This window comes from Haliotis cracherodii, unplaced genomic scaffold (genome assembly GCF_022045235.1).
Source record: "Haliotis cracherodii isolate W230 unplaced genomic scaffold, xgHalCrac1.p SCAF_5, whole genome shotgun sequence".
NCBI lineage: Eukaryota > Metazoa > Mollusca > Gastropoda > Lepetellida > Haliotidae > Haliotis > Haliotis cracherodii.
The window spans coordinates 48993350-49544714 of NW_027266308.1; the positions used below are offsets into that span (position 1 = coordinate 48993350).

General features: G+C 39.6%; 18 protein-coding genes, 1 long non-coding RNA gene and 2 pseudogenes across 26 annotated transcripts; 8 read left to right on the top strand and 13 right to left on the bottom strand.

Annotated features, from left to right (window-relative positions):
- The first annotated feature begins 1195 nt into the window (after positions 1 to 1195).
- Positions 1196 to 23035, top strand: LOC139442206 (nuclear RNA export factor 1-like). Its single transcript, XM_071222990.1, has 24 exons — positions 1196 to 1336; positions 2109 to 2180; positions 2676 to 2799; positions 3462 to 3526; positions 4049 to 4116; positions 4589 to 4672; positions 5849 to 5953; positions 7296 to 7367; positions 7674 to 7743; positions 8777 to 8865; positions 9676 to 9783; positions 10216 to 10325; positions 12832 to 12868; positions 13358 to 13426; positions 13808 to 13924; positions 14902 to 14948; positions 15727 to 15788; positions 17089 to 17204; positions 18031 to 18073; positions 18477 to 18549; positions 18732 to 18789; positions 19298 to 19452; positions 20473 to 20533; positions 21066 to 23035. Exons 1-24 carry the CDS (start codon positions 1264 to 1266, stop codon positions 21102 to 21104), a joined length of 1917 nt encoding a protein of 638 aa, XP_071079091.1. The 5' UTR covers positions 1196 to 1263; the 3' UTR covers positions 21105 to 23035.
- A 1846-nt stretch (positions 23036 to 24881) lies between these two features.
- LOC139442743 (tubulin--tyrosine ligase-like) lies at positions 24882 to 32722 on the bottom strand. The gene is made up of 8 exons (XM_071223627.1): positions 32498 to 32722; positions 30231 to 30309; positions 29557 to 29780; positions 28713 to 28845; positions 27690 to 27890; positions 27299 to 27392; positions 26875 to 26993; positions 24882 to 26434 (listed from the first exon to the last, which is right to left on the bottom strand). The coding sequence occupies exons 1-8, from the start codon at positions 32670 to 32672 to the stop codon at positions 26326 to 26328; spliced, it is 1134 nt and encodes a 377-aa protein (XP_071079728.1). The 5' UTR covers positions 32673 to 32722; the 3' UTR covers positions 24882 to 26325.
- A 1078-nt stretch (positions 32723 to 33800) lies between these two features.
- On the bottom strand, positions 33801 to 53989 carry LOC139442707 (delta(14)-sterol reductase TM7SF2-like). Of its 3 annotated transcripts, none has more exons than XM_071223587.1 (11): positions 53913 to 53989; positions 51814 to 51863; positions 43287 to 43541; positions 42698 to 42886; positions 40825 to 41011; positions 40079 to 40276; positions 38783 to 39006; positions 38091 to 38286; positions 37436 to 37516; positions 36929 to 37051; positions 33801 to 36634 (listed from the first exon to the last, which is right to left on the bottom strand). In XM_071223587.1, the coding sequence occupies exons 2-11, from the start codon at positions 51832 to 51834 to the stop codon at positions 36477 to 36479; spliced, it is 1632 nt and encodes a 543-aa protein (XP_071079688.1). In that variant the 5' UTR covers positions 51835 to 51863; positions 53913 to 53989; the 3' UTR covers positions 33801 to 36476. The 3 variants fall into 3 exon arrangements, with proteins under 3 accessions (XP_071079688.1, XP_071079690.1, XP_071079689.1); XM_071223589.1 differs by having other exon boundaries at positions 38091 to 38259; positions 53913 to 53988; XM_071223588.1 differs by lacking the exons at positions 51814 to 51863; positions 53913 to 53989 and adding an exon at positions 47982 to 48107.
- A 6552-nt stretch (positions 53990 to 60541) lies between these two features.
- LOC139443906 (EF-hand calcium-binding domain-containing protein 11-like) lies at positions 60542 to 74534 on the bottom strand. Its single transcript, XM_071224797.1, has 6 exons — positions 74347 to 74534; positions 66039 to 66134; positions 63027 to 63084; positions 62305 to 62406; positions 61036 to 61126; positions 60542 to 60707 (listed from the first exon to the last, which is right to left on the bottom strand). The coding sequence occupies exons 1-6, from the start codon at positions 74437 to 74439 to the stop codon at positions 60629 to 60631; spliced, it is 519 nt and encodes a 172-aa protein (XP_071080898.1). The 5' UTR covers positions 74440 to 74534; the 3' UTR covers positions 60542 to 60628.
- Positions 74535 to 74643: 109 nt separating this feature from the next.
- Positions 74644 to 89207, top strand: LOC139442272 (F-box only protein 11-like). The gene is made up of 18 exons (XM_071223060.1): positions 74644 to 74814; positions 75478 to 75675; positions 76869 to 77013; positions 77666 to 77795; positions 78384 to 78464; positions 78707 to 78949; positions 79814 to 79925; positions 80062 to 80168; positions 80760 to 80897; positions 81899 to 82116; positions 82750 to 82835; positions 82945 to 83039; positions 83469 to 83591; positions 84032 to 84117; positions 85173 to 85393; positions 86277 to 86495; positions 87710 to 87818; positions 88303 to 89207. Exons 1-18 carry the CDS (start codon positions 74718 to 74720, stop codon positions 88529 to 88531), a joined length of 2637 nt encoding a protein of 878 aa, XP_071079161.1. The 5' UTR covers positions 74644 to 74717; the 3' UTR covers positions 88532 to 89207.
- Positions 89208 to 95519: 6312 nt separating this feature from the next.
- Positions 95520 to 112243, bottom strand: LOC139443999 (probable alpha-ketoglutarate-dependent hypophosphite dioxygenase). The gene is made up of 10 exons (XM_071224901.1): positions 112148 to 112243; positions 107202 to 107305; positions 106412 to 106457; positions 105648 to 105716; positions 104562 to 104638; positions 103774 to 103860; positions 102885 to 102971; positions 101787 to 101915; positions 100106 to 100282; positions 95520 to 98073 (listed from the first exon to the last, which is right to left on the bottom strand). Exons 1-10 carry the CDS (start codon positions 112167 to 112169, stop codon positions 98014 to 98016), a joined length of 858 nt encoding a protein of 285 aa, XP_071081002.1. The 5' UTR covers positions 112170 to 112243; the 3' UTR covers positions 95520 to 98013.
- A 2736-nt stretch (positions 112244 to 114979) lies between these two features.
- On the top strand, positions 114980 to 116690 carry LOC139443179 (uncharacterized). Its single transcript, XM_071224140.1, has one exon. It carries the CDS (start codon positions 114983 to 114985, stop codon positions 115892 to 115894), a length of 912 nt encoding a protein of 303 aa, XP_071080241.1. The 5' UTR covers positions 114980 to 114982; the 3' UTR covers positions 115895 to 116690.
- Positions 116691 to 120793: 4103 nt separating this feature from the next.
- LOC139443123 (uncharacterized) lies at positions 120794 to 232297 on the bottom strand. Its single transcript, XM_071224071.1, has 23 exons — positions 232108 to 232297; positions 229292 to 229415; positions 202896 to 203023; positions 201358 to 201478; positions 180953 to 181019; positions 177918 to 178017; positions 158364 to 158464; positions 156145 to 156298; positions 152877 to 152948; positions 144276 to 144425; positions 140045 to 140192; positions 138832 to 138927; positions 136688 to 136761; positions 136078 to 136161; positions 134720 to 134863; positions 133503 to 133604; positions 130830 to 130878; positions 130563 to 130680; positions 129298 to 129430; positions 128406 to 128552; positions 126715 to 126849; positions 125551 to 125722; positions 120794 to 125299 (listed from the first exon to the last, which is right to left on the bottom strand). Exons 1-23 carry the CDS (start codon positions 232231 to 232233, stop codon positions 125085 to 125087), a joined length of 2760 nt encoding a protein of 919 aa, XP_071080172.1. The 5' UTR covers positions 232234 to 232297; the 3' UTR covers positions 120794 to 125084.
- A 578-nt stretch (positions 232298 to 232875) lies between these two features.
- On the top strand, positions 232876 to 334158 carry LOC139443369 (lutropin-choriogonadotropic hormone receptor-like). Its single transcript, XM_071224355.1, has 9 exons — positions 232876 to 233153; positions 299070 to 299141; positions 317947 to 318021; positions 319114 to 319188; positions 321940 to 322029; positions 326267 to 326335; positions 328607 to 328675; positions 330128 to 330202; positions 331745 to 334158. Exons 1-9 carry the CDS (start codon positions 232999 to 233001, stop codon positions 334086 to 334088), a joined length of 3024 nt encoding a protein of 1007 aa, XP_071080456.1. The 5' UTR covers positions 232876 to 232998; the 3' UTR covers positions 334089 to 334158.
- A 14509-nt stretch (positions 334159 to 348667) lies between these two features.
- On the bottom strand, positions 348668 to 366448 carry LOC139442562 (transcription initiation factor IIA subunit 1-like). Of its 2 annotated transcripts, XM_071223390.1 has the most exons (10): positions 366331 to 366448; positions 363256 to 363357; positions 362123 to 362222; positions 358532 to 358611; positions 356148 to 356174; positions 353759 to 353855; positions 351881 to 352065; positions 351288 to 351422; positions 350369 to 350458; positions 348668 to 349241 (listed from the first exon to the last, which is right to left on the bottom strand). In XM_071223390.1, the coding sequence occupies exons 1-10, from the start codon at positions 366349 to 366351 to the stop codon at positions 349134 to 349136; spliced, it is 945 nt and encodes a 314-aa protein (XP_071079491.1). In that variant the 5' UTR covers positions 366352 to 366448; the 3' UTR covers positions 348668 to 349133. The 2 variants fall into 2 exon arrangements, with proteins under 2 accessions (XP_071079491.1, XP_071079492.1); XM_071223391.1 differs by lacking the exon at positions 356148 to 356174.
- A 481-nt stretch (positions 366449 to 366929) lies between these two features.
- LOC139443725 (soluble scavenger receptor cysteine-rich domain-containing protein SSC5D-like) lies at positions 366930 to 371758 on the bottom strand. The gene is made up of 4 exons (XM_071224656.1): positions 371646 to 371758; positions 370890 to 371029; positions 367990 to 369180; positions 366930 to 367003 (listed from the first exon to the last, which is right to left on the bottom strand). Exons 1-4 carry the CDS (start codon positions 371756 to 371758, stop codon positions 366930 to 366932), a joined length of 1518 nt encoding a protein of 505 aa, XP_071080757.1.
- A 6044-nt stretch (positions 371759 to 377802) lies between these two features.
- On the top strand, positions 377803 to 392123 carry LOC139443040 (uncharacterized). The gene is made up of 5 exons (XM_071223962.1): positions 377803 to 377829; positions 386436 to 386529; positions 389623 to 389741; positions 390133 to 390232; positions 391840 to 392123. Exons 1-5 carry the CDS (start codon positions 377803 to 377805, stop codon positions 392121 to 392123), a joined length of 624 nt encoding a protein of 207 aa, XP_071080063.1.
- Positions 392124 to 395226: 3103 nt separating this feature from the next.
- Positions 395227 to 426277, bottom strand: LOC139443141 (uncharacterized). 5 transcript variants are annotated; one of them, XM_071224088.1, is made up of 10 exons: positions 426145 to 426277; positions 410211 to 410408; positions 409914 to 410044; positions 408613 to 408739; positions 406904 to 407029; positions 406494 to 406694; positions 406043 to 406186; positions 404666 to 404878; positions 397725 to 397800; positions 395227 to 396996 (listed from the first exon to the last, which is right to left on the bottom strand). In XM_071224088.1, exons 1-10 carry the CDS (start codon positions 426275 to 426277, stop codon positions 396447 to 396449), a joined length of 1899 nt encoding a protein of 632 aa, XP_071080189.1. In that variant the 3' UTR covers positions 395227 to 396446. The 5 variants fall into 5 exon arrangements, with proteins under 5 accessions (XP_071080189.1, XP_071080191.1, XP_071080190.1 ...); XM_071224090.1 differs by lacking the exon at positions 406494 to 406694; XM_071224089.1 differs by lacking the exon at positions 406043 to 406186.
- Positions 418478 to 424296, top strand: LOC139442177 (uncharacterized; annotated as a pseudogene).
- LOC139443142 (uncharacterized) lies at positions 422219 to 423150 on the top strand. The gene is made up of 3 exons (XR_011651719.1): positions 422219 to 422255; positions 422542 to 422626; positions 423111 to 423150. It is a non-coding gene; the product is annotated as an uncharacterized lncRNA (long non-coding RNA).
- Positions 426278 to 431497: 5220 nt separating the features above from the next.
- On the bottom strand, positions 431498 to 442466 carry LOC139443195 (uncharacterized). Its single transcript, XM_071224156.1, has 10 exons — positions 442357 to 442466; positions 441198 to 441389; positions 440534 to 440673; positions 435654 to 435783; positions 434931 to 435056; positions 434614 to 434799; positions 433870 to 434022; positions 433555 to 433596; positions 432964 to 433036; positions 431498 to 432486 (listed from the first exon to the last, which is right to left on the bottom strand). The coding sequence occupies exons 1-10, from the start codon at positions 442418 to 442420 to the stop codon at positions 431823 to 431825; spliced, it is 1770 nt and encodes a 589-aa protein (XP_071080257.1). The 5' UTR covers positions 442421 to 442466; the 3' UTR covers positions 431498 to 431822.
- A 7579-nt stretch (positions 442467 to 450045) lies between these two features.
- On the bottom strand, positions 450046 to 462156 carry LOC139442847 (uncharacterized). Its single transcript, XM_071223747.1, has 10 exons — positions 462097 to 462156; positions 460757 to 460945; positions 460377 to 460516; positions 459347 to 459473; positions 457802 to 457936; positions 456101 to 456280; positions 454540 to 454683; positions 452494 to 452613; positions 451745 to 451817; positions 450046 to 451475 (listed from the first exon to the last, which is right to left on the bottom strand). Exons 1-10 carry the CDS (start codon positions 462149 to 462151, stop codon positions 450602 to 450604), a joined length of 2037 nt encoding a protein of 678 aa, XP_071079848.1. The 5' UTR covers positions 462152 to 462156; the 3' UTR covers positions 450046 to 450601.
- An 11151-nt stretch (positions 462157 to 473307) lies between these two features.
- Positions 473308 to 484246, bottom strand: LOC139443012 (uncharacterized; annotated as a pseudogene).
- An 11399-nt stretch (positions 484247 to 495645) lies between these two features.
- LOC139444142 (uncharacterized) lies at positions 495646 to 506770 on the bottom strand. Its single transcript, XM_071225043.1, has 10 exons — positions 506716 to 506770; positions 503475 to 503663; positions 503054 to 503193; positions 502404 to 502530; positions 501341 to 501475; positions 500750 to 500947; positions 499535 to 499684; positions 498565 to 498693; positions 496985 to 497069; positions 495646 to 496519 (listed from the first exon to the last, which is right to left on the bottom strand). Exons 1-10 carry the CDS (start codon positions 506768 to 506770, stop codon positions 495646 to 495648), a joined length of 2082 nt encoding a protein of 693 aa, XP_071081144.1.
- Positions 506771 to 512116: 5346 nt separating this feature from the next.
- On the bottom strand, positions 512117 to 524929 carry LOC139443223 (centromere/kinetochore protein zw10 homolog). Its single transcript, XM_071224195.1, has 7 exons — positions 524798 to 524929; positions 522638 to 522840; positions 520737 to 521851; positions 519560 to 519735; positions 517146 to 517346; positions 515265 to 515399; positions 512117 to 514376 (listed from the first exon to the last, which is right to left on the bottom strand). Exons 1-7 carry the CDS (start codon positions 524832 to 524834, stop codon positions 514003 to 514005), a joined length of 2241 nt encoding a protein of 746 aa, XP_071080296.1. The 5' UTR covers positions 524835 to 524929; the 3' UTR covers positions 512117 to 514002.
- A 2461-nt stretch (positions 524930 to 527390) lies between these two features.
- Positions 527391 to 536083, top strand: LOC139443264 (mitochondrial import receptor subunit TOM20 homolog). Its single transcript, XM_071224236.1, has 5 exons — positions 527391 to 527590; positions 530044 to 530090; positions 530816 to 530897; positions 532677 to 532819; positions 533680 to 536083. Exons 1-5 carry the CDS (start codon positions 527467 to 527469, stop codon positions 533746 to 533748), a joined length of 465 nt encoding a protein of 154 aa, XP_071080337.1. The 5' UTR covers positions 527391 to 527466; the 3' UTR covers positions 533749 to 536083.
- Positions 536084 to 551365: the final 15282 nt, after the last annotated feature.

The window sequence follows — 551365 nt, forward strand, 5'->3', positions numbered from 1 at the left end:
TTATTGTGTCTGTCAGTGTCACTACTGTTTGGGTCGTGAAGTTCCCAAGGTGTCTTTCAATATCCCTACAGTTTTAGTCACGACTAAAACTGGGGGGATTTTGATAGATACACTTCTAAACGTGTGGGTACCGTATTTCCTTGACTAAACGCCAGGACGTAAATAAACGCCGGGGTCTCGAGTAAATGTCCAATAAACGTCTAGTAGTTTTTATGCACGGAATTATCTTAATAACTACCGTAAATCCTTGCATGAACGCCTGACACTAGTAAACGTCTGATACAGCAGAGCAACGGAGACATGGAGATATGATACGCTGGATAATAGAGGGTCCTCTAGGCTGGTCCTTATTCAGACAATCAGGAAGTCTATACAACTAATACAAGCCATATGTTATTTTGAAGCAAGATTTCTACCTAGAAGATTAATTGTCACTGTATGGCTATAAATTATATTTTGACTTGTCCCTGACAGGAATTGCATCAGTAATTCTAGCTGGAGGCATATTGAGGAAATCTTGTTATAATTCCTCCTGTGGCCCGGGGGGTTCTACGTACGTGATGGTGACTGCAATCTCTCTATTTTTTTTTTTCGTGTGGTTTTCTGTATTAAATTTAGTTATTAACATATAGAGTCGTCAAAGTAAGTGCGTTTGTTATAAATAGACTCACAATTAGTTTTTCTGGTTCCAAAAATATTACAACTTTCATTTGAAATGATTTGTAAATAGAAACATTGTTCTGCATACTGCTGCACACTGATATTCTTATATTTTTTTTATACTGAAATAATATAGCGGGAAGAGGGAAATCCATGGTACGTCTGCGAAAAACACGAAAAGGGGCATGGTAAACCACCCATCCCATTATTTTATCTCAAAGAATCTCTTTCATGGAAATGGTCAGGCTCGCTGACGTGTTTGATGCATGTCATCGTATCCCAATTGCGTGGATCTATGCTCATGATGTCAATCACTGGATTGTCTGGTCCAGCCTCGATTATTTACAGACCACCGTCATATATCTGGAATATTGCTGAGAGCGGGGTTAAACAACAAATAACCAAACCAACCTTTCGCGGAAACTGGTGGGATTTACCCTTCGGAAAGGAGCTTTTTTCATTGGTTACGATGGCGTCATTGGTTTATTTTTAGAAACATATATTCCCGTGACGTCATCAGTTCGTGTGTGAATTCTCCTGACACAGGAAGGGACTTAGAACGATTTCGACAAAACAGACGAAGTGAAATATTCTGTCAGGACAATGTGTGCCTACAGACGGGACCCCGATAAATTCACAGTTACCGCCGGCAGAGATGGGTCTCGCTCGTTTGGAGGTATGAATGACTTTATTGTGTGATTCGTAGCTAAACACATGGATCAGTGCCTGTGGGTTACCTGCCGCCATTTGCAATCGTACTTGTCCGTATGTTTTTAGTAAACACTTAACAGCAATACCTTCGTCTCCTCTATTTGTTGTTCCAGTCCTTGACATGCGCAAAATTCACCAAATATAACTTGAAAACAACAACTAGACGTAACAAAAACCACAAATGGCAGCCACGAATCGAATATTTGAAGTCTATAGAACCACGGTGCATCAACCAAAGCAGCATATTGATGATTAGGTTCACAATCTAATGGGTGCACTTTCTGAATACTTAATGAAATATTACACAATTTTCATACCATTATTATGTTCAGAGCCCTAAAATAGAGTGAACACTTTAAACATTGATATTGCTGAAGACGTCCAAACAAATAACAAAAAAAATACCTGAAATTTGCATTTTCGTTATTTTGTCAACTTTTTTTCATACAACTTTATGTATCATCACCGTAATTTGAAACCAACATTTAGGATATATTGGATGACAGTCATTTACTGTCAGCGAAAATAAATGGTTCTGAAACCCTGCATTTCAAACATTTATGACCATGATAACTAGGCCCGGTGCAAAGAAAGCTTTCTGGATCAGGCCCTGCATGAATAAATCCAGTAGATTGTTCTTACTGATAAATAATCACCTCAACAATTTGCCTGGTTGTTCACACGATCAACTACTGGTTTTCGGGACATGATATGTGTTGTTTTTTCTGTCAATTCAGATCACGATGACAGATGGTCAGGTCCCCGATATGGTGGTGGCAACAAGTACAAAAATAAAAAATATGGGAAAGGTAAAAAAAATTCTTTTCAGCAATATTTAAATGATAAATAGCCATGCTTGATGTGATCAGTCATAATTAATAGCTTGCAGTAGTTGTTAATAATGGAAGGAGGAAATCCATACCTGTTGTACATTGTATGACAAAGAAGCCCATTTCAGTGCCTCCACCATAGTATTGCTGGAACAATGCTAAATGTGGAGTACTAACTCACTTTTTGTGAGAAAAGGTTTGAAGAATATGGTGAAATCGAGGATGCCCCAGGGTCCTTATCCCTGTAGGGATTCCGGGGTAGAACTGTCCCCAGTAACCTATGCTTGTCATAACAAGTGACTATAGTAGATAGGTTAGTCAGGCTCTGTGACTTGGCTGTTTGCATCGCAAGCCCAGATGGCATTAATCATGCATTCAGTCAGCCTTATTAATTTGAAGTAGTAATGAAATGATTGCATCATTACTTAATCATATTCAAGATTATGATTTAAAATGCAATATCTACCTCCACAGGTCGAGGCTATGGTGGGTATAGTCGTGGTAGGGGGACGACAGGAGGTCGACCAAACCCACGTTCCAGGTTTGAAGATGATGATGGTGACATCAACATGGATTCTGGTGGAAGTAAACCCCGATTGTAAGTAGAGACAATGGCAGTATCTTAAAAGCTAGAACCTAGAACTGCCACATGTATACAATGTGTGGAGCACATTTCTGGTGTTCCCTATTGTGATATTGATGAAATATTACCCAAATCATACTTACTCACTCCTTAGACTCGGGGACCATCTCTGTGATCTAGTGTTAGAGCGTCCACCGGGAGAGCAAAAGCCACGATCGATCCCCACACCAAAGACGTGAAAATGGTACTTGTTGTTACCCTGTCTGGCACTCGTTATTACGGGGCAAAAACAAGGTCTGGTTGGCTCGGAGTCAGTATTCTGTGTCTGATGTGGGTATTCATGTTAAACTGCAGCATGGTATCGCACACACGCACACATGCATGCACGTTGCTATATAAGTGCAATAATCTTGGACGCACCTTGCCATACTATTAGACTCAGTGTGAGTTTTTGCGGATGACCGAAGTCTTGTCATCAAGACATCAGCTCAGGGTGTACAACTCATGTTTCTCAGCACTCTTTCACAAGTAAATACATGTGACAGATATCACATGTAAAAAATATGTGATGTTATGCAAGTGAAATCTGATGTCTTCATGACATGTATTTGACCAGTTGAGAGCTTGACATGTTACTGTTGATATTTCTTCTGATGATGGTGATGATTACATTGTAGCACTCCCTATAGCAGAGGAGGCAGGGGAAGCTCCAGCAGAGGAAGGTACAGCAGGACAAGAGACAGTGAGTAGACCAAGAGCTTTATAGACTAGTTTAACTTAAATTAGGATCTAGTGGCTACGGTGACCACAGCCTTTATTCTCAATGACCTTTTGGTGAAAAGGGGTCCTTGGCTGATGGTGTATATTATAACCCGACTACCTCCTTGGTCTTGTGTTAGAGTGTCTGCCCGGAGAGCTGAAGGTCAGCAGTTCGATTTTTGTTTACGCTGTCTGGAACTCAGCATCAAGGGACTAAAACAAGGACTGGTTGGCTTCTAGTCTTTATCCTGTGTCTGATTCGTGGATGTTCATGTTAAAACTGCGACATGGTATCTCAGTGGGTTAGCGCTATAAAATCGGTATTAGTCCGGACTAGTGCAAGCAGCCACACACACACGTATGCAGGCCGGTATGTCAGTGCAACAGTCTTAAACGCAACATTAAAGTCCATTTCACCTCACCCAGTTTATCATAACCAGTGGCTTGTTTACATACTATGATGTCTGTCTCGTTGCCTGTTGCTGTCATTGCTGTCATTTTTCAGGGGATAATAATACCCTACAGAGGTTAGGACTGCCTATATCAGATGAGGCGAGATGGACCAAAGTCACAGTAAGTTACTTAAAACGCCTTTAGAACTATGGACAAAAATAGTTTGATACAAAACAATAATTTGGACTTCTTCTTTTTTTTCAAAACTAGCGTAAGAGTTTTAACCATTAGCAATGCTAAGCGGAAATTATTCCAGTGTTGAACATGTATATATTTTATTCACAAGAACTAGTGAGCACACATTTCTCCCTAAAAATAGTTTACAAGCCTGTTAACATCAAAACAGATTTGACTACTTTAAAAGAATGATATTATATGGACTATTATTAGCTGAGCTTTCTGGACTGAACAGAAGTTTTACTTATGTCAGCCTTCAGAGTAGGGACAAGTTACTGACCCCTAGAGAACCAGGATGCTGTCCAACAAACTTCCTAGACCACTGTGTTTACACAAGAGTTAAAAGAACTAAGTTTTCTATCATGCCTTCTTTGGGACAGGGGAAAATGTAATATGTTATCTGTTTGTCTTACAGGTTCCACATGGTAAAAAATGTGAGAAAGATTTTCTATTGAAAACAATCAATGGTCAACTGACTGCACCCTTTGAGCCAGTTTATGTGAGTATACACATGTCCATTATCTTACTCAGTAAAGTTGTCAGCAAATTAATTATGGCATTCCTCTTTGGATTTATGCATTATGACAATCTCCATCCTTATGTAAAATACATGTACTTGTCATTTTCATTAACCTTGTTAGCTGTACATGTGTGTTTAAGTGGTGTCTGTGTGATACTTCTCTAAGACCTACTACACTTTGAGGAACTTCCCATGTCAAACTGACTAAAAATGCTTCACATTTGTTTACAATTTATGACTTGTACGTAGATGAATACATGAAATGCATGAAACATGAAAAGCCATGTGTGGGTTCGAATACCGGATGGGACTCAACCCCAAAAAGTAAGAGAATCTGTAATTTACTAAGAAAGTGTTATCCCAAATATAACATTTGTTTTTGCCTTGAAAAACACGAAAAGCCATCTAAAATTGCTATTTTATCCAATTTTTTGCCATTCTTTACTCTATATTATGTTCATGGCACAAGTTCTGGTTTCGTTACATCAATACATGTGTTAGATCGAAATATGGCCCAGATGACACAACAATGATACCTTGAGTCAAGGTTGTTTATTCAGTTATATATTTGATAACAAGACATACATTCACAAACTGCAACACTCTCAACCAGACTAACGACTAGGTAACTGTCATCCCCCAGCAACCTACCTCCCTTATGTAACATATACTGTCACAAAGAACATCACTTAACAGTTATGTTACCCTCGTGACATCACTTGCTGGGCGCCACCATCTTGAATGAAGTCTTTTTCCTCGCGAGATCTTGTTAATCTATGGAGTAACTTTTAACATTTAACACGTCATCGCATGCACAAGAATGCATGAAAAAGTTCTTAGACAACATAAGTGAAAGGTCTTTATCACTTCACTTGGAATTCAGTGCAAATCTAAAACCGTAACGAAATGTTAATTGTCTGTACTTGTGAACCTTTTCGTCCATGTTTTACAATCAATTTGTAGTTTCAGCAATTTCCTGACAATTATCGGCATTCTGATAGGAAATTGCAGAGTGATCTATTTATAGAAATAATCAAGTGACCTGTAAAGGTCAACTAGAAATTTGAAAGTAGTTCCTACTTCAGGTAATATACCTGTTTAAGGTGTTGTTAAGCCCAACTCACTCACTCTACTAAGGCAGCTCCTTTGTTATAGTTTCACCATGAAGGGAAGAATGCAGTGTTCTATGTGAAAGACCCTGATGTAGGCAGTGCCATCAAGAGACTCTCCAATAGGATGACAATGCCAAATGGCTATAAGGTAGGCAGTACATATAGCAAAACATGGTTCTGAAGATAATAGATTCCCATGTTCTAATGTTTGGTTGAAGAAATAAACTCAGTTGGTTCTCAGACACTGATTGTGGTGAAAAGCCTTTTCTACTTATTTAGGTAGGATTTTGTTGTGGAATATATGTCAGTGTCAATACTTCACAGGTTTGTATACTAGGGCTGGGACGAGTCCAAATTTACTACCCGGGTACCCACCTCCCGATTACCAGACCCTACTCGGGTACTCACTGTAGGTCTCAGGAGATGTCTCAAAATGTCCGATTGGGAAAATTTTAGCATAGCCCTGGCAAAACATATTTAGATACATGTATTAAACAATCTGGTCATTCATACACTGAAGTTGAATTAAGTTCTAAATTTATTCAGCCATATGAAAAATCAGAAGGAATGGGTGCATAGTCCAAAAGAAATGTGAACATTAGTGACTTGTAGTTTAACCATAGAATTCTAGATAATCTTTGTCATTAAACAATATATCACGTGACTTAACATGGGTCCAGTTAGTCCTGTGGGTACCCGGGTCCGACTCAGTACCCACCCGGCCCGGGTACCCGAGTTACCCGTCTTAGCCCAATTGTATATACACTACATTCCTCCATCACCCATGAATTCTTAGGTCTGCTTTGTGATGTTGTTTCTATTTTTCATTGCCAATTCAAATGACGAACCGGTTCGAACAAGAGGGAAAGTACTCAGACCAGACTGCAGAATTTGTCACTTGACATGCTACATGTGAACTATGTACCATGGTCTTGAGGTATCTGCTCCCCACATTGCTTCAGTGTCCAGCAATATAGGGTTCACTTTGAGTTCATGTACAAAGTTATAAGCAGCAGCATTTCATTTGCTTACTACTGAAAATAGACACGTTACCATGACACCACATATTAATCCAGTGAATTCACAGGTGATGAAGATGTGGTCTATACTTACCCATGAAGTATTGACGAGGAAAAGAAGCTAGATTCCATGTAAACAGTGTTTTGTTTGTTTGTTGTTTAATTGCCACGCTCAGTAATATTCCAGCAATATGAAATGGGTCTGTAGATAATAGTCTGGACCAGATAGTCCAGTGATTGACATCATGAGCATTGATCTACACCATGGAATACAATGACATGCATCAGCCAAGTCAGTGAGTCTGACAACCCGGTCCCATTAGTCGCCACTTACGACAAGCATGGGTTGCTGAAGACCAGTTCTAACCTGATATTCACATGCCTCTAGTGTGATATGACTATATTTAGATCATGAGAAGTTGCACTTTGTTGTGAACTTTCAGTGAAAGTGGTGATACATTGTTGTTGTAGATGGTCCTCCACGTCATGTACAGCAAACCGCCCATCATTCCCATGGACGAGTCGGCAATCAAGAAACTTCAGGTGTGTGAAACCTGATTTAGAGTTTGAATGTTACATCAGGAAACCACCTTAGCCTGTTTTTGGTGAAGATAGAAAATCAATCAATTTGCTAGCATGACCTCCAAATCAATTGCTTACATTACCAGATGAAATGAATCATATGTATAAAAATATAAAAGAAACAAACATGTTTTCTATTGCAAATACAGCTGAAGATATGCTTGTTCTGTATCTACTAAATATTTGAACTTGTCGAAATGCATGCCGAGAGCATCACACTGAAGATCATGAGTCCATATTTCTAAATTTGAATGTGCTGTTTTTCAGGAACGAATGAGTGACCGATACGATCCAACAACAAGATCTCTCAATTTGAGCTCAATGTTCAGTGATGAAGGTAATGGAACCAAACAATGTTTTTGTATAAAGGCAAAAGTGCCACAATTTACTGTGTAGAGTTGCATCCCTTATTCATGTCCGGAGCTGATGATTATGTGTCTCCCTGATTATGACCCTTGGTTTCTCAGCACCATATCACACATACTGTTACTAGCAGCTTTCAACTTGAGACTCTCACTCACTAAGTCAGGTTTCCATTCTCATCATTGCAGCACAGTGATTCCTATGTGTCAATATACAGAACCAGCTGCACTTTGGCTTATCTCATTAATGATGGTGCCCGCAGTTATGCAGCATCCATTCACAAGTACCGCAGTAATGCAGAATTTATTCACAAGAACCTCTTGTAAGAGCTGACCAACATCAGACCTGTTCATTCCTACGGTTTCTCCATAGCTCCTTTGGATTTTTGATAAAAACATTGTAATACGAATCTAGTTGGAAAAAATACAGATTTTCAGTCAAGTTCTTAACTGATCCTTTGATATTACTTTAGAGTGAATTGCAGTACATACAGTTCATACCTATGCTCAAATGGATACCAAACTTTTAACTAAATAAATTTTCAAATAGTTATTGATCATTATTGTTTTACCATGGGTGCTGCTATCTTTGAACCAAGTGTGCATGACACAAATGTACCTATTAATATAGGGGTAATAAATATTGAGCAGACACTTGGACTGGCCAAACAAAATGCGGATGGTCTATCAATGTCAACTAAGACTAAGCTATTGGAACTGCATTTTCAATGAACACAGCAATGCAAGGATTCATGTCATGAGATCTGTCTGTCTTACTCCTTCAAATAGGAGACGGTCATTCATTGATTGTAGTTTGTGTTAGATCAACTTGTTTCTTGAAGGACATCCTTGATATGGCTGTAGTCGCTGACTGCATGTTTAGTTCTTTCACTTGTTTACTTTCATTGCTAATATCAGTATGTCTTTTATTCAAGGTACTGTTTACTATAGTAATCTGTTTGTTTAATGTTTTTGCCCTGGTGTTAACTTGAACCTCTGTGTTTGCAGTACTGAGAGCAGCTGGCATGTTCCTGGCTCTGAACAGAAGCAATGTTATGTCCAATGTCATCAAAGTCATAAAGGAAAACATACCGGAGGTAATGTAACACTGACATGAAAATATGAATGTAGATGTTGTCTTATGCCAAAAAATGAATTGTTGTTTGGTCAGTACAACCTCCTCATGTGTGACCTGGTTTAGTTAATGTGACATCATGTGGGACCTGGTTAGTTAGGGTGACCTCATTTGTGACCTGGTTTGGCCAGGGTGACCTCATTTGTGACCTGGTTTGGCCAGGGTTACCTCATGTATGACCTGGTTTAGCCAGGGTTACCTCATGTGTGACCTGGTTTGGCCAGGGTTACCTCATGTGTGACCTGGTTTGGCCAGGGTTACCTCATGTGTGACCTGGTTTAGCCAGGGTTACCTCATGTGTGACCTGGTTTAGCCAGGGTTACCTTATGTATGACCTGGTTTAGCCAGGTTTACCTCATGTGTGACCTGGTTTAGCCAGGTTTACCTCATGTATGACCTGGTTTGGCCAGGGTTACCTCATGTGTGACATGGTTTAGCCAGGTTTACCTCATGTGTGACCTGGTTTAGCCAGGTTTACCTCATGTATGACCTGGTTTAGCCAGTTAACCTCATGTGTGACATGGTTTAGCCAGGTTTACCTCATGTGTGACCTGGTTTAGCCAGGTTTACCTCATGTATGACCTGGTTTGGCCAGGGTTACCTCATGTGTGACATGGTTTGGTCAGTGTGACCTCATCTGCATTCAGGTTCAGTCTGGGTTCTGATTATTGAGCTGCAGCGTTGAAAGAGTAGTCACTTGTTGTCCATGTATGTGATCATTAATTTCTAGCTCAACAGGACTTCTGAACAAAATAAATACTTTGCGTTTCAGCTTACAAGCCTGAACTTGAGCAACAATCGCCTGCTGTCATTAACGCACATGTCAGACATGGTCTCTGCTGCACCTGGCATTACTTCACTAGACCTCGGCAAGAACCAAGTAAGAACCATGACAGAACTTGTACTGGCATAATTATTGCAGTTTCATGATCATGATATTGACAGGTTGAAAGATGAGGGACGTCACAAGCTAGAGGCATCAGCTACCCACCAAACCCACCAATGGATATGTTGTCACTATCAGCCACTGAGCTTGAAAAGTTAACACCCTCCCTCCCTCCTTCCCTGAAAATTATGTCTCTCATCTAACATATGACAACCTCATTCAAAACCTACATTGTATCATTTTTGGGTATCAATCAAGTGATTGATACTATGAGCAACGATTCGCACAGTTGTGCGATCAACCAAGTAACAGACCCGTGAAGATCCAGGTTAGAATGGGTCTTCAGCAGCACATGCTTGTCGTAAAAAGCCGACCATCGGGATCGGTTGCTGGGGACCTTGTCTCATCCAGAAACCTCTGTTTCAGCTGCGGAGCATCGAAGAGCTGGACAAGATCAGTGGATGGAAACTGGATCATATTCAGCTAGATGGCAACGATCTGTGTGACCGCTTCAAGGACCGTAATCAGTACATTAGGTAATGTATGGTAGCACCATTGTCTGACGGGATGCTGCACCATCGATCGGGATGACTCCTTGCCCCACCCATCCAGCCGAGGGACAGGTGACAAGTGAGACAACTCAACTGGTGGCAGCGGCGCCCCCTCAGCCTCCCTCAGTTGGTGGTGTCGGCAGCACGAGTGTGGCATGTGTTATACTACCTTACCCTAAAGCTGCAATACATGTCTCCTTACAATCATAGGACGATCATGTGGACATTAATATTGACAAACAGTACTGGTACAGTGACAAACAAGCATTTACTGTTAATAACCGCTGCTGTTCAAGTCTCCTTACAACGATAAGACCATTATGTTGACGTTAATGTTGGGTCAGTACTGGTAAAACTCTGCTTGTTAACTTGATATGGGGCATCTCTGTTTCAGTGACAAATAATCATTTACTGTTGTTAAGTGTTAACAAGATAATAATTTGATGGAGTTGCTGTGGAACTGTTGTCTTCCCAGATATTACACAGCCTTGATGAATCCTCTCAGAGCCACTGAACAAATAACCTTCAATACATACTTTATAGTGTAACATCAAAGTTGAACACATTCTCTGTGTCATTCCAAGCTTCAAAATTTGTTGTTGAAATAGGACTATGTTTGATTTTTTATGATTCCTATATTTGAAAAAGAGTCCATCCAAATTTCTGTGCCCTTTTTACTTTGCTATTGTTTGATGTTGTGGTGCCACTGGTCGTAATGTGCTACTTGGATGCAATAGTACTTTGTGCATCCTCGTGAAGTTGTGGTCTGCAGACTGGGCAGAACTAACCTGGCAATGTCCCGACCATGAATACGCCTACATCCTTGCGTAGTGAGTAAGGAGGTCCTGTAGTGATGTATTTGTGGTATTATTTCAAGAGGAATATGGTCTGAAAACAAAAATATATATACAAGTCATTTATACATTGCATCAACTTGCAAGTCACAGTTAAAATAATCATGTGGAAGTTGTCCACACCCGAGCCAAAAAAGGAATACGACAAAATGATCACAACAGTGTCTGCGAGGTAGATAATGTTGCTCAATTTCAGTGAGCTCAAACTGAAGAAGTTTGATCACAATCCCTGAAATTGATATGGCATTATCCTGATAGATGAAGTCAGTAAACAGTGGCTGCTGCGTGACCCGAGTGATGCGATCAGCTCTGATGACGGGTAAGATCTCTCAGAAGGGGAGACAACCTAAGACAGGAGTGGTCGGGGCTCGGGATGGAGACGCTGCTTGCTAAAACTGACAGGAAGTAGTCTAGATGCTGCTACACCTGGGATTTAAATATGTGTGAACATTGTAATATCATCACATTATCCTCATATTGTTGGTGCAGTATACAAATTCTTGCCACACTAAACAATCAGATTTGAGCTGTTGTGGAGTGTTTACAGTGTTGAAGCATGTAAATGCATATCACAAATAGATATGTTTGAACTCTGGTTTGCCTGCAGACAACATTGTAACACAAACAACAGACACAATGTCATGGCAAAAACATGGAACATAGTAACCATTTCATATGTTTCAATTGGCGTGTTCTTGCAAGAAGCATTGGACGAGAACTGATATCACCAGTTACAAACACAAATAAAGGAATCTCTTTTTAGTTTGGAACCTAAGATCATGATCATCTGGAAATTGAATCTGTATTGATTGGATGCAATTATTGGAAATTTTTTCTTTTCTCTTTGACAAGAAAAATGGAATTTTCTTTTAACTTAGGACCTTGAGGTCTGTCACGATCATCTGGGAATTGATATTTTGTTGATTGGATGTAATTATTGGAAATTAATTATGTTGTCTTCAAAGGAAGCAGCTTTGTTTTGTATAGAAGTGAATTACAATTAATGACTTGTGATGTTGGTGTAATGCATCAATGACTTTTTAATTTTTTTGGTATAGTTCCAAATTTGCATTAAAGTAAATGAGTTTTCTCATGCCAATTTAAAACAATCGCACCTCTCCCATGAATTTGGCTCCAAATGTGCCCTGTGGTGCAGGAGAATTCAGTTCCCTTATCCATCCTATTTAATTTAATCCACCATCTCTGTATTTCGTTGCCAGCTGCCATTCATCCCAGTCTGCAGACCACAGCTCAGGGAATGTTCAAAGATACTATTAACTGTCCTCCTGTAATTCGTTGTTGAAAAGTTGACATCTGTGTACCGGAAAAATTCAAACAATTTGTTACAAGAAGTATTTTTGCACAAAAGTGAAACATGATTTAATTCTGTACATGAAAGTCCCCACTTTTCTAGTAACAATATGTATGATAACTAAAGTACCGGTAAGAAGCTTTTCTTTTGTTCAGAATATTCAGTGGAGAGATATAACTTACAGAAGTGTAAAGAACATTAGGGCTCTGTTACTGTTAAGACAATTAACGAAAGTTCAGTAGTTCATTAATCTTATTGAGTAAAAATATTTGTCTGTGTAGCATATTTCAGTATATTGAGAAAATTGACATGTGAAATTTTGCAGTGCCGTACGCAAGAGGTTCCCCAAGGTCATTAATCTGGTGAGTAGAGATGCACTGAAAATAGAACTTGGTTAGATTATTTTCATGTGTCCTATCAAATTAATGAATTTACAGGCCTTCCACTCTTCTACTCTCTTTCCCAATCCACTCTCTTGCCCTCAATAGTTGTAGTTGTATTTCAATTTCACAGACCAACCCTAACCTGGAGCCCTTTTCACCATATTTATCCTCATCCATGCTAGTGAAAATTTGCCGTGCTTCACGATAGATAAACCAAGTGTTTCATCATTTGAGATTAGGCTTTTACTCACATACCGTAAATTTTCATTATTCAAAGAATTTTGATAAATGCCAACAAACTACTCTATTCTTGGATGTGCGGAAATTGGAAGCACAAATTATTATCACATTTTTAAGCCTTATGGTTGTTTTGCTCACAATGTCAAAAGTCCTTTACTTAATTCATATGTGTAAGAAATACATTGCATATCTTATCACACAGAATGAGTTATGTTGCTTCTGTCGCAGGATGGTCACGTGCTGCCACCACCGATCACATTCGAGCTGGAAACCAGCACTGTGTTGCCCAGAACTAAGGTATTAAGCGTTACCATGGAGTTTGACTCTGTAATACTGAATAAAACTGTTGTTTTTTTCTCCATAATACTGCATCATGTGGTTGCAGTAGGGGCGGACTAAGGGTGACACTCTCAGGCTTGACATGAGATCTATCACATGCTGTAAACACAAGACAGGATGTAATTATCATGTACAGCGCTAGAAACTAACACTTTTAGACCACTAGTCCTTTGATGAAAAGATATAGCAAAACCTTTAAAAATGGCAAATTTCTACTTGTCCTTTTTATACCGTAACTATTGGGCAGTTTGGCAAGGATTACAGGACTAGTGCCAATTTCTAATGCTGATGTAAGATGTTTTGTGTATGATTATAGAATTGTCTTTACCTTCTTTTCAGGAAAGTTACTTTCTCAATGAAGACATCCAAAACATTGTTGTGAAATTCCTGAGAGAGTACTACTCATTATATGATGCTGATAACAGGCAACCATTGCTGGATGCTTACCACGAACAGGTGAGTTGCAGGCACTTGTCTTTTACTCATAGGAATTCCATATATGTGTTACTGAAGGCAATATGTTTAGTGAAACATCCTGGTTGGTAGTTTTGAAAGAAAATAAACTTAAAAAGATTTACTATTTGTTTGTTCTTCAAAATGCTATCATGGTTATCTGTAATGTCATCTGTTTAGTAGTTCTGTGTATTTGCAAAAGATTTCCTTTGCAATATATTGCAATACAGGTATCTGTATTGTGATACATAATGTGATTGACACTGATTGTACGTGAAGATCCGTTTTTTTTTACATACTGAAGTGAACATTAGAATGTCAAGGTCAACATGGTCAGTCGCCGCCATTTTGTTCTTGTACAGGGGAATAACTTGAGAGAAAATTCATTTCTGCATTTCCTCTCTTTCGTCAATCAGTTTCGAAGAGAAACATCATTTGTGAATGAATACCTATGTAGATTTTAGGTTTAACAATTCAACTAACAATGTTTTTTTTTGTTCCCAATATACAGGAACATGGACAAAATATTGTAATACGTATAGTTTGAAAAGTGTTTTGCAATATACCGATATACTGGTAATACCTTGGTGTTCTACTGTTCAGTGTTGCTAAGGCTTGTTGTTTAACTTGTCATGCTTATTGCAACATTGTCATGCAGTTAATATACAATACAATTATATACAATTGTCCTGTGTTGATCACAGAAGTTTGCATTGATCACAAAAAAGATTAGTTTTTACTGTCCAATTGAAAGTCTTGCCTATACACATCATGCAGTGATGCATTTTAGCAGATTTTAATATGTTGTAATCCTCTTTCCAATCTGAAAGTATGGTGCAATGCACCTAAATGAATGAAAATTTGCAATGCAGTTTTTCCTTTTCCTTTTTTGAAAGGGGTGGGTTTGGTAAAATTGAGATTATTTTGGTTCTGTTTATGTTCATATAGTATGTAGATATTTAGTATGTGTTTACTTTCAGGCTTTATTCTCTGTGACTGCTTCATACAACCCTGCTAATGACTACAAGTAAGTCTAGCATTAGTTCACTCTGAAACCTTCTTTACATAAACACTGTCAGTTGTAGTGTCATGATACGACAGTACAGTATTGTATACGGGGCCCATGGTACAATACATTTACAACCCCCTGTTGTGATATGAAACATTACATTACAAGTTACATTAGTCTAAAAACATGAATAAAAACAGAAACAGTTCGCAACCAGATAACACAGATCATCTAGTATTTCCAGGTTGGCCCTCTAGCCAATATATATCTGCCCTACAATATCAAGTCTTCGATCTGTGAATTTAAAAACAAATGATTCAGGCTGTGATTCTCCTACAAAATTAAAGAATATCATCTTATGAAATAAAAGTACTGCATCGGGATATGAATCAGATCACACTCATAGTATCGCGATATGTATGGTATAGCAACCTGACTGTATCGTTACACCTCTAATTCTCACATGTTGAGACACACTAGTCCCCAGCTGACCATGAGTGCGAGCAGACTAATGAGAATCAAGTGGTTACAGTGTGTGACATATTCCTATTTAAATGCACTAACCAAATGTGATCATCAAATTACAAGTTTTGAAAATGTTCCATGGTAATACATGTTATTATTTGTTTCCTTTGGTTCTTTATAGGATGTGAACCAGTACTTTCAGACTAATGTGTATTGTTCCTTTACCAATATTTCATCAGCATTCAGTATTTTTAGACGTTTATTAAAGTGAGATCACTCTTATATGTGAATGTGAGTTAAGCAAATGAGATTTGTATCTTCTTATTTCCAGGCAAGCATCACTGAACGATTACATCTCTGAAAGCAGGAATCTTTTGAAGTGCAAAGACCCAGGTTTGTTGAAGATTCTAATTTTATTTAGTAATACTGTACACTGTATGTTCATGCCTTTGACATGTGTCTACAACATGAACACAATCTACTGTAGGGGTATTATGGAAACAAAGGGTCCATCTGATCATCAGGATTCCAGGTCACAGTTGGTGTCCAGCAACCTATTAGTGATCTCAGTGACTTGGTTAGTTGCATGTCATCCTACCCTGACTGAGCTCACAATATCAATCACTGGTTTGTCTGGTCTAGGTGCAACTATTTACAGGACGTGTCATGTTGCTGAGTGCGGCGTTGAGCAACAAACAAGACATGTTTCCAATAATTTCTTTCTCATTTGCCCCTTGGGCTGGGACGATACACCAGCTGCGATCAGATATGTATCATGATATCTTACTCACGATCCGATATGTATCACGATACGTGCATGTGCTCTTATCTGTGGTGCGTAAGCCATCATTTTCATAGACAGGATGGCCAAATATACCTGGCACACTGATGATTTACAGTTGGCAGTGTCAAGTATGGCACAATGGATGAAAATATTTGTTTTCACTATTAACTTGCTTTCTGATTAGTGTTTAGTGGAACAGTTATCAAAGCAAACATTTAAGGTCAGAATCGATACTTTTTACTTAGTGTGTGACTGATCGATCCATATACATGTATCGAGAAGTAAAAAATCACGATCCACCGATGCATCAGTGTACCATCTCACTAGTATTTGCTTGCCCCCCCCTCCGTCATTTGGATTCCAGTGGACAAACGATACCGTGTAGTCATGTGACGTTAAGAGTTGTCCTCTGTGGCGCTTCACACTATGCAGAGTTACATCACAACACAAACCAGATAAACTTGGCCTTTTAAAGTGTGAAAGATGTGCATTTGGCCGTCATCATTGTCATCTCAGTACAATAGTTGGGCTGATCAACCCTTGGATAACAGTGGAGAATCTGGGTTAGAATAGGCCTGCAGCATGTTATTCTGGTCGTAAGAGACGACTAAATGGATCAGGTTGTCAAATTCGGTGACTTGTTTGATTGTGTTTTATCGTATCCCAACGGAAGGATTATATGACAATATGAGTCACTGGGTTGTCTAGTCCAAACATGATTACTTACAGGATGCCATCATATAGTTTGAATATTCCCTAGTGTGGCATTTAACAACAAACAAACATCATCCTTTAGTAGGGACCCTATTTTATCTAATGTATCATAATGTATGAAGGGTTTGAAGAATATGATAAATACTCACACTAAGTACTTGCTTGGTACATTACCTGTCAAGTTTATTGTTGCAGCGAGGCGGGAGAAGTTGTTGCGGCAGGGGAAGCTGCCAGTGGTGTCACAGCTGTGCCTGTTGCCCAAGACAACCCATGACCCCAACTCCTTCATTGTGGACATAAGTCACGCCAGTGTAAGTACTCCCAGCCACCACCAGGTGCTGTATCACTGTATAGAGTAGGACGTCTCACTGAAGGCGTCTCATATGTTCAGAGAACTGAGCTTTTTTGTGCAATCTGGATGTGTTTGATGGCTAGTGTTGATCTTTTCATGTTGAAACTGATCAGCTGATTGAAATGTGGAATCAGTCTCATTTAGATCAGATCTTTTACTCCCTCATAATACCTCTCTGCATGATGATTTGTGACAAAAGGAGAGTCAGGTGAACTGAAGGATGCCAATCAACAGTCAGCTTCGTCTTCTTTCTGTACCTCCTCATTTTAAAAATTTGATATTGGCAACAGAAACACAAACATTTCTTCCATGGAACTCCATTTGGGTGTAAATTCATGGCGCTCAGAAGTGACAGTGTATGAAATATCCATAAAGATTTAAAGGGGAACTTTTATTGTTTACATTCAGAACTGGTTTCTTTAAGTTCAAGATACTGAAATCAGATATGTTGGACTGAATGCTTCGCTTAGTATCCTAAGAATTGAGAACCCTTTGAAGTTCACCTGACACAACCTCCTATGGAGGTGTAGTCAGATTGTCTCGCAGAGAGGTCCCATATTGGACTACCAATCTATTTACTCACTTGCTGTCATCCTGCACCAGATAATAGTCATCACTAAAGGGAAATGTTTCAAGCTGTTGAGGTACAAGGTTATGAGTTTGGTTAAAGGAGGAATTACAAGCCACTGGCACTCAGATATTTGAATTAAAATACAAGTTTCTGTTTCTAGATGCCATACAGATGTATAGAAAACCAGTTTATACCATTTCTTCTTGTATTGCAGAACACACATCTCATCTTTGCACTGTCTGGTGTTTTCAAAGAAAGTAAGTCGTCAACTTAAAACATGTACATCACTGGTCATTGACCGACCTTGAACATAGGCCAACCTGCCAACAAAACCCTTCGAAACACCACCTTAAATAGTATACCCCATTATATAATAAAAACAAAAAAACAGATGGACTATAATTGTACATGCTGGCATTGTTTTGCTCATCTAGGCAATGACTCATCTGTACCATACAGTAGTCAGCTCAAAATCTTTCAGTGGCAAAGTCCTTGAGGTTGTATCGGTAAGGCATTGACAATTTGACAATTTCCAAGTGTGTCTCTAATAAATTGGTGTGGATTCATTGTATTTTCAGTGAATATTTTTGTAACCCATATATAAATGTCAGAAATATGTGGTAAGAGTTGAGAAACTGTATTATAAAATTTATTTGACAGGTGAGAGCAAGTCAGACAAGCCACCAATCCGAGCCTTCAACCGAGTCTTCTATACAGTGCCAGCAGGAAGCGGGTAGGTGTTCTCTGTTTTGGCTAATTAATAATCCTGAAGCTTATAATCTCAGAGTGTTGCAGCAGTTTGGGATTTAGATTTAAATGTTAGCTGTTTGGATTCTATGAACAAAAATTCATCTGTCTGTAGGACTTTGCTTAAGTAACATGTTGTTATATGTTTGTGATACTGTCTCTCTTCAGGATGGTGATTACCAATGACATGTTGACGGTCAGCAATGCCACGACAGAACAGATTCAGGTAGGGAATTGTCTGACTTCCCGTTACATTTCAGAGGCATGTGGACTACCTAGTCTTTATGGTGCCTTGATGTGTTGATTTGTTCAGAATTAGAATCCCAGATTCACCCTGATTATTATCCTAGGTTTGTCTGCACCATACCCGTGTTCATGGGGTTCACTAAAGTGGTGACCATGCTTCACTTTGGGCTTTCTTCCCACATTGCCGACATGCTATTTTACCTTTAACTGAAATACTTTGAAATGTAATATCAAAGCCAGCTTACTCACTTACTTTAGTAACTTTTCACTTACAATGCCTCTTTCAATAAAATACAAAGAAGTACCATTTCAGTATTAATAATGTATTCACTTTATATTCCAACCCAAATACACAACTGTCAACAATGATGCCTTCTCATAGATCACTGCATCACCATTTTTGTTTGTACATTTTGTCATTAGAGTAGTATGAACAAAGAGTAAAAATCATGATTCTTCTTTGAAAGAGAATACTGTGTATGTTATAGAATGCCTTCAAGAGTGCTGGCCCTACCCCCTCCTCTAGTCCAGTGACGGGTGTCCCCCCTGACCTGCCGTCCACAAGTTTGGGGGGGTCAGACCACCAGACTATGATCCAGAAGTTTTCATTACAGTCTGGGATGAACCTTGACTGGTCAGGAAAGTAAGTACTATTGTCAGCTGTACTTGCCCCTTAAGGGGTGTTTCATTAAGTTAACAGGTCCCATTAGGTGCTGCAATTCATTGTGCAGAGTTGCATGCCAGAAACCCTGCTCGTGCAGTGTTCGAAGTTACACATGAAAGTCAAGGGGGGTGGTTGGGCAGCCTAGTGGTTAAAGCGTTCGCTCGTCACGCCGAAGACACGGGTTCGATTCCCGACATGGGTACAATGTGTGAAGCCCATTTCTGGTGTCCCCGCCGTGATATTGCTGGAATATTGCTAAAAGCGGCGTAAAACCATACTCACTCACTCACTGAAAGTCAAGGGGTTCCAACATAACTCTTTGTCATGAACTTAACGTTACAAGTTCAACCTTTCTAATATGGCGGAAAACCTCAAGTACCAGGACCCCCTTAATTACAAACACTGATTGTGTGTTTGGATCCAAAATTTGTTCTGAGTATGTTTCGCAGTACAGTAATCATGCTCCTGGTAATACAAATGTGATAACCATCTAAGACCTGCATCACTTCAGGATTCCCTCCCACATCATGCTGCCCCACTGTAATATCACTGAAACACATTGATGTACAACCAAACTCACTCATTCAAGTCAACAGTTTTTGTAATGATGTGTTAGTGACAACATGAACATACAAAGTGATTTCATATTGTTGGTGAGGGCGGTCGGGTAGCCTAGTGGTTAAAGCGTTCGCTCGTCACGCCGAAAACCCGGGTTCGATTCCCGACATGGGTACAATGTGTGAAGCCTATTTCTGGTGTCCCCCGCCATGATATTGCTGGAATATTGCTAAAAGTGGCGAGAAACAATATTCACTCACTCACTCACTCACTCACTCACTCATATTGTTGGTGAATGTGAAACTATAGGTTGTCCTGTTGTAGGTATCTCAAGAAGAAGCAGAAATGATTATATGCACAATCTGACGAACAAAAATGCTTCACAGAAGCATTTTCTTTGTTCTTATAGAAAATATGAGCATGTGATCTTTGTCTTTGTAGATGTCTGGAGGAAAATGGCTGGGACTATGACAAGTCAGCTGCTGTCTTCACTCAACTCAATGTATGTATACAGGGAGCTGAATAGATGCAATATCATATGTTTGTGCGGGAATTGATGTGGACAGGATCCATGTTTTTCCTCAAAAAGTGCAGAGTGCAAAAAAAAAAGCATTACTGTGTTGCTTCCCTTGGACACTCCAGAAACTTATGATCATGGGTTCAAATCCCGGTTCACCCTGATTATGTTTCTAGGTTTATCAGCACCAAACATGTGCTTGTAGGTTTCACCAAAGTTGTACGCATCTAAGACTTGCATCACTTCAGGTTTCCTCCAACTATAAGCTGACATGCCATGCATAATTGGAATACTGTTAAAAGCAGCGTTAACCCCCATCTCAATGGCATGTTTACTCTGATAAGTTTGTTGGCACCATACCCTTGTTCGTAGGTTTCACCAATGTGGTAAAAGTCAGGATTTTCTCATAAAACTTGCTCACTCGCTACCTTTATTTTCTATTCTCGAGAAATCAGTAAAAACTTAAGATACAAATAAAGTTGATATGGTATGATGGAAGGATAATTTCATATTGCAGAGTGAAGGCAGGATTCCAGCTCAGGCTTTTGTGAAATGAGAGCCGCCAAGCCTCCATCTTCTTTGCTGCTGACTGTGACGCGTCTCAGCAACTAGTGACACACTGCCAGTAACACTCCATGCTTCTGTTGCCAGGAATGGAGAGTGTAACATCTCCTCGACTGAAGGAGTATGTAGGAACATGTGTGGTTATCTACACACTACACTGATGGAAATAACTCCAGAGCAGAATCAGAACCTGAAAGATAGATTTTGCTCATATCTACAGATCGCAACTCTCGCCAAATAAGAACTTACCCAATGAAAAATGTCCTTATCTGAAGTATATATGTATATGTGTACATTTTATTTTGTAAATAGCTGGTGGATGAGATGATTTTTTTCAGAAATTACAATCAAAAGTAAGAGCAATCTAATCTTGGGTTATACTGTTCATTTTGGACATCATTTCTGGGGAGACTTCCCCCTCCTTCATTTGAATTGTTGAAAGTGTTTTTAAGATGAAAAAATATTTTTTTATTCAAACATTTGTTGTATTTTGTTAATTATGTAAATGTTTTTATTTAAGTTGTGTGTTCTTGTGAGAGTAGTTTGGAAGGAGATCATGTTCTTTGAAACATAACTTAATTGGTCTGTGTTATGAGACAATAACAAGATTTTCATATAATTGCATTTGCAAGTGCTTGTTATTTGATTTGATTTTTTTTTTTTTTCATAAAATCTTTAAATGATTCACAGGTGTGTTTAGGTTTAGAGAGAGCAAAGCCTTAGTCCTAAATGTGTAAAAACGTAACACAAATATAGTGCTATTTTGTTGACATTTCAGAAATAGATATTTATTTTCTTACAAACTTAACTCCGGGAAACAAATGGCTCATTATTTTTCACAAATTTTGTTCTGTCAATTACTTGGTTTACAGATTTATGGCATTCTATGTAAAGTTAGTTTTTACAATTACTAGATAGGACGAGGAACCATTTTGGCCTATTGGTAATGAAAAATATTTAAATTTTGAAAAACAAGTATTGGTATGAAAATTATCAGACATGTTTAAATGGCTAACCAGAAGCTTTTTTTGTCTTACACTTGGAAGTCTTTTGATCAAGTACACAAATATCTAAAAGAGTGAAAAGGCAGATTTTTCAAATGTCTAAAGAAAATCTTACTTTGGGCAAGTCCATGACACAAAATGATTTTTTTTTTACTTTATTTGTGCTGTCCTTGACCACCTGTAAGAAAATAATCTTGTTAAAATATCAGTAATCTTTCCTGAGAACTTCTACGATCAGCCATTTTGACACATCTGATAACTATTAACATAATTTTTTAAAGTCAATTATACAGTTCCGATGGGCCACCTTTTGTCATCATACCTTGTCCTTTATTAAAACAATTATCTCCTAAATTTATTTTCGGAAGCATAAAATATAGAAAAATTTAAAGCAAAAGAAATTTGGTTACTTCCTGCCCACATAGACATAAACTAACGTTTTCCCATTGTTGAAGTAATTGACTCAGAGGGGGGAACAAAATAAGGTTTGTTATCAAAATTGCATTATTTCTTTTACAAAGTTGGGATTGCTGATCCATTAACCAAGTAAAGAAACATACCTGAACAATGTATCATATCTGAATTTTAGAAGTTAGCTTTGTGTGGAAAACATGGACTTCAGTATTTAGTTAAAGATTTCAGTTTACTTGTTATGTAACAAGATGTGTGAAAGTGCAATGTTGTGTGTGTTGGATTCACAGTGACTTTATTACATGCCTTCTGACCATGCCGAGGCTTAGGTCCGCAGGCTTTCGTCCGGATGTTTTAGCATTATCATTCAACATTATGAAGATTGTGTAATTTTGTACAAATGTAAATAGTTTTATGTGATGCTTATGTGTAAGTATTCTGTGTTCAACACATTACTCACATAGTGAATGTACAGTATTATTGAAATGTGTAAATAAATAAATGCCATGACAACAAATCCAATATTCTCTTGTTAATTCTGCAAGTAAATGAAACCCCTTGTCACCTTCTACCAGTGAATGAATGTTGTTTAGTGTTGCAATAAGCCGTATTCAAGCTATATCACTGTATATAATCCAAGTTGGTGCCAGGCAAACCAGTGATTGATATTAAGAGCAACACAATCAACCAGGCCTGATCACCTGATCATGTGTAGTCTCCACCTGCACTAAGTATAAGTTACTGGGGACCTATTCTAACCCAGTAATGTAGCTGTAGTGTATTGTCTTGTCTCAGACATGTGAATGTAGTTACCATATTCGACGTAATAAGCGCCCAGGGCGCTCTCAAAATTAGAAATAGGGGGTCTTATTAGAATATTATTTTGGTGAAAAAAACAGAGTTGAAAGATAAATTTCGTGGTTCATGCTGACAGCCTGAAATGTTAATATACGACAGATATATTTTTCCAGAATTTAATTGCCCATAATTAAGGGTGCATATAACACACGAGTGCGTAGTATACGCGAATAAATATGTCTTGTGTACATTGATCAATCGGAAGGGGTGCTAATTGGGATTGTTCACTAGCCAATATATTAGCAAAAAGTCGCCGTGGGCGCTTATTAGACCTGGGCGCTTATTACGTCGAATATGGTACTATAGACCAATGATTAAAGTCATGTCAAGTTCAATCCTCACTGTAATATTGGCAAAGGTGGCCTGTCACCAAGTATTTCAATGTTTTTTAGACCAGGTCAGGTAGGTTAATTCCACATATTGAAATCTTTCTAATTTAATTCTGAGGAGGTTTAGTCATTTAACTAGTAGACATTGTTAAATATGTGTAGGGGCCCTGCATCCTCACTTTGCACGTTTACTTTGCATGTTATGGTTGGTCCTACAAATATTGATTCAAAGCATTTTGACTTGTAACAATGTTAATGTGAACATTAAGAAGATACCTTAATGCAAGACATCAACGACGCCCAAAACAAAGGTCTTGTGGCACACTACGATTATGTGGTTTCAGCATATTTTGATGTCTCACACACAGCTTAACTAGATAGTCACATGATAGGCATAGGCCTAGGTTGAGCAAAACACTGCAATCAGTGCTGGATTAACAAATCACGTGAATGAGAGTGATTTTGGTTTTATGCGGCTTTTAGCAATATTCCAGCAATGTCATGGTGGGGAACACCAGAAATAGGTTCCATACATTGTATTCAGGTCTTAGGCTTGACAAGCGAACGCTTTAACCACAAGGTTACCCGACCGCCCCTCTGAATCAAGTCTCTCCATCATTATTATTGGGAAATGTCACAAAATACTGGAATTCAAGGAGTGTGTAAATATCTTTTATTGATAGATTCCATGTATACAACACTTTTTCCCATTAAACCAAAAGATAAAAAACAATAAATTACCAAATGTATTCCCTAAAACAATAGCAAGAATCAACAGTGGGCGGTTAACATGGTTACAGGTATTTCTTGCCACTTAAGTGTCAATCTAACACATTTACAATCACATTTTACATACAACTCCAAGACATACATGTAGAGTGCAGATGATTGTTTTACTTTGGCTAAAACAAATAATCGTCTTGGTTCTCAGGCACGACCCGCATCATCATAAAGCCACATGTTTTTCGTTTGTTATGTTTCGGCAAACAAATAAAAAAATCTTAATACTTAAAAACAATCCCATCCAATATAGCACGCAGTTACTTCCTTTTGCATGCGCACTGCTTTACTGCGCATCTCGTGTTACGGTCATGATGGCAATAGGTGTTTGTATGCTTGTTTATGTAGGGAGGCCCCTTCCCAGGTTGATGGTACACAACTAAAAAAAACACCACCCACCCGCACTGTATTTTCAAAAGTCATTGCCTGAGAACCAATTCTTTATTTTTTAAGCCTTATTGAGACATTGTATTTAAGAACACGTTGAATTTTTTCCTTCAAATTACAACTTTTGGGGAGTGTAAGGATCCTGATAGGGATTCAGGATTAGAAAATGTCCCCAACAATCTATGCTTGTCATAACAGGTGACTAAATACATGAGGTGGTCACTCACTAACATGGTTGATCCCTTGTCATCTTACCTGAATGGAATGAGACAGTGCTCAAAATATTAATCACTGGTTTGTCTGGTCAAGGCTGCTGTGATATTGCAGAGTGTGGCGTTAAAACAACAAACTGTAAAGACTAAACATGTCCGACTGCTTGGTCATGTCATACGAATAGTACTGGATAGCAGCTTGAAATGAAACATGCAAGTTGTTCTCACAGTTGGGTAACAGTATGCAATATTGTCAGATCCCTATTACATGCTGAGTGGTGTGCTAGGTATCTGCATCAACAAGCATATCAACTGTTAACAATATGAGATATAGAGAATCTCACCCTTGGTGGTTGTTTTTTATATCAACACGAGTTTCAGTTTGTTGACAGTTATAAGCAGTGTAAAAAGTACTGCTTACAGTTTCAGTAGCAGAGCCATTAGTGATGTCATTTGATTGTGATGTCATGGTAACCAATGATGTCACAATGGTCTCCAAAGCACTGTGATGCAATTTCATTGCAGCGATATCTACAATGTAGATATTGCTTGATCTCACCCAAGTGATATCTCCTGTGGGAGCCAGTTTTGGATTATAAAATATTATAAATAATTTAGTAAAACAATATTGTTTGATACTTATGATCATGTCTGTTCTTTGTCATCTTGAACCATGATTGCAATACTTTATTCAGGACCACAGCTTAAGGCACTGGAGATGGGCTTAGTCCATTGTGTGAGCGAGTTTGTTTTGAACAGTATTCCTGTTTTATCATGGTGTGTCAGCTTAATGCAGGTCTCAGATGTTGAAAACTTTTGTGAAACCCATGAGCCCGGGTAAGGTTCTGACAAACCTAGAAAAATAATCCGGGTGAACTGGGAATCGAACCCACGATCAATTGCAGCGCCTTTGACAGCTGAGCCACCCGTGGCCCCCTTAGTCGAAGCCTTCAGGGAGTCGGCATCCATTCACTGTTCCTGGCCATCACAATCCCATGCTTGCAATGCCCTTTCAGTAGACAGACCGATGCACCAAATATTATTTGTTTGTATTATCCTTGCTCCTATACACTGTTTTGAATATTGATGAAATAGTATTAAATTTGGTACTATTCCAAAGCAAAACCACATCACAGAGCTGAGAGACAGCTTGATTTGTTCACAAAGTTTCATTCACATCAACACATGTGGGTACAACAGCAAAGCACAGTGAAGAAGGAGGATGGCAGTCCTTAGATTTGATCGAAGAGATTAGGTCCATGCTGCACTCTCCCATACGGAACAAACACAGGATCAATGGCTGTCTCCACAAGGCTCTGTACTAGGCCAGACAACAGCTTCCTGAAATGTATCACCATGTATATATTCTAGACTTGCTCCTAGGCCAGACAACAGCTTCCTGAAATATATCACCATGTATATATTCTAGACTTGGTACTAGGTCATACAACAGCTTCAACCAGTGAACACATCAAAACTAGCCAATAAGTGTACACCACCTACCTCACCTATTACCTAACTAGCCAATCAACATACACCACCTACCAAGCCAATCAACATACACCACCTACCTAGCCAATCAGTGTATGCCACCTACCAAACCTATCACCTAACTATCCAATCAACATACACCACCTACCTATCCAATCAACATACACCACCTACCTAGCCAATCAGTGTATGCCACCTACCAAACCTATCACCTAACTAACCAATCAGTGTACACCACCTACCTAACCTATCACCTAACTAGCCAATCAACATAAGCTCCTATCACTCACTGTGCACATGCCGGAGCCCCATTCACTTCCAGCAGCCACACCTTGAGGTCACTGTCCACCATGAAGTCGAAGCCGAGCAACTGGAAGCTCCAGTAGTCAAGCCCTGTGGTGTTCAGACTCTGTGCAGATATAACACATAAACCATACTGTGGAAAAAAATGTCCATGCAATCGATGTTTATAATGACTAAAATCAGTCAAGAATCAGTGATAAAAGACCTGTTATTACTGACTCATGAAGATATCATAATAACAATATATATGATATATTTTTAAAACACTAAATATTTATTGTTGATGCCTTGAAGACTCTCCATGGTCAGGAGCCTACAGAAAACTTTGCAATGATGACTGGTACTTCAGGCCATATGTCTGAAAGTGTTTTTATACACAGTACAGCAATGTTTAATGTATGTAGTACTCACACTCTGGACAATACCCAGACAGCTCTTGATGATGGAGCGGATCTGTGGCAGGATGGCAGTGTCAAGGCCCACTCCATAATTGTCCCGGAGGAAGCTAAGATACAACACATTTCAATACTTTGTTAGCGATTAATACATTTGACATTTTTATGTTTGTGCAGAGTTACGTCCCTTTGCTATGCCAGGATTTGTATCCAAAATTAGTCCTGATGTTTATCCTTACTGGTAGTCGATCAGCACCATAATTGTGGGCTTTACCAAAGTGGTTGACTTCTCTGACTTATTTCACGGCGAGTGTGACTCCCCCATAAAGCTGAAATGCTGTGACATAACTGAAATTTGTTGACTAACTCACTCACTAAATACAAAAAACCCAAGACTCGCATCATACCTGTTAAACTCGTCATAAAACATTTCGTTCCCATCTTCGTATTTGCCGAAGTTTTCTGACAACTCCTGTTGCAGTGAGTGATTAGTGAGGTGAGCTGTGAGATGGTCCAGTCTGTCTGGGGCGTACTCCTCTGACGCTGTGCGCAGTACACCTTCTCTGTACAGGTAGATGGTGTATGTGGCGTCAAGCAGTACCCAGCACCTGCAGCAACATGTATCGATAGTGTAATCCTTGAAATGTGGCATGGAGTTCTGATGATCATACTGTATAGACCTAACTATTTGAAGGTTCATGCTCCAATCAACTCACACAAAGTTTTCTTGTTCCCCAAACCATTTGGCAGATCTAGCAGGCCAAAAAGCGAGTTGATATGGTTCAATGTTCTTTTGAGAAGAGTTTCAGTAATACCACAATATCTCAGCTTTGAAATTGTTTACAAATACTATAAGCAAGAAATACTCATATCCTCTGCCAATATGACATGTCCAGTTGTGTACGGTTTTCAAGATCTGCTCCGGAAACAAGCACTACCGTCATTTTCAGTCTAAGTCAAAGTCGTTGCTATGGAAACTCGAAAAAAAAAATATTTAAAATTCCAAACTATTAAAAGGCACCAGTTCACCACTAGACGTATCTAGTGCCAAGTTTGGTTAAGATATCTCTCATGGTTTTTCAGTACTGCTCCGGAAACAAAACATGATGGACGGTGGGCCGCACCCATTCCTATATCCCCCTTCCACTTCATGGCGGGGAATAAAAATCTGCAGGCATTGTTACTACAAAACTTTAGTCACCCCCACCCACCATCACACCCATTCCTCTCCTAAGCTTGTTATAAGAGGCACCTTAACTGATCTGGGGGTCAGGCTCAGTGGTGCGTTGCGTGTCATCGTACCCCAAAAGTGGGGGTGGTGCTCATAATATGAATATCAATCACTGGTTTGTCTGGTTCAGACATGATTACTCCCAGGGAGACGTCGTAAAGTGCAATATTGCTGCGTGTGGCATTGAACAACAACCAACCTGATGTCAAACTTGCGTCCGCCAGACAGCAGCAGCGGTGAGTCAATGTACTGCTGTATAACATAGGCTTTCTTCTGACTGTCCACCATCTGGACCAGGCTCTCTACGTCACTGGAGATCCGGATACCATCTCCTGGAACAGATAGAGGTGTGAGAGAGTTGGGTTGGAGCAGTATTTCAATTATCTTACAGCATGTCAGCTTAATAACGAGTACCTACTCACACATGTATTGTGTTCACAGACCATGGATCATACATGGTGAAAGTGGTAACCCACAGGGACATGTACTTGTTTGTTAGGCAACATGGACCAAACAGATGACAGTCAGAGTGATGGAGTGAGTGAGTATGGTTTTACGCCGCTTTCTCAATATTCCAGCAATATCACGGCCGGGGACACCAGAAATGGGCTTCACACATTGTACCCATGTCGGGAATCGAACCTGGGTCTTCAGCGTGACGAGTGAACAGTTTAACCACTAGGCTACCCGACCGCCCCAATAACAATCGAAAGGTAGGGTTGGATTTTTTATTTTAATATTTTATTCATGTTTAATACAGATGGTTTATTTTGGACTGTTGTTAGTTGCAATATTTCACGAATTTGGAGGCCAAAAGAGCAACAGCAACAATGATACATTATGTGGAAACATCTGATTTATTTATAAATGTTAAATATGAATTTCTTGATGTCTGTTTCCAGCTGTGATAAACACTGATAAAAACATTTGGGTAATAGCCGCAACAGTGAGTCAGTTGGGCTACCTGAAACACACATGATTTTTTCACTGTACTCTGTTAAGCTGGAACCCGGACATAGTCGGCCTACAAGAAACACCCTTACCTTTAGCTCCATTTGAGCTCTTTGCAATCCATGTCACACGTGGCTTCCCCTCGGCACATTTCTTCAGTTGGTCTCGCTCGTCACTCCGTGATCGTCTCCGGCGTACAAGGGTCTCATCACCAATGACCTTCACCTCCTCGTCGCATGGAGGGTAGATGACAAATGACGTCGGCATCCACTCAAACATCCGCAGTTTCTTCTTTTCGCAGTAGTCTTTTAGTGTTCTGGTGAAACAATTAGGACTACTGAATCTAAATGGCAGGAGCAAGTTGTTGTTTTATGCCTTAGTCGGCAATAGTCCAACCACATCACAGCCAAGTTTAATGGCATAACAGTGGTTGATAGCATGAGCAACAATCCTCACTGTCCACCACCCCTCCCTCCCCTGACACAAAATGCAGGTGGCCAAAATTAAGAACAGATATGACCATAGGGATGACTGATCAAATTTAAAGAAGCATTAAATAGTTAAATTAATAATATTAGTAATATTTTAGGGCATCAGGTTGAAATTAAAAATATCTCCTATGTATATTATTACCATGTCCATTTTGAATAAAACAACAACAAAATAGACCGAAGGCTGACAAATCGCGCCAGCAACGAAAGCTCTTTTTTCATGATCATGATGCTAATTGTGGTATTATGATGATAATGTAATCTGAATACTTTACCTGACCAAAGATGCTTTTCGACAGATGATATCAGAGCCTCGGTAATAATTCACAACTTGAGTAATACCTCGTATCTGACCTGTTGAGAACCAAGAAACCTGGTGAAGCACATTCATGGTATTCAATTGATCTATCCCTTACTAAGCCCAAGAGTATACATGACAGTCTGACTTCAAATTTAAACTTATTGTGTTTGGCTTTAATACATTCTCCGAACCCCAGGGTATATATGTACTTCTGAACAGAAGTAGCCCGTGGAAATCAAACCCAAACAAACATCACCCATGATTGAGGGAGGTGTATTAAAAAAAGAAGGGGCATTCATAACCAGTAATATTTTCCCAGCAACATGTCCTTTATGTCCTACAATAACAATTGCTTGCAAACTGTCATGGTTTACACCTTCAAGCTGATCTTTATTGGATTTATGGTAAAAGGGAGAAATGTTGTTAAGACGCATTCATCACCTATAGCATAAATCTTATTATCTGAAAAAAACCACCCAACTTATTACCTGTAAGTTAATTCAAAGAAGTATCTATGTACGTACATTGTATTTGATTGATTTTAATGAGTTAACAAACTTCAGTCCACCCTGGTTATAATGCCAATGTTTTTCAGAACAAACATTCCAATTCCTTGGTTCTGATGCTATTTTTTATAATTTTGACAAAAATTGGTAATGAAGAAAATTATTTGGAGATCATTTCCTCTTCAAAATCAACAAACTAAGTGCATTGATCACAGTTGTTTTCACAGCTAATCCTCACACAGAGAATCATTCACTTTCATTAAAATAACAAACAAATTGGTTTGATAATATCCTTGTATTGCCCCCATCTAATCTCTGAGCAATCACTTGTTACATGTTAAGATTCATTTCCTGCCACCTACAATAACAAACCACCAACTGCCCACTGATGCTGGTATCATCCAATCGTTCAAGTCTCTATATCATAACCTCCAGCTTAATCATCTGATAGACGATCAGGAAGGTCCGGTTTTCAGCTCCCTGGTTATAATGCCACTCTTGGTGTAATGCTGGATGAAAGGTGGCATTATAAGCAGGGAGGACTGTAGTTTTATTAACTGCATTTTTCTCATGATATGTTAGCAATGTTTAGGAATAGATTCTTACACTTTGTCATACATGCAGGAGATACAGTAAGTAAATGTTGTACAACCCCAAAGTTATCACGTTCCAGCTATATAATGGCAGATGAAAACAAAATAGTCTGGGCCAGACCACTGTGGGTATATGTTGAAACACAGTCTCCCGGGTCACACATTTTAGCCACATACACTCCCCACAAATCAGGAAGCATGGGTTACTGAAGACTTATCTTATGATTATTAATAAAATAGTTAGTATCTCCTGTATACTCTCCCTGCTTGCCAACAGTGTAAGAATTTGTACAAAAGTCAAAAGTCTCTTTGCTTAACAACGGCATAAGGATCTATACCGAAATGTCGCCTTTACAGTAAACAAAGAAGTTAACTTCTAAGTAATGCCTGTCAAACAATTGTACAAAAGTGTCCTCATTAAAAAGTCCATATAACATGTGTCTAGTAGAAAGTTCAAAAATTCCAACAAACAGCTGACTTAAATTGCTTAAATTACCGTATTCGACGTAATAAGCACCTAGGGCTCTCTCAAAATTTGAAATAGGGGGCTCTTATTAGAATATTATTTTGGTGAGAAAAAAAACAGAGTTGAAAGATTGTAAATTTCGTAGTGTATGCTGACAGCCTGAAATGATACAAAAGAAAAGTATGTGCGTATCATACATGACAGACATATTTTCAAGAATTTATTTGCCCATAATTAAGAGTGCATAGAACACATGAGTGTGTATTATACACGAATAAATAAGTCTTGTGTACTTTGATCAATCGGAAGGGGTGCTAATTGAGATTGTTCACTAGACAATATATTAGCAAATATTGTCGTGGGCGCTTATTATGTCGAATAAGGTAATATTATCGCTGAATCCACATTTTAACCCTTGACATACAAGTCATTTTGAAAAGTCTGTATATTTCTGTTGTGAATGCAAATGTGTATTTCAAAATCATACAAAGTTATGAATTTGGGTTGAAATAGAATAACAGTAAAATTTAAACTACCTACGTACTTTCTTCAAACGTGTTCTCTAACTTGTCCATCGAACGAGAATTGTGAATTACCTACCATACCTAAAACATATTCACAAATACATAACAATGATTGGTATCCATCTGATCCAGTACACTTCCCATATAATTACCAAGTTTGCTGTAGGGTAACTTGTTCCTGTCACCCAACATCAAATTGAACCTGGTCGAATCCTTCGCCACTTTCTTCCATGATTTATCTTCCCTTCTTTGCAGGTATTTTGCTACGGCTGCGTATACGCTGCTTTCAAGATCACGTTGTACAAATAAGTATGTAAGGTCTGCCATTTAGGAGCAACTACATAATGAAAGTGTCACCGATCACTGAACAGCTAAATCATATTGAGATATGCACACTACGTGCATGGAACTAGGACAGGTGCTTGCTTAGATACCAAGGGAGATAACTCTTTAGATATGAATTGCATACCACTAAAAATAACATTTTCCAAAAATAAAACAAACTAGTTCGAATACTACGGGGGACTGCACGTTATTATGGACTGATCTAGATTACGGATTTTCCATATTTTAATTAATTAACACTGAACAGAAACCTAAGCCCAGGGCTTAAAAAACGAAAAAGGACAAAAACGTGAAGAATATGAAGAATGAATCTCCCAAGCTTAATGAAAACAATACACATAAATGAAATGAGAGAGCAACACTTTAAAATAAAGGACTTTAAAGTCTGCCACACGTTTGGTTTTTATTTCCATTTTAAAAAAAATATAAAAATCCTAATACTTAAACATAATGCACAAAAACAAAATGCAAAACGGAAACAAAAACGAAATGTGCAATGAGTGAGTGAGTGAGTATGTTTTTACACCGCTTTTAGCAATATTCCAGCAATATCACGGCGGGGCACACCAGAAACGGGCTTCACACATTGTACACGTCGGGAATCAAACCCGGGTCTTCGGTGTGACGAGCAAACGTTTTAACCACTAGGCTACCTGACTGCCGCAAACGTGCAATGAACTTTATGATGATGTGGGCAGTGCCTGAGAACCAAGACTTATCTTTTTTTAGCCTAACAAACATGTTTTGATTGGTTGTAATTTGTAGTTTAACCAATCACAAGATGTGTTACTAAACAAACCTTGACTACCCATGTCGAACATTGTAGGGACAAAAAATATGATAGCATTTTTAAGCTAGCGTCATTTGAAACTGGCTTGGAACTTTTAAGGCTAGCTCACCCACCTGCCCAGCAATATTTTGTGACTATTTCACACACAGTATAGGAGCATATATACTGAAAGAATAATAATTCCATTTGTATTTCTTCAAATAAATGTTTTTCCTAAATGTTCAGCACCAAATTTGAAATGGTGATCGCTGAATTGCAAAGAAACAAACACAAACATACTTTTAATAAAAATCTATTTTTATTTTCTAAAGATGTTTGTAACTTGATTCATTACACATGTATGATTTATCCAGTATGCATAACATACACATTACAATATGCCATGATACACAAGAAATGGCATACATAATTATATTGGAGTATATGGCCACTGTCAGCTGTGAAGACCAAGTGCACACTGAAATTACATTGGTTAACAATTTGTAGAAACCTTTATACAAATATGATGAAACGTCATCTACCAGAAATCTAATGTTCTTCTGAAAGCATATCTTAGTTCTCACTTGGCCAAACATACTTAACATGCTTAAGAGCAGTGGGTCTGAAATCTTGAAATCTTGAAATATCTTCTTGGAAAATGAGCAAGTTGGGTTTTAAGCCACTACAGCAACATTATCCTGGCAGGGGATAACAGAATTGAGCTTTGCACTTGGAGCCATGTGGGGAATCAAACACAAGACTTCATTGCAACAAGTGAATGTGTTAAACTATGTATTGGTGAATTGGCAGTACCAGCACATTTGATTAACATCCCTTAAATGACAGTTTCTTGGTCTGGTAGGTCTAAATAATAAACCAATTGAGCAATTCATGACCCTACTTACACAATGTCCAAGCTCCACAGCTACTACAGAACATAGTCTCCCTCGGCTACCCCACCGCCCGTCCTGTGACGAACCCCATGCAACTGGTCTACACAGCGTACAGTGGATATTGATGTAATACTGATGTACATGATAGTGGTGGTGGTGGTGGTAATGCTGGGTGTCTGCATGGCCTGGATAACAACATGGCAGTGGAAACAGAGCAAGAAATGCAGGTACAGCTTCATAACCAGCAAGGAATGATTCCTATGAGAAAAAACAGCCGATCTCAAACACTCACCCTACAGACATTCATCAAGTCATCACAAAAAATTAATAATAAATAATTATTTGAATTGAGAAAAAATTAAATAGGCTTTACTTTGAAATCTGTTAACAAAGGAGCTTTTGTATCTGCAGGGCAATGAAGATCTGGCTTGGTTTTCTCGGACTGGAATGCTCAAGGCACTAGTTGGGTTGTGTTGTGTCGTCAACAAACAGAATTCAGATGACAGTGCTAGAAATTAAGGGTGTCCATGGGTCCTCGAGGATTTGGGCCAAAGAATTAAGCTTTCACATGAGGATTATGACAAGGACCCTTTGACTTCTTAATTTCAAACAGAACATGACTGACATCAACGATTCGTTTCAAGACATATGTTACTGGAAAAACAGATGCAGTTTGCAGAGGCACTTGTTTTATAATAGAAAGCTTGTGTTCATGTTTAAATGATCATGAAAATCATGTCAATGATAGAATTACGAGCAGTTATTCCTAGCCATGAAAATGTGACAAGATTGAATGTTCACATACAGCAGTTGGAACCTAGGACTACTTTGGCAAGTGGACAACATTGAGTCTAGGACAAAGCTTGAACTAATGAAACATTCAATATTTTAAATATCAAAAATATACATTAAAAAGTAGCTGTTTTCCATCAAAATGGAGAGTTAACAAAAACAAATCACAAAAGTCTTAAAAGGTCAATTCTGAAATTTAGTTAAAAATTCAATTTAAAAGGGATTTTAAACATTATAACCAAATATGAGAAGATCAATTAAGTACCCACGCCATCCAGAGCAGAACTTATATTTAAAAACTGGAACAAATACATTAGGCACACTATACATGAAATATGTACAAATATGATAAACTATTTACATGGATTGCAATGATGGAGGTACGGAGCATGACTTATTAGACAGGTATTGCCATTATTTCAATGAATGGTAATGAAAATGTGAACTGTTTTAATGGTGTTACTCCCATTTAATACTTGAAATCAACAGTTGAGCAAAAGCAGCTGAAACAATAGTCATTTGCATTACATCCTCAATTATGAATAATTTACGCCATGACAGTATTTAATGTTACATGCTGGCAGTGATGCGAGAAATTATTGCAATATCACCAGGATTGCCAATGGTGTATAATGATGTGATTAACATTCTAATAAAATTTCTGTCAACTACCAATATATTCTAAGAATTTAAAATTTTAATCAAGACAGAAAATTCATCAACAAATAGCACTCAGTGTATCATTTAAAATATCCCTATGGCAAATAAGCTCTAATCATCAATATTCAAGCATTTAAAATGATTTGCGTTAAAAATAAAGTTTACTGTATATTGAATCTTATTTTTAAAAGTCATAAAATATCTGAAAATAGTGCTGCCATTAATGATATTATGATATCCATGTCCTTTGATTTTCCTCCCTGGTAAGCTGCAAATAGTTTAAAAAAAAATATTAATTGTGACAGTGTTGCATCCAGGAATTGCCAACTGAAGTTCTGATTTGATTTAACCATCTCTAAACCATCTGATGTGATGCAAGCTTCAACCCAAACAGTTTGCTTTGTATTTCTATAATGTGTTATTTAATGCACTGAGAAAATGTTAATGTATCATGTCAAAACTCAATCTGAAGCAATGGTTTAATTGTGTATCACTTTACAGTTGAGAATACAGGTGCTGATTTGTACCGAAAAAACACCAACCATGTCCTTCATATTTCTATGATGAAAAAAATAAAATAAAATTCACATGTAATTTGACAGGCCATCCATGCCTGGGTGCAACACCACATTGAAGGTTAGGTATGAGCATTATCAGACGGTGATGACTGGCTCAGTAGACGTATGGAATGATTCGGTAGGGGACCCGTTCACAGTAGCGGTTCCAGCTGGAGCCATATTTCTTCTGGCATTGTGCCCCGTCCCGCCGTTCACGATGCACCAGGAGGATCGCGAAGTACACAGGGTAGAAGTATGGGATGAGGGACATACCTGGCAGGAATGGAAGAAAATAAATAGAAGTTAGATACACACTCAAGAGAAAAACAAAGTTTAAAATTCAAATAAATTCCAGCCAGACAGGCAAGTCCTAAAAATTGTCATTCCAGATTCCCCCCAACAGTGTATTGCAGTGCCTTCACTGGGCCCCCTTGCAATTACTGTAAATCTCTTAATTGTGACCAGTATTAAGGAAACTTGCATCAGAAATGAGGAAATAATTGTATTTGATTATTAACATGTTGCTGGCTGTGTGTTGACATTTAAGTTCTTCAGCATGGAACTCACCACAAGGCAGGGACCAGGCCAGTGCCATCATCAGGTCTCCGAGGTAGTTCGGCTTTCTGCACATCCCCCATAGACCTCCAACCAGCAGGCGTTTCCCTGACGACGTGGGGATGGATTCCAAATCTGAAGTGCCATCATTTGTTATCAAACCGTGTCAAATCCTGAACCTCATATGTGATTGTAGGACATTTTGATAACTCCATGATCGTTCTTAAGGTCTGTGTTGGCCTGATCGCTTAAACCCTGACAAATGACTTAATGTTCTAAAGACAGAATTGTCTGCATCATTTACGTTCATCTCATTTGACAAACCATGTATTGAACCATACATACACTAAATAAGGTTGATGATTTTCTTTTCACTTCAGCAATTAGGAAATCTTGAATATGATTTAGCTGTGATTAATTTATTCATAAAGTAACTATGGTGACAAATGTTCCTACAATGGGTGTTATCCAAGGGAAACACCTCATTTCTTTGACCTTAGAATGAGCAACAAGACAAACCTGCAAGACTTGGATGGAATGGGTTTTTCCTGAATTCATTCTTCTGAGAGTTAGCCCGTCTGAAGGTCATGTAACCGAACACTAAAACAAGAGACAAACAAAAGGGTATTAAACAATATAGATGTACCATCGTATCAATCTTAGTAACACTGTCATTGCTGACGTAAGTTTATTTTACCTATTCATCAATGAGCAACAAGACAATTTGTAGTGTAAAAATAACAATTTATGTCATAAAGCTGATTTCAAAAGCCATGTTCCAAGATGCCACTTAATGACTTCGCAGTAAACCTATTTCCATCTGTCCTTCAAATTACAGGAAATGAATATTTGACACCAACAATCTTATATTCAACCAGACATTTTGCATTTATCCAATGATCTTCCATTGGACGCCTTGCTGTTGGATCATTCTATTGAAGAGCTACAGCTTCCATCTTGGCTAGTTGCCTGTTTGAGTTATATGCAAGCTGTACACAACAGGATTAAGTGCGCAGTGATTTTGATAGATACAAGTAGCAATATGACTTGTTAATTAATTAAAAAGATTTTTTGTCTCTATTAGCACACATTTCCAAAAGCAAAATGTCAAGGACATATAAATGTCCTAGAATTTGAACCAATCGGAAACCGTAGCGCATCTCCTGATTCTCACCATTGAGAAGAGCGATACCGGCTAGCGAGTACCAGGCCAGCTTGGGGTCATTGTCCAGAAGGAAGCGGGGCTGGAGGCAGTAGAGGAAGGGTACCCAGGCCAGATCTCCGAACACCAACATGAAGCCAAACCCATCATGGATGATGTCCATCGTGGTTAGGATGGCATCCTGTATAGCAAGAACGACGGACCATTGCTAGTAGAAGTAGGAATTGGAGATGTTCATTGTGTTCTAATTCATTTGATACATTGGGATCAGATGACTGAATGTTGTTATATGCCGCAGCCAGCGATCTTCTGGCTTTAACAATGAACTCTGCAAATTACAGTAAACTATGGTTATAACTGGCTCGAAGGGACCATTAATTTTTGTTCCTTAAAACCGTTTTTGTTTTAAGCATATACAGCATATACACAGCAAATGGCTGAGAACAAAAAAAAAGAGAGAAGTTCGTCATAAGTGTGTTTGTAATAAACGTAGTTACTATATGTCTAAACCAGATACACCAGTGATTGACAATACAAGCACATGTTCCAGCATTGGCGTATTGACACTCGGCCTTGAATATAATCAGCCAGGTCACACCTTGGGACCACCTGATCTTCACTTTCATTGACTCTTCCATCAATCATCAGGAAATGGGGACCTACTCCAACCAGGAATCCCCACAATGTTTCCTACTGTTTCTCACCTCAAACCAGAGAGCATCAGCGACGTAGAGCGTCTGGAAAGCCACCACTAGAGTTAGTGCGGGGGGGAAAGCCTGGGTGTCCTGGTATGCCTTCAGCACGAAGATGAAGTTGAGAATAACCCAGCCAATCAGGCCTGGTCTCAGCTCACAGAAAAACTTAAGGTCGAAGCTGCCAATTCTGGGGTTTAGTTCATGACCGATGAAGAAGTCATACAGAGCATTTCCTGAAAGATAGAAATTTGGTTTAACCGGAAAAAAAAAATCATTATGGAACTGGGATTTGGAACTTTCTATGTCAGGTACACACCATCATGAACAGAGAATAAATCAAACTTGTTGCCATGGAAACAGAAAAATTATAAATTCTAAAAATCCCTAAATAGCAAAAGGCACCAGGTGGCAACCTGGTCTTTGTGTGTGCAGTTTCAAGAAAGAGTACACATTAGAGATTTTACAGATATGGTCCAGACAAACACAACACTATGAAGTCAAACTTGTTGCCTAGGAAACAGGAAAAATTAATTATTATTCTTTAAGTCCTAATTAGCAAAAGGCACTTATTCAGTCCTTGGTTAATACATGTACCAGGTTTGGATGAAAAGTCTTTCGCAGCTTTCACGTTGTGCCCCGGAAACGACACCTACCCCTACCCTTTTGAGACCAAGTCCAAATTGTTTCCATGAATATCAAGAAAAAGAAAAATGTCAAAAATCCCCTAATAGCAAAAGGCACCACATCAGGATCTGTTTGATTTATCTACCAATTTTTGTTGAAAGATACTGAACAGTTTTGAGGTGTGCTCCAGAAGCAACACCTACCCCTACCCTTTTGAGACTAAGTCCAAATTGTTCCCATGGAAATCAAGAAAAATAAAAATGCTCTGTAAAAGATCTGTAAATAGCAAAAGGCACCACTTCATGACCTGTTTGATTATATGGGCCAATTTTTGTTGAAAAGATATTGACATGTTATTGAGTTACACTCCGGAAGTGAGTGAGTGATTGAGTACGGTTTTACGCCACTTTTAGCAATATGCCAGCACTATAACGGCGGGGGACACCAGAAATGAGCTTCACACATTGAACCCATGTCGGAAATCGAACTCGGGTCTTCGGCGTGACGAGCAAACGCTTTAACCACTAGGCTACCTGACCGTCCCCACTCAGGAAGTGACATTATTACGGACGGACGAGTTGTCGACTACATCGCCCTCCCCCCACCCACCCCCACCATTATACGCTGGGGGGATAATAAGGTTTGGGCCCTCACCACAACTGTGAATGGTGAATGGCATACCTGTATTTCCTCCTGGTGCTAGTTGGGTCACAGGTACAGCTCTTGCCTTGATGTACAGGAAGATGCTGAGGATGGCACTGAACAGGATGGCGGACGTCATAATGCGGAAGAACTTGGCATGAACCATTTTCACAAGTGGCACATTAAAGTACACACAAATACCAAATGCGATCAAACTTGCCACAAAGGCAAAGAAACCTGAAAACAAAACATCATTCGCATCATTGTCTGTGGGTTACTATCAAGGTCATTGTTACTTTGAAGTTTGTTAATTTTGTTTGTTTGTTTTGTTTGTCGATTAACGCCACTCAGCAATATTCAAGCTATATGAAGGTGGTCTGTAAAGGGACCACTAAGATTAGTTCGTAATAACTGTTATAAGCATTTATACAGCATATATAGAACAAATGCCCAGGACTAAAAAAAAAGTTTTTCTATATCGGTCAGTTCGTTGTCAGCCACATGCACGCACACACAGGTTTTAAAAAAAGATTCATGATGTTTATGTTTTGCATTGATATCAAATAGAGATGCTGTCAAGGCCTAACAAAATGTTGAAACGAAAACCAACACAAAGGTACTATTAACATTACTCTTTTTCACATGAAATTACACCTTTTTTACCCCCATGATTACTCAAAAGCTTCAATTAGGGTTGACATATCTGCTTATCGAATACAGCACTTCGTCTTTGAACATCAAGAAATCAAACCCTGATCGTGAAACAACTGGAATGTTGAACCTACCGTTACATCTGTACTTGAGACGCTTCCCAGAAGGTAATGGCAGCCCCTCTACAACTCGACCAACAGGAATCATGGCTAGGACAGCCTGGAATGCTAGCCAGCCGAAAAATAACAGCGTGGCCTCCATGTCAAACAGAAGCCAGATGTTTTTAGGGAACTTTGGAAGTTCTAGGATGGTGCACTTGGTCTACAACACATATTAGAGAAACATGAGCAATATTAAAGCTAGCCAGTGTTTAATTTACTCTTGAAAGTCAAGGGCTCCTTGTCACAACACTAACGTTGAATGTTAGAGACTGAGGGGGTCCTAGAGCAAACCTCAAGGACCATGGGACACCCTTAAAATTTGAACACTTGTATCATTCAATATACAGCGTTAGAAACTGGCACTAGTGCTGTAGTCCTTGCAAAACTGCTCAATAGTAAAGGTATTAAGGACTAATAGACATTTATCATTAAGGGTTTTGCTAAATGTTTTCATTACAAGGACAAGTGGACTAAAACAGCTTCTATCGCTGATATACCGTATATTGCTGTGTATAACTAAAGTGAAGTTTTGCGTACGTACAGTGTGTGTGTGTGTGTGTGTGTGTGTGTGCATGCGTGTGTGCGTGCGTGCGTGCGTGTGTGTGAGACACCCTATACACAGGGTTGAAGAGTTTTGATGTTTTCCCCTCCCAACAGAAAGACATTACCATGAGCAACATGTACTATGTCAACAAATCCTTACTGAAGTTGGCAAATGACTCTTGTAATATCCCTGTCTGGTTATAAAAAATGTTCATTGTATATCTGGATTTACATTTGTAACCTATTTTACTAATGTTATTCAAAATTTCATTTCAATATTGTTTACATTTATTCTGCAACATCGTGTGTAAAGGGATCGGTAGATTGCACAATCCACCATTATTTACAGCAACCGCAGTCAAATTACTGCCATTTATGCCTTGAAATGAACTTTAGTGAACAGAGAATGGACATATCTATGATATATGCAATACATTGACTCGGTAAAAGTCATATTTGTTGTAGTTTGACTATTGTATGCCAACAAAGTTTTTACAATCTTGAGCACAGGAGCATCACCGCTGATTGGTCAATATCATGGTAGGGGATTTGGCTATTTCTCTGGTTTATCACCACCATGACTTACTAACATCTGAACATCTAGTACATAGGCTGCTGCTTCAGCCACTAGTACACAGCCTAAGGCTCCTTTTTGTTTAGCATGCACAGTTCATATGTTAGGAATAAAATCTACCAAAAGATTCTGCCAAGAGACAATTTCAGGACAGTGGACTAAGATGTTTTGGGCACAAACTGGATGACCAAGGAGCTACTAAAATGTACAAATAAATAGACCAAAACATCTGACAGTCTCCACAGCAAAATTACAGTGATTGAGTGAGTGAGTGAGTGAGTGAGTTGGGTTTAACGCCGCTTTTAACACTATTCCAGTTATATAGCGGCGTGTCAGCTTAATGTGGGAGGAAAGCCCGAAGTGATGCAGGTCTCAGACGTTTACCACTTCGGTGAAACCCACGAGCACGGGTATGGTGCTGACAAACCTAGAAACATAATCGGGGCGAACCGGGATTCGAACCCACAATCATAGGTTTCTGGCATGCCCAAGGGACGCAACTCTGCACAGCGAATCGCGGCGCCTTAGACGACTGGGCCACCCGTGCACCCGCAAAATTATAGACATATCTTCCATCTTGTTGGTAAATGAAGGAAAGGTTGTGAACAGGGTTGTTGATTTGACATATTTTCAGGTGCAACAGTAGAAACTTGATAAACTTGATTTGACAAATTTTAGTGGAGGTGAAACTACAACCAACTGGTACTACCTTCAGCTCTTTACTCTTACCTTAGTGCATGCCAAGTTGATATAATACATGACAAGTGGCAGAGACAGGGTGATAAATAGAGCCCCTACTGGACCCCCAAACTCCGTCGCCCGTGTCTTGGCAGCAGGCTTTGCTTTGTCCTTCTTGTCGGCCATGTTGTTGCGGACTTCAGACTTTAACAGCTCAGAGGACCTTGTGGACACTTTTTTCTGGAGTAGAAGAAAGCCACATCAGTGGACTATGTTCATAACCACTAGTCTGAAGATTTCACAGTTGCAGATAATCAACCATGCTAGTAAACCAAGCTAGGGCTGGCCAACAAATGAGAAAGTTAGCTGGTAAATTGCAGGCTTTAAGATTAGTTCATTTTCCAGGACAGTGATTCCCATACAAAATGCCAAAAATAACTCTTGAAAAACACTGAGGTTGACCCTTAGTGAGAATGTGTCACAGTTTAAATGTTATGTATCAGATATCTTAATATGAGAAGTGTTGGTGTTTAAATTGCCATGGGGACAATTGTCATTTAAAAAATCTTTGCAATTAATTTATCTATTTTCCATTTTAACTCTAAACACTTTCTTCGTACTACAAAGTTAATCAGTCTACCTCGTTGTCAACAAGGTCAGCAATTCGTGTTGACTGCCTGGTCGGAGTGACCACTATTTCCTTCTTGACGACAGTTGTTCTCTCTCGGGTCCGTGACGATCTAGACGGAGACTTGGACTGTGTCCTAGATGGGGACTTGGACTTTGTCCTGGCGGGGGACTTGGATGCTGAGCGTGACGACTTCCCCGTCGATCGACCACGACTTCGGCTCCTGCTTCGAGACTTGTTCCGGCTCTTTGAAGGAGGTGACTTAACCTGAATGCAGAGATCAGTTAATAAACAATACAACATGACAATCAAGTGCGATCTGACACATCTTTCACGAATATAGGTAACCATGGTAATGTTAACCTTGAGTCAGATCTAAACATCATATCTAATTCTGTTTTCATCCAAGCCACATATACATTGTCACTTAATAACGATGAACACTGTCACAATTTGATATAACAAAATATAGAATCAACCGATATTTCAGAATCAAAGACAAAAGTAACATACTCACGAATGAAAAATTGCATGATATACGAATTCAGAATTACATTCATACATCAATAAACATGATAAAAAATCCATGTTACCATGGACACCAGAAGTAATAAGTTATGTGTGTAACATACAAGCAAAGGGACAAAATAACAATGTGTCAAAATCTTCCCTTCCCCTGATACGCCATGCTGGACACAAATTGACCTTGACACAGACAGACACACAGACACACAGACGCAGACACACAAACACACACACGGGATATGATGTAAGACTACCCCAAATAAACTACCTACCGACTTGCTAAGAAACTAAACTTATCCCAACTTGAGTGAAAAACAAATATGCAGAAAAAAATTACTTCTGACCTAAAGTAAATCTTGCACACCCTTATGATAGGAATGGAACATTTAGAATGTCAGGTGTTACGAAACATAAATGAAAGAGAAAGCACCTTCTCTCAGCTGATCAGACCACTCGAATGAGAAGCTACAAATAGACATGTGATACCACAATAACCTCCGACCCTTGATATTTGCATCAGTATCAGCTGGGGAAATAGTGAACTATTTATAGATCTGCCCAACCAGACTATAGTCTGTATCAAGTTTCTTATACCAGGCAACACCAGACTGTTTTCTTCAGTTACCTGTTTATTTACTTATTTATTTAACAGCCACCATACAGTGCAATGAAAGGGGGCTTTCTTTCAATACACACATTGTTACCTTTCTGCGTGTTCATCACACAAACAACTTGGCAAAAATCCCATTGCACACGATTGCATGTGGCTTTGTTTGTCATAGGACATTTTCATTATTTCAGCAAATAAGGACATTCAGTATCACCAAATTTGAAAAGTATCTTAGCCAAAATAAAAAAAATTAACCAGTCTGAATTTCTGAATAAGACATTCTTTCTTCCTCATGTCTACACAAAGTCTTCTTGCTCCACCAACAAAATTACTTTAATCTAACTTGCTTCTAATAGAAACTGTGATATTTTACCTTACTAGTGTTTTAAATCAAGCATGCTCTTTTAATAATTTGTTCTTATTGCTATATGGCTGACTCCCTCAGTCAGACTCCACTGACCTGAACAGTTATGAAATTTGTTGTTTAAGGCCACATTAGCAATATTCCAGCTATATGATGGAAGTCTGTATTTAATCGAGTCTGGGCCAGATAATCCACTGATTGACATCATGAGCATCGATCCACGCAATTGGGATATGATGACATTCATCAATCAAGTCAGCAAGCCTGACCATCCAATCTTGTTAATCACCTCTTACAACAACCATAGTCGCCATTTACGGCAAGCATGGGTTGCTGAAGACCCATTCTAACACGTACTAGCCCAGTATGTGCCAAATATGTATGAGTCTAATAGTAGCCTGATCTTGTATATCACACTGTTTCAGTAGATTTTAGTCTTAGTGTATTGACTAGAAGAAAGGATCTAGAAGAAAGGATCTAGAAGAAATGTACTAGACTCAGGCTTCAGACTAGTGGCCAAAATCGCAGACTGCTCACCTGGAAGAAATTTTATTGAATTGTGCTATGTGTTTTACCATATGTGCTCTAATAAGCACCCATTGCGATATTTGCTAATATATTGGCTAGTGAACAATACCAATTACCATCCTTCTGATTGATCAATGCACACAGAACTTATTTATTCGTGTATAATACGCACGTGTGTAATATGCACCCTTAAATAGGGGCAATTAAATTCTGGAAAAATATATCTGTCGTGTGTAATAGGCACAGACTTTTCTTTTGTATCATTTTAGGCTGTCAGCAGAAACCATGAAATTTACTATCTTTCAACTCTTTCACCAAAATTATATTCTATTTCTAATTTTGAGAGCACCCTAGGCACTTATTACGTCAAATATGGTAGTGGTTAACGTGACAGACCGTAATCAAAATAATAAAATCCTAGAATATGATTGTTAAAACAAGTATAATGAAAACCTCATTCAACATGGTCAAAGCTAGGAAATGCAACTGCTCATCTCTGCTTCAACAGTGTTCAAGCACTAATAGTAACAATACATTATAAACCATACAACAGCATATATCATTCCACTGTTTTCAGTGTAGGTAATTTGATATGAGAATGTACACAACAGGAATGCTGGACATTCAAGTTGGAGGCATGGACACAAGCATGTTTGTGACACTTGACATGAGGTGACCAAGTTGTCAACTTATCAGTTTACACGACCTGCCGGCCACTACCTTATTGATATTCAGGTCAGAGGTTGACTAATCTCTGTTCAACTGGGATGGTGGATTAGAATCAGGGCACCAAGCCATCATGTTTAAAGGCATTTCTTAAACCTAGTCCTTTCAAAATATGTTTTTTGTACACATCTGTGAAATGTTTGGTCCACAAAATTATTAAGAAAAACTGTCTTAATGTGAAATTATTTGTGACGAAGCCATTTTCTTCTCACCAAGCCGATTCATGAGAACAATTAGTTCGTGAATCTAGAAATATGCTTTGTTTTCATTATAAAAAAACATTTTCCCCTATGTCTGCTTCATCTGACAGACAGCATGAACAGAAATGTTTTGTGAATGAGAATACTTTCCTAAACATTATCCATAGTTTTATTTCAACCAGTGTGACCACCAACCAGTATGGTTTGAAAATCAAATCTGCAAACCATGAGATTAAACAGAACAGGCCTAGGGGTGATCATATGCTAACCATTCTTACACGAGCCCCTGCCAGTGCGCTTTCAAAGGTATCCTAAGGGCCATTATGATATGTGATACATCTTCAAAATAATAAAACTTTATTTATGAACATTACAGTAAACTTATCATCCAATTTCCCAGCAGCCCCATTTTCCAGACAATTCCATCTCTTATTTCGGAAGATTCAGCAACAAAAGCCCATGTCAATGAAGAATGGGAGGTATTTGGCTTGCAGGTTCTGTCACAAAGAGGCTATCACATTATCCACGCTTCACCATTCAACTGTACACCCCAGTGCACATTTACCTTGAAATTGAGGTCAAATTCACAAAACCCTTGTTGCCAGCTTATGATAAAGAATCTAACAACCTGAATATCTAACAGCAGTCAACAAAAACTGAAAAAGATTTTAAAAAACAACAAAAAACAGCTGTCAACTTTAACAGTTGACCTGAAAAGAAGACCACCTGCCTGAAAATCATCAGCTTAGAAAAATATTACAATAGAAAGAATGAAATGTGATTAAGAAATTCTAAACTAACATGTTATAGAGAAAAACACCATTTAATCAGCAGTGAACAAAGCCAACATTAAACCATTTGGCGCTACCAAAGCAAAAACTTGACAATACTTTCCATGCCTTATTAAAATTGATAATACTTGATTGATAAGCAATGATGAGCATTTTAACAAATTAGAAAAGGCACGTATTGTTTGCTGAATCAACATTATTTAAGGCAAGGTTACCAATAGTCCCAGCTACTTTACCTAGTTACATTATCATGATTACTGATACATACAAAAGTCCAAAATTAGCATGAGTGTGGACTTGTTACATTTTACTGATGGTGTTTACCGCTGCTAGGACCTATCAAGGACATAAGAATCCCAATTTGGAATTACAACTTCCCAGTTCTTGTAATATATTATAAGTAATTTTATGGCTCTATAGACATAACATTATTTCACATATATAACAGGACCAATGAAGCATTATGTGAAAAAAACTAATTCTACTTGCCCAAACACCGTTTTCATTAGATTTTAGGGTTATATGGCAGGGTTAGAAATTGGCACTAGTCCTTTAGTCCTTGCCAAACTGCCCAATAGTTAGGGTATCATAAGGACTAGTAGAGATTTGCCATTTTTAATGGTTTTGCTAAATATTATCATTATAAGGACTAGTGGACCAAAAATGTTAGTATCTACCGCTGTATGGACTATTATTAGCTGAGCTTACTTGACCAAACAGAATTTTACTAGACTCTGGCTTCGGACTAGTGGCTAAAGTTGCAGACTGGTTTAGTGTTACATTCAGTGTTACATTTAATATTGCATTGAATGCAATTTGAAAAAAACCAATGATATAATACCAGTAAATTTAAGAAAGTAGGAATTACAATATGAACAAAATTAAATTTCCTCTCCTAATTTACCTGCCAAGGGCACTTAATTTAGAATTCTAAAATAATCCCAGTCCTGTTAAAGGCATTACCATTCCAGTCGCCATCACTTTCCACTTGCAGTATATGTATATATAGGACAGCACTACACAAGACCTAGTCCCTGTTCCAAGTAGGTTGTGGGGGTGTAGCGCAATGTCTCCTCTACCTGCTTTCACCACAGATTACATCATAAATATTGGGCACTAAGGATAGACCCTGTAACACCCCCCCCCCCCCCCCCCCCCTTTCTACATGTGTAAACATGTTGATGGCCACTCCATTATGTAATGGTCGGGACAATATACAGGATTGGTCTCTTCATACAGCTTGCAAGGTCAGCCACTTATAAGGCAAGTTCACCCTACAGAACTGGCTTAAAATACATGTGCTCAACAAATACGACCAAGTTTCGTCATGTTCATAGGCTTTGCAAGCAAGTAGTCCACCCACACTGCTGAGATCATGATTATGTCAATACGAAAATGCACAATCATTTTCATTTGCTAGTTTATATTCAAGTTAGCAGGGATCTATCTAGGATTCTTAACTAAGTGACCCTGGTAGGCAAATTGGGAAATATTGTCATATTGAAATATTTTGTTCAAAACAGGGATTTTTTAAGAGTTCATATTTTCTTAAATTCAGAGGTATTTTGAGATTGCATGTAAACTAATAATATACAACAAAGCATTATAACCTGTTCCTAATTATAAGTCTTGTCACAAAATCAGTAATTACAATATTAGTTACATATATTGTAACATGATTAGGGAAATGTTTACTTCCAAACTGGGAATTTTTAGTGACCTTCGCTGCAGACTTGGGGCGAAATATCGGCCTCTGAGCAGGTCGAGATAAATCCTTGGTTTGTTACGAGTGTCATGATCAATGTTACCCTTTTGCATTTCTGCTAATTAGTTTTACTTTAAGTGTAAATACATACTTAACAGGTCTAGACCTACATCATGGGCATTCAATATAGACCTAATTTTAAGGCTGATGGTAAATATACAAAACAAAGGAGTTTCCGGATTAACAATTAGCATGCTTATCTGGGGATTAGCTTCTTGTAATTAATAACAACGGAGTGACTCTAACATGTCATAGCAACATGGTAATTATTAATTAACCTCTGGAATGAATAGGTGGCTATGAACAATGATGAAAATGACACTCCACCACCCAGGGCCCTGTTCCACAAAGCAATCGTAAGGCTATGTTAGAGAATGGGCGTCACAATCGTCTTAATGCTACAATCTCCAGCGTTAGAAACTAACAGTTTTCGTCTACTAGTCCTTATAATGATAACATATAGCAAAACCCTTAAAAATGGCAATTTTCTACTAGTCCTTATGATACCTTTACCATTGGGCAGTTTGGCAAGGACTATAGGACTAGTGCCAATTTCTAACCCTGCAATCTCTTTGTGGAACGGGGCCCTGAACTGGATAGACCAAGAAAGGCATCCACATTGAGTCTATTCCACGTCTTCCTGCTAGCCATGACAAGAGTAACATTGATTATTTTTATTAGCACATACGACCAACATCAATGTTTGGAATTCGGTATATGAAAGTCAAGGGGTCTTTGTTGTAACCTCAACATTAAAAGTTTAAGAACAAGGGAGGACCTAAGACACAAATTTAGTAACAATTTACAAAATAAAAATCACCCTCAAATGTCATAATGATCTTTACGTTTAAAACCAATCTTGAGAAATTTATGTGACTACTACCTCTAAATATGTTTGCCAACAACACAAAGTTCAAGCACAAAATAAACAATCTGCATGAGTACATTGTGTTAAACACACATCTGTTACACTCACAAAGAGGGTGAATTCATTCATACACCTGTCAAATCGTTAAGTCATTTTATTCTTGAATGCATGGCTTCCAAAGAAATCGGCCATGCATGAAATAACTCAAGACCAATAGCCATCACATGGGACATTACAACTAGCGGTCAGTCAAGTTACTTCAAGCATGGAACGTGGTATGCTGAAGCTGTCTTATACCTATTACACTGGGCTTTCATTGAAAACAGAAACATTGATGTCTACTTGATACACATCAACACAACAATCAATATTTGCTGAACTGCGGTCAGTCAAGTTACTTCAAGCATGGAACGTGGTATGCTGAAGCTGTCTTATACCTATTACACTGGGCTTTCATTGAAAACAGAAACATTGATGTCTACTTGATACACATCAACACAACAATCAATATTTGCTGAACTTAAGCCAACTTTCATTACGGTATGGTCTACAAACATGCAACCAACAGGATTATCTTTGTGAAGACAAAACATGTTTTTTTGTCTGACAATTCAAAGATATAAAACAGATACTTCATATTCAACTTATTTTCTCACAATAATTAACCTGTTTACTAAGCTTGACAATCAAAACTCACAACTGTGCTGAATTGAAACAATAACATAAGCTTGATAAGAAGTAGAGAGTAATCTTATCAATCGGTCAGAGATGAGAATGAAGAAACTGTTACAGTGATTGAAATCTTGAACAACTCTGGCTAAAGTGATGACGTAAATCCTGTTGGGGTATCACACAGGAGGACCAGGTACTGTAAGCCCATGGTAAGCCCACATGATCCCCAGTAGTGTTTTTTCGTCTTTTTTTTGCACTCAGCAATATTCCAGCTATATGACGGCGGCCTGTAAAATAATCGAGTCTGGACCAGACAATCCAGTGATTGACATCATGAGCATCGATCCAAGCAATTGGGATCGATGACATGTATCAACCAAGTCAGCGAGCCTGACCACCCAATCCCGTTAGTTGCCTTTTACGACAAGCATAGTCGCCTTTTAAGGCAAGAATGGGTTGCTGAAGACCTATTCTACCCCAGAATCTTCACGGGTCTCCCCAGTAGTGAGTGAGTCAGTATGGTTTTATGCTGCTTTAGCAATATTCCAGCAATATCACAGGGGACACCAGAAATGGGCTTCACACATCGTACCAATGTTGGGAATCGAACCCAGGTCTTCGGCATGACAAGCGAATGCTTTAACCACTAGGCTACCCGACCACCCCTGATCCCCAGTAAGGTGGCCTAGCTTTGATTGCACACTTTCAATGCGTTCTAGTCAATTAACACCAGACACCAACCTTACACAATGTCATGTTCAAGAATTCCCATAAATATGAATCCATATGAGGAGTGCAAATGTTTGGAAAGAGCACCAAAAAACATGCTAATCATAAAGGAATGTTCTAAAATGTTCTAATTAGTCATAATATATAAAAAAAAAATAAAAAAAAAAAAATAAAAAATTCAGTGTTTCAGCTTCAGAGAACATATTGAAAGACATACATGACCAATAGAAACTAATCTACATCAGAGCTCCAGATAAGCTTTTGGTGTTGTGGGTATTTTACGCATGCATTTTAAAATCATTGGGTATCAGTAATTCTATCTGGGTATTCATATTTCTGTTACCCACTAGTTTTTACACATGTGGGTATTTAAGTTAAATATTTAACAACACTATTCATCTAGTCCCTGCAAACTGGTGTCTCGTGGGTTCGAGAGCTTTATAGGACTCAATAATACCACGAGACTTCCATAAGAAAGTGTGATGGCAAATGATCATGATGTAACTGTCATCGTGGAGTTTTGCAAGGTTGACGGAATGCCCGTTTATAATTTCAAAATAAGTTGCTGATTCGCTAATCGAATACGCAGGGTTACTTCACCATATTTTGATGATACGCACAAGTTTTATTTTTGTGGCGTATCTGTAATGTTCGTTGCGTATTTGATACGCTTTGATTTTATTTTACTGCGTATTAATGCATTTCTGATGCGTAATTTACGCAGATACGCAGCCTATCTGTAGCTCTGTACATTATCTCACCTTTCTAGCTGGTGTCGGCATCTTGATGGTTATTGAGTTGTCAACGCGATCTGAAATGTTAGGACAACACAATAAGGGCATTTAATTTCATTTAAGACCCAAGGGACATTAAGGATTGCATCAGACCATATTACATAATGCCCCTTAATATTTACCCCTGTGGATGTTCCAAGCCTGAATTGTCCAAAGACATTAGTATAAGAAAATATATGAGGATGAGGTTAATCACAATGTTAGTTGAAGCTAAGAATTCAATTAATTATTGTCAAAATACCATAAGACCCAAAGTACACGCATGTTTAAGGTCACATGACTCGCAGTGTGGATGTGAACAATACGGAACAATCTGGGTGCTGTTGTACAAAGCAATCTTAGCGCTAAGGTGATAGTAGCTCCCATACCTTAACATAGACTTATGACAGTTGTAGCACAAAGGTTGTTTTGTAAAACGGCACCCAGAACATTAGCAGCATACATAGTCAGAGCAGTATAAGCTCACAGTTCATTTCTCATATGAAATAAATGATAACACCATCTGATCACTGTTTATTATCAGCTGTTCTTAATGTCATTCCATGGGTCCATATCAAATACACCAATAGAACAGCAGATAGGAAACCCTTTATTTTAGAAAATGGGAAGCCTCCTGGGTACTTGTTCCTATAATATTTGAATATGCCATTAGTCCTAGTGGACTTACATTAATTTCTAACACAGCTCTTTGCCATATTTGTGCAAAGTGAAATAACAAAATGCACACCTAAACTTCTATGCTCATGCCCTAAATCTACTAATGAAACCAATCTGTGACTTTAGCCACTAGCCCAAAGCGTGACTGTAGTAACTTTGTGTTGGGTTTAGTGAGCATAATAGCCCATACACCAGCACTAAAATCTACTGAAATAATAATGCCAACAGACAAGTTTGGGCGAGCAGACTGAAATTGAAAAGGTTTCTACAGACTCCTGAACAGGTTTAGTATGTCAAAAAAATGGGTACAGTGATATGATCTATTCAATCATTACAACTCAACAAAGACCATGAATAATAATACATATCAGTGGTGCAACTAGGCACATTAAAGGTACCCTGACATTCCTCAGGGCTAATAGAATTTCAAGGCTCTTATATAAGCATGTTAACATGGTTAAGGGTATCCTTATAGATCTAAATAGAATTATGTTCATTATCACTATTCAGAATGGAATTAAACTGTTTCAGGTTAATTTGTATCCTTGATCATAATAACCAAACGAATTTGAACTTAAAATCTATTGAAACTCTATATCATATGATGTTCACTGTACCCCTTTCAAAAAGGCTATATTAAATAACTGCTGGTATTTCTAAAATAAATGCCCGCCCTGATAAACATTCCTTACACATCCTGTGAAATAAATTTATATAAGCCTGCAGACAAGGGGCAATTACTAACCCTTCCCGATAAAGTAGGTCGCGTCACTGGCCTCAATTTAGCCGAAAATCAGCTGACAAGGGAAACACCGTTTTAGAAGAAGGATCTTGCAAATATTTCCTGCTCTTTGAAAGAGTACATTTAAATAAAGCATTCAAACATTACAACCATTTGTTCTGTCAAAAGTGTTTATTAACAAAGAGTGGAACTGAGGGCTAACGTCATTAGCATGGTCCGCATTTGGCCAATCCACTCGTTTGGGCATATCAACATTTTACAACCACTGTGCGCACGGCAAATACACACGCACCATGAAGTTGCACTGACCGACATTGTCAAGAGCGGAAGCCGGTGGTTAGGGATATTTTCATAATTAGGCTTTTCGTTGTTATTGAATAATGTACCTCTCCAAATACATGTAACCTATATTTCGGAAATGGAGCGTATCCTTCTAAAACATGACAGAAGGCACAACCTTGACGCGCAACAAAGAGGTCAGTGACGCTTCACCCGAGACTTGAGAAAATGGAGTTGGCCTTGCGTGACATTTTGTCAGCATACTGATCGGAAAGAGTTGACACAAGAAATGTGTCATCCGCACATGACAACTGGACTGACACATCAAAGTGTAAAAGAAAAAACACAAGATAAATCATGTTAAAAACAATATTAAATGGACACTTACGATAAGATTTCTTGACAGTAGCGGGAACCTGAGGACTGACGCTTGGCGGGCTAGCTTTTGATTGGTTGAACGGTATGAAAGGTCATGACGTAAGCGTTCCCACAAATTCGATTGGATTAGAAGGGGATACCCCGCGTGGACGTATAGCCTGTTTCAAAAGGTCGATGTTTACATCTAAGTGGAGAATAAAAATGCAGAAGAGCATGGCATAACGGTTTATATCATTGTTAAATGTTTATACAAAAATATACTACATATCTGGAACTATAACACCAACAAAATACGTAACAATAAAATCTTAATGAAACGGTTTTAAAGTTTTTAACATTCTTCAAAATTACAATATAGCATCTCAAACCACAGGGCCACGTATAGCCATACTATACTGACTGTACTGGTTACACTAAAAAAAGTTTTTTTAGTGTGTCAGTACAGTATGGCTATACGTGGCCCTGTGTCTCAAACAAACTAAAATATTTGTCTTTTCTTGGCAACATTCCATCTTTACCAGCCCATTAATTTGCTAGTTTTGTTAATTGTACACTACACAACTCACATGCACATAATACATGTGTTAGAAGACCTGTACACATTTCCTGATATAAAACCTGGCTGGTTGTATTAAGGTAGGATATGAGGAACATATTTGGTCCGTGTATTCTACACAAGGACGGGATCTGCATAATTTAAGATTTGAGCAAAACCTTTAGAAACTGAACTCTGAATGTTATCAGATATGTTCATATGAACATGAGAAAAAAGTTGTTCATTTCAACAAAATAATGTATGGGACTTATGACAACAGTAAATGAATAGATTTGGACAATTTTCATAAAACTCTTTTTTTCGCATATGAGAAAGTTCCCAGCTGATTTTTATAGGATATGTACATAAAAGCATTACAAACATATGGTAAGAAATATTATTTTGATAACCGATTTGCTCATACTTGGATTTTTATTTGAGGTTTTCTCTCGATCATTTTAGCCATATTTGTGTAAATGACAGAAGTAGAAAACATGCTTGTGTATGTGTACGAAAGAAAATGGCAAGTTTTCAGCCATTGCAACACGTCTGATAACTGCAATGCCATATTTCAAGTTTTCCGCAACTTTAAAATTTGACATATCCAGTGGGACTCCCCATCTTTTGAATTTTGAAGGGACACCGGTTTCCGAATGCTGATATGAGGCGTTGAATTATGTTGCAACCCGGGCTAGCATGGGTTCGATATCTAGATTCCATAGGCGGACTTAGAGAGAAAATGCTGGATCCGCCCTTGGATTAGCTACGGTTATGATCCTTGGTCTGTCACACTCGTGCTTGAGAGATTCACCAACGTGGTATTTAAATTAAACGTCTTGGAACAACATCACTTTGGGCTTAATTTCCCACGTCAAGCTGACAGGCTGTGACCTAACTGAAATATACACTACATAAATTAGGTTTTACGGACATTTAGGGGTGGACTGATGAATGTCAGTTCAGTTGCTGGTATAAGCGAATCGGTCCACTAAGTTGAGGACGCACTTCTCTAACAGTGAAGGAAACAGGTATAGTTCCTCTAATGCCGTTCAAGCCAACTAGACCCGTCGAAGATCCGGGATATAGAATAGGACTTCAGCAACCCATATACTTGCCGTAAAGGGCGACTAACGGGATAGGGTGGCAAGTCTTGCTGACTTGGTTGACGCATGTCATCGATCCCAATTGCGTGGATCGATGCTCATGATGTCAATCACAGGATTGTCTGGTCCAGACTCCATTATTTACAGACCGCCATCAGTGCGGCGTTAAACAACAAACAAACAAACAAACCAAACAAACTCAAACAAACTAACTTTCAAGTGGTTTTATGTATAACCATGTCAAAATGAACCGGGTGAAACTGTTACCATGACTTGGTTATTTTTGTCGTTTTAAGGGAGACACAGTCTCCCGTGCACGTGTACATGAAAATCACGCCCATCATACACGACATTGCCTGCACGTGGGGAACAAAGCGCAGTTACCTGCATGTGGACTTTTTGTGTGTAGCACAGCCACATGACCTGTCCATGCATACTCCTGACACGTTGGAAGAATCCATAGGTCGTAGCGAATGCGAAATTGAAGCGCCCCACAAATGCCTATCTATGTCAATTACAACCACATTTATGTAAAGTTGGTTTGTTGTTTTACGCCGCACTCAATAATATTCCAGCTATATGACGGCGGTCTGTAAACAATCGAGTCTGGACCAGACATGCCAGTGATTGATATCATGAAATCGATCCACGCAATTCAATCGATTCAACAAAGTCAGCGAGTCTGACCACCCGATCCCGTTAGTCACCTCTTACGACAAGTCACTAAGTCACTTTACATTTATATGAAGCCCGTTTAAGGTATACGGTAATCGATTGGAGATACCTTTCACCCTGAAGATGCCGCTTCTGTTTTCAGTAGATCATGTAACAAATGTTATATTTGGGATAACACTTTCTTTGTAAAGTACAGATTCTCGTACCTTTTTGGGTTGAGTTGAACCCACACTGCCAGAGTGAGGCACCAAATCGCCAGCACAAGGGCCGGTCGGCTAGCCAAGTGGTTAAAGGGTTCATTCGTCAGGCTGAAGACCTGGGTTCGATTCCCGACATTGGTACAATGTGTAAAGCCCATTTCTGGTGTACCCCGCCATGGAATTGCTGGAATATTGCTAAATGCGGCGTAAAACTACACTCACGGGATCCCAATTGCGAGGATCGATGCTCATGATATTAATTACTGGATTGTCTGGTCCAGACTCGATTATTTACAGACCACCATCATATAGTCTCGACAACAATATGGACATTCTTATCAATACAGATTATTTCGTGAACAAACCCATAATCTTCGACAGAGGCATGACTATGAGAGACAGTATGCTTGTAACCCTTTTTTATTATTAATAATCATTTAAAATATTCCATTTCAAGAGGCCATAACAGTTGTTGACTGTGATGGCAAATGACCATTAAGCATATTATACCCTTACTTGGAAACTGATGAGCAAAAGAAACGTTACCAATCAACATTGTTTCTTCCTAAAAACAGAATAGGAAGATACTTGTATGGTCAAAAGACATGAATTAAAAACATCATTCCAAGTTACTCCATGAGAATTAAGTTGGCCTAAAATGTACCCTATTGCAGTTTTAGATGCATCAGTTGTGAGGATGAAGGGTTTGTTTTGGTCCAGATATGCTGTTGGGGGCTGTTGTAAGGCCTTGCTTTAGCTTTTTGAATGCCTGTTGGCAATTGTTGGACTATTCGAAAGATGTGTCTCATTTCAGAAGGTTGTATAGAGGGGAGCCGATGCCAGAAAGGTTTGCTACAACTTTGTGATGATAGGAAAAGAAATGAAACACGCCTTGGACATTTTTAGAGGGTGGGATCTGTGTGACTGAATCTATTTTTGAAGGATGACATGGATGCCATCTAGGCTGAAGATATACCCTAAGTAGGTGACTAGTTTTGTCGTAAATTTACATTTGCTTGGTTTTAGAGTGAGTCCTGCTTCTTTGATCTTTTGGAATACAGCCTTGAGGTGACTCAAATGTTCCAAAAACGTTAACACGAATTCATTTCTTTATTGCCTCTGAAATGATTTGCAGAAATGCCATATATAGGAGCATTTGTGTGGCCGAAAGGGAGGTGATTCAATCCAAAAACACGTTCATGTGTAATTTAGGAAGACTTGTGTTTTGCATCTGGAAAAAAGTGGTATTTGCCAAAAGCCACTAAAAGAGGGAAAAACATAGGTTTGGTAACTGCATTGAGGCGTCAATAATCTACGGCACAGCGGTGAGATCTGTCACGTTTTTTAACCATGACAATGAAAGTGCCATTCAGAACTGGGCTGAATCATATCGGCTTCAAACATTTCTTGCACATTGTAACATTATTTCCTAATGGGTGCGTTTTGCATATAGAAAGTGAGTCGAATTTTGTAATGATGTGAGTGAGTGTGTCCTAATTCTGACCAATCTGAGGTAAAAACAAATCTTTGCGATTGGAAAATGCATTTTACTGTGTACTTGGACTTTCAATATTTAATTATTGCTTTTGGGGACAAAAGCTCCACGACGTTCAGGGGTATTGTTATGGTGCATGGATAGTCGTGGCATTGGGAAGGCCGTCTCCTCACCAACAACATTGACGATGAAGTACAACGTTCCTATTATATCCATATCTCTTGTAGGCTGGCATGGTGCAAGTGCAGCAAAAGTTTCACTTTGAACTCACGTTACACTGATCTGGGTAATGTAGCACATGCATTACTCAGCAAACTGGTTGTGGTTGTGTATGTGGGATTGATTTTCTCAACCATTTTGTAACACTATTGGGACTTGGACCCAAATTGTCCAACTTTCAGCTGAGTAACGTTTCTTTATTTCGTCAGTTTACATCCAAAGGTATGCTACTTATGTCCATCATCCACATTATGTTTGTATTTGAAAAGTGCATTCCTCCAGTAGACGTGAGAAGAAAAAAATATTTCAGCCCCTAAAAATGAAGAAAAAAAGATGACTGTTCCCCCCAAACCCGCCCCTCCCCCCTGCTAAATATCCAATGGCCCTTACTGTAAACCCTCAGTTGTCCCGTTTGCAAGGCATTTTGGTTGACGTTTTGTCTTTCAGAATGACCACGTCCACACTCAACGTGCTCGAATCGTCAATGCTCACTTCCAGCAGCACAACATTCCCCCCTCCCATTAACACGCCTGGGACATGATAGGGAGACGTGCGTCAACGTCATAGGCCACCAACCACCTGGCTGAACTTGACCAGGGTCTGTAAGAGGAGTGGGGCAGACTCCCTCAAATCACCATTGGAAGACTCATAGGCAGAAAGCCTGGTCGAGTGAATGAATGTTTTGACAAATCGTGGCGGTATTACGCACTACTGAACCAAAAAATTCAACTATGACATTTCCCATTTTATCCCTATCTTCCTTCAAGATTGTTGGTGGTCATAACATCTACTGTCATGCTTCACTACCGATTATAATGTTTCCCCCTATTCGTTCATTATTATCATACAACTATTACCAGAAAGTAATTTTAGAAATTTTAGGTTTTTTCCGAATACCTCAAACCTTTTTTTTAAGTGTACAGTTATGGATAGTTGTCAGTGAGGAGGACTTCTGTTGGAAATCTAAAGATTTGTATTGTGTGATGACAGCCAAAATACAGGATTTATCCCAAGGATGTAATAGAGGTTTTGTATTTCCAAGCTCCTCTCAACCCGCCTCCCACCATACTGTCCATATCTACCACTGCCCAACTCTCCTACCATATGGTCCATATTTATCACTCCCATATAATAAATGACCAGTTCCTTAGCGTATATAGTTGTTTTTAAGTTTGATAAAAGAAAACCTCCTGCTGTGTCTTTCCAAACTGTCGAACCTGAACCATGCCACACATTACTCATGCATGTTAGTAATGTACATATAAGTTATACACAACACATGGTGATAATTGCTTCACAGTCTTTCATTTTTGTCACAGTTTAGTTGGTTGGTGTTTAATGTTGACCACAGTAGTGACATAATGAGTTGCCTTTAAGGCTATTTTGAACTGTAGTTCATGCATGACACTGGGTCAGCTCCATGTGGGAGCCCAGTGTGACACACATGATAGTTGGACAGGACAACTGGGCCACCTGTGCTTGTAAAATAACAGTATTCAGACAATAAGTCTCATGCATGCAGATGTTGCATAGTTGGTTGGCTTGGTTTTTGTTTAACACCGCCCTCAGCAATATTCCAGCTATATGACAGCGGTCTGTAAATAATCGAGTCTTGACCAGACAATCCAGTGATTAATATCATGAGCATCGATCAACGCAATTGGGATCAATGACATGCATCAACTAAGTCAGCGCGCCTGACCACCCGATCCCGTTAGTCGCCTTTTAAGACAAGCATAGTCACCTTTTACGGCAAGCATGGGTTGCTGAAGACCTCTTCTACCCCGGAATCTATAGGTGATCTGTGGCCATCACTTGGTGTCCTCCTATTGGACAGGCGTTGCTAGGCTAAAATCTGGTCTCTGAAATGAACATATTTAAAAAAACCAACTGTTGTTAAATTATTTAACAAAACATGAAAGGAGCAGAGGCTCTCTTCATTTTAAGAAACTGCAGTAATGTAGACTTACATGGGCTGTATTGGATATATGTCTTTCAGGGTCTGTATGACAGATTAAGGCATTGTATGTGACTTTTATAAGGGACTGTCTCAAACATCCACAGTCAACCATTTTATTATTATTACAATGATAATATTGTATTCTCTCAAAACTGAACACTGAACACCAAATGCAGTTTAGCAAACCCAACAAGCATATCTGATTGTAATGCAAGGGCTATCACTCTGGACATTCATGAACATTGAAAGATGAAAGTAGCATGTGGCTTAATGCAATTTAGTAAAGATCCCATTCAATACATTAGCATGAGGATGGACAGGTGTATCATAACTGTGATTCAAACCAGGATCATCTCATCCTGGCACTGCTAAGGGATGCAACTCTTGGTAGAACAAAGTCTTGATATTTTGAAAAAGAATCAGACAGAACAAACAAGCACACATCTCTCGAAATTTATTTGTGCAGTAAAAATAAATACAAAATGAATAAAGTATATGTTCAGGCATATCACAAAAGTTGTTTGGAAAATGTTTCTGTATCAACTGTCTTTGCCGTATTTCATCATAAAGTCGAAGTCCCTGTAGCTGATTCTGCCATCACCATCCCTGTCCAGCTCCCTGCAACACAACGCAACACAACACATGCTGATTGACACAGAGTTTGTGACATTCCATGGTTCAATAATAAAGGTTTAGCATAGTAGTGAGTAGGTGTGCTGCGTACAGCATTATGCAAGCCATGTCAGGGCACACCTGCAATGGCCTCCACATTGTACCAGTGTGGGGAATCTTCAAGTCTATAGATGTGACTAGGGAGGGAAGCTTTGCAATTGCAATAACTATGGAAGGAAATTATGGCATCACTGACTGCAAGGCCACCAGTGCTCCCCCTACATGGAGAGAACTGGTTTGCAGTTGATAATAGTCAGCAGGAGTGATGACTTACTTGAAGGCTGCTGCAACTGCGTGTATCGGAAGGTGGGGAGCGACCTGGCCGAAGGTCTTCTTCAGATCCTCAACAGTTAGGAACCCTCGACCTGAAGTTAGCAAGACCATAAGGGTTATACTTTCATCATACTCACATCCCACCAACATAAAACAACGCTGATACATGTTAGAAACACAGCAAGGTGCCCTTATACACTGCCTACTTCCCATCATGTTGGTGTCATTCATGATCATCTTGCCATCACAGAGAGAATGTTTACCTCTTAACCCGCCTCCCACCATATGGTGCATATCTACCCCTGCCCACCCCTCATACAATACAGTCCATATCTACCACTTTCCCTCCCACCATATAGTCCATATCTACTGCTGCCAATGCCTCCAACCATATGGTCCACATCTCCCACTGCCCATCCCTCCCACCATAGAGTCCATATCTACCACTGACCAGCACATAGTCCATATCTACCACTGCCAAATCCTCCAGCAATAAAGTCCATATCTACCACTGCCCATTCCTCTCACCATATAGTCCACATCTACCACTGCCCACTCCTCCAGCAATAAAGTCCATATCTACCACTGCCCACTCCTCCAGCTATAAAGTCCATATCTACCACTGCCCACTCCTCCAGCAATAAAGTCCATATCTACCACTGCCCACTCCTCCAGCAATAAAGTCCATATCTACCACTGCCCACTCCTCCAGCAATAAAGTCCACATCTACCACTGCCCACTCCTCCAGCAATAAAGTCCATATCTACCACTGCCCCTTCCTCCAGCAATAAAGTCCACATCTACCACTGCCCACTCCTCCAGCAATAAAGTCCATATCTACCACTGCCCACTCCTCTCACCATATAGTCCATATCTACCACTGCCCACCATATGGTCCATATCTACCACTGCCCACTCCTCCAGCAATAAAGTCCATATCTATCACTGCCCACTCCTCTCACCATATAGTCCACATCTACCACTGCCCACCATATGGTCCATATCTACCACTGCCCACTCCTCCAGCAATAAAGTCCATATCTACCACTGTCCACTCCTCTCATCATAAGGTCCATATCTACCACTGTCCACTCCTCCAGCAATAAAGTCCATATCTACCACTGCCCACTCCTCTCATCATAAGGTCCATATCTACCACTGCCCACTCCTCTCATCATAAGGTCCAAAGATTTTATTGCCCATCTACAATGCATCACAAATTTCACCATGACAACCACTGTCCTTCCTCTACTACTGACATCAACCTACATTGCGTGTCGAAGGCCAGGAATGTCTGTCTGATTTCTTCATTTTCATCTTGAGTGCTCAGTTTTGGTGCCATGGCATCTATGAACTTGGCCAATGTCAACACTGAATAAGAAAATCAGTTCATGGATAAAATGTGTAACAGTAATGCTGACTCTACACAAGTAAAAGCTACATAACAAATTAGTAAAAAATTAGTTCTATCATCACTTGATAAACAGGTCTAAAACCATAGGGTCAGTTGTTAAAGTTCTTTTGATCGTCATGCAGAGAGCCCTTATATCGAAGTAAAAGATTTGATTTTTGATGATATTGGAATGGGAAAGAACACGTGTATAAGTGTATCTTTCTCTAGGGGCCCTAATATGCAGTACAATGGTACCAAGCAACCCTACCCTGTCAGGCAAGTGGTTTCTTGGGAAATAAGTCAAACAGTATGGCAAGTAAACATCAAAGGGTTACTTCCCTTCTCATATTCACCTCCATCAAATGATGGAAATTAACAAGAGGCTGGCCAAGCAGGACAAAAAAGAAATTCATGAAATGTTGGGTTGATCTATAAATCAAGTTACCATAAGAATAGATCTTCAAAGAGATATTTTCTGTAATTGGTTATCTTAACTTCTGGATAAATTGCACTTGGATAATGAACAAATTCTGATACCAAAAGTTAAAAACATAATTCAACATGATTACAAAAGAATAATGATTTCATCTGCTCATACCTTTAACATCGTCTTGCAGAGATTCTCCATATTTGTCCAAAAGTTGATTTACTTCATACTAAAGAAATAGAAGAGTGGGAATGTATGATTTACTTCAAAATAAATATTTTCTGTTTACACATAAGGATTCATTATGGCTACCAAAAATACAAAATAAGGCTTATTATTATTTAATATTGTCGTGTGCAGGTGAATTGATTCAGTGTTACTATGATTCTTCTATAATGATAAATAACTTGGGCTCATTTGTCATCAACCCTTCATCACAGAAATTTCATCCCTATCTTCATCTCTCTTATCATTAGGGACCGCCTCCGTGGTCCAATGGTAGAGCGGGCGGCGGGTAGCCTTGTGGTTAAAGCGTTCGCTTGTCACGCCGAAGACCCGGGTTCGATTCCCGACATGGGTACAATGTGTGAAGCCCATTTCTGGTGTCCCCTGCCGTGATATTGCTGGAATATTGCTAAAGGCGGGGTAAAACCATACTTACTCACTCACTCCCAAATGGTACAGCATCCGCCGGGAGAGCGGAAGGTCAGGGATTCGATACCCGGCCACATCATACCAAAAGACATTAAAAGATGGTACTTGTTGTTACCCTGTCTAGCACTCAACATTAAGGGGCTAAAACAAGGACTGGTCGGCTTGGCAGTCAGTATACTGTGTCTGAGTGAGGTATTCATTTTAAAATGCGGCATGGTATCTCTGTGAGTTAGCACTATAAATCGGCATCAGTCCGGACTAGTACAAGCAGCCACACACACACACACGTGCTTGCACGTCGCTATATATATACTGGTAAGTGCAATAATCTTGGACGCAACGTTAAACACCATTTCACCTCACAACACCTCATCATTACTTCACTCTGGATTTTTCTTGCTTAGCATAATTGGATGGCTAATTTTAGTGGGTTGACTGTTGAATACGGTTCAAAACAAAGCTATGGTAGCAAATTGGGTTATTTTTAAGCAAGTACAAAGTAAACAGGATATATTTTTAAAAAAGTTTAACGGTTCCCTATATTTGTTTTCACTTTCAGGCATTGTAAGTAATACTTCCAATCTCATTAAAATCAGATCTTAGTTCTCGCTACCGCTAAACAAAAATCTGAGGACATCCCATTACGGGTCACGTCAGACCGACCTTGTGCGAACTTTGACCGACCAATGGAATGACCAGTCAGAAGGCAGCTTTCTCGTGCTTTACGGCACAAATTTCAAATTGGCGACTACGCTTCGAAACATATTTTGACAAATTCTCGATTACAAATTTGAAACCTGAACAAAAAACATTCTTGAATGGTCTAGATTGTAAGGATTCAGTCCTTAAACCCGTAACTATCGTTCGGAATACCCCATAATAAAGTTTTCGAGATTGCATGATTAGAAATCACATTCCGACTGTCACTTTTATAATCTGGTAAGCAACGCACTGATTGGTCGGATAAAAGGTCGTTCTGACGTGACCCCTTATGGGATGTCTTCAGATCTTTGTTTAGCGGTAGCGAGAACTAAGGTCTGAGATTTAATGAGATTGGTAATACTTCCTGTGTCTTAGTCCAAACTTTGTATGTTGACATATCTATTGTTTGAGGTATTAATCTCTTGAAATGGTACATTCAACACTAATGCATTTGTGACATCTTCACATGGCCCCATATCAAGTGCTATAAAGTATATTTATTACCCATAAAAGTTCATAAAAATTGTATGTGCACTAGTGCAAGTATCCCTTCATATGCACCAGTGCGTTGCTACGTCATCCGGACATCATTATTGACGTCTATCTAATTTTATTGTAACTTAAAGTCAGAATGACGTCACACTAGGAATGAAGAAGGTTGACGTCTTCTGCAATTGTGCTTTTCTAAGACGTGGTCATGATCAGTTCAATGTTTGAAAGGATGACTAAATAATGGGTAATAAAGATATGATCACACTCGCATGTGTGTCAAACTGATTTTACAAAAATTATGTAAGAATTAATGTATTACCCTCACTCTTGCTCGGGAAATAGAAGAATTCTGACACTTTTTTCGTAAAATCAGTATGACACACATGCTCATATAATAATCTCTAGTTCTTGTGGTTGGGCGACATGGACAGTATATTAGACCTAAACATGTCTTCAAGATGTTTGCCGACTACATGTAGAAGGTGAAGAATCAAAACTTGGTTTTGTTGCATTCTGCATGGCACTGCTAATGTCAATGTTTGTGTGACAATGGCGAAGATGTGTTTTATATTGTCATAATCGCAATACAGACCCGCATGTACTGTATTGAAGGCCACATAATGCTGTGCAGCAGTTTTGGTTCATTGTTTCTCCCTTAGTATTTATCATGATATGTAAGATAGCTATGCGATAAAATGCAAAGAACAATGAAGAACGAAGCGTGTTTTTTTTCACGATAAAACATTGTTCTATCATGATGTAATTTCTGGAGATTTGAACATGCGCTTTCAACTTGATGACGTCGTATATTGGATGACGTTATTTTTGAGAGAGAAGTGTCTTGTAAGTTGTTCCCAATAAAAGTAGCCACGCTATATAGATAAATGCAGTGACCAAATTATCACATCCAAAAGTGGGAGAGATATGACAATCGGTATTAGGAGAAAAGGTACATTAATCGACATGGGGATTGTGAGATTATGTGGGAAATACCCAACTTAGCCTACCTGTTCATAAAATGAACTTATCCAACATTTCAAAGGTCGGATTCTATTCAGTATCATTATCAAACTTTGGGTAAATATTTTTAAAGCTTGTACCAGGTACATTTTATCAACATGATTAAAGTGCCTGTACATGGTGTTGATATCTCATATAAAAAATAAACGACTTGCGGTCGTTGTTTATTTAACAATAAAACAGTGCATGGAGAATAAACAACACAAGTCTGTGCCCCTCATGGTTTATTCTCCCTACGATGTTTTACGACCATGAGACATAACACCCTGGAAAATGGAGGATGTGTTCAAGTTACTGCAACAAGTATATGTGTACCTTTGATGGCTTGTACCCGTACAGTGAAACAACAGCGATCTTGATGTCTTCCCTCGTCAGGTACCCCTTGTTGTTTGAGTCACAGTCATGAAATACCTGTCAACATGGTAATGAGAGACGTATAGTATTCAGTGTTTCAATAATTCAAGAGAAGGAAAGATGTAGGGTCACAATGTTATAACACAGCAAATCACTCAAGGACCCCCTACCCCCTCCATCACCTTAATTTTCAACATTTGTATACTTATTGAAGTGAAGTTATCTTTAGTCAGACATGATTTGAAAGTCAGAAACTGTTTCTAATGAAATCACTTTTATAATATCTACTGGCTATATTAATGGTGAATGGAAAAGAAACAATATTGCAAATTTAGTCAAATCTAAATATTTTTTCGGTTTGTATACATATTCTGTATTACTGCTTAATGCATTTACTGCTAACTTTTCACAGAAACAAGGATGGTTGAGATCCAGCTGAAGAAAAAGTGGTTCCAACTAGTGTGAATCAGGACCCATGTGACCACGGAAGTGATGACGTCACATATAGTTCACCTTTACTGCTTACATGACCTTTACATGACATCTGACGAGATTGTGGGGAGGTAGGTCTGCTGCGGATGGGCCCTTAGACGTAGTAATGCGGATAGGTTTACAAATGTAAACAATAATTAGATTTTACGACATGTTTTAACTTATCCAGCATTACTCTTTAATGCATCTGAATCGGATGGAACAGTGGAGGGCATACCTTCACATGTGGTCCTCAGTAACCAAAACTCTCAAGTAGTTCGCAGTAGTTGTTGAGTGCTTAACTTGCGCAGATCTGCAACTACTCGACCAATCCTGTCCATGGAAGGTATGGGAGTATGGGGATGTCCCAGTAAAATACAGCAAGAACAAAAAGTGTGGGCTAAATTCTAGAAACTGGTTTACCAAGCCAACTGCTAGGTAGCAGAAAAACGACCCTGTCGGGCATGCGAACACTGGGTAAGGCTGGCTCTGGACAAGATGAGCTCTTAATTGCGACGAGGATTGGTGACTTGCTGAGCTACCAATAAAGGGCCAAAACTATGAAGAGCAGCAACTATCCAGAGCCACCACCCAGATCTCATGAGGACGGGAATAAACAGACGTTTCCGAGCGATGGATGAAACTCACAGTGCATGCACAGGTCACAGTAGGAGTTCCTTATAATTTTCAGCGCCCACAATCAAGGAGAGAGGTGGGATGGCGAAGGATCGGTTAGGCTTTTCTGGTAGTTGATTCTTGGCAATAAAGTCTCAGCACAGCCCGAGGTGAACAGCTCTGTGCGTACCACGCTCAAAGCGTACAGGGGTAATATCGAGCGTGTGAATCTCCCTTAACCCTTGAGTCAAGAGGAGGATTGTCTTTTTGATGAGGTTATAAAAAGATGTTACATGGAGATGCTAAAACGGAGAACCACGTAAACACCAAAGTACCACCTTTAAATCCCATGAGGGAGGGCAAGACTTGGCCCTCAAGATGGAAGGAGCATAGGAGGGACTGCAGTTCCGGGATCTTGGTCATCTTCTGAACTGTCAACACCGAATGGAGAGCCACCAGATCTGTCGTGATGGTACCTCCCTTTAGGTGACGCTTGGTACGCAGATAAAGGAGATAAAATTGAGGTGACGCTGCAGTGGGGTCCTGATCCTTCTAGCAAAGGTTTCATAGGACGGCCACTTATCATCATAAAGGCCTCGGGTCGAGGGTCTGTGTGTCATAGCAATGGCTGTAGCTGCCTCTGCCAAATAGCCTTTTGTGTCTTGAGCTCTCTTAGGATGAACCAGGTGTGCAGATGAAACCTGCTTGGCGTTGGTTGGGTTTGGTAACCTGCTGTATGAATAGATGAGTAGGTTTGGCCACCCTGGTGGAGCTAGTGGAACCTTCCTACAGGACTTCTGAAGTTTATGAACCACCCTCTTGCCGGCCACAAAGGTGCGATCAAAATCAGAGCGAGTCTCTTGGTTGCCCTGATTTTCTGCATCACCATAGGAAGTAGTAGAGGGGTATGCATATGCTCTAAGTACTTACCAAGGGATGCTGAATGCGTTGACCGCCCATGTCTGTGGATCTGGAATCGGGGAGACATAAGTCTGTATCTGTTAGTTCTGGCAAGTGGCAAAAAGGTCAATGTTGGTATGACCGAGGTGCTGACACATGAGGTGAAAAGCCTCAGGATGGAGCTTCCATACTGTGGGAGCCACCCTCTCTGGCCTGGATAGAGCGTCTGCCAGTATGTTTTTACATCTGGAGACATGCTGGACCAGAAAGCGCAGGCCAAGATAATCCACCAGATGAAAGAACCGGAACATTTGCTGAAGGAGGGAGTATGAGTGTGTTGTCCCTTGGTTGCACAGGTACCAAACCACTGTGATGTGGTCAGTGGAGATGGCAAGTTGTGTGTACCGGAGGCGCTCCTGCTAGTGTGATATCGCCAAGAGAAGCGCCTCCAACTCCAGGATGTTGATATGCCATGTGCGCTGTGCATTGGACCACAGCCATGAGATCCTGTGGTCCTCTTGATGAGTACCTCAACCCTGTAGAGAGGCAACTATGAACAGGTGTGACACTATGGACAACTCTGTTAAGAAAACACCTCCAAAGACATTCAACTCTACCATCCACCAGATGAGATGACTCCTGAGGCGGTAGAAAAAGGATACGAAGGGGTCTTCACGTCTGATGTATGGCGCCAGGAACTGTGGGATTGGGATAGGTATATCGACCTCTGAGCCTCAGGTCCTGGGCCCCGTTCCACAAAGCGATCGTAGCGCTAAGGTGATCGTAACTCCCATACTTTAACATTAGCTTACGACAGTCGTAGCGCTACGTTCGCTTTGTGGAACGAGGCCCTGGTCCTGCAACTGGTGAAGTGTGAGAGGTTTCTGAAGGGCAGGCAACAGATGGTGCAGAATCTTGAGCCATCTGTCACATGGTACTGTTAGGAGATCCAGGTCTGTTTGGAATAGGCCTCCTATGAATTGGAGTCGGCAAGATAGAATGAGTTCCAATTTCTCCTCGTTCACCATCACTGTTGATGGAGAAAGTGCCTTGTAATATTCCGGTGAAGGATCAGGGTCGAATGGTTCAGAAGACAGTTGTCTATGAACGACTTGAACCGAAAGTCCCTCAGGTGCAGGTAGGCAGCTACTGACTTGGTGAGGCGGGTAAATAACCACGGAGCCACTGAAATGCCAAATGAGAAGAACGCACATTGATAATGGACACAATTGAGCTGGAACCCGAGGAACTTCCGGTCGCTGGGATGGATCAGGGAATCGTAGGCGATGATTCTGGTTCTGAGCAGTCCCAAGGTAGTTACGTGGAAGTATGGTGGACACTACAAGTAGCGCTTGTTGAACACGGAGTTATTGTTAATCATCCTCATCTTGTTGGGAGTCTTTCTTGGGTACAAGGAAGATGGGAGAGTAGAACCCTGCTGTTATGGTTGAGGTGTGCACAATCTCTATGGCTCTTTTTGCAACAGAATGTCTATGTTGGACACCAGAAACGAATGCAGCTTTCTCGGGTAGAGTGAATATGGTTTTATGCTTTTAGCAATATTCCAGCAATATCACGGCGAAGGACACCAGAAATGGGCTTCACATCCCGGTAGAGCCATGGTGGAGGTGCTGTGGTCAATGGCAGGTCCGCAGCCAGGTTGAGGCAGTACCTGTAGCGTAGCATGTTCAAAATAAATGGGTCTGGAGTTGGGGTGGGAGTTCCCAGTTGTGGTTGTCCAAAAATTCATTATCTACCCCTCCTGGCCTAGGTCATGGTCAATGGCCCGAGCTGAGGAGGCCAAAGCTGACAAGGGTTTCAGTTAATGCCTGACCTCCGTCTTGATGAAGGCGATTGGAGAATCAGGAATCTTAAGGGTGAAGACACCATAATCCTATGAAATTCCTTGTCTAGGACATGAGCGTGGTCCACCACCTCAAAGGCATGAATGGGGAAGTTGTCTTTCTTGAATCTGGGTGCCTTGAACATTGCAGAGAGTGAAGTCCTCATCCAGTGTCTTAATCAGGCGGAAAAGAGGTGGGATGCGACCAAATTAACAATTGTCCGGAAGAAGAGCCTGGTGATGTTGACCCATGTGATGACTGGGCCCGAGACGAGGATGGTGTACCCAAGCCGTGCTATGGCTGTCTGTGGCGCTGGAGGTGCCTAGGCAGGCGCAGACTTTGGATACAGTTGAGGTGCAAACATCTGCTGGAACATGGATTGCATAAAACTATACATCCAATATGGGTCCATGTAGGATGCCATGGTCTGTGGGTAAATGGGTGCCATGGCGGGACGGTCAGCGCAGGCATCATGGTGAAGCACGGATGTGCAGGCATTTCTGAGGTGGCCAGTTGCACAGGAGTCGCCATGGAGCCCAGAGGTGCAGGTATTGTAGAAGTGCCCAAGGCTCAGATCTTGTAGTGGTGCCCATAAGCGCAAATGGAGGTGCCGCTGAAGACGACTGTAGAGGTGCTGTCAGAGGAGCCTGAGATGTCATAACCGGAGTAGAAGGTCTAAAGGTAAGTGGAGGAGGGAGGGGGAAGTCAGACATCCCAAGAGAGACGGGTAGCGCCCAACCCAACAGGTGGCTGGGAGGTTATCACTGCAGACTCCAGCTGAAATGATTCCTGGAGACCGACATCCTCTTGGAGTGCTGCAGGGTCTTCTGAGCAAGGCACCTATGGGAGACCGGATGTTACCTGGTAAAGCTTGATTTGGTAAGAGGGGAACATAATTCACACTTCAAATCCGTAGTACATATCTGCGTACAATCAAGACACTGTCAGTGGGGGGGTATTAGGTAGATTTCTTACCACGGCAATGGATACAACAAGCAAGTATAAATTAAAAAATTTAAGCTGACGTCAGAATGATCCTAGATCACCAAAGTATAAGAATTACAAGTATTTGTCACAAAGTGACGAAATGTCCCCCGCCGCCTTATGCGATATGTGTTTTTTTTCCAAATATTTTATTCCTTTTGAATAATATTATTTTCTGTGTTAGATACCTCCATGGAACTATTTGTCGTACCATTAGAAATAATTACCCAAATTCCTGCAAATCAAATCGGCTCATGGCTGCTCATATAGAGACATAACATGCATAACAACATGACACAGAAAAAAAAGAAAGGCATATATATCGAGGCAACACCCGTTTTCCAACTCCAAAACCCAATATCATCAAACATGAAGGAATCCAGAAATTAGTTCTTGAGATATCGCAGCAAAACTGTTTTCCATCTCGAATAACAGATTTCCCTGCTGTTACCTTGAAAATTAAGTTAAGGTCACCAAAATCGCCTGGTGCCTGCGGAGTCTGTATATACACCATAGTACCAAATATGAAGACAATCTAGCGATTAGTTCTTGAGATATTGCGGCAACACCGTTTTCCAACTCCAAAAGCAGATTTGCCTGCTGTGACCTTGAAAATGGGGTCAAGGTCACCAAAACCGACAGGTGTCTGCGGTGTTTGTATATACACCATAGTTCCAAATATGAAGACAATCCAGCGATTAGTTCTTGAGATGTCGTGGCAACACCGTTTTCAAACTCCAAAAGCAGATTTGCCTGCTGTGACCTTGAAAATGGGGTCAAGGTCACCAAAACCAACTGGTGTCTGCGGAGTCTGTATATACACCATAGTTCCAAATATGAAGACAACCAGTGTTTAGTTCTTGAGATATTGCGGGAACACCGTTTTCCAACTCCAAAAGCAGATTTGCCTGCTGTGACCTTGAAAATGGGGTCAAGGTCACCAAAACCGACTGGTGTCTGTGGTGTCTGTATATACACCATAGTTCCAAATATGAAGACAATCCAGCAATTAGTTCTTGAGATATCGCGGCAACAAACAGGTGGGACGTACGGACAGACGTACGGACGGTCATGAATACTATGTCCCCCGCTCCGCGCTTTCGCACGGCGGGGGAAAAAACCCCACTAACTTTTAATTCAGAATCAAAGGGATAATAATATTAGAATTAAATCAGAAAGTAAAAGCCAATTCGAGGCTTAATGTATTTAGCAGATAATAATACCAAGCCAAGGCTGAAAGACAAAACGTATGCCTCGAAAATACAAGACATGTCAGCAATTCAAAATGGCGGATTGAAACAAAAACAACATGTATAGAACAAAGTTGTCACCTTCACCTACAAATATAGAATCAACTGCACAAATACATGTAATCTAAAGGCTCCACTCATCACAGGAAGGAGATAATTCATGAAGAAATGCAAGAAACAAGATCACAGATTTGACCAAAAGCTGGACAATTTATTGATACCACAAGTCTGTCTGGTGACAAGCAGTAATGTGAAGTACACATGACGTCATCACTTCTGTGTTCACTTGGGTGCTGTTGGAACCACTTTTTCTTCAGCTGGACCTCACACAGCTTCGTTTCATCGAAAGTAAGCTGTAAATGCATTATGGAGTAATTCAGGATAAGTTTAAAAATGATGTACCTGTGTACTTATGTAATTACGCAACAGGATATATTTGGAATAAGGACAACAATAAAATCAGCATTTACATTGTACATAAAAATTAAAAGTGTTCAAGCACTTGAACTTGACAAGAATATCAGTAATATTCTTCCAACATCATGGCTTGTTCATTGTAAGTTTCACATGCCAATTGACCATATCTGAAATTTTGTTTAAATCCGCTGTGAAACGTAACCCCTATTAACCATCCAAAATGAAAACAGGTTATTACATCAATGATCATACAAGAATATCATCTTTAATTATTCAACATATAAACTCAACAGGGTGGAATGTAATGGTGTGACAGTATAGTATTCTAATACAAGGCTAACAATACAACTACATCAATTTACAACCCCCTGATTTATGATACATATCTATATTACAAGTTATATTGGTGTTAAAACATGCAAACAAAAACCCAAACTGCTCAACAGCCACCTTACACTATTCTCTAGTATCTTCCAGTTGGCTATAAATAGCATAACATTCACAGTACCCTCTAACCTACATGTTTCTGCCCAACAAAATCCCATCTTTGGTCTCATAAAGTTTAAAACAAATGATTGAGGGTTGTGAGTCACCTGCAACAAGAAAGAATATTAACTTATGAAATAAAGGTACTGTATGAGGGGCGGCTGGGACAGGTATCTCAGGTACTACTCAGGTACACAGGTACCTGGGTCCTACTCCGTATCCAACCCGACCCGGGTACCCACAGGACTACCTGGACCCGTGGTTCGTCATGTGATATATTGTTTAATGACAAAAATTATGGTTACACTAATGTTCACATTTCTTTCTGACTATTCACCCATTCCTTCTGATTTTCCATATGGTTGAATAAAGATCTAACTTAATTCAACTTCAGTGTATGAATGACCAGATTGTTTAATATGTGTATCTAAACACGTTTTGCCAGGGCTATGCTAAAAATGTTCTCAATCGGACATTTTGAAACATCTCCTGAGACCTACAGTGGGTACCCGGGTAGGATCGCGTAATAGGAGGGTGGGTACCTGGGTAGTAAATCTGGACTTGTCCCAGCCCTAGTATGAGGATACGAATTGCATCGAACCCACAGTATCTGGATGCGTATTATATCGCGGCCCCACCGTATCATGACACCTCTACAGAACTCCTTGACAAAAACATTGAGTTACTACTACTAGTTCAGACCTGCAAAACTAGACCATAGCTGGCAGACTGACAGTCACTATCAACTTGTGATATGTAGGTCACAAAACTGAACTTTGAAACTTTGTGGACATTACTTCAAAAGTATCCATATTGACCCCACATCAAACGGTTGAGATAACTCTGGCACCATGCATGTTTTAACGGAGAAAAAGTACATGTTGTGTATTAGCATGATCAGACGATGGGTGGAGACTTGATCTCTTCTGCAACCATGATAGAGTTCATTGAAGATCAGTAGTAATTACTGCCATAAAGCTGTTATGTCATCACTAATTGTCATGTTTTTTTATCATAAAAGCTAGATCCTGACCGAATTGATTGGTACAAAAAATGTCTGTACCATGTGGATATAGATCTATATTTCTTAATTTACGTTTTAGTCACAAGATATAAATAGCGGGGTTTCTAGCAAATGTCACAATTTTAGGTACGTAATAAGGAATCACAAAAATAAGTAAAATTCTATGGTGAAGTATTGCCATGTAAATTATGTCAAAGACACGACTGCATCTTCGTGATTGACAAGGGTGGGGTTTGACAGATGAGTGATGATCGAAATCTGAACAACCGAATACCAACCGAAGACAGCAATTTTCTGTCCTCCGCTGTCATTGATTTAGGTGTCACACTGTAGCCATAGCTTTTCAAATCAAATCCTGTGTATAATGACATCCTTAATCTGGTGTATATCGTATGCTAAGTGTGCTTGTTTTTCAATGTTTGGTTTGACTCCGACCCAACAAATCAAGGGCGGCCATATTGGAATTCCTGGGCTATCCCAGTAGCGAAATTGTGATTGGACAACGGTATCACGTGGGCCCAACGGGTCGGTTTCATTCGCTTTCGGTCCAGTGTGATAAAATAGAACAATTCAATATGGCTTCTCATGGATGATTCTTTCTTTTCAACTGGAATCTATTTAAACAATATAAACTGTAAATCAGCTTATTATGTCCAACCCTTCGGTCCGTTCCACTAGGCTTAATGCCAGGAAGCGCCGAAAGAAGGCAAAATCGAAGCCAGTGCAACGGAAAAGGCGAAGTGCTGGTACGTAATGTTTGCTGTCTGAAAGTCATTGTCACAGTCTCGCATTTCTGAGTGTCTCCATGGACTTGTAGGCAGACGGCTTTATTGATGTTAGCTGTGTGTTTTTCCGCAACATTTGATGCACCTAGTTTCATTATAGGCCTATATGTATGATATTGGATATCTCGAATGGAAGTTTATCATATTACTTTGTATAACGAATTTAGCAGCATGTACACAAACGGTTTTACTCGGAAGGATCAACCTTTTGACCCCATCCATCCATTTGTGCATTTTGGATTACATGTACCGTTTTAGTTGCACAGCATAGTTTTAGTTTAGAATATTTATAACACACACGATTTGCTTGTAGACACATTTTCCTGCAGTGCAGATAATAATCTATTTTGAAGAAAGAATTGGACTTTGCAAATTAATATGCGACTAGACCCATACCATGTATGTTGGATAAATAATAGTCATTGTGGAATATTATAAAACATCCTCTCTACATGGCATTAGAAGAATAGGAAAGAGGGACAGAGCGCTATTGATAATTCACCAGAAACCTCAATATTGATTATTACAACTAGTATGCATGGAGGGTCCATGATCTCGTCATTGTCTCTGCTGAGTTGGCAAATAGTTATGTGAGGGATTTTCTTATTTATTACCAATTTGCAGACACAGACATTCTGGAAGAAGCTCAGGTGATTCAAGCTGGACCAAGTGGTAGTAACAGCAATGGTGGCAAATACAACTTACGTCGAAGACGAGCTACTGATTTACAAACAAAGGAAGAAAAGAAGGAAACCAAGGCAGTAGTTCCCGTAAAACGACGGCGGAAACTAGCAGCTGTTAATCCTGCACTAGTTCCCACTGGTGAGTATTATTTTAATTAATCATAATGATCATCATGGGCAGTGGTCCACTTTACTTGACGTAGCTGCCAATAATCTTGTTGGATTCACCTGATCTAAGTAAGCTCACCTTTACAGTGTTAACCCTTGTGTCCTTTTCAATATCTTAGGGTTGTTTGTGTTTTACAAGTTTACAATGTATTTCATATTTACTATTTTAGCCCCATGATTCCCTTATTATATTGTTGGGGCACTCATTATAAAGCATACAAATAGTGCACCTGCAGGATTAGAAATTGATTGGAAGTCTTCTAATCTGAGACCAGAACCATGAAGATCTGCAAATCTTTGCAAATTAGTAGAATAATAAATTAATTTCTAATCCCTATCTGGTCATTTGCATGATCCATGTTGTGCTTCAGACACCTTTACTGGCAGTCTCATTAAAATCAGATCTTGGTTCTTGCTACTGCTAAACAAATATCTGAGGACATCCCATTACTTGTCATATCAGAACGATCTTTCACGAACTTTTACTGATCAGCAATCAGAAAGCCATTTTATGGAGCTACATGGCACTAGTTCAGGGTTCACTCCAGGAAATTTCTGACATGGGCCCTTATCTGTAAATTTTAAATATTCCAGAGGTACACCCATACTTTCCCATACAGCATGCTAAAATGACCCATTGTCTTTGAAAATGTGGGCCTTTTTTCAAATTTAGGGGCTAAAAGCAGAAGGCCCCATCCTAAAATTATCCCTGCTAGTTTCAAGCTGGCGACTTCCATTCCAGATGCCGTTTTGAAAAATAGTTTGACAAAAAGCATTCTGGAATGTCTAATAGATGGTCAAAATGAAAGGTTGTTCTAACATGACCCATAATTGCATGTCCTCAGATCATTGTTTAAGAGTAGCAAGAACTAACGTCTAATTTTAATGAGATTGCTGTCAATTGAGACTTGGCACAATTTCCTCATTGCACAAATCCATACTAAAACTACAATAGCTTTCAAATTTACTAAATGGTATGTATTATTATGTCCGTGATCTATACTGAATGATGGGGGAGGTTGTAAGATATACACAGGCTATGGTATATGATAAACATGAACTTGACTATTTTAATGGGTGATTGCAATGATTATGTTGTGATTGTGTGATGATCATGTATTACTAGATGTAGTTGATAGTAAGGCTAGTCAATGTGTGCGCCAGGTGGTGTGGGAGCCAAATACCTCCAGGAGGACCTGCCTGATGAAGTGTTACTGAAGATATTTTCCTACCTGCTAGAGCTGGATCTCTGTGTTGCGGCACAGGTGTGTCGTCGCTTCAGGGACATTGCCAATGATCTGGAACTTTGGTAAGTAGCTTGGGATACAACATTGTTGCTGGTCCACTGTAAGAGACAAATAGACCCAAGGGATTTATTTAGGATTCCTTACTTAATGCCCATGATAGGGAATTTCAAATTGGGAATCTTTATTGTCATTTGCGGGCGGTCGGCTAGCCTAGTGGTTAGAGCGTTTGCACGCCACGCCGGAGACCCAGGTTCGATTCCCGACATGGGTACAATGTCTGAAGCCCATTTCTGGTGTCCCCCACCGTGATATTGCTGGAATATTGCTAAAAGCGGCGTTAAACCATGCTCACTCACTATTGTCATTTGCTTTAGACTTATGACTTAATACTGGCCTATGCCCAGGTCTAGATAAATCACTAAGAGCCTGTCAGTTTACCTGTCGTACACTTTTTTCCTCATTAGGTTTGAATGGTTTAACAAAGTATTAGGTCTTCACTAAATTGACTTGCTGTATGCTTTTTTGTGTGTTTTCGTCAGTGTTATGGGAATACTGTTGAAGATAAACCCATGCATTTGTTTTGTTTGGACAAATTATGAAATATTTGTTTTCCAAATATGTACATTTAAGTCCAATTGATGGGGTCGGGTAAACTTTGCTTACCAACTGTCAACATCATCTTTGCTGGCACTTTATGTTGAATCTTTCTTACAGGAAAAATTTATACCAAGATGTCTTTGAGTATGATAATCCCTTGCTCAACCCTGAACCAAGAGTCTTCAAGTTTATCAACCCAACTGATTCCGAGTATGAGAACTCCTGGAGAGAGAGCTTTAAACAACTGGTCAGTATTCATCAGTTCCAAATGCTATATATATAACCTGTCAGTGTAACACTGTATACTGACGACCTGTGAAGATCCCCTGTAGATAGCTCATAGGCAACCTATGCTGGCAGTAAAATGTGACTATTCTTGTCATAAGAGGCGACTAATGGGATAGGGTGGTCAGCTGACTTGGTTGATGCATGTCATCGTATCCCAATTGCATGGATCGATGCTCGTGATGTCAATCACTGGATTGTCTAGTCCAGACTCAATTATTTACAGACCGCCATCATATATTTGAAATATATCTGAGTGCGGTAAACAACAAACAAACAAAGTGTATGCTGACATTTCTATACGTTTATGATGTCAGTACTATTTATGTTGTTATCATGAAAATGTAAGGTTGATTATTGTACTTTTTGTACATGTGTGTCTTCTTGCTCATACTTGTCCTTCCTCACCTTATCAGTAGATTTCTCTCCTCACAGACTCCTCGTACAATGTTATGCTAGTTTACCACTCATGCTAATAGACTGATAGAAGTACAACTGGAGACACATGGCTAAAGCAGTCAGGATCTGTCATTATATTTTGCTTTCACAGTATCGTGGCTTCCATGTACGACCTGGTTATGCGTCTCTCTACAACCCACGGGGGAAACGGTTAAAAGGAAGAAATCTCATGGTAGGTACACTCTGTCTGACATAATGAAGATGCTGATAACAAGTGAAGCATTGGGTGATTATTGTTTGCTGCTGAGTGTTAATCTGTCCCTGATCATGTTGATAGGGTAGTGGTTTAATGTTAAAAACATGATGACACATATGGAAAATATTTAAGGCCTCACTAAGCATGTTAAAATGATGTACTTGTCTTTGAAATGTCATGGTCACGCTGCTGACATTTGCACTGTTCATCTGTTTCAGTGTTTTGAATGTATAGAGCAGGCGTACAGTTACGTGGACACAGAGGAGGTGGAGAACCCTCTCATCTTTGTTCACTCTGGTCTGTACCAGGGGGAGTTCCTCCTCATCGATATCTCAGTGTCAATCATTGGAGCCGCTCCGGGGAACGTCATGGATCATGTGATAATTGAGCGGGAGAGTGAATCAACAGTCATGTTTGTTGACGGTGCTAAGGGAGCGTATCTTGGATACCTCACGTTGAAGGTTAGTGTGAGTCTGGAGATGCTGTGGAATCCTGTGTTCTAAATTAAGCAAGAAAGTCAAGGTGTTCTTGTCACCGCTCAAATGTTAATACTACCGGATTTAGTGGGGTAACTTGATTAAAGAAACCACAATGACCGCCCTTACTTAACACTGCTGTTTATCTTTGTGCTTTGATATTTCAATCATCTAGAACAGGATTAGAAACTAACAGTTTTTGTCCACTAGTCCTTATAATGATAACATATAGCAAAACCCCTAAAAAGGGCAAATTTCTACTTGTCCTTATTAGATACCTTTACCATTGGTCAGTTTGGCAAGGACTATATGACTAGTGCCAATTTCTAATGCTGTAGAACCTTCTCGACCAAATTATCTTAATGTTAACTTTCAACAGTATTGGTGCTAACATTGTTTGTGGGATAGGGTTGTGATAAAGAAGTAACAGATTTTGAAACAGATTAATGTAACAATGGGTCTGGTTTGGAACACAGAAGAAAACATGAAATACTTTATATGCAAATTTCCAGCTGTAATCAATCATGTGACTTTAAGGTCTGGATTAATAATGCTCCAGTTAAATGATGCAGGTAGTAAAGAAAGTGTCAATGGGTACCGTACATATAGGAAAGAGCTGAACTTACTTTATGACTTTTGATGCACAAAGAAGGCAGGATATTTTTGTTCAAGGGGAGGTAATTTGGATTATCTCCCCTTAGTAGTATCGAAACTGGCTCTATAAATATCCAGAGTTATGACTACTGTGAATGCAAAATTCCCATTTGTAATTAGTATGAGATTATTCATTCCGATTCATGTACATTATCTTTTTAAGGTGATAAAACTGTTCTAATTATTCACTTCCAGTTCACACCAGACATCACCTCATCCGTACCCCACCATCGGCATTACTCACTGGAGATAGCTGAGAACTGTACACCTACTGTCGACCACTGTCGCATCAAGAGCACATCTGTCGGTAAGATCAGTCATTATACAAATTTGTCAGAAGTGTTGACTTAGAGGTGTGGAAAGCCGCTCTTCTGTTTGATAACAAACGTGGTGTTACAACTCGAAACATGTTGGAAGTGTAATGTGCTGGTGTTACTTTTCAGTGGGAGCTGCAGTTTGTGTGTCTGGCTCTGGGTCGGACCCGACAATCAAACACTGTTTAATCAAGGACTGTGAGAATGTTGGCCTCTACATCACGGACTATGCTCAGGTGAGTGAGTGCATGTGAAGAGTAAGCCACCACTACTGATGAGGAGTGAGTGGTTACAATGTGTCATCTTAATTATAGTGCCCGTGTCATGTCCCTTCAGCATTGCCTGGACTCAATGTACAGGATGGGATTATGTAAAACAACTCTTTCACGTTCACTCTCCCTGTGATTATTTGTGACAGTGCATTGATACATAAATGTCAGGTTGCTATACAGCGCTTTGCAGACAGAACTATTTGTGAGATCTAGCAAGTATTATACTCAGTGAGAATCAGTTAAAGTTTTGGTGCTGCACTCAGCAATATTCCATCTGTATGATGGCAGTCTGTAAATGAGCAACTTGAGACCAGACAAACCAGTGATCGATATTATGAGCAATGATAAATGGTCTAGGATGATACACAAATGAATCAGGTCACCAAGCCTGATCACCAGATCCATTAAGTACTCACCTGTTTAAACCTGGAACTCACTAGGGGAGCTTTCATACACTTTCATGTACACAGATATTGAAGAGACCCTGGAAGTTACTGTACGTTTTGACAAAAGGTATGAACAAGCCAATTAACAGTAACACCTCATGTATTGCAGGGTGTTTATGAGGACAATGAGATCAGTGGCAATGCTCTGGCTGGTATCTGGGTCAAGAACCATTCCAACCCCATCATGCGCAGAAACCACATACATCATGGGCGGGATGTTGGAGTCTTCACCTTCGATAACGGCTTGGTAAGTAATTGCAGATGACTTACTTTCAGTCTTGGGTCCATGTGTCAAGATAAATATATTTCTTTTTGGCCTATTATAGTATTGATTATAGTATGAATTTGAAGACCTCAGGTGATCAAAACCAGCCAGTAGAGCTGTGTATTGCCTGACATCTTGCGATACGATATGTAGGGCGATACTGATTGATGATACCATTGGTGGTATGATACACCACAATACATAGTAAGAAATGATGAAACCACTGATATACAACTCGAAAACCTATTGCTTCATAGTGAGATGTGTTGACTGCTCGCCACAATCTGCATATGTTTTTCCAAACCCCAAATTTGCCAGAACTGATGACTAATGCGGAAGATGTGTCCACTCTTACCACCACATCCTCATGTTCTGCCATGCTTATAGGCGGCGCTATGCTGATTCTGCCATTAAGGGAGCTAATCCCATCCATTTCTGTTCTATATATAGCATATCACGAGCTCAAAACTGACGATTCAAGTATCATGTATACCTCAGTATTGATTACATCGTTGGTATTGGTGAATCGTTACAGCCCTACCATTTTCATTTGAATTTTCCTTTGACCTGTTGTGGGACATAATGGGTACATTTGACCTGTTAAGATCCAGGATAGAATAGGTCTTCAGCAACCTATGCTTGCTGTAATAAGCGAATATGCTTGTCCTAAGAAGCGACTAACATGATCGGCTGACTTGGTTGATGCATGTCATCGTATCCCAATTGTGTGGATCGTTGCTCATGATATCAATCACTGGATTATCTGTTCCAGACTCTATAATTTGCAGACCGACGTCATATAGCTGAAATATTGCTGAGTGTTGCGTTCAACAACAAACAGACAAACGATAATGGGTACATTTCAAAATATCCTCAAAATGTTTTCTTTGTACATATTTGTTAGCTCTACATTGGATACACAATATGTTTATCTCCTAACTCACTCACTCAAACTGGTTACCACATGAGGACTTTCTCTTTAGGGTTACTTTGATTCCTGTGATATCCACAACAACCGCATTGCTGGCTTTGAGGTGAAGGCAGGGGCCAACCCCACAGTTGTACGCTGTGAGATCCATCATGGCCAAACCGGGGGCATCTACGTACATGAAAATGGCAGGGGGCAGTTCATCGAGAACAAAATACACTCCAACAACTTCGCTGGAGTGTGGATCACATCCAACAGTGATCCTACAATAAGGTAAGGCTTCAAGGGAGACTAAAAAGTCTAGTTTGAAATATCCACAAGTGTGTAATGGTAAATGGTGGTAATTAAACTTTTCATGGTGTGTCATCCCTCTATGTTTGTGTCTTTATTTTACTTCTGAAGTCTGAAGAAGTAACCGTCCCCAGATAATCTAAAAAATGGTCAGTTTGGTTTTCATGATGGCCATATGTTTAATGTTATTTTGGGGCATTAGTTTCCATTCAATCAGGTAATAAGAATAAAATCTGGTGTGTTTACACTGTGCAGTGTTTACCATGGAGAGTTCTGTGCCAGAATCCTGTGTTGAAATAGTAGGTTTTCCTTGATTGTGATTCTTGATTTGTCAGCACTAAATGGATGTCTGTGCTCATGGGTTTTACCAAAGTGGTAATTGCGTAAAACCTGAGTCACTTTGGTCTTTCTCCCCACTGTGGCACATTAAGCTGTATGTGGAGCCAATCAGGAACGTTTATACCAAGCTGCAGCTTTCTGATTTATAAGTTATTCCATTATTTAACAAAACTAATTCGGGGTGGGTGAGCTTCAGAAATCAGGTCTGTATTCATGTTTTTTTATCTTGTGTTAAATAAAGATCCTTGTGCAATAAAAGCCTCTTTCTTTTTTCAGAAAAAATGAAATCTACAATGGGCATCAGGGTGGTGTGTACATATTTGGGGATGGACGAGGGCTTATAGAACACAACAATATTTATGGTAAGTCGACAGAAAATAACATTTTAGCATGCACATGGAAAAGAAATAACTGGAAAATACTGTATTACTCTTTGTAATGAAGTAAATGATGCTAATAATTTTGTTCCAGGCAATGCTCTGGCTGGTATCCAGATTCGAACTAACAGCAACCCGATTGTAAGACACAACAAGATCCATCATGGCCAACATGGTGGAATATATGTGGTAAGTCTTCTGCTATTGAACCGGGAGTGGAAAACGGATCTCGGTATCCAGGGCCTTGTTTCACAAAGGCCTTTTGGCACTAAGACCATTTTGTCAAACTGGGCCCTGTTCTTCACTGTTTCAACACTTAAGTATATATACTCATTAAAGTTTATATAAACTACAACAATAAGTTGAATTGTTGAAATATAATTGGAGAAAAGAACAGCTTACTGCATTTTAGTTTGTGTTGTAGTTGTGCTTTGTTAAACAAAATATATGTAAATTGTTAAGAAATAAGGGAAATCTTTGAGTTTTTCTGCTGTTGTATCTTAAATAAAGACCCATTACATGTTTAAACATTAGTGCTAAGGGTCCCTTGATACTCATCCTTATGTTCCAACACTGTTTGTCTATCCATTTGTTGACGGTGGCTTGTTGTATTACCAGCATGAGAAAGGTCAAGGTCTGATTGAGGAGAATGAGGTGTATGCCAACACTTTGGCCGGTGTGTGGATCACAACAGGCAGTACCCCCGTGCTGCGCCGCAACAGAATACACAGCGGCAAACAGGTGCACTTTTATTATTTCTGGCTGTTTTATTTCTGAAGGTTAATTTAAGAGGTTAAGGTTATGTTTGATAAGTATTTTCCAAAGGTTCAAACATTATTAACAATCTGCTGGTCCGCGACTAGTAAAATTCATTAAGGACCAGTGACATTTCCTTAAAGACTACCCTTCACCATACGGTAGATGGAATTTTTATGGACCTCTGAAAATAATAAGTATTTCTAACCCTCTGTCCCAAACTTACTTGCCATTTGATAAACATGATAAATGTGGCATAAATGGATGGTAGGTATGTTATGTCACATTGAAGTATATGTGTACTCTTGTATTGCCATACACAAAATACGCTGGGAAAAACATATGAAGAGGGTTGACAAAAAGACTCCGGTATTTAGATGTAGATGTTGACTTTAACCGCCCCATGTTATCACTCTCTGTTCCAGGTGGGAGTGTACTTCTATGACAATGGGCATGGTGTGTTAGAGGACAATGATATCTTCAACCATTTGTACTCAGGAGTACAGATAAGGTTTGTTCTTGCCTGTCACTTTTCATTTGTCATACTGCATGGGGATGTAGGGCTAGAATAGGTCCCCACTGGACTATGTTGTCATACAATGTGACTTGATGGATCAGTTTGTCATGTCCAGTTGACATGTTCTAGATGAAGACCAGTTAATTTTGACCCCAACCTTAAAGGGTGGGGGTATATAGTTGGACCAAGGAATTCCGTCCGTCCTTCCAAGTACATTTTATGTGTGCGACCTATAACTTGAAAACTACTGCATAGATTCTTTTCAAACTTGATGGACATTTTTATACCAATAGGAGATATGCAAAGTGAAGTTTGTTTTCAATATTTGGATTTTTAGAAAAATACAACTATTTTCGTTTTTTAGATTAGAATCTTTTTACTTGAACATTTGTGCGACCTATAACTTAAAAAACTACTCCATGGATTCTTTTCAAATTTAGAGAACAGTTTCCATACTGATAGAAGAGGTGCAAAGTTTGATTTTGATATGTAGATGTTCTGAGAAAATATTAAATTTTTGCATGTTTTGAGCGTAGAAGTTTGTTTTACTTTACTTCAAAATTTGTGAAACCTATAACTTGGCTTCTTTTCAAATAAGGAACACTTTCTTTACTAATGGGAGAGGTGCAGTGCAAAGGCTGATTTTTATATGTGGATTTTCTGAAGAAATAGGATATTTTTCAGGTTTTTTTAACTTCAACATTTGTCTGACATATAACTTGAGAACTATGTCATGGATACTTTTCCAATTGGAGGTACAGTTTCTGTACTAATAGTTGAGGTGCAGTGCAAAGTTTAATTTCGATAAGTGGATCTTCCGAGAAAGAATTGCTTTTTTCATGTTTTGAACATAGAAACATTTGAAGTCAAAGTCAGAAGTAGTAGTGAGCCCTGTTCAAGTTTTGCCTTGTTTCAGTTTACTTTAAAGAGAAACATTGTGAAGTGTGATATGGAACTAGTTGATTATTTTTACTTCATTTCACATGTTTTGGCCGTTTGAATTATGATTTTATTATTATCTAAAAAATGGTTGTGAATTATCTGTTTAGGACTGGGAGTAACCCACTGATTCGCCGCAACAAGATTTGGGGAGGCCAGAATGGTGGCATCTTGGTGTACAACAGCGGGCTGGGGATGATAGAGAACAACGAGATCTTTGACAATGCCATGGCAGGCATCTGGATCAAGACCGACAGCAACCCAGTGCTACGCCACAACAAGATACACGATGGTCGAGATGGAGGGATCTGTATCTTCAATGGCGGGAAAGGTATATTGGATAAGTCTGAGAATTTTGTGATATTGTAACTGCTTTTATATTTCCTGGTAGATGTCAGGTTAGTAAAGGTCAACCTGGTTATGTCCCTAGCAATCTATGCTGGTTGTAAGAGGTGACTTAAGGGATCAGGTGGTCAGACACCGTGACTTGCATGTCATTGTATCCCAATGAAATTTATCGTTGCTCATAACTTCAATCACCTGATTGTGTGGCCCAGCTTTGTTTGAAGGCCACCGTCATAGCTGGTGTACAGCCGAGTGTGGCATTAAAAACAAACATTATCAGGCAAGTATCATAACTTCAAAAAAGTCCAGATAGAATTTTATGAATACTAGTGCGCTACAACATCTATTCAGTGCTTGTTGTGGTCCAGATTTCACTTGAGGGTATGCATCTGTCCTGTCCTGAATACCTTTGTGTATATGTCCAGGGAAGCATAGGTTCTTGTATTCCTCAAGCTGTTTGTGAATTGGTGGCAGATAGTGACCATCTGGTTAGACTAGGCCGTAGTCTTGGTGTTTCCTCATACTGATTGTGTATCCAGCCTGGCTTGTGTTTTCAGTCTCTGGTTTGCCTGGTCCAGACTTGATTATTTATAGGATACTGTGATATGGCTGAAAATTGTTGACTGTGGCATAAAACGACACTCACACATTTCCTATGATTTGGGTAGTAGGGTATGGTAGCCCTCTTGAGCATTCACTTGAAGACCCAGGTTCAATTCCGTATATGGGTTCAATGTGTCCATTCCGTGTGTCCTCTTGATATTGCAGTAATATTTACAATAGAGGCAAAAACCACTTAAAATTATAAAATAATAAATAGTAGGCATGTCGATTTAGAACCATGATGAATACCAACTTTCTGATGGCAGGGATCTTGGAAGAGAATGATATCTTCCGCAACGCCCAGGCTGGCGTCCTCATCAGTACACAGAGCCATCCCATCTTGCGAAGGAACCGTATCTTTGACGGGCAGGCAGCAGGTGTCGAGATAACAAATAATGCCACAGCCACACTAGAAGAGAACAAGATCTTTAACAATAAATTTGGAGGCCTGTGTCTTGCCAGTGGAGTCAACCCCAAACTGAAAGGTAAAGATATCAGTCTTCAAAATTAGGTACAGTGATACAATTGGGTGCTAGGGCACCTAGCTAGCTATGGTTAAGGGTACCCTTTTCACCCTGCTTTGAGCCCTTCTCTAGTAAGCGCTCTGTGATCAACTACTTGATGGATCTGTAAGTAGCCTTGAGTAGAACCCCTTCACTAAGACTGAAAATTTACGTGACAGTTCATATTTTTGTTGGGTATATAACCAGGGCTTGATTAAGCTATATAAAACATGCAGAAGTGCAACCTTTTATACGCATACGCAAACTTTTGAGGAATTGTGTTGAGATTGATTTTGTGTGGACAAGTAAGGGTTAGTCAGACTTGCACTTGGTACATTTAGACATAAATACTAGGTTGCATTTTTCAAATTTGTCATTCTTTGTTAGGCTGTGGGTACTTCAAGAATGTTCCTATTGCATTTTACAGCAATGCATCAATAATTTGTGACCAGCCTGTTTCAACTTTGATAATTTTATGGGAGCAGGGTGCAACCTGGTTTTGTTTGGTGTCCTTGTATATGACTATGTTCACTGTTCTAGCTAGTAAACATGGTCAGTGTTTCAGGTTAAGTTGCAGCCCTGTAAGCATAAAAGTCAAAGTGTTCTTTCCTTACCCAGGGGACAATTTAGAGGTCTCATGTTAATGCAATAACAGCAAAACTGAAGGGCCTCAGGTATCCAGCAATTTCAAATACTGTACTGCTGCCATTGCTTGGCTTGCTTTCAGAAGTATATGTTGGATAGTATCACAGTGTTTAAATCTTTCATCATATAAAGTGGCATGATTTCTTGTGAAATTCAGAGGAATGATCAATATTATTACCATGTGTATTCCTGAATATTGTTAGCAGGATTCATGTATGCATTTACCTGTGTCATTGTATTTCAATTGTTGGAAGTCATAGCTGTCTTCTTCACAGTGTAACATATGACTTGCATATGATTGGTCCCCTTCAACCTTACTTAGGGTCAATGTTGCATATAACATCAGTCATAGGTTTGTCTGGTCCAGACTCAATTACTTTCATGATCATTCCACCATATTTCTGGAAATATTGCTGAGAGTGGCCTTAAGTAAAAAACTAAGAGAGGAATTACATTTGTTTAAACCTCTGGGGATGTGTCAACTAACGAGTAACTTGGGATCAGATAATTACTTGAGAGTGAAGCTTCTTCATCTGTGGTATGTGCTTCAGACAACAACATCAGCGGCAACCACAACATGGTGGAGAAAGCTGTGGGTGCCGGCCAGTGTCTCTACAAGATCTCCAGCTATACAAGCTTTCCCATGCATGACTTCTACAGGTAAAGTGGTGCTGGTTTCAATAAACTCACTCATCTGAGCTGTATTGATCAGTATTAAGGTGTTCTGAGGACACCCTCATGACTTAGACTTGAACTACTATTGTTTCTTGATGTAACAGGCACCCACAGTTAAATGAAATCTTGAAATCTTCAAATGGTTTCTTTTGTGTAAGAACTGTATTTGCCAAGTCACAGTAATTATTTCACCTCTGACCACCATTATGGGTTGTTTGTCTTCAAGTGGACCCAGGGGTTGTGGGGTAGCCTAGTGCTTAAAGCATTCTCTTGTCACGCTGAAGACCCGGGTTTGATTCTCCACATGGGCACAATGTGTGAAGCTCATTTATTAAATTGCTAAAGGTGGCGTGAAACCATACTGAAGTGGACCAAATGTTTAAAATTAAATCACTGTATGTCAGCTTGGATGATGGGAGTAGTCAAATGTCAGGTTGATCGTTTACGGAATATTTCTCTTGTTTTGCAGATGTCGGACATGTAACACAACGGAGAGGAACGCTATCTGTGTGAACTGTATCAAAACCTGCCATGCCGGTCATGAGGTAGAGTTTATACGTCACGACCGTTTTTTCTGTGACTGTGGAGCAGGGACCCTGAATAACCAGTGTCAGCTTCAGGGGGAGCCCACGCAGGACACAGACACTCTCTACGACTCGGCTGCACCCATGGAGTCACACACACTCCGAGTCAATTGATGTGGGTCCCCTGCTGGGCTAGTTGTCAGTTTCCTGCAGCCACTGTGTGGCTGACTGGGTCCCATTCATGGGAGTCGCATCCAGGGTATCTCCTTACAAGCTTGGAAGTCTTCACAAGGATTATTGTCAAGATGATACCATGCCTTGAAGAGGTGTGTTGCTCGCCCTGATTGGCCTTCTGAAGGTTTTGTGGGCATTACAGTTTAGGAGCATGATATGTGTCGACGTTGTTGAGGCAGCCGGTGTCTCACGGAGAACATTGTGAGGTGATCCTTGGTATGGCTAATGGAAGAGAGGGCATCTACTCTGTCCTAGCTAGAAGCTCAACATCTTCTCTGACTATGCAGTCAGATGTATCGTTGTATGAACCTACGCCTATATTCATGGCCTTTTTTATGATGTCCAAAACATATGCATCAAAATCTGCAACCAAAGACTTGTTTTGTATATATATCTACAATATTTATGCTTGAATGTGCTGTTTTATGTTACCGGGTGACTGTACATACTGATCTGTAGAGTTTTGTTGTCCCCTCTGTTGTGATGAAACCAAGTCTGTTAAACATGACCGTTACCTCAGTTCTTCCACACAATTCAGGCCAGTCGAAAAGGATGGGGAGGGGGGGAGGAGAGGACGAAAGGGAAACAGGGGAAGGCCACCAGGAGGTAATACTATAGGATGGGGGTCTTAGATAATTTGGGGGGGGGGGGGGGGGGGGGGGGGGATAAAAAGATGGGGGTGAGAGGGGCTGGTTGGTTATGGGTTTAAAAGTTGGTGCAAGAAATAAGTTGGGGAGAGATGGGGTCTTTTTTTGGAATTAGGGTGAGGGGGTGCGTGAGGGCATTGGGTTATGGGGTATTTACTTCATGCCGAAAAGGCATGCTATATTTATATGTTATACTCTGTTAGTTTTGCAGTTTTATATGCACATTTCTGAGGTCTGTTGGATGGGTTCACCGCCTTAATGTGTAGCAATGTTGATTCAATGTTCATTTCGGAAGCAATTCACCTCATATGAAGAATGAAAGATAGTTTGTTTGAATGAGTGTTGATATGTATGTTGATCAGGTGGACGTGGTCGTCACCATGGCAGTGTATGTGTATATCAGTGTATTCACACACCGCACTGCCATAAGCACAGGCAATGTCCAAAGATGACAAGGAAATCAAATTCTACCAAACTCCCTGACATTAGCCATATGATGGATCAGCTCTTTACAAACACCATGCTCAACATGGTGCCAAGATGATCCTAATACCGCTAGCGCTACAGAGACACTTCACACTGGATGGAGATTGTGATTAGTCGGACACCAATGTGAGGCCTCAAGAGGGTAGGTGGGACAGAATAGTGCTATGACAGAGAGGACATAGTTAACGGGGGGCAGTGCATGCAGTGTTCAGAACCTTTCTGCCATAGAGATGACCTGTTTCAGATTCTTGATGGAAAGTGAGGATGTTTCCTGAGAAAGGTTTTACTGGAAGTTGCAGATCTTGGACTGGTGGGCTTAATTTCAAATGATTGTTGCCAAAGAGTTGGACAATTCTCCCTGGAATATAGAGATGTGTTTGTGTGTGCAGGCTATAAGTGGTCATATCTACATGCAGGGGAGTTGATAATGGACTCCATGTTGTCCCACGGATTCTCTCAAGATGACAGATGGCTTGTCCAAGCGAAGATGGTCATGTCTACATTGATGCAAGTTCAGAAGATGGTGGACACCATGTGGTGTTAGTTCTCCCAAGATAACAGATACAGTGTGGTGTGTGCAGGCTACTAGAGTAGAGGCCCTGCATCCCATCTCCATGCATGAGATACTGGTGTCACTTGTTTCAGCCAGTCACATGTCTGACTGATGATTGATGTCATGAGTCGGATTGATGTCATGTGTCTGATGTCATGTGTCTGATTGATGTCATGAGTCTGATTGATGTCATGAGTCTGATTGATGTCATGTGTCTGATTGATGTCATGTGTCTGATTGATGTCATGTGTCTGATGTCATGTGTCTGATTGATGTCATGAGTCTGATTGATGTCATGTGTCTGAATGATGTCAAGAGTCGGATTGATGTCATTAGTCTTTTGTTTCATGTTGGCTGATGTCACATACATATGTGATCTGACTGATTTTATGTGTGTTGATGTCACATGTAGCATGACAAGTGGCATGTTTAACTGATGACACCTGTCTGATGACTGATGACACAACTGACTGATACATGTCCGATGACATGTTTGACTGACTGATGACATGTGTCTGATGACTGATTACACAACTGACTGATACATGTCCGGTGACACGTCCGACTGACTGATGACACCTGTCTGATGACTGATGACACAACTGACTAATACATGTCCAATGACACGTCTGACTGACTGATGACACGTGTCTGATTACACATGTCTGACTGATTACTGACAAGACATGTCTGGCTGGCACGTGTCTATCTGATAATATGTCTGACTGATGACTGACATATGACTGACAAGACATGTCTTGACTGATGACTGACAAGACATGTCTGACTGACACGTGTCTATCTGATAATACGTCTGATGACTGACGACAAGTCTGTTCCATGTTGTGGGTGATGTCACTCTGTAGCCTGTCTGTAGAACTTGACCTGAGGTTCAGTACAGTGTTCAGCGTGCTTAGATCTCCAACCGTTCATTCATTTCAGAAACAAATTATCATCACACCTACATTTTGTTTTCATAAATTCAGCTCAACAGTATTTCATTTGTGTTCATCCAATTATTTGAAGTGAATGTGTTTGATCAGTCCAGCGTATTTGATGTTACGGAGTACATGGTTTATATGTCCAATATGTTTATTGGTACACTGCAGTCAGATTCCTAGACCAATTTGTGTGGTGTGTTAGGTAACAGCCAAATTAAAATGAATTGCATCTATGGCTTATTCCAAACATCCGCAACCAAAGAATACCTTTAAGTCTTCCATAATTCCTATCAAATGTATGTGTTCGGCAGTGTATCTTTGCCTTGGGCCCATTGGACTTGATTTAGGCCATTCAACCTTGGGCCACTTGAGCTTGATTTGGGAAATGTGAGCTTGGGCCTGAGAACTGATTTGGGCCATGTGTGCTTGGGCCATATAGACCACCACTTTGAGAAGCTCCTCACAGTGTCTGTATGAATGCAGATTATGCACTGCTAAGGGCACCTTATTCTATACTTTTTCTATCGACCAGCGTGGTACCTGTGTATGTATGTGCTCTTTGGTTTTGGTCACAGTTATTGCCCATTTCAACATGTCGTATATATATTTTCTGATCAGCCGGTCTGAAAACTTTGTATCAGGTTACTGTTTGTCCTGCATTGAAGCAATGCTGTTGATGATGACATTGACACTGTATTTCGATATTTGGAAACTTATACCAGCATACAGCCAAATCGCTCTGCTGGCCATACACATTTTTACTCATGTTTCAAAACATATGTATATAGATATATATATTATAAATGTAAATCAATATCATTATTATTTTTGGTGAAATTATATAAAGTTAGTGATATATAAGTAGTTGATTTGTGAATTACTTTTCCCGAAACTATTTGATCATAAACATCTAACTCTTTTTAAGCACTTGCTATATTACGCTATAACCAGTTTGAAGTATATGTTTTTGCTAATGCTCTCTTGTTGGTCCTACTGTTGAAGAAATGTGCGCAGTGTCTGCTGATTGCCAGTGTAGGTCAGTGTACCATACGTACCTTACGTATCATCTATCATCACCTTTTGTATCCTGTACAAACCTCATGTATATATGAATGTACAAAAGACCGCGGGCCAAGTATTTATACGTAGCTTTCTGCTGTTAACCACTAGGCAGGTTACTGACCATGTATGTGCGTCTCGTTCACACAGCAGAAACAAATGTGCATGCTTGTTTCTACTATAACTGTTGACATTTCATGGTCAGAGTGAAACTTAATGTGCAGGTGACCTGGACAGAAAAGTTGAGGACAAAATTCAAGAACATATTGAAAATGAAAATATTTCTGTCTTCAAAGAATAAAAGTATTTATATTTCATGACAACTGAACTAAATGTTTGTTTTATTTTATGTTTTCATCACCTAGAAATGATATTCATATTTCATTTTTAATACTAAAGATTTGTTTTATTGCATCATTTTATCATCACATACTGTTTCTGAGATGAAAGGTTTGTAAACAAGAACTTATCGTTCATCCATGAGGATGTATATATGGACACAAATTTTCATAAAACTACTAACTGACCTTATGTATTGATCATTGTCATATTTGCTTCGACAAGTGTTTGGAACATTTTCAGTGCACCTGCATGTAGTTTTGTTCTGACCATGACATCGTGTTTCTGAAGGTTATTGGCTGCATGAACTATTGTGTTTTCATTTGTGTGTGTGTGTGAGTGTGTGTGTGGGTGTGTGTGTGAGACTGTTACCTCGTGGTTGTGAGCTGTGCAGAGCAATGTTACCCGTTGTTAGGTAGTTGATGTCTGTCGTTACCACTTGTCCATAAGTCACATTTTGTCAAAATACACACATTATCATTTATCATGTTTTATTTCATACCAAGGATGCAAGTGAGATTTTTGCCAAGAATGTCGATGTTTTTTTAAAATTGATTAAACTATTAAGAAGTGACTATTGGATTATTTCCAGTTTTGTACTTGCTTTGAAGACATGGAATTTATTGGCATATAAATCTTAGTCCCCGTTTTCTTTTGATAAGATATCATGGCTGGTACCTTAGTTTTACAATGACACTTGAAGGTCCACATGGCTTTTACTTGACCAAAGCAATACAGAGGCTGGACATCGCTGCCTTGAGGTTGGCAAAAATGTCACCAACATCCCCAGGTTGTATGATGTAAGGGGCTGGGAGATTGTTTTCTGTGATAAACTAGATTGTTGTTGCCTAGGATGGCAGACATTTGTTGTTCAGTCTTTGCCATGGTAACAGGGCATTTTTTTGTGCAAGTCTTATTCACCTTTATTTTGACAAGTTTCCTTTTAGACAATTCTTAAGTCAAAGAATCTGTAAATGTTACATTTCTATGTTATATGTTTGCATGTATTATTTACATAAAGGTACTTACACGAGGCTTGGTTACCTCCCAGAAATTGTCAAAATTTGTGATATTTTTCCCCCGAACCATTTATTTTCTTTCACAAAAATATGGTGTTGCATTCATGTCAAAAAAGGTATTACATATTTTATACACTGTAGACTTTTCTTATATAAATCCACCTAGCATCAGCTGCTTCATCGTCACATAATCTCAGCAGCTCACAGTCTGTTTTGCTTTCTGTCAGGCTTTTTGGGATGGATGGCAGCATGCATGGTAACAGGAACACGAGGTGATGTTATCACGGTTCAGCTCTCTTCACTAGGGAAGAGAAGTAGGTGTTGTATCTTTAGTGGCGTACATAGATCTCTCTGTTCTAGTTATCCTGTTTTTGAGCTCAGGACTCGCTGACTGTTGAAAATATTAAATTCTTATGCAATATAAAGTCATGAATATTTGAGTTATTCCTACGTAGTTATACTACATATTTTCAATAACTGGGGAAGGCTGTTTCAACTTGCTCTATTAATAAGCTAATGCAGTTAAGCTTAATACAGTTAAGGTATATATATTTTTGCTTTGTTAGTTATATTGTTATGAAGCCAGGTCAGAAATTATATTCCCACTGGGTTCCATTGCCTGTCTGAAGAGTATAGGTTTTAGAATCAATGAATTTTACCTTCCCAGTTCTGTTGGCCCTCTCTGTGTCTCACATTAACCCACATGTTCATGAAGTCACTGTTTTAAACATTTTTCAGGTTTGGTTGTTGTACATGTTGAACTTATTTTGTTCTGCACTGCCAGTGTTTGTTTTGTGTCTTGCGTTAGTGATGGACGCTTGTCATGTTGAGAACATATCCCCTATTTTATGAGGAAGACTGTACAACAGCGGTTCTCCCTGTCAGAGTGCTGTCTTGCTGTTTTATACATCCGTCAAGTAGGAGCGAGTGTGCAGCGTACACTGAAGTAGATGCAGTGTTTGTCAGATAATCTGTCCATGTCATTACTTCTCTACAATTGTGCATTTAACCTTTCATTATAGTCATAGCAGCTTGCTTGGGACTGAGTCATCTATAGATTAGAAACTTGTTTCAACAGTTTTGGAGATTTATCTACAATTTCAACAGCACCACTGTCAAGATTTTTATGTCAAAAATTACCCATCTTTAATTTGATGATCAACATTTTTAGATGGGTGTAGATTATTTTATAAAGAGCATAAATCTGAAAAATCTTCCAGTGTTTCATCCTCAGTGCGAGTCCCATATTTCAATCTATCACAAATACCTCAACTATTGCCCAGAGTTTTCTCCTGATAAGTTCTCTGCTTTGATCTGTGTTAATTCTGACTCTGTGTGAGCAGAGTTGTCCCCTCCTGGTAGGGATGGGGGGTGTACACGTGATTACCGTCTGAATGGGTATGTTACTGTCAGTGTTATATGTATGTCAACCGTTGTCTGGGCAAGGTGTGTTGCTGCTGGTCCGTACAGTCCTCATGTGCAGTACTGCAGCATTGTTGAAAATGTCTACAATAAATGCATTTATGAACATACACATGATGCTTGCTTGTTTGTCTTCATGTACTGAATCTGCCACAGTGTTAACATTTAACTTGTGTATGCCAGACTATGGTCATGGTTATGGTCCTTGTCAGCTCTAGACCAGTGTTAGTGAGTTTCATCAAAATTGACCAGCATCACTTCTTCTAACAAGTCGGTGCTCCCAGCTGTTGTAATTGGTTGGTGACTGTGGGTAGGAAAGCAACTGATGAATGACCAACTTGACACCCATGAGACTTCGAGTCTGGGTGCTATCACAGTCGGAGGATGTCAAAAGCTGTTGCGAAATATCAGTTGACATTAAGAAGAGCAATGAATTCAAAATGTCCAGACAACAATGGCAATAGAAAAATACTGTTTATTACATTATGATACACTGTCTAGAACAGTATAAACAAACCTATCAAGTATTTTCTCAGTGTATAAAGCAATTAGTCTCAAGGGCCCACCTGGCATGTGACTGGAAATGTTGGGTTGTACAGAGCCACTATATTTATGCCTTGAGTTGATTCTGGATTCAGACCAGCAGATCTATGTACACTGGGTAGTAAAATATGGCATCACGAAGTAAAAGGACAGCAGTCACCATATAAAAAAAAGAAAAGTGAAATAACATACATAGAAGATGAAACTCTAAAAGAAAATGCATAACAAGACATTCTTAAAACAATACATGAACATTCAATACCTGCACACCCAATCTAGACAGTAGGGAGGTAGATGGCTTTGATCAATGCATTTTGGTTGTTGAGAGGAATGTAGATTATCAGCAAAAAAAAGTAAAGTTTTCAAATGATATCCAAATTACAAACTGGGTATGTACGACTTCGCAAATAACTATTCACAAATATCTTTTATGTGAGGACATGGTTCAAATATAAGAGACACAATATCAAATATCAGGCCTTATGACAATGATTAAAGCTATCTTCCTATACTATTTGGCTGACAAAACATTCTTTACATCAACAGGGCAACCCATCCACCTATTTTCCATGAACACTGCTTATTTGCCTGATTTGTATCGACAATGTTCCACCATGAGAAGGTGTCTGTTCACAAATTGTGCAAATACAGGGCACATTGTATTTACCATGGGAAGGTGTCTGTTCACAAATTGTGCAAATACAGTGTATTTGCCATGGGAAGGTGTCTGTTCACAAATTGTGCAAATACAGGGTATTTACCATGGGAAGGTGTCTGTTCACAAATTGTGCAAATACAGGGTATTTACCATGGGAAGGTGTCTGTTCACAAATTGTGCAAATACAGGGTATTTACCATGGGAAGGTGTCTGTTCACAAATTGTGCAAATACAGGGCATTAACCATCTTAGTCCTTGCATCTGACTACATCAAACACGACCTGTGAAGATCTTGGTTGATGCATGTCATCGTATCCCAATTGCATGGATCGATGCTCATGACATCACTCACTGGATTGTCTGGTCCAGCCTCGATTATTTACAGAGCGCCGTCATTTAGCTGGAATATTGCTGAGTGCGGCGTTTAAACAACAAACCAACAACAACATGAAACAAAACATAAAACACCAATTTTTCTTTGGATGCAATTTTTCCTTGGATGCTGAAAACAAGAAGCAACCCTAGTCAAATAGTTTAGGCAAGAATAACTCTTCCATTAAGATCCCTATAATCTTGACATTCAGAGAATTTATATTAGAACTGTTGAGTCAACAAGTATGACATCTGACAATTATTGTCACAAGCAGATATCAGTGCATGGTCTACATCACTAACAATGAACAAATAAATAGGTTAAACATCTGTAAAAAAAATATATATATTGCAGGAAATTGGCCACACAGCATTAGTGCTGTCTGTGTGCTGTCACTAAGAAAGTAAGAAGCAGAGACCTATACCTACAGAGGTTTTGGCTTGCAAGCCTTCTTTAGGAGATAGACCGCCTCCGTGGTCTAGTGGTAGAGCGTCCGCCCGGAGAGGGGAAGGTCCGGGGTTTGACCCCCGGCCGTGTCATACCAAAAGATGTTAAAAGATGGTACTTGTTGTTACCCTGTCTGTCACTCGGCATTAGTGGGCTAAAACAAGGACTGGTCGGCTCGGAGTCAGTATACTGTGTCTGAGTGGGGTATTCATGTTAAACTGCAGCATGGTATCTCAGTGAGCTAGCACTATAAATCGGCATCAGTCCGGACTAGTACAAGCAGCCACACAAACACACACACGTACATGCACGTCGCTATATAAGTGCAATAATCTTGGACGTGACGTTAAACCCCATTTCACCTCACCTCTTTAGGAGATAAAAATGGAGTGTTTTCAGATCTAATGGTGTTATTGACTTTTCAATCCCCAGACATTTCATTTGGATGGCATATACTGACATTGTTAACACATTGTTATCAGAAATTTTCTGTAGCACTCCCTTTCTACACAATCAATCAACTGTGAGACATCACATATGTCACATGATACAATGGATGATAGCAGAATGAAAACAACAAATCTAAATCAATGTTTTTGTGAAAAATATGTTATACGATGAACACAATAGTCACATTCCCTGAGTCAAATGGTTTTTTTCACATTTGACACATATTTCCATCAAGCGAAATATTTTGTGAAGTTAAAAGAACATGTCCAAGCTTTGAATCCCATTTCATTTTTTCCCAACCAGTGTGACTGCACCACACACTCCCTCCCATTTGTATAACAAGGATGTATTACAATGACATACTGCAATGACTGATGACAATGATTTATTAATCATTGTGGATACCAAGGAGCCTTCTTGAATAATACTTCTTGTACTCCAGTACATGAGCCTGCACGGATGGCGCTGTCTGATAGGGATGCTGACTACTCCTGGTCTCCCTGGTGGGTTTGCCCAGAATTTAGAAGTCCAGAATTAGCAAGGCCCTGCAAACGATAAAATACATGGTCCCTCTTCAACACTGACAGTACTGCATACATCTGGAAAAACGTCAAGCACCACATATTTCCATATAAACGTCATTTTTAAAATCATAGCCAGATTCAATTATCTGACAGAATACATTTGTTTTCAAAATGAAAAGGTGAAAATAGTATTCTTAATTACTTTTCATAAAACGTTCCTTCACTCCTAAAGATCTCTGTATCTTTTGTATCGATACAGGACATCACTATATGACATTTTTATAGCGGCACAGAATATCGTGATGCACCAAAATTTGGTCACTACACCCCTACATTCCTTTAATAAATTTTGTTAAAATCAACTTGATTGGCTGTCAGAGTGACGCATGAAGCAGTAGTGAATAGAATTACAACCAATCAGATGACACGATTCACAGCTTGACAGAAATGTATCGGACATAAAGTTTATAAACAACATAAACTTCTGTAACACACCTGAATCTTTAGAAATATTTGTAACATTATAGACAAGTTATTTGAAGTTACCATTATATATAGTAATGGTAGGTCTTAACTACAACGTTAGACTAGACTACCAGTTGTCGGACTTTCATTTTTGTGGAAGCCTCGGTGGCTGAGTGGGTTAGATCGCTGACTTTGAGTGCTGGTGATTAGGTGCCTTACTCTGGCAAGTGTGGGTTCGAATCCCGGACGGGACTCAACCCCAAAAAGTACGAGAATCTGTACTTTACTAAGAAAGTGTTATCCCAAATATAACATTTATTACCTTACTACAACCTTGCAAAAATCGGCAGCATAGGTTTCATTCCACACAACTGACATACTCTCTGTATCTTTGTCAATGATACACTGATACATCAATAAAAGTTGGTTTTTGTTTCATGTTGAGTGTAGCACAACAATAGTGACACATGAAGCAGTAGTGAATAGAATTACAACCAATCAGATGACACGATTCACAGCTTGACAGAAATGTATCGGACATAAAGTTTATAAACAACATAAACTTCTGTAACACACCTGAATCTTTAGAAATATTTGTAACATTATAGACAAGTTATTTGAAGTTACCATTATATATAGTAATGGTAGGTCTTAACTACAACGTTAGACTAGACTACCAGTTGTCGGACTTTCATTTTTGTGGAAGCCTCGGTGGCTGAGTGGGTTAGATCGCTGACTTTGAGTGCTGGTGATTAGGTGCCTTACTCTGGCAAGTGTGGGTTCGAATCCCGGACGGGACTCAACCCCAAAAAGTACGAGAATCTGTACTTTACTAAGAAAGTGTTATCCCAAATATAACATTTATTACCTTACTACAACCTTGCAAAAATCGGCAGCATAGGTTTCATTCCACACAACTGACATACTCTCTGTATCTTTGTCAATGATACACTGATACATCAATAAAAGTTGGTTTTTGTTTCATGTTGAGTGTAGCACAACAATATCACAGTCTTTCTTTACATCAGTATAAGGATCTATACTGAAACGTTGTCTTTACAGTAATTAAAGAACTTGTTATCCATAAATTGTGTCCACTTTGGTAATATCACAAATTAGATCTTTTACTTTGGTTCTTGGGCCTGTGAGATAGGTGAAGATGCAATGGTGCTCAGAAACAACATGGTGTATAAAATATCCACACCAACATAACGGCACAGCTTTAATTATTTACATTTAGAACTGGTTGTTCTTTTTCGAGATACATAAGTCAGACATGCTGGTGTGCATGCTTTGTTCACTTGTACCAAGAAGTTAGAAGCATCGATATTGAAAGGCTCATTACGTGTTGTCACTTCTTCATGCAGAGATGTATAAATTGTATCAGAATGAAAAATGTAAGTTTGATGAAACGGCACCATCAGGGTAAGATGACATACAAGCCAGTCCTACTTAATTCAGCTCTTATAAAAACCAATACTGAGTATCAATTCCTGCCCCGAAATAGTCACAGAATTGCCTCACTGTTATTTCAGTAATGACAGCAATAAATAGGTTAAAACACAAACATTAATCTTCTCATCCTTACCCTTTTGCCATGATCGAAGCCCCTGTCTCTCATAGATGTGATCATATCTGTTGGCCGGTACGCTGTGACGAAGGCACGACGCTGGTTATCGGTGGTGTTGCCGCGGGTGTAGTGCAGTGTGCGGCCGTGGTGGAGAGTGCATGACCCCGCCTTGATCTCTGCAGGGAAGCCCTCTGCCTGACAACACATGGCAACCTTCTGCATATGTCATCCAGATTGATCAATCCACTCTGTGTCTCAAAATCTTTACAGGTGGCAATTTCGTACATTTAATGTAAATGTCAGATGAATTGGTGTTTTATTGTTGAACTTGTAAGTTTAAACTCCAAGGCTTAGAACTGATAAACATAGTATGATTGAAGACAACATCATTTTGAGAAATGCATAAAGGAAGATGCTAAACTGTGAGAACTCTGTGTGATGCATGTGGAATTTGTTCCTTGTGCAAAGGGGGAGCCAGGTTTTTTTTAAAGGGAGGGGTCCAAAATATCTAAATCCTCTCTCAGTGAGGGAGGCGGTTAGTAGTGGGGGGTGGAGGAGGGAAGATTGTCTACAACATACTACATCATTTGATTTTCAAGAGTGGGGTTCAGGACCCCCTGGACGCCCCATTCGAATATCTGCCTATGCTGTGCCTGTGTACGTATACTTCACGTTTTGGTGATTCAGGTTCCTATTTGTCCTGGGGCATACAATTCTGATGTGGCAAACTCAAGCATTTTAATCACCTAAATATTTCCTTAATATTAAATACTATATGCAAAACTGTTACCACAGTGAAACAGTGAGTATGGTTTTATGCCGCTTTTAGCAATATTCCAGCAGTTTCACGGCGGAGGACACCAGAAATGGGCTTCACACATTGTACCCATGTCGGGAATCAAACCCGGGTCTTCGGCGTGACGAGCGAACGCTGTAACCACCAGGCTACCCGACCGCCCCTTGTTACCACAGTGAATGATTTCCTAATATGCCCCAATAGTAAAATGTGAATTTGGTGTGTGAATTAAAAATAAAATTCACACTAACCCCCTTATCTATTTATTTGAACAGTTAGATTAAATAATTATATTTTTAGAAATACCTTTCATTAAAAAAATTCAATAATCTTAATACAGACCTACAGACATCACAACAAAAGCAAATATTAAGTGAGTGAGTGAGTGAGTATGGTTTTACGCCGCTTTTAGCAATATTCCAGCAATATCACGGTGGGGGACACCAGAAATGGGCTTCACACAAATATTAAAAGTAATAATCGCATCAGTTGGTAATAAAGTATAAGTATGATACAAGATAAAACTTAAAATCAATGACTAAGTATCATCGTGATTCAAAACAACCCTCGTGTCTACAACCCATGTGATCCTTGTGACACACAGCTGGCCAAATTAACACAACCATTACATAAGATGTATGCTGTAGCGTGAGTGAGTGAGTGACATCCCGATGGGGACACCAGAGATAGCCATCATACATTGTCCTCCACATGGAATCGAACCCAGACCTTTGTTGTGATCTGTGAATGCATTAACCACAAGGCTACCAAACTTGAAGGATATATCCTGTACAGTAAAAAGTGAAAAACAAATCCTCCAGAAGTCCGAAAAAGATATATTAAAGTATGGCTTTCCCATTTTGACATGAGCTCCCCTTTGTCATCCCCTGGAATAGTACCCACCTCACTGCCCTCACAGGTCAGAACATGGCATCCCTCTTTCTGGGGTCTGTGAGCTCGAAGACCTTTCTTGTGAGAGCCAGGCGAGAACCACATACATCCAGAATCTCGGAACACGTCATCCATTGCCGTCTGTGAAGGAATCATGGTCAATTGGGATCTTAATTCATCATGCATCTCACATTTCTAGGACTTTCTTACAACAACCTACCAAAGTACTGGTGCACCTAGATAGAATTAGGCTACATGTATTGTAAAAGTTTGGGTAAAAATGTATAAGCAATGTGTGTCATGGGTATGTTTGTTTGTTTGATTGTTTAACGCCGCATTCAGCAATATTCCAGCTATATGACGGTGGTCTGTAAATAATCAAGTCTGGACCAGACAATCCAGTGATTGACATCATGAGCATCAATCCATGCAATTGGGATACGATGACATGCATCAACCAATTTAAGTCAGCCAGCCTGACCACCCGATCCCGTTAGTCGCCTCTTATAGTTGTAATGTCATCTAAACAAATTGAGAAACAGGAATTCTGCTGGAATCAGACTTTAAAGAATTGTGTATGTATCCCTTAATGGCTGCTTGTGTAGGTGGTATTACAGTTAAATCAGAAATACCTTGATTTACGACTGCGAGCTGTGAGCTGATTATTTTCTATTCCCTTACTTGAACCATGTCTCAAGCCTTTGTTTTTCTAATTCAAGCAGTAATACAAAACCTGTTTACATTTTTTATGCACAAAAAATATCCATCAATTTATTAGAAGACTACTGTTACTATGGTTACAGACCTTTATACCGACAAACTATGCCAATCGCATGGGAAATTGTAACGACGACCATAACTGGATGACTAAGCATATTAATATAGAATTGTGGCAGATTGCAATACAGAGTGTAATGTATTGGGAACTGTGTATGTTGATATTTTACTTGTATTCCCTTCTCGTGTTTGTACCCTGTTTGTATTGGATTACTGGGATCTACATTACATGCTCCTGACAATGTTCCCTTCAATAGTAAGACTGTGGCAAGATCACATCGCTATGTATCGATCCCGACATAAGTAATGCAATCATTACACATAGTGACATACCCAGAAGCTGACAGAGCGCTTGTCATCCAGGGCTGGCCAGTAGGACTCGTCCTGGTGCCATGGTGTCTCTGTTCCGGTGTGAGGAGCCTGTTACACAAAATAGGTTAAATCAACACAAGTTTGAAAGGGCTTCTTGTTAAACTCGGTCGGGACAGCAGTACCCTAAGTCAAGGTGACCATTTACTTCAGTATCTCTACAATATACAAACACGCTTTTTGGCCAACTCAGACCTAGTACGCTGATGGAGCTAGTCATCTCCATTGACAATCTGCAGTGTCATCACAGCTACAGTTTTGTATTCATATTAATGCTCCTGGGCCCCGTTCCACAAAGTGATCTTAGTGCTAAGTCGATTGTAACTCCCATTCTTTAACACTGACTACAAGACAATCGTAGCGCTAAGATCGCTTTGTGGAACGGGGCCTTGTCTGCCTAAACGTTTAGACAGGCAGTGGCCAATGTGGAGGCTGTGATTGGACAACGCTAAACAGCATTTATTGGTACTCTTATCTGTATCCATTGAAAACACATAGCTGACTAGAAGAATCTTTTTATTGTGGCGATGCAACATTAAACTTGCTGAAATCAGCAGAGAAGTTTGTTATCAGTTTTATCAACCAAAACAACTTTCCAACATGCCAACATTTGTTACGTCCTCCCATACCTTCACATATAATTACAATCGCTGAGATAGCAATGTCTTGGGGAACAGGGTCCTGGTGCTGACATGTTCCTCATGCTTGGACACCCCATCCCCATCTCCCATCCCCATCCCAATCTCTCCCACATGACACAATCATATCCCTATCTCTCTAAACATAATACCTAATCACTTTACAATCACTTCTTACCAGCCTTCAGCATATCCTGGATTACAAATCTAATCACCTTAGAGAGAACCATGTCAAAGTCAAACCCAGAATCGTCTCCAATGATGATTTTAGCCACGGCCATTGTTCGTGCATGGAGTGGACCCTATGGAGTGAAAAAATGAAAACGCTGCAGCATAAATACCATATAATGAATCCATATTTTAAAGATTTTCAATAAAATGAGGGGACATGGGTCATTTAAGGCACAGCTACTCACTCACTCACTCACTCACTCACTCACTCACTCACTCCAAATGCTTGAAACTAAAAGTCATCAAAAACAACTTGTTTGTTTTGTTTTTTGTTTATTTGTTATTTAATGCAGCACTCAGCAAGATTCTAGCTATATGAAGGCAGTATGTAAATATTCAAGTCTGGACCAGACAATCCAGTGATTGATATTATGAGCAACTATCAGCGCTGTTAGGGAACCTGGACATGTCATCAACTAAGTTACCCACCCTGACTACCCAAACCATCTAGTCAACTCTTATAACCAGCCTAGGTTGCTTGGAACCAATGCAAACCACTGTATTTTACCAGTATTTTGGGAGGAAAGTCCACCATTTTGTCCAAAGTGAACAAGGTCATTACATTTATCATTTTGGTGAAGGTCATGAGCTGGGCTACAGTACTGACAAACCATGGTTCATAATCAGCAAAATCTAGGATCGAACCATGACCAGCAGATCCTGCTCACACATTTGAAACACATACATAAAACATACTTCACAATATGCCATCTGATGATGGGAGTTGTCTGACAACTATAAACTACCCTGACACACTGAAGATGTCCCCTACCTCATTCAAGCGGTCCACAAAGAGACTAGGCCACATAATCTGGCAGATATTCTCCTTGTCACTTCTCTTCCTGTCCGCTGTCAGAAATATAACAGTCTGTTTCACATGCATTCTACAGTGTACTCAGTAACTCAGTGGGATGACATTATTATTATGATAAACAGTCTAGATCTGACTTGGAAGAAATAAAGTCAGGTAATTTTATCCCTTGCATCATAAACTGCAACTTCACGATATAATTTCAAAATATGACAATATTACATATCACATCATGCCTTTAAATACTGGTTCAGTCCAACAAACAACCCAATCTCTCGTCCAGATCTGACAAACAGGGGGACTTTCTAATCCGCCAATCAGGAAAATCAGGGTATGACTGACCAATTAGAAGTCCAAAGCTGCGATTTTGTTCGAAACTTTAAACCTGTCTGACTTTTGTCAAAGTAACAGATGTTTTAAACGTATATTTTGTAACTCAGAAACATCAGTATCTTCAGAAATGTAACATGATTCATAATGAGAAGTTTACAGATTTAAAATATACCCATACATGTTGATGACTAATTTGCCCCTATTGTTGGGGCAAGGTTAACTCCGCTCTGGCTATAGGATAATTCTCAGCACAATTGAGCAAAGCATTCAAGCAGTATATCTGTTTTCTGTATCTCAAATATTAATGTGAACAGGCAGTTCTAAAAGAAGAATGATAATCTACACCGAAAAGAGCATACTAGCGAAAGACAATTTGTGTTTTGCACTGGCTTTTTATTGTACAGACCAAACTTTTCAGAATCATGTACAGTCCTTGTTTTAGCCCCTTAATGCCGAGCGTCTGACAGGGTAACAACAAGTCCCATCTTTTAACATCTTTTGGTGTGACGCGGCCGGGGATCGAACCCCGGACCTTCCGCTCTCCGGGCGGACGCTCTACCACTAGACCAAGGAGGCGGTCTTAACAATCACAAGGATCATGTGACCCATTTCAGTCTTTTTCAAATCAGCTGATCTGTAAACCCACTAAGAGGGGGATAGACATAAGGATAACTGAATCAAACCATGGAGTGGAAATCTTGTGTACGTGGTTACCATGGTTTCCGAGATCATGTCGGTGAGTTGACGTGTTTATCTCCCCTGACAGCATCTTCTCCACCAGGTCTGAAGGATAACTGATCATTGTTAAATGAAAGGTTGATATGTTCTAATCAAACAATTTAATTGATAATTGGCTGCTTTCAATTTTAAATCAATGATTCAATTACTAAATTACAAATAACATGATCAAAATGGTGAGTAACAGAGAGACTATTTCAGCATGAAAGGCTGAGTAGAATGAAGAGATGCTGGTCTTACACGCTTACAATTTTTGTTAAATGTATGAGCGTGGGTATGGTGATGAGAAACCCTGAAACATAATCTGGGCAAGTCAAGGATTCAAACCCACAATCATAGGTTTCTGGCACACCCAAGAGACACAACTCTTCATATCGAATTGTGGTGCCCTCAATAAGTGGGGCTCCTGTGGCCCCCCTAATATGGTTGGCTTCTGTTTATGATTTGTGAGGGATAATATAAAGGAGTTTTAACATGTACAGAGCATCAAAAGGATACCACTTAAACATCTGTTAATATTAAAGAGAAACGTTAACATCTGAAACCTCAGCTGATAATGTCAATTCCAGATTAAATTTCAGAGTATCAAACACTCAATATCACCCAGGTATAGCTGAAGACAGAAAATGTTTATTGCCTAACAAGACAAGCATGTGTCTACACATAAACTGACAGGGGTTGTAGAACAATTACATTCTGTGACAAAGCAGGACTGAAAAGGCGATTAATAATTGTCTTACCTCGATAAACAGCCACTTCCTGTTTATCAAGAATACTCTCAATTATCTGAAACAAATGAAACATTCTAATGAGAGTAGAAGTCATAAATATTTATATTATTATTAATTCAACTCAATGAATTTCTTGGATTAAGCTGATCATTCTCTTAGAGGTGAGGTGAAATAGGGTTAACATCGCGTCCAAGGTTATTGCACTTATATAGCGACGTGCATGCGTGCGTGCATGCGTACTAGTCCAGACTGATGCCGACTTATAGTGCAAGCCGACTGAGATACCATGTCGCAGTTGAACATGAATACCCCACTCAGACACAGTATACTGACTCCGACCTGACCAGTCCTTGTTTTAGCCCCTTAAAGCCAAGTCCCAGAAAAAAAAATGAAATTGGGAATTTTGTAATAGTTCTCATTTTCTTAATTTCAGTGGTGTTACAACACTGAATTCAATACAATAAATGTATAACAAAGCACGAGACAAGGCACGAGACAAAGCACGAGAGCTTCCTTATCACATGTTTATTGCTCCTGTTATCATAGTTATCAGGGAAACACAAGTGGCCTGCTAATCTTTAACATTAAAGTGAACTAATTTCAGTTTGGGAAGGTTAACATGAATTTGTTGAAGGCTTGGGCCCAAACACCAGCCTCTGAGTAGATCTAGATAAATCATGGCATTCTAATAACTTCTGCCTCGGATTCTCCACAGGGGAATAAAACCCTATTAGCTTTATTTTAGCCTGTTGCGTGATATGTTCATGTGAAACACACCAGAAATGTCCATATATCTTACCAAGTATCCATCATTGTTGAATTTTTCCTTAAATGTTTCCCATGGTTGTGCATTCAGCCATTCATCAACACTGATGACATCTGTCCAAGACACACATGGTAATTCTGCAAAACAAGGCCTTCACATTTTGTACATTAAGCATGTTAAGCCTGAAACATGACTGCCGGCTATGTGATGCATCATAAAGACCGTTCAGTGTTCAGTGTCAAAGGATTCATCATAATCAGCTTCACTCCTAGTTTACATGAATCAATATAAGACGTGAAAGGGTCTCTAATTTTCACAAGTGATTATTGTAATCAACAAGATCAACAATGACCAATGTAAAACAGATATCTGTGACTAATGTTTATGGTTTGATTTTTAAAAACAAGGGGTGATTGATAAGTTCTGAGCCACAAATGGAACACTTGTTTTAAAGACATTAAAATGAATTATTTTTCAGCATAATCAACGATGTTTGTAGGGATTTTCCTCAGTTCTGTAGAAGTCAATCTCTTGGCTGCTGAAAAAGTTCTCTATAGTTGCTACGATGATATCGTTCGAGTCGAAAAGAGTTCTGGCTAGAGCTTTCTTCATGTTTTGGAAGAATGGAAGTCTGAAAGAGCCATATCAGGAGAATTAGGTGGGTCTGAAGGAGTTAAAAGCCACACTCATTGATTGTAGCTTTCAAGCAATGACTGATTTGTGCTCTGATGCTTTGTCCTGATGGAAGAGCACACATTTTCTCAGGTTCCCACATCTCTTAAGTCTTAATTTCATCCTGTCATAACCTTTCCAGCTGTCGGGACAGTCTTTGCCTCCTTTGGACTCAAGCTGAAAGTGGTGAACGCAGGTTTCATAGATAGTCACAAATCATTGCATGAACCTTTCTGGATCAGCTTCAAACAGAGCTGAATTTGTAACCCAACGAGCTGATACTTTCTTCATTACCAAGGGTTCTGTAATAATGGAATGTATTCTCTCCTGGGAAATGTCTTCTGAACTATCAATATGAAGCTGTGTCATTTGCCAGAAAGTCATCAGCACACCAGGGATTCTAGGGATCATGTTGAAACTGCTCCCACCTCTGTACGGTGGCAGAGGAAGGGGCATCCTTCCAGGTGTCTGACTTGTATGTTCATGGATGGCTTTTAGTGCTAATCCCTTCTGCAAGTACTTGATCATTGCATGTTCTTCAAGTTTGTCCATTTTCCAAAGGTCAGAGGGCCCTGCTTATTTTATTGACTTGTCACAATGAAACAATTGGCTCAAGAGACTCATGTTTTTCAGGAAACCCTCCATGACATCATGTAATGTCCTCAACAAAACATTTCACTATTACTCTATTCCTTCTATGTGAGGAAACCCTTGTATCGTTAGTAAATTGGCCTTTGACAACAAGAGATTCCTGATTGGAAATATAATGTCGGTAATGATTCCAAGTAATATAATGAAAGAAAAAATCTGATGCTACACCATCCTTTATATATCACTTCACCCAAAAAGAGGGACATCAAATATTATGTGGATTTAAACAGACTAATGCATATAAGTAGTACGGCTGGGACAGGTAACTCGGGTACCCGGGTCGGGTGGGTACTGAGGAGTAGGACCCATGTACCAACTACCCACAGGGCTACCCAGGCCCTTGGTTAGTCACATGATATATTGTTTTGTGACAAAAATTCTCTATCCCTCCATGGTGACACTACAAGTCACTAATGTTTACTTTTCTTTCTGACTAAACATATATTCCTTCTGACTTTATGTTTGAACAAAATCTTCAATGCATGCATGACCAGATTGTTTTATATGTGTATCTGAATACTGTTTGCCGAGGCTTCAGTAAAACAAGCAGACCCAACTCATAAGACCTACAGCAGTAGGGTAGGTTCGGGTAATTGTCAGGTAGGTCAGGTACCTTAGTAGTAAATTTGGACTCAACCAGCCCTAATTAGCACCCCTATATGTTGTTGTAGTGAGATGTAGAGTTCCTCATCTAACATATCTAAACAAAAACCATAAGTCAGTCAGTGTAAATTTGATATGATCTACATTTGTACGACAGAAATCAGTCTATCGGTTTCTTTTAAATTTCATTTCATATCCTGGTAGTTTCGTTACCCTCAGGTGGTCACGATATGGCTGAAATATTGCCGATGTGATGTTAAACTTTAACTCACTCACTCATTCAGATGGTTTTGTTACTCCAGTTGCTTATAGAAAGCTGTTCTTTAGATTTCACTTCCACCTTCTCTTCAAACAGGTCACAATACCCTACAACATAATTGTTGTATTTTTTTAAACAATGCCCAGTGACATCACCCCAGCAACAGGCTTTTGGAACATTGAGTGTGCATAAGCTCCTCTCAGTGACCTATCATCTCTACATGTAATGTCTCTGAATAAGCCCTGTGATGTTGAGAGTTTTCAATATTTGTAAACATTTTATTACAAGCACAATTTTTTAAGTATTTTTTTTAAATATATTATTTTGTGGTATTTTTAAAACTTAATTCTTGAGGATAAAGGGATTATTAATTGGAACTGATATACTATTACATATCTTCATTTTCGTATTTGGTAGTTTTCACTATTATGCATAGGAATGCAGTTTATGGTAAGGATATTTATTTATTGATGCTGCACTCTTCCAAATGTCTCTGGTCCAAAAACTACTTATGTACCCTGGGTCATCTTTAGAAATGAATCATGTAATGACAAGGATGGATAAAAGTTGTGAACGGTGAGCTTGTACCCATTTATTCTCATGTATTTTTCAAGCACTTGTCAGGGTATTCATGTTCATTTTATTGGGTTCACATTGTCAGCTGCATGTATTCTTGATACAAAAACATCTAGAGAGCAGAGCATGTAACGGCTGGAGGAAACTCCTATTGAACTCATTGTGTCACTAGCAATCCTAAAGCCTTCCTCGTTTCATACTATGGTCCACTTTATCCATACACATCTTACCGAACTAGGCTGGCATTTCAGAGTTATATTTTGGCAAAATCGACATTCAGTTCGTAAACAAAACAGCGACTGTCATGCAGATTTAGTTTGATTGCTGGATTTGCAAGAGTAATTGGTTTCTAGTGATTATGCGAGCTAATTAAAAGTTGGAGTGTTGTTTTTCTTTAAGGTGCTCCGTTCACTTTTTTATGTTTACTGGCCAGGCGAACAGTTGGCTGAGGACCAATTGTCACCAACTCCCCATTATAGCACGCACATGATCGCATCTCATTTTACTTTTGCTCGATTTCATTAGAAGAGAGAACTACTTTATCAGAAAATGATGAACAAAACAGACTCTTGTGAGGAAATATTTAAAAAACCCAACAAAATCACCTTGCTCAAATACAACTTTAGAAAAGACATGCGGGTGGTGTCACGTGACTAATTCACGCGAAAATATAAGTCACACAACACAATGATACACTTTCACTGCCCTTGTGTGTACACAACAGGCTCCTCTACTCCAGTATACAATATCTACCCTACTGTATAAACATTGCCAGCTACGCGTATATATACTTGCTTGCTGCACTCTGTAAATCACTTGCTTGATAACAGTGTTAGAACCTACACCGAAACGTCTCTCTTAATTGTAATAAAGAAGTTGTTCATCCATAAATTCTTATCCTTACATACACTTTCAGTTCTGTTTCTTCCACAAAATACAATTCTGATACCTATTTGAGACATACTCCAAAACTGCATAACCTGTATATATCGCAAAATCCATAGTACATAGTGTTAAGGATAAGTATTCAAATTTGGGAATACTGACTTTTTTCAGTTTGCAAACGATACAATTTTATGATAGTATTTCTTATTCATTTTGATAAATAATAAAATTGAGTGCGATACCCGAGATACTAAATGTAAGTTGTCTAACTGAAGTGTTGCACGTGAATCACGTGGCACGAGCTGTTAAGACGATGGCGATAACTGGAACAGTAAATCGAAGGGAAAGTTCTATTTCCACTGTTTGGAGTCCCTATCGTTGCGTTATAACAGAAATCAACTGAATCTTATTCCACGGACAGAAATAAGCTCATATGCTCCGCCAGAGTTTCCCCTAAATTAAAGTTATTGGTACCGTCAACTCTGTACTTGGAATATGTCAGAAATCATATGAAAAGAAGGGTGACAACTGGTCACTGACCAGTACTATGTTACTATTGTGTGAGTCTATATCTACTTCCCAGGTACCCGACCCTACCCGGGTACCCACTTGAGGTCTCAAATTGGGTACAAAATTGTCAATTGGGATGTTTTATACTGGAGCCCGGGCAAAAAGTATTTAGATATAGTATAAAACGATATGATCGTGCATACACAGAAGTTGACTGAAGTTTTGTCTTTACTCAAACATCTAATAAGCAGAAGGAATGTGTGCACAGTCAGAAAGATAGCGAACATTAGCGACTTGCACTTATAAAGTGTAACCATAATATGTTATTGTTAATGTCATAAAACATATATCAAAGACCTGGGTAGTCATGGGGGTACTCAGGTCCTAATCAGTACCCACCCGGGTCCTACTCAGTACCCACCAGACCTGAGTACCCGAGTTAACTGACTTTGAACTCAAACTGTAAGTTACAGCCAGGTCAACATTAATTTTAATGTCAGTCTAACGGAAATTCCTCCTTGAAAATAACCTGATGTAATAACATGGTTACAAAACAAACAAGGCCTAATGGATATAAAAACTGGCAGTTTTCGAAATGACACAGGAGATACGGAAGTACTTGGTCACGAGACTACCGAGAGAATGCGTGGAATTACTGTTACCAATCTACCAATGTACGAACAGGTAGTTCTAGCTACTAGTTGTCACTACAGTCTGTGTTGTAATAAGAACATGTCATGTTAAATGTTTAATAATTTCGGAATCGCAACACGACCTGCTCGATATAAATTGCGGTCAATCAATACATAGTACCTGCACATACCTGAAATTATGTTGTGATCCATCTCTTGCAGTGCTATTGTTGATGGTGGGTGTGGAACAAGCAAGCTCCCCGCAGCGATAACCCGTTCTCGAAGCTCCAAGCTCCTCACAGCGATAGCCAGTTCGCGGAGCTTGCTGGTGAGGGTACTTGTGTCACAACTAATAATTTACAATTACTTGACAAACATGACATACGATCTAAGTTCCAGATACCCTTCATTTACATGAAACATATATTTATTTGCAATAGGTTTTATCAAGGGTTGAATGTAAGATCTATATCTGTGATGGTATACTGACGTTAGATGGTGTAATGTGGACGTACGTTGAATTAATCGTCAAGAAAATAATATCAAATATTTCGTCGGCGCAAGCGCGATTTAGGTAGATATGAGCCCAGTCTACAAACTCCGCACACTCTGTCGCAGTGATGACATAATGTTTTTATGACCTTTCCATGTTTGAAGTCAAACGTGCACCGATATCATAACAGGTCTTTGCATAACGGAGACTGAAGTATTTTGAATTTGTCAGTTAGATCCAAGAGACGACTTGACGGCTTTGTTTCAAGAGGTCAGTTGATAGATCGGCCTAGATCTTGAATGCCTGCAATGAACACACATTAATCTTTTTCTTGTCCTAACAGTAACACCATTTGTGATATCAATTTTGTCTGGTTTCGTTTTGGTTAATTTCGAACACTTGGTAACTTTGCATTCTCTTGTTTCATTGTATCAACCCTGACAACAATTTTAACACTTCCTCTTACACCTCAGCACAAAACGGGAGCAGGAGAAAAGGTTCCAATGCAAAAAGCACCAAATTTTGGACAAAATGGACCCGAAAACGGACCCAAATAAAATCTGTTTTTTAGTGTATACAATTATTTAGTAAGGATAAGATATTTGGATGGACAACTTCTTTATTACAATTAGGAGCGATGTTTCAGTGTAGGTTCTAACATCATTATTAAGCAAGTGTTAGAACCTACACCGAAATGTACATGCAATTAGGAGCTATATTTCGGTGTAGGTGTAGGTTCTAACACCATTATCAATAACGAAACGTCGCTCCTAATTCTAATAAAGAAGTTGTTCATCCATATATCTTATCCTTACATAGTATTACATGAGAGTGTAGCCTCCAATTTGACATTATTAATTGTTATTTTGTTGGTTTTACGATTAGTAGATCTAATTTAATCCAACAATTGTCACCTCAAAAGCCAGATATGCCAGAGACAATGACACATACTGGAGAAGTGAGGATTGGTGATGGCCCAAAATTGGTCACATATGTGTATTAACTGTTTTTGTTTGTTTTTTTCAATAACTATAATTTAGGAGAAGTGAGGATTATTGAGGATAATGGTTTAAACAATATTTATTTGAAAAAGAAATGGGTGTAATACAAGTGTAAATGCCTACATAAATACCTCGATCTCCTGTACAAAACACGGCCTTGATATATATGCTGGAATTTTTAAAGATGTACAACCAGTTTCATCATGATAAATAAATGCATTGTTTACTTAACAGGATTCGGATTAATTAGCATGATTAATTACTTTGTTTATGCAGCATATGTAATCAGCTGGTTTGGATGCATCTTCCCGCGGCAAAGGTGGTTTGGATGGGGATAAATTGCTTCTACTCTGAAATGCATTTAAGAAGTTAATTGAAGTCAGACAGTGTTGACAGACCATGTGACATAATGATCAATCCAAAATAGGCAATCTATAAATGAACTAAGTCATAAAATGAGTTTGTGTTCATTATGTTTCTCCAAAACTTTTTGTGGCTATTTTCTTCAAATGTTTTGGGACCATTTTTGCATGAGGCCATTTTCTCTGTAACTCACACAAAACACATGCTGGTAGATACCAACAAAAGAAATGAAGTAGATTGAGTTAGCTTGTTTGTATGTTTACATTGAGCTTGCACAATGACTAGTAGGTGGAAATATCTTGCTCCCAAAATAGCACAAATACTGCAAGCCTTGTCGTGTTATTGCAATTGGGCGACGTTTCGGTGTAGATTCTAACACCGTTATCTAGCAAATGATGTACAAACTAGGTATGAGCATGATATATATACATAACAATAGATAGATGTTTATATAACAGATAAGTTTGATGTACACTGATTACTTTGTGTTAATCCCATACCCATCAATCACTGTACATCAACCCTATCTCTTGTAAAACTTGTCTTATCATAACTACCTATCAATCAGTGTACATCAACCTTATCTGTTATATAAACATCTATCTATTGTTATGTATATATATCATGCTCATACCTAGTTTGTACATCATTTGCTAGATAACGGTGTTAGAATCTACACCGAAACGTCGCCCAATTGCAATAAAGAAGTTGCTCATCCATAACAATTTTGTCTTAGTTACCATTCCTACTTCTAAATGCCACTCAAAGAAGTAATACAATGGTCGCAAGTTCGTATCTGACGGATTCTAACAAAAACTGGTTGCTGGTCTTAGTGACATGTGACCTATGGCAGAAGTCATCCTCACGAGAAGTTATGTCGCTGTATTCTAAATCAGGGTTCACTCTAGGAATTTTCTGACAAGGGCCCTTTATGTGAAAATTTCAAATATTCCAGAGGTACACCCACAATTGACCATACAGCACAATGCTAAAGTGCCCATTGTATTTGAAAAGGTGGGCCTTTTTTCAAATTTAGGGGCTAAAAGCACAAGGCCCAACCCTAGAATTATCCCTGCTAAATGTGCTCCGAACATTGAAACTGAGACCTTTTTAGTATAGCAAGAAATAACTTTTTGTCTTTTTTTTTCCTTTTTCAGAAGAGAGACCATATGATGTGTGACCTTGAAGAACTTAAAGAAGGTCATGCAGAACTCGCAGCTCAGTCAGGAATCCCCCCACATGCCCCTCCTTGGCTTGACGTTGAAAAGTTTAACAGGGGCAGAAAATTCTTTCAGGAATATTTCTACAGCAATTTCCTCGCCATGTTTACATCTCTTGTTGGTGGTTTGAGTGTCATAAATCTCCTGGAACCTCTTGTTTTCACTAAAGCCTCGGATGATCCCAGGAAATCCTGGAAAAGGTACTTCAGCACATTTCGCCATGTCACATGTTGGCACTATGGAGATGTCTGGGATAATGAAAGTGATGCATATCGGTCTGTTGTTGATGTCAGGAAGATTCATAACAAAGTTGCGATGCAGATGAACAGTTCGCAGCAGCCTGAAAGACTGTATTTCTCCCAGTACGACATGGCATTGGTGCAGTGTGGATTCATGGGATGCATCGTCCTTTACCCAGAATACTTTGGGGTTCCTTTCCATCAAGCACAGATTGATGACTATGTATATTTCTGGAAAGGAATGGGATACTTGCTGGGCATATCTGACAGATATAACATATGTAATGACGGCTATAGTAGTGCCTGGGAAAAGTGCAAAGCTATCGAACAGAAAGTTCTTATCCCTGCTTTGAAAAATCCACCGAAGGATTTCCTTCGAATGGTGGAGGCATTCATTGGAGGAGCTAACCTCATGTGGAAATTCAAACTGTTGTCCTTTGAGTCTGTCCTAGCATTTGGTCTGGAGGCTATGGGAGAACCAAGGCCCAAGCTAGGCCTAACTGACACTTTAAGACTTTATTTCCAGAAGATGATGGTGGTGTTAGTGCGTCATTGTTCTTTCTTTCGAAGGCAGATAAACAGAAATATGGAAATGATGATGGGATGTTCAAAAATGAAATGATGTCCATTTATATGTATTAAAATATTTGACAGAAAACATCTTTTACGTCGATATGAAAATTTTATTCTTCTAAAAGGCTGTGAAAACTGTTCCTATGTTATATATTTGTGTCACCATGACAGAAGGTCACCATGTACGACTGTGAAGCTGATTCTTTTCAAGGATGATTGCAGTTATCATGCATATAATCAATACCAAACCCATAGTTGATGTATGTTTTTATTTTGTAGATGCATCACGTTTATTCCATTCCTGTAGGTGTTCACAGCGGTGCTGTCCCTTGAGCACACCAGAAACATGTTCGTGGGATCAAAACCTGGTTCTCCCTGATTATATTTCTAGGTTTGTCAGCACCATACCAATGCTCGTGTGTTTTGTCATAACGACTGATTTACGACACCCATTGTCTGAAGTATGTTTAATTGCACAGGCTCATTACCCTGGAGCCATGACATCAATATGCCTTGAAACACTTAATTGCTGTTATTTATAAGATGCTAATCCTAATTGTTAATCCCCATCTTTGTGTACATCAACTGTCTGCCATCCTGCTGATGAATTACTGTTTACATTTATATTTATTACTTACTAAATGTCAGGTGACCTCGGCTATATAAGCTTTGGTCCAGGAAGAGAGATTGAGAGAAAAAAAGAAAGAAAGGTCTTACCCTTAGCCTAGCTAGGGTTAGGCTGGGTGCTCCGGGGCACCAAGACAACAAGCACTACCACTATGCGCTGACCTGGCACATAGTGTCTTTTGTATGTGTATATCTACATGTATAAGTAAAATTGTATATACCGCAAGCCATCGTCTCCAAGTTGTCACTTCCTATTGAGAACCATATGCCGACCCCTTGCATATACGAGTATGCAAATTATTCATTAATCAACGTCAGACCGACACACGTTGTTAGTTTCACCAAAGTGGTAAACATCGGAGACCTGCATCACTTTGGGCTCTCCTCCCACGGTAAGCCGACACTTATAAATATAACTGGAATACTGTTAAGATCAGTGTAAAAAGCAACTCACTCACACAGCACAATCAGAAACACATTCTCAAATTATGTAAATATTAATAGTTTCGTAATAAATTCTCTATTAGAGAGACCCTCTTACATGGAAATGTCACCTAATCCGTGTTCTTTTGGGCAATGCATATTTCAATGTTATAAAAGTTTCAACTGACAATAAATGTATACATGGTATAGAAAGGTTTGGGTGTGGAACACCCGGACTGGATTTTATCATTCAGGCCTTGTGGTTTCATTCAATTCAATTCTATGGACCGGCATTTGTCTGTGCTTGACAGCCTCGGGTAGTCATACAGACCCTGAAACATGTATATCCAATAAAGCCCATGCAAGTCTATAATATTTGGCAAGTCTAGATTACTGCAGTATCTGAAAATGAGGATGAACCTTAACTATAAATTTAACAACTGTTTTTTTCTGTAAAATATGTTCATTTCAGAGACTAGATGTTAGCTTAATCCTCGGGGTCTAATTTCAACTGTTTATTGATCTGCTAGAGGAGATCCCTAGTAGCTAGTGACCATTTTGCTTGAAGTGATAAGCAGCTGGCATTTTCTCTGTTGTGTGTGAAACCACCATTGTGTTCCTTGATCCTACAAGAAGTTAAGCTTTGTTTTTGCCCCATATTTTTTTTTTAAGTTCCTAGTAATTTGTTTTGACAATTTTGTTATTGTTGTCTTTTTACATGGTTTACAGGGCTTCTTCTTCCACATATTGCTTGCCACCTTTTCTCAGTTTAGGAAGTAGACAGCGTTTGTGATACAGGGCTCCAGATAACTTTTTGAGCAATTGAGTATTTTACTCTAGGGTTTCTATTTTAATTGGGTTGTTTCATTTTTCATTGGGTAACCAATATTTTTTCACTCACCTATTCATCATTCTATTGGGTTCTCCCCCAAATTAGTGAACACTTTAAGATATAAAAAAAATAAAAAAATGTTTCAGATGTTTATAACTGTTCGAAATATATAGGCTTGACTCGGAAAGTAAATTAGCTGGTAATTTTGTTATGGAAATTAGCTCCGTTCATTGGGTATTTACCTGTTTTCATACATTTGAGTTTTTCATTTAATGCATGTGTTTCTGTACGCAAGTTAATTGAAAGTAATTGGGTTTTGACAATTTTGGGGGTTATTTTACTCAAATACACTGCGTATCTGTAGCTTTGTGATACGAAAGGAAACCTTTACAGCCCCAACCAGTGCCTTCAAGGAAAATGATCGCACCATTAACAATTCTCCGAGTGGGAGCAAGACAACCTAGTTCAGAGGACTTGCACCTCCCTATGACATAAGTGAAACAAATAAATAGTATTATCCTTTTCATGTTTTATTTTACCAATTAAATCACCTTACATATCACATCCAAGTACAACAATACAAGGGAAGAAAAGCTCTTGTAGGTATTGTTCATACCTATAAAAAAAAGTACATCACAATAAAAAGAGAAATATTCATGTTATAACTGCTTCCATGGGAATTTTGTCAGGCTAAACAAACATACAGAAAACATTCAAACAAAACCAATGTAACACAAACATGACATCCTATATGACAATGGAATGTACAACATACCCATTTAAACAAAACATTGACAAAGCTGATCGTGGAGGAAGATAAAGAGAACACAATCGTGGTTGTAAAACAACGATGCAGATGTAAATCACAATGTTTATCACCAGATGCACACTCGTTCAAATGCAGATTTCATGTTGAGTCATGACTTGATTACCCCACAGAGATCTATACACACATTAATATGTACATGTGGTCTTGAAGAGAGGTCTGTAAGAGAATAGAAATTAAATGCCAGTCTGCAATATTTCAATTTACATGTACATGTATAAATATCATGGCATCCTTGGCCAGGCAAACCACTCAAAGCTGTGGTTTATCATGAGTTGACTGGGACTAGACGTGTGTAGATTGATCCATCTGTCAATTGTCCATGACCAGATGGCCGCACACTGATGACAAGTATAAAAAACATCCATAATTCCATAAAAATACTGTATTTGCTGTTTTAAGCGCCCTGCTCCTATAAGCTCCCCAAACTAACTTCTACATAAATCTGTATTCGCTGTTTTAAGCCCTGCTCCTATAAGCTCCCCCTGACTAACCTCACATAAATCTGTATTCGCTGTTTTAAGCGCCCTGCTCCTATAAGCTCCCCCTAACTAACTTCAACATAAATCTGTATTCGCTGTCTTAAGCGCCCTGCTCCTATAACCTCCCCCTGACTAACTTCTACATAAATCAGTAAGTAATCTTTTGTATGTTTATGAAAATTTACACAACAATCCATATTAACTTTAGTATATTACACATTGTTAAAAGAAAATAGCCAAGTGATGTTTTAGTTTCATAGACGTTTGAACGAAGTTTTTTCACTACCGCTCAACTTAACTTGTGTATCATTTTAATAAATGCCCGGGGTGCTTTCGATGGCAAATATGGTACTGCTTATCATTTACCTTTCATTTCATTTTAATTGAAACCCCCCCCCCCCACACCTTTCTTGAAGAGACATGGGTATTTATGCAGAAAACGTCAAGTTTGTAATTATACCACACACCTCACTTGCTGCTTAGCATCCTCCCAAACTGCAGAATGTTGGACTTCAAGAACATATAGGCCTGTCATCATGCTGAATAATGCCAGTAATTCTACACTGAAGGACGGTGCTCAAGCTATCACAATACTAAATGCCCTTGAATCATCATGTGACCTAGGACACATTAAACCTTTTATGTTAGTCAGTACTGATGTGTGATTTTTCTGAACAAAGATATTCATCAAATATTTTGAATATGTTTCTGTTTGTCGTTTAAAGCCACACTCAGCAATATTCCAGCTATATGATGACAGTCTGTAAATAATCGAGTCTGGGCCAGACAATCAAGTGATTTACATCATGAGCATCGAACCGCACAATTGGGATGGATGACATGCATCAACCAAGGCAGCGAGCCAGACCACCCGATCCCATTAATCGCCTCTTACGGAATGTTTCCGACAGTATGTGGGCAAACAACACAATTTTGACTGAACAAAGAGTATCTGTGGGAGTGAGTGAATGTTTTCTCACTCTGCGCTCCTATTCCCGTGTTTTTACAATGACCTGCAAATAATCATGTCTGGACCAGACAAACCAGTAGTTGATATAATAAACAACATCCCATTTCGCCAGGAACATGATAACCTGTGAACTACCATCCTCCCACATGCCCCGTCTTAGGACAAGCAATAGCGCAGGGGGCCTGTGTCTCAACTTTAGAGTATAGTACTGGTACATCAACACAGTGACCGTGCCCACAAGTCCAAAAGAAGCACTGAAGATAATTTCAACACCAACTAAAGTCTTATCTTACTAGTCTGAACAAGGCCAAATCTTTAGTTTCTAGAATTTCTTTACCTAAATTTTCTAGGTCATTATGATTAGAAATAGGAACAAACCTCATAAAGAATATTGTCAGGGTTGATTTGAGATCAACCACAAAGAAAAGTTGATGTTCAGTAATAACCTTTGAATTTCTTAGATAATCTGGGTCAGAATCTTTAATGTTCAAAACAGCAAAACCTACTTTCCAAAACCTAGATAAACAGTCTTCAGAGATGATGTTCACAATAGAGTAAAGGAGAGCATGAGTATGATACAGCTATGTGATACAGATCTAATGTAGGTTATATAATATATATATATCACCATTATAACACATCATCTCTGTGACAACAATGTACACAACTTACCAAAGTATCACAGACAGATCTAGGCACAAATGGCACACTACAAGAGATTACAGACACCAACTAACATGACATTCAATCAACATGGCCAGCCTTTACTGTGCATGTATGTTAGATCAGGATAAACATGAGCTGTTTACAATGAGAGTCATATTTTTATTTTTATTATTTACAGATATTTCCCCCGAAATAGATCAGGAATATAATTACGGGGAAAATTTGAGACCTGAAAGGTTTAAAAATGAACAATTATTTCAAATTATTTTTTTATTCAAAAACTCAAAAGTTGTGAACATTTAGTAAATATGGTTCTGATCTGGAAACCAAGATATAAAATCTGATACCTGTCTTTGATATCCCCTGACCTCTCACTTTTCCCTAACTAAACCTTTCTTTCACGTCTTCCACATTGTTTTCAACATTTCCAAAGTGTATATACATCTCATCAATGTATCTCTATCACTCTCATAAGATAATTTCCACAACTTAGTTGTCTGGATATCTCCTTGTAACTTGTGATCTATGGCAGATCAAGAGCAGGTTTCATGGGCTTTCCCCCACCCCTCTGAAAATGTCCCACCTCTGAAAAATCCTGGATCCGCCTCTCTATACACTTGGCCTCTACACCGGCACATACTAATATTAAACTCAACAATATCATACATGATATACTGATGTATTGGTTTTGTTCTGAATTAACACCCAAAAAATGCCAATAAAAATGTTTTATTTAGAAAAATCATCCTGTTATCCAGTTTATCAAAATCATAATATATTCACGCAATTGTATTCTGAATTAGCGTATTGCAATACATATAAACAAAACATCATGTTATTAACCTCCCGACTTTGTCTTAGGCTGACTATATACACTCATGGAATCTCTTTCTAGTCATATGACAAGTTTTGAGTTGCTCTGTTTTTGTTCATTAGCAGTTGAGCATTTGAGCAATGTATTTAAATAATGATGGAAATTTATTGGACGGATTTATCTAAAATAAACAGACAGCTACTGTAAGAGATTCACTTCGGTTATATATTCATCATGCATCCAGTCTTTTACATTCACCTGTAAATACTATTTGCATAGTAACTACACTGCAGCAGTAAAGCCTGATAACTATATCAAATATGAGGAATATCTCAACGTCAACTTCATTGGCTAAGTTCTGAAACAATGAAGATATGATTCATAACGTCAAGCTATAATCTAACATTCAGACACTCATGGGCAAATCATGGGACAGAAGTGCTTAGAATTATCTACCACATGACTAGACATAAATGTCCCGTTTTAACACGAACACTTTGAGGATGCTTTGATTCAAGGTAAATAGGAAGTCTACAGGATCATGGTCCAGTCTACATTAAACGCTTATCCACACTTTACAGCTTGATAAAATAAACATAAGGAAATGATACTTGGAAGGAATGATGTGTTCTGCTTATTGGAGCTTCTTGAAGAATATCTGTAGGAGTTGAGTCGGGTTGAAAGCCATATAATATCTACGGTATTTAACCATGATAAAACTTACCGGAATTTGTTTTTCATACATTTAACAGCAGCAGTAGAAGATGATAAAATGTTAAATTGTCATTCTGACCATCACCAATGAATTTTAGGCCAAATAACAGAACAATAGTTTACACCCATTAAACTGATGAACAACAATGATCACCATGGTCTTCAACCATGAAATGCGTGGTGATGTCAGCTTCATGCTTGAGGTAACCATGGTAACTACAACATTATCAACAGAATCTGTACATGACTGTGGTGTGTACAATACTTAACTGTGAGGCAAAAATATAAAATAGTAAACTTTTTAACCCTCACCATCTTTTTCTGTCGTATCACTGGGCCCCTTTCTCAAAGTAAAGATGATCAGAACTCCCATGCTTTAACATATGCTTATGATAGTCGTAGCGCTAAGATCGCACAGTGGAACCGGGCCCTGTAATATGCAACAGTGGACTCGTATTACCAGACAAACACCTGGTAACCATACACTGTATTCTTACTGCTCACATAGCACACTGATAGTTGAGGGTTATAGGGGTTTGATTATCATTGGTTTCACAGTACATACAGGGACGCCACCTTGCAGGGGTGTCAACACACCTTAAGAGAGCCCTTGTTTTACCCCCCAAATCTCAAACAACCAAACTTAATCCCAAAGTACCAATTAATAACAACATACAAAATGTTTGATTTTGAACGATGTTCAAACATAATGGACCACAGGCATAACATCATATGTTCAGATGAACACCACGGGTAAATGACCATTTGAGCTAAACCTGTTCTCAACAGCTGATTTTTATGGTATTTTAAAAACACATTTTCAGAGCAGAAAAAGTGACATTTTTCACATATTTGGCAGTCGACAAAATAGATGGGTTGACTTCACCATATTGTATTCTGCCATAGGTATACAATGGCATTAAGTACTAGTTGTGATATGCGAAGACAAGAAATCAAAAGAAGGAAGCAAATCACTGTGGTTTTTTCACAAAGAAAACAAAAATAATTCTGCAAATGTAAAATGTCTAAAAGTGTGGTCCCAATTGTAAAAATGCTCTCTAAAATCAGTGGAATGAAACAAATATATAAATGCAATTGAAGGTAACATCAACAAGTGCTTGATAAGGAAAACACTGTACTTGTTCACAGGACTCATATTACAAGATGAACACCAGGGCACACTTGCACAAAGCGATCTTAGTGCTAAGATGATTGTAACTCCCATCCTTTAACATAGGCTTACAATAGTTGTAGTGCTAAGATCGCTTTGTGCAAGTAGGCCCTGGTCATTCTGCACTGCGTTCCAACTTTTGACATAGTACTATGGCTGTAGAGGGTTATAGGGCTAACCACTGGGTTCACAGTATGTCTAATGGCTGACAACAGTGCTGTGACCCAAAGAAGCACTTGGTATGTGTCTATGTCAACAATACCCTCAGCAGGACGTCCTTGGTGCAAGACCGAGTTGGTTTGGTGGATCAATAGAACCTGACATAAAGCTTCATTGGTCACACAGGCTGTTTAGCCATACTTATCTCTTGTAAACTGTGCAAGAGTTTCCTGTTGACTTCCGCTAAAATACAGCATGATGTGAATAATAAATAAAGTATTTGAAGACCAGTCTGACTTGATACAGAAGGGCTGTCATGATACTTCTACCCAAAGTATCAATACATATTGTGATAAATGAGCCACAAAAGTACATGTATGTGTTGTGATACATACATTTCACATTTCATTTTATGTGAAAATGTTCATATGGCTATGCCTAATAAGAATTTGTTCCAATCAAAGAGTGCATATTTAACTCACATGACTAGTTAATTTAGGCTAATTCTAATTGTATCATCCAATCACATTTAACAAATCAGGTAACGCTAGTCAGAGGAGTTATCCATCTGAAACTTAATTTTCAAAATTGATACAGGATCAAAATATGAATCAATATGTGTATCACATTGTCATTAACATTTGCGATTCATCAATACATTAGTGAATAATAACAGGCCTAAGAGACAGTCTTACATAATCCCACAGTTTAGCAATAGAGTCATGTCACCATGGAAACTAGATCAGGTTCAGATTGGATACGTTCTAGATGTGTTTTCTAGGTGAGTTTCTTTATCTGTTTTTGTGATAGGGTAACAATGGTTCTGCTAGCAAATTCAGATTTGCTTAAGGTGAATGTTTGTATGAACTGAATACTACTGAAGCAGATGGCTGCTTCCACTGGGGATGAGATCCTAAGTACAAGTGCTGGTCTCTTTAAATCGGTGGCGAGATCCAACTGTTTACTTCTGATGTGGTTCTCATGTCCCCATAAAAAAGTTGGAAGCTCAGAAAATATGTGGTGGTGAATAAATTGAAAATGAATATGTTCAGACTCACTGTTTTTGGTGGATGGGAAGAATTTGGAGCTATTTTGGTGTCAGGAAATGTGTAATGTACCTTTCTGGGGTCAAATCCTTTGTTTTTGCTAAGCATATAACACTGTGGATGATTCCGTCTGTAGACCCAGATCAACCCATTTGACAGTCAGTTGACTTGGTCTCATGTAAATGTCTTACATAGTTGAGTGATTAAAATATACTTGCTAAATACATTCCATTAATACTCTTGTTTGTAACATCAAGTTGATTGATAAGGTGAGGTGAACATTTTCAAATCATTTCATAAAATTAAACTGTACAAACCAAAATATTTGGTATGTCGATTCATTTGAACCACAGCATCTTTAGGCTCTATTTGACAATTCCAGTGGTGAGAAATACCAATAGTTGACTAGGTTACTGAGCTGAACCAAATTTGTCTGAGTACAAGAGTACTGCTGTTATTCCTAAGCCGATGTTGAGGTGCACTACGCTGCAGTAGAGCACTGTTCTGCACTAGAATCGTTCAAACAGTGCTAAGTTGCCACTCTTCTTCTGGTTGACTCTCCGATCCCACATCACGAACAGACCCAGCAGTATCAACCCTACAATGATGCCCCCGAAGGCTGAGCCAATGGGGTTAGGTGGTACGAACTTTGACAGCTTTTGTTTCCTCCAAATGTCGTACAGTGAAACTCCACAGTCATCCAGATCTGCCGTCTGTGGGGCCACTGAAACAGGAAGATCTTAACATCTATAGTCTCTTCTTATGACAAGCATGGCTACTGGACACTAGCCCCATTCCCCTCAGGGTCAAATGTATAGGATCAATCGAGTACAAGTTTATTTGCAACGCTTCATGTTTTTGGTTCAAGCATACAATCATTGTAACCTTGGTATCTTTAGCCTAAAATCATGACCTACTTTCAAGATCATAAAATTTGGAACGCTCAGGCCTATTAATCATTTTTTCAACACCTACCTCCTTGTACCACAGTGACCATGACCTTCACCGGGGGCGTGGCATTACAGTCCAGCTGAGATGCAAAGTACAATCGGCCAGCCTTCCTGAGCGGGTGCAGGTGATGCGTGGTGTTCTCAGCCGGCCCCTCCAGCATCGTGGCATCGCTGAAGTTGCAGCTGCTGTAGGCGGCCTGGAACACCAAACAATACTGAGCTACTGGTTTCAAAATTGGAGAGTTCTAAGTGTCAGTGTCTCTAGTATGTTTTGGCTTGTAACTGATCTCTGGTCTTCAATGACTGCATCAAGCATGATGGACAATGTGTCCTTGTCATAACCATAATGTTAGCATGGAAAGATCTAGGGTGTTCCTTGATCAAAAGTAAGAGGAAAAGATCTTGAGAACCCATGACCCCTGTTAACTTGACCTCTATACATGATGTGTATATGTATCATTCATCCTGTACAAACTAAAAGGTGGTACTTGTTGTTACCCTGTCTGACCTTCAGCATTAAGGGGTTAAAACAAGGACTGGTCGGCTCAGAGTCAGTTTACTGTGTCTGACTGGGGTATTCATTTTGAACCATGGCATGGTTTCTCAGTGGGATAGCACTATAAATCGGCATCAGTCTGGACTAGTTCAAGCAGCCACACACACACACGTGCATGCATGTCGCTTTATAAGTGCAATAATCTTGGATGCGTCATTAAACCCAATTTCACCTCACCTGCACCAACTATGAGCACTGAATAACACACTGCTAGTTCTAAATATCTTCTTTTTATAACTGAGGCATTTTTTGGAGTAGATTGCAAGCTAACAGCACAGAGCTATAAGCGTTACATATTCTGGGATCAAACATGCAGATACTTTGTGAAACACTTTAGATATTTCAGCATTTGAAAAGTGTGATTACTTACTTGAGAACAGGTGTTATATATTACATTTAAGAAAAATGTGTGAAATACAGAGATAGCAATGGAAATAAATGGTTCTGAAACAAAGTAAATACTCAACCTTATTTCAACCTGGTGGCATATTAAGATTGGCATCCAATTGATTTCAATTTCCATTCTATAAGCATGAGTTCCACATGGCCTAGATGTTACATGACTTGCAAACATTGTTAGTTACAAATAGAATGGCACATTCTGTGTGGTGCATTGTCAGCACACCAACCTACTTTGGATGCCAAGAGGTAGACGGAGTGGTTGGAGGCGTATTTGAAGATGAGTCTGTCTCCAACAAGAGCATACACGCTGGGCAAATCTTTGTCCCCGACAGACCAGAAGTGGTCACTTTCACCAATGAAGAAGTCCTGAAAGAAGTGTTTTCTAAGTTTAAAGACCATATCTGAGTCACACACAATGGCTGGAAGATGAAAAGTACCAGGGTACCTGAAAACATCACCATGGAATTCTGCATACATCACAATGGAATTCTGCATACAACACAATGGAATTCTGCATACAACACAATGGAATTCTGCATACATCACAATGGAATTCTGCATACAACACAATGGAATTCTGCATACATCACAATGGAATTCTGCATACAACACAATGGAATTCTGCATACATCACAATGGAATTCTGCATACAACACAATGGAATTCTGCATACATCACAATGGAATTCTGCATTCAACAAAATGGAATTCTGCATACATCACCGGTCTAGTAACTAAAGGAATATCTTCAGCAACTCTATCTCTCAAAACATTTCATTTATTCGAATAAACATTGAAGTATCCTGAACTTTGGTTACTCAAATCCCACCAGATTGACTCCAGGGCTTGACTGTAGTGTCAACAAAAAGCAAGTAATTTGTCATGGTATCAGGTTTTGTTGAGAATTCAATGATATCATGAGTTGAGTACCTTGCAATAAGACCCATGGGTAGGAAGAGAACACAAAGCAAACATAGGAATATGATGTTAACCTACTGTATTTGACATAATAAGTGCCCCGCTCTAATAAGCGCTCACGGCGATATTTGCTAATATACTGGCTAGTGAACAATCCCAGTTAGCACCCCTTCCGATTGATAGATGTATACAAGACTTATCTATTCACGTATAATACGCACTCGTGTGTTACATGCACCCTTATTTAAGGGCAATTCAATTTTTGGAAAAATATATCTGTCGTACATAAAGATTTCAGGCTGTCAGCATAAACCATGAAATTTATCTTTCAACTCTGCTTTTTTCACCAAAATAATATTCTAATAAGAGCCCCCTATTTCTAATTTTGAGAGTGCCCTGGGCACTTATTACAGTATTATTGGATTGAGCAGCGCATGAAAGGAGTGCTTGGTAGCTATTCTAATGCCTTGAATGTTACCATTTAGATCATTCTGGGGTTTGTGACTGAGTATTTCAACATATCCTCATCAAATATGCATTTCTGACAACACATTGCCATACTGTGACTTTCAGTGCCCTTTTGATATGAGGGAACTGGGTGTCATTTTGGAATGTATTCAGGACACCACAGTGTGGTACATGGGACGCAAATAAAATTATATTCTGTACGCAGATTCAACACTTAAAAAATAGTAATGGTGACATACAGATTTCCTTTATATATTTTATCTTTCAGTACTATAACTTGGAATCGAACCCTTTTCTAAGTGCTTGTAGGATTTGTGTTATGTAGTATTCGGGGTTCAGGGGACTTGGAGACTTGGAGTTAAACATTTGATGATATTCAGGATTCAGGGACGGTGTGTTGTTCTGCCATCTTCACTACTCGTTACATCTATCATCACTCAGTCCCTTGCTGTCCCTCCTTCATACACAGTTGTAGCTGCAGTGATAGGACAGTTGGTGGAAGGGTTTCTGGACATTAACCTTGTCCTTGATTCCTACCTTGGGGCTTGTGCACAGATCCCTTGTGATGGTGGGCAGACTAACATTGAAGGGCTTCTTCCCGATGACAGGGCTGTGTATGACCAGCTTGAGGAGACCTGATGCCAGGGCCTGGATCATGGCCTGGGTAGACTCCGGGACCTTACCCTGGCACCACAAAATTTAAAAAGATCAATAATATACAAATAATTACTCTTAATATGTAAAAACAAGGACCTGAAGACCCGACCCCCGAGGAGGTCAAGTCAGACTTTAAAGTTTAGGAAGCCTTTCTACCGTCCTCTGTTTCATCACAATAACCTAGCTGTGAACTGTAAAATGTTAGTACCAGACGTCATCTTGTTTTCTAGCAGACGTGTCAATATTAATCACATGACAGATCAAAACTGATCATACGATGAGTCAATATTCAAGAACAATGCCAGTCACATGATTTGGGGGTCTACATTGAAATGTATCGTTTTGTAACATGGTACGGATTAACCAATGGAATTGCAAGATTCTTAAGAGGGGTATAACAATAAATAATGTTTCAATTTAAAGTTTACATAATATACAGCTTTTACATTCGATGAGAGGTCAGTCACAGGACCGCGAAGTTCATAAGTTTATGAACGACACAATTTGACGTTCATACATTTTTCATGCGACCGTATTCTTGAAACGACGTAAACACTGATGGACTACTTCCACATTCCGGGTTGAACCCCTGATTGAAGCTCCCCCGTTCATACAGTTTGGCCCTCACTCTATGAAGGTTCGCACCTCAAATGAACTCCCACAAAGTGAAAGTCAATTCTTAAATAATATGTGCATTTGATAAATAAACCTAGTAACTATGCAGTTATCCTCACATGCAGTAGTACTATTCCCGACACTGAGAGTAACTCACATGAGCCTTGTATGCCTTGTCCCTGTCCAATGAAGGATGCAGCTCCAAGGTGATGGAGATGTTCGTTGTCAGGATGGTGAGGTTCGCAGTCACTGATCCCTCAGCTTTCCTGGGGATGTTCTCCACCAGGATACTGCAGACAAACAAGCAGTATGATTAACAGGGAGACCTTAACACAACACACATGCATTACCAGTGGGTCACTGACGTGGAAAGGGACATAGAATTGGTACCACAGGGAAGTACCCTGGGTATGGTATTGTCGACAGGAGGGCACCAGCTAACACACAAAGAGATCCACATTTCCAGTACAGTGCCTTGATTCAGCGAAACTTACCCACATTTTTTCCATTTGTATACGTATCCTGCATTACTCCTTAATGCATTTACTGTTTACTTTTGACAGATACGAAGCTGTGTGGGGTCCAGCTGAACAGAAAAGTTGTTCCAAACAAGTGTGAAGCACAACCTAAGCCACGTGGCCACGGTAGCAATGACGTCACATAAACTACACATTACTGCTTGTCACCTAACAGACATGTTGCTTCAATAAATTGTCCAATTTTTGGTCTAACCTGTGGTCTTGTTTCATATTCAATATTCGTTTGAGACTATCAAGCAAAGGAAAAGTACTGCCACTGCTATGCATGGTGATTTTTTCTGCAGGACTCTTTCAGCATGTACTGCAAGGCATTCAACATGTCCAGTACAAAAGCCCTGTTATCCATGGAGGGTAGAATTAACCCTTACCCAGTTTGTATACTATATTTTGAATGCCCACTAATCTACTGATTGTAGTTATTATTATAATATAATAATTATGCACGAACACTATGTCATCAGTCACTAACTTGCGCTAACAGACATCAACCCAGACAACTGCCCCGAGCCCCATGGCGGGGACTATCTCTGCCCCCTCATCCACAAACACTGTGTCACAAGCCACTAACCTGTACTGTAGGACGTCCACCCTGTCCAGGACAAACGCCCCGTGCCCCATGGTGGGGACTATCTCTGCCCCCTCATCCACAAACACTGTGTCAGAAGTCACTAACCTGTACTGTAGGACGTCCACCCTGTCCAGGACAAACGCACCGAGTCCCATGGCGGGGACTATCTCTGCCCCCTCATCCACCAACACTGTGTCACAAGCCACTAACCTGTACAGTATGACGTCCACCCTGTCCAGGAGAAACGCCCCGTGCCCCATGGCGGGGACTATCTCTGCCCCCTCATCCACAAACACTGTGTCACAAGCCACTAACCTGTACTGTAGGACATCCACCCTGTCCAGGACAAACGCCCCAAGTCCCATGGCGGGGACTATCTCTGCCCCCTCATCCACAAACACTGTGTCGATAGGCAGCATGTTCACCAAGGGACCTGACAGAGATATAAGTAAGAGAAAGGTGGTGAAAAACATTGGAAATCAACCTTACCCAACTTTAAATATTCATTAGAGCTACGTACAAACTTACATGATGTTTTTAGGCCTAGTCAGCACTACTACAGTGTTTTCATGCTAGACTTACATGGTGCTCCCTCAAGCTGCGTACAGTACCAGATCCCCGGGGAGCTCAGCTGCAGACAAAAGACAGAATCAGGTCTTTAAAAGGCATTTAGAAGTGATACACATACGGAAGAGAATATATGGATATCAACTTCTTTATTATGAGGAACACAACGTTTCGGAGTATATGCTTACTCCTTCATCAGGTGATCTGATCCATATATTCTCTTCCTTAAAAGAATATATACACAACAGTATAGACAGTGCATGGTACAGGGTCTGTAGAAATATTGGGAGTCACATTTTTGCAAGTGAAGCAATCACACTGAACAATACAAGGGACATTCATAGTTATTCCTAATCAAAGGCACACCTTTAGTTGGGGCTGTGAGCACTGTTCCATCCAACAGAACACCATTGGTTGGGTCTGTAAGCAATGATCCACGCATCAGGAAACCATTGGATGGGTCTTTAAGCACTGATCCACCCATCAGGACACCATTGGATGGGTCTGTAAGCACTGACCCACCCATCAGGACACCATTGGATGGGTCTGTAAGCACTGATCCACCCATCAGGACACCAATGGATGGGTCTGTAAGCACTGATCCACGCATCAGGACACCATTGGATGGGTCTGTAAGCACTGATCCACCCATCAGGAAACCATTGGATGGGTCTGTAAGCACTGATCCACGCATCGGGACACCATTGGATGGGTCTGTAAGCACTGATCCACCCATCAGGACACCATTGGATGGGTCTGTAAGCACCGATCAACCCATCAGGACACCAATGGATGGGTCTGTAAGCACTGATCCACCCATCAGGACACCATTGGATGGGTCTGTAAGCACTGATCCACCCATCAGGACACCATTGGATGGGTCTGTAAGCACTGATCCACCCATCAGGACACCATTGGATGGGTCTGTAAGCACTGATCCACCCATCAGGACACCATTGGATGGGTCTGTAAGCAATGATCCACCCATCAGGACACCATTGGATGGGTCTTTAAGCACTGATCCACCCATCAGGACACCATTGGATGGGTCTGTAAGCAATGATCCACCCATCAGGACACCATTGGATGGGTCTGTAAGCAATGATCCACCCATCAGGACACCATTGGATGGGTCTGTAAGCACCGATCAACCCATCAGGACACCAATGGATGGGTCTGTAAGCACTGATCCACCCATCAGGACACCATTGGATGGGTCTGTAAGCACTGATCCACCCATCAGGACACCATTGAATGGGTCTGTAAACACTGATCCACCCATCAGGACACCATTGGATGGGTCTGTAAGCAATGATCCACCCATCAGGACACCATTGGATGGGTCTGTAAGCACTGATCCACCCATCAGGACACCATTGGATGGGTCTGTAAGCAATGATCCACGCATCAGGACATCATTGGGTAGGTCTGTAAGCACTGATCCACCCATCAGGACACCATTGGTTGGGGATGTAAGCACTGATCCACCCATCAGGACACCACTGGTTGGGGATGTAAGCACTGATCCACGCATCAGGACACCATTGGATGGGTCTGTAAGCAATGATCCACCCATCAGGAAACCATTGGATGGGTCTGTAAGCACTGATCCACGCATCAGGATACCATTGGATGGGTCTGTAAGCACTGATCCACGCATCAGGACACCATTGGTTGGGTCTGTAAGCACCGATCCACGCATCAGGACACCATTGGATGGGTCTGTAAGCAATGATCCACCCATCAGGACACCATTGGATGGGTCGGTAAGCACTGATCCCTCCAACAGGACACCATTGTTTTGGGATGTAAGCACTGATCCACCCATCAGGACACCACTGGTTGGGGATGCTAAGCACTGATCCACCCATCAGGACACCATTGGTTGGGGATGTAAGCACTGATCCACCCATCAGGACATCATTGGTTGGGGATGTAAGCACTGATCCACCCATCAGGACACCATTGGTTGGGGATGTAAGCACTGATCCACCCATCAGGACATCATTGGTTGGGGATGTAAGCAATGATCCACCCATCAGGACACCATTGGATGGGTCTGTAAGCACTGATCCCTCCAACAGGACACCACTGGTTTGGGATGTAAGCACTGATCCACCCATCAGGACACCACTGGTTGGGGATGCTAAGCACTGATCCACCCATCAGGACACCATTGGTTGGGGATGTAAGCACTGATCCACCCATCAGGACACCACTGGTTGGGGATGCTAAGCACTGATCCACCCAACAGGACACCATTGGTTGGGGGTGCTAAGCACCGATCCACCCATCAGGACACCATTGGTTGGGGATGTAAGCACTGATCCACCCATCAGGACATCATTGGTTAGTGGATGCTAAGCACTGATCCACCCATCAGGACACCATTTGTAGGGGATGCTAAGCACACTCAGCCATGACTATGACCCATATGTTGCCATATCCTAACACATGCATTATGACAGGGTTTGAAATATATGTTTACTTTCACTTGTCAAAAGAAATGATCTGCTACAGAGCTGGCATCTAGGTAATGGTAAAAGACAAGGTCAAGACAATGTCACAAGTACTTCTTGTATTTTAACAGTCTGTTCCAGTGGACTTATTTCAATTTTGACCCTGTAAGACCTGGATCACAACCTCGGGGAGCAGCCCACTGTGGAAGAGTCAAGCGACTGCACCTACCCTGCCCTCGATGATGTTATCATCAGTTGTCTTGTCCAGGGTTTTCACCTTCACACTGACCCATCCCTTCCAGAGCGCCAGGAGGAACTCACTGCTCAGATCCTGTCAATAATACAATGACATTTGCATACACAAACAATTATCTATATTGTAAAAACATAGTATGTCCTCGTGTTAGGGGTTTTTGAGCCCCTAAGAAGCATTTTTGGGAGGTTTAACATACACAGACAATGGCCGATATTTGGGTTTTAGTGTTTCGACTGTCACTGACATATCACCAGAGAAAAACACTGGTTTAAAAAAAAATAGTTTCCCATGACTTTTCAATGACTTTATAACAATGTTCTATTTTCCAAAAAAATACCAGGCCTTGGAAACTCAAAAAAAAATTCCAAGACTTTTCTCCATACGAACCCTGGTTAATTTGACATATCACAGTGAGTAGGTGAGTGAGATCGGTTTCACGCTGCTTTTAGCACTATTCCAGCAATATCATGGCAGGGGAAACCAGAAATGGGCACAGCACAGAGATGCAAGTATGCCCCAAAGAATTCAAATCTGTAAAGTTACTATGTTGAGTTTACTTGCAACAAAATGTATTTAGCCCACTTTGACAGAGACCAGGTATGGAGCTTCCGCTTTATTTTCATTCAATCTTTGAAATTGATAGACAGGACTAAAGTGCAAATTAACCTATTTATGTGCCAATTTCAGTCTTTTGAAAGTGATATGTTAACAATGTTATGATCTTCCCATTTCTGATAGTTGCATCTAGCCATGGGACTTGCACTTGAAGGGATAAAATACAGACCCTTAGAGGTCACTGTATCAAGAGTTGGTTTGTATCAAAGAGCGTTCATTAAATTTTGTTTCAAATATACTGCAATGACCCTTTTAATGGAACTGTTTCGATGAGAAACATATCGAAATACTGCGGTGAATTGTCCATGTGTGCGTCTTTTAATTAATGGGTGAGGGTATTTCAGCAACTATTATTTCTTTGGTCTTCCTTCTCACTATCCAGTGCATCCACATTCTAACAAGTCATGACCGATGTTATAATCTGAATCAAATAATTGAATCTGTGCATAATATATGCACTGCTGTTAAACATTTTCTTTCTGAGACATATGATGGTAGCTTTAGCTGTATTACAGCAACCAAAGTCTACACATCCCGTGATTGTACTCCTTGTAATGCCTCCTTGCTAGTCCTACCTTTAGCATGCCTTTCACGAGGAAGTCCCCTGTCTTGTAGTTGATGACGTTGTCTGTGAGGCTGTACATGGTGGCACCACTCACCCCCCATGAAGCGGGGCCATCTAACGTCACAGATGAGATGTTGGTGTGAATGTTTTTCAACTGTAGAAACAATCATATGAGAAACTGATTTACTAAATTAAATTCAAAGGCATAAATTTATTTTAAATACACACATAAAGAGAATAATATGGATGTAAGACCACATGAAGCATGTAAGTAACAAGGTGCAGTATCTCCCATACATGACAGTCTATAAAGCACAGTGTCTACCATACATGGTAGTTTATAAAGCACAGTATCTCCCATACATGACAGTAAAAAGTGCAGTATCTCCCATACATGACAGTTTATAAAGCACAGTGTCTCCCATACATGACAGTAATAAAAGTGCAGTATCTCCCATACATGACAGTTTATAAAGCACAATGTCTACCACACATGACAGTTTATAAAGCACAATGTCTACCACACATGACAGTTTATTAAGCACAGTGTCTTCCATACATGACAGTAAAAAAAGTGCAGTATCTCCCATACATGACAGTTTATAAAGCACAGTGTCTCCCATACATGACAGTAATAAAAGTGCAGTATCTCCCATACATGACAGTTTATAAAGCACAGTGTCTGCCATACATGACAGTTTATAAAGCACAGTGTCTCCCATACATGACAGTAATAAAAGTGCAGTATCTCCCATACATGACAGTTTATAAAGCACAGTGTCTGCCATACATGACAGTTTATAAAGCACAGTGTCTGCCATACATGACAGTTTATAAAGCACAGTATCTCCCATACATGGTAGTTTAAAAAGTGCAGTATCTCCCATACATGACAGTTTATAAAGCACAGTGTCTACCATACATGGTAGTTTACAAAGCACAGTATCTCCCATACATGACAGTAAAAAGGGCAGTATCTCCCATACATGACAGTTTATAAAGCACAGTATCTCCCATACATGGTAGTTTATAAAGCACAATGTCTACCACACATGACAGTTTACAAAGCACAGTGTCTTCCATACATGACAGTAAAAAAAGTGCAGTATCTCCCATACATGACAGTTTATGAAGCACAGTTTCTATTATACATGGCAGTTTATAAAGCACAGTATCTCCCATACATGACAGTGTATAAAGTGCAGTATCTACCATACATGACAGTTATTGAAGCACATATCTCCCATACATGACAGTTTATAAAGCACAGATCTCCCATACATGACAGTTAAAAAGGTGGAGCATCTATCATATTTTCTTTATACAACATGTAATCATTTATTTATTCATCAAATAAAATGGTCTTACCAATATTTCATATGTCAACCATCTTCCTTTAGTGAACTGAAATCCTCCAACACCATAGACTTTGTTGTTCATCTTGAGAATACACTAGAGCAGGTATTGAAACAGTGAATCAGTGAATAAATACAACTTGCTACTTAAAAGCAAATTTGCAACCAAGTCATTCAGAAATCACAAGCAGACTACCATGTTGACAGATGAGACCACAGACCATGTATAAATACTGATACATTACATGCATGTGGGGGTTGTAGGATCGATCTGGAGGGCATGGGGGCCCAGTTGTCTGAGGCGACAAAATTTGCTGTGCAGAGTTGCGTCCCTTAGACAAACCAGAAACCTATGATTGTTGGTTTGAATCCCGGTTCACCATACCAGAACCATACCCATGCTTGTGGGTTTCACCAAATTTGTAAACATTGGAGAGATGCCTTACTTTGAGCTTTCCTCCCACATTAAGTGGACACGCCATGATGTAACTGGAATTCTGTTCAAAGCAGCGTAAAACCCAACTCTCTCACTCACTGTTGGTTTTGTGCACTATATTCAAACTATAAGTCTTATATATCTGAAAATCTAGAACAACGCCTTCCTACAATCTTCCTCAACTTACATGCATGGCCTGTTCTAGGTTGCCGTCTATTAGCATGTCCAAGGTACGTAGCACTACTGTCTTCAGGAATCTCACTGCAAGCAACAGTAACATACATTGTAGTACTAAAGTGCTGGCAAATCTGATGTTTTCACAAAATGGGATACTGGATGCCTATTCAACTTGAAACAAAAATATTGCCACTGCACTTTAGCTCACATGGATACGTTGTCAAAAATTTAAAACTTTAACAAAGACATGCGCATAACACATTTTGCTGTCACAAGGCTATTCAAATATATGCTGCATAAACACAGATGACAAAATCATTAAAACATATTAAACTAAGATATTCAAACAAATTATTTATAAATTTGTAACAGAAAACCCTTGCTCCAGCATACAGTACACTAAAGGATGCTGTCATATGAATATCAGCATTAAATACTTACAGAAATTATTAATGGAAAATTATGGTAATTAAGAAGAAGGGATTCTTAACAACTTAAATGGTAACATACATATATTCTGGCTTAATTATTAAACCTGTAAGGGACTATGTTATTCCTACACAAAGTCTTCAGTTAAATACCAACTATACCAAAGCTGTTGTATTTTGTATCCAGCATGTAGTTTGTATTCAGCTAGATCTTTTTACTTGAGTACATAATTGTGACTTCACCAGTCCAGGCCAACCAGTGATTCATGCTGTAAGCAACGATCCACGTCGTCGGGGTACGATGGCACTCAGTCAACCTGTTCACCGAACCTGACCACCCCACCCATAACGGCAAGCAAAGGCTACTTGGGAATCCCAACAGGGTTGAATATTAAACTGGTCTTACTATGTTGTTTGTATGTATTTCAAAAAACTTCTATACATCTCTAGATACAGTGGACATGACATTCCTTCATAAAACAATTGATGAACCTCCCCTGTTGAGTTGGTTTACACCGTTGTAGCCCTCCAGCTTCATTGGCCAAATGGTTTCCAAGGAGATGATGTTTATGACACATACAGGATCACGGACGCTGCATGCCAGACTAACAGGCCATGACATCAGACCTATGGCTTTATTACCTGATGTAGACATTTGTGTGTTCTGACAATGGTGTGACATTGAATGTGGTGCACCTTCTCACCTAATTCGATGTACGGTATCTGAGGTATGATGTTGAACGATTGTGTGTGTTCTTACCTGAACCGATTTACAGTAAATTATCTGATATCGACATTTGTGTGTTCTTACAATGGTGTGACATTGAATGTGGTGTGTGTTCTCACCTGATCCGATGTGCGGCATCTGAGATGTGACATTAACAATGGTGTGTGTTCTCACCTGATCCGATGTGCGGCATCTGAGATGTGACATTAACAATGGTGTGTGTTCTCACCTGACCCGATATACAGCATCTGAGATGTGACATTAACAATGGTGTGTGTTCTCACCTAATCCGATATACTGCATCTGAGATGTGACATTAACAATGATGTGTGTTCTCACCTGATCCGATATACTGCATCTGAGATGTGACATTAACAATGGTGTGTGTTCTCACCTGATCAGATGTGCGGCATCTGAGATGTGACATTAACAATGGTGTGTGTTCTCACCTGATCCGATGTGCGGCATCTGAGATGTGACATTAACAATGGTGTACATTCTCACCTGACCCGATATACAGCATCTGAGATGTGACACTAACAATGGTGTGTGTTCTCACCTGACCCGATATACAACATCTGAGATGTGACACTAACAATGGTGTGTGTTCTCACCTGACCCGATATACTGCATCTGAGATGTGACACTAACAATGGTGAGTGTTCTCACCTGACCCGATATACAACATCTGAGATGTGACACTAACAATGGTGAGTGTTCTCACCTGACCCGATATACAGCATCTGAGATGTGACACTAACAATGGTGTGTGTTCTCACCTGACCCGATATACAACATCTGAGATGTGACACTAACAATGGTGAGTGTTCTCACCTGACCCGATATACAACATCTGAGATGTGACACTAACAATGGTGTGTGTTCTCACCTGATCCGATATGCGGCATCTGAGATGTGACACTAACAATGGTGTGTGTTCTCACCTGACCCGATATACAGCATCTGAGATGTGACATTAACAACGGTGTACATTCTCACCTGATCCAATATACGGCATCTGAGATGTGACATTAACAATGGTGTGGATGAATGGAGAATCACCATCTTGTTTTGCAACGAAGAAGGAAGGAGACCCTGCAACACAGGAAATAATTCAGGTTTAATCATGTTGTGGCATATACATGTTTACAACTTGAAACCAATGTGAATATAGGCAGGGTGTGAACCTAAAAGAATTTATCTAGGATTCCAAACTATGTGACCTTGTCGGGCAATTTGGGCAATTGTCAGGCAAAATTAATATTTTGTTCCAAATTTGGATTCTTCTTTTCTTAAATGTTGAGGCATGTTAACATTGCAGTCAACACGATGCATCAAAGTCTCTTCTTGCTAATGGTTCAGTTATCAGCAATTATCTGTTAAAGCGAAATAACTAACATGAATTTGTAATTCCAATTTCGGATTGTTTTACTGACATTTGCTCCAGGGAAATATTAGCATCTGAGCAGACAAAAGATTAACTCCCTCATCTGGAGGCTCTAGGCACCTAATCTACACAGAGAACTGTGCTGTCTTCTGTCACCTACAGTAACTAGCAGAGACAATGCCACAATTTGAAGATTAAAATATTTAATCGATAATACAGATTTTATTCTCTGATTTTGAACTCTTGTATTTCTTATGACAATTTCAGTCAATAGTCAATAACTGCTCTGTCTCTGTCTATACCCTGTTGGATATGGTGCTCCATGCCATCTATAAATTGTTGATGTCTAGATCATTCCATAGTAGACCTTTTTTATTTTAAGACTAATCTGACCTCCTAGTTCAGGTCCTACAAACTAAATCTTACCCGTAGTTCAGGTCCTACAGACTAAATCTTACCCCTAGTTCAGGTCCTACAGACTAAATCTTACCCCCTAGTTCAGGTCCTACAGACTAAATCTTACCCCCTTATTCAGGTCCTACAAACAAAATCTTACCCCCTATTTCAGGTCCTACAGACTAAATCTTACCCATAGTTCAGGTCCTACAGACTAAATCTTACCCCCTTGTTCAGGTGCTAAAGACTAAATCTTACCCCTAGTTCAGGTCTTACAGACTAAATCTTACCCCTAGTTCAGGTCTTACAGACTAAATCTTATCCCCTAGTTCAGGTCCTACAGACTAAATCTTATCCCCTAGTTCAGGTCCTACAGACTTAATCTTATCCCCTAGTTCAGGTCCTACAAGGTCCACAGACTAATCTTACCCCCGAGTTCAGGTCCTAGAAGATGCATTGACTCGATGGCATTGTCTAGGCCATGAATGGCGGCTGTGATGTAAGCTCGATGGTCAAGAAACGACACAGCGACCACACCATGGAATTCTTGTTGTAGCTCATGAAGATGTAGGAAGGCCTGGAAACAGAAAGAGTTATGAACAGTGACAACAAAGGCTGTAATCTTAAGTCTAGAGAAGAAAAGACTCTACAATTACTGCATTTGGCCTCACAGAGTATCAATATTACAGCAATTGGCTACACTTTGTAAACTGCCATACCACAATTGGAGACAAATTCATCATGATTTGGCTTAATAAATCAGCACGCCCACTGGTCCCTGGAACTGATGGTTTTCAGATTCTTGTCCCCTGTGGCCAAATAGTTAGTAAGGTGAACATTAACAAAATAATGATAACTGTACAAGTTCAAGTCCATTTGCTATTTTGATAAAAGGTGTTGTGGTCTGTTCCACATTGGTCCTGATGTTTAACTATCTAAAATGGCCCCATGAAGATGTTTTTTAAAGTTGAAGAAAGACTTGGAAAGAAAACAGCGTTATCACAATCCCCTGCCAAATGACACATTAGAATTTTGTTTGTTCATATAGTAGTGAATATAAAGTATAAAATAGAGTGCTATATAGCCTTAAGAAGACAGAAGCACTTGGGTTGCTTTATTTCATCAGTAAAAATGATTAAATGTGAAAGTAATACACACAAAAGGCCCCTTCTCTGGCAGTTTCTTAGAAAAATTGCTCCCATTGCAGACACAATGCACAAAGTAAAATAACATGCATCAAGCACCTTAACTCTGTCAAAAGATAACTTCACAACCAATTTTTGTCTAAATCTTGATAAGTATCTCATAGATAACCATGCACACTTTCAGTTGTTTCAGTTGTTTCTGAGAAAACTTGTCCTATTTTCACACAGTATGCAATAAGTTGAAAAGCACAGAGCAAATTTCCTGATTGTTTGTACTGTTTAAGTTAACAGGGTTTGGCAGTTCGCTTGACTGATCTGCATCGGTCGACTGGCTGTCGTCACGCTTTCGCTTCTTGTCTGAGGTTTCGTATCGTAGCATTGTGAGGATAATGAGGTACATCGATGATGCAAGGTATTAATGTACAGTTGTAAAAACCTTTCACTCAAATTAACAAGATGTTCTCAGTAATTAATCCTCGATTAATCAGTGTCAACTCAGTTTATTGCCTATTACAGTGATTGACCGATTGGACTATCATGTAGGTACGATGTATTCACAGCAATCAAAACAAACAAAGCTTGTCTGTGTAGTTAATCTTCATTGTGTTGCAACTGCAGACAGAAACTGCTCAGTCCTAACTGTTGATCATGTCCGGTCAAAATTTAAGAATGTCCGGACAATACTTTTTAAAATGTCCGGTAAGCAATATTTTAAAACGGACATTTGAGATTCCCAATCGGACATGTCCGGCGCATATGACAGTTTCCGGACCCCTGTGTTTAACCTAACATCTACACAGACATTCATTCACAAATGATGATTCCCTTCAAAATTGATTGACAAAACATCAGACACATGGAAGTGATTTTATTCTCATGTTTTTATCTCCCCTGTATCCATGACTACAAACTTACTTTAGTGAGTGAGTGAGTGAGTTTGGTTTAATGCCGCTTTTAACATTATTCAAGTTATATTACGGCCTGACAACTTAATGTCGGAGGAAAGCCCGAAGTGATGCAGGTCTCAGGCGTTTACCACTTTGGTGAAACCCACGAGCACGGGTATGGTGCTGACAAACCTAGAAACATAATCAGGGCGAACCGGGATTCGAACCCACAATCATAGGTTTCTGGCGTGCCCAGGGGACGCAACTCTGCACAGCTAATCACGGCGCCTTAGACGACAGGGCCACCCGTGCCCCCGCTTACTTTAGTACGTAGGAAATCTGCATGTACAATCAGTGTCACTTTATCGCCCAATACATACAGCAATACATACAGCAATACAGATACCTGAATTGCAATATATTGTCAAAGAACTTTCTGGTCAATCCACAGCCCTAGAAGTAAGGGATGTAAATCATCCATTTCCCAAAGGAAACTCTGTACTGATGTAGACACTCGCAAGGCCTGAATTTGGAGACTAGAGACGATACGTACATAGCTACAATTATGCAAATACTATCTCTCAGTTTTGAAATGATTGCTTAATTGTAATGACAGAAAGCCAATTTCACAGCAGCGCCTGCTGTTGTGTCAGAAATGTGGCTGCTGGAATGGGGAGCATAGACTTACATGGCACACATTTTGTTTACAAATGATTTTCAGACTCCATGGGGGATTGGCACTTGACATTGCGGCTGATAACAGTGTGAAGGGAGGTTGTGGTGGGACTGATTAAACACTTCACATGTCCAACAACATCTCTAGCGATGGCTGATGGATGGAACATCAAACATATTTCCGACACAAGTACTTTTGGGACAAAATAAAAGAGATTAATTATTGATAGTGTAATTTTTTTAATGAGCAATTTATCTAAGATGCTATCACTTTGAACTGGCTCGAGTTGCTTTTAGTTTGGATCAACACTTTCAAAAAGAGCATCAGGCAGGATGAATTTGAAGTGATGCACGTTCATGTAGACTTACTTCTTTTCAAGCCAAGTGCAACAAGGAATTCATAATATCAAGCCATAAACACGAGATCTGCATCACAATAACTACTACTACTACTACTACTACTACTACTACTACTACTACTACTACTACTACTACTACTACTCCTTCATATCAATCACTGGATTGTCTGGCCCAGTCTCGATCATATAGCTGGAATAATGCAGAGTGTGGCGTTAAACACAACAAAAAAAACCCAGCAAAAACAAGTCCTTCATATTACTATAGATAATCAATCTGTCATACCACTACAGAGTTGTGAGGTGACTTTGTTGAATGACATACAAGGTACTTGACTTACTTCACAGGTGTGAGGTGATGGACCTGAGAGGCTTACATTTGATAGACAGCTGTGTGGTGCCTGTATGATTTGATAGACAGTTGTAGGGTGTCTGTATGATTTGATAGGCAGTTGTGTGGTGCCTGTATGATTTGATACACAGCTGTGTGGCGCCTGTATGATTTGATAGACAGCAGTGTGGTGCCTGTATGATTTGATAGACAGATGTGGGGTGCCTGTATGATTTGATAGACAGTTGTGTGGCACCTGTATGATTTGATAGACAGCTGTGTGGTGCCTGTATGATTTGATAGACAGATGTGTGGTGCCTGTATGATTTAATAGACAGTTGTAGGGTGCCTGTATGATTTGATAGGCAGTTGTGAGGTGCCTGTATGATTTGATTCACAGCTGTGTGGCGCCTGTATGATTTGATAGACAGCTGTGTGGCGCCTGTATGATTTGATAGACAGTTGTAGGGTGCCTGTATGATTTGATAGACAGTTGTGTGGCACCTGTATGATTTGATAGACAGCTGTGTGGTGCCTGTATGATTTGATAGACAGTTGTAGGGTGCCTGTATGATTTGATAGACAGTTGTAGGGTGCCTGTATGATTTGATAGTCATTTGTGGGGTGCCTGTATGATTTGATAGACATTTGTAGGTTGCCTGTATGATTTGATAGACAGTTGTAGGGTGCCTGTATGATTTGATAGACAGTTGTGTGGCACCTGTATGATTTGATAGACAGCTGTGGGATGCCTGTATGATTTGATAGACAGTTGTAGGGTGCCTGTATGATTTGATAGACAGCTGTGTGGCGCCTGTATGATTTGATAGACAGTTGTAGGTTGCCTGTATGATTTGATAGACAGTTGTAGGGTGCCTGTATGATTTGATAGACAGTTGTGTGGCACCTGTATGATTTGATAGACAGCTGTGTGGTGCCTGTATGATTTGGTAGACAGTTGTGAGATGCATGCATGATTTGATAGACATCTGTGTGGTGCCTGTATGATTTGATAGACAGTTGTAGGGTGCCTGTATGATTTGATAGACAGCTGTGTGGTGCCTGTATGATTTGATAGGCAGCTGTGTGGTGCCTGTATGATTTGATAGACAGCTGTGTGGCGCCTGTATCATTTGATAGACAGCTGTGTGGTGCCTGTATGATTTGATAGACAGATGTGGGGTGCCTGTATGATTTTATAGACAGATGTGGGGTGCCTGTATGATTTGATAGACAGTTGTGGGGTGCATGACCTATGAGACTTACCACATAGTTGTGAGGCAGCTGTACACATGGGCCTGCCGCCTCCACATAATTGGGGTACTTGGTGGAGGGACCCAAAAACCCGCGTCCAGCCAACCAACCCTCAGTGGTGTACGAACTGAACAACAGATTATAGTGCCTCAGCTTGTTGTACTGAAATCAGAGGAGATAGAATATCAGGCTAAACTAATTGCAATGACTCACCTTGACAAGAAAACAATATTCTAATTACAGATATATGGCTACAACATGTCAACAAAATGACTGAATGTTTGCTGGAGGCCAAGGTTATAGAGAACTAAACAGATTTCAGGGTCACGGAGTGTCTAAACATGCAAACCAACAAAGTAGAAATAATTACAACGTACAGAAAACAGTAAACACATTTGTTCTTTAATAATGACAATTCGGACAGCAGTACTAATCTATTTGCAAATCAAAGGAAAACGAGAAACCTGAGGAATCAGTTACATGCAAAGTAGCTTGATTCAATTAAGTATTTTTAGAGGACAATGTATTAGTTCAGTTTTTATGGGTTCATCTGATCATAAAGCCATTATGTTGACAGCATTCCCGATGGATTCGTTTAATGAGAACCATGACTGAAAGGCGGAGAAACCTGTAATGGGGTAACCTTTGAATATTCACAATTTGTCAACAGAGATGGCTTAAATACAGTGTTCCTGGGACATCTTACACCTGTCCGTACCTCTACCCAGCAACCGCCCCTTTTCAGTTCTCCTGGGACATCTTACACCTGTCAATCACTCTACCCAGCAACCGCCCCTATACAGTGTTCCAGGTACATCTTACACCTGTCTGTACCCCTACCCAGCAACCACCCCTATACAGTGTTCCTGGGACATCTTACACCTGTCTGTACCTCTACCCCACAACCACCCCTATACAGTGTTCCTGGGACATCTTACACCTGTCTGTACCTCTACCCCACAACCACCCCTATACAGTGTTCCTGGGACATCTTACACCTGTCAATCACTCTACCCAGCAACCACCCCTATACAGTGTTCCTGGGACATCTTACACCTGTCAGTACCTCTACCCCACAACCACCCCTATACAGTGTTCCTGGGACATCTTACACCTGTCAATACCTCTACCCAGCAACCACCCCTATACAGTGTTCCTGGGACATCTTACACCTGTCAATACCTCTACCCAGCAACCACCCCTATACAGTGTTCCAGGGACATCTTGCACCTGTCAATCACTCTACCCAGCAACCACCCCTATACAGTGTTCCTGGGACATCTTACACCTGTCAATCACTCTACCCAGCAACCGCCCCTATACAGTGTTCCTGGGACATCTTACACCTGTCAGTACCTCTACCCAGCAACCACCCCTATACATTGTTCCTGGGACATCTTACACCTGTCTGTACCTCTACCCAGCAACCACCCCTATACAGTGTTCCAGGGACATCTTACACCTGTCAATCACTCTACCCAGCAACCGCCCCTATATAGTGTTCCTGGGACATCTTACACCTGTCTGTACCTCTACCCAGCAACCACCCCTATACAGTGTTCCTGGGACATCTTACACCTGTCAATACCTCTACCCAGCAACCACCCCTATACATTGTTCCTGGGACATCTTACACCTGTCTGTACCTCTACCCAGCAACCACCCCTATACAGTGTTCCAGGGACATCTTACACCTGTCAATCACTCTACCCAGCAACCGCCCCTATATAGTGTTCCTGGGACATCTTACACCTGTCAGTACCTCTACCCAGCAACCACCCCTATATAGTGTTCCTGGGACATCTTACACCTGTCTGTACCTCTACCCAGCAACCGCCCCTATATAGTGTTCCTGGGACATCTTACACCTGTCAATCACTCTACCCAGCAACCGCCCCTATATAGTGTTCCTGGGACATCTTACACCTGTCAATCACTCTACCCAGCAACCGCCCCTATATAGTGTTCCTGGGACATCTTACACCTGTCAATCACTCTACCCAGCAACCATCCCTATATAGTGTTCCTGGGACATCTTACACCTGTCTGTACCTCTACCCAGCAACCACCCCTATACAGTGTTCCTGGGACATCTTACACCTGTCAATCACTCTACCCAGCAACCATCCCTATATAGTGTTCCTGGGACATCTTACACCTGTCTGTACCTCTACCCAGCAACCACCCCTATACAGTGTTCCTGGGACATCTTACACCTGTCAGTACCCTTACCCCACAACCACCCCTATACAGTGTTCCTGGGACATCTTACACCTGTCAATCACTCTACCCAGCAACCGCCCCTATACAGTGTTCCTGGGACATCTTACACCTGTCAGTACCTCTACCCAGCAACCACCCCTATACAGTGTTCCTGGGACATATTACACCTGTCTGTACCTCTACCCAGCAACCATCCCTATATAGTGTTCCTGGGACATCTTACACCTGTCAGTACCTCTACCCAGCAACCACCCCTATACAGTGTTCCTGGGACATCTTACACCTGTCAGTACCTCTACCCAGCAACCGCCCCTATACAGTGTTCCTGGGACATCTTACACCTGTCAGTACCTCTACCCAGCAACCGCCCCTATACAGTGTTCCTGGGACATCTTGCACCTGTCAGTACCTCTACCCAGCAACCACCCCTATACAGTGTTCCTGGGACATCTTACACCTGTCAGTACCTCTACCCAGCAACCGCCCCTATACAGTGTTCCTGGGACATCTTGCACCTGTCAGTACCTCTACCCAGCAACCACCCCTATACAGTGTTTCTGGGACATCTTACACCTGTCAGTACCTCTACCCAGCAACCGCCCCTATACAGTGTTCCTGGGACATCTTACACCTGTCAGTACCTCTACCCAGCAACCGCCTCTATACAGTGTTCCAGGGACATCTTGCACCTGTCAATCACTCTACCCAGCAACCGCCCCTATACAGTGTTCCTGGGACATCTTACACCTGTCAGTACCTCTACCCAGCAACCGCCTCTATACAGTGTTCCTGGGGCATCTTGCACCTGTCAGTACCTCTACCCAGCAACCACCCCTATACAGTGTTCCTGGGACATCTTACACCTGTCAGTACCTCTACCCAGCAACCGCACCTATACAGTGTTCCTGGGACATCTTACACCTGTCAGTACCTCTACCCAGCAACCACCCCTATACAGTGTTCCTGGGACATCTTACACCTGTCAGTACCTCTACCCAGCAACCACCCCTATACAGTGTTCCTGGGACATCTTACACCTGTCAGTACCTCTACCCAGCAACCGCCCCTATATAGTGTTCCTGGGACATCTTGCACCTGTCAGTACCTCTACCCAGCAACCACCCCTATACAGTGTTTCTGGGACATCTTACACCTGTCAATACCTCTACCCAGCAACCGCCTCTATACAGTGTTCCTGGGACATCTTGCACCTGTCAGTACCTCTACCCAGCAACCGCACCTATACAGTGTTCCTGGGACATCTTACACCTGTCTGTACCTCTACCCAGCAACCGCACCTATACAGTGTTCCTGGGACATCTTACACCTGTCAGTACCTCTACCCAGCAACCACCCCTATACAGTGTTCCTGGGACATCTTACACCTGTCTGTACCTCTACCCAGCAACCGCCTCTATACAGTGTTCCTGGGACATCTTACACCTGTCAATCACTCTACCCAGCAACCACCTTTACACAGTGTTCCTGGGACATCTTACACCTGTCAGTACCTCTACCCAGCAACCGCCTCTATACAGTGTTCCTGGGACATCTTACACCTGTCAATCACTCTACCCAGCAACCACCTTTACACAGTGTTCCTGGGACATCTTACACCTGTCAGTACCTCTACCCAGCAACCGCCTCTATACAGTGTTCCTGGGACATCTTACACCTGTCAGTACCTCTACCCAGCATCCACCCCTATACAGTGTTCCAGGTATGTCTTACACCTGTCTGTACCTCTACCCCACAAACACCCCTATACAGTGTTCCTGGGACATCTTGCACCTGTCAGTACCTCTACCCAGCAACCACCCCTATACAGTGTTTCTGGGACATCTTACACCTGTCAATCACTCTACCCAGCAACCGCCCCTATACAGTGTTCCTGGGACATCTTACACCTGTCAGTACCTCTACCCAGCAACCGCCCCTATACAGTGTTCCTGGGACATCTTACACCTGTCTGTACCTCTACCCAGCAACCATCCCTATACAGTGTTTCTGGGACATCTTGCACCTGTCTGTACCTCTACCCAGCAACCGCCCCTATACAGTGTTTCTGGGACATCTTGCACCTGTCTGTACCTCTACCCAGCAACCATCCCTATACAGTGTTTCTGGGACATCTTGCACCTGTCTGTACCTCTACCCAGCAACCGCCCCTATACAGTGTTTCTGGGACATCTTGCACCTGTCAATCACTCTTCCCGGCAACCACCCCTATACAGTGTTCCTGGGACATCTTACACCTGTCAATCACTCTACCCAGCAACCACCCCTATACAGTGTTTCTGGGACATCTTACACCTGTCTGTACCTCTACCCAGCAACCACCCCTATACAGTGTTCCTGGGACATCTTGCACCTGTCTGTACCTCTACCCAGCAACCACCCCTATACAGTGTTCCTGGGACATCTTACACCTGTCAGTACCTCTACCCAGCAACCGCCCCTACAGTAGTGTTCCCGGTCCATCTTACACCTGTTCAGAAATATAGTTTGAAGGTGAATTATGTGTGTGAAACCCCCCCCCACACACACACAATATTGAAACACTGCTTACAAGGATATGACCAGTGTAGTTCTTGGTACCATGGTGCCACAGGATAGCAGACTGATTCAAAGATGCACTGGTGCATCAACTACATGCATTCGTCTCACCCTCATTAAAATCAGATTTCTTTCTCCGATTTGATACCACTCTCCATCATGATCTGAAAAAACCTCCAACAAGTGTCACATCAAGTGAGTTTTCAATTTAGACAATCAGCATGGAGGCTTCGAAATTCTCATTACAAGAAGCATGTCTGATTTCTGTATCTTAAAAAACAATACCTGAATGGGCAGCGGAATGGCATCTAAAAGGTTTTCTTTGGTTCAGACTAAATCTTGGACGTTAATGGTAAAGAAATGGAAGTGGGATCATTTAAGGAAGCTGACATCTTATTGGCTTAAAAATCTGTCAGCAACCATTCCGATTGGGCAGCCACAGTTTACACAGGCTTTACCAGATCTTATATGGAAGGTTTACCAGATGTAAGGAGAGAGTTATAAAATCAGGGTGAAAGATCTGATCTCAATCAATCATGTTCAATATCTATCATTTAATTAATCTTAATCAACATCTAATATTAAATAATTCTTTAAATTATGTGAATATTTTGGCTTTATCCTGTAATGTCCATAATTCAATTTGATGATGTATTCTATGGGCAGACATTCGGTAAAAAAAATACAAAGTTGAAATAAAGGCCAAAAGTATGCAATAATAGCCAAATGTTACAATTAAAGTGAGCAAGTCAGTGAGTTTGGTTTAGCAATATTCCAGCAATATCACGGCGGGGGACACCAGAAATGGGCTTCACACATTGTACCCATGTCGGGAATCGAACCCGGGTCTTCGGCGTGACGAGCGAACACTTTCACCACTAGGCTACCAGACCCTTCCGTTACAAATATAGAATGAGTGTTACAAATAATGATATTTATTTACATACGAATAATGATTTCAAGATACAAAACAATACCAATGAACAACTCGCAAACTAAAGACGTCATATGTAAAGAAAAAGAACCTCAGTGCACAAAAAGGACACCAAAGGACAATATATATCTGGTATTCTTTATTATTAACGTTGTCTTTTAGCAGTTCACTGCCTATAGTATTCATAGCTTTATATATCATGTACATTTACTGTTAAAACTGTTAATATAAGAAATAAAATCAACATATTTACCATTATGTACCAAAACAACGGTAAAAGGTTCTTCAAATATTGTGAAAAATATCATCACATTTGCACTGGTGGCCCCAGCAGTATGTGTGATGATGGAAGACTGACATTACTCTGACTCAACACCCAGCAGATGCTTCACTAGACCCAGCAGCCTTCATCAGACTTCTTTGGTCAACATTTAATGTAAATCTGGAAAGTTTTCAACGATGAAAAAACAATAGCTAACAATAGCCTTAACTGTGTCTGGAAAGTTCTGCAACACTCTAATAACATTACCAAATATGAAAACACTGAAAAGCTGCATGATGAAACGGTAACTCAGTGTCAGTCGGTGATTTTTAAACTATAGATGCATGTGCTGTTGTAGTTGACAAGGGAGGTATACTTTGCTCTTCGCAAACCTTTCCAGATTTACATAGATCTTTACAACAAACTGTATAGCTGCTTGTCTTTTAAGTAATATTTCAGCTTGGAATGTGAAATGGTTTTCTTCTAAGAAAATCATAAATTATTTGAAAATCCTACAATATTAAGAGTAAAATCGTAAAAGACATTGTTTTTGGAAAATTACGCAGAAAAAAGCATTTATCGTGAAACATGCTACAATTCATCACCACTTACTTTCTAAAATAGCTCTATTAGTTCTGAAAATCCGGATTATTTGCTGATCACTTTTGTGGCGTAATTGACAAGTTGTAATTGGAAAAGTTCTTTGTTTTCAGTTCTGATACATGAGTCATAATTTTAAAATTGAAAATGATACTGAAGTGAATTCTGAATATTCTAGTTGTCATCTCTCCAAATGAAATATTGATTGAGACAACAAAATTTCAAGTCATATTGCAGCCAAGAGATTAGGGAACTCTTCTTGAATTTCAAAAGGACAAGTTGTAGTCAAATCATTTCGACTGGTATTCTTTGAAAAAGGAACAGTATACATGTTCAGAGCTCCAGATAAGCTTTTGATGTTGTGGGTATTTTACCCATGCATTTTAAAATCATTGGGTATCAGTAATTCTATCTGGGTATTCAAATTTCTGTTACCCACTAGTTTTTACACATATGGGTATTTAAGTTAAATATTTAAAAACACTATTCATCCAGTCCCTGCAAACTGATGTCGTGTGGGTTCGAGAGCTTTAAAGGACTCAAAAATACCACGATACTTCCACAAGAAAGTGTGATGGTAAATGATCATGATGTAACTGTCATCGTGGAGTCTGGCAAGGTTGAGGGAATGCCCGTTTATAATTTCAAAATAAGTTGCTGATTAGCTTATTGAATACGCAGGGTTACTTCACAACATTTTGATGATACGCACAAGTTTTATTTTTGTATCTGTAATGTTCGTTGCATATTTGATACGCTTGGATTTTATTTGACTGCGTATTTCTGCATTTCTGATGCGTATTTTACGCAGATACGCAGCTTATTTGGAGCTCTGCATGTTAGTAATTACAAATTTCAATGTATCACATGACACAGGTCAATTTGCAAGAAGGTTTGTTGGTTTCATTAGGAAGGAGTACAATGGTTAGAATTATGATTACCTATACACTACAGGATATTCCGAATTAATTCTCAGGAAATAGCTTAAACTAAAATCAGTAGTCTTATCTAGACTTACCAAGTATCACAGACTTGTATGGGCTGTATTGGATAAATTTATTTCAGGGTCCGTGTGACAGACTAGAAATTGCCATCCCATATAAGACATTCATCTCCAAGCTCTTAGGATCTAAGTTTAAATGGCACCTCAAACCACTGGCCCACCCTATTGCTCCAGGATGCTTATACTATTGATCGTATTATTAGACCTGTTATTCCAGAGATTCAACTTCTCTATCTGGATGGCTGTGGAAACCGGAGAAGCACAGGTACTGAAGCTCACCTTTAGCTAACTTTGAGGGGTGAGGATGTGCAAAATGTTTCATTTTGGATGAAAAAGCAAATACAATGGGGTTTGGCTATTTCTCAAGTTTTTAGAACATTTTGCAAAACCCCTACATTGTAATATTTTGTTTATGCTGACAAAACAATAAAGACTATTTAATCATATTCCACATCGATATTCAAAATTTATTTCATGTTTTAGCACATTCAATAGTTGAGTTAACTTTGCTGTAACCAGGGAAATGTAGAATATGTTATGTGACCATTAGATTGATATGTTCAGGAAATTAGGAGAAGAGTTATTAGGTTTCAGTGCTGATGGATGGAAGATGAACAAAGATGTATAACAAATGCTCACATCGACAATGTCAAGGTTTCAGACAGATTTCTGGCCCGATTTATCACAGGCTTACTGCCTACCGTATTTTCTTGAGTATAGTGCGCACCCATGTATAATGCGCACCCCCCTCTAGCGGGTTCAATATTTTGGAAAAAAAAGAAATTTGAATATTATGCGCAGAAAAAATTTACACCGTACCCTTTCAATGTCTTTCCATGGGGGAAAAAAACACCCAAACTCATAATTCGTGTATAATGCGCACCCCCTTCTACACAGCTGTGTTTTTTCGAAAAAAAGTGTGCACTATACTCAAGAAAATATGGTATTTTAAAGCGAGAACAATTTCTTGGTTAACATACAACAAGCATTTCAATGTAACAAAGGGAATAATATATATCTTTTCTTTAAACAAACCTCTTTAGATAGCTTGAGAGTGCCATTCCTTTGTCCTTGTTTGAATGTTACCACCACTGTTAAACCAGGACCCTGAAAGAGAAATAATATGTACAGGTCAATACTTCAAAAAATGAATTGAACGTTATAAATAGGTGCATGATATTTAAGCAAAAATAGTGCCACAGCATCTTAGCTCACCTGGATATGTAGACAACAGTTTTAAAACACAAAGACAGTCACTCAACAAAATTGCTGTGAGCATTGATATATAGAGGTTATCACGTGAGTGTGTTTGGGGATGGTAAATATCCTGCATTAGGAATAAACATTGTATTTAGCGAGCATTGGGGAGCTAAATACATAGTGTTTATTCCTAATACAGGATATTTACCATCCCCAAACACACAAGCGTGATAACCTCTTTATCATATCATGTCACTCTTTAATTCTGTGCTTCAAAATCGCTTTCCCTCTCTCACAAACATTACCGAAACATTGTGAGTTTTCCTTGAATACGTGCATTAATATTTATTACGTCACAGGGTAAGTGATGTGTCAGTCGGACAGTGACAGTAGCCAATATAGTTCCAACTGAAATCTGTTTTTTATACAGTGGCGAAGCAACATATACGCAAAACAACAATTGTTTTTAATTGCCTTTTGCAGCAATCCATCGGTCTGTCCGCTAGAGTAACTGCCCTTTGTCAAAGGGAAGCTACTCTAACCCTAGTCTATGTGACGTCACAGCCACGGTCAGATGTTGTTGACAGTCGGTCTGTCCTGTCATAACATGAAGAAGTGTAGTCAGATGTACACACAGCGACAAAATGAAAATTGGTAACAATTCCAACATATATCGTTTTTATCCGTTGGCTTTATCCTGCCGAGAAACCTACCCATTATATGATAATTAAATATATTCTGCACAAGTACTAAAAACTAACACTAGAATCTTACACACTGAACAAAGTCATCAAAAGGAGAACCATGCATACCAAGGCTCAGCATCTTCAATCTGGCTATTTCAGAGGAGCAAAAGATTACAGAAGTAGATGTCCATTTTAGGGGAATTAAAGAGCATGTTTTAACAAGGTCAGGGCGGTGGGGTAGCCTAGTGGTTAAAGTGCTCGCTTGTCATGCCGAAGGCCCGGGTTCGATTCTACACATGGGTACAATGTGTGAAGCCCATTTCTAGTGTCCGTTGCTGTGATATTGCTGGAATATTGCTAAAAGTGGTGTAAAACAATACTCACTCACTCTAACAAGGTCAAACTTTATATTCAACCTGGGTCATGTGTTGATCCCCACTTCTAACTACACATGTACAGTTGGAATGAAAATGGCCATAAGTGATTTCATCTCACAGTATGGTCAAAGTCCAAAGGCCAGATAAAGGTCAAAATTTAAAATACCCGTAATGCAAAATACCCCAAGAAAACATACATATTGAGTTCGACTAGTTACTACACATGTACCAAACTTAAACATATTTTAAACGAAAATAGCGGAGTAATGGCCATAAAGAGGTGTTTCAATATGGCTGCAGTTGGGGATGAATGAAATTTAGATTCTTACATCTTGAACAAATTGGGCTGTCATCATAGGTAGCAACAAGTATGTGAAGTTTCAGCAATGGTTTTTGAAGAGCAGATATTATGATTTACAGTGCACGCCAGACACAGGATAAAAAAGGCATGACATAAGCTAACTATGGCCCCACATCAAAAGTAGGTCACAGTGACCCAGTCTCATAAGGAAGCTTCACTCATGATAAAATTTATCACATTTAATGTGGATGACTGACGTCTTACAACACATTAGTTCAGCAATATCTAGTCAGGCTATGATAATGAAGTCTGTATCAGGAGACCCAATGGTTGATAACATTAGCAAAGCTCCATCGGGGGACAATGACACATCATCCAGTCACACTTGACACCCACCCTGTTCTCATAAGTCCTCCTACTCTGAACAATCATGGACACTGGGAACCAGCTTAGGGGACTGATTACAGTGGACCTAATACAGCATGAATCAAGGTACTTCACCATTACTTGCAAGAATCTTCCTAGCTTATCAATCTCAGTTTTAAACAAGGACAAAAGTGAGCGTGGCTCACTTATACCTAAAAGGTCGGGGGTAAAAAACAGTGGGGTTAATAAAAGTCAAATCATTTCATAGAAGTCTGCTACTGTCAGTATGAAATTTACAGAGCAACACTTGCCCTGGTCAATAATTTTGCCATCAATATTGCCATGTCAATATCATGTTTAGATTCTAAGGACTGATCTTGTGAGTACATTTGACATAAGAGTGGGCCAATTCAACAGTTTTTTAGTAATATCAAGTAACAAGGAGAGAAGCCTTACCAGAAATATTCTGGTGCTAAATAATTTGATTTCTGTTAATTGAATTCATTCTTTGTCCCCAAGATGTACAAGAGCGGTCGGGTAGCCTAGTGGTTAAAGCGTTCGCTCCTCACGCCAAAGACCCAGGTTCGATTCCCGACATGGGTACAATGTGTGAAGCCCATTTCTGGTGTCCCCCGCCGTGATATAGCTGGAATATTGCTAAAAGCAGCGTAAAACCATACTCACTCACTCACTCACCCAAGATGTACAAAGATATCATCATCACATGCGAAAATAGAACCAGTCCCATCACAATATTTTCATGTTTGTTTGTTTGTTGTTTAATGCATTCAACTACAATCTGTAAATAATCGAATCTATACCAGACGATCCAGTGATTGCCATTATGAACATCGATCTACGGAATTGGGATACGATGACATGCATCAACCATGTTAGTGAGTCTGACCACCCGATCCCATTAGTCACCTCTTACAACAAGCATGGATTCCGGTCACATGTATAACTAGCAATGAATTATACAACTGCTTATCACAATGGTGCTATGACCTTGACCATTGAGAGACATGCCACTAACATTTCATGAGGAAGGACTTGGCAAAGACTACTACAATATTAAGATAATATAACCATGCCTTAGAAACTGAAAACAAAAGTTTTAAAGAAAAGTAGATTTCTTTAGTTGCATTGAAAGAAGAAGATTCTGTTAAATGTGCATGCCCATGAAAAAGAAAAACGACATACCATGTAATCCATCTACTATCATCTAATCCAGGACTTAAGCAGTTCAATAACTATTGTAGTAAAGATTGACCTTATCGATAAGGAAATAACAACAATATATACAATGAACAAATGGTCGTGCTTACAATGAACTGTACAAATAATAGAAATATGCAATTTGAATACTGTACCTCTAATCTGGCAACATTTTCAGACGACATGTCTGCCCACACCACAGCGACATTATTGTCGACATAATTTGCCTGTGTGATGTTGTAGGAAACCAGCTCCGTGACATTCCCCTGTTCCTCCACAAAGACGATATCAATCCTCTGTACCGAGTCTCTGAAACAAGAGTTCCACTTCAACATGAAAGCAAGTAATTGTGATTTCATTGATGCTACTCCATTGATAGATGTGACAAATGGCTTTTAATGAAGTTCCATAAATTTGATGAAAAGGGGATTTTGCAAATATTTCTTCTTCTTTCTCTAATTAAATTAGCCGCTCAAAATGACTTTCATCAAGGAATTTCAAAGATCCTGTTTTTATTAAGTAAAGACATAAATAACTTGTGAATATTGCCGATACTTTCATCTTTTAATCTATGTTCTTGAGATCAATATTAGGAAGTGCAGCTTAGCAAGCATAAAAGCAACATCTGATCAGCACAATACCTGGACAAAAAACACTGAGTGCAGTCATAATATCGAGAAACTAGCATGTTCCGCCCTACAAGAAAATGAAGTGTTCCTCTTTCATACAGAATACATCAAAGTGTAGCTCTTTCATACAGAATACATCAAAGTGTAGCTCTTTCATACAGAATACATCAAAGTGTAGCTCTTTCACACAGAACACATCAAAGTGTAGCTCTTTCATACAGAATACATCAAAGTGTAGCTCTTTCATACAGAATACATCAAAGTGTAGCTCTTTCACACAGAACACATCAAAGTGTAGCTCTTTCATACAGAATACATCAAAGTGTAGCTCTTTCATACAGAATACATCAAAGTGTAGCTCTTTCACACAGAACACATCAAAGTGTAGCTCTTTCATACAGAATACATCAAAGTGTAGCTCTTTCATACAGAACACATCAAAGTGTAGCTCTTTCATACAGAATACATCAAAGTGTAGCTCTTTCATACAGAATACATCAAAGTGTAGCTCTTTCATACAGAATACATCAAAGAGAAGCTCTTTCACACAGAATACGTCAAAGTGAAGCTCTTTCATACAGAATACATCAAAGTGTAGCTCTTTCATACAGAATACGTCAAAGTGAAGCTCTTTCATACAGAACACATCAAAGTGTAGCTCTTTCATACAGAATACATCAAAGAGAAGCTCTTTTACACAGAATACATCAAAGTGTAGCTCTTTCATACAGAATACATCAAAGTGTAGCTCTTTCATACAGAATACATCAAAGAGAAGCTCTTTTACACAGAATACATCAAAGTGTAGCTCTTTCATACAGAATACATCAAAGTGTAGCTCTTTCATACAGAATACATCAAAGTGTAGCTCTTTCATACAGAATACATCAAAGTGTAGCTCTTTCACACAGAATACATCAAAGTGTAGCTCTTTCATACAGAATACATCAAAGTGTAGCTCTTTCATACAGAATACATCACAGTGTAGCTCTTTCATACAGAATACATCAAAGTGTAGCTCTTTCATACAGAAAACATCAAAGAGAAGCTCTTTTACACAGAATACGTCAAAGTGAAGCTCTTTCACACAGAATACGTCAAAGTGAAGCTCTTTCATACAGAATACATCAAAGTGAAGCTCTTTCATACAGAATACATCAAAGTGTAGCTCTTTCACACAGAATACATCAAAGTGAAGCTCTTTCATACAGAATACATCAAAGAGAAGCTCTTTTACACAGAATACATCAAAGTGTAGCTCTTTCATACAGAATCCATCAAAGTGTAGCTCTTTCATACAGAATACATCAAAGAGAAGCTCTTTTACACAGAATACATCAAAGTGTAGCTCTTTCATACAGAATACATCAAAGTGTAGCTCTTTCATACAGAATACATCAAAGTGTAGCTCTTTCATACAGAATACATCAAAGTGTAGCTCTTTCACACAGAATACATCAAAGTGAAGCTCTTTCACACAGAATATGTCAAAGTGAAGCTCTTTCATACAGAATACATCAAAGAGAAGCTCTTTCATACAGAATACATCAAAGAGAAGCTCTTTCACACAGAATACATCAAAGGGAAACTTTCACAGATATTTCCGGTCACATTACTCTTTCATACAGAATACATCAAAGAGAAGCTCTTTCATACAGAATAAATCAAAGAGAAGCTCTTTCACACAGAATACATCAAAGGGAAACTTTCACAGATATTTCCGGTCACATTACTCACTGACTTACCTGTCATCTGTCTGTAAAGGTACATCAAGATTCAGTTCTTTCTTATAGGGGTCAAACTGCCCGAATACCAAGGGTTCATTTGTGTCATTTTGTTTGCTCGTCTGCAATAAATAAATAAGTAATAAAGTACTCCATTTTGTTGAAATACCCACTTCTAGCATTTCATAATGATATAGCTGGTCACATACAAAGTTATATGGCAAGTTTTGTCTTTAACTTTAGGTCATGGATGGCTATTTAATATTCAGCCTGGGATTGGCTTGAAGACACAATCTTTTTTTCTGAAATATTTCATGATCATAAGTTGTGGATCCCAATGAAATAGTGAGGCTCCTTGAAAATAAACAACAGCACAATGTCAACAATATCCACCACAATTGAAAATACTTGTTGTGAATAAATGCATGAAACTTGTTGTCATGTAAAATCAAAATATATTTATTTAAAAAATCCCAAACCATCAAAAGGCACCAGTATCTTTGTGCCATGTTTGGTAAAGAAATATTGAAATGTTGTAAAGTTTTCAAGATCTGCACAAGTAAAAACACTACCACCATTTTTCAGCCTAATATATAGTCAAAGTCCTTGCCAAAAAACTAAAAAAACATATATATTGTTTTAAAATCCCAAACTATCAAAAGGCACCAGTTCACCACAAGGCCTATGTACCAATTTTGGTGAAGAAATATTGTACGGTTTTCAAGATCTGCTCCGGACATGATATATTGTAATATATTTTCTTGTAGTGACAACTGAGCACACAATTTCATAAAAATATCCCCAAAATATTCACTATCCCTAACTTTTTTGGATCAGTATATATTAAAAAATGCTGACTGAAAAAACATTTTGTCTCAATCAAAAATCCCAGTCCCACAGGAGATTATTGAATGTCGATGCCTTAGCATGTGTGGTTCCCAAGTTCCCTTGCTCTGTAATTAAAGTCGCTATGGCATCCCCTACTGACAGACCCACTCAGTGACACAATATGTATAAGAGCTGTCCATTCATCAAGAGTCGCAGTCCCTGTCGGCAATTCTGTCTGCAATTCTGTCACTTCCCATCACACTAACAACTGAATGTGTCTCAAATTGAGACATGTTGTCTTGTACTTGTGAGACTTTTAAACATGGTCCTCGTGCATTGTTTATGATGTCATAACAATGTGGTGTCAGAATCCATATGCATACTCTGCCAGTTTGAGGGAGCTCTCATCTAATCTCAGAGACATCAGGCACTGGCAGCAGTACTCATCACATGAAAGGTGGGTGAGGCTTGACAGTTTCTATATGTCACAGCTGGTTGGTTGATTGGTTTGTTGTTTAACGCTGCACTCAGCAATATTCCAGCTATATGACAGCGGTCTGTAAATAATCGAGTCTGGACCAGACAATCCAGTGATTAATATCATGAGCATCAATCCACGCAATTGGGATTGATGACATGCATCAACCAAGTCAGCGAGCCTGACCACCCGATCCCGTTAGTCGCCTTTTACGACAAGCATAGTCACCTTAAACGGCAAGCATGGGTTGCTGAAGACCTATTCTACCCCGGAATCTTCACGGGTATGTTACAGCTGGATTGAAACTCGCCAGGAATACATCTGTTGCATACTGTTACTATGTTAGGGGACGACCATATCATATTCTTAGTATGTGTGTGATTTAAGTGAGTGAGTGAATGAGTTTGGTTTAAAGCTGCTATAACAGTATTCCAGTTATATCATGTCAGCTTAATGTGGGAGGAAAGCTCAGATTGATGCAGGTCTTAGACGTTTACCATTTAGGTGAAACCCACGAACTCGGGTATGGTGCTGACAAACCTAGAAAAATAATCGGGGCGAACCGGGATTCGAACCCACAATCATAGGTTTCTGGCGTGCCCAAGGGAGGCAACTCTGCACAGCGAATCTCGGCACTTTAGACGGCTGGGCCGCCCGTGTCCCCTGTGTGATTTAAAAAACAAATCATCTGTTTCTGAAAATAATAATTAGTTCTCAAGTTTTACCAACAAAAATATAATGTTCACTGGACATGATGGTTGTTGAACACTAATGTGATGTGGATCCGATTGAAAAGTTTTGCTTCTCCTTTCATAGAAAAGCAGTGAAGGACTGAAGCACTGATTGCAAAAATATTCCTCTCAAACAATAATCCTTGCCCAATATTAAATGGTCAGAACTTAAGCATTTGTATTCTCTACTTCTTTACTCCTACTCTAAGGCTTTGTCTAAATGTTGATGATCTCCTTTTAGAAACCACATATCAGCATTTAGTGCACAGAACTAACTGTCTTTATATCAGTCTTGACACCATATTGCTGGTTCACATTCATTACTACAGCTTAATACCTTCATCCCAGCCGGTCTATTTCCAGGCTAGGTATTACATTATAAGTAAACGTGTCGTCCTGTGACGTAGCATCGGCTCACTGTTGCATTATCCATCATCCCATGCTGCCACGCAGGTTTTCATCTTTTCTTTTATTACACCTGCCTACCCACTGTATTTATTTATTTATTTATTTATTTATTTATTTTCTTTCTTTCTTTAAGCTTTACTGGACGGTAATTGTTTATGTAATGATATCTTCACAAAGACAAAAAATGAAAAAGTTTTGCTTCTCCTTTCATAGAAAAGCACTTAACCTTTAGCCTGCTGAATTATTTTCACACTTCTTACCCCTGCCTGCTGGATTAATTTTAGCATAAGGCGCTCTAAAGAGGGTGGGTGATTTCAAACAGTCGGTGCCTCATTAAACAAGGGCCAATTGAAGAAATATTTTGCACATTTATTCCTGATAGAAAACTACACAATTCTATATAAAAATATCCTGGTGTTTTCAATCATACCAAGGTTAAGACCAAAGCGAACACAAAATTTGTTAATTTTCTTGAACTTACCTGAATTGCGTTATTGAAGGTGGTTTGCATTTCATGCTAGAAACCCTCTAATATCGTAACATTTTTGCAAATTGATTTCAATAATCATATCTCCGATATCATAATTTCAATTGAGTAAAAATTCGGGATTTATAATCGGCATATATCAGCGCGATGGTAAATTATGAACCATTTCAGTGAATTTATTATCTAAACGTTAAACAGAAAAATAACTTAATTTTCGAGGTCATCATGTCGGTTGCAGAAATACGAATATTCGGGTTAATCTGACGTGTCATGTTATAAAATTTGCAGGAAACAATTAATGACTTATAAATATTCACTAATCCTAATTTCAAGCGTTTTGGTTGAATATTTACGATATACAAAAATAAACAACCCGTGTCATGATGCTAGCAGACGTCCTAAAATCAAACATGGCGCGCTTCGCCCGACCTCCGCATAACTTATTGCTATTTTAATATCAACAAAGTTTACATTGCCGTTATAAATATAACTTGGCGAAAGTTGACGATCTTCTCAATCGAAGAATGTTTTATTCGTCATATTCCAATAAATATGACGAGAGAGAAATGAAAATAAAGATCGTGAATTCTGACAGCACTATTTCAATTAGTGCAAAGGTCACCGGATGTGATGTCACAGACAGGGGTAGTCTGCTGATAAGCTTTCGAAACAAAACAATTACAGTAAAATTTGAAATAGTTCGCCTATCACATAGAGCAAAAAAATAAGTCGATACACAGTATCAGTAATCACCACTAACATGAAATAAAAATGTGACTTTGACGATATAATTCGCGTATTAGTTAATCCGTTTGACCTTGCATGCTCCCGTGACCCGGAAACGGTAGACGATAAATCAACATGCCACATGCAAGTTTCTCGGTATCTTTTATTTGAACTTCTGTTGATATTTAAGAATCACCATTCAATGTTGTGAATATAAATGGGACATGATTCATATTTCTGCGATGTACATGCTGATAAGTTTCACTACAACAAGTGTATCCCACGTAATACGTCTATGGATGTCGTCGATCAGCAAGATCACCCTCAACAACAGGTGCGCGAAAATGGGCTTGACAAAACGTGTTTCAAAATAACATCCCCGCATTGCTGAAAATGATAGGGTATATATAAGCAATAAAATTCTACGTACATATTTTCGGTGTTAGTTCCACATTACATTTAGGATAGTTTTCCTTTCGGGAATACATTCATAGATTCTAGCATGATTTTAGAACAGTTTCACGAAGGATTTCTAAATTTATTCCAAAAATATGAAGACCACCATGATTGCGCATTGATGATAGATTTGTAATTGTTTAATTATTTACAGCTTTTTACAGGTTTTAAAATTTTAAGTTATATTTAATAGTTATTTTTCCCACAATGATGGTGTGTGGGGACAGTAAATATTAGTCTTTGCATCAGCACAGTGTAACTGATCAACTTCAATTATTATCTTTAGTTTAAACATATTTATTCAACAATTATTATCTTGCACTCTGAAAATCAACTATGTGAATAAGTAACTCTCTGATGTCATCATTTTAATTTTAGTATTCCATGAATAATGATTAAATCAGATCCTTAACATATACATACTAAACTCATATGGACATTAATTTTGCACATTATGTGGTTTGTTTCCAAATAAAACAATTCTGAAATATAATTTAATAGGAATTAATTTAATTTAATTACAGTAACAGTACTTGTAACAGTACATGACATTTGTGTTTGTTTAATCACAAGAACCATGGTGGCACATAAGCTGGTTAGTTTGCCATAGGTTTCTTAGAAAATGCTATCTCAGTCTTCTGGTTGGAATGAAAAGAAACATGCCTGTGTACATGTTTACCCTTGCCAAATGTATTTTTTCCAGTCAGCCAATCCATTACTTTTGTTCACCTTATGTGGTCTATTTTATACATACAGGTACTGCTTCCAAACTGTTTTTTCTTTGTATGCAATCACAGTATCACAACTTCCTCAGCTGGTGTGTATAAAAGTTCCCCTGTCATCATGAAAAAAGAATTATAAAGGAAAGTCATATTTTCATTCAAAAACATATCTGTCTTTCCTTGAATACTCTTTGTCTAAGTGCCAGAAATGTAAGTGTCATAAAAAAATTTAAAAAAGATTTTCATAAGGACTTTTCTTAGATAGACCTAGATCTAAGTCAAACCATGTGACTAGTTAGGTAGAATTATAACCTTATAAGCCCTCATTTCTGAGGTGTCCATATTTTTCACATTTTTAGGACTAAACGTGATCCGTGTAGATCTGCCTGTTTTGTTATGTAAAACAAATTCTTGTCTTAAAAAATGAGAAAAGGAATCATTCAGACGAATTTTTTTTATCCCATTGATTCACGAAAATCAGTTGAAATGTACAGTGGTGACTGTGGCACCCAAAATTTCTAGTAATTTGTTACCCAAATGGGTATGTGATTTTGTAGATCTACCTAGAATTATTTCAAAGATATACATTAATTTGGTGTCTTAAACTTAACATAATATCACTTTCCTATAAAAAACAATTCATTCTAAATTATGTTTAACCAACTTAACTGGCCTCTCCTTCAGTGACAAGACGTCAATTTTCTCTCAAAACTAAACAATCAATTTCAAGGATCACAGTCATAATCATATTTGGAACTTGATGAAATATTTTATTATGTGTTCTGTTCATCTACATTAAAACATAAATATAATTATAGATCTATTGTCTTATTTTCTTAGGTACAAATTCACAAAGTATTTTGGGTACAATTTAATTTGTTTTGGGTACAAAATCACACACATATATAAATAGGAGCCTAGAATCTATATATATTTACACTACCTCGTTGTGTACCAAAATGTTATCGGTTCAGAGGACGGGAGGTTCTCAGAAAGTTTTCAACAACATCTTTAATATTTAAATTGTTCTTTTTGTAATGTTAGACCAATAACAATATTATGTTATTATTATGGCATACCAATACGTTGGATCGCTCTCCGTTGCGCTCGTTTATAGAAAATATTTTAAAATTAAAATCATCGAGCGTGAAATCCATTACGGTTTCGGATTTAGACTTACACATTTTATGGCGACAATCACGAAGAAATATGAAACAAATAAGAGTGAAGACTGCTCTCCAGATCAATAAATAGTAAATAGTTGACGAAAAATAGTAAATTATGTATTTTCTTTTGAATTTGAATCTATTTCGGAATTTCTTTATGATAGCTTACCAACTTTTGCATATTTTGCTTCCATGTGTCACATGCTGTACGTGCTTCCGGTTTCAGAAATGATAGCTAAAATTGCAAGTACTTTGATTATTTCTCGTTAAATGCATTATGTTGCTATTGAATGGTTTACCTAGAATGTATATCAGTTCAGATTTTGCGTATCATCCAATATTTGTCGTTTTTCGCAGTGTTTGTTGACTTTGTTCGACTCAACAAATCGCGAGTTAGGCCACGCCCAAACGTATCACTGACGTTTGTCGGCTTGGCAATGTGTCGGAAAGTTTATCAAACGAAATCATTTGCAAACTCTTTAAAAATGAAATTCTTTTTACAAAGATTTATACATGCGTGTCAATAATTCTAGAAAATTAAGTTAGATGTAACAAAATGATTGTAATAGTCTAACGGGATAACTATGCATGTGGAGTTGTTTGTTTACCGCCGTTGCCATGATCGTACAAGTTCCATCCAATCGATGATGTTACGATTCAGATTGTTTTTGTTTACAATTAATTACACCGAAAGTTGCTAATTTTTAGAAATAAAGGAACATGAGTGTTTTCCTTTCGTCAGCAAACACAAAATTATGATCGAATAGGAAAAATGATGAAATTATAAAGAAAATATCGGACTGCATGCCGCTCAACGTGAAGTGCCAAAAGTCAACAATGGCCGTTCCTGGTAGATGTGTGCCGAGAAGTTTGGCCGAAACTTTTTTAACTCGCGATATTTTCTTTTTGAGGTAAATAAATGACTGAACGTTTTGATATTGAGCAAGCTGAGCATTTATGCATGTCATACGTAATTTAAATGTTACGCAAAGCCTTCTTGGTAAATAGATATGGCGAGTTTTATTTTGGGGTGTTGTTATGCTATTCGCCTGTCGAATGGGTTCGACATCAGATGCACGGGGATGGACACCTCTGTCGAATGGGTTCGACGTTAGCGTGCAGAGCTTTAAGCACTTTGCAAAAATATTCCTCTCAAACAAAAATCATGTATTGCAAAAATATTCTTCACCAATAAAATGTTGCAGACCGACAGATTGCTGGTGGACTGCATTACAAGTTACATTTGACGTCTTGGGATCCATCGGAAGTTATAAATTGTATAGGATAGGGCTGCTCGCTTTATAACAGGAACCAATTTTATCCATTTTGTTTTACAGGAGGTGGCTTAGTGTCTGCCTTAACTCAGGCCCTCCTATCTATTTGAATGAAAAGAAGCACTATCGGATTTAATGTAAGCAATATCATGTGTACAGCTACCAAGTGCATGGGAATACTTTCAAATGCAGTATAACTGTTGTAACTATCATTGTAGCAGCGGTTCTTATTGGAATCATCACATAGACGCTATTGGAACCGACAGCATCGGCAACCGAATACATTTGGTCATGTCCATTACATTCTGCCGAACTACAACAACACTTACTGACGCCACAGTGCGCAAAACATGGCTGACAGTAGCAGAGAAGACAAACGGGGAAGTGTGTTAATCAACGCTTGTTTTTTTATAAGAATGTAATTCTAGTTTAGAAGTTTGTGCGCATTGAATGTAAAAAATAATTCATCTTCGATACAGATTATTCATTTTCAGCAAAAATGTATTTTGTTGATATATTTTTGGGGGGAGTAGAATGGAAATCTTATCAGTCATAGAGCGAGATAAATTACTTCACTCATAATTTAATTCACTGTGTTAGAGCTAGGTCTAGTATTTGCCCTATAATTGTTGTGTTAATATATACATAAGGGCATATACAAAGTTCTGTCATTCCAGTAAGGAATTCATCAGTGGCTGATTGGGACTTCAACAATGATAATTATTTATTTGTATTTTATTATCATAATACCATAACCAGATCCTGATTTGAGTGTTTTGGCTACCACATAGTTGCCAAGATTGCTGGGATCTGGTGGGCTGATGTACGAGATGTCAGACATCTTCAGCATTTTTGGCGACCATACCTGGCTACTGACCATTTATTTGTGATAACTGATACAAGAAAACATGTCTCCCACTTTAGATAACAAATTCTGATACATATGAATACTGGCTACTCAATGCCATAGATGTTATATGCTTAATTGTCAAGACTTTGAGTCAGACTAACCAAAAGAAATTACTTCGCTTGTGGCTTATTTGTTTATCGCTGCCATTTCTGTTTCTTTCCGGAAAAGGTGTTGTCAATTAGGTAGGATCGTCTTTAGAAAGATACTGCCGAAGCTATTCCTGTACATTTGATTTTCCGGAAAAGGTGTTGTCAATTAGGTAGGATCGACTTTAGAAAGATACAGCCGAAGCTATTCCTCTACATTTGATTTTCCATTAGCGGGTGTGTCCGATAGTTTTTCTTTTCGTTCACATAGTGAATGCATTCGGTTCCAATACAGAGCAATGCTACCAATACGCCTTCATTTAAAACCCATTCAACGCTTTTATTCAAACAGATAGGAGGGCCTGTAAATGGATAGTTAGCTTGGCAACAATAGTTCACTATCTGGCAATAGTACTTGTCTGGAAGCGCTAGCTGCATAGCAGCATGGGTTGCTTAGCAACGGTAGTGTCAAGGCAGTGGTTGCTGTATTCGTAAGCAACATGGGTTGCTTGACAGATTAGATGTTTGGGTGGCGTAACATGAGCTGAGGTCACATTCTGCAGTTCACGAGTACCTCCACATCGTGACCATTTCATCTGAATAACATCTCTCATGTCTAAATTTCACGTTTCATAATCACGCAGGATAGCAGAGGTCGGCCGAATGGGGTCATTTCATAATATTTATATCATATATATATACCTTTCACTACAACGCAGGAACATTAATCTAGCAAAATTAAGTGCTATTCAGGATTGTTTATCTGCAATGTGAGAAATGTGAAAGAACAGTTGTGTGGCTTTAAGCCTGGACTACATGTCTCTGTATCTGCAGTGCTGTCCAGCGAACTTTCAATAATCTACAGTGAACATATAATGGGCAAAATCTTGATCTACATGCAACAATTGATGGCTCAAAGGTAAAAGTGCACGAGTTGTAATTTCTTACTTTCATCCCTTTTTAACACAGGAAATTGATGAAATTTTACTTCAGGATAAAACTGAACTTATCTACCGGGTATATAAAGCCCACTGTAGAACACAAACCTCCAATGACCTTCAATTGGTTGAATCTCAGAATGACAATTATCATGTAAATAAAGGTTCAAATATTTTTGTGTGGTACATTTTGTGAATGGTGGGGAGATAAGTGTTGACACATTCTGATCAAATCAAATAGACATCAGCCACCAGCTTTCTCAATGCCAGAAATACGTCCCTGCCTTCATCTGTCCACTCTCTGCACATAGAAATTACCTGTCATAAGATTTTCAACTTTGGCTATGCCAGTTATACTTGTAATATAGTTGGCAGATAATCAGTATGAGGATTTGACAAATAATCTTATTTATTATGTATTTAGAGATGAAAAACAGTATTTATCTGAAAACATAAAATGTATATCTCACTTGAGTGAAATATTACTTTATGTCAGAACTACCTTTCGTCTCCATTAAACTATTTCGGAGACAGAACATGAAGACCAGTAAGAAAATACATAATAAATAAAATATTTGTCCTCTCTGGTCAAATTACATGTTTATCTCTTTTTGTGACAAAGTTATCATTTTCACTAGTGCTTGCACCACTCAGATTGATTCCTCATACTAGTACACGTACAATGTTAGAAGATCACTCTTGCTTGTTGCCGCCATAAATGAGTTGCACCATTGCCAACATTAGCTCAAATAGAGACACGGTACTCCAGTCAGGTGCCCACTCTGAGCCAAGATCAAGAACACTCTGATTAAATTCAGATCGTTTCCTCTGATGTGATACCGGTCTGCATCAAGATAGGGGGACAGCTTCAGAGGGGGTTGTGTTCCAAGTAAACACTGAGTGAACTTTGACCCCCCAATTTAAATGAAAGTTGCATGGGTTCTTGAGACAATCAGATGTCGTCTTTCTAAAACAATTCAGTTTCATTTCTTCAACATGTTGAGTTGAAATTTTTTATCTCTACCAAAGAAACCCACTTTAACAAATCTACCCTCCTCACCAAACCTTTTGGGTGTAGATGCCATGGCCCTCACAAATGACAGGATGTCTACAATATCCACAACAATATAAGCACAGCATTGTATTCTTTTCACTTCGGATTGCCTTGATAACATACAATTTTATGATACAGAATTCAGATATGGTTGTCTGAATGCTTGTGCACTTGTACTGACAATTCAGAAGCCTCAATGATGGAGTTGTGTACAGATGTTCACACAGAGAAATATCACATGAGAGTGAAAGATTTGATTTTAATTATATAGGGCCACAGAGTTGACAGTGCACATGATTCAATAAGCTCAATAGATAAGTTGAGTTTCATATGAGTGCACTGAGGAGAGGTCGTTAGAAATATGTTTGGTAATATCCAGAGAAGAGGAAACTAATAACCTTATCATTGTGAACATGCTGAAGCTGTCCCGTTATCAAATACCTTCAGATAAAGAGCTGGCACCGTGGCAACCATGACAAGCTAGTAACGCAAAAGGCAGTAGATATTCATTCTTGACATGTTGTTTTCGAATTCTACATGACCTGTTCATAAATAATTGAACCATAAATATTAGTTGAAATCATCTAATTAATTTCATGGAAATCGAGTAAAAAAAAAATGCAAAAAAATCTGTAAATAGCAAAAGGCATCACTTCAGGAACTGTTTGACATATCTGCCAATTTATGATGAGTGAGTGAGTGAGTATGGTTTTACGCCGCTTTTAGCAATATTCCAGCAATATCACGGCGGGGGACACAAGAAATGGGCTTCACACACTGTACCCATGTCGGGAATCGAACCTGGGTCTTCAGCATGACAAGCGAACGCTTTAACCACTAGGCTACCCGACCGCCCCCAATTTATGATGAAAAAATGATGACAGGCAGACGAGACACATTATAAGCATCATACCATATTTAGTCAAGTGACCAATGTCCTTGAAGTTTGTTTGACTAACTACCCATATTCACCTTTCCTTCATACATGACTACTTATAACAAGATTGGTCAAAATCCATCCATGTTCATATAAACATGACAGTGATTGAAGCACAAACAGTGGCTGTCTAATACTTTGGAAGAAGGATCTACTTGCATCAGAGCCCTTGAACCTATTGTACACTCTTATTCATGATTAAAGCTGTTGAACAATCAAAATACAAGAGGTATTGGTCCTTGACAAACAAGAACATCCAAAATAGACGCCATTTATCTTGAGCATCAAAATGAGGCTTGATCACTGTCAATGCCATGAGGTCTCAAATGCGTCACAGTGATAGTATCCTGACAACTGATTGTCAGCTGCACAGCAGTAAAAGCTTATTCAATGTTATAAGGAGTTGTGAAATGGCAATTGTCAATACTTGGTCTCAGTCGGGCCCACTGAAGACAATCAACGTGTATCTGTCATCAATTCCTCTTTATTCACTCGTAGTTCAGCTCTGTTAGCCTAATCCAAGAAGTCAGATCAGCTTGCAGTTTTTGTCTGTTTCGACAGATGTTGTATACACAGTAGGGCTTTGACTGTTAGCACTGATGCAGATGACAACCATTCTTTAGGATTTCTTGGACAAGCAGCACAAACAAATGGCATAGAGCCACGTCAGCCCTGTGCATATGAACACATTGGATGACCTATGTAACACATACATATGTGATTCCCGACAGGGGTACAATGTGTGAAGCCCATTTCTGGTGTCCCCTGATGTGATATTGCTGGAATATTGCTTAAAGCGGCATAAAACCATACTCACTCACCCACTCACTCACTCACTCACTCACTCACCCACCCATCCACCCACTCACCCATCCACTCACTCACTCACTCACCCACTCACTCACAAACCCACCCACCCACTCACTCACTCACTCACTCACTCACTCACTCACCCACCCACCCACACACTCACTCACTCACTCATACATATGTAAACTTCAGAATGAGTGAATGCGTTATCACACCAACACTGTAATAAGCGACGTAACAGATTACCAAGGTGCCTTTAAGTAACATGAACCAGTCAAATAAGTAGATTAGCAAGGTATTCAAGTACATGTATACCGATTTACTGCAATACAACTACAAAACAATATATAAAGCAGTACGCTTTTGGCATGACAGTTTTTTCTCTGTCTAAGTTTTGCATACGAGACGGCACCTAAAAACTATCAGTTAAAACAACCAGATAGCTATTGTGAGCAACCAACAACACCATCTGGGTACGATTACATTGTAATAACCAAGTCAGTGAGCCTGGCCACTCAATCCATAAGGCGCGTCGTATGACAAGCATAGATTACTGGGAACCTATTCTAACAAGGAGTCACAAAGGAAACCTTATTGCCTTGTTTCCACTTTACTGATAAAGGCATACCTAAAATCAAATTTACAGAGTACCTTACCTCGTTTCAGGCCGGCAAGAGAGCATGGCACAAATAACAATTCCATCATCTTTATTTCAATATACTGTGAAACAAAAGTGGTCAATACTTACCTCCGCTAACCAGTGGTTGATAAAGTCAACAGTGACCTATGCCACTGTGGTGTAGTGACACAATCAACAGGTCACAGCCGAGATGAACCTTCAAATGAGTCACTGGCTCTCTACTTGTATCCTTATCAATTTTGAAAGAGGAAGAGCTCAAATATGCATCAAACTTTGCTATCTTAAACATAACATGTCAATGCATAAGAATGCACCAGTCTTGTTTATCCGCCGAAACAGATTCAATTTGGCATAAGGGGGCGGTTGGGTAGCCTGGTGGTTAAAGCGTTCGCTCGTTACGCCGAAGACTCGGGTTCTATTCCCGACATGGGTACAATGTGTGAAGCCCATTTCTGGTGTACCCCGCCGTGATATTGCTGGAATATTGCTAAAAGCGGCGTAAAACCAAACTCACTCACTACCTCACTCACCATTTGGTGTAAAGGGCAAAATAGCTGTGAAAATTATATGAATGAACCACTGAAAATCAGTGATGACACCAGGTGTTCACGGTGATGGTTGACATCTTAGAAAACGTGATTTCATATCGAACAGTGTATAGTGCTAGGAGGTGGATGCCGACATTGTTGATGGCATCAAAATGTGTTCACCTACCACTATCTTTATCAGACGTTCACCAGTGTCTCTTTCTTAAGAAGAAGAATCTGATATCTTGCTAATTTGGACAGTAGTCTAAATTGGAATTAATTGGTCGTGCCAATCAAGTCCTGTGTCACCTGATTCCGATGTTCTGCTATCACTGTTTGAGGGATAGTGTGGAATACCACAAATAACTTCTAGCATGAGGTGGCAAAGTATTACAACCCATAAATCACACACACAATAAATAAATGACTGCATGAACAGGTGTTCCAAAACTTGCAACGAAGTCAAAGTTCTTATCTAACAATATTTTATTCTCTCTTTGTTTATGGAGTAATAGTGAGATTAAACTCCATCCCTGATTGAGCAATTCTTCATTGCTTCTGGTCAATATAGCCAAATATCACTTCCATCCATCTTTACATCAATTATGGTTACCGATGGCAACCAAGACCAGAAAGATGTTTGACAATGAAATGGAGTGTGCCTGATAATGTTGCTATAGAGACGTATAGTCCAACAGATTAGCTCTAATTAATGGATCATTTGTGTGTCTGCCCAAAGAACATGTCACAATGTGTTTGTTTTCAACCATAGTTGGAAAGAAACACTTCTTCCCGGATGTGTGGACCAGGTAATTGTAAGTGACTGCTTGACATCACTAAACTTTGATTATTACCTTAAAATCTAGATGCATAACCATGGTAACTGTGTTAAATATTAGTTGAAACGTGTTATTTCACCTGTTGGTTGTTGTTTAATGCCACATTCAGTAATATTGCTCCTATATGGGGGGGATCTGTAAAGAATTGTGGCTGGACCAGACAAACCAGTGATTGACATCTTGAGCATCCATCTATACAATTGGGATATGATAGCATGCATCAACCAAGTCAGCGAGTCTGACCACCCGATCCTGTTAGTTGCCTCATTACAAGCATGGGTTGCATGGGTCGTTACATCACTTGAATGTCTTACAACTGCAAATGTGAATGTGAGATCTTGTAAGTTTCCTTTTTTGTTGTTGATTAACGCTGCACTCAGGAACATCCAGGCTGTACTGTGGCACACTGTAAGAATAGAGTCTGGACCAGACAATCCAGGAGTTGATATTGTGAACCACAAGGTAGGGTATGGTGATATGCAATTAACCAAGTCACCAAGCCTCATCACTTGATCCAGGAAGTTGCCTCTTACGACCTGTATACTTTGCTACAGACCTATTCCAACCCAGAATCCCCATGGAGCCAGTGTGCAAAGGACCTTGAAGAAATATGGCACCTCAGCACACAGAGAATCTGTGAGGTCTGAAGAGAGTGAGGACAACTATCACAGCTTGAACATAATTCAGGTTCCTTCCATTTAACTCCAAAAACAACACATACTCTTTTTAAATTCAATAACATTACAGATTCAAAGCAGCTCTAATTCAATCTGAGGTCAGGTTCCCATTGGCATTACCACTAACTATGAGGCAAATTAATTTTTTATAATTTAATCAATCTTTTTGAAAGACAATGAATGGCTGCAGGTATATTTATGGGTTTGACATCAAGGTTTGAAGGACATCTTGGAATACTGTAAAACCTTATTAACTCAGAGTCCTGGGGACTTGAAATAAAATAAAGTTGTCCAACCTTCTAGAGCAGCAGAGGGACAATATTTGGTCAAAATGTTGAGAGCAAATATGTCTGGACTACAAAATCACACCACTTCAAATGATATATTGATTTAATGCCTTACAAGTTTAAAGATTCATTCTGAGGATGCAAAGTATCTTTTTTCACCCAATGAATCAACAGCTGCCTGTTCAGGGTTACCAACATGCACACTTCAGAGGGAGCAACATTGCATAATTATCCTTGTCTCCTAGACGATAATTTCATCACAAATCGTCACAATAATTGTTTCATTCTGAAAATAAAACATGGTCATCAAATAGATCTTTCATCACAAGAATCAATAATGCAGATGTTCAAATTCTATTGAATTACCAAAAACATTTTCTGCTCGCTGCCTACTAAAACTAATATCATTTCATGAATATCTTATTTCATTATGTCCTGGCATTCTTTTTTATTGTATGCTTGTCTTTTTGTGAATAAATGCACATGCAAAGAAGCCTTCCCTGATTATTAAACACTTGTGATTATGTACTGAGCTGTTTGACCTCAATCAATAGTTCCACGCTACACTAATAGATCACAGAACGAGAGTAATTCAGCATCGCACTCTGCGATGCTGAAAGTTTCTCTCTGCGCTCATACATCATCTTTCAAGATTCGAATATGGTTCAAATTATTTGTTGGTTTCATTGTTATTTAACAATATTCCAGCTATATGACAGCGGTCTGTAAATAATCAAGTCTTGACCAGACAACCCAGTGATTGACATCATGACCAACCATCTATGCAATCAACCAAGTCAGCATGTCTGACCACCCGATCCTATTAGTCACCCCTTTTTTGCACCTATTTCAATAGGGAAGCTGTAATTGATATCATCCACTTGGATCCAATAGGATCCATCAGAGATTACCCCCATTGACGAAAATGGGCCAGATTTCTATTGAAATCCATTTAAAAGATTAAATGAAAAAACTGGTCGAAGACATCACCACTAACCTTTACTGAAACATGTTTCATGAACCATTTGGAAATCACCATATGTATCTATTCAACTTTGATATTGTGTTTAGCAACTAAAACCGGTAAATAATATGCTCTACTGAGTTAATGGCATAGTGTCTCCTTTGTGAACACACATTTCCTTTTTTATTCTGTAAAACTCTATAACAGAAGGTCCCATGGCTCCAGTTACCTTAGCAAGACACTTATACTCAATTCCAGTCTTCTAGCCGTGATCTGCCATATTCAAGTTGGCATGGTCACAAGGGTTTTGATGAAAGGTGTGACATTGACTTTTGCCAAGGTTTGCACATCACATGCAAGAAGATTTATAGTTGCAAACTTAAGTGGTGTCACAAATATGAGGTTTCCCTACTTTCTTACTGAATGACCTTAATGTGACCTTGACATTTGAGTAAAATGTTAACTGCATTTAAACAAAGTACATTGTACTTCAGTAAACTATATGAGAAGTACTGAGAATGTTTGGCTACTTAATAAGCTAAGTGGACACCCCTAAAGAACAAACACACAACTTTCATGATATCACAATGATCATTGTGATAAATTAAAACACACTCAACATTTTGAGCTTCATGTTGTCCCTAAAAATTGCAACAAACTCTATTACTTGATTTCTAACTTGTTTTCCACCGTGCCTGACCCTCCAATCCAATAGGTTTCCTCTAAGGACCAGCACATGTTGCATGTGACCAGATCTAACCTGGATTCCCACAGCTTCCCAATTTAGTCGCCTCTTAGAACAAGCAATAGGGGCTGGGACACGGTCTACCCTTGCCTCCACTTTGAAACCTACATTTGACGATATGATCCATTTGGAATTCCCTACTGACTTTGATCAAGAAGGAAGTACGGTACTTTCCTAGAATGATTAGCTTCTCTGAAGATGTTGACATCAGACCGACTGTTTCATTCAGAGGGTGGAATTGTCACCCATATTTCAGTGTGTAGGGAACATAGGTTGTCCAGAATATATGTCACTTCCTTTGAAACAGGAAGTGTCCATTACTGAACATGCATCAGGGGATAATTTTCATCATGGTTTATACACAAATTTATAGATTTTTATTGAAAACAAGCCAGCGTTGTAGAGAACACCCTTGTAGGACTTATGACTATCAGTAAGTAAGTGAGGACTAAGATGTGTACAGAAGTGTTTGTACATATTATTCCTTAAATAATTTTTTTGAAAGCTGTCTGATATGAGAATAACTTATTGAAGAATCAAAATAAACAGAGCGAGATGACACAGGTTCTTTTCTACATGATTTGAAAGAAACCCAATTAATTGTAATGCATTTGGCAAAGTAAAACTAGTGGCAAATAAATTTTTAAACAGTGCACAGACATGGGATGGCCATGAATCAGCTATATTCATGATTTGAAAAATCCTTCTCGTCCATTCGTTTTGATGCGTGGCAGCATGCGCAGGGTGCGAGAGAACTGAAGAAACGCTTGTCCTACCAGGCGCGTAAATATTTCAATTGTCTCAATTCATCTGTAATCATTTTGAATGATAATTCTGATACCTAAAACAGGTTTTCATATTTCATACATTCTTCGTAATAATAATGAAAAACATGTCGATAATATCACAACATGAACAGAAAGTGTGTTTGTGCAACGGGTCTTGAAACTAGTTCTTGAAGGGAGGTAGTATTATTTATGATTTTTGTTCAAATGGTTCAGGCAAACATGACTGATTTTGTGCAGACGTTTGTAATCAGGGATGGTGGTGGTTGACGAGAGAAAACATGATTTGATTATCAAAAAGGCCAATCAAAAAGGATTTTTTTCAAAAACAGTACGACTGTAAAATATGAAAACAAAGTGTGCAACATGCATGGTTGAGTGAGTTTGAATGCGCAGAGATGAACGTAGATGCCAGTGATTGTGAATTATTTTGCTCTCTCAGTCGTAAATATCCTCTTTTCAAATTTCATTTTTAACAACAGAAAATGGTAATAACTGAGAACAGGAAAATTTTGTATTTTGAAAAGTGAAAATATTGCAGGACGGGTACAAAATAATAACCCCTTGCCTTGCAGGACAACTTGGGGTTTAGAACTATTTGAGTCCTTTGTACTGTTCTCCAAACAACACATTTATAATGTTAGTGTTAAAAAAACAAACATTGTCTGTTCACACATGCATATGCCAATTATGTAAAATGAATAGGCTCTGTAGCTCACCTAGCACAAAGATCAAATTATGTGAAATTATGGTCGTAAATGTTACAGCATGTCTTAAATCAAATTACGCCAAAAAAACCTAACATCATTCTTGCACAACAGATCTACTGATATGGTAATTACATCAATATTAGTCTCAATCATGGGTTGGTCGGTTGGTTGTTTTTTTGTTTAACGCCGCACTCAGCAATATTCCAGCTATATGAAGGCGGTCGGTAAATAATCGAGTCTGGACCCGTTAGTCGCCTTTTACAAGAAGCATAGTCACCTTTTATGGCAAGCATGAGTTGCTGAAGACCTATTCTACTCCAGAATCTTCACGGGGCCTCAATCAGGGGACAAAGATACATTTTCAATATGGTTGCCATAGTAGCCATGTTTAAAATAGGTTTGGAAATCTGTGAGACATTTCAGAATTTGTACACTTGTTTCAGTAGAAATGACAAAAAGAAAAAGGATTCTAGCATAGGCAGGCAAAACTGGTGGACAGGAAAGAGTAATTGACGGCAGGGGATACCAGAAATGGGCTTCACACATAGTACCCATGTAGGGAATCGAACCCGGGTCTTTGGTGTGACGAGCGAACGCTTTAATCACTAGGCAACCCCATCGCCTTTGGTGGACAGGAACAGAAAAATTGTCAATTATATAATCTTAGAGATGTAATCAAGTTTATGACACAAGTTTTGCTGCCAAGCCAACCATATTGTTGATGATGGATCAGCACTAAATCATTACTGGATGATAGCCAAAAGCTTATGGGCAAGGCAGCAGCTCAATGACCACAGATGGTGTAGTGAAAATGGTGAAGAAGAATGAAAGGTAGAAAGTTTATATGAGATAGACGATGTCAAAGTCAGCTGAAAGTGATGGTGACAAAAGTAACCGGAAATATTGTTTTATATGCCAGTTGGCAATATTCCAACTCCATTACAACAAATCCTTGAAATGCAAACAAATGGCTGCTTGCATGAGAAATTGCATACAGCATAGGTACACAAGAATACACGATCAGTCATGTCGTTCCATTCCTATTATAACTTACTCTTCCGTCAAACATGAGGTGCCCATCCCATGGGGATCCAGATTGGGAACTGGTTGCGGATGTGGATACTAGATGGATGGGAACATGCTGGGGAGATCTCATCTGATTTTGTATGCAACCACTTTTCCCATCACAGTGAGAATGGCTTTACCATTTTCTAAAAGCAATATTCAAGCATGGGACAAGAGAGATAGGATTCATACATTGTACCCATCTGAGGAATTGAACCCAAGGCTGTGGCATGACAAGTGATCTTTTTAACCACTTACCTCTTGTTACACCAAAGTAAGTACTGACTTCAAAGCAAATCAGTGTAAACTGACTACCACCACTCACCTTGAAGATCTGCTGGGGAGTGTATGGCCATGGGCCTAACAGGTTGTCCAGGTAGTTGCTACAAGAAGACAAATCACGACTCTGGCCCACTGGAGTTGGTCTGAAGTGTAAAGAACACAAATGAATTCATATTCTAAAGCTAAATCAAAATCTTTTCCACATTCATAATAAATTTAAGTTAAAAGAAGAGTCCATTGTACGATTCCAACACTATCAAAGTCATGTGTTTGAATCACTATCAGAAAGTGATGATACCAGGTGTATCAGGTAAAGGTAAAGGTCAGCGTATCCTGCCCCACAAGTGGCACCCATCACAAATACATGCAAAGGCAAGACACTTGTTCACCTGAAGAATCATGGGAACATATGGTACAAGTCAAAATAGGGAACTGCATCAGATATAATTTTGGTCACTGATGCGTCAAAGTCGGAAATGTCCCCCACATGTTTCATTGGAGTTCATTGGAGTATAAACCTCCATAGAGTGAGGGCCAATCTTTATGAACGTCAGAGCTTTTGACTGTGACTGTGACTGTCAGCCTAGACACGGATAGAGTCGATACTACTTTAGTTTGGAAGAGCATTTCTTCGTTTTGTTCAATCGGAGGGGCCATAGCAAGGATATTCCTGAACAATCATGCAGTCAAACTCTCTGACATGTTTCAATGTATACTGGAATGCTGAGTTCAAGATTAAATGGTCTAAATGAACAGAAAGAACGCTTCTGTATGTATTCATGCGTCATTTCAAAAACACGGACTCATGAAAAACGTATGAATGTCAAATTGGGACATTCATGCACTTATTAACGACAATTTCGCGGTCATGTGACCGACCTCTTGTCCAAGCTGTATATCTTGTACACATCAAATTAAAAAATTATAACATCATGAAAGCTTTACTCAGGCTTTTAACTGTAACTGTTATGCTGTAACTCTTATCAAACAACTTTCAAGCAATAGTTCCATGATGTTCTTTGAAACCCTTCCCAGCATGCTCTATTGTATCTCAAACGCTGTGAAATGTAGACACCAAAGGCTGGAGCTGCTGGAATGTTTAATGACATAAAGGAAAACTTGAAAGTTGAAGTCAATTTATGCATAGATCCAGGGGTCTGGAAAATTTAAAATCCCAATTGAACATTTGCATTTAGGCCACGCCCCCTACAAATAGCGTATTTTCGTACGACTTTTCACACGTATTACAAGTTGTTACGTACAGTGTTACCTCGTTATTGAGCTCTCCGGTTATAGCATGGCTCCCAAAATTTACTAACATTTTTAGTAAACTCAAGTTTTCCAATGACAAGATGTTTTCCCCCCATCTCAGAAAACATTTTCAGCTGATCACCGCGATCACGTAACACCGGAAATACAAGTCAACAAATCCGAACTGAAGAAAGCAATTTAATCCTATCATCATAATATCTGGTAATAAAAAAAATTGTTCACTGTTTATCTGGACTAGAGTTTGCTATATATCTGATTAATATTATTCAATATTTCATTCAATAATTATAATAATGTTCAATGATAGATGTAAATATGAAACTGGTCTCTTATTTCTAGTTCAGGTGGTTATTAACAGTGGAAGGGATATGGTTATATGTCCAATATTAAACAGCATCAGATCATCAAAATATATGAAGCTAATACACTTGGCCAAATTCCTGTGTTCAGATTTTGTCAATCTGAGCAGAAATTCTGATACATTTGCAGCATGGAAGGGAGCACAATTTATGTGCACGTGGAGATGCCTTCTTATTGCCTAAATGTCTAATCCCCAAATTTCACATAGATGTTGTCAATGAAGAAGTCCAGCATTTCACACATTTTGGTTTCTCAGTTAACTTCAGATGACATTTGCTTTCTTTTTTGACAAATTGTCCTGAACATCTTGAGATTGCACAAGAAGAAGGCCAACATGACATTTTCAACATGGCTGCCAGGACATGACAGACCCAGGAGTACATGAAAGTCAAGTCTCAAAGTTGTAACAAATATGAAAACATACAACTAAACATAAGGGTTTGGTCATCAATTAAAGGGTCAGGAGGGTCAAAATAATACACAAATTTGGGAGGGTCTTGAAATAAACTGACAATGCATGATAAAATATAAACATGATAAAGTGCTTTTACATTACGTTATTTCAGGGAGGGTGATCCAAAAAAAAAGACAAGCATTATTAGAGCAGGGTCATTAGTGCATCAAAAACCTCTGACCCTTGCAAGAAAGACTTGCATTTGGCCAGTCTGTTCTGATTTCAGAATAAACGTGTTTGTTCACAAACAAGCGAAACGTCTGGTCACATGACATGCAAAAAAGGCTGTGGCAGTGGTGTAATGCTAAGTCATCATTGCACCGAATTCTCTCAGCAATTTTCAAGGAACTATTTCTGAGATAAGGAAGAAAATTTATGGATGTCAACTTCTTTATTATGAGGAACACAACGTCATCTGATGGAGAAGTAAGCATATACTCCAAAACGTTGCGTTTCTCATGATAAAGAAGTTCACATTCATAAATTCTCTTCTTTATGTGTATCACTTCTAAATGCCTTTCAAAGACTTGTTATTTCTGAGATGATCATGCAAAGTTTCTGCTTTGGGGCTTGTAGTTTCAGAGTGAGTGAGTTGGGCTTTATGCGCTTTTAACAATATTCCAGTTATATCGCGGCATGTCAGCTTCAAGTGGGAGGAAAGCCTGAAGTGATGCATGTCTCAGACTTTTACCACTTCGGTGAAACCCACAAGCACGGGTATGGTGCTGACAAACCTAGAAACATAATCGGGGCGAACCAGGATTCGAACCCACAATCAAGGTACGCAAATCTGCACAGCGAATCGTGGCACCTCAGACGACTGGCACCCATGCCCCCTTGTAGTTTCAGAAGAGGATGGAAATGTACAAAACTTTTGAACTTTCCACAAATCATAATCACATCACTGGTTTGTTCATCCAGGCACGGAACATGACAATAAGACACCAATACCACAACACAGTGACATCACTACATACAACCAGTGTCATCACCTTATCTTGATATTCGCACAGCTGTAGTATATCTTGCAGGTGCTGTTCTCCTCACCGCACTGATCATCTGAAAGACAGAGAGAGACCGTCAGTCACCACATTCACTCAACTTTCTTTGTCTAAGATGGCCACCCGTCAAATATCTCTCCAAGCTGAGCAGCCAATATGACTAGTGATTTCCATGTTAGTTGCATTGACAACAATGTTGTCCAGACCCAGCGTAACCTGTAATAGTCCCGAGAAATAGGATAAAAACAAGCATTCTTCATGTCTATTAATTAACGTTTCACAAAATTTTCCATTAGAAATGCAAATTCTGAATTTCCCTAAATTTGTAAATCAGCCAGTGTTACTGCTAAGGGATACAACTCTGCACAGCAAGGTATGTGCCTTTGATCACTGCATCATCTGTGTCCCTATTTTATGATAATTTTATGTATCTCGACTTGATTACAGACAGAACAAGCATGAAATACTCATACTCATGTCCGGTTGTGTGCACTGCAATAGCACCTGTGAACTATCTTCACTGGACCATTTTGTAATTGGCCTAATTGCAGCACTAAAAAAGTTATTACTGGTGTTGTTTTGCCATCTGCAGTTTATGATAGAATACGTAACTATTACTAATGAGTTGTGTTATTACTTTAAGAATAAAAAGAGAAGTAAGGGAGTAAGCACCAATCATCTGATGACCTGAGTAGCAGACTGGAGTCTGGAATGCTACAGCACTGGCATGATCAGTAAACAACAAGTCCAATGTAGCTCCAATACGGTGAGTTGGAGAGTGAATGAGTTGACACAACAACAAACTTATCCTTCTTCACATGTTTGAAATGAGCATTGAGGGATCGAACATTCAAGTGAGCAACCTTGAGTCCATCACCATGAATGTTCTCTACAGGGTGTGTCCAGGTGAACAGTCTTTCATTTCGCAATCTAGTCTTCTCATCCAATGATTTTTTGTTAACTACAATTTATGTGCAAAGTTTGGTTAAGAAATAGTGTACGGTTTTCAAGATCTGCTCTGGAAACAAGAACTACCTCCATTTTCAGTCTACGTCAAAGTCGTTGCCATGGAAACTCGAAAAATGATTTTTTTAAACATACCAAACTATCAAAAGGCACCAGTTCACCACTAGACCTATCTATGTGCCAAGCTGGTTATGGTATCTCCTATGGTTTTTGTGTTCTGCTCTGTAAACGAAATGAGACGGACGGACGGCAGCCATTCCTTACTCCCCCTTCCACATCATGGCGGAGGATAATACTTTAAAGACACACTTGAGGAATAGTACAAAGCAGGACTTGTCAAGATTGAGTTTGAAAATTGGTGTCATAAAATATTTTTTTACACAATTACTGCCCTTGCTCCATGCTTTTCAACTTACGACAGTGCAGACAGAAACTCAAGACTACTGACATTACATGAATGAATCTTTGAATGCTCATCTATGAGATACTTGACAAAACTGTGATTGAAAATTTGTTCCATTAATTATTTTCCTCCAGAGTTACTTCCCTTGCTACATGTATTTAGATTTTGAGCATACACAGTTACAGCCCTTGGTCCATGTTATTTTACAAAGTACAAAGTGCAATGGGAACTAGTTTTCTCAGAAACTACTGAAGTCAGCTTATAACAGAATTACTTATCAAGAGTTTGAGAATTTGTGGTATAAACTATATTTGCCATTGAAGGGGCCTCTTGTCTGCATTATATTCCCATTTAATCATTGATTTGGATGACACAAAGCAACCCTAGTGCCCATCTCTTGTTAAAGCTTTATAGAAGTCTTTTTTATAGTTAATATTCACTACTATATGAACAAACAAAATTCTACTGTGCCCCATGGCGGGGGGATAGTGAGAACACTGTTTTCTGGTTTATACATACAGAAGACCACTATGGTCTCTACTATTATAAAATATTTTAATATATTTCAGTGATGCAGAAACTTGTATTAACCAAATTCAGAAATACTTTGTGTTCCATTCAATTACATTACAAATTCAAACCAACATATTCAAGAGACCAGGACACTACCGGGGTATTTCAGATTATTATTTATTATATTATTATTATTTATACATACAGATGACCACTATGTCTCTACTTGAAAATTTCATCACATGTTCAGCAATGTTTTAGTCAGTGAAATACATATCTCAATGACTTTTTCACCAGCGGCCAGAAATCAAACATGTCTAAGTCCAATTTACACACAGTACATTAAACTGCAAGCCATAAGATCTACTGAGCACTATCCTAAAAATTTAAATGTTAAAGTTGTGTCTTTTCTCATCAGTAAAATCAATACATGCCCAATCCTCAAAATCTCTCATTTATAGTCAGAAGGAAGGCCTGTTACTTGTTATATGTTACCGTATATGACCGCATATAAGCCGAATTTTGAGGACCGGAAAAAAGATTCTGTAGAAAGGGGTCGGCTTATCCACGGGATACACTTTCATGATAGTATTTTTCAGATCGTGATCTGTCAGAAACATCGCCTGAATGACGGTCCGATAGATTACAACTTCCCGAAAGTTTGGAAGTTGCCACGACTAGAGCCATTATTGTTATAAATTGTCAATAAAGTTATTATTATACACCAATGTTGTCATTATTAAAAAAATGTTATGCATGTTACTACTTCCGATAATAAGTTTTCAATTGAATGTTCAAAGTTTATCGTTCTTCTTCGTAAACTCCACAATCTTTACATGTAGCAATATATGTAATTCACAGCTATAATATATAATCCCCAGATAAAATCGCCAATAGCTATTACGTACGTTTTGCAAAGTTCATAAATTGATAGTGGTACAAAACCAACCATGCACAGACACTGACATATGACCCAAATAAATCTTGATACATGGTCCATGAAGAAATTGTGTGTCGTCTGCACCGCGCAGGAGAAACTCTCTCTTTCAATTATCATCTAATGAGACAAAGCAACAGGCCACCTAAGGTATGTTATCTATGTCACCCATAATGCTGTGCCTCAAGGGGTCTGGAAAGCAAGATGCTGATGTAGGGTAATCAGTCAAACAGCATAAAAATATGAACCAGATTAGGCTCATGAGTGTAGGAATCAGTGATGGAATGCTTACAAGTGTTAAAAAAATGGTGTTGTGAATAAATATAAAACCTCAATGCTTGAAAATTATCTGTCGAAAGAGATTCCATTGGGCGTAAAAGGCATAGTGCTGAAAATCATATGATTGGATCTCTGAAAATCAGTGATGACACCAGGTGTTCACAGAAAGGGTAAGCAAAGTCTCAAGTTCCAATTATTCAAAGGCCAATTCTCGTGAGAAGTTCACAATGTATTGACCTCTTCACCCCCAGTATGTTTTTCTGTGCACTTTTTAGCATTGAATATTGTTTTATTTGTCCCTTAACAATCAAACAATGGTTTGCTCCAATTAATCATTATGATACCAACCTAGCTTTGTGTCTCAAGCTGATCGGAAAGTCTTTATGTATCGGTACGTATTTCGGCCAAATTAGCCAAAAGGCATGAAAAGAATATTTCCAAAATTTGTCACTTTTTTAGGACACAGGGATACCAGGAAAGTGTTTGCAATACATGCGAAATGTAAGCAGCCTCTTTGCCACCTTTTTCTGTAATTCCCCACATTGTCTCTCAAGAAACATGAGTGAGTGAGTGAGTTGGGTTTAACGCCGCTTTTAACAGTATTCCAGTTATATCACGGCGTGTCAGCTTAATGTGGGAGGAAAGCCCGAAGTGATGCAGGTCTCAGACGTTTACCACTTCGGTGAAACCCACGAGCATGGGTTCGGTGCTGACAAACCTAGAAACACAATCGTGGTGAACCGGGATTCAAACCCACAACCATAGGTTACTGGCGTGCCCAAGGGACGCAACTCTGCACAGCGAATTGCGGCTCCTTAGACGACTGGGACACCCGTGCCCCCACAAGAAACATGAACTATTTGGGCTTAATCTCAGGCAACATTTAACCTCATCGATATAGATCTATCTATATCATAAGTAAAATGCTTCAAACTACCTTAATAAGAAAGTTATATGCACTGTAAAGTCTCTACAGTATACTGTCAATACTCAATGAAAATATCAACTTTATAAACCCAAAAATTAACATAATCCAGATATAAACTGGTATGTGAAGGTCAAAGGCCATAGCAGGGTAAAAAGTCAAACTATGCTCCATTACTTATTTTATCTTTATCGACAGAAGTTTCATGATACATAACAATATTTAAAAGTTTTCTCAAACCTTTAAATATAACATTCGCTTTTCCTTTGCATGAAAAAGCAACAAAACCCTTTCAACATCTATAAGACATCTCTTCTGAAAGCAGAGTCTCTTGTACGATTCCAACTACCGTATTCGACGTAATAAGCGCCCCGCTCTAATAAGCGCCAACTGCAATATTTTCTAATATATTGGCTAGCGTACAATCCCAATTAGCACCCCTTCCGATTGATCAATGTACACAGGACTTATTTATTCGTGTATAATACGCATGTTATATGCATTCATAATTATGGGAAATTAAATTCTGGAAAAAATATATCTGTCGTATATAAACATTTCAGGCTGTTAGCATAAACCAGGAAATTTCTGATCTTTCAACTCTGTTGTTTTTCACCAAAATAATATTCTAATAAGAGCCCCCTATTTCTAACTTTGAGAGCGCCCTGGGCGCTTATTATGTCGAATATGGTAATGGGTATATCATAACATGTGTTTATGAATCACTGTCAAAATAGTCATGATACCCAGTGTTCTACCATAAAATGTTTAGAAAGCTTTATTGAGGCCTTGAATGTCCAAATCTAGGTTGATTGGGAAGTAAAAAGAATTTCTGATTTCAAACAAGAAATGTATGTTTGGGGCAATGTTCCTAAGTGGAGTAATCATGGTAATACATTTGATTAGCTACCTGTTCAACATTCTTTTTTGAAAAATATTTATATTATTAAAAATATATTTTATTGATGCAGTAAATTGTATTACACAAATTCTGAAAGTTCAAATGTTGTTCAAAATCTGATAATACCATTACAATGATTACTTTTGGAGACTATCCAAACCAACATGTTTAATTAAGTATTCTATAAGGTTTGACAAGTTGAAACAAACATAAAATAACAGAAACTCTTAAAAAGAGATCAGTGTTAAATAATAACTGGACATGAAGTCTTTATTGCTTTATCAACTCCCCTGAAAATATTGTGAAAATAACATTCCTTTCGGCAGCCACTGAGTACAAGTTGAAAAATCAATTTTCAAATCAGTCTTCAACGTCAGAAGCCAAACCTTGAACAAACCATACACTTCCTTCTCTTGGGATCATTTATCAAATAAACAGCTTTCTTGGATATTACTATCTGACAAAAAATAGTCTTCACACTTGTATGTTTGATAACAAAACAAATAGTGCAACAGCACTGTAGCTCACCTGGATATGAGTTCAACAGTCAAATGTCAACAAAGATAGCTACTAAACAAAAGTTTCTGTCAGCATTGATATAATAATATTTTCGCCACAGATACTGAGTAAGAAAAACTAAAATCTAACAATTTGAACAAAATATGATGTCATCAAAAGAAGAAACATGCCAAAGTTCAGAGGAGTGGAAGGTTTTAGAGCTAAATAAATATTTTGAGAAAATACAAGACCACAGTTATAACAAGGTCAAAATGTAAAATAATGCAAAAGTGGAAGATTTGTTTTGAGACCCACTATTAACTAACCAATTTCAAAATGTCATTACATTTTCAACGAAATGGCCAAGAAAAGGCCATACAAAGACATTTTAATATGGCTCTCGTGGTGGCCATATTGAAAATCAGACTTGAACCTCTTGAACAAATTGGAGTGTCATCACTGGTGGGAAGAAATATGTGAAGTTTCAGTATTTGGGAAGTCAACGGAAACTGGACAAACAACATTATAAAGCTCTTGATTTTCAGTCAGGAGAGCTAAAACTGCATAGAAAGTCTTAGCATGTTTGGGAAAACTGACTCCAACAGTGTTTGAAACATCTTCCTGCAACATCATCAAGAATGGCTAAAGTTTAATGCCATGATGCCCTGTACCAAACTTAAATAACCAATTGGTTTCGATGGAATTAGAAAACATATATTGAAAAAATTCTAATTTTAAAAGTCAGCATTTGACTACTTGATTGATAAGTGAGGAAATACAAATGGTTCATCAATTGTTCATTGATTGGAATGTCTTGTCATGAAAGCAAGAAAAAAAATTTTTTAAAAAAAATCCCAACATGGCTTGACTGTTTGATCAGGAAATATTGAACAGTCTTAAAGATAGACCCTAACCTAATTTTAACATAAGACCAATTTGTTGTCATGAAAACCAGAAAAAAATGGAAATTTCCAAAATTCCCAAATGGCAAAAAGGCGCCAGTTCATGGCAAGACATATGTCTATGCAGACATTGAAGATGAAATAGAGAACAATCCTTGAGTTATGCTCTGGAAACAAAACCTGATGGATGAAAGGATGGACGATGAGCACCCATTCTTGTTTCAATATTAGTGTCATCACTGCTAGGAATTTTGTGAGCCTCGTTTCAGCTTTACCAGCCTTCAAGCATACAAAGTACAGTATGTATCAGAACCACTTGAACACAAAATGGATGTCATTACATGTTTGAACATGTGTAAAGGTATTCATATCTGCCAAGTTTCCATTCCATCAGAAAATTGGGGACATAAAAACAGGCCAGGACATAAGTAGTCTTGAATTAATAACCATTGTGAGCTAAAATCCATTAATATTTGTTTATGTAACCATTCAAATACCAAAAATGTCAACTTACCCACAGAACAGAATTGTGTGATGGATCACGAATGACAGACGGTGTCACTGGATTAGCTCTATTGTCTATGACAAATTGAGTTTAAGATGCTTATGAACCCAGAAATCAGAATCTTGCAATATATTTCGTGAGAACAGGTATAACGCTGATTACAACAGTTATATATTCTAGTTATATCATGGCAGGTCAGCTTGATGTCGGAGGAAAGCCTGAAGAGGTGCAGGTCTTAGACAATAACAACTTCGTTCAAACCAATGAGCAAGGGTGTGGTGCTGACAAACCTATGACTGTGAGTGAGTGAGTTGGGTTTAACGCCGCTTTTAACATTATTCCAGTTATATCACGGCGTGTCAGCTTAATGTGGGCATGGTGGGAGGAAAGCCCGAAGTGATGGATGTCTCAGACGTTTACCACTTCGGTGAAACCCACAAGCACAGGTATGGTGCTGACAAACCTGGAAACATAATCGGGGCGAACCGGGATTCGAACCCACAATCATAGGTTTCTGGCGTGCCTGACAAACCAGGAAACTTAATCAAAGCAAACTAGGTTTTGAACCTATGACATAGGTTTCAGGCGTGGCCAAGTGATGCAACTCTGCACATGAAATTCCAATTTCAAGACATTGGTGCTAAAGTCTGCAACTTCAGATAATTGAATCATTCTATATTCCTGTAATACTATAATAACAAAAATGTATCTATGGCTAAACCACTGTTTACTGACTGCGACATGCGCCTGGATTGTACTGAAGTTATACTTGACCCATGATCCCAAACACAATATCCTAATTAATTGTGTTCCACATTCAGACTGTGACTTCCAAAAGTTGTTGACAAGACATTAACCATTTTTCAGTGATGCAATTACATAAATGCTTTATCTTGATCCCTTGGACATTACAAATAAATGACATTTTGGAAATTGAAACTGCAGCACAGCGATGAGCTATTACCAGAATTACAAGAACAAGTAAAAATGCTATCTGACGATGCTTTCTATGATATTTATTAGAGATGATTCATCCTTAAAAAATTAAAAGTAACTACAATCAAGAATAATGGCTTAATTTAATCTTACGAAAATCTGCAGGCGTGTTTTCAAGTGATTGATAATATCAATTCTTTCACGTTCACATCGGTCCAGGGCAAGCCCACAACATAGAGATCATATATTAGAGTGCAAATCACTTCAGTAGCAACTGGCATAAACGCACCCACACCACATTGCTCTGGGTGTAAACACTCCTCTGGTTGTTTACTGATAACGGCAAAGACTAATTACAAGTGCCACTTCCCATTACCCATCTGAACATCAACAACATGGTGCTATTTCTGTAGGAATCAGGTTTGTTCACATCAGAACTGCTTGTTTGCATGTGGTAAGTGTGTGCAAGGTTTTGGTGGGACATATCAAAACAAACTTGGAGTCTCAAACACTGTGAGGTCAGGTGAAATGGCGTTGAACATTACATTTAAGATTATTGCACTTATATAGCAACATGCATGCACGTGTGGCTTTTGTACTAGTTCGGACTAATGCCGATTTTTCAGTGCTAGCCCCCTGAGATACCAGGCCGCAGCTAACATGAATACGTCACTCAGACACAGAATACTGACACTGACCATTCCTTGTTTTAGCCCCTTAAACAGAATGCCAGGCAGGGTAACAACAAGTACCATTTTTAAACGTCTTTTGGTATGATGTGGCCACGGATTGAACCCCGGGCCTTCTGCTCTTTGGGCGGACACTCCAAAGCCAGAATTGAATTCAAAATTCTAACCCTGGACTACAAATGCTACATGGAACCAGCCCCATTATATCTCACCGAACTACTGCCTTTACTACGTTGACTTTCAGGAACAAGGACAGAAAATATGCTAACAGCAGTGCCAAGATGAAGCGGTGATGTGTTGAATACCTGTCTCTATTTGCAGTCAGTGGATACTTGTACACCAACAGCTGCCTTAAGCTTGTCCCTTCACAGTTCACAATTTTAATGCTTGAAAGTTTTATCACCTTCAGTACATCATCACGGACAGATTTTTAACTACATCACAGTGGCATTGCGGGATTGAAGGTTTTCGGACATCATACGTTTTCGGACGGCATGTTTATCGCGATTACTCTCGCTATAAGGGGGGTGTCATAGCAAATGTAAACAAAGTTGACGTCGGACTGTTTTAAAATGGCTGTCGATATTCATTGAGTCAACTGATGATGACATATGATGATAGTGGTTAAAGCGTTCGCTCGTCACGCCGAAGACCCGGGTTCGATTCACAACAATGTGTGAAGCCCATTTCTGGTGTCCCCCGCCATGATATTGCTGGAATATTGCTAAAAGCGGCATAAAACCATACTCACTCACTCACTCTTTGGTAAATGTTTTTAAACCACGTGGTGATATACTTCCATACAGTACCTGGCCTAGCCTTATGAATACCAGTCACCAAAATGTCAAACTTTCACCTTTGAATGTCAAAACATTTCTAACTAGGATACACCTTTGCTACAAGAATGAAAAAAGTAAGGCCTGGCATCACAAAAGAAATATACTTATGTCAAAATACATGTTTAAGACCATACATTGATCCCTGTAAAGATGCGACACATGCACTGACTAACTGATTTTTTCCTCTGAGATTTACTTGGAGACACGGCATAACTGCACTGCCACTTTCAATGTCTGCCGCGTTGAGGGTGCATGCAAGTCAGAGCACCTGCTCGTCCTGGAGTCTCATTACAATCTCACGTTTCCTCTATAGATTTCAAAGCACGAGTTTTGACACAAACAGACATGTAGACAAATGGCTTGTCCATTTTGAATTCAATTTGGTGGACTCAATAATTGTATTGTCTGTTCAGTGTCATAATCGTCTGAAGATTTAAAGATCATGATGTGGCAATCCGTAGGGAATACTTGCAAGGATCGTGGTCTAAATTTTTGTTATTCAACTTGATCAAAAGTGTTATCCTATTCTGACTGGATCACACAGATTGTATTCAATGAGTTACGTGAAATGCCACTTTGAAGTATTTCAGTTATAGCAGAGGACAGGGATTTATCTAGGCATTCCCAGAGGCTGATATTTTGCATGAAATGTTGGTTAAAATTCCCAAACAAGAATTAAAGATATCTCAATTCAGGTTATCATAAATGTCATCTTAACCTGTACCAGCTTTGCAATTAAGGCTGGGACAGGTAACTCAGGTACTTGGGTCAGGTGGGTCCTGTGTAGGACCCTAGGACCCTGATACCCAGTAAACTACCCTGACCCATGACTAGTCATGTGATATATTGTTTAATGACATTAGCAATAAAACTCCATGGTAACACTAAATTTCGCTGACACTAATGTTCACATTTCTTCCTGATTATGCGCATATTCCTTGTGACTTGTACATGTTTCAGTATAAAGTTTCAGTCACTTCTGTCCACGCATGATCAGATTGTTTTATACATGTTTTTGCCAGGTCTCCGGTAAAACAATTCACAATCAGAAATATTAAACTTAACTCTTGAGACCTCCAGTGGGCACACAGGTTGTAAATTTAAACTACTTCCAGCACTCCTTCTCAAATAAGGTGAGGTGAGGTGAAATGGGGTTTAACGTCGCGTCCAAGATTATTGCACTTATATAGCGACATGTGCATGTACTTGTGTGTGTTTGTGTGGCTGCTTGTACTAGTCCGGACTGATGCCGATTATAGTGCTAGCACACTGAGATACCATGCCGCAGTTTAACATGATTACCCAACTCTGACACAGTATACTGACTCCGAGCCGACCAGTCCTTGTTTTAGCCCCTTAATGCTGAGCGCCAGACAGGGTAACAACAAGTACCATCTTTTAACGTCTTTTGGTATGACATGGTCGGGGATTGAACCCCGGACCTTTCGCTCTCCAGGCAGACGCTCTACCATTAGACCACGGAGGCGGTCCCCTTCTCAAATGTGATTTGGTTTGATAATATTGCAATAAAATCGGCATTTGAACACACCTGTTAATTTCTTAATTTTTTCTTAATTTTTAAATATCTGAACCTTACAACAATTCAAAATTGTGGAAAAAAAGAAGACCTATTTCCAAATGTGCATGTCACGTGTCACATGGAGTTTAATCCCAGGTAAGTCCCTGCACAGCACCACGTGAAAGTGAAAGTCCTGCCGGAAACGACACAGTCAGCAGATCTTAAGAAATTTGGAAAACCCATGAGCTCGGGTATGGTACTGACAAGCCAACATTATCTTAAAAACAAGCCATCTTCTGAGTATTTACAATTTCAGTGTGACGCCACACCCTACGTTATAGTGCAAGTATTTGTGATATAAATCGAATGATGTCCGAAAATCTATGATGCTGAAAGCTCTGATTGAAAAAAAGACAATCCGCGATGGTTGTCCAGTTTTCGATAATATTTTTCGGAGTGTATTTTTAAATCTTTGATGATATTTTTACATGGAAGATGATTTTTTTCCTGAGGACTACTGTTTAAAAAAAGCGATTTTCTGCGTTTCCGCCGAGATTTCACATCCCTGAACATTCCAGCAACATCAAAGCAGGGGACACCACAAATTGACTTCACACCTTGTACTTGACAAACAAATGATTTAACCACTACTCTAACCCATTGCTTGCACAGAGATTGCCATTTTTTAAATCTGTGTTCTGGTACCATAGTGTTAAGGTGTGTTTGTGGAACCAGACAAGTAGGTCAAAAACATAAACAGAAGCAGCTTCATCATACAATCCCTTTTGTGCCAAATGTCTGTACCTGGTTGAATAAAATAACAACAAAAATTAAAAAATGTGAAAAAATTCATTTCAAAATTATAATCACCTATCAAAAGTGCCCTCTCTCTTTTTTCTTTACTCTTTACTCTTTTTTCTTTACTAAACAATGACTGAAAATACATAAACACTCAAAGTAAGGGAAATGTGATACGCTAAAAACGCTAGCACTATTCCTTGAACTCAAAAGTACACTGGGAAGCTAACAGATGCCCATGTAAACCATTGCCACATTTGCTGAAGCAATTTCAGATATTTCATTTTTGCGACTTCGTCAACAATGGCTCAAGATGTTGTTTACATCTGAAGAAACTTATCATCATTATCAACTTCAAAAGGTTTCAGCTCGATCACTGTCACGATCTTAAAATATTTATTTTATTTTTAGAAAACAGGCTTAATTCTAACTCTAAACACTAAATGCCACAAGTAAATCTGAAACTCATTACATTGATAGCTACAAAAAAACAGTTCTCTGAGACTTTGAGGTTTATGAGCAAGGATGAAAAGATGGTGTATGTTTTTTCCACAATGGAAGAAGACAATTGCAATTTTAAAATAATAACTTCAGTTCTATGCCATCACCAAATCCAAGTTACTTTAGGGATCTAAACAGCTTCAGCTCTCGGGGCTTTGTGGTTTCAGAGAAGACCGAATCAGATTTGCAAAACCTTTGGACTTTTACAAATCATTTCACCAGTAGAATCAGTTCACAATTTAATTCATCATATCAAAGTTTCAGATTCCTAGACCTTGCTGTCTCTAAGCAGATTCTTCAAGAATTTTCACGATAAGATTTTCTTTTTATATCACAAGAGTCAACAGGAAATGACATATCCTTCTGGTCTGGTGCAATTTGGAAAAGGAGTTTGGCTACTTATTCCCCAACTTTGGTTCATTGCCATTGGATACATTCATAAAATAAAAATAAATAAATAAAAACATAATGCTGTTACCGTATTCGATGTAATAAGCGCCCCGCTCTAATAAGCGCCCACGGCGATATTTGCAAATAAATTGGCTAGTGAACAATCCCAATTAGCACCCCTTACGATTGATTAATGTACACAAGACTTATTTATTCACGTATAATACGCACTCATGCGTTATATGCACACTTAATTATGAGCATATTACGTCGAATACGGTATGTATTTTTCAATCTACCAAATCAACAAAAGGCACCAGTTCACCACTAGACTGATCGGTATAGTAAGTTTCATCATGAAATATTCAACAGTTTTGTTGTTCCGCTCCGGGAACGAGCACATTAACCCTATTTTAAATCAACTCCAACTCAATGTCATCAGGAAAACATAAAAAAAATAATAATAATTTTTAAAAAGTAAAGAAAAAAAAGCCACTTCACCACTGGACTGATCTGAGAGCAAGTTTAAAAAAATCTTTTAGCAGTTTATGAGTTCTGCTCCGGAAGCAAAATAGACGGTTGACAGATGGACGGACAGATATTTTTCTAACTGGGGGGAGGGGGGGAGATAGAAAACAACCACAAACACCAAAAAACTTTTTTAAATGGCATAAACACATCTGAAACCTTGATAAATCGAAAGTTAACATATTTTGGATATTCTGTTTGAAAGTTATACTTTGTTAATAAGAACCTACTTGCAGTCTTTGTGACGACAGACAACACAATTGTCATGCTTGTGTTATTATCGTCTTTTCCAAATTTCAAAATTGAACACACATTAAGTTTATCTGCTAAAAGACAATTTGTCCAATTCACAAAATGCAGAGGCAGTTTGTCATAACCATCAAACTAATAAGTTGATGGTGTTCTTGATACGATAACTTTAGCATATATAATCATATTAGTCTGTTTCAATACTGATATCATTCAATCAAACGTGAAATGGATTCCTAAGCCTTACAGCAGCAAACACATGGTCTCTAACAAAACTGTGCTAATCCAGGAAAATGTCAAGCACAGAACAGAGTGCCCACATCACACATCATAAGGAGAAAAGCAGTAACTTATATCCTGCAGACCATCTTATAAATAATGAGCTCAGACATGTTTTGTTGCTGTTTGTCTTATGCCATGGTCATCAATATTGCAGGTACCAGAAAATTGTTGCACCCAGTGACTGCATCAGTGAGTGAGTGAGTATGGTTTTACGCTGCCTTTTAGCAATATTCCAGCAATATCACGGCCGGGGACACCAGAAATTTCTTCACACATTGTACCTATGTCGGGAATCGAACCCAGGTCTTCGGCGTGACGAGCGAACGCTTTAACCACTAGGCTACCCGTCCACCCCGACTGCATCAGTAACAGTTCCGTTATCAGGGTAAAACAGCACACAATGACCCAGGTCATACCCAATACATCTCCAGTAGTCGGACCATTTACACCAAACATGGGTACAGGGGTATACACGTTCTACCAATACTTGGTGGCGACTGTTTTTAGCTTACAAGGCAGGACCTACATGTTTGTTTGTTTAACACTGCACTCAGCAAATTCCAGCTATAAGTCTGCGGTCTGTAAATAATCAAGTATGGACCAGACAATCCAGTGATTGACATCATGAGCATCTGTCCATGCAATTGGGATGCGATGACATGCATCAACCAAGTCAGTGAGTTTGACAACCCAATCCGTAATTGTTCTAATACAGGGATGGAGAATTAACCCTTAGTGACTCTTCACCATCTCAAAGTTTCAGTTTTCTCTGGTTTTTGGTCTTGTAGAGTGTGAGTGAGTGAGTATGGTTTTTATGATGCTTTTGGCAATATTCCAGCAATATCATCAGAAATGGGCTTGACATATTGTACCCATGTCGGGAAATGAAACTGGGTCTTCAACGTGACGAGACCACTAGGCTACCCGAGTGAGTGAGTGGTTATGGTGCTCACATAGTCAGGGCTGCATTTGAACCAACATTCATAGGTTCCAGGCGTGCCCAAGGATTCTGCACATTGAAAGTGATTGATTAGGCTGGGTTGTATGACACGATGAAATAATGGCGGATTAAGCCGGAGGTGATGAAGGTCTACAAAGCAAAGGTATTGGACATTTTTGTAAAGCCCACGATGATCAAAACAACCAAGGGTCATGATCAGTACCATTTCAGATTCGAATCTAGTGGATCCTGACACAGCAAAAGGAGACAACTCTGCACAGTGAATTGAAGTGAGAGCACCTGCCATAGCTCTGAGACACACGTTTATTTGTAAGATGGTATGATAAAATACTGAAGTTGTAAGGTGATATTGTTTAGTTATTTGATCCAGAGTTTATTGCACACCAAAGAGAACCCAACAGTGTATCATAAATGCTTCCAGTATTATTTAGTTTAAAAACAAATTCCCCCACCTCTATTGACAATAGAAAAAACATGATGTACACAATGCTTCAACTATTTGTGTGGTTATTTCTTCTTAAAAAGAGCTTGGCATTTCAATACAACTTAAAATTACTGTTCTGGAAATAATTGATGCATTCACGATATCCCATATCCCTGATATTAGAGATTTGTAGTAGAGTGTCACCATTAACTTTGAGTTCCCAGACATATGCACTGACATTTGTGGCCTTTCCAAACACTCTTATTCCAGCATTATGTTATATCTTATCTGTATCTCAACAAATGTCACAGAGTTACCAGTGTTACAAAATGTCAAACACATTAAATAGTTCTGTTGTATCTGAAAATGAATTTTGTTTTTTGTGGATATTCTGTGGTTTGAAATGTATTATCTATACCACAGCAACCAGCAGGCAGGCAACCAAGTGACAGGGGTATTATTGTATAATTTGATCTCCAGTGTTGGGTAGCCTTTAATTGATAATTCAATCTAAATATACAGTGCCCGTATGTAAAATGGATGATTATTCCGCAGCTATGTACATATCCTCTTTCATTGCAGGCTTCTGAAAACTCCATCTATTTCGGTAGTTTTTAATATACTATGCCAAAAAAGTAGGGGAAAGTGGGAATCTTAAAAAAATATTTTCTGTTCTTTATCACATTAGCAAATGAAAACAATACGATCATATCTGCTGAGGAGTGAGTGATCAGATCGAATGGGTTCTAATGCTAGTTGTGATGAGATGGTGGCACACTAGGCCATTCAAGAGGTCGGGGTTCAAATTTGAAATATGCATTTTGCAACCAACAACACTAAATCGGGTAAAACCACCTCTGTTGGCCAGACATACACAAATTCTTTGAGGCATGCTTCTGATGAATCAGTCAATGTCAGCTTGACTCATGTTGTTCCACTCATCAGTGAGAGCAACGCTGAGTTCATTGATAGTGGTTGGTGGATTTTGACGTTGACGTACACGTCTGCCAATGACGTCCCAGACATGTTCAATATGGGAAGGGTCATGGCTGAGTGCTGGCCATGACATAACATGGATGATTTGCTGTTGAAGGAACTGGGTCACAATCCTGGCACGATAAGCATGTGTATTATCATCTTGAAAGATGAAACAATGCCCAACACGTGCAAATAGCACCAGGAGTGGTGCAATGATGTTGTCCTGATAGTAGTATCGACCTGTGACTCTGCCATGGGCAGTATGGAGCGCAGTTCTGCCAGTGACTGTAATACCACACCATACCATTATGGCCCCATCCGTTATGCCGATAAAACGCTTGTTAGGATGTCTCTAAACTCCATTCCTTTGGTCACGGAAGACAAGAGTGAACCATGATTTGTCAGAAAACATGACAGTAGCCCAACAGTGATTATCCACGTCCCCTCCACAAAAGACACCTCTGATTCCAATGACATGCAGTAAGTTGTACAACGGCACGTGGGCGTCATGCACGCAAATGCATCTGGGCATGTACTCTTGTGCGAGTTGCCTGTTGAAACCGGTCCTATTATCTGAGTGGCAGTTTGCAACTGATTTTTTAGAGCCATCGTTCCGATTAATCTATCCTCAGCTTGAGTTGTTACCCTTGGGCGTCCAGAACGGCATCGATCATTGACCTAATGTGTTTCTTGGTATTGGGCCCACAATCTGCTAACAGATGGAAAAAACGTGCAGCCTCTGGGGAAAAAGATTCTTACTTGGCCCACCTGCAACATGGCTATGACACATAGCCCGCTGCAAAAGTCACATGATCAATGCTGTTGCTTCCTTAATCTTTGTGCGTTTGGTTCCAAGAAAACAATACTTGTCAGTTCACAACTGAGTCTGAGTGACAATGGTAAATCTGACATACAGCCCATGCATTAGTCCTGCACCATGACCATGGAATATATTTATTTTAAGGAAAAAATATAATCTAGAAATGCATACAAAAGCAAGTCAAGCCAGCTCAAGCTAGCTCGATGCCACACTCTGAGTCAAGAAGGATATTGTGTAACATAAGATTTCAGAGACTAAATGTTAGTCTACCAATGCATGTGCTGTCCAAGGTCAAATACTTCATGACTGTCACTATGTTGTGAGCTTGATTTCTACGGATATGTTCTTGCCACACAAATCACTTCCTTTCACTGCCAGATATCGGTGTCTTTTCCTGTAGTTTCACCTCAAAACAGAATATCCCCTACTATTTTGCATGGTATACTATACTCAACAACAAAAGTTCCTGTGACACCAATATTTTAGTGTATTTTTCAAACAAGTAAAGTTTGGTTTTCAATATTGTAGTACATGTATGGAATCAAGTCACAAAAACGCAACTGCTACAGAAAAGCTTGCATTCCATGCAAAAGTTGACTTTTATGCAAGCCCCATGCATTTCACTACCCAAGACAATTCAATGTCCACAGAAACACTATTTGGTGTTTATGGCAACGTTGGCAACAGATGAATGCAGTCAGAGACCATCCTCGGAGTGCCAGGCCACGCATAACCAATAATCCACAAGACAACCGGATTCGAACAACACACCTACGAAATCGAAAACAGCCAGCAACAGCGACTGCAAGAAGCATCCCTGGCCTTCGACGATTATCTTCACAAACCGTACGTCGTTGCCGGCTCAGATGTGCAGGGATTGTCGCCAGATCCATAGGGATTTGACAGGAAACCACCGTCAAGCACGTCTACAGTGGTGCAGACAGCGTCTGCGCTGGATGGCCATGCAGTGGGGACAAGTTCTATTCACTGACGAGTCTCGTTTTCACCTCAGCCACAGTGACGGACGGATTCGACTGTACCGACATCGAGGTGAACGTTATGCAATCGTTGTGTCATGGAAGAAGATCGGTTCGGGGGCGGAAGCGTTATGGTATGGAGTGGGATTACAGCAAGACAGAGGACCCGTTTGATAGTGGTAGAGGGAAATCTCAATGGACAGCGCTACCGCGACGAGATCATCGACCCTGTTGTTCTACTGTTTTTGTGTCAACATGCCCCAGGCATTACCTTTCAACATGACAACGCCCGGCCTCATATTGCTTGACTTCAGGATTCCATTCAACAAAACAACGTGAATGTCATCCCCTGGCCTGCTCGCTCCCCTGATCTCTCACCAATCGAGCACGTGGGATGAGATGGATTAGCACATTCGACATCAACCACGTGTTCCACAGACACTCCAGGAACTTCGAAACATGCTCCAGCAGATATGGACAGATATCCCACAGGAATTTGTGCGACGCCTGGTCCATTCCATGAGACGAAGATGTGTTGCTTGCATCGCAACCAGAGGTGGACACACATGCTATTGATTTGTAAATTGACATTTTGGCATGTTCATGTTTTTTTTGTCTCTATGGCAAATTAAAACATTTGAACACTTACAGAAGTCTTTTATCTGTTGCAAACCAAAATTGTTTCAGATTTGGTGAACAACTTAACTTTGCATTAAATCTAACTGAATGTCACAGGAACTTTTGTGGTTCAGTATATATTAAGTGCAACACATGAAACACAATGTAAGTAGTGGTGTCCCAATAAGATCAAAAGTCAAATATCAAAACACACAGTCACATGGCTCTGTAGCTCACCTGGCTTATGAAGTGACAATCTGATGACACTTCAACCTTATTTTGGTACAAATATGTACAGTGGTACATGCGAGGCAGTAGTCACATAAAAATAAAATATAATTTATGAACCTACCTGTCATATCATTAATTTATTAAATCTATCACTTTTCACAATGTCTGAAAATATGTATTTCATTTCAATTTATTATTTTCATCAATAGATTTAAAATTTATTAACTATTTCCTGTAATGCTGTTGCAAAAGAATTTCTGGGACACATGCTTTGACAACAGGTCACAATCAAACATGTCAAAGAGCAAAATAAAGATGTTTCAAGCAAATCATTAAATAAATCATAAAGGGCAATAAATAAAATTAACAAAAATATATCTAACAGTTGTTGTCCACGAAGTTCCACATCTTAAATACAGGTTGTGATTTCCTGCTTAAAACATTCAGAAAAAAACATGATTTAACCAAAACCTTTTGTCTATATCATAAATTTATTATACATGAGGACAGTATCCATGGCTCTAATTTGATTGGCTGTCTAAGGTCAACTGCTTGAATCTGACCAATCACCATGCAGATTTCAGCAAAAAAGGTGTCATTAGAAACCTAATTCTATCGCTATCCAATATAATCACATGTTACAGCTATGAAAAGACCTTGGGGAAATGAGGGTTACTGTCATATTTGTGATGCCATGAGCTTTCTAATGATACCAGAGATAGGGAAGCAGGTGTTATTCCTACAAAGCATCGAAAACAGAGATACTACAGAGAGGAAAGCATCTGTTACTGGGAAATTGGTAATGACAGATAAATTCTTTTAAAAATAATTTTCCAATTAAGTAAACAATAAAAAAAAAATAACATCAAAGTACAATAAAGGTAATACTCAAGCACTATTCAAGAACTATTGAAGTACTATCTATGTATGAGTTCTAGCGTACTTTTCAAAATCAATCCAAGTGCTATCTATGTACTGTAAAGCACCATCTAAGTGCTGTACAAGCACTATCTAAGTACTATCCAAATACTATCAAAGTACAATCTACTTCTGTCCAGCACTGTCTATGTACTATACAAGTACTATCTAAGAACTATCCAAATACTATACAAGTATAATCTACTACTTTTCAAGAACTATACAAGTATTATCTATGTACTATCCTGGTGCCATCCACAAACTTTTGATGAGCATTTCTGATTAAATGCAATGTTTTTATACTTACCTGACGCTACACATACCATCATAATACTATCCAGATATTATACAAGTACTTGCCAGATATTGTGCAGGTATTTCCAGGTTAAACCTAGGTACTATTCAAGTACTATCCTAGTACTATCCACATATTACTCACGTCACCTGATCAACTGTTGGACGTACATCTGGGCCAACTTGCACAAAGCAATCTTAGCGCTAAGACTATCGTTAGCCTATGTTAAAGTATGGGAGTTACGATCATCTTAGTGTTAAGATTGCTTTGAGCAAGCGGGCCCTGGTTTCTAACACCACGTGAAGATCCAGGGTGGAATAGGTCTTCAGCAACCCATGCTTGCCGTGAAAGGCAACTATGCTTGTCGTAAGAGGCGACTAACAGGATCGGGTGGTCAGGCTCACAGACTTGCTTGATGCACGTCATCGTATCCCAAATGCGTGGATCGATGCTGGTCCAGACTCGATTATTTACAGATCACTGTTAATTAGCTGGAATATTGCTGAGTGCGGCGTTAATCAACAAAGAAACAAACAAAGAAATCTAACACCAACGATTCTTGACTGAAAAAAAGGGAACAAAGGAAATGTGAGACAGAGGCTCTTAGGACTTACGCTCTTTATCTATAACTGTGAATGCGAGTCGCAGGAAGCATGTCTCGCACTGAATGTCAGGAATCTTGACGGTGATGGAGTACTTGCTTCTGTCACAATGGCCAACTGGGTAGTCATTTGCCTGGCAGAAAAGAGAACACTGTATTGATTGCTATGTAGAAATACTGTACAAACCACAACCAAACACTCATTAAAAACTGTGAAGAGAAATAACTCAACTTAATTCTGTGTGAAACAACACTTACAGAGTGCTTAATCATGTTGATGTTACCACAACGATCTGATGGCATCTCTTTGGGGACATTTAAGATACATTGTATGCAGACTATTTGGATCACCTCACCTGCTTACATTTATATTTGCATTCATCAAGTAAATGGAACATGTCATACATGATGAGCAGTTATCTTTGTTGCGGCCATAGAGACAATATTAACACCAGAAATGATAACGGTGTATTGAATGAAATTATCCAAACAGCTAAAATACAATGTCTGAGTGAGTGGGTGAGTGAGTGAGTGAGTGAGTGAGTGAGTGACCGAGTGAGTGAGTGAGTGAGTGCGTGCGTGCGTGCGTGCGTGCGTGCGTGCGTGCGTGCGTGAGTGAGTGAGTGAGTTATGTTATGTTATGCAGCTTTTAGCAATATTCCAGCAATATTATGGCAGAGAAATGAGCTTCGCACATTGTACCCATGGGGGGAATCAAACCCAGGATTTGGTGTGATGAGCAAACCCTTAACCACCCATCAATAAGTAAGGCTTCATCCAAAGGAGTTAAAATTGGCATTTGTCGATAAAACATCGAGACAAACCCCTTAGAAACCTAGATATATATGACATGATTGCAATTTTTCGTTCAATACATCTAACAGTGTGTCAGCAATGTACAACTGTTCTTCCTGCGATTTGTCCTTCAGGTGGAAATGCAGATTCCAAAGAAAGGTTTATTAATATCTGGAACGGAAATTGCTTGTGAAACAATAGGTCGTCGGCAGAAGTTTCCTAATTACAAAGAATTGGGGTATGATGAGGTTATACGACGTGGACAAGAAATTGAGCCAGCTAATTGCCGTGGATTTTAATCACCCATTTTGTAAATACGGTACTAACAGGAAATCAGATCGCTGGGGAAGCTGTTAAAAAATCAATTCCATCAGACATGGCAGCCATATAAGGTAGCTTGAGAACCGAAGCTTGTCATGCAGTGACGTTCAGTAGAAAACTAATTTGTCCAATTTTGGGATCAGTTATCGCATAGAAATGGAAGATAATGATTTGAATGGCTGGAATTGCGATGTGTGTTGAGACAGACGGTGGTCTGTGTCAGTTTCCTGTCACACACACACCACAGCCATTCACAATGCACAAAGCAAGTCACACACAGTCTAATTGGGGTCAACCAGTACTACTTCAAACTCCTAACTAGGAAAACTCACCTAACACTTCCCCAAAGTTTAAACAGTGCCCCAAAATGTTCGGGAGTTTCAAAAATGTAAATACAATTTAAAATTCTTTTCCAGAAGCTGCAATAAAATGTACCTTGCAGTGGTCTGTGACAGTAGCTTTGTTGTTGTGGGGTATCTGATCCAGAAGTACACAAGACTGTCCAGCTTCCAAACTAGTGTTCTTCTTTACAAACTCATGTAAGCTGATGCGGAAAGGTGAATCTGAAAATACATGAGTTGATCAGTGAGAAGGGTTTGGGACCATTTGCACCACGGTGCATGCAGCCATACCAATGCAATGGGTCTGGTTCATCACAAGCAAACACTTAAGCCACTGGGAGGCTCATTCATCTCAGAAAACTAAACATCCATTCTGTTCTGAGCTAAACTGTTTTAGTGTGTAGTATCCACCATCGTGTGGCCTTTTACTCTGTTATTTCAGACATCAATTAATCATTATTTCATTGAAGAAGAGCAAGTATAGTTCCAGTCCTGAGACTTTGATCAACAAGTTCAGCTTAATACCTGCTTTATCTGATTTTCAGAACAATAAGCTAATGTAAGTATTCCAAAGTGAGTTAGTTAAAGCAGTTTGGAGGACAGCCAAAAGAGATAAAGGTCTTAGAGTGAGTGAGTTGGTTTTAACACCACTCTGAACAGTATTCCTGTCATATCACAGCGGGTCAGCATACTTTGGGAGGAAAGCCTGAAGTGATGCAGGTCTTAGAGTGAGTTGGTTGGTTTTAACACCACTCTGAACAGTATTCCTGTCATATCACAGCGGGTCAGCATACTTTGGGAGGAAAGCCTGAAGTGAAGCAGGTCTTAGGGTGAGTGAGTTGGTTTTAACACCACTCTGAACAGTATTCCTGTCATATCACAGCTTGTAAGCATACTGTGGGGGGAAAGCCTGAAGTGAAGCAGGTCTTAGATGTTAACCACTAATGTCATGATTGTGAAGCCTACAACCATTAGGCTATGGCGCAGACCAACTAAGAAAAAATCAGGGCAAACATGGGATTCGAACCCATGGTCATAGGTTCCTGGAACACTGAGGCAACCTAAGTGATGCAAACTGTACCATCAACCACTTGGCCACCCGTGCCCACCAAAATGATTTACATAATGGTTTTCTTATGTTAATGTGTGAATACTACACAAAACTGGATTACTTATTGTAATTCCTGAAATGGTGCATTTGGTCATATTGGTGCACATGCACTGTTCCCATGGTTATATCACATATCATTGTCTCTTGGACAGATAATGAGCAGGATGGTGCTGCGATGTGAATGATGAGACTTGAAACGAAGGGACCTATGAATATTTAAAGACAGGAACCCAGTGATAAATGTTTCAAATGTTTCCCAACTCATGAAAATAACATGAGTGATCAATCGAAAATGTTCAAGTGCGAAGAAACTCACAATTGTCACAGAACTATTTTTGCTAATAGAAGCTCACACAACATTCTAAAGTGTGACATCATCCTGTGTAGGTTTCAATGAGATATTAGTGAGAGTAATTGACAGGGCTTTCAAAGTTGTTGCAGTTTTCTCTTGTTTATGGTCTTATAGAGAATACTAGAACAAATCAAAGTACATTGTATCACTGACAAACAGTGACATGAGCTGACTTATTCAAATTATTGTAGCTTATCACTTAACTTGTCAGCACAGTGCCAGTCAATGGTATTAGCTCTCAGAAGATCCAGTACCAGACAAGACATCTTGTAAATCTCATTGCCATTTGAAAATAACTATTTTCCCAATGAATTCATTTTTTGAGTCATTATTCATTGCAGATGTTTGCTGGTCTTCGTCAAAGTCTTTCAGTGAAACAATACCCATGATACAGCTGGGTCAACTCCTTCTGTACATGCTTGTGTTTGTGTATTATCTGTACATGCTTGTGTTTGTGTATTATCTGTACATGCTTGTGTTTGTTGTTTATTATCTGTACATGCTTGTGTTTGTTTATTATCTGTACATGCTTGTGTTTGTTTATTATCTGTACATGCTTGTGTTTGTGTATTTTCTGTACATGCTTGTGTTTGTGTATTATCTGTACATGCTTGTGTTTGTTGTTTATTATCTGTACATGCTTGTGTTTGTTTATTATCTGTACATGCTTGTGTTTGTTTATTATCTGTACATGCTTGTGTTTGTTGTTCATTTTTTGTACATGCTTGTGTTTGTTGTATATTTTCTGTACATGCTTGTGTTTGTTGTATATTTTCTGTACATGCTTGTGTTTGTTGTATATTTTCTGTACATGCTTGTGTTTGTTGTATATTTTCTGTACATGCTTGTGTTTTTTGTTTATTTTCTGTACATGCTTGTGTTTGTTGTGTATTATCTGTACATGCTTGTGTTTGTGTATTTTCTGTACATGCTTGTGTTTGTTGTTTATTTTCTGTACATGCTTGTGTTTGTTGTTTATTTTCTGTACATGCTTGTGTTTGTGTATTTTCTGTACATGCTTGTGTTTGTTGTGTATTATCTGTACACGATTGTGTTTGTTGTATATTTTCTGTACATGCTTGTGTTTGTGTATTTTCTGTACATGCTTGTGTTTGTTGTGTATTATCTGTACATGCTTGTGTTTGTTGTGTATTATCTGTACATGCTTGTGTTTGTTGTTTATTTTCTGTACATGCTTGTGTTTGTTGTTTATTATCTGTACATGCTTGTGTTTGTTGTTTATTTTCTGTACATGCTTGTGTTTGTTGTTTATTTTCTGTACATGCTTGTGTTTGTGTTTTATCTGTACATGCTTGTGTTTGTTGTTTATTTTCTGTACACGCTTTTTTGTTTGTTGTTTATTTTCGGTAAATGTTTTTGTTTGCTGTTTATTTTCTGTACATGCTTTTGTTGTTCATTTTCTTTACATGCTTTAGTTGTTCATTTTCTTTACATGCCTATATGTTAATTGCCTTTTTTCTGTACATGCTTTTGTTTCGTGTTTATTTTCTGTACATGCTTCTGTTTGTTGTTTATTTTCTGTAAATGTTTTTGTTTATTGTTTTTATTTCTGTAGATGCTTTAGTTTATTTTCTGTACATGCTTTTGTTTGGTGTTTACAATCGCATCAGCAATATTCAAGCTACATGACAGTGACCTGAAATATTCAGGTCTGGATCAGACAATCCAGTGATGATTGATATTATGAGCAATATATGAGTGAAGCATTACCATGTATCACAATGTGTTTGCAAAATACTGGTAAATTCCTTTTTTCGAAATCAAACATATTTTCATCTTGTTGGCAAAGTTAAAAAAAGTGACAAGTCGAAATGAAATTATGAAATTATGAAATTGAGAAGTTAGTAACTTGATTCCTGTGATCAAAACGGCGAAACCTTTCGCGACCAACTTTCTGTATATATTGTGTCTATTAAACATGCGTTGTGACCATATCAACATCCAACAAAAAGGGGGGCACAGGTGGCCCAGTCGTCTAAGGCGCCGCAGTTCGCTGGTCAGAGTTGCGTCCCTTCGGCATGCCAGAAACCTATGATTGTGGGTTGGAATCCCGGTTCGCCCCGATTATGTTTCTAGGTTTGTCAGCACCATACCTGTGCTCGAGGGTTTCACCAAAGTAGTAAACATCTGAGACCTGCATCACTTTGGGCTTTCCTCCTACATCAAGCTGACACGCCGTGATATAACTGTTAAAAGCGGCCTTAAATACATCTCGCTCACTAATTCACTCCAAGAAAATGGTTGACGAATTGTCTAAAATTTGCGGGGCAAGTTTTGTATGGGACCATTTTTATTCAGATTCATAACAAATTACAGATGAAAGAACTCATAAAATATTGTAATATGAATCACAATACATGAACCATTAAATTGCAAAATGAAAGTCAGGACATACCCATCACTACTGAAGAACGATCCACATGCACAAAGACATGCAATCAAACTGAGTCTCACCATCCGATCCACATAGTACCCTTTTACATTGGCATAGATTGCTTGGGACAAATTCTGGGGCTGAATACCATCACAGGTAGAAACTGTAGAAAGATAGCACTGACTGAAGGTCAAACGCTGGGTCAGTTTAATTTTTCAAAACGTTCAATTATGTCCCCCAGCTTACTTTACTTACTTGACACAGCAAAACAATTTGCTTAGTAATTTCAAGTTTTTGTGGATATACCTCATATAATGTCCATAACAAAAGAATCACTTTTACGCAATTCCTTCTGTGTGAGGCTCAGAACTCAACCCTTGCATGTCTACCCTAAAGTTTGGGAACAAAAATCTGTAAACCAATTGACAGAAATAAGGAGTCAAACATTTGTGAGGAATTAACACCATTCAATATCACTTCAGTGAAGTACCTAACATGAAATCCAGCCACATGATCAATACAGAGTAGATTAATTCCATGTCAAAGCAGGTCTCATTCAGTTTCACACTGGCCGTGAGAAGTGTTGTCATTATTGTAAAGTGCAGCGCCACTTACTCCCCAGCATGTGACTCCTACATCGGAAACAAGTTTGTCTACACCATGTACAATAACAACGGTTCTGCAGGGAATACTTGTGGAGATTGTAGTTCATGTGTCACAATACTTCGGCACTGAAGTAGCCCATGGGATTCTATTCACCTAAATTACCACGAAAACACTCTTATAGTGGATATCAATGTTTTGCAGCAATCGGCAACAGAATGCCCAATCCTCGTTTCCACTCACTGGTATCATTAATTTGGATGATCCCCATGGAGTTGAGTGCAACAAGTATGCAACTCATCCCGGTCAGTCACCGCTTTCCAGCATCCTGCAGTCATGAGAAGGATGGGGAGTGGTCCTGTTATCACCGACTGTCATCATTTCCAGGCAGAATGTCCTGGCATTTGACACTAGTGTGACCCTATGGAAATGTCTTGACCAATCGCAACCCAGAACATAATCATTTACAACACATTAACTGTATCGAAATTAAAGGGGTCTTAGGGTCTTTGAGGTATCCTATAAATTTTTAATCAGAGGGGCCCTTAAAACTATAATTATTGACATAAACTGTGACAATGATTCCTGGAAACGTGCTCCATTTAGAACAGTATTGTGAGCTGTGTCCAGCGAGTTTGCTGACCAATGAGAGTCAGCAAGAGCATACGTGGCAGGCATACATGTTTATACACGGTTTCACATGACGAAGGAATCCTGTGTACATGATTTTGGGAGAATAGATGCCAATGTGTGCTATTTTCCAGTGATACTGCTGACCATTGAGAGACAGCAAGAGTGTAAATGGCAGGCATACATGTTCAGATCACTCTTACAGATTTCACATGATGTTAGAATCCCGGGTAATTGAAGTGAGTTTCAACCAGAATAATCCTAATTTTCAAGGAGTCATATTTGAAGCACCATATTTCACATATGTTTGTGATATGAAATGAGTGAAAACTAAAAAGTGGATGCAGTATTCTATTGCACAGTTAGAATGACGAGAGAATAAAACTGAAAAAAAGGATATATTCATAATCCTAAAATATATGCCATTTAATTTCATGTATAAAGCCATTGGTATTTGAGATGTATGGTGAACGAAAGTTGAAGATGGAGACCATTAAACATTACATATGGTTATATATATCTTCAGCCTGTGATATTGTCAGAATCATCCAATGGACACTGCTCTCAGAAGGGATTTCTTATGATTAAGGAAATAGCATTTAATCTATCTGCTTACGGTTCACTTAGCCAACTTTTAGATTCTTGCTGTTTGTAAGCTGATATTTAATTATCATAAAATATACCACAAAATCAATGCTTGAAATGTTTGTGTTTGGTCTCTGATTATTCTCCTCATAACCCTCTGAATGGCATTTAGAAGTGATACACATAAGAGAGAGAATTTATGAGTGTCAACTACTTTGGAACTACTAAAGAGGAACACAATGTTTCGGAGTAGATGCTTACTCCAGGTGTATGAGCATATACGCTGAATTGTGTTCCTCATAATAAAGAGTGAGTGAGTGAGTATGGTTTTACGCCGCTTTTAGCAATATTCCAGCAATATTACGGCGGGGGACACCAGAAATGGGCTTCACACATTGTACCCATGTCGGGAATCGAACCCAGGTCTTCGGCGTGACGAGCGAACGCTTTAACCACTAGGCTCCCCGACCGCCCCTCATTATAAAGAAGTCGACATCCATAAAGACCCTCTCTTATGTTCTCCTAGTCACTCACAGTTGTAGCAGAAATACACTTGTGGTCTGTACAGTGTACATACAGACTTTCACTTTTCTCAGTAAGACATTCACTCCCGGACGGGACTCAACCAAATAAAGTATGAGAATCTGTACTTTACAAAGAAAGTGTTATCCCAAATATGATATTTGTTAAATTTGACCACTTTCTAAATGGCAATGTGTGTTCATACATCAGAGCTACTGATAAGCTGCGTATTTGCATAAAATACACCAAAAAAATGACCAAACCAAATTACTTTCAATTAACTTGCGTACAGAAACGCATTCATTAAAGGAAAAACTCAAATGTATAAAAACAGCTCATGTAAATACCCAATGAAGCTTTTTCAGCATGCTTACAATTGAGCTAAATTCGGAAACACAATAACGAGCTAATTTACTTTCTGAGTCAACCCTATATTTAGAACCATTATATACATCAATATAAGATTTCTCCTTTTTTTTAATCTCAAAATTTTACTCAATTGGGGAAAAACCCAATTAAAATTGAAACCTTTGAAAAAAAAATCAATTACTCAAAAAGTTATCTGGAGCTCTGATACATTCAAGTAGTATTTTGCTATGTTTTTTGTTTGTTTGTTTTTTTACGCCACACTCAACAATATTCCAGCTATATGACAGCGGTCTGTAAATAATCAAGTCTGGACAAGACAATCCAGTGACTTACATCATGAACATCGATCCACGCAATTGGGATTGATGACATGCATCAACCAAGTCAGCGAGCCTGACCACCTGATCCCGTTAGTCACCTTTTACGACAAGCATAGTCACCTTTTACGACAGGCATGGGTTGCTGAAGACCTATTCTACCCCGCATCTTCACAGGTCTTTTGCTACGTACAAGGGGAAGTGACTGTTCCCTCACAACAATCTCATGATGTTCGGCACTTTTTTATGCAATTTCTTCACACAAGTATAACCATAATAACTTTGAAACTGACTTAATCCTTGTTCAAATGAACCTCTACACATATGTGTGTATATTTGAGTATGTGTGTAAATATACATACGTGAGTATACTTGTCATGAGAACACGTTTACTCATGTGTACATATTTACACCAGGAACATGTCTGGAGTAGCTGCAAATGTAAAAGTAAATTTGCACTATATATATATGTTGTCATGTGAATGTTTATGCCAACGTCAGAGGATGAATATATCTGTTAATTTGCCAACATCAAACAAATTCTTAACAATCCTGGCTTCTGAAGTAGATGCTATTTAGTATACAGCAATACCAACTTTTATGTGGACATCCAGAGTTGAGTGGATAGTGTTTTCTTTGGGTCAAAGAATTGTTTACGGATTACATCAAACACATGTTGCTTGTGCAGAGATTTCTCTAAGGCAACTCTCATACAACTTTGACAAGAAAACAACTTTTTCATGTTGTCAAAAAATGTTGTGATTAGATACACAACAGTCATTTGTATATACATGTCCACTATCCTTGTTTCAATAGTTTTGTTATTCTATGCCGCACTAAGCACTATTACAGTCATGTTCCCCCTATCGCGGATTTAGTATTTTGGAAAATCTTTCTTGAATATTATGCGCAGAAAAAAATTACACCGTACCCCTTTAGTGAATTCCGGTAAACGAACGGTTGATAAGAAACTTTGTCAGTACAAATTTGAAATAAAAAAATCACCAGACACGTTGTTTTACCATTTAAATTGTATTTTCTATTCTGCCAGGCATTGTTTTACATCCAGTGATTAAGATTAGTTTGTGTATTTTCTTCTAAACTAAGCTGGAAACAACAATCAGCTGTACACACGTTTTCTTGGAATCTATGGGTGATTCGGTCAAGAAACACCAAATGATATAACTTCACAGGATTTTAATGCAAGGATCGGAAAAAATTGTATCTGAAAGTATTTTCTTATCAGGAATAATATATTCCAATATCTTGTTATGTTAGTTGCAGCTTTTACGAAATTTATTTGAAATAATAATAACCCTAAGCATAGTAGCTGATCCCTATTGCCGGTTATTTTTTATCACATGGAACAATTTGACCATTCACTGTCGAGGCTTCTGCACACATGATCACGAGAACTACGTGTTGACATAGAATCATCAAACTATAACAAATATCACTTTTAACGAGTCAAAGTATGGCATTTATGATATATGTATTCATTCTCTGTCAACTAAAGTTCGTTTCAAGGCGTCAATATCGGTAATCTGACCATGGATGCCGTTAATAACAGTGAGTTCTGAGATCTTCCGATTGCTTCACACACAATTTTACCAAAATTAATTAAAACAATATTAAAAGCAATTTGAATAATATCTGAAATAAGTTACAAACATAAGTCTAGATATACAATAAACACTTTTTATAACCAGACAGTGTTATGACATGATTAATTTGCGTACTTCAGTATGGATTTGTTGACATGGTATTTATGGTGTTATGTGCTCACGGTAATGTCTTTGCATTGGGGAAAAAACATCAAAACTCATTATGTATGGTGTGTATTATGTGCTACCCCTTTGCACTATGCACACTATTTACATACCAACATATTTTATCTGCTATTTCTGACAAACAAGTTATTGTACCTATAATATTTTTCTGTATTTTTGTACAAGTGACAGAGTCTGACTGATGTTGATCAATACTTCAGCTCCATCATATTTCTATATAATTTTACAATGAAGAGCCCTGGTAACTGTGTTCCATAATCCCTACATTTTCATCTGGAATGGTTATAGGACTATTCTGGACATTGCTTCTAAGCTTTGTGGTATCTTTTGTATCTTTTGCCACATGAAACACATTTTTATACTGTCAGACTGGCTTCCCTGTATTTCACTCAATATACCCGGGATATGTATCTTTTAGGTGTATTGGCTTTCTCATAAAAACAACTTACCATCTTTAGTAATTTTAGCTACCTACCAAATATTGGCTTGCAAAAAATGAGTGGCTACATTCGAATATAATGAAATACAAACAACTTGCAAGAGTAAGTATGTAATAGTCTTTCCGTATCTACAAAAAAATCTAATAATGACAATATATTTTCAGCCAAGCCATACATTTGTGGCATGAACATGATAACCCCTATCCTGTTGCTTCATGATTGTTCACATAATACCAATGTAAGAAATTCCTAGATCATGTTGCCTCTTATAGATTGTTCATATTTCGATTTCTTAACACAAAAACACCCGATCTTCTGTAAAATGTCAAATAAAATCCGAGACCTGTTATGGTATCATGCATCCTCAGGCTCATCACCTCAGCTGGTTTGGATAAGGAGTCAAATTGCAAGTGACAGACAAACAGATGTTTTTTGTGAGCATAAGATACTCAAAGGAGGTCTCCAACAAATAACATCAACTCTACCTGTTACTCCTCTGACATTCAGTTGAATAAGTGCAGTCTTATCAATATGATACAATTCCAAAAAAGAAACATTTAAGAAGTATTTGAAATTTCACATCAGTTAGAGAGTGAGTTGGGTTTTACGCCACTTTTAGCAATACATGTATTCCAGCAATAAAATGGCAAGAGGGACACAATTCTCTGGATAACAACTTCTGTAATACTGTGAAAAGTGACTTTTCGTTATAGATCCTTATACCGTTGTCAAGCAAGACTGAATGAGGGACATAGTACAGAATATATATAGTAGGTGGAGGATTAACAGTACAGGATTAACAGTAACAACAATGCCTATCAAACAACTTAATATAATGGCGGGGAACAACAGAAATGGGCTTCACACAGTGTACCCATACACAAAACCACTATACCATTTTTCACAAAGAAATCTTTGTCTTCTGGCATATCTGGATAAGCCAATGACTATCTTTGTTGCCTCAACAAGATGAAAGCTAAGCTTGTAGGTTCAACTTCAATAGCGCAATATCTGTTTGTTTGCTTGTTTGTTGTTTAACGCCACACTCAGCAATATTCCAGCTATATGACGTCAGTCTTTAAATAATCAAATCAGACAGACAATCCAGTGATTGATGTCATGAGCATCAATCCACGCAATTGGGACATGATGACATGCATCAACCAAGTCAGCGAGCCTGAAAACCTGATCAAAGTAGTCGCCTCTTACGAGGAGCATAGTCTCCTTTTACAGCAAGCATGGGTTGCTGAAGACCTATTCTATCCTGGATCTTCATGGGTCACCTGAGTTAGAGTGTGTTGGGTTTTATGCCACTTTTAGCAATATTCCGGCAATATCATGGCAGGGAACACCTGAGATGAGCTTCACACACTGTACCCATTCACAAAGAAATCTTTGCCTTTTGACATATCTGGATAAGCCAATGACAGTCGTTGTTGCTTCAACAAGATGAAAGCTTAGCTTATTGGTCCAATAGAGCAGTGAGACATGAGACATAATCAATCATATATCAATCAGTTCAGCTTATTGTATTCAAGGCCAAAGGCCCACATACATATTTGTTACATAATATAAAGGTTACAGTGAGTAATCGATATACATATGCAGTGTATATGACATTAACAAGAATCTTTTCTGATCGAAATAGCTCTTTTACAGAATTTGGATGATGTTTTTCACATTTATGGTATTAGTATCCATCATAAAAAAACAGTATTGTTCAAAATTACAATTTTCTCTGTATATGGGGGCTACATATAGCTTTCTTATATTATCATACAGTAGACATTTAAGAATAACATGAAACTCCTCTTCAAACATATTCAAATTACAAAATCTTATAAAAACTGTAGCACGATATGTACTACACAACATGTGTCTCCTGTTAGGACCAAATACCATGTGACATTTTGGGTGGAGATGTGACAGCTTCCATATGGAATGGATTATAAGAAATCAACCATTTTGTACCCCATGACTTGAGGGTTAGTACACAGAGGTTTGTTTTCTAAACGTAAACGTGATCAACTGAGGATATTCTTAGATATATACTGTCTACAAATAATACTGTTACAGAATCCAGTTTTTCCATCAAACGACATATGTGAAACCCATGTGCCTTGAGCTGAGAGTCTCAGGTGATTCTAAATACCCAGGTCATATGCACCTTTATACATATGTGTGTATACTTGCATACATGCGTTAATATAGAGAATCTCACCCGAGTGTCTTTTGATATCAAATATATCAACATGAGTTGATAAAAGTGGGAAAACTCCAAGGCTGGCGGAGGATATTTTCCACTTTTTTAACGAGTGTTGATATATTTGATATCAAAAGACATGAGGGTGAGATTTTATTTATCATCCAACATCATTCTTCCAACTTTTTCAGTTTGTTGATAGTAATAAGCAGTGTCTTAAGTGTAAAAAGTACTGCTTCAGTAGCAGAGTCATTAGTGATGTCATCTGAATGTGACGTCATGGTAACCAATGAAGTCACAATGGTCTGCAAAGCATTGTGATGCAATTTCATTGCAGCGATATCTACAGAGTAGATATCATAGATCTCACCTAAGCCATATCTCCTGTTGCAGCCAGTTTTGGATGATAAATGTACACACAGTATACTTGTCATGTGAATGCATTTACTTATGTGTGTATATTTAGACCAGGAGCAAATTTGCCCATGTCTGGAGCAGGTGCAAATGTAAATTTACACAGTGCAAATTTGCACTGTTGGTATATGTTGTCAAGTGTCAACGTTTACGCCAATGCCAGAGGATGATCTGTGTAATATATCTGTAGATTTGCCAAAAACCAAACAAATTGGCAACAGTTCATGATTCTGAAGCTGATGCTACACAGCATACAGTAATACCAACTCTAATGCTGACATCCAAAGCTGGGCAGACTGTGTTGCGTTTGGGTTTTAAGGAGTCAAAAAGTTGTGTACTTATTAAATCAAACACATGTTGGTTCATGCATTCAACATTGATATGAAACCAAAGTTTCCATGTTGAAAGTCGTGAACAGATTGATGAATATGTGTGTCTTCGCTATTTACATACTTTACTTAGACACCTGTTAACTCTCATGTGAACGCATAGTAAATTTACATATACACACGTATGTAAGGTTACACATGTGCAAAATAACTTTTGTGAGATAATGTTGTGCATGTGAACGGGTATCAGATAAACAACGCAGTCACTTGTTTACATGTATCCAATTTGATTGCTTTCTATTTTTATTGTTATTTAACACAGCACTCAGAAATATTACAGTTCAATGCCATCACAAGGAGAGGTTGTTCGTAAAGGGACACAACCCTGCACTGCACATTCTAGTGCCTTGAACCACTTGGACATTTGTGCCCAAAAGTGTGAGTTGTGTTTAACGCCGCTTTTAACAGTATTACAGTTATATCACGGTGTGTCAGCTTAATGTGGGAGGAAAGCCCAAAGTGATGCAGGTCTCAAACGTTTACCACTTCGGTGAAACCCACGAGCACGGATATGGTGCTGACAAACCTAGAAACAAAATTGGTCCGAATCGGGCCTGTGCCCCCTTGTGCCCAAAAGGATTTGTTTGTTTGTTTGTTTGTTTGTTGTTTAACACCACAATCAGCAATATTCCAGCTATATGCTGGCTGGCTGTAAATAATCGAGGCTGGACCAGACAATCCAGTGATTTACATCATGAGCATCAATCCATGCAACTGGGATATGCTGACATGCATCAACCAAATCAGCGAGCCTGACCACCTAATCCCATTAGTCGCCTCTTACGACAAGCATAGTCGCCTTTTACGGCTAGCCTGGGTAGCTGAAGACCTTTCTACCCCTGATCTTCACGGGTCTACCCAAAAGGAAAGCAAGTTGATGGTGATTATGTAAAATAGAGCAAAATAGAATTAATTAACACAACAGAAGGTCTTGGTATTATATTGATTAAAAACTTGAAACAGGTATACAGAGTAGACAACCACAAGGGAGTGAGATTTAACTTTGCTGGGGACCAGGGTACAGTGCTTGTTGGGTGTCAGTAGAAAACAGCATTGGAAAAAATATAATAAATGGCAGACCCATGAGGTTTTGTCTAAGTGCATGAGTTGACCGCTAATGTCTCACACAATATGCATGCAAATTGACAATAGTTATCACTGTGTATAAATGTAAGAGTACCACCTCTATTACATCTTAGCCATAAAATCTTGTTTGGGGCTGTGGAAATAATATCCTTGGCAAAATTTTCCACTAGATATTTTTACCTAGGATATTACTTTCTCCTGGAAAGAATCTCCAGGGGGAATAATACCTATTACATAATCACACTATAAAATCTTTAGTTCTTTCAACAGACGTCTTCTTCATTGCCAAAATATCTAATAGTTGTGAGGCAAATCCTATCCTTCGCAGCAATGCAACCGCTCTGGCACGATGGGAGAAAACATCATCTCTTTTATCCAATAAACCTCATCAACTTGCTTGGGAGATGGGAGGGACTAATTTCTGATTGATTGATTGATTGATTGATTGATTGATTGAGTTGGGTTTTACGCCGCTTTTAATAGTATTTCAGTTATATCGCGGCGTGTCAGCTTATTGTGGGAGGAAAGCCCGAAGTGATGCAGGTCTCAGACGTTTACCACTTCGGTGAAACCCACGAGCACGGGTATGGTGCTGACAAACCTAGAAACATAATCGGGGCAAACTGGGGCAAACCCACAATCATTGGTTTCTGGCATGCCCAAGGGACGCAACTCTGCACAGCGAATCGCTGCGCCTTAGACGACTGGGCCCCCTGTGTCCCCCCTGATGTAATAGAGATAGTATTCTTAGAGTTATACACAATGACAACTATTGTTTGATAATTCCTTTGTACACCTTACCCCAATAACATCAAAGCCAGTATTCACCCGAGACATCTGGCATCTACTATACTGTATACCCTAAGAGTTTGGGCATTTTAAGATGTCACCTCCCTTTGTATAGCGTCAGTTTTGTTGCTTTTGTGTGGTATTCGAATACTTTTAATGTCACTTTCAGTTCTGAGAGCACTTATGATGTCACTTCCAGTAGATATTACTTGTTGTACTGACATCTCCAGTGACATAATTTCCCAGTGTCTTGCAGAATGTTACATGGGAGACTAACATGTAGAAAGTTTATATCACCAAGGACTATGATTTGAGAATTAGGTTCACTTGTTGGGGGAACCAGGAAGCCTTGATACAACAGTAGTTGAATGAAGGTTGAAGAACTGTGGAGCGGGGCTGGGCTGCAACAGCATGCTTCTCTTCAGTGGCTCCTGGATGTCCAGATGTCTCTGCTGCCTGAGATGGTTGTGCTGTGTGAGTGGACACTCATTCTAAAGCTGACTGGAGATCCTCTTGCATCTTGAGCATATGGTCTAGGGGCCTGTGGATGAAACCCAACTGTTCCAAGGTCATGTTGACTCTGTTGTCCAAGGGTTGACCTGCTTGATGATTGACCGAGGGCATGATATGTCTGACAAAGGCAGCAAACCAGTTGACGTAGGTACTAGAGTTTAACATCTGCTTGTTAACAGAGTCAAGATCCTTGAACCTGGCCATCTTGATTAGCATCAATACATGCTCATGATGATCTTTGTTGAAATTAGGATGCTGCGGCAAAGGACAATTGTGGCTCTTGTAGTTGCTCCGCCTGATCGAAGGAAGGCTGAATTGTTGGCTGTGGATGAGTTTAGTGAGATATCTACAGGACTCAAAATATCCGCTCGTCTGCTCATCCCTCCCAATCAGTCTTGGTTGGCCCTTCTTCCTTATTGGTAGGCTACAATGCACTGATAAGTTGGTACAATTCCTGAATTATATCCCCGAATACTTACAAACTCCTTCCGGAATAGTTACAGTTTTGTAGGAAGAGCTGCATATGTAGCAGAGCCGCACCCCGAATATTCTGGGGTGAGCCATGTAGAAGAGGTGGTGTACTGTCTCTGTAATCCGACCTGTGGCTTGAGCTAACCTAACATCATCTAAGCGTGCCTGTCCTGCGTGACAGTATGTGAAAGGACACATCTTGTAGGCTTTCTGGACAACATCTGGACAAGATTTTTCTACTCGTCTGGAGTTTTGTTGTTGATAACTCGGGAGGAGATTGATATCTGTCCTCATACCCTCTATGACGTGATGCACAGCTTTTCTCGTGTGACATGGTAATATGGAGATTTGCAAGACTTGTGATGCTTGTTAGTGACCTTTCTTTTGTCATGAGTGCCTACTGACTCGGCCTGACAAGAGGCATAAGCCCTGGTTGAGGATGCCCTGTCATATCCTTCAATTTTGATCCACCAGTATCTATTTAAGTTGCAAGATCTCCCAAGATGGATGCAAGACTTTTGGCGATTTGTGCCGACATGAATTAAAGTTATGGTTTTTAACTACTTGTTCAGGTTAAATGGGATGTATCAAATAGGAATTGTCTCTGAGGCCTCCTCTTTCAAACCTGAAGTGCCCATCCCTCCCATCAGGCCCAGCGGAACATGTCAGTGGATCGGCATCCAATGAGGTATGCCTGCTTCTTTTTATCCAGGGAAGGGTGGGAAGGGCACCCCTTTGAGTCACTGTCTTGTCACCTAAGTGTCTCTCAGTGGAGGAATACCTTCCAGGAAGAGACACTTTATCCAACTTCATCCTATTCCTTGTCGTAGTTAGTACGGTAGACATTTTTACAGATAATTTAGCACCCAAAACCTCGAAAAATCTATTAAACAGCTCCTTAGATAGATATCCTCATGGATATGTGGCTTGTCTTGATAACGAAAAAATACCATGTTAATAAAATGAAAAGTAGAGTGGACTATGTGTAGTTCATCAACACATCTGGATATAATCTAGATAAATTCCATTTCTTTTGGCACATACATTATATTAAGAACATGAAAAGTTACAGAAAAGGCAGACAGCTCAACAACCAATTGAAAAAAAACCCACACAAACAAAACCCTGAGGTATTTTTAGGTAACTGACAAAAGAGATAATAAAATTGTGGCCAACACAAATGAAGTTAAGTTAGGAAATTTGAACAACAGCATGTTTTCTTCAACATGTTCAAGGCCTAACAAAGATGTTATTTTAAACCTGTTAAAGGGAGTGATGAAAGTCGTCAACAGTGGAAGTGTGTTACCGAATGAATGGCCACATACAGCCGCCAGCTGGTCACAGGGAAAGGGAGGAGGCTGGTCCAGTCTGCTGCAGAATGTCGGCCTACTCACATGCTTCACACTTACATCAAGGATTGGGACTCAATTGAGGAACTAACTACTCAACATTTGTTTCATCGTCTGTAGGAGTGGCATCGTCACGCGGTGGCTTGGACTTCATTGTGTTTCCATTGGGTGACAGGTTTGATCTATTGCATCTCCTACATACTAGAATAGGTCTTCAGCAACCTGTACTTGCCGTAAAAGGTGACTATACTTGTCGCAACAGGTGACTAACGGGATCAGGTAGTCAGGCTCACTGACTTGGTTGATGCATGTCATCGTATCCCAATTGTGTGGAACGATGCTCATGATGTCAATCACTGTATTCTCTGGTCCAGACTCGATTATTTACAGCCAGCTGTAAATAGCTGGAATATTGCTGGGTGTGGCGTTTAACAACAAACAAACAAACAAATCCTACACGACCATTGAGCAGGTACAAAACTACAAACTTAATGAATAAGTATCATGATTATACACATGCTGATTTACATGGATTAGTTGTTATTCGCATCACATTTTCCCCTTTCCAAAATGTCTTTGTTCTGACCACAATTCTTTCATTTTTTAATGTTATGATTAATCACACACTACTTTTACCATGTGTACCTTCTGTTACAAAACTTTTTAAGGTAAGTAACATTGTTTACTGTCATGTAGCAGGGATTTACCTGGGTCTACATCTATTTGTGAGCACTTGGAATTTCAGCCATACAATTTTGGGGTCCTAGGCATGAAATTGGGGTCTACGGGTCAACCAAAAAAAGTATGTTTTTAAAGTCCTTTTGCTTGTTGTTCAATGTTGCACTCAGTAATATTCCAGCTATATGACGGTGGTGTGTAAAAATTCGAGTCTGGACTAAACAACTCAGTGATTGACACCATGAGCATAGATCTACACAATTGGGACACAAGGACATGCATCAACCACATAAGCGAGGCTGACCACCCAATACCTTACCCAGCCTTCCTACATCTGCTCCCGATTGATAGGAACAACCTGACTAGCCAGACTAATTAGGTTACGGTGTTCCATTTCATAACCGATAATAGAAATGTCAGTTCAATTCAACACGAATGTTACTGCAAATGAAATAGTTAGAAACCAATTGAACCAACCATGTCTGATTGAGGCCCAAAGGATTCACGCTGCATATTATTTGCATCCATGGTCAATATTTATGCATGTGGGAATACACATATTGCACATCCATTAAACAGTGGTAAAATCCTATCGATGCTCAACCGGTTCCTCTGACATGTCTGAAATACTGCTTACTTTATGGAATATTGATTTACCAGCATGCAAATGCATCACATTTTGAATAAACATCTAAAGTTCAGTGCTCAGCACTCATGCTATTCTGCTGGCTTCAGTCCAGTAAACTTTCATTAATGATCAGTGGACTAACTAGAGAAGTTCATACAAATAACTGCACCTTTGATCACCATTTTTGGAAGATTTCAGAAATCATTACATCATCACCATGCATTTCCATGTCCCCAGCCACTAACAGGACAGAATAATTTGTGAGGATGGATGCACTCAACTTGTCATTTTTCTGAACATGCTGAAAAGATAGTTTGATCTAACATGATTTGTGATGAAATCTGATGAAGTAACTGGAGGTTTTTTGCAAGTACTTGCAACACCATGAGGAAATAAATGAATGCTGACCTTGACCTTTGACTTATTTTAACAAAAATCTTTAAAAATAAGGCACCAATCCTAGAGAAGGTATATACCAAGTTTAATGACAAACACATTATAACTTTTGAGAAAGTGCAACTAAAACATATATTCATAAACACGTGGAAGAAGAACATAGAAGAAGAATATCAAAAGCCAATAATCTTTTCTGCAGTTGGCCTTAAACAAATCACCAGTGGCAACAGTCAAATTCTGACAAAGCCTTAAAGTGCTTCAAGGGGCCGCTAATTATTAGTAATTAAACTAGACATCTACCGGTAAACGTCTAGATTTATCTAGATCTTCCAGAAAGGCTGATATTCGGTTCCGAGTTTGCAGCAAATGTCAGTAAAAATTTACAATGGGGCTCATGTTACAATAGCTATAACTAATGTGATGGCTTGGTTGAGCTGACTCCTAAATGACCTTTTAACCTAAACATGCATACAATCTGGGAAATATATCTTGAGACATTTCACTTACAAACAGCAAAAGGGAACGGACCCTCTATCAGTGACCTTGAAGTAAAAGGTCAAGGTCATAACATTCATTGATTGTTGGGAAACTTCGAAAGGTACTCCAGTGTTTATTGAAAGATATGGCAAACAATTAGATCAAATGCTTCCCATGGCCTTGAAAAAATTGTCAAGGTCACCATTGTCAACTGGCATCTGCAAACACACATACGACACCACTGCCTCAAATTTGAACCAATCATGAAGAGGTTCTGAAGATATCTCGCTAAGGAACAAAAAGGCCAAATGCTCTCTAACCTTAAAATAGAGGTCAAGGTCACCTTTATCAATTTTGGTTTGCAAGCAGTTCTATGACACCTTGGCACCAAATATGGACCATATCCATGAGGCGGTTCTGGACATATATCACTAACAAGAACTATCGGAGCGTATGGATGGATATACAGACAGAACCTAAAGGCACTCCTTGTAACAAATAACTGAGACAAAAAGACCAACAACTCATTAGTTAGAATAGTTATTTGAAATTGGTGTCATAAGACTTCACTTAAGGATTGGAAAAAAATAGGCCATGTGAAGTGTGAGTTTAAATCACCATATGTATTAGCTACCTCACCCCTGAACATCAGGGTTACAATAGGTCTTCAGCAACCCATGCTTGTTGTAAAAGGCGACTAAGCATGTCGTAAGAAGTTACTAACAGGGTCATGATGTAAATCACTAGATTGTCTAGTCCAGACGTGATTATTTACAGACTGTCAAGTGCAGCAATAAACAACAAACAAAAAAATCTACAAATTAGCTACCCTCATATGAATGTTATGTGCACTTCACTGAAATTATTTTTGATAAATAAATATCAGTTGACAAAATTCGAAATTCTTGCCTACACATGTTACCATATATCCCTAGAGCAAAAGTGTGAACAAGAAAAGGTCTTTCTTTAATGGATCCACCAGTTCAAGTTCTTACTGTGGGCAAAAAGTTAATTATCATTACATAACCTGGAGTCATCTCAATGCCTTGTTCATCTTGTGTGGTGTTTTCTTGGCCTGGTAGTCTCACATCGTGTTAATGTAATCCAAAAATACCCAGTGTCATCATGAACTAAAACAACACAATCATTGCCATTCAGACAGCCCTTTTTTAGGGTGGCCAATTCACATCACATTTACATAGCCCAAGGTTTGAAACAAAAAACATACACAAGCTTACATACACATTGGCACAACACAATAATAAAAAGTGACTATTGCTGGGGAAATCGATCCCAAGTTTATATATGGCCCTTGAGGTTCATGAATTGGCTTTGAAGGAGATTCCACAATTGAATATAACCAGTTATCCCATGACAGGTTTCAGAATGTTCTGTGAAAGCCCTACTAACTATAATAGCTCAATATGGCTGTAATATTGCCGATGCAATGTAAAATTTTAACCCACTCACTATGAGCCTGAGATGGTGCTGTTCACAGTGAAATGAGTGAGTGAGTGAGTGAGTGAGTGAGTGAGTGAGTGAGTGAGTGAAGTTTTACGCTGCTTTTAGAAATATTCCAGCAATATCACGGCGGGGGACACCAGAAATGGGCTTCACACATTGTACTCATGTCGGGAATCGAACCCGGGTCTTCGGCGTGACGAGCAAGCGCTTTAACCAGTAGGCTATCTGACCGCCCCCCCCCCCGTGAAATCAGAAGGATTAACAAATTCTAGGATGTACAAATCAGCAATGTTTATAATAATGACCTTTTGTACATATGTTTGTTGTTTAACACATAGTCCAGTCAGTACTTTTCCTTTTCTCTGATGGCCCCGGCTGTATCATACCAAAAGACATTAAAAGATGGTACTTGTTGTTACCCTGTCTGGCTCGTAAATTAATGTTCTAAAACAAGGACTGGTAGGCTCAGAGTTAGTATACTGTGTCTGAGTTGGGTATTCATGTTAAACTGCGGCATGGTATCTCAGTGTGCTAGCACTATAAATCGGCATCAATCCGGGCTCGTACAAGCAGCCACACACACGTGCTACTATATAAGTGCAATAATCCCATTTCATCTCAACTCACTTCACCTACCTGATGGCAACCTGTAAATAATCATGACTGGACATGACAAACCAGTGATTTATATTGTCCCATGACATCAGTGTAGGGTAACACACTATCAGCCGGGTCTGACATCCCACCCTACCCCACTATCTTGATTCATTTAGTTGCCTCCTACAACAAACATTGCTTTGGGACCAATTCTAACCGGAATCCCCATGGGGGTGTATTAATGCAGACATACCAAGGAACCATGTTCTTGAAAGGATGGGTCTCCTGGCTACATTGATCCATACCAAACATTACAAAAAGGCTTCACTTAATTCAGTATTGTGGATTCGCATATGAATTTGGTTATCACTTGTATTCTTAGTACTCTACTCAAAGAGATCATATCTATTGAAAAATTAACAATAATTTTGCTAAATATCAAATATGTAGAAACGTTTGCTTTTGTTAACTATATACAATATGTCTGCCCATTTCTGCATCATCTGTATCATGAAGAAAACGGGACTATACCATGTATATGATGTACAAAAACACACCTTTGAAATATGTGATTTAGAGAATGTTGTTTAACGTCCCAGTCAGCAACATTCAACCTCCACAATTGAGATTGAGCTAGTGAAAATGAGTGAAAGCATGTGCGGCAAGCCACGCCATGAGGTCAAGATGACACACAATCGGCTGAGTCAGTGAGGCTGACCATCTGATCTTACAACTTCTACTTATAGTGAACCAATTCCATACTGGAATCCCTGGGAATCTCCTTAATCAAATGCAGGAGGTATACGCTATAATTACACATTCGTATCTATTAACTGCCATAAACACGACAAAAGAACCATCTTGTTATATTCCAAGTGTATATTCTCACGTCATTGCTTAAATTCAAGGGCTCTTGACCATAGATACTAAATTGATGTGGCTTAACAATTTAAGGCTGATGTCAAGAGCATCCATTTTATTGTGAAGAATATAGATCTTTGATATGCATTTAGAAGTTGGAAGAACATGAATACATGAGACATTTTATTGATATAGATGAGGTGAAAAATGTCAAAGTTAAAAGTGAGACTAATTGGGAGCATGTTGAGGAAACACTTTTTCTGCCACTGCTGCAATTTCAAACAAAGAAGTTATATCAAACTGACAGATCTCCCTGACAATCAACCCAAGGTTGCTGTGACACATTCTATCCTAATATAACTTGAAAAATGAATTGAAGATTGACTGCAAAGCAAAACATTGGACATGTCAAAGTACCCCTGTCATGGAAGGCCTTGATCAGGTGGCAGCATCATAGACACATCTGGGCAGTCTCTGAGACGTGACCTATGTAGACACACACAGCACTGTTAAATTGAACATGCCAACTTTTTGGACTTGACATCGCTGACAGCCAATTTAGAGCACAAAAGCCAGACAACCTCGAACCAAACCCAAGTACTGTTTCTTTAGTGTTCTGTGACTGAAAGGTTGAAGAATAACAAGGATCCTTCATCCATACTTTTCACCAACTAGTTCTGGTTAAACTTCAGTGCCCACATGAAATTAGGACTTTTTTGTTTTCATTTAAACATGGGAAAGTTTTGGTCTCTTGACAACCAACCAATGTACCATAGGTTCAAAAGCTTACTTTACTCAGTGATGTTACATTTAAGGGGGGGGGGGGGGGAGAATGAGCCAAAATAGTTATTTTGTACAAAAGGAAAAATGCCCCAAAACTGGATGTCTTATTTATTTGTTTGTTTGTTGTTTTATGCCGCACTCAGCAATATTCCAGCTATATGACGGGGGTCTGTAAATAATCGATTGGACAGACAATCTAGTGATTGATGTCATTAACCTCGATCCACGCAATTGGGATATGATGACGTGCATCAACCAAGTCAGCGAGTCTGACCACCAGATCCCGTTAGTCGCCTGTTATGGTAAGCATGGGTTGCTGAAGACCTATTCTACCCCGGATAATAAATATTTCATTTACTCACGATGCCCAGAACACTTTATGATACCCTTTGAATAACCTCATAACTATTGGTAAGCCAGGATAAGTTGAGTTGTGACCTAACAATTAACCTCGAATGACTATGTATGAGGTCCGTGCATTGGTGGATACCACTGTGAAAACAGGGGTAGCAGGTGATCCGAGACAGGTAGTACAATGAATATGTGCATGTCTTGGCTAAGAATTCTAGAATCGACTTGTCACAAGTCACCAACATTTTTATGAGCAACACGTGTGTTCATGGGAGCCGGGGACCCATGAAGATTTCGGGGTAGAATAGGTCTTCAGCAACCCATGCTTGCCATAAAAAGTGACTATGCTTGTCGTAAAAGGCGACTAACGGGATCGGGTGGTCAGGCTCGCTGACTTAGTTGATGCATGTCATCGATCCCAATTGCGTGGATAGATGCTCATGATATCAATCACTTGATTGTCTGGTCCAGACTTGATTATTTACAGACCGTCGTCATATAGGTGGAATATTGCTGAGTGTGGCGTAAAACATCAAACCAACCAACCTAATCATGGGAGCTGGGTAAAGGGAACGCTTTAACCACTAGGCTACCCCACTGCCCACATGTTCACTTATTGATAGTGATGCTAGATACAAGCAGTTTGTTGACAAACTAGATTCGAGGTTGCATGATTAGAAAACACATTCCGACTGTCACTTTCATGATCTGGTAAGCAACGTTCTGATTGGTTGGAAGAAAGGTCGTTCTGACGTGACCCGTAAGGGGATGTCCTCCGATCTATGTTTTGTGATAGCGAGAACTAAGACCTGATTTTAATGAGATTGGAGTTGTAGATTAATACAGTATTCCGTCTAAAACATATTTATATAATCAGATTTCCCACAAGATGTTTATTATCATACAAGATGTTTATAAAACATAATAAAAGGGTAAATATAGTCAAACAGTCCAGCAATATAAACATCTGCAATATTTACTTCATCTGACAAAATGAATATCAGATTGGGGATTATCCATGTCAGGATCGGCATGCATCTCGGCATGGGTACAATGTGTTAAGCCGATTCTGGTGTCATTTTCAGAATATGTCAAATACAAGTATTGATCGGGTGGTCAGGCTCGCCGACTTGGTTGATACATGTCATCAATCCCAATTGCATGGACCGATGCTCATGATATCAATCACTGGATTGTCTGGTCCAGATTCGATTATTTTACAGACAACCGTCACATAGCTGGAATACAGCTGAGTGCGGTGTTAAACAACAATCAAACAAACATTATCATGATTATACATACAATTGTTCTCTTTATACACTATGTACAAGTTGGAGGGAAACATTAATTTCAAAGACTTTTAACCCGACATCATTTTTGTTTAAAAAGACTCTAATGTACGTATTCTCAACAAAAACATTAATTAGGTAACTTTTATACAAAATATATTTATATATGATGCAAATGTATTTTGTACAATGGTTCAATTGGCCTTTAAACAAATAAAGTCTATCTGACGGTCTGAAACATTTCCCATACACACAATAATCAAATGATGGAATTAACGTTAACAGAATGGACTTGACTTCAGTGTCCAATATTGACTTTTATACACCATGATATACCCCAGGTGCCTTGTGTTTGTTGTAACAAGGTCGGATGGTCAGCCTCGCTGACTTGGTTGATGCATGTCATCGTATCCCAATTGGGTGGATCGATGCTCATGATTTCAATCACTGGATTGTCTGGTCCAGACTCGATTATTTACAGACCGCCGTCATATAGCTGGAATATTGCTGAGTACGGCGTTAAACAACAAACAAACAAACAAGATAATGGTATACCATAATATCATGTTATAACTGTCTTATCTAATGGTTACTGGATCTCATGCTAAGACAATGAAGACACAAACAAATGAGAAAAATATTCAACATACAATATAAATTTTCATCTCAACATGATCAAGATGTTATTGTAAATAGGGTTGTCATTAACAGGAACGTTTAGTATCGATATATCAACTCAGAAGTATAGTATCATTGTCTATCGATGTTCCTGTTGCAGTGAATGATTGATTTAGTATAGATATTCAAAAATTTACATTGATACAGAAAAATATACTGATACATCGACAAAGCAATAAATGACGACATCCCATATTGTAAAACAGTTTTTCCAAGATGACCGTGCATCAACTGACTAGTCCTTCAAGAAGGGCAGGCTTCCACCATGCACATCATGCAGCATGTTGTGCCTATGTTACAAAGCTATAGATAAGCTTTTGGTTATTTGGATATTTTACCCAGGGGTTTGATTTTGATTTGGTATCCACAAATTTCAGAGGGTATTCCAAAATATTTGGGTATTTAACTTAAAAGATGTTTCGTAACAATCCTTGTAATTCATTAATACTATGTGAATAGTAGTATACCCGTCTGCGTCTGATTGCGGCTCCCTCTCCGGGAAGCCATTTTTTTTTGTTAATTTGATTATTTCTTTAATCACAATCAGCGACTAATTAAGATACAAAATGTACATTGACTAGGCATGATGTGCTTTTTCAATTGGCGTCTATCAGTGTAACTGTTGGTAAGTGAATTTGGTGATTGACTGATACACAACCATTTTATCTAACAGCTGTAATATATGCAATCGTTTTATCTAATAGTTATAATGTACGCAATCATTTTATCTAATGGATATAATGAATGCAATCGTTTTAACTAATAGTTATAATGTACACAATCGTGTTATCTAATGGTTATAATATACACAATCGTTTTAACTAATAGTTATAATGTACACAATCGTTTTTGATCTAATGGATATAATGTACACAATCGTTTTAACTAATAGTTATAATGTACACAATCGTTTTATCTAATGGTTATAATATACGCATTAATTTTATTTCAATAGTGTATTTATAGTTCTTGTTGCGTATTTGATACACAAGGATGTGATTTGTCTGTGTATTTCAGTTTATTTTATGCCAATTTTATGCAAATACGCAGCTTATCTCCAGCTTTGACTTTTCATAACATATTGGTTTGGGCAATGTTCACAACCTAGCTAGTGAGAAGGGTCCCATTAGAATAGAAGAGAAGGGGCCTTCTGACAGTGAAAGTAATATATATTATCCCAGTTTATACTTAATCAATTTTATTTCATGCTGTAATATATTCAATAGGTAAGTTTTAAAATGGGGTTTAACGTAGCGTTCTAGATTATTGAACCTATGTAGCGATGCCCATGTATGTGTGTGTGTGTGTGAGTGTGTGTGCTGGCTGCTTGTATTAGTCTGGACTTATGCCGGTTTATGGTGCTAGCCTACTGAAATGACATGTCACAGCTTAGCATGGATACCCCACTGACACACAGTACACTGACCCAGAGCCCACCAGTCCTTTTTGATCCCCTTAATGCCAAGCACCAGGCAGGATAACAACAAGTACCATTTTTCAACGTCTTCTTGTATGACATGGCCAGGGGTCGGACCACTGACCTTCCGCTCTCCAATAACAATAAAACTTCATGGTCACACAAGTTGCTAATGTTCGCATTTTTTCTGATTATGCACCATTCCTTCTGACTTTTACATGTTTTGAATGAAGGTAAAGCTTCAGTCAACTGCAGTGTTTTCATGATCAGGCCCTTTTAAACCTGTGTCAAAATAGTTTATGCCAGGGACCTGGTAAAACAATTCCCAAATGAACATTTGGTACCCATTTCTCGAGACCTACAGTGGGTACCTGGGTTGGGTCGGGAAATAGAGGTCAGGTACCTGGGTAGTACATTTAGACTCATCCCAGCCCTTAAAGAAACAAACAGGATTTCAAATGCCAGACACCCTGTCTCTATTAGCTCAAAAAAACCAATTCACAATTAATTATGGTGTATTTCTAGACTTTGTTTGGAAGTTACCTTTAGTGAACACTGTTTCTTCAAAGACGACTGTGAAGGGTCCAGGTTCCACCTCCATATATTCTGCATCAAAATTGACATCATTGCCGAGTCCACATGGTCCGTCTAACTCCTTAGTAGGCCACTGAAACACACAGCGTGAGTGTGTGAATTGGGTTTAATGCCACTTTTAACAGTATTCCAGTTATATCACAGTGTGATACAGATCAAACAATCAGGTGTTGATCCAAACAATCAGGTGTTGATCAGATGTTGATCCCATCAATCATTGTCAATCAGGTATTCATCGTAATATGATGTTGATCTTAACAATCAGGTTTGTTTGTTTGTTGTTTAATGCCACACTCAGCAATATTCCAGCTACATGACAGCGGTCTGTAAATAATCGAGTCTGGACCAGACAATCCAGCGATTGATCATTACTAATGATCCACGCAATTGGGATACGATAACATGCATCAACCAAATCAGCAAGTCTATCCACCCAATCCTGTCAGTCGTCTTTTACCACAAGCATAGTCGCCTTTTACAGCAAGCATGGGTTGCTTAAGACCTCTTCTCCAACCTAATCTTCACGGGTCTAACAATCAGGTGTTGCTAATAACAACCAGGCATGAAATTGATACACATTTTGGGGGATATGATTATCAGTCAATTGTACGAATTCTAATGTGATGTTCAGTTATGATGTTACAAAATGTGTTTTTCACAGACAAAACATTATTTTGTAAATTGTATGATCCCTAAACATGGTTCAGGTGGAAAGATATTTTACGCATCTTTTTCGACTATTCCGTCTGCCATAAGTATATTTATTAAATATTAGACATTATTAAATATTAAATATATAAGATATGAATGGTATATGAATGGACTTAAAGCTGATATCACTTACTTAATATACTGCTGTGATCACTCTTATTTTTTTCAAAATAAAAAATGATCAAGTAGCCAGAGACATGACGGCCATGCTGTAGAAATATGATATTGATATGTTCCATAGAATTGAAGAAGTAGAAGAGTTTGTATGTTAAGTACTATTTGATGGATGGACAGACTGTGGACATTGGGTCTCGACTTAGTCCATTTGACAGTGAGTGAGTGAAGATTTAACATCACTCACATTTGACAGGCCTGGTGAGCTAAAATGACATTTTCAATATGGTGGTCATGGAGGCCATGTTAAAATTGGATGAGATTTCTGAAAGCAATGTTTAGAGATCAGGTGAAATGAGGTTTATAGTCGCATTCAGGATCATTGCGCTTATGTGATGAAGATACCGCAAACAGACATGTTACACTATCTACAAGCCGACCAGTCCATGTTTCGCTCCCTTAAGGGAAGGCAGGGTAATAATAAACACCATCTTTCTACTTCTTTTGGTATAGTGAAAACTGGGTTTTGTTTGTTTGTTGTTTAACGCCTCACTTAACAATATTCCAGCTATATGAAGGCGGTCTGTAAATAATCAAGAAGCCTTCGTTGGCCATAACCATACCTAACCATAAGCTCACTTGAACAGTTTGAACTGAGAGTTCAGGTGAGCTAAAAACTGAACATAAGATAATTTTCATAAAAGTTTGTTCCCATTTATGACATGTCTGAAACAATTGCATGTCTGCTTCATAACAATAACTGACATAACTAGTTGTGATTCATTTCTGACAAATGCTATCACAATTCGATAAGTTTCTAGATCATGCCTTGGGCCCATTTCTAGTCATGGTAACATGATACCTGTATATACAGCTGGTACAGGTGTTGAAATTAGTCAGTCTGTCCAGCTGAGACAGTGTCTCTGTATAAGTACGTAATCATTAGGAATGTCACAATTCACCAATACATAGATGCATCAATAATGTTCTCAGATGATACGATATGCAACACACACTTGCCTGTATCAATTTATCTTTTAACTTGTATATCATAATGCACGTTCTCTATAATCTGCCTCTAATAATACAAGACTGTAGCCACCTTACTCTGCGCAGTGCTTGCATAGTTGGTTTCACTGTGAGGAGATCTATTCCTTTGGTTTGAGAACTGAATCGGGCATGTGATGTCACACTCAGAAATTATTTAATTATTTAAACATACAAAACCGTTGATGTACTGTCCCTTTAAAAAGACTTCGCATTTTCAGATGCATCTCGAATGAACCAGTTTATACCGGCATTGACTGTTACCTGTCATGTTACTGGCTGTGTCCAGGCAGGTGTGTTTTGCGGAAGCCTTTTCCAACACCTTTAATCTCACACTTGTTGTATATAAATAGTCATTGTCCATTATTCCAGTTTCATAAACACATCCAATCAATGTGATAAATGTATAAACAACATGTTCTTCAACTGTATAACACACTGTCAACATACTCAGATCTATTAGTGCTTGTACTGTAGGCATATGTTCATGTTTGACACCCTACATATATATATATATCTATGTGGCCCTTCAAAACGGAGTTTACATATGATATTGTAAATATATATATATTTTTTTACAAGTGATGTGTTTTCTAAACATTATTGTTTGTAATGCATATTCGGTTTTAAAAAAAGAAGGCAAAAAGACAAAGACACACTTGAAGCTTCTCCTGCTTATATCTTATGCATAGGGCATACCGTATAGCCTTGTTAGGATATATATTGATGTATCACGTTTAGTCATTTAATATTATTACTACAGTTATGTGATAAGCATATGATTTTATTAATATCAACAAATGCACAAGGAGAGCAAGTGGTAATTTCAGTTGTTTTCATTAATAAATAATCATTTTTTCAACACGTAATTATCATACATGTGTAAAACCTACCTGTTCATAAATGTCAGTTCGCGGACTTTGGGGCCGAGGACAAACAAAACGTGCATGCCCCTGCACCGAGCGCACTAATATTAGGAGAAAATAAACCAAAATAACACATGCCACACAGTAATTCATCTTGTGTCAACATCGACCGGCAAAGGTAGCAAGACAAAATTTACAGCATCAGGTATTCTTTCAATTTCTCTGCATCCGGAAGTTTATAGTAATAACTGCTGCGCATGCGTAGCATCAGTATTGATCATGTGACCCGGCATACATTCTCTAGCAGACGACATTCATTCACTCTGAGCGTGACAAGAGCCAGTCCAATCGTTTGTACGCGCTCTCAAATCTCTCAGATGCGGTTTCTATTGAAATCGGGATGGAATAAACGACCATGGTTAAATATTGCATATCTGTCTAAGGTGAGGTTATATATGCTATATTTAACGTCACATTGAGAGTTGTGTACAGTGTATTATAATGATACAACAATTTAAAACTTTCGCCGAAATTGTCTGTTTGAATTTGTCTGTTTAAGATTCACACGTCAAATCGTATTTTGGGGAAATTAATCAAATGGGAAATATCGACAAGCCATTAATCTCTTAATACCTACTTCTGACGTGGATCTACAGCTGTCGTTGTCTAAGGCCAGAAACGGATCTTTCTTGAACGATTCCATTTTTCTTCCAGGGGTTTAAACAGTATGAAGTGAGTCCTACGGAGACCTACCACAGCCATTCTTAAGCTACTCGCTGAAGGAAAAACCCCGTTTATGAATGGGATATTTCATTCTATCATCCGTGGTATAAATCCTTAGAACTGTACATGTTACCGACAGGAAGATAATGAAAGTTACTGTTTGGTAGAGATAACAGAAGAGGCGTGAATATCATCATGTTGGGCCTTTTTCTTCTGTTTGAATTGCTGAGACTGACCATTGCAGAGGAAACATTTTGTTGGAAAGTTGCTGATAATGCAGAGAGTGTCACTTGCAAAGGGGAGAATATTACGGAAATTCCTAACAACTTATCAGTCAACATCACGAAACTGTAAGTATGATTCGTTTCTTGTTAATTACGTTGCAGAATACTTTATGTTCTTTGTGGATACTTCACATAGATAATTTGTAACTATTATAATCCTGATAAATAATTTTTGACGATAAGGATTCAAATCAACTCTAAATATGTTAACAGGATACAGGGATCAGAGGCTAGTGGGCATCAAGAGAGACTAGTTATTATACATAAACCACAAGTCCGAAATGAGCTGCTTACTAAACTGCCGGGCAAAAGAAAGCATAATTTGAAAAATGTATTTGACCAAAACATTACAAACGTTATCAAAATGTTACTAGTGGGCTGAAAACAGTCGCCGTAACACTGAGGTCCTAAACACAACTATGAAACCCGTATCACCATTGAAAAACCATGTCTTATTTGTTTCATTTTTAGCCATCATCAAACATGGGTGCATGTATATACTTTCTTTTGCCCGGCAGTTGAGTTGGATATGACCAATATACCCCTGTGATATACTCAACATACCCACTGAACCTGAGAGTGAATACTTTGATATGTTTGTAAACGAAACTACGTCATCATGACTCGTTGACGAACACATATCTCAGTATTAAAGATAAATGTTTTAAACATTGGCGATTAATCAATTCGTTTATCGTTATCTTCCCCGCTGATCATTTTGTTGTATAGTATGTGTTATTGATTCACTTGGGGGTGTATTTAATCCGTGCGGTATATCGACATAAAACACCCCTGGTGACCTTTCACCTATCAGCGATTTGTTTATATATTTAATCCCAGTGGGTAAAGAAAACAATACAATTTTGCCATGGAATAACGTCTGACGTGTGAACAACCCCAGGGGAAAGGAACTGACTGAACCCATAAGTAGATTCCCGTATGTGTTACAAAAAACTGTATAGCACAGCCCCCAATACATGTCTTCTTAAGTTTGGCGACATGGGTACAATGTGTGAAGCCCAATTCTGGTGTTTTATATTGCTAAAAAGCGGCGTAAAACCATACTCACTCACATACTCTTAAGTTTGGATTTATATGTTTAACACCGCACTCAGCAATATTCCAGCTATATGTCTGCGGTCTGTAAATAATCGAGTCTGGACCAGACAATCCAGTGATTGACATTATAAGCACTGATCGACGCAATGGGGATATACATCAACCAAGTGAGCGAGACTGACCACCCGATCCCGTTAGTCGCCTCTAACGACAAGCATAGTCGTCTCTTAGGCCGAGCATGGGTTGCAGACTGCAGACGGGTCTTATATAATGTAACAATGGTTGAACATAATCATTGAATGTACCATGTGTGTTTTCATTATCGTATGCAGCGAAGTTATAAATGCGGGTGGAAATATATCCATAACAACTTTTAACCTTAACATGCTTCATGGTTGTTAAGCGTTGTTTGTGTTATGGAGACTTAACCCATGGGATAGTTCATATGTAGAGTATTCATTTTGTTTTATAAAAGTAAATATACTATAAAACGTCAACGCCAGAGAATAAAAGGAGAATTATCCTTCAAAGGAGATTCCATTGGATGTAGAAGGCAAACAAGCTCTGAAAATGAAGACCCGTGAAGATTCCGGGTTTGAATAGGTCTTCAGCAACCAATGCTTGCCGTAAAAGGTGACTATGGGGATCGGTTGGTCAGGCTCGCTGACTTGGTTGATACATGTCATCGATCCCAATTGCGTGGATTGATGCTCATGATGTCACTCACTGGATTGTCTGGTCCAGACTCGATTATTTACAGACCACCGTCATATAGCTGGAATATTGCTGAGTGCGGCGTTAAACAACAAACAAACTGAAAATGAAATGAAGGAATCACTGCAAATCAATGATGACTCCAGGTGTCATTCACACTTGTTCATAGCTATCGTCACTTTGTACACAGGCGCAACACACTATACAACACCGTGTTCGTGAGTGAGATGAGGTTTGCGCCGCTTTTAACAAAATCCCAGCAATATGACGTTCGTAACCCCGATACTACTTCTAAGTGTCCCCTGAAGATCCGGATTAGAATCGATCTTCAGCAACTTATGCTTGTTTAAGAGGAGACTAACGGGATCGGGTGGTCAGGCCAGCTGATTTGATTGATGCATGTCATCGTATCCCTTTGCATAGATGGTTGCTCATGATGTCAATCACTGGATTGTCTGGTCCAGACTCTATTATTTACGACCGTCGTCATATAGCTGGAATGTTGCTTACTGCGGTGTGAAACAAACAAACTTCTTAGTGTAAAGTCAATACGATCGTGCTCTTGTGCAAAAGGTAAGAACAATAAAACATAAAATAAGAAGGAAAGGCGCTATAGGTAAGATACATCTCTTTGATGGGCCACAGCTTGCAATGCATGTTATTTGTGAATGGAAAGATTTCTGATAAGTGTATATGTTCTTTTTAACACTATTCGCCACACAGGCTAATGATTTATGTGAAATATGATTACAAAACCCCAAAACAATAACGACAAAGTGTCTATTGTCGACGAGGAGTGGCAGCTGTTACTACTATAGAGCCGCGTTAGTAGGTAGAGATTCAGAATCAACGTTTGTCAGTGTTCATATATGACTTACGTATGACGTATGTACACGGTTTGGGATTTTTCAATCCAATCCATATAGGTGGCAAACACTATCTCCTTAACAAAGACAAGTTATGATAGAGAATTGAATTTAGAATAACGCATATCACTTAGCAATATAGATGCTTCTAGAAGGGCAAGGATAACCTTACCAAGGTTGGATGTATTGCAGGCTGACAATACCTGGATACCAGTATGCACGAATATCAAAGGAGTTTCTGTTCACCCCCGATTCGGTTGCCCGTCTTAAGACAATTTGTCACCGACCGCTCATGGCAGGAGGAATTGTGGAGTACAACTCTCTGTCGGTATACGAGTGAGTGAGTCGTTGTTGAACAGTGTTTTCCTCAAATCACGGCGTGTCAGCTTTACGATGAGCAAAATTGCCAACATAGGTTGAATAGACTTTCATACCAATATTGTGGAACCCAGGTATTTATGACCACCCAAAGACGACCTCAGGTAAATGTGCGTAAGAACGTAGTTTAATACGCCACCGAATGTTTAGGGTGCCACAAATTAAAAAGTTGCTGAAATGTTACGCCTACAGTTGAACAACCAAAAGAACAATTGTATTCACATCGGTATCAATACTAGTTTGTTTGTTTGTTGTTTTACGCCGTACTCAGCAATATTCCAGCTATATGACGGAGGTCTGTAAATAATAGAGTCTGGACCAGACAATCCAGTGATTGACATCATGAGCATCGATCCACGCAATTTGGACCGATGACATCCATCAACCAAGTCAGCGAGCCTGACCACCCGATCAATACTTGTATTTGACATATTCTCAAAATGACACCAGAATCGGCTTAACACATTGTACCCATGTGGGGAATGGAACCCCGGGCCTTCGTCGTGGCGAGAGGACGCATTAACCACTATAGGCTACCCCACCACCATCGGGTGGTCACTTGGTTGATTGCTTGTCATCCTGCCGTGATGGCGTGGGATGGTGCTCATAATATCAATCACCTGATTGTCCGACCCGGACTCGATAAATTACGGGCAGCCGTCATTTTCATGTATCTGAAAATCTGTCGAATGCAGCGTTAAACAAGAAACAATCGAAAGATAGACTGTGTCACATGTGATCTGAGGATTGCAAAAGCGACGACTATGTCATCGCTTTTGACAAAGCAATCTTTAATAATCACTGTAAGTATATCTTGTGTCTTTACAATAACCAGGAAGGCGTTAAAAATATTTACCACATTCAATGTGAATGATATGTATACATTGCGCAATTTGAAGATGGGTGGACTAGTTCTTACTCAAGTGGTCGTCATTTCGATACGACAGCGCCGTTAAGCATAATCCAGATGTTGGACTTATGTACCCGAATTATATACAACTCTTGGCGAACACATCATTATGTATGTGTGGCTATTTCATTTCATGGAATTGTTAGGTACAATGCTTACAAGCTGTTAAGTGTAAATACATTACTATAAATGCGCCACGTTTGCTATCCCATTGACCAGACCCTGACTATAGGGGAACGCTCCCACCCAGATACCTGATTGCATTGATTGGGGCTAAGCTTTATGGCGGGGCACGACAACTCCGTGAATGGTACTTTGATGTGGTCTTTCAGCAACGATGCTACTAAATATGATAAGCAGAGAAATCGATGCACATGACCTTTTGTCATATTCGTGGTACATCAGTTTGATTACATTGCAGTTGTGATGGGAAGGTTGTGTGTTTTCCCAAGTGAGTTTCCGCCAGATGAAACAATCAAGATGGATAACCGCGCTGGATGACGTCACATTAACGTCACGTGTTTATTGTACACGCGTACGGCGTCAGTTGCAGCGTAAGTTTTCTAATGGACTCCAAACAATATTCGGGCCAGTTTTGAAGTGGCGACAGCTATTTGGCTGATGAATGGATGTAATGTAGCGTTGGTGGTCTTCTAAATGATTAGATTGACAATTAAGTTTATTCCCGTGGGGATCTAGGTTGGAATAGATCCCAATTTGATTGTAGATCCCTGATTGTAACAGAGCAGATCGTGTCCCGATTGCGATGATTATTACTATTGGTTTCAGTCACTTGTTTGACTGGTCCAGACAAGATTATTTACAAACCGCCGTGATATTGCTATGATTTGAACAACATTCATTCGCGCACACACTCAAGAACATATGTTTGTACTAACTGTTTTCTAACGTCTGACCAGACGACTCGTATGTGCGGTATGTGTGATTCTGAAAAAATCTAAATCGTTCTATCGTGCTATACTATGTATGAGATATTACATACGTTTGACGAGAAAGAGGCACTGGGCTCGGGCCAATTTGCTAGTTATTCGGTACCTCTCTTGGTTGTCTGCCAACGTAAATGTCCTGATCTGCAGGAAACTAACAGTTAATGTAAAAACTATATTACACATAGACAGTGTCTCCGTTTCACACATGAGTGAGTTGGGTTTAACGCCGCTTTTAACAGTATTCCAGTTATATCACGGCGTGTCAGCTGAATGTGGGAGGAAACCCCGAAGTGATGCAGGTCTCGGACGTTTACCACTTCGGTGAAACCCACGAGCACGGGTATGGTGGTTTCACACATGACACCACTGCGACTGTCACAGAACCAATCTGAGTGAGTGAGTTGGGCCACTTATTACAGTTAATATCAGGGTGTGTCAGCGTAATGTGGGAGAAAAGCACGTCACAGACGTTTACCACCTCGTTTAAATTTATGAGCACTTACAAACCTAGAAACATAATCGGGGCGAACCGGGATTCGAACCCACGATCATAGGTTTCCGACGGCCCCAAGGGACGCAACTCTGCACAGCGAATTGCGGCGCCTAAGAAGACTGGGCGACCCGTGCCCCCGAACAAATCTGAAACATAGTTTCGGCATGCCTTAGATGACGGCTTGCTAACGCCACCCCCTTTGTTGTTGTACTGATTGATTCGAGTAATTAAAACCACTGAGCCAGTTAGGACTTTAAACTATGCAGAACCTGTTATCGATATCTCAACGTCATTCGAAGAGCTTTGTTAACTGCCAGAACTGAATAATCAGTTTTGACAAGGCATATGGCGCAGAAGATTTCTAAATGCTTGTCAACTTTTGAAATAATGGCCTTTAAAAGATAAGGGAGGCTTCCGAAGTCTACTCTCTAGGTATATTCCTTTGGTAGAATAATGTTTAATGTGGAATTACTGGTTGAAAAAATAGTTTTTACTGTTGTATACATAGCGTATGGGCTTCTTGAATCCAGTCCTCGAACTTAAAAGATTTTGTTTGTTTATTTGTTGTTTAATGCCGCACTCAGCAATATTACAGCTCTATGACGGAGGTCTGTAAATAATCGTGACATCGTGAGCATCGACCCACGCAATTGGGATACGATAACATGCATCAAGCAAGTCAGCGAGACTGACCACCCGATCCCTTTTAAGGCAAGCATGGGTTGGTGACGACCTATTCTACCCCGGATCTTCAAGGGTCCGAACTGATAACAGCTGAAAGTGTAAGGGAGCTAGGCTCCTAGGCCTTACGTGGAAACTCAACAGTAGGTGAATGCCAATCGATTTTGTACTGTTTTATAATGCCATTTCTGATGCGAGCCGTTTTGGAACGACCTCTTGAGACTTGGGATGAAACGGTTATTAGAGTATAGAACCATTTCTCGAATTGTGAAATGTTGCTGGTGTAGTATAGCGTTACTCCCGTACTACCGACACTACTGACAGTGCATCTATAGCTGTCTAGCCCCGAAACGTCCATTATCTCCAAACTACGGACCTTCAATGTATTCAGTCTAATAGAAGGCGAAAGTGATTTGGATTCCGCAGTCTGTCCGTACTTTTCTTTGAATGGTTACCTCACATGATGTATAAGTTCAAATCAAAGTTACACCATTCCATTTCTAAATCACCTATATCAGCTGCATTGCCATGTCGTTATCTTCGAACTGCGATTGGACCATAACTCAGGTTCCATTATATACACCTAGAAAATAAATTAAGCACTTCATACTACATAATCTTCTAAAAAACTGAGAGCCAGAGGCCTGTAACTTGATGGGTGAGATGGTCGCCTTGTTTAGTATCAAGTTTATTCTTGATCGGAAATCCATTATGTCTGGCAGTGGCCATATTGCAAAATCAAAAGGAACCCGTTGTCGTCATCTTCCTGAGGCAAGGGAGTTAACTGATTTTACAAGTCCAGTTTCCAGTTCCCATTGAAAACTGGACTTGTTAAGTCAATTAACTCCCTTACCTCGGGAAGGTGTCCGTCGTAAATGTTTTCTCCGAAACCACTGGATCCATGAAGCTGAAACTTCACATGCTTGTTCCCACCAATGAAGGCACCTAAGTTTGTTCAAGTTTCAATATGGCCGCCACGGGTGCCATTCTGATAAAACTAGAATGAAATTTGATGCATGCGTTATTTGGGGCTCAATACATGTGATTTTTGTTTTGCGATATTTATATTTTGCCCTAGATCAGACCTTTGCACTTCTACCAGATGAAAGCTGAATCTTCTTATGGCCATTGCGCAGCCATTTTTGTTCATAATATAAAGAAAGTTGGTATTTGTGCAGTTTGTAGTTGGTCTCAACATATGTGTTTTTGGTTTGTCTTTTTCTGTGTGCGATAAATCAAATTTTGATCTTTCCGGGATTGCTGAAACGTCATAACAACATAAACAACATAATTCTTTTTCACATTACTGTAAAAAGGAATGAGTTGCAATGTTCTGATCTAACAATTCGAAAAAGGGTATGGAATTAGACAAATTAATCACCATAGAAGGTTTATGAGGCTCAGAGTTGAAACTTTGTGTAATGCAAATTTAGGAACATTGCGGACAGTTACTTGTTTCATACATGTTACTGTCTTTGTCCTCGGTATTTCTTCGGAAAATATTTAAATAGCAATGCTGACATCTGACATTTGCAGTGCCTTGGCATTTGAAATCCTATCCTATTTTTGACAAAACACATGTGTTATTGTTTTCAAAGTGACATGATCATATAGACACACAGAAACCGAAATAAAGTATCTGTCGATAAGCTTTGTAACTGTGCCATTGCTACATTCATTTGATTACCCTTTCAATTGCTTTATCTTCTCTTTTGAATCATATGGTATGATCCAATTGTTGCAGTTATTTGGAGAACCACCTACCGTGTTCTTCCAGCAGGTGCGCGGTGGTATCTTAGATATTTCATTTAAAAATGAAATGTATATATTTCTGAAAGATACCAGGAAGTTCGCACTACGGGATAGTTCACGACGCCTAGAATAGCCCTATGGATACGGCCACTATAGTTCACACTTGACAGTGATAATCATTCCTCAGCTAAAAATGTGTGAACAATAATACAAGTTTTAGAATGTGATGTATGCCCCGTTTCTTAAAATGAAATTACTTGTGGGTGTGATTTTGTTTGCTAATGACAACTACAACAGGACATTTCATGCAAAACATAAACCAGGGATATATATTTGAAAAGGTTATTAGACCCTGTTTCCCACAATACGTATACTGCGCCAAATGTCATGCCCAGTTTTCTTTTAAAGGCGAACACAAACAGAAAGACAGTCGTGTTTACCTACTGCTTCGTGGCGTGAAACACGTTATATGGACACTGTCTGCACACGCAGATTATAAATATCACCAAGGGAGAAACGCAAAATGATGTCCTCAGCCATCATGTATCAAAGTAAATAAGAACAAAAATCCGAATTTTATTAGACGCTGCAAGCACAGTTTTAGTAAATTTCTAAGAAGTTGACGAATGACACAGTTGAAACAATTTATGGATAACAACTGCTTAACTTTACTGTGAAAGCGACGTTTCGGTATAGATCTTTATGCAGTTGTCAAGCAGGACATACTACGCTTAACCAATTAGAAAGCTGTTGGTCCGCCATGAAAGGGTCATTTAGGTAACTTAAGTATAGTAACCGCTGCCAGTATCCTGTACGCAAGTACGCAATCTCTCTCTTGCAACGAAGACCCAACACACTCGCGTTCTCGACTACGTTATATGTAAATGTGAGAGATGACGCCGTTCGATGATTGCTTTTTTCCAGTAATGTAATTGGTAAACTAATAGAACAACAGACATTCAAACCAGACGTCTTGCCAGGGCTTCTTCGCGCTGCAACTGCAGTAAGTAACACTGGACGTGGTGTGGTGCGTGGCGCGTCGTCGTGATATGGGTCCAGGTCATTTAATATGTTATTATGTAGGCTGTTGGCCGTAGCCATGAAGTAAAATCAGTCAATGTTTTCTGTGATTTGTGACAATGTCGACGGAATGTCGAGAGATAATGAAATTTTCCGTTCTTGCTGAAACTTCAGATGAAAACATTCAAAATTATTTTTCACATTACAGTAACAAGTCATGATTTTCATGTTCAAAGCTTGTGCAAGTCTGGCTGCCCTTTATGAAAAGTTTGTACTTTATCCCACTGACAATGCCTAAAAAAATACTACCATTATTTGTAGGCATCAGTACATTAATTGTTTGATCAAAGGACGTGATATAAGTAACATTTCAAATAATTTCCACATGTAAACCCATGATGTTGACTGAGGAAAAAAATCTGCCAAAACCATGCACCAGTACTATGACCTTTTGACTTGACTCATTCCAAAGCTACATAACACTCCACACATAGAGAGATATATTGCTGGTTCCAGCAAATGTACCACCAAATCCCCGTCTTAAAGATTAACAATAATTAGGATCAATACAACCAAGGAAGGACTGTCTTTATAGTCACGGAAAGTATTTGAGACAAGTGGAATCAATACCATGTGGATTGTGAAAATCGCAAAGGATTTCCCTGAATTGTCGCGATCTCAGAAAAGAACCAAGTTCAATTCCGTCAAAACATTTGCTTTTTCAACTTTGTACACGAAAATTTGTGAAAACATAAAAGCAAAAGTCATATGGAATTTACTGAGAAATCAATATGTGAAATGCTGGACTTCCTACTTGACATCATTTATGTGAAATTTGTGGGTAAGACGTTAAGGCAAGAAGTCGGCATTGCCACGGATACCTCCGGTGCGCCCTTCTTGCTGATCTGTTTCTTTATGCAAAAAATCAGAATGTCTGCTCGGATTGGCAAAATTAAAGCTAAGGTATTTGGCCGAGAAGTTAACCTAAGCTACAAGTAAATCGATGATCCGATATGGTTCAATAAAGGTCAAACAGCCAATTCCCTTTCACTGATTTACAACTTGAGCGAGAAATAGAAGAAGCTATTGAAATTGCCTTATCTGTTTTATATCTATGCGTAAAGATTCAGAGTGAAAAAACACCACCCACACGACTAACGTATGGCAAGAGGAGTCACTTCAACTTTCCATAGTCAACGTTCCCTTTATGTCAAGCAATATTCCAGCAGCTCCAGCCTTTGGTGTCTACATTTCCCAACTTTTGAGGTATTATCGAGCATGCTCTTTCTACGAAGACAGTCATACGACCCCTGATCATAAAATTGTTTTGATCGAGGTTACAACATTCAAGACCTATGAAAAGCTTTCAAAATGTTATATAGTAGACATGAGGGGGACATTTCCAAATTTGACGCATCAGTGACAAAAATAAATGTCCGTGTGCATCACTATAAACTTCAACTTGAACCCGTACACTACTTCACATTTAACACATTTGTTTAATGTTCACTTTGGAAACATTTATAATTAGAAAATTATCACTTATAAGCATATGACTGAACAGTTTAAAAGTGATTTCGCCATCACGAAAACCTGATTGCGGCCATCGAACCACCATCGATCGCATAACGGGCACCTGTCGCGTACCTTTAGCTAATGTCAACAGCTAATGGTTCCATCCAAAGTACGCCCAGCAATATCATTTACCTCATACCCAGGTGTTCTACAAGCATCACTAATACCTTTATCATTTAGTTTCATATTCATGTTACAATTATTACAACCGTACTAACTTGCACATTAGCAACAATGGACTCGCACCTGTGTTAATACATAACCGATACACGTAGTCCAGTCAAAATAACGGGGTAATGGAGTGTCATGTATTTTTTGCCTTTTGCTTCAAGGAAGTTTGCAACATCACAGCTGTCATTCCACTCAAGGTCACCATCGATGATCGAGTTGGTTCACAATTAGTTAACAGCCGTGAGCATGATACAAATAGATGCGAAAAAAAATAATTCCATAATCACAAGAAATCTCTGCATTCCATATTAATACTACCTTATACATGTGTACGAAAGACACGTTCGCGGATTTATACAATGTTCGTTACAACACACGTTAATTCGTGCATTGTAAACATGCGAATTGTTTTGACGCTATACTTAATATGTGAACTCTCTGAAGCATTCGGGCGCTAGGGTGCCCTAGTGGTTTAAGCGTCCGCTCGTCACGCCGAAGGTCGGGTTTTGATTCCCCATGTGGGTACAATATGTGAAGCTCATTTCTTTGTCCTCCTGCCGTGATGTTGCTGGAATAATGTTAAAAGGGGCTCAAAAGACTTACTCACTCACTCACTCTGAAAAGTTTACGCGGACCACAAAAAGTAGATTGATAGTGCTGGTCCCAATGCCATACCAGTCCAGGACGACATGTTATTCTACAGCTATGTGTTTTTATCTTAAGGCAATCAACGTTTAATGTGAGTAAACAGGTCTGTGTTTGACTTTGGTAAACAGGAATAGAAAGAAGTTAACACTGTTTGTCAGTAAATGAGCGGCATTACTGAGAATCCTGGTTGTTGTTGTGACCCTCCATAAACGATACACGCCTAGAACACCGCGGTACCAGAACGTCTTGTGGAGTAATAAGAATTGTGCCAGAATTGGGAGAGTGTGTACGTGCGTACATTTTCAACACTTACCGTAAAACTTACGGCATTTTCACGTGCATATGTGACAATGTCCACGCCACACACATTAGCCCCACTGTACCTACTGCACGGCATAGAACCGCCGGCGTCCACAAAGACGGATCAACGGTGTCCATCGGGATGTATGCTGGTTGCCAAAGACTCGCCCTACAAATTACATCACAGCGTTGGTTTGTGAATAAGGCACAGTTGTCTACCCTTTAACCTTAAATAATCAAAAGGATAACGGTGCCTACTACAATAAACTGCCTACTATCAACTGCCCGCCCTGAACTGCCTACTATCAACTGCCTGCTCTGAACTGTCTACTATCAACTGCCTACTGCTCTCAACTGCCTACTACCAACTGCCTACTGCTCTCAAATGCCTAATATCAACTGCCTGCCCTGAACTGCCTCCTACTATCAACTGCCTGCTCTGAACTGTCTACTATCAACTGCCTGCTCTGAACTGTCTACTATCAACTGCCTACTGCTCTCAACTGCCTACTGCCAACTGCTCTCAACTGCCTGCTACCAACTGTCATTGCTCTCAAATGCCTACTATCAACTGCCTGCACTGAACTGCCTACTATCAACTGCCTGCTCTGAACTGTCTACTATCAACTGCCTACTGCTCTCAAATGCCTACTATCAACTGCCTGCCCTGAACTGCCTCCTAATATCAACTGCCTGCTCTCAACTGCCTACTATCAACTGCCTACTGCTCTCAAATGCCTACTGCTCTCAAATGCCTACAGTCAACTGCCTACAACTTTATCTACCTACAACTCTGAACTGCCTACAAGCCAAAACAGCTACTACACTCATCTCAGTCGAAACCAGACAATGAGGTCATTTGATGATAGCTCTCATGCAGTGCTCTGATGTTGATATCTGTGCAATTAAATAAATATCAATTGATAAAAGTTCATGTTAATTCTCCAGTTGGATCTTAAATATTTTCAGCTTGTAAACGTTGTAATTACCAATGAACATGTGTGATGAAAGTGTGATAATAAGCACAGTTTCAAGTCGCTCTGTCCATCAGTGCCGACCAGGGAGAACCTACACGATGAACCCAACTGTCATCAGAAACCTGTGCCTTCTATATTCAGCTTTAATACCATGTACCTTTAATTATGAACAGTACAGTTTGAATATATTCATCTGAAATGCCGACTGAAATAACAGAGCATGGTAAATGAGGGCTGACTCCAGCATTGGGGCGCCTGAAAGCTGCCTTGCTCAATTTTGTATTAACCGCTATGTGGAGGCTTAATAGGTTACCCGCGCCTGTCAGCTCCCAATTGTTTTGCTAACATTTGCTTTTAACGGCCGAGTGAACTATAATGAATATTGGTGCTATTCGTTATTAAACTAGAAGATGTCCGATGGATAACAATGGATTAACCGTTCACCAACCTATAAATAACACATGAGCTGTGATGAAAATGCAGCATACATGCATCGTTGAGGCATTGAACGTAACTACAGTGTACATTATGCACATGTCTAGTTATTTACACTGTTATAACGCTCTAGCTGGTTTACATATCACTACAGCCAAGCTACCCATTTAAATTTTCACAGTCATTTTCCAATATCTGCACTTGCTTTATAGAACTTAATGTAATAACAAAACCTTTTGGTGCGTTACTGTATTCCGAAATTGTTTTAGAAAATTTAGAGATGAATTCATCAATGATATTGAGTGAAAACTGAATCTTCATCGTGGCCTTTGTGATATCGCTGCGTATTTGCCGAGTATGACGAAATGGTTGCAAGTTTCAGTTACCTGGGGAAGCGGGCATAATGAATTTTCAGGATGGAATAACTCTGTGAGTAACTTTGGCTGAATTGTAAAATCAGGATAGTATCGCGAGTACAATCGGGTTCCCTTGAGGTGATTTGATCGATTATATGATAGTAAACGCACGCTATCGTGCCATTCTCTGGATATTCTCATTTAGTTGCACAAAATGGTTTGGAAAGGGTCATGTACATCTGCCATATGAAATCGGACAAAGCGTAACCTTAGCGTTACATTTAACGCTTTCGGTAAATCATTACTCAACGATGTGTGTAGGAGTTCGACATAAGGCAGCAATTTTTCTTTCAAGGAAAGTGAAGTAGTAAACAGTTTTACGTTACCACAAGCAAAATATTTTTTCAGGAAAACATTTATTGCAATTTGAATGTTTTCTTCAAATTTAGTAACTGTTTTGTTGTCTGCAGTCGGATATTAAATGGTTAGCGTGGTAACATCTAAAGTACGTGTAGTTCCATAGAATACGTCATTTCCATCTAAATCCTACTGCCAATACTCTCCTGAAATACAACATGATGTAACACAGACTGTGGTATTAGTCGAATCAAGTGTGAAAAGGACATGCATCTGATAATCCTGGGTTTAGGAACCTCTAAATCTTTTAAATGTTGCTCTCCAGCCCCGTACCGACATGAATTATCCTCGAGGGGCTATGTGTCCGGGGCTATAACGCAGGAGTAATTCGTTGATTTACCCCGTTTTTTTTATAGACTTTTTTAAACAACACTGCATGCTAATCACATAACAGATGGCGAAAGATGTTGATATTAATATTTTGGTCATTTTCAACCGAGGAATACTGCCTTCGAGCAGTAAGGTCATGTTTTTCTTCATTATTTTTTTTCTGGCGCCTGATTTGGGTTCGCGAATGTGTTGTACGCAGGTGGCGATATATTTTGTGATAAAAACAACATGCAAATTACTTGTACATGTCTGACAATTTAAATACCATTATTACAAAGTTCTCCGTAACTCTGAAGGCAAGATGGACCCTCATCCTACCTTCTCCTTTTTCTCGGTGTAGGCTTTGTGTATTAATTACACACCGCTTAACAATGTTTTATACAGAATTGAGTTTTAGACTTTCTTATTGCATCCTTAGGTCACACAATAAACTCTGCGTAAGATGGGGAGCGAATTTATTAATGACCCACCTATGTGGCAGAATTCTCTCACTTGGCATCATCACTATTTGATAATGATTCATATGCTAGACACATGCTCATGATATAGTCGGAATCGTCTTCAACCCTTTTCCATAATCGTAAGAAACTTCTACTGAAAGCAGAGGCCACTGCGCGATTCCGACTCTATCCTAAGCACGTGTTTATGAATCGCTATTAAATAGTGGTAATACCAGGTGTTCGTGAAAGGGTAAGCGTATCCATGCCTCACCGGTGGCGCTCGTGACAAACACATGCAAAGGCAAGTCAATTCACCAACAAATCGGGAACATATGGGAAGGCACGGGACAGAAATTCAAAATAATGATGTATTGATGAACTCAGTGTGATGCTCTGTCTTCTGTATTTCGTATATTAACAATGATCTGTACTCAAACACATTGAATGTGTGTGTCACACGGAAGCCAGCGATGTCACAACGGCCTGTAAGCTATTGTGTTAGGGCCAGACAAACCAGTGGTGGTCGCATTAGCTCAGGGAGCCCACGCGAATCCTATATTAAAAATTTCTTACGACAACTGAAAAGTAGCGGGAACATATTATGTCCGGCAATCTCTACCAGTTGTTGATATGAGCAAGTAATTAAAGGACTAAGTATCAGAGCCCCGTTCCAGAAGGCGGTCTTAACGCTGAGGTGACTCCCTTACTATAATACTGCCTTACGGTCATCTTTGAAGAACCTCTTTCTGGTTTTAAAAGACATTTCGTCCGGCTCCAGTTCTAATATCGAGCTGAGCTGATTGCAACATTACATAGGCATCGGTGCAGACCGAACCTGTTTCGTCTTGACAGAAAAAAAAGAACCAATTAACCGATGCGTGTCGAAAATGTGAAACGTTTTCCGCCTAAAGTGAATTCTTTTCATGATTTTGTGGATTGTTTGTTGTTTATTTGTGAATAATAGTGTGGACCAGACAATCCTGTGATTGATATCATGAACCTCGATCAACGCAATTGGGATAGGATGACATGCATCAGCCAAGTCACTGAGCCTGACCACAAGATCCCGTTAGTCGCCTCTAAAGACAAGCATGTTTGTTTTCATGAACTACAGTAGCTAGAGCACTACGAATTTCGATGGGATCATTTATCATTTCAAGATCACCTTCTGAAAGGTCACTTCACAAATTATATAGCAACATGGAATTTTTCGTTTTAATACGGCCTCAAACGGAGATGAGTTGACTCATGCATTAGCCTGATCAGATGTCATTGTCAATACAGTGGAAATATTTTTCCGCTCTTGTTATTCCCAAAGTTCCAAAACATGCTTATTTGATAATTGCTTCATTTATTATCAAGAGGTATATTTGACAACGCAAACATCGAGTGCCTCTGAAGGTTTTACTGCCTACATTTTCACAACTAATTGTGCAATATGGCGATCGGAGCACTAATGCTGCTCTCCCATGTCCTGTAATAGGACGTTACTGTGTCCCTCGCGAAGCATCGGGGTTTCCAAATAACATGAACTATACTTGATTTCCCATGGTAACCGTTGCGATACAGAGAGATAACCCTCAAGCCGCCCAGTGCCGATACAGGGTAATAAAACCATTACTTTCATTCATTTTATGAAATAACTAACAAATGTTTAAGAATTGGCTGTAGTGATGTTGTTGCTTTTAAGATCAGTTAAAATGCTAAAGCACTATATCTGGGCGATTCATTTAAACGGTAATGTAGGTCTTTTTATGAAATAGATATCTGTGAAATATCTTCTCGATGCTTGAGTGTATGAGTGCTCCCTTTATTTACCCGTTCAAACATATGGAGACAATACATACAGGCTTGAGTACATATATATACTTGCGGTTGCATATGTAATGATATTATATCCATGATAGCTTGATCTCTAAAAAACACACAGAAGTAGGAGCTACGAATTTTAAGCAAACCGGGTCCGAAGGTCCAAACAACATGTTGTCCGTCGTCGAATTACTTTGATATTATATTTTTTAAAAACCCTTTATAATGTTTAAGAATCCTCTCTCAAGATATAACACGATCCCCGGAGCTGTAAACATAAACAGAACGACGCAAAGAGCTTTGGTGGGACATGTAGAAGTATACTGGATATGACACTGAATTTATATTCTATAATTAGTCTTGTCTTGACATGGAGAGATTAACCGCTTTGTAGACGCATGACCGTACGAATCATCGTCAGCATCCACTTAAAGCCATGTGGATGGTGTAAAAATAACGTTATATATTTTCTTAGATATTGCTGTACCAACTAATGATTGGATGACCTTGAACTTCTTGCCAAGGGAGAATATGGCATGTCCTTTAGGTTCGACAATGCAACATTCTTCATCTGAAACGTGGTGAGGTAGAAGAGCCAGTTTGCTTTAGGATGGGGGGGGGGGGGGGGATTTATTGACCATCCCGTGGAAGGTCAGGCCTAAAGAGTACTTAGGGACAAACTCCAGAATGCCCATATCAAGGAAAAGATCCGGACAGAGTACAACTGTAGACTTAAGAAAATCTGGAGTTCAGAGATGAACTCACGTAATAAAATCAAAGCCACAAATACCTATGCTGTACCCGTTCTTTCGTATTCTTTTTGTCGTGTTGATTGGACGAAACAAGAAATTCAGGGTATTGACACCCTCACACGAAGAATCGTGTCATACAGTAGATCCCACCACCTTCGCTCTTCCCTCAATCGTGGATTTTGTTGATGTACTACTGGATGCTACAGAAATGAGTTTGAACCAAGCGAAGTGCCTTATCAAATCGGCCCAGGCCATTAGAACGACTACTTCTTCGTCTTCATGTGCAGCGTATTGAGAAGTCCAGCAACCCTGCAGAGTCCTTCGCTTGGATGAAGTCGGCTGGCCTGAAAAGTGAAAGTTAAGGTTTCCTTTTCCTGCTCATGACCAGTCACTCCCCACTCGAATGTGTGATTTTGCATTAAAATGTAAACATGAAATGTAGATTATGCGATGAATTTAATGAGACTGTCCAACACATTGTCCTTGGGTGCTCAGCTTTGGCTCAAACACAGTATCTTAAGCGACATGATGGAGTGGCTCGATAATCTTATTACCGCCTTCGCCATGCTTGTGATTTTGACACAGGGGTCCATCCATGGAATAACCCATAATATGTAGAGGGCGTCATGGACAATTATAAATAGAAAATTCTTTGGAATAGGCCCGTGTACGACCTCAGACCTATCCAGGCCAACAAACCTGATCTTGTCGTTTTTGATAAATCTAATGAAATCATTTATGCATTATTGAATTTTCTGTCTCTTTTGACACTAATGTTATTGACAAGATTCAGGAAAAACATGGCAAATATGCACACCTCGCTTTCGAAATGTCACTCTTGCATCCCAAGTACCAAGTTGCCCGAACCCCCATTGTTCTCGGTGCCTTAGGTTTGGTACCTCCCAGTCTGTTGACTCACATTGGGAGAGTACCCGGGTTTGCTGCCATGGGTAATGCAGAAGGCTGGAGTGTTGGAGAGTCTTCACATTCTCCGAAACGTTCTCGACGGGTTTGACATGCATGTCTCACTTCCTCAAAATGCGATTGAGCATGTAACGAGACCCCTCTACGTCGACGAAGAATTATAGTATAGTACTTTCAAGTGTGATTCTGTAAGTGGTCTGTGACATTTAGAGAGATTGGGGGATTTTTAAAAAAATCGACTCTAAAGCGTTTAGTTTTGGAGCTACGAGCTAAGGCGTCCCTACCGAGAAAGCGAAAGTAAAATAATACGCACCAGGCAGCGAGTATCAGACCTTAATTAAGGAATCGAAATCATTTACATGTGTTTAGTCTGGATTACTGGAGATTATCTGGAATCTTGTGTAATGTACAGTTCACGGCACTGTACTTTAAAGCATAGTTTCATTGACACATCGACTCTGCCTAAATGTCTGACTAAGATTATAAGAATTACAAGTCCCATTGGTCTGGTTGGCAACAGTGAATTAAGGATTAAGCCAATTCGCACGTTGATTTTTAAATTACAAAATAGAACCTCGGGAAATTCAGAACATCTCTTTTACGTCGATATGAAATTGCAATTCCTTATCTGAATTGAGTCTTATTCGATCCTCACTACATGGGAAAAGAGCACTCCCATGTTTAATTTGTCAACTTGAGGCTATTCCCCATTATTGTTAATCTGAGCTTCCCCACGATAAGTAAATTGAAGTAATTTTCCTGTACAAAATTACCAATACAATGAATTTACTCCTAAAATTTGTCTATTCGTTTATTTCATAGAATCACGCAAGAGAATGTTGGTTTAGGTGCATTGAAGATGGCCGATATCAGTGTATTGACATGTTCGCGTCAGGTAGCAAGGTTAGTATCGGCCATTGCTCTCTCAGAAAAAAACAACATAGGACGTTTGGGTAGCCTAGTAATCATTAAGCTCCTTTTACCAAAGACACCGGTTTCGATTCTCCACACAAGTGCTATGTGAAGACAGGCAGACAGACAAGTATATTTTTGTCTCTCTCGTAGAATACAGTTGCAATATATCGCTGGGCGACTTACGAGAGACAACATGTCATTGAAATAAACAGTAACATACAGCGTTAAGATATATACGTATGTACATATGTACATCAATGATATAAAATGGAACGTCGATTTGCTAAAATGGCAGGTTTTGGCAACGCAAGAAATAAAATCAACGTTTGACAAAACTTTTCACTATAAGAGTAGTGATTAAAATTAGTAAATGTAAGACTACAGCGAAAAAGAGTGTGTAATGCAAATATGCATTGTAGCGATTCCCTGATTGGTCAGTTGAAGTAAACTGGTGTCTCATTGATGCGTTGTTGAGGTCAACTGTGACCTCAACTGTTACACTGAGGAGATGTCATGAGACAGTGAAAGTACAATGTCTGAAACTGATATAAAGAAGATGTCGGACAAAGGTGGTCTTTGTTATTTTATTATATATATAGTTTTGACAAGCACGAATAACTGGATTGTTTTTTTCTATATTTAATACTTATATACCTGATGAAATCACTTGTGAATATATATATATATATATATATATATATATATATGAACTATCGTTTATCGTGGAGAAATAGAGTAAGTGCCGAGCCTTTGGTCTTTAACATGATCCATACACTTCTACACACTGCTTTCACTTGTGGAAAAGTGAAATGTAACACAGTGAATACAGTTCTACGCTGAAAATACTGTAGGTATCTCTTATAAAGTAGTTAATAAATAGATGTTCGATGAGTATCCGTATCGTTTTGTGGTGCCATGTTCGCTTTAAATATAACTGACAAAGTGATTAACTGAATATTAATTTTGTTATCTAAACCACGGAGGCGGTCCAATTGAAAAAGACCGCCTGGGGTATCGGCATGGGTTAAACTATTACTCCAAGCAAAGATACTAACGTGATGGTTAAGCAGTCTGTTGTAGTACCATCATTACCGAATGGTCCATTGTGGTTATGATAGGTACATTAGGACTTATCCCCACACGAGACGCAGGGACTTCACAGATAGCATTACACTTCCGCACAAACTGCCTGAATGCGAAACCTAAACGGAACCTGGCCCGATTTGGCTCGTAGCAGCAAAGAGTGATGATGTTTTCACAAGAAATAACCTGACTCTTTGGCAAACAGGAAGTAGTCGATAGAAAAAGAACAGATTCATGAGCTGGTATGTTATAATGCATTTATTGAATATTTCTTGTTAGTTAACGGGATCGCATTACTTTACTCTTTACTCTGTGACTGTAGTCTATTTGCACATGGCACTCGTTCTGGTACATCAATATATTAAAGGTAGACCACATTGCATTCATCTGAAACACTACATAATGGCGAAAAAACCCTTTTCATAAGCAAAACAAGTATTGCCAGGGCATGTGTGTGTGAATCACTATCAAATATGATGACACCAGGTGTTCGTGAAAAGGTGAGCGTATCCTGGGTCAAACCGTCACAAACACATTCAAAGGCAAGTCAATTGTTCACCTGACAAAAACACGATAAGACGTAGCGCAAGTCAAATCAGGGAATTGCATCGGACATCATTTTGGTCACTGATGCGCCCGATTCGAAAATGTCCTCCACATATGCACCCCATATCGTTTTTTAAAGGTTTTTTTTCTAAGGCTTTGAATATTGTAACCGTGATCAAATCACTTTATGACGGCCTTTGAAGTTTCCGCAGATAGAGCATGCTCGATTGTAACTGGACATTTGTAAAATGTAGACACCAAGGACTGGAGCCGCTGAATATTGCTCGACATATAGGGAACAGAGATTATCGGAAAGTTGAAGTCATCTCTCGTGCCCTCTTCCCTCATCCGTCTTGTGGATTGTGTTCTGTCACTCTGAATCTTTACGCAAAGATATAAATTTGTAACAGATAGGGCGGTTTCACTAGCCTATTCTATATCTAGCTCATGTGGGTAAATTTGTGGAAGGAAATGGGCTATTTTAGATACCCATTTCTATCTCCAGCTGACATCCACATACCGTAAATCCTTGAGTAATCGCCCGAAGTTTATTTATTGTGGAAGGTCAAGTGGACAGTTAATATAATGATGCTACCATATAATGCAAACGTTTATTATAAGGCGGAAGGTATTCGGTTATTCAACGATTTGCGTTATGCTTATTCAGTTAGCAGCGAGGCTTTGTAATTCCAACATAATTTACATGTGATAATCTATATGACAACACTAGTTGCCTCGATGTTATAGATTTCTGTTGCGATCTCGGTAAGAAACCGCGTAACCAATCGCGAATCGCGAGATTTCCGTCCACAAACATAAGCTGCCCGACTATCGTAAAACTATTCTATAACTTTGACACGGACATCGGCGACTTTATTTGCCGCTGGTGCGATATTCTTCCAATGACGATAGTCGTGGCACTGATACACGCTGTAACGGCACGTACTATACATTGCAATTTGTTGTTTGTCTTACCACTTGTAATAACAACGTCAGTGCGTCTGTACATATTGGAGGCCCTGTGAGAAATAATTAAAATTGTTTAAGTAATGTCCAAAACTACTCTTGGTACAAATACGCAGAAGGTAAACTATTCTAACGTTTATCAACAAATAGAGAACCTACACAACATCAGATGCCGTTGTTTAAAACGGGATCTCCTCACTTAGCCACCACCGATTTTTCCCAGTATGAAAATCAGTCAGGCATGCTAATTGGTTAAACAATAGAAGGCACCAAAATTTTGATATATGACATGCACAAAAATTTCATTATTTTATTCTATATAGCACTTCATATCATAGCATTAAATAACATTACATTTAGCATTTTGATACATTCATACAAATATTTACAGTGTATTTCATTATTTCAATATTTTATTCTATATAGCACTTCATATCATAGCATTAAATAACATTACATTTAGCATTTTGATACATTCATACACATATTTACAGTGTATTTCATTATTTCATTATTTTATTCTATATAGCACTTCATATCATAGCATTAAATAACATTACATTTAGCATTGAGAAAATCAGCATATTGTCGTCGGAATGGAGTAGGAAGTTGTCGCCACCGGAGGTCTTGGTATAGATGTCTGGAAGGTCGATCTCCGAGCGTTGACGTGGTAGAGGCGGAAGTTACTTGGCCCTGGCACGGTAGAGACTGGATTGGACGCTGTAGAAGGTTGGCGCTTCTGGTATCACATCTGCTTCATCTCTCCGCCGTTCTAAAATCAGACAAAACCCAGATTAAGTTAAATAAGACAATATTTTTTAAGACACAAATACACATTACAAGTGTTTGAAATCTTTGAAATATTTAGTAAATAAAATTATGGACATTATAATAAGAGGTAAGCTCAACTCATGCACACCATTTAACTCCGAGAGGTAAATTGAAGGAATGGATCTGCTGTCCTTCTTAACCATGTTCTTCACTGAGGCGACAAATTTATCAACAGCAATTTTGGTATGGTTTGCGTTATGGTTGTGGATGTTGTTGACTGTGGTGATGAAGTCGTTCGATGTGTTGATGGTACCTGGGCATGTTGACAAGCAACACTTCCAGCGGATGCTGGTACCTCTGGTCCTTTTCACACGATACTTATAACCTTGATATACAAGGCTTCTGCAACCACGACTGTTGGGAATGAACTGAATATCCACCTGTGCATTTGTCATTTTGCAGTGAATGAACTTACTTACTTATATTGGAGATTTAACGTGCGCTTTCCGACTGCAAGCGTATGTCGCACACGGGCCCGGCCAGGCCATTTAATGTGTTTCCAAAAAGGGGAAAAATGAGTTTGTGCAACCCAGGAGGGGGCTTTAGGGGTTACTTATATAGTAATTTTGAAATTTTGAGATTTGGAAAGAATGCCAAGAGTGGGTGGGGGACGAACTGAGGGAGCTGTGTGTGTTGGGTGGTTATCAAATAAGGTAGTTTTGGTTTTAATATTTTATTTGGGGTTTAAATGCGACTAATTAGTCCTGTTTTTATTAGGTATATGCCTAAGGCTTTGAATTTTTTCTAATTTATTTTGTGGATTTAGGATTGATTCTAGTGTAAGTCCGGTTTTAAGATTTAGGGTGGTCTCTAGTGTTGTTCGGTGTGTTTGGTAGTGTGTGCAGTGAATGAGTACGTGTTCTGGTGTTTCTTGTTGTTTGCAATGTGGGCAGTTTCCTGTTGTGTGTAGTTTAGCTATTTTACGGTGATTATTTAGTTTGGTATGGCCTGTTTGTAGTTTGGTAATTATTCTGTCGATTTTTTTGGATGGGTGTAGTATTTTGGGTTTATTTAGGGTTTTTTTGAGTACTTTCCTGATTTGGCTATTTGAGTTTTGGTATATATTTTGCCATTTTTTGTTAATTTTTTGTTTAGTGACACTTTTGATTTCTGATTTTTAGCTGGGTAAGTTTAAGCTTATTTCTGGGAGTTTAAGGGATAATTTTGCTGCTTTATCTGCCTTTTCATTTCCAAAGATTCCTACGTGGGCGGGGATCCAAATGAACTCTATTTGTTTACCTACCTTAGTTAAGTTGTTTGAGCTATTGAGTATTTGATTTATTAGTTTGGGGCGGTTTTTAGTGTTTTTATTTTTGAGGGCTTGTAGTCCACTGAGGGAGTCGGTTAGGATGAGGATTTTTTGGTGATTTTTAGATTGCTGATTGTGTAGTGCTGAGGCCATGCCCATTAGTTCGGCCGTGAATATGGATTGGTTGTGAATGAACTGAAAATTAACCTTTTTATAAAGCAGGATCTACAAACTGAACGTTGATCGTTAATCAGTAATTAATCAACAAATAAGAAAATTCGCTCACCAATATTGCCAGTGAACACTTTTGATATTAATTGAGGGTGTGAACTCAGTTCAGTATTTGGTGACTTTGATATGGCCCCCATGCTTGTATAAACATTGCTAATCCTTGGTGGCCTGGTGGCAAAGTGAGGATAACCCTTCCTACCTTTAAAACGTATCACAGATGTACATGTAGCTTAGTAAATTGCAAGTGATTCCGTGGCATTTGATTGGCTAAAGAAGCATATTGACCGCTCCCACTGACCGAGTACTGTTTCCTGATTGGCTGATAAAAAAAATGGGAGGTGAATTGAGAACGATGTTACAGATTTTGTACTGATGTCTACAGTTTTTTTGTGTTGTAATGATTAATCAAACAGTTATTATTGTTGACGTATATCATTATATGAATTGACTTCAATATCTTCTTGCGTTAATGGAGTTCTAGCGTAATATCCGGTGTGCACATTTTGGGTCAACCCACTACACGGATGTACACAGTATGCACGCAGGTTTTTAAGTTTATACTTCCATAAACACAAAGTGGTAATGAAGTCAGTTCTCGAGTAGTGCTATAACCCGTTATGTAAAATACCGTGAAACCTCGTTAACTCAATGGCCGTGAGAAACACATCGCGTTATCCGTAGTTCGAGTCGGAATGCCGGTGTTGGATCTTAATGTCATTAAGCCTTCTACCGGACTCATAAAGTTGGTTTGTCTTAAACGACATGTCTAGTGAACGAGGCTTCACTGTAATTGTTCAAAATCGATCTTGGCTTTTTCCCAGTCGAGTTGCCATGAGGCAGTACGATACCTTAAAAAATAAAGAACAGAAATTTAAAAGATGTTCTCCCCAACTTGAACAAGACCCAGTTAAGGTACATCCTCATTGCTGCAATACGCGGATGTCCATTTATCGAGTCCTCTACAAAGACTTCTTTGAGAGGCATTTGGAAGGAGTACTAAGTAAGGTAGAGTATATGGATGAACAACTTCATTATTACAATTAAGATCTACGTTTCTGTATAGGTTCTAACACCGTTATCAAGCAAGTGAAGGGCAGTGTATGGATGATAAGCATATTCTAGTATACAAGTATGAGGTAGAGTTTATACAGATGAATGGATTGGTGAATGGTTATAGTTGAGTCGACAAGCTTGTTACGTACACAAAGCGTGTGAAACAAGTGATTTGTCTCTGCAGGTTTCTCAAAACCACAGCCAACACTACTTGTTGCGCTATGGTGTGCTTGAAAAAAGTGTCTAACATAACCACTCTCCCCAACGTACTCGTACAACGTATATTTGCTGGTGACATTTATACTGTATGACGTTGTGCCAAGGTCACTCTATCAGGGAAATATAAGGGAGCCAGTACAGCCATTTAGTTCCGTTTTACATTCTGTGTACGCTTAACGTTACATAGTAGACCCGTTTTATAACCTTCTCAGAAGCTTTTTACGCAACTAACGTCTTGCTATTGATCCTACACCCACACACAACGCGCATTGGGTTCCATTCATGTTCTTTGTAGTACAATGTTCACAAAATTAACTTTCTATAGGCTGATTGATGGATGCCAAGATCCTTACTCGGGATGTACTGTGCTATTGTTAGATGCAGAGGTATTGGCGCAGTGATTTCGATCTTCAGTTGTTGTCATAGATTTTGGGATCACTAGGACTTTGACGAATAGAAAATATAGGACAATTGGGCTTAATTACCCTTGTACGCTTGCGCTGTACCGTCGATCACACAACAATGAAGACGACGCTAACAGTGCTACCGTCATGTACATCGTCTTAGAAGATCGCACTCGCAGACTTCCGAAAGTTCGACGTGAGGAAGGGGTGTTAAACCGATTTACTATCAACAATCACGTTGTTGTAAACGCTCGAAGGAACATGAATGTACCGCATTAACTCTTCGTTTCACCCTGATGGTTAGTGTATGTTGTGTTACAGGCACCGACGGAAGGGATATTTAATGCACTGTGTAACATGATAATCTGATCTTTTATATTTGACCCATTTGTGTAAATGTATTGCATATTGTCTTGATTGTTTTCACGTTATGTATTTAGTTGACTGGACAAAGTTACTATCATGAGTTATTTCTATTCAAGTCATAATTAGGCATCAGAAGGATCGCAGAACCGAAGGGTGAATACGTTTTCCGGGGTAGTACAGGTTTGTTTGATACTACAGTTCAACTCGGATATAACGAAAAATAAGCGACATTGAAAATCAGTTCGTAATATCCGTAGTTTGTTACTCACGAACCTAGATAGTATATCTCCCATCTTTGATTGATTGAGAATGATAAACGTGAACCAAACCAACACGAATGCTTCCAATCTATTTATTTCATTAATTTTATTGAAATGTTTTTCAATAGTGTTAACATTGATTCCGGGGAAATCGTGTAAGCCTGCGTAGATGTTCATTTTATTTACAGCAACCGTAAAATTGACGCCTTAGCTGCCACAGATTGTAATGTTATAGCTTACATACCCGCAGGTGAATATTTTCAAAAGAAATTTGAGAATAGCACTGTAATTATAACACCTTAACCAACGTAACGATCAACAGTACATCCACTTTGTAACCTCAATCGACTCTAAGGATTAACCCTTATGATGACGTCACGCTATTGTTCTTCACTGGGCATTTTGACCGTGTATTTTAAAAAAAACCCTACGCTATTGTTGGTGATTATGCAAAAAATATTTGAAATTATACATTAATCATAACCTGGTTTAAGTCAGAGAAATGACTGGAATGTGTTGATTCCGAAAGCAGAAAATTCTCGTGATTTCTCCATTACGTCCCCAGCTTTTCTCGGAATTCTACATGGTTGAGATGCCTAGCATGAATCACATAGCTAGGTTACATAATATCGTAAGAAATATTAATCAATATCGCAGAAGTATCACTGCTACTCGTATATTCAATCAAAATGTGTATTTGAAACACAGTGATAGATGTTTCTTCAACACTTTCAAAAATGTTGCAGATGTCAACGTCGCACATATTGGGGACGTTAATCTATTAATCTATGCACATATTCTTGGGTCACTTTGTGAAAATAACATTCTTACCATTGGTTCTATCTCGTGACATTCCCAAAGATAGAAAGTGACCTTTATAACTCGAGTTTTTGTTAAAGAAGAATGGCATAATTTTATTAAGATCCAATAAAAGGTTGCGATGAGCGTGTTGTAGATCTACGTTCTGGTTCCTGTGATACATTAAGACTATTTCGGTAACCTGTTACCATAACCTAACGCACTTAGACAGTCACTTTGCCATTATAGACCTAGAAGAAAAGGTCAACAAGGATGTTATCATAGGAAATCCGACGCGTCTACAGAGTAAGTATTCATTGCCTCCATTGATGACATTGAAACCAGCTGATAGTAAGGCTAAATGGTATTATGGTCAGTTAATGTAGATTCATCAGACCACAACTCATGCACACACAACTACATATGGACAGTATGTACCCAACTATTATTATGTCAGACCATAAGTATTTAAATATATGCAACTTGGGTCTTGTATAAAAAGAACACTCAGAAACTTATCAACATTTTGTTACAGGGCGTTACTTTGGTATACATGCAGAGAAACAACCTCTCAATCAGCGGCATTATAACTACAGTAAACTACGGTTATAACGAACACGCTTATAACGAACTAACGGATATAACGAACTCAATTTTTAGTCCCGACTACTTGCTGTAGTTATACTGTATATATGCTTATAACGAATTACGGTTATAACGAACTAAAATTAGTAGTCCCTTTGAGTTCGTTATAACAGTAGTTTACTGTATGTAAAGGCCAGACGCCAACATAAGGCCTGAGTCTGTCTGTCTGTCTGTTTGTCTGTCTGTCTGTCTGTCTGTCTCTGTGTATCAATGAAGAATGCACGGATCAACCGCTTTTGGCGTGTCGTGTGACTATAGGTACCTTTGTCGGAAGTCGTTTGACAACTGTGAGTAATCCATTCTGCTAGATTTATAAGATATTTAAGCACACTATGCTGTTCTCACAAGTCCGATTCTGGTATCACTGAACATTTAAGTTTTATAACTGATATGATAGTCCAATCCAAATGTTTTGTGTGGTATTGAGTTCTCATTCCACCACGTATAATGGCCATCTTGGCCAAATTCACGTCCTTCTTAATTCCGTTGTAATGAAACATGAAAGTTCTGGAGATATTTTTTTAGGTAATATTACCTTCTCGGCATCAGTTTGAATTGCTTTTTACCTGAATGAGCGATTACATGATTTTATTGAAAAACATAAATCTGACGCATATGAAGATATATAAAATGATTGATTGCTTTTATAAGAGCATATTCGAACGTTTGTGGTTATAATGCCGTAAATGGAATGGAAATTTCACTAATCGACCATTTTAGCATTCCGTTGCCTTTACTGTGCATAGAAATTCAAAATGATTGAAGCCTCTGTACCAAGCTGTACGAGAAGTATTTCCTGTTCCTATCGTGAATTACCCCTTCGAATCGAGCGAAATACCATCAGCTCAAGCTTATTTCGGGTACATGTCTCTATCGCTTAGATACTTTAGAGCTTGTACAGTTTATTCAAATGATACGGAAAGACACATTTTTCGTACAACTAAGCGTTCAAGCACGGTTTCACCATCAAAGGTGTCATTCCAGAAAAAGTTATGGTAGACATTCAGAAGGAAAATATGACACGTCGTTTGCTAGCCCAGACATTGACCTTTAAATGGTATTTTCACAAATCCTTACTCACTGGTACTTACCTTCTTAATGAACATGGTATTATTGACGGGTGATACCGTGGAGCAGAATATGCTTACCTTATTCGCGAACACCTGGTGTCATTACTGATTTTCAGTGATTTGCATAAGTGTCATCACTATTTTGCCATTTACACCCTGTGGATTTGTTTCGGCAGATATTCGAGACTGATTATTCTCTGACATTAACGGTTTGAATTTACAATGGTAGGACATCCACCAGTGTAATTATTTGTTGTAGCAGGGGCCGACCATTTGATATTCCGAGGGAGGGGGAGGGTGGTCCTCGAAATTTTAACACACACACACACACACACACACACAGCCCCCCCCCCCCCCCCCCCCCCCCTCCCCCGTTGAAAAGAAAAGTAAGAGCGACAAAAAATACGGTGTTGCAAGGTGTTTTTCTTTAAAACATCTGGCTCATAGTTTTAAATGATAACTATATCTGGTTTTGCAGCTTCAGCTGAAAATAATACCTAATGTCAATGCAAAATCATCTTTCATAATATTTTCACGTTTTAAATTTATTGACAGACACCATATCACGAGTGAGTGAGTTAAGTTTAACGCCGCTTTTAACATTATTCCAGTTATATCGCGGCGTGTCAGCTTAATGTGGGAGGAAAGCCCAAAGTGATGCAGGTCCCAGACGTTTACCACTTCGGTGAAACCCACGAGCACGGGTATGGTGCTGACAAACCTAGAAACATAATCGGGGCGAACCGGGATTCGAACCCACAATCATATGTTTCTGGCGTGCCCAAGGGACGCAACTCTGCACAGCGAATTGCGGCGCCTTAGACGACTAAACCTTGGAAACTAAATGAGCTATCTGTAACAACAAGTCCTGCTGACTTAGGGGTTCTTAAGGGTTTATTATGAAAGTCATACGAATACTACATAACATATACGTAATCTTAAATTAGCATTTATTGCGTTTACTTATTAATAAAATCTAAGCTATATGAGACAATCCATTTCTTTTAGATGCAACAGCATTAGGTATATTTTTGTCTCACGAATGATTGATACAGATACCATTTCTTCACGCTGATTTATTATGCAGAAATATACGCGTAGACAGGAACGCTATCTCGGGCGTCGACAGGAATAGGTTGTTAAATATATTCACCACCGCCATACATTCTATATCCACTCGAGCAATGCTGTGTTTAATACATAAGATGATAATATTCAAAACTGCGAAGGGAAGTAATCAAATATTGAATTCTAATATCATTTGATCTCTGAGGTCTGTGACAGATTCATGGGACTTTTACTGGACAGATACCTCTAAAAAATACATATTTATGCTTAAATATACCTTGAATTTGACATTCGTGAAGCTCGTTCGCTAGCGTCTTACTCCACGCAACATGAGTGTCACTGAATACTGTTCACAGGGCAAGTATGGGGTAAACCTTAGACATATGTTGTAATATTGGCATTCTTTTATTCTATTTTTTAATTTCGTTTTTGGTCGCTTCTGTTTTATTGACTTAAAGATATAGCATTACTATATCCTTGACACAGCTATCGACCACAACGTTTCCACGTGTTGTCAATGTGTTTGTTAATTCCAGATATGGAAATCTATGCATGATCAAAACACGTTTACATGTATTTGCGACAGATGGCTTCAGAATTAACAGGTGACTCTTGGTACACAAATATTTTGATAATTATTGGTATGAGGTTCTTGCTTTCTGATGTCACTTCTGTGTCACAAATACGTTCATAGGTAGTGGATATCCATTGAGCACTGCTCAATATTTTCATCCACTGTATTCAATTTGTGCTTTGGATGATCTTTCAGCTGCTAACCATAAACGTTAGAATCCAACAGTATATGTCGTTGTGATATCTTTTATTTCAACTCTGCAAGAGTAAATGTCGTCGTGGTATATTTTATTTAAACTCTGCATCAACCTACATGTGAACATAAATTGTTTGATAGGCATTACTTGAAGTTGACGGATGACAAAGTAGACACAATTTATGGATAACAACTTCTTTATTTACTCTAAAGGCGACCTTTCGGTATAGGCGCTTATACCGTTGTCAATCAAGGAAATGTCGCCTTTACGGTAAATAAAGAAGATGTTATCCATAAATTGTGGCTACTTTGTCATGTTAACATTATTGGAATATTCGCATGTCGAATGCCCGAGGACGTTGCCTGGTCTAATTAGGATTTCATGTTCCAGTTAGTTCTTCACACAAAATGGGGCTACGTCTGTAAGGTCGAAACTCTTGATGAACAAAACATTAATCATTTTACTTTTTTCAAAACGGGTTGATTCCATTTCTCTGGCCACCCACAAGGAGTTCATTGGCGTCTGTTTTTGTTTTTTGCATATTTTCTGTTTTCAAGAAGATGTACAATGTTACTAACAACGACTCCAGTTGACATCCCGGCTACGCCGGCCTGTTTGTCCAGCGCTTATTCCTACTTATTACATCACACTTCCAGACTCTGCCTGTAGGAAATAGATGTATCTGGTTTTTATCCCGCTTTAAATGACTAGTAATTGGATTTTGGCCACTGAGCGCTGATGTATACACTTTCCACTGGCATATGTCCTGTAAGTGGCACGACAGATACCACGGATGTAGTCATGTCACGTAATGCTCCTAAAGTGAGTGAGTGAGGTTTTACGCCGTTTAAGCAATATTCCAGCAACATCACGGCAGGGGACACCAGAAATGGGCTTCACACATTGTACCCATGTCGGGAATCGAACCCGGGTCTTCGGCTACCCGACCGCACCTTAATGCTCCTAAAGCATAATGCCGGACTTCTGACGGGGATTGGGACATGTGACATTGAAATGACACTGAAGCATATCCAGTAGCTACTGTTATCGCTTGTCGTGCCCCCAAATTGGGTTGGGTTCGATTTCCCACATGTACATCAATGTACATCAGCCGCTGATCAAGGGTGGGGGGTGTTGTCCTGTGGTGCCATCTTTTAATATCCGATAACATCATGCATGCCAAGCGTGATAACTTGTGATAATTATTTACATAAAGTGCAAAGCTCCAGATAACCTTTTGAGCAATTGAGTTTTTACTCTAGGGTTTCTATTTTAAATGGGTTATAACATTTTTCATTGGGTAACCATTATTATTTCACTCATCCATTCATCACTCTATTGGGTTGTTCCCCAAATTAGTGAACATTGTAAGATTTAAAAAAAAATGAAATAATGTTTCAGATGTATATAACTGTTCTAAATATATAGGCTTGACTCAGAAAGTAATTAGCTCATAATTATGTTTCGGAAAATAGCTCCGTTGTACGCATGCTAAAAAATCTTCATTTGGTATTTACGCGTTTTTATACATTTGAGTTTTTCCTTTAATGCACGCGTTTTGGTACGCAAGACGTAATTGGGTTTTGAATATTTTGGGGAATATTTTTGGGGAGTATTTTACGCAAATACGCAACTTATCTAAAGCTCTGTGATTTTCTTGTTCGTTCTAGGGGCACAACAGTGTTTGAGATTTATTTTGTTCGCTCTTGGGTGCCTCCCCACGAGTGAAGTTACAAATGGCTCAAATTTCAAATTGACACCCCCTCCCCCGTTTTGTTTAAATCCTTGATCCGACCCTGTTATATGAAGCTGATTCGTTGACGAGACCCGTTCTGATATAGCTGGAATGTTGTTACAATGACGTCAGGCGTTTTCACAGGCGTTCAGTGCTCCATGGCATAACGCTTAAAATAATTTTAAAATATATAGAATCTCATGCATAATACGTTTTACAAACACTTACTTTGTTATGCAAATTGTGTTAGTGACGGATGCTACCGATAGGGCAGGACATGCGAACAACTAGTGTCATCACTGAATTTTCAGTGATCCATTCATATATTTTTCACCACTATTTTGCCTTATACGCCCAATTGAATCGGTTTCGTCAGATAATCGAGACCTGTTATTTCCTGGCGTTGAGGTTATACATTTCAATACAAGTAATAGACAATTAGAACTGCCAAAATCGGGCTGTAAAACATAAATCTACTCGTGTCAGTATTGCATTGTATGAAATGTAAAGCTAGGATATATCAGGCGATCGGCGTTGAATGAGAACTGTATAAAAATAGACTTGATTAATACAACAACCAACGTATCCAAATGGATACATACCGCAAAAAAGTAATAAATCTCAAATATAGCAATGTACAAGATTATTCATGGCACAATTGCTTGAAGAGACGCTGACGATAGTTTCAGGTTTTGACCCTTTTCTCAGTGACACTATCATTAGGATTTGTCGTTAATCGTGCAGCCTTGTGTCAGACACGCATTGGTTTATGAGAATATTTCATGACCTGCGTTGTAGGTCGAAAGAACGTTTTTAGACATCGTTTTTTATAAAAATTGCGCTTCGGTTTACCGATTGAAACGTATTTCCTTCAAAGTTGAACATGCAAACTAAAAGCCTTAATTATGCAATTTGATTGCATATTACTGAAATGGGTGACTACTTTGTAAATGATGATTACCATAGTAACACGTAACAGTGAACGTAGCAAGAAGGGTTAACACACCTGAATGCAGCACTGCATCATATTATAATGAGAACTTCAATGGTGCCTTAAGACCGCCTCCGTGGTCTAGTGGTAGACCGACCGCCCGGAGAGCGGAAGGTCCGAGGTTCGATCCCCGGCCGCGTCATACCAAAAGACGTTAAAAGATGGTACTTGTTGTTACCCTGTCTGTCGCTCGTCATTAAGGGGCTAAAACAAGGAGTGGTCGGCCCGGAGTCAGTATACTGTGTCTGAGTGGGGTATTCATGTTAAACTGCGGCATGGTATCTCAGTGAGCTAGCACTATAAATCGGCATCAGTCCGGACTGGTACAAGCAGCCACACAAACACACACACGTACGTGCACGTCGCTATATAAGTGCAATAATCTTGGACGCGACGTTAAACCCCATTTCACCTCACCTCACCTCACTGGTGCATTAAACACTTATAGAACATAAACGTGCAAAATACAAAAAAATGGACTAATGAAAAGAAATAAGTTCACGAGAACAATTTGTTTTATCTCAGTTCGATCTTGAGATCCTTTCTTGTCTGAAGCTGCTTATACCTGGACACATATATAGTATTAAATTGTCAAGACGGATCCAACACGTACGCCGCAGAGACCGAGAAAGTAGACGCATTATTTCTCTCAAGCAGATATTGCAACTGAATATAACCACGGACATGTATATATGTCCGTGATATAACCTCCTCTTTAGAATTAGCACCGGGTTGATGAACGCTGTAAAGTGAGAATGCACCACAAGCTGTCTGGTTGAAAAACGTGGTACTCCAGGTCCGGAAGCCTTTGGGACTTTTCACAGCGTCTGAATAAATTTCTTTATTTGTCTTTTTACCCAATCCCAAATATAAAACTATTCATGATAATTGCTGTTTATTTTTATCAATAATGACCATAGCAACTTCATTGACTTGTCTCTACGTTCTGCTAACCAGACGATTCAGAGTGTATCATGACATGGTATCGTGTCACACCAGACGTAAACATAATTGAGTATTCCATACGCGGAAACGTTGACATTTGATTTGATATAATTTCCGGGACTCAATAACTCGATAGGACTCGCAAATCCGACAACATTAAATGTTTATGATCCTAAAACAAATCCGGGCAAATTCTGTTTGGCTGCACTTTCGGACAGAGCACTAAATCTGACGAAATGATTACAGGCCATTTCACACTGCCAGGGCTAAAGGCGGATTCACCAATCCCTAAGTCAACAACACCTTACCCTCCCCTATATTTTTGTCACAAATAATGTGTCACTTAACTACACTATTAATATCTAAAATCAGTTCAAGATCTGCATAACCTTTTGCTATTGAACAACTATAGGGCAACACGTGATCAGGGTGAACTTGGTGAAAGGTACTCCCACTTCCAAACCTAACGACACGATTATTTATCTTTGTGATTCTCACAAAGATGCGAACAACAAAAGCGTGTCGGAATCTAGACCTCTGAACAAGTAGCTGCTATACCGTCGTCCTTCAAAGCGACATTTCTTGAAAATAGCATTACATAAATAATCATCATCGGTTATTCGGGTTTACGTATCCGCATGACCCGTGAAGATCCGGGTTAGAATCGGTCTTCAGCAACCCGTGCTTGTAAGAGACGACTGACGGGATCGGGTGATCAGGCGCGCTGACTTGGGTGATGCATGTCATCGTATCCCAACTGCGTTGATCGATGCTCATGATATCAATCACAAGATTGTCTGGTCCAGATTCGATTATTTACAGACTGCCGTCATAGCATTGGAATATAGCTGAGTGCGGTGTTTTACAAGAAATAAACGTTTCCAAAGACGTGTATAAAAAAACCCAAACATACCAGGCCTTGATGTACCTTTATTGGTTAGGGTGTGCTATTATTGTTTTTACTTCAGATAACGTTCAGATTATTATCATATATATATGCGCAAATCTCAGAGGAAGATTAATTTTAATCTACAAATCATGATTAATGTTACGTCAGTTTAACCTGTCTTTCCCTTTGACATTTTGCTATGTTACAAACCGTTATACATACACCTTGGTAATGAAAGCCAAGTCCCCAGTCTCAGGAGTGTTTCACTCACATTCAGACTCGCCGAAGGAATATTGCCCGTAAGTGCAAGGAGGCTTTCTCAGGCGTGTGCTGGACGTGACCGTCGGGTTGCAGAGGGGACTCCCTTGACAATCTGACACCATCACGCTACGGCGACCCCACTTTGGAAGTAATAGTCGTAGTAGATGATAGATAGATACCTCACCTTAGTTCAGACAATGTGCGTGTTTGGAGCCCGGAAGATGGAATAATGCCGCAGTACCAACACGGACTGTCCTATGAGGAGGGGCATACTAAAGTTCATGTTCATTTGTGACGCTCGTTCTGTGGATCAATCATCCAGTTAAATGTCGCGATGAATAGGCATAATTCGTACAGGACTGAACGTTCTGTACAAGTATTTATCCCAGTTGTTGCTTTACTGGTATGCACTCTTTACTGGAGATATAGGCCTTAGCACTGCTTTAAACAACTTAAGGTTGGTCGTTTGCTACTTTTGTGAAACATAGCGTGGACAAACTGAAGACAAAGCATGTCATCAGGGTGAATGTGGGATTCGAACCGACAACTAGCGAATTCTGGAAGCTTGTTGATTCAAATCTGCACAGCGAGTAGTTTTAAATATGGTAGCAATGTTTAAAGTTGGTAATAGTGTGGTGAATGTGGCTGTACTAATGAATTATTAACAGCATGTTGGTTTCCATACTGGTTATTTTGTATTCACTTTGTATCGAAATTGTTAACAACCAGACTTTGGAATGACAAGTAATTTGGTGAGGGTAAAGTCGACGATGCAAATGTAAAATGTAATCATAGCCCCTGATTGTTGTACATTCTCTTGGGTAGTATAAATACATGGACGTACAGACCACCAATTAAGCGGAGAGCGTAGTGAATTGACCATGAACGGCATGCCGTTTAGTCTGTGATGGACACCACGTTAACGCAACCTATCCCCAAGGGTGTGGTATAAAGGGGGTTATTTCCCACACAGATAATATCAACTACCAACATGCATGCATTTCAATAAATAAGCTACAACAGTTATGATATGTCTGCTGCTCTCAATTCAACATTACCATGTCTATTAAGTTGTTTGGGGACACATGCGGCTGAAAATGTATCCGATTTGTCCGTGGGTATGTAAATGTATATCGACGTCATCCCGTCAGAACGAGAGATAGTTATACATTAATAATCAAAATAACCAACATCTTTATCAAAAAGAAACAAAAATAACCTGCTGGTGTCTCAGGAGATGCCTTAGAAGATCGTGAAAATCTCTACATTGGATTATTCCAACCAAAGTGTCCACATCGTTTTCACCCCTGAATACTGCAGTCCTGTTCGGTAATCCTATCTGAAAGGACACGACTCGCGAGAAGGCAGCCTTACTGACTGGCGTCTGTCTTTCCATGCAACAATGATATCTAATACGCGGAAATATTGTGAGATGGAGAGAAGACCCTTGATTAAGTATTAGATTTTATAACTGAATTATTTAGAACCGACTGACAGAAAACGACAACACGAAAGACCAACTTCAGGTGGTTAGGTTTGTTTATCGCAAAAGTATATCTTTATTTAAATATTTGTTAAACGCCGAGTTTCAAGACATCCTTTAAATTCTGTTGATGGTGCGGACGCGAAAAGGTCATTGTTAAAACTGAGATCAGGAATGAACTCATGTGGTATTCAGAAAATTGAGATAGATGATGTGTCAGTTCCACAGTGTGTTCTGTTGTGCAAGACGAATCGCATGTCTATTCCAATGTCCCTATTAAACTACAAAGCAGACTATGTTCTTGTCGGAGAATAGAAATAGTTATAACCGCTCTCCATGTACCAGGACCCAGAAGAAACAATGAACGTCATATGCTGTCAAAGTTGTCACTAGAAATTGGGCTCAGGATCAGTTGGCCTAATATGCAGAATATACAAAAATAATCATTAATAGCATTCTAAGTTCGTTTTATATTGTCGAATATATTCGTACGATGGACTCTGCTTTCTGCAGAAAGACAAACAATGGATACTATTGATGTCTTATTAGTTGTTGGAACCAAAGTTAGTAAGATACGTCGACATAAGGCCACGCATTATTAGTGGTGTGATTAGCGTAAAATGATGATAATGGATAACGAGTATACACGTCTTACCATGGAAAGGTTCATTACCAAGAAATGTTATCTCGCCTACATTCCAGGACCATTCACACTATGTATTCATGTATGGCGAGGAGCCAGCACTAATCTGGCTTCATGGCGTCGTTTGAATCAACGGCTTTAGTTTACTTGTCTGTCTGTAGGAGTGGATATATATTGTCCGTGTTTTTAAATTGTCGTTATTGATATACTTAACAGTTCAATTTATATCAGATCAAAAGCCCTGCTTAGCTTTCACAATGTTTATGGTAGATATGTGGACGACATTTCAAAATTCGACGAAGTGTGATGAAAATCTCTGTTTTTTAAGCAGGTATTATTGCCACAGTCTAATTTATTTTTTTATCATCTACGCAGACAATACTTTCATGTACGTAGCATCATCTACATAAATGTAAGTATCATCTAGGTAGATGTAAGTATCATCTACGTCGACAATACTTTCATGTACGTAGCATCATCTACATAAATGTAAGTATCAATTAGGTAGATGTAAGTATCATCTACGCAGACAATACTTTCATGTACGTAGCATCATCTACATAAATGTAAGTATCATCTAGGTAGATGTAAGTATCATCTACGCAGACAATACTTTCATGTACGTAGCATCATCTACATAAATGTAAGTATCATCTAGGTAGATGTAAGTATCATCTACGTAGACAATACTTTCATGTACGTAGCATCATCTACATAAATGTAAGTATCATCTAGGTAGATGTAAGTATCATCTACGTCGACAATACTTTCATGTACGTAGCATCATCTACATAAATGTAAGTATCATCTAGGTAGATGTAAGTATCATCTACGTAGACAATACTTTCATGTACGTAGCATCATCTACATAAATGTAAGTATCATCTAGGTAGATGTAAGTATCATCTACGTCGACAATACTTTCATGTACGTAGCATCATCTACATAAATGTAAGTATCATCTAGGTAGATGTAAGTATCATCTACGTAGACAATACTTTCATGTACGTAGCATCATCTACATAAATGTAAGTATCATCTAGGTAGATGTAAGTATCATCTACGTCGACAATACTTTCATGTACGTAGCATCATCAACATAAATGTAAGTATCATCTAGGTAGATGTAAGTATCTTCTACGTCGACAATACTTTCATGTACGTAGCATCATCTACATAAATGTAAGTATCATCTAGGTAGATGTAAGTATCATCTACGTAGACAATACTTTCATGTACGTAGCATCATCTACATAAATGTAAGTATCATCTAGGTAGATGTAAGTATCATCTACGTAGACAATACTTTCATGTACGTAGCATCATCTACATAAATGTAAGTATCATCTAGGTAGATGTAAGTATCATCTACGTCGACAATACTTTCATGTACGTAGCATCATCTACATAAATGTAAGTATCATCTAGGTAGATGTAAGTATCATCTACGTAGACAATACTTTCATGTACGTAGCATCATCTACATAAATGTAAGTATCATCTAGGTAGATGTAAGTATCATCTACGCAGACAATACTTTCGTGTACGTAGCATCATCAACATAAATGTAAGTATCATCTAGGTAGATGTAAGTATCTTCTACGTCGACAATACTTTCATGTACGTAGCATCATCTACATAAATGTAAGTATCATCTAGGTAGATGTAAGTATCATCTACGTAGACAATACTTTCATGTACGTAGCATCATCTACATAAATGTAAGTATCATCTAGGTAGATGTAAGTATCATCTACGTAGACAATACTTTCATGTACGTAGCATCATCTACATAAATGTAAGTTTCATCTAGGTAGATGTAAGTATCATCTACGTAGACAATACTTTCATGTACGTAGCATCATCTACATAAATGTAAGTATCATCTAGGTAGATGTAAGTATCATCTACGTAGACAATACTTTCATGTACGTAGCATCATCTACATAAATGTAAGTACCATCTAGGTAGATGTAAGTACCATCTACGCAGACAATACTTTCATGTACGTAGCATCATCAACATAAATGTAAGTATCATCTAGGTAGATGTAAGTATCATCTACGCAGACAATACTTTCGTGTACGTAGCATCATCTACATAAATGTAAGTATCATCTAGGTAGATGAAAGTATCTTCTACGTAGACGATACCTTCATCTTCGTAGATGATACTTTATTTTAGACTGGCACTAGTACGCTTCCATATATTTTGACTTGTACTATGTGTTCATATGTTTTCTCAGGTGAACAATTGACTTGCCTTTGCGTGTGTTTGGCGGGTGCCACCGGTGGGGTAGGATACGCTCATCTTTTCACGAACACCTGGAATCATCACCATTTAATAGAGATTCATAAACACGTACTTCTGATATAGTCGGAATCGTACAATTGCCTCTGCCTCTTTAGAAGACATATCTTGTGATTATGGAAAGGTTTGATCGACCAATTCTTCTCGCCGCTCTATTGCTGATTGCTGAAATATGTCAACCGTACACGTCTCACCTTCACTTATTCCGATTGTCCCAGGCGTGATATTGCTGGACTATTGTTAACATCGGTGTAAAACCAAAGTCACTCACTCTCTCTAAATTGGGACTGCAGAAGATATTTTTATATCCACTGAGAAACTGTTGAACATGCAACACAATCATACCCTTGTTGCATTCTTATTTCACTTGGATCACGTGAACATGATGTTATCCATGTATTGAAAGTAGTAAGAGTAATAAAATTCATAGCCAATGTTCGAAGTACATAGGTTTTCTGTTCTAAACTGAAAGAAGCAGAGGATATAAACATGTCTTACAGTGGCACTGGAATTATTAATTCTGTTGAAGTGATTGATTTAAAAATATGCTTTGCTTAAAATGCTTTGAAAATGTCGTTTCCTTTGGTCAACCTAACTGGGTTTCTTATATAAAACTATTCAATTATTGTTTCAAACTGGGTTTTCATATGTGTGTTTGCCTCAGGATTGCGGCGATATGAAATACTTCAGTGTTATATTCAAACAACGACGTAAAGATATAGAACTTAAATCACCAATTCTTCTTTCCTTGATGTTTATTCATCTTATAAATCACTACTCGAACCAGAAAAATATATGTCTAATTTAGCCTGTGAAAGAGATCTTCTTAGAGCTTTATGTAAGTTCCGTTGTTTAAGCTATAATCTAAATGTGCAGAAAACTAGATTCAATACAACCACAGAGTCAGCGTTTAGTTTATGTATGAAATGTAACCGCTATGAAAAAGAAAATGAATACAATTTGTTTTGGTTAATTTATCCTTTTTATAAAAGTAGTAGAGAAAATTTAATTCCAAAATGTTACCATGTACAACCATCTGTTCCAAGATTTATGTCTTCTTCTATCTACCAGAAATGATTGTGTAATTAAAATTAAAAACCTGTCCATATATTTAAAAAGACATTTACCTATGTAAATACAAATGTAAAAAATATGAACGTTTATTGTAAGAAACTTTGTGCATGTGCATAGCATATATTATTCCTGTAAATGAACTCTGGGTCATGTGGCCTTCATTCAGGAATAAACTTCTTCTTCTTCATGGTATAAATATATATATAGACTTCACATAGTAAAAATCAAATGTGCCATTTTGCCTGTTCCGTAACACATGTTTTGCTTGTTTGTGACATTTATGACATATTCCAGCAATCTGACGATAATCTTAACAACATATGCATAAAACGTCAACTCCAAGGAAAAACCAGTCTCGATTATCCGCCGAAAAGGGTTCCATTGGGCGTAAAGGGCATAATAGCGGTGAATAGTATATGAATGGATCACTGAAAATCCGTGATGGGAAGACATGGACGTGTTGTTGACTACGCTGACAAAACGTATACATAGGAGTATTCATTTTCACTGAAACTGTGTTCTGATATGAACTATGTATTCTTCTATTATTAAGTTGTTTGTTTTATAATACCATTAGAGATTATCTGCTGCGTCAGCATCAGTTAAAGTCACTTATATGTAGAAATTTGCGTTTCTGAGATTCGGGTTATCAATTCAGGCTAACCACATAAAAGATGAATAAACGCTTTGATTTTTGCTTATGGCTTTATATTTGTTTCATTCTTAAAATACTTGGATTGTCTTACTAGCCAGGACCAACGGGGTTCTTTTCATGATTATTTCTAACAACAAAGATGCACATGGATCTGGATATTTTTGGGACAGCAGCTTATTTGCCAATAATCAAGAAACAGAAGCAAACCGAAGGAATTGTCATAAATAGGCAAGACTCAAAGCGAGGAACCCACTGATGCAGAAAGTAGCATTCACTTCCACTGCTGTTCTATGTCTTAGCACTGGATGTGTTATCAGCAGTTGATTTGTTAGCGCAATTTATATTATTAATGACTTCTTGGGAGGGTGATTAATGTGTAACGTAAACGGCAGTCCCAACATTTATCACGAACCTTTGATTCCGTGCATGCACATCACTAACCACCACTGAAGGGTGTGTAATTATGTGTGCTCCTCACATGGCAAGTCATTTGTCACGAATTTGTTGTCTCCAGCGGTTGTTTAAGTTGGTTGAAGACAATTACAAGTTGGTGACTTGAAAACAAATGTGAAAAGACAATCGGACAAATTTAGAGGTGAAGGTTATGAAATAGTAGATACTCGATACATTTGTCATTATTCTTAAAACTGATTTCGGGTTTAAGCCTTTTCTCAGACAATGTTTCTTTTAGGACAAACAACAAGCAACATTGTCGTCGGCAAGACTCGGTAAGATATAAAAGTGTGATACTTCAAGCTGGAATATGTCTTCAATGGTCCAGTATACAATATATGCTCTCCAAAAAGGTAGGGAATATTCGAAAATGACAGATGATTATAGAAAGACAAAGAGGTATCGAGTAGTGGTAATGGATTGCAACATGACGATCAACTGAACATATTGACGACGTAAAGGTGCCATCAACCAATAAAGACCAGGGATGTGTTGTATGAACGTGAGAGTTTGAGATAACTTGATAAATAATGGTTCATGTCCACACCGTAGCGGGTTGCCTTTCACGTCGGTGTACACGTCTCCCGAACATTTCCCAGGCGTACTCTAAGGGGAAAGGTTAGGATTCATGATACGATACGTGCACGATGGACACAAGCGCTATCGTTTTGAAAGACCAGCATGGCGCGCGAGTCATGGACAATATGCAGTGGCGTTCTGGCAGTCATTGTGATCCAGACCCATATAATTAAAGACCCACTCCGAAATCTGTCATGTTGCCTTACGTTGACGTTAGCATGACGTTTGTGATGACGCTCACGCCATTCCAGACAATCAAGAGGAGAATCTAGACTCATTTGAAAATATTACACGAGAACATAGGGATTCCTCCGGGTTTTACGCTCTGTGCACATTAATGTGTCAATTCGTTTAAGGTAGTACAACACGTGGTCAACGATACAGACGATTTCTGTTTTGTAACTTGAACTCCGGTTGCCTGGTGAACAATGCTTTGATTGGCTGTTTTGGCTTGATTTCTTAAAGCCTGGTTTCTGACTAATCGATCCGAGACTTGTGTTGTTGACCTATGTGGGTACGACCATTAACATTTTGCGGCTGCAGAAACCTGTTCTAATGTCTGTAAATCACAGTCTGAGACACATTGAACATAGAGACTACCTCTCGCTGAATTTGAACAGCGTGAAGCATGCCAATAATACTTATGCGTTCATCGCGTTGTAGACGACGCATTCCCAATCTGATCGCAAATACTGCATTAAAGCAAGAGAAGAGGGCTTATGTGTTACTGCGGATAATACAACCCAACAATACTAATGGCTCAGCTACTTGAGTGAGTGAGTGAGTTGGGTTTAACGCCGCATTTAACATTATTCCAGTTATATCACGGCGTGTCAGATTAATGTTGGAGGAAAGCGCGAAGTGATGCAGGTCTAAGACGTTTACCACTTCGGTGAAACCCACGAGCACGGGTATGGTGCTGACAAACCTAGAAACATAATCGGGGCGAACCGGGATTCGACCCCCACAATCATATGTTTCTGGCATGTCCAAGGGACGCAACTGCACAGCGAATCGCGGCGCCTTAGAGGACTGGGCCACCCCTGCCCCCCTCAGCTATTTGACGACGTTTCAGTGAAGTGTGAAAATCAAGAATGATCCCCCTATCCACGTACACGGAACAACTGCCTGGTCCACGTGCAATGTTTCGGGTGTGTTGAGGCATTACTTTTTGGTTCCGAAAACGTTCTATCTCTGGCAGTAATTTTTTCATTTATAGTTGATGATACCCTTCTGGTTTTGGAGAGTATATTTAATTATATATTTCAATTAACCTATCCGTTGGCAATAAGGACACGATATTGACGCTGATGTTAAATTATTGTTCTATCAGAATTCAAAGGTGGTCCAACTGGCGTTATTTTATTATTTCTCAAATCCATAAAGGTTCTCGTTATTGCACGATATGAGGACGTTTTAAGACTAAAGATCCCAGATACAGTTGATCTCCGCGTTGTTTTGGTGGAAGAGAAACATACTTGGTCCAACAGCAGGTATAAATATTGAACTCAACATTAGATATTTTCACGGCTTTGGTACTCCCTTACAGCGCCAGCTTTATGTAACAGCGCTGCCATAGATAAGGTGTGAAGAGACCCATTTCCTATCAATTTGCTTAGTGCTAGATTAACATGTCCGATGTTGACTCGGAGGGATGAGGAGGCGTATGACAACTCGACAAATGTGATAGACCAGACATTCTAGTGAACTAAATAAATGAAGGTTTTATTAATGTAATGGGAGAGCATGCGTCCCGGTGAAGAAAATATGTTCTACGGCTAGATATAGGCGAGGATATCTCAGTGGGCTAGCACTATAAATTCGGCATTAGTCAAGACTGGTACACGCAGCCACACACACATACATGCACGTCGCTACATAAGTGCAATGATCTTGGACGCGACGCTAAACACCATTTCACATCTCGTACACGCGGACACCTTGTATCATCTCCTTTCGATAGACATAATGCTCATCATTAGCGGAATCGTACAATCGCCTCTGCTTTCAGAGATTTCTTATGAATATTAGTATGTATTATTATTACATACACAAGCTTTTAACCATGTGCACTCCCTGACACACAGTTAATCATGCAGATCACTGTAGTATCATTTACAAACTTTTCGAACACATACACATAACACACAAACAATATTCTTGCAAAACCATTTATCACTCTCACACAACCACACACACCATCACACAGTCATACACGGACACATACATACACAGACGGACGGACGGACAATCACAGACGCCTTGTATAATATCTGCCCCATGTCGTCACTTCTCTCATAAGCGCTCTGCAGTTCTCATATCTTTAATTGTTTCGTTGCGACGGGCCTGTAGAATGTGGTATTATCCTATTCTTCTAGTCATAATTTTGTCTGAAGCATTTCAGGAATTTCCGCTCATTTTGTCTTGAGTGTATAGGCGGCTTTGTGAATAGCGTCTTGACCAGACCAATACACATGGCGTGGTTACCTTCCACATGCCTGGTGCGTGCTTCGTGGATACAGGCCTGGATGACGCCTATTACTGACGGATCCGAACCGGAAGGGGGCGACAATAAGTGCTTGTTATAGCACTAAGGCAACGCCACTCAAGTGAATTTATTATAGAGCATGTCGGTGAAGGCATGATTAAGCAAGAATACAGTGGTGATGTGTAACATGTGTAACTTGAATTTTGATTTTCATATGATACCTTGAAATAGTACATACGCTACATATATATAGTAGGTATTATACACATTTAATACAGTATATGCACTTTATACAGTATATACATCATATATCGTGTATACCTAATACAATTAATTCACAATTTTACAATAACCATACCCCTTTATACAATCAAAGAGTGATTTTCGTTTTATTCGAAGGAAAGCCTCGGAGTTTTAAACTTTTATCTATCCTGTTGATATATTTGATTTTAAAAGACAATCAGGTCAGATTCTCTGTTTGCAATCTGAAAAAGTAAGAAAATTGATTTTGGGATGATAAACAGAATCTCACTCACATGTGTCTCGCGAGTCGATAAAAGTTTAAAACCTGATTCGAGACACATATTCTGTACATATTGAGTAAGGACGTTACACACCAACATCGCATACATATAAACAATTCATACATGACCAAACTTGACTTTTGATGTTTAAACAAGGTTAATTCTCTTTAATTGATTGGTTGATTGAGCTATATTGAAATATAAAGGTGTACTTTAGCTGTAATATTATCGTTGAAGATAAAAAGATATTCACTTTCAGGAATAAGAAAACACTTTTGATTGACTGACTCCAGCAAACTGAGTGATGGTTAAATAAACATAATCAAATTTAACAACATTTCTCTGAATTTTCAATTACATGAAAAACCATCTCGATATACTTTGTTTTGCCTCTCAGATGAGGAAACATAACGACATTGTAGAATACCAACGATTTGAACAACAATAACATCTGGCTTGATAAAATGTCAGAAGTATTAATGGAAAGAAGGAGGGTGTAATCCTATCAAATAGTGTCTAAGTATAGAGAGTTCCTTGTAGACCTTTTGGCAAATGGTACCGTTGCTCGTTACTTTTGTCATCTGTTTGTTTAAATGATCTTGTGACTTCTGACACCATGATAGAAAAATACCACTTGTTTCACAATGAATTAATTATTAGGAAAACGCAAGTGGTGTGAAAATCAGTTAGAAAATAGGCAAGATACATGCGAAGCTGTTAAATTTGATATTTTAGAACAATGTTATGTTAGCAAATAACAAGTACATAATTCATCAGCGTATTTTCTAATTCAAATAGTATCGACTAAGACACAAAGTCTGTTAGGGGAAATCGCATTCTTATTGTTGTACAATTCTGGATGAAATGGTTGGTTGGTTGGTTTGTTGTTTAACGCCGCACTCAGCAATGTTCCAGCTATATGACGGCGGTCTGTAAATAATCGAGTCTGGACCAGACAATCCAGTGATTGACATCATGAGCATCGACCCACGCAACTGGGATCGATGACATGCATCAACCAATTCAGCGAGCCTGACCACCCGATCCCGTTATCGCATTTTACGACAAGCATAGTCGCCTTTTCCGGCAAGCATGGATTGCTGAAGACCTATTCTACCCCGGATCTTCACGGGTCTCTGGATGATATGAATGCAAACGTATTTGATTACGTAATGGAGAAATCGTGAGACTCATGACTCTGTAAGTAGAATCATCAAGCTCCGAAGACTTAGGTTGATTTTACTTTCGGAATCAACAGATTCGAGTGATTTCTCTGACTTAGATCATGTTACCTTTACTTGTTTAAAATGTAATGGCAATTCGATTCCCAGCTCAGAATCAACCACAAGAACAGTAGCGTGACGTCATCATAATGATTTAAAGTATTCGGAAATTGTTATATTGGAAATGTCAGAAGAAGACCTACTTGGTTTCAATCCATCTTATTTCAATCGCACAATGTCTCAAAAATGCATAAACGCCATGACATACACATCTGCCGTGCTATAAAGTCATTGATTGTTTTTCGGTTTAAACTTATGGTATATTTGTCATGAGTTTTAGATCTTTAGCAAGGACTAGTTTTGACTGATTTTCTTTCTCATAATGCAGTGGGTTTTAATCTACCAATTCATCCCCAAACTCACCTATGCACCCACGCCCGTTATGTTAAACATGCTTAACAATATACAGCGTACTCACTATGTATATGCTTGGTGAACGGTGTTGACAATTGTGGAGTATATATACTGAATGTACTATTTCATCCACCCTAATGGCAGTATTAACAGTGACTATGCTGCAAGAGGTGTAGATTCTAGGTCTTGTCGCCACGCTCTAACATGATACACTGATGTATTCAGACTTCCAAAGAAGAAACCGTGTCCTCTAATGAAGGGCCTGGAATTGCCATCGACGATATTTCCAGCTAACCAACAATGCTTCCGGGGACAGGTCTGTCTTTTGAGAACAAACTGCATTTCTGTAAGGGCCTGGTGTCAGAGCTGCAGTTTTGGCTTAGGCGGAATTAACTTGTCGCTACGAATTTGTCACTTGTATCTTTCTTGACAAAGAGATCACTGCAATGTTCTTCATGATCGCAAAAAACGGGAAGCTGGAAAACAGATCAGAGTTTTTGGTTGGCGCTAATCAATGCCATTAACAGATGTTATTTGCCTATAAGGAGAACGTTGTCATGATGACGATACGGCCTTAACTACTGACGCAAATATGTCGAGCTTCATTAACAAGAAGTGATCTGGTCTCATGGATTGAATCATATTCAATATCTTATTGTGATGATATATGATATGTCCTTAATTTGATGAAGTAGTTGCACATTGTTACAAAACATATTTGACGTGGGGTTCACTGTACTTCAATGTAGATCGTTTGTCACCAATTTCGAGATTTTTTTTTAGAAAAGGATGGGTGAGATTTTTATTTGGCAATTCTTGTTGGGTAGTCGTGTCATTTTGATGAAAACATATCGCCAAACAAGTTAAAGTAATACCTTTACACTTTAAAGTTAGTATAACCGACCACTTTAAAACCACCGAATGTATAAATATATCGAGTTTGTACCTGTGACTATAGAATTGCTAGTATTTTTGTTCAACCTCTATGCTGTCGATGACTTGGAAAATGGAAAGTTGGACCTGGGATAAAAGACGAAAATTGTAATGCATTTTGGTCTATGTCAAGCTTTCAGCACCCTTCGTGTCACTGATAAATATTATGCTTTGATAGTGTTGCTAATCTATTAACACTTCCCTAGCTAATGACCATTTTAATAAGCCTTGCCACGCGCTGAACCCAATTTCTGTAAGGACAGCTCTATAGGGTTATAATTAGAAATGACGTCAAATAACCGTGACGCACGTTACCACGTCATAGATAAAAAGAGGATACTGGACTATTAAGATACCAGGTCAAGGGTGTATACAAGGAGCTCCCCCATCCCACGCCTACCCCCACCCCAAACATACAATGCTTATAATAAACTTATTAGTTATTTTGAATTAGAAATGTTTAATGTAAATACTTTTTACCTCAGTACACCGTTTACGTTTACAGGTATTCACAATCTTGAAACGGGCGTTGGATTATTAGATGGAAGCTCTGATTATTTTCTCCTCTTTTGTAGAGATATAGTTACCTATCCCGAGAGATCGGGGACGGTCGTTAAAGTCGATATTGTTCCCGTGTTTTAGATTCTATGACACAGCAGCAGATGGTTCCCTCTTTTAGACCTGTGTAATTACCTCTCCGACCTTGTACAACAAGACAGCGCCTGGCATGTCACACTTCTTTCGATCTCTAGGATTTCTATCCTCGCATGATGTGAACGGAAATATTGAATTCATGTATGGAGACTCTTGATAATCGTATAGAAACATCTTGAGTTCTTCCTGGCCCTGACATATTGTGCAAACGAGTTATAAGAGGTTGGCTCAGGTTTCAGTTTGAAGTGTTTCTTCGCCAGTTTACATTGACACTGAATGAACATTAGATATGTTTTACTACAGGTGTGTTAAGTTAATGAATGCTTATTGACTCGTAGATACACCAACTGCAAGTCTTTAATCACATTTAATTTGAAACCGACAGTGTTATCTGATAAATTATTATTTTTTACGGATAAAATGTTTGATGGCAATGAGAATCGTGTCATGTGAAGGAGTGAGTGAGTGAGTTGGGCTTAACGCCGCTTTTAACAGTATTCCAGTTATATCACGGCGTGTCAGCTTAATGTGGGAGGAAAGCCCGAAGTGATGCAAGTCTGAGACGTTTACCACTTCGGTGAAACCCACGAGCACGGGTATGGTGCTGACAAACCTAGAAACATAATCGGGGCGAACCGGGATTCGAACCCACAATCATAGGTTTCTGGCGTGTTCAAGGAACGCAACTCTGCACAGCGAATCGCGGCGCCTTAGACGACTGGGCCACCCGTGTCCCCTCATGTGAAGGAATACAACTTGAGGAACAAAAAGTGATAATTATTCTCCGCGTCGACTAGATTATTTATAGAGTGCAGTGATATATCTGGACTATTGCTGACTGTGGCGTTAAATAAATTCGCAAACTGACCAAATTTCCCCTGTAGCTCCCAAATCACCATTGACACGTTCGAACTTTGTTATAAATATATCGCAATTATGTATTCCCATATACTTGACGCACACAGAAAATGAAAAGTCGATGATATGTGAACACCTATAATTGCAGTGTCCAGCTTTAACGTGACATCACACGAACATCTTAGATCGAATATATATCTTCATTGCTTCAAGGGTTTTAGAATACTAAATGTGTCATTACACACACCATAAGCATCCTCATTCATGAATAATGCCTTCCTACACGAAGCCTGTGTCTGTGAGTCACTTTCAGGCTGCATGTATTGAAGGGCATACGATTCTTGGTGATGTAATCACATTTTGAAACTGGTAGTGTTAATGCAAGTATCTTGAAATACTGCCGTAAATACCAACCGAATATAATCACCCTACGAATCATTGAGCTCACTATATTGCTGTGATCCGTAAACTGTTACGTGTTTGGATGTAATCACTCATAATAACCGGAACCACTTTGAATCTTGCACTACCGTATTATCTTTCGCCTGATGTGCAGGGAGCAGCACCAGGCATAAGGTCAGACGTTAAGTCAAAGTTGGGTGTCTGAGAAGCACGTAGACAGAAGAGCATGTAACAGGGGGGTGAAGTTGCTGACGCACCTGATCCTTGTAGGAAGGCGCGGGGTGGCACCGCGATTCGCTGTGCAGAGTTGCGTCCCTTGCGCCAGAATCCTATGAATGTGGGTTCGAATCCCGGTTCGCCCTGATTATGTTTCTAGGTTTGTCAGCACCATACTGCATACTGCATCACTTCGGGCTTTTCTCCCACATTAAGCTGACACGTCGCGATATAACTGGAATACTCTTCAAAGCGGCGTTAAACCCAACTCACTCCTTGAAGGAAGCCCACTAAAGCAACTAATTCATATCTGAATGGCAGGCTGGTTCGTTTGAAAGTTGTTACGGTAAAGTGCAACTTCGTATTTGTAACATTGGTTCACAAGTATAAAGCAGGATCCATGTAGGTCATGTGATATGGAACGTAAGCTGGTTGTGTTGCTTTACTTTATTCGTGTATATGACGTACATTAAACAGTCATGTTTCACGCTTTCTTCCATGGTCTGGTGCCCTTTTCCAGACAAGAAGTGGAACAGATGCTTCGTGACTTGTGTGAAAATATATATGTTTGCTTTCCATCATAAACATTAAGTTGACAAATAGAAGAAGGGGTATTTAAATGACTTGAACCAAACGTCTTCGGGTTGATTGACCCGAATGTAGTCTGCTTAATAATGCGGTTAGCGAGTGTAGTTTTGATGTATAAAGAAATAACCATATTTTTGTATTATTGTCATAAGAGTGAGTGAGTGGTTTTACGCCGCTTTTAGCAAAATTCCAGCAATATCACGGCGGGGTAAACCAGATATGGGCTTCACAAATTGTACCCAAGTGAGGAATCGAACCTGGGTCTTCGGCGTGACGAGCAAACGCTTTAACCACGTGGCTACCCCTCCACCCCTATAAAAATGAATGAGTGAGTGAGTTGGGTTTAACGCCGCTTTTAACAGTAATCCAGATATATCGAGACGTGTCAGCTTAATGTGGGAGAAAAGCTCGAAGTGATGCAGGTCTTAGACGTTACCAGTTCTGTGAAACCCACGAGCATGGTGCTGACAAACCTAGAAACATAATCGGGGCGAACCGGCATTCGAACCCGCAACCATGGGTTCATGGCGTCCCCAAGGGAATCGCGACGCCTTAGACGACTGGGCCACCCGTGCCCCCTAATTATTATGAAGATAGGGTGGTAACGTGGATCGACTGCTCAGAATATCAGGGTACAGCTTTTCCAGGGCATCAGGACTTAATCATATACTATGTTAACAGTTTGTTGCTTGATTAGTGCTCACTGCAACGTCAATAAAAGCGAGAAGACCATTTCCATAAGCATAAGAAATCTCTGCTGAATAACAGTGTCCGTTGAACGATTCCGACCATATCATAAGCATGTGATTCTTAATCACTAACACATAGTTATGATACCACCCATAGCACTGTCCCAAATACATGCAAAGAAAAAACAAATGTTCACCTGAACGAATGATACATACAATCATGGTACAATTCAAACTAGGAAATTACATCTAACATCATTTTGGTCAAATGTTGATCAAATTTGGATATGGTATCCGCATGTCTGTCATACACTTTTGAAACCGTAAGCCTTGAATATTGCAAACCTGATCAAACTATTTTTGAGCAATATTCACTTCACTAAACATTTAGTCAGGCAATAAATACATACTTTTTTATGAAGCTTGTGTTAACGGCGATGCTACCGGTAGGGCAGGACATACTTACCTTGTTCACGAACACGTGGTGTCGTCACTGATTTTCAGTCGTCCATTCGTCACAGGTATATTGCCCTTTGGGCCAAATGGAATCTGTTTCGGCGGATAATCAAGCCTGGTTATTCTCTTGCATTGACGTTCTATATTTGCAGTTCATGCTTGTGTATAAATATATTTCAGTATTGTTCTATTTTGTTGATTTTGTTGTATATATATTGTTGAATTGTTTAAATAATTTTTCGTACATGTGATTTTCTTTTTAAAGGGGTTTATAACAATCTACCATTTAGTTCTTGTTATCTGTCTCTAATTATTAAATGGGCGAGAGACGTCAAGAATACTTCTTACCGTTCGCTTAACACACATTTCGACAAACCACGCTCGTGCGCACTGTTTACACTCACTTACAGCTTACCCATGTGCAATTTGCGCGCCAGCTTTATATGCACACAGGCTACACAGAAAGCCTGCTGTTCAACATCAAAAATTTAGAGAGTGCTTTGTGCAATATCATGGAACTTACACCCTATGATCTTTGATCTGAGGACAAACACTGTCTTCAAGGGCGAAGTCTAGTTCTTAATTGGTTGGGAGCAAAATAGCTTTCATTTGGCTCAGTAAACGTTCCTTACGATGACAGTAAACGAAGTTGAGGAAATGCGTTTTTGTGCTAGATACACAAAGATCACGCATAAAGTTTGAAGACTGTTATCTCGGCGTTATTCAGTGGTGTGTGTATGTACAAAGGAGGGTTCATTACTTGCATACAGCCTATCAAAGTGACGCCAGGCTTTTTCACTTGCACAGTGCACAATGTGAAGGAGTGAGTGTGTGAATATGGTTTACGCCGCCTTTAGCAATATTCCAGCAATATCACGGCGGGGGACACCAGAAATGGGCTTCACACATTGTCCCATGTTGGGAATCGAACCCGAATCTTCGGCGTGACGAGCGTACGCTTTAACCACTAGGCTAACCGACCGCCCCCAATGCGAAGGAAGGTTAATTACTTACATAAAGTGTCTTTCGATGGTTTTACTTACATAGTGCCTATCGATGCGAAGGCGAGTTTATTTTCGAGGTGCCTATCGATGATTTTACATAGTGCTCATCAAAGCGAGTGAGTGAGTTTGGTTTAACGCCGCTTTTAACATTATTCCAGTTATATCACGGCGTGTCAGCTCAATGTGGAAGGAAAGCCCGAAATGATGCATGTCGCAGACGTTTACCACTTTAGTGAAACCCACGAGCACGGGTATGGTGGTAATCGGGGCGAACCGGCATTCGAACCCACAATCATAGGTTGCTGGCGTGCCCAAGGGACACAACTCTGCACAGCAAATCGCGACGCCTTAGACGACTGGGCCACCCGTGCCCCCTAATTAACATGAAGATAGGGTGGTAACGTGGATCGTCTGCTCAGAATATCAGGGTGAAGCTTTTCCAGGGCATCAGGACTTAATCATTGACTATGTTAACAGTTGTTGCTTGATTAGTGCTCACTGCAACGTCAATGAAAGCGAGAATACCATTTCCATAAGCATAAGGTTAAGTGCTCCCCGTGGTACAAGTATAAATTGTGACTCTGAGGCGTCAAATTTGGAAATTCCCTCCTCATGTCTACAATAAAACTTTTTAAAAAGCTTGGCTGAGGCCTTGAATGTTGTAACCTTGATCAAACAACTTTTGAGCAAGAGTCGTATGACGCTTTTTGTTATCTTGGTAGAAAGAGCATGCTCGATTGAACCTCAAAAGCTGTGAAATGTAGACATCAAAGGCTGAAGCTGCGGAAATATAAAGGGAAAGCTGACAATTGGAAAGTCACCCCTCTTGTCACAATACTAAATCTTTATGTAGGGATCTAAACTATGAAACAAATGAGCGGTCTCACTGGTCTCCTTTATTTCTAGTTCAGGTGGGTAAAAAAAGGACATACTATAGACGAAAATGCGTCCAACATTGTAATTTAAGTTGAAGGGTCCAACTGGGTCCACCATATGAGACTGTTCTTTAGATCACCCACATATGAGTGCCGACCATTTAATGTGCCACAAATATATATGTTTATAATAAAACCACCACAACATATTACAAATGCAAAGAAAGCAAACATTTTGTACTGACAAAGTTTGTCTACCGTGGTTGCCGTCGGGAATCTGTAGCAGCTATGTGGTGCTTAGAATAGGAATACGCTACATCCAATCAGTTTAGAGTCAAGAATGTAAGGCCGGTAGAATTGTTATTTTGTACCAGTACAGGCATAGCCAGTGTGTGAAACATCTGCATCCGTCTAACGAAAAGCTGTTTGTGGACAGTGAACCCAATATTTGCATTATCGCTGTGAGGATCAGATATCGCAAGTTGTAGCAGGGACATGGCCGAGATTCGTTTCATCATAAATGACAGGTTCCCATTTTAAAATAGAATAAAACAACCAAAGGCTAAAAGAGTATAACCGACTCATAAGGCAATGATGAAAAGTTGGCGACCGCTGATGACGTAGAGAAATTGTATTATCGCATGGATGGATGTAAGGAATAACTCTAATGGGTAGGATTCATGTGTGCATGTGAGGTAACCTACGCGCGCGCGCGCGCGTGTGTGTGTGTGTGTGTGTGTGTTGTTGCTTGTTGATGGCTTCTAGAAATCTTTCCTTTTGCACAAGACATCCTTCGTATCACTCGGGTGTCACTGTGTGATCCCGTCCGGAATTCGATTAGCCAATGATAATACAGCTTTTTCATGTTCAAAATGGCCTGAGCTTAGCGCCAACGAAGCAACAACCAAAAGAAACAGCAAGCTGTCCCGAGTAATCAGTCTCGACGACTCCCAAGATCGACTGCAGATTCTCCGAGGCTCAGGCCGCGGTCAGATTGACAGATCCGTAAATCAAATTACACAATCTTTTCTCGAGAGCTCACGGATCGCCCATAAAAACATAAGCAAGAAACATGTTTGTTTTTTACAGTGTCGTTCCGTATCTCTTTATTTAGTGCCTGGAAATCTACTTGTTTGGCAAACTATAAAGTGTCTACCGCTTTGTAAGTTAATTGACAGTCACTCTATACACAAGAGATGTGAACCTTTGATACCAACAAATGACATTTATTTGGGGCAGACACTGTGCCAAATGGTAATATGTTTATACCTCAGCGAGTAGGTTTTGGTAGAGTGTATGGAATCACAAACAAGTCTCACAAACCTTGCAGCTTGAGTCGGTGTTTGATATACGCATGCCAGCTCTCGCATACACTTTACCTTTCAGCTTGTTCAGTGTGTATGTGGAATGTCATGTCTCACGAACATAAGTATACTAAGCTATAACGGACTCAACGGGACCACTTATTCTAGTTCGTTATAACCGCAGTTCGTTATAAACATATATACAGCACATATTCAGCAAATGGCCGGGACCAAAAAATAAGTTCGTTATATCTGTCAGTTCGTTATAAGCGTGTTCGTAATAAACGTAGTTTACTGTACTAACTTGTTGCTACTTCAGTTGCAGATGATCGCATGATCCCTTGTCTCTTAAACATACTACCTTGCTGCTTGATTCGGTGTTTGATGTGCGCCTACAAAGCGACAGAACCCTTTCCATTATCAATAGAAAATCGTGTGCTAAAAACACAATTTCGATTCAAACTAAACTGCCGGGCAAACGATAGTATACACTTCAAAATTCACACTTATACTTTCAAATACTGAGAAATTACGACCCCCGTGGTCAATCATGGGTGCATATTTCCTTTTTCGCTGCAGTTTATGCGTTTTAGCGTTTTAGCGTTTGGTGTCAGATGTTGACATGCCCTGACCTGCCTCCCATACAAACTATCTAGCAGTTTGGTTTGGTTACTTGTTCATCAATTATCCTTTTGACGCCCCATGCTTCCAAAAGTACTTGTATTTGATATCGAAAGTGATGTGTTGGATTTCAAGACTTTAAACGACTTGGAGGAAATGAAAATTTGCATTCTGTTGGTTCCCATTCTGCTGCACTTGACACTTAACCAGACTGAGACAAAACCGCTGGTAAACTGAACATGACAAGCGATATCACAGGGCCAAGTCTCAAAGCACATGTCCATTCTTCGCACCATTACCGCTGGCCTCTAGAAGCGAGCGTGATAGCCAAATCGATCGAGAATAAATGAGTTATGCAGAGTTTTCTTCCACAGAAATAATTTCTCAATCCTTTCTCTTGGTCTCTGGATTGATGTGCTCCTAGTTACGAATTCGCTAAGGACTGACTGGCTATACGTACTTCTCTCTCCATTTAACATATGATGATATATGAAGGTATTGAAATATTTGTAACTACGTACGAATTTCGTTGACGAATGAGCATGCAACCTTCAAAAATACAATACTTGTGACAAAGAGGTTGCGTCATTGACCAAAGAGGTACTTAATATATAATGTAAGAACCTGAATTCACCACAACGATAAGCAGATTGTGCAGAAAATGTTTGAATTTGTTAGAAAAATTGTATATAAGCCCATATTTGTGACAAAATGCTGTAATTAGCTCAGCTGGTCAAAGGCCGATAGAATGGCTGAGTGAATGTTGTTTAACACCGCAGTCAAACTTATTCCAGCTTTACCAGGGCGGCTATAGGCCAGTAAAAGATATACAATGGCGTCGTTCATTGTTCTATTGTATGTTTATGGATAACCCTTCATAAACAGACATGTCCAGCTAAATTGGTATATATCGAGTAGTTCCAAAGTCACATGACCAGTCAATGATCTGCGCTGGTAGTGGTTTCAGGGTGATAACTTGGACAGTGTTGATGAAATATGACCAAATCTGACATTTAGATATTTAGTCTTTCCTACACGACACGCAATGTTCTAACACCAGCCCACTATGCCAGTATTAGCAGGTCAGATGTCAAAAGACAATGACTCAAGCTGTTCAGGGATTTGTTTTCGGATGCTCGCTTTGATAAAATAGTGATTTCTTGTGGCCGAAATTGATCATGACTATGTCCCCTAATAACCAGACGGTTTCTTTTAAAAGTCAGGTCAAATTTGATAAAGATACAGATTGTCAGATTTGTAGACATTTCATATGTAAATATAAGTCAAATGAGATAATATGTCAATGAAACATGGTCAAGATTCGAGGATAATAACTAAACTGATTTGGTAAACGTAATACGTCAACGTCAAGTCTTGATTATCCGGCGTAAAGAGCAAAATATTGGTGACAATTATTTAAATGGATCACTGAAAATCGGTGATGACACCGAGTTCTCTCCAAGTATTCACCAGGTGTACTCATTTCCACCAGTAGAAATTTCCGGGGTAGAATAGGTCTTCAGAAACCCATGCTTGTCGTAAAAGGCGACTGTGCTTGTCGTAAGACAATGGGATCGGAGGGTCAGGCTAGCTGACTTGGTTGATGCATGTCATCGTATAATTCTTTTGATGTCAGTCAGTGGATTGTCTGGCTCTGCCTCGATTATTTACACACCGCTGCCATATAGCTGCGGCGTTAGACAAAGAAACAAAAACATTTCCAGCAGTACGACATATATGTATGGGGTGAACTTTATGTGTTTTCAGATTTGCCAATGAAGCTCAGAATTTTCATTTGGTACTGACAGCGTTGGCACTTTTATGACTCACCAACAGCCTATTGTAGCAATAGGTGTTTGGAGGACATTTCGGTATTTGCATTTAACAGTTTGTCTAAAGGTGATATTTGTTTAATGCGTGCAAGGGACACTCGCATTTTTTTCATCAATCTAATGATTTACAGTACAAGTTTTGCAACGAGTAGTGAGGAATAGAATGTACGCTGCATAGATGCTCTGATATTATGCAGTGTTTAAGAAAACGATTTGGATAGAAACCGGTCGGGTATTTTTGTTTCAGTATTTAGTACAAGCGAAAGTTCGCATGTAAGTATTTCTTTCTTTCCACGAGCTGAAAAAATCATATTGATTCCACAGCAACTCTTAAGAAAGTTTGACTTGTATTACTAACTTACTTATGACGTTTTGACAGCACTGCTTGGTGTTTGTGTGACAGCACGGCGTGGTCTTTGTGTTACAGCATCGTATGGTGTTTGTATGACAGCACCGTATGGTGTTTATGTGACAGCACTGCATGTTGTTTGTGTGACAGCACGGCATGGTCTTTGTGTTACAGCACCGTATGGCGTTTGTGTGACAGCACTGCATGGTGTTTGTGTGACAGCACCGTATGGTGTTTGTGTGACAGCACTGGATGGTGTTTGTGTGACAGCACTGGATGGTGTTTGTGTGACAGCACTGCATGGTGTTTGTGTGACAACATAACATGGTGTTTGTGTGACAGAACTGCATGATGTTTGTGTGACAGCACTGCATGGTGTTTGTGTGACAGCACTGCATGGTGTTTGTGTGACAACACAACATGGTGTTTGTGTGACAGCACCGTATGGTGTTTGTGTGACAGCACTGCATGGTGTTTGTGTGACAACACTGCATGGTGTTTGTGTGACAACACAACATGGTGTTTGTGTGACAGCACTGCATGGTATTTGTGTGACAGTACTGGATGGTGTTTGTGTGACAGTCACTGCATGGTGTTTGTGTGACAGCACTGCATGGTGTTTGTGTGACAACACAACATGATGTTTGTGTGACAGCACTGCATGGTATTTGTGTGACAGTACTGGATGGTGTTTGTGTGACAACACTGCATGGTGTTTGTGTGACAACACAACATGGTGTTTGTGTGACAGCACTGCATGGTGTTTGTGTGACAACACAACATGATGTTTGTGTGACAGCACTGCATGGTGTTTGTGTGACAGCACTGCATGGTGTTTGTGTGACAGCACTGCATGGTGTTTGTGTGACAGAACTGCATGATGTTTGTGAGACAGCACTGCATGGTGTTTGTGTGACAACACAACATGGTGTTTGTGTGACAGAACTGCATGGTGTTTGTGTGACAGCACTGCATGGTGTTTGTGTGACAACACAACATGGTGTTTGTGTGACAGTATCGTATGGTGTTTGTGTGACAATAAAACATGGTGTTTGTGTGACAATAAAACATGGTGTTTGTGTGACAGCACTGTATGGTGTTTGTGTGACAGCACCGCATGGTGTTTGTGTGACAGCACTGCATGGTGTTTGTGTGACAGCACTGCATGGTGTTTGTGTGACAAGACAACATGGTGTTTGTGTGACAGGACTGCATACTAACTGACCAATAGTCACAGTGTACAATCAAATCAGACGCATAAGATTTCCAGCATGGTGTTTATGTGCCAGGGGAGATGGTTTCGGACATCTAGGCCGTAAAAACAGACCATATGAATTGTAAAAAAATAATTTCTGATTAACATATTGCCCCCGGCAACAGTTAATCACGTGGTAGTGCAGATGTTCGAAATCTTATGTTTGAGTGACAGAGGAGATTGTTTCGGACGTATAGGCCGTAAAAACAGACCATATAAATTGTATAAAAAATCATTTCTGATTGATATATTGCCCCGGGCAATAGTTAATCACGTGGCAGTGCAGATGTTCGAAATCTTATGCGTCTGATTTGATTGTACACTGTGACTATCAGTCAGTTAAATTAACAAACAAACAACATACTGAAAAGCAATTTCTCTCATGTTTGCAATTGTGTTTGTATATTATCCAAAGTAAGACTATCACTCTTTTTGTGGTTACAAGGATAACATATGCGTTGAGCTCTGTCTGGAGAAATTATGAATTACGTCAGATTTAAGCACAGAATGTACAGAAAGGCCATAGCAGAGTGCCTGGCCTTTCTCACCATTACGGCATAATAGGGCCGTGATCAGGGCTGAATCCCATTGTCTAGGATTGGGGCCTAGATGCTTCGACGTGATGACAAAGTTATTCGGTCTTAACCACTAAAACCACGTACACTAGCCTTAAAAGACGGTTCCCAAGACCACGCCGCACGTGTTTGCCAATTAGCACAGTGAGCACTGATTTGTTCCCTTTGCGCTGAACGAGGAAGATCTCGAACGAGTTAGTCAGACCAAAAATTAACCAATTCTGTTCTAATCAGCACAGCCATTGGGCAAACTACGCGAGGCCTCAGTGTAGATGTGGAGATTGGCATGAAAATATGCATCCGAAGCTGCCTTGGTGAACTGTCAAATGTCAAGTACCGAACCCTGAAAGACAATGCGAGGGTTATGAAGATTCACGGCCTAACGCCAATGGCGCTGGCTCTATTAGTGAAGGCATGTTAATTCCGGGTCTGGTTGATGCCACCGGTATCTAGTGGCAAGAAATGAGCTCAAGGACTGTTAGAATTAACACGTCCAAAGGCGAAAGTGAGTTGATTGGAACAAACTTTCTGGCTTCTTCATTGTGATATGTACGTAAGTAATTGAGGTGGTGTATGATATGAATGTTTGGAATACAAACCCCAAATTAATATATACACCTTTAATAAAATGGGGCAAGGGAAAATAAGAATGTAGCGACTGACAAGAACAGTTACAATTGCCCTGTGTAAGGTAAACTTTTGGACATCACCCCTGACACACGCTGAAAATTGTTCGTTTGTACAGAGACGAGAAAGGACCTACCGTATTCGACGTTATAAGCGCCCCGCTCTAATAAGCGCCCACGGCGACATTTGCTAAGATATTGACTAGTGAACAATCACAATTAGCACTCCTTCCGATTGATCAATGTACACAAGACTTATTTATTCGCGTATAATACGCACTCGTGTGTTATATGCACCCTTAATTATGGACATTTAATTCTTGAAAAATATATCTATCTTACATAAAGATTTCAGGCTGTCATCATAAACCACGAACTTTATCTTTCAACTCTGTATTTTTCACCAAAATAACATTCTAATAAGAGCCCCCTTTTTCTAATTTTGAGAGAGCCCTGGGCGCTTATTACGTCGAATACGGTATTTGTTTTTGCAATGAACTTTACTGAGTCTGCCTTTAATCGGCCAGAGGACCGTCAACCAAAATTGGCCATACCTTTCAGAGACAACACAATTTGAATACGTGACCATGTCGGATCAGCTGCCTTCGAAGTTTCGCCACCTAATGATTTCTGTATGTACAGTACATTTCAGGTTCTAATTTTGCTAACACGCTCAAATTATTATGTTACGAATATCCTCACCTACACGTATTTAGAGTAAATGCCTCCTCGCGCACACCATATGAGCATGTATCGTTTATAACGACAGATTTACAGACCAAAGACACGATACGGTCCCGATATCAAATCCTTCATCTCGATACTGGAAGGCGATAAACTGACACTTTCAGAACTTACCGACGAGGAACGTGTTTTAAATTAGTTACTTATATGCGAATTGAATCGAAGCCTTGTGTACCCTCTCAACCGTTTGGTAGCGAATACAACATTCTGAGTTTATCTAGAGGTTGATGTGGGACGAATCGTCCGTCATAATTATGTTCATGGCGCTTTCTAAATGAAATGTTTATATAACGCATTAGCATTGAACATTAAAATTTGTCAAATGGTACACAAATCATTTGTGTTATAAATCTGAACTAAGAGCTTCCACTCCGAAACCACAAGATTTGAATACATGATAATGACCGTACATAGCTGCAAATTGTGACCTCATGTATATTTAAGTGACAGCCATGTCACACTGATTTTTTTATTCCTTGGTGACCATAGATACAGTTATGTAACTATCTTCTGAGGTTCAGGACTATTCATAAAAAATGAGACCATCTAAAAGTTACTGAAAAAATATAAATATATGGTGAAATGGACCTTCTCAAAGGTGACATCCATGTAAAATTTTGGGGTATGACATTTAGGCTAGAAAAAGGCATCTCAGTGGGCACCAATTGTGCTATCGTTCAATAATGGTCAAACTTATATGGAGCCCTTCGAATGTTCCTAACATCACGATACCGAAACCGGTAAAAAAACACAGAAGGAAACAAAATCAAATGCAATGTTTATGTATGCCGGTCAGCTTATTACTATTGTCCATGTTGTTTTCTCTCCTATGCTTACCGAGAAGACATAACTGTCGTTATTATTCCCTCTGTATTGTAACCTTGACTACACGTATAAAACCATTGCAGCCAGTGACCTCGATGTTCTCGACCTTCCGATTAAAAAAAACCCCTATTCTTCATGTAATAACAGGTTTTCAAGCGCGGAACCTGTAGCTTTCTTGTGCATAGATGAATGTTTGTGAATGTAGTGAATGTAGTTTAAATCTGGTATTCTCAGAGAAGTGCGCTTCCACGGCGAGATAAGGAAGAATATATATATATATATATATATATATATATATATATATATATATATATATATATATATATATATATATATATATATATATATATAACGTTTAGCTAACCTGGACCGAAGATATATCATATCAACAGTGCAAAATAAAGGTGAAAGATGTTACACTTTGCTGTTTATAAATTAGACATTTATATGTGAATATGAAATACTCCAAGAATACTGATGTGAGTTTGTGAATGAATGGAACCAATCACATTAAAAGTTAAAAGTGTGAATGGAACCTAGAAAGTTGCTTGTCAACGTTTGTAAAATAAATGCTACACAATAAGCCTGCTTAAATTGAATTCTGCAAAGTATTGGGAAAACAAATCCTTCACAAATCTGCATATTGCCTTTGCTTTGGGATAGTTTCTAACTACCGCTGAAGCGCGAACAACCAGCACGTGTAGCATTATGTTACTTCTATATTTAGTATAAGAAACATTGTACATATTGTCACAATATGAAGTCTTTGATAGGCATTTGCACTTTATGTTTAGGTAACCCCAAATACGCACTGAATGTTCAGTTCTATGTTACGACTTGTTTCACACCGCGGTCTTTGGGTTAGATATTGTATTCCTTACGCCATTTTATATCGCGAGATATATTTTTGGAGACTATATCTGGAATGTACTCTTATCACAATTTATAAGAACATGTAAGGCGAAAAAATAAAAAGGAAATTTTCTCGGGGCAAATTCCCCGCGTCATATGAACCATAGATATGTTTTAAAAACGCATCATAATTCACAACTGACTTTGCAGTAAAGAGTCGAGTTCAATGCGTGCCTAGTTGTGTTTGATGGTAATTTGGTGTTCCTACTTTTGTTTTCAATTAACAATAAACGGGTAGATATAAAGAACGGGTACTTGTAATATTATTTTTTTTAAAAATACATGGTGATGACAGTGAATAGGTGGAGACATCATTTCAGAAGGAGGCAATTCGTGATTCTTGTCTGTTTTGTATTGTATCATAATCGATTGTTTGATGTCAAATAAGCCTGAGTAAGTCGGGGATAAGTGGGTCGGCATTAAGCGTGCGGTCGGTGTGAGAAAAGAGGTAGTGTTTGATGTATAATTGGTTCATTACATTCTCCAGTAAAGTTTTCAATGAATCAATGAGTTGTGTATAACACATAAACGTACATTTATTGAGCGTCTTATGGACATGACTGTAAGAATACTAATGTGGCATTATATAAAGACATTAAATGAATTCTCTTAGCGTAGGCACGCTGTACGATTCGGTGATTTTACATGTCTGTCGCGTGTGCCGGCTGATATTTCCCAGGATTTCTATTTTCTCGCAGTGTGATCCAATTTCGCGATCAAATGATTGTGCATAAAGCAGCGAATTAACTGCAGAGGCCGTTCATTTCGGATGGTCAGCCGTATACTCTTGGCTTATTTGCCTCCCAATTCCGTCACCGACATACATTGTTACCATAGTTTGCACGGAAAACAGGTCTTAGGAAAATATCCAAAGCTGATTACGTTGGTGATCTCACGTGAGCTTTCATTTGACCCAGTAATTGCATGTTACTGCACAAGAATGAAGCGTTTCTTTTAAGCGTTCAGAAAACTTGAATGATGAGATGTTGCCGTGGTTCGTTGTACCTTGTAGTTGCGGCGCACCATATGGCTTTCCACTTCAACTTGTTCTATGTACCTTTGCTCTTTGTGCCATTACTTAACTCCAGTAGACACATATTTTCTTGTGAAATCTACCAAGTTGATTCCGAAGGACGTTTAAGTTCTTTGCCAGATACATACAGATCGAAACAGTAGAGTACTACATGGTCATTAGACCTGTCAAGATCCGGGATAGAATAGGCCTTCAGCAACCATGCCCACCATACAAGGCGTCTTTGCTTGTAAGAGGCTACTAACGGGATCGGGTGGTCAGGATCGCTGACTTGGTTGATGAATGTTATCGTATCCCAATTGCAGGGATCGATGCTCATGATGTCAGCCACTGGATTGTCTGGTCAAGACTCGATTAGAGAGAGAGAGAGAGAGAGAGAGAGAGAGAGAGAGAGAGAGAGAGAGAGAGAGAGAGAGAGAGAGAGAGAGAGAGAGAGGCAAAAAGAAAACACCCCACACCCTAAAGCATCTTTCAATCGCTTCGATCTCTGACTGAAAAATAGATGGCGGTACCAACCCATACACACAACAAACAATCGAGATAAATGTATGAGAGTTTGTGTTATATTTTCTGTCTGTGGTCCAGCAAATATCGCTGAATAACGATCACAATATATTCATCCTTTAACCGCTTCACGAGAATGAATGATTACAATGTTTATTTAACGTGATAACCATGACAGGAGATTCGCTTAGTGAAGCTTGAAGTTCATGTCAGAGCAGTCTTCCGTTTAACCTTGTCATCAAAGGTGATAAGACGCACGTTTTTGATCACGATGTATGATCGGAAATAATAATCTGTCGATACCATTTTGTCCTCACGGTGGTATATTTCTTTTTTTAACAACAATGGGCGCTATTTTATGTTTGAGGTTATGGTATTTATAGTCGTCGATGTAGTCTATCTGTCTTTGCCAGAGAAGGGCGTGCCAAGACGTAAAACATCTTCAAGAGGCCAAGATTGCATTTTGCAGAACAAATCAAAACATCAATCACAAGTACGAATTGCTCTGTATAACTACAATGAATTCTATCAAGGACATGTCAGTAGTCTTATGTAAATTGCCTAGATCAGAAATGAATGCCACTATTACCCGGTGGCATAGCAGTGTAATTTTTCAGTAGTTGGCTAGGTTCCAGTAGTGCGTTCGAATGCACACTTTTCAATTTATTAGAAAATTTCATGTACAGTAAACTACGGTTATAACGAACACGCTTATAACGAACTGACGGATATAACGAACTTACTTTTTGGTCCCGTCTACTTGCTGCAGTCATGCTGTATATGTACATATAACGAACTACGGTTATAACGAACTAAAATTAGTAGTCCCCTTGAGTTCGTTATAACCGTAGTTTACTGTACTAGTATTTGAATGACTCTGGAGTAAGATTCTAAAATATTATTTTATTTTTTTGTGAAATTATATATGTTTTTAAAGTAAGGCAAGAATAACATTACCGATGAAAAAAATCATATTGATGTTTTCTTTAATATTTTATAAATAGAATGTTCTTTTGTCCGCTTTGGTTTTTTTAGGTTAGTGATTATTTGAAGTCACTGTAGCTTAATATCTCACCTGATCCGAGAGCTTAGACGAGCAATTTGAATTGTAGTTGGTGTGAACAGATACTGCTCACGGAATTTCAATATGCTCTATACAATGATCGGGGTCGCAAAGACATACATATAGGAATAAGGTTTAAAACAATGTGTATACTGTCAGGAAACGGATCTTTGTACATTGTGTCTTTAACAAAATCACCATGCATGTTATTATGATGTTTTATTTGTTTCTTATGTATTCACTCGACAGTGTACTGGTAGTGTTCGACGTCTTCTCTATTACTCCAACAACGGTGTCATGGTGTGTCATGACAAGGATTTCTGAATTAATTGTTCAATGTACTTCAATTACCACAAATGTTGCATAACGTTGCTGGTGAGTTTCAGAGACGGGCCACTTTATTTTACACTAAACAAAGAATGACTTGACTTAATGATTGCGTACATAATTCTGTGTAGGGATCTGGGGGTTGAATATTCAGTATGGGTTTTGTTACAATGTAGTTTTTCAATCCGTACATTTTAATTATATTTACACTTTAATGCTAACATTTTCATTTTCTACAGACATTTAAGCAACACAAGGATTGGATTCATTCCGGCACGAGCATTTGAAAGATACAAGAAAATCCGAGAACTGTAAGTACTGCATATGAGGTTTTGAATACCCAAGTTAGATCTATTTCCATGGGTTCGTGTTTTATATGCATTAGAAATTTAGCTCCTATTTCATTTTCAAAGAGCGAAAACAAAAAATTAACATCTTTTCATAATACTAGTTAAACAATCATATCACATTTAGATCATCATATCTTTTCAGATCATATCACATTGATATATATGACATTATGGCAAAGCTTTTGGAAATACGATATTGGGTTCCGTTTGGACACTTTCACATGTGAGGTCATGTGGCTTTATCCACATATGTCGTAAGTGGCAACGATAGACACTCAAACCTAATATGTTCTATGAAACAAAAATCCCGCATTTTTTAAATATATAAAGTACTTCGTTTAAAAAATTCTTTAACAGATATTTTTGTTTGTTCGTCATTCGATCTTTTATCATCCGTCGGTTCCGACGAAAATTTTGGCATCAAATACTCAATAACATCTACAGATCTGCAAACTCCTACAGATCTCCTACATATAATCGGACGCGTGAAGATCCGGGCTAGAATAGGTTTTCAGCAACCCATGATTGCCGTAAATGGCGACTATGCTTGTCGTAAGAGGCGACTAACGAGATCGGGTGGTCAGGCTCGCTGACTTGGTTGATGCATGTCATCGTAGCTCATTTTCACACTCATATATAATAATTATGGGAATAATAACCCGACTTGGGTAAAGAATCTATGATGTAGAGTTGAACGTTATATTGTAATATAATTCATAATCACACCTACTTTGGTGGATTTCAGACACTTTCAGGTGACTATTTGTGATTCCGTTGAGCAGATAAGAGTGTGTTACAGACTAACGATCAGAAACGAATCACAAGAGGCGGAATATGGTTCTTTTATTACTCTTAGTTATCACCAGCATATCAAAGACATCTAACAGACACATGGGAAGCAAACATCCATTGTCGCCTCTTTGAAGCCATATATGAATATCATTTACACTTATCCGAGTTGTCACGTTCTTGAACAATGAACATATATATATATGGATTATATGCTCTGATAAATGATACCATATACATGGACGATTTCACCAGTCACGAACTTAAACATAATGACACACGTTGCTGGTATCCTTGCCAGTCACACTTCTTTAAACCCTGGTTAAATAGCAAAATTTGAGAAAACGGGTTTGTTTTCACTTAGCATTAGTGGGAATTATTGAAACATTTAATGTATACTGAACCACAAAAGAAACGTCACCATGGATATATATATGAGAAACTTTATTTGTCTGAACACTATAAACATACTTTGAGACAAATAAAAGATATGAAACTTGGCAAAACTGATAATCAAGGTTGAAATTAAGTGTCAAATGTTCTTAAAGTGAAATACAACATTAGTCTCTGAGAAAATGGCATCACAAGTCAGTATCTCGTGTGTCCGCCATGTGCATTGATAACTGCCGTGCAACGTCGATACATGGAATGGATGAGACGGTTGATGAAGGCCATAGGCACTTGAGCCCCCACTCTGAGGAACGCCTGACGCAGTTGAGCTGCAGTTGTCGGCCTTGGTCGGACGTCATTCAGCCGTCTTTGAATCTCGTCCCACAGATGCTCAAAGGGATTTGAATCGGGACTGAGGGCAGGCCACTGCATGGTTCTGGTGCCATTCTGCTGGAGGAAACTCGTGGTTGCGGCGACGTGCCAAATGGGATATGGCGTGTGGTCTCAAGACTTGAGCAATGTACCGAGCTGCTGTGACTCAATTGCCTCTCCCTGGACCGATGTTCTGGAAGACCACAGGGCCAACCCTCTGTGCGAGCCCAATTCCACCCCACACCATGATGCTCGGACCACCCCACGAACCTCTGTCAACAACACAAGCATCCGAATAACGTTCCCCACGGCGTCGCCTGACTCTCTGTCTGACATCTGCTTTTGAGATACAGTAACGGCTCTCGTCTGAGAAGAGGACTCTTCTCCATTGCTGGTGGCGCCAATGGTGGTGCTGTGTTGCCCCAAAGTCCGACGGTCCCGGCGATGACGTGGTGTCAGAATGGGTTCTCGGTGTGGCTTGTAACAGTGGAGGTGTCTGCTCGTCAATCGTCGACGCACGGTGTCCGCACTAATGTGTCGCCGGTGTGTCCCCATGGTCTGCCGAGAAGTTTCCGCAGCAGTAACAAAGCGATCTTGAAGATGCTGTCGCACAATCTGACGATCCTGAAGTCGGGTGGTGACCCTTGGTCTTCCACTACATGGTCAGTCATCTGTAGTGTTGGTGGTCTGGTGCCGTTGGTGGAGCCTGTGTATGGTCCTTATGTGGACTTGAAATGCATTGGCTACTTGCCGAGTGGTTTGTCCAGCTTACAATCGTCCAAGGGCTTGGTGTCGCGGATTTCTTGTCAATCTTGGCATGTAGTAGCAATTCATTAACGAATGAATGTTATCCTATCTGGGTGGATTTATATAGGGCAAAAAATGGGGGAACACATGTGCATTTCAATTTGCACAGAACTCACGTGCATCGGGTTACCATGGCCGTTGCCGTGATGCGTTTGGGCGATCGGTTTTATTGTCATCTGCTTTTTTTTATCATCAAATATTCATTTTTCCGGACAAGGTAATGTTAAATTTGAGAAACTTGTGACTGTGAAACTAAATGACAGCTTTACACGCAATGTTACTTGGGATGACGTTTCTTTTGCAGTTCAGTATATTATTATTGCAATGGACTGAATTATCTGAAGGCCAATGTTCGACCATGTGTAGTCAAGATGTACCTGCTTTATCTGATTGTGTGTTTTATTCCCTTCATTTATGACTAGAAATATGTCTCGATTATTATAAAAACGCTATTCTTTGTTCACTTCACAAGCGATTTGCAAATTTGCCGATTTCCTTTATCGTCTTTAGATTTATTTTCTAGTGCCATGCACTTAAGAAACATTATTTAATGTGCATTCTGGATTCTATCACAACGGACTTTCACGGTAATCGAATCGGGATTTATCTTAAAAGCACCATTTGTAGGTTCGTGTGGGAATATTGACATTGCTGTGATCGTATGAGATGCGTTCTTTAGGGTGTAAGAGTATTTCGAGCCTTTGATCAGTTTGTCAAAATAACTTTTAATCCTGAAAGAAAACGCCTTTCAGATTTAATCTGAAACAACCCATTAACAATTAAGTTTCACATTCAGCAAAAGGACACGCGTATAGTGAGTCTGGTGGCCTTAGAATCTATTGTAGCGGATATAGTGACAGGTAACGCGGTTGACAAAGTGCATTGTGCAATCTGTCGCCAGTGTTGAAGAACTCAGAAGCTGTGCATCCCGATTTACCTAAGCAATGTTTTGTGAACCTTTCTGTCAAAAATCTATTTGTCTCCTAAGTATTTGTTTTAGATCGCAGGATTAAAAAAGTCGTTGCAGTCGACCATCCATCAATCCTTATCAGTCCTGAAGATATCCGTATTTTCATTTGTCTATATTTTCGACAGTATTTACAAAGTAAAGCTATTTCTTCGTTCAAATATAACTTTGAAACTGACCTTATATTACTGAAACGCCGCACTCAGCAATATGTGACGGCGATCTGTAAAAAAATCGAGTCTGAACCGGACAATCCAGTGACTGATCATGACATACATGAGCATCGATCAACGCAATTGGGGCACGCGGGCCTCTTATGACAAGTATAGGTTGCTGGAGACCTACAGTCTTACCCAAAATCATCACCGGAGTGTCTTCAATTACCACCTTGTGTCTTACCATATTGATCAATGTTTCATGACAGTACCGACAATTATTTTATAACCTTGGGCTGGCGAGGTATAAGCAGAAGGGGATGATCATACATATGCTTTAAGGCACAACGTCAACTACGCTAATAAGTTTGAACACCAAAACAGTCTTTGAACATTGGTCCGTTGTTCGTGCATAGCCATTGCAAACCTCAAAAGTGGGGATCATTAATTGTTTTCTTGTGCCTTATTATTTATGTAAAATCAATAATCATCAATACCGACTAACTTCTTTCGGCGTTTAGACCTTCTACTAAAATAAATGTTTCTTAAGGATAAAATTGAATGAATCTTTTCCAGCATCTTTGTTAATTTTGTCTGGCGCGCATATATATATATATATATATATATATATATATATATATATATATATATATATATATATATATACAGTGCTCTTCACATATTTTATAACGTTTCAGCTCTTTGAGCGTAATTATTTTTTTCTGATTTTAAAGTTTTACAGAAGAAAATAAGAGTATAAATATGTGAAGAGCACTGTATATATATAAATTACTCTTATTTTCTTCTGTAAAACTTCAAAATCAGAAAAAAATAATGACGCTCAAAGAGCTGAAACGTTATAAAATATGTGAAGAGCACTGTGTACAGCTGGGATTGTTTATGGCACGGAGCTGAAAACAATAAGTTGCTGTGTGGTTATATTAACACACGTGACAATATTCACTGAAGGTAGAGCATACGTGTGCATACTTACTCTGCCCGTAGGTCTGCATGACCAAACCATTTCATGCCAAAGTGGATTTGCTCATAAGTAGAATATAAGTTTCAAGTCCATCAAGTAAATTCTTCCCCGTGTTCGTGTCCAGGATATGTACATGTGTAATATGGAAATTCTCTCATCTTTGCCCACGTGCAGATTCCTTGGGAGAATTGGTCTGGAGTAATAAATATGCTTGTAAGAGGCGACTAAAATGGATCGGACGTCAGGATCTGTAACTTAGAAGATTGCGTGCCATCGTGCTGCGACGACGTGGGTCGTTGGTCTGCCTGTTCCAGAGTGGCCGCTGTGATATAACTAGAATTCTGACTGTGGTGTTTAAACTTTCACTCACTCACTCACTTACTCATTCCTCCCATTAGTAGTGTGTTCGTGTTACTGTTTCGCCGCGAACTGCCTGGCTGCAAAATTGCTGATTCGGCGTTGAGCAATAATTACCCATCCACTAATGTTACTGCTGTAGAGAAACTGATCTTTATAACAGAACCATGTTTTCATATGACAATTACACAAATGAATTGTTTCACATGTGAACACAAAGTGCGTATTCTTTTGTTCACATGTATATTTATACTACATAAATTTAAATATCTGCATGTAAATAGGGCTACTGATGACTTCGTCTGCTCGTTCACATTTACATAGTTCGTCCGTGATTTGAACCACTGAATTTGATTTTAAAACGAACGTTGTGTCTCCTTAATCTCGATCTGACGGAAATACAATGTCTGATAGTCACAGGTTACTTCTGCTTGTGCCCTGATAATTTCGATCAATGGCGGTAAGGAAATGCCATTCAACTTGTAATGCACCTGTCGAACTATCGATGAACATGACTGGTAAGTCACAAAGACGTTCTACTGAGGACTAATCAGAAGCTCTGGTGGGCATGACAGGGTTGGAACATCTTTTGACGACAAGTAGTCGAAACACTATGTTGCCTTGAGCTGTGACACAACTCCTCCAAATCAAGCTACTTGTTGGACCCACACTTCGTATGTTCATGCCAACGTCTGTACACTATCACACGTCCATTAGCCTTTTCAACAGAACGTGACACTTCGCAGAAGGGTCATGTCCTGTATGTGCACCAGACTACGATCAATGCTGAAGGCACTGAATGAAATATTCGGCAATAACGTTGGGTTAATGTGTGACGCTGTAAAGGTCTTTGGGGCCTTAGATCCGTCTGAGCTGCTTATCCGTCATGCTAAGAAACCCCAATCTGATGGACCCAGATACTCCTATCCTGTCCTGCCATTGTCACTTAAGACCGTCCTTTCCTTGTTCTGCCAGGGCCTACGTACGAACACTGAGGTGACTTGCTTTTGCGTGTGTTTGTGACGGGTGCCACTGGTCGGAGTCGTACACGGGATTTTAGCAGAGATTGTTAAGGTTTGGTTTGGTTTGGTCAGCAATATTCCAGCTATAAGACGGCGGTCTGTAAATAATCGAGTCTAGACCAGACAATCCATTGATTGACATCATGAACATTGATCCACGCAATTGGGATCGATGACATGCATCAAGCAAGTCAGCGAGCCTGACCACCCGATCCCGTTAGTCGCCTTTTACGACAAGCATAGTCGCCTTTTACGGCAAGCATGGGTTGCTGAAGACCTATTCTAACCCGGATCTTCATTGCTAAGGAATATGGAAATGAAAAAAATGATGACTATGGAAAGGGTTTTGTCGCTTTCATTTAAACGGGCAACGTTAATCTAAGTAACTATGACACCTGCGTAAAACAGCACCTCACATCTTTTATGAATAGTTTGTTATTAATCATCGCACGCTGCAATAATCCAGCTATATGAGGGCGGCCTGTTGATAATCAAGTCTGGACCGGCAATCAAGTGATCGATATTGTAAGCAACGATCTACGCCGTCGTGACAAGATGACATGCAATCGACCAAGTCACTGACATGACCACCCGATCCATTTGGTCGTCTCTTAGAACCGGCATAGGTTGCTATTTGGACTTGGGCGGTGGGGTAGCCAAGTGGTTAAAGCGTTCGCTCGTCACGCCTAAGGCTCGTATTCGATTTCCCACGTGGGCGCAATGTGCGAAGCCCATTTCTGGTGCCACCGGCCGTGGTATTACTGGGATATTGCTAAAAGTAGCGTTAACAATACTCACTCACTGTTTGGGATCTTTCAGAATTGTATGTACATGTATGTACACATTAACTAGTGTTCAATAGCAATGCCCCACCGTCAGTAATCAGAGAATGATCTAATGAGCTCTACCAATAAGAGATATAACTGAATTGCAACATTTTCTTATTTCTGATTAAATATCCGGAATTCAGAATAATATGCAATATTCAATGTCTATCTAAGACCTCCCTAATCAATTCATATTGATTTAAAGGAAAAAGCACATATCAGTTAAAGAGTGACCTCAATCCCTATGTTTCTACCATAACAGGGCCCTGGTGGCCCCAGTGACCTAATGGACTGCAAATGGTTGTGCATGGTCGCGCACCTGAAACGTGTTAGAAGCTCATATTTGCCCTTAATTGTCAGGACTATACCCGTTGTCGCTGGTAAACGCACACGATCCAAACACTTTGGACTTTACTAATGTGGGTATGGCGTGACATAACTGAAATATTTTGTTGAAAGCGGCTTTAAACCCAACTCACCCACTCGTCCTATGTATTTAATTCCATCCGTTAAACGTCTCTTCTCGTCAAACCAACTAACCTTTTACCTTGTAACCCCTTACAAGATTTAGTACATTAGCTCTACGTGCAGTTGACCTAGCCTAGATCTGTGTAGGAGAAACAGCGAATTACAAAATAATTACTCTAGCTACCACTTTACCCAGTGTCTGGTCTTATTCCATCGTTGTTAAGCAGCACATATCCCTAAGATTAATGAACCAACACAAGCAATTCCTCCTGTTCCATATCTAACGCTAAAGCTTTTCTTCATAACACCCTGTTTTAAGTTTGAACGTGCTAAGGTGTAATAGTCAGTAGAGCAATTCTGAAAAACGTCAGCGAACAAAATATCCTGTAGTCCAACATGATCTCTAGTGGTTGTGTGGTCTCAGCTGATCGCAGCACGTGTTGGGCCAAGGACGACATTGACGAGGACGTTGACATCACGTAGACAATTAATGCCAAGCTAAAGATGGGATGTTCAGTGGCGTCGTGTATTGTCAAGATCACGATGTCGTACATTTGCACAACTCCTCTCGATTTCTCTTCCTGTTACAAGGCCCAAGGGAATTAAACTGTCCGCAGCCTTACGAGAACCACCCAGGTGGAGGCTGTCCCAACCGCATTATTATAGATGTATTTATACCTTCCTGGAGAATATATTGTCTTATCGGTACATAGACAGCAGATACGCGATGGAAACTCTCATTTAAGCAGTTTGTCCCCAGGAAGGTATATTTATGAAAACCTTATCGTATTCATTTCTCATTTCTCATAGTCTGGTGCCAGTTTCTAGCGCTTCCGAAAATCTAAAGAGAAAAACATTTTCTGATAAAACTGTTATCCGCAGTAAATTAGTCATATTTTCAAAATCACGCGATCGAAAGAATTTTTTGTTTGTTGTAATTTGAAAAGACTGTCTTTAAAATACTTAAAGCGATTTCACATTCAGTCTTTAATGTCAGTCCAACTTAGCAAATAACTGATATTGTTTCAGTTAAAAATCTGAAACACGACACATTTATGCCTCAACAAGGATCTGCCGTTGGTTCTTCTGTTCCAAAGACCTGTATTTGAAGAACCATCTTGGAAATCGCTATTGGGTTTTGTCTCAGTTTGATCAAGTAGCCTTCACGAGTGTGACTGAGAAGTCGTTTCGCTGGTTTAATTGTCCAGACTAAGCCCTATATTCTTGCTTTAAATTAGAAGTCAAGCCAGTAAGAATCTCTTTCCATCAACAGTAACATATTACTACTTTTGCTACATTATACAGTTCAGAACAGAAAACGTTGCATCCAGAATTATTCATGAACTGAGTTCTCAAACTTAACTTAAATCATACAAATATCAAATTTCTATATTTCATATGGTAAATACACATCTAATAAAGCATCGTTATCAAACTGATTAAAATGGACAGAGAAATGGAATTATAGTTATAAAACCAATTCTTCTTATCCCATTTATACATCAAACAGCTGTTGAACATTTATTTCATTTTTATGATGATTCGTATTGTTTCCAGTATTAGCACATAAACACTGAAATGATGAAAAACATGTGGTTTTGATTTGGGAATTATGGCATTAAATGTTTTACATAAATCACCGAGTTTATGTTCTATGACCTTCTACGAAACAGTTCTCAATGACATTGTTAACATTTGAATGTGGCATCTAAACGATCCTGATTAATTGGTTCATTTCTTCTTGGTTTATTACAGTTTCAAAGGCCATCTATTCTGTTTTACAAGCCATCGATTTAAAATGCGATTGACTTGAGGAGTTGCTCTTGTTCAGGAAGTATGTGGCCGGGGCTCATGCTAATCACTTCATCTTGAAACTACATCAAAAGAATGCACATACTTTTAAACTAATCATTCAGACTTATTTTCATCAATCCTATGTCCCAGGAGGTAACTTCCTTGACAAGCGATCCTACGGCTTGAGTGTAATTGTCTATACTTAACTGATTCGTCTTTGAGTTGATGGTAAAAGATCGCTGTTAGATACATCCCTTATCTCATAGAGTTTTCACAACCGTAAAGAAAACCAGCTTCTTAAGTAGTACATTGACCTTTATGCAATAATCGGCTTATTTGTGAACAAGCTTCTTAATGTGGCGTATTTAGGGAATAACTAAGTGGATACAGTAAATACTCTGAATGGGCCAAGCGATTGACCCAATGTGTACTGAAATTGCCCTCGCCGATATCGTGGTTTGATTGTACGAGTAAATCCACTGATTAATATCATTTTGCCTTTCATATAGATATATAACGCATATGTCATAATTATATTTACTCAAAAGTTGTGTTGTCACATTATTTAACATTTATGTCGTTCATATACCAATGACACCACCAATGACGTGTCTGTATTTATACTTAGGCTGCTGTTTTAGTTTTAACTTGGCTAACAATTGAGGAATAAACTATGGTCATACGAAAACAGATTTGCAGTAACAATAAATATACAGGACGGTATAGATGAAGAATGGCTAAAGATATTGTTTCTTAATTTGACTTAAGGTCAAATTGAGTTTCGGAAACCAAGTAAACTTAGAGATGGACATGAGCAGTGAAACAAAAGCTTGTTCGTTGATTGGACAATGATACGTATTGATGTGGCGCTACAATTCCAAACAAATGTGGCCTCGTCATGTTGCATTTTGTGTTGCATTTTATTTGGGCAAATATTTGTACAAGTATCACTTGTGATTCAAATAAAATTGTTTTCTATATTGCACCACCAACCACCCCCCACCCCCCACCCCCACCCCCGTAACCTATTTTACATCGCTCGCATACTGATCAGTTATGTCTGAAATTGTCAGCGGATTAGTGAACGATTACAGGTCTGTGTATTGCGAAGTCTGTCACGGGTCGCACATTGTAGCCACATCTAACGGTTGATAACAGCCCCCAGACAATTTCCAATTACGTGATTACAGAGAGTTCTTTGTCTGACATTTAGAAAAAGCATACGTACCTGTCCAATTTGGCCCCCCTTGTGTCCAAGCGGTTGCATTGTGATAACGTCTTCGAGATTTTGGGGGATCGTCAAGAAACATGGAAATTAATTTACAACTAGATATTCAACGTCAACGCCACAGAACAACCAATCTCAAGTATCCGTCGAAACAGATTCCGTTGGCCGTAGGAGTCAAATAGCGATGACAATTATATGAAGGGATCACAGAAAATCAGTGATTACACCAGGTGTTCGCGAAAACGGAAATAGTGTCCTGCCATACCGGAAGCGCCCGCCACTCGCACAATTTGCATAGAAAGTAAGTGTTTGTTTGTTGCCTGGCGCCCCACAGCAGTACTCCTGCCATGCAACAACGGCCTGTAAAAAAAACCCGACAGTTAGGTGATGTACCCAGAAAATCCATTGACACCATATCGAATTGATTTTGTTGAAACCAAAACCGATATGCTAAATTTTAATTACACCTGCTGTGTACAAGTGCAGAGATTCTGCTGTTTGTAATTAAAGAATAACGTTTCAGAACTATGTTCGTTTTGTAAACACAGTTTGGGGCAGTTTTAATGTCTCGGCCCAAACATTTCTTTTGTTGTTGACTCAGCAGTATTGATATACGCTACTGAGCTTATGTTGAAACTCGGGGATTTCAGACCACTAGCAGAAACGTCGACTCCGTTCAAGTAAACATACGGCAACGCCCGAGAATAACCAGTTCGACAAGGCAAAATAGCGATGCAAAAATGCATTAATATTGTAAAATGAAAAAATGCATTAATATTGTAAAATGAAAAAATATATAAAAAGGACATCTCATCTATATATCCCCCACCCCCAACCACCCTGATCTTTTTCACGGGTCGTTTGTCCTTAGTAGGAATTGTTCTTGTGTAAAAGGCATTCCACCGGGATAATAAAATGTCGTTTTCCACCTGAACCACTGTGGATCTTAAGTTTGTTTGTTTGTTTGTTGTTGAACGCCGCACTGAGCAATATTCCAGTTTTGTGACGGCGGTCTTTAAATACTCGGGTCTTGACCAGACAATCCAGTGATTGACATCATGAACATCGGTCTACGCATCTGGGATACGATGCGATTCATCAACTAAGTAAGCGAACCTGATCACCCGATCCCGTTAGTCGCCTCTTACGACAAGCATAGTCGCCTTGTATCTTAAGTGAGTGAGTGAGTGAGTATGGTTTTACGCCGCTTTTAGCAATATTCCAGCAAATCACGGCGGTTGACACCAGAAATGGGCTTCACACATTGTACCCATGTCGGGAATCGAACCCGTGTCTTCGGCGTGACGAGTGAACGCTTTAACCACTAGGCTACCCGACTGCCCCTTGTATCTTAAGTAAATGCCAACAAATATATTCATATTCACAAACAGACACCTACTATGACCCGCCAGTTAGAGTAGTACGTCCACAAAAAGGAAAAAGGACAACACGAGTTTTGTTGATTCCTTTTAATTTAAAGGGCTAGTTTCTTCCAATAGTACACAACAACAACCTAATTACTGAAAGCATACATAAAGCTAAACATGTCACTCCCTGAAAGAATGGTTTATCATAAAATACGGGGGCAACTTACCACACGCCATGGCGGTATTTACAGCTGAGTGTCGACGGTATCATTGACTTGAAATTGCTTTCGAAAGCAATTTTCTTTGGAAGCTCGAGGGAATGATTAAATATTTAAAAACAACATTTTGCCTTGGGGTTGACACATTTATGTCAATAAATGAAATAGACGCTCCGTTAGAAAGTGAAAGCCTGAGCAAAGACACAACATGGGAATAACGAATGATGATTAATAAGGGGTATGGGCAAGGAAAGTACGGGAATGTGTATTACTGACGCTGTCAACTGAGAAATGAACCACTACGTATTTACACAAACACTTAACCTAAATAAAAATTTTTTATAAATATTTGAACACATCCAACACATTATTTACTGATTATTTGTGTGATCTTATTTCCCTTTACATTCCTTACAGTTGGGGTGGTACTACATCCTAAAATGAACCCCAAATACGTGACCATGACCTGCGAACCGTGGAGCTATTTATTTTTAGGATAAAAGATACCATACGATATTTTAAAATAACCACTGCGGCAGTGATATTGAAAAGTAGAGAAAAGACACTATAACTCACGATTGATTTTAACTTATGTGTTTGATTTTCAATTGAAAAGATCTTACGTTGTCGATATTATATCCACAAAATGAACTGTACTGGATCTTAGTCAGCACGCAAAGAATACTTCTACGTGGTTTTATTTTTGAACATATTATTTGATATAATCATTTAAAAAAGTGAAACAAAATCGTATACTTACACAACTGCTGATGGGTATCCTACTAGACATCTTATCTTTGAAAATACATAAATTTGATGTATTCGGCACAAATCTACAAAATTTCAAACATGGCAGGGGTCATGTGGTTGCAAATTCATTTCGTACCCCAGTCTTCATTGAGCGAAATTATATCACACACAATTACCCAGCCACGGATTACTTTATGCACTGTAATCTAATCCAATGAGATGGCTTCGTCTGTTTCATATTTAAATCTATGCATAAAGGTTCAGAGTGACAAAACACTCTCAACATAACTGTATTGAACTTTCAACAGTCAACTTTCCCTTCCTGTCCAGCAATATCCCTGCAGCTCCAGCCTTTGGTGTCTACATTTCACAGCTAATGAGGTTCAATCGAGAATGCTCTTTCTACCAAGATTTCAAAGACCGTCATACAGCTCTTGTTCAGAAGTTGTTTGATCAAGGTTCCAACATTTAAGGCCTCAGTAAAGCTTTGAAAATGTTTTATTGTAGACATGTGGAGTACTTTCCCAAATTTGACGCATCAGTGATGTCCGATTAAGTTCGATATTTTGACTTGTACCATATGCTCCCATGTTTTTTAACTTGCCTTTGCATGTGTTTGTGACGGATGCCACCAGCGGAGAAGGATACGCTCACCTTTTTAGCGAACACCTGGTATCATCGCCTTTTGATAGTGAAACATAAACACTTGCTCATGACACAGTCGGAATCGTACAATAAACACTGTTTTTCGCAGAGATTTCTTATGAATATGGAAAGGGTTTGGTTGCTTTTATTTTTTCAACGAACTGTTGCAGGAATGAGTGTTGGTTAAATAGATATAATCAAATTTCTACAAAACAGCTTTTTCAATTTTCATTTACATAAAAAATCCAACTCGGTATACTTTCTTTTGCCCTCTCATTTTACTTTATATAATCTCTAAAAATGCATTCTGGGCTCTGCAATAATTTTCTCCTCTGCGACTGCTAGAGTGATAACGCTGAAATTATGCGCGCATGTTTTGGGAAATTAATTATAGGCATGTGTCTGTTTAAATATCGTATTTCATGTTCATGAAGTCCATCTCTGGTTACATGTTAATAAATCTTCTTTCCCCGACAGGTTACATAATAACATATTATTAGTGTGTGCCTGGCATTAATAATTTTCAATATGCCCTCGTTTATAAATGCCAAACTAAGCTTGTGCAAACAATACCCTCACATCTCTCGTATTAACAGCTTATCAATGTTAATATTTTTCTTCAAGATAATTATAATTAATATCTTAATAGTCAGAATTTTTGCCAGTTATTTACCATCTGCTTGATAACACTGGTTGCTGGCTGTTTAACAATCGTCATCAAGATCAACCGCATGCCCCTTGCTTTTCCTCATTTATATAAATAATACTGTTTCTAAACATTCGACACATTTCTGTACGCGACTGTACAGAGAAGACTGAATGTTTCACAAATTCACACAAGACTTGCTCAGTTCTAAAAATAAATTTATTTGTGGGCCCAACAGTAGATGAATATATTGACTCTATTTACAAGGGGGGTCTTATTTATAATGAAGGCGATTGGAATGTCCATAAAATTCATCTCTTGAAAACATTCAACTGTTTAACAATCCTTTGCAATATAATCAGTTAAAAGTCACAGAAACCTAACAATTCATATGAACTTTAGGGAAGAGAACTAATGGATGTCAACTTCTTTGCTATGAGGAACACAACGTTTCGGAGTATATGGTTACTTCTTAATAACCTGATCAGGTGATGAAGGAGTAAGCGGGGGCACGGGTGGCCCAGTCGTCTAAGGCGCCGCGATTCGCTGTGCAGAGTTGCGTCCCCTGGACACGCCAGAAACCTATGATTGTGGGTTCGAATCCCGGTTCGCCCCAATTATGTTTCTAGGTTTGTCAGCACCATACCCGTGCTCGTGGGTTTCACCGAAGTGGTAACCGTCTGAGACCTGCATCACTTCGGGCTTTCCTCCCACATTAAGCTGACACGCCGTGATATAACTGGAATAATGTTAAAAGCGGCGTTAAACCCAACTCACTCACTCACTCACTGAAGGAGTAAGCATACACTCCTCAAAAAAGAAACGCACAGGTAGTATGTAGTTCATTGAACCTAGCTACATAAAAAATCCGGTAGGTAAATCGGATGTTTTGGAAAATGTTGGTGGCCTAATATTCGACAAACGGTGCGTCAAAACGCAGCCATTGTCGATTTGCAATGTCTTAAACGGCCTTGTTTTCAGACTTGTTAAAAAATGTCATGGAGGAAAACAGTAAAGCAAAATGCACGTGCAAGTTATGGCATTCGTAACTCGTGGTAGTGGCTATAAAAAAGCAAGCATAAGCCAATAATTTGTCATTCAATTGTCAACATTTTTCAAGTTCGAAAATACCGAGACTCAGCGCTGTCGATCGGAACATCGCCATAGGGTGTATCCAAAGAGGGGAATCGCGGTCTTCTGTTGCACGCCACTTTAACGTCCACCACAACACCATTGCCCGCCTTTGTGGCCGATACACACAGTTCAAGAGTTACCACCGCTGCACACAATCGGTACATTCGACTGTTCCACCTACGTCATCGCAATGCCACAGCTACGGAGACTGCAGGACGCATCCCTGGTTTGAGGAGGATATCGGACTGTCAGAAACCATCTTCGCGAGGCTGGAATCCGACCATGAAGACCAGTTATCGTGCCTGTTTTGGAAAAGATCCATCGACAGCGACGCTTGCGTTGGTGCTTGGAATTTGAGAAACTGGAGACGAGTGTGGTTTAGCGATGAATCAGGATTTCTTCTACACCTGCGAGATGGAGGACAACGTGTTTATCGTCGTCGAAATGAGCATTTTGCCCCACATTGTGTACGGGAATTCGACGAATTCGACAAATACCGTGTCATGGCGTGGGGGGCCATATCCTACACCACGAGATGTGATTTGGTTGTGGTTCAGGGATATTTGACAGCAAATTGCTACATGAATCAATTTCTTCAACCTCACCTTCTTCCAATCATTGACAGCTAGAGGGAGCTGTTTGAACAGGACAACGCTCCACCGCATACAGCTCGTGTCACGGTAGACTACCTTCATAATTCCAACATCAACCGCTTGCCCTGGCCGTCGAGATCTCCAGATCTCAACCCAGATCGAACACCTCGAAATGGGACGAACTCGATCGACATGTACGTCAACGGCAGAACACGCCACACACACTCCCACAACTGGCCAACGCGTTATCTGCAGAATGGCGCAGAATTCCACAGGACAGAATTCGTACAGTTATCTTGTCAGTGCCGAGGAGATGCAGAGCCGTGATTGGCGGTCACACGAGATACTGAGTTCAGCTCAACCTTGTTGCCTCATGCGACATGACAATGAACAGTTGTCAATGTCTTTGTACAACGACAACATGTGACTATCGAGCTCCAAAATTTCATATTTGTATCTATGATATTAAATCATATATATCGACATAGGTACAATAAATTTATTAAAAATCTACCTGTGCGTTTCTTGTTTTGAAGAGTGTATACTCCGATACGTTGTGTTCCACATAATAAAGAAGTTGACGTCCATATATTCTCTTCCTTATGTGTATCACTGCTTAATGCCATTCAAGGACTTCATATTGACTATATTTGAATAGTTTGATATAATGTGAAATGATGTGAAGTGATCTAGCGTTCAAAATGGTCACAGTAGTTGCCATAAGGACCATTTCTACAATATAGTCGTCTATGACTAATCTGTTCTGATCTATAACTTCATAGACTCGTCGCAATCGACCCGTCATGCTTGTACATGTGTCACCCTTATGGAATTGAACATCACGTTGTTATAGAATGTACACGGTATAATATCGAAAGTGTTGCTACTTCAACGCGTCTCGTGGCCTTAAAGATTTAGAGAATAACCAATGAGCTGCAAGAAATCGCGGACCACCTGTCCCGAATGAATGAGTGGTGTTAATCCGTAATTCCCAGTTTCGAGAAGGGCATTCTATACATTACTCATTTTCGACATTTTAATAGAGAATATTAGTAAAAAAAACGTCTGCAAAGTTAACCCTACAGAGAACCTCTCTAAATGATGCCTATTGTTCAGATAATGTTATGTAATCAATTTGTCATGAACGATGGATGACATCATATCGTATTTTCTCAACAATGAGTGAGTGAGTATGGTTACCTATGTCCGGAATCGAACCCGGTTCTTCGGCGTGACGAACGAACGCTTTAACCACTGGGCTACCCGATCGCACCTGCTCCACAAAGAAGCCGTGTGATGTTATATGGCTTTAATTGACCAATCAGCATTGAGAATCGCTAAAATGCACATATGTAACTAAAGGAAAGTTATTACACGCGATCAGTTATTATGATTAATATAACATTGTACTTGAAACATCCAAAATTAATCAGTTTCTCGTTCTCTTTTTAGACAACAAACCGACTTCAGGCAATTGATCTACCGTTAAATATCTCGATATATACCATAACAGTAGTGCTGTTGTCAAATGTAGTTTTAAGACATTTAGGCTTTACTTTCAACCATTAAACAACAGGAGGTTCGTAAGTTCAATAGAACGTAAGTTTACAACAAATTAGTAATAAATATATTTTTAATTTATTCTCACATTTTAAACAAATAATACTTCAAAGAAAGTTATTTTGAAACAGGGGCGGTTGGGTAGCCTGGTGGTTTAAGCTTTGGCTCATCGTGCCGAATATCCGGGTTCGATTGCCGACATGGGTACAATGTGTGAAGCCCATTTCTGGTGTCCCCCGCCGTGATATTGCTGGAATATTGCTAAAACCGGCGTAAAATCAAACTCACTCACTATTTTGAAAAAAATTAAAGGTAGTTTACTGAAACATTGTTATACTTGGTTTACTTATTTTTAATTTAAAAGTTGGAAAGGTGTCAGGGAAAAGGGAGCGTATCCTAAAATAATCTTTAATGGTAGTTGTTAATTAGTTAGAAATACAAGGTCTCCATGCAATGTATTGCAAGTTGTCTGAGCAATGGCATTTTGGCTTAGCTGTCTACTCATGATGATGACTATTCCACTGCAGCAAGGTGTCAGATTGGCACACGTAACATGGTTTACCTTCATCACCGTCTCTGGCTAAACATAGATCCATTAGTTTCAGTAGCGTTTGTAATGTTCCTAAGCATACTGTGTCATTTGTGATGGTATGTTTTGCAGTAGCAATACATCCTTCCCATCTTCATATAAAAGACGACAAAATATCGCAAGCTTAGCAAACTTCATAGTATTGACATGTTAGAGATGTTGATCAAGAGAAATAGAAAACTAATTAATGAAGAAGTGTGCAGAACCTCTTGGAACACATTCGAGATACCTTGACTACAACGAAATCCCCACATCCCTACACACTGATGCAAACTTTTATATTCTGATCAAACACAATCTCACTCCTTAATATTCCGGCCACAAGACAATCCCTACATCATGTCCACAACACAACCCCTACGTCCTCTCAGACTGACCATACTACAACCCCTCGTATTTTGGCCACAAGACAAAAACCGTACAGCCAACGATCTTCACCCCGGCCAGAACACATTCCAATGAAATGCAAGTGGTGATACCATACGAATGTAGTTGTCTATAAGTAAGAAAAGCCTTCAACATTTCTCTTAACATCTTAACATGCCTCAACCAATAAACTTGTGTAAAAGGCAGAATATTAATCATTGACAACCTCTTACACAGAGCGATAGCCGATTTCTCCCGAAGGTACAATATCTCTTCGTGTATTTATCTATGAAATATAACTGATAGGATGTCACTTTTGAGTAGTCTCTACGTGAAAAGTTAACAATAAAAGCATCGGTGTCTTGTTTTCTAGTCTCCACAAAACGAAATTTGATGTTAAAATATTTCTATATCTTTTTAACAGTTTTGGCACGTTGGCCATTTTAGTTATGAGTTTACAGGAATCATGGCGTAGAAAAATACAATATCTGTACTGTGTATTATTTTAGTACCTTTTCGTTTATATTTAAGTTATTTTGACGTATAACGTAGCAAATGTCCACATTAATTAACATTTTTATCTTTTAACATTACTGAGCATAGTGTTGCTGCATTATCTGCATATTTTATCGTTAGTTAATGTTAGAATCGTTTAGCATTGTTTCATGCTTGCAGGTTTTCTTTTCAATTTTCTTTTCAAAGCAGGTTAAACCAAACAAACTCACTATTTTCAATTTTAGACATATACGGAACTTCACTGAGTTGGAGACGATTGCACCAGGCGCTTTCAAGGGAATGTCGGAGTTGAGAATATTGTGAGTAAATTCCATTCAAGAGAATCATAACTTGAAATTTAGTTCTTTTTTCAACGCTGTTTACAACAGCCACAGGTGTTGCCAGGTTAGCTGCGACTGTTGCAACATAGGTAATGCACATTTTGAATTACACTTCGCTATGAAACCAGTTATCACAATGATGAGGCGCACGGAAGATTCGAACTAGCGCCCCTCAAACCACTGGGCCATCCGAGCCCCCTGAAAGAAAACATAGCGGGGAAACTGCGCATTGTAAAACATTACAGCGTTCTAGTTCAACTGCTGCCAGTAAAATACGAGTTGAATATTTCAGCTCGAATACGTCTCTATAGTAATAGGGCACGGGTGGTCAGGTCGTATGAAGGCGCCATAAGTCGCCGCTGCGCCCCTAACCCTTGTGTCGGAAATTTATTATCTCGCGTTAGAATCCTAGATTAAGCCTAATTATGATTCTTGGTTTTTCAGCATCCGATGCTCGTGATTTTCACCAAAGTAGTAAACCTGTAAGACCTGCATCACTTTAGGCTTTCCTTCCACACTAACTTGAAAGGCCGTGAGGCGGTGAGGTAGCCTAGTGGTTAAAGTAATCTCTCGTCAGGCTGAAGGCCCGGGTTCGATTGCCCACATGGGTACAATGTGTGAAGCCCATTTCTGGTGTCCCCGGCCGTGATATTACTGTAACATTGCTAAAAGCATCGTAAAACCATATTCAATCAATCAATGAAAGGCCGTGATAAGACCTGAAATATGTTCAAAGCGGACTTACACCAAACTCATACACACATTTCGAGATTTTCGAAAATTGGGTGTCCTACCAAACAATAATCATGAGCGGGATTCGAAACAATACTGATTTAGGTGTATAACTGTCTGAAAGACAAATACAAACAGGAAATGATTTTAATGTTCAATCTTCACCGACCATTCTTCAGAAGGTACCATTATCGAGTAGCCTTTGCATTGCCAATTTGATCATGTTTGATAGCAAACTATTACACACACACACACACACACACACACACACACACACACACACACACACACACACACACACACACACATATATATATATATATAAGTTTTACATTCTAGGTGGATAATCGACTGTGAAAAGTTACACAGAATTAACAAAGGCGTCCTTGGGGGTTTCAAAGAATTAAACACGCTGTGAGTATAACCTCCTTAATTATTTGCATTCTCTGATATACTTTACACCTTATTTTTGTATATTCGTATTTGTATGTGTTTGTGTCGGGTGTACCCCATAGGGCAGGGTACGCTCTAACATCGAGTGGCTTTCTAGAGAGTTATAATAGGTAACTAGCAATTAAGAAACCGCCAAAGGTTGTCTTTTGCATTTGGAACATTTATGTGTGGCTGGTATGGCGTGTATCTGCTATATCTACACTCTTCAAAAAAGTTACGCACGGGTAGTATGTAGTTCATTGAACCATAAAAAATCCGGTATATAAATTTGATATATGTTATTGGAAAATGTTGGTGGCCTAATATTCGACAAACGGTGCTTCAAAACGCAGCCTTTGTCAATTTGCAAAATCTGAAACGGCACTGTTTTCAGACTTGTTAAAAAATGTCATGGAGGAAAACAGTAAAGCAAAATGCACGTTCAAGTTATGGCATTTGTAACTCGTGGTAGTGGCTATAAAAAAGCAAGCATAAGCCAATAATTCGTCATTCAATTGTCAACATTTTTCAAGTTCGAAAATGCCGAGACTCAGCGCTGCCGATCGGAACATCACCATAGGGTGTATCCAAAGAGGGGAATCGCAGTCTTCTGTTGCACGCCACTTCAACGTCCACAACAGCGCTATTTGCCGCCTTTGTGGCCGATACACACAGTTCAATTCCACTGCAGACCGCCCGAGAACCGACCGACCAAGAGTTACCGCCCCGCTACATTCGACTGTTCCACCTACGTCATCGCAATGCCACAGCTACGGAGACTGCAGGACCCATCCCTGGTTTGAGGAGGATATCGGACCAGACTGTCAGGAACCATCTTCGCGAGGAAGATCCGACCAAGAAGACCAGTTATCGTGCCTGTTTTGCAAAAGATCCATCGACAGCGACGCTTGCGTTGGTGCCATACCTTGCAGGCTTGAAATTTGAGAAACTGGAGACGAGTGTGGTTTAGCGATGAATCAGGATTTCTTCTTCACCAGCGAGATGGAAGACAACGTGTTTATCGTCGTCGAAATGAGCGTTTTTCCCGACATTGTGTACGTGACATATTCGGTGGCAGTAGTGTCATGGTGTGGGCGTGTGTGTGTGTGTGTGTGTGTGAGTGTGTGTGTGTGTGTGGGGGGGGGGGGGGGGGTGAGTTGGAGGGGGGGGGGGGGGCACATCCTACACCACAAGTTCGGACTTGGTTGTGGTTCAGGGAGATTTGACAGCAAGTCGCTACATGAATCAAATTCTTCAACCTCACCTTCTTTAAATCCTTCACAACGCTCCACCTCACACAGCTCGTGTCACGGTGGACTACCTTATAAAACCAATGCCGACATCAACGTCTTGCTCTGGCCATCGAGATCTCCAGATCTCAACCCAATGGAACACTTCTGGGATGAACTCGATCGACGTGTACGTCAACGTCAGAACACGCCGCACACACTCCCACAACTGGCCAACGCGTTACCAGTCTTTGCCGAGGAGATGCAGAGCCGTGATAGGAGTTCAGCGCAACCTTGTGGCCTTATGTGACATGACAATGAACGGTTTTCAATGCCGTTGTACAACGACAACATGTGACTATCCAGCTCTAAAATTTCATATTTGTATCTATGACATTAAATAAAATATATCGACTTTATTAGGTACAATACATTTACTAAAAATCTACCACTGTGTTTCTTTTTTGGAAGAGTGTATATAGTTCGGATGATATTTCGAAACTATTTTTCTTATTTCGTAATCATTTTACTTGACATGATATACTCAACTCAAGAGAATGAGGTTGTGTGAAATAATTTGATCTCGTCAGGTTGTAGTTCACTTGGTTCCAAGTCTTATTGTAACAGTTTGTCAATTGTCACTAATTATCGTTTCTTGAAAAAATCCTAGAAGCTACCAAAGATCTCACCATTTCCTCTAAATATGTTTCAATTCGTGTAATTGCTTTATAAGTGAATAGTTTGGGGGTATTCATTTGATTAATGTGCAGTTAATAAAATTGTATATTTGTATATAAGACATTTGCTCCAAACTGTGCAGGACTATATTATGGTGTATGCCATTGCCAGTGATTACCATGTACGTTTGGTGAAACGACACGTCTATCCTTTGCTGTGTGGTTTGGTAGGAACGAAGGTGGCCAGAGGTTACGGTTTGGTGTCAGGCTCTTATGACCAAACGTATCGAACAAGTGACTGCGTGGACATGTTGGCGTGCTCTGCTAAAATCGGTACCTTTTGCCTAGCCGCGTGTGTATGAAGGCTTGTCAGTCGACTTTGGACTGTATCATCTGTCTGGAATAGATAGGTTATTCACTTACTCCCACATACCGGTTTCTTAAGTCACTGCCGTTTCTTGTGGAGCAGGCAGTTTTATATGAAATATAATAAAAAAAACATTCTTTGAAGAACGGCTTAAAGAGATTTAACTGCAGAATTATACTTCTCGGAGTTTGACGGTTTTTCAAGTAAACTGTTAGTTAATCCATTTATGTTAAATAAAGCACCACGATTATGGAATAAAGGTTTTTGTTTAGTGTTTAACAGGCTCCTTTTCTCATGCTGAAAGTTGGAAAAACCAACGTGACTACCGTTTACCTTTGAACAAGTCTTATGTGTTGTTTTTCACACTCGCTCTGGTGGACATGTGGTAGTTCCGTTTCTCACGGCGTATGCATTTATGTTGTAAGATACTGTTACAGAATACGTTATTTTTATATTTCAGTAAAATAATGAAAAGCGGTTTGCAGGAAGTTCCTGACTTTTCCAGATTCAACACAAGTTCCAAAGATTCTAACGGAACAATGTATGAGATGTAAGTATGATTACACATAGCACATGTCAGTGAGGTTCTGTTCGATTCCCATAAAATACGTCAAACCATTCTCAGTGTCCTTTGCCGTGGTATAGCGAATAGTGCTTAATGTTCCATAAAATCATACTCACTCACTAACTCGAAAATCCGTGAAGAACCGGGATAGATTAGGTCTTCAGCAACCCATGCTTGCCATAGGAGGCGACTGTGCTTGTCATAAGAGGCGACTAACGGGATCGAGTGGTCAGGCTCCCTGACTTGGTTGATGCATGTCATCGTATCCCAATTGCGTGGATCGATGCTCATGATGTCAATTACTGGATTGTCTGGTCAAGACTCGAATATTTACAGATCACCGTCATATAGCTGGAATATTGCTAAGTGCAGCGTTAAACATCAAACAAACAAACAAAACACTCATTCACAAATAAGACATATTGTTTAGCTATTTATGACGTAACGTATTGTAATATAGGAAACCTCTACCGGTAAGAATTACATATTTGATCGGTAAGAATTACATTTTCTCTCGTATTAATGCACCAAACTTCCACGGCTTTGAACAAAAGAATAAACATGCCAACCTTGTCGTCTCAGGACATATAATGTCTAGATGGTATAAATCTCCGTTAATGTTAGCTAATACCACCAGGTTACAAAAGATGCCCAGAAGTAGGGTTATTTAGGGGACAAGTAATTACTTTACATCCAGTCCCGTCAGTGATCATTACATTTGTAAATATATCTGGTATGAGTGTCTGGCTTCTGAGACATCAAAGACGCGTGACATATTGGATAAATGAAGTTTTCTATCAATTTCGCTGTGTCTGATTTTTATAGCCCGTTCCTGTCATTTATTCTGCTAACAGATAAAGCAAAGTAAATGCCCTGTCAAAGATAGTGGAATCAGTGACAGATGCAGTTTACTACAATAGCAAAGCAATTATCCTATTATCTTTTCGCGGTAATTCTGAACCACTCGTAATCACGTTTGTCTATATTACCTAAATTTGATATCAAGACGCCTCGTTTTAAATGTTCAGGTGACACTTTAATTAAAGGTATACTTGTATCTACACTTAGACCTTCAGCTCTCCGGGTGGACGTTCTACCACTAGACCACGGAGGTGGTCCTACAATCCAGATAAGATATGTTGAGGCGTTATTGGTAGATAGACATGGGTAAAATACAGAGTTGACAAACGTTACAATTGACAGTTACTCTTCATGTATCTATGTTCAGTTAGGAACCGGTATTTTATCAACCAAGGATGCACGAGTTACATATGAGTAAGAGTTTTGTATAAAGTGTGAAATCAGTCTGTTTCGGGTCTTATATATTTATTAATTTCTGTTGGGGAAAAAATATTTGTGATAAGGCCTATACATGATCAAACCATTCCGAGAATAACACAATCTACATTGGATGTATGTAAATTAACAGGAAGATGACCCATGACAGTGTCATCTCAGTGGAACACAGCATATAAGCAAATCCATTTTCAGTGTTCAGTGTTGGACGGTTTGGAACAGATTATCTTCTCCGTCCAGTGTCCTTTAAGAAGGAAACGCCCACAATTTACCTCACCGGGAGTGAGTAGGTTGCGGTATCCTTTGACTGCCCTTTCGATTGAAGGGATGACCCTTGACATTAAGCTGGACGTCTGGCCCCTTAAACTCAGAACTCAGATTATGCTTCATTGTGTCAACTCAGAATGTTTCCATTTGCTATAAATACAAAACGTCGACACCTGTGAATAACCAGTCTCGATTATCCGACCAAACAGATTCCATTGTGCGAAAAAAGCAAATAAAGGTGAAACGTACATTTTACATGAATGTATGACTAAAAAATCAGTTATGACACATTAGAAAAATGTTAAAAATGCCAAGTCTTTCAGGATCTGCTTCTCAGACACCACAAGGTAGGAATATGAAACATTGACTCAATGTGTAGCAACTTGGTGTCTTAAGATTTTACAACACATAACTTTAAACCTACTTTCACTGTAGTTGGGGAACAACGGTGCATAACAAAGATGGTCCTTCGTCGGGGTACCAGGTCATAGATCCTGACTACTTGGTCCTGAATTTTGTCGGCACTTGAGTGGCTAGGCCTCTCTTTGAATGTTTGATGCATGGTTGTAAGCTTTACGAGAGTCACGTGTATTTCAGAAAATCTTTCTTACATCGAAAGCTAATATACCGCAAAAAATGTTTGTCTCGAAAATGAATGACGATGTCACTATAAATGTAGGTTTATCGATCTTTCCCGAAGCGAGTGTGATCAAGGTCCTTCTTGCAATATAGACGATTTCTAGATCTAGACGATTTCAAGAAAATCTGCTAAGAACTCCACAAAGCCAGACTTCAGTTCGAATGTGTGTCGAGTATCAATTTAGAAACAGTAAGATGTCACTTCACTGTGGTTCTGGAGAAGTAATTACAAATTACGGTACAAAAGCTTGGCTGCTTAAAATAATCCTCATTAAATCCCATTCAATTATTTATGTCTGTGTCTATTGTTAAGACATTAACAAGGATATACGTCATCCGCTGGCACTTCACACCCTGGCGTCGAGCGATAACAGTACATATACCATGTCCATATCAAAGATGTGTGTGGTATTCACAAAGTTACCATTCAGCCGACGGTGACGCTAAATAAATTATTTTTGATTGTCAAACTGTTTCGTTTCTCTTAACAATAACATGTTAGATGGCACATATATGTCAGAAAGTAACCAAAGCAGATGGATGCGAGGCAGTTTACGATTGATTTTTGCCGAAAAGGTTTGACCTTAACGCCTTGCACCTTTTACTACTTGTAACATTATTGATTTTCTTTTGAAGTGATGACATGAAACACTCTCCGTACTTTTATAGTTTTGCACATACGCATTCAGTATAGTCTGTTTTGTTTGTTTGTTGTTTAACGCCGCACTTAGCAATATTCCAGCTATATGACGACAGTGAGTAAATAATCGAGTCTGGACCAGACAATCCAGTGATTGACATCATGCGCATCGATCTACGCAATTAGGACATGATAACATAAACCAAGGCAGCGAGCCTGACCACCCGATCCCGTTAGTCGACTCTTTCGACAAGCAAAGGTTGCTGAAGACCAATTCTAACCCAAATCTTCAAGGATCTGATAACGTATGTAGAGCCTTTAAATTTACAGTGGGCATAGGTGTACTTAAATTCATTAGTGGGTGGAGCTGATGTGACCACGTGACACCTGTTTTGCTGTCACGAGTGAGGTATACATTTAATCAAGGATGACGTCGACAAAGTTGTCAACGTTTAGAGCATTCTTCTAGTCCCAGTGTTTAACAAAGGCCTAATGTTACAGACTGCCTCCGTTGTCTTGTGGTAAAGCGTCCGCCCTGAGAGCGGAAGGTCCGGGGTTCGATCCCCGGCCGCGTCATACCAAAAGACGTTTAAAGATGGTATTTGTTGTTACCCTGTCTGGCGCTCGGCATAAGGGGGCTAAAACAAGGACTGGTCGGCTTGGAGTCAGTATACTGTGTCTGAGTGGGGTATTCATGTTAAACTGCGGCATGGTATCCCAGTGTGCTAGCACTATAAATCGGCATCAGTCCGGACTAGTACAAGCAGACACACACACACACACACACGTGCATGCACGTCGCTATATAAGTGCAATAATCTTGGACGCAACGTTAAACGCAAATTTCACCTAACCTAATGTTACACGTTGTAGAATTAATGCACGTAGGCCATTTAGAACTACAGTTAAAGGGGCAATCATCGCAGGCAGAAGAGAGACACCCTCTCGCCACATGGCAAATCCATTTATCAGGAGGCTTCGATGCTAATAACGTTTCAATCAAACTAAATCGCTAAACTTATTATTTCATTAGATTTTAAATATGAGTGTTAAAACGTTGATTCATCACGCTAAATGCCCTGGTTCGATTCCCCTTTTGGATAGAATTTGTGAGTCCTGTTTATTGTTGGAATGTGGCTAAAAGCGGCGTTAAACCATACTCAGTCACTCTGACTGTGGCCTCGAGATGTTAACGTTGTATTCCCCTAGTCTACAACACTGCACATCGTGTAAAGATGTCCTTTATCCATGAAGAGGTCGACAATATCGAATGATGAAGCTGTTGAAAAGGTTAACATTGATGATAGTAGGACTCTCTGACAGACATGTCTGTTATGAAGACACATAGGTCTGGTGACAATATGTCTTGTTCTGTTTCAGAGATCTATCAACCAACAGAATAAAGTCTATACCAACACGCAGCTTTTCCAAAGTCAAGTCGTATGTTCTGTGAGTCAGTTTATCTTATCTGTGGCACGGATATATTTCTGTGTATAGATCGGGCCTACATGGCAACCCCTTATAAATCATTCTACCATGAATTTGAAATTTACTCGATTCTGATTGTCAATCAGAGGCTATTAAATCACAATAAACCCCCTCTGATTGAAACAGCTGGTTTGACGGCCGCATCGACGCGGAAGCTAATATTCATAGAATAGTACTATTTTCAGTCATTGTCGGTAGGCATATTTAAATAATTATATCTACAATTACAGGTTACAAAATGCACAGATGCGGTTACTACAATATTCAAAGGATGTGTGGCAATACATTTCATGCAGAAAGCACGATATAAATCTATCTTTTCATCCTTTGTTCACTACTTTATGTTGATTGTATGTCCTCATTTCCGATCTTACTTTTAGGATTCTGCTTAAAATATATAGACGTTAATGATGCTATTGTTTCAACTGTGTACATATCTTTCCGTTTTAGGCTTTACCGAATGCCTATCTAATTTCTGACTTTCTATGTTAAACTGGTACCCTACCACTAAGAATATTTCCAAATGTCCTATCTAAGTGTTTACATCCTCAAATGGGCTACTGGCTGTGTCAGTTGCTAAACGTTAATATGATGTGTTTGTTGGTGCACTATGTGCTCTTTTGTTTGACTAAGATACGAATACGTATCATTATATAAATATTGCATAAGACATGTATTCACGTAAAGAACAGTCCTGGCCATAACCCTGTAAAATAGTTTCGGAAAGGGTTCAGTTCTTCTCGAACAGTCTGACTTCACTTTTGGACATGCTGCCATACTGTCAAGGTCACACTGACGCATTGTTGGCTTAGAATTTTTTATTCACTCGATCTGGCTCAATTCCGGTATTATCTTTCGCCACGGCACAGGTAAGCTGCGATTAAAGAAATTGTTTCTGAAGCCCAAGGACAAGTCGAATGTTTGTAGAAAGAATAATGCTTTTGGAGATAAGCATTATTTGCTTTCAGATAAAGACATAATGTTTATCCACACTGTCAATACGAAAAGTTATCAAAGTTTTCTGTAACAATCTCTTTCTACCCATGCAGCCTCGCTGTGCAGTATTGCGTCTCTTGGACCAGAAACCTATGATCGCTTATTCAAATCTCTCATTATCCTTTTAGGTTTGTCAGCAGCATACCCGTGCTCGTTGCTTTCACCGAAGCGGTAAACGTCCAAGTCGTCTTCTAACTTTCCTCCCACGTTAAGTGTTATATAACTGAAATAAAGTTCAAAGTGGCTTAAAGCCAAACTCACTCGCGCAATCAGCCATACGACATACAAAACGTCACTCTGGAATGCCATGACGTCATGTTAGAGTGGATGCTAACCGTATGCGTAGATTTATCAACGATGTTACGTTTTTCACATGTGGGATAAGATACTTAACAAGAAAATTATCCAATCATTCGATCCGAGCATTTCGTGGAACAAGCAATGTACAAGCTAATTACAAATTGGTCAACTGGCGTCTCCAGGCGCCGAAACCTATCAGCTATGGATAACTGCGGGCTTGACGTGAGGGTCATCAATGGCGATTCTGTTGACAGGACCATGTTAATGACATGCAAATCGTATTTGATAAAGTTTTTCGAACCAATCAGATTGGGACAGACACTACAAATCGTTAATAAAATGGTAACACTATGAGCTAAGGGGCGGTCGGGTAGCCTAGTGGTTAAAGCGTTCGCTCGCCACGCCGAAGACCCGGGTTCGATTCCCGACATGGGTACAATGTGTAAAGCCCATTTCTGGTGTCCCCCGCCGTGATATTGCTGGAATATTGCTAAAAGCGGCGTAAAACCATATTCACTCACTCACTCACATTGAGCTAATGTATTTATGTTATCTCAGATACAACACAAACTTCATACGAAACTGTATGTTACATTGGTCTTTTCGACCTACGTGTTAAGCAGGCGTGTTTGGATGAACCAGTAACCGTCACCGCTCCACATTGTCTTGAATTATTTATTTATTGACCTTGTTCGTGATTAGATGTTTAATATGCACGAATATTGGTGTCGAGTAAACATAAAACGTCAGCGCCAGAGAATACTCATTGATGAAACGAGGTGTTCCCGAAAATGGTGAGCATGTTCCGCTGTACCAGTAGATCATGTCCGCCCGCCTTCAGATTGCAGCCGCGATGGCCTGTATCTCTCTGAAAACATACACGTACCATAACAAGACGTTGTTATATGGATTATATTTAGTGTTTTCTTCTTTCAGTCGACTTGAAAACAACGAGCTCGAAACAGTCGAGGACAATGCTTTTTCTGGAGCTCAGATCGCAAAACTGTAAGTCCACCAGGGATGGTATACATAAGTTGATATTAGCATATGCAGTGTGTTCTGTATTATTGTCATGTTACCACAGAAACAGATATATCACCCATTGTTGTGGGCGTATCACACAGTTACATTGTAAGAAGTTCCATTACTACTAAATGGAAACATAAAACAAAACATCTAGTGTGATCTGTTATATATATTCAATTGTTGCCTGTGTTATGGCAGTTGATCATTTACAGACTGTCGTGATGCAAGTATATATGTATTATAACATTTATGGATAGCAATTTCTTTTATTCTTTGTCACGACGTTTCAGGGCTACTTCTTGCTCCTTCATGCACAGTAGGTACTCAGAGTTAATATATATATAAAGTCATGATATGTTTACACAGCACAAGGTGAGATGAATGTTCAAAAATAACAATATAATGACGAAGCCGATGAGATAGGATTTATGTACAACGATAACAATAGTGTGACGACGTCAGTGGGATTAACAGGAGAGGATTTAATTAAGTACTCCGCAGGTGTAGTGATGACAAGGTGCTGGCTATTGTGACACAAGCAACAAGGTAATCAAGATGTCCATAGTGGTTGATTAAAGTGATTATACCACAGTGGAGTACACACTGGGTAGGTAGATACCTTGGTTAGTGGTTGGCTTCTTTCTTTTGATTTCGATGTTTTGTTGAAGTTTCCTCTTTTTCCAATGACTGATGTTGGTGTGGAGAATCTAGGTTTGTGACCAGGAAATATGGCGGTCAGGATTTTTTTATTAGATGTTCAAAATGGCAGATTTCATGTCAGAATTTTCTACAGAGACCTCATGTTCTTTATTCTGGTGGCTGTGGGGCGCTAAGTCTCTCCAATGTATTTGTGTCCACAAGTGCATGATATCTCATACACACATCCCCTGAAGTTTGGGGTGGACTGGCTGGGACCTTTACCGTGGGCGTGTAACATGTTTTTCAGTGTCCTGTCGGAAGTGAAAGTCACGCCCTTGTTGGCGGTTGGTATGCCTCGGTATGGGATACTGACGAGGATTGGCGATTGGATCTCTTGGATTTGGGAACGGGTTCTTTTTGCTGGGATTCTTGGGTTCCTTTATCGCTCTCAAAGAATAAAAGAAGTTGCTGTCCATAAAAGTGTCATATATTCATTTTCCTCCAACTTCTAATGCCAATCAAAGACTTTGTATTGGACATTCTGACTTCGGCGTTAAATACACATATAACATTTTTTTAAGATTTAGATGTAATTATAACAATGCCTTTAGTGATTTTGTAGTACATTAAACTACGGTTATAACGAACTCAAATGGACCACTAATTTTAGTTTGTTATAACCGTACTTCGTTATAAACATATATACAGCAACTGACTGGGACCAAAAAAACAGTTCGTTATAAGCGTGTTCGTTATAAACGTAGTTTACTGTATTCACATTATTGTTTCTAGGGAGTTCAGAAACAATCCGCACTTGTCCCACCTGGGGGAGAGGGCGTTCGTTGGCATCAGAGACCTGGTCTCACTGTAAGTACTTTATATATTAATATTACGTGAAAATCCTCACATTTCTCATCCAAGTGCTTAGTAAACAATTCAACAGTAATGTTTATCAAAGACTTGGTGAAAGAATTCTTTCAAGAACTCGTGATTTCACATGCAACAAAACAAGGTATCATTAGTTATTATACCATAGTACCATAAGGACTCGGTTTGTGAATCCATACGGACTTAACAGAAAGCATTGTTCTATATACCAAATGCCTTTGTGAAAATATTTATGTTCAACCATACTCAACTGACATTTGAGATCACATGTTCGATCATATCAGTATGTTTAAATACTCTATTACTTATTGTGTGAATCTATATCTGGCAACGTTTGATTTTGAAATTTGTTTTCTCGAAGATGGAAGTGATTCATGCAAGAAGTATAATTACACACGTTTCACTCAAACCCGTGATTTTATAGAAGATTCGTGATTTAAAGGGCAAATGGAAAAGAAATTGAAAGTATAAAGACACAGTCGACGTTTTCATAGATTGACGATACCCAGTGCCACAGTTTAAATATAAAATCAATTCAAGGATTACTCAGCTTCTTTCAGATAATGTCAGAAATGTTTGTCAATTGTAATTTTTTACTTTAAACAAGGTTAAAAATATATAAATATTTATTATACTAAACGACCGCCACTCACGTTAAATGGCAATCGTTCTTCGTGACTTTATAAAGAAGGTACTGTAGTTTATTGAAACACAAGAAATAGGAAGAACAAACTCTCTTGAAGAGAAAGAACCACAACATCATGGTTTTTACTGATATTTTCAGGCAAATACAAATGTGTTATGTTACATACAGCTAAGAGCCCTGAAAGTCAAAATATGGCCCCTGTTCTCGATCTGAAGACATCCCCTTACTGGTCACATGAAAACGACCAAATATCCGACCAATAAGAGCGTCGCTTGCCAGATCAGGAACGTGACATTCGAAATGCGTCATGCAACCTCGAAATGGTAAACACGGGGTATTCCGAACGACAGTTACGTGCTGTACGACTGATTCCGTCAAAATCTTCTCGCTACAGTGGGATAATCATCTGAAACGGAAGTGAATTTACATAGCCCGTGGGAAGTACTGCTGCACTGTCTCAGCCATCTATTATACATTCAAGAATTTTCTTTTGTTCAGTTTTAAAATTTTGAATCTTATCAGCATTTTTCAAAGCTTAGTCAGGAATGGAACTTTACAGTTTGAAACTAGTACCTTAAAGGTGCTTTCTGATAGCATGATATCGACTTCTTATTTGTCATTTTATTGGTTGGTCAAAGTTCGCGAAAGACTACCTGACGTGACCTGTAATGAGATATCCTCAGATCTTTGTGTAGCGGTTTCGAGAACTAAGATCTGATTTTAATGAAATGGCATTTAGTTATTTGAATAAAACAAGGCACAAATGATCTAAAAACACAAGATAATTGCAAATATCTGTCGAGAGTTGACAATGTAAGATTTTGATCTCGATAAAGTTGTCTTAAAGTTTCACAATGGAACCTATTTTTTTACAGAAACCTTTCCAAAACGAGTATTACCAACTTGCCGACGGAGGGCTTAGAGAACATTGAGGAGATTAACGTGGAGGATACGCCCACACTAAAGACGTTTCCTCCGGTCTTAACCTTTTCCAGTATGAAGGTGGCGAGACTGTACTACGCCCACCACTGCTGTGCCTTCCAGCATCCAGAAAAGCAGGATCCGGAGCTGTGGAGGAGAGTAAAGGAGTTCCAGGAGAAACTCAAGAAGGAGTGTTCCATGACACCTTCCTCCACTCCAGCCTGGCCATCCAGTTCCTCGTCTTCTCAGATCCCGCGTGATCTTGGTGCTGAGAAGAGAAGCAAAAGATTCGCGACAAATGATGGCTTCTGGGGCAGTATAGAGGATCTCAGTGATGATACACCCGACAATGACGGTTTCGGGTCTTTTGGTTTAGAAGACCCTTTCGGGAAGATTTTACCTGAAGGATCAACGGTGGCGTCAAGAACTACGAAGAAAAACGTGTTTTTGAAATTAGGATATTATGTTAATGTGACTCTCCCAGAAAATGAAACTATTCTCAAAGAGGTCCAGTGCGGGAATGTGTCCATCAATTACAGAAAGGTTTTATGTACTCCCCAGCCTAATGCCCTGAACCCGTGCGAAGATGTCATGGGATATGAATGGTTGCGTGTGTTTGTATGGTTTGTTCTCTTAGCAACGCTGTGTGGGAACGTCATAGTGATAATTGTGATAATTACTGGTAGGAGCAAGATGACTGTCCCGAAGTTCCTCATGTGTAATTTATCATTTGCTGACTTCATCATGGGGCTCTACCTGCTCCTTCTTGCCTCAATAGACGCGCACTCTTTGGGTGAATACTTCAACCACGCGGTTTACTGGCAGAACGACGGAGGGTGTCAAGTGGCAGGATTCCTTACCGTGTTTTCAAGCGAGTTGTCGGTGTTCGTCCTAATGGTGATCACTATGGAGAGATGGTACGCCATCAGCTATGCCATCCACCTCACGAAGAGACTACGACTGAGACAGGCGTCCTGCCTGATGGTTTGCGGATGGATGTACGCTGTGATCATGGCTTCGCTCCCCCTCCTAGGAGTCAGCAGCTACGGGACCGTCAGCATTTGCCTTCCAATGCAGGTGGAAGGAGTACTGGACAAGAGCTACATCTTCTCCATCTTGCTCTTAAATGGAACGGCCTTTATTGTTATTTGTGGGTGTTACGTTAGCATGTACTTCAAGGTTAAAGACAGTGACTCGGCAGCACGAAGTAATGATGCTACAATTGCCAAGAGGATGTCTCTACTTGTGTTCACAAATTTTGCTTGTTGGGCACCAATAGCCTTCTTTGGATTAACTGCGGGGGCAGGATTCCCTCTGATCGACATTACTAAATCAAAAATATTACTAGTGTTCTTTTACCCTCTAAATTCTTGTGCTAATCCGTTTTTGTATGTTATATTAACCAAACAATTCAGAAAGGATGTGTTCATTCTGTTGGGCAGATACGGCATATGCACTGAACGTGCTAACCAATACAAAGGTACTTATATGAGCAGATCCATGTCTCAGTCGAAGAATAACGGTCTCGTCCTTCATAATGTCCAACATCCATCCAGCATGTCAATGTTATCTCATCTAACGCAGAGTCACAAGGGGTCGAAGATGTCTCTGAATGGAAGTACGCCCAAAGCCACGCCTCAGAGTACCCCTGCTACAACACCCGTGATTACACCCAAGGTGTCACCTATCTCGTCTGGTGGGGCAAGTCCAAATACCTACAGTTCTCCAGTGTTACTGTCGCCAGGAGATAAGCCTAAAGAGAGGAAGCTCAGCACTGTTCCTGAGACATCTCAAATTCTTGACGATTTTGATGGTCAGGATTTCAATACAGAGGTCCCAGAGGTGTATACCGAATTCGTTGATGATGATGACAACATCCAAGGCGAGAAGCGTGTCAGAAGCGCTAGTGAATATGTAATTCTTTATCCGGCCAATCAACGAGACGCCAGACGTCGTAGTGGTAGATTGTCATGTGACAAACAGTCAAGCCTGGACACAAACCTGAGTAGTAATACAGAGACATCTTTCCTGAGTGATTCGTCTTACGCCCGACAAGATAGTACCGACGGAGAAGCTGTCAAACTGTACTGTAGTGAAAAACGACCTTCAAGCTTAGAGGATAAAAACAAAATAATCTGGCACAAAGTCGAAGCTGATCAGAACTCTCTTTACAATAGACAAAACACGGAAAACTGTCGGCGGAGCAATAAGCTAGAACATAGTTCCCATGTAGAGGAGGACGAATATGTGAGTGATGAGGATCAGACAGAAGCTGACCTAACACAGTCATTGTTGTGATCGGTCTCCCGCCCTTCACTGAGCAGCTTGGGTGTTAGATGTCGTAGAAGTCGTTTTACGTCTCACTCAGTAACGGCATGGTTAAATGCTCTAGTCAAGTGATGTGGGTTTCAGATTTATGTTGCAGTTATTTCTTTGATCAGGTACCAAAGGCGAATTCAGTTGTCCTTAACTCAAAATGTGGTACAGTGTTAACGTTTTTGCGATTTGTTTTCGGTCAGGTCCCTGTGGCAGACTGTTTATCGGGCCCACCTTATTAAACCTTATCATTCATCGGATTTTGCGAGGGCGCATTAACATGCATGTACGAAGCATTAATTAGAAGTTGTCATCTTCTGGTTATGTTCTCGACCATGTAATTGTAGTGCTTGGAACTCCTCTACCCCTACACAGGTGAAGAGGCTTTTATACCTAATATGAGTACTGTAATTTAAAAACAGAGTAATATATATAATATTTTTATGTGAATATTATCATAAAGAATTCATTTTCTGTAGATTACATGTCAATTAAAAAGCATCACGTTATGATTACCTTTTTGGTGCCCAAATCCTACTGATTTTATACCACAGCCTCTATAAATCCTCAATCGTCGTCATTGTCTGTAGTCTGCAATATCGGCTTCTCCTCAACTGCAAGGTATGGGAACTTTAACTTGACATTCACGTTACTACCAGGGTTCTCAAATTCGAATTGTGCCATCCAATTTTATGCTTGTTATATTAATGTGGTACGATCGATTTCCATAACGTAATTTTACGATTGTAAGATTTCACGACTATTTCAAAGAAAAATTGCTTAGACGTAAAACGGATGTCAAATAATGCACTTATACAGCAAACACGTGGGATAGATGATACAGTCGTTAACTAAGCTAGGACACTATTAATATGATTACCTGTTTTCACAAGGAGCATCCGCGGAGGCCATTGTAAAGGTCCTGGGAACTGGTCTATAGAAATAGAAGCTGTTAGTAGAAACAAGTTATCATGAGAAACAGATGCATCTACCCGTACTGACGCTGATAGTCGAGGGTAGATATATACAGAGGAGGGGTAGCCTTTATTTGATTGACTGTACCAGTTTCAACATTTAGGGCTTTATTGTCAAACATTGTTTACAGCTACATTTGGTTGTTTTTTAGAATTGTGAATAGTAGCATAACACCCTTATTGGTGTTATTTAGATACCTCAGCTTTGATCACATTCACAAATATTCATGGATGCTCGTGCGTTAATTTCTTAAATACGCCATTTTTTTCATCTTTTGATTTAAGGAAGTCATTATCGTTATGAAATTCTGTTTCTAGTTGTCATCAAACTGAATTTTCAGCGCCAGTGACATTTATATCAGTTGATCTTCGTTTCATTTGTAGTCGTGAAACCGCTGAACGAAGTGTAGATGCATCAACAAGGCGTGACAAGCGAAAAGCATATATGCGCATTTGTATTGAAATAATCTATTGCGATGGATTCGCGCGGGGAACATTGTCGTCTTGTCACATGCAGAAACAAGAGTAAACGCCACTGATTCAGGTATGAAAGCATCGAGTACAGTATATACGCGATGTTCATATACTAACCGCAAAGGAAACGTCACCATGGATAGATATATGAGAAACCTTATTTGTCCAAACACTGTAAACATACTTTGGGACATATTAAAAAGATGAAACTTGGCAAAACTGATCATCAAGGTTGAAATTAAAGTGTCAAATGTTCTTAAAGTGATACACAACACTAGTCTCTGAGAAAATGGCATCACAAGTCAGTATCTCGTGTGTCCGCCATGTGCATTGATAACTGCCGTGCAACGTCGATACATGGAATGGATGAGACGGTTGATGAAGCATAGGCACTTGAGCCCAGTTCAGCTGCAGTTGTCGGCCTTGGTCGGACGTCATTCAGCCGTCTTTGAATCTCGTCCCACAGGTGCTCAATGGGATTTAAATCGGGAATGAGGGCAGGTCACTGCATGGTTCTGATGCCATTCTGCTGGAGGAAGGCTCTTGTTGCTCTCGCAGTGTGGGCACGGGCTATATCATGCTGAAACTCGTGGTTGCGTCGACGTGCCAAATGAGGTATGGCGTCTCAAGACTTGATCATTGTACCGAGCTGCTGTGACACCATTGCCTCTCCCTGGACCGATGTTCTGGAAGACCACAGGGCCGACACTCTGTGCAAGACCAATTCCATCCAACACCATGCTGCTCGGACCACCCCACGAGTCTCTCTCAATAACACAAGCATCCGAATAACGTTCCCCATGGCGTCGCCATATTCTATGTCTGTTGAGATACAGTAACGGCTCTGAGAAGAGGACTCTTCTCCACTGCTGGTGGCGCCAATGCTGGTGCTGTGTTGCCCACCGAAGACGGTCCCGGCGATGACGTGGTGTCAGAATGGGTCCTCGGTGTGGCCTGTGACAGTGGAGGTGTCTGCTCGTCAATCGTCGACGCACGATGTCCGCACTAATGTGTCGCCTGTGTGTCCCCATGGTCTGTCGATCCCGACGAAAGGTGGTGACCCTTGGTCTTCCACTACGTGGTCGGTCATCTGTACTGTTGGTGGTCTGGTACAGTTGCTGGAGCCTGTATATGGTCCTTACGTGGACTTGAAATGCATTGGCTACTTGTCGGAAGGTTTGTCCAACTTGGAATCGTCCAAGCGCTGGGTGTCGCTGATTTCTTGTCAATCTTGGCATGTGGTAGCAATTCAATAACGATTGAATGTTATCCGATCTGGGTGGATTTTTATAGGGCAAGAAATGGGGGAACGCATGTGCATTTCAATTTGCACGGAATCGGTTTTATTGTCATCTGCTTTGTTTTTTATCACCAAATTTCATTTTTCCGGACAAGGTAATGTTAAATTTTAGAAACTTTGACAAAAATTACCCAGATATTTAAATGACGTTTCTTTTGCGGTTCAGTATATTTGTGTTTTGATTTTCTTACAGTCGGATTCCCTGATGCATTTGGATTTATCACCATACATTGTATGTTAACTGGAATTTTGTTGTCATTTGACGACCATTTCTACAAAAACCGATTAAATGTCGATAAAACCCATAAAATGACATTCTCAGTAAAAAATAATTACTTGGTCTTTGGAAAATTTCACATTGCTTTTTCTATGAAGTTTACATTTGGCTTTTTATATCCTTGATTCACGTACTTTTTTTCAAAATCATGTGACGTTTGGTCGAAACAAAAATGAGTAGCAAAAAACAAAGTGTCTCTTAAAGTATATAAAAGGTCGCTGGAGTAAATTATTTAATAAAAAACTACAGCTTGGAGGGCTTTTGGAATGACATGTCGAAGACTTATCTCGTCTATTTTTTCTTAAGCTGCTGGTACTTAACTTCGTTGACTGATCTTTAATTTCTAATTTTCCTTCGCCCATGTCAGATTGAGGGTCGGCAGATCTGTTTACAGAGTAGTAACAAAATTACTATTCATTTCTTACACTAGGGTCAATGAAGACAACGAAAATTCCCAACGACCAGTAGAACGCATAGTACCATGAAACCTATGCTGCCATGAAAACTTCAGTTGGGCACCTTTCTGTTGGTGACTTTTCAGCTGGCAACTTGAAATGTTGATCTGGCTACTTTGGGTTGGTGTGTCTAGTCATTGCTGTCTAGTCATTGCTGTGCGACCAGATTAACCAGATTAATCATTTAACATAACTACATTGGAATTTCTGCCCGGTTACTGTTGGTCCCTAATGACAGTTCCTGATGTCGCCGACGTGTCCGTCGATATGTATTTTTTGTGAGAGTGTAAATTCTGGAGTTGACATGACTTGAATGTGCTGTGAGCTGACAGTGTTGGATCACAGACGTGACTGCCTTATCATTCTGAGTAGAGATAAGCAACACGGTTTTATAGTCAGATTGTAACGGCAAAGGTATGTTTATTGGTATCTGGTGGTTAGTTAGACAATCGGTTCAGCACATTAAAATAGAAATAACTGCTTTAGGTGAATCAGTTTGTTTCTGAATCAAGTTCTAAATAACAAAAAATATACCTCTCTTGAGGCAGTTACTGTTAGCAATGGCATATTTCACGGATATATTTATTCCATGACAGTTATTTATTAGCTTATTGTATTTTCATGCATTTTTACAGTATTACATTCCCATGTTGCCCCTCATCCGTGGCATTTGCATTTGTTTACTATTTTATTAATGTAGATGATTGATATTTGGAGAGTCCTCCACATTGTGATGCTCATTTTAGGACTCGAATGGATGAGTGAGTATGGTTTTACGCCGCTTTGAGCACTATTTCAGCAATATCACGACAGAAGAAAACAGACTCATTTGGAGAACGAACCTGGGCCTTCGGCGTGACGAGCGAACGCTTTAACCACTAGGCTAGACCAAAGCCTATTTCTGTGATAATTTCTAAAGATGTTTAGGTGGATAACTTTTTAGAATGCAATTTCTTTAACATTATGTAGGCTCGACATTCCGTTTTACAAATGCATTGTGCAGATAATTATGTACTTTATGATTATGACTGTGGAGTAGAAATGACTGCTGTGGCATTAAGCATTAGCATTAAGGCAAATGGTTGAACATGTTGCATTCCTCCATGAATAGAAAAAAACATTGATAAATTAGGGTTACTAACCTAGTTTGTCAATGAATGATTATTTGTTTTGCACTTTATATTACCATTACCGGGACATAGCGCGTTATCATTGTGTTGTTGCTTAGAGGTTAACTTTTTCAATTAGAATTGGTACGTGATAACACTGAAGCCACAGTTTAAGGTTTTTACTCTTATGACATAGAGAATGCCGTGATAGATAAGAATATTTGAACAAAGACACATTATTGAAGTATTGCGTTTGCAAATAATCATTAGCCTATGGTTTCCACGGAGATGTAGTCCCCCCACCAGCACTGCATCGTCAATATTGTATTTTTCTTAATGTCTTTCTCTCTTTATTGGAATGCTTACGTCTGTACGTTTTTACTGTTCGACAAATCTATATCACAGCAGTAACTATAGTGTCGTGAAACTACCAGACATCTTTCTCTTCCAAACTTAAATTAGATCAATATGTCATTTAAACGTCCTTGGACAGTGATAATTGAGCATAATGGCGCGGAGCATAATTACCGACATGGGAAACCGATCAATGTTCCCAACCTTATAAGTTCCTCAAAACCCTTTAAAACGTTTTGATTTGTTGATATTGCCCAGATACATCATAGTATCACATGTGTAATGTGTTTGGATGGCATTCACAATTGTGAGAAGACTTGTGGATGACAAACGCTGCCACGTTGTAATGCTCATTAAGTACACGATGGGACGTTTACCACAGGTTACAGTTCATTTCGACTACATAAGGGTCAGGTGCACCTCTGTTGCAAGGACACTCGATCCCGATGCTAGTACAGCCCAACGCACAATACACTCTATACCCGCGGGATTCGGGCTGATAGATAATGTGATATTTCACAATTGACAGCAGCGTCGGTATGAAATCGATAGCATTTGGTCAGGAACTATATATGTGCAATCGGCTCTAATAGTGAAGAGGTGAAACCGACCTATATTGAAAGTTGATTAATAGTTTACGGTTTGATAGGCAAAAAGTGTTTGAAAGATAATTACTGTAAGTATTATCAGTTTGTTCAAGGTCAGTATTCATCTTGGGCTGTTGTAGACAATGTTAATGTTATGTTTTCTTCCTTCTCTAAAAATAAATCATCGCCCGCAAATGCTCCTTTGCAACCATTTTGGTTACTTAAATGTGTTCCAAACTCGAACATGTTATTTTTTTTAAATTTTGAACATAATTGGTAAAAACTTTCAAACTATTCTTCTTGGAAAGTAAATAGCCCAGATAATTGAAACTTTGCGTGATTGATACTGACAATACGTAGTTTTGTGGTTTTGCAGGGCATAATGATCGGTATACACCTCCGGTTGTTGTTGTACTTGCTAAGGAACTGGTATGTTGTTTTTAAGCTTTCCTCGGAAGCTGTTGGACCAAAGGTGACAGAACTGTATATGGATATTTGCTTTACAGTTGATTCGTTAGTTCTTGATTACAATGTAAACAATGGGACGTGGTATGGGGTTGAGCCCTACATGAAGGACATGTAACGCTGGTGCATAAAACACGTTATATGTTTGTTTGTTTGTTGTTTAACGCCGCACTCAGCAATATTCCAGCTATATGACGGCGGTCTGAAAGAAATCGAGTGATTGACATGAGCATCGATCTACGTAATTAGGATACGATAACATCCCTTTAGTCACCTCTTACGACGAACATGGGTTGCTGGAGGCCAGTTCTAACGCGGATCTTCACGGGTCACGTTATATATATAAACATTGTTGCATTTGGGTTTGCTATTTTGTCGTTAGTGAGAAAAAAGTATTGCAGCTCAACATTGTGCTAGGTGTCTTGCTGTAATTTGAAATATTTTGTCGACCGTATCCTCACATAATCGAGCCGTCACATTTTCTTTATCTGCAGCTAACATTCTAGACTGAATCTTTGTGCAATGGCGGAAATTGTCGAATGTATTAGTTGGTTCATTTTGTCCTGATCAGTAATTCTATTAAACAGTTAACACAAAATTTACATTTCTGCAACTGTAAAGCTTGAACTGATATTACATACATATTAGATCGTTTGCTCGTTTGCTGTTGACAACTGTGTTTGGTATATGCTTGTTCTACCCTAATATTCTTTTGACAACCATGTACCACAGAGCTCTATACTCTTATTCAAACAAAGACATTGTTTCACCGCTATGTTGATATCTTTGGACTGGATGAGTGTTCGTTTGTTGTTTAACGCCGCACTCAGCCATATTCCAGCTATATGACGGCGGTCTGTAAATAATAGTCTGGACCAGACAATCCAGTGATTGACATCATGAGCATCGATTCACGCAATTGGGATCGATAACATGCATCAACCAAGTCAGCGAGCTTGACCACCCGATCCCGTTAGTCGCCTCATACGACAAGCATAGTCGTCTTTTACGGCAAACATGGGTAGCTGAAGACCTATTCAACCCCGGATCTTCACGGGTCAGTCAGTGGGGTACGGATCACTACCACCTAATCCAGGATGGGCATTAAACTTGAATTTACAACCTATTTTTCTTTGCGAAAGAAAACGACAAACAGGGAAATTTTCGTTATTGGTAAATGTTGGATATACGAAGTTCCGAAGAAACGCTCATTTCATGTGGCAAATTCCGTTCTCATTGATATAAGATCAATGTAAAGTGTTTGTACAACAAAAGACACAGAGTGATAGAAAAACATGTCTGAACACGTTCCATGTAACGTTTTGGGATTCGAACACTGAACAGACTGTTCACATCCATGAGGGTTGGAGGTCCGGACACCTCTGGATCCGCCTATGGTTTGATATAGCCTGTTTGTGTCGTAATGCAAGTCGATGTGTACTTAATGTCCATCCTGTTACGGGTATGTTGTCAATATACGCGTGTCCTGTTATACGTAATGATTTGTAAATGGAGGCGCTCACATAGATTAGCTGATCACCTCCAATATCGAAACTTTAAGTTTCAGAGCTGCATAGGTTCATTTAATTAAAATGGCTGCCGCAACAATATTCAATGATTTGCACATACCAAATCACAATTGTTATTGCAATAGAGACCAGTGCCATCAGCTTTGCAAAGTTTCAGCTCCAATGACAACTGCAGTGCTTTATCAAATTGAAAATGTGACGACGAACTTGCCACGGGAAAACCTTGGTAAGAGTTAAAAACTAGGAAAAGTCTGGCACGGAAATTTTAACGAAAACTCAAACCAAGGTAGAATTTGGAGTTGTGAGCCCTCAAAAATATGTTTTTGTAGCCGTGGTGTGTGTAATGGTTTCTCTTAATCCACTGCTGCCGTCTTCTTCCGATTATTTTGGTCCATGGTCTAGATGTCATGTTCTGCTGCGCTGCAATGTATTTGATTCTCTGAATAAAGTATATATTTTAATTGGTGTGTCAGTGTCACATTCCGCACACCGGGCCTTGACAGCAGTCCCATCGGATGTTCAACCCCGCCTCACCACTATGTATAAACCTGTCTGGACCAGACAAACCAGTGATTGATATTATGAGCAACGTCAGTATCAGACAAGTCCATGTTGGTGCCGACAGTTGTTTGACACTAACAAAATACTTTTTCCTGGCCAAATGCCCTTCAACCGGATTCCTATAAATGACACCCATCTTCATTTAAGTAATTATTTCATTTGTCTTGGGTACTTAATGTCCGAAATAGCTGGTCAGTTTGGATCAATCAGTGAGCATCATTTGAAATTAAATCAGCTTCAAAAACAGACAAAAACAATTCTTATAAATCATATTTAATTTCATATAAATACTTTACAACATCCAGTTTGGGTTCTTAAGGGAGGTATTAAATGACATGTATTGATGATATAGACAAAATGAAAATGAATGACTTAGAAATAAACTGAGACACAAACTCAGATAAATAACCTGTACTCTGTAGACTACTGACTGTTCTAACAAATTCTGAAAGGGACTAAATCTGGTAAAGATCTGAACATTTTTATTTAAATATTCTTGACAGGGAGTCAATCTTGCCAGGGTTGCAATCATTCTACTTAATCTAGACAAGAGCTAGAAATATATTTGAAAAATACTACTCAAAAACAGTTAAATGACCACCCGATTCTTTCAAATTATGATTGATAATGTCATGCCATGACAGATGAACTATAGTTATATGAAAGTATCAGGTGGTTCTCAACTATTTTATTTGTATTTATTTGCCATATACATTGCCACACCTGTGCCACACTACTACCTACTTCCCTTGAAGTCACTGTTTAATTATAGCCATGCTCAGGTACAGGATGTCCCATATTGCAGGGACAAGCTGATGGATAACAACTTCTTTAATGTACTATCATAGCAACGTAATATACTACTCAATAGATGTTAAGGATCACCCGATTCTTTCATAATGGTAAAGTTAATCTGTCATGACATGAAAGATTAACTATAGTAATATGAAAGAATCAGGTGATCCTTAACTTCGTTTGAGTAGTATACATTATACCATTGTCAAGCAACATGAATTGTGTCAACTTTGCAGGGACAAGACTAGTCCAATGAAAAGAATGGTGAGAGTTATGCTGTCGTCAGAACTATAACACTGTACACCATGACATATAGTAATTAATATCACACTACATCACAGCAGCATGTAGATAAAAGGTTTTACACCTATGTCACTGTGCCTTGAAGCAGACATTTTGCAGCTACAACGCTGCTGTTTGTAGTGGACAATATTACAGCCATAATAGTGTGGCCTGTAGTGGGCAATATCAGTTACATAACCAAGAATGTGGTGAGCATTATCATACATCACAGTGGTAAATAATCAACAATATCATACTGCATCCTAGCTGGTTGTTGTCAGCAATATTACACTACATCACAGTGGACTACGAACTGTTATGGACTCCCCATAGTGTACAAAACAAGTTTCAGCTCAGGTGGGTTGTGCTTATGGCCCCGTAATGTCCAGTTTTTCAACAGAACATTTGGTTGTTGCTCAAACACCACTCAGCAATATCCAGCTGTGACTGAGGCCTGTAAATAATCGAGGGCACCACATCTTGATTGTTGCATCAACAAGGATGAGTTGGGATCCAATACAACCAAACGTCCCCCAAAATGGCACAAGGCAAAGATTACAATCATGTAAACGTCATATTTCTTGCTTTCAGTGGCATTTGTTTTGCCCGAAAAAACCACTGGATTACATTCTACCGGTCTTGGAAGTTATTGCATAAGCATAAGTGAAACAGGAAAGAAAAGAAAAATTGCATTATTATGAAAGGGCTCTAGAATAGAGCATACCCATAAAACACCCACTTCATTAATCAAATCATATTCCTACACCATGCCTCAATACATTCTGGGTTTTTAATATTATGACCTCCTAGGAATTTTTAACTATAAATCATCAAGATATCTGATATCAGTAGCAAACTCGCACATAAACATTTCACTTGAACTTCCAAAGCAAATAATGCTGATGCTTTGTTACCACTCTTAACTTTCACCATGCAGTGAGGAAAAAAGACATCACACATTGATTAAGGAGAAGGTTGATTAGCATATTGTACACTATACCCTATAGCCATTCTGCAATCATCCATAGACAAAGTAGGCTCACTCAAAGTTAGATGACAAAACCTTGCATACAGAAACATAAGGGAGGTAACTTAAGATTATTTCCCCCTACTATCTCAGAGGAAAAATCCATGCACTAAGAAATCTTCTGTCCTACACATTAAGAATCGTAACATTTTGCCCAATTACCCGCTCTCACACGCCAGTATCTTAATTTGTAATCTGGGAACCCTGAAAATGCTAGACTTGGTCAAAAAGGGGACTAATTGTGTTCCCCAACATCTTGTCAAGTTCCCCACCCCATTAGTATGGACTGACCTGTGGGTTAGATGGATTTAACTCACGGTGTCTATCCCTGCCCTGCACACATTCAACACAAATGTTTCCTGGAGATATAAAATGTATTCACAAGAAACAAAAAACAAGTTGTCCATATTTTGACAGAATGTATATCCTTCTTGATCCAACTGTTAGCATTGATTAGTATTTCAAACATGATTGTGATTGTTGAACCTGTTTAGACTAAGACAATACCATAAAAAACAGTAGCCAAACTTTATCCTTGGTGTATTATGCAAGTTACACTGGTTGATAAAGGACTGACTTATAAGGAAATTTTACCAAACTATGACTCTGAACAAGTAAACTGAGAAATGGAGTTAACAAATCAAGCAAAAGCTACCGACACCCCAACATGACACTAGGAGCGTTATCATCTTCGCCCAAGAGAACAGGCTTTGTCATCATGACCCAGATTGGAACGTATCAGATGGATATTCACATGGCAGAAACACAATCCAAAGCCCTACCAAGAAATGTTTGAGAATGTGTTTTGTTTGTTTGTTGTTTAACACCGCACTCAGCAATATTCCAACTATCTGACGGTGGTCTCTAAATAATCAAATCTGGACCAGACTATCCAGTGATTGACATCATGAGCATCGATCTTTGCAATTGGGATATGATGACATGCATCAACCGGTGAGCGAGCCTGACCACCCAAACCCCTTAGTCGTCATCAATCTTTGCAATTGGGATATGATGACATGCATCAACCGGTGAGCGAGCCTGACCACCCAAACCCCTTAGTCGTCTTTTACGACAAGCATAGTCGCCTCTTACGACAAGCATGGGTTGCTGAAGACCTATTCTCTACCGGGATATTCACAGGTTTCGGAGATTGTGAATGCAGTGAAGACATGTACGAGTGTAAAGATTATCAGGTGAAATACACTGTCTATGCCATGCATACATACAAACTTCAATGGTAATGTATATCTATATCATGAATATTTACACAGTGACAATGTACACCTACACATGAAGTCAGAAAACCTGTAATTACAAACCTGTCTGAACATAACATAGCACATCAGAGCCCCTATCTACAAAGTGATCTTAACGCTAAAGTGATCGTAACTTCCATACCTTATGACTGCTTTGTGGAATGGGACCTGAGAGAGAGATGACAAGCTTCACTTTTCAACAGACCTACTTAGTTATAATTTGCCTATAGTTTAGAGTTAGTGAGTTGTGTTTGTTTGTTTGTTTGTTGCTAAACGCCGCACCCAGCAATATCCCAACTATATGACGAGTCTGTAAATAATAGTCTGGACCAGACAATCCAGTGATTGAAAACATGAGCATCGATCAACACAATTGGGATATTTTGTGTCAATGTATCCAAAATAAAGTCTATTTACAATTTGCCAAATTTCCAATAGGAATCCCTTCCGGCCCTACAGCAAGTACGAGACATAAACATACATCCTCTCCCTGCACGGCCATTGCCATCATGTAGATAGAAAGCCTGAGCGAGTTAGGTTGATGCCACCTCAGTAATATGACAGATGTTGACAGATTGCCTCTTGCGCTGAAAGGATCATAATTTCGGTTGAATCTGAAATTTGAACCCTGGGTCTTCGCACAACTAAGGGGCAACTCTGCCCTGTACCTGTACAGACAATAGCCATTTTCCACTGACCGTATGGATTACTGCTAACCTATTGAATAAAGTCAAGGCAACTGACTTCATCTTAAACCCAGCCCAATAAATTTCCTGTGTGGGAGTGACTGGACTGTGATACCATACTGATTAGCTTGACTTCCAAGTCTGGAGCCAGTAAACCATATAGGTTGCACAAATACTAAAGGATGATGCTCCTGCAGTCAGGTGGCGAGTCATCACAGACTGTGCCTCCTCCAACACAGCGACAAGTTTGTAATGATCTGTTTTAGGACCAATCCTTGGATGTGTGATGGATATAGATATAAAAATATGCCAACAAATCAAATAAACTGAAAAAAAGACGAACAAATAAAATTTTAATCGAAGGCAACCATAACCTTATACAAGGTTATCAGTTAGCTAGTCTGACACTAGTGAACAGGACTTTCTCACAGAATGTTGTCCTGAGTGCCATTGTACAAAGTGATCTTAGCGCTAAAGAGATCGTAACTCCCATAGCTTAACATAGACTTACTACAGGCGTAGTGCTAAGGTTGTTTTGTACAACGGCACCCTGGTACATAAATAACTCGATGTAAATCCCTGTTTTAATGGTATATGGTATGGCAATACTGACTACATATGGCCAAAATACCAAATGTACAGGCTAGTACACTAGTAGCAACATTCTCTTGACTTACAAACTTAGACAACATACATCCTTTGCGATTGGATTGATCGTAAACATTCATAAAACGTTTATACAAAAGGCCTTCTTTGGACAACCTCTCCTGCTACTGCAGAAGGTGCTACAACTTCAGAGATCCTTTCACCAACAAAATGATAGGGACATGACCACACTCATCTCCCAACACTATTCATTAAATAAAATCATTGCAATATACATTTCTCTACCTTGACTTTATACAAACAAACCCATCTACCATTTTGATTTAAACCATGCACCGTTTCAAGTGTTCTTTCATACCATAAAACCCCTTCTGCATAACCGATAATTTGATTTAATAGCCATTCTCACACATTCAGAATGATTACCATGATAAATGGACCAATTATGTAACTGAAGTACAATGGAAGAGAGGTTTGCAAATGTTGACAACTAATGTTACAGTCATGTTTACTGCTGTCATTACTCTCCTGTCATTCCTATGCACACAAACACACATAAGGGTTGGACATACGACACCCGTCTGCATGTCCAAGCTGCGGGAAAACAATATGGACTAGAAGTTTTTCTCGACGATACCAGCTCAATTACTGGGAGAACTAGTCCAAAATGAATCATGGATTTCACGCCAAGGCTTTCTTGATAATTCTTACCCTGACTCAAGGAACACATACAGGAGTGAGTGAAGGTTGTTTTATGCAATATTTCCCTAATATATGGCTGGCTGTACACAAGGCTGTATTTCTTGTTCTTTACTTAATCTATTCGTATTTACCCCACCACTCAAAATTTGGATTAGAAAATAAATAATACAAAAAAAATTATGAACTATTTATTATCTTTGATTTTTGTTTTGGATCAAACGCATTTTATGTAGCCTCTGGCCCTTACAAACACCTTACAAAGAGTACAAAGCCTTTTCAAAATAAATATCTGTTTTTGTATAAATACCTATCTTCACTATTGAAATTAAATTTTTTTAAAACAAAAACACCTGACAAACCCAAACGTAAGATATTTACAATCCACACAAATTCAGGCTGACCGGTTTGATAAATCTGTAAACAGTAATATAATAGCATGGCATAAGAGACTCTGATCCAGAGAAATCAGTGACCAATTGCAAGAGCATTCATCCACACTGAGTAGGTAGAATGACACACAACCATCTAAGTGACACTGTGATCCTCATTCACGTTGGCTCCTATGACAAGCAAGGGGTACCATGGGGACCTATTCTTCCCATGGAGGACACAGGCAAATGGAACTGAGTGTGGTCTAATTCTTCCCAAATGGTACAAAAGCTTGGTGTACTACATCTTCCAGAGGCAAGCGTGTCCACTAGCCTATATCAAGGCCTAGTTTCTAACCTTGCCACATCAAGGCGTGTCCACTAGCCTAGATCAAGGCTTAGTTTCTAACCTTGCCACATCATGACGTGTCCACTAGCCTATATCAAGGCTTAGTTTCTAACCTTGCCACATCATGGCGTGTCCACTAGCCTATATCAAGGCTTAGTTTCTAACCTTGCCACATCATGGCGTGTCCACTAGCCTATATCACAGCCTAGTTTCTAACCTTGCCACATCAAGACCACTTTTCTTGGCTCGACTTTGACGCCACCTCGCATTGGTCACGAGTTGTGCCCCTTGTAATGAAAACGTGATATCCAATCAGGTCTGGTCTTATCATGTATAGCTTTATAAACATGGCAACTACCATAGGCGATGATCTAGTTAATCAGATAACAAAAACATGGATCTCCACAGGGGTCACAGATACAGGAACATTTTATCATTGTGTCATTAAGCATTGAATTCAATTACAACAACACCAGCACGTTGTGCATCCTGCATTGAACAAATACTATTAGCACAGTCTCATGGAAACTCCACAGTACAAAAATATCAGTCTGTTTTGTATCAAGGCATCAAATCATTACAAACTGAACATATCTTCAATCATTAATTGTAACATCACATCAAATCTGTGCTGTGATGATAGCACTGGGGAACAGAACAGAACAGAAGCGTTCTGTAAAGTCAATAAAATAACTTGTATCATTTACGGCCCAAAAACAAACATGGTAGAAATATTGCAGATCCTGACGACCATTTGACTCCCTCCAGCCACCTCCACTGACTTCTACTGTAATCTGTGTGAGGAGTCCGGTGTGATATGTACACTGTATATACAGTCGCTGTACAAATGAGGAATCACAAGCTCTCACTACCACTCAGCATCACCTGTTGCTTTTTGGAACACAAAGTCACGACCATTGAGATTCATTATGCCATCCTTTAAATGAAACTTCCACTTGTTTTTGTTGCGGTTTATCTGAAAACAGAGGAGGAATTAATGACACAACAAGGCAGTAGGATCCAAGGATAGACTTCACTAGGTGCCTAGTGCCTGCCCTATTTATGCCCTTTCAGTAATATCCCTCTTTCAGTAACATAGGGAGTAAATTTTCAGTAATGCTACTTATGTGTCATTAATGACCTAAGCAACCTAGCCATCAAAGCAAGTACGTCATAATCACAAGCAAGAGAGAAAGTTGGAAACAAGTTTTTGGCTGTGCAAAAGTGAGTTGGGTTTAATAAAAACAATGACAGTATTTCAGTTATTTCACGGCATGAGGGAGGAAAGCCCAAAGTGATGCAGGTCTCAGACGTTTATACTTTCGTGAAACCGATGAGCACGTGTGTGGTGCTGACAAAACCCAAAACCTAAAATTAGGGGTGCTCCGGGATTCAAACCAAAAATCATAGATTTGTGGTGTGCCAAAGGGAAGCAACTCTGCAGCGATTTGTGGCGCCTTGGACGTATTAATCTAGTGCAGCGTTAGAAACTAACAGTTTTAGTCCACTGGTCCTTATAAAGACATATATAGCAAAAAATGGCAAATTTCTACTATTACTTATGATACACCTAACTACTGGGGAGTTTGGCAAGGACTACAGGACTAGTGCCAATTTCTACCTCGGTAGTGGACCAGTATACTTGTCTAACCCATGCCGATCTCGTGCCATCCTAGATTACCCACTGCACTAATCTCCATTCTATTTTCATGAAAAACCTCGGCTCAATCCCCACCATAGCACTGTTTTTAGTCCAGTTTGAATGACAACACTTAAAACAGGCATCCGGAAAGGCAGTTCTTTCATGAATGAAACGGGGCAGTCGGGTAGCCTAGTGGTTAAAACGTTTGCACGTCACGCCGAAGACCCAGGTTCGATTTCCGGCATAGGTACAATGTGTGAAGCCCATTTCTAGTGTCCCCCGTCGTGATATTGCTGGAATATTGCTAAAAGCAGCATAAAACCAAACTCACTCACTCATGAATGAATGAAACAAGCCCTGCTATGACAATGTACAGGGAACAGTGTGCACAGTGAACACAACAACATACCAGCCGACATCTGTAAATGCCTCAGCTTGACAGTACTCTGCCTCTAACTTACCTTGTCATACTGACAGACAACCACATTGTCTGTGTCAAACAACTCGTCAGGGTCCTGCTCACTCACGTCATCCTCGGAGTTCAATGGTTCCTGTAGAGAGATAGACAATGTCAGCAACACAACAACAGTGGTCAACGACGGGTGCTGAGACAATTATCACAAACATCATGCCAAGTGGGTGTGTGAATGAACGAGTATGGTCTAACTGTAGTGGTATCACCTTGATGTGGTAGAAATGCTAGGTGAAGTCTCTAACAAACATGGAATATAATCAGGGTGAAACGTGGGATTCAACCCACAATCAAAGGTTCCTGGATGTAACTCAGCCACAATTGACCCCGTCATGATTGAGTGAGTATGGTTAAATGCCAATATTGGTTTGCACAATATTCCACTTATATCACGGCTTGTCAGTGTAATGTGGGAGGATAAACCATAAGTAATGCATGTCTCAGATGTTTACCACTTTGGAGGAACCCACGAGCACGGGTATGATGCCAGCGAACCTACTGACATAGTCGGAGTGAACCTGGACTTTAACCCAAGATCATAGGTTTCTGGCGTTTCCAAGGGATGCAACACTGCACAGCGAACTGCAGCACCTTAGACGTATTGATTAGAACCAGCATACTCGTTGAACCCAATCTAGCATTTACTTGATTAAATCAATGCATCAATTTACATTTCTTCGTCAGATAAATCAGTAATATGAATAATATCAGATACATGCAACAAGATTTGACATATTCATCATGTTCAAATAGAAAATGACATTCTGAAAATTTCAAATCATGGTCAAGTAGATATCTTGGAAACACACTGGAACGCCATGACTGACCATAATGATGAGGCAGGACATTCCAGTAGAATCCGATCAATGACACGAGTTTGTAAGTTGCTTAGTGGGACAACAACATACCTCTTCTTCCCCCTGCTCTTCCTCCTCATTGTTCTCGTCATCATTGTCATCATTGTCGTCATCGTCGTTGTACTCATCATCCTCAGATGAACTTGTGTCCCCAGCACCATCCAGCTGTACCATCCCCTGGCCATTCTGAAATACACACCTTTATATAACCAACAGGAATTTATCAACGTGTCTTTTATTACCAATGTGTGTTTTTAATACCAATTTGTTTTTACTGTGTTTAATGAAACTGTCTTTTAAAACCATGTGTTTTATTAAGTGTATATTAATGCCAACATAGTTTTTATTACCAACATAGAAAAGGCTAATGTCGATTTCCGGGTCGGTCTTTTCATTGGTCGATCAAAGGTCATGAAAGGTCATTCTGACGTGACCTGTAATTGGATGTCCTCAGATATGTGTGTAGCACTAGCAAGCACTAATATCTGATTGCATCATTATCGAACAGGAGTTTTATTGTTAGAATTGTTATTTCTATTCACCAAAAGAAACATTCCTATACCTTTTGGTCCCCTAACCTCTTACGGTTATGCATTGTGAAATAGGTTAGACCGAGTTTTACAAAGAATATAGCAATGACTCACAGGATTTTGTGCTCGTATCTGCTGTCCTGGCGCAAGCTGAACGTTCTGTATGTTGGTCATCTGTGGGACCTGTGCTTGCATCTGCCCACTCTGGAGGATAGTTTGATGGGGGAGAGTTGTGATGGTTGTGGCTTGAGGAGCCTGCTGCAGATGCTGTGATAACACCTGGATGTACTGCCCGTTACCTAGGATACATCAACAGTTCACTGTCTGCACATTACTAGTCACACACGTTCCACTGACATGAAACTCTATGATGCTGTTTATTGATACAATTGAATACATCTGTAAGTCAGTTGTTACCCATGTACAATAATATAGTGAATGCCAGTTGTAACTTCCCTGTTCAAATAGCGCATGTACGGCAGTTGTAATTATTGTGAGCGAGTGAGCATGGTTTTACGCCGCTTTTAGGAATATTCCAGCAATATCACGGCGGGGAACACCAGAAATGGGCATTACACATTGTACCCATGTCTGGAGTCAAACCTGGGTCTTCGGCGTGACAAGCAAATCCCGTACTTGAATGAAACTTTTACACTTGTCCTAACTCCGTAACAGATGCGCAACAGGCATATCTTTCGCGCATGAATATAGTCATGCGAAAGTCGGTGCCCTCATACTTGTATACAGACAGACGATAGTGTAACTATCGTACTTGTATACAGATAGACGATAGTGTAACTATCGTACTGGTATACGGACAGATGATAGTGTAACTATCGTACTTGTATACAGACAGATGATAGTGTAACTATCGTACTGGTATACGGACAGATGATAGTGTAACTATCGTACTTGTATACGGACAGATGATAGTGTAACTATCGTACTTGTATACGGACAGATGATAGTGTAACTATCGTACTTGTATACAGACAGATGATAGTGTAACTATCGTACTGGTATACAGACATACACAACTGTAACTTCAGCTCTTGAACAGAGACTAAGGAAGTGGGCTTCACACCTTGTACCCATGTGGGGAAGCGAACCCTGGTCTTCGGCTTGACAAGCGAACACTTAACCACTATGCTACCCGACCGCCCCTGTTATACCCTAGACACATGATAGTGGTAATTAAGGTCCAGGGCATGCTGAAAAATAATGCTACCACTGACACTGAGCATGTTACAGTTGTGCTTTATATACATAAACAAACGTGCACTCTCCTACCCAGAGTTCCTTGCAGTTAACCTAGTACCTCTGCCACATCCCTCACAGTCAACTCAACAAATTATCTATTTTCATTTGTTTCATTGCTTAAAAGTCCACCCATTTTGATAAAACTTTCATTGAACAAGAAAAACGTTTTTTTCATGTGTGTATTCATCCTTTGTATACATTAATTGTATGGCTAGAAGAGCTAGCGATATCGTCACTTTGATGCATACAGATACCGACATACTGTCATTGTCATCACTGTCGCAGTTGTAGTAGCATTTTCATATCTTATCATTATTATGACACAAAATAATCTTCTACAGGCCTGTCTGCTGATTTCAGTCATTTTTGTAAAGTTGCACGCCCGATGGTGGGGAGTTACATTTATTGAGATGACAATCCATCAAACTTCTGAGAACTAACATTAAACAGTACCATTCTTATGATTACCCTGTTACTTTTGTTTGTTAGTCCATAAAAATTTTGGACCGGCAACATTTTGTCTGGTCTGGTATTTTGCAAAGTTGCCAGCCTGGTTGCCTGACCAGACTGATGGAGATAATCCTAAAACAAACTATTTACACAACCAATGTAAGCAAAGCGAAGCACAAGGCATAGTCCTCTTGCCAAATGAATACCTCTTTAGAATAGTTAGTTACCAGCCCTGGTTGAAAGACCTTTCTGAGCTCTGCACAGTGGTGTTTAGTAGTTTACCTGTATGCAGAATGGTGTTTCCAGCTGTATTGAGAGCTGCTAGTTGGTGCTGGAACAGACCCTGCGGCAGAGCCATGGTGGCTGTCGCTGCTGCACCCTGGGAACACAACAGCAAAAGCAGGGTAAGCCTCTTGCAGCGCAGATCAGTTCTAAAGGTCTTGCCTATATCTGGACCATTAAGCATGTTAAGCAAGCAAGATCCCCTAAAAACTGGTCAGTGAATGGTAACAATCTACTGTCACTCGGACTCAATGGTAACACAATCTACTGTCACACAGGCTCAATGTTAACACAATCTACTGTCACACAGGCTCAATGTTAACACAATCTACTGTCACACAGGCTCAATGGTAACACAATCTACTGTCGCACAGACTCAATGGTAACACGATCTACTGTTACCATGGTTATACATGGCCTCAATGGTAACACAATATACCGTTACACAGACTCAATGGTAACTCAATCTACTGTTACCATGGTTACACAGGGACTCAAAGGTAACACAATCTACAGCTACACAGTGACTCAACAGTAAGCCAATCTACTGTTACCAAGACTACACAGGAACTGAATGGCAACAATCTACTGTTACCATGGGACTCAAAGGTAACACAATCCAATCTACAGCCATGGTGAGTGAGTGATTATTTCAGCCACATAGCGGTGAGTATAACTTGATATATACAAGTGAGCCATGAATACAAAGTAGTACTTTGTCAAACATATTTGGGCTACAGACAACAACTCAATGATAACACTATCTACAGCTACACAGGGACTCAATGGTAACACAAACTTCAGTTTCCATAGTTACACAGGGACTCAATGGTAACACAATCTACTACAACACACAAACAGTAACAGAAGACAAATGTATATGCCAAATTACATCTTCCCAGTCAGGTTTGCCTACCAAAATTAGGTCTCTTTTCACCAGTTTTAATGGATGACTAAGGATTCTTCTGCATTGTGATAGAAACAAAGGTCTTTGCTAACATTCAAATCAATCTGAAAGGTCTTCAGCATATCAAGTTAAAAGCAAAACAGAAAATGTTTAATACATCAGGCGAAATGGCATTTCAATTTCTGCAGTTAGATCTACTGAGAAGAGTAGAGAGTCAGCACAATGACTGTCACCACCTGGCCATGCACAGAGTAATGTATGTAGCGTGGGGGATCTGTAGCTCACCAGCACTGTATTTGTCAAATTCTTTGCAAGCAGTTTAATAAGTAACAGGTAATCATTTTCTTAAATCTAACTATTGATTACCGGTATGTGCAGAAAACTTCAATAGCCATCTGGTGACCAATATTTTAGCTACCTGCTGGCAAGCAGCAGTCAGGAGTGTAAGAAAAACAACAGATGGATGCGAGACCACATGTAAAGACAAAACCATGCATGAATCATCAGTCCAGGTGTAAAAAGGCGAGTGTTTCGGTGTGAATGGTTAGTTCGTGTGACATTTACGATGTTAGGTCAAAACATTGTTAATTACTACTGACCCTCAAATTCATGACTCTGGTTTTGGAGAGTGTTGAAAGAAAAAGAAAGAAGTCAGCCTCTCCAAGAAACAAATGAATCCAAATTTATACACACTATTCTTCAAAATAACCAAAAGCATCATTCTCAGAATCACAATCTGCTGGTATTGAGTAATCCAGTGCATAGAAGTAGTCAGCTACAGGGAATGCAACACTGTGCATAAAACTCCAACACAAATAAATAGGGGCTAACATAGGACAACAAGATATCACTGTCACACTATTCATGGGAGTCGATCCATTAAAGAACATTCTTAGGGTGGGTGCTGTGTGCAAATTTATATCAGCACATCACATTGCATTAGAAATTGGCACTAGTCCTATAGTCCTTCCTAAATTGCCCAATAGTTTAGGTATCATAAGGACTAGTAGAAATTTGCCAGTTTTAAGGGTATTGCTATACGTTATTATGAGGACTAGTCGACTAAAACTGTTAGTTTCTAGCGCTGCATGATTGGCATTTTAGCCATATTGCGATTAGGATATTCTATACTTTTTTTTATAAAGAGTTTGTTTTAGGTCAATGCTTCAAGGCATACAAAACAATTCCTCAGATTGAAGGAACTGAAAAATTTTGAGTATCTAAACTTTTTCAGGACATCAAGTGAATATTTTTTTTCATCAGAATATATCCACCCCCATCCACCCCTGGTTGGTACAATGGTCGTACCGAAACCCCCGTGAGGTAGCACAGATATAAACAGCAAACTTAAAAGAGGATGATGCTTTTCATTAAAATAGTGTTCACATGATATTATCATAGTTTCTTTGATCAGCCGGTGCACTGATTAGTGGAGAGTTTGGTGCAGTTGAAGAAAGGGGATCATGTCAAACTGAAACTCACTTGGGGTCTAATCGAAATTCTCTTTAGCTGCAACATAACAACAGAAAGGTTGAATACATCTTCATCATTCCACAGTAACCATGGTAACATGACAACGCTTGAAACATGCACTGTCTCTAAAGTCACTTTGTTATAGACTTGCCTCTGTTCACCCTGCAATGAATGGGTACCCGGTAGGAAAGTGGTTGTGAATACAAAAGTCTTCTTGCACTTAACAAGAAGCGTGGGTTGTATACTCCCCAGGGTGCTGAGAATTTAATATTCTGAATGCTCACTGAATATCGGCCTTGGAAGTGGTTTAGGGATTTTTGTTGAGTTTACACTAGGTCATGTTGCTGTATAAGTACAATAATCTTGAACGCGATGCTAAACCCCATTTCACCTCAATCACCTTTAACCTAGGTGCCTGTGACAGGTAAATGGGAACAAGGGAGAAGTGGGAAAAGTATCATTTCCACGATTGAGAATTTATATGTTCTTAAATTCAGAAGTACCTCATATTATGACCTTCAAGTTCCAACACTTTTTATTGGACATTTTAGCAGAGACATTTGTCATCTTACAAAGTAAAGCTATTAGTAATTATCATAAAAGCCTGAATTAGGAGTTTCTCAATTCCTATGTGGGAATATTTCGATATTTGCTGTAGGCCTGAGTCTTAATATCCTCATGATGCCCAATTAAATCCTGAATTTTATACACTGGTGTATACGGAGTGTTAAACCATGGCCTTCATAACTAAGGCCTCTTATTCTCAAAATTATTTCACACACATGCTTCTTTTATATAGTTCTAGCTCTGCGTGTGAGGCTTGTCACAACAAGTGTGATTATAGCCAGTAGCTGAAGCCTGAATCTAGTGGAATTATGCCGGCACTAGTAAGCTCAGATAATAATAACCCATATAATAATAAAAATATCTACTGAAAAAAGACGCTACGAGGCAAGTGTGGGTTCTTCTAAAAAATGTGAAACCGGACTGAGACTGAGCTGTATGTTATCATTAATTTATAGTGAGTAGTGAACTAAATAATACTAAAAACTGTAAAAAATCTCAATAGCATGAGTGGTCTCCATTGTACCCTACTGTCTATCCGTATCACCCCCAATGTCTCAATACACATATTGCAAGCATTTATCTAGACTACTGAAAGGCCGATATTGGATGAATTTGGGTCCAAAGTCTGCAGCAAATGATAGTAAATATTCCCAATTTGAATTTTAAAATTCCCAATTTCTCAGAATTTATGAAAATAACAACTACAAAATAATCACATTTTGAACAATATCACGACTTTCTCCTACTTGCCAAGGGCACTTAGTTTGGAATTCTAGATAAATCCCTGCCTTGGTATTCGGGTGCGTATCTTATAGAGGCAACTAGGCAGAATATTGCATTAGCCAAAAGAACACAATAAGCATTATGGTGTTAGCTAGACAGACGAAGCTGGACAACAGGCAAGCAGCTGTTTCACACAATGACACACTATAACTGTGGCATGCTCCATTCTACATCACATACACAGTGATTCCATGCATCAGTGGGAAACATTTCACTTGACAGGTAACAGGACAGGTATTACAAAATATCAGGATACACACATGCTGAACACAAGGAATCTTTTCTGATGGGTTCAATGTATGTTATGCAACCACAAACAACTGAAAAGTGTTCTGGCGGCATTAAGAAATATTTACTAAATGGCTCCACATTTGCAATACTGGTAGCATAGCTGACTGACTTTAAGGGATACATAATAATTTTTGTTTTGTTTGTTTTTTAGCGCTGCACTCATGTTCCAACCATATCAGAGTGGTCTGTAAATAATCGAGCCTGGATCTACAATCCAGAGATTGACACCATCAGCATCAATCCACTCAATTGGGATACGATGACAAGCATCAACCAAGTCAGAGAGCCTGACCACCCAATCCCGTAAGTTGCCTCTTACGACAAGCATAGTCGCTTTAAATGGCAAGCATGGGTTGCTGAAGACCAATTCTAACCCAGATCTTCATGGGTTAAATACATAAAGAACCAAAACAGTATTACACGCATGGCATGAACGAGTACAGGGATTGAAGAGAGCTTGTTCATGACCCATCATACCGCATGGAATTTTTCAAAACAGTTAAGTGCACGCTGTTCTCTGTTTACCAATAGCATTTGTTTCTGTACCCTGCATTTCTTTTTTCCACATTTGATACATGAATGATTACGTTATCACAGTTAATACAGACAGAATAGCAACATATACGTTTAGCCAGGTAAAGCAACCACCAGCAAGCTTACACATTTCATGAATCTACATGGATTATAGTGTAAATCAACATGACATGTCCTGCCTCTGTGAGGAGAACAAGGTGAAGTGACAGCCAACTCACCATGTCCTGGCCAGCTCCTGCTGCTATCTGGATGGGGACAGGGATGGCCTGTGGCACTGCCGTCGTGCCAGTCACCATCACTGAAATATACATGGACAGTCACTATAGCAACAGTCACCATCACTGAAATATACATGGACAGTCACTATAGCAACAATCACCATCACTGAAATATACATGACAGTCACTATAGCAACAGTCACCATCACTGAAATATACATGGACAGTCACTATAGCAACAGTCACCATCACTGAAATATACATGACAGTAACTATAGCAACAGTCACCATCACTGAAATATACATGACAGTCACTATAGTAACAGTCACCATCACTGAAATATACACGTACAGTTACTACAGCAACAGTCACCATCACTGAAATATACATGGACAGTCACTATAGCAACAGTCACCATCACTGAAATATACATGGACAGTCACTATAGCAACAGTCACCATCACTGAAATATACATGACAGTCACTACAGCAACAGTCACCATCACTGAAATATACATGGACAGTCACTATAGTAACTGTCACCATCACTGAAATATACATGGACAGTCACTATGTAACAGTCACCATCACTGAAATATACATGGACACAGTCACTATAGCTACAGTCACCATCACTGAAATATACATGTACAGTTACTATAGTAACAGTCACCATCACTGAAATATACATGTACAGTCACTACAGCAACAGTCACCATCACTGAAATATACATGTACAGTTACTATAGCTACAGTCACCATCACTGAAATATACATGTACAGTTACTATAGCTACAGTCACCATCACTGAAATATACATGTACAGTTACTATAGCTACAGTCACCATCACTGAAATATACAGGTACAGCTAACATACTGTAAACAGGGAATTGTTTTCGCGACCGTTTTATTATTGCGAGTTTTGCGATCGAGACTCAATAGCAAAAATTAAAAACGCAAAAATAAGTATATATAATACATATAATTACATACTTTATTCATTGCAACACGTCATCAAATGTTGAAATCATCAACCAGAACCACAAGTTACTCAATAAGTTAAAAACACAAATGAATGCAGAATGGTCACACAATACATCACAAATGACAGTGTAAACAGACCAGTCAGTGTCACTGTTGCTTCACAGTAATCCTTCCTTCTTCGAACCTCGCTTGATTGCGTCAGTGTCCTTTGCAATTTTGTCCACAATTTTGTTTGCATTCAAACTCACAGTCATGACACTGAGTTGAGTCAATTAGCGTATTTGATAATTTGTCGCAATGCCTTCCGGTCAACTTTCCGGCCAACTCAGATTAACTAGCTTCGGAGAGAAGCTGTCTATTGTTTGGTAATCGAGAGGTCATCTCAACACGGCAACTCGCAAAAATATCTCATCGCAGTATTGTCTTTGGTGTGGTATTCGCAATAATTTAACGGCGCAGAAATACAGCTGTTTACAGTAGGTATAGTCACCATTACTAAAAATATATATGTTCAGTTACCATAGCTACAGTCACCAGTACTGAAATATACATGCATGTACAGTTACTATAGCAACAGTCACTATATGCTACAGTTGCAATAAAGTTAGCTGCATCACTACATATGCAATCACTACATATACCATGTATACAGTCACATTAGCTAGTCACTACAGCTGGTTACCTTAGCTACAGTCACTATAGTTACAGCCACAATGACTGTAGCTATATGAGAGAAAGCGCATGCGCAGAGGGTCAGTTGCAAATGCGCTAATTAGTCATCTAGACTGTGTACAAGTTTCCATTTGGATATCCACCAGTGAGTATTGTGGGAATCTGGTATCGATAAACGCCAGCTAAGTATTGAGTTATCAAATCAACAGACCAGCTGTGTCTGACACAGCTAAGTTTTAGGAGTGAGTGAGTGAGTGAGTGAGTTGGGTTTAACGCCGCTTTTAACAGTATTCCGGTTATATCACGGCGTGTCAGCTTAATGTGGGAGGAAAGCCCGAAGTGATGCAGGTCTCAGACGTTTACCACTTCGGTGAAACCCACGAGCACGGGTATGGTGCTGACAAACCTAAAAACATAATTGGGGCGAATCGGGATTCGAACCCACAATCATAGGTTTCTGGCATGCCCAAGGGGCGCAACTCTGCACAGCGAATCGCGGCGCCTTAGACGACTGGGCCACCCGTGACCCCTTCTAAGCCTAGAAAGGCGACTGACCAGTCAAGAGCATGCGTGTGGAGACACAGGGCATTAGTGCCAGTCCCAACTCAGAACTCTCCTGTTGAACAATCAGAAACAACAGGAAGCTGTCATGAAGCAGAATATGGTTCAAACACCTCGGCTGACCAGTGCCCCCTGTACAAGAAGAACATGGTTCAAACCCCTCGGCTGACCAGTGCCCCTTGTACAAGAAGAACATGGTTCAAACACCTTGGCTGACCAGTGCCCCTTGTACAAGAAGAACATGGTTCAAACACCTTGGCTGACCAGTGCCCCTTGTACAAGAAGAACATGGTTCAAACACCTTGGCTGACCAGTGCCCCCTGTACAAGAAGAACATGGTTCAAACACCTCGGCTGACCAGTGCCCCTTGTACAAGAAGAACATGGTTCAAACACCTTGGCTGACCAGTGCTCCCCGTACAAGAAGAACATGGTTCAAACCCCTCGGCTGACCAGTGCCCCTTGTACAAGAAGAACATGGTTCAAACACCTTGGCTGACCAGTGCCCCTTGTACAAGAAGAACATGGTTCAAACACCTTGGCTGACCAGTGCCCCCTGTACAAGAAGAACATGGGTGAAACACCTTGGCTGACCAGTGCCCCTTGTAAAAGAAGAACATGGTTCAAACACCTTGGCTGACCAGTGCCCCTTGTACAAGAAGAACATGGTTCAAACACCTTGGCTGACCAGTGCCCCCTGTACAAGAAGAACATGGGTGAAACACCTTGGCTGACCAGTGCCCCCTGTACAAGAAGAACATGGTTCAAACCCCTCGGCTGACCAGTGCCCCTTGTACAAGAAGAACATGGTTCAAACACCTTGGCTGACCAGTGCCCCCGGTACAAGCAAGACATTCTCTCGGCAAATCAGTGAACAAAGCCTTCAGGGAGTCGGTAAACTAGTCTGCCATCAAAGCAACCGGGGGAAGAAGTACCTGCAGCCTGGGAACTGCAAAAATCTCAGTGTCTCAAATGAACCCCCAAATTCGTTGCTTATTAAACTTCAAAATCCTGACAAGGCAGTATGCAAAAACACAGTGAGCAGATGGCTCAATTAGGCTTTAGCCCTGCAGGGGTGAATGTGGACATATCCAAGCCCCAAAGTGTTAAGTCAGCTTCTGTCAGTGCAGCCAGGGGCAACTGGTTGGCCATGCGAGCCCACATTTACAGTGAGTGTCATAATTTGCCAGTTGCCGTTGATACAACGACATGAGCATGGGTATGGTGCCAAACATTCTAACATGATCTGGGTGAATCTTGGAATTCGAAATTTGAATAACAGAGCGGGTCACCATGCTCCCTAAAGCTATTTTCAGAAGAACTGTCATATGAGACAGTTTAGCATGCCTCCTGGGACATTACACGTAGCTTACCTTGTGGCTGCTGATGAGGTACAAAGATTTTGGGAATCATGTCTTGGTCTGCAGTCTGTGCATCTAGAGCCTTGGAGGATGTCAACTTGGTATCCCATAGCTGAAACAGCACATAGTCGCAGAAACAGCTCTACAGGGATTCACACTGGCTCAATGGACATTAACTTATAGTTATCAAAATTGTTATTTCAAAAAGATGTTTGTTGTTTCTTTATGAAACTCTCAGTAATATACCAGCCATATGACATTTGTCTATAAACAATCAAGTCTGGACCAGACAATTCAGTGACTGACATCATGAGCATCAATCTTTGTTGGTTGGTTGTTTAATGCCGCACTCAGCAATATTACAGCTATATTACAGCGATCTGTAAATAATTGAGTCTGGTTCAGACTACCCAGTGGTTGACATCATGAACATCAATCCACACAATTGGGATACGATGACAAGCATCAACCAAGTCAGCGAGCCTGACCACCCGATCCCATTAGTCGCCTCTTACGACAAGCATAGTCACCTTTTACAGCAAACATCGGTTGCTGAAGACATATTCTCCCCTGGATCTTCACGGGTCGAGCATCAATCTACGCAATTAGAATATGATTACCGTATTCAATGTAATAAGCGACCAGGGCGCTCTCAAAATTAGAAATAGGGGGCGCTTATTAGACTATTATTTTGAGTTGAAAGATCATAAATTTCGTGGTTTATGCTAACAGCCTGAAATGTTTACATACGTCAAATATATTTATAATTAGGGTGATATAACACACGAGTGCGTATTATACACGAGTGGGTGCTTATTAGAGCGGGGCGCATATTACGTCGAATACGGTACATGCTTCAACCAAGTCTGTATGCCTGACCACCCAAGCCCGTCAGTGGCTTCTAACTACGGGCATACCCCGTCTTTTGACAAGCATGGGTTGCTGATCCTAACCCAGATCTGCACGGGTCATATGAAGGAATGAGCAATTCATAGTACAAGCAACAATCCACACCATCAGCCTACGATGACAAGTAATCAACCAAGCTTCCAAGCCTTAACATCCAACAATCCATGAAATGACTCATAATTACAGGTAATTTAAACATAAATGTACTGAACAGCTGTGAGGGTCTTGCTGCACACCTGTCTTAACTCTGTGAGCACTTGTTCATCTACTCCCTCGTCGAGGAAGGCTTCCTTTACGTTGCTGATTACATCCTCTACTACAGTTTTATACAGCTGGCTCTGCAACACAAACAGTAGTGGTTAGGACGGCAAAGTATTATCAATAAATCAGTAAACTCGGAACCAAATGCAAAACTTCTAGTAAAACCAGAGTACCCTGGCTGAGAAGCTCACCTCAGTTCATGTTAATCAGTGTCTAACATTTCCCCGAGGTGTAAAAGAGCTAATAAAGTTGCATAAAAATTATAGGCTTGATTATTGGTAAAATGAGGTCTTTTATTAATATTTTAAGTTCTAAATTTGTGAAGCATAGTTTTTAAATTTCTCATTCTGTGTTGTTTTTTAGACTCCATAATTTTTTTCCTGATAATTTATATCTATGTATATGACTATCTCAATTCAAGTAAAAGGACCATTTCTTTCTCATTGATAGTGACAATAGATAATGAAACCCACGAGCACGGGTATGGAGCTGACAAACCTAGAAACATAATTGTGGTGAACCGGGATTCGAACCCACAATCATAGGTTTCTGGCGTGCCCAAGTGTCGCAACTCTGCACAGCGAACTGTGGCACCTTGGACGACTGGGCCACCCGTGCCCCCCATCAAGTCAGTGAGCTGGACCACCCAATCCATTAGTTGCCTCTTACAATAAGCATGAAACACCAGTTCTAACCCAGAACGTCACTGGGCTCAAAATTGGAGAAATATAACAAATGTTATATTTGGGATAACACTTTCTTGGTAAAGTACAGATTCTCATACTTTTGGGGGCTGAGTCCTGTCCAGGACCCACTAACCCACTCAGCCACCGAGGCTTCCGCAAAAATGAAAGTCTGACAACTTTGTTACATTTGACCACTTTCCAAATGACATTGTGGGTCCATAACTTTCACATGATATGTGTCATTTAAAACAACAATAATACCAGTATCATAACATATTTTCTTAAAAAATAGTCATAACGGCCACAGGTGAAGGTCACTATCCGTGGGTTCCTCAAAATGAGTTTATGTCTAATCTCTGTAACAGACTATGTGGCTGTTTTCAAAAGCTGTCTTTGACTACTATCCCATCCACCATCAGTTAAGTCCATCGTCATGGATTTTGAGGCAGCAAACAGCCTCTCCTTTGAGATTGCTTCCCTATGTGAAACTTAGTGAAAGTCACTTCCGTTTTACAAGAGTCATCAGCAGAGTCCGAAATAGCTGCCTGTGTGTGGAGGGAAACTTTTCTGTCGGACTGCCTGCCGGGCAGATAATATGAAGACGTATTCAGTTTTGTCATAACTTCCCGTAGATTTTCAAATAATTGTTTGCATTATTTCAACTGAATCAAGATGTGATTTACTTCTTATTTTTCAATATTTAAAATGTCTGTATGCAGGCAGGTAAATTTGAAGATGGGCAGGCCACATTTATGGGTCACCTGCCCAACTGTCTTGTTGGGTTTCAAAATTATTTTAAAACACTGGTCTTCACACAAGTGCATAACCTTTGTCTCACTGAACTATTTAGCATATATACTGTAATGAAGGGATTTTTCAAACATTTATCACACAGACATTTAACTTGTTAAAAGAGACCGTTTTTTTTAATTTTTTTGTTAAAGCCCCTTGACTTTTTAGGGGGCCCTTTTGACTGTGGGTTGTGGCCTGCCTCCTTTCAAACAAGTGTGGTTACAACATATTATACTGTTTGTTTGTTTGTTGTTTAATGCCATACCCCACAATATTCTAGCTATATGACGGGTGTCTATAAATAATCGAGTCTAGATATCAAGTGATTAATATCATGAGCATCGATCTACACAATTTGGGATACAATTACATGCATCAATGAAGTCATCGAGCCTGAGATTTGTTGAAGGCTGTTTGTTTCTTCGACTAAAATGAGCTGGTGCAACAGCCATTTTTTTTTTTTTATAAATGCATGATTGCAGCTAGGGACATGTAGCTAGGGACATGTAGAAGAGAGTATGTGAAAATACTACTGATATGTTCAGTAGATTCGGAGAAGAATAGATTAGAAGTTTCAGTTCTAAAACCATAACATAAGCTCACATACTGACAAAGCCAAGGTGAGTTAAAAAGGCTGAATAGGGGTAGGACACCATTGGTCAAATCCAGCTAGGCCACAGCTCACTACACGTTACAGACTAATTCCAGTGCTTTATGTAATATAACTCGATTTGGGGTGAAAACTAGTCCCTTAAGATCTTTACTAGTCTCTGACTAATAAACTATCTATTTCTGCTGAAGTCTATTTTTTTAATTCATAAAAAGAGAATTTCAATGTACATGCTAGATCTATGTGTGCTTGTGAAAACTTCGTGTAATTGCCTTTACTGGTCACTAATGGTTATCAGTTGTTATTTTGGGGGTAAACAAAGGACAAAAGAATTAATGATGAACCATTCAATCTGGCTCCTAAAACGGTGTACTCTCAAAACTCAAATACCTGACTCCAGGGTTTAAACAGACTACACCATATTTCCTTTGTGATATGATCAGCTGTGGTACAGTATTGCTGACTACGATTGGCTAGGTTCATGCACCTGTCGCACGTGAATAAAGCCACGACCTGTTCTACCTCGTATCAGTCAGGAACATTAAATCTGTACAGAATAATATGGACCCAAACAAATCAATTCACTGCCGGAATTGGCTTCAAACGTATACTTTTTACAATACTAAGTTGGTCGTGCCATGTTTCACAAATCAGTCATTTGGGCTTTTAATGGCCTTTTGACACCGATTTATAGCGGTATCAAAAACTGTTTTCTGAATCAAACTTATAACCATGGTGTTGGTTAGATACTACGAAGTAAGCATACGTGGATTTGACAAAATTTCAGCAGTACGTCTGACAGGAATGAAACATATTTTCAGAATGCTTGGTTCATGTTCGCCCGACATCTTGAGCCGTCCCGGGAAATCCAGCTCTCTCGTGCTCTCAGATAGGAAAATTTCATCTGTACATTAAATTGCAAACAAATAAAATATATTACCTCCCCCAATAACTAAACTCACCACTGAACTCGATGTAGCCATGCTGTATGAAAGAAAAATTTGGATAAATGTTTCAAACAGCACAGATTTGAGAGGCAAGCGGGCTCCGAGGAAGCCAGCGAAATCTGCCACAGCCTCACTTTTATACTCGATAATAAACCCACTGTCTCTAGAGGGGGGTCGAGCAATTGCTTAAATTGATATTCTGCCGAGGCAATGCTCAAATCACGCGAGAGGGTTTGAGATAACGCGAGAAGTAAACAAAGACATGTGATACCCACGTGGTACAGCCTAACCGCGCTGTTTGAGTATTGTAACACTGAGCTTAATACCAAACGAGAGCGTCAAAAAATTCATTACTTGTAAGAATAGTGGATTTTTAACGATTTTTATGGCGGTTCAAAGCGTAATGAAGACTAAATGAGACTGGGATGACTATTACACATAGAAGTGACTGAATCAGTGATTTTACGAAACGACTGTCATATTTTTGTAATTTCCAGAAAATTGGTGTTATGTATTATCTTTTTGATTTTAGAATAAGGGCATAGCTGGGTTCGTCATAACCTTACTATTTTCCGTCTAGCTATCTGATTGGTTAGTCTAGATCTGTAATGGCATTATGACGTCATAACATTGAACTGTGACGTAACTTGCTTGTCATAGTACAATTTGATTCTGTTGTAGCCTTGACCTGTACAAAAATATATATCATCTTAAAGGGGAAGTGTACACGCAAAAATCACTTTCTTTCTTTTTCTAAACAAAACGCAATTTTAGAATTAGTTAGTATCTGTGTTTGAAAATATACACTAATTTTTTTTCACAGTGAAAGTAGGAAGCTCACAATAGTGTGAAAGTGATATGCCGTTATGAGGCCTTCGTTTTACGAGCGAAATAGGCCTGAGTTATCCCCCTTAGATTATGACGTAATTGGTGCCAATTCAACTGGGTCCCTGTCTATTCTCAACGCAAAAGATATCAAGGACCAGTTTGCGGTAAAACAACATGGTCTACGACACACTCCGGCGCAGTGGTGACTCAGCATAACACAATTCTGGCTGGCATCTGAGATGCTAGAATCACAGAACTGTACCTACGCCACGTGAAGCGGCTCTAACAAAGCATGATGACGTCATAATGTTTATCAATTGGCACCAATGACGTCATATTGCAAGGGGCATAAGCCATGGTGTTTTTGTTTTGGAAATAGAACACTTGGTAAATGTGAAAAATATAAATCGTTTTAGTGCAATAAATATGTTAATTAAATATGATGTTTTTATATTTTTGTCTATGATACTTCTATGTTAACACTTTTAATGTGGAAAAAGTACAAGAAAAAATGGTTCATTTCCGTGTGAACTTGCCCTTTAATATATCACATGAAGTAGCGAACGGCGCTTCTGACATCTACATACTAAGATGCTGTTATTTCCAATGTGGCGAAATTCGCGTTCCGTCTTTTATAAATTGTAATATATTATAGGTTATGGGTCCTCTTTCAGCGTATGACAGCTTGGCTGTGTTTATGAAATGAATCCAGTGATAAATGTACTTTCGCTGAAGTAAACAACAAGGTGCATAAGGAACAGGACCATACACGTCGATGAAGATTATTGAGTGAAGGATGGAGGGTGGTACTCGATATGGGGTATTGTGAAGGAAGGAGGGTTGTACTGCCAGTGGAGTGCGTCGAAGGATGGAGGGTGGTACTAGATGTGGGGTAGTGTGAAGGATGGAGGGTGGTACTCGATATGGGGTAGTGTGAAGGATGGAGGGTGGTACTAGATGTGGGGTAGTGTGAAGGATGGAGGGTGGTACTAGATGTGGGGTAGTGTGAAGGATGGAGGGTGGTACTAGATGTGGAGTAGTGTGAAGGATGGAGGGTGGTACTAGATGTGGAGTAGTGTGAAGGATGGAGGGTGGTACTAGATGTTGGGTAGTGTGAAGGAAGGGGGGTTGTACTGCCTGTGGGGTGCGGCGAAGGATGGAGGGTGGTACTAGATGTGGGGTAGTGTGAAGTAAGGGGGGTTGTACTGCCAGTGCGGTAGTGTGAAGGATGGAGGGTGGTACTAGATGTTGGGTAGTGTGAAGGAAGGGGGGTTGTACTGCCAGTGGGGTAGTGTGAAGGATGGAGGGTGGTACTAGATGTGGGGTAGTGTGAAGGATGGGGGGTTGTACTGCCTGTGGGGTAGTGTGAAGGATAGAGGGTGGTACTAGATGTGGGGTAGTGTGAAGGATGGAGGGTGGTACTAGATGTGGGGTAGTGTGAAGGATGGGGGGTTGTACTGCCTGTGGGGTAGTGTGAAGGATGGAGGGTGGTACTAGATATGGGGTAGTGTGAAGGATGGGGGGTTGTACTGCCAGTGGGGTAGTGTGAAGGATAGAGGGTGGTACTAGATGTGGGGTAGTGTGAAGGATGGGGGGTTGTACTGCCAGTGGGGTAGTGTGAAGGATAGAGGGTGGTACTAGATGTGGGGTAGTGTGAAGGATGGGGGGTTGTACTGCCTGTGGGGTAGTGTGAAGGATAGAGGGTGGTACTAGATGTGGGGTAGTGTGAAGGATGGAGGGTGGTACTAGATGTGGAGTAGTGTGAAGGATGGAGGGTGGTACTAGATGTGGAGTAGTGTGAAGGATGGAGGGTGGTACTAGATATGGGGTATTGTGAAGGAAGGGGGGTGGTACTAGATGTTGGGTAGTGTGAAGGATGGAGGGTGGTACTAGATGTTGGGTAGTGTGAAGGATGGAGGGTGGTACTAGATGTGGAGTAGTGTGAAGGATGGAGGGGGGTACTAGATATGGGGTAGTGTGAAGGAAAGGGGGAGGGGGGTACTAGATGTTGGGTAGTGTGAAGGAAGGGGGGTGGTACTAGATGTTGGGTAGTGTGAAGGATGGAGGGTGGTACTAGATATGGGGTAGTGTGAAGGAAAGGGGGAGGGGGGTACTAGATGTGGGGTAGTGTGAAGGATGGAGGGTGGTACTAGATGTGGGGTAGTGTGAAGGATGGAGGGTGGTACTAGATATGGGGTAGTGTGAAGGAAAGGGGGAGGGGGGTACTAGATGTGGGGTAGTGTGAAGGATGGAGGGTGGTACTAGATGTGGGGTAGTGTGAAGGATGGAGGGTGGTACTAGATGTGGAGTAGTGTGAAGGATGGAGGGTGGTACTAGATGTGGGGTAGTGTGAAGGATGGAGGGTGGTACTAGATGTGGAGTAGTGTGAAGGATGGAGGGTGGTACTAGATATGGGGTATTGTGAAGGAAGGGGGGTGGTACTAGATGTTGGGTAGTGTGAAGGATGGAGGGTGGTACTAGATGTGGAGTAGTGTGAAGGATGGAGGGTGGTACTAGATATGGGGTAGTGTGAAGGAAAGGGGGAGGGGGGTACTAGATGTGGGGTAGTGTGAAGGATGGAGGGTGGTACTAGATGTGGGGTAGTGTGAAGGATGGAGGGTGGTACTAGATGTGGAGTAGTGTGAAGGATGGAGGGTGGTACTAGATGTGGAGTAGTGTGAAGGATGGAGGGTGGTACTAGATATGGGGTAGTGTGAAGGAAAGGGGGATGTGGGGTAGTGTGAAGGATGGAGGGTTGTACTGCCTGTGGGGTAGTGTGAAGGATGGAGGGTGGTACTAGATGTGGGGTAGTGTGAAGGATGGGGGGTTGTACTGCCTGTGGGGTAATGTGAAGGATGGAGGGTGGTACTGGATGTGGGGTGGGGCGGAGGGTGGTACTAGGTGGAACTACAATCTTCAACTGGTAGTTAACTGGTTGTATGACACGTCAGAGCGTTATACGTTGTTGGCCAGGGTTGCAACCTTTAAGGCTTCATTAGGTCTTTCGGGGAGTTTTGTGGTAGTCATGTGGTGGGATATTTCCAAATTTGACACTTCGTTGACAAAAATGTTGTCGAATACAATTCCCTATTTTCTCTTGTATCACATATTCCCGTGTTTTTTAGGTGAACAATTGACTTGCCTTTGCATGTGTTTGTGACGGGTGCAACCTGTTGGACGAACCTTTTCGCGAAACCTGGTATCATGACTATTTGACAGTGATACATGAACACAGTCTCATGATATAGCCGGGGTCGTACTATTGGCTCTGACTTTCGCTGAGATTTCTTGGTTTTGTCACATTATTTTATGGACGAAGCTGTAGTTCATTTATAGCACAAATTGTTCACATACAGCCCCTTTTTCAGTAAACGTTCTGAATTCGCATTTCGACACAATAAATTAAATACTGAAATAACTACCTGAAATACTGTTAAAAGCACTGTTAAACCAAACTTAATCACTCTAAGCAATTTCATATAAACTGGGCGGCAAAAGAAAGTATAGGTCGAGTTCCATGATCGATAAAAAAATAACAAGAAGAGGTTTTGTTGTGAATTATAATATAATCTAGGGAGGGGTAACAAATGATTGATCAACCACAGTTTGAATTAAATTGTGCAATCACAGGTTATGTAAGCTCAAGGTAAACAATGGTGGGGTAAGAAATTTCATTTTAAAAAGTTGTCTGAAATGTCACCAAAAAATTGTCAGACACACTACAAGTTCATTGTCGACACAGTTGCCTTCAATAGCTTGTATGACCTCCAGCTGTGATGACGTCAGTCTTCTGATGACGTTGGCTGGAATCCGTTGCAACTCGTCTCTCAGGGCCTGCTGCAAATCTTGTCTGTTGACGGGAGGCTGATGGCGTGCTCTAATCTGTCTGTGAAGATGGTCCCACAGATGTTCAATAGGATTTATATCGGGTGAGTGGGCAGGCCAGGGCAAAACGTCAACGTTCTGCTGGTTTAGAAAGTTTCGAGTCAGTCTTGCAGTATGGGTCCTGGCATTGTCGTGTTGAAACAATGTCCCCTGCTGTTGGTTTTGTAAGAACGGAAGCACATCTGGCTGCACAGCGTTCAGGTTTCCCTGTATAATCACCAAATCAGTCTTCTGATCTCCACAAATACCGCCCCACACCATGACTTCTCCCCCGCCGAATGGATGGACCTCTCGAATACACACCGTAGCCAAACGTTCCCCTCTGCGTCGATAAACTCGTTCTCTTCCGTCATTTCGAAACAAGTTAAACCGACTTTCATCAGTGTACAGCACTCGACGCCAATTTCTCACTTGCCAGCGTCGAACCTGCCTCGCCCATCGCAGTCTCAGGTGTCGATGATGAGCAGTCAGTACCATTCCTCAGAAAGGACGATACGCTCGGATTCCTGCAGCACGAAGTCGTCGTAGTACTGTACGTTGGCTAATGGGATGTCCCAACGCTGTTGCTGCCGTCGCTGTTCCGAATCTGTTTCGCAGGTGAATAAGCCGTATCTGACCGTCTTCCAGTGGTGTTGTCACTCGGGATCGTCCTGTATCGTTGAATCAGCCTGGCTACTGTCAATGGTGTACAACTAAACCTTCTGGCAATTTGGACCTGTGTTGCCCCCATTTCGGCCATGCCGATGGCTCTCTCTCTCTGCTCCTGTGGCAGTCGTGGCATTTCTTTTGTGTGCTTTCTTCACGTGTGGTTATACCCTGCAGACGAACGCATTTATACAGATAACATGCACTTGCAGTTTATGCCATAGGCGGGAAACCTGTTTCACTATTTTTTTTGTCACCGCACGAGCGCCGTCAAAGGTGGCGTGTTCTGGTGAGGTGTTTTTTGGTACCTGTTCCTGGGCAGTCATATTCCCAATACCCACTTTCCACTAGTTATCGCTGTTTTTAGGAAAATTACAAATTGCCAACCTATATTTTGCCGCTTAGTTTAGACGGAGATATGTCAGTGGACAAAATTGCTTCTTCTTGAGAGCAGAGAGAGACAGGGATACGTACAGAAGCTGTGCTTGTGTCACCCACTAAACCCCCATTACAAACCATTGGAACCATCAGAACCATTACAGCACAGACTATACAATCTCTTAATTATCCAAGTGCTCCCCTTAACAAAATAGTATATCCAACTATCTTCATACCAGTGTCATAGATGCGTGAAGATCCGGGGTAGAATAGGTCTTCAGCAACCCATGCTTGCCGTTAAAGGCGACTATGCTTGTCGTAAGAGGGGACTAACGGGATCGGGTAGTCAGCTCGCCGATTTGGTTGATGCATGTCATCGTATCCAAATTGCGTGGATCGATGCTCATGATGTCAATCACTGGATTGTCTGTCCCCCGCTTGATTATTTACAGACCGCTGTCATATAGCTGGAATAATGCTGAGCGCGGCGTTAAACAACAAACAAACAAACAACAAAACCAATGTCATAGTCTGGAATCAGCTGTGATTGTCTGAAGGGATTCTTCAAGTTCACTATTTTATGTTTGTGGGGCTACGGGTGGCGATTCGCTGTGCAGTGTTGTGTCTCCTGTACACGCCAGAAACCTATGATTGTGGGTTCGAATCCCGGTTCACCCCGATTATGTTTCTAGGTTTGTCAGCACCATACCCGTGCTCGTGGGTTTCACCAAAGTGGTAAACGTATGAGACCTGCATCACTTCGGGCTTTCCTCCCACATTAAGCTGACACGCCGTGATATAATTGGAATAATGTTAAAAGCGGCGTTAAACCCAACTCACTCACTCACTATTTTATGTTTGTGCCGCGACACACCCAGTTTTATCCCTTTCATCTTCAGGTAATAAACAAACATTAAGACTATAAGTTAATGTACTAGGGCGCCAGCCTTTGACGTAGAATTAAGTAGAATGGTCGCAGTCACTGCGAGAGATGTTCTCACCCAGTTTTGACATCATTGAGATAGAAGTGGAAGTCCATGTGCCCCCCAGATATAGTAGTACATCTAACCTAGAGAGGAGTGTAGTACACATTGCTGGACAGAATGACTTAAGTGCACTATTGAGGTAACAAGACGCGACAACGCAAAACTCTATCTGTTGTCTCAGATGATGTGTGTGACCTTTGATCTCGCCCCAAACATGACAAAACTAGTTATTGACGACAACAGTTGAAGACCAACACGTGACCTGCTTCCGATAAATTATCTTATGTCGACAGGCTTCATGTAACCTTGATCTATGGAGCAACATTCTTGAGTTTGCAGTTCTGAATTGTTATTATACCTACATCACATTGTTGTCATGCTTGACAAATAGTAATACATGTTTGTCATTCGTCAATGAATACGTTACTAAATAACTACGTTGAACGTAACATCGCACTGGGATTGGATCTGTACTGTAATTTACAATCCTAAACTTTCGTTTGAGTTCATGGTCAAAACGTTCAGTATCTGCGACATCGTAGCACAATAGCAGAAAAACTGCTACTTTTCAACTGTGGCGATTTCAACTGGAATGACAATTGACTTATAGCGACATCTAATGTAGAAGCATTGTCCCATCTCAGAATGCAATTTTGACTGATCCACTCGACATAAATTGCCAAACCCAAATAGGACCTTATTTGTTCTTCATTACAAGTGCAGATACGCACATACACAACGCAACAAACAGCACATACATATACGCACGCACACACACACGAATATAAAACTCTATGACATTGACCTTGTTATTTCCAGTTGAATCTTCTATAACTTGCTATCGGAGGTGTTTGTTAATAATTAGACTGAACGTCCGGGCAAAGGAAAGTATACACCCATGTTTGATGAGCTGAAAATGAACCAACTGGTTATTCGAGGTGATGTATTTGATAAGGCTACTATATAGTGTGTGTTGCACCTTATGTTCCAGTGTTTCGGCGACTGTTGTCAGTTTTGATGACGTTTGCAATCTTACGGTCCAATGTGGAAGTGTGAACCTTCTCTTTCCCGGCAATATATAATCCTTAAGGACCTGCCTTTGTCAGGGGTGGCAATATAATCACACATGCCAAGCTGTGATTGGATACTGTTTGGCTAAACGTAATTAATTGCTCTAGTCATCACCAGGATACCGTTTGTGACAAAATTCCAATACTCTGGACCTTTATCTATATATCTGTATACATATTTGACGATAAAACATACGTGTATATAGTTATTAAACAAACCAGGTCACACAATGTTCATTATATCTACTCTGACATTATTATTTCTGTCATTATATTAATTTTCCACTTTATGATTATATTTAAGTTTATATTTCAACTGTTCATACTTCTCTTGCTTCAGAACAAAATCCTAATGACAATGTGTTAATGAAGAAATCATTTATTGTCCACGTTACTAAAACAAGGTGATCAGAGAAATAGCCCTGGGTGCTTTGTGTGAACTGATCAGGACTGCCTGTCCTTTTGAGATTTACAGCTAATAAGCAAAGCACAACTGTGTCACCACGCACCCTGCAGGGCATACATAAATCTCAACTCGCTTAACTACTACCGTTGGTCAAACTAACTACACAGGCAGTTTGGACACCTACATTTGGTTGTCTTCATAGATAGCATTGTCCTGAGTATGGCTAAAGACAAACGTTAAGGAATCGAGTCTGGCCCAGACATATCAGTGATTGATATTATGAGCCACGTACCAAGCCACCAGGGTAGAATGACACGCAGTAAACCAGGTCACCGAGCCCGACTAGCATTTCATGTAGTCGCCTCTTACGACATTTCTCTTGGACCCGGAATCCCCCCGGGGAAATTGAGAATAACATATATAATAAATATACAAACGACCATCCTGTTTTCATGAAGATAGTGAAACCCCGTTTATCCGGGCACAGTTGCCCGATCTATCGTCCGGATAAACACGAATCTTGGATGAAGAATAATGTTCTTTATATATAGGCAGACATTCAGTCATCGTCCTGATTTAGGATTGACTTGCCTTTGCATGTGTTTGTGACGGGTGCCACCGGTAAATGAACACCTGGTATTTGATAGTGATTCATAAACGCATGCTCATGATACAAGGGTTTTGTCGCTTTAATCCTGGACTAACAGGGTTTCACAATGTGAGGAGGTGAGGTGAGGTGACATTGAGTTTAACGTGGCGTCCAAGATTATTGCACTGATATGGCGACGTGCATGCACGTGTGTGTGTGTGTGGCTGCTTGTACTAGTCCGGACTGATGCCGATTTATAGTGCCTGCACACTGAGATACCATGCTGCAGTTTAACATGAATACCCCACGCAGACACAGTATACTGACTGGTATAGCCGACCAGTCCTTGTTTTAGGTTACACACAACCAAATGTTTTTCCATAGGCTTCTATAGTAACGTTATAATTTTTTTTTAAATAACTAAGCATTCAACAGCTATTACCTGTACGTGTGTGCACAGTTTGGCCTTAGAGCAGCAATATAAAAATACAAAAATGACTAGCTTAGCCAGCTCCTTTTCCGAGTACCGGAAGCTAAACACACCACCCCCAGTTTCGCACCAAATGTCACCTACTTGAAAATAGCTGTGGTCACATTCAGCATAAGTCATCATGTTGAAAAAGACAGTACAAAATATAGAAAAACATGGTCAGTTTTAATAACTGGATGGATGTACATTTGAAAGACATAAAAATCTTACAGAATATCATCCAATCACAGCGTGCAGATATCTCTCGATCTGCACTGAGGGCTGTCCAAACTGGTTCTGATTTGGTGTAGTAGAACCTGTAGCCCTTTAATGCCGAGCGCCAGACAGGGTAACCACAAGTACCATCTTTTAACGTCTTTTGGTATGACGCGGCCGGGGATCCAACCCCGGACCTTCCGTTCTCCGGGCGGACGCTCTACCACTAGACCACGGAGGCGGTCTCCACAATGTGAGGATGTTGGACAGGCTCCCTCTGTGCAGTGAACTGTTCGTGGTACATGCTCTTCTATGGTTGTCTATGGCAACTGTGTCTGAAGGAGGCTGCAATGGTCAGCATTTTCAGCCGAAACCGTAGTCTAAAAAACAATAAGGAATCAAGTTCCAATCTCTAAACAGGGATCACTCAACTTAGTTTCATGTGAAAGATTGTGTTCACTGTGCTCCCGTTTAAGGATATGAGTACAAACTGGATGATGCCTTTCTTACTCTATTTTGGTCCCGAAGGGTCTTACAATTCGCTCTACAGATACCTATGGTTGTGGGTTTGCATCCCAGTTCGCCCTGGTTATGTTTCTAGGTTTCTCAGCACCATACTCATGCTCGTGGGTTTCACCAAAGTGATAAAAGTCTAAGGCTTGCATTACTTCAGGCTTACCTCCCACATAAAGCTGACACGCCTTGATGTAACTGGAATACTATTCAAAGCGGCGCTAAAACGCACTTACTCATTCACTCAATCATCCCAAAGTTATTATTAACATATATTTTCTTCAGTATCCATATATGTATATGACTCAGCGTCCACATATGTAAATGACTTTTCAGTGTCCACATATGTAAATGACTCTTCAGTGTTCATCTATGTAAATGACTCTTCAGTGTCCACATATGTAAATGACTCTTCAGTGTTCACATATGTACAAGACTGTTCAGTGTTCATATAAGTAAATGATTCTTCAGTGTTCATATATGTAAATGACTCTTCAGTGTTCATATATGTAAATAACTCTTCAGTGTTCATATGAGTAAACGACTCTTCAGTGTTCATATATGTAAATGATTCTTCAGTGTTCATATATGTAAATGACTCTTCAGTGTTCATCTATGTAAATGACTCTTCAGTGTTCATATATGTAAATGACTCTTCAGTGTTCATATATGTAAATAACTCTTCAGTGTTCATATAAGTAAACGACTCTTCAGTGTTCATATATGTAAATGATTCTTCAGTGTTCATATATGTAAATGACTCTTCAGTGTTCATATATGTAAATGACTCTTCAGTGTTCATATATGTAAATGACTCTTCAGTATTCATATTTAAATGACTCTTCATTGTTCATATATTTAAATGACTCTTCAGTCTTCATATTTAAATGGCTCTTCTGTGTTCATATTTAAATAACTTTTCAGTGTTAAAAAAATAACAACAAACAAACAAAGTGAGAGATAGTGAATACATGGGTGAATAAATGACTGACTGGTTTACTGGATTAATGAATAAAGAAGCAAACAGAAACAAATAAATGAAAAAGAAGACATTAAAGGTGTAAAATATAGTAGTTGCGAGAATACAGATTTCTATGAACATATTTGACGAACACAGAAGAGACAATGCCGACCATTTCGATTTTATCCTCTAATCTTTCCAGATTACGCCCCATAATCCACTGTAATTACATACAAGCACAGATACTGTACTGACGTCTCACACTGACAATCAAATGTGTGTGAATGACAGTGCGTGCCAATCCATAAATATAAGAGTCTCATAACTATCGTGCTTATCGTCCTATGCTATAAATCAGAGAGCTGGATTGATTGATGCACTGTGATTTTTTTGTAACGAAATCACTCAAAGAATTTTCTTTGTGATACATGAAAAACTGACATGTGATAAGCGTCAGATAGCCCATGTATTTATCTATATTGGATACGGACGAAGTACCTATCAATCTAGTGTAGAGTATTCCGTGATAGCCGTCAGGGAGATGATGTCCTCAACGATTACTGCAAAGGTGAGTGTCCATTTCTGAATTACACAACTACATTGTTTTTAAGGTGCAAGCTTGGTTTTTTTCAAACGATTTTTCTGCATGCAGCAAAACAAGGGTATATTTTGTAATTCTTATGGTCATCGTATGGTCACTTGCTGCCGATTGATCCATGCCGCACAACAAGGGTATATTAATAAATATGTAATTGTAGGGTCATACAAACGTTCAGCACAGTCAACTATATGATGATTATTTTATGCAGCAGTTCAAGATACAAAGGGGTCCAAATGGACACAGAAATGGAAAAGTACGAGTACCCAGCAGTCATAAAGTTTTTGACTTTAGAGAAAAGTACTCCCCAAGAAATTCATGACTGAATGTCACATGTGTATGGGGATAAGTGCCCTAGCTATTCCACTGTTGGGCAGCTATTTTAAGGAGGGGGGACAAACCTTGATGATGACTCATCAATGACGATTCAATCAAGGAGATAGAAAAACTTATACTGTCAGATGGACGTATTACCATTGCTGAACTTGTGAAAGACACAGGTCTAAGCCATGGATCTATTAAAACTATTATCCATGAACATTTACAAATGAATAAGATATCTGCTCGCTGGGTGCCAAAGTTTCTAAATACTGATCTTAAGGAAAAAGAACTGACATTACCAGAGCTAAGTTAGAGCAAATGAAAACAGAAACTAGTAACGGGTGATGAAACATGGGTCTACCATAATAATCCCGAGTCACCACGTCAATCCATGGAATGGCACCATTCCACTTCTCCGGCACCAAAGAAATTCAAGTCTTCGAGATCAGTGAAGAAAGTTATGGCCTCTTTGGGATGCAAAGGCTGTGATCCTTGTTGATTACTTAGAAAGTCAAAAGACTTGCTTCATCGCCTAAGATATTCTATCAAAGAAAAGCGGAGTTCTGCTACTTCATGACAAGCCTCTTCTCGACTTGCAAAGGATGCTATGCGACAATGTGGGTTCGAAGAGCTCCTTCACCCTCCATACTCGCCAGACCCTAGTACCAGGTGTTTCTTGGTTATTTTTTGTCACTGATGTTTCAAATTTGGAACTATCCTTAACATGTCTACCATAAAACTTTTTGAAAGCATTACAGAGGCCTGGAATGTTGTAACCTTAATCAAACAACTTTGATCAAATTAGACCACAAGCATTTTCTTCACTTGAAAATAATAGGTGTAGGAGACACATTGTCATTTAGACTTATAATATAATACTGATATGCAAAACTCCACGTCAGTGTGAGTCGTACATTGTCAGTGTTGGTCTAGACGCTGGGTTGTGTGAAAACGAGACATTGTCACCAACTGCCAGATTGGATTTAAAACGCCAACGCCTGAGAACAATCAATCTCGAATATCTACCGAACAGATTCCTTGGGGCGTAAAAGGCAGAAGTGAAATGATGAAACTTATAGGAATGGGTCAGCGGCAAAGTAGTAGAATATTGTTCTTTGAAAAAACGTATCCAAACTTGTGAGTGAGTAGAGTTTTAAGCCGCTTTAAGCAATATTCCAGCCATATCACGTCGGGGGACGAGCCAGAATTTGCGTGACGAAGCTTACCTACTGAAGCTACCCATCGACCCTAATGTGAAGGAAATACTGTCAAAACCAAAGATTACCCACTCACTGCTGACGAAGAAGGCTATATAACTAATTCAACTGTTTTGTGTTCAACTATACTCTAAAAAAACCCGAAGGGGATAGTCGGACCTAACTTTAACATTTCCAACATTGTAAGAAATTTTACTTTCTAGTAATAGTTGTATGATAATAATGAAAGAATTGGGAACACATTTCAACCGGTAGTGAAGTATGACAGTAGATGTTATGACCGCCAATGATCGTAAAGGACGATTGGGGCAAGATGGGAAATTTCATTGTTGACGGTTTGGGATCAGTAGTGCGTAATACAGCCACGATTTGTCAAACATGCATTCACTCGACGAAGCATACAACGTATGCGTTTTCCAGTGGAGATTTGAGGGAGCCTGTCCCACTCCCTTTGCAGCCTGGCCAAGCTCATTCAACGTGGCCGGTGGCCTTTTGACGTTGACGCACACGTCTCCCTGTCATGTCCCGGACGTGTTCAATGGGGAAAAGGTCTGGACTAATTGTTGGCCAAGGCATTCTGTGGATGTGGTGCTGGAGGTGACCACTGACGATTTGTGCACGGTGGGCACGGGCATTGTCGTCCTGAAAGGCTAAACGTCGAAATACGCGCCTTGCAAACGGGACAACGAAGCGTATCAGCATGTTGTCCCGATTTCTTCTCTCGGTGACCCGTCTTTGCACAATATGCCATGATGTCTCAGGTTGAAATTTGCTGGACGTTGATTTCGACGTCACCAGACACGGTCACGCCTGTGAAGGAAGTGGAACACACACACGCACACACGCACGCATGCACGCACGCACGCACGCACACACGCACACACACACACACACACACACACACACATGCGCACACACACACACTGGTTTTACAAATGGCCTAAGTGGCCCCCCCCCACACCTTTCTTTTAAAATCCTGGATCCACCTCTGCGTTGTGTCACCATTGGCGTCTGTTGACAATTTGTAAGGGGCGGCACAACACGTGGCCGTCGAGCATGGAAATGAACTGCATGGAAACAATTTCTAATCGTCTGACCCTTAACACGTACTCCATTAGCCTTATAAAAGTTTGCAGCAATTTCATTCGACGCTGAATGCGCGTGGCTTGTGCAAATATAGGATGTGTTTTGGTGTTACGTTTTGCAGACATAAACATTCTTGCAAAGGATGTTTGTCGTCAAAAAATTTCATTATCCCCTACTGTTTTAAAGATTCAATAAGCAAAGTAATGAAACAAATGTTTTGGAAATGAATACCAGTTGAACATAAACCTAAGCATGAAACTGATGTTGTCTTGAAAGTAGTATTTATGGCATTAGAGTTTGAAGTCTACACTCTACGTCCTTATGGAAACTTCCTGTATCTTCTAAGTAATCCCGCCGTGACGTTTCTGAAATATTGCTAAAAGCAGCGTAAAACCAAACTTTCTCTTGTAAGCAAAGGGCACATGTACGTATTTCGTAGGATCCTGTTTGAAGCATGAGGTTACTTTCTCATACATCTTTAAGATTCACAGACTGACAGTCGATGATGAGACACTGATTCCCGGGTGAAAGTTTAATGAATGTTGTGTTTCAACAAACCGACATTGATGGATCAACGGGTTGAAGGGTAAATCTCCTCATCATATCGTCACGGCAAGAAGGCTGCTGCAGAATTGGCAGATACTCTATCAATCACAAACAACAACTAAAAACATGCTAAATGATATGTCAACATTTATAATGTTGTATCGTACACAATGTGTCAGTTAGACCCAGTGACATACACCGGGACGTCAATGGATACAAATGACATTTGGACATTTTCATGCTTTTAGCAAAATTTGATTTATCAACACCAAACTTGAAAGATATCTTTAGGACATTTCGATGACAATCAGTCAATGTTCAAGAATATTAACCAATCTGAAACACTGCATTGATTATACAATAGTAAGTAATGAAATACTTGCTGATCGTTTGCAATATGAACATTTAGTTTGAATTTTCTTTTTCAACTTGTCTTATTTCATAAAATGAGTGAGTGATTTGGGCTTAACGTCGCTTTGAACAGTGTTCCAGTTATATCACGTGAATTCAGCCAAGTGTGGGAGGAAAGCCCGAAGCGAAGCAGGTCTCAGACGTTTACCCCATTTATGAAACCTTTAGAGCATGAATAAAGTACTGATAAACCTAGAAACATAATGGGGCTAAACGAGATTCGAACCCAAGATCATAGGTTCCCGGCGTGCCCAAGGGACACAAATGGTAAATGCGGTGTTTTAGACGACAACATTTTTATAAAGCAGGTCTTTGGCAGTCAGACATCATAGGATAGAAGCGTGAAAAAACTATCTCACCTTTGTGCTGGATATTATTGTCTTATTTGTTATCTATCCTCCTCTGGATATTTGTATACAATGCAATAAATGAAATGCAAAAGTGAATTTAGATATATATGTTATATAATCATATAAATAACAACAGATGGTAATCGATTGTTCAAAATTCCTTCCGCACATGCTTCTCACTGACCCGAGTTCCATATTGCACATATGGAACAGTGCAATGTTCACCCACTCTTCCTGCAGTACTTGTGCCAAATGTCGGATGTTCTGTGGTTGTTGCTGACGTGCTCGCAGTCGTTGGTCAAGTGCATCCCCTAAATGTTTGATTGTGTTTAAATCTGGAGACCGGGAGGGCCATGGCAGGACCTGGATGTTGTGATTCCTCGAAAAGGCTGTTGGAAAATGACTTTCCTTGTTGCATAATGGGAAGGACGTGCTGCCGAAGATTCAATCGCCCTTGAACTTGCACCAAGTATGTTCTACCAGTGTAGGAGATTTGCGACCACATCATTACACTACCACCGACAAATCTGGCCACTTCCTGTATGCAGAGTATGGATGAGAAGCAAACTTCATACTTGTATATATGCTTTTCATCTGTACCTCAATTGCTTGATAACTGTGTTAGAACCTACACTGAAACGTCACTCCTAATTGTAATAAAAGAAGTTGTAAATGCACATATCTTATCCTTAGTGCTCACGTTTCTAAATGCTTCTCAAAAAGGTAAGGGTTTTTTACATGTTGAAATATTCATCTTAATTGAAATGATGTCCCAAATATTAATCAGATTTGATAGCATAGATTTCACCGACATAGTTACAATCTTTCTCTGGTGACTTTCTTTGATCAGATACAGATGTATCATTAATCATGAGAAATCACTGAAACATTCCTAATAGTGATTGATATACATTGTATGGCGCCAGAAGCAGTCAGTGTGAATGACACAGCCACTCACGCAAGAAAGGTGGGAAAATATAATTAGTGCTCTCTTTGCCATACCAATGTCTGTTGTAGAAGCCAAGAACATTTGTAGCTTTCTGAAAGTTACACAACTACATTTTGCTTTATGTCAAATATATTCTATATGCCAGATCTCCATTTTTCAGAGAACCTTGGCGCCTAGTGAGCTGTCATAGAACTTCTATTTTGCTAATAATAGTATCTGAGAACAGAGAAAGGCTTTCCTTGATATCTTTTCAATTTGTGAAAGATCATATTTGTGTGACTTCCATATGTGTATGTATACAAAACGTCAACGCAAATATGTCATGATTCATTGTAATGAGGGCGACACAAATTGTCTTAAGAATGCAACACAATTATTTTGTCCATTTATATGGTCCAGAAAATATTAATGCCAGCAACCATTCATTTGAAATCCGGATACATTCATTACCCTGCAACGTGGCTGTCTAGGAATGTGTCTTCTGAAGATTTTATCAATAGAACCATTGCATTAATTTTAATGAGAACCAAAACAAAACAAATTTTGGCTCATGGTGTCATGCGGAAAATCCAATTTTCTCTCATAATTAACAGGATGGATGACTTCAATACTTGTAGTATTTTCACTTCATGTCGAGCAATATTCCATCAGCTCAAGCCTTGGGTATCGTCAGAACATGTCAGAACTTTTGAGGTGCAACACAGTACGGTCTTTCTACGAAGATTTCAAAAAGCGTCAAGCGAGTTCTTGGATCAGGGATGCAGCATTCAATGCCCCAGTGAAGCTTTCGAAACGTGTTATGTGTGTTGTTTTACGCTGCACTCAGCAATATTCCAACTATATGACGGCGGTCTGTAAATAATCGAGTTTGGACCAGACAATACAATAATTAATATCATCAGTATCGATTTACGCAATTGGGACACGATGACATGCCTCAACCAAGTCAGCGAACCTGAGCACATATCCCGTTAGTCGCCTCTTACACTTTGCTGAAGACCAATTCTAACCAGGATTTTCAAGGGTCACGTTTTAAGGTAGAAAGGTGGAGGCCATTTGCGTATTTGAAGCCTCAATGACAAAATTATGTCAGACATAATTACCATATACCTTTTACCAGATACTGAGGCGGACACTTAATTAGGGTAAAAGTATAATATATTATGGGCCATTCCATTCAGCGAGTGAATGCTCATAGCTTCCTGTATTATTGAGATCCAGTCAATGGTGTACTCGATTGTCCAAGCTGCCTTATGAGATTCGCCACCGCATTACCTTTTCATCCTAATGAAAGATTGTTGTCGCTTTTATTTAAAAAATGATTTTTCTTACTAATGCCTTGTAGAAAGATAAATGATTCGCTGTGGTTTGATATTTATGACACCACAACATATTGGTAGCCCGCATATATGTCAGATATATATATATATATATATATATATATATATATATATATATATATATATATATATATATATATATATATATATATATATATATATATATATAGCCTAAGGGGGCAGCACTTTTTGTGATCATGAATGTATGCATCTGACAAGTGTCAAGAATTGTATTATCCTTCCACTGTCAATCATTGGCATGACTTAACCTGAGATTGACGTTTCCTCTGACGGATAAGAAATCAACTTAAAGTCTGATGAAGCAGTTCAGTGACATATACACATTTGTGAGTGAGCGAAAAGAACATTTTTTATGACACAGTATTAATGATACAGTAACATTCCTTCTTACTGAATAGGTGATGTTCTCATTAACCTACTGACCAACCTACTGCAAAAGTATTAGAAACTACGTCTTGCGATTGTTGTCTGATGGAGTTTAGAAATGGATTTTGCCGTCTAAGGGAAGGGGAGGGTCTAACCAACAGTTCTGAAAGCTTTTCGCGAATGAGCTTAATTTTTGCCTATCAGTTGCACATATTCTGCTACTCATTTGCTTCACACTGAATGGGTTGGGTGTTTACAACTGCCACATGAGTTGAACTCAACATTATTACATTTGGGATAAGTTGTCTTAACAGTTTTACAGTTCAGACAACTGCGTCTCAACGCTAATAAGTTGAGGTAACGTTATTGCTTTTGAAATACCGCAGTCTCAACAGGATTGCAAGTGAAATATCGCGGTCTCAACAGAATTGCAAGTGAAATATCGCGGTCTGAACAGAGTTGCAAGTGAAATATTGCGGTCTCAACAGAATTGCAAGTGAAGTATCGCGGTCTCAACAGAAATACAGTTGAGATGACGAAGTCTGAACTGGAATACAATCGAGACAACGAGGTCTCAACAGTATTACAATGAGACATTATGGTCTCAATAGATATGAAGTTGAGATGACGAGGTCTAAACATAATTACAGTCGAGATGACGAGTTCTAAACAGAGTTACAGCCGTTATGACGAGGTCTCAACATAATTACAGTTGAGATAACGAGGTCTGAACATAATTACAGTCGAGATGACGAGGCCTGAACAGGAATACAGTTGAGATGACGAGGTTTCACCTGGAATATAGTACAGATGACGAAGTGTCAACAGAATTGCAGTCTAGATGAGGAGTTCTAAACAGAGTTACAGTTGGGATGAGGAGGTCTGAACTGGAATATTGTCCAGGTCTTAACAATATTACAATGAGACATTATGGTATTAACAGATTTAAAGTCGAGATGACGAGGTCAAAACAGGAATACAGTCGAGAGAACGAGGTTTGAAATGGAATACAGTCGAGAGAACGAGGTTTGAAATGGAATACAGTCGAGAGAACGAGGTTTGGACTGGAATACAGTCGAGATAACGAGGTTTGAACTGGAATACAGTCGAGATAACGAGGTTTGAACTGGAATACAGTCGAGATAACGAGGTTTGAACTGGAATACAGTCGAGATAACGAGGTCTGAACAAGAATACAGTCGAGAGAACGAGGTTTGAACTGGAATACAGTCGAGGTAACGAGGTTTGAACTGGAATACAGTCGAGATAACGAGGTTTTGAACAAGAATACAGTTGAGATAACGAGGTTTGAACAAGAATACAGTCGAGGTGACGAGTTTTGAACTGGAATACAGTCGAGGTGACGAGTTTTGAACTGGAATACAGTCGAGGTGACGAGTTTTGAACTGGAATACAGACGAGACGACGAGGTCTAAACAAGAATACTACTACTACTACTACTACTACTACTACTATTATTATTAATTATTATTATTTAGTACAAACAAAATTTAGACCACAAACAACCACTATTACCACTACTACCACTATTTCTTTCCCCACTACAACCAGTACCACCATTACAACTTCGACAAACACAACCGTACTACTACTACTACCGTAAATTACTACTACTCCTACTACTACTACTACTACTACTACTACTACTAATATTACTACGACTGGTGCTTCTGCTCCTGCTGCTACTACGTCTTCTTCTACTTGGACCCCCAATTACTACAACAGTAAAACACCATTGTGTCGAACTTTGATGTGTCGAACTTACGGTTATCTCGAAGAAATATCTTGGTTCATGTGTATTCCTTCTTTATTCATCATTTGTGTCGAGCCTCGGATAACTCAACTTCACACAACGGTGTTTGTAATAACAACAACTACTACAACTACTGCAATTATGTTTCCTATATGTCATCCGAAGTCACGTTACTAGCTTGTCTATATATTTCAGAAGGACGCCATGGCGTATCTCGCTGGGGTCCTTGTGCTGGTAGCGTTGGTCGGATGTAACTCGGACGTTCACGGTGTATTGAAGATAAATGAAGGTACAGACATGTATACAATTAACTTGATTTTAATTAAGTTATTTATACAATCGCTTTTCAAAAGGAAATGTTACCTGTCAGTTTTATTAAAGATGTCTTCACGTTTCCAACCTGACAGATAATATCGTAAATATGCAAAAACAATTGTTCTGGTCACGTGTTTCCTCTTTTATGCATGCCAATTAATGACAAAACTAACAATCAGTCAAGTGTTACCACAGAACGACTTTATTCTTGTCACAATATGCTGCACGTGATTTACAAAATTTACACGCTAATCCTGCTCGAGACAAATGATGCATCTCGAATCATGGATCTGTGACGTCACATGCGATGCGCTCATGAGCATAGGTTCACACAACATACCAGTATATTCGTTTGTGCATCGAACCAATCTAATAGCTCTTGAATATAAGTAAGTCTTTATGTATTAACCAACATTTATGGCATTCGCGTTTCTTTTGCCGCTGAGTAAATATGTAAATGATTCTAAGTACCTAAGCAACTGTGGCATGTAGCTGATGATATATTGCTCACAAGTCACGTTCAGGAAATCAAAATCATCCCTCCTGTCTCACATCTTGGTACACAGACTTTGCCATCCTTTTGAATTTCTATGCACAGATCAAGACACTGAATATGTTTTCTCGGTTGTTTCTTTGATTTCTAGATGAAAATACATTATATTATGGTCATAACGAACTCAAGGGTACTGCTAATTTTAGTTCGTTATAACCGAAGTTCGTTATAAGCATACACAAAGCATATATACTATACAGCAAATGTCCTGGACATAAAAACAGTTCGTTATATGTGTGTTCGTTATAAACGTAGTTTACTGTTTACTTAGTGTACTGTATCTTCATTGGCATCGTTGAGGTTTCACGTTTTGGCAACGTGTCCTTTCTTTGAAGTAACTAAAGTTGTAAAATACCCGATTCCGATACAAAGAGAAACATATTAGATAGGCGAGGAGCACAGTTAGTACCTAAGTGAATACCTACTATTTTATGTAATATAAAAGCACTCACATATTTTATTATCTGAATATTTCTTAGTTACCTTCAGCATCAGCACATTTACCACATCCATTGAATATTATTAATGATAATAACATATTCTGAACCCATTTCTTGAAATAAAGCCCTATTGATTAGATAATGTAATTCTCTTTAAATGTATCATAAAAAATAGATGTGTATAAGGTGGAAAAACTTGTAACTTGTTTTCCTTGTCTCGGATTGTATAACCTCAAGTAAATTAATTTTCAACATCCACGTGTGAACTCCATTTGTAGCATATATCTCGGACAGTCTTTAATTACCTGTTTTCGAAAACAAGGACTCGAGAGCCATAACGTTTCCTCAGTTTTAAGAACCCAGTAATCCACAAAGCGCTCGGCCTCGGATAGTGAGTGAGTGAATGTTGTATAATGCCGCTATGAGTGAAATAAGGCTGTGATGATGGAGAGGTAATAGTCGCAACCCAACGCCAACTTATGCTTTGAAGCAGTCATAAAATGGTAGCGCGTGAAAGGTGAATGTGCTATAACGAAACTGTCATGTTTGCAAGGCTGTGTTCTGATGCATCTATCGCAACTGTTTCATAAGGCACTAATGAAAGTATCGTAAAATGGGTTTTTGTCCTTTTGATAATTTCATTATAACCCATAGGCGGATCCAGGGGGTGTGTCAAGGGGGTCCGGACCCCGTCCCCCACCCCTTTTAAGTCCTAATGTAGTATGTTGTTGTAGGCAGTAAAATTATAATATTTTGGGCCCCTCCCTTTAAAAATGCTGGATCCGCCCTTGTGGCCATTCTCTCTTATTCGGATCAACTCGGCTTATTCCGTTACCCATTGGATGAGAGTGGCTGTATGATTTCACTGTTAACCCATGCCGACCGAAGTGACTGCAGATTGACACAGTGGTCGATTATATATCCTGTCCACTATATACTGCTGAAAACCTTATTGAGTGTGTGAGATTGGTTGGTTGGTTTGTTGTTTAACGCCGCACTCAGCAATATTCCAGCTATATGATGGCGGTCTGTAAATATTCCAGTCTGGACCAGACAATCCAGCGATTGACATCATGAGCAATTGGGATCGACGACAAGCATTTACCAAGTCAGCGAGTCTCACCATCTAATCCCGTTAGCCGCCTCTCACGACACTCATAGTCGCCCTTTAAGGCAAGCATGGGTGGCTGAAGATCTATTCTACCCCGGATCAGCACGGGTCCATAGTATTAGAAACATCGTGTATGATGAACCTTTGTTCAAGAGGTACGTGATTTGAAGCAAGGCCCCGTTCCACAAAGCGATCGTAGCGCAAGGACAGTCGTAAGTCTATGTTAAAGTATGGGAGTTACGATAACCTTAACCTGCGATAGCCCTGTGGAGCGGACCCGAGAGCTATATATAGTGACCAATCAGTTTGAAAGTACAATATAGTACGAGCATTAACGTAAGACTGACAAGACGCCAGTAATGAACACACATTCAGTATATATTTTGTTTCATAATGCACATTTAAACCCGTGGACATTCTGGGTTAGAATGGCTCACCAGCAACTTTTGTTTGTCGAAAGAGGTTCGGTGGCTTGGCTGATTTTGTGTCATCACTCACATCCCGATGACGTTGTTAATAATGTCAATGACAAGATTGCCTGGGGATGACTCGATCATTTACAGTGAGTGAGTGAGTATGGTTTTACGCCGCTTTTAGCAATATTCCAGCAATATCACGGCTGGGGACACCAGAAATGGGCTTCACATATTGTACCCATGTCGGGAATCGAACCCGGGTCTTCGGCGTGACGAGCGAACGCTTTAACCACTAGGCTACCCGACTATAGATTATTTACAGGCCACCGTCATATAACTATGACACAGTTAAACACTGTTGACTCATTGACACGTAGATAGATCCCTGCAACTACTGTGGCGTTAAACAACAAACAAACAAGGTGTAAAGTCGTGGAAATGATATAAGCACATCAATATTTATCCAGATTCTGGTTGTGGATCGTTATTTGTTGAAATAATCACACCAGAAATAAATGTATTAACTTTCACTGCCGTCCGACTTTAGATATGCTTCGTAAAGTTGGATCCCCGAAGGCCCAGAAGGAAGCTATCTGCAGATACCTGTGCGGCCGAGGCCCAGTCAGGACGGATGTATGCTTCTGTCGAGTGAGCATACCCTGCATGGTGAGTCGTCTACATCGCTACAGGGTATCTGACCCATACAGTTGTTTTCCCTTTATCTTGGCTTCCGTGTGTCTTCCTGGCCTGGGTGTAAAGCCTGAAGTGATGCTGTACTAGAATAAGGTGAAACATAGATTGGGAAATATCATAGGATCCTTGCGTGCCTAAGGGATGCAACTCTGCATATCAAATAACGGCTTCTTAGATAGTTATATTAAAAGAATTCCTCCAGGAACCTTGTAACATTTTATTTCATACAGTATTGTACAAAATCAAAATTATTTTCACAGTACCCCAGTTTGTTTTATTACGCAGCTGTAACCTATCTGTATTTAGATTCATCAAACAGTTCCTTTAACCCTGCGTACTCTATTGCATTGTCGTATTATTTCAGGACTCGTTCTGTCCGGCAGGAAAACGATGCAAGCGAATAGAGGGCGAGAAGGAGAAACTATATGCCTGTTGTCCATCTGGCCAAGTCGACATACCTCCAGGTGAACTACCTTTGTTATATATGAGCTAATTGTATGTATGGACTACTACTACTACTACTACTACTACTACTACTACTACTACTTCTACTACTGCTGCTACTACTACTACTACTACTACTACTACTACTACTACTACTACTCTTACTACTAATAATAATATTAGAGGAAGAATAAGAGTAAGTTAAATACATGCCAAAGGCGTCTAAATATAAAAAATGCTTGAAACTTAAATCCTTTTCCGACCACACCAGCGTGTGACTATGTGCAATGCCATACTGCGCTGGTGTACATACACACATACTGGTACATTCCGCTATTGCCAATTACACATAATTGTAAAGAAAATGACGTTATTTTTCACCTTTGGTACGACCATTTTTGTGGCATATGGTCATGATTTAAGACCAAACTATTTGAGATTATAGATGCCGTTAAAGAGCTCCACCTCTCCTTTCCAATCAGTTGGCATTATTAGTAGAATGTATCGACTAATGATAAGTCGAACCTTCGCCATTGTCTGCCAGAGCTCCATTTAACTTTTGAACAATTTTAGTTTTTACTCACAGGTTTCTATTTTATTTTATTTTTAATTGGTAACCAATACTTTTTCACTCATCTATTCATCACTCTAATGGCTTTCACCAAAATTTGAGATTTAAAATAAAATAAAATAGTGTTTTAGATGTATAGAACGGTTCTTAATACAGTATTGACTCGGAAAGTACAATAAATCGTAATTGTGTTTCGGAAATTAGGTCTGTTGTACGCATGCTGAAAAAGCTTCATTGGGTATTTACGCATGGTGTTTTTATACATTTGAGTTTTTCCTTTAATGCATGCGTTTTTGTACGCAAGTTAATTGAAAGTAATTGGGTTTTGAACATTTTTAGGGGTATTTTACGCACATACGCAGAGTATCCGCAGCTCTGTTCTATGGGTCGATGGGTAGAAGTTGAAATATCGACGGTTGGCATCGAGACCATGTGTGACCATCAAACGGTTCGAAATAAATTAGAAAAATTTAAATTATGTATAATCGCCACCCCTATTTAATACGCAACCATTCACCATTAGTCAGAATATATACAGTTTACATTCACACAACTATAATAACAGTTAACTCCCTTACATTTTCTCGTTCAGTCTGCGGATTCTAGCACGTTTGGCTTGGTACTGTGTTGAATTGAAGTCGAATTGAGGTTGTTGGGAGGTCTGAATGCTCGAAATACTACCGAAATAGTCAAGATGTTCCTAACGGCCTCCCGTAGCAAATGACCCTTTGAAACTTAGATTTTGAATGACTTGACTTGCCTTTGCACGGGTATCACCGGTGGGGCAGGATATGTTCACTTTACGCTAACAACTGGTATTAAGCCTTTTTATTTATAAACATTGAAAGGGTTTTGTCACTTTTTTATTGTACCAAAGCACTTCGGAAATATCTACATATGACATGGGCCTCATTTTATAAATATCTAAGTTATCTTATGAAAAATGTTTATAAGAACACTGTATGTTTCTCATGTATGCTTTAAGTGTAGATATGGGGTTAGAGTGTTTCCAAAATATTTAAATAATCTCATATTTGTCCTTATTTCTCTTCCCAGATTGCAAACGATCACCTCGAGTTCTGCAGGTGCGGCCTCACCTCTCCTATTACCGCTACAACGTCGGCAACCGCCGTTGCGAGCCGTCTTACCTCTTCACTAAAGAAATAAAATGGCAGAAAATACCGGGCTATTTAAACGCCCACATGTGCAAGATCTGTACCCTGTTTTCTTTCTGTGAACAAAGTGGGGACAGTTTGGACGCCCTCGAGTCTATTTTCAATTTCGAGGAGACAGTGCTAAAGGACTTTCATCTTCCTGAAGGAGAAAATAAAGTTGTCTAACGAACTTTGAAAGACATTGATTCTCTTGATCACCATGGCAACCCGAAATTGATAAAATGTTTGAGGTAATATGCACATGTTGTCATGTTATCATTAACATCATCATGTTAGGCAACAGTGGGTATTTTGGACAATTAACCAGAGTTGAGAATTAGTCATCCACTCACGTGTATTTTTTATGAAAAATCTTCTAATGACGTGACAAGCTGCATTTCGCTACCAAGAGTGACGATGTGGAATTATTTTATCCAGTATTGCGTGTGTTTTTTATATTAATTACCGTAGGGTTTTCCCTTGTTGGGAATATATAACAGATTTGGTGGAATATGTTAGATCGCAAGCAATGCACTTGTCCGATTTCCAGTTAATCCCCGTCAGTAAAACTTTTCAGCATCTCTGTAGACGACCCTTGCCTCTATCAAAGCGGAAATGTGATGATAATGAAAATAAATTACTCATTATTATCCTTAATCAATACGTCTTGGTTAAATGAAATTACCAAAGAGAATGAAAATGTATTCAAACTAAAAAAACAATAAATCAATTAAAACAACATTTTCGAAACTATTTGTTTCAATGTAAATATGAATATGGTACGCTATCTTATTTTCTGTATCAATTTTACATAAGGTAACCATATCTCCTCTTTCCCTGTTTCCGTCATCCAAACAATAACACCCAATTTGTGGTATGAGCGTATCCAAATAGTATTTGGAGCAGCATTACCAGTTCCGAACAGTCAGTTAGTCATTCAAAAACTCTCCACAAAACTTTGTGACAAAGGGATGACTTTAACCCTCCCTTTAAATAGAGCCATAATCCCAGCAGCTCCATTTTTGGGTTTCTACATTTCACAATTTGTGAGGTACAATCGATCACGCTCTTTCAACGAAAGTAGTGTCATACAACTTTTGCTCAAAGGTTGTTTGATCAAGAGGACACCATTCAAGGCCTCAGTAAAGCTTGCAAAACGTACATGGTTTTTTTTCAGGTAAAGAATTGACTTGCCCTTGCATGTGTTTATGATGTTTCGCGAACACCTGGAATCATCACTGTTTGATGTTGATTCCGAACACACAAAATTACATATAACACATTATACTGATATAGTCAGAATCGCACAATGGACAGGTTGGTCAGTAGAGTAAAACTACTTGTAACATTAGACTTAAACTGTGTGATGTCCAACTGGTGTACAACAATTATTTATTCACATATTTTTAATCATAAGTTTGTCTTTTACACCCCAGCTATTCGGCAGATAATTGAGAGGCCGATTATTCTCTGGTGATGACGGTTTATAGTTTATTAATTAAACATCAATCATAAAAACAATCATAATAGATGCTGATATTTGAACCGACATGCCAGAAATCGTAACCCAAATGAAGAAAATCCGTGACTGTCGGAGTATTTTGTGCTGACAAGGGAGACAAATCATGCACACCTCTCTACACGCTAGAGTACTTTAAATTTAGTCAGGATTTTTTGTGAGATCAGTTTGAAATACAACATCTATAATTGCAGATAGTCGATTTGGATTCAGGCATTCGTTTGGATGCTTAGGGTGGTATATTAACTAATATAATCTCATTTTATTGGGATTATTACAAATTTGAATGTTAATTCACTAAAATTAATGTTCACCGTACCTGATATAAAGGGTTAACACAGGAAGCGTTCTACTGCGATTGCCTGCATTCCTGATCACAAACTGTATATCATCTGAGCATAACACAAGCAGTGTTAGATGATCTAGGCACTGTGAGATAGCTCGATTGTGTTGACAAATACCTTGCTGACATTAACGACGAAAGATCTTGTTTGACATGTCAGTAACATATCCGGCATCCACTGAGTACATCGTGTAACCCCACACACTAAGCTGTCGCCTACAAGGAAGTCTAATTCACTCACAAGTTGGACAGTCAGCAAAGCCGGTTAATAAACAGCTTATTGTCCCAAGTGTGTTTAGTTCTACATGATAGGCATGAGTCAACCGAATGATGTGCATAGACACAGCGCTGGTTTTGTTAGCCTAGAGGCAACGCAGTCATACTTCAGTGATCTGAATTATCCGTATGTCTGTGATAACCGGGTTGGCTGTCTCGTGATCATGCAATCCTATATAGGCGACGTTGAGATGTCACGATGCTCTGTACCCTCGATGTTACCATCCTATGCATGATATTTCAATGCGACGTTGTGATGGAAGTGTGAAATCAAGGATCGTTTACCTGTTGAAGAACAATATATTTAAGCTCACCATGTGCTAATACCAGTGAGTGAGTGTGGTTTTACGCCGCTTTTAACAATATTCCAACAATATCACGGCGGGGGACAACAGAAATGGGCTTCACACATTGTACCCATCGAACCCGGGTCTTCGGCGCGACGAGCGAACGCTTTAACCACTAGGCTACCCGGACCGCCCCTGCTATTACCAAGATTACCTTTAACATATTCAGTACCCAACTGAACCTACAGGTCATTCTGTACAGCCCCACCAGGCCCACATCCTGGTACCTGTATCAGCTACCACTGGCGAGATTTGTCGACATCATCACCAATCTACAAATAGTTTAAAAATGAACAAGAAATGAATATTTTGTTTCTAACTAGATGTTTTCATCCTCAGGATGATGTTGTATTGGGATTAAACTGGTGTGTAAACTTCTATTGTTGTTTCTCTTTAAAAAGTCTTATACTTTGAAAACTCTTCAGACAAGAGGTAACGTCATCTGTAACTTCGGAAACAATCAGAACGTCCCCCCTCAGACAGGTTCCAGATGTACGTTGATATGCTCAAGCTGAGTGCGCCGTTGGATAATTGTATTTGGAATCAGATTCAACCTTGAGCAACCATGTCATGCTGACGTGGCATTTCAGCCAGCCCCTTCTGTATTTAACAAGTTGTGCTCCTTCCATGAAGAGGTAGGGGGCCATGTCTACCCATTTGTGTATTTCCAACTACCAGACAGGAAAGTAGAGATTAGTTTTTCAATCAGCGCTTCAGAGCAAACCAACCACCCCACCCCACCCCACCCCACCCCACCCAAAATACAGCACCATCTGAAAAGATCACAGGAGAACATGTGGCATTAATATTTATTTAATGGATAAGTGATATTTTTTATGAAGCATTCTTGCATAAATGACATAACAGTATATAGATCACGTTATTAACTGATCATGGGTTTCGCGTTCATTTAATACGGCGGCAAAACACAAATACGATAGAGTATCGAAACTTTTAATATTGAGCTTAGCATACATCGACCTGAAATATTGTAGTTAGCTTCAATTATTTTGTAACATAGCCCAATCACTTTTTCTATCTCTACTCCGGGTCAGTTTAGATCCCGGTTTAGTAGAAGGTCACTTCCTAGTCTGTACCTCATGTAAGCATAACAAAAACCTACATAAGCCAGGCTCAAAACTCTTTTGATATCACCCGTTGCTACACATTAAAATATAGTAAACATACCTTATATGTACGTTTATTCATATTTGAAATTGTATTTACATCAGCGGATATAATAATAATAATAATAATCATCATCATCATCATCATCATAAATGTATATACACACTTTCGTGAAACGTCCTGATTCCTTCGGAGACGTGAGTGAACACAAATAACAACTGAAGACAACGTATGTATCGGGAAGCTGTGTGTGGTTATAGCAGATATTCCACTTTACAGTTGTGAATTTAACCACACATGTTGTATAAGAAAACCTAGACGGACAAAACAGTAATGCACATCAACGAACTGCACGGGAACTTCAGTTAAACAAATATCAGAAAAGGACATCTGTAAATATTGATATAGTGAAGGATGGTGTAATATTTGAAGCATTTAGAAAGACTTTTAAGTGAAATAAAATACAAAAAAAACATCTGGTGTGGTTAGTGAAAAGACGAATGTGCAACCAAAACATTATTCAAAATTACGAAAAGGTCCATGAACAAAACGGAGTTATGGTGACTTAGAAAACAAAAATAAAAAAATAATAAATTACCTATAGATATTGAAAAATATGAGTCATTTGTCTTGTCATACATGGGCATTAACCAACGTTCTTGCGACTCTTGCTAAATTCAGCTTACATGTGATGCATTGAACCTATCTGAAACCGATTATGCTGTGAGACAAAAATTGCAGTTTTAGGTACCCTTTCAGCCGTTTTCGGCATATAATGGACATACGATCACATACGGCCACATACCATAAAATAATTGAAACTTTAGTTTTCATGAGTTAATGGTGATACTTAAACTTTAAAACAGGAAACTGTTTCGTAAAATTCTTGGACATCCTCATGCATTAGAAATTCCCTTTGCAAAACTGTAAACATCCGTGTTTTCAGGTGTTTCACCTTGTCGATCAAGACCCTCGTTGTTGTCTCCGACAAGAGACCTTGTGTTGTAGTAGTCAGTCGTGTCTCCTGCATTCTCGTTAACCGAAGCAGTGTGGTTGTAGGTATCGTCACGCCTGTCCTCCGCTTGCTTTGTACTTGCAACATCATAAGCGTCTTCTTCAAAGACCTTGTTGGTCCTACCTATGTGACTGTACGAGTCATCCACTTCTCTTGGAGCCATTCCCTGATGTGTTATAACATTATAATCCCCCTCATCATCATTATTTACCCGAGAGGTGTTTTCAGTTTGAACTCTGGGTTGTACTGTCGCCATGGGAACAGTGGGAGACACTGGCTTGTCACCAGTTGTATCTGATGGCACGATGGCAGTGTACAAATTGTCTGTTTGTGCAGGCACATCAAGCTGATCATACGTGGCGTTTCTTGTGACCGTGTTAAAGTGCACTGGCTGATCCCTGTCTTTCCTCTTAAAACAGAGTTTATTTTGTCTGAAACACATAGTTACAATATATGTCATGATGTACACATTTTATCTTTATTCTGTGCACACTTCGTACGGTCCAATCTAGGACAGGGATAAAAACCGTCTATAAGTACGATGAGTACGGAACAGATCAAGACGTCTATACGTAAGAATCTGTGTTTTCAGTAATCAAGTTTTGTTGCAATCGAATGTGCTTACTTGTGAGTGAGATGGGTTTAACGCCTCTTTGAACAGTATTTTAGCTTGATTTGCGAGGAATAACCGAAATGATGCAGGTCTTAGACGTTCGTCACTTTAGTGAAACCAACGAGCATGTGGGTAATGCTGATATATCAAGAGACATAATCAGGGCGAATATTGGAAACGAACCATACGCTCACTGGCTACTGGCAAGCCAGGGAGCGCAACACTGTACAGTGAACTGTGACATTTTATAGGAGTATATCACGCTTGTCCCCTATGTCAAACGGATGCTTTATTCAACATTATCCTTACTTTGATAAATGTCCCGTTCTCCGTCAGTAATACCAATAACCAAATATAACCATTGATACGAAATAACAACACAAAAGAGGGAAATGCCAATAAAAACATGTATGAAATCAAAATATTTTAATGGTATATTATAATCTTTAAATGCATCTAAATACATTTGATAAGAATGATTAGTCATGAACACTTAACTTGTGTGCATGCCGGTATCAAAGCAACCATCCTGAATACATTTCTCACCTCATCACCAGGAGTACTACAATGATGGCAGCCAGTATAAGCACCACGCATCCCAAACCAAGTCCTACGAACATACCTGGAGAAAGATAGAAGGATCTATCAGAACTACTGACGCCACTACTGACATAGTAGTTTGCGTATTTATCTGGTACACAACACTTATTGTTAAGTGATGGTTGAAAATGATAACATGGCTAATTTAATGACGTTTTTATTGTTGTGTTAAATTTACTTATGTGTACATCTAGTTAGGGGCGGACCATCTGATTTCTAGGAGAGAGAGAGAGAGAGAGAGAGAGAGAGAGAGAGAGAGAGAGAGAGAGAGAGAGAGAGAGTGTGTGTGTGTGTGTGTCGGGGAGGGGGGCAGGACGTGATATAAAAAAACACAGCTCATTATTTTGTGTAAATTTAAAAGTCAGCCTCCATCTGCTTGAAAAAATGAATGACTTTTATGCAAAGCCATAATCTTTGACAGAGAGACATCTCTATGAGAGACAATATGTCTATTATATCATCTGTTAATAATTATTTCAAATTTTCCATTTCAAGAGGTCATGTCATGCAAATCACTGTGTTGTATCCTTGGACAAGGTTATTGACTCCACTTGATTTGGTATGACTGAAACAGTTGTTGACTGTGATGTGAAATGACCATTAAGTATCATTTACCCTTACTTGGGAAAAAGACCCGTGAATATCCGGTGTAGAGTGGGTTTTCAGCAACCCATGCTTGACGTAAGAAGCAACGATGCTTGTCGTAAGAGGGGACTAACGGGATCGTGTGGTCTTGGTTGATGCATGGCATCGATCCCAATTGCGTGCATCGATGCTCATGATGTCAATCACTGGATGTTGGTTGGTTGGCTGTTATTTAACGCCGCACTCAGCAATATTCCAGCTACATGACGACGGTCCGTAAATAATCGAGTCTGGACCAGACAATCCATTGATTAATATCATGAGCATCGATCCACGCAATTGGGATCGATGCCATGCATCAACCAAGTCAGCGGGCCTGACGACCCGATCCCGTATGTCGCATCTTACGACAAGCTTAGTCGCCTTTTACAGCAAATATGGGTTGCTGAAGACCTATTCTACCCGGGATCTTCACAGATCCACGGGTACATCAATGGATGTACAGACCGCCGTCATATAGCTGGAATACTGCTGAGTGTGGCGTTAAATAACAACAACAAAACAAACATCGGGGATAATATACAACATAAACATATATATAAATAAAAATAGTTTATTGCAATTACCTAAACTGACGAGCAAAAGAAACGTTACCAACCAATATTGTTTGTTCCTAAAAACAGAACAGGACCAATGTCAATGTCAAACGACATGAATTAACAACATCATTACAAGTTATGCCATAAGAATCAAGTCTAAAATGTACCCTATTGCAGTTTGAGATGCATCAGTTGTGAGGATGAGGGGTTCGTTTTCGTCGAAGGGGCGGTCGGGTAGCTTAGTGGTTAAAGCGTTCGCTCGTCACGCCGAAGACCCGGGTTCGATTCCCGACATGGGTACAATGTGTGAAGCCCATTTCTGGTGTCCCCCGCCGTGATATTGCTCGAATATTGCTAAAAGCGGCGTAAAACCATACTCACTCACTCACTCACTCGTTTTGGTCGAGATATGCAAGGATTCGGGGATAGTTGTAAGGGCTTGCTTTAGCTTTTTGAATGTCTGTTGGCAATTGTTGGACCATTCGAAAGACACGTGTTTTTTCACAAGGTGTTATAGAAGGGAGGCGATGCCAGAACAGTTTGTTATACAATTATGCGATGAAACGAGCCCAAACCTAAGAAATGACGCATGTCATGGACAGTTTTAAGGGGAGTGATCTGTGTGACTAAATCTATTTTTGTGATCGACATGGATGCCATCTTTGCTGAAGATATGCTCTAAGTAGGTGACTTGTTTCGTCGCCTGGTTTTAGAGTGAGTCCTGGTTCTTTTGAAATACTGCCTTGAAGTAATTCAAATGTTCTGAAAACGTATTAGAAAATATAATGAAGTCATCTACATATATTAATATGTAAGGCCAATTCATGTTTGAGGCCGAAAGAGAGGCGATTCAACTCAAAAACACTATCAGGTGTAATGAAGGCCGACGTGTGTTTTGTATCTGGATGAAGTGGTATTTGCCAAAAGCCACTAACACAATCGAGGACACTAAAATGTTAAAGCAGAGACAATTTATGGATAACAACTTCTTCATTTACTGTAAAGGCGACGTTTCGGTACAGATCCTTTTCCGTTGTCAAGCATGGCACGTCAATGTTGGCATAATTGTTTCAAAATGTTTCCAAAGTGCACAGAAATTTCTTTTTCTGTTTAATGTATACAACAAACATTCAGCGTATCCCCCTCCGGGCAAGATCCTTAGTCTCCAGTCTCCAGTCTCCTCTTTATGTCGGCGATTCTTAGGTATGGTCTTTTATTATATAAAAATGCTTTATCATACTGCTATTTTCCTTGTCCTGTTTTAAAATCACCTACATTTGTACAGTTATTAGTGAACATTGAGGAAACTTTAACATTCTTACCATAGATTGAATTTTAAATGTGCCAAATGTGAACAAAATCTCAGCTCTCTTTTAAGAAGAAAACAAATCTCAGCCCCCCAAAATGAAGAAAAAAGAAACATGATTCTACAAAAAAAACCGGCCCCCACTAAATATCAAATGGGCCGTCCCTTATATCACAAAGTGTCAGTTTAATGTTTGGGGAACGCGTTTAATATGACGAGAGGGAAATGAAAATTCGTTTGTACCAAAACCGGCATGTGATTTTGTACCCAGAATATTTTTGTATTAGTATCAAAGATACCTTTTTTAGCATAACAAATAATGTTTTATCGCTTTCCTATCAGAACCAAACCATCAATTTGGGTTTTGCCTATTTGGACTGACTTCACTCAAGGACCATCTACAGTTATATACTCAACAACAAAAGTTCCTGTGACACCAATATTTTAGTGTATTTTTCAAAAAAGTAAAGTTTGGTTTTCAATATTGTAGTACATGTATGGAATCAAGTCACAAAAACGCAACTGCTACAGAAAATCATGCATTCAATGCAAAAGTTGACTTTTATGCAAGCCCCATGTATTTCACTACCCAAGAATGGGTATAAAACATGTGCGTTAACGGGATTTCATATGCATTGTTTTGCATCGTACTGACAACAACCACTCAGAAAAACAACAAAATTACGTAATTATTCAACATTACGAAATGCCACACCTTTCCGAAAATGAGCGTCTGCGAGCCATTGGTATGCTGGAAGCAGGATCGAGTCAACGTGATGTTGCAAGACAATTTAACGTCCACAGAAACACCATTTGGTGTTTATGGCTACGTTGGCAACAGACGAATGCAGTCAGAGGCCATCCTCAGGGTGTCAGGCCACGCGTAACCAATAATCGACAAGACAACTGATTCGACCAACACACCTACGAAATCGATTCCAGCCAACAACAGTGACTGCAAGAAGCATTCCTGGCCTTCGACGAATATCTTCACAAACCGTACGTCGCCGCCTCAGATGTGCAAGGATTGTTGCCAGAAGAACCGCCAGACGTCCCATTTTGACAAGAAACCACCGTCAAGCACGTCTACAGTGGTGCAGACAGCGTCTACGCTGAACAGCTTTGCATTAAATCTTATTAAATGTCACAGGAACTTTTGTTGTTCAGTATATTATGAACTTGATGAACTGTTTTATCATAATGTTCTGCTCAGTGTTTGCAACAAACACGAAAAAATGAATATAATCATATGGATTTAGTTAGGTTTTTTAGGGTACAAAGTCACTAAATATTTTGGATACCAGTGTTTTAGATACATAATCACCTAGGCCCTACTACATCCATCCAGTCGCTCTGTACCTAGTTTCATCCGTTCTGAAGACTGGGGAGAAGGGTAAATGTTTTTAAAACTACTTCAATATTCTAAATTGTCCTTCTTGCAATTACATACCAATAACAATATTATGTTGATATTAGTTTGACATATCAATATGTTATATTGTTCCCCGCTGCCGTCGTTTTCTGAAAATAAATTCTAAAATCCATTACGGTTTCGGAGTTAGACTTACAAATTTGATGTTACGCACCGGCGGAAAATCTCGAAAAATTATGAATCATAGGAGGGAAGACTGCCTCCCAGGTAAATGGGAAGTAAAGGGAAGACTGCCTCCCAGGTAAATGAGAAGTAGAGGGAAGACTACCTCCCAGGTAAATGGGAAGTAGAGGGAAGACTACCTCCCAGGTAAATGAGAAGTAGAGGGAAGACTGCCTCCCAGGTAAATGGGGAGTAGAGGGAGGACTGCCTCCCAGGTAAATGGGAAGTAGAGGGAAGACTGCCTCCCAGGTAAATGAGAAGTAGAGGGAAGACTGCCTCCCAGGTAAATGAGAAGTAGAGGGAAGACTGCCTCCCAGGTAAATGAGAAGTAGAGGGAAGACTGCCTCCCAGTTAAATGAGAAGTAGAGGGAAGACTGCCTCCAAGGTAAATGAGAAGTAGAGGGAAGACTGCCTCCCAGGTAAATGAGAAGTAGAGGGAAGACTACCTCCCAGGTAAATGGGAAGTAGAGGGAAGACTGCCTCCCAGGTAAATGAGAAGTAGAGGGAAGACTACCTCCCAGGTAAATGAGAAGTAGAGGGAAGACTGCCTCCCAGGTAAATGGGGAGTAGAGGGAGGACTGCCTCCCAGGTAAATGGGAAGTAGAGGGAAGACTGCCTCCCAGGTAAATGAGAAGTAGAGGGAAGACTGCCTCCCAGGTAAATGAGAAGTAGAGGGAAGACTGCCTCCCAGGTAAATGAGAAGTAGAGGGAAGACTGCCTCCCAGTTAAATGAGAAGTAGAGGGAAGACTGCCTCCAAGGTAAATGAGAAGTAGAGGGAAGACTGCCTCCCAGTTAAATGAGAAGTAGAGGGAAGACTGCCTCCCAGTTAAATGAGAAGTAGAGGGAAGACTGCCTCCCAGGTAAATGAGGAGTAGAGGGAAGACTGCCTCCCAGTTAAATGAGAAGTAGAGGGAAGACTGCCTCCCAGGTAAATGAGAAGTAGAGGGAAGACTGCCTCCCAGGTAAATGGGAAGTAGAGGGAAGACTGCCTCCCAGGTAAATGGGAAGTAGAGGGAAGACTGCCTCCCAGTTAAATGAGAAGTAGAGGGAAGACTGCCTCCAAGGTAAATGGGGAGTAGAGGGAAGACTGCCTCCCAGGTAAATGGGAAGTAAACAGGTGACGATAAACAGTAAATTACGTAATTTCTTTGGAACTTAAATCTATTTCGGAATTTTCTTGATGATTTGTAACATTTGTATATTTTGCCTCGATGTGTGACATGCGGTACGTGCTTCCGGTTTCAGAAATGATAATGCATTATTTGGCTATTGAATTATGTACCTACAATGTATATCAAGTCAGCTTTTGTGTATCATCCAATATTTTTTATTTATTCGCTGTGTTTGTTGACTTTGTTCAACTGAACAAATCGCGAGTTAGGCCCACCCAACCGTGTCACTTTACGCTTGTCAACAGCATGTCAATGTCCGAAAGTTTATCACACGAAATCATTTGCAAACACGTAAAAAATTAGACATGTTCTACAAACATTTATACATCCCTGTAAATAATTATAGAAAATAGATTAAGATTCTCAAAAGGATTGTAATAGTATAAAGGGATCACGATGCATGTGGAGTTATTGTTTTACGCCGTTGCCATGGTCGTTCAACTTTCATCCAATCGATGATGTTCTGATTCAGATTGTTTTGTTTATTATGAATTGTACCAAAAGTCGCTTATTTTTAGGAATTAAGGAACTTGGGTGTTATCTTCAACTTGAAAGGCCAAAAGTCAACAATGGCCGTTTCTTATAGTTGTGTGCCGAGAAATTTGGCCGATACTTTCTTAACTCGCGATGTTTTCTTTTTGAGGTAAATAAATAACTGAAAGTTTTGATATTTTGCAAGCTGAGCATTTTAAGGAGCGAAATGATGCAACAAGGGACATGTCAGAGATAACAGTAACTGAAGACGAACAAGTAATTGTTGACATAGTATATTGGAATAGTCCATAATATTGAGGTAGCTTTGTACACAGTAGAACATATAAACTGATATCGCATACATGGACATATATATTGAATTGGAGCATATAAGATATTATCACGAAGTGATTTCCTAATTGAAACACAAAGGTGTCGGTAAGTACAGAAATCAGAAATCGGTAAGAACAGAATTGTAAAATCAGTAAATGACCACTCAAGACCAATGAATAATCAACAAATTATATCGAAGCACACAGTTTTAGGTTTACAATAAAAAGGACAATACAACGGGAATAATCAATGCCAGCAGCAATGAGTAAGTCCCATAATATGTTAGTGCACCCAAGAACGTCTAGATTTTCACTGTCGACAGTCTTGAAATTCGTCTCCGTTCTTGAATCCGGAATATTGTTTGAAGCCTGCAACACCTTACTGTTTTCAGATAGGTATCCAGTCAACACTTGGAAAGTAGATACGAGGGATACTAGGGCTGGTGAAAAAGTTCTAAAACTTTCACTATGGTCAAAACAAAGTGAACCAGTCAATGTAGTACATTGTTTATTTCAAGTGTATTTGGTCTGTTGAGCCTTTTGTATATCAGTGTTCGATTCCCGACATGAGTACCAAGTGTGAAGCCCATTGCTGGTGTCCCCCGCCGTGATATTGCTGGAATGTTGCTAAAAGCAGTATAATAGGGGTGATATGGGTCCAAATGCACACAGATTTGGAAAAAAACGAGTACCGAGCAGTCATCAAGTTTTTTACTTTAGAGAAAAGTACTCCCCAAGAAAGTCATGACCGCATGTCACAAGTGTATGTTGATAAATGCCCTAGCTATTCCACTGTTAAACGTGTGTGTGTAGTAACAACTCACCAGTCTTGGTATTGTGGGAAGCAGTAGATCTTGAATGTGTCTCGGTATGCCCAGCTACAGGACTTGGAGTGTTGGTATAGGCATTTCTACCAGTTGTAGAACCATCTGGTGTCGATGCACGTGATGACGCTTCTGTTTCAAAAACTGCTGTTGTTTTGGTTGTTGTTGAAGGTGATGATGAGGGGTACGGCTTTGGCGATGTTCGGGGTTTTGCTAAATTACATTTTATTTAAATGATGATAAATAATATTCACAAATATTCTAATCATATGACAAAGACTATCTCACCGTAGGCAAAGGTTCATGACATGCTAATTCGTCGTCTGAACTGAAACTCTGGGTGCTTTTTTCAAACACCGATGGGACCAAAATCTATCCAAGCGTTGTCTGTCGTGGGAGTGTCATATTCATTTACCGCATTTTCAACATTTATCTTGATTTAACCTTTGCACTGTAACCATTACAAAATGTATTCTGGTCATACTGGTCATACTCCCAACCTTCCAAAGACGACATACACCATGATTCATAAAAATCGTTCTGATCAAAAGTGCCTACACTCAAAGAGTCTCCACTCTTTATTTTCATAATTATGTATTTACTCATTAAAGGTGTCTTATGAAAGACGTCTTTTAGCGAACTCCTTGTGTCATGTATGATTTTTAGTGATCCATTCATATAATTTATAACTATGTCGCCTTTTACGACCCATGGAATATGTTACGGCAGGTATTCGACACTGATTATGCTAAGGTTTTGACGTTATCTTGCGCAGTTATCAGTGTATGTTATTATGCGAAATTGTTTAACTGGAATAAGGAATCTGCAATTGCATCATATTTTCCATTTTGAAAATTGACGACTCTAAACTTAGGAGCAAATTAAAGAAACTATATCTCTCAGTTGATTTTTTCATACATTTGATTGTAATTTGAAAATATCTTAAGTTAGCGATATTTGATTCGAAATATAACAGCACTGGCGCTTATTAAGCATTATTGACGGGTATCTATGTTTTGATTTTAAACTTTCAAAATATAAAAATCAATAAATTTACCTTTTTCAGCTCGAATTTACAACATTTGAAACACGTTTGGGGCACGTGGTTGCTAATTCATTTGTTAAGCCAGTCTTCATTTACAGTCTCTTTTATGCCAAATTACAAACTGAGTGATGGTTAAATAGACATTATCAAATTTTACAACAGTTCTTTCAATTCTCAATTACATAAAAAAACCTTCCCTTTATTTCCCCTCAGTTTATTTAATTGCTGATTTATTCCCGTTGAAAGTCGGAAATACTTTAAAACATGTCAGCTAGATCATAGCTAGGTAAAGCATTAGGAGTGGCGAGCCAAAACTATCAACGAATACTCACAAACTTCACAAATTGACGCATGTTTTGAAGAACAGGGCTTCCATGACAGAAATTTTGCTCTATAGAATACCGATACAGTAAGACAGTGTGGTTCTGTTAAACTATCAAGCCCAAGTTCGTCATAGTATGCATCAAATTCTCGTCCTAGAAACAGATACAAGAAAACTATTTTACAAATTGGAAGACGAGACATGTCCGATACAACAAATGAACGCGTTTATAAAAACACCATATATATTCTGATAATTTTCAAAGTTGATGTGGTTAGACTAATATATTATCAGTTGTAAGCGATACTTACATCTATGATACTGAGAATCAAACTATACTGAGCAAGGCTGATTACCATCACTTTCTCGTGTGTATTAGGTCACGTTGGTGCATACGAAGATACATCTGTACTGTTGTTTAAATTGAAATGACGCTCGCTATTCAATATGAAAATACCAACCATTTATCCACTGCCTTGTAAGATGATTCAACAAACCAATCCAACAGGTCACATCTGATTCCATTCTGTTCATAAGATTATTCTCAATAGAACTGTTTAATTTAACCAGTTTTCGCGTATGATAAGCCTGTAGCCATGTGTTTTTGACGTGTCCAACACATACACCCCCACTGCAGCCGTCAGTACTGTTCCAATATTTACCTACAAGGCAAGCAGGCACATACTGCATTTGCATGTATAGTACATAGCAAATGATGATTAATGATGCTAAATGGCCGTAATCGGTTTTTAGGGTCCAAAGTATATTTGTTTTATAGGATTCTGCCTTCGGATTTTCGCTTTTTCGTAATTACAACGAAGGACAATTTTAATTATTAAATTATAAAAACGATAAATTGTACGATACTCACTGTTGGCGTAACATGCATATTTTGTATCCATTCCACAATCTTTAATTTTTTTGGAGAATAAGGATATTCCATTCTCCCTTTTTGCATAACCGCATAACCGATCCTTCTTTGGTTCGAATGCGAACTCTAAAAGATAAAAAAAAAACATTGCTAAAGGGTAAATCAGAAATATAAATTGATTGCATAGTTTAACCATTATGTCCCTGCAATTGATCGATACATATAAGTTTCGCCGATATTTTGCATTTAACGCCCGGAATTATGGAATTTGTCTCGAGTCTGCCATTGACATGTTACATTTACGCCTGGAAAACTTCGACATACATGTATATGTTATTACAGATCCAAGTAACCTAACTGTGAAATGTCGAGAGTTTGTAACCACTTGCCATTTATAAAGTTAACATATCCGACAAAAAAACATGTCGATTACCTAAAGAAAAATCTACCAAAAGCAGAGTCCATTGTACGATCCCGACGATGTTATACGCATGTGTTTTTGATTCACTAACAAATAGCGATGATACCAGGATTTCGCGAAAAGGTGATGTTATCCTGCCCCACTGGTTGCATAAGTCACAAACACATGTAAAGGCAAGTCAACTGTTCACCCGAAAGAACACGGGAACATATGGTTCCCGTCAAAATATGGAAATGCATCGGACATTTCGTCACTGACGCGAAAATTTTGGAAATGTCCTTTCCGTTTCTACCATAAAATATTGTAAAGCTTTACTGTGACCTTGAATGTTGCAACTCCGATCTAAGACCTTTTATAGCAAGAATCGTTTACAAGAGAATGCTGAAGTTGTACTTCCGAAGTTGTGAAATATGGACACCAATAGCTGGGGCTGTTGGAATATTTCTCGACATAAAGGGAAAATTGTAATCACCCCTGTTGTCATACAGTCCTCTGACGAGTTTTTTTTTGTCATTCTGAATCTTTACGCATAGATCTAAATATACACCTGAAAATTAATTAAGCACCCCTTGTTTTATCGACCATGTATGTCTTACAACATGACCTACGCGTCCAGTCTGAAATATGATGGAAAAATAAATGCCATCTGGAAGATGATGCATTTGACTAACGAAAACACAGATGATGATGGCAGTACGTGTATAACACACTTCCGACAGTTACTGTTCGAGTTTGAGTCAAAATGGGAGCCACAAGAACTATGGGTCTGTAAGGTTGTATGATCGGGTTTAAACTACCATTGCTGTCCGAAAACGTTCATTTTAATCTCATAAAGACCATCCAAATCCTTGGGATATCTTTGGGTGTCCGGGGTAAATAAGTCCCCGGTACCCTAAGCTTGTAAAAGCCGTCTAGAATTGATCGGATGGTCATGCTTTACGACTGATAGATTGTCATTGTCATCCGATGACCTGCGTGCCGCGTGTCAAATAGATCGAAAATAAGGGCAAATTCAACGCGAACAACCTTAACTGTGACGGTGGTATTATACATCTGAGTTGTATAAGGCCACACAAGCAGATTCATTCCAGTTCAACTCAAACCATTGTTTTTCTATTGTGACATTGCCCATTACCCATTGCCCTTCGACATACAATATGTCAAGCCTTTTTTTTAAAAAAACTCTTTGGTGTCCCAAACTGAAAATATGAAAAGGTGTGCACTAACTTAATGCAAAATCATTATGTAACCCCAATATTTATCATAAATAACATGATAATAGAAATACCTAGTTTATAGACCGACATTCCGTTGGCGTCACCACACACTTCATCCAGGTTTCCAGGACATGGCATCTCTTGTATACTTATATAATTAGCTTCAAAGTTCTCTCTAAGACAATAACACATGTCTCTCTACAAGTACAAAATTCAAAAGATCACTTAATTATTTAATCAATAAAAAGAAAAGAATGTGTTTTGAGTCTATTTCACAGTTAACTGTCCATTACTCAAGCGTGATAACCTCTTTATATAATGTCATTCTTTAATTCTGTGCTTCAAAATCGCTTTCCCTCTCTCACAAACATTACCGAAACATTGCGAGTTTTCCTGGAATGCGCGCATTAATATTTATTACGTCACATGTTAAGTGATGTGTCAGTCGGACAGTGGCAGTAGCCAATATAGTTCCAACTGAAATCTGTTTCTTATACAGTGGCGAAGCAACATATACGCAAAACAACGGTTGTTTTTAATTGCCTTTCGCGGCAATCCATCTGTCTGTCCGCTAGAGTAATTAACTGCCCTTTGTCAAAGGGAAGCTACTCTAACCCTAGTCTATGAGACGTCACGGCCACGGTCAGACGTTGTTGACAGTCGGTCTGTCCTGTCATTACGTTAAGAAGTGTTGTCAGATGTACACACAGCGACAAAACGAAACAAGGTAACAATTCAAACATATTTCGGCCCAATCCAACTATTTTAATATGTGGAGAAGGTTTTAAGCCGCAGAGGTCTACAAGCACATATATGGCTACTGATCCCGCTTGGCTGGGCCTCGTGCCCTCGCAAAATTGTTTCAGAATTTATATCTCCAAAGTTGCCAAAACTTATAAAATGCCTCAGCTACGTCACAGTTAGACACTGATTCTCAGTACATTAGACTGTTTTTTGATAATGATAGCAATCATCCCTGTAGTTTATCCAGATTCCCGATGGTTAATTCAGACTCGATCGCCGAATGACGAGGGCGACGCCATGTTTGTTTATAAACAGTGAAAGTAGTCCCTACTTGACCTTTGATATTTGTATCTCTATCCGCATATGACCTCAACAGATATCGTTTTTATCCGTTGGCTTTATCCTGCCGAGAAACCTACCCATTATATGATAAAATGAGTTATGTGCTCCCAGTTTGACATCTGTTACCATGTAAAGAAGCAAATGTTTTATGTCTGTTTAAAATAAACAATAATACTTCGTCTGTTTCAATAGTAACTTGAGGAAATAGATAATTAAATTTTAATATCTATCAGACAACAGTTTTAAAACATTGATATACTAACAAATCATGAAACAAGTATCTTACGCTCAGGCCAAATGCACCCTTTTCGTCACAGCAAAGGTGACAACTGAATACAGAATTATCAGGTATGGACGTTCCCTCTTCTTGAGGCAAGGACGTGTAGCCGATATGGGTGTATAGTGGAGTCCCATCTTCTGTAACCATATATCATTGCAAACGACAATGCCATGTGTTTTTCACATGTATGCATGAACCACATTGTGGAAAAAAAGAACTAGGAAACGATACAGGAATACTATAGATAATAAACGGTTATTGACTGATCCTTATATTTATCCATGTAGTTTACAATTGCATTACCTGTCCATTTCCATGTTGAATACCTCATAGCTCCCAGCCAGTAATGCCTATTCCAGTCTAAAGACCGGAACAAATCTTCAGGGACGGGTTCTGTTACTGGGACAAAAAGGTCTCCTCCAAAAGTCTCGTTGCAATGATACCGGGCTTCCCACCAGTCGTTATCGTCATCGTCAACGTATATGTACTTTTCTTCAGTGGCTTTAAAGGGTTAAAGAATATAGATTGTCAGTGCAGGAGAACAGCCCGTTTAGGTTATCCGCCGAAACAGACTCCATCTGGCGTCAAGGGCGAAATAGCTGTGAAAAGTATATGAATCGACCACTGAAAATCAGCGATGACACCAGGTTTTGCCGAAACTGTAGCACCCGCACTCACACAATTAATTGGAATATATATCATCATAAAACATGTCTATGCAGGATTTTATTTAGGACAAAACTTGTCATCAATGTATACTGAGGATGCGATATATATGCGATATGCGATGTCCTCATATAAGGTCGAAACACCGCATAAGCTTTTGCTGAGTTTCAACAATTATTAAGGCAGGGCGGGACAACTTAGGAATGGCCAGGAGTCCGAACTTGACCACACAGAAGGAAACGAGCTACAAAAACATGTTTTATATCATTGGAAAGATCTCGAGGAGACGAATCCAAATAATGTGTTTACAAGCTCAAAAATTGGCTCAGAAAATGCATTACTGCAGAAATTTCTGGCAGTATTTTTTTTTTCTACAGAAATTTCTGGCAGAATTTATTTTTTTTCTACAGAAATTTCTGGCAGATTTTTTTTCTGCAGTAATATTTAGCAGGATTGTTTAAATTCAGGAGAAATAAGGTTCAATCATTGGATAGTTTAATCTGGAGTTGCTTTAAATGACCTTTTTCTACAGAAATTTCTGGCACATTTTTTTTTCTACAGAAATCTCTGGCAGATTTTTTTTCTGCAGTAATATCAAACATCAATCTTTAGAGTGTTTAAATTGAATTCAGCAATTGAATATATTTATCTTGGTATTATATTTACCAAATTTATCAGGAAAAGTTGACGTCACTCGAATTAAACAATGGAACAATATGTTGGCCTCATACCTTTGTATACTAGACAGATGCAAATCCTTGAACCTTGAGCTTACCATATAATTATCTAAATTATTATGAGAATTTCAGTGACCATCTTCAATGGCCTTTTTACGACTTTGAAGTGTACAACATTAAAGGTGAATGTGATTCTCAAAAAATAAATTTAACAATTATTCCATGGGGCCAACCAAATATATAATCCCCTGTTGAAATTCAAAGAAACAACCTACATGTGATATACTGTACTCTGAAAGTAGGTTAACTTCAGACATGGAAAAAAAATAGAACACAACCAAGATTTTACGATATAACTGCATATATTGTTTCATAAATTTCATTGTGCACATCTCATCTAATATATATATATATATATATATATATATATATATATATATATATATATATATATATATATATATATATATACATACAATTCTAAATACACAGCTTTACTAAGAAACACGAAACATACAAAGTACAAAACTCCTGCAATGCAATCCTCGGCAATATCTTAGCCACATAGCTTTGACAAAAAATATGTACATTTCAGCAATACTTGCTGCTCCTTCATTATTGTTCTGATACTGATGCTTGTCTTCGGTGCTTTGTCAGAGTGATCTGAAAGTAATAAAATAAATGTAAAGAATATGAGAACATAATTAAACTCACAGTGCATCTATACAATAAAAGCAAAAATAGTAACCTCATGAAGTTGGGTTGTTTCTCTGCCCACATTACACATATTCTAAGTAACCCTGACTAACCCTAATATTACACATCACAATACATATTTCAAAAGAAATGCAATATTTATTGAAATTACCTTTGATTGTTTTTGCAGTTTTTCATTGTTCTTCTCTATTGCCTCTTGAACTTTAGTTGGGAGGGTTGTCACTTCCCTTGGGGCAGGCATGAAGGGCTTGAAGTCTGATAGCTTGGTGGTGGGTGTCCGGATGTCCCCAATCTTGTAGGAGGCCATCACGGGTTGTTGCAGGCTTCTGTCTAAGTTCCCTTGCAAATACACTAAACAGTTGATCCAAATCTTCATGTGTGTGCCCCACCATGAGAAAGAAAGTTTCACCTGAAAATAGTATTTACATCAGTATTATCACTATGAAAACAAATCAAATTGTACAAAACTTGATTATTTACAGAATACTGATTTGAGTATTGAGAATATTGAGAGAAAAATCAATCTTGTGCATTTTTCAAGTTTCAACATTGTGTGCAGATTCTTTTATACTTGGGATGAGCAATTAGACATGAAATACTTTTGCTTCAAAACAATTCTAATGTGGTTTAAAACAATTTACATAAATTATAAAAATATTAACCACATGTGATTTCAGCATTTACTTTGAATTGTATAGTATAGCCTCAAGGAATAAATACGCAATACATGATATTGTATGTGGAATCATATACCAATAATTTCATTGATAACTATCTTCATGATAGCACTAAAAGTGATACCTTGGATTGCAACGTCCACTTTTGACTGGCCGACAAAATCTTGCAGCTTTATTGGTCCTGGAAATGTCAAATAAATATTTGAACGATACGTAAATTGCAACTTTAATGTAATTGGATAGTCATACAAATATAACAATTGCCAATTTCCATTCTCAGAAATCCACAAGCCTACCAGACAAACATTGAATTTATTCAACAGGCCTGTACCAAGCATTTACCTAAGACAAAGATAAATTTCTATCCTTCTAAATGTGTGTTGCAAATATAATGTACAAACAAATGTCTTGACATACATGGCACGACCCCATTACAAAACAAATCCCATTACATCCTTTACTAATAATACTGGACAAACTACAATAACGTAACCTATATATGTGCACTGTGGATACTAAGCTCCACTGGTTTCTAAATAAGAATCTACATAACTCCCTACCAATAGGATATGTAGACAGTAATATGTGTTTTGGTTTAGTTTTTTGTTTACAAAAATACAGTTGCTAGGATGCAGCAGTGAACTTATTGTTGTGTTTTTTTGCTTGTTTCTATAACAATATATTCCAGCTATATGACAGCAGTCTGTAAATATTTGAGTTTGGACCAGTCCATCCAGGGACTGATATCTTGAGCATCAGGTTACGCAATTGGGATACGATGGCACACATCAACCGAGTCAGGGAGCCTGACCACTCGATCCCATTAGTCGCCTCTTACAACAAGCATAGTTGCCTCTTGTGGCAAGCATCGGTTGCTGAAGACCTTTTGTGATGCATGCCATATATATAGCTAATATTAGCAAATTCCATTCAGGAGTATACACTGAGCCACAGCGGGCAGCTAATTTTGGCTTATGGCACATGTAACTGGTACTTTGGGGGAACTTTTGTACTGAAAGTGTTATTTCATTGGTTGCCATCAGTTACAGAGACACATGGACAAATTGACTTACTATAAAACTGGATGTAACATTTAATTAAATAACTTTGTGCAACATACTTCCTTATAATAATTATGGTTTCTTTTATTCAGTGTGGCACATGAACACTCGCTCACCTGGAATAAGTGAGTGAGTTAGGTTAGACGCCGCTTTGAACAGTATTTCAGGTATATCACGGCGAGTCAGCTTAATGTGGGAGGAAAGCCACGAGCACAGATATGGTGCTGACAACCTAGAAACATTGGGCGAACCGGGATTCAAACCATAGGTTTCTGGCGTGCCCAAGGGACACAACTTTGCACGGTGAATTGCAATGCCTTAGACTACTGGTAGTGACTGTATATAATTAGTATCAGGTCTTATCCATAATACTCCTTGTCAAACCCTTACGTTTATCGAATTTTGTTTTCATGCTAAATTCGGTTCCATTTTGAAGATCACTTTTACATGTATCCAGTTGGAAACAGCAATTATTAATAAAGATTTTGCATTATTCCTGGGCTTTCAGAAATTCGATATCGACATGTCCTATAAAAACAAAGAAAGGGTTCTATCACTAGGATCACTGGAGAGTATGTCTCGTAAACTTGCCTAGCCCCACGCCTACTGTGTAAGCACCACAGAGTAGCCCGAGCCACCCACCAACTCACACCCTAATTAAGTCATGGCCTTGTCGGCAATGAGGGTAACACTTACCTGGTATACTACGTACGTAACACCAATATAATGCCACGTGAAGCCATATATAGGCTACACAATCCGCGTATTTTCACAGAGCCCTGGCTCTTCCGCACTTCCTTTCCTAGCTCATGTTGAAATTTTGATAAAAAATCATGCAACGTGCTTTGATTCCGAAACAAAATTTAAATTGGCAACACCATCGGTGATGGTTAAAAAACCCCAGCGAAACGCAAGACCGATGGAGTACCTCACCCTTACATTCGCCTGACATGTTTATTTACTCTATCTAATATTGCTGATGCAATAAATGAACTATATTTAACCATATTGCACATAAACATTACTTACCAATTTCAGTGCTTTTCTTTTTGGGCAGATTTCTTGAAGAAAGGTGTCTGTCTTGACTATTGATGACGTTGGTAATATCTGTAATGGGTAGCAACATGTTCGATGAATATGTTCATAAAGAAATCGTGATACAAACAGAAGGCCAACGTTCTTCAAGATATATACAGTGTTTGGTTTACAAAAATAGAATAAAATGCTTCTTACCCATGATAACGTTGTTGAAGCAGAGCTGGTGAACCCTGCATGCTTAGGCATCCAGAGCTTCTCACTGCGACCAGAACTTGGGTTTTCGATGTGATTTACCTACTTGTTGAATAGTTATCGTTTGACCGCCTGACTGAACGTTCTCGAAGATTTAACGATATTTAACGATACATAATTAGGGTTAAATCTTCATACACCATTTTTATGGTCGGGCGTCCACGGCTGATTGGTTTTGCAAATCAAACACAAGGGTGTATATCACGCCCCCTTGAATGTTCACTGGGTGGTCACGTAATCTGTTGTAAGGTTTGGCACCAGCATCTCAGGTTACAATTTGATATTAATTCAAGTAATCCACTGATAATGTACATAGGTAGTTAACCTAATTACATTTAGTTTTGTCCGACAAGGAGCGAGTTTACTCTATTTTTAGACATAGACTTTGTAACAGGCTCTTCCCCTGGAAAAACATATATTGTAAATAAATATTTTGCCGTTTCCATCAACCTTAACACGTGATGTTCTATAACTGTTGTCTTGTTCACTATCCATAGTGTAAGTCAGCTGGAGGAATTTTCATATAGTATTATCATTAAACAACATATCCTATGCAACAGTTATGTTGCTATCCGGACAAAACTATTTCAACATTCTATATTGTATCGCAAATGTAAACGAATAGTTTTTATTATAAATACAAACCTACATGTTAAGCGGTAATACCAATCACGCATTAAATAACATATATGAACAACTGTCGGATTATAAAGTCTCACGACAGTTCTTCCGCACAACTTCATGCCTGACTTACATTCATATTGTTCTTTCAACACACTTACGCTTCTCCAAATTTAGAAAGAAGCTGTGTACACAGTGTTCTTGCGAGTTACAATTACGCGTCTGGTTTGGCGGCAACTTCAAAGAGTGGACAAATGGTTGCTCCTCCAGGTAGCTATAATTACCCTCTCTATAATGCAATATCGTATTATCCATTTGTAATGAATGATAGTAACACTTGATTGGATTGGATTCAGTTAAATCTACATTTCTCAGGGTCTCTAACATCGAGATTTGAAATATCTTTCATGTAAATACCTTTTTTGTCTTGTGACTTGTATATATTCGTGTATATTCAGAATCGTACCTAGCCGCAGTATTTCTTGACTTCAGCAAAGCCTTCGATATGGTATGGCATGACGGACTCCTCTCAAAACTATCACAAAATGGAGTTGAAGGGAACATGGCAAACTTCATAGACAGCTTCCTGCAAGACAGGTCGCTATCAGTTAAAATAGGGAACAATCGATCGGATCCTATGGCACTGGACAATGGCACGCCACAAGGCAGCATCAAAAGCCCAACCCTGTTTAATATCATGATCAATGATCTTTTTGACCATGTCAACTCTCCTACACAAACTTCTAAGTTCGCTGATGACGGAGCAATATGGGTAAAGCACAGAGATATCTCACAAATCAGAAAAAAACTCCAGTCAGCCCTGGACGGAGTAGATCAATGGTGCAATAGATGGGGATTCACCCTTTCAAGTGAAAAAACGGTTGGAGTTCTATTCAAACGCCGTGGGAAAGATGCTATGATACCCCGTGTCTCCATAAAAGGCAAACCTATCAAATTCGAAAAATCTGCAATATTTCTTGGAGTTATCCTTGATCAACACCTCACTTGGCGCAAGCATATAGAATATGTGGAAAACAGATGTCAAAAAGACCTGAACGTATTACGGGCAATTTCAGGCACATCTTGGGGCACATCGAGGGACACTCAGCTGGACCTCTACAAAGCTCTTATCAGATCAAAAATTGACTATGGTTGTGAGGCTTTTCACTCAGCATCAAATACTGTCTTGAGGCGCCTAGACAGAATACAATACAAAGCCCTAATGCTGGCCACAGGCGCAGCGACAGGCACCTCACTAGAAGCACTACAAGTAGAAACAGGAGAACTCCCATTGAAACTAAGAAGAGAGCAGGCAATATTATCGTTCTGGGGACGAACATCAAACCCTTTGGTTAAAAAGATATGGCAAGACAAAAACGCTCGAGATGAAGCCCTAGCTCGAAAAAATCCCTCACTAAAGCCATCTGGGATATTAGTGCGTGAACTCATTCGAAGTCACAATTGCGATGACATTCAGCCTCCAGAAAGTCACTACAAAGGTTTACACCCTCCCTGGACTTTACAAACTCATAAAGTTGACACTGCTTTAACATCAGAAGTCACTAAAAGAGAAAACCCAACCCTACTACGATCAGTAGCTATCACTAAAATTCAAACTACCTGGGACAGCTGGGCCCATATATACACTGATGGATCCAAGAATCCTATCAACAACAGTGCTGGTTACGGGATCCATATCCACAGCTCCAAACCCCAAGCACATTCAGTTCGCTTGCCTGATGGTCAGTCAGTATTCACGGCTGAAATGGAGGCAATTCATCATGCACTCATACCGGAACTCCCGGAAGCAAAGGCAGTCGTCCTATCAGACTCGCTAAGAGCACTTCAGGCCATCAGTGGGAGAAACTCAAACTCCAGGCCAAACACAGTCAACAATATTCTATACGAATATACAAAACTATCGGACCAAGGGCAACAGGTGGAGCTGTGTTGGATCCCCTCTCACATAGATATTCATGGAAATGAAAAAGCAGACTCACTGGCGAAGCTAGCTCTAGACAAAGCGGATATACAGCCTATTCCCTTTAGTAAACTAGAGATAAAAAGCAAAATCAAATTCGAATTATTTCTATAAAAATAACTATTAAGACCTGATGTTTATGAATATAACAAATTTGTATTAATGTTTTCCTAAAATCAACATATATTTCATCTTCTCTGATTGCTCCATCAAAGCTGGTGCTTGAGGGGGGGGGGGGGGGGGGGGGGGGGGGGGGGAGGGAAGAGAGACAATTTGGAATACCCTAGCGATGCATATTGTACGTGCTGTGCCGCCAGACTTCCTGCCAACAAGGTAATTAAATTTTTTCGGGTATTGTCACTTCATACGGTGATACATTGTCTCGCGCGCGTGGTCGAAGGGTATTGTTTATCAGCGCCACCTTTATCATGCCATGTGATCGTTTTGTTAATTACACTGTATGTTACGGTTTCGCCGATCCTCAACTTTCAAAGCTTCCAATAAAATTTATGTGATCATTATCTTATCCTTATTCCGACTGAATCCACCTTATATTATTTCAGAAATGCGCCTATCGGACAGGCCTATCGGAAATTCGAACTTGAACAGCAACGCCAAATATACATTCCGGCGCAGTGGTCAGTGGTGAGTACCAGGCTGGCCGCATGGCGCTCTGGATGGTTTGTGCATTATGTATATCATGACAAGTTCAGTCCGTCGTGTTATTTAATGTCACACTTGGCAATATTTAAGCCATTTGAAGACAGCCTGATAGTTGTTATGAGCAACAATCCATGCACATTTGTGGACCAATTCTAACCTGAAATTCCCCAGTTTAGTAGCATAAGAGCCCTATCCTCTCCTACAAAATAAGAGATATATGATAAGGACCTCTGTATCTGTTGCATTGTCTTGTTTACAGGTTTATGCATTCCATGATGATGACCAGGACCTACAAGTGACCCTAGTTCAGGTGAGTTACAACAATTCATACTCAATGAAAATGAACCATGTCACCTAATATGAGCTAATGCTTTTACTTTATGTTTAGGGCTTATCAGGGACAATTAGTTAATTATTTAATCTTGGTCATGAGGCCATTAGTGGTGACATTATGACAACAGCAACCTACATGACATGTACAGGCTCCTAATATTGGATGAGCAATGAAGCCCAGTTGCTGATTCTTTGAGTGGATAGTCTGAACTAGGCATTTCATTTATCCACAGAAAAAATGTCATTTATATATAATGTTCATTTTTCAACTGAATTAGTTTGACGTTGACATTATGTTGCAGGGGTTACTCCATGAGGAATCAGCACAGGAACGTCATGAGGTTAGTAAAGCAGAAACAGAAACCCAGATAGCCCACCTGTACCTGTAAAGTTTGCATACTATTGTTACTGGGGACACATGTGGCCTATTCATCTATGGCGCCGCAATTCGCTGTACAGAGTTGCATCCCCTGGGCACACCAGAAACCTATGATTGTGGGTTCGACTCCTGGTTTGCCCCGGTTCTAGGTTTGTCAGCACCATACCAGTGCTCGTGGGTTTCACCGAAGTGGTAAACGTCTGAGACCTGCATCACTTAGGGGTTTCCTCCCACATTAAACTGACACGCCACGATATACATGTAACTGTAATACTCTTAAAAGCGGTGTTAAACTCACTAACTTCTTTATGACCGAATACTTAATCTTGCCATAGACTTAAAATGTCAGAAGTTTATAAAGCTATTTTGACCCAATATTCAGCAGTTTTCTTTTTGCATGTATCTGCATATACTTAACGTGAAGTGAAGTGTGTTAATTGTTTGAGAAGTTCAACTGACTAGTGAGTAACATATTATGGAAGCATACACCCATATGATATGTTTCTTTTATTAGAATCTACCCGTCATGGAATGCCAGGATCTTCCAGTAAGTACTTTGTCAGATTTGATACTACTTTAACCTCATTTTACAGTGTATATTAAACATTGTGTGTACACATGGTTTGTTATTCTTAATTATACTAAAATATTACTACATGTATGTAACTGAAAGTTATTATGATCCACATGATCAAATAAGCTATTTTGAATACCTATGATAAGAGAAGTATGCAATTTATGTAATTTTATGTACCTACTAGGGTATTTTTACGAAAAACTACTATTGTCAGGTGATTCATTACAAAGGAAGAGTACCACAAAAGAGTAGAAAGGTAATTAAACTTTAATCATTTCATGAACAACATACCGGTATATTAAATGAATTACAATATTAGCTTGAAAAGTAATGTTATTGCTGTGATGGTAAGGCTCAGTGACTGCATGTCTTGAATATGTCTTGCAGACTTGAATATGAATACAATGTTGTTTTTGGTAATAGTTAATTTTTTGTAAGAGTGGTGTTTAAGTAACAATGATATCATTCATATGCATAAGGTATTTAATACTTTCTTTATCAGATTCCACATTCAAGTTCAAGGTTTAGAAGCATGAGGAAAACAGGATCTGAAAAGGTAAGTTAGGAAAGCTTTCCATATATGGATTGGATATATATGGACGACTTAGTTTTGAATTAATGCTGTTTTCAAACATTCCTTTAACACTTAACCATTTGAATAAATGGTTTCACACAAATAAATGCTCTCACTGCAATGTTCCTCAATCCATCTGTCTGTTATAAAACTTCCGTTTGTCATCTTCTCTGAACTAAGTGCCAGGTCATATAAAAGGAATATTAATGTCAAATACATGTCAGGCAGACTGATCAAGCACCTGATTGTTTCTTTTGGTGTGGACTACATTTAAGTACCAAAATTCTATAAAAAGGGCCCATTTTAGGATCATTTTATGACCTTTTATGCTTCTAATTAATCTGACCTATTATTTTCAGGCATCTAAGATTGTGCAAACTGAGAAAATGGTAAGTTAATATATATATATAACTGAATTATAGTTAATTGACTAAACCCTAATATTTTAAAAATGGTAGATAGTTCCTGATATATGTAAACCAATAGTTTGATTCTCTTTCAGGTTGAGACACTTGCAAAGAAGGCGGCACATAAAAAGGTGAGCAGATTGTAGAAATAATGGGCAGTAACTGACACGTTCATATGCTAGTGTATACATGTATGTGGATTTTCATGGGCCATGGACACTGTTGCTGTGCATGCCTATAACTGAAATTGATGCCTGACCCTGATTATGATCCTTGGCAACATTACTATCCACATGGGTTTCATTCAGATGAGAGCTAATGATTCACTGTCTTATCAATATGATAATCACCACATTTCCTATAGCAAGATCAGTATTGTGAAAAACTGGAAATTAACACAGGAAAAGATACAGGCACTGTGTTAATACAATGTGGATGGTATTTGTGTATCTTTCTTCCCTTATTTGGCTTATTTGTCATACAGCATCTGGTATAAGATATGAATTATCAGTATCCAGTTCAAACAATCTGATATGCACTTGCTTTAAATTGTTAAAATATAAATTGAAAACATCAAAATAGAATATACAGAAATGACTGAATCCTCTTTGTCCACTTAGTACCATGCTTTAATGTAAACACACATAACACTGATTTTGTCCATAGATGTCCCCCTGCAAATTCAATGTTGGCATGATTGTGGAGGCATTGAGGAGGATGGCTTTTGGTATGTAATTACTGTTTGCATTGTTGAAGGAAATTTCATATATTGAATTGTTTTCATCACGTTTCACACAAGTATTTTTTTATGATTATGTTCAGATTGCAACGATTTGCTGAGATACTGATGGATCATGATCTTCCTTATGTATCAATATTTATTATTTTATATCAATTAATTGCTTTAACTCTCCTGACTGAAAATCAATTGTCTGTCCCCCTTTTTCATACTAGGCATTTCATCTGAACTGTTTAGCTCTTTGAAACAGAAACTTTGCTTGAAGGATCACACTTTTTGTGACTCTTGAAATTGCTCACATAAATGCATTGCGGCAGTAGTGAAAATGACATTTGTGTTCATTACGGAACCATTTCTGCAGTTTATGCTGAATAACATAATGTCCTTTCTGTCTGATCATTCCCATCTGTTACCCAGCTACAACCTATGCCAAGTAACTCCAGTTTTCATCTCTTTTGAAACCTCTGGGTTTTAAGCTGACATTTTATGTGATGACATGCAGATTAACACATGTTAGTAGCATCTGAGTAGTATGATTCTTATAATTTGATGTTCTTTTTGAAGTCCAGCTCATGGTTACAGTTACTGACAAGAACTTGTTATTGTATTATCAAAATTAGGGAGACATGTGATAGAAGTTAAATGTTTTCTGACAGGAAGTGCATAGTGGTTTGAGTTAGGTGGTTTGACTTATTGTTTTTAGAAGAACTTCTATACACTTTGTATTCCAGTAGTGTTGTGTTTTCCATCTGTTAATAATAGATTCTGGGAAAATGTCAGTGGGGCAAAAGTTATTTACAGAACAGTGAAAATGGAAATTCATGTTATCCTTCATATTCTGCCTCAATCATGATTTATTTTTATCTTTAGAAAACAAATACAGGTATAAAGCCAAAATATTATCGGTCCAAAAGGAGAACGTGAACCTACATTGGACTGTCAACAACTTAGACGAGTGGCTAATAACATACAAGATTAGGTTAGAGGTAAGCAGAATACAAAGATAGAGCATAAACATAATCAGTTATAAAAGTTTTCACACAGATTCTAACATGATTAATGATTTTCTTACCATCAATAATTTCTCATAGCTTTTTATCTGAATTTTTATATTTATCTTCGGAGTTCATCACTATTTACATATTTGTATTGTCTAAAACTTTTCAAAACTTTTCACTGTGACTTTTTTAAGCCTTCAAGAATTGGTAAACATGTAACAAGAATTAATGAACAGGTTACAAGAATTAATATATAATTATATATCTGATTTAGTTAAAGAAAGGTGACGAAGTAGAGGCCCCATGGCTGGTGCACAGAGCAGATAGGTACCCTGGTCATGTGGAGCGCATTGATGGAGGTAACTCTAAGAATATTTAAATAGTTTATACCCCTTCAATTGTACGTATGCTAAGTGACCTTGAACTTTAAATATGCTATGATTCAAATTTATTAAGTCTTACATTGTCGATCCCTGGCCTCGTCATACCTAAAGACGTTAAAAGATGGTACTTGTTGTTACCCTGTCTCGCGTTCTGCATTAGGGAGCTAAAACAGGGACTGGTCAGCTTGGAGTCTTGTACTGTGTACTGAGTAGGGTATTCATGTTAAACTGCGGAATGGTATTTTAGTGGGCTAGAATCAGTCCAGACTAGTACAAGCAGCAACACACACACACACACACGCATGCACGTCGCTATATATGTGCAATAATCTTGGACGCCACGTTAAACCCAATTTCAACTCACCTCACCTCTCTTACATTGTTCATGTGGCTCAGGCATGTGGAATGTGTTTATTACTGAAATGAAAAGCATTTTAATGTTTTTTTCATATCTTTTCAGAATATGTGCACATAGGTTTCAATGACCAGACGAAAAAAAATGCATTTCAAGTATGTTGAGAAGAAAACGTAAGTAAAGCAGACTATTTACATTCATAATACATCTTATGCCGTAGGCTCTATTGTAAACTCTAAGCTGCATATAGGCTGCAATTTATCTGATGCTATATTAGACAATATGGATCCACTCATCCATACAGCTATTTTCTTCTGTGATAGGACCCATCGCTGGAAACATCGCCTCACCCATGAGACATAGTGCAAAGTCGCCCAAGGGCATGTCTTGTAATATAGCATGTGAATAAATATTTTTTTGAAAGATCTCACGAAATTAGTTTTATTTTTTGTGCTTGTAATCATGTGAACTAAAAATGTTTGTTTTTGGGAAAAAGGTCATTTAAAGCAACTCCAGATTAAACTATCCAATGATTGAACCAATGATTGAACCTTATTTCTCCTGAATTTAAACAATCCTGCTAAATATTATTGCAGAAAAAAAATCTGCCAGAAATTTCTGTAGAAAAAAAAAAATTCTGCCAGAAATTTCTGTAGAAAAAAAAAATACTGCCAGAAATTTCTGTAGAAAAAAAAAATACTGCCAGAAATTTCTGCAGAAAAAAAAATTCTGCCAGAAATTTCTGCAGTAATGCATTTTCTGAGCCAATGTTTGAGCTTGTAAACATGTGTACACACCGGGACACACATTATTTGGATTCGTCTCCTCGAGATCTTTCCAATGATATAAAACATGTTTTTGTAGCTCGCTTCCTTCTGTGTGGTCAAGTTCGGACTCCTGGCCATTCCTAAGTTGTCCCGCCCTGCCTTTATTGATAAACATTCTTTATTTTGGATTAATTATGAATCAGACCTGGCTATTCGAAAGTATTTCATATCATTTCAGAGGTGTGCTGTTCTACTAGGACAATCATGTGTGCATGTATGGCTGCAGCATTGAACTCCTTGAACATCCTCGCTATTCACCAGATTTGGCTCTTTCAGATTTCCACATCTTCCAAAACTTGAAGGAAGAAATGTCTGGCAAGCGTTATGCAAAATGCGATGACGTCATTTCTGATCTGGATGATTTGTTAACCACCATGAGGAAGCCTTCCACACTAAAGGGATCCATTCACTCCATCACCGTTGGCAGAATAGCGTGGGCCTCGGAGGTTTGTTTGGCTTTTTAAAAAATAATTAGCAACCAATTTTATCAACGCAGTCCACCAAAGTTAACCTAAGAGCATTTTAGCAACCCTCCGGACAACAGCGTTGTCAATTTCTGAAATATTTCGATTGTCTCCCTGACACATGATAAGCTTTGCTGTGGGTAAATCTCCATTAGCATGAATTACTTGCTGTGATTCCATGACAAAATAAAACTGACACATCTGAATCGAGGAGAAAGTCATATATGGAATATTCGAGAAGTATTCGAAAACATTGTTATTGTCACTTTGGTGTCCCTTTTATTTATTTCAACATTCTTATATAATGCCCTACTCATGAAAATGCAAGGCATACTCATGGTCCAATCTCTCACACAACATTTGTTTGAGTTGTAGTCAGTAATATACCATGGTGGCTTGTTCATAATCGAGTGTAGACCAAAGTCCCCCGGCCTGACAACCCGATCCAGTAGATCGCCCCTTATGATACACACAGCACGACACATACACACAGAACATTGGTTCAAACCGTCGGCGATATTCATTCATCTGATTACAAGGAAAGTGTTGACAGTTAAGGCTGACTCATCATCATCAACACATATCATATATGTTAGTGTGTCCCTGTTGTCCTAGTACTGACTGCACTGTTGATTCATTGTCAAAATATAGCGACAAAACCCTTTCCATATTCATCCCTGTCAAAGTGAAAGAAATCCCTGTCAAAACAGAGTCGATTGTACGATTCAGACTATATCATGAGCATATGTTTATGAATCATTATCAAATAGTAATGATACCAGGTGTTCGCGAAGAGGAGCGTATCCTGCTACAAGGATTGCGCCAGTCACAAACACATACAAAGGCAAGTCAAAATAGGAAATTACATCTGACATCATTTTTGTCACTGTTGCGTGAAATATTATTGTTAACTACATTACCTGATAATATTTCTGAGATTGAATTAATACCTAGGTAGAGGGTAGGAGTAGTTTCTGATGATCATGTGCCTCGTTGATGTAGTGCTAATGTGAACTGTGCTTTTTCAATGCGTTTACTACAACAAACACATTGTGGAGGAATATATCATTTAATCACAACACGTCTTCCCAAAGTGGTCTATAATACAAATTTCTCGTCACTCTGAGAACATTTTTCTGTAGAAACTAACTTCTTGTTACAACGGTAATTATCTCCAAAAAAGTCAGTCACAATAAAATACTGATATCTACTAATAAATCGGCCGAATTTTATCAATCAAATACACCAATCCATTATATTTTAGCAGTCGAACACAACATGGAGTAGTTGTCTGGTTGTGTAGTAATCATGCGTTGCTTTCTTATTACATCCGGGTTAGAATATGTCCCCACCAAGGTGGCCCTGTGCGCGTGCATTGGTTTGTATCAAAGTTCATACGTGAAGAACCTGGCAGAAATGTAAGTCGCGGCACTGGTAATTTTCGCATAAAAAATAATAGCAGAAAAGACTCGTTAAGTTTCTTGATGTATGCACTTGTTGCTGACACCTTCAGTGAGTGAGTTGAATTTAACTCCTCCTATTTCAGTTATATCAAGGCTGTCATACGACGTTTACCACTTTGATAAAGCCTGCGACCACAGGGATTGAGCTGGCACACCAGTACGTACTTTAATAAGGTTATGGCACCTGTGCCCCTGACACTGTCAGAAAAAAACACGAACATACATGGGACATCTTTTTCCAATGCCAGAACATCAGTCACACATGCAAACAACTATCCACCATGGTTGAGGGAAGGGAGTATCATGATCTCTAGATGTATGTGCGAAGGTCCAGGTCATGTCCCTGTTGAAAGGGATAGAAAAGTTTGTACAGTGTTCTACTTACATATGTTCCAAGTAGCTGTACATCCAAATAGCAGGTAACAGGCAAACAACCACACGAATGACTTCCCTAGCACCTGGTGTGTAGATCCAGGTCCGCTGTACGCAGCCATGTTTGCTTCAACCAGGAAGTTCATTTCACGTAAACAGGTAAGTGATCACCCGACTGCACAAATACCATCCTTTGTTAATCCTTTGTGTTGATTGAAAAAACATTTCAAAGGCTCGCATGTCTAGTGAACGCTTTATATTACAACTGCAGTTGCTTCACTATGTAAAAAATAGGGAATATCTTGTTTTGAGGTGGAAATACAACAAAAGACACCAATGTCTGGTAATGAAAGTAAGTGACTTTTGTGGCAAGACTATTTCCAAGAAAGCTCCCAGACACAAGATTGTGACAGTCATGAAGCATGTGACTTCGGAAAGCAACTATTATTCATCAGATAAAGGAAGATAATATATATATATATATATATATATTAATTCTGCCAATAATTGACTACTGGTAAGGTAGAATGAGTGATTGAGTGAGTGAGTATGGTTTTACGCCGCTTTTAGTAACATTCCAGCAATATCACGTCAAGAGACACCAAAAATGGGCTTCACACATTGTACCCATGTCGGGAATCGAACCCGGGTCTTCGGCGTGAAGGTAGAATGAGACAAAGAACAATAAACAAGCACTAGCTATTATGAGTGAATGAGTATGGTTTAACGCCTTTTTTAGCAATATTCCAGCAATATCACGGCGGGGGACACCAGCAATGGGCTTAGCTGTTATGAGAACTGATATAGTTGCTGTACGTCAGCAGCAGGGTAGTCACAGTCTATATTCAATGAAGACAATAGTTCAAGTTGTTTAGGAACTTGTCATTAGCCCTTGTTCTACTTTGTTCTAAGATACTTTTGTTTGTCTCTGATGCACAATGAAAACATATTTGTGAATAATTCACACAGTTTATCCTTTTCATTGACACCCATTGGTGTAATCTATATGTTAAATGATGCAGCAAATGCCTGTACAGTGATATCGTATTGTCAACATCCTGCTGCCTGCGTTCGGACGCACTCGTGTGTGTCCATGGTGAAGCGTGTTTTTTCCTGTGTTTGTGTCCTGTATTTAAACATAACAAATGTTCATATATGGTCACAAAATTCACGGAAGTTATATCCCTTTCTTCAAATGAAAATATACCAGCTGCGTTGTACGTTTAAGGACATTTATTACAATCCATTTCTAGGTTATCAATACTCACATGTGTTGATATGTTTGCCGTGGTAACGCACGTTTTCCTGAAACCTGTTCCCGTTTAAGTGAAATAGATAGTCATGTTAATGGTCGATTGTTAACAGTATTTCATTTTATCACAGCCCTCAAATTAAAGACCTACTGTGCAAACCACAGAAGATTAAATCCCTTAAAACATGTATCAATGGAAATCATGACAACAAAGAACAGATTAAAAGTAACAACGATTTAGAACCTCGGTATCATTTTATTAATTTCATTTGAAAATTAACAACTTGGCAGGTTTCTGGAAACACAATGGCCACTATGTTATTAATCTGATCCTTAGATATTGGTCCATTGTACCTGAAAAACACGGAAACATGTGGTACAAGTCACATGAGGGAATTTTTAGAACCTCGGTATCATTTTATTAATTTCATTTGAAAATTAACAACTTGGCAGGTTTCTGGAAACACAATGGCCACTATGTTATTAATCTGATCCTTAGATATTGGTCCATTGTACCTGAAAAACACGGAAACATGTGGTACAAGTCACATGAGGGAATTTTTAGAACCTCGGTATCATTTTATTAATTTCATTTGAAAATTAACAACTTGGCAGGTTTCTGGAAACACAATGGCCACTATGTTATTAATCTGATCCTTAGATATTGGTCCATTGTACCTGAAAAACACGGAAACATGTGGTACAAGTCACATGAGGGAATTTTTCTACTTTGCCAATCCATGGAGAAATTCCGATTCATATGTATAAGCAACCAGATCAGCAAGAAGGGGGGCACAACTGGACGGCATATTATGATTAAGGAACACCCTCAAAGTGTTCTGGCCAACGATTTATCAGTAGAAGGAGGCTGCTAGCCTCTGGGACTAACGTCATGCCACGTTTATAGCTTTACAATGTTGCTATTGTGACGTCATAATTGTAGTTCATGCCTTTGCAATATACGAGGGGCGTTCAATAAGTTTTGCAACTTCAATATATGACCAAGTCTCAAAATAATTGCGGATTTCTATAAAAGTGGTATTAAAAGCTTAAAGGACAAATGGAATAAGTGTATTAAGGTGAATGGAGATTATATTGAAAAATAAAAGTGCAACTTGGTCTTATTTTGAAGTTGCAAAACTTATTGAACGCCCCTCGTAAGATTACGAACAGGTGGATATTATGTCGTCAGGAAATAACCGTTTCAAAAAGAAACCTTCATTTAAACAGTTATCTAATTTCGAACTTTCACCAAAGATAGCACAGATTATTTTATATAAATTTATCTTTAACGCAATTATTCAAATCATAATCATAAACATTTTGTTTAGGTGCGGTCAACCAGGATGCAGAACATTATTATCTGTGTTTCCTTTTAACCCTAGACAAAAACGATGTTATGGCAACAAGGGGTTAACATTATTTAACCACAAAAGTATGGAGATATAATGTACTGGATAAACAAATATCACAAGTGCATGTCTTAAATATTACAACCAGAAGTAGAATTTAAGAGGACCAGTATATCGTACGGTATGATCAGTATGACCCTTCACACAAATGCCATTTCTTACACAAATTGTGTGAGTGGCGGATGTCACCGGTAGAGCAGGGCGTGGTTACCCTTTTCGCGAACACCTGGTGTCATCATTCATTTTCAGTGATCCATTCATATAATTTCCACTCCTATTTTGCTTTTTACGCCATGGAATCTATTAAATGGATGTTGTATGATAAATCTCATAGATAGAGCATAGATGCAGCCTAAAATGCTGCATCTGGGAGTTCAGATGTGTATCTCTGCGCAACTAGGTCCCACTAGTATTGGGAATAATTAGCTCTTCCTACCCGACATTTTTGGAGTTTTACTATTCTAAAATGGATGTCTGATGTACTTGTATTTATTTCACCTAGTTGCCGCAACCCTCACTCGTCTGTTTGTTCTACCTGAGGGACCAAAAGGTTAATTCGTGCATTTGCCATTATGACACATGGCAATGTCGGACATTAAGGACCTCGTAAATTCTAAACGTATTTGTGAATTACACACATATATTTACGACTCTATTGATGATAATGGCGTTGGTAACCTATTTGGGATTTTCATTGCATTTCGAACGGATTTACACACATAACCATAATTCAACCAAGTTGATGAACTTGTATTGTAGAAATATTTTATCCATACGGCATGCGATAACTTTTCAATAGCTACATGTCTACATGTTTACACGCTATACAGCTTTTCCATTGGACGAGAGGTCGGTCACATGACCGCGAAATTGTCGTTCACCCTTTAATCTTAATCTCGGCATTTCGGAACTATTGTATTCCGCGATACAGCTGGTTGTTGTATGGCTGTCAGTGTAAACATGAAGTCACTCATACTAAATATACTCTTCAAAACAAGAAACTTGACACTGACTATAAAATATAATATAATGCGATTGTTTCAAAATAGGACACAGAAACCATAATTGAAACACTGTTTGAAGATCAATGTACACAATGTTCAAAACATTAATCGTGTTACCGAGACAGACACACGTACACGATACAGTTAATGTCACAGGGGTACAGAAAATGTCAGTATCGGTTGTGCCCACCACGTGCATCAATCACCGCTTGACACCGGCGACCCATAGATGCAATCAAGTTGTCAATAACACGCTGTTGGATGTGCTGCCATTCATGCTGAAGTGCATCAAGAAGCGCCGGAAGTGTTTGGGGCGGTGGATTCCTTCTGCGAACGCGTCGATCCAACTCGTCCCACAGATGCTCAATCGGGGACAAATCTGGTGACCGGGCTGGCCAAGGTAATGTCTGGATGTTGTTGTGCTGTAAGAAGTCCTGACAAACACGTGCAATATGCGGTCGAGCATTGTCCTGCTGGAACTGTCCGCCATGAACGTTGACGTGAGGAAGAACGTAAGGCTGTAGGATCAAGTCTCTGTAACGCACACCTGTCAATGCACCTGCCACACGCACGAGAGGCATCCTACCACCGTGATGAATTCCGGCCCATACCATGACACTCCCGCCGCCAAATGGGACAACCTGCTGCACACAGTTGGGGGCCTAACGTTCACCCCGACGTCTGTAGACACGTGAGCGCCTATCAGCACGTGTGGTTAGGAAACGGGACTCGTCAGTAAACAGTACATTTTTCCATCTTGCACGTGCCCATCTAACCCTCTGTTGGCACCAAAGCAGACGGTCCGCCAGATGACGTGGGGTCAATATATGACGTCGAACAGGTCTTCGTGCAAAAAGTCCAGCCTCCCTCAGTCTGTTGCGTACCGTTTGATCTGATATTCTGCCTACCCCAGGGATCTGTGTGGTTGTAGACGTGGCTGTGATAGTGCGGTCTCGGAGGTGTCGCAGCCGGATGTATCGATCTTGTGCTTGGGTTGTCACCCTTGGTCTTCCTGACTTTGGTCTGTCGTCAACTCTGTTGGTGTTGTTGTATCGGGTCCACAGTGCGGAGATTGTCTGTCTGGATACACCAATGTGCCTGGCCACTTCTTGCTGAGTTGCTCCAGCTTGTAATCTCAATGGCGTTGTTCCGTTGAGCTGCATTCAGTCTTGGCATTCTGTCACCGCCTCTACTGCCGTTATAAGGAGTGTATGAACAGCCGTTGATGTGAATTTTTATACCCATTCAGCATGGGGACCTGCATGCCTAAATGCAGGATCCTGTGCTGCACGTTTTTTACAGGCGGTTGCGTTTGGATGAAGCTGAAAGATTTATCCCCAAACGTTACGTTTATGTGCTTTGCATTTGTTTTCGCGAATTATAGATACATCATCTTTCTGTTTGACTTATTTGGTTCTCATTTAATGTAATTATTTTAGATATTTGTCAAAAAGTGGTTTGACATCTATGTCAAGTTTCTTTTTTTGAAGAGTATATAATTGTGTATAGATCAAGGTCTACGTCATTTGAGGTAAAAATAGTGATATAAAAAAGTATAAGAATAATTGACTTTCACTTTGTGTGAGTATGAACCTTCATAGTGTGAGGGCCAAACTGTGTGAACGTGGGAGCTTGCGAAGTCAATTCTTAAGCAAGTATATATCATTCAATTCATAACCGACAGAAACTCATGCAATTAATTCATTTTATTAAATACACATCCCTACAGATGTTTAAATATCTCAAAACTTAGTTTGATCATTTTTTTCACAAAACTTTGCATGAACGGACCATATAATCAACTGCAAGGAAATTATGATTGAAATGAAATTCAAATATATAAATATGATAGTTCTTCTATATTTTAAATTTGAACTTTTCATTCCACACACACTGTTCCTTTGTGATACTCTATATATTTCCTTCCTCCGTCTCGTTTAACTAGGTTTGTTCAACATTATTAACAAGACCCCATGATCAGTCGACTTTAACAATTATTTAAATGACAGAAATTGCTGGTATCCTAACCGACGTGGTTATAGGTACCATCGTGCGTGTTTTCCATTTGCCCTGTACTTGCAACGTCGTAGTGCCCGTCCTCCAAACACGCGTAAGGCCTACTGATGAGACTGTACGATTCTACTTTTCTGGCATTTTTCCCCTGCAATGTAACGTCATAATGTCCCTTGTCTGTACCTATGTGGTCGTACACACTAGTATGAATACAACCCTTTCGTGCCGAGACGAGCTTGCCGAGAACGTTGTACTTCTCCTCCCCAGAGTCTTCTGACTGGAGACAACTGTGTTCACCTTTCTGCTCGCCGTCAGAATGAATTGTGCTGTACCCTCCTATAGCCCCACCACCCCTGTCCCCTGCATGCTGCACAGACTCTGTCGTGTCGTAGTCTCCTCCGTACTTAAGATGTTTTCCAGATCCGGAGATGTGACTGTAGGAGTGTCCACGTGTCCTCAGACTCTTCTGTTTAGTCTTTAGCGACAGGACGTCATAATCTTCTGGTGTCTCCGCTGATGATGTTGTAAGCCTCGGTTCATGTTTGTCTATGACACAGTATTCTGAATTTTCAGGCTTAATTTCAATATCTACACCGTTAGTCGTCCTTCCCGTCGCTGAGTGGTAGTTCACTCGTTCATCCCCATCTTGACACTTAAAACACAGCATTCTCTGTCTGAAATATAAATCCCAGATGTTAATGTATTGGTATTTACATATATTATTCATATGGTTCATGATAAAGTTAATTCAAATCCACATGAATCACACGTATAATACTGATTTCAACTACAGCATTGTTAACGTCATGTTTTATAACTTCACACGTTTACGTTTTAAAGTCACGTGGACTCTGCAAGTTTTAATATCTTCTTTTGCCAAATACTGTGTTCGGGAATTTTCGAAACTTTAAGTTTAACTTTATGCACGGACAGTTTGTTGTAAGCATGTTATATAGTGTAGCTTTACCAGCATGTACAACACAAGAAGATGTATGACAAAAGACAAATATTTAATTCCATGTCTTTGTATGTAACAGATGATTGCTTATCCTCAACACACAGTTATAAGCCCGCATCGAGGGCCTGCTCAAACAATGTCACGATGCATTGCATAATGATATACACTTGTTTAATATTCAAGAACATCTAACCTTCTCATGAGGACCAGAACAAGGATGGCTGTCCCAATGAAGACACACCCAATGCTAATTCCAACGTACATTCCTATACAGAGAAAAGGTTATTAAAGTACATAATTTCATGATGATATGCCAGTGTGATCATAATTACATAACATAACATACTAGTTACCTAGGCGAAGGCATATACTTTTACTGTTCTTTTACAATAGTGAAGTATAAGGAAGATAATTTATGGATGTCAACATCTTTATTATAAGGAACACAACGTTTCGGAGTATATATGCTTACTCCTTCACCCGATGTAGGAGTACAAAGCAAATACTCCAAAACGTTGTGGTCCTCATAATAAAGAAACTAACATCCATAAATTCTCTTCCTTATGTGTATCACTTCTAAATGCCTTTCAAAGACGTAATAGTGAAGCAAACGCCAAATCCCTGGCAAAGCACACATAATCCTCGCCTTTTGCGTGTGTTAGTCATTTTGATAACGCAAACGTTTCTATGTGAACTGATATACTCATGTTAAAAGCTCTATTTCACCGCCACTGAATTTTACTTCAAACTTAACACTGGGGCATTTGTGTTTTAAGATACGCACCATTTCCACTTACACCTGTGATTCCAATGTTTTCCGTCAGTCCTTTCATATAAAATAAAAAATATATCATTCATGACATGAACCCGCCATTTATCCCATTTGAAGATACATATCTTGAGAAGTAGATGAGTAATTATCCTAATATTTGACAAACACATGCACTAGGAATGGTGACTAAAAATTACCATGTTCATTCCATTGTTAACATTAGCTTTCTGAACATGAAGCAGTAGGCGTTTACTTTGTTCGCGTTTTGAGTTTTCTCACATGCAAGAAGCTTGGCTGTCCCTTAGTATTGATAAACGGCACTCTTACCAACTTTACACATGTATCTTTGAGGCAGGGAGCACGATAGCCACTCGAATCTCGTGATATTAGATAACGGATCTTTAATAACCGCTAGACATGTTGGCAGGGCGCTGGAGGATTTAGTTCCTTCTTTATGTGCGCCACTGACCACATCGCTCCCTTAAAGAAAACACACATGAAACATGGAAATAAATACATTTACAACAATACTGGTACTGATATAGTTACCCGTTAAAGTCCGGGGTCTTCAGCAACCAATGATGCCTTAAGAGGCGACTATGCGTGTAGTAAGAGGCGACTAACGAGATCGGGTGGTCAGACTCGCTGACTTGGTTGATGCATGTCATCGTATCCCAATTTTGTAAATCGATGCACATGATGTCAAACTCTGGATTGTCTGGTCCAGATTCGATTACTTAAGGACCGCCGTCATATAGCTGGAATTATCTGAGTGTGGCAACAAACAACAAACAAAGAAACTGATATAGTTCTACTGCACTTAACTATACACTGTAGAAGTATCAATATCATTCGCCCAATTTCTACTGTAAACAAAACGTCCGATGAAACGGAATCATGTTATCTTGTGAAATAAAATATAATTTCATCACACACAAGATAGATCAACTACAATTCTTGTAGAGATATACACAGAGAGAAACACAGAGAGAGATACACACTGAGAGAGACAGAGAGGGGTGGGGTGGTAAGGCCTTAATGAAGCCAATATTTTGCCGTATGAAGACTTGCCATTTAGCCATGTTATTGACGTCGCCATACGCAACCCAATCCAAAAGTCCGAGGGATCCGTCAGTAGACCTTTGAGTTTTGGACAATTTGTAGTTAATTTGAGTAGATTGCAGCTGCCATTCGACTCTGTCCATTGTAGAGTGTTATGTTTTACATCAAAACCGCATCCGTAGGCCGGAGTCCCATCTACAAAAACATGAAATCGTATACCAACAACTACCTAAACGCCACCAAGGATAAATGATAAACATATTAGTGGTTTGTTATGAACATTTTAGGATATTTAAATGTATAATGGTGTTGCTATGGTCACTTACTTGTGAAAGAGCATACAAATTTTTTCGATTCTGCACATGCAGTTGTCGTTATGTAAATGTGTCCTGCATAGTTTTTATAAACATATGCACATTTTCCGGTCGTTTTAGGGATGAACGGCGTTTCTCCTGAAAGAGAACCAACATCGTCAAGTCGAATTATTCTTTTCATAGACAACTTGAAGCTATCTTAAAGCAACTTAATTTTGCCATCTAAAATCTCTAGTCAAGACAATCAGATAGCTTGTTAGATAACGGTGTTAGTATCTACACCAAATGAGTGAGTGAGTGAGTTTGATTTTACGCCGCTTTTAGCAATATTCCAGCAATATCACGGCGAGGGACACCAGAAATGGGCTTCACACATTGTACCCATGTCGGGAATCGAACCCGTGTCTTCAGCGTGACGAGCGAGCGCTTTAACCACCAGGCTACCCGACCGCTCATCTACACCAAAACGTAGCATTCATCGTAAAACAGAAGTTGTATATCCAAGGAACTATCTCCCTTGTCTAGAAAAGTAGATGCCTATAAATTTCACAAAGCCTACATGAGAAGCATTATTTAGTTATACTTGTTTTAAGTCTTTTTTTACGTTTTGCGTGTGTCAGTGAATGTTACTCAGCCTAAACTGCATATTATTCGTTTATTCTCATTAGTTTGCTACCATTCACGTCCGTCTGTTCCTTGTTATAACAACTGTTGTCAGCTGATGTTATGACATACCCAGGACATAAACGGACATTCCATCCATGTTGCCACACCTTTCATCCAAGTTACCAGCACACTGGGCCTCGGCACCACGTATATTCGATGCATCTTCGGGGACGTCTTGAAGACAGTAGCATGTGTTGTCCTGGCAATAAACAAATAAAATACTTTGGGTTCGGTCTACCCATGCCTGTATGCAATTAGCCGAAGGCAAACCTAGAATCGCACCAATGATTCTTCTCTTGGGATGTTTTTTTATCGAAAATATAGTGTCGTCTTGTATGTTCGTCTCTCTTCCTTCACAGAGAAGTGTTCAAAAACCACACTCAATCTCAAATCTTCCCTTCCTTTCCAACTTGATTGAGCAGGTTGTATCTGGACTGCAAAAAACACAAACATCAGAACAGGCTTGGAAATACCCTGTTATCAGCTTACAAGACAGGTCACAGAACAGAAACAACCTTGCTTCGTGTGCCAAACGACCCACTTCATGCTGCTGATTCCAAGGGAGCGTCGGTTCATGTCCTCTTGCATCAATCAGCAGCATTTGACACAACAGACCACAAAACTCTTCTCAGAACGCTGAAGCCAGAGATGATTGTTTCTGGTGCGGTCCTATCATGGTCCACATCATATCTCACAGGACGCCAGCAGTCAGTGATTATTGATGAGTAAGATCAGATAGAAACGAACTGAAATTCGGAGTACACAGGGACCAGCCCAATACTTTTCACAGTGTACAGCCTACCAGTTGACAGCCCAATACTTCTCACCATGTACAGCCTACCAGTTGACAGCCCAATACTTCTCACCATGTACACCCTACCAGTTGACAGCCCAATACTTCTCACCATGTACACCCTACCAGTTGACAGCCCAATACTTCCACCATGTACACCCTAACAGCTGACAGCCCAATACTTCTCACCATGTACACCCTACCAGTTGACAGCCCAATACTTCTCACCATGTACACCCTACCAGTTGACAGCCCAATACTTCTCACCATGTACACCCTACCAGTTGACAGCCCAATACTTCCACCATGTACACCCTACCAGTTGACAGCCCAATACTTCCACCATGTAACACCCTACCAGTTGACAGCCCAATACTTCTCACCATGTAACACCCTACCAGTTGACAGCCCAATACTTCTCACCATGTACACCCTACCAGTTGACAGCCCAATACTTTTCACAGTGTACACCCTACCAGTTGACAGCCCAATACTTCTCACCATGTACACCCTACCAGTTGACAGCCCAATACTTCCACCATGTAACACCCTACCAGTTGACAGCCCAATACTTTTCACAGTGTACACCCTACCAGTTGACAGCCCAATACTTTTCAATATGTACACCCTACCAGTTGACAGCCCAATACTTCCACCATGTAACACCCTACCAGTTGACAGCCCAATACTTCTCACCATGTACACCCTACCAGTTGACAGCCCAATACTTTTCACAGTGTACACCCTACCAGTTGACAGCCCAATACTTCTCACCATGTACACCTTACCAGTTGACAGCCCAATACTTTTCAATATGTACACCCTACCAGTTGACAGCCCAATACTTCTCACCATGTACACCCTACCAGTTGACAGCCCAATACTTTTCACCATGTACACCCTACCAGTTGACAGCCCAATACTTCTCACCATGTAACACCCTACCAGTTGACAGCCCAATACTTCTCACCATGTACACCCTACCAGTTGACAGCCCAATACTTCTCACCATGTACACCCTACCAGTTGACAGCCCAATACTTTTCACAGTGTACACCCTACCAGTTGACAGCCCAATACTTCTCACCATGTACACCCTACCAGTTGACAGCCCAATACTTTTCAATATGTACACCCTACCAGTTGACAGCCCAATACTTTTCACCATGTACACCCTACCAGTTGACAGCCCAATACTTTTCACAGTGTACACCCTACCAGTTGACAGCCCAATACTTCTCACCATGTACACCCTACCAGTTGACAGCCCAATACTTTTCACAGTGTACACCCTACCAGTTGACAGCCCAATACTTCTCACCATGTACACCCTACCAGTTGACAGCCCAATACTTTTCACAGTGTACACCCTACCAGTTGACAGCCCAATACTTCTCACCATGTACACCCTACCAGTTGACAGCCCAATACTTTTCAATATGTACACCCTACCAGTTGACAGCCCAATACTTTTCACCATGTACACCCTACCAGTTGACAGCCCAATACTTTTCACCATGTACACCCTACCAGTTGACAGCCCAATACTTCTCACCATGTACACCCTACCAGTTGACAGCCCAATACTTCTCACCATGTACACCCTACCAGTTGACAGCCCAATACTTTTCACAGTGTACACCCTACCAGTTGACAGCCCAATACTTCTCACTATGTACACCCTACCAGTTGACAGCCCAATACTTTTCACAGTGTACACCCTACCAGTTGACAGCCCAATACTTCTCACCATGTACACCCTACCAGTTGACAGCCCAATACTTTTCACAGTGTACACCCTACCAGTTGACAGCCCAATACTTCTCACCATGTACACCCTACCAGTTGACAGCCCAATACTTTTCACAGTGTACACCCTACCAGTTGACAGCCCAATACTTCTCACCATGTACACCCTACCAGTTGACAGCCCAATACTTTTCAATATGTACACCCTACCAGTTGACAGCCCAATACTTTTCACCATGTACACCCTACCAGTTGACAGCCCAATACTTCTCACCATGTACACCCTACCAGTTGACAGCCCAATACTTTTCACAGTGTACACCCTACCAGTTGACAGCCCAATACTTCTCACTATGTACACCCTACCAGTTGACAGCCCAATACTTTTCACAGTGTACACCCTACCAGTTGACAGCCCAATACTTCTCACCATGTACACCCTACCAGTTGACAGCCCAATACTTTTCACAGTGTACAGCCTACCAGTTGACAGCCCAATACTTCTCACCATGTACACCCTACCAGTTGACAGCCCAATACTTTTCACCATGTACACCCTACCAGTTGACAGCCCAATACTTCTCACCATGTACACCCTACCAGTTGACAGCCCAATACTTCTCACCATGTACACCCTACCAGTTGACAGCCCAATACTTCTCACCATGTACACCCTACCAGTTGACAGCCCAATACTTCTCACCATGTACACCCTACCAGTTGACAGCCCAATACTTCTCACCATGTACACCCTACCAGTTGACAGCCCAATACTTCTCACCATGTACACCCTACCAGTTGACAGCCCAATACTTCTCACCATGTACACCCTACCAGTTGACAGCCCAATACTTCTCACCATGTACACCCTACCAGTTGACAGCCCAATACTTCTCACCATGTACACCCTACCAGTTGACAGCCCAATACTTCTCACCATGTAACACCCTACCAGTTGACAGCCCAATACTTCTCACCATGTACAGCCTACCAGTTGACAGCCCAATACTTCCACCATGTAACACCCTACCAGTTGACAGCCCAATACTTCTCACCATGTACACCCTAACAGTTGACAGCCCAATACTTCTCACCATGTACACCCTAACAGTTGACAGCCCAATACTTCCACCATGTAACACCCTACCAGTTGACAGCCCAATACTTCTCACCATGTACACCCTAACAGTTGACAGCCCAATACTTTTCACCATGTACACCCTACCAGTTGCAAGAATTGCAAGATCTCACTATTTTAGTTTTCATCTGTATGCTGATGATACACAGCTCTATCTCGGATTCAAACCATTGTCACCATCATTCCAGAGAATCACAGCCTACATTAACACCCAACGTTGGTCGACTTCCCAATATATGGGTTGGGGACAGTATCGTTCAACCAAGCAGTCTCGCAAGAAATCTCGGCGTGATCATTAATTCATTATTCAGTTTGAGAAACTATCTGAATAATATTCAGTTTGAGAAACTATGTGAATAATATATGCAAAAATGCATACGATCAGACAAATCTGTAGATGTGTGGACAAGGCTCTGTCAAATGCTTTGGCCGTGCATTTGTCACTACAAGGTTAGGCATAGGATTCAGCAAAAGCATCTGTACAAGCTACAGCGTGTGCTAAATACATGTACATGTGGCTCATTATACGATGTCTAATGCACGGCCACATAACACCTATCCTCAAAGGACTGCACTGGCTACCTATGAGGCAGAGAATCATGGTCAATCAGCTGGTATGTGTCTACAAATCACTCCATGGTCAGGCTCCTGCGTACCTACAAGAACTTACAAGGTTTTACCAATCAGATTCCACCTCTCATATCACTTGCAGCGCCCAGTCAAAACGTTCTGATCGATAATCAAGATCTCTCTTTTAATAACATAGGTCTAACCTCGCGAAGTGCTTAGAACCTTGATCACTTGAGCACCTCAATAAGAAACATGAAAGGGTATGACGGTAGACGCGCTTTGCTATTCCTGCAGTCGACGGAAATCTGCTCGTTGAAATCTATGTTGTTTACGAACCGGATGCCTATTTCGTAACGCATTCATTGGACTGTGCATAGACTCGTTAGTCCAGCCAAAACGTAACTCTGGAATTCCAGCCAAGTTTGGCAAGGGTGGAAACTGGACTTTCATAGTCAGTTAACTCCCTTGTCTTGGGAAGATTATGGATGTCATGAAATGATATAAACATATTTATTTCCACAAAGTGGAGGGATTGGTAAACAAGCAAATTTTGCTTATCTGAATGCCTCTCCCAATAGGACTGAGCGTTCCTGAGCAGGGAGTATCTGGATAAGATGCGCTATACATTTACAATGTATTATTATTTATTTGTTTCGTTGTTTGTTATTCATACTTTCAATATTTCAAATGCATACATACACTAAGGCCAAACACCGAGTAGTCCTCCTTGCAGTGAAGATTGCACCGGAACACTGAGTTGTCAACAAAAGTCCCATTCTCTGTGGGTACAGCTGGTAGCTGTCTGTAGCCAGCGTACTGATACAGCATCGTGTTGTCAACTGGAAATACAGGTGCAAAATACATGCTTGGGTAATTAAACGTACTTAACAGAAGTGTCACTCTGTAGTAATATAACATCTAAAGATCCATGTTTGCCTTATATATTCCACGACACCAAGTTTTTTTACAGACTAGTATATAACGGTCTTAAGGACTGCTACTTGCGTACCTAATTGTAAATGACACCAATAAATAAGCATGTTCAGTAGCGTGTGTAAAATCGGATTTTCCTGTATTAGGGCGATGAATAATACCGCTGTAGGTGTATACTCACATATAACTGTTTGGTGGGCATCCTAGAAGTTGGTGAGTAAATATGAAAACACAACTAAATTGATAGCATTTTGCATTTTGGCGACGTTTCGATGTAGACTCTTATCGAGCTTGACAACGTCACTCCAGGTTGATAACGATGTAAGAATCTTCATCACAACATCGCTAAATGCATTAAACCAGAAGTTGTTATCCATAAAGTTGTTTCTTATATATTCAAATTTATTGGAAGAAAGAAGGAAATACGTACTTGTCCATTTCCATGTTCCATACGTCATAGCTCCGATCCAGTAATAGGCTGAACGATTTAGCTGATCAGCTGCGTCTTGAGGAATGTCTTCAGATTGCAATAAATCGCCTTGGAAATCTTCGCGACATCTATACCGAGATTCCCACCAGTTTGTTTTAGCGTTGATGATATGGAGTGTCCCGGGTGTTTGTACTGCAGTAAAAGCGAAAAAGACCATATTCATAGGATACCTCGAAAAGACGATTCTTTAATATGTGGCTGTTCTGTCGTTATCTACTTATCCTAAGAAATTCAGCCTTGATCAATGAAAGTTACAAAACATTAACCATCCCTTATCATAAGAATTCCAGAGTCCACTGTAATATTATGAATCACCCTATCAAATAGTGACAATACCAGGTGTTTCCAAATAGGTATGCCCCATCGGTGGTACCCATCACAAACACACACAAAGGCAAGTCAAGTGATCACTTGTTCTTAAACTTCGATTTGGCAGTACTATTTCAGAGAAATATCAGAAGGTAATAACGCAGTTTATATGTCCTTTTGGTGAATGTTTTCCAACTGCATGAAACGCCACTAAGAGTTCTCAAAGTGTCATGCCAGATCGTTTCATCATTACTGATACAGGGCGTCTCGCGCAAATCCTCGATGTTAAGGTTCTCTACTCATGCATGTAAGTTCTCTTTCAGATAAAGTGTACAAATTCCAACCATATGTGTCATTACGTTAAAATCCATAAATAATGGAATAACTGGGGGACATAGAATGTATTCGTTAATTAATTTTTAGATAATTAACTATTTTATCGAGCTGCATGCATGTTATTGTAGAAACCACTACTGATAAACGAAATCATAATTTTAAACTATATAAATAATCACCTAATAAGCAATGTTAGTGGTACTATGCTGCACAGTCTTTTGTCCATTTTCAATACAGATCAAGACGTTTTAATCAGATTATTGTGTGAACCCGAAACATTGTGGATATGTGGAGTAATCATTTACTGTAAGATTGATTCACATTATAAAATTCAGTAGGCAAACATCGTGATGTTTGAACGACTTGAATACAAAACTTGCCAGACCTAACAATGCCCTTAGCATGGTGCCCCTTGTAAAATTGTGAAGTAAAAGTACGAAAACCGTCAACTTACCTATCTGTTCACCATCAACGTGCATCAGCTGTATACAACACACAAAAACCCATATCATAAGCATTATGTCGGCAACTCAGTCTGTCCTTTCATCTTCTGTGCACACCATGTTGACCCCACCAAGGAAGTGAAATGGCGTGGAACGGATATCAGTACACAGATAACAGCGGAGGTACTTACTGGATTGAATGCTAAAGTCGGGGGCCTTGTCATACAATGCGATCGTTTGTGTTTACAAGTACTTCTAGCATGATGATTTAAAGAATGAAATGCTCGCTTGGGAGTAAATTGTCCGTTTTAAATCTAATATATTCTATCCAAATGCTCGTTTGGGATATCATCGTCTTTTTAAAAAAAAACATTATTTAAATGTTCATTTCTTTTTATAATCAATCTTATTTTCAATCAGTATCGCAGCTTCAGCACCATGGGTATTACTAAATACCAACATTGTTAGTTTGAATTTGAGCATCTAGAGAATAGCTGTTTTGCGTACTCTTAAATGGAAAATAGGTAGAGGTAAATAAGTCGGTATTAATCTTGCTCACAATACAACAGAAATCCCTTTGTTTCCTTGTTGTTGATTTCGATCTAAAAATAAATTCTTACGTATAATATATAGATATTTAAGTATCTTTGTAATTACAATGAGCATTACATGTGTAGATCACAGCTTCTGAATCATTGTTTGAATTAAAAGGACTGTACATGTAGCAGTGTTCAAATTTCCGATGTTGAGTATTTGGTGCCAGGACATTGCATACATGACGTCACTTTGAAATACTATGACGTCACCTGACATGCGGAAACGACACCATACAATGAATGACGTCATACACTTCCGTGATAAGTGAACTCGCCTTGTTACAGAATGTTAACGTATTTCACATTTGGCATTGAGAAAAAAAGACACATATCAAGAAAAGAATTCATACCTAGCGAAACCTTTTAAAAAGTCAATCGATTTTGCAAAATGTGCAACCCTACAAATTATATGCCTCTTCTTGCCAAAATGTTAATTTAACCCTCTTGGTGCCACGGGACCATATATGGTCCCTCACTTTTCACACCCGCATAGTGCCAGGGGACCATATATGGTCCCGAGAAAATGCCCTTTTTAAACTGTGAATTTTGATATTTAACACTCAGTGCGCAAAGTCAAAACTATAACCATCATCACCCCAATCATCTTAGCTTTAACATCGTATAACTCATACTTTATACAATGCTACGGATTGCGAAATATGGCGAGATTGGTAAAGTGGCTACCGCTCTTCTCGGCCTTTTTCTGCCATGTTTGAACAGCAAGCGAATGACGGCGAATTTTGATTATGCACCCATGTCACATACACGTAAATATTTTCAGACAAAATCCTTGTTCATAAGAAAAAATATGACCTGAGTGATCAGAAAGACATATTTTTCCCAACTGTATACTTATTCACGTAAATACAATTCTGTTCACTCCTTATGAACAAGTTTATTTACACGTTTTGTATATTTTTATCGACTATCGGTAATGGCGGAATGGTCGGTACACATGAGAAAACGACAGTGTATATTTCCATTACATTTATGACGTACATTGAATGAATTTATAACTATCATCACCCTAATCATCTCAACTTTAATATCGTGTAACTCATATTTCATGCAGTGCTACGGATTGCGAAATATGGCGAGATTAGTAAAGTGGTTACCGCGCTTCTCGATCTTTTTCTGCCATGTTTGAACACCAAGCGAAAGAAGGCAATGTTTATTATGCACCCATGTCACATACACGTAACTATTATTATATCAGACAGCCAATTTGAAAAAGAAATCTGATCGGACTGATCAGAAAGATTTACTTGTCCCCACTGTACAGTTATTGGCGTAAGAGTACTAACGTTTAGTCGGCCGCGGAAGTTTTTTGTTCAAGTATTGCATATGTTTATCGACTGTGTGTCATGGCGATTTAGCACGGCGATGCATACCAACCGACAGTGCAGATTGTCTTTTTGTTTATGATGCTGAATTACAGAAAATATTCAAATCAAAGATATGGAAATATAGCTATAATCGTTAATATTAAGTTGGTATTGTGTATATTTATGGGCAGGAGGTTCATGATCAAAACCTAAACATTGAATGGCCAAGCCCGAAGTGATCGACAGGGCACGTTCGCCTCATATCTGTGCCGCGATTTCTTGTTTACGGGTTGTCCTACATACTTGCCCGTTCAGACAAATAACTGCTACTTTTTTCATATGAAATGACTAAGAGTCATGTGTGATTGCTCAAACTACCTGACCGTGTGAGTGACTTGCCCTAACTGTTTCATATTTTGTCGCAAATGGAGATTTCAGAAGTGTGGCCACGACATCTAACGTGAGTCGACGCCATATTGTAAACAAAATGTGTCAAGGTCGGTTCCACATGTGGTAGCTCGGCCCCCTTTTCTGTCGATGGTACACGCGATACAAACATAATTCAACTACTGAAAACATCAACATAACTTCTACAATGATGACATCAATACCTTTTTGTATTTGGATTAACCGCTTATGGATACGATGTGCTTTTAAGTTCAATTTCGATTTGTTTTTCCTTTCATTGAAACTGTGATAATGGCGGTGTGATTGGTTTGCTGAAATAGTATTTTCCATGAGTCTAATGTACATGGTACATGTTGTGATTGTAGAAGATAATTGATAGCCAATTGTGTATGCATATATATCATCAAATACACATTACTAATCTCTTCAGAAAATGGAATATATTATAGCTCGTTTTCAAACATTCTGCTATGGATATTAGATCAAAAAATGATATTAGATTTACAAATTATTTATGTACACTGTACTCGCGATTAACGTATGATAATATATTGCAAGTCTTCAACTCTTATTTGATATGTCATCTGAAATGTCAGCAATGAGTACAATTAATTTTATTTCGTTACAATCTGCAATTTTATTCAAATAGGCTAATAGACGGTCGGTGATTTCCCGCCGCTGTGAATTTGTCGTCTGGACAGGTGCGCGTGATTTGACCTCGCGTGTTGTGACGTGGATGACGTCACATGAAACAGCTGATCTAATGTTGTGGTAGTATAATGGAAACACGTGGTTTCATTTTCCAAATAACAATATTCTCTTTGACTGAACTAGAAAGCATATCTAGTACATCACGATTGGAAAATGTCTACGAGTGAATGAGACCGCTTATCATTTGACTAACGGTGTTAGAATATTTGGCGCAGTTTTCTAATTTTGGTATGTTGACATGTGCTTTTCATATCTGTTTGAAGGCTTGATATTCCAAAAAAGTAATATGCATTTAGTACAGCGAGAAAGCTGTCAAAATGCATCCAATATTAAACCACCTAGATTTTTAATATTTTAGCTTCATCTATTGGAATCTCGAATGGTTCAATTTATAACATAAACAGTAAAAGTAATTAGATCTTCTCACAATATATAGATAATCAATTTCTGAAAGACAAAAAGTTTTTAGCGTAAATGTGATTTCGTTTTGATGTTTAATATAGTTATATTTATGTCTTTTTTACACTTTGCCTTATCTAAATTACCAAATACTTCGACCAGTGACATATAGTAGTAATTATATTCTACTTTGTTTTTTTATCCTAGGTATGAAATAGATTTTCTTTTTAAATAAATATTTGTCTAAGAGCAAAATCAGTACATTCTTGTGGTTTTTTTCACCATTTTAATTTGTATATCTTCCCTCCAAGCTGTTGTTTAGCTAGGCCAAAATTAAGAAAAAAAGGAAAGACATAATAAACCATTTTAAGTAAGATTTTGCTGGTTAAATTTTCGGAGTTCAATACCAAGAATATATTTTTCCTTTTATGACAAATAATTCCATTACTTTCATTTATCTACGATCATTATCTATTTCAAACTTTTCCTTCAGTAGAATGGGATGGAATGGGAAACTAGTGGAAATAAACTATCACGTATGTCCTTTAATGTACATGTACATACCTAGCTATATGTGTAAATACACTTCTAAAGTCGTATTTATAAATCAAATGAATAAATGAAAGAAAAAGTGGTATTTCATGGACTGGCCATACAAGTATATTTTGAGCAAAGGTCTAAGTTAGGCAGCCAAGTGCGAAATACGAGCTGATACGAGGATGTATGTTTTCTGGTGTTCATAGTGAAACAATGACATATGGCGCGGCGGCGCCCGAGTTGCGAGTGATCGAAAATAGGTTTGTTGAATAGATTTGCTGCCCATGAAAACGTTTCAACAAATTTGATTGAATCTACATGTACTTACTCTTGGGTGGTATTACGTAAGTATAATCTTGTTAATTATTAAGAAATAACAATGATGCCCGATATTGAGCGATGTCAATTTGAGTATTGTCAGGGCTGTTTAGCGATCTTTCACATTTTGTCCTTTGAAAATGTACGATGTCAATTACCCGGAAGTTGTTTTTATCACTAATAAAAGAGCACGGTTATTGAAACATACATGGACGTAACCGGGATTTCTTCACGATATACATTCCAAACTGTCATTCGTTTTGTGACATAATCTTTGAAACAGTCTGCGTATGAATTAATCACGACCACTTCCGTCAATTTTGTTTTGACGTCAAAAACATGCACAATTTCATCGGGGTTTTTTATCGGTAAATATAACTCACGGAAAATTCTCAGTGAATGTGTACTTCAACATAAATATGATATGTCTATCACTGTTAGGACATGTACTTGCCAATGATATGAATTATTGGTCACTTAGATTTCAAACAAGGGCGCTTACTTGACTTTGCTTGCCGTATTCGGGAGCGTCCATATTACGATTAATGTGGAAAAGTAGGAAACTTATAATACCAGCACATTTATCAATGGCTGGGCAGTGCATAGATCTTTGGGATTTTGGGATTTTAGATACTGTTGGAAAGACAATCAACTCGAGTTGCATGTTATACAATTTGGTTACATTGTGTGAAGAAATAAAGACGTTGCAACACTTTTGATACAATGTATACGTTTTTGTAACCGCGACGTCAGCACAGTGCGGCACTAAGCGGTTTGCAGGCTGACTGACGTCCAGGCACCATGAGGGTTAACCGACATCTATAGCTAGCCACGACCATTTGTCACATATGTCTACATTGTTATTTTATGAAAGTACTGGAATACAAGAGTTGGAAATCAAAGAACTAGCTCATAGATTTCACACATCTATGGTGGAGATAGCGGAATACGCCGTGTAGGAACGGACGATGCTACAGTGTGTGATCCAAGGACAGCATAGTGGAAGAGTAAGTAGAGCATGATCAAGCCTAGCGTCGTTAGAGGCGAGTCCTCTAATATGCCATCTAAACAGCCTTGAAGTATTTGCACGTATCGGGGCGGTGGAGTAGCCTTGTGGTTAAAGCTTTCGGTCGTCCCACCGAAGACCCGGATTCGATTCTCCACATGGGTACAATTTGTGAAGCCCATTTCTGGTGTCCCTGGCCGTGATATTGCTGGAATATTGGTTGAAGCGGCGAAAAACTATACTCGCTCAGTCACTTGGCACGTATCAAAGTCAACAGTAATGGGCAATAATATCCTCGTGCATTTGTGGTCATTTATTAATTACAAACCTCCTTACGCACTGGCTCTTGCTTCAATGGATCGGGCGACTTAATAAATAGATTGGAGTCGCACCCAGTCCATTGGAGTTCTGGATCTTTGAACATACGTTCAATCACTGAATCGTTTGGTCCAGATCGTTTACAGGCCGCCGTCATGTGAGTACAGGGTAGCAACAAGCAAACAAGCAAACAGACACTTTTTAATTAAAGTTGTGATTGTTGGTGTTACTAGTAGAGATTGGCATTCTCATCTTTTTCGAGCACCTTGTGTCATCACCGATTTCATATATTTCATATAAGTTTCACCACTATTTGAATATCGAAAGATATTCAAGACTGATTATTCTCTAGATTTGACGTTTTGTAGTTACAAACAAATGTGAAAGTGTGTCTTTAAATTATTAAAAAACTATATTTTAAACAAGGAAATTATATCCCTCACTGTACCGTGGACTTAATATTGAACGGACATTTATTAAGACTATTTCATATGGGTCATGTACTAAAAACCATGTCGCCGCATACTATATACTGACGTTACCGTACTAGCCAGAAAACTGTTGAAACAACAGTACCCTTGTTTAGATATTATGCTCATTATTGACATTTGTTCTGCGATTTTAAACATAAGTCAATGATCATGTACACAAATTAAATCTAAACACCAAGTTCTCGTCATAAATATATAACTGAAATGTAATTGAGCCTATGACACACACACACACACACACACACACACACACACACACACACACACACACACACACACCACCACCACCACCACCCTACATGAATAACACATTCACGTGTTAATATGGTCGGACATCAAAGTGCCAAAGTGTTTATTTTGTCGAGTCTCACTTATGTTACCTCACTTAATGTTCTGATAGGACTGAATGAAAACGACAGTCCGACATAGAACTTCCTTGTACATGTGATCCAACAAGGAACAAGGCTCGCGTACCGGGATGCATGATAGCAAGGAGTAAGTATGGCCGGATATACGCTTCATCCGGCAATGGACGCTGCTGGCTGAATCACGCCAGTACGCCTTTATGACAGTATTCAGTGTAACAAACAAGAATGAATAGAAATGAAAATAATTCAAGTAATCTGAAAAAGTCTAATTTTGGGAATGTACTTTTATTGAATATGCCATGGGATTCTCAAGTCTATCCATCTACATAATACAGCCTTCTTTCTTTCAATATAATCAGTTCAACCATTTCAGTGTATTCCAAAAATACTCATTATTTGTTTATTTTTATAAATGATCATAAACTGTTACTGACCAGTTCGGTCTCAATTATTCTCTTAAAAGTATAGTTTATATATTATTTCTAATTGTCCGTTGCAATTCCCTATTTTGACTTGTGTGTAAAGAGTTGCCCGCGGGATTTCCCAATACCATTATGTAAGGATCACTCATGAATCAGCGGGTGTTTTTCAAGTATCCCGTCGCTGCTATTTCAACAAAACCACTTCGATAACCATAATAAATCTATAGTAAAAGCAGAGTCCATTGTACGATTTCGACTACGTCATAACCATATGAATCACGATTAATTAGTGATGGTACCAGGTGTTCTGCTTCACCGACGGCACCCGTCACAAACACATGCAAAGGCAAGTGTTTACCTGAACAAACACGGGAACATATCGTACAGGTCAAAATAGGTAATTGCATCAGACATCACTTTGGTCACTGATGCCTCAAATTTGAAAATGTCCTCCGCATGCCTGCCACCTTTTAAAAGGCCTTGCTAGCTGAAACCCTGATTAATAACTTTTGAGGAAGAAGTCGTATGACGCACATTGTAGAGTCATGTTTTTATTTGGATTTTCAAATTGACCTACAATGCATGTGACGTGTTTGGCAGATGTGGTGGCGGGTTAGTTTCACTGTTGATATTTCATACTGATGCATCAAACCTGTGGGATAGCCTAGAAGCTGAAGCGTTAGCCTAAGCAAGAAACACAAAGCTACACTATCTGAAGCCTAATCTATGCTGCTGATGTTAACTGATTCAATATACATAGCTGCATTATATTTCCTGAACTTGTTAGAAATTTATTTTATATAATCAACAACATTGAATATTTTTATTACACATGATATTATTTCAATTTAAAAACGTTTATTTGTGCATTCAAAAAATGAAATACAGTAAACTACGTTTATAACGAACACGCTTATAACGAACTGGCCGATATAGCGAACTTATTGTTTAGTCTCGGCCGGTTGTTGTACATATGTTGTATATATGCTTATAACGAACTACGGTTATTACGAACTAAAAATTGTGGTCCCTTTGAGTTCTTTAGAACCGTAGTTTACTGTATATTGAACATAATAAAATTAAAAAGAAACTATTCCTGCAAGGAAGAAAATCATATAACACTAATCAATGTCCTATCATATTACAAATCATGCATTATTCTCAGTGATCAGGACATAAGCTTCTATCAAATATCATAACAAATATAACTTAAAGAATAAGATTCCTATGTTCACATAATAGATTGTCCGAATGGTGAGATTACACCAATCAATAAGAGTGAACTGGTGTTTAGTAAAGAGTATAAATTGTGTACAAGTGCTATATAATAACATGAAAACTTTATTTTGTCAATACATCAGGCATCAGAAGTGTCCTTTGCAAGACTGTAAACGTTTTCTTGATCAATTCCATCAGACCGATCATCACCTCCGGGATGTCCATCAAGATTCCCATCGTCTCGAAGAAGACACTTTGTGTTGTAGTAGTCGGCCGTGTCTCTGTCTTCCTCGTCGATCTTGGTGGCGTGGTCGTAGGTGTCATCAGAACATCCTTCCGGTTGCCGTTTACTTGCAACATCATAAGCATCCTCTTGACATTCTGTGTTTGTCCTCTGAATGTGACTGTAAGTATCATCCACTTTGCTGGGATTCTTACCCTGCAATCCAGTGTCATAATCCCCCTCGTCCGCTGCCACGTGGTCGTACACCCCCGCGTCAGCATCAACTGTTCTGGGAGAGTCGTGCTGACCGAGCACATTGTACTGACCCTCCTCTAAGTTCTGACCACTCGCTACATCACACAGTCGTGTATCTGCGGTCGTGTTTTTCAGCCCAGTGGTCGCCTCTCCTGTCTGTGGAACACAGTTTGCTGTGTCGTAGTCTCCTTTGGACTTGTTACCTCTGTCAGGCCCTGAGAGGTGATTGTAGGGATTCCCGTGTGGCATAACCTTCTTGGAGTTGTCGGATTCTGACAACACATTGTACTCATCCTCATCAGTAATCTGAGAGGTGTTGATGTAGATGTTGTCATTGTGAGCATTGGGTCGGACTATCGCCGTTGGAAACGTGGATGACGTGGATGTTCTATCTATGTCAGGAGGTGTTATGACTGAATATGCTTCATTTCCTGTTTGTGCCTGAACGACTAATCCATAGGTGGTGTTTTCTGCGCCAGAAGTGAAGTGTATTGGTTGATTCCCACTTTTTGTCTTAAAGCACAGTTTCTTTTGCCTGAAACACCGTAGCATGAAGTTCAATCTATCAGAACAGAAATAAGTTGTGGGTGGTTAAATTAAGTTTCCTTGAACAACAATAGTGTTGCTATGAAGTCATTTCTAATTCAGTTTCGAGACACCAAGCATCCCATGAAAGTTGAGATGAATAATTTTGGATCGCCTTTAGTATATACTACTATTTCACAGAATAAAACCTTCAGTCTTTTTCGTCCTTGATATTTTGCAGATGAGGTATGTTTTCATGAAGCACACCTCTCTTCTTACCTTCTCACGACGACTACAATGAGGATTGACAGCACAAGCAGCACACATCCTATACCTAGTCCTATGAAGCCACCTTCAGGAAGATAAATAGTACATATGTACTCTGAATACATATTATATTGTCATCAAATCAAAGATACATTTGGTATGTCATCATGGAGATGATTACATTAAAAAGGGTTAATAGAACATCAGGATGGTAAAAGGTTTTAACCTTTAAGATCAAGAACACAACTCTGGCAAGTTCTAAAATGTTAATGAACGTTAATAATATGTTCAAAAACAACTTCTAGAGCTGCAATAATTCCCTATTTGGGCTTTATTTATCTTGTTATATCTATCCAATACGTGACCCTGTTAAAATTACGGTCTACGTAAACAGTACAGCTTTCTCGACACTTGACGCTGAGTAAGAGAGGTGTGTTGAACGCTGCACTATTTTAAAGACATCCTTGCGTGCATGCTCACGTGATGCCATGTTAGCACGATAATGGTGCTGAAAAATCATAATCCCTGTAATCCCTGTACAGCAATTTGAGGTGCCTTAGACGACTTGGTCACACATACTCTTTACTTGCCGTTGATTGTTTAGAAGTTTCGTGAGCTTTCTAGATCATAAGTATTCTTCGCGCATTATTTCTAAAGTACTTGTAGGCCTGAAAGTGAACATTTCGTTTGTCTGATACTATTGTATATATCACATGATGACACATATTTAAGATTATATGTTAGCAGCGTTTGATACACACCTGCCTGGAGATTGCTCGAAGAGTTCATGGCATCTTTCCGTCCTGCAAGTGGTGTGGTAACTTCGGTAGAGTGGACGCCATCGGTTGTACCAACTCCTCCTTGTGGCGGTGATTTTGTTTCTGATGATGAGGGATGTGTTAAAGATGTTGGAGTCATTGTGGGTGATTTGGTTGATAATGATGAGGGTTGTGGTAATGATGTTGGCGTCATTGTCGGTGATTTGGTTGATAATGATGAGGGTTGTGGTAATGATGTTGGCGTCATTGTGGGTGATTTGGTTGATAATGATGAGGATTGTGGCAATGATGTTGGTGTCATTGTAGTTGACGCTGTAGATATTTTTACTGGAGCCATCAACATGAACGATTAATAGATAACGAATCACAGTTTAATTTTAAATGAGGGAGGGTGTTAGTATCAAGACCATTATTACAGATATATTACAGCGAGAGACACCACATTTGAGCGTCATATATTCATTTTTATTATGCCTCAAAGTGAGATTGACCAATCAGAGAGCAGAACTACTGACCCCACATGAGCCCGTATACCGTCAGTAAAAATCCAAGATGGTTGATACTGACGTTATATGAGATCGTATACCGTCAGTAACAGCCATCTTGGATTTTTCAATACCCACCTTACATATTTCACATTAAGATTCTGGTACAGAAATTCGTTATTCGACACTGTTTTGTGTTTTAATATAATTAAATTTGATGTGCAAGGACGTTCATGTTTTTGGATCACGTTCGTGACTTTAATAAGATTATATAAAGCTAAAATTATCAACAAGGTTTGGCTTCTAAGGTTTGAAGGGTGAGGTGAGGTGAAATTGGGTTTAACGTCGCGTCCAAGATTATTGCACTTATATAGCGATGTGCATGCAGTCCAGTCCTTGTTTTAGCCCCTTAATGCCGAGCGCCAGACAGGGTAAAAACAAGTACCATCTTTTAACGTCTTTTGGTATGACGCGGCCGGGGACTGAACCCCGGACCTTCCGCTCTCCGGGCGGACGCTCTACCACTAGACCACGGAGGCGGTCGGTTTGAAGGTAGTCTCGCTGTGACCTTAACGTCTTAGGTTGTAAGTGTTAAGTTTTGAGTTTTCAGTTTTGTCAGGACATGTGCGATAAAGATACCAAATAGTGTAAACTTTTCGGCATAATAAATTCGTTATGGCGTCTTTAGTTGCCATATACGGTGTCATATTAGGTTAGCCTCGTCCAATATGTGTCTGCTAACCTAATATGACACCGTATACGGCAACTAAAGACACCATGACTAATAGTATCCCTTTGGGAAATCGAAGCTTGGCATTCGGTGTGGCGAACCAACCACTGGGACACCCCTCCGGCGTCTTGTTTAAAAAGTTATGAAAATAATAATTATTGAAAGTTGACAGTCAGTTATGATGAAACTAAAGGCAGATATAACTCATGATAGCGAGAAGAAATACACCTTATCAAGGCATTGAGGTTGTGTGTTAATGAGGCATTATCATAGCTGTGGCTATCTTAATTATCTGAGACTACAGCCTGTTTCTAATTCATAATTACAGTTTCATGGTCACTTAACTTCAAAGTTTAAAAACAACAACCAAAGTATACATCAGTTTGTTGATGATGAGTTTTAAAATGACAAGCACGCTTTCACAAACGTACTAAGCATCTATGATCTGTGTCACTGCCGTTTTCCTCCCACGTTACAGAAAGTAACATTCATTAAAAAGTGTTATGCTTAATGACCTTGACTCTACCAAAATTCATCCAGCCACAGCATACACTTTTTCGGTGATCGTGACTATAATTTAGGAGTGAATTTGTCATTCAATATACAACACAAGTATTTCAAGGTTATGTTAAAAGGGTATACAGCATATAAACAAACCATGATCTCCTGTGCTGGTACTTACAAACACTAGATTTTGAGTAATCATTCAAGAATGCCGAAATGTCGTCAAAATCTTCAAAAACAAATCCTACTGTCTGCTTTCAGAGCCATAATTGCGGAATGACAAGAAGAGAAGTGAACTAAGACCCGTACCATCTTCACATATGAACCTCCTTTGTTCTGAACATGGCCTCCAGTATAAACGCTTTCCTCCATTCTTCTGCTTGTATACACCCAGACACATTGTGTCTGAAAACACACTACCGGGATACCCATCGTACTTCAAAGCCTCCTTCCCTGAAAAGAATATTGAATAGGGTATCGGCACATGTAGTAGCACAACCTTTCAGGCAGATACAATACGATACATTTTACTTCTTGTAAAGGTAGTGTCGCTGACGGAAGTGTATCGCATCTTACTGTTAATGAAATTAGATATAATGATAATAATATAATTAAATTAATTAAAGGTTCTGTGAGACACCAACAATAATAGCAAATGTATAAACCTCGTATTATTTCCAGGTCTATCTCCGTTCTTCCGAGACTAGTTGCTTTGACATGAAGACATATAATCATTTGACGGGAGTAACAAATTTGTAAGGAAAACACTTGTTTTTTTGGCACAGGCTGTCACAAAAAGTCCATGCTTGTTATGTAATTATACATATTCGATACACAAACTTTATAGTTTATACTCTGGATGTCGTATAGTTTGCTACTGGTATAAACGGAGGTTGCAATCATCTCTCTTGAGCATCACCTTTTGGTAAACCGTTTTGATTCTTGAAAAACAGGTGGATGTTTCCATGTTAGAGAGGCAAGGATATAAAGCCAAAGTCACACGAACATTCAAATTCAATTGATAATGACCCAAGTTGTGTTTTTATAACTCTACCCGCAATTAAAGTAAACTAAATACACCAATTGTATATTTGAATTACAATCATTGTGATTGTTTCATGCATTAAGCTTGGACATGTGTACAATATGCAACAGATTGACAGAGAAAGTATTCATCAACCACTGATGTAAACCTCCTTGAAATGATATAAATTTTAATACTAATTAGTCAGTAGCGACAGAGAAATGTAAAATGTGAAAAGGAACCTAAAGGAACGTATGAAGTATTGAGTGATTTCAAGTGATTCACTGTAGTATTTAAGCTAGATAAAGACAAATAACGATAACATATGTCGCGTCGTGTTGTCGCCCTGTCGTGTTGTACTATCCCTTGTCGTTGTATTATAGTTATTTCGTTTTTGGCTGTATCGCAATATCGCTATATCATATCGCAATATCGCTATATCATATCGCAATATCGTACCGTGTTATTGTTTTGTCACGATATCGCCTGGCTACCTCAGGGCGTTCTAGCGATAGCCCTTCTTAGCTACCATACGGTGGTAACCATACCTGCTTTAAGTAACGAGTTATCGTGTTTCCGTGAAAGGTAAGAAAACAGAAAGCCTTATATTATTCGAAATGCAGGCACACAGGCTAAATGTCTATTCAAAGTTGCACGAATGGGATCTGAGTTCTGATCAAGAAAGGTAAAGAACCACCAACGCCATTGGCCTCGTGTTAGATATGATATGAAAGGAAAATCTCTTTTAATTACCACCCTAAGTGGCTTCGTATGTATTCATATAATTTTAAAATCAGTCATGAAATGACCACTACTTTATGTGAAAAGCTATTGCATTATCCTTACCGTTGATCCATTTCCTGTGTAGATATTTGTATAAACCGATCCAGTATGCTTTGAAGTCTCTCCTGTTGCGAAGAAGACTGCTCTGAACATATATATCAAGCTTAACCAAGTTGCATGTCCTGTTGGCAGCATACCATGACTTCTGACGTGTACAACTTACAGATACATATGTTCGTGCATCTAAAACAAACAAACAGAAGTTGAAGGCGCGTGACATAATAGTGTAAGTACTGCTGTGCAGCATCAGGCAAGAAAACAAACACTTCCTTATTTAGTCAAATTGTAGTGGTGCCAGTAGACCAGTACATGCTTACCCTTTTCGAGACCGTTTAAATCATCCTTCGTGTCTAAATATGAAACAGAGGCGACAAGGAGGGGGGCATGATCGGTGGCCATATGGACGCCTACTTTTGCGTACATGTCACATGTCAAAAGTTTCACATTGGTGTTATCGATGTGAAAGTCCAGCATTTCACATATTGTTTCTCAGTAAACTTAAATGTCTTTGATAATCCACATTGTAATTATTCTACTTGTCTCAAATACTTTCTGTTGAATATAATTTTAGTAAGTACTTCCTTAACTGTCCAAAGACGGTACCAACTGTATCTTCGAGACAGGGAAATTGTGGTACATGTGCTTGACTTTGAGGTCTATCTCTTATTGTGCTTTGGGATCTAGTGCAAAAGAGAAGGCTTCAGAATCATGCCATGTCTACATGGCAATGGTAGTATTAATTGTAAAAGGTGTCATGTATCCATGGTAGTGTTAATTCAGACAATGGTCTTTAGGAAAAGGTCACAATGACAATATGACACGCAAATGAAACGGAAATGGAAAATTTCACTTGTCCTGTTTGATCAGTTTCTGCACATCTCTTTCTTTGCCGTAAGTGAAACATCATCTGACATATATAGAATACGAAACGGGCTCCAGTGTAATACCAATTTTATGAAGCGACTTAATAGTTCTGGTATCTGACGAGCGAAATACTATTCACGTGTTTCATAAAATTGGTATTACACAGGAGCGAGTTCAGTAATAAATTCATGACTTGCCGCTCATAACGTTTTATAACCTCGTTTGATAGAACAGTGCCGGGCAATCCCGTCATAAACTAGGTCAAGCGTAATTGTGTAAATAGGCAGACATCAACGCGACCAACAGCATAATCCAATGGAGCTTAACAGAATAATACAACCTCAAACATCATATGAATCATATGAATTTAATACCATACAACGGCCTTCCTTTAGAATTTAGCATCAAACACGTCACAAGACCCTAAGACGTCAGCCTAGCAACAGGATTGCTTGGGTCATCGAGCGTGCATAATCTCCTCCCGGAAATTATCTACACAAGCAATGTCATTGAATAACATGTTGTGAGTTTTCAATAGTTGTAAGTGAAACTAGGCCCGGCTGTACCTAAGCACGCCGTTTGGTATTAAACACTGTGTAATACCAGCTTATTAATACAGTGGTATTTTCAATGGGCGAGGCATAAACACTGCAATAACATATTTCATACTTAACATATTTGTTCATACGAATGGCAAATATATGTTAAAGGTCCTTTTATGAGTTATCATCCAAAAAGTGATATACATAACATAACATAAGGATTCTGAAAATGTATTTCTACCATGACAAATATCAACGGAGATTAATCTTATTGTGGAGGAAACGTAATGCAACTTGCCAATCACAACAAAGCAGGCATAACAGCCATTGTGTTCGCAATCTTCAAAAGTGCTGGTGTGGATGGAGAGGTCCTTGTTCCAACGTTCCACATACGCACAGTAAGTGTCTTCCTCTTGATGAAATGACATGTTTTCTACAAAATTAAAACATAGATAATCCGCACTCTCATTTTTAATTAAGACTGACAGTGTACAATGCTGGTGATAATGACACACATTGGAAGAGCGACTATTTAAACACTGATCAAGTTTTTCAGTTTGTCACCAGTGGCTTTTGAGCAACATGGAACTGAAGTGTGGTAATGAAAGATACCCAACCAGTCCTGTGCCTTGTGCTACAAAGCGACAGACACGCTACGACTACCGTATATGTCTATGTTGAATTGTGGGTGTTATGAGAGAACTAGGGCTCAGAAGTCTTAGTGGCATTGTGATCCCATTTGCATTATTTCAACAAATGCATGTACTTAAGAATTGACCTTCACTTTGTGTGAGTTCATTGGAGTATGAACCTTCATGGAGTCAGGGCCAAACTGTATGAACGTCGGAGCTTGCGACGACGTTCATACAATGTTTGGCCCTAACACTATGAAGGTTCATACTCCAATGAGCTCACACAAAGTGAAAGTCAATTCTTATATTTTTTATATCACAATTTCTTACCTCAAAGGATGTAGGCCAAGATCTAAACACAATTTTATTTAGTACGTGTGACTTCATGTTTACACTGACAGCCATACAACAACCAGCTATATCGGGGAATAAGATAATTCCCCAAAAAGAGAGGTGACATGAGCGAATGGATGCAGAACTTGCTCTTCAGAAACATCTTACGCAACACATGTGTTCATATAATATCCCCATTAGATGAGAAAGGTCTGTAATGAACTACCTCAGTAAGTCAGTCACAATGACAGCGCGTCGTAATACATTTACATCAAGTACAAGACGTCAAAATGGCCGACACGATAAACGTGACGGTAGGATTTCCGAAGTTGTTAATGAACCTGTGGCGGTTACATGTGTTAGTCATCATTGACCAACTGACCAATTATTAAAAGGTGATTAAAGATGCGTCAAACAGACACCAAGGTAAATTCGTAGATTGTTGGAGACGGACACTGTCAGCCTAGACACAGATCGAGTCGATACTGACGATAGTTTGGATGTGCATTTTTGGATGGGCCGTAGCGAGGAAATTCGTGAACAATCATGCAGTCAAGCTCTCTTACGTTTCTCAATGTATACTGAATTGCTGAGACCAAGATTAAAGGTTCTAAATGATCAGAAATAATGCTTATTCATGTTTTCGTGCTAGGGAATTCCCAGGGGTTTCCCAGGAATGTTGAAGTAGTCCGTCAGTGTTTACGTCATTTCAAGAACACGGTCTCGTGAAAAACGTATGAACGTCAAATTGTGTCGTTCATACACTTATGAACGTCAATTTTGCGGTCATGTGACCGACCTCTCGTCCAATGCAAAAGCCGTATATCGTGTAAACGTCCAATTAAAAAATTATAGTATGATATTAACGCCGATCGTACCTAGCGTATATACTGACATTCCATGAACGTTGCCACACTTTTCGTCCAGGTTTCCTGGACACGTGTTCTCGGGTGTCATCGAAGTTGTAGTGCTGTATCCTACTTTTAGACAGTAGCACGTGGTTCCCTGTAAATGCGCACAAAGGTATGACGTCATAAACAATTAGTGTTGACATTGATATTTACGCAACACTTGCCTTTCATCACAATAGATCTCAAAAAAAAAATATCGTGAATAAACAATTACCAACAGGAACATGTTGAGCGGTCTCTTCGTCTCAAACATAACAGATTAAACAATGCAAACTCATTGTTTTACATATCTATATTTTCAGCGGGCTCTGGAAATGCTAAAACCTTGGAAAGAATTGGGTTGCAGTGATCCTTGAGGCCTAAAAATACTGTTTTATCATTGTAGTACGTTTATGAGTGAGTGAGTTTGGTTAACGCCGCTTCGAACAGCAATCCAGTTATATCACGGCGTTCTTTAATGGAATATAGTGTTTTTTGTATTTAATGAGAGTGTTTGTTTTTTGTTTAACGTCGCATTCGGCAATATTCCAGCTATATGACGGCGATCTTCAATAAATCGAGTCTTGACCGCACAATCCAGTGATTGATATCATGAGCCTCGATTGGAATACGGTGACATATATCAACCTAGTCAGCGAGCCTGACCACCCGATCCCGTTAGTCGTCTCTTGCGCTAAGCATGGATTGCTGAAGACCTATTCTAACTCGGAAATTCACGGGACTAAATGTGAGTAAATGTGATGGTTTTAGAAGATTACTACTTCATCTCAGACGGATACGGTGCTGACAACCAAAGGATCAAATCGGATTCCAATCATGCAAGCTTGCGAGACGCTTCTCTGCAAAAAGAATCACGGCGTCTTGGACGACAGGGCTACCACTCAAATTGCACTTGAATTGAATTAATACATATCCCGAACAGTAGTATATCCAGTATCACTACAGTTGCCATACTGTACGTTGCATACATTTCAAATGATGAACTTGGTGAACCTACCTTCATGCCTACTGAATCTGCTGGGCTGCAGTGAAGATGGCACTTCCATACCGAGTTATCAAGGAATTCTACCATTGATTCTGCTGTCGCACTCTCCAGGGGAAGGAAGCCAACATAGGTGTACAGGGGACTGAAATCTTCTGTATGTGAACAATTGAAGGTAATGAACGTGTAAGAAAGCTTTACTGTTCCTACTTCAGGTGTACTGCTATGATAATGATGTACTTCTAATAAGGACATTAACATCATGTATGCTTGTGAAACGGTTATGTTACAAGCAATGAATTGACAAAATGTGTGACTGTCCTTAACCAATCAAAATTAAACTTTTTTGTAATCGTGTAAGGTGTGGCCGATATTTTCATTTGCTGAGTTTGTACCTGTCCAAAGCCAGGCTAGGTAATCCATGGCACCTATCCAGTAGTAGGTGCGCGACTGTAGACGGTTCAGAAGGTCTAGTGGAATGTCCTCTGAGCCTGGTGTGTACAACCTGCCTTCTCTCACATTGCATTGGCTTTGTGCCTCCCACCAGGTGCTTGGTTCATCCAAAATGCGTATTCGAGAAGTTTCTACAAATTGATTTTCAGAAAGTGAATTGTTTGATAGGCATTAGTTAGAAGTTGACGGATGACAAAGTAGACGCAATTTATGGATAACAACTTCCTTATTTACTGTAAAGGCGACGTTTCGGTATAGATCCTTCCTTGACGTCTTGCTTGACAACGGTATGAGAATCTACATCTAACCGTCGCCTTTACAGTAAATAAGGAAGTTGTTATCCATAAATTATCTCTACTTGTCATGCGTCAACTTCTAAGTAATGCCTATCAAACAGTTCAAATCAAAGGACCCAAAACATAATAACTTTCGTTTTGACCTTACATATTGTAGAATTCCTATACAGTCGTGTTTGGCAGTAATTAAGGAAGTTGTTATCCATAAATTGTGTCTACTTTGTTTCAGAAAGTGATTAAGTATAGCAGCATAATTCGGATATCAATTTTAACTAGCACTCCTTTCTCTTGTATGTCTCTTCCAAATATGTTTAGATTTCGTCAATTATGTCTCCGTTATTAAAAGGGAAATTAAGATAAAAGTGTTTGTATATCTTCATCCATTGTTCAAACCATTGTTCAAACCATTAGTTTCTACCGTGCATTGTGACAAAACATGCATGACGTCAGTACGTTTTCACATAACTGTAACATGTGATAGCTTTACACAAGTATACGTAGAGATGCACGTGTACCTGGTTGCCTCTCATGACTAACGGCTGTATGATTATATAAGAAGCACAGGGTTAGTAAAACACGCGTGACACAAAAACGCCATGTAGCGACAAGAACGAATATATGTCCTATGTATCATATTCACTTTTCAGGACTATTTGTCACTTATATCCTCGAACCCAGACCAAAGACGTTACGATTAATCTGTTAATACCTACTAAAGGCTGCCGTCATAGCTCTATAGAGAACACAAATTCGAACGCCATCACAATCAAGAGTCCATCGTTTTACCCTGAAATCTGCACGATTTGTCTCTAAAATAGTTACCGAAACATCAAGTATAACATAGTTATTGTGGACGTCAATGTTTAAAGCCCCAGGTAAGACATAGTTCCTTTAAACAGGTGAGTCCGTGTCTGAAGACATAATATCATACCAAGTTTTATACATAGGGGACAGTTTGTTAGGATCTTAATGCAATGAGAACTTACGTATTCCCCGGCATGTGACAGCTCCCCAACAGACGAACAGCCATGTAAACAACATATCCGACACCCACTGAGTACATGGAGCCACTGCATACAGTTGTCTGTCGCCTACAAGGAAGTTTAATTCACTCACAACTAGAGCAGTCAACAAAGCCCGGGAAAATAAAAATAGATTGTGTTTATGTCTGCATGTCACACGTGATTCAGCGGAATACTGCACACAGGCAACCAAATACTGCAAACAGGCAAACAGATAATGCACACAGGCAACCAAATACTGCACACAGGCAACCAACTACTGCACACATGCAACCAAATACTGCACACAGTCAACCAAGTACTGCACACAGGCAACCACATACTACACACAAGGAACCAAACACTCCACACAGGCAACCAGATACTGCACACAGGCAACCACATACTACACACAAGGAACCAAACACTCCACACAGGCAACCAGATACTGCACACAGTCAACCAAGTACTGCACACAGGCAACTTAATACTCCACACATGCAACCAAATATTCAACACATGCAACCAAACACTCCACACAGGCAACCAGATACCGCACACAAGGAACCAAGTACTGCACACAGGCAACCAGATACTGCACACAGGCAACCAAACACTCCACACAGGCAACCAAATACTGCACACAGGCAACCTTATACTCCACACAGGCAACCAGATACTGCACACAGTCAACCAAACACTCCACACAGGCAACCAGATACTGCACACATGCAACCAAGTACTGCACACAGGCAGCCAAATACTACCCACAGGTTATCAAATACTCCATACCGACAATATGTCAGTTTAATCTCCTTAGATACAAAACAAATACACTTTGTCGCTTCATTTTCCCATCCTACGATGCGATGAGTGCTGTAATGGACGATGTTGCCATCCGATGCAGGATGTTGAGATGCGATTTAAACGTGTTGAGGTGAGATTTGTCGATAGAAGTGTTAATCGAGACTCTCTTGACTCCCGTAGAAAGCTATGTTTCAGTTCATGAGTTTTGTTTGTTGTTTCAGATATTTTGTCCAGTCAAATGTCTCAGTTTGAATACAAAAGTTGACAGTCTTGACAGTCTTGGAAATATATTTAAATGGTTTTAGGAAACAATACCAGTCAAATTCGTATTAGGATACTCCTCGCTAGAACTTCCTCAAGACAATCTTGAAAGAAAAATGAATGTCTACGACATTGCGATAAAATGTAATTTGGTAAATGTGGATAAAACTATTTGGGTGAGATGGCCACTTCTTTTGTAGGACATACTATCTGATACGTCATAATTGAAGCTATCGATATATAAAGATATATCGACATGCTATATTGTTGAAATAGAAGACCGACCTGAGTAATGCAGACACCTGTTGATTACGCAACATCAAAGCCTTATCCCCCGACACTTTACACCAAACACAGATTCTAAATTTAGACCAGACCAACGTGTCAGCTGTTGTTCATATGGCTAACAACCGAATTCGAGACAGATAACAATTCAAATCAAAGAACATATAACTTTCTTTTTGACCTTACATATTGTAGAATTCCTATACAATCGTGTTTGGCAGGGTGACCAATGTGGGATTATTTGTATTAAGTTCCAGAAATGTGTGTCACCGGGGCTCCGGTTGTACCGTTTTCCGTACAATGAGCCGGCTGCTGTTCAGGGAATACGATAAACGACTCACACAGGAAAAGTGTATGGTTGAACATGGTAGTGATAACATCACACTGTAAATATACTGAGTCAAATTAAAAACTTCACATTTTTAAAAGTAATCCCATATATGATATACAACGGACAAATGTATCAGAGAAGGTATTTTGTAATCATTAATGTCCAAAGAAGGATTTTAATTAACGGTGGTAACCATAATTTGTTCCAAGCACCTACGGTATTCGGTAATAACATCAACAGTTTAAATCATTAAGTCCCAAGCACGAGAATCTGATGGCACACAAGTTCAGTAGCGTGTATGGCCACCATGTGCGTTGACAACTGCCACACAACGCCTCCGCATGGACCTTGTGATGCTTGTGAACACATGATTGGGAAGACGACGCCATTGTTGCTGCAAAATGGTGCCAAGATCTTGCAAATTCTGTGGTTGGTTCTGGAGAGTGCGCAGACTTCTGCCAAGAGCATCCCAGACGTGTTCGATGGGATTGAGGTCGGGAGGCCTTGACGGCCAGTCCATGACGTTGACTCCCGCATTCTGAAGGAAATTCAATTGCCAAAATTGCTGTGTGGGGTCTGGCATTGTCGTGTTGGAAGATCAAAGGGGGTCCATGTGCTGCCATAAAAGGCAGACGTTTTGGTGCCAGTACCTGGTCCCGGTAAGCAGCAGCGTTGAGGTTGCCACGGATGACAAGAAGCCTTGAACGTGCATAGCCACAGAAAGCACCCCACACCATGACACTTCCGCCTCGAAATCTGTCCACTTCCTGTACACAACACTTGGCGTAAAGTGATTAAATCGGGATTCGTCACTGAAGACGACTTGATTCCATCGTAAGTGTCGCTGTGCTCACAATTGACGTTGACGTCTGTGTAATTGAGTCAGAATCGGCCCGCAGTATGGCCGTCGTGCTTGAAGGTGAGCAGTTCTCAGACGGTTTCGAACAGTTTGCGCACTCAGTCTACCCCTAAACAGTTCATTTCTGGTTGATGTAGCCGTCAAAAATCGGTTACGGGGGTGACGTAAGACAATCTGACTATCCTCTGCATGTGACGTCACACGTGGTCGACCTGGCCGAGGGCGATCAGCGGTGGTACCCGTTTGCTGTAGACGCGTCTGTAAATCATAAACAGTCCGTCGACTACAACCCATCGTCCTTGCGACTTCAGCTACGGACGTTCCCGTCTGCAACATTTGAAAGGCGTGGCATGACAAATCGCCGTAAAGACTTTTGTTTTCTTGCGTTTTTCTTTTTTTGCTAATGACTGAAAACACGTGCGGTATTATGGCCACGTGACCAGTTGCACGTGAAAAACCACTTTTGCCACTATAGTGTTGCGCACATGATTTGATCGATTCACCTGCACAAAAACGAGTGTTATCTGAAGACAATACGTGGCCATTGCTGTTTAAATACACAATAAGGGCCCACAATGATAACTGGTCAAAATGTTAAAATTTTAGGATTGTGAAGTTTTTAATTTGGTTCAGTATATGTGCTGATGTAGACAGCTCGTTCCCGCATGCATATAAGGAGGAAGACATTATACATATGTGTGTTTGTGTCTACCTGCCTTTGTTTGTCTATGTCTATGTCCCGAATGTCTGTGTCTCTGTGCCTGAGGGTCTGTGTCTCTCTCTGTGCCTGAGTGTCTGTTTCTGTGTCTGAGTGTCTATGTCTCTGTCTGTGCTTGAGTGGCTGTGTCTGTGCCTGAGTGGCTGTGTCTCTGTCTGTGCGTGAGTGGTTGTGTCTGTGCCTGAGTGCCTGTGTCTGAGTGTCTGTGTCTGTGTCTGAGTGTCTATGTCTCTATCTGTGCTTGAGTGGCTGTGTCTGTACCTGAGTGGCTGTGTCTGTGCCTGAGTGGCTGTGTCTCTGTCTGTGCCTGAGTGGCTGTGTCTGTGCCTGAGTGGCTGTGTCTATGTCTGTACCTGAGTGTATGTGTCTCTGTCTGTGTCAGTGTCTAACTGACAGTCTGTGTCTTTGTCTGTGTCTAAGTGCATGTATCTGTGTCTATATCTGTGCCTCAGTGGCTATGTCTGTATCTGTGTCTGAGTTGATGTGTATGTGTCCTTGTCCGTGTCTATGTCTGAGTGGATGTGTCTGTGTCTATGTCTGTGTCTGAGTGGATGTGTCTGTGTCTATGTCTGTGTCTGTGTGGATGTGTCTGTGTCTATGTCTGTGTCTGAGTGGATGTGCCTGTGTTTGGGTGTCTTTTTTGTGTCTATGTCTGTGTCTGTATCTGTGCTTGAGTCTGTGCCTGGGTGGCTGTGTCTGCCTATGACTGTGCCTGATAGGCTGTGTCTGTGTCTGTGTGCCAACTTCAAGTCGTTCAGTCGGGTGATGCTTTTCATGGAGGGCTCGGTGTCCTTTGCTCGACAAAGATATTATTTCCCCGTGTGACTCAACCAGGAACAGATATGACAATAGTTGAAAACAGGAAACACAGAAAACACTGTTGGCTGATGATACCTCGGCTTTTGATAGGAACGGAAACTTTCCCGTGCAATCACGCACATGCACATGATCCCGTGATAGTCATAAGTGAATGCTGTATGTCGCCGCAGTCAGCGTTCACGCCGCTTTATCACAGCGACCTGTAAATAATTGGGATCAGACAATCCGGTGGTACATGTTAGGAGCAACGTTAAACGCCGTCCGGTATGATGACATACAATCAACCAAGCCACCAAATCTGACTCACCAATCCTTTGACCCGCCTCTGAAAAGTTTGTTTAGTTCATTGTATGATTACATCTTTGTATTTACATATATACATCCTACTGGCTCCTCTCTGGTAACAGATGTTAGACCACTGCAAGGTACAGAGTATCTGGAGCAAAGCGTTTTATGTATTACATGTACTAATCGTTTTCCAAATGGTAAGTTTATATAATTTAGGGATCTTAACGCCAGGTGCAGAAATCAGTCCGATTTTGTTGTGCATGATGGGAATCGGTACATACCGAACTTTGAGGACATGGACTATGTGTCTGATTCCTTTGACATGCCCAGACGTAATGCAATGAATATGGAAAGGAACTCCTAGATTTGTGTTCAACTCATAACATTCACATGTTGAATGGGAGATGGTCGGGTGATACAGAGGTTAGCTTTACTTGTTTTAAAGGAGACGGAGCAAGTTTGGTTGATTACTGTTTATGTTCAAGTGACATATTTATCAGAGATATCGACTTTACTGTAAGTACACGGTCCGAGTCTGATCATTTTCCAACTGTTATGTCATTGCAGGTTCATACTGACCATAGTACAGCGGAGAACGGGGCGGAAAACGAGGATAATAATTCATCGTTATGACCTTATGTATTAGACAGTGACAGAGACCAGGTTCCACTTAATATCGAGTCTGCGGTAGAAACTTCAGTTGAAGTATTTCATATGTGTGCTGAGTCTTGTGGCCTTTTAAAAGAAGAAATAGAGTAGTGTTTACCGGACTAGGGATAGTAAGGATTGGTACCATGATGAGTTTATGAAATTAAAAAGACAAAAGTTTAATTAACTTGATTTATTCAGAATCTCAGGAAATAAGGAACTTTTGAAGGAATATTTTGTGATTAAAACTAAATATTGAGAACTGTGTGGACAAAAGAGATTGGAGTATGAGGAAGAGTGTATCGATGATTTGGTCAGTGATAGCAAGAATGGTAAATCTTTTTGGAGACTTGTTCTTCATCTTCTGTGACAGGCAGCCCAGGTATGCAGTGGACCGAGTATTGAACTGATATACCTGTGGATGGGGACAATCTGGATGAGGCAGAAAATGTTATGAACAGCCATGATATTAATGAGTGCAATTACTGTAAGATGATGATATGACTAATCTCCTAAATGCTGGTATAACGCTGTTTAGACAGCGTTTGTTGGATTGTATCCAGATGAAAATGAGTCTTGTAAATGTAGGTATTATTCACAGGTTAAGATTTTATTGAATATGGAATATTGTGTTACAGCTTTCAGAAATAGAGACCATAGACGTATGTTGTGCCTGTTGAGATTAAGTGAATTGCCTATAAGGAGTAATCTGGGCAGAAGAGATGATATTGTTTATTCACAACGCATTTGTCGGCTAAGTAACAATGGTTCTATTGAGGACGAAGTCTATTTTGTGTTTGTCTGCCCGTTTTATGCATCATTAAGACAGAAGTATATTCCTGTAAGATTTTATAACAATCCATGTATTAATACCTTTTGCAATCTCTTGAATAGCCAATGTAGAAATGTAGCTCAGTATGTGAATAAAGCTCTGTTATTACGTACAAAGACCTAATATTATACCCTAAGTATTGTTTTCAATGTAAATTGCCTCAATTGTGTTACTATGTATAACTGAAATGTACATGGAGCTATGGCCTCCCATACTTGAATAAACATATACCTATACATAGACGCTGCCTCTTTCAGCAAACTACCATGGGACCAGTTGCCCCAGTCAACCAAGCCACCAAATCTGACTCCCCAATCCTTTGAGCCGCCTCTTACAGCAAGCATAACTACCATGGGACAAGATGCCCCAGTCAACCAAGCCACTAAATCTGACTCCCCAATCCTTTGAGCCGCCTCTTACAGCAAGCATAACTACCATGGGACAAGATGCCCCAGTCAACCAAGCCACTAAATCTGACTCCCCAATCCTTTGAGCCGCCTCTTACAGCAAGCATAACTACCATGGGACAAGATGCCCCAGTCAACCAAGCCACTAAATCTGACTCCCCAATCCTTTGAGCCGCCTCTTTCAGCAAGCATAACTACAATGGGACAAGATGCACCCCTGATATCACACGGATTGTTTTTATGTTTATCACGGTCTGTGTTATCTGAATGCCTTGTGTCACTGCCAAAATAATGAAATGTTTGTTTAGTGGACCGACAGCAGTGGGGCAAATGTATCTAGGGGTGATTAAGGCATCGCATCATTTTTCCGTGCAAGGATCCGATGGTTGAGTATCAGATTAGTGTCAAAGTATGACCCATGACCTGCGTCACTGTGGGTTGACGATTAGACAAATTACAAGAAGGAACCAATATCAAAAGATCCCATCAATCATCAAGCATGTTTGACACATATTATGTCATTGTCGTGAGACGTTAAATCGTCTATGCTTGTTGTAAGAGGCGACTAACGGGATCGGTAGGTCAGACTCGCTGACTTGGTTGATGCATGTATTGGTATCCCAATTACGTTGATCGATGATCATAATGTCAATCACTGGATTGTCTGGTCCAGACTTGATTATTTACAGACCGCCGTCATATAGCTGGGATAGTGCTGAGTGCAGCGTTAAATAACAAACACAACAAACACAATCCCCATTGAGGAAGTACATCAAATTGCTGATAATTGTGTATCAATTCTCATGTCATTGGGTTACAAACAAACCACCTCTCGGACATTTTCACATCCCTTCATTTGTCGCTGAATTTCTCAAGTGAGCAAAAAAACAAACAATATACCATTCAATCAAGAAAACTTTATTTCATTGCATTGTTTTGGGAAACTGTAACAGCAATGTAAGATGTTCTTCGTAACACATCAGGATATGTAAATCAAGCATGTGAATACAAACCATCACCATGTGTTAGCATTCCACGAACCTCTTCCTTGTAACCACATAAAATATATTGAAAATATGAATGTTTTAGTCTTTTCAACCTACAAAAGTAATTTCTAAGAGAAAGTTGCCTCGTTTCTCAACCCTTAGTTGGTTCAACATCTTAGAGTTCACTAGAAATTGATTATTTGTTCTTTGAAACACACCAGGATATCGTTTTCTAACCTAATAACATATTTTGGTGGTGGTGATTTGAGTAACACAAACGGAAGAAACACTAACGTTGCCAACAAGGCATTACTGAGTGAGTGAGTTGGGTTTAACGCTGCTATGAACAGTATTCCAGTTATATCACGGAGTGAAATGTGGGAGGAAACCCAGAAGTGATGCAGGTCTTAAACCTTTACCACTTTGGTGAAACCCACGAGCATGAGTGTGGTACTGACAAACCTACAAACCTACAAACATACCAGGATGCAAACCCCAAGGGACATAACTCTGCACAACGAATTGCGTTTCCTTAGACAACTGGCCCACCTGTGGCCCCCCAACATAGCATTAAATGTAACATGTCAATAGTAAGCAAGTGTAATTCTTACTTTCTTGATTTTATTAGTTCAAGAGGAATTTGGGATTCTATTTCTTTTGCTGCTGACATGTGGTTGTCTACTTGAGGCCTTTCGCATAACATGTGATGAACCGTCCTGCTTGTACCAGGAAGAAGTTGCTTGCCATAACACAACATTAATATCACAAACAATGTGGATTGCAAAGTAGGCCTATAACACTGCACTTCATCAAGACACAATACAATACCTGGACACTGACAGCAAAGGGAACGGATGGAAGCCCACTCAAAACAAAATCAGTGCATTCAAGTCAACTAATAAACACTGGCTTGAGACCTCTTGTAAATACCTGCAGGAAATACCTTCAGAGTAATGTCCACTCCATTTTAAATATCACCCTAATATACGCTAGTATCAGTTCGTTTTCATGATCTACTGATTCAGAGCTCAGTAAATCGTTACATCCTATTGTTAAGTATGGTCATCAGTGATCCAAACACGCATCAATACACTGCTGCATTAAGAACGTAGATCACAAGAAAGAAAATATCCACACTTCAGGGTCAGACACCAAATTAGTACAGGGCTTATTTGAGACAAGTTGTTTGTTTCCTACAACTGGTTGTTCCACTCGTCTTGTTACTAACAGTACAATGTAGAATCTAACAGTTTCAACAGAATTACAAGAATCTGAACTTTACTAGGAAAGTGTTATCCCAAATATAACATTTGTTACATTTGGCCACTTTCTAAATGGCATTGTGTTCACAGTTTCTACAGAGTCTGTACTGCTTCAAGCTTTCAAAGTTGAAACAGTAACCATTGCTCCAAGAAATAAGGCCTTTGGTAAATTTCAAGCAATGGTTCCATGCCAACCCGCACCTAACACTGTGGCAGTCTATGCCAAAGGACTCTGACATTTCCATTTGTCATTTTTCGAATTAACAGAGGAAGCTATTAAGGTAATTGTCACGTTATATATTTCCCAACGTTACCTGAATTCGGCATTCTCCTGTTTTCGGCGATCATGTTTCTCGCGTTATTGTCCGAGTGCACTTGTTGTGTCAGAGGTCACCGGATGATATATTCGCCAGCAGGTCACTTCAACCCTCTCGGACAAAAGTCGGCTCCATGTGGAAATCAGGAGGATATTCTTACTAAAGTAAAAAACGTTGTTGAAATATACTCTAGAAACTTATTACCAATCATATCATATTTAAAATTGTTGAAAATCGCAGTACTGAACTTCTTAAAATTCGTTAACCATGTTTGTCAAATATATATCTCGTGACTGACGTTAGCAGATGCCGCGCGTTTGAAAAGATAGATCGTATAATTTTACAGCTCACTAATCGTACATCGCCGAAAACAGGTGAAACCAGGATACCTGATGTGCCAGGACAGTGTTAAAAAATGATCGTATACTCATAAAGATATAACTAAGTATGTAAACCAATCTCTTTTACTACGTACAAAGACCTGATATTATTGTTTTCAATGTAAATTGCCTCAAATGTGCGTAAGTGTATGTCTATATAACTGAAATGTACATGGGCCTTTGGACCCCATACATGATTAAAACATTCACGTGTTAATATGGTCGGATGTCAAAGTTGCATCTGCATGATACAAGTAATCTGAAATAGTGGTATTTGGAGACTGTACTTCTAAACCTCCACTTATGTGATCCTATTGTCTTGACAAGAATATGTCAACCTAGTTCCGTAAACAGGAAGAAAAATAATACAATGGGTCTGTCATCATAACTTTATTTTGGGACTTAACATTTACACATCCTGGGACGTGATTCCATTGTCCTCTCAACGCCTCTTTTTGGAGAATATCCTGCTGGCTTGAACTTTCTATTGAATATGCCATGGGATTCTTCAGTCTATCCATCTACATAATACAGCCTTCTTTCTTGCAATATCATCAATTCAATCTTTTCAGTGTATTCCAAAAGAATACTCATTATTTGTTTATTTTTATAAATGATCATAAACTGTTACCGACCAGTTCGGTCTCAATTATTCTCTTAAAAGTATAGTTTATATTAGACATTTCTAATTGTCCGGTGCATTCCCTATTTTGACTTGTGAGTGAAGAGTTGGTTGATTGCCCGCGGGATTTCCCCTAACATTATGTTAGGATCACTCATGAATCAGCATTCTTTTTTAGTATCCCGTCGCTGCTATTTCAACAAAACTATTTCTATAACCATAATAATCTATGATCCATTGTACGATTTCGACTACGTCATAACCATATGAATCACGATTAAGTAGTGATGATACCAGGTGTTCTGCCTCCCCGATGGCACCCGTCACAAACACATGCAAAGGCAAGTGTTCACCTGAACAAACACTGGCACATGAGGTACAGGTCAAAATAGGTAATTGCATCAGACATCACTTTGGTCACTGATGCCTCAAATTTCAAAATTACCTCCGCATGACTGCCACAAAACCTTTTAAAGGCTTGCTATGGCCTTGCTAGCTGAAACCCTGATTAAGAACTTTTGAGTCATATTAAGCACTTTGTATGTCATGTTTCTATTTGGATTTTCAAATTGACCTACAACGCGTGTGACGTGTCTGGCAGATGTGGTGGCGGGTTAGTTCAATGTTGATATTTGATACTGATGCATCAAATCTGTGGGGTAGCCTAGAATCTGAAGCGTTAGCCTAGAAACACTAAGCTACACTATGTGAAACCTAATCTATACTGCTGATGTTAATTAATTCATTATACAAAGCTGCATTATATTTCCTGAACCTGTTAGAAATGTATTTTATATAATTAACAACATCCCTTTGAATATTGTTTTACTAGTTATAAACATTACACATAATATTATTTCAATTTAAAAATGTTTATTTGTGCATTAAAAAAAATGAAATACAGTAAACTACGTTTGTAACGAACACGCTTATAACGAACTGGCCGATATAGCGAACTTATTGTTTAGTCTCGGCCAGTTGTTGTACATATGCTGTATATACGCTTATAACGAATTATTACGAACTAAAATTAGTGGTCCCTTCGAGTTCGTTATAACCGTAGTTTACTGTATATTATATATAATGAAAATAAAAAGAGGCTATTCCTGCAAGGAGGAAAATCATATAACACTTATCGATGTCCAATCATATAACAAATCATGCATTATTCTCAGTTATCAAGACATAAGCTGCCATCAAATATCATAACACACCAGGAACAAATAAATCTTAAAGAATCAGATTCATATGTGCACATAATAGGTTGTCAAAACGGAGCTATTACAACAATCAATAAGAGCTAACTGGTGTTTAGTAAAGAGTATAAATTGTGTACAAGTGCTACATAATAACATTTCTTTATTTTGTCAATACTTAAGCTTCAGAAATGTCCTTGGCAAGACTGTAAACGTTTTCTTGATCATTTTCATCAGATCGATCATCACCTCCAGGATGTCCATCAAGATTCCCATCGTCTCGAAGAAGACACTTTGTGTTGTAGTAGTCGGCCGTGTCTCTGTCTTCCTCATCGATCTTAGTGGCGTGGTCGTAGGTTGCATCAGAACTTCCTTCTGGTTGCCGTTTACTTGCAACATCATAAGCATTCTCTTGACATTCTGTGTTTGTCCTCTGAATGTGACTGTAAGTATCATCCACTTTGCTGGGATTCTTACCCTGCTGTGCAGTGTCATAATTCCCCTCGTCCGCTGCCACGTGGTCGTATACCCCCGTGTCGGCATCAACTGTTCTGGGAGAGTCGTGCTGACCGAGCACATTGTACTGACCCTCCTCTACGTTCTGACCACTCGCTACATCAGAGAGTCGTGTATCTGCGGTCATGTTTTTCAGCCCAGTGGTCGCCTCTCCTGCCTGTGGAACACAGTTTGCTGTGTCGTAGTCTCCTTTGGACTTGTTACCTCTGTCAGGCCCTGAGAGGTGATTGTAGGGATTCCCGTGTGGCATAACCTTCTTGGAGTTGTCGGATTCTGACAACACATTGTACTCATCCTCATCAGTAATCTGAGAGGTGTTGATGTAGATGTTGTCATTGTGAGCATTGGGTCGGACTATCGCCGTTGGAAACGTGGATGACGTGGATGTTCTATCTATGTCAGGAGGTGTTATGACTGAATATGCTTCATTTCCTGTTTGTGCCTGAACGACTAATCCATAGGTGGTGTTTTCTGTGACTGAAGTGAAGTGTATTGGTTGATTCCCACTTTTTGCCTTAAAGCACAGTTTCTTTTGCCTGAAACACCGAAGCATCAACATGAAGGTTCAATCTATCAGAACAGCAATAAGTTCTGGTTGGTTAAATTTAGTTTCCTTGAACAACAATGGTGTTGCTATGATGTCATTTCTAATTTCAGTTTCGAGACACCAAACATCCCATGCAAGTTGAGATGAATAATTTTGGATCGCCTTTAGTATATACTACTATTTCATAGAATAAAGCCTTCAGTCTTTTTAATCCTTGATATTTTACACGTGAGGTATGTTTTTTTATGAAGCACGTCCCCCTTCTTACCTTCTCAACACGACGACCATAATGAGGATTGCCAGCACAATCAGAAGCAGCACACATCCTATACCTAGTCCTATGAAGCCACCTTCAGGAAGATAAATACTACATATGTACTCTGAATACATATTATATTGTCATCAAATCAAAGATACATTTGGTATGTCATCATGGAGATGATTACATTAAAAAGGGTTAATAGAACATCAGAAATGGTAAACGTTTTTAACCTTTAAAATCAAGAACACAACACTGGCAAGTTCTAAGATGTTAATGAACGTTAATAATATGTTCAAAAACAACTTCTAGAGCTGCAATAATTCCCTATTTGGGCTTTAAATATCTTGTTATATCTATCCAATACAAGACCCTATCAAAATTGTGGTCTACGTAAACAGTACAACTTTCTCGACACTTGACGCTGAGTAAGAGGGTGGGTTGAAATCTGCACTTTTTAAAAGATCTCCTTCTGCGCATGCACACGTGATGCCATGTTAGCACGATAATGGTGCTGGAAAATCATAATCCCTGTAATCCCTGTACAGCAATTTGAGGTGCCTTAGACGACTCGGTCACACATACACCTTACTTGTCGTTGATTGTTTTGAGTGAGTGAGTTAACATTTAACGTCACATCGGCAGTATTTCAGCCATATCGTGACTGATTGTTTTGAAGTTTCGCGAGCTTTCTAGATCATAAGTATTCTCCACACATTATTTCGAAAGTACTTGTGGGCCTGAAAGTGAACATTTCGTTTGTCTTATACTATTGTATATATCATATGATGAAACATATTTATGATTATATATCTGCAGCGTTTGATACACACCTGCCTGGGGATTGCTCGAAGAGTTCATAGCATCTTTCCGTCCTGCAAGTGGTGTGATAACTTCGGGAGAGTGGACGCCATCGGTTGTACCAACTCCTCCTTGTGGCGGTGATTTTGTTTCTGATGATGAGGGATGTGTTAAGATTGTTGGAGTCATTGTGGGTGATTTGGTTGCTGATGATGTGGGATGTGTAAAAATTGTTGGAGTCATTGTGGGTGATTTGGTTGCTGATGACGAGGGATGTGTTAACATTGTTGGAGTCATTGTGGGTGATTTGGTTGCTGATGATGAGGGTTGTGGTAATGATGTTGGTGTCATTGTTGTTGACGCTGTAGATATCTTTACTGGAATGATCACAATGAACGATTAATAGATAACGAATCACAGTTTAATTTCAAATGAGGGACGGTGTTGGTATCAAGGCTGCTTTCAGCATTATTACAGACGTATTACAGAGAGAGACGCCACATTTGAGCGTCATATATTCATTTGTATCCCTTTTGGGAAATCAAAGCTTGGCATTCGGAGTGGCGAACCAACCACTAGAACACCCCTTCGGCGTCTTGTTTAAAAAATTATAAAAATAATAATTATTGAAAGTTGACTGTCAGTTATGATGAAACTAAAGGCAGATATTGCGCATGTAAGTGAGAAGAAATAAACCTTCTCAAATCATTAAAGTTTTGTGTTAATGAGGCATTATTATGGCAGTGGATGTTTTAGTTATCTGAGACTAGGTAAATTCAACAACCAAAGTACACATAGTTTGTTGAAGATGAGTTAAAATGACAAGCACGCTTTCACAAAAGTACTAAGCATATATGATCCGTGTCACTGCCGTTTTCCTCCCACGTTACAGAAAGTAACATTCATTAAACAGTGTTATGCTTAATGACCTTGACTCTACCAAAATTCATCCAGCTACAGCATACACTTTTTCGGTGATCGTGACTATAATTTAGGAGTGAATTTGACCTTCAATATACAACACAAGTATTTCAAGGTTATGTTCAAAGGCTATACAGCATATAAACAAACTATGATATCCTGTGCTGGTACTTACAAACACTAGATTTTGAGTCATCATTCGAGAATGCCAAAATGTTTACAAATGTTCAAAAACAAATCCTACTAGAATTGTATTTAATTCCATATCTGGACACCAAATTTTGGGTAAGCTCTATTCAATACATTAGCCAGTTAATAATACGGCCCAGCATATCTGACTCAACACTTGATGCTGAGTGAGTGAGTGAGATGGGCTCAACGCCGCTCTTGACGCTATTTCAGAAGTAAGCTTGGTCGATGTGCAACCCACGAGCATGATAATGGTGCTGACAAACCTAGAATAATATTCAGGGTGCATCTTGGATTCGATCCCACGATCATAAGATCCTGTCACGCCTAAGGGAAGCAACAATGTAAAGCAAATTGCGATGTTCTAGATGACAGGGTCTAACATGCCGCTGGGTTTTATTTAAATTTCGTTGGCTTTTTAGATTAGAATTATTTTCAGTGCATTATTTCTAACAACAATTGTAGGCTTTAAAGTGAAAATGTGTCAACTTCGGTTAAAGATTAAATGAGTCAGATTAACTCAACTGGTTTCTGATAGCCGCAAACTGGCACGTGCGTGTCTGCTTTCAGAGCCATAATTGCAGAATGACAAGAAGAGAAGTGAACTAAGACCCGTACCATCTTCACATATGAACCTCCTTTGTTCTGAACATGGCCTCCAGTATAAACGCTTTCCTCCATTCTTCCGCTTGTATACACCCAGACACATTGTGTCTGAAAACACACTACCGGGATACCCATCGTACTTCAAAGCCTCCTTCCCTGAAAAGAATATTGAATAGGGTATCGGCACATGTAGTAGCACAACCTTTCAGGCAGATACAATACGATACATTTTACTTCTTGTAAAGGTAGTGTCGCTGGCGAAAATGTATAGCATCCTACTGTTAATTAAACTAAATATAATGATAATATAATTAATATTATTAAAGCTTCCGTAAGACACCAACAATAATCGCAAATGTAAGAACATCTTAAGTCTATCAGGTATATGTCCATTCTACCGGGGGGCACGGTTGGGCCAGTCGTCTAAGGCGTCGCGATTCGCTGTGCAGAGTTGCGTCCCTTGGGCACGCCAGAAACCTGTGATAGTGGGTTCGAATCACGGTTCGCCCCGATTATGTTTCTTGGTTTGTCAGCACCATACCGAAGAGTTAAACGTCTTAGACCTGCATCAATTGGAGCTTTCCTCCCACACTAAGCTGACACGCAGCGCAATAACTGGAATACTGTTAAAAGCGGCGTTAAACCCAATTCACTCACTCACTCCATTCTACCGAGACAAGTTGCTTTGTTGTAAAAGAACATGAAGACAAATAACCATTTGCCGGGCGTAACAAATTTGTAAGGAAAGCATTCGGTTTTTTTGGGCCCAGGCTGTCACACACATTCAAATTCAATTGATAATCACTCTAGTTGTATTTTGAAAACTCTACTTGCAAATAAAGTGAACAGAATTAAACTAATTGTATATTTGAATAACAATCTTACCATTGTCATTGTTTTTTGCATTAAGCTTGGACATGTGTACAATATACAACAGATTGACAGAGAAAGTTATTATCAACCGCTGCTGTAAACCTCCTTGAAATGATATTAATTTTAATACTAATTAGTCAGTAGCGACAGAGAAATGTAAAATGTGAAAAGGAACCTAAAGGAACGTATGAAGTATTGAGTGATTTCAAGTGATTCACTGTAGTATTTAAGCTAGATAAAAACAAATAAAGATAACATATGTCGTCGTGTTGTCGCCCTGTGGCGTTGTACTATCCCTTGTCGTTGTATTATAGTTATTTCATTTTTAGCTGTATGGCAATATCGCCATATCATATCGCAATATCGTACCGTACTATTGTTTTGTCGCGAAGTCGCCTGGATAACCCAGGACGATATAGCGATGGCCCCTCTTAGCTACCATACCTGCTATGAGTAACAAGTTATCTTGTTTCCGGGAAAGGTACGAAAAAAGAAAGCCATATATTATTCTAAATTCCAAAGACGCCAGTTATGTGTGTGGCATGTAATAAATATATCTTGGATGTTTTGTTAGTCACGATCTTGAAGGAGCACAACTATTCTTTCAGTTGACCCTTGAAAACATATAAATGAAAACACGATGAATGATATTGATTCACTGGAAATGTCATGGAAAACTTGAAATATTGTTTTGAAAGTATCTGGTATGTTCATTTGACTGACATCCATCCTTTTCTCTTTCTTTTATTGGGATTATGGTACGACCAAGTACAGGGGTATTAGCAAGACCATGAACAAAGGTGATGCTAAATGTTGTATTGTCTATAAAAAAAACTTTAAAAACTTTCTCATGCCATATCTCTACATTTGGTGTTCTTCAAGAAGTTGAAACATTTTCATAAAGATTTCGCTCATTTATGAAATTATGCAGATCTTATAGCTTAGAAAGATTTCTGAATATACCAGTCCTGTTAAAATTCTAGATGCCATATGCATCACTGACACACAGGCTCAATGTCTATTGAAAGTTGCACGAATGGGTTTTGAGTTTGAAAAAGATAGGTAACAAACCACCAATGTCATAGTATATGAAAGTAAAGTATATTTTAATAACTATGTGGCTTCGTATGTATTCATATAATTTTCGTCGCGCTGTAAACTGATTAAAATCGGTCATGAAATGACCACTACTTTATGTGAAAAGCTATTGCATTATCCTTACCGTTGATCCATTTCTTGTGTAGATATTTGTATAAACCGATCCAATATGTTTTGACATCTCTCCTGATACGAAGAAGACTGCTCTGAACAGATGTATCAAGCTTAACCAAGTCGCATGTCCTGTTAGCAGCATATCATGACTTCCGACGTGTACAATATACATATTCATATGTTCGTGCATCTAAAAACAAAGAAACAGAAGTTGAAGGCGCGTGACATAATAGTGTAAGTACTGCTGTGCAGCATCAGGCAAGAAAACAAACACTTCCTTATTTAGTCAAATTGTAGTGGTGCCAGTAGACCAGTACATGCTTACCCTTTTCGAGACCGTCTAAATCATCCTTCGTGTCTGAATATGAAACAGAGCCGACTACGAGAGGCGCATAATTGGTGGACGCTTACTTATGCGTAAATGTCTTATGCCAAAATTTTCACATGGGTACAGCATTTCACATATCGTTTTCTCAGTGAAACTTTGTCAACACCTCTTAATTTTGGTGTGTGTGACAGTGCTGTACAAAGTTTAAAAATCAATTGTTTGAGGGAATTGAACTTCGTTTTTTCTTCTGAGGTTGCACAAATGCAAGCAAATGCATAATTGACTTGGATAATCCACATTGTAATTATTCTACTTGTCTCAAATATTTTCTGTTGAATATAATTTAAGAAAGTCCTTCATAAACTGTACAAAGGACAGTACCAACTGTATCTTCGAGACAGGGAATTTGTGGTACATGTGCTTGACTTTGTAGTCTATCTCTTATTGTGCTTTGGAATCCAGTGCCAAAAAGAAGGCTTCCCAGTCATGCCATGTCTACATGGTAGTAGTAATTGTAAAAGATGTCATGTATTCATGGTAGTGTTAATTCAGACAATTGTATTTAGGAAAAGGTCACAATGACAATATAACAGACAAATGAAACGGAAATGGAAATTTTCACTTATCCTGTTTGATCAGTTTCTGCACATCTCTGTCTTTGCGAAAAATCCTCTGAGCATGAATAGAATACGAAACGAGCTAATTTTATGAAACGAGTTAATAGTTCTGGTAACTGACGAGCGAAATACTATTCACGAGTTTCATAAAAATGGTATTACACAGGAGCGAGTTTAGTAATAAATTACATGCCGCTTATAACGTTTTATAACCTCGTTTGATAGAACAGTGCAATCCCGTCATAAACTAGGTCAAGCGTAAATGTGTAAGTCGGCAGACATCAACGCGACCCACAGCATAATCCAATGGAGCTTAACAGAATAAAACAACCTCTAACATCATATGAATCATATGAATTTAATACCATACAACGGCCTTCCTTTAGAATTTAGCATCAAACACGTCACAAGACCCTATGACGTCAGCCTAGCAACAGGATTGCTGGGGTCATCGAGCGTGCATAATCTCCTCGCGGAAATTATCTATACAAGCAATGTCATTGAATAACATGTTGTGAGTTTTCAATAGTTATTACTGAAACTAGGTCCGGCTGTACCTAAGCAAGCCGTTTGGTATTAAACATTAATGTGTAATACCAGCTTATTGTCATTAAACAGTGGTATTTTCAATGGGCGAGACATAAACACTGCAATAACATATTTAATAGTTATCATATTTGTTCATACGAATGGCGAATATATGTTAATGTCCTCTTATGTGTTATCATCCAAAAAGTGATATACATAACTTAACTTAAGGATTCTGAAAATTTATTTCTACCATGACAAATATCAACGGAGATTAATCTTATTGTGGAGGAAACGTAATGCAACTTGCCATTCACAACAAAGCAGGCATAACAGTCATTGATTTGCTCGCAATCTTCAGAAGTGCTGGTGTGGATGGAGAGGTCCGTCTTCCCACGTATCACATACGCACAGTAAGTGTCTTCCTCTTGATAAAATGACATGTTTTCTACAAAATTCAAACATAAATAATCCGCACTCTCATTTTAATTAAGACTGGCAGTGCACCATGCTGGTGATAATGACACGCATTGAAAGAACGACTATTTAAACACTGATCAAGTCTTTCAGTTTCTCTCTTTTTTGGCATCATGGAACTGAAGTGTGGTAGGAATGAGCAATGAAAGATACCCAACCAGTCCTGTGCCTTGTGCCACAAAGCGACCTACACGCGACGACTACCGTATGTCTATGTTGAATTGTGGGTGTTATAAGAGAAGCAGGGCTCATATGTTTTAGTGACATTGTGATCCCATTGGCATTATTTCAACAAATGCATGTACAGTATGATATTAACGCCGATCGTACCTAGCGTATATACTGACATTCCATGAACGTTGCCACACTTTTCGTCCAAGTTTCCTGGACACGTGTTCTCAGGTGTCATCGAAGTTGTAGTGCTGTATCCTTCTTCTATACAGTAGCATGTGGTTCCCTGTGTATGCGCACAAAGGTAGATATGACGTCATAATCAATTAGTGTTGACATGAGTATTTACGCAGCATTTGCCTGACATCACAATAGATCTTTAAACAAAACTGTATCGTGAAAAAACAATTACCAACAGGAAGATGTTGAGCGGTTTCTTTCACCTCGTCTCTAAACGTAAAAGATTAAACAATGAAAACACAAAGAATTTGTTTTAAATATCTACATTTTAGGCGGGCTCTGGAAATGATGAAACCTTGGATAGAACTTGGCTGCAATGATACTGGAGGCCTAATAAGCCATCATAGTACGTTTATGAGTATATAAGTTGGATTTAATGCCGCGTTGAACAGTAATCCCAGTTATATCACGGCGTTCGTTTACGGAATATAGTGGTTTATGTATTAAATGAGAGTGTTTGTTTTTGGTTTAATGCCGCTCTGAGCAATATTCCAGTTATATGACGGCGATCTGTAAACAATCGAGTCTGGACCAAACAATCCAGCGATTGATATCATGAGCCTCGGTCCACGCAATTGGAATAATCGCTGTATCAACCTAGTCAGCGAGCCTGACCAACCGATGCCGTTAGTCGTCTCTTGCGATAAGCATGGGTTACGGGAGACCTATTCTAACCCGGATCTTCACGGGTCGTGATGAGAGTGGTGTCATATCACAGGGCTTAATGTGTGAGATAAAACTAAACAGATGACGGCTTCAGAAGTGTACTACTTCATCTCAGACGGATACAGTGCTGACAACCAAAGGATCATAACCAGGGCGAATATCGGATTCCAATTCTGCTGGCATGCGAGACGCTTCTCTGCAGAGAGTCGCGTCGTCCTAGACAACAGGGCTACCACTCACATTGCACTTGAATCAAATTAATACATATTCCGAACAGTAGTATAAGCAGTATCACTGCTACTGCCATACTGCATGTTGCATGCATTTCAAATGATGAATTTGATGAACCTACCTTCATGCCTACTGAATCTGCTGGGCTGCAGTGAAGATGGCACTTCCATACCGAGTTATCAAGAAATTCTACCATTGATTCTGCTGTCGCACTCCCCAGGGGAAGGAAGCCAGCATTGGTGTACAGGGGACTGGAATCTTCTGTATGTGAACAATTGAAGGTAAAGAACGTGTAAGAAAGCTTTACTGTTCCTACTTCGGATGTACTGCTATGACAAATGACATACTTCTAATAAGGACATTAACATCATGTATGCTTTGAAACGGTCATGTTCAAAAGTAGAATAAGCAATGAATTGATCAGGGAAGTTTGCGTTTGTCTTTAACCTATCAAAATTAAACGTTTTTGTAATAGTGTAAGGTGTGGCAAGGAGGCCGATATTTTCAACTGCCCTTATTATACCTGTCCAAAGCCAGGCTAAGTACTCCATGGCACCTATCCAGTAGTAGGTGGCGGGCTCTAGACGGTCCAGAAGGTCTAGTGGAATGTCATCTGAGCCTGGTGTGTACAACCTGCCTTCTGTCACATTGCATCGGCTTTGTGCCTCCCACCAGGTGCTTGGTTCATCCATAAGGCGTATTCGAGAAGTTTCTACAAATTGATTTTCAGAAAGTGAATTGTTTGATAGGCATTAGTTAGAAGTTGACGGATGACAAAGTAGACGCAATTTATGGATAACAACTTCCTTATTTACTGTAAAGGCGACGTTTCGGTGTAGATCCTTCCTTGACGTCTTGCTTGACAACGGTATGAGAATCTATACCGAAACGTCGGCTTTACAGTAAATAAGAAAGTTGTTATCCATAAATTATATCTACTTTGTCATCTGTCTACTTCTAAGTAATGCCTATCAAACAATTCTAATTGAAGGACCCAAAACATAATAACTTTCGTTTTGACGTTTCATATTGTAGAAATTCTATACAATCGTGTTTGGCAGTAATTAAGGAAGTTGTTATCCATAAATTGTGTCTACTTTGTTTCAGAAAGTGATTAAGTATAGCAGCATAATTCGGATATCTATTTTAACTAGCACTCCTTTCTCTTGTATGTCTCTTCCAAATATGTTTAGATTTCGTCAATTATGTCTCCGTTATTAAAAGGGAAATTAAGATAAAAGTGTTTGTATATCTTCATCCATTGTTCAAACCATTGTTCAAACCATTAGTTTCTACCGTGCATTGTGACAAAACATGCATGACGTCAGTACGTTTTCACATAACTGTAACATGTGATAGCTTTACACAAGTATACGTAGAGATGCACGTGTACCTGGTTGCCTCTCATGACTAACGGCTGTATGATTATATAAGAAGCACAGGGTTAGTAAAACACGCGTGACACAAAAACGCCATGTAGCGACAAGAACGAATATATGTCCTATGTATCATATTCACTTTTCAGGAATATTTGTCATATATATCCTCGAACCCAGACCAAAGACGTTACGATTAATCTGTTAATACCTACTAAAGGCTGCCGTCATAGCTCTATAGAGAACACAAATTCGAACGCCATCACAATCAAGAGTCCATCGTTTTACCCTGAAATCTGCACGATTTGTCTCTAAAATAGTTACCGAAACATCAAGTATAACATAGTTATTGTGGACGTCAATGTTTAAAGCCCCAGGTAAGACATAGTACCTTTAAACAGGTGAGTCCGTGTCTGAAGACATAATATCATACCAAGTTTTATACATAGGGGACAGTTTGTTAGGATCTTAATGCAATGAGAACTTACGTATTCCCCGGCATGTGACAGCTCCCCAACAGACGAACAGCCATGTAAACAACATATCCGACACCCGCTGAGTACATGGAGCCACTGCATACAGTTGTCTGTCGCCTACAAGGAAGTTTAATTCACTCACAACTAGAGCAGTCAACAAAGCCCGGGAAAATAAAAATAGATTGTGTTTATGTCTGCATGTCACACGTGATTCAGCGGAATACTGCACACAGGCAACCAAATACTGCAAACAGGCAAACAGATAATGCACACAGGCAACCAAATACTGCGCACAGGCAACCAACTACTGCACACATGCAACCAAATACTGCACACAGTCAACCAAGTACTGCACACAGGCAACCACATACTACACACAAGGAACCAAACACTCCACACAGGCAACCAGATACTGCACACAGGCAACCACATACTACACACAAGGAACCAAACACTCCACACAGGCAACCAGATACTGCACACAGTCAACCAAGTACTGCACACAGGCAACCTAATACTCCACACATGCAACCAAATATTCAACACATGCAACCAAACACTCCACACAGGCAACCAGATACCGCACACAAGGAACCAAGTACTGCACACAGGCAACCAAACACTCCACACAGGCAACCAAATACTGCACACAGGCAACCTTATACTCCACACAGGCAACCAGATACTGCACACAGTCAACCAAACACCCCACACAGGCAACCAGATACTGCACACATGCAACCAAGTACTGCACACAGGCAGCCAAATACTACCCACAGGTTATCAAATACTCCATACCGACAATATGTCAGTTTAATCTCCTTAGATACAAAACAAATACACTTTGTCGCTTCATTTTCCCATCCTACGATGCGATGAGTGCTGTAATGGACGATGTTGCCATCCGATGCAGGATTTTGAGATGCGATTTAAACGTGTTGAGGTGAGATTTGTCGATAGAAGTGTTAATCGAGACTCTCTTGACTCCCGTAGAAAGCTATGTTTCAGTTCATGAGTTTTGTTTGTTGTTTCAGATATTTTGTCCAGTCAAATGTCTCAGTTTGAATACAAAAGTTGACAGTCTTGACAGTCTTGGAAATATATTTAAATGGTTTTAGGAAACAATACCAATCAAATTCGTATTAGGATACTCCTCGCTAGAACTTCCTCAAGACAATCTTGAAAGAAAAATGAATGTCTACGACATTGCGATAAAATGTAATTTGGTAAATGTGGATAAAACTATTTGGGTGAGAGGGCCACTTCTTTTGTAGGACATACTATCTGATACGTCATAATTGAAGCTATCGATATATAAAGATATATCGACATGCTATATTGTTGAAATAGAAGACCGACCTGAGTAATGCAGACACCTGTTGATTACGCAACATCAAAGCCTTATCCACCGACACTTTACACCAAACACAGATTCTAAATTTAGACCAGACCAACGTGTCAGCTGTTGTTCATATGGCTAACAATCGAATTCGAGACAGATAACAATTCAAATCAAAGAACATATAACTTTCTTTTTGACCTTACATATTGTAGAATTCCTATACAATCGTGTTTGGCAGGGTGACCAATGTGGGATTATTTGTATTAAGTTCCAGAAATGTGTGTCACAGGGGCTCAGGTTGTACCGTTTTCCGTACAATGAGCCGGCTGCTGTTCAGGGAATACGATAAACGACTCACACAGGAAAAGTGTATGGTTGAACATGGTAGTGATAACATCACACTGTAAATATACTGAGTCAAATTAAAAACTTCACATTTTTAAAAGTAATCCCATATATGATATACAACGGACAAATGTATCAGAGAAGGTATTTTGTAATCATTAATGTCCAAAGAAGGATTTTAATTAACGGTGGTAACCATAATTTGTTCCAAGCACCTACGGTATTCGGTAATAACATCAACAGTTTAAATCATTAAGTCCCAAGCACGAGAATCTGATGGCACACAAGTTCAGTAGCGTGTATGGCCACCATGTGCGTTGACAACTGCCACACAACGCCTCCGCATGGACCTTGTGATGCTTGTGAACACATGATTGGGAAGACGACGCCATTGTTGCTGCAAAATGGTGCCAAGATCTTGCAAATTCTGTGGTTGGTTCTGGAGAGTGCGCAGACTTCTGCCAAGAGCATCCCAGACGTGTTCGATGGGATTGAGGTCGGGAGGCCTTGACGGTCAGTCCATGACGTTGACTCCCGCATTCTGAAGGAAATTCAATTGCCAAAATTGCTGTGTGGGGTCTGGCATTGTCGTGTTGGAAGATCAAACGGGGTCCATGTGCTGCCATAAAAGGCAGACGTTTTGGTGCCAGTACCTGGTCCCGGTAAGCAGCAGCGTTGAGGTTGCCACGGATGACAAGAAGCCTTGAACGTGCATAGCCACAGAAAGCACCCCACACCATGACACTTCCGCCTCGAAATCTGTCCACTTCCTGTACACAACACTTGGCGTAAAGTGATTAAATCGGGATTCGTCACTGAAGACGACTTGATTCCAATTCTTCTGAGTCCATCGTAAGTGTCGCTGTGCTCACAATTGACGTTGACGTCTGTGTAATTGAGTCAGAATCGGCCCGCAGTATGGCCGTCGTGCTTGAAGGTGAGCAGTTCTCAGACGGTTTCGAACAGTTTGCGCACTCAGTCTACCCCTAAACAGTTCATTTCTGGTTGATGTAGCCGTCAAAAATCGGTTACGGGGGTGACGTAAGACAATCTGACGATCCTCTGCATGTGACGTCACACGTGGTCGACCTGGCCGAGGGCGATCAGCGGTGGTACCCGTTTGCTGTAGACGCGTCTGTAAATCATAAACAGTCCGTCGACTACAACCCATCGTCCTTGCGACTTCAGCTACGGACGTTCCCGTCTGCAACATTTGAAAGGCGTGGCATGACAAATCGCCGTAAAGACTTTTGTTTTCTTGTGTTTTTCTTTTTTTGCTAATGACTGAAAACACGTGCGGTATTATGGCCACGTGACCAGTTGCACGTGAAAAACCACTTTTGCCACTATAGTGTTGCGCACATGATTTGATCGATTCACCTGCACAAAAACGAGTGTTATCTGAAGACAATACGTGGCCATTGCTGTTTAGATACACAATAAGGGCCCACAATGATAACTGGTCAAAATATTAAAATTTTAGGATTGTGAAGTTTTTAATTTGGTTCAGTATATGTGCCGATGTAGACAGCTCGTTCCCGCATGCATGTAACAAGGAAGACATTATACATATGTGTGTTTGTGTCTACCTGCCTGTGTTTGTCTATGTCTATGTCCCGAATGTCTGTGTCTCTGTCTGTGCCTGAGGGTCTGTGTCTCTCTCTGTGCCTGAGTGTCTGTTTCTGTGTCTGAGTGTCTATGTCTCTGTCTGTGCTTGAGTGGCTGTGTCTGTGCCTGAGTGGCTGTGTCTCTGTCTGTGCTTGAGTGGCTGTGTCTGTACCTGAGTGGCTGTGTCTGTGCCTGAGTGGCTGTGTCTCTGTCTGTGCCTGAGTGGCTGTGTCTGTGCCTGAGTGCCTGTGTCTGAGTGTCTGTGTCTGTGTCTGAGTGTCTATGTCTCTATCTGTGCTTGAGTGGCTGTGTCTGTACCTGAGTGGCTGTGTCTGTGCCTGAGTGGCTGTGTCTCTGTCTGTGCCTGAGTGGTTGTGTCTGTGCCTGAGTGCCTGTGTCTGAGTGTCTGTGTCTGTGTCTGAGTGTCTATGTCTCTATCTGTGCTTGAGTGGCTGTGTCTGTACCTGAGTGGCTGTGTCTGTGCCTGAGTGGCTGTGTCTCTGTCTGTGCCTGAGTGGCTGTGTCTGTGCCTGAGTGGCTGTGTCTATGTCTGTACCTGAGTGTATGTGTCTCTGTCTGTGTCAGTGTCTAACTGACAGTCTGTGTCTTTGTCTGTGTCTAAGTGCATGTATCTGTGTCTATATCTGTGCCTCATTGGCTATGTCTGTATCTGTGTCTGAGTTGATGTGTATGTGTCCTTGTCCGTGTCTATGTCTGAGTGGATGTGTCTGTGTCTATGTCTGTGTCTGAGTGGATGTGTCTGTGTCTATGTCTGTGTCTGAGTGGATGTGTCTGTGTCTATGTCTGTGTCTGTGTGGATGTGTCTGTGTCTATGTCTGTGTCTGAGTGGATGTGCCTGTGTCTGGGTGTCTTTTTTTGTGTCTATGTCTGTGTCTGTATCTGTGCTTGAGTCTGTGCCTGGGTGGCTGTGTCTGTGCCTATGACTGTGCCTGATAGGCTGTGTCTGTGTCTGTGTGCCAACTTCAAGTCGTTCAGTCGGGTGATGCTTTTCATGGAGGGCTCGGTGTCCTTTGCTCGACAAAGATATTATTTCCCCGTGTGACTCAACCAGGAACAGATATGACAATAGTTGAAAACAGGAAACACAGAAAACACTGTTGGCTGATGATACCTCGGCTTTTGATAGGAACGGAAACTTTCCCGTGCAATCACGCACATGCACATGATCCCGTGATAGTCATAAGTGAATGCTGTATGACGCCGCTGTCAGCGTTCACCCCGCTTTATCACAGCGACCTGTAAATAATTGGGATCAGACAATCCGGTGGTATATGTTAGGAGCAACGTTAAACGCCGTCCGGTATGATGACATACAATCAACCAAGCCACCAAATCTGACTCACCAATCCTTTGACCCGCCTCTGAAAAGTTTGTTTAGTTCATTGTATGATTACATCTTTGTATTTACATATATACATCCTACTGGCTCCTCTCTGGTAACAGATGTTAGACCACTGCAAGGTACAGAGTATCTGGAGCAAAGCGTTTTATGTATTACATGTACTAATCGTTTTCCAAATGGTAAGTTTATATAATTTAGGGATCTTAACGCCAGGTGCAGAAATCAGTCCGATTTTGTTGTGCATGATGGGAATCGGTACATACCGAACTTTGAGGACATGGACTATGTGTCTGATTCCTTTGACATGCCCAGACGTAATGCAATGAATATGGAAAGGAACTCCTAGATTTGTGTTCAACTCATAACATTCACATGTTGAATGGGAGATGGTCGGGTGATACAGAGGTTAGCTTTACTTGTTTTAAAGGAGACGGAGCAAGTTTGGTTGATTACTGTTTATGTTCAAGTGACATATTTATCAGAGATATCGACTTTACTGTAAGTACACGGTCCGAGTCTGATCATTTTCCAACTGTTATGTCATTGCAGGTTCATACTGACCATAGTACAGCGGAGAAGGGGGCGTAAAACGAGGATAATAATTCATCGTTATGACCTTATGTATTAGACAGTGACAGAGACCAGGTTCCACTTAATATCGAGTCTGCGGTAGAAACTTCAGTTGAAGTATTTCATATGTGTGCTGAGTCTTGTGGCCTTTTAAAAGAAGAAATAGAGTAGTGTTTACCGGACTAGGGATAGTAAGGATTGGTACCATGATGAGTTTATGAAATTAAAAAGACAAAAGTTTAATTAACTTGATTTATTCAGAATCTCAGGAAATAAGGAACTTTTGAAGGAATATTTTGTGATTAAGACTAAATATTGAGAACTGTGTGGACAAAAGAGATTGGAGTATGAGGAAGAGTGTATCAATGATTTGCTCAGTGATAGCAAGAATGGTAAATCTTTTTGGAGACTTGTCCTTCATCTTCTGTGACAGGCAGCCCAGGTATGCAGTGGACCGAATATTGAACTGATATACCTGTGGATGGGGACAATCTGGATGAGGCAGAAAATGTTATGAACAGCCATGATATTAATGAGTGCAATTACTGTAATGATGATGATATGACTAATCTCCTAAATGCTGGTATAACGCTGTTTAGACAGCGTTTGTTGGATTGTATCCAGATGAAAATGAGTCTTGTAAATGTAGGTATTATTCACAGGTTAAGATTTTATTGAATATGGAATATTGTGTTACAGCTTTCAGAAATAGAGACCATAGACGTATGTTGTGCCTGTTGAGATTAAGTGAATTGCCTATAAGGAGTAATCTGGGCAGAAGAGAGGATATTGTTTATTCACAACGCTTTTGTCGGCTAAGTAACAATGGTTCTATTGAGGACGAAGTCTATTTTGTGTTTGTCTGCCCGTTTTATGCATCATTAAGACAGAAGTATATTCCTGTAAGATTTTATAACAATCCATGTATTAATACCTTTTGCAATCTCTTGAATGGCCAATGTAGAAATGTAGCTCAGTATGTGAATAAAGCTCTGTTATTACGTACAAAGACCTAATATTATACCCTAAGTATTGTTTTCAATGTAAATTGCCTCAATTGTGTTACTATGTATAACTGAAATGTACATGGAGCTATGGCCTCCCATACTTGAATAAACATATACCTATACATAGACGCCGCCTCTTTCAGCAAACTACCATGGGACCAGTTGCCCCAGTCAACCATGCCACTAAATCTGACTCCCCAATCCTTTGAGCCGCCTCTTACAGCAAGCATAACTACAATGGGACAAGTTGCGCCAGTCAACCAAGCCACCAAATCTGACTCCCCAATCCTTTGAGCCGCCTCTTACAGCAAGCATAACTACCATGGGACAAGATGCCCCAGTCAACCAAGCCACCAAATCTGACTCCCCAATCCTCTGAGCCGCCTCTTACAGCAAGCATAACTACCATGGGACAAGTTGCCCCAGTCAACCAAGCCACCAAACCTGACTCCCCAATCCTTTGAGCCGCCTCTTACAGCAAGCATAACTACCATGGGACAAGTTGCACCAGTCAACCAAGCCACCAAATCTGACTCCCCAATCCTTTGAGCCGCCTCTTTCAGCAAGCATAACTACCATGGGTCAAGTTGCACCCCTGATATCACACGGATTGTTTTTATGTTTATCACGGTCTGTGTTATCTGAATGCCTTGTGTCAGTGCCAAAATAATGAAATGTTTGTTTAGTGGACCGACAGCAGTGGGGCAAAATGTATCTAGGGGTGATTAAGGCATCGCATCATTTTTCCGTGCAAGGATCCGATGGTCGAGTATCAGATTAGTGTCAAAGTATGACCCATGACCTGCGTCACTGTGGGTTGACGATTAGACAAATTACAAGAAGGAACCAATATCAAAAGATCCCATCAATCATCAAGCATGTTTGACACATATTATGTCATTGTCGTGAGACGTTAAATCGTCTATGCTTGTTGTAAGAGGCGACTAACGGGATCGGTAGGTCAGACTCGCTGACTTGGTTGATGCATGTATTGGTATCCCAATTACGTTGATCGATGATCATCAAACACAACAAACACAATCCCCATTGAGGAAGTACATCAAAATGCTGATAATTGTGTATCAATTCTCATGTCATTGGGTTACAAACAAACCACCTCTCGGACATTTTCACATCCCTTCATTTGTCGCTGAATTTCTCAAGTGAGCAAAAAAACAAACAATATACCATTCAATCAAGAAAACTTTATTTCATTGCATTGTTTTGGGAAACTGTAACAGCAATGTAAGATGTTCTCCATAACACATCAGGATATGTAAATCAAGCATGTGAATACAAACCATCACCATGTGTTAGTATTCCACGAACCTCTTCCTTGTAACCACATAAAATATATTGAAAATATGAATGTTTTAGTCTTTTCAACCTACAAAAGTAATTTCTAAGAGAAAGTTGCCTCGTTTCTCAACCCTTAGTTGGTTCAACATCTTAGAGTTCACTAGAAATTGATTATTTGTTCTTTGAAACACACCAGGATATCGTTTTCTAACCTAATAACATATTTTGGTGGTGGTGATTTGAGTAACACAAACGGAAGAAACACTAACGTTGCCAACAAGGCATTACTGAGTGAGTGAGTTGGGTTTAACGCTGCTATGAACAGTATTCCAGTTATATCACGGAGTGAAATGTGGGAGGAAACCCAGAAGTGATGCAGGTCTTAAACCTTTACCACTTTGGTGAAACCCACGAGCATGAGTGTGGTACTGACAAACCTACAAACCTACAAACATACCAGGATGCAAACCCCAAGGGACATAACTCTGCACAACGAATTGCGTTTCCTTAGACAACTGGCCCACCTGTGGCCCCCCAACATAGCATTAAATGTAACATGTCAATAGTAAGCAAGTGTAATTCTTACTTTCTTGATTTTATTAGTTCAAGAGGAATTTGGGATTCTATTTCTTTTGCTGCTGACACGTGGTTGTCTACTTGAGGCCTTTCGCATAACATGTGATGAACCGTCCTGCTTGTACCAGGAAGAAGTTGCTTGCCATAACACATTACATTAATATCACAAACAATGTGGATTGCAAAGTAGGCCTATAACACTGCACTTCATCAAGACACAATACAATACCTGGACACTGACAGCAAAGGGAACGGATGGAAGCCCACTCAAAACAAAATCAGTGCATTCAAGTCAACTAATAAACACTGGCTTGAGACCTCTTGTAAATACCTGCAGGAAATACCTTCAGAGTAATGTCCACTCCATTTTAAATATCACCCTAATATACGCTAGTATCAGTTCGTTTTCATGATCTACTGATTCAGAGCTCAGTAAATCGTTACATCCTATTGTTAAGTATGGTCATCAGTGATCCAAACACGCATCAATACACTGCTGCATTAAGAACGTAGATCACAAGAAAGAAAATATCCACACTTCAGGGTCAGACACCAAATTAGTACAGGGCTTATTTGAGACAAGTTGTTTGTTTCCTACAACTGGTTGTTCCACTCGTCTTGTTACTAACAGTACAATGTAGAATCTAACTGTTTCAACAGAATTACAAGAATCTGAACTTTACTAGGAAAGTGTTATCCCAAATATAACATTTGTTACATTTGGCCACTTTCTAAATGACATTGTGTTCACAGTTTCTACAGAGTCTGTACTGCTTCAAGCTTTCAAAGTTGAAACAGTAACCATTGCTCCAAGAAATAAGGCCTTTGGTTAATTTCAAGCAATGGTTCCATGCCAACCCGCACCTAACACTGTGGCAGTCTATGCCAAAGGACTCTGACATTTCCATTTGTCATTTTTCGAATTAACAGAGGAAGCTATTAAGGTAATTGTCACGTTATATATTTCCCAACGTTACCTGAATTCGGCATTCTCCTGTTTTCGGCGATCATGTTTCTCGCGTTATTGTCCGAGTGACCTTGTTGTGTCAGAGGTCACCGGATGATATATTCGCCAGCAGGTCACTTCAACCCTCTCGGACAAAAATCGGCTCCATGTGGAAATCAGGAGGATATTCTTACTAAAGTAAAAAAACGTTGTTGAAATATACTCTAGAAACTTATTACCAATCATATCATATTTAAAATTGTTGAAAATCGCAGTACTGAACTTCTTAAAATTCGTTAACCATGTTTGTCAAATATATATCTCGTGACTGACGTTAGCAGATGCCGCGCGTTTGAAAAGATAGATCGTATAATTTTACAGCTCACTAATCGTACATCGCCGAAAACAGGTGAAACCAGGATACCTGATGTGCCAGGACAGTGTTAAAAAATGATCGTATACTCATAAAGATATAGCTAAGTATGTAAACCAATCTCTTTTACTACGTACAAAGACCTGATATTATACCTAAGTAGTGTTTTCAATGTAAATTGCCTCAAATGTGCGTAAGTGTATGTCTATATAACTGAAATGTACATGGGCCTTTGGACCCCATACATGATTAAAACATTCACGTGTTAATATGGTCGGATGTCAAAGTTGCATCTGCATGATACAAGTAATCTGAAATAGTGGTATTTGGAGACTGTACTTCTAAACCTCCACTTATGTGATCCTATTGTCTTGACAAGAATATGTCAACCTAGTTCCGTAAACAGGAAGAAAAATAATACAATGGGTCTGTCATCATAACTATATTTTGGGACTTAACATTTACACATCCTGGGACGTGATTCCATTGTCCTCTCAACGCCTCTTTTTGGAGAATATCCTGCTGGCTTGAACTTTCTATTGAATATGCCATGGGATTCTTCAGTCTATCCATCTACATAATACAGCCTTCTTTCTTGCAATATCATCAATTCAATCTTTTCAGTGTATTCCAAAAGAATACTCATTATTTGTTTATTTTTATAAATGATCATAAACTGTTACCGACATGTTCGGTCTCAATTATTCTCTTAAAAGTATAGTTTATATTAGACATTTCTAATTGTCCGGTGCATTCCCTATTTTGACTTGTGAGTGAAGAGTTGGTTGATTGCCCGCGGGATTTCCCTTAACATTATGTTAGGATCACTCATGAATCAGCATTCTTTTTTAGTATCCCGTCGCTGCTATTTCAACAAAACTATTTCTATAACCATAATAATCTATGATCCATTGTACGATTTAGACTACGTCATTACCATATGAATCACGATTAATTAGTAATGATACCAGGTGTTCTGCCTCACCGATGGAACCCGTCACAAACACATGCAAAGGCAAGTGTTCACTTGAACAAACACTGGCACATGAGGTACAGGTCAAAATAGGTAATTGCATCAGACATCACTTTGGTCACTGATGCCTCAAATTTCAAAATTACCTCCGCATGACTGCCACAAAACCTTTTAAAGGCTTGCTATGGCCTTGCTAGCTGAAACCCTGATTAATAACTTTTGAGTCATATTAAGCACTTTGTATGTCATGTTTCTATTTGGATTTTCAAATTGACCTACAACGCGTGTGACGTGTCTGGCAGATGTGGTGGCGGGTTAGTTCAATGTTGATATTTGATACTGATGCATCAAATCTGTGGGGTAGCCTAGAATCTGAAGCGTTAGCCTAAGCAAGAAACACTAAGCTACACTATGTGAAACCTAATCTATACTGCTGATGTTAATTAATTCATTATACAAAGCTGCATTATATTTCCTGAACCTGTTAGAAATGTATTTTATATAATTAACAACATCCCTTTGAATATTGTTTTTCTAGTTATAAACATTACACATAATATTATTTCAATTTAAAAACGTTTATTTGTGCATTAAAAAAAATGAAATACAGTAAACTACGTTTGTAACGAACACGCTTATAACGAACTGGCCGATATAGCGAACTTATTGTTTAGTCTCAGCCGGTTGTTGTACATATGCTGTATATACGCTTATAACGAATTATTACGAACTAAAATTAGTGGTCCCTTCGAGTTCGTTATAACCGTAGTTTACTGTATATTATATATAATGAAAATAAAAAGAGGCTATTCCTGCAAGGAGGAAAATCATATAACACTTATCGATGTCCAATCATATAACAAATCATGCATTATTCTCAGTTATCAAGACATAAGCTGCCATCAAATATCATAACACACCAGGAACAAATAAATCTTAAAGAATCAGATTCATATGTGCACATAATAGGTTGTCAAAACGGAGCTATTACAACAATCAATAAGAGCTAACTGGTGTTTAGTAAAGAGTATAAATTGTGTACAAGTGCTACATAATAACATTTCTTTATTTTGTCAATACTTAAGCTTCAGAAATGTCCTTGGCAAGACTGTAAACGTTTTCTTGATCATTTTCATCAGATCGATCATCACCTCCAGGATGTCCATCAAGATTCCCATCGTCTCGAAGAAGACACTTTGTGTTGTAGTAGTCGGCCGTGTCTCTGTCTTCCTCATCGATCTTAGTGGCGTGGTCGTAGGTTGCATCAGAACATCCTTCTGGTTGCCGTTTACTTGCAACATCATAAGCATTCTCTTGACATTCTGTGTTTGTCCTCTGAATGTGACTGTAAGTATCATCCACTTTGCTGGGATTCTTACCCTGCTGTGCAGTGTCATAATCCCCCTCGTCCGCTGCCACGTGGTCGTACACCCCCGCGTCAGCATCAACTGTTCTGGGAGAGTCGTGCTGACCGAGCACATTGTACTGACCCTCCTCTAAGTTCTGACCACTCGCTACATCAGAGAGTCGTGTATCTGCGGCCATGTGTTTCATCCCAGTGGTCGCCTCTCCTGTCTGTAGAACACAGTTTGCTGTGTCGTAGTCTCCTTTGGACTTGTTACCTCTGTCAGGTCCTGAGAGGTGATTGTAGGGATTCCCGTGTGGCATAACCTTCTTGGAGTTGTCGGATTCTGACAACACGTTGTACTCATCCCCATCATTAATCTGAGAGGTGTTGATGTAGATGTTGTCATTGTGAGCATTGGGTCGGACTATCGCCGTTGGAAACGTGGATGACGTGGAAGGTGTATCTATGTCAGGAGGTGTTATGACTGAATATGCTTCATTTCCTGTTTGTGCCTGAACGGCTAATCCATAGGTGGTGTTTTCTACGCCAGAAGTGAAGTGTATTGGTTGATTCCTATTTCTTTTCTCAAAACAGAGCTTCTTTTGCCTGAAACACCGAATTCCAAACCTTTAATTTAGCTACGAAATAACACCTGAGCTTTCACTGTGTCTCTGATCGATTTACAGTTTTTGAAATCATACCTAATGGGAGTAAGGAATATATAAAGTGTCTGTGCTATATTACCGTCTAACACTTGCTGCACATACCAAAATGATTCACAGTTTCAGCCACAATTTCAGATGTGAATGTATGTGCTGAAGGGAACAAAACATAACTTATTATCATATTTATCATACAGCATCAAGTGTCCATTTGAAATCATAGTAATATGGAGTTTAGTTTGTATCCTGTCACAAAATTGTCATTTTAAGCAAAACATATATGACCACGAGTATGATTCTACGCAAAGAACGCATACCAGAAAACAAGCGTACTTATCTTTCCTTTAGGGATATTTCGATGGAAGGTTTACTCAGTTTTAGAGTTTATATCAAGTGAGTATCCTCTCACCTTCTCAGCAGGAAGACGACAATAAGGACTGCCAGAACAAGTAGCACCGTCCCTATACCAAGTCCTATGAAACCACCTGCATCTGAATAGAAAATAAATGTATTAGCAGGATATTAATTACCTAGTTTTGGGAGTAGAGGTGTTTATGTATTTCCTTCTTTTGATAGTATGTTTGTTTTGATGTTCGCTGACGATACATCTTTACAATGGAAGGCAAATAGTCATTTCGATCTATTCTTTTGGTGAATTTACAGGTATAGGAGTATACTCAAAGAAAACAAAGACATTGTTTTTCCTTAATCTAGGTCCTTTTCGTAATTAAGAGGGGATGACATTGAGGAGGTACCATCCTACAGAGAGTTCTGGATTGTTTTTTCGCAAAACTATGGCCGTACCTATAGTGTGTTTATAGTTTGGGAAATATATGGTGTTAATTATTAAAAGAGTACAAGTAAAATTATGTAAATGGATTCTTTGCGCTGGCAGAAGTACAACAAATAATATGGTTCTGGGTTCTGGAAGGGTTCTACTCTTGTATGACTAGACCAGTAACGGGTTTTTGCATGTTTGATCTGAGGATGGTGGTTGGACATGTATTGAATGTACTGATCCCTGTGGGTGGGTCCACGGAGTATACCATCCAACAACCATCCACAGATCAAACAAGCTGTAATTGCCACCTTCGCCCCACAAACGATAGCCATCTGCTATCCTCTCTCAGCAAAGACACCCGGCACCTTAATTACACCTTTATCGCCCTCCATGGATATGTCAAACATCCGTTGAAGAAAAACATTTAAAAACAAGAAACCCAGGTAACCCGACAAAAAGAGCCCAACCTCGTCAGCATCTTATACCAATGTCCTTCTCATAACAACATCCAACATAAATGTGACATTCAACTCAAAGTCACTAAGAGACATCTTACACGCCAATGGTAAAGATCCAGCCCAGTTCACCCTTAACCCTACGGGATGTGTCTATGAAATCTTACGAAACTGTGGAGACAAATGTTTTAGTGAGGCTTTACGCCCAATAGCCACCAGAAAAAAAAGAAACACCTGACATGAAATCTTCCCTTTCGGAACATCCCATAAAAAACCTGACTGCCATAATTCCTGACAGCAGATTATCCATACCAGCTTCAGTCGCTGGAAAAAGAGGGAACTTCAAGAAACTATTAAAATCCAAAGAAGGAAGCCAGCCTTTAACAGAGACCGAGGCATATACCTACCAAGTGTGTACTCTATGGTGTTTTAATCATATTATCAACCACAAATGGACATCGTGATTGCTTTATTGTTAATGATACCATAGTCGTTACAAAGAAGTGTCGTGTATTCATGCTCTTCCAATTTCTATATGCCTATTAAAGAGTTGAAATAAATCCGTGCGTCTGTCAATTTGCCGTAAAATCAAACTGATTAACATAAATCCCATCTCATCTCATCTCATCTCATCTCATCTCATCTTAATTACATTAGGCCAACTAAGTACAGACGAGGAAGATATCAATAACAATAAACAGTACTCACCAGTCTGAGGATCGTATGGAGTTTTCTTTGCATCAGAAGTTCCTGCTGGCGATGACCTGTTGGTGGAGTGGCCACCCGGCACAGTCGAAACATCTTCGGACACAGTGGATGCTGATGATGGGTAACTTGATGATGACGTTGGCGTAACTTTTGTTGAAGTTGTACTTTCTTTAACTGAAAATAGTAATTAAGATTCCTTTCAAAATGAAATTCTCATCTCTGGTGACACCAACTAATGTTTCAATGCAATGGTTGGTAGTACCATGGGTATTGCCTCCGTGATGACGTTTATTGTGTGTGTGAATCGATTATCTCAAACAAGTGATTTTTATTGTAGATTTAAACGTCTTTGTCATTATGTTAACAAAGCCAAAATTTTACAATGAAGACATACGGTGTTAGCAAAATATTGTTTAAGTATTAGCTCTCAATTCGTTTTGGTTTTTTTGGCGGGTGCACGCCGGGATTGGCACGCCTTTTCGCGAGCGCCAGGTGTCGTTGCTGTTTGGTGGTGATTCGTTGGACAACACATGCTTATTGCATTGTCGGAGGGGTGCAGTGGAAGGGGTTTATCGCTTACATTACCATTGCACCTGACATGATCACATGTTTACAAATGTTAAGTAATATCCAGGCCAAGTGTGACTCATTGTCATTGTGACTCCCTTCACCATGACACACTTGACTGCCAACCAAACTTAGATAGCATTAGGTTGAATCCATCAAATATGATGATATTATCATCAGGATAACAGTCACACATCAGTTTCAGACTTATCATGTTACCCATGGTCTTAATTTGAACCTTTCTGTGGGGCTATTGGCAAACCAAAATAGGGGATGTTAAGCTATTTTTCAGCTGTTTTAGAACGGCTCTAGTTAATGCCTACTTAGAGGTATATCGATGTAAGTTGCAAACGAGTCACCCAGAGTCATCAACTAGTTATAGCTACAAAACCAGTATATTGGGACTGAAACGGGAACATTGATCTTGAATTTTTATTAATAATAATACCATTTTCGCATATCCATCTTTGGTCTGAGTCACATGCTATCCAGAATAAGCGCGTGCTTCCGTTGCTCAGTTTGTATATAGTAAGACACAAAGTGTCTGGAAATGTATCAGTGACATACATGTAGCCATTGTATTTCAGAGCCGCTTTTTCTGGAAACAAACATAAAAGAAAATATATAAGAAAACCATATTTGTATCAAAAATCTATGTCAATACATATTCTTTTCTGTTTAATGCCATTCTGATGAAGATAATGGGTACAATGTTACAGTTATCTGAATATGCCTGACAACATTTGTCAATTGTCATACCAACAGTTATCTTCCCATGCCCCGCGTTAGTGTGTGTGTGTGTGTGTGTAGGGGGGGGGGGGGGGGGGTTGTGTGTGGGGGGGTGTGGGCTTTCATTCACAAACACTAACAAGTCACACGGTCCCTATGTACAAGATGAGCAAGATCACGACCAGAGACCAAAGTTGAATATGAATCGCAATCACGTAAAACATCTCGTCAAACTAGACAGGGAAAGTCAAATATGCCACTACTCTGAGCACCAACCTTACTTTCTTACGAAGTACAAAATGTATGTATTCAAGACTAAATCTTCTGACGAAACCTTTTAGACGATAAACCTATTTTTTTTCAATTTGAGGTCGACTAACTGTAGCATAGATACTTTCTATTCTAATTTGATTTCCTGTACTTTCGCTGGTGCTAACACAGAGATGAGACGTAACTTTTATACAACATATGCAGGCTGCGTACATTTTGTTTTGGGGGTGTTCAACATCTCAGTTTTAACTTCACTGAGAAAAGTTTAAATTGTAAAGGTCATTTCGAAGCAAAGCGAGGTGTTGCGCGTGTTTGAGCAATATTCCTGCCATATCACGTCGGGGACACAAGAAATAGGTTTTACACAGAATTGAACTATGATCGTCTGAGTGACGAAACAATGCTGTCACCACTTGGCTTCCCCTGATTACCGAGGGTTTGATGGCGAGTAAAAATAAGTGCGTGAAAAAACAAAAATAACTCACTTGACGCTCGGGAAAATGGATTATATATTGAATATTGAATATATATATATATTGAAATTAACGATTAAATGTAATTCTAACGTAGCTTGTTCCTTAGTCTCCAGTTACTAGCGGTCTTATCGACTTAATATAATTTAATGTGTAAAGATATAGATTGAAAGCTCTTCTCTTATTCTTACCGTTCATCCATTTCCTGTGTACACTTTTATACAAACCGATCCAGTATATCCTGTTTCTCGGCATGATCCTCAGAAGATTATTCTGAACAGGAGTAGTAAGTGTAACCAAGTAGCAGTATCCGTCAGCGTCATACCATGACTTCCTGGTAGAGCTCAGTGAAACGCAGCCAGAACCACCACAGTCATCAGAGTTCCTGTCTGCAACAAGAGCAGTAATTAAAGCGTATTGTGAGAAATGTTGGTCCAAGTTTAACTACAAACATATGTTGTACAAACATGTTCTCCAGTTTTCATGTCAAAAACATCTTGGCTGCACTGCAATATTATTTACGAAAATACAGCTGGTGTGAGCAACCCCTAGACGAATACATTTGTGCAAACCGACAATATGGCCCTGACTGAGTACATTGACTGGGACGTTGTGGTTCTACCATTTCTATTTCCAAGGTAGAGTCCGAGGTAGATGTGTTCTTGGATAGTTGATTTATCAATGTAAAAAGGGTTTAGCAAAGCAATTAAAGAAAGATCACGTTAGAGAACGACATTTCAACCGGAATGTGATGAGACTTATGAATGACACGGGGAACATACCATCAGCATAGCAGGCATATCTTCTAGAATCCCCTTTGCAATCTCTATAACTGCTGGAGTAGGTAGTGAGGCCGGCATCATTTATCTCCACATACGCACATCTTCCACCTCGTTGTTGTGTAAAGCTAATGTCTTCTACAAAAAAAAACTCTAAATGATAGTATTTTCATTTGAAAATATAATGAGCCTTTAATAATCGAGCAACTTCCACCGCGAACGCTAAAATCTACGCTCGAACCGTAAATGTTGTGACAGTTATATTTTGCGTTTGTTTGATTACTCAGATTGATTCGAGATTGCTAGATAAGGAACAACTCCCAACGTCCCCCTTACAATTCTTACTACGCCATTTACATGATAGTTTTAATGAAATAGAAATTCAAATTGACAAAATTTAATGTAGAAAATAAATCAGCTGGAAGATTATTTGGCGTCACGACATTTATCACTTTTTTGTGAGTCAACATAATGGTCAATTGGTTGCGGGTTCAACTCCATGCATGGCTGTGGCCGCCGAGCACAGTTGGGAGCTAGGACTGGTGGCAGAGATAGTACAGAGAGGAGCTACGAGAACGGGCTTTCGCTGTAAGGATCTTGACATCAGGGATTAAAATATATAAACAACTCCACATACTCATGTGTTATGTCCAAAAACAGAAGATTAATATTATGACAAAAAGCATGTACATATTAAAGAAAACAGCTATACAATGGCAGCCAACGTATAATACTCAAAAGAAGTCAAAGAACATCCGATTCCTTCATATTACTGGTAATATTAGAGAATCAGGTGTTCTTTGATATTGATGATTCTTCCAATTACTGGTAATATTGGAGAATCAGGTGCTCTTTAACCCTTTTTGAGTAGTGTATTATCGAGTCCAGACAGGTTGATAATATTGACACTATCCACGCCATCCGGTTGGATACAAAAATGTACAATCGAATCCGCTCGCTCCCATAGCCCCTTTCCAAACTGCCCTAACATTACACATTAATCATTCCCTGGTTCTGTGCTGGATTATGATTCAACAATAAATAGAGACGTTTGCAAAGTAGGTACCTAGTTTATAGACGGACATTCCATAGGCATTGCCACACAGTTCGTCCAAGTTTCCTCGACACCTGTCCTCAGTTGTGCTTGAACTTACAGGTTCATACCCTTTACGTAGACAGTAACACGTGTTTCCCTGTACAGATCAGAAATTATATGTCATTATACATACCAGTCACGTCTTATTTATGTACATAGAGTACATGCATACGAGAAAGCCTGCTCATATTCGTTAATTCGATGAATATATATTTGAAAGAAATGTACAGAATATGGCATAAAACGTCAATCCTAATGGAACTGACGTCGTGTTCATGTACATTCGTGTCTGTCCAGTTGGTGCTTTAGAATCAAAGACGTAATACAAGTTCACATGACCAGAAAAAGTATCTACAGACTGTACAGTCTTCTACAGGCCAGTTTTGCTATGGAAATGATCACGTCGTTTACATATAGAAACAATTCCGAGAAATAGAAGTTTATTTCGGTCGTTTCAAATTAGATTGATGACATGTTCAGTCAACGGTGTAAAGCGGGTATAGCTGTTTCTTCAGATTGTTTGATATGTCACAGCCAATGGCGCGGTATATATAAGTATCATCTACAGATCTGACATTTAAAAAGATGCATGTACGAAGCGTTATGCACTAACAACTTACCTGCATGCCCATTGAAGAGTATGAGCTGCAGTTAAGATGGCATTTCCATACCGAGTTATCCCGAAAATCCACTGTACTTGTCTGTGTCACATCGCGCAGTGGAAGGAAGCCAGCATACTTGTACAGTGGACTGTCGTCGTCTGTTTGTGCACAATTAAAACAGGCTTGTTCATTCTGGTTGGTTTCAAAGTATTGGATGGCAACATGGTACTTGATAATGACATATAATAATAAAGATTTCTAAATGGAAAGTTTACCTCAAACACATTAAGTGTATTGGCGCAGTATCTTAAATGTTATCAACGGAAATGAAAAAGAATATCTCAGATCAATCAAACTCAAGACCTTACTATATTACTTAGTATAAAGTATAGCCAGTAGACAATGGTTCGGTGGTTTGTTTCCTTTCTAGTACTAGTACCTGTCCATATCCAGACCCTGTAGTCCATGGCGCCTATCCAGTAATATGTGTTGGGCTGTAGACGCACCAGAATGTCTGGTGGAATGTCATCTGACCCAGGCGTGTACATGCTGCCTTCTTTGACACTGCATCGGCTGTGAGCATCCCACCAGTTGCTTGTTGCATCGCTGACACTTATCTGATCCGTTTCTACAATAAAATTCAGATATTGAATATTAAGTACACCAAGATATAGATATCGTTTATTTGTCTGATACAAGGCATTCCGCGGATTTCCTAAACGAGCTAAGGATGTAGGACATAATTTCAATGTCAGTGTTGATTTTGTTGAAGGTTCTGTACAGAAATGAGTGTCAACCAAGCGAAGTGCTATATCAAATTGGCTTTCTGTGCGACTGCTGCAGCTCTATGCAGTGTGTTGTGCATGTGCACATGAACAGCAACCCCGCAGAGTCCTTCCCTTGGATGAAGTCGGCTGGCCTGAAAAGTGAATCAGGAGGCTTTCTGCTTGCTGCTTGGGACAAGTATCTTCCCACTAGAAACCGTCAATGTGTAAATATGAAATGTAGATTATGCGATAAATTTAATGAGACTGTCCAACATGGTGTCAATGGATGCCCAGCTTCGACACATACACAGCATCTTAAGCGACAAGATGGAGTGGCTCGATCGCTATATTACCGTCTTCGCCATACCTGTGGTTTTGACACAGGGGTCCATCCATGGTACAACCCAGGATATTAAAGGGCGTCATGGACAATAATATATACAAAATACTTTTGAATGGGTTGGTATAGAGACTCAGACCTACCCAGGCCAACAACCCTGATATTGTCCCATTTGATAAATCTAAGGAAATAATTTAGATCATTCAATTTTTTGTCCCCTTTGACAGTAATGTGATTAATTAAGACTTAAGATATTTTATTCGGTATTTGAGGCCACATTGTAGAGTTGAAATTTTCAGTTTCATTTGTTTAGTCACGTGATATACATGATATATAAAAACTATCTGACAGAGAATATATGTTTCAACAATATGGCTAAATAAATATTGATAAGATTCAGGAAAAACATGGCAAATATGCGGACCTCTCTTTCGAAATGTTACGCTTGGATCCCAAGTACCAAGTTGTCTGACTCCCCATTGTCCTCGGTACCTGGCATGGGAGAATACCAGGGTTTGCTGCCAGGAATCTTGGTAATGCAGAAGGTTGCAGTGTTAGGGAGTCTCCACATTCTTCGAAATGTTCTGGGTGTTTTCGACTTGGCAGCGCTTCCTGGAAAAATTCCCATTCGCTGTATGGCATGCGTGTAGAGGGGGCAAGGGACTTGGGCTGATAATGAACGTAACCAGCATGTCTGTGTCAGGATCACCCAACCCCTATTTGCTGCCTTTATTTAATTTTAATCTGTAAATAATAATAATAATAATAATCTGTGAGCATTGCGGAAAGTGCTGCACACGGGCTTTATATACGGCCGCTTTGCAGTAGTTCCCCGGTCAATGGATCAGTGTACACTCGATTTGTATTCTCAGTTCCCTGGGGAGTATACAACCCAAGCTTCCAGTTAGCCGCTGGAAGGATAACAGGTACAGCGTCATCTCATCCTCACGGGTACCCATTCACCGCTGTGTGAACAGGGCATATTTCGAACAAAGTCGTTTTGCTATGGGAAACCACATGTGTAACATATGCTTCAGTTTGGGATAGAGCCGACTTCCTAGAAACTCTCTGGAGTCAAACTCCCAGGTTTAGCTGTAGATACGTTCCTTTGCACATATACGTAGAAACAAGCATATAGTAGATGGCTAATTGTAATATCGCACCAGGTTAGTAAACCCCACACGGTACATATACGTAGAAACAAGCATATAGTAGATGGCTAATTGTAATATCGCACCAGGTTAGTAAACCCCACACGGTACATATACGTAGAAACAAGCATATTGTAGATGGCTAATTGTAATATCGCACCAGGTTAGTAAACCCCACACGGTACATATACGTAGAAACAAGCATATAGTAGATGGCTAATTGTAATATTGCACCAGGTTAGTAAACCCCACACGGTACATATACGTAGAAACAAGCATATTGTAGATGGCTAATTGTAATAATCTCCAAAGTAAGTAAGTAAGTAAGTAGTTTGTACATCATTTGCTTGATAACGGTGTTAGAATCTGCACCGAAACGTCGCCCAATTGTAATAAAGAAGTTGCTCATCCATAACAATTTTGTCTTAGTCATATTGTAGATGGCTAATTGTAATATCGCACCAGGTTAGTAAACCCCACACGGTACATATACGTCTAATAACAACATCCGTGAATAAGTGTTCTATGCAACATTGTCTTGTCCTGATTATTTTCGACTTACTTCAGTTTCTTCAAATCAATTACATTCTAAAAAATTATTATATTATTCAAAAGCATATCTTTCCCCACCTGTGTTACCGTCACAAACACATGCAAAGGGAAGTCAATTGTTCACCTGACAAAAAAACGGCAACATATGGTAAAAGTTAAAAATAGGAAATTACACACGACATCATTCTTGCCACTGATGCGTCACATTTGAAAATGTCCCCCACATGATGCACTTTGAATTCTCCGTAGATAGGGAATGCTCAATTGTGCCTCAAAAGTTGTGAAATGTAGACCCAAGAAGTTGGAGATCCTGGAATATGGCTCGAAGTATACGGAATGTTGAATACAAAACGTCATCGCCAGAAACGTCCCCCCTCTTGTCATACAGTCATCATGTGATCACTATCAAGTAAGTGAACCTACTTGTGACATTACACGGATGAAATACAAATTAAGCAGATCAACAATCAGAGTTGACGTGACGCTGCGAATATTATGTTCAGACTAGGGAGACAAATCATGCATATCTATCTTCAGTAGTGTAGTGTAAATTTCAAAGTGTTGTCATTTTGGTATCGATGCATACAGCATGCATAATTACAACTTGCAGCATTTGCTTGGTGGGGTGGTATAAACCAAGAAAATATCATCTTATAGTGATTACAATAAATGTTAAAACTTTCATTGTTATATCATTGAAAATAATGTTCAAGGGTCAACACGATCAGGCTAACTTCTTTACGAGTTATACGTTCTCCTTACACCGAGGGGGAACGTGCAACCGTTGATCACCAATTACACATGTAGTTCTAAATGTTCATCTGGGCATAACAGAAGCAGTGTTAGATTATCTAGGTAAAGAGAACTTACGTATTCCCCGGCATGTGACAGCTCCCCAACAGACGAACAGCCATGTAAACAACATATCCGACATCCACCGAGTACACGGAGTAACTGCATACAGTTGTCTGTCGCCTACAAGGAAGTTAAATTAACTCACAACTATCGTAGTCAACAAAGCCAGGCAAAATGAAAAAAACAAATTGTGTTTATGACTGCATGTCGCGCATGATTCAGCGGAATTCTGAACACAGGCAACCAAATAATCAACACAGGCATCCAAATAATCAACACAGGCAACCAAATAATCAACACAGGCAACCAAAAACTCCAAACAGGCAACCGAATACTGCACAAAGGCAACCCAAAACTCCAAACAGGCAACCGAATACTGCACAAAGGCAGCCAAATGATCCACACAAGCAACCAAATAATCCACACAAGCAACCAGATACTCCACACAGCGACCAAACACTTCACACAGGCAACCAAATACTGCACACAGGCAACCAAATACTGCACACAGGCAACCAAATACTGCACACAGGCAACCAAATACTGCACACAGGCAAACAAATACTTCACACAGGCAAACAGATAGTGCAGTCAGGCAACCAAATACTCCAAACAGGCAACCAGATACTCCACACAGGCAACCAGATACTCCACACAGGCAACCAAATACTGCACACAGGCAACCAAATACTCCACACAGGCAACCAAATACTGCACACAGGCAAACAAATACTGCACACAGGCAACCAAATACTCCACACAGGCAACCAGGTACTCCACACAGGCAAACAGATAGTGCAGTCAGGCAACCAAATACCCTACACGGGCAACCAAATACTCCAAACAGGCAACCAAATGCTTCACACAGGCAACCAAATACTGCACACGGGCAACCAAATACCGCACACAGGCAAACAAATGCTTCACACAGGCAACCAAATACTCCACACAGGCAACCAAATACTCCACACAGGCAACCAAATACTCCACACAGGCAACCATATACTCCACACAGGCACCAGATACTCCACACAGGCAAACAGATACTCCACACAGGCAACCAGATACTCCACACAGGCAACCAAATACTCCACACAGGCAACCAGATACTCCACACAGGCAACCAAATACTGCACACAAATCAAATCAAATACTGCACACGGGCATCCAAATACTGCATACAGGTAACCAAATACTGCGCAGAGGCAACTAAATACTCCACACAGGCAACCAAATACTGCACTAAGGCAACCAAATACTGCAGTAAGGCAACCAAAAACCCCAAACAGGCAACCGAATACTGCACAAAGGCAGCCAAATGATCAACACAAGCAACCAAATAATCCACACGGGCAACCAAATACTCCACACAGCGACCAAACACTGCCCACAGGCAACCAAATACTGCACACAGGTAACCAAGTACTGCACACAGGCAACCAAATAATCCACACGGACAACCAAATACTGCACACGGACAACCAAATACTCCACACAGGGAACCAAATACTCCACAAAGGCAACCAAATACTGCACACGGACAACCAAATACTCCACACAGGGAACCAAATACTCCACAAAGGCAACCAAATACTCCACACAGGCAACCAAATGCTCCACACAGGCAACCAAATACTCCACACAGGCAACCAAATACTCCACACAGGCAATCAAATACTGCACACAGGCAACCAAATACTCCACACAGGCAACCAAATACTCCACACAGGCAATCAAATACTGCACACAGGCAACCAAATACTCCACACGGACAAAACGTCAGTTTAATCTCCTTAGATACAAATCAAATTCACTTTGTCGTCGCTTCATTATCCCATCCTACAATGCGATGAGTGCTGCAATGGACGATGTTGCTATCCGATGCAGGATGTTGCGATGCGATATAAACGTGTTGAGGTGTGATTTGTCGATAGAAGTGTAAATCGAGACTATCTTGCCTACTGAGGAAAGCAATGTTTCAGTTCATGAGTAGTGTTTGTTGTTTCAGATATTTGGTTCCGTCAAACGTCTCAGTAAGGACACAGAATTTGACAGTTTTGTCTTGGAAAAATATTAAAATGGTTACAGGAGAAAATATCAATCAAATTCGAAGTTACCCGGATTTCTTCCAGGTTAACTATCTAAACTCCTAAATTACGATACTCTTCTTTAGACCTTCCTCGTGAAAGAAAATTGAATGTTTACGCTATGTCTGTAAAATGTAATTTGGTAAATGTAATTGAAACTATTTGGGTGAGATGGCCACTTCTTTTGTAGTACATGATATTAAATACTAGTACGTCATTATTGGAAGCTAATATAGCTATTGGTAGCTATCGGAATATAAAGATATATCGACATGCTATATTGTTGAAATAGAAGACCGACCTGGGTAATGCAGACAATCGTTGATTACCTGTTTCTGTGCCTGAGTGGCTGTGTCTGTGTCTGTGCCTCAGCAGCTTTGTCTGTGTCTGTGCCTGAGTGGCTGTGTCTATGTCTGTGCCTGAGTGGCTGTGTCTGTGTCTGTGCCTGAGTGGCTGTGTCTGTGTCTGTGCCTGAGTGTCTGTGTCTATGTCTGTGCCTGAGTGTCTGTGTCTATGTCTGTGCCTGAGTGTCTGTGTCTATGTCTGTGCCTGAGTGGCTGTGTCTATGTCTGTGCCTGAGTGGCCGTGTCTGTGTCTGTGCCTGAGTGGCCGTGTCTGTGTCTGTGCCTGAGTGTCTGTGTCTATGTCTGTGCCTGAGTGTCTGTGTCTATGTCTGTGCCTGAGTGTCTGTGTCTATGTCTGTGCCTGAGTGTTTGTGTCTATGTCTGTGCCTGAGTGGCCGTGTCTATGTCTGTGCCTGAGTGGCTGTGTCTATGTCTGTGCCTGAGTGGCCGTGTCTGTGTCTGTGCCTGAGTGGCTGTGTCTATGTCTGTGCCTGAGTGGCTGTGTCTATGTCTGTGCCTGAGTGGCTGTGTCTATGTCTGGGCCTGAGTGGCTGTGTCTGTGTCTGTGCCTGAGTGGCCGTGTCTGTGTCTGTGCCTGAGTGGCTGTGTCTATGTCTGTGCCTGAGTGGCTGTGTCTATGTCTGTGCCTGAGTGGCTGTGTCTGTGTCTGTGCCTGAGTGGCCGTGTCTATGTCTGTGCCTGAGTGGCTGTGTCTATGTCTGTGCCTGAGTGTCTGTGTCTATGTCTGTGCCTGAGTGTCTGTGTCTGTGTCTGTGCCTGTGTCTGTGCCTGAGTGTCTGTGTCTATGTCTGTGCCTGAGTGTCTGTGTCTATGTCTGTGCCTGAGTGGCCGTGTCTGTGTCTGTGCCTGAGCAGCTTTGTCTGTGTCTGTGCCTGAGTGTCTGTGTCTGTGTCTGTGCCTGAGTGGCCGTGTCTGTGTCTGTGCCTGAGCAGCTTTGTCTGTGTCTGTGCCTGAGTGTCTGTGTCTGTGCCTGAGTGGCTGTGTCTGTGTCTGTGCCTGAGCAGCTTTGTCTGTGTCTGTGCCTGAGTGTCTGTGTCTATGTCTGTGCCTGAGTGGCTGTGTATATGTCTGTGCCTGAGTGGCCGTGTCTGTGTCTGTGCCTGAGTGTCTGTGTCTTTGTCTGTTTCAGTGTCTGGGCTGTGTCTGTATCTGCGTCTCTTTCTCTGTGTCTGTGTTCTTGTCTATGTCTGTGCCTGAGTGGTTCTGGATGTGTCTATGTCTGTGACCAATCCTTTGAGCCGCCTCTTTCAGCAAGCATAACTACCATGGGACAAGTTGCCCCAGTCAACCAAGCCACCAAATCTGACTCCCCAATCCTTTGAGCCGCCTCTTACAGCAAGCATAACTACCATGGGACAAGTTGCCCCAGTCAACCAAGCCACCAAATCTGACTCCCCAATCCTTTGAGCCGCCTCTTTCAGCAAGCATAACTACCATGGGACCAGTTGCCCCAGTCAACCAAGCCACCAAATCTGACTCCCCAATCCTTTGAGCCGCCTCTTTCAGCAAGCATAACTACAATGGGACAAGTTGCCCCAGTCAACCAAGCCACCAAATCTGACTCCCCAATCCTTTGAGCCGCCTCTTACAGCAAGCATAACTACCATGGGACAAGCTGCACCCCTGATATCACACGGATTGTTTTTATGTTTATCACGGTCTGTGTTATCTGAATGCCTTGTGTCAGTGCCAAAATAATGAAATGTTTGTTTAGTGGACCGACAGCAGTGGGGCAAATGTATCTAGGGGTGATTAAGGCATCGCATCATTTTTCCGTGCAAGGATCCGATGGTTGAGTATCAGATTAGTGTCAAAGTATGACCCATGACCTGCGTCACTGTGGGTTGACGATTAGACAAATTACAAGAAGGAACCAATATCAAAAGATCCCATCAATCATCAAGCATGTTTGACACATATTATGTCATTGTCGTGAGACGTTAAATCGTCTATGCTTGTTGTAAGAGGCGACTAACGGGATCGGTAGGTCAGACTCGCTGACTTGGTTGATGCATGTATTGGTATCCCAATTACGTTGATCGATGATCATAATGTCAATCACTGGATTGTCTGGTCCAGACTTGATTATTTACAGACCGCCGTCATATAGCTGGGATAGTGCTGAGTGCAGCGTTAAATAACAAACACAACAAACACAATCCCCATTGAGGAAGTACATCAAATTGCTGATAATTGTGTATCAATTCTCATGTCATTGGGTTACAAACAAACCACCTCTCGGACATTTTCACATCCCTTCATTTGTCGCTGAATTTCTCAAGTGAGCAAAAAAACAAACAATATACCATTCAATCAAGAAAACTTTATTTCATTGCATTGTTTTGGGAAACTGTAACAGCAATGTAAGATGTTCTTCGTAACACATCAGGATATGTAAATCAAGCATGTGAATACAAACCATCACCATGTGTTAGCATTCCACGAACCTCTTCCTTGTTACCACATAAAATATATTGAAAATATGAATGTTTTTAGTTTTTTCAACCTACAAAAGTAATTTCTAAGTATAACTTCTAAGAGAAAGTTGCCTGGTTTCAATCCTTTGTTGGTTCCATTTCAACATTTCAGAAGAGTAAACAAAAAATTGATCACTTGTTCTTTGAAACATTTCAGGTTACCTTTTTCTAACCCCAAAACACATTTTGATGGTGGTGATTTGAGTAACACAAGACTTCGGAAGAAACACTAACCGGGGCCAGGTTTGTCAGCGCCATACCTGTGCTCGTGGGTTTCACCGAAGGGGTAAACGTCCGAGACCTGCATAACTTCAGGCTTTCCTCCCACATTAAGCTGACACACCGTGATATAACTGGAATACTGTTAAAACAGCGTTAAACCCAACTCACTCACTCATTAAGCGGGGCCAACAAGGTATTACTGAGTGAGTGAGCTGGGTTTAAGCTGCTTTGAACAGTTTTCCAGTTATATCATGGGGTATCAAAGAGATAGGAAACCATGATTAAAATCCACCATCATAGTTTTATGACGCAAGCTCCTCCCAGGGATATCCCGTTCGCGGAGCTATCTATACCGAGAGTGTAACGAAGATGTAACGCGCTGGGAAGGAGCTTGCGTTATGACGTGCGCAAGGGACATAACTCTATATAGCAAATTGCGGTTCCTAAGACAACTTGGCCAACTGTGGCCCCCAAAAGAGCATTGAATGTAACATGTCAATCTTCAGTAGGTGTATTTTTTACTTTCTAGATTTTATCATTAGTTCAAGAGGACTTTGAATACAATGACAAAACAATTACCTTTTTTATTAATTTTTTAGTGTCAAGCCTCAATGAGTTAAGTAAATCAATTTTGCTGCTGACATGTTATTGTCTACTTAAGATGTTGAAAGCTGCAACAAAACATTCATACCCCATATCTTCAAACTATGTGGATTGTATGGTAGGGCCATAACACTGCACTTCATCAAGATACAATACCTGGACACTGACAGCAAAGGGAATGGATGGAAGCCCACTCAAAACAAAATCAGTGCATTCAAGTCAACTAATAAACAGTGGCTTGAGAACTCTTGTAAATACCTGCAGGAAATACCTTTACAATAAGGTTCATGTAATTTTACATGCCACCCTAATATTCAATTGTATCAGTTCGTATACATGAAATACTGATTCAGAGCTCAATAAATCCTTACATCCTATTGTTAAGTATGGTCAGCGGGGATCTACTCTGTGTAACAGACCCTGATACAAATATATCAAAAACAGCCCATGCAAGTCTATAATGTTTGGCAAGTCTAGATTACTGCAGTATCTGAAAATGAACAGATTCTCTGGGCTCCTTTTTATTACATTTTTATTAAGATAATTGAACAACTGTTGTTTTTCTGTCAAAATGTTCATTTCAAATACTAGATGTTAGTCTACCAGGAATGCAGTGCACTGCTGTAATGATCAATTAAAACATGCATCAGTACACAAGTAAATCAAAGTAAAGAAAATATCCACACTCCAGGGTCAGACACCAAATTAGTCCAGGGCTCATTTCAGACTAGTAGTTTGTTTCCTTGTTTCCTTACACGTTTTCACTCGTCTTGTAACGAACAGTACAATGTAGAGTCTAACAGTTTCAACAGAATTATGAGAATCTGAACTTAACTAAGAAAGTGTTATCCCAAATATTACATTTGTTACATTTGACCACTTTCTGGCATTGTGTTCAGTTTCAACAGAATCTGAACTGCCTCAAGCATTCAAAGTTGAAACAGTAACCATTCCTCCAGGACAAATGGCCTTTGGTAAATTTCAAGCATGTTTCCATGGTAACCCACACCTCGCACTGGGGCAGTCAATGCCAAGGACTCTGAGACTTCCTTTCGTCATCATTTTCAGTATTAACAGAGGAAGTTGTTAACATAATGTTTACAAGAAATAATTATTAGATTCTGGATTTGTCCCAAAAGTCACAGGCTCCTGTGAAGGTCAAAGATTCTTACAATGAACATGTCTGACTGACAAAGTCGATACAATGGTAAAATAAGAAACATTTGAAATGTACAAATATTGCAGGCGTTTTACATCTTTTAATCATTCTGAAATCTGATTTCTGACAAATATATTTTCTATACACATTTTTATATACATATATTTGTTACCAGAAAACAAGAGTATAAGCTTTTTAATAACAATAACACCTTACTTATTGAACATTATATTCCAAGTTCAATACTTATTTTCAGTGAAATAAGCAGCAATATATTTGCCACATATTGCACATATATTACACATCAACAGAAACAAAGCAAACTTTCTCAGTAGATTCAGATTTTATTTTCAAACCAACGTTAACCTTGTTATAATCTCATTAATGTATTATCTAATTTTGGAAAGTACAGCAGCTCTTCTGTCAGTGTTCTGAAATAAGGCCCTTATGAGTTGCTTGATCTCATTAGCGGAGAAATCCAGAGCCAGGGGCCCTTTCTTCTCCGCCCACCGATCACTGATCTTCTGCAGACTGGCATTCAGCACAAGGTGAAGCTCCTTGAACTTACGCCACTTGGACACGTTCCTCTGCAGCTCCACATCCATGTTGTCCGCCTTGTCTGTCGGGGTGTTGAAGAGAGGCCCCGCCTTCTCCAGCACGACGGAGAGGAGGCTGTGGAGATGGCGGGCGTCATCCGAGGAGATGTCCTCAAGGACACAGATGTAATCTGTCAGCTCTGACACCATCGTGTTCACCAGCATTCCTGGAGTTGTTAATAAACACACTATTACTATTTGTTTTAGATTGTGCCAAATGTGTAAGATTCGTCATAATACAAATTTTCATGAACTGAAGATAGTTGATTATATCAAGAGTCTGCATGAAATTAAGACATTTACATTGTCTCTTTATAAATGATATACATGTAATTAAGTCATTCAAGTTTAACTTTAAAAAGAACATCTTGAAATAAATGTTATCGCAAAAATAAAAATACATCTAAAACAGCATTTTGATAAAGTTTTCCACTCAGCAGTATTAAGCATGTACAAGCAAGGCACATCTGCATAAGAGAAAAGCAGCTTTGTCTGGTAGTGCTTGATTCCTAGATTGACATATATGGTATAATTTGAACTAAAACTCCTCCAATGAGTGTGTTACAATTTGCAATTTCAGTATGCTGTCAATTTCAACGACTTTACAAATAATCATGATAACTGATGTGGAATTTGGTGACAATTAAGCTGAAGTGAGGCAAGAACCCACAACCTACAAGTTGACAGAAAAGGGACATAACTCCTATAGATCCATGGACCAGGTTTGTCCTAGTGTATTATGTTTCTTTGTTTATTTGTTGTTTAACGCCGCACTCAGCAATACGCCAGCTATATGACACCAGTCTGTAAATAATCAAGTCTGGATCAGACAATACAGTGATTGATATCCTGAGCATCGATCCACATAATTGGCATGCATCAACCAAGTCAGCGGGCCTGACCAACCGATCCCGTCAGTGCCTCTTAGGACAAGCATAGTTGCCTTTTACGGTAAACATGGGTTGCTGAAGACCTATTCTACCCCGGATCTTCACAGGTCTCCCTGTGTAATAATAAAGCTTGTGACATTGTGTATTCCATCTTTGCCACCTCACCTATAGCCTTCCTGTACATGTTGACTGGAAGTACTTCCTGCCACACATTCTGCAGATGAGTGAGCTGATGAAGGCACTGCTTAATTGACCGCTCTGCAGCAAAGTATTGTTCGTCATCCGACACACCGCTGAAACCTGCCCAATCAATCACATTTTAGATATAGATTACCATGATTATAGTACTCTCCTTAAGATAGTTATATAAGGTCTTAAAATACATATCCAAAATAAACATTAAAATTCATAAAATCATAATATTATCAATGTCCTAAGTTATTTACTTTCTGATTTATTTAAGCAATGAAACAACAGGACAAGAAGAACCCATGTGTACCCATGTATGTAATAGAACCCTGGTCCTTGACATGACAAGCAAACACATTAACCACGAGGTCAACCTCCATTTTTGTTATTGAAATATTTGTTTGTTTTGTGCTGCATTTATATCACAGCAGCCTGTAAAAATTATGTCAAGGCAAGATAAACAGCCTTCATACTTCAAGTAAGTCCGCTAGCCCGAGACTACAAAACTGTGCCAAGGTCAGATTAAAATCCAATGCTGGTAGTCCTCACTGACCAGAGGCATGTGAGGGCTATAATTTATAATGCAGTTCTCACTGCTTCAATTTTGCTATAAAATGGAACTGAATAAATCAACAGAAATTGTAAACAGACAACAGTTTTGTCCTGTTCAAGCACCCGTCCTAAATAAACAAATTTCTAACATAATCTAAGACTGGGCAAACAAGTGGCTGACAGCCTAATCCTCACATTCACACAACATTGTCACACATCACACAACATTGTCACACATCACACAACAATGTCACACATCACACAACAATGTCACACATCACACAACAATGTCACACATCACACAACAATGTCACACATCATACGACAATGTCACACATCACACGACAATGTCACATCACACAACAATGTAAAACATCACACAACATTGTCACACATCACACAACAGTGTCACACATCAGACAACAATGTCACACATCACACAACAATGTCACACATCACACAACAATGTCACATCACACAACATTGTCAAACATCACACAATGTCAGACATCACACAACAATGTCACACATCACACAACAATGTCACACATCACACAACATTGTCACACATCACACAACAATGTCACACATCACACAACATTGTCACACATCACACAACAATGTCACACATCACACAAAATTTCACACATCACACAACAATGTGACACATGAATGTCACACATAACACAACAATGTCACACATCTATGTCACACTTCACACAACAATGTCACACTTCACACAACAATGTGACACATCACACAACAATGTGACACATCAATGTCACACATCACACAACAATGTCACACATCACACAACAATGTCACACACCAATGTCACACTTCACACAACAATGTCACACTTCACACAACAATGTCACACATCAATGTCACACATCACACAACAATGTCACACATCACACATTGCCACGCATCACATAACATTGTCACACAAAAATGTCTCACATAAATGTCTCACATCACTGTCACAGAACAATGTCACTAAACACTGTCACACAACGTCACATCACAGAATGTCACACAACATTCAAACATCACAACACTGTCACACAATGTTACACAACACCATAACAACAATGTCACACATCACACAACAGAACCCTGTAACACACCAATGTATGTCACAAAATGTTGTACAATGTCTCACATCACTGTCACATAACAATGTCACACAACAATGTCATGCAATCCACACAGAGCTTGGCCATGACATCGCTCGTGAAATGAGACAAACCCCATCACATCACTGTGAACACCCATACCCTCCGCGGCACCAGCTGTACTGACCATTCGACCCCTTCAGGGACTCGGAGATCTGGCTCTTCTGTGTGTTGAGCTGCTCCTGGAAGCTTTCTGTGCCGATTTTCTTAATTTTATAGATCAGATCGACAAATGTGGCATTGAGTGTTGAGGGCAACTTCTTGCTGAACTGATGTCCTAGTGTCATCAAGTGGTGGGCGATGAACATACAGTTGTTGTGGTGCAAAGCTGCAATATAGGACAAAGTCACAGTCAGTGACATTTAGCATTCTCAGGACCACTGCTGATTTTTCGGTAATTTTCACTACGGTAAAGATAGCTGAACAAGAGTTTGCCACTAACGTGGCTATATATTAAACCTAAACAAACCCTAACCTTTTTTAACCGAGGTGGAACTTTTCATGGAAATTGTAAAAAAGAGAAGAGTTTGGAACCTAAGTCCATCTTGTTGCCATGGAAACGTAAAAAGTCAAAATTTCTAAAATTTCTAAATAGCAAAAGGCACCAGTTCAGCATGTACCTGACAGACCTGCAAGGTTTCATGTAAAAATATAGAACGGTTTCTGAGTTATGCTCCGGAAACGAAACGTGACAGATGGAGGGAGGGACAGAGCCCGTTTCTATATACCCTGCCAACTTTGTTGGGCGGGGGATAAAAATCTACCAATTGCTGCAACAAAGTTTACATATCAACCTGATTGCATTTTGCCTAAAGGTCGCCATCTATCCTTACTCATGTGACCTACATATGCCCAAATGAAATTCCCTTTTTTACACAAAACCAGTGTTTAAATAACCTTTATACTTTACTGAAGGTATCTCACAAAACAAACATTTTTTCAAGGATATATTGGAGTATCCATTGTTTTTGATACATAAAGTCCATATGCGAGCAGATCTTAATGTCACTTCAAGATCAAAATGAAAATAGGCGTCGACATCACACTGGCTTCACGCCAGTGGCAACATATACGCAAGCCATTTGTCACAGCCGAGCAACACACGTTTTATACTACCCCTCCTGCTATTACTTTGAAATTTATTTGAGAATCCATGCCGAATATTACTCTTGACTTGAAGCAACTTGACACAAACACTGAGGTTGAGAAACCTTGCTGTAAAACAATTTCAGTTTTGTAATCTTTGTCTGGGATACAGCAGCACTTGGTGTGTGCAGCTTCTTTAAAGATATTGGAAATAGGTTTTTGTTTGTTTGTTGTTTAACACCGCACTCAGCAATATTCATGCTATATGACACCGGTCTGTAAATAATCATGAGCCTCGATCTACGCAATTGGGATACGATGACATGCATCAACCAAGTCAGCGAGCATGACCACCCGATCCTGTTAGTCACCTCTTACGACAAGCATAGTCGCCTTTTACGGTAAGCATTTGGAAATAGGTAACGTTAGTCAGTGAGTACATTTAATACCACTTTGAGCAGTATTTCAGTTGTATTAAGGTGTTTCAGCATAATGTAAGAGGAAAGTCTAAAGTGATCATGGTGATGCAGATCATTAATTATTTATGCACCCTACAACCTGACCTTGGCCGGAAGCAGGCCTGTCCATACCAGTGTGTACCTTTCATAATCAGACTCACCTCTAGCAAACCACTAGCCAACTCCCACCATAGCACATGAATGTTCAAACTATGTAAGAACCTGTAGCAGACAGGATGAAGTGCTTAATTGTGTGATGGCTATGCCCATCATTAACATTCTTTCGCCCTCTTTTTATTAATATGTTGGATCCAACGACCCCATATTCAAAATTGAAAGAAAATTCAATAATAATCCAAATTTATACCTTTTTTTCAGGCCATACCTCACATGTGTCATGCATTTGGAGATTAATCAGGTTTTTAAAAATTAAAATCTATAAAAGTTTGTATTACTATTTTGCCAAATCATTTGGCAAGTTCAGTCGACAAGCGGTAGAGAAATTCCTTGCATATAATTCTTAAAGAGTTATGTCCCTTATCCTTGATACACAGACTTTGCCTAATTTGACTCCCTTTGCCTACCGAAATAAACCAACAAAGAGCTAAGCTTCCTGGAGAAGATAACACTAAAGATGGGCAATTCATTTATTTCGCCCTTCTTTTTATCTTCCTGCAGGTAATATCTGTGACCTCGGTTTTCAGCTGCTTTGCAGCCTCCATCATTTAGTTTGGAGAAGGGCCAGTAACTGCTGGCTACATACAAACCTACCCTTTGACTAGACTCTACAGTCAGGTACCAAGAGTATCTCTACGGTAAATTAAGTTAACACTGGCTACATTAACTTAGTCACCAGGTAGGGAACAGGTAGTCATTTATGAAACATAAATCTAGCTAAAAAGCCTTGAGCCAGCAGACCAGCAATGTGTTGTTATGAACTGATCAAAGTTTGTCAAGAGAGCATGCTACCCAGTCAAGCATGTCTAGTTGGAGTTACCTGTGAGTTGAGGGAGTGTGGAGAGACTCTGCCTGTGGTAGGTGGGGAACACACCACAGTACAGCTCAAAGATGTTCCTCACAGCATAAAACATCTGGATAGCACACTGAGGGGAGCTCTCTGTGGCCTCGTGGAGGGTTTCGTAGGCAAGGTTCATCAGGCAGTTTACTGAGGAGCTGCAAAATGTCGTGCAAATTGTTGGCATGATCTAGGAAATAGTGCATCACTGTGTAGGGTGAGTGAGAGAGGGTTTGATTTTACGCCGCTTTTAGCGGTATTCCATCAATATCACGGCGGGGGACACGAGAAATGGGCTTCACACATTGTACCCATGTCTGGAATCGAACCCGGGTCCTCGGCGTGACAAGCAAACGCTTTAACCACTAGGCTACCCGACCGCTCCCACTGTGTAAGGAGTGATTGAGGCACTTCGGGGGGGGGGGGGGGAGAACAATTGGGGCTGAATATGAGCCTCTAAACATGTCTAAATAAATCCCTGCAAAGAGCAACTTGCTATGCATGCCACAGACTGCCATGTAACCTGGTGAATACATTTAAACAGTGTTAATTCACATTTGATTCCAGCCTAAAACAAACTAATGTTGAATATAAAGAGATTGTCAAGATTCTGATTAAAAAGTCAAATTGAAGGAGTAATTGAAATACCGTATTCGACGTAATAACCACCCCACTCTAACAAGCGCCTGAGGTGATATTTGTTAATATATTGGCTAGTGAACAATCCCAATTAGCACCTTTCCATTGATTAATGTACACAAGACTTATTTATTTGTGTATAATACGCACTCGTGTGTTATATGCACCCTTAATTACGGGCAATTAAATTCTGGAAAAATATATCTTTCGTGTATAATATGCACAGACTTTTCTTTTGTATCATTTCAGGCTGTCAGCATAAACCACGAAATTTACGATCTTTCAACTCTTTCACCAAAATTATATTCTAACAAGAGCCCCCTGTTTCTAATTTTGAGAGCGCCCTGGGTGTTTATTACATCAAATACGGTAGTTGTTATTTCTCATTCATACATGTGTCTTGTCGATCATGATTGACAACAATTGTGAGATAAACATATATATCATGTCTTATGCACTAACATGATGATTGTGAGAAGTCAATATATGACAAGCATAACTGATATATTTTGCAACCAACCTAATGTGACAAGTTGGCATCTTGAATGTGTTACCACTGAGAGGCACCTCAGAGCTGATCTCTACCTTCCTTGTCTTTTTACTGGATGGCCCCGAGTCCAGCTGAGTTACCTCCCCTAGCGGCTGGTCATCGGATATAACCGTGGTGTTGTGTATTTCAGATGTCATCATCTGTCGAGCCTGTTCCAGAATCTCCTGACATTTCTTGTTGGCAAATAAAACATCCACATTCCGGACATAGTCTGTCAGCATGGAGTTGTCCGACTTGATGAAACCCAAGTCAAGGAGCTGCTTCTGAAACAGCTCAGTCCTGGCCACGACTTCCTGGAAGTGTTCCAGGTCTTTCCTGTTGGTGGGTATAGCATGAGAGAGGCACTCCTTCACAATGACATCCACTGCCTGGCTGGAGATCTCTGTGCCCAGCAGTTCCATCAGGGTCACAGACGAGTTGGGGGCTATTGGGAACTTCAAGAATTTGATATGGAGATAATTCAGCATACTGAAAATGTTGTCCAGAACAGTTACATAACTATCAGTGACCTTTTTACTGGAAGCCACGGACACCCACAGAATGTGTGTTTGGGAAACTGACTTGGTGTCAATGATCACTTCCTCATTCAAGACAAGAGGTTTGATGAAACAACTCAACAGTTTTTCTCCGAAACTTTTCATCTTGAGTTGAAGAACCTGCAGCATTGCCATGGCAACCACCATCTCCTGCACCACCTCAGCTTCAGCTCCCCCTGTCAACAGTTTCAACTCCCACTGTCCTCCTTCACTGGTGTCAGATGTGGTCCAGAAGATATGCTCCTTCCACACATCCCCCAGATCAAAGATGAACTTCTGTTTCTGGACTTCGCACTCAGTCCTGAGACTTGCCATGATGGTCATCTCTCCCTGTCGGTCATGCACCGTCTGCTGCAGCAGACTATACACAGTGTCCAGGCAGCTGGCAGCCTCCGAGTACTTCTTCTCCCTCAAGGCCGTCTCTCGGTTCTCCAACAGGTCCTGGAACTTGGCCAACCTCTCCAGGACAGTCATCACTGATGTCATCTCCTGTAGCTCTCTGGTAAGGCTCTGAAACTCTCCTGTTGACATGTTTAACTGCCCTCGAATCTGAAATATAACTTGTATTAATAATTATGGTGTTTAGTCATTAAAAATATTTATTGCATGAAAGAGCAATGTACATGATTACGAAAAACTTTTACTCTTGTTTCTATATAAAAAAATAGCAAAATGTGTTGTGATTTAGTTCACTACTACAAATAGCTGCAACGAACATGTGTCTACAGCTAACTTTTCTTTTTGAACCTGCTTTGAAATATTCGCAGTCATTTCCACGCGATTTGACGTAAATATGCTTATTGCGAGACATATCGTATCCTTTGTATTGTGATACAAATCTTATTGTTACCTTGCTGCATCGTTTCACCTCTAGTAACTCATCAGGTGAGTTAATTGAAATATGGTGTGCAAACTGACACCTTGATTTACAGGTTATGTATTTGATGGGTATATTTATCATCATCACATGATTCAGCAAAGGACAAAAATAAGTAAAATTCAATTCTTAAGCATGTTTAGCCAGCATTTTCAACCTGAGTGCAAAAAAAGTCCCTCGTTAACTAATATACAAAGTGATGAGTCATGGTTATATTTTTACCAACTGTGGTTTCACAACCATGGGAAAGGAAGATTTTATTTGATACCATAACAGGTGTACTTCATCTTTAAAAACAAGATATCTGATATTGATTCCTAACACTTCAGGTCTGGGAACAGCATTTGAACAACTTCACTGAGACTGCAGTGCAATATGTTTTGCTTAATCAGTTAGACTATCAAATCAACCATGTATTCTTCAACTAGAAATCCTGAACTTAAATCAAATTATTATACCTCCGATTCAATCTTCTCTGTGACACATGACATTTCTTCTGAGAGCCCTTCTACCCTCTCACCAAGCTGAGAAGATTCTCCATAGCAAGGATCAAAGTCCTTATACTTCCTTGTCACAAGGTCTTGGATCTCAGCCTTCATTTCATCCGTCTTTTTAGCAAGAGTGCTCAGTTTGCCCAAAATTTCTTCTTTCTCCAGCTGGGCTGCAAAGTATAAACAATCCTCAAGAATTAGAAGAAATGATTGAAATTACTTGTTTGGTGTATGCTTTTTCTTTTTGTTTGTTTGTTTGTTGCTTGACACCGCACTCAAGCCTCTAAATAATCAAGTCTGGACCAGATAATACTGTGATTGACATACTGTCAACTACCATCTACGCTATCAACCATGTCACCGAGCCTGACTACCCAATCAAAAATGGTTGCTGGGGAACACTAGCTTGTTTGCTTGCCGGTTGTTTAACGCCAACCTCAGCAATATTCATGCTATATGACGCCAGTCTGTAAATAATTGAGGTCCGTACCAGACAATACAGTGATTGACATCATGACCATCGCTCTACACAATTAGGATATATGATGACATGCATCAACCAAGTCAGCAATCCTGTTAGTTGCCTCTTACGACAACATAGTCGCCTCGTACGGCAAGTACAGGTTACTGAAGACTATTCTCTATCCAGATCTTCACGGGTTTGCTGGGGAACACTTCTAGCATGTTTTATTACCCGTACTACTTAAACATGAAATATAACAAACTGTCTTGAAATCTACTGTGTGGTTTTAGATAGACTAGATGAGCAGGTGCAAGAAGGTCTTGAAAGATCTCGAATAGCAATCTCAACTGCCCCGATGACACATAATCACCATCGTCGCCCAACACAACCACCTGTTTGTCATTGGTCATGTTAGTCAAGTCGTGAAACAAACACTGTTGACTATGTGGTGATTGCAAATTCCCTTTCATTTCACTTTATAATTTATCATTTTAGAAGTAAAACTATTAATAATATGAATTATTTGTTACTGATGAATGTAATTTCTGCTTCAGCATGTGTGCTCGTAATTCCTTCCTATTGAGGGGCTACTGAGCATGTTTCATACATACTGGAAAACGTGAAATTAATGCATCTCCAAAAGAATGCGACCGCTGGACCCTAGCCCAAAATGCGACTCAATATGAATGCGACACCCCCTCGTGCTGGGTGGTGTCTGTCTGGACTTGCAGGTGTGATCAGTGATGACAGGAGTGAGTAGATCGCTTGTGTTGACCCCAGCAGTGACAATTCACATGATGTAATTAGTGTTTGAATGACACTGTTTATATACTTGTAACAAGTGCTGCTCAATAAAACATGGAATACATAGTTGTTTGTTTTCAGCGTATGTCCAAGTTGGTATTTCTGCTATAACCAAAATGTCTTATTGTTGATATAAATGCGATGTTTAATAATGTGAGCAGAGACCACTCGCATTTTTCACATTTAATTCACGCTCGCATTAATATCAAGATTTACAGTATATGCTGACGTCTTAGCATTCTTATTATGTTCTGTAGGCCTACCATGTTTGATAACTGATGTGAATGGAATAAATTGTCTACAATCATGGCCAGATGAGACTGTTTTGTTTATACTATTATAGTGCACAGCAATTGCCATGGATATTAAATTTGGGCTTGAAGTGATGTATTTACACAGCTCCCTCACGGACAGTGGAGGCTTGCTAGCATTGGAGCTGTTCATAACAGCACTAGTAGAAGAACAGGCATAAACACGATAAACATGATCTTTTACAACTAGTATAGATTACTTGAGACCTTACAACTAGTTTGGAATACCTAAGACCTATTGTCAGTAGTGAGGTTTTGGTACCATTGATGCCATTGAAACATTAACTAAAACAGTTAATAAATAACAAATAAACATCACAGGCATAAATCGAGTCACTCTTATTTGACATTTCTCACATATCCTACATTCTCGTTTGAAGACTATGTCAAATCCTAAGGTCACCTTGTAATGTCAAACGAACATTGAAGTTTTAATGACATGTATCGTTAAATAACTTCGTGAAGGAATATGATCGAAAACCGAACAAAAACGTTCTAGATGCATACGGCTGTTTATTTTGATACAGATGTAGACATATTTTAATTTACCTGCTGAAGACAAGACTTCTGCAACAAATGAAGCCATCTTGTTCTGTTTACAGATCAAATTTGAACATGTCACTTCATATTTCTGAACTGAAAATTCGAACCAGGTGCGCCAAATTTCAATTCGTGTTTACCGGAAATGACGTCAGAGACACGTCTGTAACGGTACTTTCGTATGATTTGCAGTAACCACTTTCTGTGTCTGGACGTATTCTCTAGTTTGGAAATAAACTATTGCATATAATGTTTCTAACGTGGGACCAAGCTAAGTATGTGTCGTTCGATCCCGGCGTCGGAGATCGATGCTCGTGTTATCAACCACTTGTTTGCATATGGCTCAGATTCCAGTGTTTACAGACTGCGGTCGTAGGCTATATGGGTAAATTGTGACGTGAATCAAATTCACTCACTTACTCGCCCATGAACGACAATTAGACAAGATCCATGTGCGAAATCAACACTGTTGGAATCGATCGAACATTCCACAAAACATTCATCTAAGACCACTTCACCAATGTACCTTAAAAATTAACAGTGATCCTAACCATGTAAATGAGTGACATATAAAGTTCATTTGATCGTATGCAATATGTATAGCCTACATACACAATTAAGTAACCAATAAAGTGGCCTTTTTTCCTTTTGACAAGATATAAAAACATTTAGTCACACCCTCAGACCATTTGCAACTTTTCAGAAGGAGACGTGCGTTGGCTTGACACGAAGGCTGTATTTTTCAATATGAGCTGCTGTGGAGGTCTTTTGAATTGTTACTAACGTTTACGTTGTAGCTAGCGACATAAAGAACATATTATGTGGAAATAGTATTGATGTATGTAGGGTAGATTTGCAGCAGAAGGTATTTTAAATTCCAGTGCTATTTTACCACGGACGAAGGCTCATAATATTGTGGTTTACAAGCCAATTCAAATGCCTTTTTTCGAATGTGGGATTACGGAAAAAGAGATACTTATCAAGAAAAATCATTATCAGATCTTAGTTCTCGGGTAGAATAAATCTGTGCACATTCTTTTGTGTAAAGAAATCTCTCATAGCAACATCAAACGTTCCCAAATAACATAAAATTAAAGACGAATTTTTATTCATCATTAAACCTGCAACACATTGACATTTTGACATAATATGTTAGAACGTATCAACATATTTATACACAGTTGCAAAACGAATTGGAGTGTGTGCTGTAGCCTTATTGGTTGAAAAACGTTGTTTAAAGCCCAGGAAATCTTTCACTGCGAATGAATATTTTTCCTCAACAAAATCAGATCTTAGTTCTCGCTACTTTGTTTAACTGTGCATTAATAATATTAAACTATTGTCATCAAGTGGGTAAATGACACCATACAAAACGGAGTATCCGTAATGCCTACAATTTGCAGATCATCCAAAAAAGCATGTTTCTTTCACGATTGCACTTTGATATGATGTTACGCAAATATGATGTGCATTTTTGTCGTATAAGTAATTCTACTGCATAACGGTATCCATAAAACAGATGTTACATGTGACACGACCTGTGCGGAATGATTGACAATTGAAAAACAGTTCTCTATTTTTGTATAGCTGTCGATTAGTGCAATATTGTGTATACATTTATATTTAAGGATACGGTGTATATATTATACTATTTATAATTACTTACAGCAATAGTCACTTCAACAATACATGTATTCGCAATGGCATAGTATAACTTCTTTGGACAGCTGGAGCTAAACAACATTCCGAAGTTCAGATTTTGACCGAAGATAGTTAGGCATCTTCTGACGCTCTAGCTAATATGGCATATTATTACAGTCCAAATCTCTTATTACCTCCTTTTCAACCAAAGCGTTCGCAACAACCCATAGACGAAATGATCATCTCAACAACACAAGCTGTAACGTCTCATCAAATATACAGCAGCATCATTGTGGAATTATCTACCACTGGAAATAAAACAATCCCCAAACTTATCATCTGTTAAAAAAAACCGTTTTAGACAGACTTTCCCTAAACTGTTTCTTGACCTCAGAAAGCGCGCAGAGCATACTTTATTGTGTGAATATTGGCGCTATATAAGTTATTTATGTTGTTGTTGTTGTGGCACGGGTGGCCCAGTCGTCTGTGCAAGAGTTGCGTCCATTGAGCACGCCAGAAACCTATAATTGTGGGTTCGAATCCCGGTTCGCCCCGATTATGTTTCTTAGTTTGTCAGCACCATGCCCCTGCTCGTGGGTTTTCACCGAAGTGGTAAACGTCTGAGACCTGCATCATTTCGGGCTTTCCTCCCACATTAAGCTGACAGGTCGTGATATAATTGGAATACTGTTAAAAACGGCGTTAAACCCAACTCACTTACTCCATACCCACGCGCAAATGTCTACAATTATTGAAAGAGACTATAGATTTTCTAGATATATTCTGAGGACATCATCACTATTGTGTTCATTTTCTGTAATTCCTACAAACAACAGACAATATTATATCTGTTATCGAGCGATTAGGTCATTATGATTGTATCATATATAAATATAATATATCACTTTGGAAGCTGAGAATATTGAATGAGTACATCGCGTGTACTGGAGGTCACTCTGTACCTCACGCGCTGAAGAGTTCCTTTCTATTTCTACATGTGGGGTTTGTGATATCACAAGACGTCCTCACTTGCTCTCATGATGTTGTCGAAGACAGCTGTGGGGATCGCCGCGGGAGCTGGCCTTTGTTTCCTTGGTTATTGTATATATTTTGACAAGAAGCGAAGAAGTGATCCAAATTTCAAACAAAAATTAAGAGAAAGTAAGTTATCACCGCGTTCTACATGGCAACAGCTCGAGATTAATTTGAACACATTTATCTCTGATGCAATGCTCGATGTGAATGACACCTGCCTTGATGTCACAAAATAGTTAACGGAATTACTGACAGAATGAAAAGGGTCACAGTCACAGTCAAAATGTAACTGAATAGATAATTTCATGTAAAAGTTGCTTGGTATTTCTTCAACAAAATGAGAAACAGTCCACTAAACAGTGCATCACATTGTACACAATTTGTGATGATCGGTACACTACACATAGCTAGTATTATTGTATATTAATTTTAGTTATTGCATATTAATCAGGGACCATTGTAAGGGATGTAATTTCTGGCTACCCATTATTCAGTCTAAAGATCAAGTCGACTATGTGTCTAGCTGAATGTTTCAAACAGCAGACACTACAGACACGTTCAAGACAATATTCTGTTTTAGCCACATTGTCCGAAGCTTGAGATTGTTTAAGTTTGTTCGGTCAAGTTTGGTCAACTCAACTGGTAATATATATTTTTTAACATTAAGCCGAGATAATCACTCCCTCACTCTCCTCCCTTTTGTAATATTATTCTTTTATTTATTTGCTGCTTAAAGACATTTTCCATCATGACCTGAAACATATGGACATTTAAGATGGACTGGTCTTTTCATTTGTTTGTTTTGAATGGGTATGTCCATCTTCCTGAGGCTAGAGAGTTAACGAGTATTTGCAAAGTCCTCACAAAATCGCGCACCGAAATCGAAATCCGGTTCGTTAACTGTCATGCAGAGTTCGGTCGATTGCAGGATTTGCAAAGCATGCGCACCGCCAACTCGTTGTCAACAGATATTTTCCAAATCTTTTCAAGTTTTTAATCAAGGTGCTCACATGATTTGATGCACTTTGTGATGTAAGACCCCTTTTATCACGATAGGTGGAATCTGTTTGGTCCATAGGAGAGGCATAGAAGGGACATAACTCGTAACAGCTAATGGTGGCGCTACAATCGAGCCCAGGAATTCCAGCTTAGTTCGACAAGGGTGGAAACTGGACTTTTAAAGTCAGTTAACGCACTTGCCTCGGGAAGATGGTGTCGCTGTGGCATCCAGGGGGTTTACTCTCTGAAAAAACGATTATGTTGACATAACAACAGATACTGTAACTGATAATAATAACAAACAAACTCGCAGATGATTTCGAGTTTGTTTATTTGTATTATGAATTATCAATAATACAAATCAGTTAACTCTCTTGCCTCGGGAAGAGGGGGTACGTCAGTAGGTTACATTTAACTGACTGTTTTTTTGTGTTAAGCGGTGTGCACCCTGGGTGTTATTAACATGGTATAGGACTACCACTACTTACAATGTTTTTCACGCGAACCCGGGAAGAGCAAAAAGAAAGAATTGGGAAAGTAATTAGGGAACATAGATTAAGAAAAATAAAATAGCGCATCAGTTATGTTGACAAAGTTTTGCTAGGCATATGCTCGCCATTCTGTGATTTTCTTATCACTGTTTTGACTTGTAGCAGAAACTAATGATTTAACCTCAGCTTTGCTTATCATATTGTGTGTTTACACATATATTAACTGAAAGAAAAACAATGACTTGTGAAATTTTGCAAAAATGGCATAAAAACCTAAATTGAATTTAACCCACACAATCATTTGCCAACACAGACAAATCCCCACATGGACATTTCCCCAAACAGACAATTCCCCACATGGACAGTTCCCACATGGACTTTTTCCCCACTGTGACAATTCCTCACATGGACCTGTTGTATGTGACCCAGCAACACCTGTCACTTCTGTCACTGATGTGATCCTTTCTTACTCTTCATTCAGTTCCAATTTCCTCCACTTCTTATACGAAACTGTTAGAAAACATTTTACACTACTTTGATCCCACCCCCATTGCATACAAAATGTAAAACAACTAGCTAGTGAGACCTGTCTGTAATCCTTACTTTAAGATTAATTTACTCCCAATTTACTCCGCTAATTCCCCAAAACATCAGCCCTTTTATGGAATATACCTAAAATACATTGCAAAGACAACAAACCCTACTTTCACATTGATTACTAAAAAACATGTTTTTTTCATAACTCAAGTCTGCCATTGTCTAAAAACAAAAATATTGTAGGGTGTAGGGAATTGTCCCGGTATTGGTGGGAAATTGTCTTGTAGTGAATTGTCCAGACACACATTTGTATGTGTAAAGTCTGACTGGTCAGCTGGGATAGCACGTGTTACAACTATTTTTCATGATGTATTATCGGTCATTGCTTTGAACAATGTTTTTACAACATGTATTAGGGTTTTACCTTGACTTACATGACATCGCTGAAGTGTATTGATTTTGAAGTTTCCAAATTAAATTCTTTTAGTTATAAGCTTTATTCATCGCACTATGCAAGGGCATATTAAAAATGGAAGTTTTCTTCTATTTTAGGGAGGAAAAAGGCAAGTTCACAGCGACCTGGGAAAGCCACTGTTCAGGTATGTGTATTAACATGATTAATGGGGGTTTTTTGGGGGGTGGGGGGTGGGGGGTGAGGGGATTGTTATTTTGCTTAAATTAGTCCCTGAAATACAAGGAACTTTTACAAAGCCTCAACATTAATCATTGCTAGACATCATGGTTTGGGAAATTTGTTATTCCAATGTGAATTTGTTTTGCTGATATTTCTTGCAGACTCGGGGCCGAATATTGGCCTCTAAACTGGTCTTGATAAATCCTGCTATGCTAGTCGTAAGAAGCAACCAAATGGATCAGGTGGTCAGGCCCGGGGATTTGGTATCCCAATCATCAATGGTCAAGACTTAATTATTTACAGACTGCCATCACATAGCTGGAATATTGCTGGAAATATGAATAAGAAATGCAATATAGTTCAAAATGACTTGTTATTAAAACATGAGGAATACATTTGTTCAAGATGCCTTGTCAGTGTTGCTTCACTATTTGCGAACTGTTTTCCCAATCTATAAGCTTATCAGTGTCATCTGTTTTTACCATAAATTGTCATATTCTGGTCTCTGAGTTTGACAGTAAACCTGCAAAGATGCTTTAGTTACTACAAAACGAAAATGCTGAAAATATGCTGACGTGGCTTAAAGTATACTTTTCCCTCACAATACAATATCAATGAGATGATAACAGTTTTGTTTGTGTTGTAAGTTTTATTGTGTTGAAAAATCATGGTCAATTGTTCATTGCACAGATTCCAGACTTGAGCAATCCTGAGGCAATGCAGCGCTTCTTTCTTCAAGAGGTACAGCTTGGAGAAGAACTACTGGCTACAGGTAACATGATACAATGGAGCAACTCCTACCCCCTGTCCCCTCCCCTCTACTTGTGATTCAGGACAACAATTGTGTATCATGGTACCATGAGGGAATAGATGATTGCTTATGCTGTGAGCCACTAACTTCCCCGCATAGATCATTGCTTATGCTGTGAGCCACTAACTTCCCTGAATAGACCTTTGCTTATGCTATGAGCCACTAACTTCCCCGCATAGATCATTGCTTATGCTATGAGCCACTAACTTCCCTGAATAGACCTTTGCTTATGCTATGAGCCACTAACTTCCCCGCATAGATCATTGCTTATGCTATGAGCCACTAACTTCCCCGAATAGATCATTGCTTATGCTATGAGCCACTAACTTCCCTGCATAGATCATTGCTTATGCTGTGAGCCACTAACTTCCCTGAATAGATCATTTCTTATGCTGTGAGCCACTAACTTCCCTGAATAGATCATTTCTTATGCTATGAGCCACTAACTTTCCCGCATAGATCATTGCTTATACTATGAGCCACTAACTTCCTCGCATAGATCATTGCTTATGCTATGAGCCACTAACTTCCCTGAATAGATCATTGCTTATGCTGTGAGCCACTAACTTCCCTGAATAGATCATTGCTTATGCTGTGAGCCACTAACTTCCCTGCATAGATCATTGCATATGCTGTGAGCCACTAACTTCCCTGAAAAGATCATTGCTTATTCTATGAGCCACTAACTTCCCCGCATAGATCATTGCTTATGCTGTGAGCCACTAACTTCCCTGAATAGATCATTGCTTAAGCTGTTAGCCACTAACTTCCCTGAATCGATCATTGCTTATGCTGTGAGCCATTAACTTCCCTGAATAGATCATCTTCATGTTGTTGACTGCAGAGACACAATGCGTACAACACTGTAGCCACTCAAAAGACTGATTTATTTTATGTGAAACACTAGCCCTCAGATATATTGTACAGAACAGTTGTATTTCACACATTCTATCAACACCTTTGGTGTGTAGTTCAAAGGTATTCTATTTATATCAGTATTCTTCAAGATTTTCCAAGTATGGACCTAATTTGTGACAAACAATTCTGCTTTTCTCAAGTTTTATATGGGCGATAAGAAAAGACATGGTTATTGCTCACAGCTTTATGCTAATATGAACAGAACTTGCCCGTTGTCATGGAAAAGAATAATTATCGTATGTATTTCTTAACGTTATATTTGGACCTTTTCAAAACTGTTTGTTTGTTCATGTTGGTCGTGGTCAGTATGTGTCAAGATCAGTAGACTCAGTTTCACAGCTTACACTCAGCCAACAGAAACAGTGCCAGTGGCCAGATTAAGCATCAAAGTCCAAGGTCATTGTCATATTCCCTATGTTAAAAGTGAAGAAAAAATGTGCGCACTATACTCAAGAAACTACGGTACAACATATATTTACTTAAAGACACTGTAGCCTCTAACAGGGATGCGAGGGACAAAATTGGATGGAGAAACGATGGAGAAAGGGTGAAAATAGACAGAAAATAGACATATTCTGACAGTAATATTTTTTGAAGAAGCACAATGTAGTTCATGATACAAATGAGTGTTTCATAGTCAACAAACATTCAGATTTCAAAGGTTGTGGTATTTTCTCCCCCTATCAGTCTTATAACAGCATCACTATATGCAGAGTAGTAACTACCATTGTGTTTGATGTAAAGGCAACCAAGATCATTCCTGTGTTGGATAATGTTTTACTGATTGTGCAGAATGTATTCAATGAGTGTGATGTGTTGCAGGTGACATGGAGGGTGGCGTGGAGCACCTGAGCACCGCCGTGGCCGTGTGTGGGCAGCCCCAGCAGCTGCTGCAGGTCTTACAGCAGACCCTCCCCCCTCAGGTGTTCCAGCTCCTGGTGCAGCGACTCCCGTCAGTCAGTCAGGTGAGAACAATACGCCCCCCTCAGTCAGGTGAGAACAGTATCCTTCCTCAGTCAGGTGAGAACAATTCTTCCCCTTCTGTCAGATGAGGACAATATTCCCCCTCAGGTGAGAACAGTTCTTCCCCCCGTAGTCAGGTGGGGATAATATTCCCCTTCAGTCAGGTGAGGACAATATTCCCCCTCAGGTGAGAACAGTTCTTCCCCCCGTAGTCAGGTGGGGATAATATTCCCCTTCAGTCAGGTGGGGTTAATATTCCCCCTCAGTCAGGTGGGGATAATATTCCCCTTCAGTCAGTTGATGACAATATTCCCCCTCAGTCAGGTGAGGATAATATTCCCCCTCAGTCAGATGGGGACATATTCCCCTTCAGTCAGTTGATGACAATATTCCACCTCAGTCAGGTGAGGATAATATCCCCCCTCAGTCAGGTTAGGACAATATTCCCCCTCAGGTGAGAACAATTCTTCCCCCCTGTAATCAGGTGAGGATAATATTCCCCTTCAGTCAGGTGGGGACATATTCCCCCTCAGTCAGGTGAGGACAATATTCCCCCTCAGTCAGGTGAGGATAATATTCCCCCTCAGTCAGGTGACAGCACGTCTTCCCCTCCTTCCCCACCCTATCAGTCAAGTGAGATCAACACTTTCTCCCCAGTCTGGTGATTTACCTTTCATGACCAATGAGGTTAAAATGTAAGTTCCCATAAGCAAGAATTGCAGCGCCGAATTCCAGCTTGTAACTACAGACTGGCTTTCACTTCTATTATCACTTATCCTCCTTAAATGTGGTATATTTTCATCACTCGTAGCTCCCAGTAACTCTGCTTCAGCTATCTACTAACATATGTGTTCCTCTTCAGCGTCTGTCTGGCGGTCTACCCACTGGTGGTCCCGAGGTATCTACCCTGGAAGAGGATGACCTTGAGTGACCTAGACGTCTGCTACTGGACATTCCTGGGTTCACTTGCACAAAGCCATCAAGACATTGATCCCCATGACGGATGTGTGATTGTCCTCACTCCAAGATTACTTTGTGCAAATCGGCCCTGGTCAGTGTTTCTTAAGTGATCACTCCACAACATTGTGTGTTTGTGTGTGCAAGAACACTTATGGAAAGAGTTATCTCCCTTGGAAAATATTCATGAGACTTTTTCATCCACAGGTATCGGTCTCAAAAGCTCCACAAACCTATCTACTGTACTCACCGACAAAAGAAATGTGAGAAACATATATGTTGGTTACTATATGAAGAATTACTGATATTCAAGAGATTGGTTTAATGCACAAACAAACATACTGATTTGTTGTGTGAACCGACACTCAACACATCACATGTGACGTCACCTATCCTTGACTGGAGATGCACCATTTGACTCGCGCAGGATTAGTATGTTTGGAAATCTCATGCAACATATTGTGATAAGAATAAAGACACTGTGCTAACACTTGACTGATTATCATTAAGTGGTACACATTGGAAACATCTTCTCTTAACGTACATTCTTCTCTATATGTTTTATGTTTCGCATTTCTTTCTGCGGTGAGTATATATGTTGAAAGGGATTTGACCCAGTATATATCACATAGATAATATATTGTGTTTGGGGTGGTTTTATTTAAATGTTTTGGAGAAAGGGATGTATTATTATTGAATCAAATGTCTGCTTTTTACCTGGCCATGAAACAAGGTGGCATTCTTTGCCTGGATTCTATTTGAGCGTATGTAATTATAAAACATCAGTTAAATCAATACCATATTGTCTTGAGTATAGTACGCACTTTTTTTCCAAAAAACACAGCTGTGTAGAAAAACAAATGATCTGTTAACACACCGAAACCTTGTTAATCCAGATCAGGTTTGTCCGGAAACCTCCGCATCCAGGGGATTGTTTGGAATGCTTATGTAATCACAGAGATATTACTACATGCATGTGATTTGTTGATCCAGAAACTTGTTAATCCAAAGGGGGGATCGGGTAGCCTAGTGGTTAAAGCTTTCGCTCGTCACGCCGAAGCCCCAGGTTTGATTCCTGACATGGGTACAATGTGTGAAGCCAATTTCTGGTGTCCCACTCCGTGATATTGTTGGAATATTGCTATAGGCGGGGTAAAACCCATCTTCCCGAGGCAAGAGAGTTAACTGACTTTAAAAGTCCAGTTTCCACCCTTGCCGAACAAGGCTGGAATTCCTGGGCCTGGTCGTAGCGCTACCAGTGGCTATTACCAGTTATGTCCCTTCTAAGCCTCTCCTATGGACCAATCAGATTCCACCTCTCGTATTACTTGCACCTTGATTAAAAACATGAAAAGATTTTGAAAATATCTGTTGACAAAGAGTTGGCGGTGCACATGCTTTGCAAATCCTGCAATCGACCGAAATCTGCACAACAGTTTACAAACAGGATTTCGATTTCGTTGGGCGATTTTGATTGGACTATGCATAGACTCGTTAGTCCAGCCAAATTGTAACTCCATAATACCAGCCTAGTTCGGCAAGGGTGGAAACTGGACTTTTATAGTCAGTTGACTCTCCTGCCTCAGGAAGATGCGTAAAACCATACTCACTGTTAATCCAAATGATTTCACTGTGAACGGCCGGCTCTGTCTGGAGTAACATGGTTTCATTGAAATATGACACCAATGTTCATAGATTGTTGTTATCTATGTAATACACCTGACTCGTCAAAACACCATGGCACACTGTGTAACTGATACTGGATTTTTCACTCCATTCAGTGATTACATGACAAAGGACACACTAAAGGAAAAAAATGGCTAATGTTAAACTCTTACTCAAATGATCTAGATCTGTTATGTAGCCATAGTCCATAGATCTTGATGACATCCTGATAAGCATACACTGGCTACATCCCCCGATTACCAGCTGGTTACGGACAAATTAGAGGCAAGCTGTGTGCAGACGGACTGTGATATCTTAGGCCGGATAGTATGTCCTGCATCACGTCATGAACATGTAGAATTGCAGATGTTGGAGACCAGATTATGGACTCTTCGTCACAGCCAAGTTGGATTGACAAGATCATGAACACTGTTTGATGCTTAAGAGATTAATATCCACTCAGTTCAAGTTACCTCAGTCTAATGCTGAGCATGTCACATCTGATTGTCTTCCCCATTTTTACTGTTTTCTTGTATTTTCGGTCGTCTCATTCAACATCCATGCCATTAGATCGATACTGTAGAATGTATGATATGAATGAGTGCATGTGTCTCTGTCATACACGAATAAATCATCATAGCTTATACACCTTTGCCTTATTTGTATTGTGACATGACAATTCAGTCATCGTGAAATGTTCAATGCTACACTGTTGAGAACATCTCAATGTTAGTTATATTTCGCGGCCACAATCAGCTGTATTCCCGCTAGATCACAGCAGCCGGTAATCAGTCAAGTCGGGACCAGACAAACAGTGGTTGGTTGCATCAACCAAGTCACGGAGCCTGACCACTCAGTGTAGTTAGCCCATCGCTGTATAAGTGCAATAATCTTGACTGCGATGTTAAACCCTATTTCACCTTACCTAGGTAGCTCTTACGGAAGGCCTGAGGTACTGGGAATCCCCAAAATGGACACCTATACTTGAAATATAATAAGTTAATAATAAATTATAGATTTTTATAGAGCTTGCTATCTAGATAGTCCCTGCTCAATAGTGATGTCGTATGTTCTTTTGAAGAGTGTGCTGTTGGGGGTTGACTGGAAGCTGCTGACATCATTGCATCTGGCATCCACTGGAACCTCAATCCATAGAGCTCTATGTAGAGAAAAAAATGTGGACAACAATCATATATATTCTGGGATTTAGACCAGACTCCGATCTGTGGAAGATCATGCAATACATGGCGGACATGTACAATGGCCACCTTGGCAGTTGTCTAAAATTTACTGTGTGAAATCAGATTGAAGACCATAGTCACTACCAGTGAAATAAGTATACATACACTTATGATCCTAGTAAATTGAAATGATATTCACCAACAAACTACCTCTTAGACATGGTCTCAGATTGAATAAACTTCAGTTGACCTTTGTAGAAAGTCAAGGCCACCAGAATTTAAAACAGTCTATAGATATGGTTTTCATCTATGAATATAACATATTTCATCAGATGTCATGCAAAAATGATTCATCAATAGTTTCAGAGAATATCACCACGATTCATTGTTGGAGAGTATGGTTTTAAGAAAAACAGCTAGTAAAACACATCCTGTTTAACTGAAGGAATTCTGTTTTATCATTAATACCAAAAGTTAATTTTGTGTGAAAAAGATATCAAAAGTCAACATTAAGATTTATTTCTTATTGCAAGTTGTTTCAACAAAATCAGTAGACTAAGAAAGGGAAGCAGAAACATATACTCAATTACAAAAGTTCCTCTAACACCAATATTTTAGTGTACTTTTCAAACAAGTAAAGTTTGGTTTTCAATATTGTACTACATGCATGGAATCAAGTCACAAAAACGCAACTGCTACAGAAAAGCATGCATTCCATGCAACAGTTGACTTTTATGCAAGCCCCATGCATTTCACTACCCAAGAATGGGTACAAAAACTTGCGTTAACGGGATTCCATATGCATTGTTTAGTATCGTGCTGACAACAACCACTCAGAAAAACAACAAAATTACGCAATTATTCAACATTACAAAATGCTACGCCTGTCCGAAAATGAACGTTTGCGAGCCATTGGTATGCTTGAAGTAGGATCCAGTCAACGTGATGTTGCAAGACAATTTTAAGTTCACAGAAACACCATTTGGTGTTCATGGCAACGTTGGCAACAGACGAATACAGTCAGAGACCATCCTCGGAGTGGTAGGCCACGCGTAACCAATAATTGATAAGACAACTGTATTCGAACAATACACCTACGAAATCGATTCCAGCTAGCAACAGTGACTGCAAGAAGCATCCCCGGCCTTCGACGAATATCTTTGCAAACCGTATGTCGTCGCCTCAGATGTGCAGGGATTGTCGCCAGACGTCCCATTTTGACAGGAAACCACCGTCAAGCACGTCTACAGTGGTGCAGACAGCGTCTACGCTGGACGGCCATGCAGTGGGGACAAGTTCTATTCACCGACGAGTCTCGTTTTCACCTCAGCAACAGCGATGGACGGATCCGAGAGTGCCGACGTCGAGGTGAACGTTACGTCAATCAATGTGTCATGGGAGAAGATCGGTTCGGGGGCGGCAGCTTTATGGTATGGGGTGGGATTACAGCAAGACAGAGGACCCGTTTGATAGTGGTAGAGGGAAATCTCAATGGACAGCGCTAACGCAACGAGATCATCGGCCCTGTTATTCTACCGTTTTTGCATCGTCATGGCCCAGGTATTACCTTTCAACATGACAACGCCCGGCCTCATATTGATCGACTTGTTCAGGATTCTCTTCAACAAAACGATGTGAATGTCATCCCCTGGCCGGCTCGATCTCTCACCAATCGAGCACACGTGGGATGAGATGGATCAGCGCCTTCGACGTCAGCCACGTGTTCCACAGACACTCCAGGAACTTCGAAGCATGCTCCAGCAGATATGGACAGATATATCCCACAGGAGTTTGTGAGACGCCTGGTCCATTCCTTGAGACGAAGAAGTGCTGCTTGCATCGCAACCAGAGGTGGACACACGCTATTGATTTGTAAATTTACATTTTGGCATGTTCCATGGGTTTTTTTATGAAATCACTCATGTTCTGAAGTCAGTATGGCAAATTAAACCATTTTAACACTTACAGGAGTCATTTATCTGTTGCAAACCGACGGTCACACACAAGATAACATCGATAATTTCTTAAATTCACACACTACATTACCTGGACTATTCCCGAAAGTCACACACTACATTACATGGAATATTTCCGAAAGTCACACACAACATTACATGGAATATTTCCGAAAGTCACACACTCGTTACATGGACTATTCCCGAAAGTCACACACTACATTACATGGAATATTTCCGAAAGTCACACACTACATTACATGGAATATTTCCGAAAGTCACACACTACATTACATGGAATATTTCCGAAAGTCACACACTACATTACATGGAATATTTCCGAAAGTCACACACTACATTACATGGAATATTTCCGAAAGTCACACACTACAATACATGGAATATTTCCGACATTCACACACTACATTACATGGAATATTTCCGACATTCACACACTACAATACATGGAATATTTCCGACAGATACGATCGAATTTTATTTGTTAATAGTAAGGACCCGAAGGATGTATTGGAACAAGATCTGTGATATACGTTCTCAGGTCAAAATCGAGTTACAATAGAACCAATTAGACAGCGATATCAACCATATTGACGACCTTTTCTATAATGTCATACTTCTGTTGTCGACGCGAGTCATGGGTGTGTTTCAAGTGCCTTCATCCCTGACAAGCCAGTGCCTCCAAGCTGACTCGTGATCCTCTCTAGACAATCCGTGTCAGTTCGTACTCCTCTGATATTGGCTCGGGCCATCAGTTCGGACAGCTAGGAAATTAATTGGGCTGTCTAATACGCGATGATTCTTCCGTGTACGAGACTTCGACTATGTCTGTTCCTATAGAAATCTACGACAAGAACTATTAGCATTATCGGTTGATGTTTGGTGAGAATAATATAGTTATGGAATTTCCTGTTTATAAATAGGTAGACAACACGGGTAGACCTGACGTGGACAACAAATGGTAGTCAATACGTGTGGATAGTCATGAAGAGGTGTAGGGTAGACAACATGGGTAGACCTGGCGTGGACAACAATGGTGGTCAATACGTGTGGATAGTCATGAAGAGGTGTAGGGTAGACAACATGGGTAGACCTGGCGTGGACAACAATGGTAGTCACCACTTGTAGATAGTCACGAAGAGGAATAAGGTAGCCGACGTGGGTAGACCTGGCGTGGATAACAATGGTAGTCACTATTTGTAGATAGTCATGAAGAGCTTCAGGGTAGACAATGCGGGTAGAGCGTGCTGCAGGAGCGTAGGGTAAACGACACAAGTAGACCGTCCTGCAGGAGTGTAGGGTAGACAGCCTGAGTGGATTGTGATGCAGAGTACACAGCATGAATAGACCGTGATGCAGAAGTGTAGGGTAGACAGCATGAGCAGACCATCCTGCAAGAGTGTAGGGAAGACGACACGAGTAGACCGTCCTGCAGAAGTGTAGGGTAGACAGCATGAGCAGACCGTGCTGCAGGAGTGTAGGGTAGACAGCATGAGTAGACCGTGCTGCAGGAGTGTAGGGTAGACAGCATGAGTAGACCGTGATGCAGGAGTGTAGGGTAGACAGCATGAGTAGACCTTGATGCAGGAGTGTAGGGTAGACAGCATGAGTAGACCGTGATGCAGGAGTGTAGGGTAGACAGCATGAGTAGACCGTGATGCAGGAGTGTAGAGTAGACGACATGAGTAGACCGTGATGCAGGAGTGTAGGGTAGACAACATGAGTAGACTGTCCTGCAGGAGTGTAGGGTAGACAGCCTGAGTAGACCGTGCTGCAGGAGTGTAGGGTAGACAGCATGAGTAAACCGTGATGCAGGAGTGTAGGGTAGACAGCATGAGCAGACCGTCCTGCAGGAGCGTAGGGTAGACAGCATGAGTAGACCGTGATGCAGGAGTGTAGGATAAACAACACGAGTAGACAGAGCTGCAGGAGTGTAGGGTAGACAGCATGAGTAGACCGTGCTGCAGGAGTGTAGGGTAGACAACATGAGTAGACTGTCCTGCAGGAGTGTAGGGTAGACAGCCTGAGTAGACCGTGCTGCAGGAGTGTAGGGTAGACAGCATGAGTAGACAGAGCTGCAGGAGCGTAGGGTAGACAACACGAGTAGACAGAGCTGCAGGAGTGTAGGGTAGACAACACGAGTAGACAGAGCTGCAGGAGTGTAGGGTAGACAGCATGAGTAGACCGTGCTGCAGGAGTGTAGGGTAGACAGCATGAGTAGACCGTGATGCAGGAGTGTAGGGTAGACAGCATGAGTAGACCGTGATGCAGGAGTGTAGGGTAGACAGCATGAGTAGACCGTGCTGCAGGAGTGTAGGGTAGACAGCATGAGTAGACCGTGATGCAGGAGTGTAGGGTATACAACATGAGTAGACCGTGATGCAGGAGTGTAGGGTAGACAGCATGAGTAGACCGTGATGCAGGAGTGTAGAGTAGACGACATGAGTAGACCGTGATGCAGGAGTGTAGGGTAGACAACATGAGTAGACTGTCCTGCAGGAGTGTAGGGTAGACAGCCTGAGTAGACCGTGCTGCAGGAGTGTAGGGTAGACAGCACGAGTAGACAGAGCTGCAGGAGTGTAGGGTAGACAACACGAGTAGACAGAGCTGCAGGAGTGTAGGGTAGACAGCATGAGTAGACCGTGCTGCAGGAGTGTAGGGTAGACAGCCTGAGTAGACCGTGCTGCAGGAGTGTAGGGTAGACAACACGAGTAGACAGAGCTGCAGAAGTGTAGGGGAGACAACATGATATGAGTGTATTCCGTCTGCTGTAGTAAACCTAGACATGTAAGCACTTACTTTTGACATATCCACTGTGCAAGATAACAGTGATTAATCCAATCAATATATTTTCTGTTAATCCTTTGATGACTAGGAACGATCCGTTGATTTACAAAAAAGTAAATCAACTGATCATTCATCTCTTGCTAAGCTGCCACGTGCATATTACCTAACACACATTTCACCTCACTTCAAACCTGGATTTAGATTGAATAATTACCCCAGACACAATAAATACCAAATGGGGACCTGCTACCACTAATTATACCTTTAGTAAATGCATTAACTGAGCATCAAGTGAATGACGACAAATACACAAGTATAGGGTTATACCAGAAAACGTGGATGACAACGAGGGAGTAGTAATCGTATTATCGACGCAATCCGAAATCCGAAAATGCTTTCACTGCATGGATACGTTTTTTAATTATTATACTATAACCATCAGGGGTATTTCCAAATGACGACATCCGATGAACTCCGCCGTTCTTTTTGTCTGTTTGTTTAGGCTAATATGCAAATATAATTAATATGCGCCCTTTGTCGAAATCTTTATAGATCACGGTTATAGATCAGAGTTCAAAAATGAGTAAAACAAATATTGCCTCCAAGTTTATTTAGCTGAATTTGCAGACGGTAGCCCAGTCTCTTGTCACGCTCAGTTGCGTTACGTATCATCCGGGTACTCACGGGAAAATACAATAATAAAGGCAACAACCAGTCCCGGGGAATTGCTTTAGATCTGTGCTCCTTTAAGGTGTAGTCGGCATATCCTTTCCCGATGTTGCAATTGCCTAATCCACAACAGGAGAGAAAACCGCAAAAAGTTGTTGATATATGACGTACAAAATGTGACCTGTTTCCATAGATACCGTAGTAAGCTGGAAGCAAACAATCGATCACTGTGATAAATAGGAACACATCCATATTTGGTTCAGTTACACATTTGGCAGACCCGTCAATGGCAGGTGCTTATGATTATGCGAAAATCAATTGATTTTGTATGAGAACAAGGAGCTTGCGATATCCAAGGCTTTGTGCAGTCAGGCGGGGAAAGTAATAACACATATCTATATATAGTCTATCAATGAGCTTATCTTCAGAGGTAGCCCAATGGGCCGAGGATTAGGCTCTCGATAATGCGAACCTATAGTGTACGTCCACAAACATCTACACTTCCGACAAACATCTATACCTCGACGCACATCCACATACCGGAAACACGGTCTACGCACTAACCACGATTTTTTCGACAAACTTTACTCACTCACTCACTCACTCACTCACTCACTCACTCACACGCAAACACACGCGCGAGCGCGTACGCACACTCACTCTCACACTCCAGCACCCACAGGCACTCACTCTCTCTTACACACTCACTCACTCTCACACCCACAGGCACTCTCTCTCTCTCTCTCTCTCTCTCTCTCTCTCTCTCTCTCACACACACACACACACACACACACACACACACACACACACACATACACATACACACACGCACACGCGTTTAAATACGATATGCACAAATACCCTCTATTTCATCTGAACAGCTGTTATTTGAAGATCGGGATTAAGTCTGAGCTTGGCTGGATAACAAAGGTAATAGTACCAACCTGGCAACAACGGCTTTTTCTAATGGAATAGAGATAGTGTCTCAATTGTCAAGCGCTACATTAATTAGAATATCACGACCATCACAAGAGTCTTATTTACATTTCTGGGTAGCAAGCATCATTGCAAACGGATCAATTAGTGTCGTACTAGTTCTCATCGGAATAACATACAGCGTATCTTTTAATCAAAATTCCAACTGTGATTATCGTTTTATGTAATTCTATCTTTTTTAGAATAAAATATCAAAGGACCTATGTCTCCATGAAAATAGAGCTCCGTGTTGAGAATGTTTTCAGTATCGATTAAACATTAATTGTCTCATGAACAGTTAATACACAGGTTTTAGCCTGGGCTTAACGAAGCACGGAGATGACGTGTTCCTGGCTGAAACATGCATGATTAAGGCGGTAACCAATACAGTGTGCAGACATCACCAACAACTGGACCACAACAGTAAATGTCAAAAGAATGGTAATTGGTCCCCGATTACATCAGATTAAAGATAAGGCGATATTTACACACGAATCCCGAGGCAGTACCCACGCGGTCGAGGACTTCGTCAGGTATTAAAGGCGTTAGGAGGCCTGTTCTGGCTTGCTCGCAGTTCTCCGTGAGACAATCAATCCTCTTGTCTCATGTATGTGCGTCTGCTGGCGATCTGGGCTTCGTGCTGCCTTTGTTTCCAGTCTGTAGCACCTTTCATGGTGATTTGTAGTGATGTCTATGGACCACTTCAGTAATGACCTTTAGAAGCCCTATTAAATTACTTCCTGAAAATATTTATATTTTTGTTTGTTTTAATCTTTAAGGTACAAGAAGAGTTTCGAAAAAAGTCACTTTTTGTTCAAGATTTAAATCATATATTTATTTATCTCCAAACTATGACAATATTTAACAAGATTAAAAATCCTACACCTGAATCGAAATTGGAAAAGATTCATGGGATATATTGTGAAAGGAGGTGGTCTCTACGTATGATAAATGGGTCGCATCGTAAAGACACCAAGGAACCTTAGCACGAAACGAGATATTACTGTGGAGGGCTTGGAGAAATCAGTGTCCACATAAAATCTTTGACCTCCGGATTGGCGTGCTTAGTTGAACGATTTGTCTGTTGTTTGACACCACAGTCAGCATTGTTCCAGCTCTATGACGGCGGTCTGTGATATAATCGAGTCTGGACCAGACAATGAAATGATTGACATCATGAACGATATATGCCGTCGGGCACGATGGTGGGGACCTATTCTAACCCGGAACTCCAACGGGGGTCATTACATTTTAGATACATTTACGGTCGTGTGGATAGAGGAAATACATTTACATATATACAGGTGAGGTGAGGTGAAATGGGGTTTAACGTCGCGTCCAAGATTATTGCACTTATATAGCGACGTGCATGCACGTGTGGCTGCTTGTACTAGTCCGGACTGATGCCTATTTATAGTGCTAGCACACTGCCGCAGTTTAACATGAATATCACACTCATACACAGTATACTGACTCCGAGCCGACCAGTCCTTAATGCCGAGCGCCAGACAGAGTAACAACACGTACCATCTTTAAACGTCTTTTTGTATGACGCGGCCGGGGATCGAACCTCGGACCTTCTGCTCTCCGGGCGGACGCTCTACCACTAGATCACGGAGGCGGTCACATATATACAGAGAATATTACAAACCAGATAAAGCCTCACTGCAAAAACAATATTCAAGGGAAAATGTTTCAAGTTAATGTACCCTACTTGAAAATATTGATATTTTTGTTTGTTTTAATCTTTAAGGTGAAAGATCAGTTTCGATAATTCTCTACATCCAACAGTTCCCACATTGTGAACAGGACCCGGATCTTGCACCTTCAAACACGTTTAGCTGGATGTATAGGATGTGTCATGATGTCTTCTTATCCAAACATTTTGTCGATATTGTGCTGTGCATGTATTGTCAACGGATAGATGTCCTTGGCATCAGCTAGCGTGTATCGTGATGGACGACCATAATCTATAGTGAACAATGGTGCTTCATCATACCAGATCCCAAGTGTACGGTCGACCTGGAAGTCTTGTACAGTGGCGCAGCCCGATCTACTATTTACAGTGCTATTTCTTGGCGGAGCTAGACGTCTGGTCTGAGAGATATTTACAACAAGATAACTTCACTGACAGCAGTTAAGAGGGTCCGAGGTTGCCACATCATATGCCTAGTTCGCTGAGTGGTTACACATTGTTAAGACGAATACTTTTGCAAAAGAGAGTAAAGGCGTTGTGTTGAAACATATTCCAGTTATATCACAGCATGTCAGCTTTATGTGGAATATTGACTGAGCTGCACAGGTTTCTAGACGTTTGACCTTCATGTGAAACCCATGGGAATGTGTATGGTGCCGACAAACCAAGTATCATAATCAGAGGCAAGTGTGGGCCTCGAAACCACAGCCAACGGGTCCATGCAGCTAAGGGGCGCAACTCTGCACAACGAATCTTGTGCATCTTGAACACCTGGTCCTGTCTAAATGACTGACGATGAATTCAAGACGGTTATCAGATATTATGAATGTGATTCGGATACCCAAATGCTGCTTATGATTATGAAATATTTCAAAATTCAGAAATGACTTTGTTTACAAGATTCGACCTTAGTGATCGCCAATGGGAAAATGATCCCGTGATATCTAAGTCTATTCTTTGTAGGGGCGGTCGGGTAGCCTAGTGGTTAAAGCGTTCGCTCGTCACGCCGAAGACCCGGGTTCGATTCCCAACATGGGTACAATGTGTGAAGGCCATTTCTGGTGTCCCCCGCCGTGATATTGCTGGAATATTGCTAAAAGCGGCGTAAAACCATACTCACTCACTCATTCACTTTTCTGTGTCCAGCGGAAAAGGCTGAGAACAACAGGAAACTACACTGACGCAAGATAAATGGCTTGGAAGATACGTGATGTAAAATGTGTTTCCAAATGCAAACAAATGATATTGTTAAAGTTTTGAGAGACGAGACACCAGATAATGAACATTTGATCTTTTGTTTCCAGACAACCAGCCTGCCATCTCAAACAGTCCCTAAGAACAAACCAGACAAACTATTAGCCTACAAATACAGTGTGTTTTCAGGGGTCAAATATGTGTGTACCTCGACAGTGGAGAAGAGAAAAGAACTATAACGCCATCCATGACAATTAAGTCGCTAGTCACGACATCGCCCTTCCCATGTCGTTGAGTGGTTATTCTCGTTTCACTCATGGAGACTATGGCGTTGGAGGTTCTATCGTTCAGTTCAAATTGTACATAACAGGCACTTGGAATGTTAGGAAATAGCAAAAGCCCAGGTATATCACGGCAGTCTGTAATAAATCTTGACCGGCCAGATCAGTGGTTAATGGCACGAGGAAGGATCGACGCCATTGGGACATGTTGACGCACAATCAGCTAGTTCACACATTGTAATCCTCATTATCTGGCTTACGACAAGGATGGGATGGTTACTGAAACGTCATCTCCACGGGGCACACACATTCGCAACATCGGTGCGCATGCGCCCGTCGCAATACTGGTATATTACATATACACCTGACGTCGAATTTGAAACAATAAAAAGCTACAATACATAAAAGCGTACCAATTTTTCCAAATATATTTTTTATTCTGTTCATACAGATTCACATTCACACCAAGAACATCAATAACGTTTGGTAAAGGCGAATGTCAAAAGAATGGAAGTGTTTAATGGATATATACGGGTCTTTTTTAATTTGATTTGTTGGTTGGTTGGTTGGTTGGTTTGTTGGTTGTTTGGTTTGTTGTTTAACGCCGCACTCAGCAATATTCCAGCTTTATGACGGCGGTCTGTAAATAATCGAGTGTGGACCAGACAATCCAGTGACTGACATCATGAGCATCGAACCACGCAATTGGGATCGATGACATGTATCAACCAAGTCAGCGAGCCTGACCACCCGATCCCGTTAGTCGCCTTTTACGACAAGCATAGTCACCTTTTACGGCAAGCATGGGTTGCTGAAGACCTATTCTAGCCCGGAATCTTCACGGGTCAATTTAATTTGTACCGAACTTGAATCTGAATGATAAATCATGACCCATATGACCATAAAGCTGCCAAAGTAGCCCACACAGAGGCATGGGAACCCTGGGTACTGGGAGACGGTCTACACATTTGTTAATAGTCAATACTGCCCAAGGCTAACGTCGCCGTAACGATTGGACAAACCATCCTGTTCCGCCTCCGTTCTATCGACATTTGCTCTACAATCAACCTCATTACTTAATCAACACGGTTTGAAGAGAAAACAGAATTATATGGCGTGTGTAGACTGTGTTCACATACGCTGACACAAGCAAATATCGCTGGTTTATATATGCAAAAGAGCCGGAGTGTTTAGCTTGTCTGGATTACAGCCATCTCAAATAGCTTATGAAATGTTTCCGTTTCTTGCGCCTCTGAAATTACTGCAAACCTGATGCTTTGTAAACAGTTGAAATGTTGGTCCAATGATTGCTCAAATGGTTCCTATACTGCCGTGCCAGGCGCCGTGTTTTCATCCCCGGTCCCATATCAAACGGTGTGCACGGACGGCCCAGTTGTCTAAGGCGCTGTGCAGAGTAGCGTCCCCTACGCGTACCAGAAGCCTATAAGAATGGGTTCGAATACTAGTGTCAGTCATGTTCTGTACAAGTGTGTGTGACACTCGTGACACTGTCATGGTCTGTAGAAGTGTGTGTGACACTGGTGACAGTCGTGTTCTGTAGAATTGTGTGTGGCACTGGTGACAGTCGTGTTGTGTAGAAGTGTGTGTGACACTGGTGACAGTCATGTTCTGTAGAAGTGTGTGTGGCACTGGTGACAGTCATGTTCTGTAGAAGTGTGTGTGACACTGGTGACAGTCATGTTCTGTAGAAGTGTGTGTGACACTGGTGACAGTCATGGTCTGTAGAAGTGTGTGTGAAACTGGTGACAGTCATGTTCTTTAGAAGTATCAAACTGGTGACAGTCGTGCTCTGTAGAAGTGTGTGTGACACCGGGGACAGTCGTGTTCTGTAGAAGTGTGTGTGACACTGGTGACAGTCGTGTTCTGTAGAAGTATCAAACTGGTGACAGTCGTGTTCTGTAGAAGTGTGTGTGACACTGGTGACAGTCATGGTCTGTAGAAGTATGTGTGACACTGGTGACACTGTCATGGTCTGTAGAAGTGTGTGTGTGACACTGGTGACAGTCATGTTCTGTAGAAGTGTGTGTGGCACTGGTGACACTGTCATGTTCTGTAGAAGTGTGTGTGACACTGGTGACAGTCATGTTCTGTAGAAGTGTGTGTGACACTGGTGACAGTCGTGTTCTGTAGAAGTGTGTGTGGCACTGGTGACAGTCATGGTCTGTAGAAGTGTGTGTGACACTGGTGACAGTCGTGTTCTGTAGAAGTATCAAACTGGTGACAGTCATGTTCTGTAGAAGTGTGTGTGACACTGGTGACAGTCGTGTTCTGTGGAAGTGTGTGTGGCACTGGTGCCAGTCGTGTTCTGTAGAAGTAACAAACTGGTGACAGTCATGTTCTGTAGAAGTGTGTGTGACACTGGTGACAGTCGTGTTCTGTAGAAGTGTGTGTGACACTGGTGACAGTCATGTTCTGTAGAAGTGTGTGTGACACTGGTGACACTCAGGTTCTGTACAAGTGTGACACTGGTGACAGTCGTGTTCTGTAGAAGTGTGTGTGACACTGGTGACAGTCATGTTCTGTAGAAGTGTGTGTGACACTGGTGACAGTCATGGTCTGTAGAAGTGTGTGTGACACTGGTGACAGTCGTGTTTTGTAGAAGTGTGTGTGACACTGGTGACAGTCGTGTTCTGTAGAAGTGTGTGTGACACTGGTGACACTCAGGTTCTGTAGAAGTGTGTGTGACACTGGTGACAGTCGTGTTCTGTAGAAGTGTGTGTGGCACTGGTAGCAGTCGTTCTCTGTAGAAGTGTGTGTGACACTGGTGACAGTCATGTTCTGTAGAAGTGTGTGTGACACTGGTGACAGTCGTGTTTTGTAGAAGTGTGTGTGACACTGGTGACAGTCGTGTTCTGTGGAAGTGTGTGTGACACTGGTGGCAGTCATGTTCTGTAGAAGTGTGTGTGACACTGGTGACAGTCGTGTTTTGTAGAAGTGTGTGTGACACTGGTGACAGTCGTGTTCTGTGGAAGTGTGTGTGACACTGGTGGCAATCGTTCTCCGAGGAAGTGTGTGTGACACTGGTGACAGTCGTGTTCTGTAGAAGTGTGTGTGACACTGGTGACAGTCGTGTTCTGTGGAAGTATGTGTGACACTGGTGACAGTCTTGCTCTGTGGAAGTGTGTGTGACACTGGTGACACTCGTGTTCTGTAGAAGTGTGTGTGACACTGGTGACAGTCGTGTTCTGTAGAAGTGTGTGTGGCACTGGTAGCAGTCGTTCTCTGTGGAAGTGTGTGTGACACTGGTGACAGTCGTGTTCTGTAGAAGTGTGTGTGACACTGGTGACAGTCATGTTCTGTAGAAGTGTGTGTGACACTGGTGACACTCGTGTTTTGTAGAAGTGTGTGTGACACTGGTGACAGTCGTGTTCTGTGGAAGTGTGTGTGACACTGGTGGCAGTCGTTCTCCGAGGAAGTGTGTGTGACACTGGTGACAGTCGTGTTCTGTAGAAGTGTGTGTGACACTGGTGACAGTCGTGTTCTGTGGAAGTATGTGTGACACTGGTGACAGTCTTGCTCTGTGGAAGTGTTTGTGACACTGGTGACAGTCGTGTTCTGTGGAAGTGTGACACTAGTGACAGTCGTGTTTTGTGGAAGTGTATGTGACACTGGTTGCAGTTCTATCCTGTGGATGTGTGCGCTACTCTTGGTGTTCGAGGTTCAGGTTATACTGATTTGAACATGATACACCTACCTACCTACCCCCCCCCCCCTCCCCCCCATAACACACACCCTCACTCACACACTCTCACACACACACACTCACACACACACACTCACACACACACACACTCACTCACACACTCACACACACATTCCAAACAGTTACCTCAACGCGTTTGTATTCTCACTAAATGTCCGCGTATCTCCCTTCTGTACGTCACACATGATGTTAACAATACGTATTGATTAACAGCCATGGGATAAAACTAATATTGCCCCCCTATGAATGAAGCTACCATGTTTTAACAAAAGAGTAAACATGTCAACATGGCTTGTGTCAACTGAAGATACGTGACCTAGTTGCGCCAATGTGTTTGAGCGACGTCACAGGTAGCTGGCGAACATAACACATCCCATAAGCCTGCATTCCATATCTAAAAAACTCACATCTCGCGTGCTCAGTTCAGATAAGCTCCGCGAGGTAGTCGTGAAAATAGAAATATTTTAGCGGATGATTTCATTTTTAAATGTTTATACATTATTTTTTATGTAGATGACGGTTCCGTTGATCCAGCGCCTATTGTTGTGTTCATGAGTTATAAATAAAGTTATCTACATGTCGTTATCTATGGAGTATATCAGATTTTTTTTCTGTTAAATTTGAATTTCCACCTTTTTGGCATACTTATGAGGCTAAATCTGAAGTCATGCAGATAGATACGACCGGTGTACACCACTGTCGGACATTGATTACATTAGAATGTGGGTAGATTCTGAGTCAAGTTGGAAATGGGTCAGTCAATATTTGCAGTTTGGGTCCTCGTTATTCTGATTTGAACCTTGCCATATTTGCAAAAGTTTTAAAAAATGCATTGTTGTTTTCGATGCAGTGGTTAGTACGGGGTTTTATGAGCGTGCTCATAGATGACGGGTGACAGTCAGCACTCTTGACATCTGTATACATGGTTATGTATTTTCGGCTGTCCTGAATAACGTAGTGTAAAGGGTGCAAGAGCATACTATACAGTTGTAAGTACTGGAACAATTCGAAATAATTAGAAAAGAAAACTGAAAGAAACAGAAAAAAAATAATTCTTTCCTGCATGACTATCAAATCATTCGACCATTTTTGCATCCTCCCAGTGTTGTACACTAACCTCTCTCCATCCTCCCTGTGTTGTACAGTAACCTCTCTCCATCCTCCCAGTGTTGTACACTAACCTCTCTCCATCCTCCCGATGTTGTACACTAACCTCTCTCCATCCTCCCGGTGTTGTAGACTAACCTCTCTCCATCCTCCCGGTGTTGTACACTAACCTCTCTCCATCCTCCCGGTGTTGTACACTAACCTCTCTCCATCCTCCCAGTGTTGTACACTAACCTCTCTCCATCCTCCCGGTGTTGTACACTAACCTCTCTCCATCCTCCCAGTGTTGTACACTAACCTCTCTCCATCCTCCCAGTGTTGTACACTAACCTCTCTCCA

What these genes read in the sequence shown, in the direction of transcription:
- LOC139442206 (XM_071222990.1), top strand. Translation starts at nt 1,264, where the DNA reads ATGTGTGCCTACAGACGGGACCCCGATAAATTCACAGTTACCGCCGGC. An exon ending in AAATAAAAAATATGGGAAAG is followed by an intron (nt 2,181 to 2,675) that starts GTAAAAAAAATT and finishes CTACCTCCACAG; the next exon opens with GTCGAGGCTATGGTGGGTAT. An exon ending in CACCCTTTGAGCCAGTTTAT is followed by an intron (nt 4,673 to 5,848) that starts GTGAGTATACAC and finishes CCTTTGTTATAG; the next exon opens with TTTCACCATGAAGGGAAGAA.
- LOC139442743 (XM_071223627.1), bottom strand. Translation starts at nt 32,672, where the DNA reads ATGGCAGACCTTACATACTTATTTGTACAACGTGATCTTGAAAGCAGC. An exon ending in GAGCTCAAATGGAGCTAAAG is followed by an intron (nt 28,846 to 29,556) that starts GTAAGGGTGTTT and finishes TATCTGTTCCAG; the next exon opens with GAGATGGTATCCGGATCTCC. An exon ending in TTTTATGACGAGTTTAACAG is followed by an intron (nt 27,393 to 27,689) that starts GTATGATGCGAG and finishes GTTGTATCTTAG; the next exon opens with CTTCCTCCGGGACAATTATG.
- LOC139442707 (XM_071223587.1), bottom strand. Translation starts at nt 51,834, where the DNA reads ATGCCGACACCAGCTAGAAAG. An exon ending in CGGTATCGCTCTTCTCAATG is followed by an intron (nt 37,517 to 38,090) that starts GTGAGAATCAGG and finishes CTCTTGTTTTAG; the next exon opens with TGTTCGGTTACATGACCTTC. An exon ending in GGCCTGGTCCCTGCCTTGTG is followed by an intron (nt 36,635 to 36,928) that starts GTGAGTTCCATG and finishes CATTCCTGCCAG; the next exon opens with GTATGTCCCTCATCCCATAC.
- LOC139443906 (XM_071224797.1), bottom strand. Translation starts at nt 74,439, where the DNA reads ATGTCATTATACACAGGATTTGATTTGAAAAGCTATGGCTACAGTGTG. An exon ending in CCTGGCCTTCGACACGCAAT is followed by an intron (nt 61,127 to 62,304) that starts GTAGGTTGATGT and finishes TGCTAACTTCAG; the next exon opens with GTCGAGGGTTCCTAACTGTT. An exon ending in GCAGTTGCAGCAGCCTTCAA is followed by an intron (nt 60,708 to 61,035) that starts GTAAGTCATCAC and finishes GTTGTGTTGCAG; the next exon opens with GGAGCTGGACAGGGATGGTG.
- LOC139442272 (XM_071223060.1), top strand. Translation starts at nt 74,718, where the DNA reads ATGTCCAACCCTTCGGTCCGTTCCACTAGGCTTAATGCCAGGAAGCGC. An exon ending in TCCTGCACTAGTTCCCACTG is followed by an intron (nt 75,676 to 76,868) that starts GTGAGTATTATT and finishes TGTGTGCGCCAG; the next exon opens with GTGGTGTGGGAGCCAAATAC. An exon ending in TCACCTTCGATAACGGCTTG is followed by an intron (nt 80,898 to 81,898) that starts GTAAGTAATTGC and finishes CTTTCTCTTTAG; the next exon opens with GGTTACTTTGATTCCTGTGA.
- LOC139443999 (XM_071224901.1), bottom strand. Translation starts at nt 112,169, where the DNA reads ATGGATCACAACATAATTTCAG. An exon ending in ACATGATCTCGGAAACCATG is followed by an intron (nt 104,639 to 105,647) that starts GTAACCACGTAC and finishes TATTTCTGACAG; the next exon opens with CGGACAGGAAGAGAAGTGAC. An exon ending in GCTTCGATCATGGCAAAAGG is followed by an intron (nt 98,074 to 100,105) that starts GTAAGGATGAGA and finishes TATCGTTTGCAG; the next exon opens with GGCCTTGCTAATTCTGGACT.
- LOC139443179 (XM_071224140.1), top strand. Translation starts at nt 114,983, where the DNA reads ATGATGTGTGACCTTGAAGAACTTAAAGAAGGTCATGCAGAACTCGCA.
- LOC139443123 (XM_071224071.1), bottom strand. Translation starts at nt 232,233, where the DNA reads ATGAATTACTGTGTGGCATGTGTTATTTTGGTTTATTTTCTCCTAATA. An exon ending in TCGTGAAAGGCATGCTAAAG is followed by an intron (nt 133,605 to 134,719) that starts GTAGGACTAGCA and finishes TATTATTGACAG; the next exon opens with GATCTGAGCAGTGAGTTCCT. An exon ending in GGTCACTGTGGTACAAGGAG is followed by an intron (nt 125,300 to 125,550) that starts GTAGGTGTTGAA and finishes TTCCTGTTTCAG; the next exon opens with TGGCCCCACAGACGGCAGAT.
- LOC139443369 (XM_071224355.1), top strand. Translation starts at nt 232,999, where the DNA reads ATGTTGGGCCTTTTTCTTCTGTTTGAATTGCTGAGACTGACCATTGCA. An exon ending in TCAGTCAACATCACGAAACT is followed by an intron (nt 233,154 to 299,069) that starts GTAAGTATGATT and finishes CATTTTCTACAG; the next exon opens with ACATTTAAGCAACACAAGGA. An exon ending in TACAAGAAAATCCGAGAACT is followed by an intron (nt 299,142 to 317,946) that starts GTAAGTACTGCA and finishes TTTCAATTTTAG; the next exon opens with ACATATACGGAACTTCACTG.
- LOC139442562 (XM_071223390.1), bottom strand. Translation starts at nt 366,351, where the DNA reads ATGGCTACATCGAGTTCAGTG. An exon ending in TGGCTACATCGAGTTCAGTG is followed by an intron (nt 363,358 to 366,330) that starts GTGAGTTTAGTT and finishes TTTGTGTTGCAG; the next exon opens with AGCCAGCTGTATAAAACTGT. An exon ending in AAACACCATTCTGCATACAG is followed by an intron (nt 352,066 to 353,758) that starts GTAAACTACTAA and finishes GATGTATCCTAG; the next exon opens with GTAACGGGCAGTACATCCAG.
- LOC139443725 (XM_071224656.1), bottom strand. Translation starts at nt 371,758, where the DNA reads ATGGGGGCAACACAGGTCCAAATTGCCAGAAGGTTTAGTTGTACACCA. An exon ending in GGTCATACAAGCTATTGAAG is followed by an intron (nt 369,181 to 370,889) that starts GCAACTGTGTCG and finishes CCCAACATCTAG; the next exon opens with TACCACCCCCCTTCCTTCAC. An exon ending in TTCGACGCACTCCACTGGCA is followed by an intron (nt 367,004 to 367,989) that starts GTACAACCCTCC and finishes ATTTTTGTACAG; the next exon opens with GTCAAGGCTACAACAGAATC.
- LOC139443040 (XM_071223962.1), top strand. Translation starts at nt 377,803, where the DNA reads ATGATGTCCTCAACGATTACTGCAAAG. An exon ending in TGTATTGAAGATAAATGAAG is followed by an intron (nt 386,530 to 389,622) that starts GTACAGACATGT and finishes GTCCGACTTTAG; the next exon opens with ATATGCTTCGTAAAGTTGGA. An exon ending in CCAAGTCGACATACCTCCAG is followed by an intron (nt 390,233 to 391,839) that starts GTGAACTACCTT and finishes TTCTCTTCCCAG; the next exon opens with ATTGCAAACGATCACCTCGA.
- LOC139443141 (XM_071224088.1), bottom strand. Translation starts at nt 426,277, where the DNA reads ATGAACTTCCTGGTTGAAGCAAACATGGCTGCGTACAGCGGACCTGGA. An exon ending in TACAAGGCAGTGGATAAATG is followed by an intron (nt 406,187 to 406,493) that starts GTTGGTATTTTC and finishes ATCTGTTTCTAG; the next exon opens with GACGAGAATTTGATGCATAC. An exon ending in GTAGTACTCCTGGTGATGAG is followed by an intron (nt 396,997 to 397,724) that starts GTGAGAAATGTA and finishes TATGTGTTTCAG; the next exon opens with ACAAAATAAACTCTGTTTTA.
- LOC139443195 (XM_071224156.1), bottom strand. Translation starts at nt 442,420, where the DNA reads ATGCTTATGATATGGGTTTTTGTGTGTTGTATACAGCTGATGCACGTT. An exon ending in CGTTGATGGTGAACAGATAG is followed by an intron (nt 441,390 to 442,356) that starts GTAAGTTGACGG and finishes CTTTTACTGCAG; the next exon opens with TACAAACACCCGGGACACTC. An exon ending in CACAGGTGTAAGTGGAAATG is followed by an intron (nt 433,037 to 433,554) that starts GTGCGTATCTTA and finishes TTCTCTGTATAG; the next exon opens with GAATGTACGTTGGAATTAGC.
- LOC139442847 (XM_071223747.1), bottom strand. Translation starts at nt 462,151, where the DNA reads ATGTTGTTTACATGGCTGTTCGTCTGTTGGGGAGCTGTCACATGCCGG. An exon ending in CAGATTCAGTAGGCATGAAG is followed by an intron (nt 459,474 to 460,376) that starts GTAGGTTCACCA and finishes GCGCATTTACAG; the next exon opens with GGAACCACGTGCTACTGTCT. An exon ending in GAGGTTCATATGTGAAGATG is followed by an intron (nt 452,614 to 454,539) that starts GTACGGGTCTTA and finishes CCTCATCATCAG; the next exon opens with AAACAAAATCACCGCCACAA.
- LOC139444142 (XM_071225043.1), bottom strand. Translation starts at nt 506,770, where the DNA reads ATGTTGTTTACATGGCTGTTCGTCTGTTGGGGAGCTGTCACATGCCGG. An exon ending in CAGGGTCTGGATATGGACAG is followed by an intron (nt 503,194 to 503,474) that starts GTACTAGTACTA and finishes GTGCACAAACAG; the next exon opens with ACGACGACAGTCCACTGTAC. An exon ending in AATGTCCGTCTATAAACTAG is followed by an intron (nt 501,476 to 502,403) that starts GTACCTACTTTG and finishes TTTTTTTTGTAG; the next exon opens with AAGACATTAGCTTTACACAA.
- LOC139443223 (XM_071224195.1), bottom strand. Translation starts at nt 524,834, where the DNA reads ATGGCTTCATTTGTTGCAGAAGTCTTGTCTTCAGCAG. An exon ending in AGAAGTCTTGTCTTCAGCAG is followed by an intron (nt 522,841 to 524,797) that starts GTAAATTAAAAT and finishes TATACTTTGCAG; the next exon opens with CCCAGCTGGAGAAAGAAGAA. An exon ending in GTCCCTGAAGGGGTCGAATG is followed by an intron (nt 515,400 to 517,145) that starts GTCAGTACAGCT and finishes TTGATTGGGCAG; the next exon opens with GTTTCAGCGGTGTGTCGGAT.
- LOC139443264 (XM_071224236.1), top strand. Translation starts at nt 527,467, where the DNA reads ATGATGTTGTCGAAGACAGCTGTGGGGATCGCCGCGGGAGCTGGCCTT. An exon ending in CTGGGAAAGCCACTGTTCAG is followed by an intron (nt 530,091 to 530,815) that starts GTATGTGTATTA and finishes TTCATTGCACAG; the next exon opens with ATTCCAGACTTGAGCAATCC. An exon ending in AGAAGAACTACTGGCTACAG is followed by an intron (nt 530,898 to 532,676) that starts GTAACATGATAC and finishes GATGTGTTGCAG; the next exon opens with GTGACATGGAGGGTGGCGTG.